This window comes from Nematostella vectensis, chromosome 15, assembly GCF_932526225.1.
Source record: "Nematostella vectensis chromosome 15, jaNemVect1.1, whole genome shotgun sequence".
NCBI lineage: Eukaryota > Metazoa > Cnidaria > Anthozoa > Actiniaria > Edwardsiidae > Nematostella > Nematostella vectensis.
The window spans coordinates 8,317,188-8,826,562 of record NC_064048.1 but is presented as its reverse complement, the minus strand read 5'-3'; the positions used below and the strand labels follow the sequence as shown (position 1 = coordinate 8,826,562).

Genomic DNA, 509,375 nt, shown 5'->3' with positions numbered 1-509,375 from the left:
TTACCATATTGAAAGCTTATCTAAATATAATACGTTGCTTCTTTGTACAAAAGAATGATTAACCCGAACCTCCTTTTATGTTCTAATATTTTTATGAGTTTTGTATTGTTAGTCAGAAATGTACAAGAATGTACGCATATTATAGTCGCCTGAGATTTTGACAAATGATTTGACTTTGGCTGCGTTTCCTATAATAATGAATGGCTTGTTGGTTGTTTTTGCCCATTTAAACTTTTCTCATTTCGAAAGACGAGGTATTTTAGAGTGCACAGATGGTGATTTTCAATTTTGACATTTGGGGATTCGAAATAAAAACGCAATAATTTTAGCCTTCAATTATACAAATTGGGTTTATTGCTACTGCGTTTTGGATAACCTCAAACGTAAAAGCCTATTTTTTGGACTTTCCTCGTTACAAAGAGTTTTTTTGTATCACCAGATGGCTATATCTTCAACTAGTTTGCGACAAAAATATTATTTCATCCATAAATGGCCCTATTATAGCTTGGATTAAAAACTAATAAAGCGCTAAACTCATACTTGTCATGATATTTAATGTTTTCCTAATAATACGTTACTTCTGACTACAAATGACAAGAACAGCAAAATAGCTGTTCCGCAGCCCGTTATTTTGCTGTCTGGGAAGATGTTAGACCCCTCGGTTGCTGGGAAAAAAATCGTCCCAAATGGTTCTGCTGGCAAATTTGTGGCGACGAACTAGTTGGGTGGGAATATTTTTGGGGGAGCTGGAGCGGTTGCTTGGAAAACAAACCGGTTATACGGGTAATTTGTCACGTGTTAAAATGCCTAACCACTGCTGGCTGGGATAAACATGACTAACCAGCGCTCGCTGGAAAAAAAAGGAATATTACCTCCTGGGAAGAAGGAACAGATAATTTTTTTTTTCAGCAACTTTTTAAATGGATATTTTCGGCATCAGAACATATTCAAACGACGAAATATGCCATTTCAATGTGTTTCGGGAAGGGGGGGGGGGGGGCTCGTTGTATGCCCTTGAAACGAATGATCAACCCAAATCTCTTTTTCTGAGTTCTATTTTTATGAGTTAACAAGACTTTTTTATTGTTTTAGTCAGAAATGTACAAGAATGTACGCATATTATAGTCGCCTAAGATTTTGACAAAAGTTTGACATTCATTGCGTTCGATAAATAATAAATGGTGTGTTTCATCCTATTTTTAAGCTTTTTCTCATTTAGAAAGACGGAGTCTTTTAGAGTGCATATATGGTGTTTTTCAATTACATTACTGTTTCACATTTGGAGATTCAAATTAAAACGCAATAATGTTTAGCCTCCAATTTTTTTTAGTAATTGGGTCTTTTATTAATAATAGACCCAATTTCTAAATAATTGGAGGCTAAACATTGTTGCGTTTTCAATTTTGAATCTCCAAATATCAAAGAATAATGTTATTGAAAAACACCAGAAATGCACTTTAAAACACCCCTTCTTTCTAAATAAGAAAAAGCTTAAAAAAAAAGAATCCAACACACCATTTATCAGATTTATTATTTAGCGAACTCAATGAATGTCAAACCATTTGATTTAGATAATAAATGGTATGATGGATCCTTTTTTAAGCTTTTTCTCATTTAGAAAGACGAGGTGTTTTAGTGTGCAGAAATGGTGTTTTTCATTTACATTACTCTTTTACACCACACGATGTTAATGCACGAGTTGGAACATTGAAGATAAAGGAGAGTCATCCCTACATAATTATTATGAAACGAGAAATATAAGTTGACTAGGAACTAATAACAATTGAGGGCATCAGAATCTGCACTATATGATAGCTATGAGTTCAGCGCTTTATTAGTATCTAATCAAAGCTATAAAAGGGCCGATGACATAATATTTTTGTTGCGAATAGTTTAAGATAGAAATGCATTTTGAAATAACCATCTGGTAATATCAAAGACCCTATGTAACGATGAAAGTCCAAGATTATAGGCATTTCGTTTTGGGATTTGATTAAAACTCGCCCTATTCCCAGATTGTATTTTCGTGTTACTTTATCCAACAGTAAAATTCATTATTAAAGACATTTTACGCTTTCGTTACGAATTGTCAGTGCTAGATGCACAAATACATTTCCATCTAATAATCAAGCAAGTATTTATGCGTACGTTGGCGGCGAGGATTGTCACAAAAGTAAAGCATTATGGGTAGGCTCGGTCCCTTTAAGCATAAAAGCAATACGGATTGATACTACTCTTAGCTAAGTATGACCAAACTGTTTATCGATAGTTTACTATGAACTCCGTGCTCTACGAAGTGTTGACACGGCGATCTCATTAAGGTTTCGTTTGGGAGATGAATATTTTATTAATACATAAATATGGCTGATTCAAGGCTTCAGCAACACAGGCAGATGACAATGGGTGGGCTGTATTAAATCCTAAACACATTTTCGTGTAAATGCCTTCTTACATTTATAAAAATTGTGAGATGGATGTAAGGAGAAATATGAGAAAATTGCATTTTTAATTTGACAATCAAGTAAACAACACAACTTTATTTTTACCAAAAGTATGGTATTTGGACCTTCACTGCTTGCGCGCTTGTAAATCTTCCTATATTCCCAGGTTGTTTTATTCCACCAAATTGTCAGTCAAATCTTGATTCTCCAATTGCTCGTCTATTTGGTTAGGCTCTCCCCGCTGTATATGGTGCATTTCTATTGGCTCTGCTAGTGCGCTATGACACCTTCCTGCATTCCATTTGCCTGGTGTACCTTGCACGATGGTCGCAACAACAGGTTTATGCCTAAACAGAACCTGTTTGAACTCAGGAATCCTCCAGGCGTACACCACGATGTTAATGCACGAGTTGGAATATTGAAGAAAAAGGAGAGCGATGTTTACAGTAAAATTAAAAAACGAGAAATCTAAGTTATGTATGACCCAGTAACAATTAAAGGGTATCCATGTGGCTAGTGACGCCAGCGTGACAATGAGAAGCGTGACGGCAAGCTTCTTGTCACGCAATCTTTCACGGGCTCCGTGTCCGTGGATATGACTCGCCCTGGATCTGATCATGATGACGGTGTAGGCAGCTGACATTATTAGAAGAGGCGAGAAGACGTAGATAACGTACAATGTACGAAAAATCTCAGGGATTAGTGGGGTAAATTCGTAAACTGAAAACGCCACTGTACAAATAACGGCGATAACCCATGGAGTCCCGATCAGGAGACCGTAAAATGTCTTACCCGTTCCTCGGTGATAGAACGGAAAGGCGACTGCAATTAGACGCTCCACAGATAAAGCGGCCAAAAAATTGATCGATGAAAGACTTGAGAAAAAATCCAAACTAGTAACGAATACCTGAAAGGCGGCGTTAGGAAAAATCCCTAAGAGTATGTTTCTCAGTAATTGGATAACTCTGACCAAGCAGTAGATACCGACAAGGAGATCGGCGATGCACAGATTGACAAGAAGGTAGTTTGATCTGCGCCGTCGAAGACTTTTCGTTTTGAGTAAGACGACTAGGCTGATGGTGTTCCCGATGATCGCCCAAAGTCCAAGTACCGTCAGGCACGCGATCGCTGCATTGTAAAAACTTTCGTGATCATGATATATGTTGTACTGTGCTGTAGTGTTGCTTGTTTGATTCATTTTTTTAAGGAATGTTTAGAGTTTTCTAGGTAAAGAATGAGAAACAAGTTTTCTATTTGTCGTTTTATGAGCTGTGGTTCGCTCGATGCTGGCGAAACTAATAAGTACATTTGACATGAGCTCGAAACTATATATATACAACTTAAAACAGTAATAGACCCAATTTTTATCTTATTTAATTTATCTTATTTTATCTAATTAAATTTTTATCTATTCAAATTGCGTTTGAATCTCCAAATTTAAAGTGTAATTTAATTGAAAAACACCATACCTGCACACTAAAACGCCCCGTCTTCCTAAATGAGAAAAAGCTTAAAAAAGACAGATTCTGATGCCCTGTTCCTAGTCAACTTAGATTTCTCGTTTCAAATAATTATGTAAGGATGACTCTCCTTTATCCTCAATATTTCAACTCGTGCTTTTACATCGTTATTTAGCGAATGCAGTGAATGTCAACACTTTTGGCGGCTTTATGCAGACATTCTTGTACATTTTCAGTCTAATGACAATATAAAGTTTTAAAAATTCACAAAAAATACAGTGTCAGTGATGTCACTCACAGTGATTGAACATTTTTATAATATAAACAGCAATGGAACAGTGCATTCTATAAGGCCTTGAATTATCTCTTTAAGTCACATCATTAAGCTGATAAAACATTGCAGAAGGTTCGGCTTGACATACCGGGGAGGTTATGCAGTCATATGGGGGATTTAACACCTGTCTAACATCTGTAATTCACCGGTGGGGGGAGGGGGGCAGGGGATTTAACAGAAGCCCTCAACAGGCTAAGAAAGAGGACAGGGAAGGTTTCCATGATACATGATACTGTTATGATTCCAGTATATTTATATTATACAGAGCTCCTTTCCTTGTGATATGGTTTGTAATACAACTAACGTACTTTTTCTTTTTTTCAGGACTTAAGAATGCCATTCATTCCGACAGAGCAAAAAAATGGCAAGTTTTCCCAAAATAAGTAAGCTTGAATTTTTGCATAGAGGTTCTTTATTTTATGTAAACCAACATATCAAAAAGTATTTTTTTTCTTATGGATTCGTCTTCGAGATATGAGGTTTGAAATGCAATTTTCAAATGTTCAAAGTATGAATTCTCCTCGTTTTTAGGGAGAAGTTGGGCTCTGATCAGAAATTCTCAACTAACTAAAGATGGTCACAGTAACTGCTTTTCTCTTCTGGTTACAAGTCATAAAGTTTACGAAGCCCCTGGGGTACCCTCACCTTAAAAATTTCAAGAATTATGCAGATTTACCAAATAAGGAATATTAGTTTCCTTATATGGAAGTGACCGCGTTTGGCAAAAACGACAATTTTTGGCTCAATTTTCTTGATGTGTATTGTCGGTAACATAACAAGTTGTGAAATAATACAAGATCCTTCGACCACACCCAATTTGCTATCTCTTAGGGGTAAGAATTGTTGTTGACTACGCCCTCGGTGCTATTCCTTAGGGTTAACATTGATTTTGCTGTCGAGCAAACCCGTCTGTTTTCCTTGAAGAACCCCACCCCCCCACCTCCCTCACCCCGGGTATTGTTATCTGGACCTTTCATGCATCCTAACCGCTAGTATTGATTACTTCTGTTTCAGTGCGTTTTGTGTAAAGGCTTTTCGACAGTAAAGCAATGATTTACTAGGGCGAATTATGTTTATGCGAATGGAAGATATTTTATGCTAACATGTACTGCAAACAACCATCATATTTCAAGCAATTAAAAAATAAAATAATCTCGTCCAAGAAAATATGATTGCGTTACGAATGCAACGACGGATGATAGATCACAATTATCAGGAGCTATACCTAACGATTTGTAAAACTCGCCAGAGTTACCATTTATACAGCATCTTATATCTAATACGCTAAGGAAAAAGTGTGTGGCATCTCTCGCGAAGAAAAGGAAAACTAGAAAACTCAAGAACCACAATGACAATCCCTAGCAAATGGGGGTATCGAAAAGGTTTCCACTTTCAAATGATCAGGCAAAGAGAAGCTGCAACTCTCAACGATTTTTCTTAGCGAGAGAAAGCACTCGCAAACGCGCCATTTTGAGGCTTTTCACAGAGACAAAAAGTATTTCTAACTCACAGCCAAAAGCACCATTGACGTCCAGAACGTCCAGATTGGTTTTCAAACAAATCACAGTTAATGTTCAGGCGAAAATATAATAAAGCCCAATGTTGACAGGATACCACTTTTGTTTGCGTCTTGCACGACACGAAGGAAGGCATAAAGCGCACACATTTTGTAAACACTCATTTCAAAGAGGTTTTAAAACTGCCACAATAATATCGATTAAATACTTAGATATTAGATTAACCCATTGACTCCTGGCTTTTTTGGAGCTGAATTTACAAAAAAACAGACTGAAAACAGATACCTCCCCCCCTATTCTGAGTTTTATACAGCCCGTCAAAGTCAAACACAGCTGCACCTAGTCAGCGGTATCCAAGCTTTCCAACAGTGCTTTGCGGTCCCCACTTTTAATCCCTCGTCGATGTGCTGAAGCCAGCACAAGTTGATGGTTGCTTGTATTTTTCATCAAAAATACAGCTATGAGCATATTAGGAGAGTGTCTCAGGACATCATGAAGTCTTTTGGGGCATAATTGAGTGCTTTGCTTATGGATATTTGCAAGCAAAGGTGGATTCATGATGATTTTTTCTTGTTTGGCTTTGCCTGGATGAGAAAATAATTTTCTAATGAATCACCACAGCTCTCCTAAATGCTGTCTTTTCTGAAACCAAATTGATTCCAAAATTGTTTACACTTCTATTTTGGGTCTGTATGGCCTGGAATTGATTCGTTTGGCTTCGGGGTGAAAAGACTTCTACAAAACCATCTGACTTTGGGGAGAGGAGTGTTGACTGGCCCTCCCCTCGTGAATTTTCCCCTGGATCTCCCAGAATGCTTTGCAATACGTAAATATATTTTCGTGGTTGTACAATCCTTCAAGGAATGAACATTGTGTTTTGAGGCCAAGGAAATGTACCTGGAGGATCAGAATAAAGGTATCTATTTGTGTCTTGAGCTGTGTTTGCTGATCTCTCTCCCTTGTGTGGTATTTTGAGCGTTTTATTGAGAGGGGTGATTCTGCTTTTCTCTCCTTGTTCGATTTGAGATTTGTCAAAGAACCTGTGCTATTATTTGGCTTAAGAGTAGATGCCAACACCTTGGTTGGATGCATATCTGCAAGACCATTTATCCCTTAGACTGATGCCTGAGTATCTTCATCTTGTTGTGTTTATTTTGAATTTATGAATTTTTTGGGTTGTGGGTACTTCCCAAAGCCGGTACAGGCCGGTTCAGGGGTCAATGTGTTAAACTATAGAATAAAAACTGATTCTGAAACTTCCATTCGCTGTTAGATTCAGTTCGCTCGCTGGAAAAAAGGAATGGTCTCTCCAGGGACAAAGGAACAGATATTTTTTTTCCCAGCAACTTTTTAAGGGTGTTCGGAATTTAGGTTGTTATGCGACCTTGGTTTCTACGCTGACGACTCGCGCTCTCGCAATTAAAGCGGGGAAAATCGCTTCCCGTTTGAAAATGGCGGGCTTTTAAAGGCGCGCGTGCGTTTGTTGACAAACTTTTCGCCGGTCAAAAATGTTTCATTTTTTCCCCTTTTGCAACAAGATGTCTCGTTTTTTAAAGGGGTTATTATTTTTAGAAAATGGAATACGATGGAAATTTACATCTAAACTGGACGATCTAGACTTTGCGGCGACATAGCATTGCTTTCCTCAACAAAACATCATATTCAGGAGAAGACAGCAAGGCTGGACGGCGAGGCTAGGCGAGCGGGATTGAAAATAAACTTAGAGAAGAAGAAGATGCTAAGGATAAATGCCAAACAGCATGGAAATATTGTGATCAATGGAAAAGAAATCGAAGACGTCAGCGAGTTTACGTACCTAGGAGCAAAAGTTTGCAGAGAGGGTGGTGGAATGAAAGATCTCAGAAATAGATTATCAAAAGCAAGGAGTGTGTACAAGGCTGAAACGTATATGGAATTCAAAGAAGATCATGAGACGGACAAAGATAAAGCTTTACAAGTCGTTGGTACTTTCGGTTTTATTGTACGGTTGCGAGACGTGGAAGATGAACAAGAAAGATGATAAATTGCTAGATGTATTCCAACAGAAGTATATTTGAGAAGGATATTGAAGATTAGTTGGGAAGACCATATAACGAATGAAGAGGTACAGAGAAGAGCTGGAGTACATCAATTGAGCAGTGAAGTGAAGAGACGGCGATGGAAAATGATCGGACACGTGTTGAGACAAGGAAGAGAAAATGACTGCAGCGTAGCATTAACTTGGACACCAGAAGGCAGAAGGAAACAGGGAAGACCCAAAACAACATGGCGAAGGACTGTGGAAAGGGAGAGAGGCGAGGCGGGGTGGAGGAACTGGGACGAGGTGCGGTCAAAAGCAGCAGACAGGGAAAAGTGGAAAAGCACTGTGAAGGCCCTATGTGCCACACATCACGAGGAGGACCGGTAACAGGTAACATTATTTTTTATACAATTTATCATGCTCATATGCTAAAATCCCAAAACAAAACATGGCAGCGTGGAGAGCGCCGTGCACTAGATTTGTGGCTATGCAGCTGCGCCTCAAAATAGTCTGGGCCACAGCGCATGCCTTAAAAACGACTTCCGGTCGCACAAAAAAAAAGGTAAAAATGGCACCTTAAATTTTTGAAATCGTGACAATTTTTTGTACGTATATATTGTTTACCCTTTTTTTGTTAAAGCTGAGCATGGATTAAGGCATACCGGTCAAAATGAAAATCATATGACCAAAATACCCCAATGGCTTGCACATTAATTGGTGTAAAAAATTGATTTTTCAATATATTTTCAAATCCATGCTCAGGTTTGTTTATAAAGAAACAATAAAACTCTGAAAAAAATTAAAGGAAAGGCAAATAAACGTTTTTTTCTGCTGTAATGACGTCATCCATTGAAGTCACCTAATGACGTCATCAATATGTAGCCGGATGAGTCACTAGTCCACTTGACCAATTTCAGCAGTAAAACTCTTTTTTCTAACAAATCTACGGTAGTTCAAAATTTCCCTAGCAACCTAACTTCCGAACACCCTTAAATGGATAATTTAGGCATCAGAACATATTCAAAAGACGAAATATGCCATTTCAACGTGTTTCGTGAAAGGGGTCTCGTTATATGCACTTGAAACGAATGATCAACCCAAACCTCCTTTTCTGAGTTCTATTTTTATGAGTTAACAATACTTTTTTTTGTTTTAGTCAGAAATGTACAAAAATGTATGCATATTAAAGTCGCCTAAGTTTTTGACAAATGGTTTGACATTCATTGCGTTCGATAAATAATAAATGGTGTGTTGCATCCTATTTTTTAAGCTTTTTCTGATTTAGAAAAAAACCGTATCTTTACTCTTTACTTTCATCGTCAATCTACTTAAATTCGACCATTTCAGAATCTGCACTTTGTATTTCCGGTTGCACCAACTTTTCAGTCAATTATTAACCCATTATTAATTTATTATCAATAAGTTATTAATTATAAATCAATCCAAAATAATGTTTAATCTTGTTTATACGAGATAATCTTAGTACAAAAGTACGAATACTAGACTAGCTTAGATTCACTGACTACCGACAAATTATGGAAATTTTATCTTGCTACTTACATGCAGAGCCCCCCATCCAGACCCTGATATATTATTTAGCGAACGTAATAAATGTCAAACCATTTGATTTAAATAATAAATGGTGTGATGAATCCTTTTTATAAGCTTTTTCTCATTTAGAAAGACGGGGTGTTTTAGTGTGCAGATATGGTGTTTTTTAATTACATTACTTACATTTGGAGATTCAAATTGGAAATGCAATAATGTGTAGCCTCCTTTTTTTAGAAATTGGATCTTTTTATTAATAATTGGCCCAATTTAAAATAAAATGGGAAGCTAAACATTATTGTGTTTTCAATTTGAATCTCCAAATGTAAAATAGTAATGTAATTGAAAAACACCATATATGCACTCTAAAACACCCCGTCTTTCTAAATGAGAAAAAGCTTTAAAAAGGATCCTTCACACCATTCATTATTTAGCGAACGCAGTGAATGTCAAACCACTTTGTCAAAGTATTAGGCGACTATATTATGGATGCATTCTTGTATATTTCTGACTAACAATACAAAGTCTTGTTGGCTCATAAAACTAAAACTTAGATCGTTTTTTTTTTTGTACAGACAAGCAAAGCTTTATAAGGAAAACATTCAACATGGGGTGGATCCAGGATGTTCAGTGACTGGGTTCAAGTGACACCGTGCACTTCTAGGGGGTTCACGAGCATGCCTTCCCTCCCCCATCCCCCGGGAATTTTGCCATTGTGTTGTTCCTAAAATGAACTCATTTTCTACATGGTTAATATTTATTTTTTTTTTAGAAATACCCTCAATATTTAAAAATATGCTAAATATATGTTGAACAGTGATATTATATTAGTGGAGCGTACTTATCAAATGTGTCTTAATCCTTCATTCCCAGGAAACTGAAGGCAGCAATCTGTGATGGTTGTGTGGAAGCTGGAAAAAATATGGATTGATTATTTGACAAACTTATTTTAAAAATTGAATTATTAATCTTATTGATTCAGTGACTTACCTTCTACAGGAACATCTAAATTAACCATGGGAAGCCATGTGGGAGAGACATCTACAAAAAAATATACAATGATATATATTAAACACCATATTATTTAAGGGTTCCAAACAAATAAACAAAACGCAAATGTATTTATCATATTATACCTTTTTGCCCCTAGTAGATTCTTGCAGGGTCATTTCAACTTATCATAGGGAGCCACTACAAAAGTTCAAATGATCACATTATTTAAAATTCCAAGCATATAAACAAAACACAAATTGATCCATCAAATCATACTTATTGCCCATAAAAGGTTCTGGCTGAAAACTTGATATAAATAAAACAAAATAAAAAAAAGATAACAATGAAATGAAATTCAATTTCAAAAGCAAAATCCTTGAACCTTATACTGTACCTGTAAGATAAGTTGTATAAGTCGGATGAGTTCCGAGCTGATAAAAACTTGATCTTAGTGAAATCCTTATGTCAGTGGAAAAAATTTTCTAGTAATAATACCTGAGGAATGAGGTTGTTGCTAAGTTCACACCATGAATAAAAAGGAATAAGACTGTACCACTGACACATTGGCTTGTCTCTGTACTCTTCTCCACCAGTCTAAAGATTACAAGAAAACCTGGGTGGAACATAACTCACAAGTACTCTAGAGACACCAATGGCCAAGTGGCACCAAAAATTACCCTTCTAAAATATTTGCCATTCTCATTCTCCTAGGCTGCATATTAGCAAAAAGATCTGTGTGCATGTATCAATGCCAAACCATCAAGTCTGTCCTGGGCCATTGTGCTCCTGAGGTAGTTTTCGAGATTTCTAAAAGTGGAAAAAGACCTTTCGCAGGATGCTGAAGAAATGGGGATGGTGTAGAGGATCTGCATTATGGTATATATATTTGCATAAGCATCCTTGTCTACTACTGAAAGAGCCCCAGCTATGTTGTCAGGGATGACTTCCCCTCCATCATTTAGTCCCTTTCAGAGTCTCTCCCAAAGCAACATTTCTGCGCCTAAACCAGCATAGTTAGGGAGATCATGTCTGTAAAACTGACAAAATTGCGAAGAACATTATCCTTCCAAGCATGGTTCTCTGCCAAAAAAAATGATGGGATTACATAAAGTCCCTTATAACAAATAAAAACCTCATCTTGAAATCTACTATCTAGCTGCTGTAGAACATGGTCAAGGAAAACTCTTGTAAGATTTCTCTTTTAGTAGATTTCTGGTGTATCTGCAGGGGTATTGTTTCTATGCACCTGTCTCTGGGCTATTCTTGCTCGGTTCGACTGAGACATGCCTAGCTAGAGCAACAGCTTCTTCAAAGAGGTCATGATGACTAACATCAATCTCATTTTACATTTCTTCTAGAACAGATTTGAGTAATGCAAGCTCATCCTTCGCTTTGAGCAAATCCATTGCTTTTTTCTGCATCTTAGAGAGGCCTAGTTAAGCCTAAGATATATTTCACAACAACTAAGGTGACAATGAAAAACAAGAGACAGCTTTTATCAATGTTTGAGCATCAGTTCGACTGGATGGATTCCAAACGCCATTATTGGGGGCATTTTGATTCAAAGAGATGTCTTCGAACGTGGCCACGACAGGGGAGAACAGCTCAACAATCCTGTCCATCCCATCAATGCGCTCTAACTACCTGGTCCTACACACGTCAATCAAAACAGTATGGTTTGCTTCAGACATCATCACTCTTATCTTAAAAATCAAGTGGTTCTGGCGCTGGGGTAAGTTATTGAAAAAATCTAATATTTTCCTTACAAAACCCATCATATTTCTGACCATTGGCAGCTCAAACGTGTTTGCAATACACAAATTCATTCTATAGTTCATACAATGAACATAGATTACCTTCTCATGCTCAACCATAATTAGGGAGGATGCCCCATTTAATCTACCTGCCATATTTCCAGCCCCATCATAGCATTGGCCACGACAATCATTCATGCTGAGCCCCAAATTTACAACTGCTTTAAGTATCAAATCTTTGATAGCTGCCCCTGATGTACCCTCCTCATAAAGAGAGTACCCAATAAACTCTTTTCTGATTATTTTTGTTGAATCAAGAAACCTTATCACAATGGAAAGATTCTGGTAGTGTCGCCATTTGCGTCAGTCTCAAATAAATGCAAAACATGTTGTTTACCTTTTATGTGCTACTACATTATTGCGTGTTAATACAAATACAATTTTTAAATGTGTGCATTCTCCATACATTGGGTCATCTTTGGTAAAAAATATAGAGCAATCGCATAACACTGACTGTTCTGTGCGAAGTTTTCTTGGGCGAAGTGATCATGAAGATTTCACTTTGTTTGGTTACACACTTATTAATATTTTATTAAACTCTCTTAAAACAAGCGTGCGAGTGCCCCTTTAAGTCCTATCTAGTATTATTTGTAGCCGGGATATACGTATAAATAAGTTATTATTTATTGTTGAGAATACAAGTGGAATAGCTTTAGTCAAGGTTTTCCCAAATTTACTGCAGTCCGATTTTTCAAAATCAGAAATAGTTCAGAGTCTCCGAGCACTGCGTAGACTGAGCAATGCGTAGACTGATACTGAATGCAAGAACCACACTCGCAAATACCTTATGGAAGGGGTTACACGGTAAAATCCACACCACTAGGGTAGAAAGGACACCGTGCAAGGGCCACTTCGCTAAAATGCCTTGTGAAAGGGGTTACGTCAGCGTATCTCGTCAACTGCCACCTTTTGAATGTGCCGTACGTGATACTTCCTTTCCGACTAGGGGAATGAAGCGGGGAAGGCCAGGTCGGAATTAAATTGGATGGCCGGAATTATATTGACACTCGTTAACAGTAATGCAAATATTTGGATTTAGAACTTTCTTGACATTTCACATTTCCCATTATCTTAAAGTTGATATAAAACGTTGCCTTTGCCTTTTCTGCAGTTTTTCTTTTAAACCTCCTACCCCAAGGCCTCAAACAACTTGCTTTCTCCCGTATTTTAAATCCCAATCAACTACCAAATGTTACAAGTCTTGCTAAGAAAAAAGTCCGTGATATTTTCCACTCTCACCTTAACTCGGTATCTCACTTAGAACAACCATTTTGCCATACATGCCGTTTTTATATAGACTGCCGCTGCTACTTTTCCTAAAACCGGTTATCCATTCTCATGTTAATTGTTATTGCATGTTAATTAATGTTTGTCTGTTTTTACTTGTTTCTATGTTGACGTCTGCCTGTTTTGTAGTTAGTTTTAGTTGCTTTATCAAGATGTAGTATAGTGTATAGTTTCCAAATATATATAATTTCCAAATTTTCCCTTTGTATTTTCCATAAATGTCTAACATAGTTTTTTTATTATTATCATAGGTACTTAGATATAGGGAGGGCCATATATTATAAAACTGTAAAAGGTTTATATGAAACCCTTGTTAAATAAAGTGTATTTGCAAACTGTTTCCTTTACAGATTTATTATTGAAAAAGCACAAGAGTGTTTGCTAGTGTTATATAATTTAAGTATCTTTTGAGGCCCCCAGCACCTTTGAGCTGTAAAAATTTTTGAATAAGTAGGGCTACAGCATTGAAATTTGATTACTTTTACAAAGATTTATCTGGGAGCAGTTTGGTGTAAACAAAATTTTGATATGTGTACCCTGATAACCATAGCAACCAAGTTTTGAGACATAGGTTTAATGAAAAGTAGATAGGCAAAACCCTTTAAAGTCGTTAATATCAACTATTACTGCGACGTGCTCAACGTAAATCCATGTCATATAAACGTTTTATACCAAGTTTTGAAAAAACACTGACCTCCTGGAAATAGTGCTTGTAGAAATAGCAAAAAACATTCATATCCACCTGAAATAATTAATACAACTTCAAACGAGGATTAAATATTGTCAAAAAGCTTCAGATTTTGCCATCCAGTTTTTATTGATTGAAATAAATGCTGATGTCACATAATTAGCTAAAATCGTTTTTTTTTTAACTAACATCTAAATTTGGCAAAATCCTTTTTATGTTCCTTTATTTTAAATAAAAAGTAGAAAAAAATATTTTTGGGAAAGATATTTAAATTATTACATTAATAGGCTATAAGCATGCGCGCGCACTCACCATGGTAACCTTGCTCAAATCGGCATGCAGCGCGCGCTTCGTTTGGTGCAAGCTTAAAAATGCGCTCGCTGCATTCTGGTAGTTGAGGTAAGTTTCTATGGCAATGCGCGAGCAAAATTATAGCTGGAATGGCCTATTAAGAGTTCGCAAACTTATGCTATATTAAAGGTACTTGACAATCAATGACGTCACAGGTGTCATTTATTGTTGTTATAGAAACGTCACTAACGTCAATGTCACTAATAATATATGTCTACTGCAGGATAATAAGATTAACGAAAAAAACATACAGAAATACATATCTAAAAAATATTGCCCGTTTCTGCTCACTTAAGTGACGTCATAATAGCTCCATTGGTTCAAAAGTTACGGAAGGGGGGCCGAAAGAGCCCCCCCGGTCAGAGGAAGCCCCAAAAAGCCCGGTCTGAATAGGGTTAAGTTAAATTATCATTTAAGGTCCCATAGAATGAATTGTTCCATCGCTGTTTACATTATCAAAATGTCCTAAGATATCACTGACACAGTACACTGTATTTTTTTCGTGAATTCTCAAAACTTTATATTGTCAGTAGACTGAAAATAAACAAGAATGTCTGCATAAAGTGAGATTTTGACAATGGTTTGACATTCATTGCATTCGCTAAATAATAAATGGTGTGTTGGACCCTTATATTACTTTTCATATTTTTAGAAAGACGGGTTTTTTAGTGTGCACATAGGTGTTTTATCAATTAAATTACTCTTTTAGATTACAAACGCAATTTTGAGCCTTCAATTAGATAAAAATTGGGTCTATTACTGTTTTAAGTTGTATAAGTCTCGAGCTCGTGTCAAATGTGCTTATTAGTTTCGCCTGCATTGAGCGATGAACAGCTCATAAAACGATAAGACATAGAAAACATTTATCATTCTTTACCTCGCAAACGCTAAACATTCCTGAAAAAAAAAACACTTATTCAAAAATGAATAAAAGCGGAAACACTACAGCACAGTGGAACACAGATAAAAACGAAGGTCTTTTGAAGGCAAAGATCGCGTGCCTGACGGTACTTGGACTTTGGGCGATCATCGGGAACACCATCAGCCTTGTCATCTTCCTTCAAACGAAAAATCTTCGACGGCGCAGATCAAACTACCTACTCGTCAATCTGTGCATCGCCGATTTTCTCGTCGGCCTCAACTGCTTGTTCAACGTAATGATTTATATGGGAGAACTTCTCTCATCGCGTATTTTTAACGTCTTTCTTAATTACATTTTTGCTTATTTCTCAAGTTTTTCATCGGTCAATTTTCTTGCCGCTGTATCGGTGGAGCGTCTTGTTGCAGTCGCCTTTCCGTTCTACTATCGCGCAACGGGTAAGACATTTTACGGTGTCCTGATCGGGACTCCATGGGTTATCGCCGTTATTTTTACAGTGACGATTTCAGTGAGCGTATTTACCCCACTCATCCCTTGGAAGATTTATCGTACCTTGTACGTTATCATTGTCCTTTTGCCTCTTTCAATAATATCAGCTGCCTACACCGTCATCATAATGAGGTCCAGGGCGAGTCATATCAACGGACACGGAGCTCGTGAAAGACTGCGTAACAAGCAACTTGCCGTCACGCTTCTCATTGTCACGCTGGCGTCACTAGTCACATGGATGCCTAATAGTTGTTACTGGGTCATACTAAGCTTCGATTTCTTGTTTTATAATTATTATGTTGAGATGACTCTCCTTTATCTTCAATTTTCCAACTCGTGCATTAACATCGTGGTGTACGCCTGGAGGATTCCTCAGTTCAAACAGCTTCTGTTTAGGCATAAACCTGTTGTTGCGAACGTGCAAGGTAGAGCAGGAGAATGGAATGCAGGAAGACGTCAAGGCGCGCTAGTAGAGCCAATAGAAATGCAACATATACTGCGGGGAGAACCAGGGCCGTAGCAGGGGTGGGAAACTTTGGGCATGTGTCCCCTAATTTAGTTCATCTCTATAAGAAAATGACCAGAAGAGGCGTGGCTGTGCCCCACCCGCCAAAATTTTCTTAATATTTCTGAAAGTACAAATGTATTGTATGCAGCGCCGAAAATTAGCCATTAGACGTGCAGTAGGAAGATATAAGGATAAATCATTGTGCACATTTCTTTTCGTTTTTTTGTAAAAATAAAGATGTGATGTTTTGCTTGATGGCCAAACTATTAAAGCAATTTTACTTTATATTTTCCGTTACATCCATCAGTGCGGAACATTACCATTTTTGGTTATATTTGATAAACAATATGATTAACCAATCAGAGATGAGTATTACTTTGCCCAGTCTCACACGGACACGCCTCAACTCAGAGTAGGAAAACAAAATGGCGGTTCCGTCGAATCGGGAAAATCATGTTGAACGCCGCTTTTTAGCTCTCTGCTAGTAGTGATTTCTTCTTATCTGTTTAAGCAGGGATTTCACTGACTCAGTGCGTCAGATATATCCTATTTGTGTTGTTTCTCATCGGCAAGTGACCTCATTTGCAAGGTTATTTTAAAGACTTCACCGAATTGTACTGTAGTGAACGCGGAAGGGTAAAGGCAGCAGGGTATAACATTGATCGCCAGTTATTTAGTTGTACGTTTCATTGAGTCATACAACTGCACAGAATTTCCCTGGATTTATCTTGCTTTCACACTCGAAATGAAGACACTCCAAGAATAAATTTTAGCTGGGATATTGAAACTAAAATGAATCTTATACAGAATGGCAGCGAGTCTCATTAAAAAAATAAAGCTAAATCGTATACAGAATGGCGCGTTTATTGTATGCAATTAAAAGACACTACATGAAAGTACTATGTTTTAATGTTTATATTTTATCCTGGAATCAATAGATTTGCTATGATCAGTAAATCTCAGGGATGGCAGTCATTATACATTGCTACATTAGTTTGCTAGTACTCGTTGTAAAAAAAAGTCATTACCACAAATGCTCACATTATGGCTTTTTTATAAATGGATTCTAGAGGGGGCACTTGTTTGAGGGGCTATGTAATGTGCTTATTCAATAAGGGGTGTATGTATACCTCGGTGTTAGAACTATCCCCAAAGGACTTCATTTTATTCAGATCTGTTTTCATCATGATTCTTTTTATCAAACAAAGTAAGATTTGTGACACAAATCGTGCACAATACATAGGTTCTAACACCAAGGTCGAGCCATGAGGGGTATTTCATTGTGTGTGCGGACAAATGTGAAAAAAGGTAGACTAGGGTGAGGAAAAGGCATGGTAAGGGCAAAGTGGTGGCGACTAAGGGTATGTCATATGGGGGCTGCAGGTTGTGAAGACAAAGTAGACTTGTACCAGGTTTGATTACTAGGCCGTGGAGATTATAGGAGAATGGGAGTGTAGTCATACCCTGGGTAACAGAGGCTCCAAGCTTCACTAGAGCAGATATATAATGGAAAGTATGTATTTTTCATATTTGGTGATACTTCAGGCACGTTTTTTTCTCATCAGTCTCTATATATGTGCAAAGAGTCTGTTTTTATAAAAAGGGAATTCAATTAATTTGATAGGCAAGTCTGAGTGTTGAAGCTCCCTTTTAAAACTATAGTGATAGTAAGAATTTATATGTTTGGAGTATAGAATAAGGTTTGGGTATTTGTTTCGGAGGTAAGTTTCTATGCTTGGTATATTTTATGTATAGAACTCAGATGTGGGTATTTGTTTTTTTTTTTTTTTGGGGGGGGGGGGGGGGCTAATTTGACCAAATGCTTATTTTAGCATATTATGCCCTTCTTTTTACCCAGGTTTCTTGTACCAGGTTTGATTACTAGGCCTTGGAGATTCTAGGAGTGGGGGTGCAGTCATAGATATCATACTGTATGGAAAATAAATATTTATATTTGGTGATACTTCAGGAGCATTTTTTTTCTCAGTGCCTATTGCACAGAGTGTGTTTGTTGTATTTTTTATAAAAATGGAATAAAATTGATTTGATTTAATATGCAAATCTGAGAGTTGAAGCTCCCTTATAGAAATATTTTGTATGCTTGGGCTATAGAATTAAGGTTTGGGTATTTGTTTGGGAGGTGAGTTTCTATGCTTGGTATATTTTATGTATAGAACTCAAGGTTTGGGTATTTTTGAGGATAAGCAGGGCGGGGCTAATTTATCAAAAAGTTCTTATCGCAAATGCTTATTTTAACATATTATGCACCTCTAGCATCAGAGTTTAGAGGGAGGCACTGGTTTGAGTGGCTATGTAATGCGCTTACTCAATGAGGGCTATTTTATGGTGTGTGCAGTCAATTGGGAAAAGGCATGGAGTGTAAAAATTTAAGGTTGAGAAATGAACGGTAAGGGGAGTTAGGTTGTGATAACTGAGGGCATGTCACATAGAGTGTGCTGACGCAGGGGAGGTGAGGAGGATAGAGTTTTTTGTATAGAGCAAATTTTTCTTCTAAAGCTTCATCTATAGTATTTTTACGGGGCTGGCAAGTTTCAAGCTATTGTTTGTTTTTGGAGTAGAACTCGGGTTTGGGTTACTTTTTGTGGGGGAAGGGGGGGGGGGGCTATCTATTCTTGGTGGAGTTTGTTGCTGTGGTTGTCGAAGGGCAAGACATTTTGGCAAAGAATTAGAAGAAGTGAACCCCAGAGATAAGGGAAGGGTAAAATGCTTTTCGGCTAAATGTTAACACGGATTTTCATACCTATTCTTCGGCGATTTTTCCCTGTTGAAGTATAGACGTTGGGCCTTGCTTCGCACCCTCGTTCTCACAATTCAACCTTCGCTCTCCTAAAATTTCACCATACCTTGTGGGCACTCATTTCGGCTTGTGGTGAAGAGTTTTTTAGTATGCCATGATCCTCATTTATCCTAGTTTAATCCTGTCAAGGTTCTAAGCCGTAGAATTGGCGGATCAGTTCACCGTCCTGGGCCATCGTGAACGATTCCAAAAATCCTTCACGATTTCGAAATCGTTCACGATTTTCAAAATCCTTCACGATTTTGGAAATCCTTAACGATTTTAAAAATCCTTCACGATTTTTAAAATCCTTCACGATTTTGAAAATCCTTCACGATTTTTGAAATCGTTCACTATTTTGAAAGTCCTCCACGATTTTGTAAATCCTTCACGATTGAAAAAGGGGAAAAAAAGAAGAAAATGTTGAATTTATGATCGCGTGAAACTTCAAATAATACGCTTTTCTATACGATGCCTATGACTACGCAACCCCTCTCTGCCAATCCTGGGAACGTGCCTGCTATTAATCCCGTTTAGACATCGGCGATCTCTTTTCGCCCTCCCACACACGAAATCAAAAAATAAATAGGAGTTTGAGTAAAAAGAGGGACCATAAATATGTGTAAGAACAGAACGCTATAAGTTCTTTAACAGATGCCTCAGTCTTAAATTTTGTAAAAACGTAATCAGTACAATAGATTATTAATAATGTTGTGCGCGGGTTTGTTTATCAATACTTCTACACAAAAGTACTTCACAATTTATTGAAAAAAGGAGAGATGTTGCTTTTCGTAGTATTTTACTAAGACTGTGAACATAAGGTCGGGATCCGAAACAATTACGTGCGAGCTCCATTTTTATTTCCATAACATCGCGAGAAGAAGAACTAATCTAAAAACACCGTAAATCACATTAGCGTACAGTATCCAATAAGCTACACGCACCCCATAAAATAGAAGGCCCAAAGAAAAAGGCTGTCACACTAACACTGTTTTATTATCAAATAAGTATACATAATAAAATAATCTTTAAAAATCAGATCCTTATTATGACGTATTGTCTCGTGATTGAGGTCTGCCTTCCGAGGCAATCGAGTGAGTCGACGAGGTCCTCTCTTCGGCTCTGAGATCTGAAAAAGACAAATTTCGAAAAGGCCGGTCACCATCCACAATTAATGGTGGATAGTGACCGGACTGAACAGTGCCAATATTTGCATTTAGAGTTTCAGTGAATATATTTCCATAAAGCATTAACACGTTTTCTCAAATATCATCTATAACCTTGAACACTGATCACACTAAGTCACAGGGGGCTGTACTAACGTGTCAAAAAAACACACTTGTTCAACTGGAATGACACCGCCTAAATCGATCAGTCCTAAAAGCAACACTGAATGATAGGTGCTTCTTAGTTGCTTAGCGGACATCTACACCCCTATGTTACGTGCCCGAACTGACCACAGGCCGTGGCCATTGGCTGCACAGCGGTATATGCAGCAGGCTCGACATGACGGAAAAACATGACGTGACGCTTCAAATAAGCCCATTTCACATCGAGTAAGGCGGAGAATTTCTCTGAGTACTTAGTACGAATACCCGATCCAAACCAAAAAAAAAAAAAAAAAAAACTCATATTCCTCTTTTTCTAAACGTAAACATTACGAAAAGAGTTCGATTTTACGGCAGTCTCAAATAAAAGCGCTCAACTTGAAAAGGCTTCCCAAATGATAGCGGAGCCAGCGCGGCCGCAGGCCGCGCGCGGAGCTCCATAGGTATAGAAATTGGTCATAAGCTAGGCGACTCAAAATTTGTGGTCAATGACGTCATGTCACGCTGTCAGCTGGCTGTACCACTCACTTGACCAGCTCATGCGACCAGGCCAGCTAATTGATTTATCACTCTAAAGCAATGACAGAATGGCTCCGACAGGAACTGGGGGTGGGGGCTTGGAAAAGCCGGGGGGGGGGGGGGGACTTAGCCTATTCTGACTTTCGACATCAAACGATCAACGGAACACAAGCTGGCAGGGAAGAATTGACGAAAAAATGTTTAATAGAGAAAATGCAACTAATTATCCAGTCAAATGGCCGTATGAAAATAAGAATTTGAAGGATACATCTGTCTACTGCTTTGTAGGAACTGCTTTGTAGGAACTGCTTTGTAGGAACTACTTTGTTCTTACAAGCTCGGAATATCGGCTCGACTTCTTCACCTGGTGCGGTGGTTGAAAACTTTATAGTTTAAGGAAAAGGCTACAAAACCAGCAGCATTTGTCAGGAAATTGTCGAGGCTCTGCATTACTATTCTTATTATGATGTTACAGAGCAAAAATCAGAAAAGAAAAGATTTATTTATGATAGCTAAAATACGCAATTGTTCTCCTAAACGAGCGAGCACCACAAGGCAAACAACATGGACAGTCAAGGTGAGTTCCGGACGAAAATTTCAATTCTAAATAGTGTGAATAGAATATATGAACCAAAACGTAACTCCTGTCATATTCCTTTTAAGTGTAATTCTTTTTGTTTGCAAATATTTCTGATAATAATCCTTAAACAAAGCGATTTTCGTCGTTTTACAGCTTCTGTGATTTTCCCGGTGTCACTATTTAATCATCTTGCTTCCACTGTGTTTTTAATTGGCTGAGAGATCAATTTCTTGAACGCTGATTGGATGCTATTTTGGCGCGCACTAAAACGGTTTCCCAGTTCTGTTATAATCGTAAAAGAAACCTTTCCCCCAATACAAATAAGAAAAATACATCTACAAATCAAGACTTATCTATCTAGCTCAGGTGAGAACGACCTTGATGACTCATGTTTACACAGTTGTGTTGGTAAAACTATGTATCTTTAAGCTTATTTAATTGAGAATTCATTTGCAAATTGAAATAATAACGAACGATTTTTTTCTGATTCAGGCGAACTGTTAATACCCAAAAGCCATGATGTGAGACTATTATGAAGACATGGATGATGAGCAGCATATTTAGCAAAATATTTAGCTTTCCTTTCTTCCCTTTAATATATGTTTTTCCTTTTCAATCAATCTGCATTCTTCCCCTGGGAAAAATATTTTTGATGTTTTGTTTAAATTGTCCTAAAATTTTAGCAATTAAAATAACCAAAACTGTGATTTGTTTTTTTCCTTTTTTAAGGGGGGGGGGGGGGGTGTCCCAAGTGCTATGTTCTTTTCATTCTTTTGTGGGATTCAAGCTACTTATGAGTAGCAATAATTTGATTCGCTATTCAGCATCCTTTGTGCATTTAAGATATTAAAAAATAGATACATTCAAGTTTATTCAGAACTTACATTTCTGCGTCTTTGCCATATCTGCTATTGGGTAAAATTGCTGTTTGCCATTCCCATTTACCCAAAGAGACTCCCATAAGAACACGAAAATGTGTTTAGGCACGGAGTCCATAGTAAACTATCAATAAACATTCTGGTCATATTTACCTAAGAGTAGCATCAAACTCTATTGCTTCCATTCTAAAGGGGAGCGGCTTTAACCTACCCGTGATGCTCCGCCAGCGTACGTATAAATACTTGTTAAATTATTAGGTGGACATATGTTTTTTGTGCATCTAGCACTAAAAATTCGTAAGAAAAACGTAAAATGTCTTTAATTGCGATTTTTACTGATGGATAAAGTAACACGAAAATGCAATCTGGGTATAGGGCGTGTTTTTATCAAATCGTAAAACATTACTCAATAACGTTATAGGTATTTTCTAGGACTTTCCTCGTTACAAAAGGTCTTTGATATGACCTGATGGTGCAGCATGAAAAGAATCGTCTCGCTCTATTTTGGGTGTGGTCGAAACAATTACGACGTCACAATGACGTCATAAATATGATGTCTAGCTATTCTTCTAAATTATCAGATTTCGGGTTGAAATCATTTTGCATCATTCAGATATGTCAAAATCAACCTTTTAACGGCTTTACAGTGCACAAAGGCCATAAAAACGTTTATAACCAATTTACTTTGTAAGAATTTCCGCCATTTTGGGTCCGCCATCTTGGATACCCCATCATGGATCCTTATGATTTTTTTGCAAAAGAAAAAAATCTGGAATTATTACAGAAAAAAAGGATTTACATGCATTTATTACTGCTCATAATAAAAATAAACGCATAATATTAGCTTTTAAAGTGTCATCAATAAATCTAGTGACATTTTTAACAACAGCTTTGAGAAAGCAAAATTTACCAGCCCCTCCCCCCCAAATGTCCGAGGTTAGAAAAATTTTAGCGCTATAGAGAAACTTGTCACCTAAACAAACTTAAAAAGTCAAAAGAGGCATTTAAATCTGAGAAACAGGACCAGAATATGAAAAATTCACTAATTTTTAGTTTTTGGGAAACCTATGTTTTATAAAAAAACGGTTTTCATGGTAACATGGTGTGGCACGACCAAACTTAGGCCAAGTTGTCTTGAGGTCAAGGGGGGTCCAGCAAAATGGACACGTGACATGACGTCATTCATTACGCCATCAAAACTAGGAAAATCATATCTTGAGCTACAAGAGTTGTGACCCGACCAAACTTTGGACAAGTTGTCTTGAGATCAAGGGGGGGAGGGTCAACAAATGGAACACGTGACATTACGTCATTAATGACGTCATCATAACTAGGAAAAATCATATCCTTAGCTACGAGAGTTGTGACACGACCAAACTTAGGCCAAGTTTTCTTGAGGTCAAGGGGATCCAGCAAAATGGACACGTGACATGAAGTCATTGATTACGACATCATAACAAGGAAAAATCATGTCTTATGCTACGAGATTTGTGACACGACCAAACTTAGGACAAGTTTTCTTGAGGTCAATATCTTAGGGCCCTTTAGAAAATCTGTTGACCGGCAAACTTCCTGTTAAACCCTTTTAAATTGAGAATAAATAACGTGATTGAGTTGTCTTAGAAGGCCTTTCCTTTTGATCATCTCTTAAAATATCGCTAAACAGACGGGGTATTACATTCTAAGAGCAATTTGGGTTTTTTTTTTTTCTGCGAGCCGAGCATTTTGAAGGAACATTTGACGATCCGGAAAGAACCAAGCACTCGAATTAAACTAGCCAAGCATGTCCGACCATTGCGAGAACTTGCGAGCAAGTCGATGAACGATTGCGATTCAAAAACTGCTACCCCTAAAATAATACGAAAGAGCATATAATAAGTAAAAAGTATTTTGTGTATTTTCAATACTGTGGCTTTTTTCGTATCTTGTAATTTGACTGGCACAAGGACTAAACTTTGAAACAGGTGGTTGAACCACCCCCTTTCCCCTACTCCTCCCCCAAGGCAAATCCTGACTATAATCAAGGATGCTAAAATAGAGATAAAACATCTCATTTCTTTGACGGTAATGTATCCTGGCAAAAGTTAAAATAAACATTACACTCCAGTAAGGATCCGTGATAGCGCTTCCTTTGTGTAGCTTCCGTCGGTTTTCGCTAGCTACCGGAGCTTGTTATCCTAGTGATAGGGCCTCCTCCTATACAGCGAACTTATTGCCAAAATGGGTAGACTAATTTGGCTACCGCTGCAATTGTTTGGCAAGTATGCGCTACTGATGCTGTACAAAAACGGTAACTGCGAGCCGTCGATGACGAAATCTATAAAACACTTGTCGATCTCTGTGAAGAAAACGGAGGTGCCCGTTGCAGAGCGTTCGAGAGCGCAGAAGTCTGCACGCGTTCGATTCTGGAGGAATCGGAATTTGTTCTCCGTAGCAGAAAAAGACGGCAAAAAGCAGCTTCTCTTTCAATGAGAGGCAGTTATGAAAATTTCGAGGCTCGACAATGTTGTGGAAGAGGAATTTGCTCTTTACGTTGTCCAATGATGAGTATTTTTGTTCATAAATTACTTCTTTGGTGACATCACATATCACATGACTATCCCCCTTTGACACCTACATGACATCCTCCAAGTTTGGTTGTCCGAGGATGTTTCTATCGTGAGATATGAGTATCTTCGTTTTAATGACGTCATCGATGACGTCACACCTCACATGACTGTTATGTACCCCCCTTGACACCTACATGACATTCTCCAAGTGTGATTGCCCGACGATATTTCTTTCCAGAGATGAGTACTTTCGTATTAATGACGTCATCGATGACGGTCACACCTCACATGACTGTTTATGCATCCTTGACATGACTGTTAATGCACCTAAATGACATTCTCCAAGTTTGGTTGTCCAACGATGTTTCAATGATGAGATATGAGTATTTTCGTCCTTAGTTGGTTATTACATTAAGCGTCGAGTGTTCTTACATTAAGCGTTAACTCCGTTATTACATTAAGCGCTGAAAATTTGTTTCATTCAGCGTTAACTGCTTTATTACATAAAGCGTTGATTTGTTGTAACACTAAGCGTGAGTGTTACATTAAGCGGCGATTTTTGTTACATTAAGCATTATTGTTACATTAAGCGGCAGTTGTTACATTAAGCGTAAGTGTTACATTAAGCGGTGATACAAGGGATCACACAAGGCCTCTTAGAATGCACTGTTCCATTGCTGTTTACATTATCAAAATGTCTTAAGACATCACTGACACCGTACACTGTATTTTTTTGTTAATTTTTAAAACTTTATATATATGTATGCATAAAGCCGTCAAAGAGATTGACAAGTGGACATTTACTGCATTCGCAGAATAATAAATGGTATGTTGGAGCCTTTTTACTTTTCATATTTAGAAAGACGGTTTTTTAGTTGTGCATGTCAGTGTTTTTCACATAAATTACTCCCGTAGAAAGTGGAGGTGTCCAAACAGGGGACTTCAATCTACAGAAGAGAACTGATTAAGTGAAAACGGAAGAAACAAGCCTAGAAGCCGGCTGTTAAGGTTACAGCGCAGAAAAAACTTGTGTTGGAGCAATACAGTTTTACCGGGTAAGGATACATGACTTTGATCTACAGGACAGAGATAATATCATCAAAACAGGTGCAAGAAGCCTACAAGTCAAGTTTAAAGAATGCATAAAACCGCCAAAGATTTTGACAAATGGTTTATTGATGTTCACTGCATTTGCTCAATAATAAATGGTGTGTTGGACCCTTTTTGCTTTTCATATTTGGAAAGTTTTTTTAGTGAGGCTCGTTAGTAATTCTTTATAGCATTTTTTTTTCAATTTACTCGTTATAAAATTGACGTCAAGTAGTCTCAAATCTCGTCCGATTTATTCATGTTTTCGGAGGACGATATTTAATCATCAGTATTTGATGTGCTACTGTTTTATTTTATTTAGCGGAAACCGATTTAAAGTTATTTAACATATGAACAGACCAGTATTTTATGAACTTTCCAATATATTTCCAGAAATAACCGCTGCTGTTTTTTTTAATTTGCGTAGAGACATAACTTATACTTAGGCATGATGGGGATCGTAGTGTCAAGTCTTAACTGACCATGTAAACATTTTTCTGTCCGCATACTATATTTTCTACCTTTTTCATCGTGCAACATTGCGTTATCTTCAATTTGTTTTTGAGAGAGCAGATACACCTTTGTTGTCTTCAGCTCATGAAAGCTTAGTTGTTGTCTTCATATGTAAGTAAAGGACAGGGGTATAGCTTATTCCGATTAGACATTAGATTTCGAATCCTCTTAAAAATTCAACGTCTTCGCTTTAAAATCGTCAAATAAGCAATCAAGAGAACAATGGGTGGGCTATTAAGGCCTAAAACATTTTCGTGTAAATGCCTTTTTATATTTATAAAAATGGTGAGATGGAATTAGTAGCCTAGCCTCGTCCCTTTGCTTCTCGGCGGGCCTATCACGCTCTACATGGCTATGACGTCACTGGCCCGTTCTGCTCTCGCCCCCGAGAAGCCTGGCAGATTCTTCCGAAAGCGCCACAAATGGCGTCTATCCCTTTGACTGAAGCGACGTCATTTTTGGCAGTCCTAATATATAGATTTCGGGGGGGCACAGTCATGCCCCTAATGCTCATTTCTTTATACATTTTTTTATTTGGGGAAACCCCCTACGGCCATGTAATTATGCATATTTTACATTTACAAAAAGGACGCATTCATAAATACAAGCAAATCTAAAGAAGGCCAATCATGCCGCCGTTTTGTGCTCCCAAGCAATGCCAAGTCACACAAAGCATCCATTTCCATCGGCTAATTCAAGCGAGTGACCAAGATATTTTCATTCAAATATTGTTAATAACACATCAGACTTAGATTGTTATTTTGAAGCTTCCTCATGAAAAAAACAGATATGTGAAAAGAATTCACCATTCTATGTTTTTACCTAATTGTTACACCTTCCCCATTGTCAACTAACAGCATCCTTTGCAATTAGATAAGTTATCTTTTCATATAGTTTATCAAGCATTAAACTTTAGAGGTCTTTTTTCAAGATTTGATTAAAGACAGCAAAAATTGTGAGACAGATATCTGTCTTTTGTTTGTGGTTTTTTTTTTACTAAGACTAAATAGATATGGAATCCAGATGAAACTCCCTATGACTGGAAGCTTGAAATTGTGTCTTTCTCTGAACGTTTCTTTTTCAGAGAAGGAAAGGCTGCTTTAATGCCATGTAGTTGATTTCTAAGAACCAGGATAATATCAAATGGCATATAGCAGTCCTGTTGTTGATCTCAAAACTGTTCTGTAGGATTCTAAAACCTATAGCCATCATGGTCTTTAGTTTTGTTTCTGCAAAAAAAAAAATAGCAAATGTAAGCAATATTACATTATATATGTAGTGTATGGAGTTGGCCATTCGCTGTTGAAATTTTAAATCTTTAAATATTACTTAAATCTTTTTCACACTAACCTTGAAAGCAGGAACTTTAGAGTTGTTAGCGTGGAAAGTCAGCGTCTCCTTTCAGCGTACTCATGTTATTAACACGTTGACCCCTCAACCGGCCTGTACCGGCTTTGGGAAATACCCACAACCCAAAAAAATCATAAATTCAAAATAAACACAACAAGATGAAGATACTCAGGCATCAGTCTAAGGGATAAATGGTCTTGCAGATATGCATCCAACCAAGGTGTTGGCAACTACTCTTAAGCCAAATAATAGCACAGGTTCTTTGACAAATCTCAAATCGAACAAGGAGAGAAAAGCAGAATCACCCCTCTCAATAAAACGCTCAAAATACCACACAAGGGAGAGAGATCAGCAAACACAGCTCAAGACACAAATAGATACTTTTATTCTGATCCTCCAGGTACATTTCCTTGGCCTCAAAACACAATGTCCATTCCTTGAAGGATTGTACAACCACGAAAATATCTTTACGTATTGCAAAGCATTCTGGGAGTGTAGTAAAAGGTATGCCTCTAAACTGAGGCTTTAATCAACATAAATCTACAGCTTGTAAAACTAAACCGAAAACTAAGCAAGATGGCTGCCCCTAGAGATTCTATGGGGTAAAACCGCTGTACAACAATAAACATAACACAGGCAGCCCAACACGTAATGTTCAAGGTTCTTAACATACATAAATACTACATTCACCCCTCTGTTAGAGGTTAAGTCTGAGCACGGGGGCATTCAATGTTCAAGGTTCTTAACATACATAAATACTACATTCACCCCTCGGTTAGAGGTTAAGTCTGTCCACTGGACGTCGGGTCCTCTCCGAACGTCGCAAGGGAGGCTGCCCATCAAGACCTGTACTGACCTGTGGCACTTCTTCGCCCACACCTATCTCCACTTCTATCTCCGAGGAAGGTGGGGAACTACCAGTAGCAGGGTGATGCTCACCTGGAACAGTAGGCTTAACTTGAGGGAGTGGGTACATTGTTGGTACTTCACCTTTGGGGGCAAGATGCTTGGTAGAGACTGTTGTTTCCCGGCCGTCTGGATAGCGCACATGGGCGTAGTGAGGATTCGCCTGAAGCAATTCCACCTCATCAACTAACGGATCTGTCTTGCTTGCACGGACGTGACGCTTGAGTAGGACCGGTCCAGGCTCACTCATCCATGTTGGGATGGAAGATCCGGAAGAGGATCGCCTGGGAAAACCGAAGAATCGCTCATGGGGTGTCTCATTGGTAGCCGTGCACAACAGAGAACGAATGGAGTGTAGAACATCAGGGAGGACTTCTTGCCAGCGCTTTACTGGCAGATTCTTAGACTTCAGGGATGCTGAAATTGCCTTCCATACCACTCCATTATACCTCTCCACTTGCCCATTGCCTTCGGGATTGTAAGCAGTTGTCCTGCTTGTGGCTACCCCTTTTTCATTCAGGAAGTCTCGCAGTTCCTGGCTGATCAAGGAGGAGCCCCTGTCCGAATGTACATAGGCTGGCATACCGAACATCGTAAACAAGGAGGTAAGACACTTGATCACTGTTGGTGTAGACACATCAGGACAAGGGAAGACAAAAGGGAATCTTGAATATTCATCAACCACATTGAGGAAGAACTTGTTGCCATTGTTACTTGGCAAGGGGCCCTTGAAATCAATGTTTATCCTCTCGAAAGGTTGAGTAGTCTTAATGAGAGGAACTTTGGGAGGTTGATGAAACTGTGGTTTGCATTCACAACAAACTGGACACTTACTTGTCATGCTCTTGATCTCCTCAAGGGAATAAGGGAGGTTCTTGGTGCGTACGAAGTGGTTGAGTCGGGTGACCCCTGGATGACAGAGTGACTCGTGGAGCTGGTAGAGGGGATCTTCACTCAACGTGGCGCAAGTAGCTCTGGACAGAGTGTCGGGTGGAATGTTCTCTTTACCAGGACGGTAAATGATATCGAAACTATAGCAGGAGAGTTCGATCTTCCACCGCATGATCTTATCATTCTTGATCTTCCCTTTGTGGCACTGGTCAAACATGTAAGATACTGATTTCTGGTCTGTTTTAAGAGTGAAGTGCCTCCCTGTTAGGAAGTGCCTCCAGTGTCGGACAGCTTCTACAATCGCTTGTGCCTCTTTCTCAACTGAGGCGTGCTTGAGCTCGCTGCCCTGTAAGGCTCTTGAGAAGAATGCAACTGGCCTCCCATTTTGGCTGAGAGTGGCAGCTAATGCCACCTCTGAAGCATCCGTCTCAACTTCAAATGGAATGCTTTCATCGATTGCACTAACAAAAGCTTCCTCCACCGTCTTCTTGATACTCTCAAAGGCCGCGACAGCGGGCTCGGGTAATGGAAAAACCTTGCAGGAGGTTATTGGCTTGATTCGATCCGAGTATGCGGGTATCCATTGTGAGTAGTAGGAAAACAATCCGAGGCATCTGTTCAGAGACTTTGAGTCACTTGGAACGGGTAGCTCTCGCAAAGGGCGTAGACGTTCTGGGTCTGGACTGATATTCCCTTCCTCAACCACATATCCAAGGATAGGAAGACGCCTGGTGGAGAAGATGCTCTTGTCGTTGTTATAGCAGATGTTCTTGCGCTTAGCAGCTTCAAGGAAACTCTGAAGGTTGGAATCATGCTCTTCTTGGTCTTTCCCACAGATTGTGATGTTGTCGAGATAAGGGAAGACCGCCTTGAGATTGTTCTCTTCCACAAACTTAGTCATCTCTCTCTGGAAGCAGGCCACCCCGTTGGTGACGCCGAATGGGAGTCGGCTAAACTGATACAGGTTACCTCTAGCTTCGAATGCTGTGTACGGTTTATCCTCATCTTTGAGAGGGATCTGATGATAAGCACTGCGTAGATCAATAGTGCTGAAGACTTTGTACTGGGCGATCTGGTTAACCAAGTCGGTTATTCGTGGTAATGGGAATGCGTCGAGGAGGGTAAACCTGTTGATGGTCTGTGAGTAATCAATTACTAGCCTCTTCTTGTGATTCTCATCCTTGGTTAATACAACTTGTGCTCGCCATGGAGAGCGACTGGGCTCAATGATTCCTTCATTAAGCAGCCTCTTAACTTCTTCATCAATGAACGTGGAATCTTCTTGGCTGTAGCGGCGTGACTTTGTGGCAATAGGATGACAGTCTGCTGTCAGGTTTGCAAATGGCTCAGGCGGGTCTACATTCAGAGTGCTGAAGCTACAGACGGAGAGGGGCGGTTCGGAGCCCTTGTACTGGAAGATGACACTTTCGTGCTTTGACTGAAAGTCTACTCCTAATATGAGGTCTGCACATAGCCCAGGGAGTACAGAAAACTTGAGGCCTTCATATCTCCGTCCTTGGTAGGTAAGATCAACTGTGCAAGTACCACTAACCTTGATGGCGCCTGTCGAGGAGGTTGCCATGGATACGGTACTAGATGAGGGCTGGACTGTCAGACTTGCTTGCTCTACTAGACTGGGATGGATATAGCTTTCACTACTCCCACTGTCAAACAGGGCCTTGACTTGCAATCCTTGGATATTGACGACACCACATGATTTAGAGAGGGATTTTGGTGGGTTAGCTGTCAATGTGGCGAGTGTCGGGGACCAAGTTGCTGCCGAAACTCTTTCTTTTGGAACCGCCTTTCCTTTACAAACTTTAGCAAAATGGCCTTTCTTTTGACACTTGTTGCAAATAGCCTCCAGGGCAGGACACTTCGGTCGAGGGTGTTTCTTGTTTCCACAGAAAAAGCAAGTAGCTTTATCGGGTTTCATTGTAGCTACAGTAGACTCGTCAGGCTGTTCTGCTGACAATGAGGTGCTGTTACAAGGTAGTGCTGCATTTATAGGTATCTGTGGTGCTCCATATGATTCTGAACTCCTCATAGCTGACTCCAGAGCTCGAGCCTGGTCAAACATGGTCTTTAGATCAAGTGTTTTGTTCTCCAACAATCGTTGCCTGATTGTGTTGGATTGCAGACCTGTAATAAACGCATCCCGTATGCTCTCTTCGCTGTACTGCGCTGCGGTTACACTCTTAAAATCACAGTCCTTACTCAGTGTTTTCAGAGCTTGCAAGTACTCATCTAAGCTTTCCGATGGTTGCTGGCGTCTCGTTGCAAGTAGATGGCGAGCGAAGATCTCATTCCGTGGTCTAACATAAAGGGCTTGTAGCGCCTCAATTGCTGCATCGTATTCCATACAATCTTCGATGTGTTGGAAGAGTGTTGGAGAAACAAAGTTAGTTAAAACGGTCAACTTGTCCAGGCCCGTCTGAGGTAGAACTTGTACGAAATTCTCGAAGGTCCTTTTCCAATGGAGCCATTCCTTCTGGGCCGTGCTGCTATTTGGATCGGTTTCTAGGCGTTCAGGACGCAGTACTTTATCCATGGGACTTCAGAAAATATGTTGATTAAATTGTAGTAAAAGGTATGCCTCTAAACTGAGGCTTTAATCAACATAAATCTACAGCTTGTAAAACTAAACCGAAAACTAAGCAAGATGGCTGCCCCTAGAGATTCTATGGGGTAAAACCGCTGTACAACAATAAACATAACACAGGCAGCCCAACACGTAATGTTCAAGGTTCTTAACATACATAAATACTACAGGGAGATCCAGGGGAAAATTCACGAGGGGAGAGCAAGTCAACACTCCTCTCCCCAAAGTCAGATGGTTTTTTAGAAGTCTTTTCACCCCGAAGCCAAACAAATCAATTCCAGCTCATACAGACCCAGAATAGCAGTGTAAACAATTTTGCAATCAATTTGGTTTCAGAAAAGACATCATTTAGGAGAGCTGTGGTGATTCATTAGAAAATTATTTTCTCATCCAGGCAAAGCCAAACAAGAAAAAATCATCATGAATCCACCTTTGCTTGCAAATATCCATAAGCAAAGCACTCAATTGTGCCCCAAAAGACTTCATGATGTCCTGAGACACTCTCCTAATATGCTCATAGCTGTATTTTTGATGAAAAATACAAGCAACCATCAACTTGTGCTGGCTTCAGCACAACGGCGAGGGATTAAAAGTGGGGACCGCAAAGCACTGTTGGAAAGCTTGGATACTGCTGACTAGGTGCAGCTGTGTTTGACTTTGACGGGCGGTATAAAACTCAGAATAGGGGGGGAGGTATCTGTTTTCAGTCTGTTTTTTGTAAATTCAGCTCCAAAAAAGCCAGGAGTCAATGGGTTATGCTCTTGCCAACTAGCTGTATACTTTCTACTAGCTCGTCTCTGCCAAAAGGTTTTGGGCCTCGGGGAAGAGTTTTTAAAGGCTTCCGAACCCTCCATCTACTCATCTAAACTGACAAACCGAATTTTTTTGATGTAAGCAGCGAAACCCACTAAAAAAAACTAATAAAGCACACTTTTATTTGATCACTGGTGAAATAAACAGTATTTTTGGAGAAACGGAGATATTAGTGAAGGATCTGCCAGGCTATGGCATGAAGCGTCCGCCATATTGGAAAGTGTGAGTGCGCGCAAAGCATCATGGAGCTGACAGCTCTACCTTGCACGTTCGCAACAACAATGTCTAAACAGAACCTGTCTGAACTCAGGAATCCTCCAGGCGTAGGCCACAATGTTTATGCACGAGTTGGAAAATTGAAGATAAAGGATAGTTATCTCAATATATTTATTATAAAACGATAAATCTAAGCTGAGTATGACCCAGTAAAAACTATAGGGCATCCATGTGACTATGACAATGAGAAGCGTGACGGCAAGCTTCTTATCACGCAATCTTTCACGAGCTCCGTGTCCGTTGATATGACTCGCCCTGGATCTGATCATGATGACGGTGTAGGCAGCTGACATTATTAGAAGAGGCGAGAAGACGTAGATGAGGAACAATGTAACAGAAATCTTCAAAGGGATGAGAGGGGTAAAAACGCCTACTAAAATCGTCACTGTACAAATAGCGGCGATAACCCATGGAGTCCCGATCAGGACACCGTAAAATGTCTTACCCGTTGCGCGATGGTAGAACGGAAAGGCGACTGCAACAAGACGCTCCACCGATACAGCGGCCAGAAAATTGACCGATGAAAAACTTGATAAATAATCCAAACTAGAAACGAATACCTCAAAGGCTCCGAAACGAAAACGCCCTGAGAGCAGGAATCTCAGAAAAGAGATAACACTGAACAAGCAGTGAAGGCCGACGAGAAAATCGGCGATGCACAGATTGACGAGTAGGTAGTTTGATCTGCGCCGTCGTACACTTTTCGTTTTGAGTAAGATGACAAGGCTGATGGTGTTCCCGATGATCGCCCAAAGTCCAAGTACCGTCAGGCACGCGATCGATGCCTTTCTAAAACCTTCGTGTCTATATATATATATGTTGCCCTGTGCTGTAGTGTTGCTGGTTTGATTCATTTTTGAAGAAGTGTTTTTTTTTTGGAGTGTTTAAAGTTTACGAGGTTAAGAATGAAAAAAAAGTTCTTTGTGTCGTTTTATGAGCTGTGCTTCGCTCAATGCTGGCGACACTAATAAGTACATCCGATATGAGTTTGAGACTATATAATCCAACTCGTAGCAGTAAAATACACAATTTTTATCTATATCGAGCTGCTGAAAATTGCGTTTCCAATTTAAATCTCCAATGCTAAAAGAGTAAAGTAATTGAAAAACATACACGCACACTACACATACACGCACATTATTTAGCGAATGCAGTGAAGGTCACAATTGACCACTTGTCAAAATCTTTGGCATCTTTATGCAGACAGTCTGATAACCAGTTCCTTATCAATTCATATTAAAATTGCTCTTTTTTTGCGGAGAGCCCAATGCTTATGATTTTTTCTAAGACGACTACGAATTAATTTATGCATATAATATGCACAGAAAAGACTACACATTTTCAAATTTTATTGATTTATGTGGTTTTTTTTTTGTTTGCACATAGTGGTAGTAGTTCCGTAGCAGCGGTTATAGTTCCGTATCACTCAAAAACTAGTCGTCTGGTACGAGTATTTTTATATTTGAGAATCAATAATATATAGAAATAGGCATTGCCTAAAAGCGGAGCTCCAAGAGACCAAATCTTTGCTTATATTATTATTATTTCTGTTTTGACGACGTCAACGATTTCACAGATCACGCGACCAACTTGTTATACCCCTTCCCCCCACATCTACATGACATAATAAGTCCAGTTGTAATACGATGTTTCGGCGTCAGGGTAGCTTTAATTTATTGATGTCATCGATAACGTTACGTGACCATCTCATTGCACCCCACTTGAAACATACATCACACTTACCGAGTTTTGTTGTCACACGATGTTTCTTTAATGAAAGATAAATATGTTTTATTTGATGACGTCAGCATATTTTTGCTTCTAGTGACGTCATTGATGACGTCACTAGATACAATCACGTGACTATATTGGTGCACCCCCTTGACACCTTCATGACACATACCAAGATTGGTTGTTATATGATGTTTTGTTCATGAGATATGGATATTTTTGTTCTTAATGAAATCGGAATAGTTTTGCTTTTAGTGACGTCCTCAATGACGTCACAAATCACGTGACCATTTTGGAGCACCCCCTTGACACCAACATGACATCTACCTGCATCTACCGAATTTGGTTGTGAACAATGTTTCTTTCAAGAGATATGAATATTTTTGCTTTCACGTTTTTTGCTTCAAGTTACGTCATCGATGACGTCACACAACTCGTATATTATATATATAAATATTGTTGCATTCCCCTTGACACCTACATCACACCTGACGAGTTTGGTTGCCATATGATGATGTTTCCTTTAGTGAAATATAAATACATTTTTTTTATTTTGATGACGTCAGCATATTTTTGCTTCAAGTGACTTCATCGATGACGTCACCAATCACGTGACCACAGTTTTGCACTTCCCTTGACACATACATGACACCTGCCAAGTGTGGTTGTTATACGATTCTTTTAAGGGACAGACGGACGGACATCGCGTCACAAAAACTCGAGTGGATGGGTTACCAATATATGTTAAAATATTCGCTCACGCGGCGCTTCATAACTGAATTACATATCTCATCCCTTCCTTTATGTTCAAAATTAATGTATAAAAATGGTTTTAACTTCGCAATGCAGCAGGTTAACAAACCAACATCGTCAATGGGCTTTTGCTCGCGTGTCGCTAACAAATCCATTATTACAAGAAACATAACGGTCTGATATAATTCTTCCAAAATAAATGCCACAACCCAGGCCCGTACCCAGGAGTTTTCTTTGGGGGTTACCTGTTACCTGTCCTCCTCGTGCCGTGTGGCACATAGGGCCTTCACAGTGCTTTTCCACTTTTCCCTGTCTGCTGCTTTTGAACGCACCTCGTCCCTCGTCCCTCGTGCCTTTTTGCAGTGTCTCCACCGGACGTTTTTTGTCGGATTTGGCTACAGAGTGATCTAGCTTATGCTTTATAGTTTGACGTTGTGGTGGTGGTGGGGAGAAGGGTGCGTTCGCACCCCCGGCACCCCCCTTCCCTGCGTATGGGCCTGCAAAATGCCGTTTTTATCTACAAGAACAAAATGTAAATGCTATTACTGCCAATGCGTTGTTGTAGTTCTTTTAAGTGTTCTGCAATAAAAATTCCATATCCCTTTGTAAGTTAGCCAGCTAACGATTTAACTATGGTTAATCTTGGCCGTGTTATTTAATCATCCTAGCATTTTGATATATCAATCACAGTTTCAGTAATTATTTTAATATAGAATAATATTTTATCAAGCGCTAACTAATATCAAGGAAGGTTGTCCTAAAAATGAGGTTCTTTATTCAGCCGAATGACTGTTCCAAAAGGCCCACATAATAAAAATTAACCGTTTAGAATTAATATTACTGGGAATAAAATTTTTAATAAAATGACCTAATAAACGCCCCCTAGCTAAAGAACACCTCTGACTTAATGACGCCCCAATCTCGCTTAATCAACACTGGTAAGCGAGTAGCGTTTTGTTCAATGTCAAGTCCAAAATGAGGGTACCGCTCTCTAACCTTCTTAATCTCATTGCTTAGGATGTCTGCAATTTTCTTTTGTTTTCTTCTCGCAGTGTAGCATCCAGGAACAAATCATTGCATCCGTCGCACGGTAAACGCTTGCTTCGCATGCTATAATCTAAAATGATCCCGGCTGAGACTAGAACCCTACTGCACTTGGGCAGGACCGTAGCCATCATGAGGCAAGTGAGGCACTCGCTTCGGTAAAATTTTGATGTTTAGTGTTTCACAATTAAAAAGTATGAGATAAACACCTGCTTTGGTTGGATTTATCATCCAGTGGCTAACTTTGCTTCGGTAAAATTTTGATTCTGATTCGCCTTCTATCTAATGAACGCCCCCCTTCGGACCATCGAAATTTAATAAACAGGTCATTTACGGTACTTTCTGAACAAACCATTGAATGAAATAAGCCGGATTTATATCTCAGGAAAGGTTAATAGTTTATCACTTTGGTAGTTTTGGATTGTTCAAATCTACAATATTCGAGGCAAAAAGATAAAAACAAATGCTGAGTGATACGGAACTATGACTGCTACAGAACTGGTTATCGTAATAGACATATGCATATGTCAGTCTAATGACAATATAAAATTTTGAAAATTAACAAAAATACAGTGTACGGTGTAAGTGATGTCTTAGGACATTTTGATAATGTAAACAGCAATGGAACAGAGCATTCTATGAGGCCTTGTGTTATCCCTTTAAGTCACATGATTAAACTTTTTTTTAAACTTTGAAAAAGGTTGAGTTTATCCAAAACGTAGTAGTAATAGACCCAATCGGAGACGAAAAATTATTGCGTTTTCATTTCAAATCTCCAAATGTAAAAGAGTAATGTTATTGAAAAACAGCATTTATGCACTCTTAAAACTCCGTCTTTCTAAAAGAGAAAAAGCTTAAAAAAGGATCCAACATAACATTTGTTATTTAGCGAACGCAGCGAATGTCCAACCATTTTGCCAAAATCTTAGGCGACTTAGTCCATCACCTAAGAGCCCAAAATTCGGTCCGAGTTACTCATTTTACGAAAACTAGCAGGCTTAGGCTCAATAAAAGCTTGTTTATTCAGGTTTCAAAAAAATATATTGGCTGCCATCTGTAATGTAGCTTTCAGGTAGAAAATCGAATTTGAAGTGACCTTTGTCAATGTCGCACCCGCCGCCATTTGCAGAATGCTTTCCATACAGCCCGTTTAAGAAAATTGAATGATACCACCTAATTTCCCTTGAAATGCCGATATTTTTCATCAATGGTAGAAATACAAATTCCACATTATACTCCTATTGACTTTTCGAAGTTTTACAAAGAGTTTTAGTTGAGTCGGTTTTTATGTTCGGTGGCGTGTTTGCATCAGTGTGCGCTAAAAATTTCAATTTCTGTATCTAGCGCTTTTCTATTATATTTCTATTATAAATTGTCAATTCGGGATCAATTGCCTCTGCACAGTGCGACGCAAAAAGTATCACACGGTATTGTCGTGACTTTCTGGGTGGCAAATTCAAGCCATTTACATCAGTAACACCATTGCTTGAAAGTAAATTTGTAAACACTAAAGATTCTTCAAGATTTGTCACGCAACTTCTTAAACATAGAATAATCCCAGCATTTTCCGTCCAGCGGTGTTGATATTCCAATTTTATCTTTCTCATTTTCATTCAGAAATGATATATAAGACGAAATCGTGAGTCTCCAATGAGCTATTTACACCCGCCATCCGGCTCGAAGGACCAATCTGATAAGATGCGGAACAACGATTTCTATAAGAATTCCGTTAAGATTGTAGGCTCAAATAGGTATGTATAGTATAACGACGCAAAAAGTGCAGACCTGATGAAGCCGGTTTATAACGTGGTATATTTTTGAGCCGCAGGGTTATCGAGTTTAAAATTATGAGAAGGGCTATTTTAGATGAGGCTGCGAGAATGGGCGTGTCCCAATCGCAATACAACTTCATGCGAGTGTAGTGTTTAACAAGTAAATTGTGTATTTGTCTACCTCGTGAACATTAAAAGCAACTTTCTGAACTCGAGTGAGACCCAACTCAGTTTGTTAAGCTGCTCCATAACGGTGGAAACTAGCACCATTTATTACCCGCGGTCCAGCCGCCTGAAAAGAAAGACCTTCAGTCAACAAGTACAAACCTCCAGCACTTGGCATCTTTGTGACGATTCTATTGTCAGGTCAGTGAATGTGGGGAGGGGCGTGTCGGAAAAAAACGAGACTCCAAATCTTTATAGAGCAAGATGTTATGTACGCCGTTTCTAACGGTGGGGAGGGGCGTGTCGGAAAAAAACGGGACTCCAAATCTTTATAGAGCAAGATGTTATGTACGCCGTTTCTAACGGTGCTATCAACCTTCCTAAAGACATGCTGCTTCGGCAGTTATCAAGGTTTTTTGTAACGACACAGACACTGAAAGCAGACAGATCATACAGGACGATGAACCCGACCCTGATACACTAGCTAAACGCACATGCAGGCGTGCCTGGTAACAAGACATATACCACAATACCACGGTGGAAGAAGGGTAGGGTCAGAAGTGCAAGACATATATCTCACATTCTTATACGCATAAAGGTAATCAAAAATAAAATAGGGTAAATATAAAACCATAATACAGGTGAGGACAGGTGTCTGTACGTTACCATAAAGATCCAGGTTGCTGGAAAATACCAGGTGTGTATCCAAGATTTGCAGAGGGGGGAGGGGGATGCGCAGTCTTAGGTATCAAATGGAAAAGGATAGTATTTGCGCGAAGATCACTTAAAAAGAAATAACTCATTTTGTTGACAGCCAAGATGGGCAGAGGGTGCGCGCGCACCCTGCACGACGAAGAGGCTTGTAGGGATATGAGGGAGAGGCTTGTATGGATATGAGGGATAGGCTTGTAGGGATATGAGGGAGAGGCTTGTAGGGATATGAGGGAGAGGCTTGTAGGGATACGAGGGACAGGCTTGTAGGAATATGAGGGAGAGGCTTGTAGGGATATGAGGGAGATGCTTGTAGGGAATCGAGGGAGAGGCTTGTAGGGATACGAGGGAGAGGCTTGTAGGGATATGAGGGAGAGGCTTGTAGAGATATGAGGGAGAGGCTTGTATGGGTATGAGGGAGAGGCTTGTAGGGATATGAGGGAGAGGCTTGTAGGAATATGAGGGAGAGGCTTGTAGGGATATGAGGGAGAGGCTTGTAGGGAATCGAGGCAGAGGCTTGTAGGAATATGAGGGAGAGGCTTGTATGGATATGAGGGAGATGCTTGTAGGGAATCGAGGGAGAGGCTTGTAGAAATATGAGGGAGAGGCTTGTAGGGATATGAGGGAGAGGCTTGTAGGGATATGAGGGAGAGGCTTGTAGGGATATGAGGGAAAGGCTTGTAGGAATACAAGGGAGAGGCTTGTAGGGAAACAAGGGAGAGGCTTGTAGGGATACGAGGGAGAGGCTTGTATGGATACGAGGGAGAGGCTTGTATGGATACGAGGGAGAGGCCTATAAGGATACAAGGGAGAGGCTTGTAGGGATACAAGGGAGAGGCTTGTAGGGATACGAGGGAGAGGCTTGTATGGATATGAGGGACAGGCTTGTAGGGATACGAGGGAGAGGCTTGTAGGTGCACGAGGGAGAGGCTTGTAGCGATACGAGGAACAGGCCTATAAGGATACGAGGGAGAGGCTTGTAGGGATACGAGGGAAAGGCTTGTAGGGATATGAGGGAGAGGCTTGTAGGGATATGAGGGAGAGGCTTGTAGGGATATGAGGGAGAGGCTTGTAGGGATACAAGGGAGAGGCTTGTAGGGATACGAGGGAGAAGCTTGTATGGATACGAGGGAGAGGCTTGTAGGGATACAAGGGAGAGGCTTGTAGGGATACAAGGGAGAGGCTTGTAGGGATACGAGGGAGAGGCTTGTAGGGATACAAGGGAGAGGCTTGTAGGGATACGAGGTAGAGGCTTGTAGGGATATGAGGGAGAGGCTTGTAGGGATATGAGAGAGAGGCTTGTAGGGATACAAGGGAGAGGCTTGTAGGGATACGAGGGAGAAGCTTGTATGGATACGAGGGAGAGGCCTATAAGGATACAAGGGAGAGGCTTGTAGGGATACAAGGGGGAGGCTTGTAGGGATACGAGGGAGAGGCTTGTATGGATACGAGGGAGAGGCTTGTAGGGATACGAGGGAGAGGCTTGTATGGATACGAGGGAGAGGCCTATAAGGATACAAGGGAGAGGCTTGTAGGGATACAAGGGAGAGGCTTGTAGGGAATCGAGGGAGAGGCTTGTAGGAATATGAGGGAGAGGCTTGTATGGATATGAGGGAGATGCTTGTAGGGAATCGAGGGAGAGGCTTGTAGAAATATGAGGGAGAGGCTTGTAGGGATATGAGGGAGAGGCTTGTAGGGATATGAGGGAGAGGCTTGTAGGGATATGAGGGAAAGGCTTGTAGGAATACGAGGGAGAGGCTTGTAGGGAAACAAGGGAGAGGCTTGTAGGGATACGAGGGAGAGGCTTGTATGGATACGAGGGAGAGGCTTGTATGGATACGAGGGAGAGGCTTGTAGGGATACAAGGGAGAGGCTTGTGTAGATACTAGGGAGAGGCCTATAAGGATAAAGGGAGAGGCTTGTATGGGTACGAGGAACAGGCCTATAGGGATACAAGGGAGAGGCTTGTAGGGATACGAGGGAGAGACTTGTAAAGATACAAGGGAGAGGCTTGTAGGGATACGAGGGACAGGCTTGTAAGGATACAAGGGAAAGGCTTGTAGGGATACGAGAAGAGGCTTGTAAAGATACAAGGGAGGGGTTTGTAGGGATACAAGGGAGGGACTTGTAAGGACACGAGGGAGAGGCTTGTAAGGATACAATAATTTCAATAGTAATAAGAGATAACAGATTTAATTAGAATAAGAGATAACAGATAACTTACCTCCGAAAACTGATAGTTCTGAATTTTAGACCGTATAAAAGTATGAAATCCGTATCGAATGCGCCGGTGACAGCCTCGCAGGCTTTTCACCTGGTGGGGAGGGTAATAATAGTTTACTTTGCTCCCAGTTCAGCCGAGCTACGAACAAGCTTCAAAACCAGTGCCTGGGCTACCTGTGCCTGAATTAAGTACAGAACGAGAATTTAAAGGGATAATCTTATGTCTTTTAAAATTTAATCTAGTTCGTTTGCTTAAACCGGTTTTGTGTGCTTCAAAACATGTTCACACTTCAACTGATAACGCTTGCAACTGTTCGATTTCCTTTTTATCATTATCTTTTAACTTAAATCCGAAAATAAACTACAGCTGGGTTGAGAAAAGTCACGATTTACAATTTCACTGTGATAAACCTTCCCCTCGCCGCCTTTTCAATGACAAATATGCTAAGCATATTCGTTAACCGGGGATCCATCAGTTTAAAACAAAGAATACAAATCAAGGATGTGAACCGACAGATCGCAGAAGCAACAAATCGAATAACTTACGTTTTTTGTGGTAAATAAAACGGCGTCTACGGTTGAAGTAATGTTCGTTTAATACCCTTTTTATTTCTCAAAATTAGAAAAAAAAAGGCTTTAATGGACAGCTTTGCCAGAACTTGTTATATTGGGAAACAAAGTCAAATTAAAATGGAACAAGGAAAATTGGTCTTTTTCACAAAATGTTAATAGTTCAGTTGAAAATGTTTTATTGAAAACAAAAACAAAATGTTAATCTGTTTAATAGAAAAACGACTATCGAACCAAGCAAGGTTTTTGTCAAAAAAGTATTCAACGCGGAATTTTTATGCAAATCCGCATAACTACATAGCCGTAAAAACTGCCTTATTTCGACGCTTGCTAAATTCGTTCCGTTTAAGTCACATCACCTACATCGAGTACATGAAATTATTCGAAATCAATGTCAGTCTTTAATATCCGTCCCGGGGCGAAAATGTAATAAGCACTTCTCAATACCGAACTCTGCAATTTGGTGTAATGCGTGCAAAATGAATTGTGTTTTAATAATATAACGCGCGAAAAATAATCAAAATAAAATATCATGACTTTTAATCAAGGTGGGACGTGCCTCAAATGTCTTTTTGGGGGCGATTTTGCTGAGATAATATTTTCTATTTGGAAATTAGCAGGGGCCTTAACTATATATATACTCGACACGGACGTGCTTTAACGCCTAAGGTTATAGGAATCACTAAAAGCTCAAACGTGTTGTTGTGTTGTACATGGCTCAAGGCAATTCCGCAAAAATATGTGATAAAACTTTTGACTTCTATCACCCATAAACATTATAATAATTTTCCTGAAAACGAGAAAATTCGCAAGAGTCTTCTAAAGGTAAGCGAGATATAATAACAAAATGTTAGTCTTCCCAAAAAAGGAAATGAAGTTTTCGTAAGTTTCTCGAGTGTATCGAGTGGGTCACGGAATGGTTCTTGACAAACACTTGAACAGCAAGAAAAAAATCAGGAAATTCGCCTTGAATTTGCGACCCAATCCGTAATCAAGTCGCTTGCGAGAATTCCACCTAATATCTAGCAAATTAGAAATTCGGGGATAATCCAGGGACCTTTCTTATCTCACTTGTTTGAAGTTGAGCGATGATTTATTTGCGTAACAAATGGCGAAGCCGGATCTGTGGTTTTATGTTGTCTTCAGGATTACGAAAGACAAGGCCCATCTGCAAAGTTTACACGCAGACAGCGCGGGTGACTTTGTCCCGGGCCTGATCTAAAAACTTTTCAGGATTCGTTGATTGAATGGGAGTGCTTCTTTGACTTAAAAGGCAAGTGCCATTTCAAACTCGTACTAGCACACTCTCGATTGCTTAGTCGCCGCCTTCATATAATCCCCTCTTATCGTAGGAACACTTTTCGAGGGAGAGTGCTTTGTTTCTGACGAGTGAGAGCAGTATGTAAATCAATCGCTGACAGATAGCGCTTATTGTTTTGTAGCGGGAAAATCTAAGACTTTTTTCTATTAGATCAGCTGGCTTTTTTGCTTTCATTTCGAGAAAAGAGCGGGGGTTTTCAGTGGAAATTGACAAAGCACTCAAGTATGCAATATACACCGATTTCAAAAAACGTTGTCGTTGTGCAAACGGCAAATTGCGAGTTGACAAATGAAGCCGACAGGACCATTGGATCCCAACATATTTGATCCATATTCAGAAAAATATAAATAAAAGATTATCCATTAAAAGTAAAATATATGGTTCTGTCATCGCTAAGGTTTTTCAACCATCATTTTTTACAAATAATTACTACCCATAAGCACCTTTCGGTCGTAGAGAACTGCCATTGTTTTGTTCATTTGGCAATTGTCATTCGCCATTTGCACTGACAACCATATTTGAAATAGGTGTATGTGCAATCCTAAACACACAAGGAGAGTTCGGGCTTTTACCGATATTTTATCTAATGTTATTCTTTCCGTGCATTCAGCAGATATTTTCTAAATATTCGACAGCTGTAAAGTAGAAAGCATACTGGGGAAAGCTCATTACACATAACTTGCTTTTTTTAACTTCTCATCAGGCAACAGCGGGAGCGATTTGCCAAGGACTTTCGAAAATTTGCGTTAACGACGCATCTCTGCAGTAAGAAGATAAGTATTCAGGGATGTATGAGATATGACAGTGTAGAAGTAGCTGACAGGACGGTGAACGCACTTTAAAGAAAAGTAAACGAATGTTTAAAAATTTGAATAGGCCGACAGAAAAAGACGTTTCATTCAGTGAACTTCGTTTTACACCCGCTCATCTAAAGAGCATCCAAGTTATCTCTTCATAGAAAATATACTGAAGAATCACCAATTCCTGCTATCTCCTTTAATGAGAGATTGAACTTTAGAGCCCGTTCCAGACCTCCACAAAATGTACATTACCATCACCAGCATATTCGTGTGTGTACTCTCTGTGGTTGCCATAGTAACAAATTCAATTGTGCTTCTTGTGGTATGGACACACCAGCGCATGCGCACATACACTAATGGCTATGTCGCTTCCTTGGCGACCAGTGACGTCATGATGGCAATGGCTCTGATCCTCCAGTATGTCCATATCCTGAATTCTCCACCTGTCATTAACGTAATATACTCCGTCGTCTTCTTAAGCTCTCTGACGAACCTTTGCGCGATAACACTGGATAGGTATTTCGCATTGACCAGTCCGCTGCACTACAGGCATTCGATATCCCAGAGTTTCCCGCTCTCGCTACTGTCCATCTGGGTTATTCCGGTTTTCTTCGCCACGTTGCCGTTCTGCTGGGATGCTAACATCAAGTTGACCATACACAAAGTGTACTTGGGCATCGTAGAAAGCTGCATTATAGTGATCTTCGTCATTATTTTCGCAGCATACATACGCGTCACCATAAGCGTTAGAAAGACGCGAATCAACAAAACCTCCAATTCAAAAAAGCGCAAATGCGACTTGCGTCGCGCGTCGACGATTGAGAAACTCGCGCGTTTATTCGTGTTTCATGCGTCGGTGTTCCTCTTTAGCTGGGGCCCAATAATATTTACCACGGGGGCAGGGATGGTAGGGAGACTTGACTTGATCCCCAATGCCTTGTACCACGCCTCCCCACTTAGTATCACTCTTGGTCTGATTGCTAACCCTGTGGTTTATGGACTGATGAAACCTGACTTCCAGGAGGTATTGCAAAGGCTAAGAAAGAAAAAAGGATCCACTTCTGGCAAAAGGCTACATTTGTTGACAAGTTCCATTGGAACCCGTGGTACAACAAATGGTCAGACATTTGTTTGAGAAAGTGGAATAACAGGAAGCGCCCAAGGCGAGCTAACGAACTTTCAAACTCAGAGTTTTTTTAGTGTGAAAATTTGCAAACGATTCAAGAACTGTTCGTTCGACAGGCCGTGTGATATCTCTGAACAGGAAGCACTTATATTGAGCGGACGCCAGCCAGCGGAAATCTACATTGAGATTCACGCACTGATGTTATGTAATTCCACCTTGGGTTCAAGAGAATTGCGTGACAAAGGCCAGAACAACAAGGGAAACACGTGACAAAGGTCAGAACGACAAGGGTAATGCGTGACAAATGTTCGAACGTCTAGGTCATTTTGTGAAAAAGGTCAGAACGACAAGGATGTTGCGTGACAAAGGTCAGAACGACAAGGGTAATGCGTTTCAAAGGTCAGTCGACAAGGATGTTGCATGACAAATGTCAGAATGACAGAGATGTTGCGTGACAAAGGTCAGAACGACAAGGATGTTGCATGACAAAGGTCAAAACGACAAGGGTAATGCGCGACAAAGGTCAGAACGACAAGGATGTTGCGTGACAAACGTCAGAATGACAGGGATGTTGCATGACAAAAGTCAGAACGACAAGGATGTTGCATGACAAAGGTCAGAAAGACAAGGGCATTGCGTGACAAATATCAGAACGATAAGGAAATTGCGTGACAAATGTCAGAACAACTAAAACAGCTTTTTTTCGCTAGCTCGAAATCTTTATTTTTCTTTTTATTTCGTTGCCTTCCCGTCAGATATATGAAATAAAGGTAAAAAGGCATTTCTAGAAATTTGTCATGTTTTATTGCATACTTGTACATACCTATATCAAATTAAGTTGCACCCGAGATACAAGTATCGTAGCCCGTAGTAGTTTATGGGTAACGTATAATTAGTTGAATCTAGCTTTTGAAAGTCGTGATAACGTTTAGAGGAACACAAATATAAAACTAGGTTTGTTTTTTTTTAGTTGCGCTATTTGCTTACCAATTTGATTACCATTAAGCATTTCGGGCTACGACACATGTATTCTCCGAGTACAAACTTATTTGAAATTTGTATAGTTGAATCACGGGCTATAGGATAACTTTACTCAAAAATTATGTCTAATGGCTTTGTTAGTTTTGAATAAAGCAAGCATTCCTACCTAAACTGGTTGTATTCCCTACGCGTTACCTCGTACCACTTTCAAATGCCATCCCTGTGGGGAAGAAAAAAATCGCGCCGCTGGGGGTCGAGTTACTCATTTACCAGGCGGCTGCGGTTACAAAACGTGTCGTTCGAAAGTGAGACAAGTTAAGACTTATACCTTCATTTATCACTATTTTCAGGAACTCTGTAATATTTTTCAAGCAATTTCCTGGGTTTATCGGAAACCCTCTTACGAAGCCATATAAACACTGAATTTCATCTCTTTTATCATACAGTAAAAAAAATTGCTTATAATGTACTTGGGTTGCCTATGGCTTGACTCTGATCTGACTTCGTGAAACACGTTTATTTTTGTTGCATTCCTTTGTATTATGTCCTTCGGTTGTGATTTTTCTTTGTAATTGGTCATGACTTGATATTAAGATATCCTAAGGTTGTTTCTGTTATACCTTTTTCTAACCTCCGAAACAGGCTCTCAAAAACGCCCTGGAAAATCTTCCGGAAAAGCCGTTCTATCAGACGTAGCGCTCGGCCAAAAATAGTGGGATTGGGCCGAGAAGGGAACAGGAGCTCAGCTCCGAAATCTGCCCGCTATCGCCTCCGTTTGTCCGTCCGGCGTTTTCATATTTTAACCACCTAGGGCTTGTTTAACAGGCTAATCTTTTCGCGTATCTCGAATGCAAAAAGCTTCTTCAAAGGAGACTGTGTTGTACAAGGGTAAACCACAAGGAAAAAGTCACGCACGCCCCCTTGAAAGACAGGATGGTTTAATGTGGGTTTAAACACTTGAGATAAACATATTATTAAAGTAAATATGGCATGTTATTAGCAACAAGTCAGATGGCAATCTTATCCCTAACCTCTACCCCACCGCATTGGCAATCTCAAGGCCAACCCGATCAGATGGTCAATTTGAAGTGCTTAAAGCCAGTCGATCCGATTTGAGTGACGCGTGGTTTTGTAGGCTATGAAAACCCCATGCATGTGAATTAAATCCGTTTGAATTATGCTGAAATTTAATCCATCCTACAATAAAATCGACTCGATTATATTCCTACGATATCAAACAACGCTGGGTATGTTATATTTTTCAAAATGATGCGAGTTCTAAACATTCAAAACAAAAACAAAATAACAGTGTCACGCAAGTCGGATTCATGGACTTTAAGTTTTATGGGCCACCCGTTGTTGTTATCAAGAATTGTACGCCTTTATATATGCCATTTTTATTTGCTTGCATTTTTATTGTATTGTTTTGTTTGTCGCAAAGACCAGGGGATCGTTCCTTAAAAAACCCGGTTATAAACGAGTATTTATACTGATGTTGAGAGCCAGATTATCGTTCTTAGGAAAACAAGTTCGGTAATATAATACGGCAAATGCTGGCGCACGACTTTAGACTTAAAGAACACAAACTGCCAGAACCTTGGCCTTAAGCCTTGGGGGTTGAATGAAAAGGAGAAAATTGGCTTGATCTTCACTGAATGAGAACTGCGGGTTCATTCGACAGTGACGGACATCTTGATTGAACAAATCGATCATGATCAGATCAAGGTAGTTTATTAACATTCCGCATATTTAAACTAAGAGTCGAGAGCCCACCATCGCGGGTGCGTCGAGTCGCGGCTGGTATCCCTCATTTGGAGTTTTTCGGAAATGTTTTCGCACCAGTGCACTCACCATCACCCGCGCCACAGGATTCCCATTATTAAAAAAAACAGAATTAGAATATTCACGTTCACTCTCCGAATGAGCAACGTGTTTTGTTAGCTAAGCGGAGCTGAGGACCCTTCTGAACAAAAAAAAGTGAGATGTCTATGGGTTAAATCGAGAATAACCAAATCGCCCCATAGGTAGCTTGCTAAGAGCAGTTTCATGGTTGAAAGTCTATGAAAGTTTGTGGTAAATATTGTTTTCTTGCTGTTGTAGAATCAAATCAAAAAAGTAAAGGTGGTTCATCAATCCTTTAGAGACCAATGACTTTCATATTTCTTGGGGACGAACGATTAGATATTTGGAAAAGATGCTTGGCAACTTTTTCACGAAAGAATGTTTTTTCGGCTTAAAGTTTTGCTTTTTTTTAGTGCAGGATTGACTTGATAAACTTGTCACGCGGTCTTTAGAGACCAATGACTTTCATATTTTTGGGGGACGAACGATTAGATATTTGGAAAAGATGCTTGGCATTTTTTTCACGAAAAAATGTTTTTTCGGCTTAATGTTTTGCTTTTTTTTTAGTGCAGGATTGTGGACTTGATAAACTTGTCACGCATAAAGTTCGAAACTGAAAATTATTTTTTCTTTCAGGTTTTATCAATAAATAAATCTCAAGTCACAAAATCACAGGACCGGAAAATAATCCCGACCGCTACTTTGCAAAATTAATCACACTGACGTGCTTTCTTCTTAGCAAGAAAAAACTTATTTTTCCCCTTTACTGATGATATCTGTTCTGTTTAGTGTCGGTTGTTTGTGTGACTCGATTTGCTGCATCATTTGAGCATTGGAATTTTTTTAACCCAAAATGATGTGAAATTACACTGTAATTGCTGGTAATTTTACTTTGTTAATATTAACAGTTATTTTGAAATGAAAAATTATGCTTTTTTCCCCGTTATTCAGTTGGGAATTTGCCCGAGAGCCTGAGCTACAATTGACTATGCAGTAGCTCCTATGTGATAGCCTAAACGCATATTTTTAATCCAACAGACGACAATCACGTGACTTTTTGAATAGCAAACTCATGCCAAAAGATACGCAGAAACGGCTGTAGTCGTCAAGCCAGAGAGCGATAAAAATATATTTTAATGTAAAAAAGCCCTTTCGACATGGCAGATTCGGCAAATTCGTAAAAGTTGAAAACATCAGTTGCTCTTTTGTTGCTATTATTTTGGCGGGAAAACCCTGGGAGCGCGCGCGAGTTTATCACTTAAGAGGTCACGTGATTTCTTAGCGCCAATAAACTCATACATTTTTATTATTATTTTTGTCTCTATTATATACATTTTTGGCTGAATGAAATATCACAACTATCGCATAAATACGTAAATACGAAATATATACGAAAAATATTCCATGCATTCGTTCGAGGAATATGTTTCCGGAATTTTTCCTGCTAGGTTTTATAACGGTTTTTCATACTTTCATATTGGACGTGTGATTATGAAAGTGACATCTTCTAGGATTTTCTATTCTTGAATTGTGTAAAACCCCCACACTAAGTTTATTTGATAAGCATTATAAAGCATTGTATTTACAAGCTCAGATTTAACATTTAACTGTATAAGTACACCAAGTGTTACATTAAATATTTGACATCTGATAAAATGTGTAACATGTGTAGTAGCAGTGGTGTGTTGGTAGGCAACCAGCACGAGTCACACTCATGGTGTTCTTTTGTTCTTGCGCCTTAAGCGCGGCTGGCGAAGGGAAGTAATGAAAGGAAGTGTTTCTAAGCGTCATATATCTTGGCGTCTTATAAATTGCTAAAGCACCCCGCGTAATTTGATGATGAGGATCTAGCTGGTTCTAATAACTAGAATTTCTCCTGAGTCATTACCGTCTGTAGAATATAAGGGCACATATGAAATATTCATTAGAAAATTTACGCTTCTAAATGCTCGTAATCATATCCTTTTCATCTACTACTAAATTATGCTCTTTACATTTACTGGTGCATCACCTCAACCACTACTTTATCAGCATCCACCTCCCCTTTCTCTATACTTACCTTTCAAGGTTTATTACAGGTATCAAACGTTTTATAGAATACAAAATTTCCCCCCGCCCCCTTACATGTTGCTGGATACACCCCCTGTACAATGAGACCATTTAAATCAATTTAATTCTTTATTCCAAACAGCTGAGTACGCTCAGAATTGATGGCAGGCTACGTATTGAAAAAGGGGTGATTTATATGAAGCAATAAGTTTCGATTGCAATTAAATTTGTTAAAATTTGATGATCCTTCGGCGAGGAAATAAAAAAATGGTGTGTGTGTGTATAAAAGAACACGGCAGACCACAAAGAAATATTTTGTCTTTATTACTTGTAAAACCTTATTAGTTCGATTCAAGGGTGGGGCAGGCAAAGAATTAAAAGCACGTCGATCCGACTTGTTTGACGGGTTGTTTTGTAGGCTATGAAACCCTATGAAAATGAGATATTCATATCAGTAGTGAATTAAATCTTGAATTAATCCATTCCACATCTCAAACGAATCAATTCTATAGTATCAAATGATGAAGGGAAACTGTATCTTTTGAAAATAATTAGAGTTTTGAATATTCAAAACACAACAACCTTGTAAGTCAGATCGACGGACTTTAAATGGTCTTGGTATAATCATATTGATTGTGGGCAATTTTTTTCCCGATATAAGTCGGGTATTGTGGAGTTCGAGTTATCAGGGTTCTTTCGAGCTCAAAGTTCGCAAGGCTAGAGAACACTTGGGTAGAATGCCCGGATTAATGAGGGATCAGGTTGTCCGAGTTCGAGTAATCAAGGGTTCTCTTGTTTAGCAGGCAGATGGCGATTAAGGACGATCTTATGCAACGCGGAAATAAAAAAAAAGACCATTACCTCGAGTTTGCTTTTAGTACTATTTACATTTAACGTGTTTATTAAGTGATGTCTCGTCGCCAAATCACTGTGAATGTTTTCTTTTCAAATACTGAAAAGTAAAAAAGTTTTTTTATTACATTGCTTATGTCATCTGGCAATATAACTTGAAGAAATAAAAAAATCAGAATTTCAAAGCGCTTTAATTTCTTTAGCTGACACATAATAACACTCTACTTTAGTATTTTGCCGGTAATTGACAAAAGCGGAATCAAATAGGTCAACCTTTCAAACCTATTTTGGCTCAACAAGACACATAATGCGATTTCAAAATCGGAGAAAATCTTATATTTGCATTAGGGCGTTTTAAATGTTAGGTTTCCTTTAATGTAACATAAACACTTAATTCATCACTACACCATTGCTTGACATTTCTCAACACCAAGTTCAAAAATTAAATGTGCATTTTAAAACACTAAAAAATAAAAGGGTCCTTTTTGTATTATATCAAAGGAACTAAATGCTCAAAGACACAAATCGTGCCCCTGAGAATATGTTCCGTGTAAATGTAATTAATGGATAGCTCTTGAGAGAGAGCGAAAAAAAATATTACAAAAAAGAATAAACAAAGCTTTGGGGCGCGACTGCCCGAGAAAAATACAATTATAGCTGCTAAAAACATGGTTCTCAGACCTTTTTTTATGATAAAAACTCGTCTGCTTTTTTTCACTCAAGCGCGGCGGCTATTTCATCATATGTTGAAAGTTTCCCCCGTAATGACTTTGTAACCTTAGGCAAGAATTTAACGCAGATTCGACCGTTTCGCCTCTGTTGCCTACCGTGCCCAGTATTTATTTCAACTGACGGAATCTTTTAATGTGCCGTGTCTTAAGAAGTACACAAAAAATATGTGGTTTGTTAAAATGATTACTTATTGGAACTTTGACTGCAATCCTCTGATTGTGGTCAACGGACCTAGATTGTTCATCGATATCATCTTAGAAAATTTCGCAAGACTAAGCGCTATTAAAAAAGGGTGTATCATCTAGGTAAGATGTTCCGATGCGTAGGGATCCAATTAAATGAAGCATCGATCAAAGTGATGTTGAAAATGGTTTAAGAATGCAATAAAGCAATGGGACACCCAATCAACAGCGTTCAAACATCTCGTTAGAAACCGACGAGATATCGCTATGATCTCGAAAACAAAAATCATGTAGTTGACATGAAGACGGAACTTAAAACTTCATCTAGCACATTGGAAAGGACATAGATGGATTAGTGGCTCAGAATACAAATCAAGGTAAGTCATTGGCATTTCGTAGAAAAAACAATATGATTTGTTACAGGTTTAGGGATGTTAAATATATCTTCCGAAGCCAGAAACAGCTATAATTATTGCCTTGAACACTGGTTCAACTTGAAACCTCTGTGATTTTGGAGAAGCCCAAGGCAATAAGGTGTCGAGGATGATATTCAAATCACAAGTGCTGTTCATAACTCATCATGTGCATTTTTATTTATTTTTATTTTTAAAACGTGTCCATGTGGGAGAAAAGCGCCGGGAAAACAACCCTATTATCCATTTCTTTTTAGATAAGTTCTGGTTGATAGGCTTTAGCAGCTTCCTATGTTGGTCTAAATATTTGGCTCTAGTATTTCAAGAAACCCCACCACTGATTCGTGATTCACCAATCCTAGCCATTTTCCCGCCTGAACTGCAAGTTGCGCTGGATTTATTGCAGAGGTCACGGCGGCCAACTCGATTAAAATTCAGTGGTTTAAAAACTGTACATGAATTGAAATTGTTTGTAAAAAAAACTCAATCACCATTGTCTTAGTCTGGGTATGGTAAATTGTCTTGCAGAGAGAAAAGAGCAATTTACAATACACGAACGATGGCTTGACGACCTGGTTCGAAGGTAAGCTGTTTGCACAGATTTAACCACATTACCAGCACTAAGAGACCATCCTACGACCTTTTTTTTTAGGAAAATTGGATTATAAATCAGACAATATATATCACCGCTCCAGGACATTTTCTAAAGATAAATACGTAAATAAGTCTATCTATTTTTTGAATATTTTGTCCTCTTTTTGCCCCCCCTCAGGTATACTAATACTTTTTACGTTTTTGTGTCGTTTTAGAATAGAGTAACATTTTGCTGTTTGATAATGTTAATTGTAGTTGAGCCAGTTACTTAAAGGAAAACATTTTGAGGGATTCTATTCTGTCGTTTTTTTATTATTGAGCTTATAGTGATTGAGTGTATTTACACTGCACACATTAACCTGTTCAATATAGCTAACGTTATTTAAAAACTTGGTGAATATTTACAGTTTTCGTTAGATTAACAGAGACGGGCTCATGTTTATCTAACAAAATAAACACATTATCGCCAATTATTAAGATTCCCTGCTAGTGTTGACGGTAAATCTCAGAAATTACACTGTCGCAAACGGACGTGATATAAATACGAAAAATAAGGTCACTGCGTGATCATTTAGCATGCCTGTGGGAACGTCGTTTTGGTGAAATCGTGTATTGTCTCTGCAAATAGTGTTGTGGTTTCTGAAAAAAACAAACTTTACTTTTCAAGAAAATCTAATCTTACTTTTGTAAACACCCTTTAAATGCCGTGTAATTGGTTTGCTTTTTGTATAGGAAAGGTTAACCGCAAACCGCACAAGAGGTAAAACAAGAGATTGAAACAAAATGCCCGACAAAAGATAATATCTTGTAACGATATCATTTATCAACAAGTGTGAGAATATGTAAGAAGTCTATGGTTTTGTAAAACAGAAACGTGACATTGTACAAGATCGCAAAAAAGGTAAGTAAATCAAAAATTTACTCGGTGTTTTTATTGATATGTATTATTGTTTGTAGTTGTGTCAAATGGAGATCATGGCCAATGCTTGGATATAAGTTGCTCATGAAAATGTTCTCTGTCTTTAGTGTATAAGATGGATCCATGGCAAAAATAATAATAATTAGCAAAGCAATTTGAAAATAAGCAAATCCACGTAAAACAAGATAAAAAATGTGTATTTTATGTAGAAAAATACGAAAGTAGCATCTTATTTATTGAAAACAGAAGAACCCGTTTAATTGAACTTATATAACTCGAATAACCCGTTGAAAGATTATCTGCCAGTCGCCATTTTTCTCGTCGTGAGTTTGGTAAGTTTAAGTATTAAAAGTTTTTATATGGTAATGTCGGCATTTTGTTAACTAATTCCTTTTCTAATATTGAATGGAAATAATAAAAAAGGTAAAATTGACAAGGGGCTCTTTTAACTACAGTTTAGAATTTGACCTTTAGATCTAATAGTTAGTTAGCTTGGGCAACTCGAAGCATTTTTATGTTTCCATTCGCCAAATGTTTCCTCTGAATTCGAACTTTTCTCCTTATTTGTGACACGTTGATTGACTTTCCCTTTGATTCCTTTTTCGGTTGTTTATGATTCTTGAATGATTTTCAGCGTACATACATAGATAACAATACAAAGTTCATGGTTTCTAGGAGAGTTTTGGCAGCTTTTATAATACTCTTTTTATCGTTAATCCAAACCTCCACAAAGTCAGACAGATTTTTGTCTCCCTTCAGTGGTCAGACTTAGGTCCCTTATCCCATGCAGAGCTTATATGCTAAAAACGTGTATTTTATTTTATTTTTTTATTTTAATATTTTTTTTGCAGAAATCGTATCAAGTTCGTTTTGATCATCAATTACCAAGGTTAAGAAAATAAAGACCAGAAAAAAGAAGATGAAAAAACAGATGAGAAACATCAAGAAAAGAGAACACCCACTGAGAAATGGCGATAGTGGCGATCTAACAAGCGATTGATTGTATCGTTCTAAACAAAACTGTACACAAACGAAGAAATAGATTATATCTTGAAAATCCGACTGGAGAATTAACATTACTCAAAGTCTACGCACACCAACGTGAGCCAATACACGTACAAACTCCTCAGAGACGAATACCGTATAGTAAACAGGTCAGATAAACGCCTTAGCGTTAGGCCTTGCGGTTCAACTGGAGGACGAAAAGGTGGTAAATTTAAGTTCAATTGAGCAAATGTGCAGCTAAATTTAGCATAGCATTTGCGGCGTCTATGAGATAGATCTAAAAGCACTCTATTTCCGTAACATTCAGGTAAAGCAATTTTGGTAAATTAAAGGTGCGGTCAGGACTGGAAGACATCCGTCTCGCACACTGTAATCCTGTAATCCCGTGTGTATGTGTGTTTAGTAGAGGACATCTTTGGATCACTTCGAGGTCGACATTATGCGAAGAAGCTCGAACTGGAGATAAAGTGACGAGATAGACAGAGGAAATATGCGGTGGAAATAAAGAAAATAAAGAAAAGTGGGTCATTTGAAAGAAAAGTAAAACAAAGAAACAAGCAAGGAGGGAAATAGAGGTTAAATAACCCGAGACACTAAAGGAAAAAAGAGGGAAAGAGAGAGAAGAAAAGAAGAAACATGTTGGAGGTTGCTCGGATCAGAAAAGGCTAAGAAAAAGGCGTAAGAAATATCGGTTCAATATTGCACCTTAAACGCCAGGGAGAGGCTAAGACATTAGTCTTGTTGTTATTAAGGTTCACTCCTGAAAGGTATCCTAGTCACCAAGCCGGTATCAACATTACAGTTGGTTGCACGTACGAAGAGCTCATTTGCTATAAATCCGCAGCAAATATCATAGACTAAATAGCTAATTCGCTATACGTCCGCAGCAAATACCATAGACTAAAAAGCAAAGTAGTCACAAGTTGCGATTTCATTTGCGGAATCAAATAAATTCATCAAAGAGAAATAAGGAAAAGGACAAAATACAAAAATTAAATAAATAGCAAGTGCTTAACGGTAGAGACAAGAATCTGTAGTGCATCATCGCGCTGTTTGGTGTTTACAAGCGATTTAAGATAAACCTTGAATATATTGTGCATAAAGGAAATTCGTCTGCTAAAGCCCTATATTTAAAAGCATTGTAAAAAAAGGAGGGATACTAGCGATAACCTAAAACGCAATGCATGCCGGCCGCTCACGTGCAGGAGAGCAAATGACATTAGAACGCTACAACTAAGAGAAGCAAAACGAGACCAGAAGGAACGTCTCTTAAGCCAAAAGCAATCTGCGTGTGCTGATATTTACCACAAGAGCTCGTGCCAACACAAGAATTTTAATCAAGACAGTTCGTAGAAAGCCAAACCAAGCCTTAGAATCTGAGGGAAGCTTCTCGTCCATTTAAACACATTTTGCGTGGATTTTGCGTATTCGCTTACGAAAGAGAAACCACGGGAACGTTAGGAAAACGCTTTACACGCAGCCGACTCCGTTCCTTTTTTTAATTCCACATTCTTATCATACAGACTCCTGTTCGTGGTAACTGCGAAACAAACCATTCCGCACGTGTATGAGTCGTGCCCGAGGCGAAGACTTTAAACACAAGAGGTGCTTTATAAGAAACATTAAAACGCTAAAATTGTAAGCACGGCAATGCAAATGTCACTACACGGATACGAAAACGAGCAATACCTGTTCACGCATCACGCTTAGTAAAGCATTCGCCTTAAAATTGGAATCTTAGGAGATATCAACAGACAAACCCTAGACCGTTCTTGTCGGAGGGCAGGAATTCAAAGTACCAGGAAAATCAAAATGTATTATTCAGAAAAGTGAATAACAAACAACCGGGAAACCATTACACAGCAAGTCCGAAGGATAGAAAAGAGTGAAATAACAAACAATAGCTGCAACAATAAGCAGGATTAGTCGAAGGACGTTCCAAATACGTGGCAAAGAATTTTAAGATAAAGGTATTGAAGTTTTGACAATAAGAGTAGGTCCGAACGGTTGAAGAGAAAAAGGAAAACAGTACTCAAGTTTCACATACGGGACTTTCATGCAGACTTCGCGGTGCATCATGGATATTCTTCTCATCACGCTATCAGTACTCGTTGTCTCATTGAACGTCAGTGTATGTTGCATGGTGCTGTTCCTCAAGAGGCTGCGAACATTTACGAATTATTTCGTGGCATCACTTGCAGTTTCCGACATTTTGATTGGCGGGGTGCTTTTGCCGCTGAACTTCTCCGGTATCCCCGGGTACCCTGTGTCCGGGTATATCATATCAATCGTCCTGGTCTCGGGTGTCGCAAATCTGTGCGCGGTCACGTGGGACAGGTACCTAGCTATTTTGAGCCCGCTGTGCTACACGGAGCGACTCAGAAACAGTTATAAACCGGTTTTGGTGATCACGTGGGTGTTTGCGATACTTTACTCACTATTACCGCTGGCCTGGGATGCGAACGTAGCTTCCATCTATCACAAATGCTACCTGGCGTTTTCGATGTCTGTGTGTGTCATCGCACCCTATGTCTTTATCGTCTTGGCTTATATTCGCATCTTCCAGCGTCTAAGAAAACACATGAGTCAACTGAAGATGTTTAACATTTCTAAGCAAACACGTGACGGGGCAAGGAGAGCTTCAATAGAGGGAAAGACGATCAACGTGTTTCTTCTTGTGGTGTCTATTTTCATCCTCAGTTGGGCACCTATCATATACATGACCATCACAGAGTACATCGCGAGTAGGCCCGATCTCATCCCTCATCAGCTACCATTTGCCTCGCTCATCATCGTTGCTTTCGCAAGCATGATCAACCCTTTCTTATACGCTTTCATGAAAAGAGACTTCAACAGGGAATTATTGAAAATGTTCACGGGAAAGACATCAATTCCTGATAGCCCATCTCGTACTAGTTCATCCCGGAGCTTGTTCAAGGGGTATTTCACGTCTCCAGGAAGACGCCCATCATATCGTAGCACAAGGACAAGGAGAGGGACAACCTCTGCGGACTGCGTCAAAAAGAGTTCAACAGTAACCCTACCAGTGCTCAAACGTATCTACTCCGAGCCTAGATTCGTAACAAGTTTCACCGACGAGTTGACGATCAATGAAAGCCCCAACGAGAGGCAATGTCTATGTCCGCACAATGGTAACCCTGTGTTGACTAGAGTGTGCGATACAAGAACAGAGTTGGAACCCAACGGCGATATACAAGTCAGCAATCATTTACATACAAGTGACTTGGACTTAGACAAGAACAAGAACACCGTCAACACACGACAGAGGTACAAGGTTGTTACAACCAAAGTCGAGATCTCGCCAACAAATGAGAGGTTTATAGAGAGAATATCTGCTTCAAATGACTAAATAACATTTTTTATTGTTTAAAAAAGTTTCAAAAGCAAAGGCAGAATGGAGGATGATAAAAAGGACAAAGAAAAGGAAGAAGGCTAGGACAAATATGGCGAAAAATGCAAAAAAGCTTTACCGAAAAGGTAAAGTATAATGTGCGAGGAACGCCCGACCTTGGGGAATACACAACAGAGCAGTAATGCCAAAAATTGAAGTTGTGCCGTAGGGTTTGCCACCTCACTCAATAAGGAAAGCTCCTAGCAACAAAAACACATAGCAACAAAAATAATCATTATTCGCAGGCATTGTATAACATTATTCACTTATGATCGAGAAAAAAAAACTAAAAATAAATACGCTATTGAGTCAGCAAATCACCAATAGAAAGCAAGTGCATTTTATAATTACAAAATGAATCCGACCGCATTTTGAGCTGATGACAACTGATGAGATAAGGTAGCAAGGCGGGCCTTGAGGGCAAAAGTATAATCGCATTTATCCATTGACAGAACAACGCAACATATCAATCAATAAAAATAAATCTGATTTAAAAAGTAAATGACTTTTTGAGGGGGCAATACGTATGCCAAAATGAAAACAGAAATGGCTACGGAAGGCACACCAGAGAGCGAGGGAAAAAATTAACAAATCTTTCGAAGAAAATATGACAGAAAATGTATATGGGTAATTTGTAAGTTGCTTTCGTTGTTGGTATTTTGCTGCCAAAAGCCGAAGAGTGCGCGAGTTTGACAGCCAAAGAGATTACACTTAAAGATTATTTCTTAATGTTAGTCACCCTTTTTATCAACCCCATTTAAGTGAAAACCGCCTTAACAGATGTAAAAAAAAAATCACTGTACCTTAGAAAATACCCTTTATTAATCCAGAAGCATTTTAGAAATTTATATTATCATTTTCCTTTTCTTCCTATGCTCAATTTGCGCCCTGGAACTTTGCTATTGGCAATATCTGTTTTTCATCTTAGTGATAATAGTTCCATTCCTTTAGATTTCAATATGAAGAACGCATATCTGATTTGGTAATACTTCCTTCTCGAACATAATTTTTTATTACCTCCTTGGTCAATATTCATAGGTAGCGGCGAACCGTTGTTTCAGATATTCGCCCCCAGTGACTGCTGGGTATTTATTAGAGCCGTCTAGGCACTCAACCATTACGTCATCATCCGGGTGCACGAAAAATGCAATTGACCGGCGTGCCCTGCGCCGCTTCAATTCCTCTTCGGGAACTAATACACGGTGTTTCTGCGTTAACGAAGAAAAAATAATATTTCTACTATTTTTCTGAGCAATTTTATTTCTTACAGGTCGCAAGCTAAGGCGCATCACTATAACAGTTCTCGATGAGGGTGCCATAATAGCGTGGTTCAGAAAAAGACAAACTTGCCCACTCCCGTAGAGAGGGTTTTTTCTTGGACCACCCCCCTACCCCCATCCCCCCCTACCCCCATCCCCCCACCCCCATCCCCTCCTCTTCTTAAATTGCCAATGGCCGTTTTCCAGATGATTGAATTTGAGCACGAAAACGGAATTTGGCGAGACGGATTTTGTTTATAGGCTTTTTTTTTCGTCAAATGACGGAATTGCAAGCCTTTTTTATAAAAACATTATCATAAAACGACCAAAAAAGAAATATAAAAAAGACGAGACAAACAGGCTCTACTGAAACCTTGCCTTGAATACCACAGGAACCCCATTTTTTAGATAACGGTCTAAAGCCATACCATGCCTCCCTCCCATGGGAAGCACTAACCACCTCATACCGTGGAAATGAGTTTATCCGCCGTCCATCGCATCATCAGGTCTCCAATATTGACCAGGACACACCCAGGGATGTACGGTGCTGGGATGTAATCACTGTTTAGTGGTAAAACCTAGAAGAAGGAGTGGAATTGTATTAAAGAAAAACTCATGCAAAACCTATAAAAAGCAATGAGTTATACCAAGGGGCACAAGTTACTGCCATAGTTGCTATCCTCTTCTCATCAACATAAATCTTTAAATTGACTGCTAAGGGAATGTGTCAGACCTCTAGTCTTGGAAAAGCAGTGTCACAGTGTCATAGTTGCTGTGTTCTCTCCCCCCCCCCCCCTCTCCTCAACATCAACACCCCTCAACACCCTATGACTTCATAGTAAACAATATCATACATCCAGTTCACCGAACTCGTCCTGGAAGAACAGCACACAGTTCCATAGTCTCTATGTTCCCCCAATCGACATTACCCTCAACATCAACATTACCTCCATCAATAATACCCTATGACTTTATAGGAAACATATCATACCTCCAGTTCCCGAATTCGTCCTGGAAGAACAGTGTCACACTGCCATAGTGGCTATGCTTCCACAAAACATAACTTTTTAAAATTACTACAAAGGAAGCATTATCATACCTCCAGTCCACCAAATTCATCCTGGAAGAGCAGTGTTATGGTTCCATAGTCACTATGCTCTCCACAACGGACCTGACCAGGCTTCACAAGGTTGTTATTGGTAATGGGAGGGTAGTACAGAATCCGCATTGTTGTGGCATTTCCATGTTTGCCAATGCCCTTGTGACAGTCAAGCAGCCAATTCTTATCCTTGCAAAGTGAAAAAGATGAAAGTGGACTAAGGGATAATGTGGAGGTCCCATATAGTTAAGATGATAATGATGCTGATGCTGATGCTGATGATGATGATGATGATGATGATGACAGTTATGATGACTGTTATGTTTTAACTGGTGAAGATGGCAACTATGATGAACATGATAATGATGGTGATGATGACAGTTCTCATGACAGTGATAATGATAGTGATGACAGTTATGACTGTGATTATGAGTGATGATTGTTATGATGACAGTTATGATGTCAGTCTCAAATGAGCGTCACATGTTAAGGGACTTTGTCATAAGCAGTAAACAGTATTTGCAGTATTTAATTACCTTTAAATCCATTCCAAGGCTTACAGCGTGTAAGACTCTAAAAGTGAGTTTGATGCATTGATTATACAGCTCCCCAACTTTTGACTCAAAACCTGGTGCTTCATCATTTGGCCATTTCTGAGAAATTAATAAAAAAATTACAAGCAAAATTGGGAGTATATAGCAATGAAACAGAAACTCCTTCTTCCGAGTTTTGCAGAAATATTTTTGAGACTTAAAAGGTAATTTCTTGTTAAGGAATCTTCAAATAACTATCCTTTTTCCATAAGATACCTGTGACTGTGAACACCACCCCCCCCCCCCTTCTAAGCCAATCCTAGAAATGCCTGAATAATGTCTCTTAAGTCCATATACCGGTAACCTTTCAGAGTTGATAGATTTGGTCAATTCTTTATATTTACAACTTCCAAATGGTATGTGGTTTGCATGGACCGTTTGCATGCGCGCTGCATGCACAAGAATGGTGACATTCCCATGAGGGCACACTGTTTTTGAAACAAACTGATATTTAGATTTAAATTTATTCTTCGCTTCATTGTGGGTAGCATTGCAATAGAAAACACTTTGCCAATATTTTGTGGTATTGCCGTTTCTGAATTTTAATGGATTTAAGGAAAATGTGTTGATCAGGATTTTCCCGCCAAAACTTAAAACTATTCACTAGATTCAATCTCTTTTTGCGCAGTCAAGAAAACTTTCAAAGCACTGTAGAAAATTTCAACCAAATTTAATTCCTATTTCAAAGTTTGAAGGCTTAGCTATACCTTCTTTTGGCTAGATTGCTATAGGTGAAATGCTCTAAGAATTTTAAAAAAGCATTATGCCAAATTTAGCACTGGGACATTAAATGCTTCCTTCAAGTAGGTCAACTATATACCCACCACATTAGTATTATTTAGCACTGGGACATTAAATGCTTCCTTCAAGTAGGTCCAGTGAAATACCCACCGCTTTGGTATTGTTTAGCACCTGGGACATTAAATGCTTCCTTTAAGTAGGTCCAGTGAAATACCCACCGCTTTGGTACTGTTTTACACGGGAGCATTAAATGCTTCCTTCACGTAGGTCCACAGAAATACCCACACTTTGGTATTGATTAACGCTGGGACATTAATTGCTTCTTCAAGTAGGTCCAGTTAAATACCCACCACTTTTGTATTGTTTAACACTGGGACATTAAATGCTTCCTTCAAGTAGGTCCAGTGAAATACCCACCACTTTTGTATTGTTTAACACTGGGACATTAAATGCTTCCTTCAAGTAGGTCCAGTAAAATACCCACCACTTTTGTATTGTTTAACACTGGGACATTAAAATGCTTCCTTCAAGTAGGTCCAGTGAAATACCCACCACTTTCGTATTGTTTAACACTGGGACATTAAATGCTTCCTTCAAGTAGGTCCAGTAAAATACCCACCACTTTTGTATTGTTTAACACTGGGACATTAAATGCTTCCTTCAAGTCAGCTGCTGCCCTAGCAGGGTTGAGTCTAAACCAGAAGAAAAACAATAATATGAAGGACTGTTTTTATGAAAAGAGTTTTTAAAGTATTATCAAAAAGGAACACTGTAAATGTGGAGGGCTCATTTCAGTGGATGAGTTTACCTCACCACCAAACAGGTACTTTAAAATCTTTTTAAGCATAGCTTACATTGGTACTCAGTTCTCCTTCATTCAACGCACACATTGTATCTTTGGCCTAGGGCACAAAGATTCAATTACTCTGCCTTTGAACAAATTGGAAATAAATTTTGTTTTTGTGAAAGTGTGTTTACTGAATGAATTCAGTTTTAGTGATATCCGGAATAATCAATCAGGGACTGTGGAGAGGACCATAAAGTGGTAGGGCTGATAGTAAGAATGTACCACAAAACTTAGGTGGTAACATAGGTGGCTATATGACAATTTCTTTGTTTTAGGGCTTTAGCTCTACCAGCTCCTCCCACTACACTGTGCCTGTCCAGGCGTAGCCAGGATTTTTAACATGAGGGGGCCCAAAGGGCCTTTCAAGGAATTTTCTCCTATATTTTAAATAATTTATCATACATTTACTATATTTTTGGTTGCTAAAAGGGGAGGGGGGGGCAGGGCCCCCTTGGCTACCCCCCTGGCTATTCCCATGCTGTCAATGATAAGACAAGAGAAATCAGGCAAGGCTGAGGGCTGATTAGCTGGCAACATCAATTGATACCAATCAATTTATCATTCATCTAGCCTCGCAGCTTGTCTGTTAATGACCTCACTTTTGATTTGCTGCTCACCGTCAGGGACAGCTTATCGCAGAAATGTTTGAAAACAGAGGGCTGTCAAAAGACGCCTAAGAACAAGGCGACCATTCATCAATTGGACTTTCGTCATCATAATTGGGGCATGAGGGAAACGTTGCGTGACCTCACTATAAGCTCCTGCGAGGTGAAAAATAGCCGTCACTCTGTTCACAAATTACCTTTCGCGCTCTAGTGCAATCCATCCATGGTTTGAGCCATCACTAAGCCTGGAATAGTTTTGTTTCTTCTCTTTTGGAAGCTCAAAAAAGGTTTCACTGACCTTCTGAACATCTTCGACCTGAAACCAAGTATACTTAAAATTATTGGCCGCTGTAATGCAAATCACATTACATTATCCCCATAGAATTCTCTATTTGTTATTACTTGTGAGATTTTGGGGAGATGAGTTTTTAGCACAAAACTAACCTTAGATTCGGGAATTCCGTGATTTCTGAGGTACACAAAGCCAACAGAACTGAAAGCTCGTAAGATTTCGGCGCCTAAATTGTGAGCTTCTTCGCTCGTGTCGTCAATATTATCTTTATGAACTCCAAACACACTAAAATCTACGATAGGAATCGCTGATTGTGGTTCAGCCGCCATTCTATTATGGCTTGGTGAGGAAATCGTAACCTCACACTTTAGTGATAAAGTCGAATCCTCCGCAGTAGTCTTGGGTAAAGTTGCGTGACCGAAACACAATTTGTGTAACCAGACGTGGGTGGATATCACATGACTGCTGCCTTCTATGACCTTTTGTTTTAATTGGGACTTTCATGCTAAAAAAGCCATGTCAGTCAATAGTCATTGGCATCATGTGAAATCCAATCTACAATTAGGTAATTCCACTTCTTTTAATTCCCATAGATCTCATGTTTATGTCCTACTTTGTGAATAAATAGGACTAATAACAAGAATGTCAGACCATTTTTTTAGACAAAAGGTTGGAATGTTATCCCAGAAAATGTTCAGAATCCTAAAAGGAATGCAGTTGACATGTTACTGAAAACACTTCTGCAAAAAAGGGTTGCCTGTCTCCCTCAATATACAGGAATATCCAATTACCCTAATTTTTTCCTTAATTTTTTTTTCATCTAGGGGCCTAACCCCATAGCCTGTAATTTCTAATAAAACAAAGTGATTGACTGGGTGAGAGTTAACAAAGGCCTCCAGCCTTTCCAATTCGCACAATCCCCTTGATTTGGGGGGAGGGGGGGGGGGGTTGTATTAGTAATTTAGGAGAATAAAGATGTTAAATTTCACTTGAACCTCACCTAGACATATTCTAGTTTTAATGTTTTCTGCACAAAATTAATTAATATATTCCTTATTTGGAAAACCTGCACGCTTCTTGTCATTTTTAAGACTGTTGTACCGCAGGTGCTTGGCAATCTTTATGAATTGTGTTCAGAAGAGAAAAACAGTGACCTTGACCAATTTTAGTGAATGGAGAAAGCCTCTGAAAAGAAACTAAAATTCCTCGGTATCAGATTCCTTAAACGACTTCGGTTTCTTCTCCCTTGTAGCGCTTCCGGTTTGTCACTTCCGTTTTTTGCAACAGGAAACCCTAACCTTTTCCCTTTTTTCCTTTCTTCTCTTTGGGATGCCTGCAAAGGAGGCTAATCGAAGGCACGTGTGGTGTACTCCGAATTGCGTGACTATTTTCCAGGGTGGGGGGTGGGGTGGGCGGTTGAAGGGTAGAGTCATCGCAAAAGGTTTCTGTGCATGATAACGAAATTGCATACTACTCTAGCAACCAGCTTATTCCCCAAGAGACGCAAGCGTAAAAAACACCCCGATATTTTTTTAGTCTAAATCTCAAGCGAGCTGTGGGTGGCCTAACCGACTTAGACATGGGATCCTGGTTATTGCCTCCCCATTAATGCGCGGGTACCTCAGGTTCCTTTGTGTTGTACAGTTTACTAGATAGCGGTTCTGGGGCCGAAATCTTCAGTCTAGCCGTAAAGCTTTAGCTGCAATACGGCGTTTCAGCGTATGTCTGGAAGTATGGTCTACTTTTTCTCTCGTTTTATTTGATCTGAGAAGGTTCGATCCTCGAGCAATTAGCTCTACCTTTTTTTTATAACTTATCAGTACTATTATGGCTTTATCATCTTTCCCTTACATTTCTGTTCTCGGTTATATCCCAAGTACTAGAGGAGATTATCAAGCAATCGATTTATACATTTCCCTGCTAGCAGAGGCCTCTTTTCTCTGAGGCCTCTGCTAGCAGGGAATTTATACATGTAACAGTTGTAACACTATTTAGCGCGCTCATGCTAAAAAGAAACACATCCTCTATGAAAAGGTGGTGGGAAGCTAAAAATTTAGGATAATAATATTGTTAAAAATGATAAAGCGAATCATCATCATAAATCAACTTCTAATTTCGATGCCTTTTCGCATTTCATTACTAAAAAATCGGCCTATTGTTTACTGCGGTCTTGTTTTCTGCTGATCAACTCTCGAATTCTCCCAAACAAAACCAAACAACAATTTCCTGCATTCAGTGTCTGAAGCATTGTCATTATTTTCCCTCCGGCTTAATGTTAAAGTAAAAACAATGCTTAGACTAATAACAAAAGTGAAGTGGTGCGCCCCTCATCAGGTGACATCCCGGTACATATGCCCTCAGTTTCCGCATCAAGGTCATTTTTCCGGCTTCACGAATCACGACGAAGCTGAGCCCCACAGCGTTCCTCAACCAGTGTGATCCGAGTGTTAGCTCCACTCTGCAAGAAAGATGAGGTCTTATCTTTACATTGGGACTTTGGTGCTTGCAGTAGCTATATTCCAAAACACTGTAAGTATCACACGGTATTGTCGTGAGAAGTGTTCGCATGCTAACTGCATACTTATTGCCGATGCTCGACTTTTGCATTTAAAGAAGGCCAATCACGGCGCCATTATTACGGTCCCGCACAATACCGAGTTACTCAAAGAATCCATTTCCAAGTCAAGCAAATAACTAAGAAACTCTCAATCAATTATCATCAATTAAGTATCAGACTCCAATCGTGGATAATCATTTTGGATTTTCCTTGCAAATAAACCGTTGTATTTTCAATTATAAACAATAATAAAGGAGGAGTTGGTCGAAGTTCTTTAAATTAGGAGTCTCCTATTTAACACCGTGGCACGCTAGAAAAGCATCTTTATAAATCAAAGTCTTATATACCTTGTTTTAATCAAATCTTAAAGCCTCATAAAAATAAACTTCTTAAGCAAAAGCGAAATTTTCCGGTTTGTTGTTTTGATTGAAAGGTATTTGTCCTTGCTTGTTTCGGGATTAAAAATGAAATGTCAATCTGTCAATTTAGAATGATGTCTCGCTATCAACGTGCATGTCACGTGTTTGTTTTACAAGCAGTATAATACGTAGAAGAATAAGCTTGACCTCCCTTTATTGAGGACTTGCGCTAGGAGATCTGTTTAAGTAGCAAACTAGCGCGCGCACAGGATTTTTGGCAAAATAACAGCAACAAAAACAACTTATTCAGCGCTTATAAAAAAAACAGATTTTTTTTCCATAAAGGGTTTAGTTTCATTTAAAGATTTTTTTTCGTCGTTCTCTAGTGTGACGGGCGCAGTCTTTACTGTATTCATTTTGGCTTGAATTTGCCACCCAGAAAGTCACGTGATCAGGTTGATCTAAATAATAGATTGTTGTCGTCATTATTACTGTTACCTGAGTCTGGGCACCTAACACCCCCAACCCCCTCCCCCACCCCCCACCCCCCAACTTGTTCCCCCAATCCTTCACTCTTAGGGTTGAGTTTTTACTAATCGATTGCTTTCGTCTTTACCCCGCAGGGCCCGGCATCATGTGCTGAATCAAGTAAGTAAGAGGAAAGCATTTTAATTCACGTTTATCTTATAAGACCATTTTTTCTTCTCATATCAAGAAAATGTAGCCAAAACTTGTCGTTTTTCCAAGACGCGGTCACTTCCATACAAGGAAACTAATATATTCCTTATTTGGAAAACCTGCATGATTCCTTTCATTTTTAATGCTGTTGTACCTCAGGTGCTTCGCAAACTTTATGAATTGTATTCAAAAGAGAAAAACAGTTACTGTGACCATCTTTAGTCAATGGAGTAAGCCTTTGAAAAGAAACTAAAATTCCTCGGTACCAGACCCCTAAAACGACAACGTTTTCTTCACATGAGCCTCCCCCCCCCCCCCCCTCCCTTTTTGAGTTACCCAATAAATCCCCCCTGCACCTCTAGGCTCTGTTTCAATCCGTCGCTAGCCGTCAACAGGTTGCGAGGTCGATTGCGTGCTCCTCAATATGCTCGAAGGTCCAGCGTACTTTGCGGGCGCTCCCCAATGGTAACCCCCTCGTGTGACCTTTAGAAACGCTCGCAAAGTACACTTGATCTTCGAGCCTGGCTCCTTAACGGAAATCGAGTCTACACCTGCTATTTATCCCCATTATTTATCTCTATTATATATCCCTATTATTTACCCCTATTATTTGTCCCTATTATTTATCCCTATTATCTATCCCTCTTATTTAGCCCTCTTAGTTATCCCTTTTAATTATCCATGTCATTTATCTGTATTATTCCTGCATACTTTATCCTTATAATCCCCCTTTCCACTCTTTTACAAACCTCTTCTGAATGCATGCAAGGCCGAGCATCCCTCATCCCTTTCATGCATGCATTCAACTTCAAACTTTACCTCAGCTATAACTTACGCCTCTCTCTTCTCCCATCTGTAACCAAAACCTTCTTGGAAGGGGTCTCGCGTATTTTTGGAAAAAGGCTTTGTTTCGATTTCGGACTGCATGTGGACTCCCCCTTTTCGGCTTCCGGTTCCGGTTCAACTCGCCACAGGAACCCCAATTCATAAAAAAAATACTGAAACATTTAAAAAAATACTCGAGATGCGCTTCACGATCATCGATCGACATTTAAGAGATAATAAAAATGTATCCCCCAAAAAAACTCAGTTTGTATTACGTGATCTATCACAAGGTTCTCACACCGATCGGCCAGTTACGAGTACCCAAAAGCACAATGAAATTGTCACTGGCCTGTTACGGCACCCGAAGGCATGACGAATTCGACACTCGGCCTGTTACGGGCACCCGAAGGCTAACGAATTCGACACTCGGCCTGTTACGGGCACCCGAAAGCATGACGAATTCGACACTCGGCCTGTTACGGCACCCGAAGGCATGACGAATTCGACACTCGGCCTGTTACGGGCACCCAAAGGCATGACGAATTCGACAACCGGCCTGTTACGGGCACCCGAAGGCTAACGAATTCGACACATGGCCTGTTACGGGCACCCGAAAGCATGACGAATTCTACACTCGGCCTGTTACGGCACCCGAAGGCATGACGAATTCGACACTCGGCCTGTTACGGGCACCCGAAGGCTAACGAATTCGACACTCGGCCTGTTACGGGCACCCGAAAGCATGACGAATTCTACACTCGGCCTGTTACGGGCACCCGAAGGCATGACGAATTCGACACTCGGCCTGTTACGGGCACCCGAAGGCATGACGAATTCGACACTCGGCCTGTTACGGGCACCCGAAGGCATGACGAATTCGACACACGGCCTGTTACGGGCACCCGAAGGCATGACGAATTCGACACTCGGCCCGTTACGGGCACCCGAAGGCATGACGAATTCGACACTCGGCCTGTTACGGGCACCCGAAGGCATGACGAATTCAACACTAGGCCTGTTACGGGCACCCGAAGGCATGACGAATTCGACACTCGGCCCGTTACGGGCACCCGAAGGCATGACGAATTCGACACTCGGCCTGTTACGGGCACCCGAAGGCATGACGAATTCAACACTAGGCCTGTTACGGGCACCCGAAGGCATGACGAATTCGACACTCGGCCTGTTACGGGCACCATGTTATCAAAAGCGGGGTGTAACAAGCCAATGATACTCCATAGTATCTGTGACCAATCACTTATTTACCTATCTGTTTTGTTCATTTGTATTCAAAGTTGTCCATTCACGCTCCAAGCGCAGCCTTGTTCAGTTTGGACTCATGATCAAGTGCACCACTGGCCGCAGCGCTTTCGACTACAACGGCTATGGGTGTTGGTGCGGCAAGGGCGGAAGTGGTAGAGCAGTAGATGCCACCGACAGGTGAGAATGCCCCGTAACAAGGGAAATGTAAAATATTTGCTAACCAAAGATTTCGTGACAACGTGATTCGATAGTTGCTATGTTCTTATACATTCATTAACGTATCCTCAGGTGCTGCCTTATACATGATCGCTGCTACGACGCTGTAATAAGAGACAGGGTTTGCCCTTGGGGTATCAATGTTTACACAACTGTTTACTTTCGTAAAGGTTGCAACGTGTGCAGTAAGTAAAGTTCTTGGGGCCCAGATGTTATTGTGCCATGGAGGAGAGCGGGTGGGGTTGGTGTTACGAGAAACTCTTTTAACTATTAAAAAAGGCTGGGACATTAGCTCACATTTTGGCATAAAATACCCATAGAGTAAAAAAAGGAAGTCAATGTGTTTTCGCATAGTGTTAATTAGACGCACATGGGAAGTATAAGCGATGGGACTAAACAGGCAATACTGGTGATAGGATTAACTGGGACAATACTGGTGATGGGATTAAAAGGGACAATACTGGCGATGGAATTAACTGGGACAATACTGGCGATGGGATTAAGTGGGACAATACTGGCGAAAGGACTTACTGGGACTAACTGGGACCATGTGTACATTTTAGACCCCCCAGGTAAGATCTTCGGCAAGACCAACAACCCCTGTCAGTACCGGATCTGTCAGTGTGACAGCGCTGCCGTGAGGTGCTTCAAACGCAGCTATTACAATAACAGATACAAGGACTACAACAAGAACAAGTACTGCCGAAAGAACCGTAATTTTCGATAATTTTAATTTTCAATTCATTTCCAATAGTTCCTTTCACAGCTACGGCCTTTTGAGAGGTAACCATGCCCTAGAATGAACAATTAATCTTTAGATGGCATCTAATTAATTGTTTTAGCCATCTCTGAAGGTTTGGTTCTCACTAAGACGCAAGCGCAACTTACTAGAACCCAATCGCAAGCAAGAGAACGTGTGTTTGACCAACTCTCACTTGTGTTGCGCTTTTTCTTGCATTTGCTTTAGCGCTTGAGTTCTAATGAGAACCATTCTTAACAGTACCTGGTAAATATTTTCCTCCTAAGCAAGAGCATCTGCCTCTCATGATTTGAACATGATATTTTGAAATGGAGCATTAATGTAGAAAATAAATAAATCAATATCAATCAATAGAAAAGTGTTATAATGGCTCATGATTTTGAAAAGTTCTTATTCTTAGCGCCCTTTCCTCACCCTCTCCTCCCCCCAACTGTTCACTTTGCGCTTACCTTGCTAATAGGAGTCAGTGCTGGTGTGCTCACGATGCTTACATGCAAAGGTGCATTATGGGGTCCTAATGGTCCATATAACTAGTCGTTGGGGGAAATACTAAGTATGAAAGCAGACTCACCATTTCGAAGATACCATGTGACTAATACAACGAGTGTGTTTGCCATTTTATGATAATATAAAATGACATCATGTATTTTGGCGATCGAAGGATGGGAGGGGTCATTTTCTAGTCGGCGCACTGCGAACAGCGCACTCTAATGTGTTTTATGTGTGTTAGGACCAAATACAAAAACTCTTGTTTGGAGCACATGCCCAAGATTGCAGATTCGTGATTGAATATTGCTGGTTACCCTTGTGTGGTAAATCTTATGTGTATTTATGGATGCCATGCACTCATCTATACATAGGTAAAAATCGATATCAGAATAAAAAACACAAATATTGCCATATTTGCCATGATTGATCAACCGTTACACTAGTTCAGGCTTCTTGCTAATACTTCACATTGTATTAATTTCTACTACGCCATACTATAATATGGGCATGTTGATTTGCAAGAAATCTAGTCCGTGGCACATATTAACTAATTTTGTTTTTACATCAAAAGTGTTCAATGCTTATTGAAATCGTTTTCGGATGTGTCATCATCGATTTGGCTTCGGAACTCTACTTTTTTCGTTATAACTGATTATCTAAGATTTGATCAATGGCTAGAATTTCTGTTCTATTGCTTAGGCTTAAAAACTCCTTCTACCACACCCGATAAGCTATCTCTAGGGGTAAGAATTTCTGTTGACCACACCCAAAGGATCATCTCCGTCTGTTTTTATCGGAGTCCCTCCTCCCCCCCACCCCCTCTCCACCCCCAAATTATCTTAGAGTTCCTCAATGCCTCAATGTGGCTAGGAACTCTACTCTCTTGCGGTGCCTGATTACCTTCGAGTTTCCAGTTGGCTTGGAACTCCCATCTCTCGTAATTCTTGACTATCTTAGAATTCCTCGATGGATTTAAACTCTACTCTCTCGTAATATGCAAAGGAACAACCAGACGCGAGACCCCCCGCGTGGTCAGCCGTCACATCGCTGAGCTGACATATCCCTGTCGTGACGTCATAGTAGAAATAGACGCAGCCAGGATAGGTATTGCACTGCATTGCGCATGACCACAAAGGCAGTCCGCTGTCTAGTGTGGTAGTAATGTTACGGGCAAGGGCGTGGCTTAGGAGATTTGAGTAGAGTTTTCCAATGTGGTCCGCTGAAAAAAAAACAAGATATACATGTCATCGCGTATTCTTCTTCGCCGCCGAAGTAATCCAGTCACTCAATGCGCTGTTAAAAAAGTTACCAATTTCCCATTAATTTTTAATCTTGATGTGTGTTGCCTTTGTTTCTTTCAACTTAATTGCACTTGATTTTCTGATTTTTTTTTATTCCTCCTTCCCTCAAGATTTTCAGAGGAAGAGCTAAAGATATTTTTGTCAGATGTACTTAAGTAATGCTCCGTGTAAGAACTAGGCAAACCAACGGCAAATGCACGCTGGCATGTCAAAAATGCCTTTGTTTATTCTATAAATTTGATTGGCCAAGACAAAACATTATAGCATAAGATACAGATAACACAACATGATTCATAATATTTTTTTTTAATATTTGGGTTACAGGGTTTATAATTACTATGTCTGATCCAGCTTTTCATGTAAATTTTATGTGGAGAACCTTGTAAATATAAGACAACTAACATCTATTATTCTGGCTTCTTCTGATTGGTTCACCACAGAAAACCCTTGTAAGAGATATAGCAAAGGTCTGTCGAGGCCACATATGTAATAACCTGCCACATTTGTTATAACGGCAACATTTGTAATAAGGTAGTCTTTTTTTACGGGATAAGATATGATCCCTGTTGTTTGCCTTATCGACTTGAGTTTGCATTATCGATGACGTCATTTTGATTATTTCTGTCGCTACCTCTTCCTTGTCTCTTAGAGAAATCAAATTCTTCTTGTTAAGTAGATAACTTAATGCACTGCCTAAAAGCAGAGCTCCAAACCAGAACTTTTATTATTTTTGTCCGATAATTTTAATTTAAAGCTTTATGACTGTTTGTAACGCTATCGATGAAGTCGCACATTACATGATCTACCTTAAACTTTATTTTCGCGTCATTTAATCTCGCGAATTTAAAGATTCGCGAAAATAAATTGACGCGAAAATTAGGATGCGCGAAAATTAAGTGAGTACACAAAGAAGCCTTTTAATAAGCTTTATGTAAACACTTTTCAAAGACTAAACACTATTTAGTCATCTAATGTACATATAGTACCGTAAGGGTATGAGTTGGACTTGTATATATAGTTTTTTATGAAACTAAATTTAGCCCACGCATCTTTTTGTTACAAATTGTTTCAGTTTTTGATGATAACAGCACATTTTAATTCCACTTGTTTTGCTTGATTTTATTATCCCAAAATCGCGAAATCGTAAAAATAAAGTGATCTGATTTTTACGAAAATAGGAAAATCGCGAATTTAAAGTGTCGCGAAATATCTCCATCTCAAAATCGCGAAATTTTGACGTCGCGAAAATAAAGTGTAATAAGGTATCTCTCTTCGATCTGCCTACCTAAGCTACATGATATCTTCCGAGTTTGGATGTCTGACGATGTCTGAACATAAGATAAATATTTGAATAAAGTCGTCGATGACGTCATACGTCACGTGACCATTCTGTCTCACCTTATTGACACTCGCATGGCATATTTCATGTTTGACAGCCTGACGATGTGTCTATCATGAAATTTTTATTTTATTTTAAATGACTCCATGGATGACGTCACATATCACGTGACCACCTGGTTGCAGCCCCCTTGACACCTACATGACACCTACCAAGTTTGGATGTCTGATGCCAAATTTTTTTTCAATGAGATATCGGATAGCTTATTACAAATGTGGCCTACCTTATTACAAATGTGGCCGTTATAACAAATGTGGTAGGCTATTACAAATGTGGCCTCAATAAGGTCATTTTTCAAGCAATGTCTCCAAAATCTAACTATCTTTTATATTTCCTGCCTGCATGTTTGGTATAAAAAAGATCCTATGTGGGAAAAGTTATGATAAAGCATTTTGCCGCAGGACAACGGGACTTTGCATAGTTCTTACGAGGAGCATTTCTTCCAAGTAGCCAGTTCGTGCAAAATCTCACCTTCTATGAACGGATACACTTCTACTTCACACAAGGTCAACCTCACCTTCTATGAACGGTCAATCTCACCTTCTATTAACGGATACACTTCTACTTCACACAAGGTCAACCTCACCTTCTATGAACGGTCAATCTCACCTTCTATGAACGGATACACTTCTACTTCACACAAGGTCAACCTCACCTTCTATGAACGGTCAATCTCACCTTCTATGAACGGATACACTTCTACTTCACACAAGGTCAACCTCACCTTCTATGAACGGTCAATCTCACCTTCTATGAACGGATACACTTCTACTTCACACAAGGTCAACCTCACCTTCTATGAACGGATACACTTCTACTTCACACAAGGTCAATCTCACCTTCTATGAACGGATACACTTCTACTTCACACAAGGTCAATCTCACCTTCTATGAACGGATACACTTCTACTTCACACAAGGTCAATCTCACCTTCTATGAACGGATACACTTCTACTTCACACAAGGTCAATCTCACCTTCTATGAACGGATACACTTCTACTTCACACAAGGTCAACACTTTATCGGGTCCTTGGATCCAGATGTTGACATAACGACCCTTTAGCAGGGTATGGCAGGCGATGGTATTGCCCCTCCCTTGTGGGATGATGTACGATGACCCACAACTAGGGTTGTCGTTACCGTCATTTACAAGGCTATCGCCGATGCGTATCTCAAAGTTGTCGAGTCGCTCGCCACAACAGTCGGCTCTGTTGTCAAGCAGTTACCATATATTATTCGAGAGCGTGTTAAACGAGAAAAAAAAGGTGGGGAAAAGCATAGGCAGATGGAAGGAGAGCAAACGGGAGGAAATACCGTAAATGATCTAGTAACGCCCCTTATCTAAAGAACGCCTCCTATTCAATGAACGCGCCCCCCCTAAGCTTACAAGTTTTGAATGAACGCCCTTCTCTAAACGCCCGCCCCCCCCCCCCCCATCCCTCAATTCAACGCTCGCCCTACCCTCCCTCCCAGCTTAAAAACAAACGACATAGGAATTTCGGTAAAAATCAAATTTAGTTAATCTGAGTTCGGCTTGTGAGAAATGCTTGCTACGCAGGCTACAATTTAACGTGATCCTGACTGAAACTATAACCCCCCTGTACAAAGAGCGCCCCTATCTTATAAACGCCTCCTATCTATTGAGCGCAACAACACGGACCATCGAAATTCAATAAATGCCCCGGGCGTTTATTAGATCATTTACAGTAAGTTTTATAGATCCAAGGACCAACCATTTTATATCTGAGAGAATCCTTGTTTTTATTCGGCTTGATATATTTTCAGAGTCAAGTTTGCCCAAAACTCCTTTCTCAGAATCGACTCGTTTTTTCTTATCTATTTTGTTTCCGACGCTATAAAGGAAATTCCCTAATAGTCGCTGTCCTTGATACGCTTAGAGGGACGTGGGTAACAGATGAAGATTTGCAACGATGGATTCTCTTTGCAGCGGCACAGACATCATACTCACTTACAAAAATATTAATCTGGCTTTCTAAATGAGAGGGGTTGGACTTTCTTTTGACGTCCGTTAATATTACCTATTCACAACAAAGAGACGTAGATTTTTCGTGGCTTTTTTGCAAGTCGACCCTCCACCACGGATTTGTTTGAGCTGTAGTCGATGAACACGATTTTTGATAATAATTTCCGCTTCTGTTCCCATCCACGGCATGGTTTGAGAGACCATCGCCTTTCGAGTCTGAACGATAGGTACTTGACTGAACGGTAGGTTTCCATATCGCCACATTTGTTGCCAGGATCGCTATAAGATATTAAATAATGTAAATGTTTCCTTGCCCATAACAGACTGGACTAGTTTCCCTCTTGATTGCAGAGCCCCTTGGGTGCTAACAAAAAAACTGTCTTTTGCGTCGATTATTGCAATTGCTTTTGCGCGTGCCGCCCGCTTTTGCTAATTATTTTTCGGCTAGGGCGCTCGGAGTTTACAGACTACTAATGGTTGGTATATACTACACTATAAATACACGCCTAAATCCGACTGAAGTCTCTTTTGCTCCACTCCAGCGTAACTGCGGTGTTTCCACAGAGGCGTAAAACGTACCATTTCAACCTTGTGTTGATTTATTTCCCAGCAAGACAGAAGGGTTTAATTGAAAAGCGGAAAAAAACTAGCCTTTTCTCAATCTTATACAGTGGATAACGTAATGGCAAAAACAGGTGTTATCCTAGTAGAAATCTGCACCTGTTTTTCTTCATCTTAAAAAATGTCGGTCAACCACTCTTTCGTTATTGTTTATCGATGATATACAGCGGTTTATTCGCAAGCAAACTTCAAAATAACAATCTACGAATGGATTCTGATACGTGATTGACGATATTTTATATTTTGGATTCTCGCTTGAATTAGCGGTATAGAAATGGACTCTTTGTGTGACTCGGAATTGAGCGGGAATATAAAATGGCGGCGTGGCCTTCTTTAAAGCATATCGAGGTTGTGCAAAGGGCGCATTGCCGGAAATCCCACACCTAATATCTTCCCCTTATTTTTTACAAGCGTTTTTTTTTTTCTCGTACTTGATATTTTCCAACTGTTGTCTCTAATAGGCGACTTGAACTAAGAAACCATTTGACTATTTGGGTGACAAACTTTTCCCGCACTTCGGCTTTTAGCGGCAAAATACATTGTCCATATGATTACGATATATAAAAAATCACACTTTAGTATACCCCTTCAATATACCCTTTAATGAAAGAAAAAGAAAAAAATAAACTTTCTGGTTTCCTCGTTAGCACTATATAAGTTGCTTTTTGCTTAATTGTCCTAGTTACCTTTACCTCCGATCTGATAAGTACCATTCATAACCAGTAGAAAGAGAGACATCCCCGAACATCCACTTCTTTCCAACCCCATGTTTAGTTAGAAAGCGTAAAACAGGTGAAAACTTTTGCCGACACATTAACTATTCAGCTAAAGCAATTAAGCACCCCGCAAGAAAACGGTGATTCAAATCAGACTAGAAAGAAGGTAAAAGGTTATCGCCTTTTAGACATTTCTTGTGCTCTGTTGATTTGAAGGACATGCAAAAAAACTATATATCATTTTCAAAGCTAGGTAACTCTATTTTACACGCAAAATAGTCATTTTGTTATTGTACTTTTGTTTATTTTCAAGAGTAATAAGTAAGTAGTAATACTTTTAGAATATGCAAATTGTGGAAGTTTGCTTGAAATTTGTCGCGAGGGAGAGCAATTTTGCTTGGATAACTGTGATAATTACCTATATTTATGGCTCTCGTCTACAGTTAAACAGTTCAAATAATCCTATACGGAAATTATTAACATCGTTCAAAGCTTGATACAAGTGAATGGTGGCCGATCGCTGCCGTTCGATTTATTTATTTTCTTGGAGGAAAAATCAATTTTTTTTTCATTCAAAAGCAAAATAAATTGAAAAATAAAAATAATTTAAAAGCGAAATCGATGTTAAATGCAAACTAAATTGTAAAACCAAAACAATTTCAAAGCGAAATCAAAGTTAAAACCAAAATGAATTGTTAAACAAAGTATTCTGAAAGCGAAATCAAATCTAAAAGCATACTTAATTGTAAACAAAAACAATTTGAAAGCGAAATCAAAATTAAAAGCAAACTAGATTGTAAAACAAAAACAATTTGAAAACGCAATCAATGTTAAAAGCAAAATGATTGCAAAATCTCGTCGGCCTATCGCTGCCATAGTATCCCATGGTGCACATCGGCCCTAAGCATAATAACAAGCGAGGAGTACAGACTTTATTCTTCTAAACACTTATTCGAGAGACCCCTTTCTTAGAGATCTGGCCTATTGGGCCTTGTTTTTGTCCCTAGAGAAACATTGCAAGGGAGCACGACAACGAAAACCCATGTGTGTTTGTTTTTTAAGGGAAGTTAGCTGACTTGCGCTGTTGGGGGCGCGGGGCTCGGATTATGAAGTGGATTGTGTCTGTCAACAGGCACAATCGGCAAGTGTCGGTTGAAGACCGCCGAACATATCGAATAGGCGAAGTACCGACGAAGGTGCACGAAGTGCACCACGAACCTCGGAGAGGCGCAACCCAAACTCCTCGGGAAGCATTCAGGCGTTATACAAACAAGGACCCTGTCGACAGACACAATCCACTTCATCATCGGAGCCCCGCGCCCCCAACAGCGCAAGTCAGCTAACTTCCCTTACAAAACAAACTCACGTGAGGGGTTTTCGTTGTCATTTTCATTGCCCCGCGCCCCCAACAGCGCAAGTCAGCTAACTTCCCTTACAAAATAAACACACGTTAGCGGTTTTCGTTGTCATTTTCATTGCCCCGCGCCCCCAACAGCGCAAGTCAGCTAACTTCCCTTACAAAACAAACTCACGTGAGGGGTTTTCGTTGTCATTTTCATTGCCCCGCGCCCCCAACAGCGCAAGTCAGCTAACTTCCCTTACAAAACAAACTCACGTGGGGGGTTTTCGTTGTCAATTTCATTGCCCCGTGCCCCCAACAGCGCAAGTCAGCTAACTTCCCTTACAAAACAAACACACGTGAGGGGTTTTCGTTGTCATTTTCATTGCCTCGCGAGCCCAACAGCTGAACAGCGCAAAGCGCCGATTTGATCCTAAGCACATCGTACTTACAATATGGCCGACTGGAAACAGTTCATAAAGAATGTCAAAGAGAAACGGATTGGAAAGAATTCAAATAATTTGATAAAGCAAGGTCGTTTGACAGTGCGCAGAAGTATTCACGGATGGGACCTCGTGAGTTCGTCCCGTACGAATTCGACGAACTCAACTTCGCCGGAATAAAAGAGGGATGCCGATCTCATTTTCGAGATCGGATAGGAAATAATGTCTGCGATATTCTGGCCGGCGAGCAAGGTCCATCATGTAAGACCCTCGACCCGACCTCAAACTGATACACGTCAGATTCATCGATTCTGAAGCCGAGGGAGACGATGATGAAACTGAAGCGGAGGGTGCTGAGACGAGAAAGAGGAAAGCCGCCGCCTCCGGAATTGCACCAAACTCAAGCCCCGTTAAATCTTCAAGGAACGCCAATGCAAGCGCGAAGAAATACCCCAAAGTTTGTCTATTATTGAAATGGTGCGTTTGGGGACAGCCATCAATGACAAACTAGAACAAATACAAATACATGAATTTGATATCAACGAAATGAAATGGTGCAGTCGTCCACGGGAGGTGGACTTCAGTATCGAAAAGGAGCCGTTTGCGAGTGGCGGGTTTCGGCTTGCCTTTAAAGCCAAGTCCCACGACAAAGGCTTCAGTGGAAAGACGTGGGTCGTCAAAAAGTTCCTCTCTAAAACCTTGGAGGACGTGCAAAAGTTGAATCTGACAGCTGAACAGCACACGCGGCAAGTGTGCAAATGCACATGCTTGCTAAAAACATCGCTGAAAAGTTGCGCGATGAGCTAGTCAAGGGAGACTGCCTTGAGGAGTATGGCAATACTTTGTCTTACAATACCGTATACATGACAAATGAGCTTGGACAGCACAAGTGGGTAACAATAGAGGAGTATGTGAAAGGAGACTTTGTCAAGTACATTACCAATGACGGAACAAGCTGCGATTCATAGGATGGAGACATGGAGATCGAGCAGAAGTGTGCAAGCCTGGCCCACTTTTCTATTGAACATTTTCTGGGATTGCTATTGGTAGAAGACCTGCAGGGGAGTGGTCACACGCTGTACGACCCAGAGATTGCCTCACGAGATCACACAAAAGACGGAAAATTTTTGTTTGCCGCTGGAAATCTATCTACGGAAGCCCATAGGGGCCATGTCAGATGCAAGACGTCAGATGCAAGCAAGATGTCAGAAGCAAGATGTTAGATGCAAGATGTCAGATGCACGATGTCAGATGCAAGATGTTAGATGTCCGATGCAAGATGTCAGATGCAAGATATTAGATGTCCGATGCAAGATGTCAGGTGCAAGATGACATCAGATAAAAGCACGTGTCGTGTTGGTCAGCGGTCTACTTTCTAGAAATTACAGAGTTCAGCAAGATGGAGAGCGGCGCGAACGAAAATAAGGTAATGTAAGCCAATATTCACCAACATAGAAACGGATTTCGAGCTCGTTGATTAAAATAACACAAATATGAGATTGTGTGTTCTATAATAGTTGATTTTTTGCCTGCAAAGACCTGTTATGTTTCTGAATGAAGCTCTTTCATACGCATTTATGCGATGTCATATGAAAGCGGTTTTACCACTTTGAGCCAAAGGCCTTAGGTCACAGAAAATTCATGTATGTAACAAGGTTCGTAAAACTTGTATTAATCATTCACTGACGTCCAAGAACAATACAGAATCCCTTTTGCATTTTATGAGTATATTTGACACAAGATAAGAACAATCTTTGCTTTAGTCCTTCGCTTTTTTGCATTCATGTCGCATACCTGTCAACTCTTCCGCATTAGGCGGGAGTCTCAAGATTTTGGACCCCTTCTCCCGCTCTCCCGCGTTGAGCACCAAATCTCCCGCTTTTTAGCGATTTTTATCGCTTCCGAAAAATTATTCCATAGAAAATCGCCATTTTGCCTATTTTCTATTAAAATATTTGAAACAACAATTCCCTTGCGTAGCGCAATTTATCTAACACCCTTGTGAGATCTATAAGTGGATTTGTTCGCGAGAGCTTTCTATACGGCAAACGCCTGCAAGGTTAAACCCACCCCTCCCCCAAAAAAATGAATACACCCACCCCTCCCCCAAAAAATTCTCAAGCCTTGAGATTTTCGGAGGTTGACAGGTATGATGTCGATGCCAGTATCTTGCCTATAGGAAATCTTGTACCCTTCGCATGATAACAATCACAACGACTACAAAGGAATTTTTGTTTAGTTTTCCTCGAAGTCAGTTTTTCAGACTCTGAGCCACTCATTCACATATAGAGGGAATGAAAATAGCAGGTTCGATTCAAATTTGAGCCTCAATGTTACCCTGAAAAATGCAAGAGAAACAAACAATGTATGTAGTTTTATTTGCCGTGAGTTAAATTTGCAAATCATAGCAATGAATTATATTTTTTCTGTGTGTTTGGCATATATTCTTCTCGACTTCTCGCTTCTTAGCTATTAACCTAGAGTTTTAAATACAAGTTATAGTACTTATCAGTGACAAAATAAAGAATAGTTTCAAGTTTGAGTGATCGTGTGGAAACCAATATCTTTCTCTATGACATCAATCTTTATTTGTCAATGATCCTTATCATGAAACACGCATTGCTTGGTTGTTTCTTCGTTACGTTATGTTCTTGTCTTCCTTAATACTGTGGAAACAGTGGGTGAAAAGCTTTCTTTACCGGCGAAAACAAGAAGAAACACACACCTTGGGTGTCGGTAGTGAATGATTGTGCATATTTTAATTTTAGTCCTCCAATCAAATCGTTCGCAAGACAATGGCGCTATTTTAAAAACAATCACTTTGGTTGCCAATGGGGCTTTAAGCATTGTGTGAACTAATTGCATTAACTAAATTTTCAGGGCCTTTTTTTTTTTTTGGGGGGGGGGGGGGGGTTGTTTTGTTGTTTACTTTCACAGGTGATTTTTCACATTTCAATTTCAACAACTTTCTCTAATTCTGCCGGAGGTTAAAATAATTGGGCTGCTGGCTGTTGGATAGGTTTTTTTACCTTTTCTGTCCTAAACTGTGTATACATTTAAAGATGTCTGTCCTTAACATTGTATACATTTTAAGCCCTTTGTACTTAAAGCCAATGGATCCGACTTCACTGTCACCATCACCATTGGTTTCTTGGGCTGAAATCGTATGCAAATGAGATGAGTTAACTTATAAATATGCTTGAATCACAATGAATTCCAATCCATCCTACAACTAAAACAACTCAATTCTATTTTTAAAGGATAAAATAACAAGGGAAAGTTGTATTTTAAAATTATGAGAGTTTTGAGCATTCAAAACACCATATCAAACATATTCCTCAAGGATAGTGTCCTTCGTTTGCATTGCCTTATATGGTCATTGATGCCCATATTTAGGAGAGCTAAAGTTTTCCCGCTCCCTGATCTCCAGAAAATATGGTGAAAAATGCTGATTCCTGTCAATTTGAGACTCGTGGCAAGAATTTGTCCAAAAAAACCTGACAGCTTGGTTAAATTTTCATCTCACTAATCTTGAAAAGCCCTTAGACCCAGGCCTCCCAGAGATTGACCGAGCGGGTTTGAAGGTCACCCAAATATTGATATGAAACAAAACAGCATTGTAATGCAAGTCGGATCTTGGACTTCAACAGTGGTTTATATCACGAGTATGAAAGTTGTGGTTGTTGTCCTAAACAGGACTTATTTTTGCAGACATTTTGTCCAAGACAAAGTCTGGGTAACAGATCCTAGGTGGTACCCCTATACCCAAACAGGGGCTGCGTAACCCCCCCCCCCCCCCCTCGAGGAGAATTTTCAAGTATGGTCTCAGCTCACATTATATTATAATACAGTGATTGTATATAATTTCAGGTTGTAACATTTCTTCGCGAAGAAATTCAAGCTGACGATTCTATAATCCAAAAATTTCTGTTGGAAAAGGTATGATTACATTTTGTATAATAATGTGTAAAATTTTTATACAAAATATAATATATTCATATATATATAGCCTATTTCAGAAATTCTGTCCCAACTATATAAGTATATTGAGTTTCAATAATATGGTGCACTACACCCTGCAGTTATATTATTTCTATCTTTGTGAACTTTCATTAACCATTTCTAGCCATCTTGACTTAGCCAAAGTTGTTACTTTGCACAGAAAAATCAATTCTAAGTTGGCCAGGAAACGCAGCCAGCCATACTTATTTTTAAAATTTGCTTCCAACAATTATAATATAAAATCTTGCCTTCAACAAAAGCTTTTAACCGCACTTGTTTGAATATCACTGTAAAAGATTATCATTGTGACTATTTCTAGCTATTTCCAGCTATAGTTTGTCTTGATTCTCTAGGTAATATTTATTAGAAACAACAACGTAGTTTACAAGGTCCGAGCTGTGTCAGCCATGCTTTCATGAGTGCCTCCTATTCTAAGTGACGTCACGTAAAACTACAAGAGACTGTCAATCAACTATCGTGACATAGTTTGTTGTTTTGTTGCAGCAGTAAAACCGTGTACTTTATCAGTCATAAAATGATGTTGACCATGTGGCTCAAAGCTTGTTCATTCATAAATTATTTGACAAATATCCATGGGTATTATTATTGGGTATCTTTTTTGTTAACAAGCAGCCGGCTGCCGGTGAAGTCGTCATCGATACTGTGGCTGTCATGGCGGAAGGACGCTCTAGAGATCGCTCCTCTGAAAACGTAATTTCATCTTCTCCAAGTCCATCCAGGACTCGCTCATGGTCAGTATCAGATCTCAGTAGCATGGATTTATCGAGACCAGTGGATTTGTTTGCTTTGTCTTCGCTGAATTTTACCAAAAAATGTGATCAAGTCGCCGAGCTCAAGGGCCTAAAGGATGAGTCAACTATCATCACGAAAGCGCTCGACGGGAAAACATTAGAATCACTCAATATATCAGATCTTAAAACCGAACTGGGAAAGAGAAAGCTTCCGAAATCTGGTTTAAAATCGGTGCTTGTAGAAAGACTTAGGACTCACATCTTAGATTACGAAATCTCCCGCCAAAATTCAAATTACCAACCGCCACAAATAGATCTTGATAGCACTGTTGAAAGTAAAGCCGACGCCGGCAATAAACAAGAAACTGAACCGGAAGAATTAACATCGACCAACTATGTTTCCCTAAAGAAGTTTAACGATCTTGAGCGTGATGTATTGGAACTTAAAGATCTATACAAATCATTTCAGTCCGCTCAAAGGCTTAAAGAGGAAAATGGTTATCTGAGAGAAGAGCTTCGGCTAATAAAGAGTGACATGGATAAGATCAGGGAAGAGAGAGATTCACTAAAATTGGTTGTGTCAATGTTAAGTAAAGATTTGTACAAAAATCATCCTGACAACAAACCCTCGTCACAAGATCAAGTACTTGATTTGAATTGTGATACATTGCCCAGCCAATCAAAAGATGGAGTTTTGGAAACCGAGACAAAAGAGAGCAACCCAGCCGCGGAAAACAAACGCTCCAATCAGAAAAATGCCAACGCAAAACGAAGTCATAAGAAATCTAACAAATCTACGGCCGTAAATGGAGCTAAGCAATCTGGATCAGTACAACAAGAGCACAGAAAGCCCTCTGAGGTAGTCATCGCTGGTGATTCGATGATTAAGTACATTAATGGGTGGAATTTATCCAATGCATCGCAGCGAGTGAATGTCAAGTCCTTTTCTGGAGCCCGGGTTAGTGACATGGCTGACTATATTAAGCCATTGATTCGCAAAAAACCTGAGAGTATTGTACTTCACATCGGAACAAACGATCTCCGAGACTCGGAGCCCCACAATGTCGCTGACGGAGTTGTAGATCTCGCACATCAAATCGAATCTGCTGATATTTCTGTAGCTGTGTCGGGGTTAATAACAAGATCGGATTCTGAGGAGCTTACCGGCCGGGTGAAGGAAACGAATCGTTTACTTCGTTCCTTTTGTAACCAGAACGGTTGGGAATTTGTCCCTAATACCAACATTACATCGGCTCATCTAAATACAAAAGGACTTCACTTGATCAAGTCAGGCACCCAGGTACTCCAGAAAAATTTTAATTCAATGTTAAATAAGTGATTGGGTGAAAGTGTGAGCGCTAATTCGCCGGCTTATTCACTTCTCGACCAGCCTAAATTATTTTCTAAAAATATTTCATCTAACAATGATTATATTCCATCTGGCCCAACAGCTAGAGGCTTCAAAATGGCTTTTTTAAATATTGTCAGTATTCCAAAATATATAGATGAAATTCGGACGTCTAAATTAATGAATTCATTCGATATTTTAGGTTTTAGTGAGACCAGGCTCGATGACACTTATACAGACGATGAATTAAAAATTCATGGATATGATATCTTCAGGAAAGACAGAAATCGCGATGGTGGCGGTGTGTGTGTATATATCCGCAGCTCCATCAATTGTGTTAATAGAAAAGAAATTGTTCCTGAAGATGTCGAAGCTGTCTGTTTAGAAATTCGTAAACCAAACAGTCGGCCTTTCATTGTTAGTGTTGTCTATCGTCCTGAGTCTCCGATCGAATATTTTAATCGCTTCGAAGAGTTAATAAAGGCAGTAGACGATGAAGACAAAGAGCACGTGATTCTTGGGGATTTAAATTGTTGTTTACTTAAGAAGAAAGTCTTTGATAATAAAACAAAAAAGTTAAAATCAATTTATGAAGCATATCAACTATCCCAGTTGATAAACGAGCCTACGCGTATAACAATTGATTCTAAAAGCCTAATTGATCACATTGTCACATCGTCTCCTGACAAAATAAACTCATCAGGCGTAATTCACATTGGTCCGAGTGATCATAGTTTGATCTATGGAATAAGAAAGATAAACCCTTATAGGTGTGCGCGAGATAAAGCAAAAACCATTGAAATACGTAATTTTAAACATTTCGATCAACAAAAGTTTGTAAAGGACCTCCTTACTCAGTCGTGGGAACAGATTGTTTTGTGTCATGACACTAATGAGATGTGGGCACATTGGAAAGACCTGTTTCTAAACGTGTTAGACAGGCATGCCCCTGTACAATCTAAAAGAAAAAAAGCATTTAATGTCCCATGGCTGACCAGAGAGATCAAAGATTTAATTAATAACAGAGATAAGTTAAAGCGTAAAGCAATGGTGAGTAAATTACGTAATGACTGGGATGATTTTAAGGCATCCCGAAATAAAGTAAACATTGCCTTGCGCCAAGCCAAATCCAACTATTATCGTAATAAGATTGCAAATCAAAAGAATAATCCCAAAGAGGCTTGGAAAACGATAAATAGTCTACTTGGTCGCACCAAAGAAAATACAACTGTAAATGAACTTAAATTTGACGACCAAAGCCTTTTTTCACAAGAACATATTGCCGAAGCATTTAATGATTATTTTTCTAATGTTGGTCCAAAATTGGCAAGTTCAATGGCAAACCCTAGTAAATCATTTGAGCATTTTATTAAGCCATGTAGTGCTCAAATGTCACGTTTTAAGTTAGTATCCAATACAAAAGTACTAAAGCTTTTGGGTTGCCTTTCTAATGCCAAAGCGACTGGTATTGACAAAATCTCTGGAAAAATACTCAAGTGTGCAGCCCATGCCATTTCTCCATCTCTCACTTACATTTTTAACAACTCTATAATTTCCAACTGTTTTCCAGATGAGTGGAAAATGGCTAGGGTTTTGCCCCTCTTTAAAAAAGGCTCTAAGACTATTCCCGACAACTATAGACCAATAAGTATATTACCAGTGATTAGCAAACTAATGGAAAAAATAATGTATGAACAGTTATACGATCATTTTACAGCAAACCAAATTTTATCCGAACAACAATTTGGCTTTCGAAGACTACACTCTACTGTTTCTGCTCTCCTTGATAGCACTAATAGCTGGTATATTAACATGGACAGACAAAAGTTTAATTTAGTTGTATTTTTGGATCTAAAAAAGGCATTTGATACCGTTAATCATGACATTTTGCTTCGAAAACTAGAATTGAATGGTATCACTGGAAATGCCCTTTTATTAATTCAATCTTATTTGTCCAACCGTAAACAGAAATGCCAGCTAAACAGTACAGTGTCCTCTGAAAGTAAGATCACATGTGGCATTCCTCAGGGTTCAATTCTTGGCCCACTTTTCTTCCTCTTATATATTAATGATCTACCAGAGTGTCTATTGCACACTACTCCTAGATTATTTGCTGACGATACAAACTTGACAGCGTCTGGTAGTACTGTAGGGGAAGTTGAGTTGGCCATGAATTCGGACCTTGAGCAAGTGAAAGAATGGCTCTTGGCTAATAAATTAAGTCTCAATGTAGCAAAAACAGAATTCTTATTAATAGGATCCCACCACAAGCTAAGAACCCTTCCTTGCAAACCTTCTATTTCTATTGATAACAAGGAACTAAAACAAGTTCAGCAAAGTAGGGTTCTTGGTGTGGAAATTGACGAACACCTAAATTGGGATCAGCACATTGATTCTCTTGCTAAAAAAGTCAGTTCTGGTATAGGAGCCATGAAACGAATTTCTGAATTTGCTAATCAAAATACATTAGTCTCTATTTATAATGCAATCATCCAACCACACCTTAACTACTGTAGCGAGGTGTGGGATACTCTTGGGCAATGTAACACAATCCGTCTTCAAAAATTGCAAAATAGGGCGGCAAGGGTGATCACAAACAGGTCAAATGACACCCCTGCCACAGAGGCTCTAGCTGAATTGGGCTGGCAAAATTTAGAGACCCAGCGAGCAAAGACAAAAGCCAAACAAATGTTTAAAGTTTTGCATGATATGGCTCCAAACTGTCTCACGGACCTTTTCAGCTTAAAGAAAAATATTACAAATTACAATCTCAGAGGCTCCTCCACCTCGCTACAGCTGCCACTCCCAAAAACTGAATTTATGAAAAAAAGTTTCAGCTATGATGGAGCTAAATTATGGAATTCCCTCCCAGAGGCTAGTCGAGATTGTACAAGTTTATCATCATTTGTCAGAGAATTAGAGGCTCACACTTTTATCTAAACAAATAATTAGTTTAGCGTATTTATAGTATTATATACCCACATAGATCAAGTTTTTTTTCTTTCGTTATTTATTTAAATACTTTTACTTATAGTTATATTTCTAATTATTATAGATATATATATATATTTTTTTTTTCCACACGCCCCTTGTGGAAATCAGCTGTTGTTGACGGGGCAAGCGTGTCTTAAATAAAGTCTATCTGTCTGTCTGTCTGTCTGTTTTCATGTCTTTGCCGGCTCTTTTTTTCTGTATTTTCCTTTCATAATTTGGGGATGAAGGCTTTTTTTCGCCACCAAAATCTGGAAAGCCGGCAAAATCTAGCGGATTTAAAAAAGTTATTTTGAACCCTGGAATGTATAAAACTCCGTGCATTTTCGTAGATCCACTGCATGGATCCACTCCTTAGTTAAAATATCTTACATTTACATCAAAGTTCACTACTACTACATATGGATCGATTTCGTGAGACGCAAAACCGTCACAGTCAATGTGCGCACTTCATTACTTTTTGAACCTCTACAAGCCTGACGAGTTGCCCACTTTAGAATTGCTAAATTTAAGAAGGAACTTACGTCTATGCCTACACATGAAGACATCTCGTTTTGAACTCATTGTCCCTGTCTCTACTTTTGCTTGGTGAACTACCTCTTTTACAAGGCATTCACCAAAGGACATTCTTCCCTTTTCCTCCAATTACATCTTCTATCATTCTCTCCCTGTACATTGGCACTTCTTTTCAAAATGGTTTTATTGTGCATGTAAATTATTTGTTTTACATTTGGCATACAGCTAAAGCTAAGTTGCTGACAGTAGGGACACATATCAACTAACTTAAGGAACTCTCCACCTATGTTAGTCCTGTCAAGTTGAGCACTGTTTTGGCCCCCGGTGAGAGCTTTTACCCAAATATATATTATTATTTATCTAATACAGCTGTTATCTGTGTAGATCAGCCCCTTTGTGGAAAATACAGCAATTGTTTCTATAGGCATTTAAGTTTATTTTAGCCCTTGGGGGAGGGGTGAAACATAATGTTTAAAAATGACATATGTCTAATAGTTTTCCTTAACTTTAACTCTCTTTAATAACCTTATTTTTGTTTCAGGTTGATGACAAAACTGTTACATTGCTAAGCCACGAGGATCTTAAGACTTTAGGTATTGACTGTCTTGGGGACAGATTATTAATCATTAACCATTTCAAAAACTCTGTTCGTGAAGAAAAATTGGAACGTGTGCGGTCCCTCTTAGATGCAAGCAAAAAAAGGAAGCAGAAAAGTACTAATAATGCCTCAACGAGTAAGAATGCTCCCACTCTGACGTACTACTTTGGGTGGAAGAACTGGAATGAGTCTAGAAAGGAGTATATCCAGAAAAAGACAAATAATGGTGGGGGATCCAGAGAGTGCAAATTACCAAGGAATGCTTCCAAAGAAGAATGTATGTCGAAAGCGAAAGCGTTTTTCTTTCCTGAGGGTGAGAGTCCGGAAGGTCGTCAAGAGCTTATGACTTTTAAGCTCACAGAAATTGAGAAGGAAATTGATGATGATTTCAAGTACGAAGACTACAAGAGAGACACGGGTCTTTCAAGGCCAAGGCTGTTCTTGTGCAGTCGTCGACGTATCAGGTGTGGCCTACAGTTTGAGAATAAATTAAAGCGGTGTTACAACCACAAATGCCATTTTTCATTCTTTTTAGATAATAATGATAATCTTTTGGGGTCGCGTGGTTCTATGGGTGCTCGGAATGCTTATTAGTTGTCAATCAAATGAAAAATGTTTATTACAGTGTCGTTTGACAAATGTCACAATTGTTCTATCATTCAAACCACCCCCGATTGACAGACTTTCCTAGCCAATTTAAATGAATGCGTTAGTGTCGACGTTGTAAGTGATTATTTATCACTGGCCATTGAAACGTTTACGGGACGTCGAAGCATTTGATTGGGTAACACCCTATGTTTAAGTACACTTTCAAGTAGAGTCAATTATGTTTTGTGTTTATATGACATGTTGGTTCCAAAGTACATCGTTTGTCGCGGGTTAGAAATATTCTTATGAAAAACATTTTCTCTGATCTTATAGCTGCGGCAAAGCAAACAACCTAGAAGACAGTGACAGTGACATTGATCTTCTTAAATCAGTATTTGATAGTGGCTATGCAGACTCTGAAGCAGGACCTTCTTTTGAATTTGACAAGGCAGCTCTCGCGGACATACTAGGGACAAGTAGAGAAGACAACCAAAGTGAATTGATCGGCACATCTGAGGAGAGAAAAGCCATTTTCAAGGAACAGCGAGAACAGTTAGAGGAATCAAGCAGAATAGACAAGGAAAAAGATCGTCTGCGTCTAGAAGAAGAGCAGGAACTAACCAAGCAAGAAGAAATACGCCAAAAAAGAAGACGGCGAGTGCTTGATGAACCCGCCCCTGGGGATCAGTCGGTAGAGGTACGTATACGACATCCTCGCATGGGAGTCTTAAAGAGAAGGTTTCACGTAAGATCAAGTGTACAAGCCGTCTATGATTGGGCAGGGTCGGTTAGTGCAACGCCTTTGTACTTTAAGCTATGCAAGTATCCAAACACTGTTATTTATCCTTCCGATGAAATATCACAAGCATGCAATGAAATCCTTAATGTGGTTTCAAGAGGACAGCCCGTGCCTCTTTCGGTCGAAGAGGATTCTGTGACCATCAATGACGGGCGAAAGCCCTACATCGATATCGATATGGATGACACAATACCAGATGCTCTTCATATCGGGCTATCTGATACACCACCACAAATGCATATTATATTGTAAAGCATTATATATATGTTGGGTTCGTAGCGTAGCGTGTAGTTGTATCCGCTATCTTCGAGTGCTTTCTGGTAAGGTGGCGCGGTCTGGTCAAAGGAGGCTTGGTCTGAAGATAGGGCAGATAGGCGTCTGTTGATCGACTTCTAAATAAACGCATCAAAATCAACTCTAAATAAACGCAATGAGCTCGTGTCCTCGTGCCGCCACAGAAACAAAGCCCTGCTACGAAACAATTAGAACTGTTAATCCCGTCACCGTAAATTTTCGCGCTATCAATTTTTCACACGTTCCGCACTGTTAGTTTTCGCCCCGCATATTTAATGTAACTCGCTATTGTTCCTCTTACCGCCTTAGCTAAAACTATCAGTCTATTATTATGTAAATTTCAATGTTAATAGTATATATACGATGGTAGGAATATTCTCATTAAATCCCCTGATGAGTGGGCAACCACGAAACAGACCTGTAGGGAAACCTATGTAGTTTGTATTTTTCTCAAACCAACACTATATATATATATACCATAGTAAAGCTGGCAGGCAACTCAGCAGGCAACTCGGTGAAGTTAGCAGGCAACTCAAATGTGATGATTTGTGTAATATCTCGGCAGGTATATGGCCGATTGTCACGAAATTTTGACACGATTGTACAAAAAGTACAACAAACATATTCATGCATGTATGATATCAAATATTATTAATCACGTGACTGTGTGACGTTGAACGTTCCAGCAGGCAAGTCGTTACATCACAATTGTCGCGATATCTACGTCCCCTTTTTACCGATAGTCATCAAACTTTAACCTAAGTGTACAAATGTAATAACGAAGACAACGCCGTATTAGTTATTCTCATGACGTCATCAATCACGTGACCGTGGGAAAAAACATTTTCTCGAGTTCCTATTGAGAAAACATTACGAAACTTTCGAAATATGACAAATAGCACATGGGATTTTACAATCATAAACTTTTAAAATATGACGTCATCAATCACGTGACCGTGGGAAAAAAGTCGATATCTAGAGTTCTGACTGAAATAACATTGCAAAACTTTCGAAATACGACAAATTATGTATGTCGTTATTAAAGCCTAACTTTTTTGGAATGTTTTCGTGATTTACTTTTATAAAAACTTTTAGCAGGCAACTTAACAGTACAGCAGGTAACTCGTGATGCAGTGGGAATATCGTATTCGTCGTTATTAAAGCTTCACTTTTTTGGCATTTGTAAGTGATTAACTCGAATAGAAACATATACTGGAAATATCGTATTCGTCGTTGTTAAATGTTCACTTTTTGGTATTTATACGTGATTTACTTTAATAAAAACATATAGCAGGCAACTCGACAGTACAGCAGGTAACTCGTTATGCGCTGGGAATATCGTATTCGTCGTTGTTAAATGTTCACTTTTTGGTATTTTTACATGATTTACTTTAATAAAAACATATAGCAGGCAACTCGACAGTACAGCAGGTAACTCGTTATGCACTGGGAATATCGTATTCGTCGTTGTTAAATGTTCACTTTTTAGTATTTATACGTAATGAACTTTAATAAAAACATATAGCAGGCAACTCGACAGTACAGCAGGTAACTCGTTATGCGCTGGGAATATCGTATTCGTCGTTGTTAAATGTTCACTTTTTAGTATTTATACGTGATTTACTTTAATAAAAACATATAGCAGGCAACTCTACAGTACAGCAGGTAACTCGTTATGCGCTGGGAATATCGTATTCGTCGTCATTCAAGCTTCACTTTTTTGGAATTTGTACGTGATTTACTTTAATAAAAACATATAGCAGGCAACTCGACAGTACAGCAGGTAACTCGTTATGCGCTGAGAATATCGTATTCGTCGTTATTGAAGCTTCACTTTTTCGTATTTGTACATGATTTACTTTAATAAAAACATATAGCAGGCAACTCGACAGTACAGCAGGTAACTCGTTATGCGCTGGGAATATCGTATTCGTCGTTGTTAAGCTTCACGTTTTTGGAATTTGTACGTGATTTACTTTAATAAAAACATATAGCAGGCAACTCGACAGTACAGCAGGTAACTCGTTATGCGCTGGGAATATCGTATTCGTCGTCATTCAAGCTTCACTTTTTTGGAATTTGTACGTGATTTACTTTAATAAAAACATATAGCAGGCAACTCGACAGTACAGCAGGTAACTCGTTATGCGCTGAGAATATCGTATTCGTCGTTATTGAAGCTTCACTTTTTCGTATTTGTACATGATTTACTTTAATAAAAACATATAGCAGGCAACTCGACAGTACAGCAGGTAACTCGTTATGCGCTGGGAATATCGTATTCGTCGTTGTTAAGCTTCACGTTTTTGGAATTTGTACGTGATTTACTTTAATAAAAACATATAGCAGGCAACTCGACAGTACAGCAGGTAACTCGTTATGCGCTTTCAATATCGTATCCGTCGTTATTGGAGCTTCATTTTTTCGTATTTGTACATGATTTACTTTAATAAAAACATATAGCAGGCAACTCGACAGTACAGCAGGTAACTCGTTATGCGCTGGGAATATCGTATTCGTCGTTGTTAAATGTTCACTTTTTGGTATTTATACGTGATTTACTTTAATAAAAACATATAGCAGGCAACTCGACAGTACAGCAGGTAACTCGTTATGCGCTGGGAATATCGTATTCGTCGTTGTTAAATGTTCACTTTTTGGTATTTGTATATGATTTACTTTAATAAAAACATATAGCAGGCAACTCGACAGTACAGCAGGTAACTCGTTATGCACTGGGAATATCGTATTCGTCGTTGTTAAATGTTCACTTTTTAGTATTTATACGTGATTTACTTTAATAAAAACATATAGCAGGCAACTCTACAGTACAGCAGGTAACTCGTTATGCGCTGGGAATATCGTATTCGTCGTCATTCAAGCTTCACTTTTTTGGAATTTGTACGTGATTTACTTTAATAAAAACATATAGCAGGCAACTCGACAGTACAGCAGGTAACTCGTTATGCACTGGGAATATAGTATTCGTCGTCATTCAAGCTTCACTTTTTTGGAATTTGTACGTGATTTACTTTAATAAAAACATATAGCAGGAAACTCGACAGTACAGCAGGTAACTCGTTATGCGCTTTGAATATCGTATCCGTCGTTATTGGAGCTTCATTTTTTCGTATTTGTACATGATTTACTTTAATAAAAACATATAGCAGGTAACTCGTTATGCGCTGGGAATATCGTATTCGTCGTCATTCAAGCTTCACTTTTTTGGAATTTGTACGTGATTTACTTTAATAAAAACATATAGCAGGCAACTCGACAGTACAGCAAGTTGCCTGCTATATGTTTTTATTAAAGTAAATCACGTACAAATTCCAAAAAAGTGAAGCTTGAATGACGACGAATACGATATTCCCAGCGCATAACGAGTTACCTGCTGTACTGTCGAGTTGCCTGCTATATGTTTTTATTAAAGTAAATCATGTACAAATACGAAAAAAATGAAGCTCCAATAACGACGGATACGATATTCCCAGTGCATAACGAGTTACCTGCTGTACTGTCGAGTTGTCTGCAATATGTTTTTATTAAAGTAAATCACGTACAAATTCCAAAAAAGTGAAGCTTGAATGACGACGAATACGATATTCCCAGCGCATAACGAGTTACCTGCTGTACTGTCGAGTTTCCTGCTATATGTTTTTATTAAAGTAAATCACGTACAAATTCCAAAAAAGTGAAGCTTGAATGACGACGAATACTATATTCCCAGTGCATAACGAGTTACCTGCTGTACTGTCGAGTTGCCTGCTATATGTTTTTATTAAAGTAAATCATGTACAAATACGAAAAAGTGAAGCTTCAATAACGACGAATACGATATTCCCAGTGCATAACGAGTTACCTGCTGTACTGTCGAGTTGTCTGCTATATGTTTTCATTAAAGTAAATCACGTACAAATTCCAAAAAAGTGAAGCTTGAATGACGACGAATACGATATTCCCAGCGCATAACGAGTTACCTGCTGTACTGTCGAGTTGCCTGCTATATGTTTTTATTAAAGTAAATCATGTACAAATACGAAAAAATGAAGCTCCAATAACGACGGATACGATATTCAAAGCGCATAACGAGTTACCTGCTGTACTGTCGAGTTTCCTGCTATATGTTTTTATTAAAGTAAATCACGTACAAACTTCAAAAAAGTGAAGCTTGAATGACGACGAATACTATATTCCCAGTGCATAACGAGTTACCTGCTGTACTGTAGTGTTGCCTGCTATATGTTTTTATTAAAGTAAATCACGTATAAATACTAAAATGTGAACATTTAACAACGACGAATACGATATTCCCAGTGCATAACGAGTTACCTGCTGTACTGTCGAGTTGCCTGCTATATGTTTTTATTAAAGTAAATCATGTACAAATACCAAAAAGTGAACATTTAACAACGACGAATACGATATTCCCAGCGCATAACGAGTTACCTGCTGTACTGTCGAGTTGCCTGCTATATGTTTTTATTAAAGTAAATCACGTATAAATACCAAAAAGTGAACATTTAACAACGACGAATACGATATTCCCAGCGCATAACGAGTTATCTGCTGTACTGTCGAGTTGCCTGCTATATGTTTTTATTAAAGTAAATCATGTACAAATACGAAAAAATGAAGCTCCAATAACGACGGATACGATATTCAAAGCGCATAACGAGTTACCTGCTGTACTGTCGAGTTGCCTGCTATATGTTTTTATTAAAGTAAATCACGTACAAATTCCAAAAAAGTGAAGCTTAACAACGACGAATACGATATTCCCAGCGCATAACGAGTTACCTGCTGTACTGTCGAGTTGCCTGCTATATGTTTTTATTAAAGTAAATCATGTACAAATACGAAAAAGTGAAGCTTCAATAACGACGAATACGATATTCTCAGCGCATAACGAGTTACCTGCTGTACTGTCGAGTTGCCTGCTATATGTTTTTATTAAAGTAAATCACGTACAAATTCCAAAAAAATGAAGCTCCAATAACGACGGATACGATATTCAAAGCGCATAACGAGTTACCTGCTGTACTGTCGAGTTTCCTGCTATATGTTTTTATTAAAGTAAATCACGTACAAATTCCAAAAAAGTGAAGCTTGAATGACGACGAATACTATATTCCCAGTGCATAACGAGTTACCTGCTGTACTGTAGTGTTGCCTGCTATATGTTTTTATTAAAGTAAATCACGTATAAATACTAAAATGTGAACATTTAACAACGACGAATACGATATTCCCAGTGCATAACGAGTTACCTGCTGTACTGTCGAGTTGCCTGCTATATGTTTTTATTAAAGTAAATCATGTACAAATACCAAAAAGTGAACATTTAACAACGACGAATACGATATTCCCAGCGCATAACGAGTTACCTGCTGTACTGTCGAGTTGCCTGCTATATGTTTTTATTAAAGTAAATCACGTATAAATACCAAAAAGTGAACATTTAACAACGACGAATACGATATTCCCAGCGCATAACGAGTTATCTGCTGTACTGTCGAGTTGCCTGCTATATGTTTTTATTAAAGTAAATCATGTACAAATACGAAAAAATGAAGCTCCAATAACGACGGATACGATATTCAAAGCGCATAACGAGTTACCTGCTGTACTGTCGAGTTGCCTGCTATATGTTTTTATTAAAGTAAATCACGTACAAATTCCAAAAAAGTGAAGCTTAACAACGACGAATACGATATTCCCAGCGCATAACGAGTTACCTGCTGTACTGTCGAGTTGCCTGCTATATGTTTTTATTAAAGTAAATCATGTACAAATACGAAAAAGTGAAGCTTCAATAACGACGAATACGATATTCTCAGCGCATAACGAGTTACCTGCTGTACTGTCGAGTTGCCTGCTATATGTTTTTATTAAAGTAAATCACGTACAAATTCCAAAAAAGTGAAGCTTGAATGACGACGAATACGATATTCCCAGCGCATAACGAGTTACCTGCTGTACTGTAGAGTTGCCTGCTATATGTTTTTATTAAAGTAAATCACGTATAAATACTAAAAAGTGAACATTTAACAACGACGAATACGATATTCCCAGTGCATAACGAGTTACCTGCTGTACTGTCGAGTTGTCTGCTATATGTTTTTATTATAGTAAATCATGTACAAATACCAAAAAGTGAACATTTAACAACGACGAATACGATATTCCCAGCGCATAACGAGTTACCTGCTGTACTGTCGAGTTGCCTGCTATATGTTTTTATTAAAGTACATTACGTATAAATACTAAAAAGTGAACATTTAACAACGACGAATACGATATTCCCAGTGCATAACGAGTTACCTGCTGTACTTTCGAGTTGCCTGCTATATGTTTTTATTAAAGTAAATCATGTACAAATACCAAAAAGTGAACATTTAACAGCGACGAATACGATATTCCAAGCGCATAACGAGTTACCTGCTGTACTGTCGAGTTGCCTGCTATATGTTTTTATTAAAGTAAATCACGTATAAATACCAAAAAGTGAACATTTAACAACGACGAATACGATATTCCCAGCGCATAACGAGTTACCTGCTGTACTGTCGAGTTGCCTGCTATATGTTTTTATTAAAGTAAATCACGTACAAATTCCAAAAAAGTGAAGCTTGAATGACGACGAATACGATATTCCCAGCGCATAACGAGTTACCTGCTTGTCGAGTTGCCTGCTATATGTTTTTATTAAAGTAAATCACGTATAAATACCAAAAAGTGAACATTTAACAACGACGAATACGATATTCCCAGCGCATAACGAGTTACCTGCTGTACTGTCGAGTTGCCTGCTATATGTTTTTATTAAAGTAAATCACGTACAAATTCCAAAAAAGTGAAGCTTGAATGACGACGAATACGATATTCCCAGCGCATAACGAGTTAGCTGCTGTACTATTGAGTTGCCTGCTATATGTTTTTATTAAAGTAAATCACGTATAAATGCCAAAAAGTGAAGCTGTAACAACAACGAATACAATATTCCCAGTGTATAACGAGTTACCTGCTGTACTGTCGAGTTGCCTGTTATATGTTTTTGTTCGAGTAAATTACGTACAAATGCCAAAAAGTGAACATTTAAATCTGGTATTCGTACCGAGGCGGCTGTGTGGGGTTATAAAATGTATGGTGATAGACGTTAGTGTGTGGGTTAAAGTGTGCAATTATGGCTATTATATATGGTGTATTGCATTGGGGATGTTAGTTAAGAGTTGTGGCTATAAATGAAATGTAGAAAACGGGCTTGGAGTTAGGGCAGAACAGTGTATTTGACCTTTGAACGAGGGTGATAATTACCTGTTGATAATTTCCTGTGAGTGTAATGTGAGCTTGTGAAAAATCAAGTCAATAACAAGACCGGTGAGGAATAATATCTGAAAGCGTGCAGGGGACAAATCAATGATGGCAAATAGAAGATAGATAGTGGTTATATAAGTATTGGACAGTTGGCTCCTTGAGTATGGGTTTTTATATTGTGTCGTGTAGAGAGAGAGTTTGTTAGGATTCGCGCTCTAGGTTAGTGACTGATAATCGATGAGCTTAAGCGATGGCCCATATCGAGCGAAAATAATACGCGTAGATACGGCAGAGAAACGGTAGGAATTACAGTGCAGGTTAAGATGTGTAAATCACGTGCAAGTGCCAAAAGTGAACATTTAACAACGACGAATACGATATTTCCAGTATATGTTTCTATTCGAGTTAATCACTTACAAATGCCAAAAAAGTGAAGCTTTAATAACGACGAATACGATATTCCCACTGCATCACGAGTTACCTGCTGTACTGTCAAGTTGCCTGCTAAAAGTTTTTATAAAAGTAAATCACGAAAACATTCCAAAAAAGTTAGGCTTTAATAACGACATACATAATTTGTCGTATTTCGAAAGTTTTGCAATGTTATTTCAGTCAGAACTCTAGATATCGACTTTTTTCCCACGGTCACGTGATTGATGACGTCATATTTTAAAAGTTCATGATTGTAAAATCCCATGTGCTATTTGTCATATTTCGAAAGTTTCGTAATGTTTTCTCAATAGGAACTCGAGAAAATGTTTTTTCCCACGGTCACGTGATTGATGACGTCATGAGAATAACTAATACGGCGTTGTCTTCGTTATTACATTTGTACACTTAGGTTAAAGTTTGATGACTATCGGTAAAAAGGGGACGTAGATATCGCGACAATTGTGATGTAACGACTTGCCTGCTGGAACGTTCAACGTCACACAGTCACGTGATTAATAATATTTGATATCATACATGCATGAATATGTTTGTTGTACTTTTTGTACAATCGTGTCAAAATTTCGTGACAATCGGCCATATACCTGCCGAGATATTACACAAATTATCACATTTTAGTTGCCTGCTAACTTCACCGAGTTGCCTGCTGAGTTGCCTGCCAGCTTTACTATGGTCTCAAAGCTTGTAGAAATACTATTGAATCTTCGTTTTGTCCTTGGCAAACGTAGCGATAGAACGTGACTCAATGACTAAGTGCTCATTTGTATTAACTGCATTAATTTGGAGAGCCAGTGCGCTTCAGCAGCCAAGCAAGTGTGTGGAACAGGCAAAACACGAAAACACAAAATTATTGTAAATGCAAGGACTCTTATATCGCTACCCCAATGTACAACCCCAAACATGTGTACAGTAAACCGAAAAAAAGCTCTAATAGAGATTAATCGAGAGTGGAAGGTAAAATATGTTAACATAACATTTAAAAGCCATGGTAGGTGATGCATTCAGGCATAAAAAAACCAAATCATTTTTCAAATTATTCTTTAGTGTTTTGGTTTAAAGACGGGCACGAGTTTTGCTGAAGAAAAATAGGTTTTATATTTGCTAAACACTTTCATCCACTAAATGACTGCTGAATGACCCAACAAAAAGAGTTTGATTCGATTAACGGGCTGGAAGAGTTCGTTTTCCGACTTGTTTTTCAGTTCCGTTTCAACTATTTCCATGCAACATTAAACTGCAAACAATTTTAAAAAAATACTAGCTAAACACAGCCAGCTTCTATAGCTCGTTGTTTGTACATAATGTTAAGAGGTGGTGTAGTTTGCCAAACTTTAGTTTGCTTTCCCTGCCAAGTTTAGCGCGCTTTTTTATTGCGGTTTATGCTTTGTATTATTGTAATACCAGTCAATTAAAATTCCAGCGACGCGTAGGAGGGTTAGATTAAACTTTGCATTATCATTTGGATGCTTATAGTTATTGAGAACATGAACGACCTTAATCGCTAAGAACTCAAGCCAGCCACACCTTTGATGTGTTTTATCTAATTCGGCAATTTATATGATGAAATCTTGAAATGACCATCGACAGTTCGCCACCGTCATTAAAATAAAATCTATAATAGCACTTTATTTAATGCCATGGTCACGTTTTGTAAAAGTCAAAGAAGTTTTAGAGACAACTTTTATGTCCACAGAAAGAAATCCCCTAAACTAATGTTGTGCTTCAAGCTGGTAAAACTGCTATAGACTCTTTGCTATGCCCTTGGCAAACGTGCCAACTATTCAAATCTGATGAGAAGATGCGCTTCAGCAGGCAAGCAATAAGTGGGTGGAACAAGCGACGCGTTATTTTATCCACAACAAATATTCTGTTCATCAATGTGCCTATCTAGAAGAGTACTGAATAATACTTTTACAAGTCTGATAGAAATCCCTTAATATGGAATATCTAGGAAGATTACAAACAAATGAAAATGAATAACTAGATGAGTTTCTTAGGCGTGGTTGCCTATCAACAAAAGAATACTGGAACATTCAATTTTGTGTCGGTTTGAAAGGCACGCATGATTTTGGTTTCTGAGAAAATACGGTGAACTCTGAATCAATGCCTTTTTTCCTTATATTTCTATTGCGACTATTAAGGGATATCGTCGCATCACAGCAATAACATTTGAGTGTCTTCGGTTCCATTTCAACTATTTTTATCCGTCTCATCTATATACCAACGATGCAGCGATCCGTTACAAGGCGAGTGTTAATATTACCACGCATCACACCACGTCAGCTAGAGACGCTGGAACCGCCGTGGAGTAAACATCTAGTTAAAGGTAAGAGCAGGTAAAATGACAGATGGTATCGTTAAAGTTAAAGAACATTTCCGAGAATGTCACTTTCAAGCGTTAACGTCTTTCTTTGTTTTGTTAATTTTTTTTTCTGAATTTATTGCTGTCATTTGAGTTCTAAAGAACGTTTGTTTATACAACAATAACACATCTAAAAATCATTCTATTAAAAAAAAACTGCTATTAATACAAAGTCAAATAATGTTTGAACAATATTGTCCAGCGAACCTAAAGCGCCTTACACCTGGCTTCTTAAATTTTGACTAAAAAATTGCTTCCATACAATCATGGACCGTTTTTCATCGCTTGGGGGCGTTTCCTTTGGCTGGCGAGTCTGAATGGAGTGGAGTTTAGATGTTGCAGCGCTAATGAATAATAGTGGTTGTTTTAAATGCGGGAAGAAATGTGATCTCTGTAGCAGTTATTTTGTTCAATCACGACATTTCATTAGCGCTGCAACTGGCAAGAAATACTTCATAAGGCAACGTGTTTCTTGTAATTCTAAGAATGCAATTTACCTAGCAACCTGTCGGAAATGTAATTTACAATACGTGGGTTCCTGCACTACGGAATTCAAGGTGCGCTTTCACAATCATAAGTCCAGTATGAGAACTAACAAGAAAACATGTGAAGTCGCCAAGCATTTCAACCGCAGCGAGCATAATTTGAGTGATTTTGACTTCATTGTAATTGAAACAATAGCTAGGCAGGATCTGATTGGTCTAGACAGTGTTCTTCTCAATAGAGAAGCGTACTGGATGATGCAATTATTTACTTTGGCTCCCCATGGTCTAAATAAACGCAGGGAGTATAAGTCGAAAAATCGAATTCATTTCAATAACACATAGCTTTATCAACAATTTGTAATCGCCGTTAAAATGGTGTAATTTAAGTACACTATATTTAAAGAATTCACAAGTTGTAAGTATATAAGGATGTAGTTTTAAGCCCATTGTATTTTTTATTTTTTTAACTTATTTTATACTGAAGAAGGCCGAAGGGCCGAAACGTTTAGTAAATTTATATATATATATATATATATATATATATATATATATATATATATATATATATATATATATATATATATATATGCTTGTCAAGAAAATTACGAATTAACTATGCTTTTTTAAATACGTACCTGATTTGCAACCGATGTTCCGTACTGAAAATTGCTAACTGCTGCTTCGTCGTTCAGACCAAAATGAAGGAATACTTGCATCACCTCAATGTTAACATTTTCTGTTCCATTATCAGCTCTAATGCGCCTCGGCACTCCTAACAAAGTGAAGTGATTTTAATAAGATAAGTTCTAATTTAGGAATATAAAGGAGCCTGATAAATAATGTCTAACTTTCCTTTAATCATTCTAATGCAACCAGCGAAGTAGTCGGCCACTATAGCGGGGTCGTTGTTAGATGATGCCACCCTCAGCCACATAATTCGTCTGGAGTACCTAATATGAAAATAATTTTTACGATTACTAGAGGCTGCTGTCATTCAGTACGAACAAATTTTCCTCAATCACCCCTGGTTTTTGTCTGTAAACTCAAAACTGGTAGGTCCCGACCGATCCACACTGGAATCACCGGACACTTTCGCTGTTTCTCCTAGCCTTGTTTCGCCCCATGACAGGTAAACCGGAATCCGGAATCCATGAAAAAATGAGACTTGGAATCCGGAATCAATGCTACTGTAATCCAGAATCCACACACTAGGATCCGGAATACAAGACTTAAGCTATGAAATCCGGAATACAAGAATCCTGGACAACAAAAATGGAATCCTGAATCCACGGGAAAAAACCCACATGAAATCCGTAATCCTAGGATTCGGTATTCAGAACCCTATTGGAGAACCTGTCATGGGGCGACTTGTTTCAACTTACCCGTCAATGCAACCATGGATGCAAAATCCAAACGGCTTCAGCTTATCGTACCCATCTATATGCCAACAGTAGTTCGGACCCTAAAATATTGAAAAAATATTTTGTAGTCTATTTACTTGTTCATATCATAGTGCTGGTTTATAAGAAAATTTTGAAAAGTCATTGCCGTTTGGGGCTCTGTCTATAGGCAGTTTTGACAGATTTCGCCGGCAACTCGATGCATTGCCGCATAGGACCCTTTCCGATGACTAGTCACTCTGTTTTATGTTGTTCTTCTGAAACCCGAAAAGTCAATATCCTGAAATGTTGTGGAGCTTAGCAGTTTCAGGATCCCTGTTTTACAAGGTTTAATTATAGTGTATGATCTCGAATGATCGGAGATCGACCCGTTGTTATGATCGCGTTTCTATTTCGTACTTACTTGCGAGCGGTAGGTCACAGTCTCACAGTCTGTGAGATTTCCTGCGTTCTGTACCTTCTGGGTCAAGCGTTCTCAACGCAATCCGTACAGTTTCTCTGAAAGTGCATGGATAACATCTTTCAAATTTTGTTACTAATTTTAGTGCTTATTTTTACGGTGCGCAATTGCTGTACATACCTATTAATTTGTAGATGGTAATCATTTCGCAGTCTCTGGTGCATTTGTCTGTAACCAATGCAGTTTCCACTTCCGAATAGCTCATTCTGTATAGATAAATATATAATGTTATTAAACGAAGGATTCCATATTGCATTGTTCTTTGTACATGATCTCAGGTAGGTTTTCGCAGACATATCTCAAAGGGTGCAAAATAGCTAATTTTAGATAAAAAAAAACATCAAGGCCAAGCTTAGAGGCTATATTTTTTTTAGTTTGTGCATCTCCTTACCTCTATCATGCCTATGACTGTTGCGAGGTCAGGTACCCCTTCCCTCCTCTTAAGGTTCATCTTATGTAGAAGTCGTTTCAAATGTCGGAGGCTTAGCATTGTTAAAAAAAGTTTGCCAATCGCATTAGCAACTGTAGCAAAAGGCGTTCTTATAAATCACAATATTCACTATAACATTAAGAAGCATGAACTCACCTCAGGGTCTCGCCATGATGGACATACAATAGAGCTAACATTTCCTTGTATTCAAAACCTAAATGAAAGTACTTCTTAACAAGATCATTTCCTACCAACTGCTGTCAAGGAAAGCAATTTTCAGCGCCTATACAATGCAAAATATTAAAGAAAAACAATTACAAGACAAAAAGATACGGGAAAGTCCCTGTTCATTAGCAAATGCTGGCAGATAATATGACATGGCAATGACTCTTCTAGGGAAGGCTCCAAATGATCCACATGTTCGTACACATATCATATCTGACATCTTGCATCTGACATCTTGCATCTGACATCTTGCATCTGACATCTTGCATCTGACATCCTGCATCTGACATCTTGCATCTGACATCTTGCATCTGACCTCTTGCATCTGACATCTTGCATCTGACATCTTGCATCTGACCTCTTGCATCTGACATCTTGCATCTGACATCTTGCATCTTACATGTGATAATATCGTGCATCTTGCATCTGACATGGCCCCTATGGGCTTCCATATCTATCTCAGACTGCCATGGATAACTTCCTGGCTCAGCATCGAGAGTGTAACATGTACTGCAAGTTACTCGGGCTAAAAAAAATTAATTTGAGAAAGGAAAAAGACTAAGACAATCAATAATACCGTGAGTAAAACATTCATAATTGATTTTTGCACAATTGTACAAAATGGTTGTAACCATTTTGTAACCCCGGATTTTTAGATTTACACAAATACTTTGCTTATAACACGAGTTAATGTTAATTCGGAGTGTCAATTCAAATTCGGAGTTAGCGAATTTTGCTTGAAACATGAGACTTTAAGTGCATTCTTGAGCAAAACGTGGTCAAGAGGTTTAAAAACCTCTTGACCCCGACCAGAAAATAAGCGCGTTTTGCTTAAAACCTAGACAAGGTAGAAAACTGTGCTTGTTTGCTAGTGTTTTAAGCAATTCGCGCTTTACATCGTATGTTCATTTTTCGGGTTTATGATAGCGGGAATCGAATACAAAACATACCCATGCCTGGCTGTGTAAGTTTCTAATGAGTTTCATCGGTGGAACCATACGATAATAGTTATTTGTATTTTAAATGAAGTCGCTCCTTTCAACTGCGCAGAAAAAGTATATATACTAAAGGCTGCCTTTAACAATTCATAGCTACCCAAAGTACATATAGTTATTTTAAAGTCGTGAAAATTGTCCTCATTCTTTATGGTTATACTTCTACCTAACGTACGGAAAGTAAGCGTATTGTGCTTAAAATCCCGATAAAGTCGAAAATACTGCAAAACGCTAAAAATTATAAGGATATGACCAGTAGGTTAGTGGCCGTCCCCCCCCCCCAATGTTTTCTTAATGTTTCTTCAACCCCCCCCCCCCCCCCCCCCTAACCTACCCAAAATATTTCGAGGCCTGCTACTGTAACCGTCGGAACTTGACATTTACCGTGCGGTTACGAAAAATGTAGAAACAAATGCAATACTGAAGGCAAAACTATCAGGTTCTGACACCAGCCAAAAAGTAGGCAAAAAATAAATGGAATGAAACGAAAACAATCGAGCGAAAGGCAACGTAAGAACGAATACATGATGCAAGGCATGGACTTATAAGGATTTATTAACAAATTAAATAATAAATTTTAAGTGATAACAAACATAGTCAAATCCGGAGAAAAGGTAACCTAAACCAAAGGCTAGTTTTAAAAACAAAGTACTTACAACTGGTAAATCAAACTGAACACAACTGGCATGACAGGCCCGTGCGGACAGCGCTCTAAGCTTGTAGCTTATCTCTGCTGACTGTCTTCCCTGAGCAACTGCATATCTCGCTCCCGCATCACGCCGCGCAAGCAATGCGTCTCCTTTGCTCAACGGTACTAAACTAAAAAAAAAAAAAAAACTAACAGATACTGTAAACACAGCCGCTTTTATACTCGCTTTTGGACGCGCATTTTTCAAGGGACGCTAACATTTACTACCGTTCAAATTACTCAGCGCCATTGTCCTGTCAAATTTAGAAACTAATCTTCCTGGGAAATGGTAAAAGGACGCTTACTTGATTCAATTATCACTATCAAGCTATTGATATTAATCTAAAGGAATTTGAAACATGTTGAAAGTAAATTCCTAAACGTGTACGGATCGAATTAGAATCACGTTTGAGAAACAATCCGTAAAATACGTAAAACAATTATAATCGCAATCCAAAAATCGCTTCCTTAAAATCTTAGCAAAATCTAAAATAACCCAAAATACCACCTGGTCACACTACGGCCCTGCATAAAAATTATAATGATCAAAAAATGCCACTGGATGGCCATTTCTAAATTATCTCAATGCTTCTAAACACGTAACGAATGACCTTCGGGAACGAAATATAATCGCACGCGATAGCCATACTGAAAGATTGCTCTTGAGCAATGCATGTTAGGACTGAAACGGAAGATGATAAAAGTGGAATAAATTTTCTTAATAACATTTATGTTTTGTTTACTAAAGAATTACTCATGTTTCACTTTAGGTTTTATTGACTGTTTCACATCAGCTAGTCTTAAAACCAGATAATAACAATGTCAGAATAAACCCACAAACCGTAACAGTTTATCGAGCCCTATAGCCGCTCAAGCGAAAGCGGATGACAAACTCGTGGAACAATTGCACTAACTTCCTGTTCTTAGATTGCGTACCTACGTCATCGACAAGGTATATAAATATGAGATCTTTTGTTCCAACTAGAGGCCTAGTTTGGACAACAAGAAATATTGCATCTCAAGTGCGTAGTTTCCACAGCATTTGGAATGAAGCTTAACCTTGTTATTGCTGGGATTCTAGTGATGGCCGTATGGGCGGTAGGTTGGCTGATTTACATTTACATTACATTTATTTCCTTTTTCCGTCAGCAAAATGGAAAACTAGGGAGTAAATTTGCCTCGAAACACGGGGAACACAATACGATACAAGAATAAATATCTCTTTTTGTTTATTTTCTAGATCGCCAAGGAAAATGTCGAAAAAGGTATGAGATACGTTCCCTCATATTGGCTAGAATGATTTTGTAAAATCAACACACTTTTCCATTTTATTTATCTACCTTGAGCGATTTGCGAAAACATAAAAAAATAGATATTCGATCCATTTTCTATTTGCACGGCGCTTATTCTATACAACTCGTAGCTAAAAAGACGAGAAAGAGTTGTTTCTGCGCTGACATTAGTTTATGCTTTTGCATTTGCCCACAACAAATGGTCATTTTTTTTCATATTTAACTAAGTTAGGGGGGTCAACCTTAACTTGTTCGCATAAGAAAGGGGGGTGGGCTTACTTAAATAGACATCAAAATGTTTGCTTTGTATTCAGATTTATCAAAATTTCGACGCGCAAATGGTTAAAATTGTCACTAAGGCTAAGTTCAAACGTCGTAAAATTGGCACTAAGGCTGTTCAAACGTCGTATTATCCATGAGCCGTATTCAATGCAAATGCATGCAAATGAATCGAGTCGATTGTTTTATCTTCATTTTCACGTATTAGCATTGAATACTGCTCATGGTTAAACCTCTTTGCAGTCTCACTAAGGACCGCTCTGTTCTATAAATCTCTATATATCTCTCAACCCTTATCAGCCAAATGAGCTTGTTGTTTAGTCTTGACGTTCCCCAGTCGACTGAGCTCAAACTCAGAAAGCGGACTCCCTTATTCTAGTAGCCGCATCAGGACGACAAAAGGATTATGTCATGAAGGGGAGGTATCTCTTAGATGAAAAAAAACCGAAACGTCGCGTTTAACAATCTCAGGTCTATAGGCCTGTTTTATATCTTTTTTAGGAAAATATTACTCAATCCGTTTTAATTATATGACAGAAAGAAGAAAATTCCAACTCTGCTCTGGACCATTTCCAGAAACAGAAAATTCTCGGGTTCTCCAATGAAACGCTTTGCGCTTGTAGGTCTGTATATATAGGCAAGATAATATATTTTTTTAAGCAAATGTTTCTCGAACATTTGGTGGTTTTATCGAACTAAGCTATGCGGTGCTGATGTATATCCTCGAGTAAAATGCACTACGGAGCAAGTGAGTACAGGTAGATAGAATTAAGGAGGGGTCTTCGAATTTGTTTTTTTTTTTAAACAGGAAGGGGTCAGAGTTAGCTATGCAATTTTTCATTATTCGAAGCTTATTTTACGCCCCCCCCCCCCCCCCCTCCCGCCCTTCTGATAATAGCCCGCTAGCCGGCTCTCCAGTTTGGAAATTCCTGTTTTCGGGGTGTCAGCGAAAAAGAAAGAAGAACTCCTTTCTTCTCTACTCTCCCCTTTTCCCCGAGGGGTGTAGAAGCCCGCTCATAAGGCCTTACAAGATTGGTTGGATTACCTCATTGTTCTATTGTATTCTCGTTATATCGTTTTTGTTTCTCTTTGTTTTGTCTGTGGTGCATAAATCCAATGAGGTAAAATCTTCTGATAGCTTCTACATGACCCTTTCTCCCTCTTCACTCTCTTGATTTTGTCTGCGCCACAGATCCTAAACGTAGCCGTAGCAGGCCTTGAAAGATTGGGGGTGGGGGGGGGGGGGGGGTTGTGGGGCACATTTCTCCTACTGTCATTTTTTTTAATTTTTGAAAATATCTTGGGGGGGGGTGTGCACGTGCCCCCAGTGCCCCACCCCCTGCTACGGCCCTACTCAACAACGAAAACACTCAGGAAAGGCGGCTTGCAGGTTATCCTGATATTTATTACACAGTCCCTAATGCTAATGAGTAATTATTTTTGCTGCATCTTTTACAGAGGTCCACTCGCGCTCCAAGCGTAATGTAGCTCAGTTTGGACTCATGATCAAGTGCACCACTGGCCGCAGCGCTTTCGACTACAACGGCTATGGGTGTTGGTGCGGCAAGGGCGGAAGTGGTAGAGCAGTAGATGCCATAGACAGGTGAGAATGCGTGACGATGAGTTGATTGCGTTACTTTTGAAGAAGAGTAGCTAAAAAGCTAAAACCTTTAAAAGAAAAAGTCGACAACAACGCAGGGTCTTTTTTAAACGATATTTCGGCAGGCCAATACCTGCCTTCTTCAGGTTATAAATGAGTTACCGTGGCATGTAACAGCTAGTATATGTAACGGTTAACTAACAAAAGATAAAAATAGTAATAGGGGATGATGGTAAATAGGGAAGTCCGACGCACACCAGCAGATAGAGGCTGTCCGGTGGTTTCTTCCTAGGTTTTTGTAAAAAGCTAAGATTTTTTGAACTCCTAGAATGTATATCTGCGGATATTTTAATGCCATCAAAATGACGGTTATTGGTAGGTCGATTTGACGCTTTTAACCTCAGATATTTGAGGTCGTCGAGGTCGTTTACGCCTTTCTTTGGTGTCAAACCACTGGCCTCCCAAGTATTGTATTTCAAACAACAAAACGGTCTATTCAAGTTTTATTAAGATGGATGGGGAATTGATTCAAGGTATCGGAATTAATCAAAGTATATATGTACAGGTGTTGCCTAGCTCATGACCGCTGTTACCAAAGCATAATAAGAAGAAAGGACTGTCAATTCAAATTCCAGCTTTACACTGTTTATTACTACCGTCAAGGCTGCAATGGATGCGGTAAGAGAATAGGCCATTCCAGCTAAAACTCACGCGTGCACGGCATGTCGGTTAATGTGGTAGATTTGTCAAACGAACTTTTCAAGCGCGCGCGCTGCATTCTCGGTAGTTGTGCTGGCCGGCCTCGGCATTTCTGAATGAAAACGTGCACGCGCACTTATAGCTGGAATCGCCTATCAGAAAAAAAAAATGAAAGAATAGTAATAAGATTTGAAATAGTCATGTCAGCAATTTGTCTTTTAAAGCATGAAGTTTTATAAAAAAAATTATACTAGAAACTATTAAAAAAAAATTGTTAAATGAAATTTTAGTATAAAACCACATATGAAGAAAACGTTGTCGTTTTGAGGGACTGGTACCGAGTTTTTTGTCAGATACTTTCTCCATTGAACAAGGATGGTCGCAGTCACTGTTTTTCTCTTCTGATTACAATTCACTAAGTTTACGAAGCATCTGCGGTACGGCAACCTTAAAAATGACAAGAATCATGCAGTTTTTTTAAATAAGTAATATATTAGTGACCGCGTTTGTCAAAATCGACAACTTTTGGCTAAATTTTCTTGATATGTTACTTTAGACACCTGTTATTGACGGAAAGAAAAATATACAATGGGTTATTGGATGTAGCTAAATAAAGGGGACTACTTGCCAGGCCGCAAGTGTCCCCCCAATATAAGGAAACACCCTTAGGGGCGTGGCTGTGTCCCCGATATTTTCTTAATGTATTATTTCTTAATGTTTTATTATTCTGTATCGACCCCTCTCCCAAAGTTTCGAGGCATGTTACAGCTCTGTTCTTGGGTGTGCATAATATATATTCTATGCATAATTGTCTTGGGTAATTGCTGTGCATATTTTTCTTCAGAAAAGTGATTTTTTATGCTTGTCTTTTCACTTTTTAATGCAGCACCTCTCACCCGTCGACGAAGGCATGGCTTCAACAACAAATGCCAGTATTCCCTCTGCCAGTGCGACAGACGCGCTGTGCTGTGTTTTCACGGGAAAAGATATAACAACCGATACAAGAATTACAACAAGAAGCGTTACTGCTAGATAGCAACATCTGGGAACTCGCTTAGAACATCGGACTTTAGTGCGCGACAATTTCAGGGGCGTAGCCAGAGGGGTGGCCCAGTGGGTCCGCCCCCCCCCCCCCCTCCCCCCCTTCTTACTGCCAAAAATACAATAAATGTATGAGAAATCAACTAAAATACAGGAGAAAATGATTTGAAAAGGCCTTTTGGAACCCCTTCTGTTAAAAACCCTGGCTACGCCGCTGAATATTTTTTTCGAGTATTCAAAACTCTATTATTTTTCAAGATACAACTTTCCCTGTATTGTTTAATACTTTAGATATAAGATTGAGCTGTCTTAGTTGTGGGATGGATTGAAATACACCGTAAGGCAAGTGGATTTAATTCAATACTGAGATGAGCATCTCATTTGCATGGGGTTTTATAGCTTTCGAAGAAGCACGTCAGCTATCGACAGACTCGTACCCAGTCGTTATTTGCTGTTGCGGGGACATCCACAGGAACCCTGAAGGGGAAACGGAAAAAAAAATTCCGACCTTATGGCATTAGATCCCCGCCAAAATTCAAGTGTCGTATTTTAACCTACACTTCGCAATTTCAACGTTAACTTTTCAATTTCAAACTCAACTTTTCGTATTTACAACTCAACTTTTGAATTTCGAAGTCGATATTTCGTATCTGCGTGCTTTGGTTTTCAAGTTTCACGTTGAAACTTGAAAACTAAAGCACGCAGATACGAAATATCGACTTCGAAATTCAAAAGTTGAGTTGTAAATACGAAAAGTTGAGTTTTAAATTGAAAAGTTAACGTTGAAATTGCGAAGTGTAGGTTAAAATACGACACTTGAATTTTGGCGGGGATCTAACGCCATATGAAACCGCATCCTGGCCGTCATGCACCGTGCGCTTATTCAACCTTCCCCAAATGCATCGCGCGGCTTCTGGGTACGAGAGACCTAGCTAGCGATGTTTTATTTTGTGTACGCATCACGTGCTTCGCCGACATAATCAAGCTAGGCTAACGCAAGCAATGCACGATACTTGGCGCTGTGTGTATAGAGAGGAGTTTACTAATTGAGCTGGACATTTATGAATTGTAGTCATGTTTTGATTTTATGTTTTCGCGTGTTATTGTTTATGTAATCGCATTATCCATTATCTAATTAAAGTACATTTCAATTCCACTTGTTTTGATTGATTTTATTGTCCGAGGGGACCAGACCCCAACCTTCTCATGTGACGAAATGAGTTCGACTCCGGTTTACACCTTCCTCGATAGTAAAGGAAATAGTTACTTTTATGTGTGCATTTGGATAGATAAATCTAGTGACTTATTGCAAGAGCTAAGGATGCCGATTTCAATCAATTGATCCGTGGTTAGTGACTACTAGTCTCGACCCTGCCCCTCTACAGACGCCCCTGTACATTTTGTTTCTTTAGCAGGCGCTAAGGTATAGGTATCATATAGAAAAAGGATAGTATTTGACGATCGTTCAATAAAAAATAACCCCTTTAAACATTGTTGTTATCCTAGTGACATGACGAAAAACATGACTTGACGTTTCCAATAAGTACTTAGTGAGTAATATCAAACAAAATATAAAGTGCGACTTTTTCTAACACTGAGGCGACTTTTTGTAAATTTTCATTGAAATTTGAGCTTTTCGTCCCTGAGCTCATACATAGCGCAAGGATGATCGACAGATATCTTAAACCTTAAAAAGCCAAAATCTAGGTATGTGCATTTCGGCCTCACGTCATTTGTGTTTTGCAAAGGGAAAATCAGTCCGGAATACAAGGAACTGATGGCCATTGTGAGAAATTTTATCTTCTTTCTCCATCCCTTCAAAGTGTGCATGTTCAGGGTTTTCCCGTCTATCCTAGTTAAGTTCTTTGATTGAGTCTTCTGGGATCTAACTTTTCAATGGGCTACCTGTGTTGTCGGCCCAGCCCCCCGCACTTGGCTGATTTGATCTGTTGGTTAAGGTTTCTTCATTTAATTCTACACTCTCACCATACTCCACACAGCGAGGGCTCCTGTGATAAGAACTCTAGCTCCTGTGAAATTAACTCTTTGTATTTAAGGTCAGTCGATCGTTTTTATTGGCTTTATAATTGGCCTAGTGTCTCATAATCACTTTCTGCAGTAGCACACGATTGTTTATTATGCGTAGGCGAGATCAAGTTGAATGTCATTTTACACAATCTATATTCAGATTTTACGTAGGCTAATCATTTTTGGCTATAAATTTTCTGTCCCTTGATTGCTTGGCATTTCGTCGTTGCGTTGTTTAATCTCATTGCAAAACACAATATTATATAATAAACAAAAATACCAACGAAACCACCTGAAATATTGAACTTCTAAAAACCAAGTCAAGGTGAATTTGAAGTATTATATAAGTTGAGTATTAAGTTTGAAGTCTCTTCCTTCCATTCAGTAAAAGTATGCATACCTATTTTTATTTCAAGCTTTTCTGTTTATCATATTGCTGTGTATCACGTATTTATATTCTGACAGTAAATTGAAAAGAATATAAATGAATTTATTATTTTATTGCCATTTCCTTTTATTTGTGATTTTATGTATTGTCAATTTCATATTATCTTCAGTAATAATTGATCTTTACTATTATATCTGTATGTTTTTAATCCTTGACTATTTTACAGTAGATAGTGGTTTCGATTTGCACATAAGGTTTTTTTTTTCCAGAACCCCTGATATTATGCTAATTTTTATGTGAATTATCATTAAAAAAGATAACACAGCCATATGCTGATAGTGGTAACAGGTTGTGAGTAATACTATACTTTCAACTTACAGCTAAATGTATCTTGATGTGGATTTGCTTAGTAGTGTTCAGTATCTACTTTATGCAAATCACAGTGCAATAAACCCTTTCCTAACCAAATTGTCTTACCATGTGGCATCACTTTTGGTAATGCTGTTTGCTTTGAAAAATGCACATTCAGACAACACCTCCCATTTTGTTTAGCTTAAAAATATATAGTCATAAATCCACTGAATAATCTGACTTGTTAACAAAGGAAAAAAAAATAGAAAATGCTGAACACCAGGGGCTCATCAGTAAGGGCAATCATCGGTTTATTTAGACACCAGTATATAATATGGAACAGCTTAGCAGATAATTTGATAAAAGTCAATATCTGATATTAATTTTCAGTGATCATGTGAGAAACAGGCCTCGGAATTGTGACCATTTTAACTACAAAACAAGCAGGTCATGAATTCATGTTTGGATTATAATTAACATAAGTGGTGCTTCTTATTTGACGACTGTGAAGAATGTGTAATCAGCGTTATTTTTGCTTAAAAATAATTTGTCTCAAATGTATTTACTCATCCAGACAACCAAGGTGTTTTGTTTTCTTCTTCATGGAAATAAACTGTTGAGTTAAATAAGGTTTTTTTTTCTACAGACAATGAGCTACCCCCCTCCGGGTGGCTATGGGATGTACGGCTATGGGGGTATGCCCCGGCCAGGTGCCCCGCCTCCAATGCCGCAACAGCCTCCCCCCCTAGGATTTGATGCCATGGGACCTGTAAGTTATGTCCTATTATCATGATAAGCAATTAATCAAAACAAGTTTTGTTACAATAAGAGACGCTGCCATGCCCACCTTTAATAGCCAACCAATGTTACAAAGAAATTATACTTTTTATCACTTGAAGTTTTGAGGCGTTGTTCAATATGAAATTGTTAGACTCACCTTAACTTTACTAGCTAAAAAAGAGCTACTAAGATTTGCAAAGATGTACCAATATGATGGCCAATATGAAATTGTTAGACTCACCTTAACTTTACTAGCTAAAAAAGTGCTACTAAGATTTCCAAAGATGTACCAATATGATGGCCAATATGAAATTGTTAGACTCACCTTAACTTTACTAGCTAAAAAAGTGCTACTAAGATTTCCAAAGATGTACCAATATGATGGCCAATATGAAATTGTTAGACTCACCTTAACTTACTAGCTAAAAAGGTGCTACTAAGATTTCCAAAGATGTACCAATATGATGGCCAATATGAAATTGTTAGACTCACCTTAACTTACTAGCTAAAAAAGTGCTACTAAGATTTCCAAAGATGTACTTAAGAAAGGCATTATGCCAATGGTGGGGAGTTCCATTACTGATGCTTGGCTTCTAGAAACACGGCTCAACAACTCTCAGTGCCTAAATTCTCATGTCTGATTCATCAGAAGACAACAAACATTCCACACAAATTTAAGGTGTTACTGGTTGCCCTTTAATTCTGTCTTTTGTACTGTTTAAACAATAAAATGTTGTATTTCCAGCCCCAGCCAGGAGGGATGCCGATGCCAATGCCAGGCCCTTACCCCTCATTTGGTTACCCCACGTCAGTACCAGGAGCTGCCCCGCCCTATGGAGGACCCCCACCTCCTGTTTCCTGTGGTAAATTTGGCCTGATTCTTATTTTCTTTTATACCCTTGATATAGCAAGTAATAAGCCTGGTAAGGGTTATTTTTCATGAATTGTGAACAAAAAATTAAATTGTTAATCATGGAATCTTGAAAAGAAAAATTTATCAATTTAAATAAACATTCTTCAAACATTATTATTATTATTGTTGTTGTTGTTGTTTATTTTGTTGTTTTTGTTATTATTTATTTTGTTGTTGTTGTTTTTATTATTATTGTTACATTAGGTCCTCCTATGGGGATGCCTAGCATGCCAATGCCAGGTTATGTGCCTCCACAACCAAGTCCTGCGTATGGAGGCCAGGGGAACTTATCATTTGGGGTAAGTGAAGAATAATGAACCAGGCATGCATATCTTATTTTACATGTGAACCCAACACTTTTCCCACACCTTTGGGAACCCTAAAAAAGAAGTCAAGTTTTACATTATTTTATATTATTACTATTATTATTATTATTATTATTATTATTATTATTATTATTATTATTATTATTATTATTATTATTATTATTATTATTGTTGTTGTTGTTGTTGTTGTTGTTGTTGTTGTTATTATTATTATTATTATTATTATTATTATTATTATTATTATTATATGCATGGAGCTCTGGGCTTTATTGTCCTAGAAGTGTCCGTATTTAGAAGGTGATGCAGCCTTTTAAAAAAATTAGGAGCAGGTAATTGTGAGTTTGGGTTGAAAAAAAAAACACCCACAAACAAAACAAAACAAATTATTTTCCATCTGGATGGAGACAGTCAAACATCCAGGGAGGCTTCTTGTTGAGCTGGCAGCCAGCCCATTGAGAAGGCTGCTGATGTTCTCAATGAAGAGTTTTCCTTTTTAAGCAGGTGCTCTGCTTGAAACATGTGCTTAATAAAGTCGGATTGAACAACCCTGTTTGTTTATTCTAATAAATTTAGGCTGCGGCTATGGCGACAACAGTGTTCCCGTCACATTACAAAGCAGGAATGAATAACCCTGGCCCAAGTATGCCACAGCCTTCTGCTTCAATGGTAAGGCATGGTTAAAACACAGTTAAGAATTTAGTCATCATCAAATGATAATTGAACTAGGGGTTTTATTTTATTTGCCTAGTTGCTTTGCATGAAGTCTCTCTTTATACACCTATTTCAAATAAGGTTGCACCCTAGAACCTATGTGTCATAACCCTCTGTGGTCCATGGGTAGCATATTTTAGTGGTTTTATCCTTGTATTTGAAAGCTATGTCAATGTTCATAACATTGTAAACAAGAATTCTACAGCTTTTGAAACCTGGATTTGTAGCTTATTTGCTTATTTACTTGATACCCATGAGGCACTGCGGGTTACGATACACAGATTCTCCAAATGCAACCTTATCTGAAATAGGTGTATATACCTACCATGTAGTACTAGGTTCAATGTTTTGTTTATGTCAATCTCTACTTCAGCCAATGTCAGAGCCCCCCATTGTACCCTACTCCGCCCCACAAGGGGTCTCATCTGCACCATCATCATCAATGTCATCAGCGCCACACCTATCCTCAAAGCCTACTCGACAGGGCCGCCCCTCAGTGAGAGAATACACCTCATTTGATGGCAGAAAAGATGCAGATACGCTAAGAAAGGCAATGAAAGGATTAGGTAATTCCTTTCTATAGTCCTTTATTTAGCTATATATGAGTACAGGGCAATTGCTTTTAATGTCGTTTTTTTTCTTTTAGAAAGAGAAATTGCTGTATCTGTTATGAAAATGTTGCAGTTCCATGCTCGAAAGGAAACATGTATCTTAAAAAAATTCTACCAAATGCAAAAAATTTGTTTAAATCATACCATGATCAATTAAAGATCTAGCAAGGTTTCACTCTGTCTTTTTTTCCAACACTAGGTTGCGATAACAAGGCTCTGATGTATCTGCTGTGCTCAAGAACAAATTCCCAGAGACAAAGAATATCTCTTGAATACAAAACCATGTTTGGAAGGGTAAGGATAATCCTAGCCTGCCCTTGGTGTGGTGTTTTTTATTGGTTGATAACATACAGGGAGTTCTCTTCATTCCTGATGGGACGTAAGGCCAGATACGGGAAGCTGCTGGTGACTCAAATCATGTCACTAGAAAAAGCTGGGTATGGCGCTAGACAAACAGCAAAACAAAAAAGTGATGTAAAATATTTCTTGTGAAAAGAGTATGAATTTAGTGACTTCGTAGTATATTACACCAAGCAGGTTAATGCTAACCCAGGGATGAATCCTCTTTTTATCCAGTTAAATTTCGAGATAGAGGTATTTATCTGTGTGTTAACTTTAACCTGCTTTCTATGAACCAGCCCCTGACTACTAGACTCCTCAATAATGGCATGCTTGTTAGATTTTGAAACGGCTGTATCATGTCTTGTCTTTGTTATTCTTAGAACATCACTTACTTATTGTTTATGATGTTATTATTTGTTTATGAATAACAAACAAATGATATCACCAAAAGATATATTGTTTGATACCGCCTTTTTTGTGTAACACAATCGCAGTTGTTTGATATTCAAGAGGGAAGTTTAAACTTATTAGCTTGCAGCTATTTCAATATGCAGGTGATGTCCTCAATAATGAGGTGTCCCTATTAAGCAGGTGATTTCCTAAATAATGAGGCGACCCTTTTAAGCAGGTGATGTTCTCTATAATGAGGTGTCCCTATTAAGACGGTGATGTCCTTAATAATGAGGTGTCCCTATTAAGCAGGTGATTTCCTAAATAATGAGGTGACCCTTTTAAGCAGGTGATGTTCTCAATAATGAGGTGACCTTTTTTAAGAAAGTGATGTCCTCTATAATGAGGTGTTCCTATTAAGCAGGTGATGTTCTCAATAATGATGTTCTCTATAATGAGGTGTCCCTATTAAGACGGTGATGTCCTTAATAATGAGGTGTTCCTATTAAGCAGGTGATGTCCTCAATAATGATGTTCTCTATAATGAGGTGTTCCTATTAAGCAGGTGATGTTCTCAATAATGATGTTCTCTATAATGAGGTGTCCCTATTAAGCAGGTGATGTTCTCAATAATGATGTCCCCTATAATGAGGTGTCCCTATTAAGCAGGTGATGTCCTCTATAATGAGGTGCCCTGCTTTAAAGGTCCAGGTGCTTTATAAAATGGGATTGAAATTGTTTTCATCACAGGATCTCATAAAGGACTTGAAGAGTGAGGTGGGCGGGTATTTTGAGGACACTGTTATCGCACTGATGACCCCTCCTGCGGAATATGATGCAACACTGCTCAGAAAAGCTATCAAGGTAAGATTTTATTAGTGTGCACCTTATAATCTGATAAGGATCATTGGCGGATCCAGGGGGGTGGGCAGGGGGTGTTTAAACACGAGGTTCCGCTATAAAAGGGAAAGCTCCCCCCACCCCCGGGAACATGACGGAAAAACATTTCACATCTAATAAGGAGGAAAATTTCTCTAAGTACTTAGTGAGTAATAGCAAACAAAATATCAAATGCGACTTTTTTTTTAATTGATGCGACTTTTTGTAAAGTGTCATTGAAATTTGAGCTATTCGTCTCTGAGCCCATACACAGCGCAAGGATGATCAAGGAAAAAATATCTTAAAAAGCCAAAATCTGGATATGTGCATCTCGGTCTCACGTTATTTGTGTTTTGAAAATCATTCTGGAATACAAGGAACCGATGGCCATTGTAAGAAATTGTGTCTTCTTTCTCTATCTAGAATTGCGTATTTTCCAGGTTTTTCCGTCATGTCGCCCCGGGGGCTCATACTTTGCAATTATAATCAGAACACTGCAACGCTAGCAGTCACAAATTATAAGCCTCCTGTAAAATTGCTTTTCTCTGATCCTCACAAGTCGGCTGGAATAAATTTTGCACAGTTGTGTTAAGAAATGTGTTTAGATGTGTTAAGAGTTGTGTTGAATTAGTTATTTGCTATCCACTCACGTTTTCGGTGCAAAATTTTAAATTTTGCGCTATCCAAAATCTAGTGCACCTGCATAAATTATTCTCGCGCTGTGATGAAAATGCTCGTATTTTAGAGCGCACACAGCTAGGTATACAGTAGCATTATTTTACGATAGATAGAAGCATTTTTAGATGGACAACTCTAGAAATGATATTTATTTTGGTTTTTGGTTCCTTATAATTTTTAAATATATATATATATATATATATATATATATATATATATATATATATATATATTTTTTTTTTGGGGGGGAGGGGCACATGCCCCCAGTGCCCCACCCCCTGCTACGGCATTGCTGTTATCAACATGACCTGTCTGTATGCCCATGCTCTTATTTCAAACAGCATAAAAATCGAGAAACAGAACTGTCCAAAAAGGCGCCACGAAAAAAATGTATTGCAAGGCATAAAATTGCCAGTCCCTTAAAGAAGGCTTATCACGCCGGCATTTTCTCAATGGCAGTCACACATAGAATCCATTTCCATCGGCTAATTCAAGCAAGTAACTAAGAAACGCTCAATCAAATAACAGACTGCAATCGTGGATGGTTATTTTTTTAAAAAATTTTTTTTCGAATAATACGCTCTATTTTTAATTGCAAACAATTACAAGGGAGTGGTTGACCGACATTCTTTAATCATTACCATTTCCCTGTGTTTGTAGGGCTTAGGGACTGATGAAGCTGTTCTGATTGAAGTCTTGACAACGAGGACAAATGACGAAATAATTGCCATACGCAATGCCTACAACACTTGTAAGTTATCTCGTATGAGAAGTGTTCCGCAAGAAACAATGGAGTCACCGTCCGTGCTATAACTCGCCCCCAAGTCGTTTTATATATTTGCTACAAAAAGTATCTGAGTGTTACAAGAATGGTAGTAGCAGTGTTGCTCAGGCTAAATTCTGGTAATAAACCACGAATTTTCCTCTTATTTTGCACAAGGCGAATTTCAGCTAAATAAGAGGGAATTTCTTGGTTTTTTATCAGAATTTTGTCTGACAAACACTGTTCCTACCGCCCTTGGTGCTGTCACTAAAATGACATCTTATATTGTTTTTGTTGCTGTATTCTCACGTGACTTTATTGTTCGTTTTCATTGGTTGCAGTATTCTCACGTGACTTTATTGTTCGTTGTCATTGGTTGCAGTATTCTCACGTGACTTGGAAAAAGACATCGCGGGTGACACTTCTGGGAAATTCAAAAAGTTCCTCATCTCCCTATGTAACGTAAGCTCTAGTTTGTAACGCATGTTTTCGAAGCCATGCAAATGAATTGTCATTTGAGTTTTGGGTTAAGTCCGTGTTGAGTTGTGAGCTAAAATTTTTATCCCAGGCGAATAGAATCGAGACAGCGCCAGTAGATTATTTGAAAGCACAACAAGATGCACAGGTAAGGCAATCAATATTTATCCCCTCCCTCATTGGTCAAAAGACAAATCGCATCAGCCAATCCTTTATCATTCTTTTCATTAAAAGATACATAATACCACAATCTAGTTCTTAACAAACTGTAAAAGTGAGCCGTTTTAAAGGGTTAAGGTCATGTCGGTTTCAGTCTTTTTATTAAAAGATACATAATACAACAATCTAGTTCTAAACAAACTGTAAAAGTGAGCCGTTTTAATGGGTTAAGGTCATGTCGGTTTCAGTCTTTTCATTAAAAGATACATAATACAACATAATCTAGTTCTAAACAAAATGTAAAAGTGAGCCGTTTTAAAGGGTTAAGGTCATGTCGGTTTCAGTCTTTTCATTAAAAGATACATAATACCACAATCTAGTTCTAAACAAAATGTAAAAGTGAGACGTTTTAAAGGGTTAAGGTCATGTCGGTTTCAGTCTTTTTATTAAAAGATACATAATACAACAATCTAGTTCTAAACAAAATGTAAAAGTGAGACGTTTTAAAGGGTTAAGGTCATGTCGGTTTCAGTCTTTTCATTAAAAGATACATAATACAACACAATCTAGTTCTAAAAAAACTGTAAAAGTGAGCCGTTTTAAAGGGTTAAGGTCATGTCGGTTTCAGTCTTTTCATTAAAAGATACATAATACAACACAATCTAGTTCTAAACAGACTTTAAAAGTGAGCCGTTTTAAAGGGTTAAGGTCATGTCGGTTTCAGTCTTTTCATTAAAAGATACATAATACAACAATCTAGCTCTAAACAAACTGTAAAAGAGAGACGTTTTAAAGGGTTAAGGTCATGTCGGTTTCAGTCCATGTTTATTGTTGTTTTCTAGGTCTGCCAATGATTTTAGCTAGTATCAAAAGGGCCGTAGCGGGGGGATTTGCACTGGAAGCATAACCCCCCCCCCCCCCCCCCAAATAAAAATATATATATATATATACATATGAAGAAAACGTTGTCGTTTTGATGGACTGGTACCGAGGAATCTTAGTTTCTTTTCAGATATTTCTTCATTGATCAAAAAAGATCACAGTCACTGTTTTTCCTTCTGATTAGAAATCATAAATTTTACGAAGCACCTGCGGTGCGGCAACCTTGAAAATGACAAGAATCATTCAGTTTTTCCAAATAAGGAATATATTAGTTTCCTTATATGGAAGTGACCGCGTTTGGCAAAAACGACAATTTTTGGCTAAATTTTCTTGATATGTAAGGAATGTCCAGAAGGGGCGTGTTTGTGCTCCAATATGTTCCTTAATGTTTCTGTATTGTGCCCTAAAGGATCTTCAGCCCTGCTGCAGTTCTTGTTAAAAGATATTTACAATAACCGCCCACGATTCTGATAAAAAAATCTTTTTTGTAGTATCTCAGCTATTTACTTGAATAAGCTAAAAAAATGGATGTTTCCTGTGACTCGATGTTGTTTGAAATAAAAGGTTCGTTTGACCTTCTTCAAGTATATATTCTCAACATAGGCACTTGTCCCTTTTTAGGCGTTATACAAAGCCGGCGAGGGTCGATGGGGCACCGACGAATCCAAGTGAGTAGTGGGGCCAGATTCATCATCTATATCTTACATGATTTTTTGTTAGATGCAAGAAGTTATTTTGAGCTATCGACCTGATGTGCGTGGGCTATGAAGCCCATGCAAATGATATGTTCATCCAGGGCCGTAACAGGGGGGGGGGGGGGGCACTGGGGCACGTGCCCCCTCCAAATATTTTTAAAAATTATAAGGAAATGACTAGTAGGGGCGTGGCTGTTCCCCCATTGTTTTCTTAATGTTTCTGTATCCCCCCCCCAATCTTTCGAGTTCAGCTACGGCTTTCATCTCAGTAGTGAATTCAATCCGTTTAAATCACAGTAAATTGCTATCCATTCCACAACTAAAACAACTCAGTTCTGTTTTTTAAGTATCACATAATACAGGGAACAAGGTTGTATTTTAAAAAAAATGATAAGAGTTTTAATTATTGAAATCAAAATCGCGAAAGTCGGATCTACAGTCTTAATATTTCATAACTAAAAGGAGGTCAATCAAATTAGTTGTTTGAATTTAGAATTTATGGTCCTGTTACACAAAATAATTGTATAGATGTCTATTCAAGGGCGTCCTCAGTCTATTCTTACATTCAGACCCATGTCGCTTACAGTGATATTATCCAAGGCATATTTTTTTTTTTTTGTTTTCTTCAGGTTTAACAGCATCCTTGCTTCACGGAGCTTTGATCAGCTGAGAGCGACTTTCAACGAGTATTCAAAAGTAAGTGCCACCCCTCCCCCCCTTCTCCCCTCCAACTCGTGACTGTTGTTCATGACACGCAGTGACGTCTTCTGTGCATCTATTAGAGGACAGACGCATAAAACGATGAGATCTATTTGATTTATACAGCAAATAAAATGGTTTCTTAAGGCCTTGTCACACGTACGTTTTTTCTCTTGCGACCTGCCTCGCAAAAAAATTGTTGCAGGTCGCACGCGCATGTTTTTGCGTGTGACACCCCCTTTGCAACTTGTTTTGCATTTCTCAAAGTCGCACGAAAAGTAGAACGCTCTTCTACTTTCTGCAACAAATTGTTTCAAGTCGCAGGAAAAACTTCACGTGTAACAGGGCGCGTGCGACCTGCGAGACAAGTTTTCAATTCTTGGGTTGCAAATGACGTCACATCCGCCTCATTAGATATGCCAAAGTTGAAGTGGTAGTCAAAACAGACACGCGAAGACGGTTGTTTACATTTCGTACAAGTGCCGTGCACCTGTTAAAATGTCTTATATATTCGCTGTTTTCGAGTGAACAAATCAATATATCCAAAAAGAGGAAGGTTTCTTCAGGGTTCTACGGAAATTTTTACGAAAAGGCGAAAGAATTTACAGAACAACGGCGTGAAAAGCTGCGAAATTCGTACTTTAGTCTGGCAACAGCAGGGGGTTTCGCACAAGTCGAGAGTTAGAGAAGGTTTGAAAGCAGATTTGAGTAGATATTAGTCTCCTGAACAACGCCTGGTAGTTAGTGGAATCGAATTATGGTATACGTTTTGAATTATTTACGTTTTTCTTTTTCGGGTGAAAAACCACAGAGTACCCGAGTATGAATTTTACAAAATAATTTATCTCTTGAGTAATAATGCTGGTCCTTGCAATTTATTTAAGTGTGAATCTGTCATTTTTCTCCTGCCGTTCTGCAGGGAAAGGTAGAGAAATTCAAATTTTCATCCGTTTGCAAAATTATCGTGTTTTTCGCCGAACAAAACGTAATAAATACACTTACCAGAAGGCAATCATTTTTCATCCGTTTAATACCGAGGTCTTTCAATCATCCACAAACGAAAAGTTGTAGGACTGCAAGTTTTTGTAAGCTTTCATCTCGTTTGAAAAATAAAAAGAGGATTGCAAGCTAAAGACGAGTGAAGGATATAAGTTGAAAATCAGTTGAAAAATCTACATTTTTAGGGGTCAACTCTGTTACAATAACACATCTCTTGAAAGTAATGCTATCGAATATCTAGACTTAAAGAGCGAAAATAATTGGAAAATACGGGAGAAACCTGGTTTTTGCCTACAGGTGCCATGTTCGCGCGTTGCTGTTTTTGACCACCACTTCATCACCCGAAGTAAATTGACACGCCAAAAGTCACGTGACTGAAACCCAAGAATCTAGTTTTGGGGAACGCGCGCGCATGCTGACGCCAAGTGTGCGTGTGTCCTCTACTTGCACTTTTGACCAATCAGAGCGCGCACTTTTGACCAATCAGAGCGCACAGTTTTGACCAATTACAGCGCGCACTTTTGACCAATCAGAGCGCGCGATCTACGAGTCTCGTTGTATAAAGTTTTATTCCATTGGTGTCCTATGACGGAGACTTCATTTAGCTGCTTTCGATGAATGGTTCTCTCATCATGTTTCAAATGTGTAACTGTGATCTTTTGTGTGCAGATATGCAAATATGACATCGAGGAATCCATCAAGAGAGAGATGTCAGGGGACTTGCGTGATGGCATGGTCACGATAGGTAATATCACACAGCACCGCAAATGTCAGGGGACTTGCGTGATGGCATAGTCACGATAGGTAATGTCACACAACACCGCACATGTCCGGGGACTTGCGTGATGGCATGGTCACGATAGGTAGTATCACACATCACCGCAAATGTCAGGGGACTTGCGTGATGGCATAGTCACGATAGGTAATGTCACACAACACCGCACATGTCAGGGGACTTGCGTGATGGCATGGTCACGATAGGTAATATCACACAACACCGCACATATCAGGGGACTTGCGTGATGGCATAGTCACGGTAGGTAATGTCACACAACACCGCAAATGTCAGGGGACTTGCGTGATGGCATGGTCACGATAGGTAATATCACACAACACCGCAAATGTCAGGGGACTTGCGTGATGGCATGGTCACGATAGGTAATGTCACACAACACCGCAAATGTCAGGGGACTTGCGTGATGGCATAGTCACGATAGGTAATGTCACACAACACCGCACATGTCAGGGGACTTGACAATATCCTTCATAAGATGGACAATTATTTTGAATTCAGATCGGACGCGAAACCACGAACTCGGCTGTAATTTTATTCTTTTCTGCTTTCCAGTTCGCGTCGTTAAGAACGCACCAGCCTTCTTCGCAGAAAAACTCTACAAGAGCATGAAGGTATATTCACAATTTGTGTATTGTTCATATGATGTAGTGGTACACTATTGGTCACTTTCTTATGTCACGTGTCACGTTGTCCTGTGTGACCTCAAAATTTCATTAAGGTCACCTTGCGCTGTGTACCCTTACGCCTATGCTCATGTCGCGCTGTGTTGCTTGACCTCACATCTATGTTCACGTCATTCTGCGTTGTGTGACGCCCACCTGTGTTCACGTCATTCTGCGTTGTGTGACGCCCACCTGTGTTCACGTCATTCTGCGTTGTGTTACGCCCACCCTCGCTCACGTGTGTATTTTGTGATAGGGACTGGGTACGGATGACAAGACGCTGATTCGTATCGTGGTCACTCGGTCAGAGGTGGACATGCTGGACATACGGGACGAGTTCCACAAGATGTACGGCACAACGCTCGCAAGATACATCTCGGTAAGCGTCCCTACCCCCCCCCCCCCCCCCCCCTCCCCGTATCTATAGGGGCAATTAACTCGAATTCTACCGATAGTGAACCCTTACAGGTGATTCCTTGCACACAGATTGTGTGATTCCAGAAAAGAGATCTATATTTCCGGCATCACCCGGGTAATCAACCTTCCGTTAGGGGAGGGGTGTGGGAGGCTAATATTCCTACATTGGGGTGGAGGGGATCAACTCCATTAAGAAAACACCGCTTTCCTGCTTTTAGGCGGACGAAGAGGGTAGGATTTCCGTTGCAAGCAACTACTTTCCCCTCTCCTAGCTGGGTGCTGTACTAAGAACTGAGCTTTACTTTACAAATGGGTTCTGTTCACTGTCTATTTCCACAAGCCCCCAGTAATAAATGTCAGATTTCCCATCTTTTTTTTCTGTTTTCACAGGACGATACAAAGGGTAACTACAAGAAAATCCTACTTCAGCTAATAGGCGAGCCCGTAAAGTGACCCACTGCCATGACGTCATAGATTACCCAGGTCCCATCGGCAGCTTAGTAACGAGGCTGACTGATTCCCAGTCTATCGCAGTTCACTGGGCGCACAGGAATCAGATGAGCTATTGAATCAATTTAAACATGTTTATTTTAAAGCTTTTAGTATATAAAAGGTCCTCAAAATATTGGTCAATCACTGAATTACATACCTCCATAAGCAGCGAATTATTATTTCGTTTGTATTTTTACAACTTTATCTTAATATCAGGCGGCCCATTTCTAGTCATTTTTAGAAATAACTGGGAGGCGTGCCTCCCTCTACCCCGCCTCAGACTGAAGGAAGGGGGCGTGGGCCTGGATCAGATCCTGACCGTTGTCATTGAATCGAACTCACGACCTTCAGATTTCTCAGTCAGATTATGAGACTGACGCGCTGCCTACTGCGCTAGAGAGGCCTACATGAGAAATGTGTCTTTTCTATGCGTGTTTCTGGTATTTTCGTGGTGGTCAGTGGACACGTCAGACCAACCATACCATGGTCGGGCTTGTTATGCCTCTGTATGCAAACTAAAAAAACAAATTGCGTAATTGTCGAAGCTGCACGCTTCAGTATAGATTGATCCTAGGCGTTCTTATTTTACCGCTGAAATCTCAACACAAAGAATCGTCTCCTTTGCAGCCGTCCTCGCTTGTCAGTCGCGGATTGGAGCGCTTTTGCGATTGGCAAAAGCGGACGGCTGTAAAGGAGACTATAAAAAGAACTGATCATTGAATGCAAAAATTATATATTGAAAGGTCTGCAATTGCAATGAAGAAGCAAACATTGCATCGGACAGGAAATTCTGTCCTTTGAAAGTGGCCAAAATGCAGTGTATGAAAAAGGGGGTCAATATTTCATTACTAGACTCATAGATACAATATAATTATATTTTCCATTTCTCCTCTTCTATCACCAAACGATCTTGTACAAGTACACATATAGCTGATCTTATTCTATAATACAGTATTTGCAGACTGGCCGAGCACGAATCGATTCCTGTGTCAAGTTATCAGGCATCCCGTTACAAATGCTTGGCCGAGAGTATTTCCCAGCGCATTATGGGATTATAGCATGGGCATTGTTTTTCTTGCATACATTCTGGGAGTCATTCACTCCAAGTGTGCACGAAGGAATTCGTTGTACGAGATTTTCCCTGTCATGTCTTTATCGTAGAAGGAATACACGTGGAAAAATTCTTCTTCGTTTAGATCGATCTTGAAGCGCTTTAACATTTGACGGAAGTCCAGGGGGTTACACAGCCCTGAACCATCTTTATCGATCGCCTGAAAAGAGTCATAAAGAGATTGTCAATAGGCGGCCTGCACTGAAATAACGTGACGTTTGGGGTGGAGAACCCGTGTGCGCCTTGGCTCTCAGAAGTAAAAAAAAAGAAAAGAAAAGAAAAAGCAACCCGAATGTGAATATGTTAACGGCCGCTAAGCTAAGACTTCCCCAAGTATCCGGCCGTTTTTAAAAACGTATTTTTTTACCTTTCACGCCCTCCCGTCCACACGTATCCGGTCTCCACAGTGGAGGTATTTGAAAAAGAATTTTCCCCGTTTACGCCTCCCGTCCACACGAATGCGGTCTCCAGAGTGGAGGTTTTCGATTACGGTGACGTCAATGGCGTTATAAAATAAAAAATAAATAAATCCGAAATAAGTCAACACAATTAACTGTACTCACCCTAAAGGCGCGTCGCATCTCTTTCCAGTCCTCCTGCACTTTGCCACGGATGGTTGCCATGACATCAATCAGCTCGTCACTGCGCACGCCCGGACTGGACTGGTGAACACAAGAGAATAATTCATAAATACATGAAAACGGGAGGTATCGCTTAAAGAAGGGCGAGTTTTCTTACCGGAACTTTCGTCGGTTGTAGCTTGGGTCGAATGAGCTTGCTATCGTCCTGTGGTTTCATCGCCAGTACAAAGTGTCTCAAGAAATCTTTGTACACGATTCTAGAAATAAACAGAGAATGTTCTAATTTCTACCCCGTGAGCAGAGCATTTTTGTCTATCTTTACTGGAGGTGGGGTTGCTCCTCTTGCATTTGCGTTTTTATTTGTGCAAGTGGGATAAGAGACAATAAAACGTGCAATCCTCGCTAACGCGACGCGTTCATAGAAGAAAGACACAAAACTAGCAGAGAACTTTTGGCGCCCATCAATTTTAATTGCTTTATATTCAGTTGGAATTTGTCTTAAATCCTTAATCAACCTCTTTACTGTATTCTCTACAATCATTTTTGAAAGTAATGAATGAAATTATTGTTATCTAGATCCAAAGTTTCACCCAAAGTGCAGATATTTAATAGTAGAATATTTTCTATCAACCACAACATGTAAGTGAATTCTTTTACTGATTACTGTTGACAAAATAGCGTCCGATTTCGACAAACCGGAAGTGACGTCATCTTACCTCCCTTTCCCGTTCACGTCATGCTTTCTCCATAGCGACAAGAGCTCATTGTTGTTGAGGATAACATGATGCTGAACTAATACGTCTGTTGAAAAATGCGCAAGTGGATTGAATGTGTGTGGGGGGTGGAGGATTGGAGAGGGGGCTCAGAAGGTATGGGGGCAAGTCGTTAAGGCTACGAATTTAAATTCGCGTTCAGGGTTAATTTTCTACACAAAAGAAAATATACAAAGATATACAAACACACAAAAAAAACTACTGCCTTTCTCTGTCGAACGTTAGCTGCTCATTGCCCCCCAAGCCGTAACCCCCCTTCCAACTCCCCCCCCCCCCCCCCTCGCCAAACTCCCTCTTGCTCTGCTGTTGTCTTTTTTTAAATGTCCGTGATAGACAGGTAGCACAGGTAGATCTAACTTACCTTTCAGCTGGTGAAAGGAGACATGCCCGGTATTATCAGGGTCGAGATTCCTAAAGGATTTCTGGAGTTGTTGCCAATTGCGACAAACCTATAAAATACGACCGATAAGAAAAAAAAAAAAAAAAAAAAAAAAAAAAAACAGAAAACACTCTATGCATCCATCCCCTGAGCCCAGCAAGACACCAAGACAATGTCCCTGAAACCCCAGTAACCCTCGCAGCTGTTTTGGACTCACGATAGGCGGCGCTTGACCAATGCATAATGGCTGCGAGGGAGACTACTGAACCCCCCCTTTCAATGTTAGATGTAACCGTGCTTAGTTTCTGAGAGGCCCGAGTTGAACAACATTGTACAGGGGGGAGAGGGGAGGGAGAGAAGTGCGCTGGGGGGGGGATGGGATACATTGAACCCCCTATGCAGTAAAAAAAAAAGGTGACAACAGTCTTGTGCGGCATTGTAGGCCAAGTGCTGTATTCATTGTGTGGCTTTTCGCAAAGACAGACTCACCGTATTCTTGATTTTCCGTTCAACGTCGGATGCGCTGGGGAGAGGGGTGGGGATATCTGGAGAATAAGGCTTGGTCGGGGACATCATCGGCGACAGCAAAGATTCACGGGAAGGCTGCGATAACCACAGAATCGTGCATAAATTATTATGCAATTATTACACTGCAGTTACCAGACAGAGCATACCTAGGCAAAGGCTCCTTTTCTGGTTAAGAAAGATTTCATCTTACAACAATAGACCTTTTCGCGGTTACTTGGGAGGCCTATGGTTTTACACCAAAGAGAGGCTCAAACGGGCATGTCAAGCCATAACAAACAAATCCTGAAGACAAAAGTATTTTGGGCAAATGTTTTGGCTGATTGTCTGGTTTGGCTGATTGTCTTTTTGTATTTTGAAACGCCCCGACGCACACGCCGCTGCATTTCCGCCAAAACATGCCCGTCTGAGCCTCTCTTTGGTGTAAAACCACAGGCCTCCCAAGTAACCGCGAAAAGATCTATTGTCCTGGGCGACGAAGCTCTGCTGAGAAGCCGCCCCTACCTTTCTTTCCTGGGTGCGAGGGGGCGTGGCCGACTGACTTCTGATGACGTCATCACGCGTCGAGTAAGTCTTGAGGAACTCACGGTACTCCACCCTCCCATCCGGGACCTTGGGGAGTGATTGCCATATTTGGTCAAACTGGTCATCGTTCATTCGGAACACGTGCTCGTCGAGAACTCGTCTCAGGCCGCGAGGGCTTACGGTACCTGACCGGCTGCTGTCCTGATCCGTAAAAGCCTGGTGACGAGAATAACATATCTAATTAATAACAGCGAATTATTTAATTCATCCTTCACACAAAAAAGTTGGGTTTGTGTCTTTTCACCACCATCGATTCAATATTAGCTGTGCCGCTCCTCTTGAAACAATCTAATTGCTTGAAGACTCTCAAATTACGGATTTCTGTTCAATCGAAATGAATACTGTTGCACCTTTACAGCACGTTAATAAAGGAATGGACATAATATAAATTAAAAAGTAGAAACAAGTGAGCCGTTTTAAAGATATCTGAAGCGGCTTCCCCATCCAAAAAAAAAATAATAATAATAAATAACAAATAAAAGGAAAAAACAATTTTCGGGGTGGGGATGGGGAGGGCAATGTTTCACTGAAAACTAAAAAAGGCCCACCCCAACCCACAATGCACTGCAGTGACCACGATGTGTTGCATACCTTAGCAAGCCTGTAGAATCTGGCCATGACGACTTCCTTTACCCGCTGCTTCACTTCATCCTCCGACATGGTCCTCCTGTGGTGGTATCCCTCGGGAGCCCTGTGTCTGCGCTGAGACTGGGGCAAAAGTCGCTCAAGCCACTTCTGACTTGCCTGCAAGAGTTATGAGATATTCGGACCCATTCCTCTCACGACTAAGAAAACAATGTCCATGTCACAATGTTTAAAGCCGCATTGTCACCAGATTACTTCCGGAGGTCCGACGGAAACCTCAACCGTTAAAAGACAAAAGAATCTATTAGAATCCGAGATATTTAACAGGTCATCCGCTCTAAATTATCGATCACATCCTCGAAGAAACTTGCAATAGACACACTGCTTTTAATATTTTGAAATATTTTTCGCGTTTTCCGTTAAAAATCATCGGAGATTGTTACGTAATCGAGTCTATGTGTCATAACCCGTGTTGCTAAATATTAGTGACATGTTTATGTTTACAAGCATATGTACAAGAATGCTACAGCTTTCCAAACAAAGACTTGTTTTTATTCAAGCTACTGTAATTTACTCATTTATTTGATATCCATGCGGTATTGCGGTGTACGACACGAGGGCCCTCGATTCAACCTTATATGAAGTAAGGGGTTTAATATTATCGTCTTTATTCTTTCCCTATTCTTTCCCTAGATACACAAAGCGTTACTTTTTGGATTTGTTTATGAAAACCTGATAGGAAATAGCTAACAAAATTTACTTGCAACAGCTTTGATGATATAATTACGATAACCGTCAACTTCATAAATAATTGAAATTCATAAAAAAATCTACTTGGGATTGGAGAAATTTCATGTGCGAAGACATTCGGTGTTTCTTGTCCATCGGTACCTCTCCCATTTTCGAGACAATTTGCCGAATTTACAAAGATGTGATGACAACGAGCGCTACCCTAGCATTGCACGTGTGATGGTAGAAAAGCCCATTTGGTTCACAGGCGTCAGGCGTTAACAGAACATGAGCAACGAACACAACAATTTTTTGTTTTTTGTTTTATGTAACATAAACCTGCCTCTGAATACAAGTCGATAATAAAAAGACACGATGAAAGAAATACAAGCAACATAAGCGAACGAGGTGGTCAGACTAATAAGGGCTAAAGGTCGATGGTCCAAATAAAAAAATATATATATAAGTTCTTACCTCGTTGTCTGACTTATTAAAGCTTTGTAGGAAGTCTTCGTACGATAACAATCCGTTTCTATCGACACAGAGCTGATTAAGAAGAACCTGACGAGACAGAAATGCGAAGGTAGATCGTGAGTACACACAGACAAAGTGTCAACAAGACAGATTTACTTTGGCTCAAGGGGGGCTTAACCCTTGACATTGCCCTAGGGGAGGGTGGGGTGGGTGGGTTTGTATTGATTACTGGGGCTATGGCCCTCCCTGTTGGTGGTAGGCTGTACAGAAAAATTCTCATACAAAAAAAATAATTTAAAAAAATACATATAGAGAGACGGCTATAGGCTACTCGAACTAAGAGGAGGGTTCATTCGTGATATATCAAATTATATCTATTGATTGGAGTATAAAAGATTGAGAATTTATGTACATATGCTAAATACATCGGAAGGATGTCTACGGGTGTAGCGACGACGCGACGTGACATTAGAATTAGTCGAACGATCGTTTTATACATAGCCATAAATCATGCAAGTGCAGTACGCAACATGTCATTAAAACAGGCAAGGTGTAGCTGTCACGCAAAAAAACGAGTCACGCAATAGTACCGAGTCACACAACAGTACCGAGCCACACAATATTATCGAGTCACGCAATAGTACCGCGTCACGCTTAGTGCTGTGTCACGAAATTTATTAGCCTGTCACGCAAAAGCACTGCGTCAGTTTTTTTACTGAGGATGGTCTTACCGCATGGGTTTATAGCGTTTTACACTTTGGGGATGGTTGTTTGGTTTGGTTCACAAAAATATTAATGATTTGATGCTAGTGCATAGTGGATGTCGTGAAAGTAAGGGGAGAGGAGAGAACATGGATAGGAGAGGGGAGGGTGAAAAGGAATAGGGGAGGGGTTGAAGGGTATATTCACCTGGAACTGCTTGTCCGTCATGATGAAACAGAACGCATTGATGATCTGATGCAGGTCTTCCTTGGAGACGAGACCCGAACCGCTACTGTCAAATGCACTGAACGCCTGACAGAGAAAAAAGATGAATTATTATGTTTGGTTTTGTCAAATGCAGCGAGAACCTGCCAAACTATGGAATCATGATCATCATTAGAATCATGATCATCATTAGAATCATCATCATCATAAAACCATCGCTATCAATATCATCAACGATACCAATATTATCATCGCCATGATAATAATCATACTTAATCACCACTATCATAATATTCATCGCCACCAGAACAGTCATCGCCACCATAACAATCATCGCCATTATAATATTCATCGCCATGATTATAATCATTCTTAAACACCACTATCATCATTGCCCTCATAATATTCATCGCCACCATAACAATCATCGCCATCATAATATTCATCGCCATCATAATATCCATCGCCATCATGATATTCATCTCCATCATTATATTCATCGCCATCATAATAATCATCGCCATCATAATAATCATCGCCATTATAACAATCATCGCCATCATAATATTCATCGCCATCATAATATTCATCGCCATCATAATAATCATCGCCATCATAACAATCATCGCCATCATAATATCCATTGCCATCATAATATTAATCGCCTTCATAATATTCATCACCATCATAATAATCATCGCCATTATAATAATCATCGCCATCATAATCACCTTTTTGACGCTGTCGTAGTTACTGCTCAACTTAGACCTCAGTTTAGCAATGGCGCGCTCGGGCGGAAGTGACGAATAACTCTCGAATTGCACAGGACTGTTTCTCTGTATTTCCGGCGAATCCAGGGTCACACGGCCATACCCAGATTGTCGATTATCCTGAAAGGCGCTAAGGAAGCGCTCGTACGAGAGTTTGCTTCTCCCAGACAGGCCACACCTGATGAAGAGTCAATAACCCGCAGAGTTAATAACTGAACCTCACATGACTGTAAACCGTGTTTAGTAGCCTGATTTAGCAGACTCTAAGAGATTGTTGGCTTCACCTTCCCCCCCCCCCCCCTACCCCTTCTCCTAGCGTCTGATAAATAAGGCTATGTAATTAAAAGGCATGATCGGTAAAAAAAGAAGTTTAACGTTTGCTGTCTTTGTAAATTTGTCCTCCAACTAAATGAAAGTAGTCGTATTTGCTAAGATCTAATTTCTATGAGCCCAATTTAATTTTGATGCAACTGGGCTGAGCCGATTGTTTCACTCCATTTGCGTGCATTTGGCTGAAGAGGAATCTGTAGTGTGCCTTTGCCATGTTTTTTTATGGTACCTCTCCAGTAAAATGTTGAACTGCTGCTCGTCCAAGAAGTAATGGAAGTCAAACAAGACTTTTTGAAGCTCGGCTCGGTTGATGAACCCGTCTCTATTAACGTCTACAGCCTCAAAAGCCTTGCGCAGGCTCTCGTACCCATCACGGAAACGGTCCCTGTGAAAACCAACACAGAAACGTGTAAGTGGACTACGCAACGAGTTTTACGCGGGTCATGAGGAAAAACAGAACCTAGAATGAATTTTAAGAGTGTTTAGAAACCCCTTACCTGACGCACAGGAAATTCAAAACTCCATGCGGAAATTAGCCTGCGAAAGCAGACGTCTCTAGCCGCTCTTGCCACTAGTTATTTAGCAAGCGGCTAGAGGCGTCTGCTTTCGCAGGCTATGCGGAAATTAAATTCGCAAGCACCAAAGCAGCAGATGAGAAAATGATATTGATATGATGATAGAGATGGCGTTTATAATGATTATTGTGATAATAATGGTTATCATGAAGATTATGATGACTGTGATGTTGATTACGTTGATGGTGATTATACCATGATTATTGTGATGTGTTGACGATAATGATGGCGATTTTGATGATGAAAAATGATAATGATGGCAGTGATAACTCTGACAATAATGATGATAATGTTGATGATAACGATGGTGATGATGATGTTGATGATGACGTTGTTTATGACGATGTTGGTGACATTGCTGATGATGACAATGCTTTTGTTGTTCTTGATGACGATGATGATGATGATGATGATGATGATGATGATGATGATGACAATGATGATGATAATGACGATGACGATGATAACGACGACGATGATGATGATAATGATGATGATGACAATGATGATGATGATGATGATGATGTATGCTTACTTAAGCTGCTGCTCCACCTCTAGCGCCGACAGGAATGACACAGCGTTTGCCTGGTTCATGGTCGCATTCTCGTGAATCGCCTTTTGCGACTCGTTGAAGTTTTTCATCTCCATGTTACTGCCGTGGGTTATCTGTGTGCTAAAGCCATGAGTGTCCCCGGGTACGAACTCGGCCCCGAGCCTGGTAACGAACTCTCGGTGGTCGACATAGCCGTTCCTGTCTGTGTCGTACCTACGAGAAAACGTCCGGCTAATCAGAGTTCAAATTCTTGCATTACATCGAGCAATAAGTAACAGCTCGATAAAAATGATTGAAAACATGATTACGAACAGCAAGGGAGGTAATAAGCAAGTTATCAAGCAAGTTACCACAACTTATAGCTTTATTATCGTCGCTATTATTATCGTCTTAAACGATAGCATCATTATCACTGTATTCAACAGCTTGATTGACATTATCACTAACATCGCCACAATCACCACAAGTGCCATCATCATCATATGAAACAACAACAACAACATTTTGGGCGGCAAATCCCCGCGCTCAGGCAAAAAAACAACAAAAAGTAACTTATTTAGGGCTTACAAATAGCCATCTTTTGGTCGCTTATGGCGTGTCGGTCACATTTCTATGTTATCTTAGCGTAAGTTAAGCACTCAATCAAGTGATTTCTTAGTGCACCATTAACACCACCACAACCGCCGCCGCCACCACTACCAAAACCAACAATAATCTAAAGCCCGCATACTCACATGTTCCAGAGCTTTGTAAACTCTTCCTTGTCGACGGGAATCTGGAATCGATGGAGAACCTTACGCAGCTCCTTCTTGGTGACGATCCCGTTACCATCGCGATCAAACGCGAGAAACGCGCGCGTCAGGTCGTCCATCTGCTCGCGAGCCTTCATCTTGATGATCTGGTCCGCGCGAGACGCGCTCACGTACTGTAGATCACGTGTCTCGTTGAACCTGGGAACGAGGACAAGAACAAACGTCATGGCACGATTCATTATCCCAATAAAGGGGTTTTTGAATGGAGGAAGTCGGAGAAAGACGCAGAGGCACGGAAATGCAGACAAAGAAAAGACGGAGACAAGCAGCCAACCCACACTCCCTCGCAGGTGTTACCACAGGCTACCCAAACACCTATTTCACTAGAGCCATTGGTGTCCCTCTTCGACGCACGTTTCCAAAGGCTTCCCAAAAGTTTTTTTTTACGCGCGTACTACATATAAATCCTTACGCGTTACCATAGGGTATCCAAAACATCTCGTGTCACCACAGCGTACCAGGCTAACCATAACACTTACGGGTGTGTTACCACAGGGTACCCATAAGCCCTCACGCGTGTGTCACCACAGAATTCCCATCAACCCTTGTAAAGGCTTCCCCATAATCTTTACGCAAGTGTTACCACAGGGTACCCATCAACTCTTACGTATGATTGGAGTAGAGCCAAGGGTGTCCCTCTTCTACGCGTTCCACGTGCTCAAAGCGCTTCAAGAACTCGCGGTAGTTGAGTTTGTCGCCGCGCTTCATGTCCAATAGATCCATCAGCTTGTCAAACTCTTCGTCTGACGGGTTAAGCATAAGCGAGTCAAGGATCCGACGGAACTCGTTGCGAGTGACGAGTCCATTTCTGTCGAAGTCGATCTTTTGAAATGCGCCGCGCAAATCCTGTAGAGGGAAAGGAGGGGGTGTTAATTATCAGTCAGCATTTGAGCTTACTTAAAGGCGTTAGGCAGAGTATCAAGAGAAAGAAATGGTTGCATTTCATTGAATTGTGCCCATTCCTTTGGCTCATTTCGAAAGGCGCTCGACCCTCGACCCATTCCGTTAAAAATGAGGATAGGACTATGTGAGGGGTATCCGTACTTACCAGAAAGCCATGGCTAAGCTTGTTCTTGAGCTGTTTAAGCACGAGCTCGGCTGTCATCGACTGGTCAAGCGGCACTGGCTGATTGTGCCTGGGAGAGTGATATCATTTATTAAATAGTTGTTGTGCTTAACACATTGACCCCTCAACCGGCCTGTACCGGCTTTCGGAAGTACCCACAACCCAAAAAATTCATAAATGCAAAATAAACACAACAAGATGAAGATACTCAGACATCAGTATAAGGGATAAATGGTCTTGAAGATATGCATCCAACCAAGGTGTTGGCATCTACTCTTAAGCCAAATAATAGCACAGGTTCTTTGACAAATCTCTAATCGAACAAGGAGAGAAAAGCAGAATCACCCCTCTCAATAAAACGCTCAAAATACCACAAAAGGGAGAGAGATCAGCAAACAGGACCGCAAAGCACTGTTGGAAAGCTTGGATACCGCTGACTAGGTGCAGCTGTGTTTGACTTTGACGGGCTGTATAAAACTCAGAATAGGGGGGGAGGTATCTGTTTTCAGTCTGTTTTTTGTAAATTCAGCTCCAAAAAAGCCAGGAGTCAATGGGTTAAAGTTTAAAATGTGTTCGAAGAAACGCAAGAGTCCCTCCTCGGCGGTGCAAGTTCTACGTTGACAGCTGACCAAGAAAACTTGTGTCTTACCTCTTGCTGGGGTAGTCTGGGGTAGGAGGGTTGATGATAGAGCGCCGGTCTTGAAAATTGTCTAGGAAGTCTCGGTACGTGAGTTTACCCTTGTGGAAACCAAGGCGCGCGCTCAGAATACGATACTGGTCGTCAGTCATGTAAAGTCCAAGGCTATCCAGCACCTACAAACAGGACACGCAGCGTGAGAGGTAAGTTTAAAGAATGTCGATCACCCACTCCTTTGTTATTTCTTATCATTGAAAATATAGCGGTTTATTCGCAAGGGAACTTCAAAATATCAATCTACGAATAAAGTCAATCATGTTATTCACGATATTTGATTGAAGATATCTTGTTGACTTGCTAGAATTAGCCGATGGAAATGGATGTTTGTTCGCCATGTTTACTCGCCATTGAGCGGGAGCATAAAATGGCGGCGTGATTGGTCTTTTTTTAACAAGCCCTTGTCAGTCACACCTTTGTTATAGTTTTCAAAACCGGAACAACCATCTAAAAACATTTTTTTTTCTCACCTCTCTGAACTCCTTCCTTGAGAGTTTCCCATCACCATTGACGTTATTAAACTTGATAAAAGTCTTGCGAATATCTGGGGATCGCTGAGATATGTGTTCCTAGATAAAAAAACGATTGAATTTGATATGAGCTCACAGAACTGATCATGGGTCAGTACGCAGCTCTTACAAGCTGCAATTTGATTGGGCAAATGAACAATATCCGCACCTCGACACAAAGAACGAGAAGAATAGAGACAGAAGAACTCCTTTGTAGAGCAAAGATAATAGGAGACAAAGCAGCTGCGTACTAACTGGTAATCATCAACAAAATCAATTGAAAATAGACATCCTTTCCCATCCCCCCCCCCCCCCCCCCACAAAATAGGAAAGGCCTAGGAACGAGTCAGACTAACGAACCTTTAGAATTTCCATGCATTCATCCGCTGACTTCTGCCCCGTAAGATCCTGGGCTCGGTCGAAGGCGGCGGTTTGCCTGTGGAACTGATCACTTCGCATGAAGTTCGCTTTTGCTTCGCTTTCGTCGTGTATTCGAGTGCTAAGGCCGTTAAAGTCGCCACTCACTATATCAACGCCCTGCGATAAAAACGGCGCAAGATTAAAACTAAATTACACATGCGATGCCACAGGCTGCCCACAAATGTCTATGAGCCTAAGTCCCCACTCACTATAAAAAAATGGCGTGCGTGAAAAATGGCGCAAGACTCCAATCATTCACAAATGCGCATTTACCAAGTTGTTTAGAAACTCTTGGAAGTCGACGTGACCATCCGAGTTAACATCACAATGACCCCACAACCTGAAGGGAGTAGAGAACACACGTTAGGCAACGTCGATAAAATTCGGGAAAATTCTTTCCCAAACGATAATCGTAATAGTAGTGAAGATCTTCTAAATACCACCGAATCATTCACGCCAATGATCAAAAAAGGCCTTTCCGTTTCACTCTCGGGTAGGAGATGATTCTCAGTCTCTGGAAATCAGGGTGGGCGTTATGCCACTTTTAACTAATTCGGCGCAGGCCGAATTAGTTAACTAATTCGGAGCAGGCCGACGACAAAAGAATCTATTCGAATCCGCTCTATTTTACAGGCCATCCACCGTAAATTATCAGACACATCCTCAAAGAAACTTCCAGTAGAAAAACTGTTTTTACAATTTGTAACGTTTTACGTAACAAATAGCATACGCATGTGTCCGGACAGACTCACATCTCGAAGTGTTCGTCGGACACAGGAAGACAGTACTTCTCCAGTAGTCGCCTGAGCTCGTCACGTGATATGGTTCCGTCTCGGTTGTCGTCAGCCTTCATGTAGGCTGCTGCTATCGCCTTCCAGTTGTCCGTGATCTTGGCGCGTAGAATATCCTCAACCTTAGGTAGGATTCAACCCGAGAAATTAGCATTATTGTTTTTGGGCGCAGGGGGTGTTGTTCATAAATATCATGTTATCCCCCTCTCGCAAAGTAGTAAAACACAACAAAAGAGTTTTCGGCTTTCGCCCCTTTTAGCTGTTGTTTGGTTGTCGTTTAATTAATAGGCGACTCCAGATTTAAGCTTGCACTCGCACTCGACATGGAAACTTACCTCAATTACCGTCATGCAGCGCGCGCTTCGTTTGGTGCAAGCTTAAAAAGGCGCGCGCTGCATTCTGGTCCTTGAGGTAGGTAGCTGGGATTGCCTATTGTTTGTTATTCTGTTTTTAGATATTAATCTCTTCCATGTGGGAACTTCACGCACATGTTTTGTTTTACGACGTTGCGACCACTACAAGAAAGCGAAAGACAACGATAACCATTATGACATGTAAGACGAGATTGACAACGTCCATCAAATGAGCGCAGAGGAAATTGCGCATTGATTAACAGAAAGCGTCCTCTTCTCCTTCTAAGCTTGCACGCGGACAAACAGTTGGCGATCGAAAATCAACACAGTTGTTCAGTTAGCCACGCGCAGTTAATGTTAATGGCCGGCGCCTCAGTCTCCTCTAACCTACTTACTACATAGACAGCAAATAATAAAGTCTTACTTACAGTTGACCAAGCCAGTACAGCTGGAGGTGAAATGCTCTTGTTTAAATTATCTCCAGCCAGCCAGGGGTGACCTTCCTAAAAAAGACACCGGAAGACATGCCATTAAGCCAGTTAACAGAAATCACACATTATAGCCGATTTATTTTTTAAATCATTGTGGGAAATCGTCGCTGATTACTTGTCCGCTTTGAGCACTTTACAAAATGGCGACCGACTGAGGTTCCTTAAACGTACACACAGCTATCGTTGTGCGCAGACATCCTCACACCATGTGTCTAAGCTCTTAAGTCTGTGCTTCATTCTACGTCTCTGCTTCCTTCGCTAGTGAGAAGCCGGGTTAAATCTCTCGCGTGTTTATCTTACCGGAGATTCCCTGTGCTCAAATCTGTCCAGGAATTCCAGATAGGAGATATAGCCCCTGTTCATGGGGTCGATCTTTGCCATCAGTTCATGGAACTGTTCCTCAGTCATTCGGAAACAGAAGCTTTCCAAGATTCGGCGGAAGTCGCGCCGAGTGATACGACCGTCTTTATTCTACCGAGAGATTTAGAGATTACTAGTTACGCAACTTTCAGGTTACAAAATCCAAGCAAAAAATCGAAGAACCACAAGAATCGAAGAATATCCAGGATTTTAAACATCCCTTTACGTAAAAACTACGTCTACGCAGCCACACACAACTTCCCCTACCCTAGCAACCCTCCATGATTCCACTTACGTCATCAAAAACGAGAAACGCCTGCTTGACTGATGTAAAGCTATCGGTGACTTTTGAGAAGAGAAATTTCCAGATATCCTCCGTGGTCGGCATGTCTTCGGCTTCGCGGACAGGGTTGAACCTGAGAAAAGTTATAAAAATGAGTAGGCCCGCTTGCCGAGCGTCCCTCAGTGGTGCGTGTGCAGGGTTCGATGTTTGATTACGATGGTTACGACGTGAGCTGGTTCTTGCTTTTGCCTCTTAGGTAACTATCTTAAGACAGTGCTTACGTATTTCAGTCGCATGTCAGTCGCATGTGAATGTATTTGATCGTGTCTCCCGTTCTTAAAATTTGCGCTATGCATGTCATACGTATGTCACAAAAATTCTCTCAACTTTTTTAGCCATTATTTCCAACTGACATCCGCCTCAAACTGATATTCTATCTTGTGCGAAATGCTGATACATGTTATGGCAGTAAATACTTACTTGTGGTTCGGTTTGATTGGGATGGTTTGTCCATTCCCAGAAACGCGCGGATCTTGGAATTTTTCGAGGAACTGTTCATATCCGATCTTGTGACTTGCCCGGATACCACACCTAGAAAAAGAAAAGCAATTAGTACCACACGCGTAGAGACACAGCGACCGCAAGACCATGTCAAAGACCGTGTCAGACCATGACAAAGACCGTGTCAGACCATGTGTCAAACACCGTGTCAGGTCATGTTAAAGACCGTGTCAGACCATGTCTGAGACCGTGTCAAAGACCATGTCAAAGACCGTTTCAGACCATGTCAAAGACCGTGTCAGACAATGTCAAAGACCGTGTCAGACTATGTCAAAGACCGTGTCAGACCATGTGTCAAAGACCGTGTCAGGCCATGTTAAAGACCGTGTCAGACCATGTCCAAGACCGTGTCAGACCATGTCAAAGACCGTGTCAGACCATGTCAAAGACCGTGTCAGACCATGTCTGAGACCGTGTCAAAGACCATGTCAAAGACCGTTTCAGACCATGTCAAAGATCGTGTCAGACCATGTCAAAGATCGTGTCAGACCATGTCAAAGACCGTGTCAGACCATGTCCAAGACCGTGTCAGACCATGTCAAAGATGTGTCAGACCATGTCAAAGAATGTGTCAGACCATGTCAAAGACCGTGTCAGACCATGTCAAAGACCGTGTCAGACCATGTCTGAGACCGTGTCAAAGACCATGTCAAAGACTGTGTCAGACCATGTCAAAGACCGTGTCAGACCATGTCAAAGACCGTGTCAGACCATGCCAAAGACCGTGTCAGACCATGACAAAGACCGTGTCAGACCATGCCAAAGACCGTGTCAGACCATGTCTGAGACCGTGTCAAAGACCATGTCACAGACTGTGTCAGACCATGTCAAAGACTGTGTCAGACCATGTCAAAGACTGTGTCAGACCATGTCAAAGACTGTGTCAGACCATGTCAAAGACCGTGTCAGACCATGTCAAAGACTGTGTCAGACCATGTCAAAGACCGTGTCAGACCATGTCAAAGACCGTGTCAGACCATGTCAAAGACCGTGTCAGACCATGTCAAAGACTGTGTCAGGCCATGTCAAAGACCGTGTCAGGCCATGTCAAAGACCGTGTCAGGCCGTGTCAAAGACCGTGTCAGACCATGTCCAAGACCGTGCCAGACATTGTCAGACCGTGGTTTATTTTTAATAATAAAAATGCTTATCATTTTTAAATATATACAAATCGATAGAATTATAAATGCGCCATAACTCGCTTACCTTCTCATGAGATCCTCAAACAAGCTGTCAGACATGGGGAAGACGAAATGAGTGAGAATTCGCTTGAGTTGATCCAGCGTCACGAAACCATCACATCGACGATCAAACGCTACGAACGCGCGCTGTATATTTTCGAAATTTTCCACCATCTGCAAGGCAAAAATATGTCACTTCTGCTATTCAAAAGAAAAATCGCACTAGAGCAACGTAAAAACGCGCTAAACGGAACACTTAAGTAATAATCATCAAAAGTAGTATAAAGGGAACTCAAAATTGGGGAAATTAGCGGAGGTCTGGTTTTCAGTGTTCGAGTTAGCGGAGAGGTCTGGTTTATTGTGTTCGAGTTAGCGGGGAGGTCTGGTTTACAGTGTTCGAGTAAGCGAGGAGGTCTAGTTTACTGTGTTCGAGTTAGCGGGGAGGTCTAGTTTTCAGTGTTTGAGTTAGCGGAGAGGTCTAGTTTTCAGTGTTCGAGTTAGCGGGGAGGTCTTGTTTTCAGAGTTTGAGTTAGCGGAGAGGTCTAGTTTTCAGTGTTCGAGTTAGCGGAGAGGTCTAGTTTTCAGTGTTTGAGTTAGCGGAGAGGTCTAGTTTTCAATGTTCGAGTTAGCGGAGAGGTCTAGTTTCCAGTGTTCGAGTTAGCGGAGAGGTCTGGTTTTCAGTGTTCGAGTTAGCGGAGAGGTCTGGTTTTCAGTGTTCAAGTAAGCGGAGAGGTCTAGTTTTCTGTGTTCGAGTTAGCAGAGAGGTCTAGTTTTCTGTGTTCGAGTTAGCGGGGAGGTCTGGTTTTCGAGTTATCAACAATCTGTAAGTGTAGTTAGCAGGTGTACGAGTTATCCGAGCAAAAAAGACTAGCTCCTAATTTACTCCGATTTTGTTTAAAATTTCTGGGGAGTTATCGGAGTTTAGCTTAGAATTGGTATCGCATTGTAGGTAATTCAAGTGATCGAGTGGCGATTACTTAAAGTTCGAGTTATCGGGTTACCAGTGTATATACCTATTTGAAACATTGCGAATGGCAAATGCACTTCTAAAACTAATGGTTGTTTCTATAGATATACTTATCTAACTAATCGCAAGAGATATTCACATTTTCCTGCAGTCAGTAGAAATTGCATTTTTTGTATAGCAGCACTACTATTTGGCAATACAGACAACGTATCCGAAATAGGTGAATGCAAAAGCAGCTAGTACTTTGGCTCGAAGCTTTCTTTCCAGGTCCTTCACGGTCATCACAGCGGGTGAGCCATCCCGACTACTGCTTCCGCTCAGCGGCCTTTTGTTGGTGGCGAGGAACTTGACTTTGTTTTCGGTGCCGTTACCTGAAACAAGGAATGAATGAGGGTTACACAAGATTTTGAAATACAACAGAGCCCAATGCCAGAGAAAATTTACGCAAAGAATAAATAATGCTCGGTACCCAGGTCAGGGTGGGAGCAATAAAAAAAAAAAAGTGCTAAAAGGGAAATTATTAAAAGGAAAATTTTTTTGTGGTTGTGTAGGGCCAGGAGGAGAATACAAGTCTGTTTTGATTCTCTCCGTAAAATTTAGTCACTTTATCGTACGCTTCGGAAAAAAAACGTTTTATAGTGCACAAAAAAAATTAATTACGAACGCGATAATAATTAATCAGATTTCAATTCTGATGTGCCTTATTGCTTACTTTCCAATCCAGGCGTTCATAGTTTTGCTCGCTTACGAAATGCAGTGCTCTTTCCATGGAATGGAGAAAAAAATGTGTAGCACTTAGAAAAAAAAATAGATAAACTCGGCAAAACTCTGGATACACAAAACTGTTATTAAACCTTTCGATATTAAAATACAAACAATAATTTTAAAAAAGTTGTTTAAAAGCTAATACCTTCACGTTGAGATGTTTCTGTTTGGTGCAAGCTTAAACTTTTTCCGCTTAATATGTGATCTTGCAAGAAAGATTGCCGAGCAGTCTCGTAAATAGAAAGCTCCCAGGCGCCTCGGATAGCTTTAAAAGCTCGCCTTGGACATGTAGTTTTAGAGTTTTGTAAAAGGCGAATGTTTTAGTATTATTTCCTAGTGCATATTTAGGAATTGGCCTTTTCGGAAAGGCCCCTAGCCGAACTGGAACATTGCTCGCTAGATGTACATCTGTACAACTCATTTTAGTTCTACTTTTTGAGTGGTGATTTCTACGTTTCTAGGCTGGCGAAAAAATTACTACTTTTAGTATTGAGCCAGTTATTTTTTGTTTGCTTACGGAATTCAGGTTTCATTCGATGGAAACAACCCCGATTGTGTCGTCTAATGGAAGACGTTTTGAATTATTGATTTCTTCTTTGTACGAAATGCATAAAAAGTAAAATTGTTTAGAACCGCACAATTAAATTGACCTACTCAGACGATGTTTATCTACAAAATAGACGTATTCCTGTCGGGGATGTGTACATGTACATCAAATTAGGCGAAATCTATTGTTAAGGCCTGGCTAAACCAGGAGTCCTAGTTCAGCCACCTCGAAAATCATTGAAGCGCGCGCCAAATCTTGTAGCAGCGGCAAAGAAATATTTCTCCGATAGCTGAGAAACATTTTCGTGTCGCGTTCTACATGTTTTTGGCTAAAATAGGAAACATTGTAATGTTTCTACATGTTTTTCTACATGTTTTTTGGCTAAAATAGGAAACATTTAGGAGACATGTCGCTTAGTTAAGCCAAGCCACGTTTACAATAACAGGGTCAACTTTGTGGTACGGAAAATTAGTGTAATGACAGTTCTTGAGAAATAGAAAATATGCATTCTTGCTTGTCTTCTAGGTATTCTGACTTGAGAACCCCCCCCCCCCCCCCAAAAAAAAAAAAAACAAAAAAAAAAAAACATTTTTTTCTTCACTCTGAAAACACTTGTTTAACCCAAACGAAACATTTACTTGAAGCAGACTTTACCCAGTCTGTGGCATCAAGACGTACAATACATCACGGGAAAGAGGAACATAGACAATGGACGAGATGCATCATGGGCAGGATGAACATAGACAATGGAGCACAATGCATCACGGGCATGACAACTAAGACAAAAAACACAATGCTTCACGGACAGGACGAAGTCAGAAAATAGAACACAATTCATCACGGACAGGACGAACTTAGACAAACTTAGACATTGTGAGTTACAAAAAACTTAAGATTGTTACATCCCATTTTTGCAACTTGCAATGTGAGTGTTTGTTGGCGTAGAATTTTGGTGGTTTCTACTTTTTGCAACATTGCAAGAAATAACTCATGTATCATGTCGCTGCAACCATCAGCATTTTTTTATTTGCCATCCCTTCCTTTTTAAGTTGCATGAAGAATTTCTTTGAGTAACATGACCTTGAGTGCGTTGCACATCTTTTTATATCAATATGTCACCTTGATTTCCTCTGTTGGCCGTGCTTGGGCGGTGCTTGGAGTGGGTGTTCACACCTAGTCGCTTGAGAAAGTCCATGTAGTCTAGGGTGTGTCCGTTACGTGTCAAATCATACTTGCACCAGAGCCTTAATTAAAAACAATTTTTGTCACAGTTACAGATTGAATGCCATCGCTTTTAAGATCTGCATACGGCATGGTATTTGAAATATATATAGCTGATCTTGAAAAGTTTCTCATCCTGAAGACATTCCCAATTTTCCAAATGTCACTTTTTCATTACTTTCTGCTCGTTAAGAATATTGTTACAGTGGTCATTTGCTGAGTGGTAAATTTTATTATATGCTGAAATTTCTTCCCAGAAAAAAGCGGCATAGCCAGGATTTTTAACAGGAAGGGGACAAAAGGCCTTTTCAAGGCATTTTCTTCTATATTTTAGATAATTTGCCATACATTTACTGTAATTTTGGCTGCTAGAAGGGGGGGCCTGGGCCCCCTTGGCCACTCCCCTGGCTATACCCCTGGAATAACCATCTAGTAAGTTAACATGACATTTGAAGTTATTACATAAAGCTAGAAGATAACAAAATAGAAATATAACCAATGACTTTATAAATAAATTGGCAGTGCATGTGAAACATGTTCAGAAAATCGAAAATTACATGAAGCAAGATAACAAAAAAAAGATGAAACAAAGAATTCTTATCTTATATCTGCAAACCAGAGTAAAGACAAAACAGTTCAAACGTGTCTTACCGGTCAAACTGCTCATCGGTGAGCCTAAAACAGAAGTTCTCCACAACTCTCCTTAACTCATGTCTCTGGATCTGTCCATCTCGATTGTAATCAAACAAACGAATTGCTTTCAATACAGCTTGGAGCTGGCCGGCAATCTATTAATTAAAACAAATATATATGTGTGAGGATACAATAATCCTTTTATTGAAAGCAAAATCCTAAGACCTCATACCTTTGTTCTCAGTTGTTGTTCAATATCAGCAAAGGATTGTTCTTTTGGAGATTTTGTCTGGTTGAATCTAATTAAGGATGGAAAAGAAAGTTTAGTTATTTGGGAAAAAATCAATAACTTCTACATTAAACCTTTTTTATAATACTTTATTATTTAGTTATCTTAGAAGAAATTTACACAGTCAACACTGGCCTCACAGACACCACGAGTTCTTTGATAGTGGTATCAAAGACAAGCTGTTGTTCAGACAAATGCTTGTGGCAAATATTCTAAGATGCATTCCAATTGCAGACAACAAAAACAAATTCAACAAATCACAGTTTTTGGATTCATGCTTGACTAAATACGAAGCACAAAATCTTTTGTCGTATAGAAAAAGGCACACTTCACTAATTATATAAATATCATTAAAAGAAATGATGGTTTTCAAAAAAAATCTGTTGGTTATAATGCCTGTGCCCTTTATGCTTCAAATGCATGCTGATTGCAGGTGATATAAAATCAAAGTGCTCAGAAAAATTAACACCACGCTTCCTGGGAGTGAGTAAATTCCCCCCACCCAAATAATACATGAATTTATGTAAAACCTACTTGTGTAGGCTTCCAAGCCATTTGAGGCCATCGGGTGTTCCTCCTCGCTGGTGTAGCTTTTCCAGAAATTCTAGATAGTTCACTGATCCATCTCTGTTTAGTTTAGCCTGGAATACAACAAGTTAAGATCAGAGCATGTTTGGCTCTCAGCTTAAAACACTATATCATATACAAATAATAGACATGAAGTAAAAACAAAAGAAACTAACCTAACTTCAGTAAAACCAGGATTTTTTAATAGGTTTAGTGAACCTAGCTAATATAAAAAAAAACAATAAACCCCAAGTATGTAGCCATAGACAGGGGAAAGTGGGGTGGTCCTGGACTGGTTGGTAAGATATTTCAAAGGCAATGTGAGAGAAGGAAATGTAAGGGAAATCCCTAAAATTAGCCTTGCAATATTCTTGATATATGTTCCCAGGATTGGCCGAGGGGGTGTGCACAGTCATAGGTATCATATGGAAAAAGCATAGTATTTGAAGATTCCATAATAATATATTTTTGGCCGCCAAGGGGGGGGGGGGGGGGGGGAGGTATAAACCCTGCACACCCCCCTGTGTGTGCATGTATACTCATGCCAACAATATGATTTGAAATACAAGGGGGTTGCATTACCTTTTTCATAATATGCACAAACTGTTCCTGCGTCATGGGAAAACAGAAGGATTCAAGAACTCTCCTGAACTCAGACATGGTGACAGACAGGTTTTTCTCTGCATCCAGGGTTTGGAATGCCTATTTCAGGGGAATAAAAATAACAGGGATTATTAACAAAGGGTTATTTTTTCATAATTTCCATAGTGGGAGGTGTTAACCAAAACATGATGGCTTTTGCTTAGAAATTACAGGTACAGGTTCTTTTGGATTCATGTTTTTACTCAGATTTTTGAATGGGGACATATTTCGATACCATTTGGGGGTGGGGAAGCTTTTGAAACAAATCCCATGTGAACAGTGGATAACTATAACATGTTTCTACAAAATGTGCAAACAATGTAATGTAAGCTGAAACAGTTAGGGAAGGAACAGATGCAATGACATTTAAATCATGTTACCAACAAATAAAATAAATTAAAACAAAATTCAACTTGGCGGAGGATTTCAGTTATCCGAGTTAAAGTTTTCGAAGGTTTCACTGAGTGCAAAGTGATAGGGGTTTCTTACCTGTCTCATCTCTGCAAAGTTAACTCTGATTTTCTCCCTGAGAAAAGATTCAACTTCTATAGCACTTAATTTAGGGTCGGCCGATCTAGAAGAACCTGCAAAAGGACAGATAACGCATTCAATATCTTTGTCGCAGTTAAATATGCGAATCTAGAGTCATGCCTTCTGCTAGAGGCCTTTGTCCTCTGCATTTCAATGGCCTGCCTTAGCTAGCAGAAAAAAGTTGGGCAAAATCGGCGATAAGCTAGAGATTACAAGCCTAGGGAAATACAACGCCTATATGTTTTAGAAGGTATAATCGTGCAATTATATGAACAGCTGGCGTGCCGTAAACAACTCCGAGACGAGAGATTCAAGAGATGTAAAGAGAGACAAATTCGGGTTACGAAAAGAATCCTTAACTCAACTTAACCCGAAGCACGAAATATTTTTTTCATATAGACTAAGGCAACTTTTATGTATTTTATAAACAATTCTATAAAAATCACGCTAACAGGAACAATTATTCTTGTTCCTAATAAACAACGAAGGAAATGAGCAATACACGCGAATCAAATCAAAGGCAATTAGAGCTAGTGACTTTACTCACCATTACTAGAAAAAGAAATCACAGAAAACGATCTTCTCCCGCTATGCGGTAGAGGGATTTCCACTGATGTCTGTGATCTTTCGGTACGTGGAGTCTCAAATACGTTTTTCTCAGGCCGCGAGTTCAGTCCCGACTTCGGTCGACCGGAGGAAAGTCGGGAATTAGGACGAGGTGTAAACGCTACACCTCTTGAAGATGGTCGTAGATCCGAGAAATTCTGCACAGTTGGAGATAACATAACCTTTGCCATCTTTTCTACCCTAAGGTAACTTATCAATAACTGAAATAATTTGTGGAGTCGATATTGTGTGCTCAATATTGCAGTTCAGCCATTTTCTTCAAGCCCGAAGGGTCACTATTTTGATGGTGTTGCTAGGGCCTCGCTTACAATCCGTCGTGAAGGGGTTGCTATGCAGTTGAATGGCTTCCCAGATGTAGCCAATCAAAAGCGAGGATCAACAAGTTCTATTTTAGTCGAGTGCACTTTTGCTTGTGAAGGGCTTTTCTGCATTGAAACGGAACATTTACAAACAAAAAGTAATTAATACCGATAAAAGGCGTATGTGTTTTAGTTAACGGTCGCAAAGACACAAATCTGTGAAAGTTTTCTCACTGATAAGTTTCTTTTGAACACACGGAGGTAACTCATTAAAAAAAGGGAAATAACGAAACTAGTAACAAATAGATAGACCTAGCAAACAATCGAAAAAAAGCCTGTAGAAAATACTGCGTGCATAAGTCACTCTTTACACTCTTTTTTTATAAGAACGTCCAGCCTGAGATTACACCAAATTTTAAGAGCATGCTAAGGATATAACGAGGTTCAGACAGCAGAATGTTTTTTTTTAGTCCTGATGCGTTTTAAAATGCAGAATCAAATTGTGCTCATAGTAACCTTATTATTGCTATTGATCATTAGTGTAATTCTCTTCCTAATAATTCATTGAGTATTATATTCTTATATACACTATAAACAAAAATAAGAACGGCCCAGCCTTACCTGAAAACTAGACGTTCTTATATATAAAAAAGAGAGGAAGGACTGATTGAGTAAGGATCCCATAGGCATGAAGAGACTTGAAAAACAACAACAACAGACTTCCTTTTTTTCTTACGAAGAGAGAAACTACATTAGACTGGCATTTGAACATTTTGAAGGCAATGCATTAAAAAGAAATTTATGTAAATAGACTAGTCTACACCTAACTAATCTTAACTATTATCAGTCCCTGCTATTATTCAATTAACTTATTTATCTACAATCACAAGATGCTGTAATTATTTTATGTCTTCATGCTTTGGCTTTAGCAAGAATGAGGTCCATATATGCACCAGTTAACAAGTCTTCATTCAGGACACCTAACTTTTCTTGAAGATCATTAGCTATTTGCTGTCCATATTCCACAGTCTGATTCTCTTCGAGTACAACCTAGAAGAACATATACTGTAATAAAGAGACAGCTAGCGGAATCCCTATTGGTGTAGGTGGCCCTCCTCCCCTCCCCTTTTGGCCTAGTTTAGTAGCTAAACTCGACTTCTTTCAACAAGACTACCAGGCAGACCAAGCAACATAAAAGTGTTAAGGTCTTGGACTACCTGTGCCTTTGAGCATCAATGCTTTGGGTTGGGTTTGGTTGAGTGAAACTCGACAGGTTTTCAATTATCCTATTTGTAATTTTTAAATCCTTGGTTCATTTAAGGACACTCAAACATTTTAAACTTGTATCCTTTACAGGTACTCTATCTTCTGCTGCAATTGTAAATTATAGAATGCTTGCAAGCATTTATTGGTTATTTGTAAATTCTATAAGTTAAAGCCATAACTTTTTTTGTACCAGAGGTGTTCTCCAGCCATGTTCTCTTTCATCCACATCAACCAAGATAGGGGTCAATATGCTAAAACCACTGAGTGCACCCAAACCACAGGTAGCCCAGGCAATGGTTGCTTGTCGTAGCTCGGAATTCGGCTGTTCTTAGATCGGTCGAGTAAAGTGTTTTTTTTTTTCGTGTGAAGTGTTGTCAATAAAATTGCCTTAGAACTTAGAACATGCCTTGTTGTTGTCAAATTCACATATTATAAACGATTTGGGGGGTTTTCTCAACGGAATTTATGACTTCTCTCTCCCTACTAAAGAAAGATATCACAAAAAAAAAAAAAAAAACGCTTTACTCACCGATCTCAGAACAGCCGAATTAAGAGCTACGACAAGCAACCATTGCCTGGGCTACCTGTGCCCAAACATGTAGCCTTTAGTGAATGGGTGCTCCTAATAATTAGGGTTTCCTTCAGTCATTTCTTTGTATTTCCCTTTCACAGGGGAATTGTTTGTCTGCAAATAGTGGGGTGTCCAAAATAGAAGTGGATCCATCAAGGATTTACTAATACAATAATTCTAAATTTGAGCTATCAAGATATATTGTTTTAATCAAGCAAAAAAAAAAAAATTATACAGATCATTTTTTCTCAATGGAATTTAAAATTTGTTTATAAGTAGTTAGTCACTTCTGGTAGATTTATTCAGAGAATAATTTACCTCTAATTCCATAAAATCTCCAAGTCCTTCAACACTGTCAATGTGAACCCTAGTCTGTCCCACCATGTAAAGATATCTTCTCTTTTTTACAATTCCTTAAAGAATAGAATAACACTGAAAGATATTTCAAGGTTGTTTACATTGTTAAAGCTTTGTTGAGTCATTTAACACACACATAACCCAACCCCCTGCCACATCTAACACACAATTTCCCAAACCCACATCTAACACTTCATATTTTTAGCTTAGATCACTAAAGAGGGAAACTATTTTATTGTGAAATGTTCATTTTCTTTTGATAATCAAAAGCAAGAATTTAGACACTTTCTATTTGATATGTGATTGGTGGAATCAAATGTTTTGAACATTCATTGTTCGTGGCGAGGGTCTGCACCTGATGAATCTCTCTTCTATTTACTTAGTGACCCTAGTCTGCTTAGCAACCGCAACCTTACTTTCATAACACTTTTAGGCAGACCTCACCTTTAATTCCTAAGGAATGTTCTAGCACTATCCTAAGATCATCCGGTGTCTCCGTGCAGGCAATGTGATAATCTGATAGCTTGGGTCCATCTTTATCAGGTCGCTCATAATATATCAACTGAGAGGGGCGATCTATCAACTTCCTCAACTGCAAGACAACAAAGATACTGTGACAATAATAATTTAGGCATTGTTAATTACATAACTCCAACTCAAAGACGGCATATGCAATTTGAGCTTTTGTAAAACTCAATTGTGCAAATTATTTCCAATTTGAACTCAAAACATTAGATTACCTAAACAAAAACCTTCCCACCACTACTGGTGGGAAAGGAAAATCACTCTTCCATTCCATGACTCTAAAGAACTTCCATTTTATCTAGAAATACCCCTGTGCTATTTTGTTATCCATTTAGTTATTTTTTTCATTCATTTATTTATTTGGGGTAAGGGTAGGGGGGGAGGAGGGCTCATGGGCAAAGCTGGGATTTTAGCATGGGCCTCGGTACTTTTATTATTTTTGAGGACAATTTTCTTTTTTTAGTAACTTGAGTACTGACTCACATTGGTTCACAATTTTCTCTCATGTTCAGTGGAACTTTCGAGTGGTGTACATAGTGTACGGCTTCGTCAAACCCTCGTGGTTTCTGCATGCCATACGCCTCTAGTAATAGCGTTTTAAGAACTACTTTACCTTTAAACGGCCTTTTGGAGACTTGAAGAATGTATCTTCTTGCTCAATCAGCGTTCCTGATCAAATCAAAGGTTCAATTTCACACAATCGAGCCCACAAAATTCTAGATCCAGATACTCAATAATGCTCTCCCTTACCATCTTCGCCGCTGAGTTCCTTAGCTTTCGCCCTGATACTGTCCAAGTCTCTGATTTTAGCCTTGATTTCAACGTTCTTGGGCATTTTAGCGGGAGATCGAGTACAACTAAAACATGTATTTCTTCAAAATGGGCGCCAAAGATCTCCATTGCATGATGGGATACGCTTGCTTCACTTTCCGTTTCCGGTTAGGAGAAGATCTCGAGTCTCTAACTGAATGACGACTTGGACCCGCGGCTTTTATACCCGGGCAAAAAAACCTTTTGCGCTATTTTAGCATTAATGTTTGTTTGTTCTTTTGCTTTTTGCCTTTTGAACTTGTTTTGTTTCTGCTTGCGCTTGTGAGTTTGGGCTACCTGTTGTGTTTATCACGTGGTTTTGAGATTATGTACCCTGATGTCGACCTTCAAGGGCACTAAAAAAGGGGAAAAACAGGATCGCCTGCATCCATAATTATAAGCATTGGTTGAATTAGTGTGAATTTACGAATATATTGGGTCCTTCGGGGCTACTCTGTAAGGCGCGCTCGGGCAGAATATCTGTAGTTCTGAAACGATTCCGGGACTCCCTGAAGAACACTACGGAATTGCGAATGGACAAAGGGAAAGCGGAAGAAATGACTTGCAAATAAAAAAAAATTAGGGATATCCAGAAACTCAATTGAACATCATGACGGTGGTCATGGCATTGATTACAGTTCGGCTAAATCTATAAATCTACAAGCCAGGGTTGAAAACAACGACACAAATGAAAATGATTTGTCCTTTTCATTTGTGACGGTATAAACGTAGCCTCAACACGGATAATGGAGATAAAATAGAGATTGATATGAATCAATGTTTCTGTTCCATTTACCGTAATAAATTGCGCAGGGGTGGCAGACGAGGAGGAGAGGGCGCTATTTTGCGGACGTTTGCATGGGAATTACGGCAATACAAGCGCATGTAAGCGAGAGCATAATACATTCATGACGCTACATGTATATTCTTTTACGCTAGTGAGCAAGACTTCAGGCTCCATTTTAGCATCTAGGTATTTGAAAACATGAAACCTGTATCGGTCAGCGTTGCGAATTTGAACAAACTTGCGGCTTTCTGTCGCCTCTTTCTATTCGCTGTTCCGAATGTAAATGCTACAAATTAAGATGAAAAAAATTGACCATGTTTTTTTTGCATGCATTTGCATTGGGAGCGATAAAATAAAAATATCGGCGTCTAAACTTGGCCTTACAGACACAACAACAACAGCGACATCATCCTCAACAAAAAACAAGAACTGCATCAACAATAAATACAGCACCCAAACATTTCTGTGCCCATCCTCGGGAACCCAGGGAGTCGAGGTTAGCGTAACGAGGCGCGAAACGAATCGGAGTAGACCCTTCACACATGGTTCACATAGTAATGGTCAGGGTGTGGGTTAGTATATATATATATATAGCTTTGTGAGTGTTGCAGCACAAGATATATATATATATATATATATATATATATATATATATATATATATATATATATATATATATATACTATATACTATATATACTATATATATATATAGTATATATGTAATATATACTAACCCCAATGTATGACGCACGCGAACAAGGGGCGGGACAAGGGGGGAGGTTTGGCTGGTGAAGCTGTTGCCTGCAATAGATGCCAATCTATTAACCAATTAGGATTACGCATTTAAGCTGAGAGACCAACCTATTAACCAATTAGGATTACGCATTTAAGCTGAGAGACCAACCTGTTAACCAATTAGGATCAGGTATTAAAATCTGAGAGGTGTCTCCCGCTGAGAGCAAGAGAGACAATACTCACGAGTTGTAGACAATACACAGGCTTCTTATATAATCATAGGGTATTAAATCATCATAGAGTTCATGAGAGAAAAATATTAATCTAAAAATATGTCCAACAAACAAAAATAGTTACTGTGGCTCTAAAACGTGTTGTTTACAGCTAAACATGAATTATATTTAAAAGTCTACTTTATGTACAAATCAATAAATCCTCGCTTCTTTCTCAAACAATGTCTCGACTAAATCCATCCATCTTTGTTCTTTGCCCTGTCTTCCTTTTGCTATGTGAAACTTAAAATCACTGAAGTGACTCTTGGTGGTGCAAACGATCCTAGCTTTGTGAGTGTTGCAGCACAAGATAAAACAGGAAGATACAGCAGTGGATATCTTCTTGTTATTCCTAGAAATACAGCAGCAAATATCTCCTTTTTCAAAATAACATGATCCTTGTGTAAGCAGCAACCCCATCGTTATTACAACCAGCAGGGAATGTAATATTGGAACTCTCTTCCACTTGATGAAACTTTACTTAATTGAATCCGATGAACTCTGGACAGAAGGTAAGCAGTCTTGTGACAGACCAAGCTACGAAGCTTGCCAAAGACTTCGCCAGATTTATGCATTATATCAATGTCAGATTCTTCCTCAATATCAGCTATAGCATCTCTGGCGACTTAATGCTGAATTGAACTTCATTTTATCGAAATAAAACACCAGCTTTAGTTCCCGTCTAATAATAGCATGCAACGACTACGATGTAATTCCACACCATCCCACAGTCCAATCCATTCCACGGCGTGGAGGACAGCGGTTGAGTGCGAAGTCATACTTCTCGTTACCAGGTCACCGGAAAAGACGCGAGAATACCTTGGCTGCTTTCCACACGCCTTGCTGATTGGATGCGCTGCAAGTAAAAAAAAAAATATATATATTCCTGTATTGAGCTGGGCCCGGTTCCTGAAAGGCAGAATAGCGCTAATCCATGGATAGCTTGGCTATTCTAGTCATTTGATTGGCCAAGGTCGGCATTTATCGATGGAATAGTGCAATTCTGCCTTTTAGAAACGGGAAGCGTTTATTTAATTTCGATGGTCCGAGGAGGCGTTTAATAGATTGGAGGCGTTAATTAGAAGGAAGCGTTCATTATAAACTATAACAATGTTACAAACCCAACTGCAGTGGGGTTACATTACCGCAATTCCTACGTCGTTTGTTTTTTAAGCTGGGCAGGAGGGGAGCAGGGTTAGGGGGGGGGGTGTTTAATAGAGGGGCCGTTTGTTAGAGAGGGGCGTTTAATACTAAGGGGAGGGGGGGGGGGCGTTCTTTAGATAGGGGACATTTATCAGATCATTAACGGTAACTGGTCATTGCAATGTGCTTGCAGGCTACATACCTTGAGAGTGAGTTGTGAAATTCACGGAGCTGCTCTGGGGTTGCTATCACGTGACCAGGCACGGACTGGGTCGGTAGTGAGGAGAGGGAGTGGCTTATCCACTGCAAGGTCTCCTGGGAAGGCAATGGTAAACAGGTCAGAACATTTTGGGATTTCTACATAGTGGGAACTCGGGCGTGGAAACATTATATAAGGCACCAATGGTAGACAGGTCAGAACATTGTGGGATTTCTACAAAATGGGACCTCGGGCGTGGAAACATCGTATAATGGTTAACAGGTCAGAGCATTGATGGATTTCTACATAGTTAGACCTCGGGCGTGGAAACATCATATAATGGTTAACGGGTCAGAGCATTGAGGGACTTCTAAATAGTGGGAACTCGGGCGTGGAAACATCATATAATGGTTAACGGGTCAGAGCACTGAGGGACTTCTAAATAGTGGGAACTCGGGCGTGGAAAAAAACTTGTTCACGACTTTAACAACTACTACAGCATCTAAAAGCTCCCTGTTTTGTCTTAACGGAAACCTAGACTTGTATTATACGGACTTATTCACTAACCTGTCTACAGAAAGCCAGCAGTTCATAAATAACATCTGCAACTTCGGGAATCATATAAGTCGGCAGTGAGCCCGCGCATGCGTGGATGAGACCTGGAGACAGTATTAGAATAAGGTGCTGCGATAGCAGACGCTCAAGCCTGGCTTGTTTGCTTTCCACAAAGGTCTGAAAACTTCTGTGTTATGCAGCCTAGGGTTAAGTCTGGCTTTTTTGATGGGGACCCTGTGGACATTTAGGCAAACCCAGGGCATAGAGTATGGGTACCCTGTGGCCATTTCCGGAAACCCAGGAAATAGAGTTTCTGGACTAGATCGCCCCAGAGACGAAAAGAAAAAAAAACACACACACACCCCTTGACTGCCCCGATTTATCTAATGCCCACGTTTCCGTGGTGTTCTCGCCCCCAAGCTCTAGATCCTGAGAGTACGAGGATGAAATAACTAACCATTGACGATATTCTGCCCTTGACCTGAAAGGATCTGACGCACGAGTGACGATCGCTCATGAATTTGATCGTTCTTATCCTGTTGAAAGGGCATAGATACAACTCAGTTACATTACATCACACACGATCGACACTGGAAATCCAACCCGAAAATAGGCGACATGCACTAAGAAATAACGTGACTTTTTTAGTGTTAAACTCGCGCCAAAATATACACAGGAATGGCATCGCTCTCGGGCCGTAACACGAGAGAGCGACGAAAACAAAATATTTCAATGAACATACTAATAAAATTTTTTGCATTTTGTGTGCATAATTTTGCCGCCAAAAGCTGAAGCGCGCGAGTTTGACACCCAAAAAATCACGTGAACTCTTAGTGAATGTCGGCCCGATAGGCCATTCCAGCTATGAGTTTGCGCACGCATTACCATAGAAACCTACCTCAACTATGAGAATGCAGCGCGCGCCTTTTCAAGCTTGCACCAAACGACGCGCGCGTTGCATGACGGTAGTTGAGGTAGGTTTTCATGAGTGCGCGCGTATGCTTATAGCTGGAATGGCCTATTCGCCATGTATTTTTTGAAAACTCGCTTTGTGTAGACCCTGAACCTTGATGGCCCCCGAGAGGATGAGCTCCTTGAGGAACTTCATGACGGAGCTGTTGGCTTCGCGATGCTGCAGGGTGGCGGCGGCGATGGCGCACTGAAGGGCGTGGTTTGCCATGTCACACTGCAGGAACTGCAGAGGGAACTTCTGGATGCACCTACGGGTAAATAAGCCACGGTAGCTTAGCGACGCACGCTGCAGGTCAACACAGGGTAACCACATTAGACTACATGAACAACAGAGAGAACTTCTCACGCGAGCAAGCAGACGTGTAAGGTAAAGTATCGTACCGTACGCTAAGCATCGTTTCATGAGTCGGTAGAGACTACAACTGCCCAAACGTGATATTGAATCTTCTAGTATAGTTTCGTGCTAAGTTTTAAAAAAAATCCTCAATGTTCGAAATCTTCCGTCCTATCGCATTGGAACTCGATATACGTCGATATACGTCGCTGGAGATCGTCGAGTGTGTTTGATTTCGGTGTTGTATTGTGTTGCACTCTGCCGTATGAATAAAATGACTTCTATATAAAGACTTTCTATTTTGTGGTAGCGTATGCATTGAGTCGTCAAGTCTTGTAACGATGTCATTACCTCGATACAAGTCGATATAAATCGTCAAGTGTGTTTGATTCCGGTGTCGTATTGCACTCTGCCGTATGCCTTAAATGACTTCCAAGAGACGAAGACTTTCTATTCTGTGTTTGCGTATGCCATCACATTTTGTGTCGTTCAGTGTTGTAACGATGTCATTACCTCGATATAAGTCGGTAGAGATCGTCAACAGTGTCTGGGTGCTCCACTAGTCCTTTTTCTCCGCTGAGGATCTCGAATGTTGGTAAAGCGAGGGCCTTGGTCATCTGTACAAGTCCGGGAACGCAGCCCTCTTCATCTCCATACTCGTCTACCAGTATACTCCCAAGATAGAGAAAGCAAGAGTGCTTGTGATTCGCGTAGATACGAACCATCTGTGGAGGATATAACCCAGTTGTCTTATCTCTGTTTACAATAGGGACTTTAATATAATTGGATTGATAACTGAATAGCAGCACGTGATAACGGGATCTGTCTGATGCATTTTAGGCGTTTTCAACCAAACAACGACATGAAAACTCCAAGTTCTACGGCCTATCGCGGATGAATGGCCTGTAATCTCCTCTAACGTTCGTTAAAGGAGATTTCTGAACATTAGGTCTCGGTTTTCCCAAAGCTATCAGTTTGGAAATAACCGCAATGCACGAACGCATTTTTTTCGACGTCCTAGACTGCTACAGACATGAATTTAGTCGCGTCGCTGCAAGATAAGAGTTCAATTTTGTAAAGTCACTTCACTCTAAAGTGAATCTCCTCGTCAAATATTTGTGTAATTCACAAGGAGCTTTACATGTTACTCCCCAAAGGCGAAGAAAGAAGGCACCCCCGACTTATGACAGTCACGAGTTGAGTAATGCGTCTGGAAATTCCTAAGCTAACCTCACCCTTGACTGAATCTGAGCCCTCTGGGTTTGATGAGCGAGTCCTGTACCAATAAGCGATTGTGCAATGAATAAGCTTGTTTAACACATTCGTTTACGACCATTGGATCTAAGGAGTACAGGCGAATTTACAAAGCCGAGGAGTGCGGACCCCAACCCGCTCATGTGACGAGACAAGCTCGAATCTGGTGTACACCATTCTCAATAGCTAATAAAAGGGGTAATTCTATATGTGTGTATTTGGATAGGAAAACGTTCTAGGTGAATCTAGTGACCTATTACCAGAACAAAGGAGGCCGATTTGAACTTAATTGATCCGAGGTCAATGAATTACTACTCTGGAACCCACCCTGCTTTTTTCTCTAGACACGCCCCTGGACAGAACAGTCCATGTATATTACCTGATCGACCATGGGGGATAGAAGATTCCCTGCAGACTTCCCAATACACCGCACAGCAAACCTCATACATCTACAACACATTAGAGGAAAACAGCATGTCAGTGTTCTATCTAGGAGAGGAAACAAGCCCGCAACAGATGAACATGTAGTGGGGTCAAACAACATATCAATGCTCACTCCAGGAAAGGAATTAGGCCCACAACAAATGAGCATGTAGTTTTGGGAAACAACACGTCAGAGTTCGCAAATGTTTTGATGAATTGCGGGTATTCTGACAATAAGTAAATATGAGTTAAAGTTTAGGGTTAGTATTTGTGAACGCAAAATTCCTTTGAAAAATTTTTTTTGAGATAAGATATTTTCAAAATCATCAAATATCATTGACTTATTCTCACGACCAGTGATACTCTTGACAGAAGATTTTGTTTTGACCAACAGGAAAGGGACACAATGGAAAGATGCATGTTTGATGTTGCAAAGCTTTTAAACAATAACAATCTACCTGCAGCACCGTTCGATGATCTTGACATCATGTTGATATTTCTCACAAAGATTCGCTAGGGTGGGCCACACCTAAATACACGTAGGCTCAGGTTAACACTGACTCTACTCACAAATCTTAAGGGTGCATGCATCAATACTTTAAAGTTTAATCGACGAGTTGCGTATCATGAATTCTTTTCAAGGTGTCCATGTAGACGTATTCAACAACCAGTTCCAGGATACTTTTTCGAAAGTTAAAAAAAAAAAAATAAAATTAGATGTCCCTGAGGACATGATTTTGTTAACAAAAAGTCAGCGCAAAACGTCTTTAGGAAACTTTAGTCAAATAAGTCATTATTGAGGACGCCCTATAGCTAATGATCCACATTTTGTATGTCAAGCAAATGGAAAAATGTCTGAACCGCACAATACAACTGAACTATAGTACTTACCCGCTTATAAGAACCTAGAATTCAAGAACCTATTTGCCTAAACATACCAATGAATAAGCCTGCATCAAAGAAGAACCTATTTAAGAACCTAGGTAGCCTAAAATTTAAAATAGTACCCGTTAAATAAGAACTCGTTTGGGCTAACCTGGAAAAGAAAACTAGGTTCTTACATGTATACGCGGATAAGCACTGTATTCTAAATTTTATATCCGAGTAATGCACATATTTCACGTAAACTTGGTACTTGACACATGCTTTACACATGCAATCTTCCAAAATGAAAAATATAAAAACGTGTAAATCAAAGTCCTTTTAACATTTTAAAATATATATATTACCTCTTCTACCACCACCTGGCACGGATGGGTTTTCCCTGACGATGGCCTGTATTCGATGCTCCTACAAGAGAACACACGTGAGCCGGACATTGTCTACCCAAGTGAACTATTCAGGTCTGCACGTGTGATACAAGGGTTTAATTAAACCTTCCCATGGTGTATTGCTTTCACGGCCACTTTTGAGCGCAGCAAATGTATAAGCAAATCGCAGGCAGCGTTTACAGGCTGATGTTAAAAGTCTTGAAAAGTCACAAATGTCTTTAAAAGTGAATTTGGATTTTTCTTTTAAAGAAACAATAACAAGACAAAGTATTACTTGGAAGGGTGAAGTGTGAAGATTGGCCCATTTAAGAAACATTCGATAATCGGATTTGTCTGCCCGATCCGCAAAATCTGATACCTCTACGTGCGCCTGCTGTATAGGATATATAGGAGTGCCTGTGCAACCTAGACATCTCGTCTAATTAGTAATTTTTTTAGTATTTAAAAACACTATGCTTATCATGGCTTCTATAGCGTAGCCTGTTTCTGTTGTAATACAGTAAAAAACCCTAGTGTTTTATGATATATAGGAGGATATATAGGAGTACCTGTGCAACCTATACATCTCGTCTAATTAGTAATTTTTTTTAGTATTTAAAAACACTATGCTTATCATGGCTTCTATAGCGTAGCATGTTTCTGTTGTAATACAGTAAAAAACCCTAGTGTTTTATGAACCTGTAGGCGGAAATTTAGGATTTCAATACCCCAAAGTATAAGAACATACTAAACTGACAAATTCAAAAGGTTCTTATATCTATGTGTTACTCCATGAAAAATAAAACAAATTATGTGGCTTTGAAATATAAATTTCCTAAACATATTGCTTTTTCATAATGATACGATTAAAGCAAAGTGGCTATGTATTCAGTCACACTTTTGTAATTATTAATCCTTCTTTTGATTAGGAAAAAAAAAATTGAGGCCCTAAGAAGAACCTTTTTTGCCTTAATTGTTAGTAAGTACCCCAACATATAAGAACCCGCTTTGCCAGACTTGAAAAAATATAGGTTCTTTCACGTGGGTTTTAACTGTATTTACGGGTGTCCCTGGACATTTTCTTTTTTATCCATTCAAAAGAAGCTAACTCTACTCACACCTATTCGCACACCCAACTATCTCCATTAACAAATCTGTATGCACCTGGTCTGTAGAAGATACACAGACTACTCACCTGAAGACAGCGGCGAGTCTATCGAGCCATAGGGTCGGGTCTGGAAAACTATTTGCGGGAGCATGAGATATCTGATTGGAAAAATGTTAGGTGTTAAGTCAATTTTTATCCAGATAACCGTCGCAAATGGTGCCAATATAACGCTTGTAACATACTTCTATTTCGAGATGTCTATAATAAAAAACTAATATCATATAGTATTTATATAAAGCTTATGTGTTATAAATCATGTTCTAAGCGCTTCAAATTCAAAATCCTGTGAAGTATGTATTAAGAATATCCCATTTTGGAACTGAGAAAATTCAAGTCCAAATTCAAATTCAAATTCAGTGCAGAGAAACAGGAAGATACTACCATTGTCTCGACCGGGAGGCCCCCATTCCCTGAAACGCTAACACACTGGGCCACCTGTGAAGTCCTAGATTTTTAACTATTAATTCTACTACGATTTCAGTGTACATCATCGATAATAGCCTTTGGATCCTACCTGGTTCAATGCGCTGACTTGCGCCGAACAAAGCCTCCTCATACCCTCGGTTATCTTGTCTGGAGACTCGACACCTTCAAGAATCTTACATACGCCTGAAAAAGCGCGAAAAAAGTTTTTCATTATTGTACAGATCATTGTAGTACAACTGACTGTCAGCTGCCATTATGTCATCGTAACGGCTATGGGCCAGTAAAAAAATTACACCTGAACAGCACTACCTACAAAACATAAAAAAGTACAGTAACTGAGTCTACACAATCAAAGGCAACAAATTGATACTTGATTGATACTTGATACTTGGACACAATCAGTAAAGATGTCATTATGTTGTCATTATGTTGGTATGCAATAGTGGCTCAATACAGAGGAAAATAGATTGCTAAAACAACAAGGAGGAGGACGACAAAAAAAACTTCAAATACACAATGTTAAATAGGCCATTCCAGCTACATGCGAGGGAACTCATCATCGCATGCGCGGGAACCTACCTAACATAACAACCGTCATGCAGCGCGCGCTTCCTCTGGTGTGCAAACGTATAGGTGGAATGGCCTATTGGGTATTAGTAATAAAGTTAAGGCGTTTTTTAAAGAAAAGAATCTTGTGCTGCCCACAGTGGATGAAGATGTTTGTACTGTGAGCATACCAAATTGTAATCGCCATAATAATGGTAGATAGAGGCTCCTCAGTGGGGAGTGTTTTTGGGTGTAAATGAAAAAAAAATGTTAAACAAATAGCCTATTTTAAAGCCGAACTCTATCTAGATTAATTAAGAGGCTTTTTTATTTAGACAATTAGGGCTGAAAGTTAGTGTAGCGAACGCAGCCCTAGTGCGCCCGCGATTAACTGTGACAAATTTGTCTAAGGGAAGGTCAGGGTTCACCATAATTGCTTTGAAGAACAAACACAGATCTTTGTAACTAAAACCAAATAAACCAACTTCTGATAATTTTTTTATAACAATGAGAGAAACCACTCACCTTTAATCAACCCAACAGTCGCTTCACTGGACATATGCAATGAGTCCGTAGCTATAACAACCTGAAATATATATATAAAACATATAAAAACTTTGAAGAGCAGTTCAGGGCAGTGGTAAGTGTAAGGGGGACCACGATAATTGCATTGGTCATGGTGATGTTTTGACGATGATGGTAGTGATACTGATGATTATGAAGATGATATTGCTGACAACAATGATTATGAAGATGATATTGCTGACAACAATGATGATGGAGATGATAATGATTATAGCAGTTGTGGTGTCGACGATGATAACAGGATATTGATTATAGTAATGGTGATGATGATGATAACAGGATATTGATTATAGTAATGGTGATGATGATGATAACAGGATATTGATTATAGTAATGGTGATGATGATGATTGGTGGTGATGGCGGCAGTGGTCGCGGCAGTCAAATATATAAGTTGAGATTCAAACAATAGATATTAAACTAACCTGTGCGAGCACATCAAAGTGTCTGCCCATCTGCTTGTGGCAGGCTACGCAGATCTGTTCAACTGCTACAGCAGACACAGACGACAGTGACTGCACTTGGACTGTTGACAACAGGAACTGCATGATGGGATCTGAGAACAATAAAATGAACTAGCTCTTGGATGCTGTTGATACCGAACAGAAAGAAATTTACACAGGAAAGCGATACCACTGTATAAACGGGTATAAACATAGGTCAAGGAAGCCGCATTTAAATGACATAAGACAGGTCAAGAAAGCCGCATTAAAATGACATAAGACAGGTCAAGGAAGCCGCATTAAAATGACATAAGACAGGTCAAGGAAGCCGCATTAAAATGACATAAGACAGGTCAAGAAAGCCGCAGTAAATGACATAAGACAGGTCAAGGAAGCCGCATTAAAATGAAATAAGACAGGTCAAGAAAGCCGCATTAAAATGACATAAGACAGGTCAAGGAAGCCGCATTAAAATGACATAGGACAGGTCAAGGAAGCCGCATTAAAATGACATAAGACAGGTCAAGAAAGCCGCAGTAAATGACATAAGACAGGTCAAAGAAGCCGCATTAAAATGACATAAGACAGGTCAAGGAAGCCGCAGTAAATGACATAAGACAGGTCAAAGAAGCCGCAGTAAATGACATAAGACAGGTCAAGGAAGCCGCAGTAAATGACATAAGACAGGTCAAGGAAGCCGCAGTAAATGACATAAGACAGGTCAAGGAAGCCGCAGTAAATGACATAAGACAGGTCAAAGAAGCCGCAGTAAATGACATAAGACAGGTCAAGGAAGCCGCAGTAAATGACATAAGACAGGTCAAGGAAGCCGCAGTAAATGACATAAGACAGGTCAAGGAAGCCGCAGTAAATGAGATAAGACAGGTCAAGAAAGCCGCAGTAAATGACATAAGACAGGTCAAGGAAGCCGCAGTAAAATGACATAAGACAGGTCAAGGAAGCCGCAGTAAATGACATAAGACAGGTCAAGGAAGCCGCATTAAAATGACATAAGACAGGTTAAGGAAGCCGCATTAAAATGAAATAAGACAGGTCAAGAAAGCCGCATTAAAATGACATAAGACAGGTCAAGGAAGCCGCATTAAAATGACATAGGACAGGTCAAGGAAGCCGCATTAAAATGACACAAGACAGGTCAAGAAAGCCGCATTAAAATGACATAAGACAGGTCAAGGAAGCCGCATTAAAATGACATAAGACAGGTCAAGGAAGCCGCAGTAAATGAGATAAGACAGGTCAAGGAAGCCGCAGTAAATGACATAGGACAGGTCAAGAAAGCCGCATTAAAATGACATAAGACAGGTCAAGAAAGCCGCATTAAAATGACATAAGACAGGTCAAGGAAGCCGCATTAAAATGACATAAGACAGGTCAAGGAAGCCGCAGTAAATGACACAAGACAGGTCAAGGAAGCCGCAGTAAATGACATAAGACAGGTCAAGGAAGCCGCAGTAAATGACATAAGACAGGTCAAGGAAGCCGCATTAAAATAAAATAAGACAGGTCAAGGAAGCCATATCATAATCAATTAAAGGACTTTGGATAACAGGAAAAGCATGTTTTTTTGGTCTCGAAAAATGCAATAAGTTGTTAAAAGGAAACACATTCTGTTTTAAATACTTTTTTCAAACAAATAGAGATTCCAGACACAGAATACATTTTTTCTAAGCATTCAAATAATTATTTGTCTTTTGGTGTGCAACCATGAAATAAGGGCCAGGTAAAAGTGAAAAATTATTTGAAAGATAATGCAAAATCTTTCTCAACATAGAAACGGGGACTCACCTAGGAAATCTGGGTGTTTTTCTATCCAGTCAGCAAGCTCGCCGATCAGTCGAATGCTCGTGTATTTAACGGCGATGTGGACTGCCTCAGGAAGATTTAACACAATGGGGAGAAACTGTGCGACCACGTCGCTCTCACTGAAAGCACAATAACATTTATACAATAGAGTTATTTTTGACCTCTAGTATTTTGCATGTGCCTGTCGTAGAGGATATACAGGAGTTAGCCCCTTTGCTGGCAACGTTCTTCTACTCTTGAAGTGGCGAATGAGTCCAATACGATCGTACATTTCTTCGTCTTGCGTTTTAGTTATTTGTGTCTCAAAACGTAAGTAAACTCTGCTTTTCTATCGCCTATATGATTATTTCTTTTGACTTACTACACCTCTAAGCTTATCTTTCTCTTAGAACCTTTTAACAAAGCTTTACACTTCATGTACAAAATCCAATCAATTTATCACAATAGCTTTCCCAAATCAGGAGATGGAAATGGACGCTTACTCACACTTGGTAATTTACCAGGGTGACAAAATGGTTGGTAAAAATAACTCAAATAATTGAGTTCTAAAAGTTACTTACAGTGCGACAGCCCTTGCTACGGTAGCCATGACAAAGAGGATAGATTCAGTAAATTCCCAAGACATGTTGGAACCATGGCTAACTAGGCTTTGGTACATCTAAACAAAACAAAGGAGGTATGTTTTAGGCAAGGTTTTAGACATGTGAACAATACAAGTGAAGAATGGTGAGGGTTGGACTTCTACTGTAACATCCTAACAATACAACGGAAATATGCTGAAGGTCAGACTTTAGGCATCTAAACAATACAAGGGATTATTAGTAAACATGGAGAGGTGGAACAAACAAACAAGAAATCATAAAAAAAAGAGTGTGCTAAGGGTAAAGAAGCGATTATATATCTCATACCTGTTGAAAGCACTTGGTGGAGCTGACGATAAACACACAGTCCTTGATGAGTTCTGATACACGCTCCCTGAACTCGCTAAACTCACTCTCCTCATCTGGGATCCCTTCCTGTTGAGAAAAGAAGGAAAATTTAGATTAGAAGATTTTGACATAGATTCGAAGATTGTGACAATGTTTATAAATTGATACTCGTTTAAATATGTTTTTCATCTAAATTATAACTCAGCATACACCATCAAAAAGAAAACCTTGTCAGTGTTTAAAACAACGAATGGCAAATGGGAGTTCCAAGACAGAAAGTTCACATTCAGATAAGAATTATTTTATGTGTACTACTACAGTACAAGCAAGATGCTGACTTGAAATTACTGTGGGAACCTGTAGACAACAGGAACCATCTAGTAACTCAAAAGCAGAAAACCAGCAGACTTTCTTCGACTGATGGCATGCACACTTACATGGTCGGCTTCCATGCGACAATGGGAACTTAAGGACTCAATAAGCTTTTCGATGTAGGGTTTAAATACGTTTGACTTGGAGTCATCCTCTGTCTTAAATATTGCCTCAGAGAGTCGGTACCAGAAGTTGAATGTTATTTCTGCAATCTGAATAATAGATTTGTTTCAACCTCGTTATGATGTTACAGTATGGCCAATGTGCTTAAATCAGTATCACATCAAATTCATTCTCATCATATTCTTGTCTAATGAGTAAAGGAACCTTCATTAGTTAATTCATTGAATTAATTTATATTGACACACTCAGAATTAATCAATTAATAAATTAATTATTTATACTTTTTCAAAGTCTATTGTTCAGCGTTTAAAAAAAAGGCTTTTGCTGTACACAGACTTTTGTCATCCAATACATCCAATTGGAGCGAGGAAAAATTGTCTCACTCAGAAATGGAATCTACAACACAAATTTAAATCAAACAAGTCCCCCTCCCCGTACACACATTTTGTTTTTTCCTTACAGAGGTAAAAGCCTATTACATCATCACACACTCTTATTATGGAAAATTAAAGAGGGCAACTTGGGGCAAGTCTTTCAATCATCCTAGGGGGCAGTTTTCCTTACCTCATATTGATTATGCTGCACACAGCTAAGAAGGATTGAAAGAGTCCTCAGGTCTCCTAGATCCTAAAAACAATAAATAAAAACAACCTTCATATACAAGGGAGACAGCAGATAACATGAAATTAATAAGAGAACATTTTCTTACCCTCCCTGGCATGTCTACAATTTGGTGAAGGAATGACTCTCCCATTTCGGTAAAAACTCTGCACAGATTGAGTGCCCTACAAAGCAAAACAGACAACTGTGTTCATGAAAACTGTGGGAAATAATGATACTGCCGAGAATACTATATGTGTGATGATGATGGAGAGGGTGATAATTATAATGATGGTGATGATAACATTGCGGTGGTGGTGTCCGTAATGTTTTGATGATGATGGTAGTGATGATGATTATGAAGATGATATTGCTGACAACAATGATGATGGAGATGATAATGAATATAGCAGTTGTAGTGTTGATGATGATGACTGGATAATGATGATTATGGTAATGATGATTATGGTAATGATGATAATGGTGATGGTAGATGATGGTAATGATAATGATGGTGATGGTTGGTGGCGGCGGAAGTGATGATGGGGATGTTGAAGATGATGGTACTGATGATGAAGATGATCTTCATGACAACAATGATGGTGGAGATTGCATATGTTATGCTGATGACAATGTTGATAATGACAAAAATAGATGACATTGCTAAAGCAGGTGATGTTACTGAGGTTGATGGCAGTTATTGCGGCTATTTAATATTAAAAGACAACCAACATGTTGAAATCAGAATGAGGCATTGAGTGCGTTTATGGAGGCTGTTTTGATTGTGCAAGGCCACAATACTAACCTGTCAAAGTCCTCCTCATTGACAGCCGCTTCATAAGCTGGTCCGAGAGCCATAACTTTCTGGAAGAGTCCATCAGCGAGAGGCAAATGAAGATCTAGATCCTGTCCCGACAACAGAAACAGAACACAGACAAGCAGAAATATGGTGAAACTTATGTCATAAACAACAGCAGAAATAGAACACGAACAAGCAGAAATATGGTGAAAGTTATGTCATAAACAACAGCAGAAATAGAACACGAACAAGCAGAAATATGGTGAAAGTTATGTCATAAACAACAGCAGAAATAGAACACGAACAAGCAGAAATATGGTGAAAGTTATGTCATAAACAACAGCAGAAATAGAACACAAGCAAGCAGATACATGATGACACAGACATACATAAACAACAACATCAACAGAACAAAACTTTTTCCAACAGATATGGATGGCACCAATAACAAAGTACAAGGTAAAACTCACACAGCAACAGATTAAATAAACAGATAAAATTGACAAAGACAAAGGGCACTTGCAAGCTTGTTCTAAGAAAGTTTAATAAAATTAAAAAAACTTACTGATTACTTTGCCCAAGTGTAATAAATAGAAATGTTGATTTTTGCATTAAAGGGATAGTTTGTTTATTTATGTATGGCAATTTCAAGGTAAAGGTACAGCCTCTTATGGAACCTAAAATATATTTTGTTCATCCATTTCCATTTGCTCAATGTGAGGCATTCAAACCAAAAAATGTATTCATCTGAAAAACTGAATAGGTATTTTAATTATTCTGAGTGATTTTGACTGTTTTTGAGATTGCCAAAATAACACTAAACTCACTATTAAATTGTGCAAACGCTGCTTTAAGATTAAGGGGGCAAAATGCAAAGCTCAATGGAAAACAAAACATATATAAAAGAGATCTCCTACTGTAATACATGGGACTCCCTATGGTAACAAAATACCTCTGCCGTGTAGAGAGCATTGCAGATAACTCCCTATGGTAACAAAATACCTCTGCCGTGTAGAGAGCATTGCAGATAACTCCCTATGGTAACAAAATACCTCTGCCGTGTAGAGAGCATTGCAGATAACTCCCTATGGTAACAAAATACCTCTGCCGTGTAGAGAGCATTGCAGATAACTCCCTATGGTAACAAAATACCTCTGCCGTGTAGAGAGCATTGCAGATAACTCCCTATGGTAACAAAATACCTCTGCCGTGTAGAGAGCATTGCAGATAACTCCCTATGGTAACAAAATACCTCTGCCGTGTAGAGAGCATTGCAGATAACTCCCTATGGTAACAAAATACCTCTGCCGTGTAGAGAGCATTGCAGATAACTCCCTATGGTAACAAAATACCTCTGCCGTGTAGAGAGCATTGCAGATAACTCCCTATGGTAACAAAATACCTCTGCCGTGTAGAGAGCATTGCAGATAACTCCCTATGGTAACAAAATACCTCTGCCGTGTAGAGAGCATTGCAGATAACTCCCTATGGTAACAAAATACCTCTGCCGTGTAGAGAGCATTGCAGATAACTCCCTATGGTAACAAAATACCTCTGCCGTGTAGAGAGCATTGCAGATAACTCCCTATGGTAACAAAATACCTCTGCCGTGTAGAGAGCATTGCAGATAACTCCCTATGGTAACAAAATACCTCTGCCGTGTAGAGAGCATTGCAGATAACTCCCTATGGTAACAAAATACCTCTGCCGTGTAGAGAGCATTGCAGATAACTCCCTATGGTAACAAAATACCTCTGCCGTGTAGAGAGCATTGCAGATAACTCCCTATGGTAACAAAATACCTCTGCCGTGTAGAGAGCATTGCAGATAACTCCCTATGGTAACAAAATACCTCTGCCGTGTAGAGAGCATTGCAGATAACTCCCTATGGTAACAAAATACCTCTGCCGTGTAGAGAGCATTGCAGATAACTCCCTATGGTAACAAAATACCTCTGCCGTGTAGAGAGCATTGCAGATAACTCCCTATGGTAACAAAATACCTCTGCCGTGTAGAGAGCATTGCAGATAACTCCCTATGGTAACAAAATACCTCTGCCGTGTAGAGAGCATTGCAGATAACTCCCTATGGTAACAAAATACCTCTGCCGTGTAGAGAGCATTGCAGATAACTCCCTATGGTAACAAAATACCTCTGCCGTGTAGAGAGCATTGCAGATAACTCCCTATGGTAACAAAATACCTCTGCCGTGTAGAGAGCATTGCAGATAACTCCCTATGGTAACAAAATACCTCTGCCGTGTAGAGAGCATTGCAGATAACTCCCTATGGTAACAAAATACCTCTGCCGTGTAGAGAGCATTGCAGATAACTCCCTATGGTAACAAAATACCTCTGCCGTGTAGAGAGCATTGCAGATAACTCCCTATGGTAACAAAATACCTCTGCCGTGTAGAGAGCATTGCAGATAACTCCCTATGGTAACAAAATACCTCTGCCGTGTAGAGAGCATTGCAGATAACTCCCTATGGTAACAAAATACCTCTGCCGTGTAGAGAGCATTGCAGATAACTCCCTATGGTAACAAAATACCTCTGCCGTGTAGAGAGCATTGCAGATAACTCCCTATGGTAACAAAATACCTCTGCCGTGTAGAGAGCATTGCAGATAACTCCCTATGGTAACAAAATACCTCTGCCGTGTAGAGAGCATTGCAGATAACTCCCTATGGTAACAAAATACCTCTGCCGTGTAGAGAGCATTGCAGATAAAATCAGCAGCAGCTTCATGTAGCATGTCACTTGTTTGTTGGGTGGGGTTCATCTATAAAGTGAATGCAAAAGACCAGTCAGAAAATGGTATTGTTTTTTTTTTCCAGTATAATATTTGTTTTGGGCAGAATTCATCTATAAGGCACATCGCAAAAGCCACTCGGATCATGGCATTGCTTCTGTCATTAGATGGGGTCATCTATAAGAGTTCACCAGATGTTGAAGTTCTGACATTTCAATATTGTTATTGTGTTATAAGCTGAATTTAAAAGTTGAGAGTCACGGTATTGTAGTTTCAAGCCTCTGGTCATGCTATTTCAGGAGGCTTTTTTTGTTACAAGTTTTAGAGTATGATGGCATTGCCAGCCACAGATTGTATTCAACCATTATTGGGACACGAAATAAAATAACTACTGTAAAATAGAATCTTATGGTTTATACACTGAACTCGATTCAATATTGCAGTACAGTATGAAGCTCCCCCCAAATCAGCTGATGAAAATTGACGATATGTACTATTGTTACTTTGCTAGGATGACAAAATGGTGGCTGATAAAAGCCCTTTAAGAAAAGAATGTCAGCATGTTTGTAAGAAAGAAATGTTTGAAACACCTCAGTATTTGAGGTATCATGCCGTCATATCTGATTTTTATACATGTCCAAATGCACAACATACTTTTGAAATCTCTTACCAGTGTCTCAATTGTTATTGCCATTAACTTGCTGTTGACAAATTCTTGCGGTGGAAAGGCTCCAAGCATCACCCAGCTACCTGCACAGCGAAACAGCTAAAAAACGTAACAAAACTGGTGGTTATAACCCTAAAGAACTGCCAAGTGGATAGCTGAAAATAGTACAAAACAATCAGTTTTGATCAAACTAACTGCAAAGCAAATCAAATAGAGTATGTAACAAGACTGCCAGTTATAACCCTAACCCGAATACAGGCAGTATAACAAAACTGAGAGTTATAACCCTAACCCGAATACAGGCAGTATAACAAAACTGAGAGTTATAACCCTAACCCGAATACAGGCAGTATAACAAAACTGAGAGTTATAACCCTAACCCGAATACAGGCAGTATAACAAAACTGAGAGTTATAACCCTAACCCGAATACAGGCAGTATAACAAAACTGAGAGTTATAACCCTAACCCGAATACAGGCAGTATAACAAAACTGAGAGTTATAACCCTAACCCGAATACAGGCAGTATAACAAAACTGAGAGTTATAACCCTAACCCGAATACAGGCAGTATAACAAAACTGAGAGTTATAACCCTAACCCGAATACAGGCAGTATAACAAAACTGAGAGTTATAACCCTAACCCGAATACAGGCAGTATAACAAAACTGAGAGTTATAACCCTACAATAACTGAACTCCCAGCACAGCAGTATAGCTGAAGACAGTTCAAAACAATCATTTTAAACCCTGATCAAAATACCTGCACAGCAAAACAAATATATGTAACAAGACTGCAATTTATAACCCTAACCAAAATACAGGCACAGTAGATTTTTATCTTACAGTGTGGAACAGAAGAAGAATTTATTCTTCTTGAAGGTGTTCTTTGTTTGTTCACTTACCTTGATTCTGATTTTCTCGTCTGCTGAACACTTTTCAACACATGTTGTCTAAAGCAATGGAGAACAATTTAGTATAGATGTGGAAAGAATAAAAACTATAATTAAAGTAGGTCTATCTGTTAGTCTATATCTGTTTATTTCTGTCTGTCTTTCCATCCTTTATATCCATGGATCATGGACAATTCGCTGATCTAACTTTCTCAATTTTCAGATTTATTGATTTATCCCATACTGTAAGTCAACCTCTGCCCACTGTTTTTTTTCCTGACCCGAACTGTCAATCATTCCATTGTATGTCTGTCTGTCTACTTGCCAATCCATTAAACTGTCCATCTGCTTGGCCATTAATTGTGGACCCACCCCTTTGTCTGAAGATCCATCTCTTATCTATCCATCTCTTATCTATCTTAGCTATCTGTCAGGATCACTGTGACTCGATTTATGTATGCACATTTGCGTGTCTGTTCATGTACAGTGTGTGTCTGTCTATCGATCTGTCAAGGTCAATCCTTCCTAGACACTCTGTCTTTTAGGGTGTGTGTTATAGCCTGTCTTTAATAGGGGACTTGCGCTAAGAAATCATGACTGTTTGGGTGGCAAACGAGCGCACGCTCAGGCATTTAGTGGCAAAATAACAGCAACAAAAAGCAACTTATTCAGCACTTACGAAAAAAGCCAGAATTCTTTTTCAGAAAGGGTTTAGTTTCATTAAAAGATTTAGTTTTTAATCGTTCTCTGGTGTGACAGGCGCAGTCATTTCTGATCTTTTTGTTTGATTATTTTGTTTTGAATTTGCCATCCAAAAAGGTCATGTTATCTCTTAGCGCAAGTCCCTATTACAGCTCTCTTTGCCCATTTTATTTTTGCCTTCTACTCTCCTTTTGCATGATAATCCTGTCTGTCTGATCTTACCATAAGGTGCAGTGCGGTGTGTGCCGAGTATGTCAGCTTGTTCTTACCATAAGGTGCAGTGCGGTCTGTGCCGAGTATGTCAGCTTGTTCTTACCATAAGGTGCAGTGCGGTCTGTGCCGAGTACCTCAGCTTGTTCTTACCATAAGGTGCAGTGCGGTGTGTGCCGAGTACCCCAGCTTGTTCTTACCATAAGGTGCAGTGCGGTGTGTGCCGAGTACCTCAGCTTGTTCTTACCATAAGGTGCAGTGCGGTGTGTGCCGAGTACCCCAGCTTGTTCTTACCATAAGGTGCAGTGCGGTGTGTGCCGAGTACCTCAGCTTGTTCTTACCATAAGGTGCAGTGCGGTGTGTGCCGAGTACCCCAGCTTGTTCTTACCATAAGGTGCAGTGCGGTGTGTGCCGAGTACCTCAGCTTGTTCTTACCATAAGGTGCAGTGCGGTGTGTGCCGAGTACCCCAGCTTGTTCTAACCATAAGGTGCAGTGCGGTGTGTGCCGAGTACCTCAGCTTGTTCTTACCATAAGGTGCAGTGCGGTGTGTGCCGAGTACCCCAGCTTGTTCTTACCATAAGGTGCAGTGCGGTCTGTGCCGAGTACCTCAGCTTGTTCTTACCATAAGGTGCAGTGCGGTGTGTGCTGAGTACCCCAGCTTGTTCTTACCATAAGGTGCAGTGCGGTGTGTGCTGAGTACCTCAGCTTGTTCTTACCATAAGGTGCAGTGCGGTGTGTTCCGAGTACCCCAGCTTGTTCTTACCATAAGGTGCAGTGTGGTCTGTGCCGAGTATGTCAGCTTGTTCTTACCATAAGGTGCAGTGCGGTGTGTGCCGAGTACCTCAGCTTGTTCTTACCATAAGGTGTAGTGCGGTGTGTTCCGAGTACCCCAGCTTGTTCTTACCATAAGGTGCAATGTGGTCTGCGCAGAGTACCTCAGCTCGTAAAGACTGTCTGAACTTACCATAAGGTGCAGTGCGGTGTGTGCCGAGTGCCTCAGCTCATTCAGTACTGCTTCTCTTCTGTTCGCTCCAACCCTCAGGTGATGGCTGTCAACCTGGTGACAAACACATAAAATCTAACATGAGCCACCACTTATTATTCATAACCAGAGAGAGCCAAGAAACCAAGCAGCTTAGAAACACCAGCATTGCTTCCCAAGCCAGATGTTTATCATCTGACCCTCTACATTCTGCGTTCCTGTAAGCTGTGTATGATATAAATTACTGTACCTCTTCCGGAAGCACTGTTAAAAGCTCCAACAGAAGTGGTAAACTTTCCACTGAAGATCCAAATCTGAAAATTCAAACATTCACCTTTTTTGTTTTTGTTTACATTAAGATATAAAGATAGCAGGAAACTCACTATCGATCTATGCTTGAGGTCTATTATCTGGTTAACTTGCACTGTACTAAATTGAGAAACTCATGATAATGGATTATTTGCACGACTTGTAATGGAAGCATAAAAAAATAGGCTGACTTTTAGTAGCTTGATAAAAATATAGATAAAAAAGTACATGCAAGGCTGGATTTTAACATGTTTTTTTTCTAACTGAGTTCAAATGGGAATAACAACTTGAGACCTTTAACTAAACTTTTTTTGAAAACTGGGTAGGTCAGGGGGGGGGTGTTTCCCCATTTGCTTGGTACTATGCTTATACAACAGCATTTGGAGTTACCCTGGGCGAAAAGTGAATCCTTGCAAGGAATAATATTTACCTGTGAGCCAATTCATCAACCACATGCTTCCATTGTGGCATCTGAACAGCAAGGTCAGCCAAGGCCAAACAGAGCTAATGGGACGGAGTAGAGATAATGTTACAATAAAAAAATACCCACATTTCACCCTACATACATAATTCACCCAAATGCGCCACAGAAAAGACAAAACAGACACTTTTATGCATATTCCCCCCACAATTTTTTTTTTGCAATGCAGGACTTGATAAACTTCAAACAAATTACTGATCAAATTCTATAATTTGTTAAGATTGTAAATGAAAAGCATATGATTGACAGTTTACAGAATTTGTAGTTTAAAACATCTCAAATGGCCACATGTAAGTGCAAACTGGGACATGTTAAACTTAATAAGTGCTGTGACACTTATTTAACAGGGCTTCTGGAATTACGTGCTTGTGCGGAAGCGCGTAATTTGGCTTTCTCCGCGTAATCCACAATTTCCGCGTAATTTGGCTAAATTTTGAAAGACAAAGTGCACAGCTGATGTGTTCTTTTAGGGTTCTTACCTCTATTTCTCGTAAAAAAAAGACAGATATTCTTCGTATGAGTGCAATATTTCGAACTGAATTTCAAAAACAAATAAAATGATTAGGTGTTCTTTGCTAAACCGCTAAGGCCTAGAACTAATAATAAAATACCATTTTTATTTGGCTGGTGGCTAGGAGACAATGAAAACTCGCCTAAGATATTTTCGAGCAGAAAATAACCTTTTTAAAGTTATTTCATGCTTTCCTTCGATACAAAATGTAGTTTGGGCGTAACAGTTGATATTCCGTGTAATTTAGCGTTAATTCAGTAAATAATCCCGCAAAATTTTGATTTTTAAAGAAAAATGTATTGCAAAATCCTACGTAATTTAGCGCGTAATGATTGATCTTCCGTCTAATTTAGCGCGTAATTTAGCAAAGAATCCCACGTAATTTTTAGTTCTTTTCCGCGTAATTCCAGAAACCCTGATTAAAAATGTACAGTATATGAACTGGTTCCTAATGCTGTTTAGACATCCCGTTACCTGTGTGATGATGGCCTGCGAAGCATTGTGTCTGTTTGCGAGGTGATGTAGGATAGACTGCCGCAGTGAGTCATACTGTGCAGGTTGCAACTCGTGGAAATAATACTGAACCTGGAACAGTGTAACATTAGCTTTTATAACATTTCCCTTGGCTGGGGCTCAAAAAGTATTCATAGCCTTACATGACTTTGAGAATTAAGTAAACTCTTAGCATCAATCTAAGAACCCTAAAGTTCAGCATTGTCAATATGATGTGTCTGCCTGGGAATCAAGCCAGCTACACCCAATAAAAAAAAACCTACAGTAAACTTAAAAGAACTTGTTCAGCTGAGACCAAAGGAGAGCCACTCTTAAAAGCTAAAATCCAAAATATGTTTTTACAAAAATCAGTAGAACATTTGAAGTTGTTGTTTTTGCAAATACTTAAGGGAAAAAAGGACAGATGAATAAAATAGAATATTGAAGAATATAAATGGTGTACAAACATATAAAATCACACACAAAAATGAAAGAACTAAAGAAAAATAGAAAAGAAAGGAGAAAATAAATTATATTGTTAAACTAAATATATACCAAAAACAAGTAACGCATATATGAAATATAGATGATTTTTTAGCAGTTTGTTTGAATCTACTGCAAGGAAAACGCTTGAAGATGAGTGGTAAATTTTATTAGTACAGCAGTATTTTACAGTTTATAGTTTGGTTACCTTTGTTCTCATGGTCTGTGCAGCAAAATAACTGGTCTCTACATCTGTATTTTGCATCAGCAGCTGGTCTGCTATTTCCCAGGCATATACCTGAAACATTAGGGCCCAAAAATTACAAAAGCTGCAACAAAGAGGGAGCCAATTGCCCAGGGAATACAAAGGAAAGAAAATACTGTACACAACATAAAAAAATGTCAGGCAGTTATTTCTATAAGAATGTCTAATTGTCAGTTGAGGCTGGGCCATTATTATTTTTGGAGAATTTTAAGGCTGAAAACTTTCAATGATGTGATTAAATCTTCTTGTATATATAAATATAATACCCAATGAATTATTAGTAAGAGAATTACACAAATGTTCAATAGCAATTATTTTAAACACATAATGACTCTGCATTTTAGAATGCATCACATTAATAAAACCAATATATTTGTACTATCATATACAGCCATAGTATGTTTTTAGCATTTTTTAAATTTGGTGACATCTCAGGATGCATATTCTTATTAAAAAGGTTTTTGTGTACTCAATAAATAGGCCATTACAGCTATAAGATTGCACACGCATTACAATAGATTACTGTACGTCTCACCTACAAGAATGCAGCATGCATGTTTTTGAGTTTTCACAAAACAAAGTGCTCACTGTATGATTATATTTAGGTTTCCATGTCGAGTGTGCATGCAATCTTATAGCTGGAATGGCCTATTCCAGGCAAAGTTACAGTACACAAGATACATTAGACCTTTATCACAAATCAATAATAATAACCTATTTATATAGGGATAATTCTCGCTGCATGACTTTGAATAGAGTTGGAAACTTGCCATACTATGTCAATAAAATTGCTTCACAAATGTTACAATCTTCTACAAAGAACGTATGCAGCATTGTAAAACATGGATTTCAAATACAATTTGACGCAGAAATAAAGTATATTTTCGTATAGCATAAAAATGAAAATTAATGTAACAGCAAATAGCATTTATCACAATTTTATGTTATCACTAAGTTTATATCATAGCAAGATTCAGCCACTATAAACAAACTAAGAACTTTGATGAAGAAAGAATTGCACTTTTGATTGGAAGACGAATTTTATAGAAAGGCAAGAGATTCTTAATTTTTCTTAATTTTCTTAGTTATAAGAATATGGGCGCATACTGTAATAAATGACTGAATTGACTAAGAAGAACAGAACCATAAGAATTTACAGGAAATACAGCTGGCAAGTAAAACCTCCCATGAATTTCCCAATACTGTCGACAACATCTTTACCGATCTCTGGAGATGACCAAGCCATTCCGACGCCTTCTCCTTCGCATGTGGGTCTGGGCTGTTGTAAAGTGTCGATATTACAGACCTCACTTGCTCCACTGTGGGCCTTTCCGTGGTTTCCTGTGACATTTTGAGCGCGCTAAAAACTAGAGGAAGGCGCCATCTTGGATTGTTGGTGGTTCAAGCATGGCGCTACTAGTGACGGACGCGAAGGACTGGCACGAACAAACCTTGTTAGGAGGGGAGGGGAGGGGGCAGATTATTATGCGAAATTTGCGATTATTGTTCCGAGTCGCAAAAACAAGGGGTTTTCTTGATTCTACTGAGTTCTTAGTGAAAATACGTTTATAAGTACGTCGTAGCTTGTTTTTTTAGGAGTCTGTTGATGCATCAAGATTTTCGTAGCCACTGGAATTACTCTTTACACATATGGCCTAAACCTTGAAGACTTAACCCTTTATAGCTTGCACTAATTCAAGGGGGGAAAGCGCACGTCTATTAAAGGCGGCGCATGTGGCCAGGTGTCTGCATTGATCGAACAGCAGGAAGGGCGGTGGCCATGAAAACTTGCAGGTATGTTGATGCTCCTTCTGGTAGGAGGTTCCATACCCTGATCTGTGCATGAAGGACATACCATAGGCATTTGCTTTTGTCGGCGGGAGGGCCTTGGGTTTTCTCTGATGGAAGGCGGGAATAAAATATTAACTAGGCCGCCTCTGATCTTGTGGAATAACAGTAGTTGCTGGTAAAGCCTTCTATCTTCAAGGGTATCCCAGCCCAGGGATTTAACCATTTCGGTGGTACTGGCTATATTATTGTAGTTTGAGGCCACAAAACGTGCCGCGTTCTGAGCAAAAGAACCATAAATATTCACATTGAATAATTTTCCGTCTCTCTATGGCAGATTTGTTTAGCAAACGAGTGCCCACGGGAAATATTCATGACGCAGTCTGCGTCGATGTCGTCAAATGCGTCTAAAGAAGACTCGAAGACGAACTCAAAACGCGCCAAGGGCTTTGGGAAGGTCCGACATTAGGCAAAGTTTTTTTGCTCAATTCTCTCCGGTAACGCTCTTGTTCGTTAAAGCGCCACGGTTGCGAGACAATGGTATAGCCCAAAACGGACTAAAGACAGGCTGTAGAAAAAAACAAAAAGGTAGTCTGCGTAGATGTTTTGGAATCAGGGGAAAATCATCACAAGTTTGAAAAAAGTGAATGTTTTACGCGTCTGTGAAAACAGAATTAGTAGTCCCGCTGACGTTTCTAACGTTAGCCTTGGTCGGAGCAAAAATGGCCTTTGAAGATTGGCTAAAATCATCACAAGGTTGAAAGAGTATGTTGAGCGTCTCTGTGAAACCAGGGAGTTGTGAGAGAAACAGAGTGATTGCGCTGACGTTTCGATAGTTATCCCTCCAGCCTTGTGCTGGTAGCTTGATTACCCCACGCCTACTCGTACCATCTAGTTTTTCTACAGTTATACCTTTCAATACTGACCTGACTGCCTTTAAAACGATACAATGGACGTGTGGAATTGTTTTATTATAAGTTTATTTAAATAACCAGAAACGTCTGGTTCTTAAGAGTATATGGTTGCTTTATATTTACAAATGTTCAGTCTATTGTAAAGTACAATATTACCACTATCTACTACAGACGCTGACAAACGCAAGAGGGGGGACTCGATTAATCTTAACCCTTAGGGATAGCGAAATGGGTGTGGTCAATGCAATTTTAGCCCTTAACACGAGGTTCCGCTATAAAAAGGAAAGCTCCTCCCAACCCCGGGCTCAAGAACAATCAGATAGCGTGGCAGTGTTCTGATTATAATTGCAAAATTGAGCCAGGGGTTGGAGGAGCTTCCCCTTTCATAGCGGAACTTCGTGTTTAAAGATAGCAAAAAGGCATGGTCTCTAGATTTAAGAACCTAGTGATAGCATTCAAAACAGAAAAAAAAATATTTTGATTGGCATATGACTATAACAGAAAATTCTTAAACATTTGTCTGGAAATTTTATTTGCACTAGAGCCAAAGACACTCCTAGATTGCTACTCAAAGGTCATGGTTTATGAGTTGTCCATGCTTGACCTACCAACCCATCCCTCCCATATGTCGACCAAAAGACGCTACTCAAAGGTCATGGTTTATGAGTTGTCCATGCTTGACCTACTCACCCACCCCTCCCATATGTAGAAAAAAGATACTACTCATAGGTCACGGTCTGTGAGGTATCCATACTCGAACTACCAACCCAGTTCTTCCATGTCGACCGAAAGATGCTACCCAAAGGTTTACTCTGCGTAACAAGCGTTTCTGTGGAGTTTCAACGGAAATAAAGGACAAAACTGAGCGAACAAAACTCTTTGCTCGCTTTCTATTCCTGCTAAAACTTCAAAGAAACGCTTGCTACGCAGGCTTAAAGGTCATGGTTCGTGTTTTATCATTGTCTGGCCCACCCACCCCTCTCATATGTTGACCAACAGATACTACTCAAAGGTCATGGTCTGCGAGTTGTCCATACTAAGGCTATCTACTCCTGCCGACAACTCCCCCATGTCTGTCACACTTGGCTTCTTCAACTCGTTGGATAGCTGGTTCTGACTAGCCAGCTGGTGAAAATGATGGGAGTTCTTGAATTCTGAGAATAGGGTGAACAGCACGTGTAGCGAGTGGATTCGATTGACAGACACTGGGATGTCTAAAATGCCTGGAAAAAGAAAAATTCTCTAACTATAAAACTCCAAGGCACTCACATTTTAATGTGAGAAATCGTTAGATATAAATGAAGGTTCAAGTTGCAAAGTCATTTCTGTAACCACAATAGTGTACTTCAAGGCACTGTGAGAAATAGTCATCATATATAAATGAAGGTTCAGAACCCTAGGTATGAGCTATAATCAACCAATCTCCTCAATGAACAGTGGTATACTCAATAATGTACTTATTATTCTAATAAATCAAATGTCGCTTAATAACCAGGATGGCTTCTACGTCATTCCAAATGCTTCCAAACAAATTAAAAATCACTCCAAGCCTCCCATTAAAATTTGATCAACAATTGTCTGATCTTAAACCAAACTCACCACACACAAGATCCACATACTGTGGCAAATCAACATCTAGATCAGCAGTGGGGAGACCAACCTGCACAATAAAACAGTAAATGAAGGTTTAATAATAACAACAGAAAGATAATAATGATATCAGAGTTAATACCATTTGTGTAAAGAACTAAATGAGACAGTTTGTTGAGTAATAACAAGAAAAAAAGGGTTTCAACATTGATACAGTAATGCCAGTGCAATAATATGGCCATAAGTGTGTAACCCTTTAATTGGCTCTGGTATAAATCAACACAATGTTGAAAAGGTATGTTGAATGCCAGTGTGAAACATACATAGTAGTTGCGCTGACGTTTGGAGCGTTAACCCTTTGTCAGAGGGCTCGAAATGTCAGAGCAACTACTCTGTTTCACACAGGCGTTCAACATTTTCCACCTTGTGTTGATTTATACCTTGTCTACCCCACACCTAAGCAGACCATTTAGTTTTTCTACAGCTTGTCTGTAGTCTTTCTAGTTATACATTTAATTGGCTAATCATGGATGGTTGTAGACTCCAAGTCTAGACTCCAAACACAGAAAATTCAACTTACAGTATTGAGTAGGTCCTCAAATTCAGACGGCCATTCCTGCATTAGTGTCTCGATATCTGGCATATTTCTTAGAGACAAGAAAAAAAATCAAAGTATGAAAAAATTGTTGCTGAAGTCCTAGAAAAGAGAGACTGGAAGTGTCATCCCTACCGTTGGTAATGCACTGTGGGTGCTGGCTTCTGCCTGTGAAGCTCCCTAGATAAAAAGACGCAGATAAAGCATTCACTTTCTGGATTTGGACTATTTAATACAGGGAATGTAAGTGAGACAGGGTTCAAGCAAAGTCATGAAGTACAGAAGCCTAGATCTCTAAATTACATAACATTAAACAATGAACAGAGCAGGTAATACTTAGGTGATATCAAGATGATTAAACTGATAGAATTAAACCGAAGAAGGCAATGTAATATCCTCTATAAAATAGCATAAACTGTTATTCAAGATACGTTTTAGTCACCCACTCTTGAGACACAGTGACAAGTGGTGAATAAGAAGAGAATAGAGGTACATCTATATCTTTATCTAAAATTAATTCTAGTGAAAGAAAATTAGGTACTTTGTACTGTGGCAACTGAAAGGGGTGAGATGCTTTATTCATGCATAAATCCACTACATACAAGCTGACTCTATAAAACATGTTTTGGGACTTTAATGGGACAGCATGGCAGTTATTATGTAAACTCTTTTATGTAAACTCTTTCTTTAGTGGCTTATCCCTGAGCCTGGTTGATATTTCTCAGTACAATACAGGTTACTTAGAGGCTAATTGATATCACAGCATACATACCTTATGCTGTCAATCCAGGTATCAATAGCTTTTGGGTTCTGGTCCAGATCTTCAATACTTCTCACAGTCTGGACAAATGAAAACAGAAATCAGCAAAAAACAATGGGTGCAAATACTGTATCTTGCCCCCCCACCTAGTATATACTATGGAATGCCCTTGGATTCTGTGTTATCTCTCTGTGGAAATAAATGTACCACATCCCTCCTTCTATTTTATCATCATTTTATCACCATCATTTTATTCCATCATTTTATTCCATCCCTTTCTTATTGAGAGCCGCATTCTCGAGGATCTCACCATAGCTTTGAGATTCGTCTGCTTTGAGATGGTCCTTAGTTGTAGGTCAAGCACTAAAAAAAATGACATAAGCCTTTTAAGCCAGAATGATATGATTATAAAACTAAACAGTTACAGTACTACAGATTACCATAGATCAAGTGGAATATGCGGAATAATTTGACGGTTGGTTTCTCCAGCACAATAAGACCCTAACCCATCATTATCCCAAGGGTGGAAAACAATAAGACCCTAACCCATCATTATCCCAAGGGTGGAAAACAATAAGACCCTAACCCATTATTATCCCAAGGGTGGAAAACAATTAGACCCTAACCCATTATTATCCCAAGGGTGGAAAAAAATTAGACCCTAACCCGTCATTATCCCAAGGGTCGAAAACAATTAGACCCTAACCCATCATTATCCCAAGGGTGGAAAACAATTAGACCCTAATCCATCATTATCCCAAGGGTGGAAAACAAGACCCTAACCCGTCATTATCCCAAGGGTGGAAAACAATGAGACCCTAACCATGCAACTAACCTCATCCGTCACTACCCCAAGGGCATCCCTAGAACATGTGGAATACTGTAGTATTGGTTGGGTCTGACTCTTTGGCTGTGGTTTGTTTGTTCTGTACAATATAAGCCTTACCCATCACTGCCCTAGACTAGGTGTCTCACCTGAAATACTGTATATGTACATGTTGGTCTGAGTGTTTGGCAGTGGGTTTATCCTGTACAAGAAGACCCTAGCCTATCACTAACTGTACTGTAAGTGCAACCCTAGACTTTGTATGTGAAATAAGCAGCTGTTGGGTCCGACTGTTTGGCTGTGGGTTTGTCCTGTACAATGAGAGCCTATCAAATTACTACTTTAGAGGTGTCTATGCATGTGAAATATGTAGCTGTTGGGTCCGACTGTTTGGCTGTGGTTTTGTCCTGTACAATGAGAGCCTATCAAATTACTACTTTAGAGGTGTCTATGTATGTGAAATATGTAGCTGTTGGGTCCGACTGTTTGGCTGTGGTTTTGTCCTGTACAATGAGAGCCTATCAAATTACTACTTTAGAGGTGTCTATGTATGTGAAATAAGTAGCTGTTGGGTCCGACTGTTTGGCTGTGGTTTTGTTCTGTACAATGAGAGCCTATCAAATTACTACTTTAGAGGTGTCTATGCATGTGAAATATGTAGCTGTTGGGTCCGACTGTTTGGCTGTGGTTTTGTTCTGTACAATGAGAGCCTATCAAATTACTACTTTAGAGGTGTCTATGCATGTGAAATATGTAGCTGTTGGGTCCGACTGTTTGGCTGTGGTTTTGTTCTGTACAATGAGAGCCTATCAAATTACTACTTTAGAGGTGTCTATGCATGTGAAATATGTAGCTGTTGGGTCCGACTGTTTGGCTGTGGGTTTGTCCTGTACAATGAGAGCCTATCAAATTATTACCCTAGAGGTGTCTATGTATGTGAAATATGTAGCTGTTGGGTCCGACTGTTTGGCTGTAAGTTTGTCCTGTATAATAAGAGCCTAACAAATTACTTCCTTAGAGGTGTCTTTGTATGTGAAATATCTACCTGTTGGGTCTGACTGTTTTGCCGTGGGTTCATCCAGTACAATGAGACCAAGGGTCTCAGGTTTTCCATCAGGACGAGTCACCTGTTAAAAAGAGGCAAATAGCAGAATGATTGACATAAAAGAAGGCATGTGGAGCTTAGGATGCATATGTAATCATTAGAGACTAGACTTGGTTATGCACAGGCTTCCAAGGATTTAACAACAAATTTTCTTTTCTTTTCTCTAATAACCTTTAATTTATAGATTATTTCCAGTGGGAAACACAAATAACAGATAAACTTTCGTACAGGAAAAAGAAGTAGCCTATCTTTGATATTTTTCAGGTTTTCCAGGATGAGAAACAGATTTATTTCCAGTAAGCAAATTTGAGAAATCAAATATTAATAAGTCAAATATCTTTTAGACAAGTCATCCTACTTTTTCCCTAATTCAAGGCCCTTTTTTCAAGTTCCCCGTCTAAAAATGTGACATATATTCCAAAGGAGCTCTAAAGAACACACCTTGATAAAGGCATCAATATCCCCGACAGCAGGGATGAAATCAGGTATGAAGGGCTTCAGTTTGTGCTCCAGGTCGATAGACTGAGGCGTGTATCTGGTGATGTACTGAAACAGCTCTTTGATCTCTTGACTGACAGGCAAGTGTTCATAGTCTGCAGGGTCATATGCTCTGAAACAACAAAATTAGGGTATAGATATCATCTGCTGATAACAGTAAGATTTCATTAGCAGATAAATGTATAAATTAGGAGAGCCATGATTTGATCAGTAACACAGCCTCATTTACCTGGAAAGAACATATAGTACATTGTGGTCAAAGAAAATGTCGACACCTAAGAGTAGCATTAAAAAGAAACAGATTTTCAGTATTCCTGAATTTTATTCTGTTCCTCTTAAAATTCATCAACATCAAGCACATCTTTTTTCTGGTGACTTTTAAGAGTTCTGTTATCTTGACTCATCTTCCATGTGAAGTGCAGGTCAGTATGTTCTAATAACATTGTTTGAGGCAATTGAAGAGATTGAAGTTGTATTTTGTAATTTTTTCTTAAAAGTGAAGGAATGCTGATCAGGGTTACTGGCAACCTTTGTACATACCCTTCAACAGCAGGTCCATGATTGTTATCGTCATCGTCGTCATCATCTGAGCTGTCACTCTGTTCATCATCCTCGTCATCATCATCATCATCTCCTCCCATGCTTTGTGGAGGAGGGCGGCGGGGCGGAGGTGCATTATTAGCAGGATTTGTCATCGCACCACCACCCTGATGATAATCTGGCTGGCTCTGCGACACAAGCATTATTATTAGATGCAATTAATTATAAAAAGCATTTAACAAAAGGCCAGCCTCCAGAGCCTGTTGTCGACCCTGCTTTATATTCCATATAATAAATATGGCACATGAACCAGATACAGTTCCTAGTCATTCATATGTAACTCTAAAAAGCAGCAATCTAGACTTTGAAGGAATGGGTGTCTGTGAGGCTGTAATCTGTTGACATCTACTACAATTCATTACATTTCCCCACTTCCCATACCTTACTGTTATCCCCATTTCAAGAGGTATTTTCACTGAATTAAACCAGGGGAGGGCTTTAACCTTTCTGTGCTAACTAAACTTTTAACAATTTTGAAAGGGTAACCAAGAATACAACTGGGAACTTTCTCACAAGTCTATTGTCTTATCTGGAAAATTGCAATTATGGGCCTAAAATATGTTGATACCCCAGTTGCTTGTTTGAATATTTTGGGGGTGGTTTGCTGGGATAGACATTACATATGTATATATTGCTCTCTATTGCTTTAATGTTTATGATTTCACTGCTTGTGTGGTAAAAAGTAGATAAAAAACCTTACCTTGCCCTGTTCTAGATTGTCATGGTTGAACTCATCGTCACTTTGGTCAGTCATAGACATTGAATCCCGACCTGTCGATATTTCATCACTTAATTGTTTGACAAGTTCTTGAAATCAGTACCCTTATCTATTGTTCACCTATTCTAAGTTGGCAATCTGAGATACGGTACCATATTTACCACGTATCAGACACACCAAAAATTTTGAGCCCAAAATAGTAAAAAAGTCAATATTCAAATGTTTAAAAGTTGCATTGCGTGCTACAGTCATTCAAGAAAGAAATGCCGCAAAAAGCAAATTTGCCATTGGTTAGTGAACGATTAAATAGAACTAAAACTAAAGAGTTACCGTGAAGAACAATGCCATGACTGTCCTCTATTTTTGGTATCGTCTTACGTTTGAAAGTCACCATTGGTTTCAACTTCGTTTATAAAAAATGGCATTCCGCATATAGATGCACCCTAATTTTGAGGTCATTTTGAAGTGAAAAAAGTGTGGCTTACATATATGCGGGTAAATGCGGTAGATCCATGTGTTATGACACACAATGGGTCATGGGAATCATAATATAAAGAGCTAGCTCCTGCTCTCTAAAAGCCGTGTGAACATCATAAGAGGCACACAAGCAAGAAAACTGCAGTTCTGGAATTGTTATGAATTATGTTTATCAGCCCATCTATTTGATAACCATTACTTACAGGATATGATATGATTCTTAACATTATTTGCTAAACAACTTTGGCCAATTTGGCACTCAGCTTTATTAAAGTGATACTTTTAAATGAATCTGCTGAGCCTATCAGAAACATGAGGTGTAACTTCTATAGAAAGTTTTTTTTTCAAGTTTCGATAGCTCAAATTATTTATGAAATTGTTAAATATCAGTCTGTCATCTATAACCCATACATTATTTCGAAACTAATCTTGTTGTTATGACTGACAAAATACAAGATAGTTTAGTAGGTTTCATGATACCAGTAGCAAAACCTTTTCTACAATTAAGGAGTCACATACAGTGCATAGAACACACCAGAATTATGGTGACTCAAATTATCTGGTGGCAATCAACCTATATCAATATAAGATTTGTTGGTGAGTTGTATATATTACCAATACCAATGTTATTATGAAAACAACTTAGCATTTTGTCCCTACACCCATTTTAAAACCCTGGCAAAGTAGCATGTGCCTTACCAGGAGCGTAACCTGGCCTTGATGCTCCGCCCGGGCGTGGACTAGGGGTAAAGGTACTGGCTACTTCCTCGTCGTCGTTGACTTCAACTGTCTCGTCATAGTGCTGGTTCACTACTAGTTTTGCCTGAATTAGAATTATATGTCAATAAAAACCTGGGTAAAAAACTTAGGATTGATGCATAAGGCATTTAATAAACAGTGTATAAAGCTTCAAAATAATGCATTACTCAATTAAAAACCTGGAATATAAAACCTGGTAAAATGAAGGTTTTCCACATACAACAGCAGAGATATTCTACGATGAAAATTATTTAGAAAAAAAAAAAACAGCTTTTATAAGTTGATTATGTGGAAACTTCCTCTATCGATAAAACAATAGAAAAAGTTTTTGATTCTGATGGAAAAAAAACGAGGGCCCGAGCCGTTATCGTACAGTATAAAGTATCGATTGTGCCAAGTAAAGGACGACTGATTTGGATTAAACTGAAAACTTCATTCCATTTTCAGATATTCTCAATTTGTTTTCCCGCGCTGGTTGATTAAACAGAACTCAGCATCGACTACAACAATTACAAACCTGGAAATCCACGAAGCGTCAGTTTTTTTGTACTTAATAGCAAATAATTCCTCAAGAAACTGGTTAAGTTCAAGCATAAAATATGAATAAAAATGTTATAGCAACCAACGGAGCGTTATGACGATCAATCGGTATCCAAGGAAAACTCTAAAATGTCAGAGTAAATTCTGACACAAAATCTATATTTTTCAAGCTTAAAATTTTAAATGTATATAGCCCATCTATCGCCTTTTATCGCAGGTCCTTTATAATTACAATATTGTAGAACTAAACGGCAAAAATAACGAAAAATACTACGCACCTTGGTTCGTTCTTCGTCAGAATCAGCCATGAAACCCTCCTACACACGCTACGCATCATGGGTAATGACCCCTGTGCACTGTGGGATACTAGGAGACAGCTGTAAATTCGTTGGGTTACCTGTGTTTCGAGGTCTCCTTTGTGGTACACCTGTGTCATAGTAGGTACCCGCTCCACGAAACAAATAAAAGAGAAATCTTATTGTTTCCTCGCGCGCGTGAAATCTTCTTCGAATGGAACACGATTGTGTGCGCTCTACAGTAGCTCCTCAAATGATAGAAACATAGGTAAGAAAGTTGAGACCTTCAGACACATAAATGCTGTCTAATACCGCATTTACAGCAGCACTTAACCAGTTTAAAGGAGTTTTAATTAAACTGGCCCAAATCTCAATCTCCCAAGAGTGGACAGAACCACGAACAAAACTGAATAGACGGTGCTGTACATGTTACTAAGTGATCATTTAGCTAGTAAGAATTGAACACAATGAGAAACTTGGCAAGTTATCAGGCAAAGAAAAACCTTGTTGATGCAGCATAAGGCTGCTTTGTTAATTATGTTTTATTTTCAGATATTAATTTACGGATATTCGCTATGTCACGATATACTACTAACTGATTTCTGGAAATGGGCTTGACTTACAGTTGCCTCAAGATAACTTGAATTCCCGGCTAAGTCTGAGTGATTTCTGCTTTGCTGTTTCAAATGATTTTCTATATAGTTTCTCCCTTAAACAATAAAGGAGCCTTCTTTGAAAAAAGAAAATTCAAAATTACGAAGAAAATGTGACACTTTTATTCACAGGTTGCGCGAGATATCAAGGGACAAGATTAGAAGTCAACCAGCCGATTGTGACGTAACGCGAACTGGTTTTGGCTTTTTCGCTTTTTGCAGGAAAATATTCGAAGACCCAAGATAAAATCATGAAGAACGCCGCTGTTTTTATTCTATTTTCTATATTTGTCTTGAGTGGCGTGCTCGCGAATGGGACAGAAATTCATCGACCACAATCGTCGATTAACAGTGCGGAAAAGGGTAATAAAAGTGTGTGTTATTTAAAGACTGTGGACATGAGCATTTTTGGCACTGCTGCTTTAAAAATAAAATTTATCATAAATTATTCTGTACTTTAGCAATAGAATTGTGCCGTTTCTATTTTCGTAGTGATTGAATTTCTCAGTGATTCGAAGTGTATTTCTAATGCTTTCATTTTTGCTTTTAAGAAAAAAACGTCACGTCTTTTAAAACCAACATTTTTTAATTCGAAATTTATAAAGCTAGATATTAATGGTTAAAGTAAAAGTTTTCAGTGAGTCTTAGGGCCACAGGATTTTTTTCTGCATAGACGAGCTAACACTTCAATTAAATTATCTCATTGCAGAGGAGATTAAATGCACTTATAATGGAAAGAAGTATTCTCCCGGTGAAATCTTCGACCACGGGCTTTGCACGTGCAAAGAAGGAGGAGCAGTGATGTGTGCTTGAAATATTGAAAATATCCTGGAAATATCTAGTATGCTTAGCAGCCTAGGAAATATCCTACAAATATAAATCTTATTCCTACGAGGCGCTTGTGGACAATCATGTTGGTGTCATGTTATCTATATTATTAATATATTATTATCAATTTATACAAAGGCTGCAAAACATTTACAGGAATTCCGGGGGGGAGGGGGCTTGATATACGAAACGTGCGTGAACCCCGCTTCCTCTTAACTCCCCCCTCCCCTCCCCCGCCCCGCCCCTCCCTTCCCCCTCCACAAACACACACACACACACCACAGCCCCTGGAACCAAATTTGTGAGTGTGAATTATCCCTGAACATTATGCATTGTCCTGTATACAAAGGGTATCAGAGTCACTTCTCACACTTCTAATTGTAAACTTAGATGGGTCATTGTCTGTTTACTCTCAGTTTGTTTCGTGATTTGCGTATTGGAAAGACGACGATGCAATCGTTTTTCATTCATTTTTTCATATCTTTTTCCCTCAAAGTCTTTAATGAACACTTCTTAAAGTTTTCGCCAAACCTTTACGGTTTAAATAAAGCTCGAATTCATTCTTAGCTTTGTGATTTTTTGTTTTTAGTGTGTAAATATGTATCTTTTGTTTGTTGTTTGTTTGTTCGTTTTTTCGACGCCCGGAGCTTTCTGTCGGGGTCTTATGGACGTCATGACTGCGAAATGGCTTCCATGTCAAGGTTTGGAATCACTTTTTCCTGTCGCTATAGGTTAAACTGCTGCAGTTTTTAACATCTGCGAGCTCTCGCCTATGATGTCCAACAGCTAAATTACATCCTGACTTCCGCCATAAAAGTAAACAAAGAAAATATACCGAAGCCCTTTTATTTGCCAGCACTGAAATGGTTTCCATTCTACTTCTCCGAAAGGCGCCTACCAAATAATGCGTTAGTTTGAGAGACCAGAAAGTGGTTTAGTAATTGGAATATTGAAAATGGCAGCAAAGTTGGTCGCCAAGATATGCCACTAGAACATCAACCCTATAAAAATGTAAATTGACGCCAAACGAAGACCATGCAGACAGAATGTTTGAGCCATTATAAGATTCCCTTAGCAACGGCAAGAAGAAAACATCTTAACATTTTCAAGTAATCATGAAAATTTCAGAATGAAAAATAAAAATTAAGTAATTGTTTTCTCATTTAGCAATTATCTAAGTAAAGCATTAATTATTTTCTTCATGACATTATTGGAAATTCAATATGGATTTCAGTGTTGTTATGTTATTACTGTTTGACCAGTTAAAACCCTACTTAGACTTTTAATTTCTCACTTGTCTCACATCTCACTTATCAAAAGAGAAACCGTGTCTGAAGAATAACTGAAAAGAATAGAGTGTTCAAAACGTTTGTGACATGAATATATGGTGTTATTATCCGTCTTATTTTTTTAAAGAATAATGGATACAAAAATAAAGTGTTTTGTTGTACAAAAGTGCTTGTTTTTAGGATAATTTAAAATATTCATTTTCTTAATGACAATATTGGAAATTCCATTGCAGTGTTATGTTACTGTTTTGACCAGTTGACACCCTACGTAGACTTCTCAGTTCTCTCACTTTATCACTTATCAAAAGAGAAGAATAACTGAAAAGAATAGAGAGTTCAATACTTAGTGTGACATGACATATATTATTGTGTTCTCATCCATCTCAATTTTTAAAGGAATCATGGATACAAAAATAACGTGCTTGTTGTTTTTAGGCTTATTTCAAATATTGCTAGCTTATGTCCAAGTGTCCATATCAGTAATCGTCATAGCAACAGTTTTCATATACAAAACTTCAATGAATACTAAATTGATTTAGCACGCTATAAAAGAGACCACGACAGCTTGACGTTATTCAATTGCAATTTTCGTTTATCTAAAAGAGTTACTCTAAAGAAATATCTGCTGTTATCTGTGCAAAGGCGAAAGATCTCGGTAAGTCCCTTGTCAGTCAACGGACTAGCCAGCAAATTGCAGTGCCCTTTTTACTCACGAACGCTCAATGTCCGAACTATATTGGTCGATTTCATCTATTTATGTGTTAAGATTGGTGGTCACATTTCATCTTATCTATGACGCTAAAAACGATGTTTTCTTTTAAGAGGACCTAGAATAAACCATGAGGAACACCGTTGTGCTTATCCTGCTTTGTGCGTTGGTTTGGAATTGTGTAAGTGCAGGTGCGGACCCTGAGATGCAAGATAAAGAGACGAGTAAGCATTTTTTCAGTTTAAATTCCATCAAGAGAGCTCAGACGTCCTTTGAAAATGTTATTAAATTTCAGTGTATATACCTATTTCAAAAGAGGTTGCACTTTCGTTATCGCGGATGTGTGTGTCGTAACCCGCGGTGTATCATGGGATCTAATTTCAGACAGGCGGGAGATTTAGACCCTGTCCCCACGTATCCGTTTTCGTTTGAAAACGCAACCTTTTTCTTCCGTTTTCAAAAAAGATCCGCGTCCACAGGAAGCGTTTTCATTTTGATACGACCCGTCCCCACGAATACGCAAAAACGATACGAAAACTATAACAACAATAGCTCTACAGCGCATGCGTACTCGCGCGCCAAGTGGACTGGACCTGAGTTATCACGCCATCGTTTTCGAAAGGTTCCGTTTTCGTCCGTTCCCACGGCTCCGAAAGGGTATCGTTTTCAAATTGTCCCACTCTGGAGATCGTTTTCAAATCGTTCCGTTTTCGGTAGTCGTTTTCGCGTTTCCGTGTGGACGATACCCGAATCCGTATCAAAAAGGTTACGCTTTCAAACGAAATCGGATACGTGGGGACGGAGTCTTAAAATATGTCAGCCGTAAGTATTTGCCTAAAAGTTCTTTGGGCTGACAAAAAGTCTGTCATTGACAGCTATAGAATTTAGGATGTGAAAAAGTTCACAAATTTTAGTGAGTGGAAACGATTTCTACTTTAGCAACACAGCGGAAAATTGGCGGAAGAAAACTTGCAGATTGGTTTTTACTGGGATCCCGGAACGACTAGAATAACAGGTGAAACTGTGGCCGTAATTTCTTGTGATTTGTTTGTTCGTAGAAGATAAAAATAATCAGAAATCACGTTTTTAAACGAAAGAACGACTAACTGTATATAAGTCTTTTTGAGCGATAACGGGAAACAGAAAAAAAAATTGTTGCGGGGCTCGAAGTGCGTGGTTGTCGTAAGTAAAAACTTTACAAACCAGACTCGTCCATAAAACACCAGCATATCTGGGTCAAACATAAGGATGTTTGCCCATTAATCAGCCCTGAGTTCTTCTCGTCTTTGTAGAGATATCTGTCTAACCTAAAATTTGATAGAATTACAACTAAAATATTTTGCAAGTAGACTTTAAATGACTAAAATTACACGTAAACTTTTTAAAAGTAGTAATGGATTGAGGATAGAGCAAATTCAGCGCCTTGCTTCTGTAGATAATGTCAGCTATCTTAGCTAAAGTCAAAGTCGGATTTTCTAAGATCGATCCAGCACAATTAGCTCTTCATGCTCCCGAAACTTCAAGTTCCCAGCTCATCCTCCCGTACGAATTGTCTATCTATGCTACCAAATTGTGCGAATATCGCCACAGTGTCAACTTTGACCCCCCAAATAAAACAATACTTCTTAATCGATAGAAAAGCCTAGAAAAAAATCTCATCTAAATAACCCTCTATCCAACATCTAAGGACTACGAAGCGGGCATTTTTAGCACTGTTTGGATAACACAATTAATTTCTCCCATGGTGCCCCTCGGGTTACGACACACACAGCGCGATAACCGAAGTGCAACAAACCTTTTCTGAAATAGGTGTATAAAAATATATTACCCAATGAAGAATTAGAAAGAGAGTTACACAAACGATCAATAGCAGTAGGGACTATTCTAGGGAAAGGGCATGGGGACTATTCTAGGGAAAGGGCATGGGGACTATTCTAGAGAAAGGGCATGGGGACTATTCTAGGGAAAGGGCATGGGGACTATTCTAGGGAAAGGGCATGGGGACTATTCTAGGGAAAGGGCATGGGGACTATTCTAGGGAAAGGGCATGGGGACTATTCTAGAGAAAGGGCATGGGGACTATTCTAGGGAAAGGGCATGGGGACTATTCTAGGGAAAGGGCATGGGGACTATTCTAGAGAAAGGGCATGGGGACTATTCTAGGGAAAGGGCATGGGGACTATTCTAGGGAAAAGGGCATGGGGACTATTCTGAGAAAAGGGAGAGGACATGGGGACTATACTGGTAAATCATACATCAACTTATCATTTCGGACTTTCAAGGCAGCTACGCGTACTGTAACTCATGCAAAAAAAAAAAAACTTCTTATCATTGCAGAGAATGGGAAGTGCACTTATAAAGGAAAGGAATATTCTTCCGGAGAGTACTTTGGAATTAACAAGTCGTGCTTTTGCGAGAATGGAATACGACTTTGTCCTAAAACTGCAATAATTGGTTAAATGCTTTAGGGCCTTTGGTGCAATAGCCCAATTTCTAGTTCCACTATGACCGCTGGTCTTACAGACTAAGGACGCATGAAAACAGTGTAAGCCTCGACTTGAGGCAAATTTTATGCGCATAGCAGCGAGAATCCTCTGGAACTTGGGGTAAAACAATGTAAAAACCCATGAATACACCATGATCTCGCTGGTGGTGCCTATGACTAGCAGGCACATTGGAACTCGAAACTGGACTATTAGGTATATCCAACACCAATAACTATGTTTAACGAATGTATTAATGCTGTTCTTAGAAACAAATAAAGCAAACACTAATCCGGTACTACCCGTGTTTTCTTCGAATTAGCGATCTTGCGGCTGATAATTTAAAGCATTTGTCTTAGAATAGCGCTATTCAACCAAACCGATGGCAATCACCTTTCTTCTAAACTTCATCGATTATTTTCTGCGAATTTACATTTATGGGATAAGCGTTTTTAGTAGACCCCCCAACACCATCAACACTGCTGTTTCCGTTGGTACTTTAGCGTACACAAGTAAAGCTTGCTTGCTGGGGGTTGAAGGCGTATGTATCATCACAGGCGCATACACATGAGGGTGCACAGGGTGCGTGCGCATTCCCCGACCCCCCCCCCCCCCCCTTGGCGGACAAAAAGTGGGTTATTCCTTATTAAGGAATCTTCAAATACTATGCCTTTTTCATATGATACCTGACTGCTCACCCCCCTTTAGCCAATCCTGGGTACGCGCCTGCATCAAGTAAATAAGACTATTTGCCCTAAGAACTCACGTGACTTTTTAAATGGCAAATAGGGTTTGGAAATAGAGGTTGATTTTTCAAGCCATGCGGAAATGTGCGAAATTTTGAAAGCAAAAGGACAAATTTAGCAGGGAACCCGATAGTTCTTGTAACTTGTCCTTTCCAGTTGAAAATCCGAGACCAGTTGGCCTATCTGAACTCAATCGGGATATGTACCGCGCGCCGATATTTCCAACCCGAAGAACACTGATATTCTAGTCAAGGGAAAAGCGAGGATCGTGCAATAATTCCTGATTGCCTTACATTTCCGAGTAGAGAAGGCTAACCCATTTTTCTTTCGTAAATTACAAAAGACCGAGCTGGCAAAACGGCAAACTAAATCTAAACGCTTAAGATTTCCCACAGTGATTTGCCTCCAAAAAAGATTGATCGGTGACAGCTTTTGACATGTTTAATCCCACTGGAACCAGGCGCCGTCGTCTGTCGCGATGGCTTTATTGCGAAGCTCGTTCTTACTGTTCCCCAGGCGTTATTTTTCTCGCGAGTGAAACGTTAGAGGGAAATACCCCTGGGTTTCCGAGGATGCTTCCAGCACAATTCAAATATACTACTAGCATCATCCAACATCTTACCTTTTAGAGTGCGTACACACTGTTCAGAAGTTAGATCCCAAACTTTTATACTTGAATAAGAAGCATTGAGTTACTCACAAACGCAAATTTACGCCAAACAAGACATATACAGACAGAATATTTGAGCTATTATTAAGATTCCCTTAGCAACGGCAAGAAGAAAACAACTTAACATTTTTAAGCCACCATGAACATTTCAGAACTAGACATAAAAAAAAAAAACTTAAAATGCCGGTCTTCAGGTCTTTCGCGATATATTATCACAGCAACCTTCCTTATTTATTTCGAAATAAGGCGAGTGGATTCCATGTAACTAATTTGCTTTTTCGTCTAGCAATTATCTAAGTGAAATGTTACGAGGTTTTGGGTGGTTCTTTAATGGTATTGGGGGTAGCCGGGGATCGTACACGCTGAGCAAGGGTTGACCGTCTTCTTTGTTCTTTATTGAAACGCTTGAGTGTTTACAAATGGTAGAGCTACCACTGGCTGGCGGGAGATTGGCTGTACGAAGGCAAGTACTTTCGGAAGGTAGTGAAGGAACATCTCTTTCCCGGAAAGTCGACGGAGCCAACTTTAGAGAGTCCTGACTAAACCAACCTAGAGCACTGCCGTGTAGTGTCCTCGCAACAGTTACAGTACAATCCTAGAGCAAGTTACTATGCTGCTCAATTTATACTAATCTCATTAATAAACTGGTCAAACTGGTTTTTAGGATGATGTAAGAAAAGAAGATCGGGTGTTGACTTTGGGAAGAAAATCAACGATGAAATAATAAATGACTTAGAATAAATTCCTTCGATAGAAATAGCAAGAGCAGTATAAAAGGAATAGTTTGACTATAGTAATATGCAAAATTAAGTAATGTAACAGCGGTAAGATTAAGGATAAAAGTAATCGTTAAACTATTATTTTAGCCTGGTAAATATAAAACCTGTTTTGCTAAACAGTAACTACGCATGCTTAGTCAAACAATGAAGAGATCCACGTAAAGCAAATAAGTGAAATGTCGAATGGAAAGTGAAAGTAAATATCTGACGTGTCGGAAACGACTTTTGCATAGATTAACAATTCCTTCATAACACTCGTCCTTCCTTTGAGAAAACTCGTCCTCGAGTTGAAATTAAATAAAAATATGAGTCATCCAATCTTTAGAAAATATAATCGTAATTCGACTTAACGTTTTGCCACAATGAGCATATATAAATTCGTAATTTTCTTCTTCCATCAATAACTTGATTGTCATCATAGATATTCGTATCTGCTTCTTGAAAAATATACATAAATGTAAACTTGGCTCTTTGGCTCTTTGAAAATTATCTTGAATGCATTTGAAATACTTCTGAAACAACTTGTAAAGATAGAATTATACTTCAAACTCCTTTTCTTGTTCAAATGGCGAACGACAAGCTAAATAAGCTATAATATTTGCTAAGCTGGAGAAATAAAGATATTTAATTCAAAACGATATGGAAAAGGAAAGGAAACTGATATAAGACAAAACTGTAATCCATAAAAAAAAAACGATCGACACTGTGGTCAGTAGTGATACTATACTTATCTATATTCCTACGAGTTAATCTGTGATCAATTTGCCATACACAAAGTTCTTCTTGCTACTTTATGGTAAAGCTTGAGGTTTTTTTTTCGCTGTTGTTCTTGCTCTTTTCGAGGTCTCTCTTCACTTATCTGTTTTTTGTTTTTCCATTCTTGCTATTCCTTTTGATAGCTTCCCAAAGTTCTTCTTGTTTCTTTTCTTTTTTTTTTCTCTTGTTAGTTGAACTGATGACGTGTACGGTTGATTTGTCTTTTGTCGATTCCTTAAAAGAAGACTTCCTGTGGCCAACAGCTTACCCAGTGGGTTCTCCGCCAGTGTTACGAAGTTTTGGGTGGTTCTTTAATGGTATTGGGGGTAGCCGGGGATCGTACACGCTGAGCAAGGGTTGACCGTCTTCTTTGTTCTTTATTGAAACGCTTGAGTGTTTACAAATGGTAGAGCTACCACTGGCTGGCGGGAGATTGGCTGTACGAAGGCAAGTACTTTCGGAAGGTAGTGAAGGAACATCTCTTTCCCGGAAAGTCGACGGAGCCAACTTTAGAGAGTCCTGACTAAACCAACCTAGAGCACTGCCGTGTAGTGTCCTCGCAACAGTTACAGTACAATCCTAGAGCAAGTTACTATGCTGCTCAATTTATACTAATCTCATTAATAAACTGGTCAAACTGGTTTTTAGGATGATGTAAGAAAAGAAGATCGGGTGTTGACTTTGGGAAGAAAATCAACGATGAAATAATAAATGACTTAGAATAAATTCCTTCGATAGAAATAGCAAGAGCAGTATAAAAGGAATAGTTTGACTATAGTAATATGCAAAATTAAGTAATGTAACAGCGGTAAGATTAAGGATAAAAGTAATCGTTAAACTATTATTTTAGCCTGGCAAATATAAAACCTGTTTTGCTAAACAGTAACTACGCATGCTTAGTCAAACAATGAAGAGATCCACGTAAAGCAAATAAGTGAAATGTCGAATGGAAAGTGAAAGTAAATATCTGACGTGTCGGAAACGACTTTTGCATAGATTAACAATTCCTTCATAACAGAAACATTAATCATTTTCGTAATGAAATTAGTTTGTTTGTTGTTTGTTCCTGACTTCCGCCATTAAAAAAGAAAAAGAAAAAACTTGATACTTTACCGAAGCGTTTTCATTTGCCAGCACTGAAATTGTTTCCAATCTACCTATCCGAAAGGCGCTGACCAACGTTAGTTTGAATGCGGACACCAGAAAGCGAGTTAGCAGTTGGAAATTGGTGACGAGAGCTTACAGAATATTGATAATCGCAGCAAAAGTGGTCGCTAAGATACTAAAGAACGTCAACGCTAAAATAAAAATGCAAATTTACGCCAAACAAGACATATGCAGACAGAATGTTTAAGCCATTATCAAGATTCCCTTAGCAACGGCAAGAAGAAAACATTTAACATTTTTAAGCCATCATGAAAATTTCAGAACTAGACAAAAAAAACTAAAAATGCCGGTCTTCAGGTCTTTCGCGATATATAACCCACAGCAACCTTCCTTATTTATTTCGAAATAAGGCGAATGGATTCCATGTAACTAATTTGCTTTTTCGTCTAGCAATTATCTAAGTAAAACATTAATCATTTTCGTAATGAAAATATTTGAAATTCTATATGGGTTGCAGTGTTACGTTACTGTTTTGACCAGTTGACACCCTACGTGGACTTATAATTTCTCACTTATCTGACTTTCTCACTTATCAAAAGAGAAACCGTGTCTAAAGAATAACTGAAAAGAATTGAGAGTTAAAAATTATTTGACAAGCAAACACCATTTAGTTATTATAAAGGAATCATGGGTAAAAATATCGTGTTTTGTAGTACATGCTTGCTGCTCTAGCAAATATCAAAGTTTGTTTTTCGGTAAATGTCCAGTGATGTCGTCTTGCATCATAGCAACAGTTTTCAGATCAAAAACTTCAATTTAAAAAAAAAATGTATTTCAGTAATTGTCTAGTCATGTCTTCGTGCATCATAGCAACAGTTTTCAGACCAAAAACTTCAATGAATACGCAAAGCTGTTAGGCATTGATTTATTATACGCTACAAAAGAACCTGTGTGAAACCAACTCAGCCTGCTGTTACCGAAAGCTGTGCAAGCGAAAGATTTTGGTAAGTTTCTTGAGTCAACGGGCTAGCCAAATTTCCTTCCCCCCATTTTTTTTTTTTTTTTTTTTGCTAACGGTCGCTCAATGCTTATCAAGTTTGTATCAAAAACTGTAGTGGTAGAATTTCACTTATCCATTTTTTAAAATAATGGCCAAATTTCATCTAATCTTTGATGCTAAAAGCGATGTTTTCTATTTAGAGGACCCAGAATAAACCATGAGGAACACAGTTGTGCTTATCCTGCTTTGTGCATTGGTTTGGAATTGTGTAAGTGCAGGTGCTGACCCTGAGATGCAACAGACGGCCAACGACGCCGAAAAGAGTAAGCATTTTTTAAAATTCCATTCAATTATATTTGTCACGCAGTCGTCCCTATTTCAGACACTAAGGACCCTTTTTATACACCCGAGAGGCTGGGTCTGAATTTTGAAGTATTTTAAGGCTGAAAATGTTCTTAAATTTGAAATTTCCATTTTCGTCATCGCGGAGCGAGGTGCCTATAATCACATGCAAAATCTCCAACCCAAATCTGGTGTTCATTTTCATTAACAAGCTCTCTAGCGGCGAGGTACCCGTCATGGCCTGAATCGGTTTTTGGTATATAGTGCCAACCAATAATTTACTGATTTATTGGCTGGTGAGGTTCATATGTGAATCAGCAACCTCGTTTCCAGTCCCTCTCTTTTTGTTCTTCATAATAGGGAAGGACATGGGGACTATTTTAGGGAAAGGGCATGGGGACTATTTTAGGGAAAGGGCATGGGGACTATTTTAGGGAAAGGGCATGGGGACTATTTTAGGGAAAGGGCATGGGGACTATTCTAGGGAAAGGGAGAGGCATGGAGACTATTCTAGGGAGAGGACATTGGGACTGTTCTAGGGAAAGGGAGAGGGCATGGGAACTATTCTAGGAAAAGGGAGAGGCATGGGGACTATTCTAGGGAAAGGGAGAGGACATGGGAACTATTCTAGGTAAAGGGTATGAGAACTATTCTAGAGAAAGGGCATGGGGACTATTCTAGGAAAAGGAAGAGGCATGGAGACTATTCTAGGGAAAGGGCATGGGGACTATTCTAAGGAAAGGGCATTGGGACTATTCTAGGGAAAGGGCATGGGGACTATTCTAGGGAAATGGAGAGGGCATGGGGACTATTATAATGAGAGGGCATAGGAACTATTCTAGGGAAAGGGAGAGGCATGAGGACTATTCTAGGGAAAGGGAGAGGCATGGGGAGTATTTTAGGGAAAGGGAGGGCATGGGGACTATTCTAGGGAAAGGAAGAGGCATGGGGACTATTTTAGGGAAAGGGCATGGTGACTATTCTAGGGAAAGGGAGAGGCATGGGGACCTTTCTGGGGAAAGGGAGAGGCATGGGGACTATTTTAGGGAAAAGGCATGGGGACTATTCTAGGGAAAGGAAGAGGCATGGGGACTATTCTAGGGAAAGGGCATGGGAACTATTCTAGGGAGAGGGAATGGGTACTATTCTAGGGAGAGAGAATGGGGACTATTCTAGGGAGAGGGCTTGGGAACTATTCTAGGGAAAGGGCATGGTAAATCACACATCTACTTACAAACTTTCACGAGCCACAAGTCGCACTGTAACTCTTTCAAACAAAACTTTTATCATTGCAGGGGATGTGACGTGCACTTTTAATGGAAAGCAGTATTCTCCCGGAGAACACTTCGATAACGGTTTGTGCTGGTGCGATGGGGGTGGATTTGTTCTTTGTGAATAAAACACTGAAATCAGAACTCTGCAATACTGGATTTTGAAGTGCTTTAGGCTCTTTGGTGTAATTAGGCATAACCAACACGAATGACTATGTATAACAAATGTATCCTTCTGTTCTTAGGAACAAATAAAGCAAAAACTCAGAGACTACCAGTGTTCATTTGATCACCTTTCGAATTAGGCCAAGTAGAAAAAAGACATGTTTATTGTCCCCCGCCCGCACCCTTTTTCGGGGGTGCTTTTTTGATTGTCTGTTCCTCAGAAGTTCAAATTTCGTGCGTTAGCGGTGCCTGGGCACTGTAATAACATCAGACGTTCCCGTTTCAAGGCACGCATGCTCCCTATTTTTATCTTATCAGGACAATAAACATGTTTTTATTTTTACTTGGCCTTAGTGCTCCTACGGCTGAAAATATAAAAACCCTGTCTTAGAATAGCGCTGTTCAATAACAAAGCCGATAATAATCACCTTTTTAAACTTTATTATTTTATGGGAATTTACATTTATGGGATACGCGTTTTTAGTAGGCCTCTTAACACAATCAATACCGTTATGTGTAGTTATGTGTATGTGGTACTTCAGCGTACATACAGCCTGCTTTGCAGGCGAACAGAGCCGCGAAAAATGAGAAATACATATCGCGCGCCTGGAGAGAAGGATGAAGCAAATGCATCCTTCCCTCTCCTTAGCGCGTGCCTGGTCTCCGTTTCTCTTTTTTCCAAACCCTTTGGGCATGCTCCGTAGGTTAGCGTACACAAGGCAAGCCTACTTGCTGGCGTTGGATGGCGTTTTATCAAGTAGATGGGACGATTTGCACTGAGAAGTCACGTCAGTTTTTGGATGGCAAATATAAACACAGAAGGCTGCGCCTTCGTAAGCACTGAATAAGTTGCTTTTTGTTGTTATTTTGCCGCCGAAAGCCGGAGCGCGCGCGAGTTTGCCACCAAAACAAACACACGTGATCTCTTATGCCTAGTGTACACTAGCAACATAACGACATGGGCACGCGCACTATGTTTTGCCCGACCTATCGCGACATGGACATAATGACATAAAAAAAAAAAACATATTTTTTTTATGTCCATGTTGATATGTTAAAGATAAGAGTGCGCGCGGCCATGTCGTTATGTCTATATGTTGCTAGTGTGTACTAGGCATTAGCGCAAGGCGCATATATCAATCAGCCAACCGGCCGCTATTTTGGAAATCAGAGGCTACGCGCGGTCCCGCAATCAAGCGGGATGATCCATCACCTCACATCTCATCCAAGGTTTACCAACATTTGCCTGGTTGTAAATTACGAATTCTTAAATATCCTTCTAGTCGTACCAACATGATAACTGCCAAACCTGAGGTCACTAGTAACTAGCACTGAATAACTACTTTAACACCTGAAGTCACCACGGGCGATGCCTACTCGGCCTTTTACCGGGTACCGAGCGATGCCCCCCTCGGCCTTTTATCGGGTACTAAGCGATGCCCACTCAACCTTTTACCGGATACCGAGCGATGCCCCCTCGGATTTTTTTCGGGTACCAAGTGATGCCCACCCGGAATTTTATCGGATACTGAGCGACCCGCACTCGGACTTTTATCGGGTACTAAGCGATGCCCACTCAGGGTAACTAAAAGACCTCGAGGCCTTGCAACCAAAATTTTGTTTTCCGGAACCCTGGGTGCAACATTCCTGTGTGGCGAGAGCAACTCTCGTATTCCCGTCGGTAACAAAATGCATGTTCGGTGCCCGATAGTAATGCCAAGGGTTTCATGCAATAGAAAAACATGCACTTACTTATCATCCATGCAATAAGACCTTTCTGCGATTCTGGCCTGGGCTACATGCGACATGAAGCGAAAAGTCGAGCGAGGAAAAAGCATTAGCAAATCTTCCAGACGTCAAAGAACTCCAATGGTATTTCCAGTAATTTCAAGTTCCTGGAAAAAGCCTTATGAGAAAATAGCAGAAGCAGCCTTCAGAACTGGGACATTATCAGGTGGTTCTATTTCTTTAAGAAGAGCTCTTGCATGGAAATCCTATACGAAAGCAACGTCTTATATTTCTTACTGAACAAATATAACATCGATGCGTATTCCACTTAAGGGACGTGTTAATCAAGAGTATGCTGTTTACTGATACAGTATATAACGATATGCAAATCAGCTTGGGGTGGTCGAGCCTTCGTTAATGAGTTTACTTTCGGTCAGCGGTTTCATCCCATTGACTTGTTCCACGTCCATGTTTTCTTGGTCAGCGTCCTCCCCCAATTCTCCGTTCATCTGTAAGCGGGGCTGGCCATCTGCGTCCAGCGAAATGATTGACGTGGCCTGGGACTTACTCGTCTCCACGGCGAGGTCTGATGACGTACGCGTACCACACATGTGGGTGATGACGGCACAGTCCCAGCCGCTGGTCAAGAGAGAGTCGTCCTGCGGGCTCCAAGATAGACCACGGACAAAGTCGGTGTGGGAGTCACTCCACAAGCTGGTGAAGAAAGTTTTAAAGAAGGCCAATCACGCCGCCATTTCACGCTCCCGCACAATACCGAGTCACAAGAAGAATCCATTTCCATCGGCTAATTCCAGCAAGTATTTGATGTACTTTCAATCAAATATCATTTATGAAGTATCAGACTTTTATCGTGCATGGTTATTTTAAAGTTTTCTTGCCGACATTTTTCAATGTAAATAAAAACAAAAGAGAGGTTGATCGACATTAAGGGCTAAGTTGCAAGTGGCTTTGGATTATTTACTTTTATATATCCACACATGAGAAGAAAAGAAAAAAAAAGTGGAAGATAGCAAGAAACCAATACAAATCTCCATTGCTTTCTTGTGTGGCGATGTTGTTGTGCTTTTGTTTGAAAACATTTTTGAAAATTTTATACTTTATATTAAAAAATAATTTGGTGGTGATAATTTGTTGTAGGATGAATTTGTACTTCACCATGAATGATGCAGATTTAATTCACTTCTTAGATGAACATTTCATAGCCTACGAAACCCTTTTCACTTTAAAAAAAAAGAGCTTCTAAATTCCAGTGTTTCCCTTCCAGAAACCTCACACAAACTTGAAAAGTTATGAAAAAATGTGTGATTCTTTCATCCAACATCATACTTACACTGTAGTATTGTTCAGCACATTCTGAACATGAACTAAGGTGTCATCAGATACCGATGCCAGCCACTCTGGGCTGAAATGATAACAATTCTAATAAAAAAACATCCTCCAATTTTTAGCTCTGTGCATACTGCCTAGTAATGTAGCTAGGGTTTTGTCAAGGGGATTGTAAAACTAAAGGGACAGAACAGCCTAATACTGTAAAGTGCAGTTAGATAACATTAGGAGCCCACAGTGACACATCTACCTGGGGTAGACAAAAAACATCTCCAGGAAGCTAGCAGTTGAAAAAAAAAGCAACACACATAACTAATGGATCAAAATATAATCCAAAAAATCATCATTGTTCACCATTTTTTTCCATTTCCCAATTTTTCCTTTTTTTCCTAGTTGACACTCAATCCCAAATCTGAGTTTTCAAGTTCCCTTACACTGTTTTATTTTTATGTTAAAAACATGTTTCTTCTTGATTTCTTATTTCTATCTGACCTTGGGTAAGTTAGCAACCATGCTAAAACGGAGCCCTGGTTGATCAGCTGACCTACCTGCGAGGGGAGAAAGCGACCCTATTGACCGCTCTACCATGAGGAGTATAACTGAAGATGATTTTTGTTGTGTCCTTGATTGAATAAACATGGATGCTACCATCCTCAAAACCTATAAAATCAATATAGGATGTTTGAGTTCATAATGGGGTTATTGGTGCTGTTTTATATAAACAGGGTTGGTGAGGGTTATTTTTGTGATTTGTGAACATGATTTCTGGTGAAGGATTGTTTCAGGTTTAAGCGTATGCTAGTTCATTGTGAAACATAATTACTCTAACTTTTTTTTTCAACGTGTGGGCCGTGCAGAGATCCTCCTTTGCCATCCCTGTACAAACAAGCCATCTCACTTTGGGCTCATTTTGCTGTGAGCAGAGAAGGAAACGCTTTACAAACCTGTGGCAAAGATGCTAGAATCTAGGGGGCTCCAGTCCAGACAACAAGGAATACTGTCATACTGTGTTGGGTCTGAGAATAACAAAACTCAATAGTCAACCAATTTCATTCAGCTTTTATTGCATGGGGAGGGGGTACTTCCCTTCATTCACTTTAATGGAAACTGGAACAATAGTGAGAACATTCTGTTCTTAAAAGGGCAAAAACTAATAAATATCTACCCTAAAAATTTAAGGTTCTAGTCCGGTCATTTTTCTTTCACATAAATTGTCAAGTAGAATGCCATTGAGTCTTACTATCATATCCAGTTTATTATGTTTTTGCTGTTTCTGATCCACGGAAAATGTATTAAACGTGTTACAAATTGGGGTTGTTGTCCTAAACGGGTATGACATTTGGATTTTTTTTCCTTTATCAGGGTCACAGCTACAGACCCTTGGTGACACACCCTATACACAAACATCAAATCGAAGGATAATCAAACATGGTTCAAGTTAATGGTGAAATGAGTTATCAGAGATATGAGAATTCCATTTCCCCCCCATAAAGCAGGGATAGAACTTGGAAAGTAGTACTGTACATGTGGTCTCAATGTCTACTGCATTTTTAGCTGTAAACTGTTGTAATGACCTGTCTAAATGAGACTCTTTAATACTGAATACCTGCAAGGCGTTTTGCAGGACGTGGTTTCCTGGTGTCCCATAACACAACACTTCCATCCTAGAAAGAGAATAGGGAAATAAGATAAGACAAGAGCAATAGAGTTAGGCTGCACGTCTTGTGATTCCACAACTTTTTGATCATAAAATGACAAATATCATTGAGTATAAGAGAACATACCATGGAAAACTAGGGAAATTTGTTTTCTACAATACAAACAAGAAACTTTGCTAGGATTTTGGGAATGACGAGGCTCATCTTATGTCCTCTGAATTACTATAACTAACAACCAATCAGAAAGCGAGATTACATGCAACTGTTGAAGAAAAGATACAACAACAAGAAACAGCAACAGAGTCACTTATAATGCTAGGGTTTACCCTTGAAGCAGACAGAAATAGATCCTTTTCCGTGCCACTGCAGTCAACACCAAGAACAAAATCACTGTGTCCTAAAAAATAAAAATAGAATAAGCAGCTTTAACAGTAGAGCTGACATTGACTAATCTACAACTCCAACATAGTAAGCAAAATTATACAGCACTGTGATATTTTTCTTTGCAACTTGGGGGATAAAAGACCAATTCAGGGGCAGAGGAAGGGGAGGGGAAGGGAGGCGCGTTCTTATAAATAGCACTAAAGAATTCAAAACCGCCACCCACCCCTCCCCCTGAAACCACAAATTACCCCTCCCCCTGAAACCACTCCGCCGCCCTTGCAATTTATGTTACCAGTTCAAGAGCTGAGCTCTCTGGTAAATAGATTGGTTGGCTCTGTCCTTTGTTTTTTTATACTTTCCTTTATTTTTCTACTAATACAGTAATTGCTTAAATAAGCACCTTACCCAAATAAGGGAGAGGGAAAAAATGAAGTGAAAGGAAAACATGTCTAAACATATTAAAATGTACTTAATAGACCCATGGACAATGGATGCTGTACGTTAGAAAGGAAGTTACAAAAACTGACAGTACTCCCCCAAAAACCCTTTATCCGTATTAAAAGCTTGTTGTGTTAGGGTTCAGAGAAGATATTTACTTTGACAACCAAACCGCCTCAAAACTCACAATTAACATGTTCCTAAAAATCTTTTTGAGAAGGCTGATTATACATAGGGGTTGGTAGACAAGGAGATACATAGATCCGCCCACGTCCCATTATTAGCCTAAATAGTTCTAGCAAATTCAAAGATTTTAAATTAGGGGGGGGGGGGGGGCTTTTCATTTGAGGAAAATATTTCTGAAAGCACTTCCTCAGAAACCCAGGAGTATTTCCCTCTAACATTTTACTTGTGAGAAAAATAACCCCTGGGAACAGTAAGGAACAAACTTGGTGAAAAAATTTAGGCTTATGGCGAGCTGGCACGCTTCCCGAACAATGCACCAAAAATTGCTCTGTATTTTCGGCATCATTTAAACTGTAAAAAAAAAACGTTTAGAGTGTCTTCATTGAAGCCAGAGCAGCTTTCGGTCCTAAAGGGGTTTTACAAACAACAGGATGTTTTTGCTCAACTACCTACAGGGTTTGGAAAGAGGTTGATTTTTAAAGCCATGCTGAAATGTGTGAAATTTTGAAAGCAAAAGGACAAATTTAGCAGGGAACCGGATAGTTCTTGTAACTTGTCCTCTCCAGTTGAAAATCCGAGACCAGTTGGCCTACCTGAACTCAATCGGGATACATACTACGTGCCGATATTTCCAATCTGAAGGACACCCATATTCTAGTCAAGGGAAAAGCAAGGATCGTGCAATAATTCCTGATTGCCTCACATTTCCGAATAGAGAAGGCGCCTTACCTTTTAGAGTGCGTATACACTGTTCAGACGTCAGATCCCAAACTTTTATACTGGAATCAGAAGCATTGGGTTTAAGTTACTCACAAACGCATATAGAGAACAGGACACCTTGAACTTGAATTTTATACAACCAAAAAACATGGCAAAAAAAAAACAATTATATAAAAATTCATCATTCCTAAATATTGATGTGTACTCATACGAAAATCTCAAGGCTTGAGAATTTTTTGGGGGAGGGGTGGGGTATATTCATTTTTTAGGAGGAAGGGTGATTTTAACCTTGAAGGCGTTTGCCGTATAGAAAGCTCTCATGAACAAATCCACTTACAGATCTCACGAGGGTGTAAGATAAATTGCGCTTCGCAAGGGAATTATTGTTTCAAATATTCTAATAGGAAATAGACAAAATGACGATTTTTTACAGAATTTTTTTTTCGGAAGTGATAATTGCTAAAAAGCAGGAGATTTGGTGCTCAACGCGGGAGAGCGAAGAAGGGGTCCAAAATCTTGAGACTCCAGCCTAATGTGGGAGATTTGGTGCTCAACGCGGGAGAGCGAAGAAGGGGTCCAAAATCTTGAGACTCCCGCCTAATGTGGGAGAGTTGACAGGTATGTGTACTGTATCTTAATATTTACACCTATTTCAAATAAGGTTGCATAAGGTTGCACGCAGTGCTTCAAGGTAAGTAAATAAGAAGATAAGTGTCAACAAAATACAAATGCAGGTTTTAAAAGCTGTAGAATTTTTGTTCTTATGAACATTCACATGGCTTTATATGCTACCCATGATCCACCATAGCTGTCAACCCTACTTGGACAAAAATCTTGTGAAATCGGGTGAAAACAGTAAATATGTGAAAACAAACCTAAGAGAGCCAATGCGGGTGAATACAGAGAATGTATGAACATTCTCACAAAAATTAGGCTTGTGACGAGGTCCAAAATCTTGCAACACCCACCTAATGTGGGTGAGTTGGCAGCTATGAACCACTGCGGCTTATAACACATGGATTCTCGAGTACAACTTTATTTGAAATATGTGTATAAAGGTGTATTATAAGAACGAGTTTACAATCATTAAGCTTATATTCTCTACTGGGAAGAATAATATGCTGAATTAATGCATAAAAGACACCAAATGCCACTGATATTTTTCCGGATGTGATTGTTCTAATTGCTCACCTTCTATCCCAGCTTGCACTAATTATCCTCGACTTCTCGCAATCCACACTAACAGATGAAACAACATTATCGTGCTCTTTCAAACTTGCCAAGTTCTCTAGCCCTAATAAACTACCACTTTGACTCCAAATATCCACTGCACCATTATCAGATCCTACAACGATCCTTTTCGAATCCAGCCACTTTAAGTCCGTCACTCCCGATTCCGTGGCCGCCCTTCCACAACTATACTCCACTTCGGGAGCTGTCGAAGGTTCTCTGAAAATCCAAACGGAACCATCCCACGTTCTACCGCTCAAACTAGAAGAAGCCAGACCAAGGGTACCATCTACAGACAGACAAAAAAAAATCTCTGTTAGCATTAAGCCAAAGGCTTCGGGTTTGACTAAGACTAGGATGGCGTTTGATTTGGGTATCACCTTGGGCAAGCGAGATCGCGTCTATGTGTTGATGAACAGCAGATGGAAGCACCTCCATCTTGGATTTATGAGACAGCACGTGTGAGATGACAGCTGCATTGCGGGCTCACGCAGAGAGCGTGGGACAAGGGACTGGGAATATGGAAGCGAACGGGTGGTAAAAGTTTTTTTTTTAATTCAAGCTATGAATTCAAAGAATCATTATGATTGCAGTGCTGTAGCAGGGGCTGGTGGTAAGTGCCACTCTACCCCCCCCCCCCCCCCAAATATTTTCAAAAAGGAAATGACAAGAAGGGGCGTGGCCATGCCCCCCATTACTGCTCAAGTTAAAAGCATAAGCTTCTAGCCTTGATTATTTCTGGTCTACAACAAGCTCAAGACAACCTTAAGTCTGGGGCAAATGTCAATAACCTTTTTGTGTGCATTTTTCAGGAAATCCTGGGGATGTTTTTAGGGTGGGAGCTAAATTGTTGCTTTTAGTAAAATGGACAGAATAATCTATATTTGTAGACATTGTAGTTTTCATCTGTATTTTAAAAATAATAATCTTACAGATAATTCAAATTTTTGTTTCCATAAAAATGGCACCCAAAACAAAGAGTTTTACCCATCAACAGAAGTAATATACTTTGTGTTTGTCTCACAGTACTTGACTAAAATATGATTGTGTAGGTGACTTTTTTGTATTCTTTGCTAACAGGAATTCTTCCTGAGCTTGATTGACATTCATAGAACTCTTAGATCCTAATCTGCACCAGATTCAATGGTGTAACCAGGGCCCCCCCCTTTAGCAGCCAAAAATACAGTAAATGTATGAGACATTATTAAAAATACAGGAGAAAATGCCTTGAAAGGGCCTTTTGGGCCCCCCTGTTAAAATCCTTGCTTCGCCACTGAGATTATTAGCCACGATCACATTATGCCAGAGATTGGGTTGCGTTTATAATCGAACAGCATGCTGGTATATTTATCGGAAATGCAACTAAACAAGGCATAAAAAAGGCATTGATGCCAATGTCTATGTTGTGAGTCTAATGAAAAAAATTCAGGAGTAAAATCTAGCTTTTACTCAGTATCAAATCAGCATGTTTACAATGCCATGTTTTATTGCATCCCTTAAAATCCTGCAAACATGCTATTCTTTTATCAACTCGTCCCCATCAGTGCAACACAACAATGGCGAATACTATGCCTATGAGCTCACATAAACAATTTGACATGAACAAGAAAACTTCTTCATGTATTTGTTTAGTATTCACTAGTACCGAGAATAATTCAAATCTTCTTATAGTAAAATTTTATTAAATACTCTACTACACTAAACATGACAATAAGAATTGGGTAAAAGTGTCTTTGAGGTGATTTTCAAGATCTAGCCCTGCTTTTTTCGTCCAACTCATGCAGTCCTGATGTTGTCCATTTGTGGTAAGAATGAGTTTCAATTTGACAATTCTGGTGCTATACATAGATTCCAACCCAAAGCAGAAGGAAGAGTACACCAAAGCCCATGAAGAGCGATGCAACAAGAGCAACCAACAACTCCTTGTATATATCCCGGGTGTACTTTGTAGAAGTTACTTCATAGCTGATAACAAGGTTAAGGAAGTTAAAACTAACAGTATAGGTTATACAGTATATAAAGTCTAAATTATTATCTAAATCATTTTTTATCTTAGTAAATAAGAAATCTCTTCACCAAATTTATAGTGTATGATGGTCAACACAGGGCTTTCTAAGATCCCCAAGATCAGTTCAAATCTGAAATCCGTTTCTCAAAAGTAAAAAAAAGAAAAAAATAGCCACAAAGACCCTGCAAAACATAGCTGGCTCACCAAGAAAATACCTGCTTAGTATTTAAGATAGAATAAAATTTAGGGTGTTGTCAGATCTATAGGACATTCCAAAGACAAAATGATTTTTATTTTATTTAATGGGACAATATTTGAGACAAGACAAAAGCATGCATCACTAACCGGACTGCACGCAGTCATATATGATCAAGAGATCCATTCTTCTTATTATTTATTTAATCAATTTTGGTTTCTTTTTTTTAACACAAAGCAAGTTCAAAGATAATAAACATGGACAAGTTTTTACTACTATTACAGCAAAGCACACAAAAAGTACTATGTTACGATGTAGCACGAATAAAGATAACTAAAAAATGATACAAAGGATACACAAAGAACCATGCCATAAAGAAAACACCAATGGCGAGAAGAACTACCGTGAGGTGTGGAAAAACTGCTGGATTGATTGGGCTTGCATAGCGGCTCATTGATTCCACCAAAACCTCCTCCTACGAGAGAGAACCAAAGAGAATCAAAGACACGTCATCAACACATAAAATATTTTCAGTTTTTCAATGAATTAAAGAAATAACCGCAGATAATGCTACGAGAATAGTTATATTCAATGGTTATAGCCCTACCATGTAAACACGGTAAAGGATTACTAAGGATTTTAGCTATGTTTCCGAATAAACTTACCATCTTGGAAAACAACAACAAAGAGCGAAGAGAGAACAATTTTAGGAAACCCCGCTGACCACACTCATTCGGCGCAGCCCGAAAAAGCCTCTCGGAAGCTAATCGTACAACCAAACAATCGCCGACTGCTTATTGATTAAACAACAAACAACCGATTCAACATCGATGGAATGAAGCTACGAGGTAGAAGCGACATGTTTTAAAGACAATCATGAGTTCGAAGAAAAAGAAAGGAAATGGCGAATCATGGGAGAAGGGGGAGGAAATCTTACAAGCGGTGATCCTTGCTGACAGCTTTAATTACAAATTTTTACCTGTAACTTTAGAGAAACCACGAGTAAGTATAAATAGAGATTTTGTAAGAGAAAGCTATCACCAATGAAAGTATAAGCTTATTCACGTGTTTGGGTGATCATTTATAAGTTAATTGCTAATGAAAATGTATGTTTGGATTACCTTTTTTTAATTTGAAAATGTATATCTAGAAAAGGTATATGGAAAGAGGTTTTACATGATTTATTTGTTGGGTAGGTGTATATGTGCAGGGGGGGGGGGGCATACATCTTGAGGGGGAGAGAGGGGAATTACCAGACATGTATCTTAGGCCATATTCTATTGACAGGCTCTGTTACCATTGATCAACTGCCCTTTGCTGGACTACACCATTGAATTCCTGGTAGAAGCTGGTGTTGAAGAATTATTTATTTTCTGCTGTGCTCATGCTGACCAAATCAAGGAACATCTCAGGTATTCTATACAAACATCTCAGGTATTCTATACAAACATCTCAGGTATTCTATACAAACATCTCAGGTATTCTATACAAACAGCTCAGGTGTTCTATACAAACATTTCAGGTATTCTATACAAACATCTCAGGTATTCTATACAAACATATCAGGTATTCTATACAAACAGCTCAGGTATTCTATACAAACATCTCAGGTATTCTATACAAACAGCTCAGGTATTCTATACAGACATCTCGGGTATTCTATACAAACATCTCAGGTATTCTATACAAACATCTCAGGTATTCTATACAAACAGTTCAGGAATTCTATACAAACATCTCAGGTATTCTGTACAAACATCTCAGGTATTCTATACAAACAGCTCAGGTATTCTATACAAACATCTCAGGTATTCTATACAAACATCTCAGGTATTCTATACAAACAGCTCAGGTATTCTATACGAACATCTCAGGTATTCTATACAAACATCTCAGGTATTCTATACAAACAGCTCAGGTATTCTATACAAACATCTCAGGTATTCTATACAAACATCTCAGGTATTCTATACAAACATCTCAGGTATTCTATACAAACAGCTCAGGTATTCTATACAAACAGCTCAGGTATTCTATATAAACAGCTCAGGTATTCTATACAAACAGCTGAGATATTCTATACAAACATCTCAGGTACTCTATAAACAGATAAGGTATTCTATAAACATTTCAAGTGTTCTAAGAACATCTCAGGTGTTCCATATACATCTCAGGTGTTCTAGGAACATCTCAGGTATTATATAAACAGCTCAAATGGTCTAGGAACATTTCAGGTGTTCTATAAACAGCTCAGGTGTTCTAGGAGAGTCTCAGGTACATGTTTTTATATACATCTCAGATGTTCTAGGAACATCTCAGGTATTCTATAAACATCTCAGGTGTTCTAGGAACATCTTGGGTCTTAATAATGTCAACGTACAACTTTTAGATAAGTGTTACTCTGAGTCATTGGCAACCAAAGCGATTGTTGTTGTTTTGAATTAGCGCCATTGTGTTGTGAGTGATTTGATTGGAGGACTAAAATATGCATAATTATTCACTCGAGGTGCGTGTTTCATCTTGTTTTCGCCAGTGAAGAAAGCTTTTCAGCGACTGTTTCCACAGTATTTAGGAAGACAAGAACATGACGTAATGAAGAAAGGACCAAGCAATGCGTGCTCCATGATAAGAATCATTGACAAATAAAGATTGATGTCATCGGGAAAGATGTTGTTTTATTCCATGCGATCACTTAAACTCAAAATTATTTTTTGTTTTATCACTGAAAAGTACTGTAACCTGTAATTAAAACTCTAGGTTAATAATCATGAAGCGTGAAGTCGAGGAGAATATATGCCAAACACATAGGAAGTATATATTTCGCTGCTATGATTTGCAAATTCGACTCACGGCAAAATTTCTACATATTGTTTGTTCCTCTTGAATCAAACCTGCTATTATCTTTCCCTTGGTATGTGAATGAGTGGCTAAGAGTCTGAAAAACTTTGACTTCCAAAACTAGACCCAAATTCCTCTGTAGTCTTTGTGATTGTTATCACACAATGCATGCAAGGTTCCCTATAGCCAAAATACTGGCATCGACATGAATGCAAAAATGCGAAGATTGTTCTTATCTCATATAATGGAAAAAGGAATTGTGTATTGTTCTTGGACGTCAGCGAAAGATTAATACACGTTTAACTAACCTTTCTACATACTCCAATTTCCCGTGACCTTCGGCCTTCGGCTCAATATGGTAAAAACGCTTTCATATGACATCGCATTAATGCCAGCATATAGATAAATCTTAGAATTATTTGTAAAACGATAAAGTAAGAACTATTGAAAACTTGAGCCTCATATTGACAATTTTAACAACGATAGAAGAGGTTTCTTAAAAGTTTGAAATAATTTGTAGACTTTCTATCTTAGCGCAGTGCTAAAATAGAGCCTCGATCTGATGTAGGCTTGGTTGCTTATGGGTCTATGTATTACATTAGTGATGACTTTTCTGTAGTAGGAAACCATGTAGAGATGTATAAATTCTTTTTGGTATAGAGAACATGCTATATTCTAGAACATGCACATTTTCTTTTTCTGGTTGAAACATTTTTGCATTGCGTGCAACTTATTTGATGTAAATAAGCTTGTTACAATTTACCTTCTTCACTCTGCCCTGGTGACATTACATAGGATCGGGGATAAATGGGCAATACATTTTGGAAAATCATAGCTATTTTTATAGGAACTAACACCAAATGTATACAATATCATGTTTAAATGTACTTCACATCTGATTGACTTTACCTTACCTTTACCTTTTTTACAGTTTCGCTTTTAGTGTCTCATTGATAAATAGTGACACACTCCCTTAAATGCTTTTTTACAGTTTTGCCTTTAGTGTCTCATTGATAAATGTTCTTATTTTAGAAAATCTAAATGGTTCAGTGTTCGTTCATCCTGTGTAATCCACACTATTGTAGTTGAGGATTGTCTATCAACTGGTGATGCTCTTAGGGAAATTGACAGAAAGGTATGTATTTCCACATTATATTTTATGTGTACCACAAAATGACATTTGCTGAGGGGAGACTGGTGGTGGTGGCTGGGGGAAATGCACAGTCATGTAACTTATGTATGAAGAATAGTATTTGATGACCATTCATAATAAGAAATGACCCACTTTTTGGTGGCCAACGGGGGGTTGACTCTCTTTTCTTAGGCACATTCTCAGGATTATCCGAGGGTGGTGTGCAGTCATAGGTATCACATGGGAAAAGCATAGTATACATGGCTTCTGGAATTACACGCTTGTGCGGAAGCGCATAATTTGGCTTTCTCCGCGTAATCCACAAATTTCTGTGTAATCCCGCGTAATTTGGCTAAATTTTGAAAGACAAAACATTTAAGTGCACAGCTGATGTGTTCTTTAAGGGTTCTTACCTCTATTTCTCATAAAAAAAGACAGATATTCTTTGTAAGAGTGCAATATTTCGAAATGAATTTCGAAAACAAATAAAATGACTAGGCGTTCTTTGCTAAACCACGAAGGCCTAGGACTAATAATAGAATACCTTTTTTAATTGGCTGGTGGCTAGGAGCCAATGGAAACTCGCCTAAGATATTTTTGCCAAAAAATAAACCTTTTCAAGTTTATTTCGTGCTTTCCTTTGGTACAAAATGTAGTATGGGCATGAAAGTTGATATTCCGTGCAATTAAGCGCGTAATTCAGTAAAGGGTCCTGCAAAATTTTGATTTTTAAAGAAAAATGTATTGCAAAATCCTGAGTGTACGCATCTGTTTCTGGACCTGCTTGGAAACCAAGATATTTTTCTGCCTTACCCTTTAACAGATGGATTTTCTGGCTACTAAAATGTTTCAATCAAGTGAATAATTATGACTTGTGAATACATAATTGAAGTATATAAGTTCTGTATTTAGTTGGCTTAATATACCATAGTGAAGCTGGCAGGCAACTCAGCAGGCAACTCGGTGAAGTTAGCAGGCAACTCAAATGTGTTGATTTGTGTAATATCTCGGCAGGTATTTGGCCGATTGTCACGAAATTTTGACACGATTGTACAAAAAGTACTACAAACATATTCATGCATGTATGATATCAAATATTATTAATCACGTGACTGTGTGACGTTGAATGTTCCAGCAGGCAAGTCGTTACATCACAATTGTCTCAATATCTACGTCCCATTTTCACCGATAGTCATCAAACTTTAACCTAAGTGTACAAATGTAATAACGAAGACAACACCGTATTAGTTATTCTCATGACGCCATCAATCACGTGACCGTGGGAAAAAAATCGATATCTAGAGTTCTGACTGAAATAACAGTGAAATCGAAGTACGACAAATTATGTATGTCGTTATTAAAGCCTCACTTTTTTGGAATGTTTTCGTGATTTACTTTTATACAAACATATAGCAGGCAACTTGACAGTACAGCAGGTAACTCGTGATACACTGGGAATATCGTATTCGTCGTTATTAAAGCTTCACTTTTTTGGCATTTGTAAGTGATTAACTCGAATAGAAACATATACTGGAAATATCGTATTCGTCATTGTTAAATGTTCACTTTTGGCACTTGCACGTGATTTACACATCTTAACCTGCACTGTAATTCCTACCGTTTCTCTGCCGTATCTACGCGTATTATTTTCGCTCGATATGGGCCATCGCTTAAGCTCATCGATTATCAGTCACTAACCTAGAGCGCGAATCCTAACAAACTCTCTCTCTACACGACACAATATAAAAACCCATACTCAAGGAGCCAACTGTCCAATACTTATATAACCACTATCTATCTTCTATTTGCCATCATTGATTTGTCCCCTGCACGCTTTCAGATATTATTCCTCACCGGTCTTGTTATTGACTTGATTTTTCACAAGCTCACATTACACTCACAGGAAATTATCAACAGGTAATTATCACCCTCGTTCAAAGGTCAAATACACTGTTCTGCCCTAACTCCAAGCCCGTTTTCTACATTTCATTTATAGCCACAACTCTTAACTAACATCCCCAATGCAATACACCATATATAATAGCCATAATTGCACACTTTAACCCACGCACTAACGTCTATCACCATACATTTTATAACCCCACACAGCCGCCTCGGTACGAATACCAGATTTAAATGTTCACTTTTTGGCATTTGTACGTAATTTACTCGAACAAAAACATATAACAGGAAACTCGACAGTACAGCAGGTAACTCGTTATACACTGGGAATATTGTATTCGTTGTTGTTACAGCTTCACTTTTTGGCATTTATACGTGATTTACTTTAATAAAAACATATAGCAGGCAACTCAATAGTACAGCAGCTAACTCGTTATGCGCTGGGAATATCGTATTCGTCGTCATTCAAGCTTCACTTTTTTGGAATTTGTACGTGATTTACTTTAATAAAAACATATAGCAGGCAACTCGACAGTACAGCAGGTAACTCGTTATGCGCTGGGAATATCGTATTCGTCGTTGTTAAATGTTCACTTTTTGGTATTTATACGTGATTTACTTTAATAAAAACATATAGCAGGCAACTCGACAGTACAGCAGGTAACTCGTTATGCGCTGGGAATATCGTATTCGTCGTCATTCAAGCTTCACTTTTTTGGAATTTGTACGTGATTTACTTTAATAAAAACATATAGCAGGCAACTTGACAGTACAGCAGGTAACTCGTTATGCACTGGTAATATTGTATTCTCCGTTGTTTAAGCTTCACTTTTTAGGCAGTTGTAAGTGATTTACTTTAATAAAAACATATAGCAGGCAACTCGACAGTACAGCAGGTAACTCGTTATGCGCTTTGAATATCGTATTCGTCGTTGTTAAATGTTCACTTTTTGGTATTTATACGTGATTTACTTTAATAAAAACATATAGCAGGCAACTCGACAGTACAGCAGGTAACTCGTTATGCGCTGGGAATATCGTATTCGTCGTTGTTAAATGTTCACTTTTTGGTATTTGTACATGATTTACTTTAATAAAAACATATAGCAGGCAACTCGACAGTACAGCAGGTAACTCGTTATGCACTGGGAATATCGTATTCGTCGTTGCTAAATGTTCACTTTTTAGTATTTATACGTGATTTACTTTAATAAAAACATATAGCAGGCAACTCTACAGTACAGCAGGTAACTCGTTATGCGCTGGGAATATAGTATTCGTCGTCATTCAAGCTTCACTTTTTTGGAATTTGTACGTGATTTACTTTAATAAAAACATATAGCAGGCAACTCGACAGTACAGCAGGTAACTCGTTATGCGCTGGGAATATCGTATTCGTCGTTGTTAAATGTTCACTTTTTGGTATTTATACGTGATTTACTCTAATAAAAACATATAGCAGGCAACTCTACAGTACAGCAGGTAACTCGTTATGCGCTGGGAATATAGTATTCGTCGTCATTCAAGCTTCACTTTTTTGGAATTTGTACGTGATTTACTTTAATAAAAACATATAGCAGGCAACTCGACAGTACAGCAGGTAACTCGTTATGCGCTGGGAATATCGTATTCGTCGTTGTTAAATGTTCACTTTTTGGTATTTATACGTGATTTACTCTAATAAAAACATATAGCAGGCAACTCGACAGTACAGCAGGTAACTCGTTATGCGCTGGGAATATCGTATTCGTCGTTGTTAAATGTTCACTTTTTAGTATTTATACGTGATTTACTTTAATAAAAACATATAGCAGGCAACTCTACAGTACAGCAGGTAACTCGTTATGCGCTGGGAATATCGTATTCGTCGTTGTTAAATGTTCACTTTTTGGTATTTATACGTGATTTACTTTTAATAAAAACATATAGCAGGCAACTCGACAAGCAGGTAACTCGTTATGCGCTGGGAATATCGTATTCGTCGTTGTTAAATGTTCACTTTTTAGTATTTGTACATGATTTACTTTAATAAAAACATATAGCAGGCAACTCGACAGTACCGCAGGTAACTCGTTATGCACTGGGAATATCGTATTCGTCGTCATTCAAGCTTCACTTTTTTGGAATTTGTACGTGATTTACTTTAATAAAAACATACAGCAGGCAACTCGACAGTACAGCAGGTAACTCGTTATGCACTGGTAATATTGTATTCTCCGTTGTTTAAGCTTAACTTTTTAGGCAGTTGTAAGTGATTTACTCTAATAAAAACATATAGCAGGCAACTCGACAGTACAGCAGGTAGCTCGTTATGCGCTTTGAATATCGTATTCGTCGTCATTCAAGCTTACCTTTTTAGGAATTTGTACGTGATTTACTTTAATAAAAACATATAGCAGGTAACTCGACAGTACAGCAGGTAACTCGTTATGCGCTGGGAATATCGTATTCGTCGTTATTGAAGCTTCACTTTTTCGTATTTGTACATGATTTACTTTAATAAAAACATATAGCAGGCAACTCGACAGTACAGCAGGTAACTCGTTATGCGCTGGGAATATCGTATTCGTCGTTGTTAAATGTTCACTTTTTGGTATTTGTACAGTGCATAACGAGTTACCTGCTGTACTGTCGAGTTGCCTGCTATATGTTTTTATTAAAGTAAATCATGTACAAATACTAAAAAGTGAACATTTAACAACGACGAATACGATATTCCCAGGGCATAACGAGTTACCTGCTTGTCGAGTTGCCTGCTATATGTTTTTATTAAAGTAAATCACGTATAAATACCAAAAAGTGAACATTTAACAACGACGAATACGATATTCCCAGCGCATAACGAGTTACCTGCTGTTCTGTCGAGTTGCCTGCTATATGTTTTTATTAAAGTAAATCACGTATAAATACCAAAAAGTGAACATTTAACAACGACGAATACGATATTCAAAGCGCATAACGAGTTACCTGCTGTACTGTCGAGTTGCCTGCTATATGTTTTTATTAGAGTAAATCACTTACAACTGCCTAAAAAGTGAAGCTTAAACAACGGAGAATACAATATTACCAGTGCATAACGAGTTACCTGCTGTACTGTCAAGTTGCCTGCTATATGTTTTTATAAAAGTAAATCCATACAAATTCCAAAAAAGTGAAGCTTGAATGACGACGAATACGATATTCCCAGTGCATAACGAGTTACCTGCTGTACTGTCGAGTTGCCTGCTATATGTTTTTATTAAAGTAAATCATGCACAAATACGAAAAAGTGAAGCTTCAATAACGACGAATACGATATTCCCAGTGCATAACGAGTTACCTGCTGTACTGTCGAGTTGTCTGCTATATGTTTTTATTAAAGTAAATCACGTACAAATTCCAAAAAAAGTGAAGCTTGAATGACGACGAATACGATATTCCCAGCGCATAACGAGTTACCTGCTGTACTGTCGAGTTGCATGCTATATGTTTTTATTAAAGTAAATCACGTACAAATTCCAAAAAAGTGAAGCTTGAATGACGACGAATACGATATTCCCAGTGCATAACGAGTTACCTGCTGTACTGTCGAGTTGCCTGCTATATGTTTTTATTAAAGTAAATCATGTACAAATACCAAAAAGTGAACATTTAACAACGACGAATACGATATTCCCAGCGCATAACGAGTTACCTGCTGTACTGTCGAGTTGCCTGCTATATGTTTTTATTAAAGTAAATCACGTATAAATACCAAAAAGTGAACATTTACAACAACGAATACGATATTCCAAGCGCATAACGAGTTACCTGCTGTACTGTCGAGTTGCCTGCTATATGTTTTTATTAAAGTGAATCACGTATAAATACCAAAAAGTGAACATTTAACAACGACGAATACGATATTCCCAGCGCATAACGAGTTACCTGCTGTTCTGTCGAGTTGCCTGCTATATGTTTTTATTAAAGTAAATCACGTATAAATACCAAAAAGTGAACATTTAACAACGACGAATACGATATTCAAAGCGCATAACGAGTTACCTGCTGTACTGTCGAGTTGCCTGCTATATGTTTTTATTAGAGTAAATCACTTACAACTGCCTAAAAAGTGAAGCTTAAACAACGGAGAATACAATATTACCAGTGCATAACGAGTTACCTGCTGTACTGTCAAGTTGCCTGCTATATGTTTTTATTAAAGTAAATCACGTACAAATTCCAAAAAAGTAAAGCTTGAATGACGACGAATACGATATTCCCAGCGCTTAACGAGTTACCTGCTGTACTGTCGAGTTGCATGCTATATGTTTTTATTAAAGTAAATCACGTACAAATTCCAAAAAAGTGAAGCTTGAATGACGACGAATACGATATTCCCAGTGCATAACGAGTTACCTGCTGTACTGTCGAGTTGCCTGCTATATGTTTTTATTAAAGTAAATCATGTACAAATACCAAAAAGTGAACATTTAACAACGACGAATACGATATTCCCAGCGCATAACGAGTTACCTGCTGTACTGTCGAGTTGCCTGCTATATGTTTTTATTAAAGTAAATCACGTATAAATACCAAAAAGTGAACATTTACAACAACGAATACGATATTCAAAGCGCATAACGAGTTACCTGCTGTACTGTCGAGTTGCCTGCTATATGTTTTTATTAAAGTAAATCACGTACAAATTCCAAAAAAGTGAAGCTTGAATGACGACGAATACGATATTCCCAGTGCATAACGAGTTACCTGCTGTACTGTCGAGTTGCCTGCTATATGTTTTTATTAAAGTAAATCATGTACAAATACGAAAAAGTGAAGCTTCAATAACGACGAATACGATATTCCCAGTGCATAACGAGTTACCTGCTGTACTGTCGAGTTGCCTGCTATATGTTTTCATTAAAGTAAATCACGTATAAATACTAAAAAGTGAACATTTAACAACGACGAATACGATATTCCCAGTGCATAACGAGTTACCTGCTGTACTGTCGAGTTGCCTGCTATATGTTTTTATTAAAGTAAATCATGCACAAATACGAAAAAGTGAAGCTTCAATAACGACGAATACGATATTCCCAGTGCATAACGAGTTACCTGCTGTACTGTCGAGTTGTCTGCTATATGTTTTTATTAAAGTAAATCACGTACAAATTCCAAAAAAGTGAAGCTTGAATGACGACGAATACGATATTCCCAGCGCTTAACGAGTTACCTGCTGTACTGTCGAGTTGCATGCTATATGTTTTTATTAAAGTAAATCACGTACAAATTCCAAAAAAGTGAAGCTTGAATGACGACGAATACGATATTCCCAGTGCATAACGAGTTACCTGCTGTACTGTCGAGTTGCCTGCTATATGTTTTTATTAAAGTAAATCATGTACAAATACCAAAAAGTGAACATTTAACAACGACGAATACGATATTCCCAGCGCATAACGAGTTACCTGCTGTACTGTCGAGTTGCCTGCTATATGTTTTTATTAAAGTAAATCACGTATAAATACCAAAAAGTGAACATTTACAACAACGAATACGATAATCCAAGCGCATAACGAGTTACCTGCTGTACTGTCGAGTTGCCTGCTATATGTTTTTATTAAAGTGAATCACGTATAAATACCAAAAAGTGAACATTTAACAACGACGAATACGATATTCCCAGCGCATAACGAGTTACCTGCTGTTCTGTCGAGTTGCCTGCTATATGTTTTTATTAAAGTAAATCACGTATAAATACCAAAAAGTGAACATTTAACAACGACGAATACGATATTCAAAGCGCATAACGAGTTACCTGCTGTACTGTCGAGTTGCCTGCTATATGTTTTTATTAGAGTAAATCACTTACAACTGCCTAAAAAGTGAAGCTTAAACAACGGAGAATACAATATTACCAGTGCATAACGAGTTACCTGCTGTACTGTCAAGTTGCCTGCTATATGTTTTTATTAAAGTAAATCAGGTACAAATTCCAAAAAAGTGAAGCTTGAATGACGACGAATACGATATTCCCAGCGCATAACGAGTTACCTGCTGTACTGTCGAGTTGCCTGCTATATGTTTTTATTAAAGTAAATCATGTACAAATACGAAAAAATGAAGCTCCAATAACGACGGATACGATATTCAAAGCGCATAACGAGTTACCTGCTGTACTGTCGAGTTGCCTGCTATATGTTTTTATTAAAGTAAATCACGTACAAATTCCAAGAAAGTGAAGCTTGAATGACGACGAATACGATATTCCCAGTGCATAACGAGTTACCTGCTGTACTGTCGAGTTGCCTGCTATATGTTTTTATTAAAGTAAATCATGTACAAATACGAAAAAGTGAAGCTTCAATAACGACGAATACGATATTCCCAGTGCATAACGAGTTACCTGCTGTACTGTCGAGTTGCCTGCTATATGTTTTTATTAAAGTAAATCACGTATAAATACTAAAAAGTGAACATTTAACAACGACGAATACGATATTCCCAGTGCATAACGAGTTACCTGCTGTACTGTCGAGTTGCCTGCTATATGTTTTTATTAAAGTAAATCATGTACAAATACCAAAAAGTGAACATTTAACAACGACGAATACGATATTCCCAGCGCATAACGAGTTACCTGCTGTACTGTCGAGTTGCCTGCTATATGTTTTTATTAAAGTAAATCACGTATAAATACCAAAAAGTGAACATTTACAACAACGAATATGATATTCCAAGCGCATAACGAGTTACCTGCTGTACTGTCGAGTTGCCTGCTATATGTTTTTATTAAAGTGAATCACGTATAAATACCAAAAAGTGAACATTTAACAACGACGAATACGATATTCTAAGCGCATAACGAGTTACCTGCTGTACTGTCGAGTTGCCTGCTATATGTTTTTATTAAAGTGAATCACGTACAAATTCCAAAAAAGTGAAGCTTGAATGACGACGAATACGATATTCCCAGCGCATAACGAGTTACCTGCTGTACTGTCGAGTTGCCTGCTATATGTTTTTATTAAAGTAAATCATGTACAAATACGAAAAAATGAAGCTCCAATAACGACGGATACGATATTCAAAGCGCATAACGAGTTACCTGCTGTACTGTCGAGTTGCCTGCTATATGTTTTTATTAAAGTAAATCACGTACAAATTCCAAAAAAGTGAAGCTTGAATGACGACGAATACGATATTCAAAGCGCATAACGAGTTACCTGCTGTACTGTCGAGTTGCCTGCTATATGTTTTTATTAAAGTTAATAACGTATAAATACCAAAAAGTGAACATTTAACAACGTTGAATACGATATTCAAAGCGCATAGCGAGTTACCCGCTGTACTGTCGAGTTGCCTGCTATATGTTTTTGTTAAAGTAAATCACGTACAAATTCCAAAAAAGTGAAGCTTGAATGACGACGAATACGATATTCCCAGTGCGTAACGAGTTGCCTTCTGTACTGTCGAGTTGCCTGCTATATGTTTTTATTAAAGTAAATCACGTACAAATTCCAAAAAAGTGAAGCTCGAATGACGACGAATACGATATTCCCAGCGCATAACGAGTTACCTGCTTGTCGAGTTGCCTGCTATATGTTTTTATTAAAGTAAATCACGTATAAATACCAAAAAGTGAACATTTAACAACGTCGAATACGATATTCCCAGCGCATAACGAGTTACCTGCTGTACTGTCGAGTTGCCTGCTATATTTTTTTATTAAAGTAAATCACGTATAAATACCAAAAAGTGAACATTTAACAACGACGAATACGATATTCAAAGCGCATAACGAGCTACCTGCTGTACTGTCGAGTTGCCTGCTATATGTTTTTATTAGAGTAAATCACTTACAACTGCCTAAAAAGTGAAGCTTAAACAACGGAGAATACAATATTACCACTGCATAACGAGTTACCTGCTGTACTGTCAAGTTGCCTGCTATATGTTTTTATTAAAGTAAATCACGTACAAATTTTAAAAAAGTGAAGCTTGAATGACGACGAATACGATATTCCTAGCGCATAACGAGTTACCTGCTGTACTGTCGAGTTGCCTGCAATAGGTTTTTATTAAAGTAAATCATGTACAAATACGAAAAAGTGAAGCTCCAATAACGACGGATACGATATTCAAAGCGCATAACGAGTTACCTGCTGTACTGTCGAGTTGCCTGCTATATGTTTTTATTAAAGTAAATCACGTACAAATTCCAAAAAAGTGAAGTTTGAATGACGACGAATACGATATTCCCAGTGCATAACGAGTTACCTGCTGTACTGTCGAGTTGCCTGCTATATGTTTTTATTAAAGTAAATCACGTACAAATTCCAAAAAAGTGAAGCTTGAATGACGACGAATACGATATTCCCAGCGCATAACGAGTTAGCTGCTGTACTATTGAGTTGCCTGCTATATGTTTTTATTAAAGTAAATCACGTATAAATGCCAAAAAGTGAAGCTGTAACAACAACGAATACAATATTCCCAGTGTATAACGAGTTACCTGCTGTACTGTCGAGTTGCCTGTTATATGTTTTTGTTCGAGTAAATTACGTACAAATGCCAAAAAGTGAACATTTAAATCTGGTATTCGTACCGAGGCGGCTGTGTGGGGTTATAAAATGTATGGTGATAGACGTTAGTGCGTGGGTTAAAGTGTGCAATTATGGCTATTATATATGGTGTATTGCATTGGGGATGTTAGTTAAGAGTTGTGGCTATAAATGAAATGTAGAAAACGGGCTTGGAGTTAGGGCAGAACAGTGTATTTGATCTTTGAACGAGGGTGATAATTACCTGTTGATAATTTCCTGTGAGTGTAATGTGAGCTTGTGAAAAATCAAGTCAATAACAAGACCGGTGAGGAATAATATCTGAAAGCGTGCAGGGGACAAATCAATGATGGCAAATAGAAGATAGATAGTGGTTATATAAGTATTGGACAGTTGGCTCCTTGAGTATGGGTTTTTATATTGTGTCGTGTAGAGAGAGAGTTTGTTAGGATTCGCGCTCTAGGTTAGTGACTGATAATCGATGAGCTTAAGCGATGGCCCATATCGAGCGAAAATAATACGCGTAGATACGGCAGAGAAACGGTAGGAATTACAGTGCAGGTTAAGATGTGTAAATCACGTGCAAGTGCCAAAAGTGAACATTTAACAACGACGAATACGATATTTCCAGTATATGTTTCTATTCGAGTTAATCACTTACAAATGCCAAAAAAGTGAAGCCTTAATAACGACGAATACGATATTCCCAGTGCATCACGAGTTACCTGCTGTACTGTCAAGTTGCCTGCTAAAAGTTTTTATAAAAGTAAATCACGAAAACATTCCAAAAAAGTTAGGCTTTAATAACGACATACATAATTTGTCGTATTTCGAAAGTTTTGCACTGTTATTTCAGTCAGAACTCTAGATATCGACTTTTTTTCCCACGGTCACGTGATTGATGACGTCATATTTTAAAAGTTCATGATTGTAAAATCCCATGTGCTATTTGTCATATTTCGAAAGTTTCGTAATGTTTTCTCAATAGGAACTCGAGAAAATGTTTTTTCCCACGGTCACGTGATTGATGACGTCATGAGAATAACTAATACGGCGTTGTCTTCGTTATTACATTTGTACACTTAGGTTAAAGTTTGATGACTATCGGTAAAAAGGGGACGTAGATATCGCGACAATTGTGATGTAACGACTTGCCTGCTGGAACGTTCAACGTCACACAGTCACGAGATTAATAATATTTGATATCATACATGCATGAATATGTTTGTTGTACTTTTTGTACAATCGTGTCAAAATTTCGTGACAATCGGCCATATACCTGCCGAGATATTAACACAAATTATCACATTTGAGTTGCCTGCTAACTTCACCGAGTTGCCTGCTGAGTTGCCTGCCAGCTTCACTATGGTGCTTAATATTGACAGATAAGCATCTTTAAAGAGGGTTAAGCACGCTGCCATTTTAACCTCCTGCTCAATACTGACTAACTCAAAGAATCCATTTCCATCGGCTTATTCAAACAAGTGACTGAGATGCTTTCAATAAAATATTGCCAAAAAGGTATTAAAATTCAATCCTGGGTGGTTATTTTTAATTTCTTACAAATAAACCAGGGTTTTTTCAGTTGTAAACAGTATTAAATGAGTGGTTGATTGACATTCTTTAACAGCATTTGTTTTCTGCATAGTCTTTGATAAGATCAGACTTTGTCCTTGTCAGTGGTGATGTGGTATCTAATATGAAACTGGACAAAGTTCTACAGGAACACAAGTAGGTACAAAAAACTTTGGAAACCTGTTAACTAAAATCCTCAAGTAGATATGTCTAAAAAAATATGGTCTATGGAACCCACTTGCTTGAAGATCCATCATACTTTGCGGGTGCTCACAAAGGTCACCCCAGCGAGAGAGCTGCTGGAAAAGTTTCCTAGTAAGACTAATTCTGGGGGCGTGACAAGTCAGAAACTTAAGCCAATTTAAAACTGACAGTCGATGAACCAAGTTAAATAGTAACTTTCTTCGAGATAGCAAAATGGAATGTCAGAAATATGTTCCTTTTCAGAATGACTTCTTTTAAAAGAAGTGGCGAGATTTGAATTACCAGGCTTTACCAAAGCCTGTCAGTAGCTGAGTGAAACATTGCTCTTTTGCACTAAATATAACTGGATCACAAGCAAGTGTTCTGGCTTCAGAGTTTCTCTCATCATACAAAACAAAGTATCTTGATCCATTAAACAGGCAAAGCATTTGTCAGCGATGCAAGCATTGTTAATTAGGAATTACAAGTAAACACTGCTGTGCTGTGATTGGCCCTTTTTGTTCACACCAAAAAAAGGCCCAATCACAGCACAGCAGCTCCCACTATTTTGGAACTCAAAACTTTTCCAGCGGCTCTTTTGTGGGGGTGACCTTAGGGAGCACCCGCAAACTATGCTGGATCTTCAAGCATGAGGAACCCAAGAATAGTTACAATAAGGAGGCGCTTAAATCTTAGGGTTCCACTGTGCTCTGTTGTCTTCCTTACTGTTTATATTCATTAAAATATACAGGGTGAATCTAGGGGTGGGCCGAGCGCACCCCTCCCCCTATTTTCAGATACTTGGCTTAAAAATAGCAAGAAATAATATAATGAAATCCATAGAAGGACATTGAATCCGGCCCCCCTTTCTTGAAGCCCTTGCTTTAGCCCCCCTTTTTTTGCTTCCTTATCCGCCCCTGGTACATTGATTCAACCTTGTTTTGATAGGGCCAGAAGACAAAAAATGAAGACTTCGGTAATGACCATGGTGTACAAGGTTGCAGGGCCTGGTAATCGTACAAGGTGCGGTTAAAGGCAGATACTACAACAATACAATGCAATAATTTTTTTTATCAAGGGTGGTATATTAACTGAATTTACAGTTTTCTATCATATGACCCTTGCCACTCTTTAAAAATATCCTTTCCAGATGGCTTCCACATTTTAGACCAATGGTTATGCTGATGTGTATTAACCTAGTTCCCAATACCACTTAGTACCTTGGTACAATTTTTTGTATACAAGATCATGGGAAACTATGTGTATATAATGCAGCTTGGCCTTGACTTTCTGGGCCCTAGCAGAAGAAACATTCCTGACCTGAAAAACAGTTTTTGTTGGGGAAGGGGGATAGGGGGGTGTTAGTGTGATGGTGAGAACAAATAGAATTATTGCCTGAAATTAGGGTGTGCAACTTCACTGTCCCAGTGCCAGTGTGTTTTACTCCAAACTTTTTAGACAAAAATTTACTGGATCAACCCCTGTATCTTATATATAAAAATATGGCATGTTATCATAATAACTGAAAGTGAAATAAGTTACGTTTTTCACATCAAAGAACTTTATAAGTCACATCTATTAAGAATAATGTTTTCCAAACCCTAGATGCAAAGAAGAAGATACTGTTATCGCCTTAAGCTCCGCCTCCAACAGAATCATGCATCTTGAACGGACAAAGAAAAATAAAAAGTTCTCTTTTCCAATTGTAAGTATTCCTTATCCATTCGTAGAGATTTCAAATTTTTCCCTATTCCTGAGTATATTCATTCTTGTCTTTTTTCCAGGGATTATTTGCAGACAACCCTGAACTTCAAATACGTTATGACCTTTTGGACTGCAATATTTGCATATGCTCCACCCAGGTCAGTCCATGTAAAATATACCCCTGCAGTGATGAATTGTATTACCTATCAGAGAATAGAATTATACCAATCAGACAAATCTTAAAATTTGATACAAGTACCTTCCTTTACCTTGACCAACATTTTGCCAATTTGTAAATATTCTTTGAACAATAGCAAAAAGAAATCATCTAGAGGCCCAATTTTAAGCATGTATGCTTTTCATAGGTTCCACAGCTCTTCACAGATAATTTTGATTATCAAACAAGACATGATTTTGTAAAGGGTATCCTGATCAATGAAGAGGTATGAGAAGTCATGCTAACACTGTACATATTTATTTGAGGGAGAGGATAGACTCGATACTTCGTATTGTTTCCCAATCTTTAGGACAGGAGGACAATCCTGTGGTTCTATACATCTGATGATGAGTACTGTCAGTTGCATGTGAAGATCATTTTAGTCATTGTTAATAATGTCACAGTTCCCTGGCCGCTTTTTTGTTAAGTACATAGCCCAATAAGGACATGTTATCAGCTTTTACATGACTGTCACTAGCCGACCAACAAGGCAAATAGGTCCTTGGCAAAGAATCCCAGTTATATCCTTATTGCTACATGAAATATAGGGATGTGTGACATAATTATAGAGACGTTCGATGGAATTACCTATACATACACTCATATCAAGCAGCTAGTGCCAAAAGTTCACATGGCCTATACAGACGCTCATATTAACTAACTGAGTGGCTGACGTATAGGGACGTTACCATTGCAAATTTGTGGGAGACAAGGGGGGGGGGGGGGGCAAAATTACCAATTTTTTTCTTCGTAGGTGGGGGCTGGGTGATAAAAGTGCATATGACCAGGGAAGTGTAAGGAGACTTCCCTGATATGACCTATACAGATGCTCATAACAAAGAATAAATTGGTAACTGTTCCCTCCTTTGTTTTTCAAAGACTCGTACTTATGACGTCCCTATATGTCAGGCGCTCAATTGCTTGATACGAGCATCCATATTAGGTACTTTTTACAAACATCCCTATAGTTGCATCCTATATGTCGCGTCCCTATATCTCAGGTAGCGCTATGGACCTGTCAAGAATCCTCCTAGTTATGAATTTGATGTCAAGCAAGACTTGTGATTCTTGCATGCTAACAGCTATCTTCTCTGAACTTTATTTTGGGGCATAGTAGCATGCCTCACTGTACTTTGCAGTATACAATAAAAACATTTTTAATGCTTTCCATTTATTTATTCATTTATTTACAAACTTTTTTCTGTATTTTTATCTTCAGATCATGGGGAACCAGGTTCATTGTCATATCATTAGTGACAAATATGCAGCAAGAGTCTCCAATTTGTACACCTATGACGCCATAAGGTGATAACCCATAAAAACATGGCCCTTATAATCTTACCTTATCAAGATTCACATGCTTCAGAAAGGTTTTGATGCAGCTGTGTAGATCATGGCCCAGATAATGAATCACATAAGTTTCAGGACTTTTATTTATAAGTATTTTACTTTGATTATTTAAAAGTATTACAAACTCTTAACTTGATAAAGGCAGCAGTCATATTACTGAGCACATTATGCTTTACAAGGTGTAACCTATAATCTGCTTATTAACAGGGGCCAACAGTCAAATCTGGGGGTAGTCTGCTTTTGTTATTGTCCAAATGTCAGAAGCATTGCAAATATGTATCTGGTAGTTAATGTTTGGTCAGCAAACTCTGGCCAATCCTTCTTTTGTTCTACGACTTTCTCCAGGCATTTCAAACAGACTTAAAATTATTTTAATTGAATGTCAAAAGTGATGTCTATTTGAATCAGTAATGATTATAGAATAATTACAGTACTAGGCACTTAGTACTTTTAGCTTAAAACTTCTCAATCTAAGAGGACCCTTGCTACCATTGTTATTCTTTTTTCAGTAAGGACATACTTCATAGATGGGCGTACCCCATTGTGCCAGACAATAGCTCTTTTTTCATGGATGATTGCTACAGCTACAGCAGACGCAACTTGTACTTGGACAAGAACCTATCTCTAGCAAGGTAGAGCTCATTATATCAGATAATGCCAAATGACTTCCAGGGATAGGCCAGATCAGGAATCACCTGCTAAGAATAACTCGAGTCTTAGTCAACAGACAAAATCAAAAAAAACAGAGATCAATTCTAAACTGGAAAAAAAACCTATTAAGTGGAAACATCTTAGGGTCCTGACCCAGTACGCAGTTCTGCTTAAGGTTAAACCAATCAGCTATCGAGCTATGATTTGGGGTTTGCACGGCGCAGATCTGCGCTCGTTTGAGCCAATCAAACGTTATAGATCTCGGTCACATCAAGGAGGTGTTGACATACAATAACCAGACTACTCTGTATGACATAAATAAAAATATCTAAAGTATTTAAAAAAGTCATATAAAGTCTTTAATTTGTTGGCTGTTTAGCAATAGGAACCATGTTTTAAATTTCGTCCAATCATGTATTATAGTATACCAGATGCACACCAAGGATTTGCTTCAGGGGGTGTGCAGTATTTGATGATCCTTCAATAATAAGAGATGACTTTGTTTTGGTGGCTAAGTAGTTGATGTGAGGGGCACATCCTGTACATACCCCTAGCTACATGTCTGTTAACTACACCGATTCTACCCTGGTCATTCCTTTATTTGCTTATTGCCTTTTTTATACAGATACTTTATTGCCCAAAAGAGATTGGACACATGAGCCAGTGCGGAATTTTTTTTTTTAACTTTGCATGAGCTGTTATTGTAGACAAAATATGATTCAAGCTGTATTATACAACTCTCTCACAAACTTCCAGGGTTTTGTTATAAAATGCCATCTGTTCTTCCCCCTCTTTCTGTTTCAGGGACTGTGTCTTAGAAGAGAACCTGATTATTGGTGGTGGTACATCTGTGGGCACAGGAACAGTCATATCTAACACTGTTATAGGAAAGAATTGCGCTATAGGTGTGTTGACATTACTCAGTCACCCTGCATTTAACTGCCTCCTTAATCAGACAACTATATAATGGGCCTTAATTGTTCGGACACACTTCATACAAAGGGTCCTCATTATGTTGACACCCTTCATATGATAGGCCTCCAGCCCCCTCAAAGTAACAGGCCTTCATTACTTGGACACCCTCAATATAACAGGCCTTCATTACTCTGACACCCTCAAAATAACGGGCCCTCATTGCTTGGACACCCGCCATATAGTGGGCCTCAAATTCTCTGGCACCTTCAAAATAAGAGGCCTTCATTATTTTGACACCCTCTATATAAAAGCCCTCCATTACTTGGACACCCTCCATATAACGGGCCCCCATTTCTCTGACATGCTTGATTTAGGGGCCTTCATTACTAGGACGGCCTTCATTATTCTCGAACCTAACATGTAACAGACAGCTTTTCAAAGTGCCCATTATATGGAGGTTTCACTAGCCAGTAAGAAAATGTTTTTTGTTCTAGGTGATAATGTTCGTATAGAAGGGGCTCACTTATGGGATAATGTCACTGTTGAAGACAACTGCTACATCTCATGTGCTATCCTCTGCTCTAATGTCCATATAAAGAAGTAAGTGTAACTATAGCATTATACTCCAGTTCGGCTAATTATTCTTGTTATCTGGTACCAACCCAACTTTTTATAGCTGTAACAGTAGATTTTGTATACAATACAAATAGTATTGCTGTTTTATTATACTGATGTTGATGATAGTGTCTAGTGGTTAGGCTAATATATCTATAGGAGTCCACCTATTCCACAGATGAAAATGGCCATGAACTGTTCCACAAATTAGAACGCGAGTTGTTAATGATTCGAAGTCTGATGACTTTTTTAGACGTCATGAATACTAAACTAATTTCGTACTGTACTGGCCAAAAACGGTCTATAACCAATAGAACTGTACAAATCATATTGAGTGTTAAGTACACTGGTACAGAAATAAGCTAAATGTTGCATATTTTAGTGTAAAGTCAAAAGTGTTTTTACTTAAACTAAATTGTAATTAATTGTGAATTGTGATCTTTTGTTTTTCCTGTCATGCCGTCCATCGCTGTGGTTGTTTTGTTGCAAGTGTAAAATCATGTATCCTTCCTGTCTTACAGGAATGTAACAGTGACCTCAGGATCTGTAGTCTCATTCAATGTAAGTATATCAAACAAATGTGTGATCCCAGAGAAGAAGATAGAAGCACCCCCCTCCCCAAAGGAAAATACAGTTGCCATTTTTCCCGCGAGCTGCGTAAAAAATGGAAAGGCCTAGCTTAGTTGGCCGAGCTAGATCAGCCGACCTTAGTCGTGCGAAAATACAAAGTCGATAGCGAGCAGATTTCGGAGTCAAGCTTTCAGTCGCCCAACCCAGCCTCCTTATTTTCCCGCGGGCCACAGGAATCCCGATAAACCGAAATCCATTATTCCGAAAAAAACAAAAAAAAAAACAAATTGTGTTGTTGTATGCCTGTGCAGGTGGTGTTGGGACCTGATATCGCTCTGAGACCGGGAGCACGGGTCACCCTCAAGCGGCGGGAAGAAGATGAGACTGACTTTGGAATGGATGACCTGTCCATTGGTGAGAAACCCAAACAAGCAGAGCCGATTGGTGAGTTTATGAAATAAACTTTGTGCAGTGATGAGAACTTGTTATTGTTAAAAAATAGCTTCATATAATTTACTGTAAATCGTAAGGGCGACTCGTTAATGTGGCCAGAGTTCTCATAATCAGGGTTCCACAAAACACATGATGAGACTGGTGTACACTTGAATACATTGTTTGTTTACAATACTACAGTACTGTAAATGATCTAATAAACGCAGGGGGGCGTTTGTTAAAGAGGGGCGTCGTTCAATGCAAACTTGCAAGCAAGGGGGGGCGTTCATTAGATAGTAATGTAATGTTATGTCTTTGTAGAATTCAATAAGACCGAGGTGGGCGCCGAGGGTTCGGGATATCTGTGGTTCGAGGAAGCGGAATCCGATGATGAGTCTGATAAAGTGGAAGATGTTTGGGGTAAGGAAAATTTATCAAAAAATAGCATTTTATACATGAATGCCGATGGGCAAAAATCATCATCATGCACGATCTCGCTCCAATGGCCCGCCATTGCGCTTGGCAGGTCCTGCAGTGGGATCCCTGTGTCCCTTGAGCTTATTCGCCGTTCTTACGTTGCTCGGTGGATTGGGACAAGTAGGTAAGCGAACAGCACGCTGGGAAGATTTAAGGGGAGGCAATTCACGTATGGAATTTAGACTGAGTTTTTATCCGCTTTTTGGAGGTTCGCATGGAGGTAAGACTGTGCGTTTGTATCCGCATTTTGAGGGTTCGTTTCATGAAGTTTAGACTATGCGTTTGTATATTCTGCACAAGGGCAAAGCTTGTCAGAGTATTGTTTTGATTAAAAAAATATTCATAATGGAACTTCTATGATGGGACATAAGAATTTGACATTAGACTCTTGACAACTTTGACAGCCATATTCACACCAGGAATTGTGTTTGTTAACTTTGATGTACTGCATAATTTAAATGTTTGAATAAGGCCGGGATCCATTTGGTTGGTACAATAAATAAATCTCAGTAAAGAGCAGGGTCCTAGATCCCCCCAATATACCTCAATCAGTCAACACAGAAGGTGTCCAATGCTGGCTCCGCTTTTAGGCAGTGCCTAAATCTATATTATTGTCTCAGGTGCTGAAAGGGAAAGCTCCAGTGAAGATGAAGTAAGCTCCATTGCCAGCGATATTAGTAGCCTGCCGGACACGCCTCCACCCGAGGATTCCAGATGTAAGAGAATACCGTACCGTAGCCACATCATTACCAAAACATAGCCACCTCCGCCGGCATCTAGGGTGTTTTTATGACTTTTTCAGTATTCTTAGGATTTGGGGTTCCTGTAGCGTGCTGACCGGGGGAATGGGTTTTTTTTTTTTTCTGGGATGACGATTTACCCATTTAGATTCTAGGGCTTTTCTCAAACGGTTGATAATCTAGCTTATTCAGAAGTGGCTCTTATAAATTTGAACTGATATTTTTGCATCTTTTGTTCAAAAATAAAAATCACCAAATTGTTATTAAAACAAGTTTATGTCTCTACCCTCTTAATGTTCAGTAGAGCAAAGGTCCTATATGAGAAAGCTTCAAGTCGCAGTGTTGTTTTTTTTTTTTTTTTTGCAAGGATGATAACTTTATTAACTAGGTGCTGTTTCTTGGACTAGTATTCTACAATGAAGTACTGGAGACAATCCGACTGGGCGTGGTCGATGGAGTGTCAGGGGATAACATGATCCTCGAAATCAACGCCTCCAAGTAAGCCTCTATGCCTCGAACAATCGGAGAACAAAGTTGAGGTCTAAGCCTCCTCTTCGGCTGCCAAGGGAAAGTAAAATTTTCAAAAGATGCAATACAGAATTTCCCTTTTGGGTGCATGTCCCTATTCACCTTGTTACGACATGACGGAAAAACCTGGAATGTTTGCAATTCCAGATAGAGAGAGAAGACACAATTTCTTTAGTGGCTATAGGTTCCTTGTATTACGGACTGATTTTTAAAACAAAAATAACGTGAGGCCGAAGTGCACATAACCAGATATTGGCTTTTTAAGATAATTTTTCCTTGATCATCATTGCCCTGTGTATCAGCTCAGGGACGAAAAGCTCAAATTTTAATGACACGTTACAAAAAGTCGCATCAATTAAAAAAGAGTCGCACTTGATATTTTGTTTGCTATAAGTTACTAAGTACTCAGAGAAATTCTCCGCCTTATAAAATGGGTTTATTTGAAGCGTCACGTCATGTTTTCCGTCATGTCCCTTGTTACCGTATAATAGACCGCCCAGAAAAAAAAAGGTGGAGCTTCGGTATTTTCTCTTTGGGACATTCCTTCTTGAACACCCTATTTGGTACAAATTTAATAAAAACAAATTACATGTATGTCTAAAATTAGTTAAACCCAGATGCCATAAAAGATGCGTGTAAGTCCAAAAGCCAAATTAATCAAACCCGGATACCTTAAAAGATCCATACCCCTGGAAGTGCATGTGAAATTATAGGTGTTTGAACGCCGATTTTCTGTGCTCGTCTTTTTCCATTCAAACACGGCATTTTGTGATCTACAAATCACAGGTACGCCTATAACGTGACGTTCCGTGACGTCAATCAGTCAATCGGGAAAGCGTTACTGGAGAGTGCGTTACATGACAGCAACATGGACAACCAGGCACAGTCAGTCAATCTCAAAAAGGTAATGTTTAACCGTGACGGATTGCGTGACGCAAGAGTGCGTTACCCAACAGCAACATGGACAACCAGGCACAGTCAGTCAATCTCAAAAAGGTAATGTTTAACCGCGACGGATTGCGTGACGCAAGAGTGCGTTACCCAACAGCAACATGGACAAGCAGGCACAGTCAATTAAACCAAAAAAGGTTAAGTCTAACCCTGACGGATTGCGTGACTCTGGAGCGCGTTACGCGACAGTAAATACGTTGTGTGTGATAGTGACGGCTTGCATTTCTCAAGCGTCATTACATGACAATGACATCACCTTGGTGCCAGAGGCTCGAGCTTCGCTCCGACAACACGAGACGCGAAGCGGCGACAACGAGTCGCTCCTCGTAGACAGTAGAGGGCGCATAGTAAAAGAACGAAGCTCGAGACTCTGGTACCCAGGGTACAGTGACATGGACAAGTAAACACAATGAGTAAACCTCTATATGTACGGTACGGGCAGTGTACAGGAAGCGTGTGACAGTGACGGTTTGTAGTACCCGATATTGCGTTACGAGACCAGGACTTGACAGGAAGACGCAATTCGAAACTCAAGAATGCGTTAACACGGAACTGAATACGTAATGTATGACCGTGACGGCTGACGGTACCCGATAGTGCGTTACAGGGCCAGAACTGGACGAGCAGACGCAAGCTGCGGTAGTTTAAGACTGTGACAACTTGCGTAACTCGAGAATGCGTTACACAATAGTGAGTAAGTAGCGTAAAACCGTAGCAGCTTGCTTGACTTTTATTTTTGTCATATTTTTGTTTTGTGCATATTTTCGTCAACAGACGATGATGCATCTGAAACCAGTTTTCGAGAATTACGTGAAGGATGCAGAGGGACAGAGAGATCTTATCAGCGCCATCGAGGTAAGGAACCTGGCTTGTCGCACGTGGTCAGAGGATGGGTTTCACGTGAACAGAGCGTGTTTTGTACGTGGTCAGAGCTGGTAGAGCACGTGATAGAGGGTTTTCTCACGTGGTCAGAGCGTGTGTCGCATGTGGTCAGAGTTTTTAGAGCATGTGGTAGAGCGCCTCTCGTGCGCGTGCTTGAAACGTGCGTTGCACGTGACTGTGTTATATTCGGTGTCCTTGATAGTGCCGTAGCACGCTGCAAGCCCGGATGTGTTTAGATTCACGAGTTCTTCCTTGATAGTGCCGTAGCACGCTGCAAGCCTAAACTAGGATGTGTTTTGATTCAGGAGTTCTTCCTTGATAGTGCCGAAGCACGCTGCAAACATAAACTAGGATGTGTTTTGATTCAGGAGTTTTTCCTTGATAGTGCCGTAGCACGCTAAAAGCCTAAACTAGGATGTGTTTTGATTCAGGAGTTTTTCCTTGATAGTGCCGTAGCACGCTGCAAGCCTAAACTAGGATGTGGTTTGATTCAGGATTTCTTCCTTGATAGTGCCGTAGCACGCTGCAAGCCTAAACTAGGATGTGTTCTGATTCAGGATTTCTTTCTTGATAGTGCAGTAGCACGCTGCAAGCCTAAACTAGGATGTGATTTGATTCAGGATTTCTTCCTTGATAGTGCCGTAGCACGCTGCAAGCCTAGCTAGGATGTGTTTTGATTCAAGAGTTCTTCCTTGATAGTGCCGTAGCACGCTGCAAGCCTAAACTAGGATGTGTTTTGATTCAAGAGTTCTTCCTTGATAGTGCCGTAGCACGCTGCAAGCCTAAACTAGGATGTGTTTTGATTCAAGAGTTCTTCCTTGATAGTGCCGTAGCACGCTGCAAGCCGAAACTAGGATGTGTTTTGATTCAAGAGTTCTTCCTTGATAGTGCCGTAGCACGCTGCAAGCCGAAACTAGGATGTGTTTTGATTCAAGAGTTCTTCCTTGATAGTGCCGTAGCACGCTGCAAGCCTAAACTAGGATGTGTTTTGATTCAAGAGTTCTTCCTTGATAGTGCCGTAGCACGCTGCAAGCCGAAACTAGGATGTGTTTTGATTCAATAGTTCTTCCTTGATAGTGCCGTAGCACGCTGCAAGCCTAGCTAGGATGTGTTTTGATTCAAGAGTTCTTCCTTGATAGTGCCGTAGCACGCTGCAAGCCGAAACTAGGATGTGTTTTGATTCAGGAGTTCTTCCTTGATAGTGCCGTAGCACGCTGCAAGCCTAAACTAGGATGTGTTTTGATTCAGGGTTTCTTCCTTGATAGTGCCGTAGCACGCTGCAAGCCTAGCTAGGATGTGTTTTAATTCAGAAGTTCTTCCTTGATAGTGCCGTAGCAAGCCGCAAGTCTCAACTAGGATGTGTTTTGATTCAGGACTTCTTCCTTGATAACGCGTGGTGTCGCGACACGCTGCAAGTCTGTCTTCACCTGCTCTACGAGATGGACGTGCTAGACGAGACCGTGATCCTTTACTGGCACGCCCATCCGGGACCTTCAAATGATGACCAGGCCATGGAGGAGCAGAAACGTGACCTCAGGCAGACTGTAAATATATTTTCAGTGATTTTAACATGATCATTAGCCACGATTATGATGATAATGAGTTACACTAGCCTTTGCGTAGCTGGCGGTTTTGCTGATTTGCAGAGCACTTTTTTAATGGGCGATTGCGCGAAATTTTTCGAAGTTTTTTTTCCTAGCTTAACGCGAAATGTAATAGCTTTCAACGCAACATGTAATCTTCACGCGACATGTAATATTCAACGCAAAATGTGATAAATGTTTAACGCGAAATGTAATAACTTTTCAACGCGAAATGTAATAACTTTTTAACGCAAAATGTAATAAAATATTTAACGCGAAATGTGATAACGCAAAATGTAATAACTTTATCTATTGACTAATAGTTAAAATTTTGTTGGTATGGTGTGACATTATTCCCGATTTAGTTTGAGAAGTGACAAAGTCCAGGGTGCATATAAATGATAGCGGCAATCAAAACTGCACAGTATCGCAGCTTTACAGACCATGATCTAGGGAGGATTCGCCATCTCAGGTTGCTGACAGAACCACTGCCAAGTGTTTGAAGAGACCGAGACCAACCGTCGATCCGAGATGGGCTACTACAACTGTTGGTCACTACATGCTAGCGTCTATTTTCTTAGTTAGAGCTTTTAGTTATAGTAAATTGTCATTTTTTGATGTTATTACATTTTGCGTTATCACATTTCGCGTTAGTTATTACATTTTGCGTTAGTTATTACATTTTGCGTTAGTTATTACATTCTGCGTTAATTATTTCATTTTGCGTTAGTTATTACATTTTGCGTTAGTTATTACATTTTGCGTTATCACATTTCGCGTTAGTTATTACATTTTGCGTTAGTTATTACATTTTGCGTTAGTTATTACATTCTGCGTTAATTATTTCATTTTGCGTTAGTTATTACATTTTGCGTTAGTTATTACATTTTGCGTTAGTTATTACATTTTGCGTTAATTATTTCATTTTGCGTTAGTTATTACATTTTGCGTTAGTTATTACATTTTGCGTTAGTTATTACATTTTGCGTTAATTATTACGTTTTGCGTTAGTTATTACATTTTGCGTTAGTTATTACATTTTGCGTTAATTATTACATTTTGCGTTAGTTATTACATTTTGCGTTAGTTATTACATTTTTCGATAGTTATTACATTTTGTGTTAGTTATTACATTTTGCGGCGTAACAGGGTAAGTGTAAAGGGCGCCCGGAAACCCTACACTTGCCCCAGCTCTCTCGCGGCCATACAATAAGCTTGCTACGAAATGCATATTCGCGGATAAAAACTGCTCTGAAACTGAACAAAACCGCCAGCTACGCAGGCTAAAAATGTTTGTTATTAATGATAATGATGGTAATTTAGGCGGAAATGTCACCAACTTCCAGTCTATAAGGTAACAATCACTAATGATTTTTAAAGGAAAACATGAAAAAAAATAGTCCAAAATTGTATAAGCCGTGTGTCTATTGGAAGTTTTTTTGAGGATGTGATTGATAATTTAGTGCGGATGGGCTGCACATTTTGATATATCATCTTGTATGTTGAGGTTTCCGGAGGCCCTCAGAAGAAAACTGGTCACAATGCCGCTTTAATGTTAGTTAATGATATATTTGATGGCGATTGGAATGATGTTAATGTTGGTGGTGATGATGCTGTCGGTGGTAACAGTGGCGATGATTGTAAAGTCATGTCGAGGGATAAGGATGATTGTGGTTGTGATGAAGCCTCCTGCAGGCGTCTCGAGTGATTTGGGGAAAAGGCTTTTTTTATAGTCCGGGCTTCCTGTGTCGTGATCAAGAAAGAGTGGGGGCCTGGGATAGAGGGACTCTTCTGGCTTCCGGTTCCAACTCACCACAGGAAGCCCAATTCATAAAAATCCTTTTTTTTTCAGGCCGCGCGTTTTGTCACGTGGCTTAAAGAAGCCGAAGAAGAAAGTGACGATGAAGACGATGACGATTAGAAAACTGGATTAAAGTCTGGATAGTTCTAATATGTTTTCATACTTTCGAGAGACAGCCCGAGTCAGTCAAACCTTTGTTATTATTCACATTCAATCATGGAAGAGACGCAATGCGCACAAATCTCAAAATAACTGTATCAAAACAAAGCTTTCTCCTTCATTTACCCAAATTAGATCACAATAGCTTTCCCAAATCAACCGATGGAGATTGTTGTCTTATTACACTCTGTAGCTTAAATAGGATGGGAAAAAGGCAGCTTGCAGAGATTCTTGAAGGGTATTCTGATTGGCTCTATGCCTCTCGGTAATATAAGAATGATTTACAACCATCCAGGACTTCGGTTTTTGTGCTGTAAATTATAAATAAAGGAAACTATAGTGTTCGTGCCTTTTCATCTCTTGTTCTTGACCGCTTACTTGATGGAAATACATATTTTTTCACGTGTTTCCAGAATTCCAGAAAAGATCCATATCCCCTTTCACCCCCCCCTCCCCCTCCGTAATGGATAAAATACAGAGGTTGTATGGGGCTTAGCTGTAACGTACGTTGACGTACAGCTGCATACATCCTTGCCATATATAGCAGGCTTCGAAATACTGGGGGGGGGGGAAGGAAGTGGATGTAAGATAGGTTAGATGTATAGATGGCGGAAAGTGGATGCTTAGTTAGAGAATGTCTATCAACCACTTGTTATTGTTTAAAATTTAAAATACAGGTTTACTTTCTTGATTTGAATCACTCGGTATTGTTCTGAAAAAAAAGTTTATTTATCCGTATATTTTGTAAACATGCCTTTTCTTAGTCTTATTAAAGAGACTAAATCAGCCTTAACATCACGTTTAATTTTCCTTCCATTTCTTATTGATGAACTTAAAAATTAACCCGTCAACTACACTTTAGCATATTGCACTTTCTGATCTGATTCTATTGTTCTCTTTTGTGTTTTACTGACTATTACCCTTTGACTATCACACTTTGTTTCACGGGTTAATGAAAACCGCTCTAAAAGCGTGAAAGATTAGTTAGTAAATAGTACTACTTTGTACAATTTTGTCAAAATAGTTTTTGTCAAAAACTGGAACGCCATTATTTAGTAGAATATTTGGACCGTGACTTTGGCTTTCTTTTGTCTCACTGTATCGGTTGAGCGGCCACACTATTTTGTGAGTGAAATTGACAATTCACTATTCAGTGATTGTACAAAATAGTGCAATCTAGTTTTATTAATCTTTTACTGTTTGCACTCTAAGAACCACGTGTTCACATGTGGTGCCATGTTTTTCGGGAATTCCGCTGCCCACTCCCACGGTCATGACTTGAAAATCCGCCAAATGGCTAGCATGAGAGTGGTACAGGAAACCATGCTTCCTAGAAAAGGAACAATAACCATGATTCTTAGAAAAGGAAAAATAACCATTGTTCTTAGAAAAGGAACAATAACCATGCTTCCTAGAAAAGGAACAAAAACCATGCTTCCTAAAAAAGGAACAAATAACCATGCTTCCTAGAAAAGGAACAGCCATGATTCTTAGAAAAGGAACAATAACCATGATTATTAGAAAAGAAACAATAACAATGCTTCCTAGAAAAGGAACAATAACCATGATTAGAAATGGGAAAATAATTATGATTCTTAGAAAAGTAACAATAACCATGATTCTTAGAAAAGGCACAATAATGATTCTTAGAAAAGGAAAAAATAATCACGATTCTTAGACAAGGAACAATAACCATGATTCATAGAAATGGGAAAATAATCATGGTTCTTAGACAATGAGCAATAACCATGATTTCTAGAAAAGGAACAGCAATGATATCTAGAAAAGGAACAATAAAGATCATATTTCGATTTCTGTGTCGCTTCCATGTCCCTGACTATCATGGTCAAAGGGGCATCACCTTCCGGGAAGGAGTGGAGAAACTTAATCGAAAGGGTCGCTTATTCTGTATTTTACTCTAATAGGCGTTATTAATGTCCTCATGACGACTTTAAGAGACTTTAAACTTTGTAATATATCGTTTAGATGGTAAAGTAATAACATAATTGTGCCATCAAAATTTGATAAATGTCCTTAGCAAAAAAGACTAAAAATGCGTTTTGTCAAACAAGATAAAAATGACCGCTGTAAGACAGGTCAACAAAAACTGGTCTGCTAAGGCCTAGCTTTTGCTACCCATTATGCCTATCGATCATTGCCCAACTCACCGACTAGGTATTTTATAAGGTCCAATTTCTGGGTTTCCATTTGAGTACCAAGTTTAGCGATCTGCGGATGTAACAAGTCATCTAACATAAGATTCTGGGAAGAATTCTAAAAATAAAAAGTCAACTACCATAAAATTCCGGGAGAAATTCCCCCTTTACAATGTGTAGTTCCAGAAAATATCCATACCCCCCCCCCCCCCCCCCCATGGATGGGATTGGAAATTCCGGGGGAGGGGGGAGGGGGGAGGTTCAAACCCACAGGAATTTCCAGAGGGGAGGGGGGTAAAATGCCCTTTTTCCTTAGCCTTACTGTTTATTTTTTTCAAGGGGGTTTTCTGGAACTACAAAATGAGATACACTAAAACTAATCTAAACGTAACGAGATTGGAGCTACAATTGATAGTCGGGTCGCTTAGCGCACAAAAAAAGCTCAATCTATACAGAGTGGACAAAAGCACCAAAATTGGTATAAATATAGCCTAGAGGATGGTAATCAATATTGAGACCGGTGCCGACCGGTACCATTTGCGGATCCATAAATAAAGAGCAATAATTTTTTTAGAAATCTGGTGTTGCGGGTAAGATTTCATACCTTTTCAAGACACCAAAAAAATCAAAATGCACATATTTGAAAACGATTTCCATCATTTCAACTGTATTCTATCGAATTTCGAGCCAAAAAAACTTATAAATAGCTATAAAATTGAAGAAGAAGGAAAACCTACTGGAACCCAGGCCCCACGCGGCTTTATTTACATCGCTTTTGCTAACATGCAAATATGACTCATTTTTATTCATTAAATAAGCACAAATGTGGTGCACATGAATTTTCCCAGAAATTTTATTTCAATAAGTTCTCTAAGTATTATATTAAGGGCTATAGAGCTTTAATTTAACCAGCGCGGCTGTAATTGATAGGCCCGCCAGCAGGGAAAAAAAGCTACCGATGAGGGAGATTTTTCATAGCCCATTCTGCGTTGATAAATTATATACCATGACAACTCGGATCATTTGTTTATCTTTTCGTTACGGCCCTGTGTTATTTTAAAATCAAAGTATCACAATTGTTTCCGAGGCGAGAGCCTCGCTCTACCCTTCGCTAGTTATGGGTCAAAGCGGGGGAGCCGGCAGACGCCCTTGACTTCCAACCACTCGGTCGTATGAAGCCGAAAACCCTAGCTAATAGCGTTCCATGATTTATATTTTCATTTTGTAAAAAAAAGGATATCGAACTAATATAGATCGGCAGTGGTGGCTGGCGTCTACAGATATGGCGCTTAAAACCTTCTGATCGTTAGAATAATAGAATAATTCTGGCTTACGTCAGGTTTTGGGCTAAGCGTGTCCTCACTTAAGGTTGACGCTAGTATCGTCAACATTAGAGTTTTTGAACACTTGTTTTTAGCACCGTGGTTTCTTCGGCACCTCGAAGAAAACGTCCCTAAGAAAGGAAAAATCCTCTGTTTGGAAAAGAATTACCCGCGGACACTGGGCACATGCTAGCGTACGCGCATCATTCTGAAAAGTCTCTTTCAGTTTGTTTCAGAATAACTTTCTCCCCTTTATTACAATAACGGTCCGTTGATCACTGATCCGCACCTTAGGAAAAGCCTCGAAAACTCTGTCCTTTAGTAGAAAACGGTTAAAGGATTTCTTATTCCCAAAATCTACCAAGCGTGTCTCATGTACATTGTGGAGCTCGGACATCAGAAAAAGGAACGTACCATTTTCAACAGCCTCCACTTATATATTCTGTTAATATATTCTATAAGCCTGACAAAAGCTCTACACTTTTTTGTCATCCTCTCTCGCTTCCTGGATACCTTTCCTTTTCTTATGCTCCACGGCCCTTTCCATCCCTGAGGTCATCATTAAGACATCTTTAGGATAATAAAATAGTCCTCTATTGGTGCGGCGATTCATCACTATGATGCACACGTAGGGAGCAATAAGCACTTTTTTTTTCGTAGTGCCTCTGCTGGTCAGCTTATTTTAAAAGTGCTTTCGAGCATTAATACCGCAAATTTGTGACAATTCCTGTGCCATTTTGCGCTATTTGCGCGACAAAGAGTTCCTACGAAGATGTTTCTTTTGCAGAACATCCAAATCCTCTAATATTCTCAAGAAAAGAATCACAACCTAATAACTTTGATTAAGGAGGCATATCTAAAGCATCTTATTGGTCTTTGGTGTCTAGTCGACAGACACTTACAAATCCTCCTTATTAAATCCATCTCTACCTCTTTTTATTTTAGCAAACGTCAAAATACCCGATAATTGCGATTAATCGCAGATTTAGAAGAAATAAATTTAAAATCAAGACAAAATTTCATATTTAGTAGGTTATAGACATTTGACGTCCTTGATACATAAAGAATGAGCTTTTTTTACCTAAAATACGTGATTTTATGAGGTACTTACAGCATATATACAGTGCCAATATAAGCCGCCATCTTGGATAACCGTGAGGGAGATTGGGTCTTAAATAAATCATTTTAATGCAGCCGACGACAGTTTTATCTTGAAATATTAACAAATACTATTATATTTCACCACAGGGAGCCCGTGATGGACGCATTTTTTTCTAATTTTTATTCCGTTATTACACAAAATCCTCAAGTTGTACCGGTGGGCACCGGTCTCAGTATTTATTAGCATCCTCTTTGCTATCTTTATGCCAAGTTTGGTGCTTTTGTCCGCTATTTATAGATTGAAACACTAAGCGACCGGACTGTGATGTCTGTTATCAAAAAAAGTGCTACACAGACTTTCATTCCAAGTATTGAAAAGCTGTTTTGAAAATTGTGTTTGTGGTTTAAACAATGTTCTACACAGGTTTCATAGCTCAAAGGTTCAAAAACTTCATTATTTGCTGAATACCTCTGTCTCAATCTTATTGCCATTGTCCTTGATGCGCTGGTCGCGAATTGCTAGCTGAAAAAAAGGACAAAACAGGTTAATTTAAATCACAATGAATCCATAAGCATTTGCATGTATAATTTTGATCAATGGCCATCACCATGGGTACGTGTCCATCAACTTGCATCACCATGGATACATATCTATCAATGTGTATCACCATTGGTACACGTCCATCAATTTACATCAGCACCAGATACCAATCAGTGTGCGTCGCTAAGGGATACATGTAGCCATCAGCATACGTCGCCATGGATAATGTATAGCCATCAGTCTGCATCACCATGGAAACATGTCCACTAGCATGCATCACCATGGATATGTCAAGGTGTCAGCTACATCATCATGGATATGTGAGGTGTAAAGCCTTGGGCTGGTGTATTTTTAGATACGCCCGTCCATAAAAAAGTAAAAATAAAAGTCATATGGCTAGTATCTAACCTCCTCGCTCCTCCTGCTTTTTTCGAGACTCATGTCAAGTCGAATACTTCCTTTCATTTTTTGCATCTCATCCTGTGAACGGATAGCAAAATTCAAAATATATAGATTAAGGCATTGCCTAAAAGCGGAGCTCCAAATTTTTGCTTAATAATTTAAGAAATATTAAATATTATTATATTTCTGTTTTAGACGTTGTCAACGATTTCACAGATCACGCGACCAACTTGTTATACCTCTTCCCCCCACATCTACATGACACATAACAAGTTTAGTTGTCATACGATGTTTCGGCGTCAGGGAAGTCTCTTGTTTTCTATATGCCGTTATAAAGTTTATTAGAGTGATTTTCATTAGCTCGTGAACTACACTTTAGCGTATTACACTTTATTGTGATCTGATTCTATTGTTCTCTTTTGTGTTTTACTGACTATTACACTCTTGATATCACACTTTGTTTCACAGGTTTATGAAAACCACTCTAAATTCAATTTGCAAGGCAGAGTACATTATAAAAATTTGTGGTTGTGGCGATTCCCAAATCTGCTTGTCAGAATAATTTTATTGGTTTGCAAGGATGAGCTCACCCCTTGTCATTTGAGAATGATAAATTAGCAGTTTCCATGATCTTTTGCTTTGCACAAACCTTCAAACTTCAAGATGACAAAACGCAGTAAAATTCTGTTGGTAGTGAGACTTTTAGTTGTGTTATCGTTAATAATTTGAACTAATTTTTACTGCACATTCCTGCTCTTTTGGTTGGTTATTTATTGTCAGTAGCCAAGAGAAAATAAACCGAGTAAGAAAAAGGCGCTAAAAGCGCTTCAAAAGTTGAGTTTGGGTTTCGCTCCTCGTGGGCAAACAAGACACGCTTGACTAAACTCCGGAGCTCCTCACCACGTGGCAGTTTACCGACAACTAAGTCTTTCACGGACCTGGTCCAGGCCCTTTTATAGTGCAGGTCCTTGTTTAAATGACATTGCCTTTTGCTTCCCTAGTGTATGGTAGCTGTCAAATAATTGTTTACCTGCATAAATTGCTCCAATGATTTTACTTTTTCTTTCAATTTCTGTGAGTAACAAAATAGAATACACCATAAAAATAAATAGCCTGATCATCCAGGGAATTAAGGTAAATCCTCATAAAAAAGTCTGCTATGCCATGATAAGTGTTTCAAGTTGGTTATGAATCAGGAATAACTCGATTTACTATTGCACTAGAAAAGGTTCCAATAGTGATAACCTTCAAACAATGCATCAACCATAGACAAAGGTTTGTTTGGGCAAATCAGATAAGAGTTGTATGATATAGAGTCCATGCAAGTGAACACAGATCAAAAAAATGCTCACGAAATATGATACCCTTTCTATATACAGTAACTAATTAATATATAACTATATATTAAAAAAATTGATGCAGGGCAAAAGGTTTGTGATTATGCCCTGTATTTTTTGCCATCTCTTAGGGGTTTAAACAGCTGTTGATCACACCCAAACTGCTTTATTTAGGATAAGTTATTTTCTCTAATAGCATATGTTAATTTTTACGTTTTGTCCTAGCTTACAAGAATTTATTTCATTTCATACAAGCTAGTTGAGATATCCTGGTTAAAAGCCAGCCCTCTTTTCCTGCCTAAATATCATCCTTTACATATTTGGATCTAGGATTTGTTCACACTCTCAGACCAATATTTGTTTTATATGGTGCTAAAATTTGAATCTTTGTAAAAAACAAAAAAAAATTACTTGAATAAGAACTGAATGATTTTTAGTACCTGCTAAAAAAACCTCTAATTAAAGACATAATTACCTCATTCTCCTCCTTGACTTGGGCAAACTTGCTTTTTTCAAGAAGAAACATCTCATTTCTGCAGATAAACAAATGCCAAATGGAAAATTAGTCTAAACAATGGTAGCCAATACAATACAATAATCTTTATTAATAGAGGGTCACATTAATCACTGTGAAAGTTTTCTAACAGCCCTCAGCTAGACATCTTTATTGATAGGAATCTCAAAGAGTGAAAGCTAAACAATGATTTGGAGAGGAAAGGAGGGGGTGAGGTGCTAAAAAAGTGTGTTTAGAAGCAAATAGAAACTGTTTCATTTTAGCTGTTCAATACATAATTGTAAAATAATTAATACATACAATCATTTAAAATGTATAAATATTATACCTAACTTCATCATATGTTGATTTCCACTTCATCTCCAGTCTTTCCTATAAAAGACAAAACAACAGAGTTTGCTTGAATAAGAGGGTGGGGGTTTGGGGACGCAGGCGACTGTAATAAGAGCCTTAAAGAATGTCGATCAACCACTCATTAGTTACTGTTAATGATTAAAAATACAAAGGTTTATTAGCAAGAGACCAACAAAAAATATCAATCTAAGAATAAAGTCTGATAAGTTATTAACAATATTTGAATGCACATTTCTTGGTTGCTTGCTTGAGTAAGCTGGTAAAAATGGATGCTTTGTAGGATTGAGTGGGAACATAAAATGGTGGTATGATTATCCTTCTTTTAGATTTACATGGGAGTGAGTCCATGACGGCACATACATTTGATTTTTCCTCATGCTAAAACAAAAATATGATAGCACATGAGGAAATCTAATGTGAAATCTGTTGTGAAATTCGCCAAGGGCTTAGTGGTACAGACTTTGATTTTCAAACAAAGACAGAGGCTGACTATAAAAGATACCGACTGCCATTGCCAGTGAGTATGCACACACATAAAGATACTTGTGTTACAGAAACACCATGGTAAAAACATTGCCAATGATAGTTCATAGCTGTAAATTGTTATATAAAATATATCTTTTGTGGCTGTAACAAAAATACATTCAAAAGACAACCATTTTTGCTTAGTTGACGCATGTACACTTCTTCAAAATCTGTTCAGGTATGACTTTTACACTCTACCATTTATCTTTTTTTTCTCTAGACACTAATTTTGAGATGTTTACCTTGTCAAGAGTAGACAAAGTATTAGAGGCCAATCCACTGATACTTGTATTGATGATTTCCACCAAACAGGACGTCACTGATTCAGCTTGTTGTGTAGAGAACCCTGTAATCACCAAAAATTACAGTAAAAGTGACCAGGCATGTTTTTGTTTTTATTTCTAAACTCTCATTTATGTATTCCGTAAATAATCATTTTTGTAAACAAAAATATTATATAATATTTATTTATTTTTCTAAACTTCAAAAACAAATCAAGTCATTTTTTATTGTTAGTGGCTTGTTACAGAAAAAAAATAGTTTTGAGCCCTCAAAATAATGCCACACAAAAGTAGGATTCACTGACATTGATTGCTTTATATAAAACAATTTTACAAATGGGTTGCATGTATCCGGGTGTGAAAGCAATATTTTCATATATTCCACATATTCCTGTTGGCATTCTCCTACGGGACTAACACCCAGGGGGATGGGGGGGGGGGGGGGGGGGGAAGGAAGCTTTAGATATAAAAAGGAGGATTTGACAAAGCCCAATTCTTCAATGCTAGAAACTTGCAAAAATCCAAAAGATATCCACAAAAATTTCTACACCCAATAAAATACAAGACAAAGTTTTCAATCCCAAGGCCAAAATATATAGCTCTCCCTGTTTAAATAAAAAAAAAAACTATTAGCAATATTTCTTTGTATTCTGAAATCTGCTATATGCTTACCATTCTCCTGAAGTTTTAGGATTAGCTTGTGTGTATCAAAGTGAAATGTGACACCAGCTGGGCTGACATATGAGCTAAAACTCCTTGGTTTACTGCTGACATCATCTAAATAGATTAGATTAGAACAATGATTACATAACAAATTTAATGTTTTATTCTCCTGCTATACAAGCAAATAATAAAAACATGTAATATATATAACAATAAAATAACAAAAATATACATTATGTATTGCACCATTAGGTCGAAATATTGCACCATAGGAACTGTAATTTGATATGCACAATAATGGGAAATATTGAATTTTTGTTGGTGATTGCATTTTCCACCCATTAATAGCATAGTGTCCATAAGGCGAATTGACAGTACCTTGTATTACAATTTCTAGCACTAAATAAACCTCAATAATTTGACAAAAATCATAAAAGCTTGGAGGTGGAGAATCTCCCAGTTTGAGTGAAAAAATATCCAGGATTTTTAGGATAAAATCTCCTGTTCAGGACAAAATAAATACTGAGCAAAAAAAATACAGGATTCTTTAGGTCTGAAGATACAAATAGGGGTTTAGTCACCTTCATTTTTTTCCATATTAAATTTATAACACTGTTGTTGAATAACAAGTCTCAGGGGTACATCCCCCCCTTCCCCTTGGTGGTTCGTTACTTATTGTAAGGTGCTGCCGGAGGGTTGGGCATGCCTGACCTTAGACGGGAGTCTCAAGATTTTGGACCCCTTTTCCCGCTCTCCCACGTTAAGCACCAAATCTCCCGCATTTTAGCTATTTTTATCGCTTCAGAAAAATTATTCTATAGAAAATCATCATTTTGCCTATTTTCTATTAAAATATTAAAAACAATAACTCCCTTGTGTAGCGCAGCTTATCTAACTCGTCCATCTATAAGTGGATTTGTTTGCGAGAGCTTTTTATACGGAAAACGCCTGCGAGGTTATACCCACCCCTCCCCAAAAAATGAATATACCCCACCCCTTCCCCAAAAAAAGTCTCAAGCATTGAGATTTTCAGGGGTTGACAGGTATCGGAGTGAGGGGCTGAATCAGCAAAATAAAAATCGAGGAAAATTACAACATCTGGTAGAAGTAGACTTCAACTAATTCCGCTGCCTACCAGGGGAGTTTTATCTCACCCAAGGGCACATATTAAACCCTTTTTAATTGGAGATAGAAGCACCATCTTGTCTTTTCACCGCCATTTCTCCGGCCATTTCCCAGGGTCTATTTTATCCCTGTCCAATTAGAGTAAAACTCCCTGGGGATATGGGCTCGAAAACAAAACAAAGCACGGACATTTAGCTCCCTGCCCGGTAAAATCCCAGCATGTCGGGGAATATACGGGGGTCAATGGAAACAAAAGGCTAGGGCTTAAAACCGTATTTAAGATGACCATACCTTGACATGAACTTATATATAGTCCTTTTTCAACTTCTTTATATGCTGTCCTGCAAGTAAGCTTTTTACTGATTAAGGCTAATCGCCTAAAGCTCGTTGGAACAAATAGGAAATTTCTCTGTGACATTTCGAATTATATTTTTCAACATGGTAAATTACTTGCGAGCCTGCGATCAAAACTCGGTCCCAGTCTCTACCCCGTCAAAAGGAAGGTAGGGAACAGATTTTGCCTATTATAAATTATGACATTCGCTATTGTCGTGAATGTAATGATGATGGGTTCCCGAGCCATATCCGGTTAATAAGTTAATAATCACGCTCGGGGATCTATCTTCAGTACATTCACGACCATCACCGTCACACCGTCACTGTTCGTTGCTGTTGCTGTTTTTGTTATTGTAAGGGAGCGGTCATTTTTCACAACATTTTAAAGTATTAGTTTTGTTCAACTGATTTGAACGGGCAGCTCTGTCTGTCAACCATGAGAGGGATTCTCAAATTTTATTTATAACCCCTACATATTTTTGAAACGTGCAGCCCCCCCCCCCCCCCCCCCCCTCCCCTAATCGGCGCCTATGTAAGATTGGGAGGCACAATACAAAACATTTAGAAAATATTTGGGGGGGGGGGGGGGGGGCACAGCTACGCCCCTTCTTGTCATTTCCTGGGGGCACGTGCCCCCTGTGCCCCACCCCCTGCTACGGCCCTGGTTTTTGTTATTGATATCACCACACCAAAGTCACTTTGTTTGAAGAAAATAAATGTCTGTTCGCCTGTTTGACTTTGCTGACGCGGCAAATCCAATTCAGCCTTGGATCAGTTATAAGCCGCCCATCTGGCAATTATCCAGCCCCCAATACTGGATCCGCCCCTGTATTTAAGTATATTTTCTACCACAAACGTTCCATAAAATGATCTATAACAATATTTCTATTTTTGGTTTATCTTTCTGCTAAAAATACATATTAATGAGATATATCATCTGATCTAAATTAACCAATAAGATTATAGCAATATTTCCTCAAGTGTCTTGTTGCGCTTGGTGCAAATACTCCTCTAAGCTTTCCTATTAGACCCCATCAGATATTTTGCCTTTAAGAAAAGTCTGCAAGGTAAGCTACAGTCGCTTATACTTTGTCTCTAATATCATGTTAGACACCATATGTCTATCTAAAGCACCAAAAGGACTGGAGTGATTTATTCTCACAAAATTACAAACAGGAAGTACTGCAGTTTGCATCTCTTGGCGCCTACTCCCTCTTTCGCGGTACACTGAAGTTTTCTCGTGATGGTTCCTTCTTGGTAACTACCCTCGAGTGTGTTGGATATCGTAATATAGCTGCACTTTCGCTTGTCCGTAACTCAGAACCTAAATTCTTATATGGGCGAACTTAAGTTTGTCGTAGTCAAGCTAGATATCCTAACCTTTACGATTCGATATAGTCCTCTCGTCTTACCTCTCCTTACCTTGTGTGCATCGAACCTCTAGTTAACGGAGCTTATGCTAGCTATCGATAGCTCATTTAGTAATCAATGTGTTGGGATCCTAGTAGTGTTCGTCTCTTATGCTGGCTCTCGATAGCTATGTTAGAGGCTATGGAACCAAGCTATTATTGCTGTTGTTGGGACCTAAGATTTTGTTGACCATATTTTATAGTATCAAGAAATCGAGACCGATCGTTAACGTTAACTACTGTTAGTAATCAATGTGTTGGGATCCTAGTGTTTGTCTCTTATGCTAGCTATCGAAAGCTATGTTAGAGGCTATTGAACCAAGCTATTATTGTTGTTGTTGGGACCTAAGATTTTGTTGACCATATTTTATAGTATCAAGAAATTGAGATCGATCGTTAACGTTAACTACTGTTAGTAATCAATGTGTTGGGATCCAAGTATTTGTCTCTTGTTTAAAAAATGTTGAAAAATATCACTTTACAGTGTCATATTTGTTGGTGTGGTGTGGCGATGTAATGTATAGTTATTTTGACGCGCTAATGATCACTGAAGCGTCGAACAGTTCCATCAAGGGTCACCACTGACACAGGGGAAATAAATCTACATAAGTTTACGCATCTGTGAGTTTCGCCTGACGATGGGTAATTTCCCTGATTCCACCTATCCTAAGGTGACCCACAGTAAATGATCTAATACACGCCCCCTATCTGAAGAACTTCGCCTATCTAATTAACAACCTCCCCCTAAGCTTAAAAGTTTGTAATGAACGCTTCCCTCCAACAAAGGCCCCCTTTGTAAAACGCCCCCCCCCCCCTTCCCCTCTCGGACCATAGAAATTTAAAAAAACGGCGTTTATTAGATCATTTACCGTTTTTTTTTTTAGAGCTTGTCATGTTCTTTAGCCTTTCAGGGACAGCAGAATGTTCCCAAATAAAGTACGGCGGGGAAATGTGTGTGTGTGTGTGGGGGGGGGGGGGGGGGGGGGGGATGTAGGTGTAAGCTGGAGGGATTGTTAGTACGAAGGGGCGTAGGGGTTTACAGATAAAAAAACAAATACAGTACAGAAAAAGATGATAGAAACAGTTTAGAAAAGGAAAATACCAAGCAACCGATTCATGCATGTCACACTTGTAACACTATGTCGGAACATGTAAATACTGCGCCTTCATGTAAAAACATCACAGCCTCTCAGAAAAGTGTGTGTGGGTGTGTGTAGGTGGGGGGGGGGGGGGGGGGTTGGGGGAAACACCCTTCCTCCTGTCCCCCCCCCCCCCCCCCCCGTCCACTGCCCTCTTTCTAGTCGTTCCACTTATTCCACAATGTACAGAGCAACTTAAAACAGCGCTCGGAAAATAGCTTTATTCCTACTTATTTTCGGCTGTTATATTCCTTGAAATCGGCATAGTCAGGGTTATTTCATTGACATGCAATTTGTTTGTGAGGTGCTCATTGCTTATTGGATGGTCAAAGACTTGCATAGAGCATAGAGAATATGATGATTAAAAGTAATACTTATAAATAATTATATAGATATTTATATAGCTATTGAATCATTACGAATCAACGAATGGACTAATTTGCGTTTCACTCAAAATGTTTTTTCTCCACTTTAATGTAATATGTAATATTTATGTGTAATGCCAATCTATGCACCTACGACCTATAACAAGATTTTCTTGTATTCTTTTACAGGCTCATCATGTCTTTTGCGCCAGATTTACTGGACGCCGAGCGCGAAAATTATCTGCGACTCGCGCAGCTTCTGGTGGAGGGCGGGACCTCTGCGCTAAGGAAACAGTTTGAAGATGGATTAGTTACATTATACCCTGGTGCGACGCTTGGCGGAGTACTTGCAGCAAAAAAGGGACAACTGCAACAACTTAAGACCAAAGGAAAATTGAATCAAACCCAATGGAGAATGCTTTACCCTGCAAGTGGAGATCCAAACATGAACAACTTTGACATCACGTCATTGTCTGTTTTGCTAAGAAATATTGGTAGCTCGCGGCGTCCCACTGATCCATTTTGGAATAATGACCCACCTGACACAGATACTTCCAAAGAGGCCAATTATGTGAGATTAAGATTGTTGAGGAATGAAATAGGACATTCTCCTAATATAACAATCAAAGAGGGTGAATTTGAAACATATTGGAGGAGAATTTCAAATGTGCTGATCTCACTTGGAGGGAACAAGGGTGAAATAGATCATCTAAAGACAAAGCCCCTGGCCACAAAAGATTATGTTGGAGTACTTCAGCAGTGGATGGCCTCGGATTTTGTGATTTTTGAGGAGTTACAAGAAATAAGAAAAGAGAATAAACAAAGAGACGAAGAAACGAAACAAAGGGACGATGAAATGAAAAAAATAATGATGAAAATTGGTAGGTTTAAATTTATTTCATGCGCAATAAACGATGGCGATGGCTAGGACAACGAAATCGAAATAGATGCGTTGAAAAATCTACTCAAATTTAATTGCAATAAACTTAGCAAAACAATATAGTCAGAGACAGATAAAAATAAACTTAGGCCATGACCACACGTATACGGAATCGAATGAATCTGCAACTTTTTTTTCCGTAATCGAAAAGTTTGCCGTCCACACGTAGCGTAATCGTATCGTAATCGCCTGTCCCGTATACGGCGATTCCGTAATCGCTCTAGCTTTACACGTTGAGACGCCATCTTGTTTTATTCTACGGCTAGAGACTGGGTACGATTATGACGTCATCGTAATCGAAAAGTTACGGATTCAACCGTCCACACGGATTTCGTAATCGAAAATTTTCGGATTCGACCAAACACACGTATCGTAGCGTATTCGCTCCGCTCCGCTTTCGTTAGCGGATTCAAAAAGTTGCGGATTCGTCAGCGTAATCGTCGTATACGTGTGGACGATAGCCGTATCCGAAACGAAAAAGTTGCAGATTCATTCGATTCCGTATATGTGTGGACATGGCCTAAGGACATAATTTCTACAGTAGCGAACGTAGTTTAGTGGAACCTAAACTACCTGAATTGGCCGTGAAATTGGGAATTTTCACGTCGTGGTTTGGCGGGAAACGGCTGAAATTTATCAGACAAAACGCATTCTCACGTGCTGCTATTAAATTCTGAATCAAATTCCATTGTTTTCTGCCGTCGTCGTCCACGTCGTCCAACGTTCCCGTGCTAAGGTCCCTATTGAAGCCGCGGCGGCACAGACTGGGAGGGGGAGGGTCGAGAGGCTGCCGCCAATAATAATATAAAGAAATAAAACCATGCCTTGAGATACGCAAATTGCCAAAATATTGAGACATTTTGCAGTAATTTTAACAGTTTAGAACTAACATTTTCACATTTCATAGCTGACCCCCACCCCCCCTCTTCCTTCCTCCTCCCCCATAACAAATATGCAAATATGCTGCCGCTGCCTCTTGTGATGTGACATGAGTTTGTGAACGAAATTGGAGGAAGGTGAGAGGGAGCGCAATGATGGTCCCTTGTAACAGATACATACAAAGAACAAACTCCATTTATTACCATAAATGCTCATTTAAGCTCCCCGGGCGCTTATTAAAGTATTTAAGTAGTCGCTGGGAAGAGGTTAAGGTTTTTGTTTCAAAATTCAATGTTGTTTTTTCCCTCGGGTCCGATAACCGCTATGATTGGCCCTCGATTTGTCATTTGATTTCAAGTTTGCTGTCGTCTCTTACATTCGAAGGAAAAAGGCATAAGGAAAAACATGCAAAATGTATCTACATTCAAGAGAAGTATATTTGGCGAATATATCTTACCTTCTGTGGAGAATCAAGCAGAAGAAAATATCTCTACGATCAATTCCAGTAGAAATTGACATATTAATTAAAAAATAATATTTTCTAAAAATGGTTGGTCAAAATTCAGAGAATGAATTTAAAATTCCGTATTTTCGGCTAATTAAATGTGGAAGGATTTTACTGGATGGTCAGTACGAGCAAAATCATTCCGAACATCAGCGAAACTGTCAATAGCGACCGTGCGACCATAACGTAAGGCCCCATTCATACGTCACGCTCCTTTTAACTCCGCAAAATGTTACTCCTTGTTACTACGCAAAATGTAATAACATTCAACGCAAAATGTACCTTAACGCGAAATGTAATAACGCAAGATAACATTAAAATTACATTTTGACTTAGTTATTACATTTTGCGGCGTAACACTCCTGCCTAGTTTAGACGCCGTTTTCTTTCACGTACCGTTGCAAAGGCAAATGCATACAAATAAACTAATTCGATTGTTGTATGTTTATCTTTATTAAGGGGGCGCTTTTATTTGAACGCTAAACGAGCGTTTACAATATATAGTACTAAGGGAGTGTTTATTAAATACACCAAGGGAGGGGGAGGGAAGATATTGAGGGGGGCTCCGAAAATTTTTAACCATCAAAAGGGGGGCACAGAAAAAAAGGTCCTCTAAGGGAAAAAGAAAGAAATTTTTGGGTTCTATAAGGGGGAGCACCGAAAAAAATGTTTAGAATGAATGGGGGGCTCGGAAATTTTAAGGTGTCTTGATAAAGTGTCCACTCTTCTTACATCTATTTTATTTCGTTTTATTTTTTTCAGCTTGTCAACTCAACATCCACATCGATTGCAAAACTCAACCGCCATCTCCACCGTCATCCCTATCATCGCAAGCTTCGAATGATGAAGTCATGCAAACTATCGTTGATTATTTTTTTCGGAAGCTCAATAGGGATTGCCAACGACTTGTATTGACTGAGCTTACAGCGCGATATAATGCTGAGTATGTCACTTCCGAAGAGACCAATAGTCTGAGCATTACAATCTCATGCCAGTCACTTGAGGGTCTGCAAAAGCTTTGGGATGATTCCCAGACTGGTCGCTTGAATGAAGAAATGGAGAAGCTGTTGGTGGTCGATGAGGTCTTACAACTGTACAATCTGAAAGAGATCAAACTCCAGACAAAGATAGTTCCTGAAGACTTTGTTAACTGCTGGAATCAAATGAGTAAGTTTTTTTGTGCGTGTATCACATGGTCTCCAAATAGTCTCATATTGCTTTGGGTTTGTTATCAGAGCAAGGAGAGGAGGAATGTTCCCAGTATTGTGGGGTTATAGCGGGGCCAAGAGGTTGATTCCCCTACGAGGCATGTGCTCGTTTTAGATGGTCGGCCCACCTTCCCCCCATCAAAAGCTAGACAGTCCCCCTCCAACATCAAAAGCTAGACGGTCCACCCCCCATCAAAAGCTAGATGGTCGGCCCACTCTCCCCCTCAAAAGCTAGACGGTCGGCCCACCTTCCCCCCATCAAAAGCTAGACGGTCGCCCCCCCCCCCCATCAAAAGCTAGACGGTCGGCTCACCCTCCCCCCATCAAAAGCTAGACGGTCGGCCCACCTCCCTCATCAAAAACTAGACGGTCGGCCCCCTACCACTCTTTAGCAGTTATTCAGTTCTTGAAATTTTTATTTACCGAAGTGATTCGAATCAACCCGGTGCTTATTATTTTTTTTTTGGGGGGGGGGGGGGGGGGAGGCAGGGGGCGGTTTTTCGAGGAGGGGAGGGGGCACTTTTTCATTTCAGCGAAAAAAAAAACAGATTCTAAACCACAATTTGAAACCAAAGTATAAAAAATAGGCCCGCAACGTACATGTAGCTACTGCAGGCAATTGTTTACAACTGTAATGTTATTATGTATTTCTGGGATATTTCTTTTTATACAGAGACTCCAATGGATTAAAAAAAAAGAGAAAAGAAAAAAAAAAGATAATGATCAGTGGGGAGGATTCGAACCTATGATCTTAAGCAACGTACTCGCACATGCGCAGTAGCTACGATTCCATTCAAGGTGTGATTTGTTTTAGGAGGGAGGGGAATGCGGCGCTTGGGAGGGGGCGCCTATTTTAAAATTCCATGTCGAGGGGGATGCTGGGAAGAAGAGCGCTCATTTGAAGGAGGGTGCTTATTCGAATCATAACGGTACATACATTATTTGCGGCAAAAAAAGATACATCACAATGCATCGGATCCAGAAGAAATGTGTAAACTTTGAAAACATCTAGGGCCTACTTGAACTCACAAAACATCATTTGTATATTTTAGAATCTGACCCTGACACTCCGTCGGCTGACGAACACGACCAAGAGGTGGAACAAGAGTTGATGAGGCGCATAAGAGAAGCCGAGGATGCAGCACAACGCGAGAAGGAGAAACGAAAAGTCATTGAAGCGGCCCTGGCGCAAATGATCCAAGAAAACACTTCAAAGTTTGTTGACAAGCTGAAAAAGAAAGAGTTAACGGAAAGTGAAAGAGAAGAATTGCTCCAGCTCTTGGTTGCTCATCACAAGGTGCTTCTCGAAAATGTTTCTTGTTTTGAAGATTCCTTAAGGGATAAAGAACTCGGATTCTTGAAAAACATTGTTCACGACTTGAACAATAGTGTAATGAATGTTAAAGAAGGGAAAGAAGAGCTTGCCAAACTAATTCCCAAGTACCATGAGATCATGATAAGGAACATCGAACAAGATCCCAAGAGTGAAAAAAGCTACCAAGCATTGAGGGACACGACACATGATTTGTTAGACGGTTTGCGAGACTCTTTTAAAGCACAGATAGAGCACACCAAACTAATTCCTAAGTACCATGAGATCATGATAAAGAACATCGAACAAGATCCCAAGAGTGAAAAAAGCTACCAAGCATTGAGGGAAACGACACATGATTTGTTAGACGGTTTGCGAGACTCTTTTAAAGCACAGATAGAGCACACCAAACTAATTCCTAAGTACCATGAGATCATGATAAAGAACATCGAACAAGATCCCAAGAGTGAAAAAAGCTACCAAGCATTGAGGGACACGACACATGATTTGTTAGACGCTTTGCGAGACATTTTTCAAGCACAGACAGAGCACACCAAACTAATTCCTAAGTACCATGAGATCATGATAAAGAACATCGAACAAGATCCCAAGAGTGAAAAAAGCTACCAAGCATTGAGGGACACGACACATGATTTGTTAGACGCTTTGCGAGACATTTATCAAGCACAGACAGAGCACGCCAAACTAATTCCTAAGTACCATGAGATCATGATAAAGAACATCGAACAAGATCCCAAGAGTGAAAAAAGCTACCAAGCATTGAGGGACACAACGCATGATTTGGCAAGATTTTGCAAGGGAAAAGAAGAGCTAGACGAAATTTTCCTTAAGTATCACACGTTCCTGTTAAAGAACATCGAGCAGGAACCAATGAGTGAAAGAAGTCACAATGCACTAATAGCCGCAACGCATGATTTGTCAGAATTTTCGTCGTGTGTTACAGACGAGGGAAAACAACAACTGTCCAAACTTCTCCCTCAGTACTACACGATTTTATTAAGAAAAATCGAACAAGATCCCATGAGTAAAAGCAGCCTCGACGCACTAATAACCGCTACTGATGATTTATCAAAAATGTGGCACTCATCAGAGATCGGTAAGCAGGAAATTACAAAGCTTATCCCTAAGCACAATGAGAACATACTCAAGATAACGGAAAGAGTAATGAACGAGTCGGGATCTGCAGATAGTGGACTTGACCGGTTAGAAAGGGTGATTTCTATTTTAACCAGTTTGGTGAAGCCCACATCACAGGACAATCGGAAAATCCTCGACCTGATCGTTAAGATGGCAGATGAGATATCACAGGACACAGAGTCTGTAAAGGGTCTTGATCGAATTCAGAAGACGGTAGAAGACCTAGGCCGTTTTCTTCAACCCTCTGACGCCGGGCAAAAGCAGTTGTTTAAATTGACAGACGAACTTTGTAACACACTGATCCACAGGGTAAAATTGTCTGATGATCTGGAACCTCTTATTCGCAGAGTTGAAGCCTTGAGTAAAAACCTCTCTGGGCCAAGTTCTGACAGAGTTGTGATTTCATTACTTTCTGTAATTGAAGCAGCATTACGACTGACGAAAGAAGATCCCCATCCCCACCTATTCGACTCTCTCGAGAGGTTGTGTTGCATTGTGATTGATGAAATGGAGGTGACTCATCTTGATGGAGAAGAACTCTCCCGCATTCTCACCAGCTTGTACAAGTGTTTCGCCGCCTTAGCTGAGAGTCCTCGATACTCTATAAAAGTGCAATGGATGATAAAAAAGCAAATGATGGCATTAGAGGAGATGATTAAAAGGCATCCAAAGTCTGGGAAAGAAGTAACCAAGACTATTCCCTTCAGCTCTTCTGACATCGGCGGGTTAGGATTGGGATCTGAAAAAGGAAAATGGCAAGTTGTACAGGAACAAAAGAAAAAGGATACTTCCGAATTTCCAGAGAGCCACCTGGAGACAAGAAAAGATACTGAATTAAAATGAAGAAATAAAATGTACAGGATGAGGGATGTCGTGGAAGAGTGATCTTAGAGTGTTATCTGACAGAACGCTCGATGTACTCCACGACGATGAAAATCAACATCCAGGTTTATAATATGACTTTCTTCAATAAAGAAAATATAGTGGCTTTAACGTCTCACATCGAGGCTCAGTTAAGTTAGAGAGAATCGTTCGAGGCTTTAAAATCTGGTAAATGATCGAATGGATTGAAAATAGTATTTGTAAGAAGCGTCCAAGTGTCCAAGTGCGAAGAACCTTGAAATTAAATAGACTAGATCCTCTGCATATAATTCAATCCACTAAAAATTGACGCCTTTCTAATTATCACACGTGGATAAAATAACCAGGAATGTTTTTCGTCGCTGTTACACACTTTTTAAATAGAAGAGTGCTGATAGTGCTCATAAAAAATGATTTCACCACAGATGTACACAAGGAACCCAACGTAGCCCTGTAGTGTCTGAATTATTCTTTTTCTTCTGACATTTTTATTGGAAAAGAAAACTAATTTCGAGAGAGTGATGATTATGGCCATAGGCTGACTGCATGTGTACGAAAGGGTATAATCCATTGTTCGCTATTTTTACTCAAATTTATGGTTTCTCCCCTTGAACCACAACGACAGCGAAAAAAAAAAACATCCGCCATTATAGTTTTATAGAGATATGAGACCATATGATTATTTGAAAGAGTGTTTGTAGGTTGAGCACGCCACTGCTTCACGGATATATTCAAACATGTTCTAAACAGGGCATTTGCTGAGAGTGGTTGCGCATTCATATACTGTATAACATATGCGAATAACTAAAAAGCAATTCTCTGATAGGAGAGTCGCCTTTAAGACGTTAAAACGCGTGTATAAACGAAGCTTAGTGTGTATCGTCCATTTGGATGCTAACTAGCGGATATGATCACGTGTATCTCATTGTCGCTAGTTCGACACAGAAAAGACGTTTGTCAGTCATTATATTTCATTATGTAATGCAGCCGCTTACTATATATGATGTAATCACTAGCTTTCAAGTTTTTTTTCAATATTATATAATGTAATCAATTTTATATGATATAGCCACTAGCTAGCAGTATTTTATAATGCAGCTCCGCTTACTATATATGATGTGATCACTACCTTTCAAGTTTGTTTTTCACTATTATATAATGTAATCAATTTTATATGATGTAGTCACTAGCTTTCAAGAGTGTATTTCACTATTTTATGATGTAGTCACTAGCTTTCAAGAGTGTATTTCACTATATATGATGTAGTCACTAGCTTTCAAGAGTGTATTTCACTATTTTATGATGTAGTCACTAGCTTTCAAGAGTGTATTTCACTATATATGATGTAGTCACTAGCTTTCAAGAGTGTATTTCACTATATATGATGTAGTCACTAGCTTTCAAGAGTGTATTTCACTATATATGATGTAGTCACTAGCTTTCAAGAGTGTATTTCACTATATATGATGTAGTCACTAGCTTTCAAGAGTGTATTTCACTATATATGATGTAGTCACTAGCTTTCAAGAGTGTATTTCACTATATATGATGTAGTCACTAGCTTTCAAGAGTGTATTTCACTATATATGATGTAGTCACTAGCTTTCAAGAGTGTATTTCACTATTTTATGATGTAGTCACTATATATAATGTAGTCACTAGCTTCCAAGGGTGTATTTCGCTTTTAATATTGTATTGATAACGAAGTCACTATATATGATATATAGTCACTAGATATCAAGTGTGTATTTTAGTATTATATAATGTAGTCACTATATATGATGTAGTCACGAGCTTTCAAGGGTGTATTTCCAGAGCCGTAGCAGGCCACGAAAGATTAGGGGAAGGGGGCACAATACAGAAACATCATGAAATATTGTGGGGCACAGCCACGCCCCTACCGGTCATTTCCTTATAATTTTTGAAAATATTGGGGTAGACACATACCCTCAGGACCCCACCCCCTGCTACGGCCCTGATTTCACTATCATATGATGTAGTCACTATATATGATGTAGTCACTAGCTATCAAGTGTGTATTTCACTATTTTATAATGTAGTCACTATATATGATGTAGTCACTAGCTATCAAGTGTGTATTTCACTATTTTATAATGTAGTCACTATATATGATGTAGCCACTAGCTATCAAGTGTGTATTTCACTATTTTATAATGTAGTCACTATATATGATGTAGTCACTAGCTATCAAGTGTGTATTTCACTATTTTATAATGTAGTCACTTGACTATATTTGATGTAGTCACTAACTATTAAGTGTATTTTTCATTTAAGAAATAAAGCATTGTGCCAGTTCCTTCATCGACTTTAAAAAAAAAAACAGGCATTTTTCTGGAAGGATTCACACACAGATCAGTGAAGCACGCAGCCGCATTTTCAAAGTATACTAGTTTTTTACATAGCCGTAGCAGGCCTCGAACTATTAGGGACTTTAAGGTACGAGTACGGCTACGAGAACGGCGACGGTAGAAAACAATGGAATTTATTTGAGAATTGAAAGACTGCACGTGAAAATGCGTTCTGTCTGATAGATTTCCAACCGTTCTGCGCCAAAACACGACGTGAAATTCCAAGTTTTACTGCCTGGCGACTACGTGGTCGGTTAAGTATAAATTCGCCTTTCTCTGTTTCCTATTCTAGAAATGAAGCTTACAGTTAATTTCTGTTTGTTCATGAATATAAAGTATAGGTTATTTCATCGAAACTATTGTGGAATTTGTCTACAAGCGTTAAAGTGTTATTTCGGTCACTCCGTCCTAGCCGTTGCCATTGTGGCCCCTTCTGCTAATTTCCTTATAAATTTTGAAAATATTGGACCAGCCTCCACTGCAGCCCGGCATTAACTTTTTGTTTTACCTTTTTTGTCGTGAAGTCAGGTCGTTGTTGGTTTATGGCCTCTTCACCAGGATAGTTCTTATTAAACAAGCTTTTGCGAAACGATAAAAAAGTTGCAAGACGTTTGCCGACCCACCAAAAGAAAAACGTTTACATTTTTGTTTTTATGTTACACAATCAAATTCGTTAAAAAAAAAGAAATTAACGTTTGTAATCCTTTCTCAATAAATATAGAATACTTTGAACTTACAAGGGTGGCAAAATTTCCGGGATATTTTGGAAAATTGATAACTGTCGACATTTAGCAGCATATTGTAGAAAATTCTTAATTGCCACTAAAATTACGATTCTATAGTGTACATAGTCAACAGAAAACATCAACTGAATCTCAATTCAGATTTGCTTGGCCTTTCTCAACAAATATAGAATACTTTTAACTCACTAAGTCGACAATCTACTAAGTTATTTGAATACATTGAGAACTGTCGGGCATTAAGTCCATTGAGAACCTTTCCCGACTGTCGGGCATATAGCCGCTGCGTTTTTGTAAAAGCTCAAGCAAAACTCACGTAAGCGATGAACTATAAGCACGAAATGGGCTTCCTGTGTAAAATATTTGAAACGTATCAGTTCCGCACGCGCTTTCTCGAAACAAATGTTGACGTCATTAAAAGATTTGAAAATCTAACGGAAAAAGGAATGTCGATGAGCAGTTTCTAGCTCAAAATGAACTCTTTGAAAGAAAAAATGGCGCAGCTTAAAACGCGATTAGATGAGGCGAGAGATCGAAAAGAAACCGCGGAAACCGAAACGGGAACCGCCAAACGCAAGCCGAAAAAGCGGAAGAACGCGCGTCTGCCCTTTACCGCCACATCCAAATGACAGAGATGCAATTTGAAAAAACAATAGCGAGACTGGAAGAGGCTCAACACAAGCTGAAAGCGGCGGCTACCGTAAAACAAGATAACAGGTATTCTATAGTCATTCAGCTACAATGTTGACAGGCGCGGATATAGGGAAAATTCGGACACCTTTTTACGAGAAAAAAAAAAACGCTGAACGTCACCTCATATTGTAGAATGAGGACATGCTGCTCATACTTTCTGTTGTCACAGAAAACCGACCATATTGAAAAACTGGTGAAAAATCAAAGTCCTCGATTTGGATCAAATTAATAGGTGGATTGACATACGAGCAACCATTTGGGTCCTAACAATTTTGTTGTCAAGATTTTGACTCCGGAAGTTTGAGCCTAAGAGGAAATGTGAATTTTTTTTTCACCATATGTCAAAAAACGGTCATCCTATATGCATGTGAAAGGTTTGTATCCGTGAATAGTTGTGCTTCATATTTGATTTAATTTTACTCGCCGCGCTTAAACCACGCAGTCGACTGTTAGTGAGCATTGTCACTGAAGATAGTGCCACAAAGCAAAGCTACCAAAATAGGGACATAAATCCCCGATGTTAGAAGCCAAATATTTCTTGGAAAAAAATCCCGAGCTTAACTGGTTATCTTGATTCGATAATTTTTACACACCAAAGAATAAGAAGCCCCTTAGAAACAACAAAGCCTTGTTGTGCTTGTTATGCACTAGTCATTTGAAACCCCCACGCCCATGGTCCCGGGGAAGTGTGGGGTTAACTTGAAGGTTTAGAGCACTTTAGAACAAGAATCTGTCCCGAGGGGGTGGGGGGATTGAATGTTTTCGACTCTAAGAATTGTCCCCACCCTGGGGGCTTGGGGACAAGTGAATAGCATCACAATAATGTACTTTGCAAAAATCATGTCAGTTGCTGGTTTGAGACTCTTTTTCTTCTGTAGCAAGCAATTCCGTGTATCCGCATGTGGTAAGTTGCATGGTGAAATATGCGAAAAGAAATATGAAAGAAAAAATATGAATATCAAATAAGATTATTTATTTTTCATTTTTGTCGCTGAGGTGTACTGGCTTTGAAATATAAAGGCTTATTTCAGATGACTTGTTGTCAGGTAGTTGCCTATAGTTTGCACCCCGAGGGGTAGGGGCATTTGACTGCATTTTTGTCCAGAGGGGGTGGGGTTTTTTCTCTGTTTTGTACAGGGTCAAAGTTTAATCTCCCACCCTTCCCCGGGAGGATGGGGGGGAGGGGGTTTCAATTGACTAGTGCATTACTAAAACTTGTCATCGCTGTGAAATGTATCGGTCGTGATGCCGGGGATTTGATTGGTCAAGTCAAAATTGCACTTATTGCAAACTCGCGTGCGACCCGGTTTCTGGAGGCAAAATAACAGCCAAAAACTTCAACTCATTCAGCGCTTACGAAATTTTATTTATCAGAAAGGGCTTATTTTTATTGAAATATTTCTTTTTTTTTTGTCCCTCTTTCGCGTGGCGGTTTATTCTGGTTTATTCTGGCGTAAGTGTACCACCCGAAACGTCTTCCGATTGTCATTAGTTGCTTAGCTCTTCCATCGATCTTCTCACAAGTTCTGATAAAAGGTTGTTTATTTACCCTGGGCTTTTACTTCCATTAGTAAGTCGGTAAGACAGAAGGCTCTGGGTTTCCGATTATAATATCCTGGTGAACGTAGTGATGGTTTATTACAGTACTATCAGAGACGATATTTAGCTAAATGCATTATTTTGTAAGCTCTGAGAATAATGGTTAAACGGATTTACAGGGAAAAAATAAGAGTGTTGGCGCAGAAAGACGAGTGTGAGAACGAGTGTGCTGATGAACTGGAAGATAAGGTATACCCTCGATAACACGACTATTCCCGCTAACACAAGTAATATTTGTCTTCCCTTTAATGGGACAAAGACAGGAGGTCCCCCCCCCCCCCCTCATTATAGCAGCCAAAATTACAGTAAATGTATGAGACCTTATCAAAATACAGGAGAAAATGCCTTGAAAGGGCCTTTTTCCTCCCCCCCCGCTGTTAAAAATCCTGGCTACGCCGCAGCAGGTCAAAATATTTCATATCAATCAATCTTGTTTTAAAAACTGTCGTTTTTCTAGCTCGCTTTATCATTTACTTACTAGGAATTGCATACCATATTTGGGAGATCGCTCCAATGATTTTCTCGTTTCTTTTTATTGCTGTAGAACTTTGTAAGTCGAGAATTGCCACGTAATGACCCATTTTGCCCGCTGTCCTCGGTTTCAAGCGCGTATCGCAATGGTCGTGGGAAGATTTGAGGTGAATTCCTGCAAGTTTACTAGGGTTTTGCTAGCAGCCTTCTTGAAAATGGAGCCTGGTGCCTAATGTTTTAGAATATCACAGGCTTCCTGCGCACTCGCTCCAGGCTCTTCTAAACCATTTAGAAAAACGACAGCCATTGATTGATAAGAACCCCCCCTCCCTCCTGGCTACTGGTGAAAAGTGAGCCCCCATATAGGCGTGGTCCTTTATGGGACTTTTTTCAGGTGCAAGATGCTCGAGCCGCGGAAGCCGACGCCCAGTTCCGCCATGAGTGAATGTATACATACACTCATATCAAGCAGCTAGTGCCAAAAGTTCACGTGGCCTATACAGACGCTCATATTAACTAACTGAGTGGCTGACGTATAGGGACGTTACCATTGCAAATCTGTGGGAGACAAGGGGGGGCAAAATTACCAACTTTTTTCTTCATAGGTGGGGGCTGGGTGATAAAAGTGCATATGACCAGGGAAGTGTGAGGAGACTTCCCTGATATGACCTATACAGATGCTCATAACAACCATAAACATAACAAAGAATAAATTGGTAACTGTGGCCCCCTTTGTTTCCCAAAGACTCGTACTTATGACGTCCCTATATGTCAGGCGCTCAATTGCTTGATACGAGCATCCATATTAGGTACTTTTACAAACATCCCTATAGTTGCATCCTATATGTCACGTCCCTATATCTCAGGTAGCGCTATGGACCCGTCAAGAATCCTCCTAGTTATGAATTTGATGTCAAGCAAGAGTTGTGATTCTTGCATGCTAACAGCTATCATCTCTGAACTTTATTTTGGGGCATAGTAGCATGCCTCACTGTACTTTGCAGTATACAATAAAAACATTTTTAATGCTTTCCATTTATTTATTCATTTATTTACAAACTTTTTTCTGTATTTTTATCTTCAGATCATGGGGAACCAGGTTCATTGTCATATCATTAGTGACAAATATGCAGCAAGAGTCTCCAATTTGTACACCTATGACGCCATAAGGTGATAACCCATAAAAACATGGCCCTTATAATCTTACCTTATCAAGATTCACATGCTTCAGAAAGGTTTTGATGCAGCTGTGTAGATCATGGCCCAGATAATGAATCACATAAGTTTCAGGACTTTTATTTATAAGTATTTTACTTTGATTATTTAAAAGTATTACAAACTCTTAACTTGATAAACTCAGCAGTCATATTACTGACTACATTATGCTTTACAAGGTGTAACCTATAATCTGCTTATTAACAGGGGCCAACAGTCAAATCTGGGGGTAGTCTGCTTTTGTGATTGCCCAAATGTCAGAAGCATTGCAAATATGTATCTGGTAGTTAATGTTTGGTCAGCAAACTCTGGCCAATCCTTCTTTTGTTCTACGACTTTCTCCAGGCATTTCAAACAGACTTAAAATTATTTTAATTGAATGTCAAAAGTGATATATATTTGAATCAGTAATGATTATAGAATAATCACAGTACTAGGCACTTAGTACTTTTAGCTCAAAACTTCTCAATCTAAGAGGACCCTTGCTACCATTGTTATTCTTTTTTCAGTAAGGACATACTTCATAGATGGGCGTACCCCATTGTGCCAGACAATAGCTCCTTTTTCATGGATGATTGCTACAGCTACAGCAGACACAACTTGTACTTGGACAAGAACCTATCTCTAGCAAGGTAGAGCTCATTATATCAGATAATGCCAAATGACTTCCAGGGATAGGCCAGATCAGGAATCACCTGCTAAGAATAACTCGAGTCTTAGTCATCAGACAAAATCCACAAAAGTTAAAACAAAATATCTACTTAAAAAGTATTTAAAAAAGTCTTAAAAAGTCTTTAATTTGTTGGCTGTTTAGCAATAGGAACCATGTTTTAAATTTCGTCCATATAGTATACCAGATGCACACCAAGGATTTGCTTCAGGTGTGCAGTATTTGATGATCCTTCAATAATAAGAGATGACTTGGTTTTGGTGGCTAAGTAGTTGATGTGAAGGGCACATCCTGCACATACCCCTAGCTACATGTCTGTTAACTACACCGATTCTACCCTGGTCATTCCTTTATTTGCTTATTGCCTTTTGTATACAGATACTTTATGGCCCAAAAGAGATTGGACACATGGGCCAGTGCGGAATATTTTTTTTTTAACTTTGCATGAGCTGTTATTGTAGACAAAATATGATTCAAGCTGTATTATACAACTCTCTCACAAACTTCCAGGGTTTTGTTATAAAATGCCATCTGTTCTTCCCCCTCTTTCTGTTTCAGGGACTGTGTCTTAGAAGAGAACCTGATTATTGGTGGTGGTACATCTGTGGGCACAGGAACAGTCATATCTAACACTGTTATAGGAAAGAATTGCGCTATAGGTGTGTTGACATTACTCAGTCACCCTGCATTTAACTGCCTCCTTAATCAGACAACTATATAATGGGCCTTAATTGTTCGGACACACTTCATACAAAGGGTCCTCATTATGTGGACACCCTTCATATGATAGGCCTCCAGCCCCCTCAAAGTAATGGGCCTTCATTACTTGGACACCCTCAATATAACAGGCCTTCATTACTCTGACACCCTCAAAATAACGGGCCCTCATTGCTTGGACACCCGCCATATAGTGGGCCTCAATTACTCTGGCACCTTCAAAATAACAGGCCTTCATTATTCTGACACCCTCCATATAAAAGCTCTCCATTACTTGGACACCCTCCATATAACGGGCCCCCATTTCTCTGACATGCTTGATTTAGGGGCCTTCATTACTAGGACGGCCTTCATTATTCTCGAACCTAACATTTAACAGACAGCTTTTCAAAGTGCCCATTATATGGAGGTTTCACTAGCCAGTAAGAAAATGTTTTTTGTTCTAGGTGATAATGTTCGTATAGAAGGGGCTCACTTATGGGATAATGTCACTGTTGAAGACAACTGCTACATCTCATGTGCTATCCTCTGCTCTAATGTCCATATAAAGAAGTAAGTGTAACTATAGCATTATACTCCAGTTCGGCTAATTATTCTTATTATCTGGTACCAACCCAACTTTTTACAACTTTTTATAGCTGTAACAGTAGATGTTATATACAATACAAATAGTATTGCTGTTGTATTATTTTGATGTTGATGATAGTGTCTAGTGGTTAGGTTAATATATCTATAGGAGTCCAACTATTCCACAGATCAAAATGGCCATGAACTGTTCCACCAATAAGAACGCAAGTTGTTAATGATTCGAAGTCTGATGACTTTTTTAGACGTCATGAATACTTAACTCATTTCGTACTGTACTGGCCAAAAACGGTCTTGTACTCTGTACCCATAACCAATAGAACTGTACAAATCATATTGAATGTTAAGTACACTGGTGCAGAAATAAGCTAAATGTTGCATATTTTAGTGTAAAGTCAAAGTGTTTTTACTCAAACTAAATCGTAATTAATTGTGATCTTTTGTTTTTCCTGTCATGCCGTCCATCGCTGTGGTTGTTTTGTTGCAAGTGTAAAATCATGTGTCCTTCCTGTCTTACAGGAATGTAACAGTCACCTCAGGATCTGTAGTCTCATTCAATGTAAGTCTATCAAACAAATGTGTGATCCCAGAGAAGAAGAAGATAGAAGCACCCCCCTCCCCAAAGGAAAATACAGTTGCCATTTTTCCCGCGAGCTGCGTAAAAAATGGAAAGGCCTAGCTTAGTTGGCCGAGCTAGATCAGCCGACCTTAGTCGTGCGAAAATACAAAGTCGATAGCGAGCAGATTTCGGAGTCAAGCTTTCAGTCGCCGAACCCAGCCTCCTTATTTTCCCGCGGGCCACAGGAATCCCGATAAACCGAAATCCATTATTCCGAAAAAAACAAAAAAACAAATTGTGTTGTTGTATGCCTGTGCAGGTGGTGTTGGGACCTGATATCGCTCTGAGACCGGGAGCACGGGTCACCCTCAAGCGGCGGGAAGAAGATGAGACTGACTTTGGAATGGATGACCTGTCCATTGGTGAGAAACCCAAACAAGCAGAGCCGATTGGTGAGTTTATGAAATAAACTTTGTGCAGTGACGAGAACTTGTTATTGTTAAAAAATAGCTTCATATAATTTACTGTAAATCGTAAGGGCGACTCGTTAATGTGGCCAGTGTTCTCATAATCAGGGTTCCCCAAAACACATGATGAGACTGGTGTACACTTGAATACATTGTTTGTTTACAATACTATGTACTGTAAATGATCTAATAAACGCCGGGGGCGTTTATTAAATTTCGATTGCCCGAGGGAGGGGGGGGGGGGGGGGGGGCGTTCAATAGATAAGAGGCGTTTTTTATTGGAGAGCGGCCCCGTTTATTCTAAACCAAAACAATAAAACAAACCCAAGTGCAGTGGGGTTCTAATTTTAGTCAGGATCACGTTAAATTATAGACTGCGTAGCAAGCGTTTCTTGACATTGAGCAAATGTCACCCAGTTGAAGCCATGCTCAAATTAAAAAAAAAAGGCAATTAAATTTATTAAATTTGATCTACATTACCGGAGCCTATTTCGTTTTTTAGCTGGGATGGAGGGTAGGGGGGCGTTTGTTAAAGAGGGGCGTCGTTCATTGCAAACTTGCAAGCAAGGGGGGGCGTTCATTAGATAGTAATGTAATATTATGTCTTTGTAGAATTCAATAAGACCGAGGTGGGCGCCGAGGGTTCGGGATATCTGTGGTTCGAGGAAGAGGAATCCGATGATGAGTCTGATAAAGTGGAAGATGTTTGGGGTAAGGAGAATTTATAGAAAAAATAGCATTTTATACATGAATGCCGATGGGCAAAAATCATCATCATGCACGATCTCGCTCCAATGGCCCGCCATTGCGCTTGGCAGGTCCTGCAGTGGGATCCCTGTGTCCCTTGAGCTTATTCGCCGTTCTTACGTTGCTCGGTGAATTGGGACGAGTAGGTAAGCGAACAGCACGCTGGGAAGATTTAAGGGGAGCCAATTCACGTATGGAATTTAGACTGTGAGTTTTTATCCGCTTTTTGGAGGTTCGTATGGAGGTAAGACTGTTCGTTTGTATCCGAATTTTGAGGGTTCGATTCATGAAGTTTAGACTATGCGTTTGTTTATTCTGCACAAGGGCAAAGCTTGTCAGAGTATTGTTTTGATTAAAAAAATATTCATAATGGAACTTCTATAATGGGACATAAGAATTTGACATTAGACTCTTGACAACTTTGACAGCCATATTCACACCAGGAATTGTGTTTGTTAACTTTGATGTATTGCATAATTTAAATTTTTGAATAAGGCCGGGATCCATTTGGTTGGTACAATAAATAAATCTCAGTAAAGAGCAGGATCCTAGATCCCCCCAATATACCTCAATCAGTCAACACAGAAGGTGTCCAATGCTGGCTCCGCTTTTAGGCAGTGCCTAAATCTATATTATTGTCTCAGGTGCTGAAAGGGAAAGCTCCAGTGAAGATGAAGTAAGCTCCATTGCCAGCGATATTAGTAGCCTGCCGGACACGCCTCCACCCGAGGATTCCAGATGTAAGAGAATACCGTACCGTAGCCACATCATTACCAAAATATAGCCACCTCCGCCGGCATCTAGGGTGTTTTTATGACTTTTTCAGTATTCTTAGGATTTGGGGTTCCTGTAGCGTGCTGACCGGGGGAATGGGTTTTTTTTCTGGGATGAAGATTTACCCATTTAGATTCTAGGGCTTTTCTCAAACGGTTGATAATCTAGCTTATTCAGAAGTGGCTCTTATAAATTTGAACTAATATTTTTGCATCTTTTGTTTAAAAATAAAAATCACCAAATTGTTATTAAAACAAGTTTATGTCTCTACCCTCTTAATGTTCGGTAGAGCAAAGGTCCTATATGAGAAAGCTTCAAGTCGCAGTGTTTTTTTTTTTTTTTTTGCAAGGATGATTACTTTATTAACTAGGTGCTGTTTCTTGGACTAGTATTCTACAATGAAGTACTGGAGACAATCCGACTGGGCGTGGTCGATGGAGTGTCAGGGGATAACATGATCCTCGAAATCAACGCCTCCAAGTAAGCCTCTATGCCTCGAACAAACGGAGAAGAAAGTTGAGGTCTAAGCCTCCTCTTGGGCTGCCAAGGGAAAGTAAAATTTTCAAAAGATGCAATACAGAATTTCCCTTTTGGGTGCATGCCCCTATTCACCTTGTTACGACATGACGGAAAAACCTGGAATGTTTGCAATTCCAGATAGAGAGAGAAGACACAATTTCTTTAGTGGCTAGAGGTTCCTTGTATTACGGACTGATTTTTAAATAACGAGGCCGAAGTGCACATAACCAGATATTGGCTTTTTAAGATAATTTTTCCTTGATCATCATTGCCCTGTGTATCAGCTCAGGGACGAAAAGCTCAAATTTCAATGACACTTTACAAAAAGTCGCATCAATTAAAAAAAAGTCGCACTTGATATTTTGTTTGCTATAAGTTACTAAGTACTCAGAGAAATTCTCCGCCTTATAAAATGGGCTTATTTGAAGCGTCACGTCATGTTTTTCCGTCGTGTCCCTTGCTACTGTATTACAGACCGCCCAAAAGGCGGAGCTTCGGTTTTTTCTCTTTGGGATATTCCTTCTTGAACACCCTATTTGGGACAAATTTAATAAAAAACAAATTACATGTATGTCTAAAATTAGTTAAACCCAGATGCCATAAAAGATGCGTGTAAGTCCAAAAGCCAAATTAATCAAACCCGGGTACCTTAAAAGATCCATACCCCTGGAAGTGCATGTGAAATTCTAGTTGTTTGGATGCCGATTTTCTGTGCTCGTCTTTTTCCATTCAAACGCGGCATTTTGTGATCTACAAATCACAGGTACGCCTATAACGTGACGTTCCGTGACGTCAATCAGTCAATCGGGAAAGCGTTACTGGAGAGTGCGTTACACGACAACAACATGGACAACCAGGCACAGTCAGTCAATCTCAAAAAGGTAATGTTTAACCGCGAAGGATTGCGTGACGCAAGAGTGCGTTACCCAACAGCAACATGGACAACCAGGCACAGTCAATTAAACCAAAAAAGGTTAAGTCTAACCCTGACGGATTGCGTGACTCTGGAGCGCGTTACGCGACAGTAAATACGTTGTGTGTGATCGTGACAGCTTGCATTTCTCAAGCGTCATTACATGACAATGACATTACCTTGGTGCCAGAGGCTCGAGCTTCCCTCCGACAACACGAGACGCGAAGCGGCGACAACGAGTCGCTCCTCGTAGACAGTAGAGGGCGCATAGTAAAAGAACGAAGCTCGAGACTCTGGTACCCAGGGTACAGTGACATTGACAAGTAAACACAATAAGTAAACCTCTATACGTACGGTACGGGCAGAACTGGACGAGCAGACGCAAGCTGCGGTAGTTTAAGACTGTGACAACTTGCGTAACTCGAGAATGCGTTACACAATAGTGAGTAAGTAGCGTAAAACCGTAGCAGCTTGCTTGACTTAGCTATATCTTACCCGACAGCGCCTGATTGCGTAACGCATGTTTTTGTCAACAGACGATGATGCATCTGAAACCAGTTTTCGAGAATTACGTGAAGGACGCAGAGGGACAGAGAGATCTTATCGGCGCCATCGAGGTAAGGAACCTGGCTTGTCGCACGTGGTCAGAGGATGTGTTGCACGTGAACAGAGCGTGTTTTGTACGTGGTCAGAGCTGGTAGAGCACGTGATAGAGGGTTTTCTCACGTGGTCAGAGCGTGTGTCGCACGTGGTCAGAGTTTTTAGAGCATGTGGTAGAGCGTCTCTCGTGCGCGTGCTTGAAACGTGCGTTGCACGTGACTGTGTTATATTCGGTGTCCTTGATAGTGCCGTAGCACGCTGCAAGTCTAAACTGTGTTTTGATTCAGGAGTTCTTCCTTGATAGTGCCGTAGCACGCTGCAAACCTAAAGTAGGATGTGTTTAGATTCACGAGTTCTTCCTTGATAGTGCCGTAGCACGCTGCAAGCCTAAACTAGGATGTTTTCTGATTCAGGATTTCTTCCTTGATAGTGCCGTAGCACGCTGCAAGCCTAAACTAGGATGTGTTTTGATTCAGGATTTCTTCCTTGATAGTGCCGTAGCACGCTGCAAACCTAAAGTAGGATGTGTTTAGATTCACGAGTTCTTCCTTGATAGTGCCGTAGCACGCTGCAAACCTAAACTAGGATGTGTTTTGATTCAGGAGTTTTTCCTTGATAGTGCCGTAGCACGCTGAAAGCCTAAACTAGGATGTGTTTAGATTCAGGATTTCTTCCTTGATAGTGCCGTAGCACGCTGCAAGCCTAAACTAGGATGTGTTTTGATTCAGGATTTCTTCCTTGATAGTGCCGTAGCACGCTGCAAGCCTAAACTAGGATGTGTTTAGATTCACGAGTTCTTCCTTGATAGTGCCGTAACACGCTGCAAGCCTAAACTAGGATGTGTTTTGATTCAGGATTTATTCTTTGATAGTGCCGCAGCACGCTGCAAGCCTAAACTAGGATGTGTTCTGATTCAGGAGTTCTTCCTTGATAGTGCCGTAGCACGCTGCAAGCCTAAACTAGGATGTGTTTTGATTCAGGACTTCTTCCTTGATAACGCGTGGTGTCGCGACACGCTGCAAGTCTGTCTTCACCTGCTCTACGAGATGGACGTGCTAGACGAGACCGTGATCCTTCACTGGCACGCCCATCCGGGACCTTCAAATGATGACCAGGCCATGGAGGAGCAGAAACGTGACCTCAGGCAGACTGTAAATATATTTTCAGTGATTTTAATATGATCATTAGCCACGATTATGATGATAATGAGTTACACTAGCTTTTGCGTAGCTGGCGGTTTTGCTGATTTTCAGAGCACTTTTTTAATTGGCGATTGCGCGAAATCGTTCGAAGTTTTTTTTCCTAGCTTAACGCGAAATGTAATAGCTTTCAACGCAACATGTAATCTTAATGCGAAATGTGATATTCAACGCAAAATGTGATAAATGTTTAACGCGAAATGTAATAACTTTTCAACGCAAAATGTAATCTATTGACTAATAGTTAAAATTTTTGTTGGTATGGTGTGACATTATTCCCGATTTAGTTTGAGAAGTGACAAAGTCCAGGGTGCATATAAATGATAGCGGCAATCAAAACTGCACAGTATCGCAGCTTTATAGACCATGATCTAGGAAGGATTCGTCATCTCAGGTTGCTGACAGAACCACTGCCAAGTGTTTGGAGAAACCGAGACCAACCGTCGATCCGAGATGGGCTACTACAACTGTTGGTCACTACATGCTAGCGTCTATTTTCTTAGTTAGAGCTTTTAGTTATAGTAAATTGTCATTTTTTGATGTTATTACATTTTGCGTTATCACATTTCGCGTTAGTTATTACATTTTGCGTTAGTTATTACATTTTGCGTTAGTTATTACATTCTGCGTTAATTATTTCATTTTGCGTTAGTTATTACATTTTGCGTTAGTTATTACATTTTGCGTTATCACATTTCGCGTTAGTTATTACATTTTGCGTTAGTTATTACATTTTGCGTTAGTTATTACATTCTGCGTTAATTATTTCATTTTGCGTTAGTTATTACATTTTGCGTTAGAAATTACATTTTGCGTTAGTTATTACATTTTGCGTTAATTATTTCATTTTGCGTTAGTTATTACATTTTGCGTTAGTTATTACATTTTGCGTTAGTTATTACATTTTGCGTTAATTATTACGTTTTGCGTTAGTTATTACATTTTGCGTTAGTTATTACATTTTGCGTTAATTATTACATTTTGCGTTAGTTATTACATTTTGCGTTAGTTATTACATTTTTCGATAGTTATTACATTTTGTGTTAGTTATTACATTTTGCGGCGTAACAGGGTAAGTGTAAAGGGCGCCCGGAAACCCTACACTTGCCCCAGCTCTCTCGCGGCCATACAATAAGCTTGCTACGAAATGCGTATTCGCGGATAAAAACTGCTCTGAAACTGAACAAAACCGCCAGCTACGCAGGCTAAAAATGTTTGTTATTAATGATAATGATGGTAATTTAGGCGGAAATGTCACCAACTTCCAGTCTATAACGTAACAATCACTAATGATTTTTAAAGGAAAACATGAAAAAAAATAGTCCAAAATTGTATAAGCTGTTGGAATTCAGATAGGTCAGATAGATGAGATGCTTCTGGATATGAACACAACTTTTATTTTCCACTTGTCGATATTCACGGGTAAAGTTCTACACGAGTTTCAACTTCAAAATTATCACGAATTACCACGAGATTCGCTGAAATAAACAAATACTGAAGATGAAAATTATGGCAATTTCCGCTAATTATACAAACGCATGATACTTACACGGGTGCGGAATCCATCCAAAAACAAATCCATACAATATTCATTAGATTCAGGTCAAAAACTCCAATAAAAAACTCCAGGAAATTCTCGACGAACTGAAAACGTTTTGCACGAGGCTATGCGACCGCGCAAAGCTCGGAACCAGGTCTCTAACACAGGGAGCCCGGATAATGGCGACAACATCCCGCCCCCCATGAACTCCTGCGGAGGAGGTTCATAACTATAAACGTATTGTCATAACGCTAATGTCCGTTCTATATTACACTATCTACGTCTGTCCCTTGAGTCTCCAATCCGATCCGTATCTAGACATCCTCATCCTCGGCTTCCAGCAGACACAACTTGGTTACCGGGCGCTTGTAGGTCGTCCCTTTACCGCGCACCTCTGCACTCCTTACCAATCCATCCACGCCAGGAAACACATTAATCACGCGCGCAAGAGGCCAGTTGTTTCGTCCAACGTTGTCGTCCGCAACGAGCACTATATCTCCGACGTGTAGGTTTCGCTGTTTCCTGTTCCACTTGCTTCGAACTTGCAAGGAAGGAATGTACTCTTTCAACCAGCGACGCCAGTAGTGGTTAGCAAGTAATTGCGCTTGTCTCCACCGCTTCCGACTGTACTTATCTGCCCGTTCATCCGTATCCGTAGGAAGATTCATCGTAGGTCGCACGTTCAGAAAGTGATTGGGCGTAAGAGGATCCTCATCATCAGGATTCTCTGGATTCCGGGTTAGCGGTCTTGAATTCGCGATACGTTCTGCCTCAGTAAACACGGTGGTCAGCACTTCATCGTTGAGGGGGTTCTTCCCCAGGATCGCCTTCAGACTTCGCTTGACGACTCTCACCATCCTCTCCCACACGCCTGACATGTGGGTGGCTCCAGGTGGATTAAAGATCCACTTGCATCCTTTCGCAGAACACTCACGTCCGATCTTGTCATGATCCATTCCTTCCAGATGTTCACGTATCTCCCGATCAGCTCCCACAAAATTGGACCCGTTATCCGACCACAGTTCCACAACATGGCCCCTGCGATTCAGGAACCTCATCAGAGCGAGTATGAAATCATCCGTCTCTAGCGACTTAGCTAACTCGAGATGAACTGCTCGGGAGTTCATGCAAACAAAGATAGCTCCCCAGCGCTTCTCAGTCACTCTTCCTCTTCCCCGCTTAACATATAGCGGTCCAAAATAGTCAATACCTGTATACGTAAAGGGTGGCTCGTAAGGGATCATCCGAATTCTAGGTAGATCTCCCATCTCTTGCTTCAAAGTAGTTCTTCTTTGCTTGCGACAATGAATGCATCTTCCAAGAACAGCCTTGATGGCCACTCTCGCTTTCACAATCCAAAACTGCTCTCTCAGCAGGGATAGTACTTGTTCCACGCCACAATGACCGTTGCTTTCGTGTAGGTGGCGGATCAAGATAGTAGTGATATGACTCTGTTTCGGCAATATCATGGGATTCTTGGCATCATCACTCATCGGTGCCATCGAGATCCTTCCTCCAACTCTCATAACTTCATCGCCTTTCATGACCGGCTTAAGCTTCAAGATAGCACTAGCAACATTCACCTCCTTTCCTGCCTTCAGAGCCTTCACTTCTTCAGGGAAACTTTCCCGCTGTACTAGTACAGCTATTCGTCGCTTGGCGCGTTCTATGTCGTCTGGACTTAGCTTGTTCTCTGACTCTCCAGGTGTCTTTTCAGTAGGCTTTGCATGCTTTCTTGTCTTCAACCACTCCACAAACTTCATTACCCACGCAACCTTTCGAATGGTCTTCATCCAATCAGAAGTGTCGGTTAGAAGCTTTTCCAGGCCATCTCCTGGCTCCAGGTCAGTGAAGAACACTTCTTTCTTTATCTCCAGACTTTCTTCAGACAGGGCATCAAATTTATTATCTGGCCATTGATCTTCTGACTCTCTCAAGAAACTCGGACCATTAAGCCATCGCTCATCCCGGAGAAACTCATCTATGGTTAGACCTCGACTTACTTCGTCGGAAGGATTTAGTTTTCCCGGACAGTGTCGCCATTGGTCAGGATTAGTCGCTTCGCGAATCTCTGTAACCCTGTTGGCTACATACGTCTGGAATCTGCGGGTTTCATTATTGATATAGTTAAGTGTTATCATCGAATCAGTCCAAAACACTACTCTGTCAGGCTTCAGGTCCAGTTCTCGGCGAACTGCTTGGTCCACCCGTGTTGCCAGTAGGGCTCTTTGTAGCTCCAGCCTTGGGATGGTTGAGCCTTTAATAGGTGCATTCCTTGACTTTCCGGCGACGAAAGCACACTCCACCATTCCGTCCGGGTACTCGATTCGTAAGTAGCTTACTGACCCGTATCCTGCCTCCGAGGCATCACTAAAGTGATGGAGTTGTAGTCCAACACCTTCATGGTCTGGCCTGCTGAAGTAGCATCGGGGGATGGACAAATCTTCAAGCCGTACAAGTTCCCTTTTCCATGTCTGCCACTGACGCAGAATGTCTCCACTGAGCGGCTCGTCCCATGGTGCCTTCCGCCTCCATAGGGCTTGCATGATCTGCTTGCCACGCATTATCACTGGTGCAGCAAAGTTCAAAGGGTCAAAGACAGAGCTGATTGTCGATAGTACTCCTCTCATAGTATCAGCCTTCTCAGTGTTGCTCACCTTGAACCCGAAGGTGTCTGTCTCCACGTTCCATCTAACTCCAAGTGCCCGCTCGACTGGGAGTTCATCAAGATCTAAATCAAGCGTTGGTGCTGCCCTCTTCTCGATAGGCACTTCAGCAAGGACCTCCCTACTGTTACTCATAAACTTTGTGAGGTTGAACCCTCCTCTACCACAAAGTTCGGTTAACTCGTTCGCAAGCGTGACTGCACTCGCACTCGTGCCTACGCTTTTTAGTACATCATCCACATAAAAATTATGCAGGACAGTTTCGATGGTGGTATCTCCAAAGTCACCAGCATTGTCAGTTGTAGTTTTCTTGAGTGTCCAGTTGGCTGCACAAGGCGAGTCGGTTGCCCCAAAGACATGCACGTTCATGGCATATTCTTCGGGAGGGTCATCAGAGCTTTTGTCCCACCAAAGAAATCGCAGAGAATCTTGGTCTTCTTCTCTAACTCCGACCTGAAGGAACATCCCTTCTATATCAGCTACCAATGCAACATTGTCCTCCCTGAACCGTAGGAGCACCCCAGTCAGGCTGTTTGTACAATCAGGTCCATGTAACAAGTTCTTATTCAACGAAGTACCTTGGTACTCTGATGCAGCATCAAAAATTATCCTCAGCTTACCAGGTTTGTTGATATTCGTCACTGCAAAATGAGGTAAGTACCAAGTTCTCGGTCCAGTCTCTTGTGCTTCTTCTGGGCTGAGTTTGCGTGCATGCCCTTTAGTGATATACTTCTCCATGGCTGCTCGATACTTCTCCTCCAATCCAGGCTCTCGTGAAAACTTACGCTTCAGACTATTCAGTCTTTTATCGGCTTCATTCCGGTTATTAGGTAGGGTCACATCATCATCCCGCCACAGGAGGCCTGTTTCATAGTGACCATCACGCTTAGTAATGGTCTTCTCCAACTTATCGATAGCCTTCCTGTCTTCCCTGGACAGATGGTGCGATATAAAACTTGGGGATCCCTTGTCCGTACCAACACTCTTTGTACCGAAACTCTCCAAATCCCAGAACCGCTCAATCTGATGCTGAAGTTCTTTCTTATAATCAGCAAAGTTCAGGTTTACTTCCTTGCATGAGGTCTCCCCTTGAAGGGTTCCTGTAATTACCCATCCAAGAGGACCTCTCAAAGCCTTCAAATCACTGGCTTTCGTCGCTGGTCTACGCACTTCAAACACCTCATGCGCATAGCCAACGTCCTTTCCTATCAGAACCGAAACCTTAGGCATGTCTACCGAGGGAATCTCAATATCCCTCAGATGCGGGTGTGCCTCTCTGTCAATATCTTTAGGAAGACACTTTTCGTTGACATTGAATTTCTTCGTTACCAAACCCTCAGTTACGGGAATTCTATCCCCTTCACCACTTGCGTGTTGCAGTTCAAACTCCACAACCTCTATCTGTTCCTTACTACTTCCCATCATGGTGGTGATGGATATTTCCTCAGTATGACCTTTAAGTTCGAGTTTCGCTGAAACCTCCGAGCTTATCATAGTTCCTCTTGAGCCATTATCCAGTAGCCCATACGTTGTCAGAGAGTTCCCATTTGGGGCAATCAATTTAACTGGTACAACATGTAGTAACACCGTTTTTGTGGCTCTTTCAGAAAATGTTGCGTATTGCTCGGTTTGCCTGTGTGGCTCCCCACCCCGGGTGCCCTGAGCATGGTCTCTTCTAGGGGGTCCCTCGGTCGTCCCCTCCCCTGCGCTCGAGTTAAGTTCTTTGGGAGGGTCATCTTTAGCTCTAGGGGGGTTATGTAACAAGGTGTGGTGTTTTCGCTCACTTTTGCAGTTACAAAAATGGTTGTATGGCATCTGTCCCTCATATGTCCTGGCCTAAGGCATATATGACACAATCTCTTCTCCTTTACCAGTCGCCAACGGCCGGGTAAGTCCCTTCCCTTGAAATTTGCACAGTCTGAAAGCCTATGTTCTCCTTGACAGCAAGGACAGGTCTTAATTGGGGCTTGTTTACCCATAGTAGTTTCAGGGGGTGAGCCTTCCATGTCTGTTTTAAAGACAGAAGTCTGTTTCTGGTAGTTCTTGCCTTTCCCACCCTGCTCGGGTCTTTTATCACCACCACCCTTGTTCTCACTCATGCTTAGGTTAACAAAACCTGGGTCATTCTTTATGGCTGCTTGCCTCTTCACATAATCTGCCAAATCTGAAATCTTAGGGATACCCCCCTTTTCTCTTATCTTGTAGGATACATCACCCCATTTATTTACTAAATACTGGGGAAGCCTTCTAACTATCTGTTTCATGTTTGAGATGGTACTGGCTTCAATAGCATATTCCCCAACAAGTTTCTTTGAGGCTGATTCAAGTTGCTCTGCAAAATCCCTCAGTCCCTTATAATCATGATTGTTCAATCTTGGGCCTCTGGTCAAATTGTCAATACAAGAAGCAGCGACGGTCGCTGGCTGCCCATATCGGTCTTCCAAAATATCAACTATCACTGAATAGCTGCAACCGGAAACCCTTTCCACAACTTCAAAAGCCTCCCCCGAGAGGAACTTCGGTAGGAATTCAACCTTTTGTGAATCACTTAAAATTTCATCTTCTAAATTATCTCTCAATCTCTTCCTAAAATTAGGAAAGTCACTTGGATTCCCAGAGAACTTAACAGGTTGCATGGCTTGGAGCATGGTCAGCTTTAACATGATATCAGTACTGTTCACGGGAAGAAAACCAAACGGGGTTTTCCTATAACTACTAGGGGGGGGCTTCTTGGTCATTAATCTGGGGTTTTCTCTCAGGAATGGGGTCTTTAGGATGGGAAGGGCCCTCCATTAGCTTAGGTGTGTCTGGTCTAGGATTATCAGGAATGGGGTCACATTGCTCGGTCCATTTCATTAGCTTTTCCTCTTGAGACATGGGTGGCATGACCCCTACATCCCCTTTATACTCTTCTGACACACAACTATCAGACTCACTCCCTCTCTCTTCTAATAACTCAGCTTCCTTTTCTGCGATTTGAACCTGGAACTTGAGCTTACATGCTCTCGCTTTCTGTTCATATTCCAATTCTATTTTCTTACGTTCCAGATCCATTCGATGCTGAGCTATCTCTTCTTCTTGTTGCAAAAGAAGCTTTTTCATTTCTATTTTCTCTCTTAATTTCCTAGACCTACTAGACAGCCTTGACTTAGTTGAGTTTGACTTTCCTTTCTTCAAACGTTCATTTGCCAATTTGGTAGTAGTTTCACACTCATTACGAGTTTCTTCAAATTTCTCTTTCACTCTGTTGAATTCATCGGTTGCCAATTCTTCCAAAATGTACGACTGATAGCAGTCCTCATAGTTATTCAAAGCCGACTGTAATTCATTCAAGGCTGTCTGTATTTCATTGGCTCTAGAGGGATCATCAAGACAAGTTTTGAGCTCTTTCATGTGAATACTCACGCGCCCTAGGTAGCCTCCTAGGGACCTTTTCTTGCTTTCTATTCGTTCGACTTCACTACTAGCTTCGTTTTCACTCATGTTTCCAAGATAATAATCCTCAGTGTTCATTTACTCTGCCGTCGAATGATGTTGGAATTCAGATAGGTCAGATAGATGAGATGCTTCTGGATATGAACACAACTTTTATTTTCCACTTGTCGATATTCACGGGTAAAGTTCTACACGAGTTTCAACTTCAAAATTATCACGAATTACCACGAGATTCGCTGAAATAAACAAATACTGAAGATGAAAATTATGGCAATTTCCGCTAATTATACAAACGCATGATACTTACACGGGTGCGGAATCCATCCAAAAACAAATCCATACAATATTCATTAGATTCAGGTCAAAAACTCCAATAAAAAAACTCCAGGAAATTCTCGACGAACTGAAAACGTTTTGCACGAGGCTATGCGACCGCGCAAAGCTCGGAACCAGGCCTCTAACACAGGGAGCCCGGATAATGGCGACAACATAAGCCGTGTGTCTATTGGAAGTTTTTTTGAGGATGTGATTGATAATTTAGTGCGGATGGCCTGCACATTTTGATATATCATCTTGTATGTTGAGGTTTCCGGAGGCCCTCAGAAGAAAACTGGTCACAATGCCGCTTTAATGTTAGTTAATGATATATTTGATGGCGATTGGAATGATGTTAATGTTGGTGGTGATGATGCTGTCGGTGGTAACAGTGGCGATGATTGTAAAGTCATGTCGAGGGATAAGGATGATTGTGGTTGTGATGAAGCCTCCTGCAGGCGTCTCGAGTGATTTGGGGAAAAGGCTTTTTTTATAGTCCGGGCTTCCTGTGTCGTGATCAAGAAAGAGTGGGGGCCTGGGATAGAGGGACTCTTCTGGCTTCCGGTTCCAACTCACCACAGGAAGCCCAATTCATAAAAATCCTTTTTTTTTCAGGCCGCGCGTTTTGTCACGTGGCTTAAAGAAGCCGAAGAAGAAAGTGACGATGAAGACGATGACGATTAGAAAACTGGATTAAAGTCTGGATAGTTCTAATATGTTTTCATACTTTCGAGAGACAGCCCGAGTCAGTCAAACCTTTGTTATTATTCACATTCAATCATGGAAGAGACGCAATGCGCACAAATCTCAAAATAACTGTATCAAAACAAAGCTTTCTCCTTCATTTACCCAAATTAGATCACAATAGCTTTCCCAAATCAACCGATGGAGATTGTTGTCTTATTACACTCTGTAGCTTAAATAGGATGGGAAAAAGGCAGCTTGCAGAGATTCTTGAAGGGTATTCTGATTGGCTCTATGCCTCTCGGTAATATAAGAATGATTTACAACCATCCAGGACTTCGGTTTTTGTGCTGTAAATTATAAATAAAGGAAACTATAGTGTTCGTGCCTTTTCATCTCTTGTTCTTGACCGCTTACTTGATGGAAATACATATTTTTTCACGTGTTTCCAGAATTCCAGAAAAGATCCATATCCCCTTTCACCCCCCCCCCTCCCCCTCCGTAATGGATAAAATACAGAGGTTGTATGGGGCTTAGCTGTAACGTACGTTGACGTACAGCTGCATACATCCTTGCCATATATAGCAGGCTTCGAAATACTGGGGGGGGGGGGGGAAGGAAGTGGATGTAAGATAGGTTAGATGTATAGATGGCGGAAAGTGGATGCTTAGTTAGAGAATGTCTATCAACCACTTGTTATTGTTTAAAATTTAAAATACAGGTTTACTTTCTTGATTTGAATCACTCGGTATTGTTCTGAAAAAAAAGTTTATTTATCCGTATATTTTGTAAACATGCCTTTTCTTAGTCTTATTAAAGAGACTAAATCAGCCTTAACATCACGTTTAATTTTCCTTCCATTTCTTATTGATGAACTTAAAAATTAACCCGTCAACTACACTTTAGCATATTGCACTTTCTGATCTGATTCTATTGTTCTCTTTTGTGTTTTACTGACTATTACCCTTTGACTATCACACTTTGTTTCACGGGTTAATGAAAACCGCTCTAAAAGCGTGAAAGATTAGTTAGTAAATAGTACTACTTTGTACAATTTTGTCAAAATAGTTTTTGTCAAAAACTGGAACGCCATTATTTAGTAGAATATTTGGACCGTGACTTTGGCTTTCTTTTGTCTCACTGTATCGGTTGAGCGGCCACACTATTTTGTGAGTGAAATTGACAATTCACTATTCAGTGATTGTACAAAATAGTGCAATCTAGTTTTATTAATCTTTTACTGTTTGCACTCTAAGAACCACGTGTTCACATGTGGTGCCATGTTTTTCGGGAATTCCGCTGCCCACTCCCACGGTCATGACTTGAAAATCCGCCAAATGGCTAGCATGAGAGTGGTACAGGAAACCATGCTTCCTAGAAAAGGAACAATAACCATGATTCTTAGAAAAGGAAAAATAACCATTGTTCTTAGAAAAGGAACAATAACCATGCTTCCTAGAAAAGGAACAAAAACCATGCTTCCTAAAAAAGGAACAAATAACCATGCTTCCTAGAAAAGGAACAGCCATGATTCTTAGAAAAGGAACAATAACCATGATTATTAGAAAAGAAACAATAACAATGCTTCCTAGAAAAGGAACAATAACCATGATTAGAAATGGGAAAATAATTATGATTCTTAGAAAAGTAACAATAACCATGATTCTTAGAAAAGGCACAATAATGATTCTTAGAAAAGGAAAAAATAATCACGATTCTTAGACAAGGAACAATAACCATGATTCATAGAAATGGGAAAATAATCATGGTTCTTAGACAATGAGCAATAACCATGATTTCTAGAAAAGGAACAGCAATGATATCTAGAAAAGGAACAATAAAGATCATATTTCGATTTCTGTGTCGCTTCCATGTCCCTGACTATCATGGTCAAAGGGGCATCACCTTCCGGGAAGGAGTGGAGAAACTTAATCGAAAGGGTCGCTTATTCTGTATTTTACTCTAATAGGCGTTATTAATGTCCTCATGACGACTTTAAGAGACTTTAAACTTTGTAATATATCGTTTAGATGGTAAAGTAATAACATAATTGTGCCATCAAAATTTGATAAATGTCCTTAGCAAAAAAGACTAAAAATGCGTTTTGTCAAACAAGATAAAAATGACCGCTGTAAGACAGGTCAACAAAAACTGGTCTGCTAAGGCCTAGCTTTTGCTACCCATTATGCCTATCGATCATTGCCCAACTCACCGACTAGGTATTTTATAAGGTCCAATTTCTGGGTTTCCATTTGAGTACCAAGTTTAGCGATCTGCGGATGTAACAAGTCATCTAACATAAGATTCTGGGAAGAATTCTAAAAATAAAAAGTCAACTACCATAAAATTCCGGGAGAAATTCCCCCTTTACAATGTGTAGTTCCAGAAAATATCCATACCCCCCCCCCCCCCCCCCCATGGATGGGATTGGAAATTCCGGGGGAGGGGGGAGGGGGGAGGTTCAAACCCACAGGAATTTCCAGAGGGGAGGGGGGTAAAATGCCCTTTTTCCTTAGCCTTACTGTTTATTTTTTTCAAGGGGGTTTTCTGGAACTACAAAATGAGATACACTAAAACTAATCTAAACGTAACGAGATTGGAGCTACAATTGATAGTCGGGTCGCTTAGCGCACAAAAAAAGCTCAATCTATACAGAGTGGACAAAAGCACCAAAATTGGTATAAATATAGCCTAGAGGATGGTAATCAATATTGAGACCGGTGCCGACCGGTACCATTTGCGGATCCATAAATAAAGAGCAATAATTTCGAGCCAAAAAAACTTATAAATAGCTATAAAATTGAAGAAGAAGGAAAACCTACTGGAACCCAGGCCCCACGCGGCTTTATTTACATCGCTTTTGCTAACATGCAAATATGACTCATTTTTATTCATTAAATAAGCACAAATGTGGTGCACATGAATTTTCCCAGAAATTTTCTTTCAATAAGTTCTCTAAGTATTATATTAAGGGCTATAGAGCTTTAATTTAACCAGCGCGGCTGTAATTGATAGGCCCGCCAGCAGGGAAAAAAAGCTACCGATGAGGGAGATTTTTCATAGCCCATTCTGCGTTGATAAATTATATACCATGACAACTCGGATCATTTGTTTATCTTTTCGTTACGGCCCTGTGTTATTTTAAAATCAAAGTATCACAATTGTTTCCGAGGCGAGAGCCTCGCTCTACCCTTCGCTAGTTATGGGTCAAAGCGGGGGAGCCGGCAGACGCCCTTGACTTCCAACCACTCGGTCGTATGAAGCCGAAAACCCTAGCTAATAGCGTTCCATGATTTATATTTTCATTTTGTAAAAAAAAGGATATCGAACTAATATAGATCGGCAGTGGTGGCTGGCGTCTACAGATATGGCGCTTAAAACCTTCTGATCGTTAGAATAATAGAATAATTCTGGCTTACGTCAGGTTTTGGGCTAAGCGTGTCCTCTCTTAAGGTTGACGCTAGTATCGTCAACATTAGAGTTTTTGAACACTTGTTTTTAGCACCGTGGTTTCTTCGGCACCTCGAAGAAAACGTCCCTAAGAAAGGAAAAATCCTCTGTTTGGAAAAGAATTACCCGCGGACACTGGGCACATGCTAGCGTACGCGCATCATTCTGAAAAGTCTCTTTCAGTTTGTTTCAGAATAACTTTCTCCCCTTTATTACAATAACGGTCCGTTGATCACTGATCCGCACCTTAGGAAAAGCCTCGAAAACTCTGTCCTTTAGTAGAAAACGGTTAAAGGATTTCTTATTCCCAAAATCTCCCAAGCGTGTCTCATGTACATTGTGGAGCTCGGACATCAGAAAAAGGAACGTACCATTTTCAACAGCCTCCACTTATATATTCTGTTAATATATTCTATAAGCCTGACAAAAGCTCTACACTTTTTTGTCATCCTCTCTCGCTTCCTGGATACCTTTCCTTTTCTTATGCTCCACGGCCCTTTCCATCCCTGAGGTCATCATTAAGACATCTTTAGGATAATAAAATAGTCCTCTATTGGTGCGGCGATTCATCACTATGATGCACACGTAGGGAGCAATAAGCACTTTTTTTTTCGTAGTGCCTCTGCTGGTCAGCTTATTTTAAAAGTGCTTTCGAGCATTAATACCGCAAATTTGTGACAATTCCTGTGCCATTTTGCGCTATTTGCGCGACAAAGAGTTCCTACGAAGATGTTTCTTTTGCAGAACATCCAAATCCTCTAATATTCTCAAGAAAAGAATCACAACCTAATAACTTTGATTAAGGAGGCATATCTAAAGCATCTTATTGGTCTTTGGTGTCTAGTCGACAGACACTTACAAATCCTCCTTATTAAATCCATCTCTACCTCTTTTTATTTTAGCAAACGTCAAAATACCCGATAATTGCGATTAATCGCAGATTTAGAAGAAATAAATTTAAAATCAAGACAAAATTTCATATTTAGTAGGTTATAGACATTTGACGTCCTTGATACATAAAGAATGAGCTTTTTTTACCTAAAATACGTGATTTTATGAGGTACTTACAGCATATATACAGTGCCAATATAAGCCGCCATCTTGGATAACCGTGAGGGAGATTGGGTCTTAAATAAATCATTTTAATGCAGCCGACGACAGTTTTGTCTTGAAATATTAACAAATACTATTATATTTCACCACAGGGAGCCCGTGATGGACGCATTTTTTTCTAATTTTTATTCCGTTATTACACAAAATCCTCAAGTTGTACCGGTGGGCACCGGTCTCAGTATTTATTAGCATCCTCTTTGCTATCTTTATGCCAAGTTTGGTGCTTTTGTCCGCTATTTATAGATTGAAACACTAAGCGACCGGACTGTGATGTCTGTTATCAAAAAAAGTGCTACACAGACTTTCATTCCAAGTATTGAAAAGCTGTTTTGAAAATTGTGTTTGTGGTTTAAACAATGTTCTACACAGGTTTCATAGCTCAAAGGTTCAAAAACTTCATTATTTGCTGAATACCTCTGTCTCAATCTTATTGCCATTGTCCTTGATGCGCTGGTCGCGAATTGCTAGCTGAAAAAAAGGACAAAACAGGTTAATTTAAATCACAATGAATCCATAAGCATTTGCATGTATAATTTTGATCAATGGCCATCACCATGGGTACGTGTCCATCAACTTGCATCACCATGGATACATATCTATCAATGTGTATCACCATTGATACACGTCCATCAATTTACATCAGCACCAGATACCAATCAGTGTGCGTCGCTAAGGGATACATGTAGCCATCAGCATACGTCGCCATGGATAATGTATAGCCATCAGTCTGCATCACCATGGAAACATGTCCACTAGCATGCATCACCATGGATATGTCAAGGTGTCAGCTACATCATCATGGATATGTGAGGTGTAAAGCCTTGGGCTGGTGTATTTTTAGATACGCCCGTCCATAAAAAAGTAAAAATAAAAGTCATATGGCTAGTATCTAACCTCCTCGCTCCTCCTGCTTTTTTCGAGACTCATGTCAAGTCGAATACTTCCTTTCATTTTTTGCATCTCATCCTGTGAACGGATAGCAAAATTCAAAATATATAGATTAAGGCATTGCCTAAAAGCGGAGCTCCAAATTTTTGCTTAATAATTTAAGAAATATTAAATATTATTATATTTCTGTTTTAGACGTTGTCAACGATTTCACAGATCACGCGACCAACTTGTTATACCTCTTCCCCCCACATCTACATGACACATAACAAGTTTAGTTGTCATACGATGTTTCGGCGTCAGGGAAGTCTCTTGTTTTCTATATGCCGTTATAAAGTTTATTAGAGTGATTTTCATTAGCTCGTGAACTACACTTTAGCGTATTACACTTTATTGTGATCTGATTCTATTGTTCTCTTTTGTGTTTTACTGACTATTACACTCTTGATATCACACTTTGTTTCACAGGTTTATGAAAACCACTCTAAATTCAATTTGCAAGGCAGAGTACATTATAAAAATTTGTGGTTGTGGCGATTCCCAAATCTGCTTGTCAGAATAATTTTATTGGTTTGCAAGGATGAGCTCACCCCTTGTCATTTGAGAATGATAAATTAGCAGTTTCCATGATCTTTTGCTTTGCACAAACCTTCAAACTTCAAGATGACAAAACGCAGTAAAATTCTGTTGGTAGTGAGACTTTTAGTTGTGTTATCGTTAATAATTTGAACTAATTTTTACTGCACATTCCTGCTCTTTTGGTTGGTTATTTATTGTCAGTAGCCAAGAGAAAATAAACCGAGTAAGAAAAAGGCGCTAAAAGCGCTTCAAAAGTTGAGTTTGGGTTTCGCTCCTCGTGGGCAAACAAGACACGCTTGACTAAACTCCGGAGCTCCTCACCACGTGGCAGTTTACCGACAACTAAGTCTTTCACGGACCTGGTCCAGGCCCTTTTATAGTGCAGGTCCTTGTTTAAATGACATTGCCTTTTGCTTCCCTAGTGTATGGTAGCTGTCAAATAATTGTTTACCTGCATAAATTGCTCCAATGATTTTACTTTTTCTTTCAATTTCTGTGAGTAACAAAATAGAATACACCATAAAAATAAATAGCCTGATCATCCAGGGAATTAAGGTAAATCCTCATAAAAAAGTCTGCTATGCCATGATAAGTGTTTCAAGTTGGTTATGAATCAGGAATAACTCGATTTACTATTGCACTAGAAAAGGTTCCAATAGTGATAACCTTCAAACAATGCATCAACCATAGACAAAGGTTTGTTTGGGCAAATCAGATAAGAGTTGTATGATATAGAGTCCATGCAAGTGAACACAGATCAAAAAAATGCTCACGAAATATGATACCCTTTCTATATACAGTAACTAATTAATATATAACTATATATTAAAAAAATTGATGCAGGGCAAAAGGTTTGTGATTATGCCCTGTATTTTTTGCCATCTCTTAGGGGTTTAAACAGCTGTTGATCACACCCAAACTGCTTTATTTAGGATAAGTTATTTTCTCTAATAGCATATGTTAATTTTTACGTTTTGTCCTAGCTTACAAGAATTTATTTCATTTCATACAAGCTAGTTGAGATATCCTGGTTAAAAGCCAGCCCTCTTTTCCTGCCTAAATATCTTCCTTTACATATTTGGATCTAGGATTTGTTCACACTCTCAGACCAATATTTGTTTTATATGGTGCTAAAATTTGAATCTTTGTAAAAAACAAAAAAAAATTACTTGAATAAGAACTGAATGATTTTTAGTACCTGCTAAAAAAACCTCTAATTAAAGACATAATTACCTCATTCTCCTCCTTGACTTGGGCAAACTTGCTTTTTTCAAGAAGAAACATCTCATTTCTGCAGATAAACAAATGCCAAATGGAAAATTAGTCTAAACAATGGTAGCCAATACAATACAATAATCTTTATTAATAGAGGGTCACATTAATCACTGTGAAAGTTTTCTAACAGCCCTCAGCTAGACATCTTTATTGATAGGAATCTCAAAGAGTGAAAGCTAAACAATGATTTGGAGAGGAAAGGAGGGGGTGAGGTGCTAAAAAAGTGTGTTTAGAAGCAAATAGAAACTGTTTCATTTTAGCTGTTCAATACATAATTGTAAAATAATTAATACATACAATCATTTAAAATGTATAAATATTATACCTAACTTCATCATATGTTGATTTCCACTTCATCTCCAGTCTTTCCTATAAAAGACAAAACAACAGAGTTTGCTTGAATAAGAGGGTGGGGGTTTGGGGACGCAGGCGACTGTAATAAGAGCCTTAAAGAATGTCGATCAACCACTCATTAGTTACTGTTAATGATTAAAAATACAAAGGTTTATTAGCAAGAGACCAACAAAAAATATCAATCTAAGAATAAAGTCTGATAAGTTATTAACAATATTTGAATGCACATTTCTTGGTTGCTTGCTTGAGTAAGCTGGTAAAAATGGATGCTTTGTAGGATTGAGTGGGAACATAAAATGGTGGTATGATTATCCTTCTTTTAGATTTACATGGGAGTGAGTCCATGACGGCACATACATTTGATTTTTCCTCATGCTAAAACAAAAATATGATAGCACATGAGGAAATCTAATGTGAAATCTGTTGTGAAATTCGCCAAGGGCTTAGTGGTACAGACTTTGATTTTCAAACAAAGACAGAGGCTGACTATAAAAGATACCGACTGCCATTGCCAGTGAGTATGCACACACATAAAGATACTTGTGTTACAGAAACACCATGGTAAAAATATTGCCAATGATAGTTCATAGCTGTAAATTGTTATATAAAATATATCTTTTGTGGCTGTAACAAAAATACATTCAAAAGACAACCATTTTTGCTTAGTTGACGCATGTACACTTCTTCAAAATCTGTTCAGGTATGACTTTTACACTCTACCATTTATCTTTTTTTTCTCTAGACACTAATTTTGAGATGTTTACCTTGTCAAGAGTAGACAAAGTATTAGAGGCCAATCCACTGATACTTGTATTGATGATTTCCACCAAACAGGACGTCACTGATTCAGCTTGTTGTGTAGAGAACCCTGTAATCACCAAAAATTACAGTAAAAGTGACCAGGCATGTTTTTGTTTTTATTTCTAAACTCTCATTTATGTATTCCGTAAATAATCATTTTTGTAAACAAAAATATTATATAATATTTATTTATTTTTCTAAACTTCAAAAACAAATCAAGTCATTTTTTATTGTTAGTGGCTTGTTACAGAAAAAAAATAGTTTTGAGCCCTCAAAATAATGCCACACAAAAGTAGGATTCACTGACATTGATTGCTTTATATAAAACAATTTTACAAATGGGTTGCATGTATCCGGGTGTGAAAGCAATATTTTCATATATTCCACATATTCCTGATGGCATTCTCCTACGGGACTAACACCCAGGGGGATGGGGGGAGCTTTAGATATAAAAAGGAGGATTTGACAAAGCCCAATTCTTCAATGCTAGTGCTAGAAACTTGCAAAAATCCAAAAGATATCCACAAAAATTTCTACACCCAATAAAATACAAGACAAAGTTTTCAATCCCAAGGCCAAAATATATAGCTCTCCCTGTTTAAATTAAAAAAAACTATTAGCAATATTTCTTTCTATTCTAAAATCTGCTATATGCTTACCATTCTCCTGAAGTTTTAGGATTAGCTTGTGTGTATCAAAGTGAAATGTGACGCCAGCTGGGCTGACATATGAGCTAAAACTCCTTGGTTTACTGCTGACATCATCTAAATAGATTAGATTAGAACAATGATTACATAACAAATTTAATGTTTTATTCTCCTGCTATACAAGCAAATAATAAAAACATGTAATATATATAACAATAAAATAACAACAATATACCTTATGTATTGCACCATTAGGTCTAAATATTGCACCATAGGAACTGTAATTTGATATGCACAATAATGGGAAATATTGTATTTTTGTTGATGACTGCATTTCCCACCCATTAATAGCATAGTGTCCATAAGGCGAATTGACAGTACCTTGTATTACAATTTCTAGCACTAAATAAACCTCAATAATTTGACAAAAATCATAAAAGCTTGGAGGTGGAGGATCTCCCAGTTTGAGTGAAAAAATATCCAGGATTTTTAGGTTAAAATCTCCTGTTCAGGACAAAATAAATACTGAGCAAAAAAAAATACAGGATTCTTTAGGTCTGAAGATACAAATAGGGGTTTAGTCACCTTCATTTTTTTCCAAATTAAATTTATAACACTGTTGTTGAATAACAAGTCTCAGGGGTACATCCTCCCCCTTCCCCTTGGTGGTTCGTTACTTATTGTAAGGTGCTGCCGGAGGGTTGGGAATACCTGACCTTAGACAGGAGTCTCAAGATTTTGGACCCCTTTTCCCGCTCTCCCACGTTAAGCACCAAATCTCCCGCATTTTAGCGATTTTTATCGCTTCAGAAAAATTATTCTATAGAAAAGCATCATTTTGCCTATTTTCTATTAAAATATTAAAAACAATAACTCCCTTGTGTAGCGCAACTTATCTAACTTGTCAATCTATAAGTGGATTTGTTTGCGAGAGCTTTCTATACGGAAAACGCCTGCAAGGTTATACCCACCCCTCCCCAAAAATGAATATACCCCACCCCTCCCCCCAAAAAAGTCTCAAGCATTGAGATTTTCAGGGGTTGACAGGTATCAGTGTGAGGGGCTGAATCAGCAAAATAAAAATCGAGGAAAATTACAACATCTGGTAGAAGTAGACCAACTAATTCCGCTGCCTACCAGGGGAGTTTTATCTCACCCAAGGGCACATATTAAACCCTTTTTAATTGGAGATAGAAGCACCATCTTGTCTTTTACCGCCATTTCTCCGGCCATTTTCCAGGGTCTATTTTATCCCTGTCCAATTAGAGTAAAACTCCCTGGGGATATGGGCTCGAAAACAAAACAAAGCACGGACATTTAGCTCCCTGCCCGGTAAAATCCCCGCATGTCGGGGAATATAAGGGGGTCAATGGAAACAAGAGGCTAGGGCTTAAAGCCGTATTTAAGATGACCATACCTTGACATGAACTTATATATAGTCCTTTTTCAACTTCTTTGAATGCTATCCTGCAAGTAAGCTTTTTACTGATTAAGGCTAATCGCCTAAAGCTCGTTGGAACAAATTGGAAATTTCTCTGTGACATTTCGAATTATATTTTTACAACATGGAAAATTACTTGCGAGCCTGCGATCAAAACTCGGTCCCAGTCTCTACCCCGTCAAAAGGAAGGTAGGGAACAGATTTTGCCTTATTATAAATTATGACATTCGCTATTGTCGTGAATGTAATGATGATGGGTTCCCGAGCCATATCCAGTTAATAAGTTAATAATCACGCTCGGGGATCTATCTTCAGTACATTCACGACCATCACCGTCACACCGTCACTGCTCGTTGCTGTTGCTGTTTTTGTTATTGTAAGGGAGCGGTCATTTTTCACAACATTTTGAAGTATTAGTTTTGTTCAACTGATTTGAACGGACAGCTTTGTCTGTCAACCATGAGAGGGATTCTCAAATTTTATTTATAAGCCCTACATATTTTTGAAACGTGCAGCCCCCCCCCCCCCTTCCCTAATCGGCGCCTATGTAAGATTGGGAGGCACAATACAAAACATTTAGAAAATATTTTTTTTTTTTTGGGGGGGGGGGGGGGGCACAGCCACGCCCCTTCTTGTCATTTCCTGGGGGCACGTGCCCCCTGTGCCACACCCCCTGCTACGGCCCTGGTTTTTGTTATTGATATCACCACACCAAAGTCACTTTGTTTGAAGAAAATAAATGTCTGTTCGCCTGTTTGACTTTGCTGACGCGGCAAATCCAATTCAGCCTTGGATCAGTTATAAGCCGCCCATCTGGCAATTATCCAGCCCCCAATACTGGATCCGCCCCTGTATTTAAGTATATTTTCTACCACAAACGTTCCATAAAATGATCTATAACAATATTTCTATTTTTGGTTTATCTTTCTGCTAAAAATACATATTAATGAGATATATCATCCGATCTAAATTAACCAATAAGATTATAGCAATATTTCCGCCCAGTTCCAGGGCTCAAGTGTCTTGTTGCGCTTGGTGCAAATACTCCTCTAAGCTTTCCTATTAGACCCCATCAGATATTTTGCCTTTAAGAAAAGTCTGCAAGGTAAGCTACAGTCGCTTATACTTTGTCTCTAATATCATGTTAGACACCATATGTCTATCCAAAGCACCAAAAGGACTGGAGTGATTTATTCTCACAAAATTACAAACAGGAAGTACTGCAGTTTGCATCTCTTGGCGCCTACTCCCTCTTTCGCGGTACACTGAAGTTTTCTCGTGATGGTTCCTTCTTGGTAACTACCCCCGAGTGTGTTGGATATCGTAATATAGCTGCACTTTCGCTTGTCCGTAACTCAGGCCCTTAATTCTTATATGGGCGAACTTAAGTTTGTCGTAGTCAAGCTAGATATCCTAACCTTTACGATTCGATATAGTCCTCTCGTCTTACCTCTCCTTACCTTGTGTGCATCGAACCTCTAGTTAACGGAGCTTATGCTAGCTATCGATAGCTCATTAGTAATCAATGTGTTGGGATCCTAGTGTTTGTCTCTTATGCTAGCTATCGATAGCTCATTAGTAATAAATGTGCTGGGATCCTAGTGTTTGTCTCGTATGCTAGCTATCGATACCTATGTTAGAGGCTATGGAACCAAGCTATTATTGCTGTTGTTGGGACCTAAGATTTTGTTGACCATATTTTATAGTATCAAGAAATCGAGATCGATCGTTAACGTTAACTACTGTTAGTAATCAATGTGTTGGGATCCTAGTGTTTGTCTCTTATGCTAGCTATCGATAGCTATGTTAGAGGCTATGGAACCAAGCTATTATTGCTGTTGTTGGGACCTAAGATTTTGTTGATCATATTTTATAGTATCAAGAAATCGAGACCGATCGTTAACGTTAACTACTGTTAGTAATCAATGTGTTGGGATCCTAGTGTTTGTTTCTTATGCTAGCTATCGAAAGCTATGTTAGAGGCTATTGAACCAAGCTATTATTGCTGTTGTTGGGACCTAAGATTTTGTTGACTATATTTTATAGTATCAAGAAATTGAGATCGATCGTTAACGTTAACTACTGTTAGTAATCAATGTGTTGGGATCCAAGTATTTGTCTCTTGTTTAAAAAATGTTGAAAAATATCACTTTACAGTGTCATATTTGTTGGTGTGGTGTGGCGATGTAATGTATAGTTATTTTGACGCGCTAATGATCACTGAAGCGTCGAACAGTTCCATCAAGGGTCACCATGACACAGGGGAAATAAATATACATAAGTTTACACCTCTGTGAGTTTCGCCTGACGATGGGTAATTTCCCTGATTCCACCACTCCTAAGGTGACCCACAGTAAATGATCTAATACACGCCCCCTATCTGAAGAACGCCGCCTATCTAATTAACAACCTCCCCCTAAGCTTAAAAGTTTGTAATGAACGCTTCCCTCCAACAAAGGCCCCCTTTGTAAAACGCCCCCCCACCTTCCCCTCTCGGACCATAGAAATTTAAAAAAACGGCGTTTATTAGATCATTTACCGTTTTTATTTTAGAGCTTGTCATGTTCTTTAGCCTTTCAGGGACAGCAGAATGTTCCCAAATAAAGTACGGCAGGGAAATGGGTGTGTGTGTGTGTGTGGGGGGATGTAGGTGTAAGCTGGAGGGATTGTTAGTACGAAGGGGCGTAGGGGTTTACAGATAAAAAAAACAAATACAGTACAGAAAAAGATGATAGAAACAGTTTAGAAAAGGAAAATACCAAGCAAGCGATTCATACATGTCACACTTGTAACACTATGTCGGAACATGTAAATACTGCGCCTTCATGTAAAAACATCACAGTCTCTGAGAAAAGTGTGTGTGGGTGTGTGTAGGTGGGGGGGGGGGGGGGGGTTGGGGGAAACACCCTTCCTCCTGTCCCTCCCCGTCCACTGCCCTCTTTCTAGTCGTTCCACTTATTCCACAATGTACAGAGCAAGTTAAAACAGCGCTCGGAAAATAGCTTTATTCCTACTTATTTTCGGCTGTTATATTCCTTGAAATCGGCATAGTCAGGGTTATTTCATTGACATGCAATTTGTTTGTGAGGTGCTCATTGCTTATTGGATGGTCAAAGACTTGCATAGAGCATAGAGAATATGATGATTAAAAGAAATAATTATAAATAATTATATAGATATTTATATAGCTATTGAATCATTACGAATCAACGAATGGACTAATTTGCGTTTCACTCAAAATGTTTTTTCTCCAATTTAATGTAATATGTAATATTTATGTGTAATTCCAATCTATGCACCTATGCACAAGATTTTCTTGTATTCTTTCACAGGCTCATCATGTCTTCTGCGCCAGATTTACTGGACGCCGAGCGCGAAAACTATGTGCGACTCTTGCAGCTTCTGGTGGAGGGCGGGACCTCTGCGCTAAGGAAACAGTTTAAAGATGGATTAGATAAATTATACCCTGATGAGACGCTTGGCGAAGTACTTAAAGCAAAAGAGGGACAACTGCAACAACTTAAGAAGAAAGGAAAATTGAATCAAACCCAATGGAGAATGCTTTACCCTGCAAGTGGAGATCCAAACATGAACAACTTTGACATCACGTTATTGTCTGTTTTGCTAAGAAATATTGGTAGCTCGAAGCGTCCCCCCACTGATCCATTTTGGAATAATTACCCACATGACACAGATACTTCCAAAGAGGCCAATTATGTGAGATTAAGATTTTTGAGGAATGAAATAGGACATTATCCTAAAATAACAATAAAAGAGGGTGAATTTGAAACATATTGGATGAGAATTTCAAATGTGCTGATCTCACTTGGGGGGAACAAGGATGAAATAGATAATCTAAAGACAAAGCGCCCGGCCACAAGAGATTATGTTGGAGTACTTCAGCAGTGGAGGGCCTCGGATGATGAGATTCTACAGGAGTTACATAAACAAAGAAAAGAGATGAAACAAAGCTTTGAAGAAGCGAAACAAAGCTTTGAAGAAGCGAAACAAAGCTTTGAAGAAGCGAAACAAAGCTTTGAAGAAGCGAAACAAAGAGACGAAGAAGCGAAACAAAGAGACGAAGAAGCGAAACAAAGAGACGAAGAAGCGAAACAAAGAGACGAAGAAGCGAAACAAAGAGACGAAGAAGCGAAACAAGTAATAATAATTAATAAGTTTGGTAAGTTTTGGTAAGTTTAGATTTATTTCATGCTCAATAAACGACGGCGACGGCTAGGACAACGAAATCGAAATAGATGCGTTGAAAAATCTACTCAAATTTAATTGCAATAAACTTAGCAAAACAATATAGTCAGAGACAGATAAAAATAAACTTAGGCCATGACCACACGTATACGGAATCGAATGAATCTGCAACTTTTTTTTCCGTAATCGAAAAGTTTGCAGTCCACACGTAGCGTAATCGTATCGTAATCGCCTGTCCACACGTATACGGCGATTCCGTAATCGCTCTAGCTTTACACATTGAGACGCCATCTTGTTTTATTCTACGGCTAGAGACTGGGTACGATTATGACGTCATCGTAATCGAAAAGTTACGGATTCAACCGTCCACACGGATTCCATAATCGAAAAGTTTCGGATTCGACCAACCACACGTATTTCTGTTTTCTGCCGTCGTCGTCCACGTCGTCCAACGTTCCCGTTGTCGCTGCTTAAGGTCCCTATTGAAGCCGCGGCGGCACAGACTGGGAGGGGGAGGGTCGAGAGGCTGCCGCCAATAATAATATAAAGAAATAAACCATGCCTTGAGATACGCAAATTGCCAAAAAATTGAGACATTTTGCAGTAATTTTAACAGTTTAGAACTAACATTTTCACATTTCATAGCTGACCCCCCCCCCCTCTTCCTTTCTCCTCCCCCATAACAAATATGCAAATATGCTGTCGCTGCCTCTTGTGATATGACATGAGTTTGTGAACGAAATTGGAGGAAGGTGAGAGGGAGCGCAATGATGGTCCCTTGTAACAGATACATACAAAGAACTAACTCCATTTACCATAAATGCTCATTTAAGCTCCCCGGGCGCTTATTAAAGTCTTTTTAAAAGTAGTCGCTGGGAAGAGGTTGAGGTTTTTTTTTTCAAAATTCAATGTTGTTTTTTTCCCTCGGGTCCGATAACCGCTATGATTGGCCCTCGATTTGTCATTTGATTTCAAGTTTGCTGTCGTCTCTTACATTCGAAGGAAAAAGGCATAAGGAAAAACATGCAAAATGTATCTACATTCAAGAGAAGTATATTTGGCGAATATATCTTACCTTCTGTGGAGAATCAAGCAGAAGAAAATATCTCTACGATCAATTCCAGTAGAAATTGACGTATTTATTAAAAAATAATATTTCCTAAAAATGGTTGGTCAAAATTCAGAGAATGAATTTAAAATTCCGTATTTTCGGCTAATTAAAAGCATGGTTTTGAAATGTGGAAGGATTTTACTGGATGGTCAGTACGAGCAAAATCATTCCGAACATCAGCGAAACTGTCAATAGCGACCGTGCGACCATAACGTAAGGCCCCATTCATACGTCACGCTCCTTTTAACTCCGCAAAATGTTACTCCTTGTTACTACGCAAAATGTAATAACATTCAACGCAAAATGTACCTTAACGCGAAATGTAATAACGCAAGATAACATTAAAATTACATTTTGACTTAGTTATTACATTTTGCGGCGTAACACTCCTGCCTAGTTTAGACGCCGTTTTTTTTTTCACGTACCGTTGCAAAGGCAAATGCATACATATAAACTGATTCGATTGTTGTATGTTTATCTTTATTAAGGGGGGCGCTTTTATTTGAACGCTAAACGAGCGTTTACAATATATAGTACTAAGGGAGTGTTCATTAAATACACCAAGGGGGGGGGGGGGGAAGGGAAGATATTGAGGGGGGCTCCAAAAATGTTTAACCATCAAAAGGAGGGGCACAGAAAAAAAGGTCCTCTAAGGGGAAAAGAAAGAAAATTTTGGGGTTCTATAAGGGGGAGGGGGAGGGGGGGTGGGCACCGAAAAAAAAAATGTTGTCTTGAGTTAAAATCTTCCCTCCCCCCCTCTCGGTGTTATTAATGAACAATCCCTAAGGTATTTTTATTAAGCTCTCAAGCTTGAACTTTAGTGCTTGTTCTCTAAAAATCGCCTCCACAATGTCAAGGCTTCTACAGTGTCCACTCTTCTTACATCTATTTTATTTCATTTTATTTTATTTCAGCTTGTCCACTCAACATCCACATCGATTTAAATACTGTATGGCCATCTCCACCGTCATCCCCTTCATTGCATCCTTTGTATAAAAAAATCATGCATACTATCGTTGAAACTTTTATCCAGGGGCTCAACCTATTACCAACTTATTACCGAAAAATTGCATATGATCTTTTTACAACGCGATATAATGCTGAGTATGTCACTTCCGAAGAGACCAATAGTCTGAGCATTACAATCTCATGCCAGTCACTTGAGGGTCTGCAAAAGCTTTGGGATGATTCCCAGACTGGTCGCTTGAATGAAGAAATGGAGAAGCTGTTGGTGGCCGATGAGGTCTTACAACTGTACAATCTGAAAGAGATCAAACTCCAGACAGAGATAGATCCTGAAGACTTTGTTAACTGCTGGAATCAAATGAGTAAGTTTTTTTTTTGCGTGTATTACATGGTCTCCAAATAGTCTCATATTGCTTTGGTTTGTTATCAGAGCAAGGAGAGGAGGAATGTTCCCAGTATTGTGGGGTTATAGCGGGGCCAAGTGGTTGATTCCCCTACGAAGCATGTGCTTGTTTTAGATGGTCGGCCCACCTCCCCCCCATCAAAAGCTAGACGGTCCACCCCCCATCAAAAGCTAGACGGTCGGCCAACCTTCCCCCCATCAAAAGCTAGACGGTCGGCCCACCTTCCCCCCATCAAAAGCTAGACGGTCGGCCCACCTTCCCCCCATCAAAAGCTAGACGGTCGGCCCACCTTTCCCCCATCAAAAGCTAGTCGGCCCACCTTCCCCCCATCAAAAGCTAGTCGGCTCACCTTCCCCCCATCAAACGCTAGTCGGCTCACCTTCCCCCCATCAAAAGCTAGACGGTCGGCCCACCTTCCCCCCATCAAAAGCTAGTCGGCCCACCTTCCCCCCATCAAAAGCTAGACGGTCGGCCCACCTTTCCCCCATCAAAAGCTAGACGGTCGGCCCCCCCTCCCCCTCAAAAGCTAGACGGCCACCCTCCCCCCCCCCCCCTCAAAAGTTAGACGATCGGCAACCCCCCCCCCCCCTCAAAAGCTAGATTCGAATCAACCCGGTGCTTATTATTTATTATTTTTTTTTTTTGGGGGGGGGGGGGGGGCAGGGGGCACTTTTTCATTTCGGCGAAAAAAAAAAACAGATTCTAAACCACAAATTGAAACCACAGTATAAAAAATAGGCCCGCAACGTACATGTAGCTACTGCAGGCAATTGTTTACAACTGTAATGTTATTATGTATTTCTGGGATATTTCTTTTTATACAGAGACTCCAATGGATTTAAAAAAAGGAGAAAAGAAAAAAAAGATAATGATCAGTGGGGAGGATTCGAACCTATGATCTTAAGCAACGTACTCGCACATGCGCAGTAGCTACGATTCCATTCAAGGTGTGATTTGTTTTAGGAGGGAGGGGAATGCGGCGCTTGGGAGGGGGCGCCTATTTTAAAATTCCATGTCGAGGGGGATGCTGGGAAGAAGAGCGCTCATTTGAAGGAGGGTGCTTATTCGAATCATAACGGTACATACATTATTTGCGGCAAAAAAAAGATACATCACAATGCATCGGATCCAGAAGAAATGTGTAAACTTTGAAAACATCTAGGGCCTACTTGAACTCACAAAACATCATTTGTATATTTTAGAATCTGACCCTGACACTCCGTCGGCTGACGAACACGACCATGAGGTGGAACAAGAGTTGATGAGGCGCATAAGAGAAGCCGAGGATGCAGCACAACGCGAGAAGGAGAAACGAAAAGTCATTGAAGCGGCCCTGGCGCAAATGATCCAAGAAAACACTTCAAAGTTTGTTGACAAGCTGAAGGAGAAAGAGTTAACGGAAAGTGAAAGAGAAGAATTGCTCCAGCTCTTGGTTGCTCATCACAAGGTGCTTCTCGAAAATGTTTCTTGTTTTGAAGATTCCTTAAGGGATAAAGAACTCGGATTCTTGAAAAACATTGTTCACGACTTGAACAATAGTGTAATGAATGTTAAAGAAGGGAAAGAAGAGCTTGCCAAACTAATTCCCAAGTACCATGAGATCATGATAAAGAACATCGAACAAGATCCCAAGAGTGAAAAAAGCTACCAAGCATTGAGGGACACGACACATGATTTGTTATACGCTTTGCGAGACATTTATCAAGCGAACGAGGAGCACGCCAAACTAATTCCCAAGTACCATGAGATTATGATAAAGAACATCGAACAAGATCCCAAGAGTGAAAAAAGCTACCAAGCATTGAGGGACACGACACATGATTTGGTAGACGGTTTGCGAGACAATTTTCAAGCACAGACAAAGCACGCCAAACTAATTCCTAAGTACCATGAGATCATGATAAAGAACATCGAACAAGATCCCAAGAGTGAAAAAAGCTACCAAGCACTGAGAGACACGACGCATGATTTGGTAGACGGTTTGCGAGACTTTGATCAAGCAAAGGAGGAGCACGCCAAACTGATTCCCAAGTACCATGAGATCATTATAAAGACCATCGAACAAGATCCCACGAGTGACAAGAGCTACGGCGAGCTGAAAGCGATGATGTGTGAATTAAAAAAACTTACGAGCTCCTCAGAAATAGGAAAGGAAGAGTACGCCAAACTGATTCCCAAGTACCACGAGATCATGATAAAGACCATCGAACAAGATCCCACGAGTGACAAGAGCTACGGCGAGCTGAAAGCGATGATGTGTGAATTAAAAAAACTTACGAGCTCCTCAGAAATAGGAAAGGAAGAGTACGCCAAACTGATTCCCAAGTACCATGAGATCGTGATAAAGATAATAGAACAAGATCCCAAGATTGAAAAAAGTTACCAAGCACTGAGAGACACAACACGTGATTTGGCAAGTATTGCCTGGGATCTCCCTTACAAGGGTAAAGAAGAGGTAGCCGAAATTCTCTTTAAGTACAACACGTTCCTCTTAAAGAACATCGAGCAGGAGCCAATGAGTGAAGGATGTCACAATGCACTAATAGCCGCAACGCATGATTTGTCAAAATTTTCGTGGTGTGTTACAGACGAGGGAAAACAACAACTGTCCAAACTTCTCCCTCAGTACTACACTATTTTATTAAGACAAATCGAACAAGATCCCATGAGTAAAAGCAGCTTCGACGCACTAATAACCGCTACTGATGATTTATCAAAAATGTGGCACTCATCAGAGATCGTTAAGCAGGAAATTACAAAGCTTATCCCTAAGCACAATGAGAACATACTCAAGATAACGGAAAGAGTAATGAACGAGTCGGGATCTGCAGATAGTGGACTTGACCGGTTAGAAAGGGTGATTTCTATTTTAACCAGTTTGGTGAAGCCCACATCACAGGACAATCGGAAAATCCTCGACCTGATCGTTAAGATGGCAGATGAGATATCACAGGACACAGAGTCTGTAAAGGGTCTTGATCGAATTCAGAAGACGGTAGAAGACCTAGGCCGTTTTCTTCAACCCTCTGACGCCGGGCAAAAGCAGTTGTTTGAATTGACAGACAAACTTTGTAACACACTGATCCACAGGGTAAAATTGTCTGATGATCTGAAACCTCTTATTCGCACAGTTGAAGCCTTGAGTAAAAACCTCTCTGGGCCAAGTTCTGACAGAGTTGTGATTTCATTACTTTCTGTAATTGAAGCAGCATTACCACTGACGAAAGAAGATCCCCATCGCCACCTATTCGACTCTCTCGAGAGGTTGTGTTGCATTGTGATTGATAAAATGAAGGTGACTCATCTTGATGGAGAAGAACTCTCCCGCATTCTCACCAGCTTGTACAAGTGTTTCGCCGCCTTAGCTGAGAGTCCTCGATACTCTACAGAAGTGCAATGGATGATGAGAAAGCAAATGAAGGCATTTAAGGAGATGATTAAATGGCATCCAAAGTCTGGGAATAAGTAACCAAGACTATTCCCTTCAGCTCTTCTGACATCGGCGGGTTAGGATTGGGATCTGAAAAAGGAAAATGGCAAGTTGTACAGGAACAAAAGAAAAAGGATACTTCCGAATTTCCAGAGAGCCACCTGGAGACAAGAAAAGATACTGAATTAAAATGAAGAAATAAAATGTACAGGATGAGGGATGTCGTGGAAGAGTGATCTTAGAGTGTTATCTGACAGAACGCTCGATGTACTCCACGACGATGAAAATCAACATCCAGGTTTATAATATGACTTTCTTCAATAAAGAAAATATAGTGGCTTTAACGTCTCACATCGAGGCTCAGTTAAGTTAGAGAGAATCGTTCGAGGCTTTAAAATCTGGTAAATGATCGAATGGATTGAAAATAGTATTTGTAAGAAGCGTCCAAGTGTCCAAGTGCGAAGAACCTTGAAATTAAATAGACTAGATCCTCTGCATATAATTCAATCCACTAAAAATTGACGCCTTTCTAATTATCACACGTGGATAAAATAACCAGGAATGTTTTTCGTCGCTGTTACACACTTTTTAAATAGAAGAGTGCTGATAGTGCTCATAAAAAATGATTTCACCACAGATGTACACAAGGAACCCAACGTAGCCCTGTAGTGTCTGAATTATTCTTTTTCTTCTGACATTTTTATTGGAAAAGAAAACTAATTTCGAGAGAGTGATGATTATGGCCATAGGCTGACTGCATGTGTACGAAAGGGTATAATCCATTGTTCGCTATTTTTACTCAAATTTATGGTTTCTCCCCTTGAACCACAACGACAGCGAAAAAAAAAAACATCCGCCATTATAGTTTTATAGAGATATGAGACCATATGATTATTTGAAAGAGTGTTTGTAGGTTGAGCACGCCACTGCTTCACGGATATATTCAAACATGTTCTAAACAGGGCATTTGCTGAGAGTGGTTGCGCATTCATATACTGTATAACATATGCGAATAACTAAAAAGCAATTCTCTGATAGGAGAGTCGCCTTTAAGACGTTAAAACGCGTGTATAAACGAAGCTTAGTGTGTATCGTCCATTTGGATGCTAACTAGCGGATATGATCACGTGTATCTCATTGTCGCTAGTTCGACACAGAAAAGACGTTTGTCAGTCATTATATTTCATTATGTAATGCAGCCGCTTACTATATATGATGTAATCACTAGCTTTCAAGTTTTTTTTCAATATTATATAATGTAATCAATTTTATATGATATAGCCACTAGCTAGCAGTATTTTATAATGCAGCTCCGCTTACTATATATGATGTGATCACTACCTTTCAAGTTTGTTTTTCACTATTATATAATGTAATCAATTTTATATGATGTAGTCACTAGCTTTCAAGAGTGTATTTCACTATTTTATGATGTAGTCACTAGCTTTCAAGAGTGTATTTCACTATATATGATGTAGTCACTAGCTTTCAAGAGTGTATTTCACTATTTTATGATGTAGTCACTAGCTTTCAAGAGTGTATTTCACTATATATGATGTAGTCACTAGCTTTCAAGAGTGTATTTCACTATATATGATGTAGTCACTAGCTTTCAAGAGTGTATTTCACTATATATGATGTAGTCACTAGCTTTCAAGAGTGTATTTCACTATATATGATGTAGTCACTAGCTTTCAAGAGTGTATTTCACTATATATGATGTAGTCACTAGCTTTCAAGAGTGTATTTCACTATATATGATGTAGTCACTAGCTTTCAAGAGTGTATTTCACTATATATGATGTAGTCACTAGCTTTCAAGAGTGTATTTCACTATTTTATGATGTAGTCACTATATATAATGTAGTCACTAGCTTCCAAGGGTGTATTTCGCTATTAATATTGTATTGATAACGAAGTCACTATATATGATATATAGTCACTAGATATCAAGTGTGTATTTTAGTATTATATAATGTAGTCACTATATATGATGTAGTCACGAGCTTTCAAGGGTGTATTTCCAGAGCCGTAGCAGGCCACGAAAGATTAGGGGAAGGGGGCACAATACAGAAACATCATGAAATATTGTGGGGCACAGCCACGCCCCTACCGGTCATTTCCTTATCATTTTTGAAAATATTGGGGTAGACACATACCCTCAGGACCCCACCCCCTGCTACGGCCCTGATTTCACTATCATATGATGTAGTCACTATATATGATGTAGTCACTAGCTATCAAGTGTGTATTTCACTATTTTATAATGTAGTCACTATATATGATGTAGTCACTAGCTATCAAGTGTGTATTTCACTATTTTATAATGTAGTCACTATATATGATGTAGCCACTAGCTATCAAGTGTGTATTTCACTATTTTATAATGTAGTCACTATATATGATGTAGTCACTAGCTATCAAGTGTGTATTTCACTATTTTATAATGTAGTCACTTGACTATATTTGATGTAGTCACTAACTATTAAGTGTATTTTTCATTTAAGAAATAAAGCATTGTGCCAGTTCCTTCATCGACTTTAAAAAAAAAAACAGGCATTTTTCTGGAAGGATTCACACACAGATCAGTGAAGCACGCAGCCGCATTTTCAAAGTATACTAGTTTTTTACATAGCCGTAGCAGGCCTCGAACTATTAGGGACTTTAAGGTACGAGTACGGCTACGAGAACGGCGACGGTAGAAAACAATGGAATTTATTTGAGAATTGAAAGACTGCACGTGAAAATGCGTTCTGTCTGATAGATTTCCAACCGTTCTGCGCCAAAACACGACGTGAAATTCCAAGTTTTACTGCCTGGCGACTACGTGGTCGGTTAAGTATAAATTCGCCTTTCTCTGTTTCCTATTCTAGAAATGAAGCTTACAGTTAATTTCTGTTTGTTCATGAATATAAAGTATAGGTTATTTCATCGAAACTATTGTGGAATTTGTCTACAAGCGTTAAAGTGTTATTTCGGTCACTCCGTCCTAGCCGTTGCCATTGTGGCCCCTTCTGCTAATTTCCTTATAAATTTTGAAAATATTGGACCAGCCTCCACTGCAGCCCGGCATTAACTTTTTGTTTTACCTTTTTTGTCGTGAAGTCAGGTCGTTGTTGGTTTATGGCCTCTTCACCAGGATAGTTCTTATTAAACAAGCTTTTGCGAAACGATAAAAAAGTTGCAAGACGTTTGCCGACCCACCAAAAGAAAAACGTTTACATTTTTGTTTTTATGTTACACAATCAAATTCGTTAAAAAAAAAGAAATTAACGTTTGTAATCCTTTCTCAATAAATATAGAATACTTTGAACTTACAAGGGTGGCAAAATTTCCGGGATATTTTGGAAAATTGATAACTGTCGACATTTAGCAGCATATTGTAGAAAATTCTTAATTGCCACTAAAATTACGATTCTATAGTGTACATAGTCAACAGAAAACATCAACTGAATCTCAATTCAGATTTGCTTGGCCTTTCTCAACAAATATAGAATACTTTTAACTCACTAAGTCGACAATCTACTAAGTTTTTGGAATACATTGAGAACTGTCGGGCATTAAGTCCATTGAGAACCTTTCCCGACTGTCGGGCATATAGCCGCTGCGTTTTTGTAAAAGCTCAAGAAAAACTCACGTAAGCGATGAACTATAAGCACGAAATGGGCTTCCTGTGTAAAATATTTGAAACGTATCAGTTCCGCACGCGCTTTCTCGAAACAAATGTTGACGTCATTAAAAGATTTGAAAATCTAACGGAAAAAGGAATATCGATGAGCAGTTTCCTTAGCTCAAAATGAACTCTTTGAAAGAAAAAATGGCGCAGCTTAAAACGCGATTAGATGAGGCGAGAGATCGAAAAGAAACCGCGGAAACCGAAACGGGAACCGCAAAACGCCGAGCCGAAAAAGCGGAAGAACGCGCGTCTGCCCTATACCGCCACATCCAAATGACAGAGATGCAATTTGAAAAAACAATAGCGAGACTGGAAGAGGCTCAACACAAGCTGAAAGCGGCGGCTACCGTAAAACAAGATAACAGGTATTCTATAGTCATTCAGCTACAATGTTGACAGGCGCGGATATAGGGAAAATTCGGACACCTTTTTACGAGAAAAAAAAAACGCTGAACGTCACCTCATATTGTAGAATGAGGACATGCTGCTCATACTTTAGAGCGGTTGTCACAGAAAACCAACCATATTGAAAGACTGGTGAAAAATCAAAGTCCTCGATTTGGATCAAATTAATAGGTGGATTGACATACGAGCAACCATTTGGGTCCTAACAATTTTGTTGTCAAGATTTTGACTCCGGAAGTTTGAGCCTAAGAGGAAATGTGAATTTTTTTTTCACCATATGTCAAAAAACGGTCATCCTATATGCATGTGAAAGGTTTGTATCCGTGAATAGTTGTGCTTCATATTTGATTTAATTTTACTCGCCGCGCTTAAACCACGCAGTCGACTGTTAGTGAGCATTGTCACTGAAGATAGTGCCACAAAGCAAAGCTACCAAAATAGGGACATAAATCCCCGATGTTAGAAGCCAAATATTTCTTGGAAAAAAATCCCGAGCTTAACTGGTTATCTTGATTCGATAATTTTTACACACCAAAGAATAAGAAGCCCCTTAGAAACAACAAAGCCTTGTTGTGCTTGTTATGCACTAGTCATTTGAAACCCCCACGCCCATGGTCCCGGGGAAGTGTGGGGTTAACTTGAAGGTTTAGAGCACTTTAGAACAAGAATCTGTCCCGAGGGGGTGGGGGGATTGAATGTTTTCGACTCTAAGAATTGTCCCCACCCTGGGGGCTTGGGGACAAGTGAATAGCATCACAATAATGTACTTTGCAAAAATCATGTCAGTTGCTGGTTTGAGACTCTTTTTCTTCTGTAGCAAGCAATTCCGTGTATCCGCATGTGGTAAGTTGCATGGTGAAATATGCGAAAACAAATATGAAAGAAAAAATATGAATATCAAATAAGATTATTTATTTTTCATTTTTGTCGCTGAGGTGTACTGGCTTTGAAATATAAAGGCTTATTTCAGATGACTTGTTGTCAGGTAGTTGCCTATAGTTTGCACCCCGAGGGGTAGGGGCATTTGACTGCATTTTTGTCCAGAGGGGGTGGGGTTTTTTCTCTGTTTTGTACAGGGTCAAAGTTTAATCTCTTACCCTTCCCCGGGAGGAGGGGGGGGGGGGGAGGGGGTTTCAATTGACTAGTGCATTACTAAAACTTGTCATCGCTGTGAAATGTATCGGTCGTGATGCCGGGGATTTGATTGGTCAAATAAAGAATTGCACTTATTGCAAACTCGCGTGCGACCCGGTTTCTGGCGGCAAAATAACAGCCAAAAACTTTAACTCATTCAGCGCTTACGAAATTTTATTTATCAGAAAGGGCTTATTTTTATTGAAAGATTTCATTTTTTTGTCCCTCTTTCGCGTGGCGGTTTATTCTGGTTTATTCTGGCGTAAGTGTACCACCCGAAACGTCTTCCGATTGTCATTAGTTGCTTAGCTCTTCCATCGATCTTCTCACAAGTTCTGATAAAAGGTTGTTTATTTACCCTGGGCTTTTACTTCCATTAGTAAGTCGGTAAGACAGAAAGCTCTGGGTTTCCGATTATAATATCAGGGCCCGCGGAGCGGGCGTGATCTTGGTATTGCCAACTCTTTGGCCATAACTGACCGCGGAGCCGCGGCGGCCGGAGGCCGTCGCCGCGAAGGGCCTACGGCCCGAGCCCCAGTAGGGGGGTTCGGGGGGGTTCTCCCCCCGAGAAAATTTCGAAAAATGGCACTGATTTCCGCTTAACTCGAGCACTTTCTGAGGGTTCTAGCGACATCTGAAATGATGCTTATTTGCTTATTTACGGCGGAGTGATTTCTCATTCATGTATGTCTTTCCTCTCGCCGATTTCTGGTATTGCTCGGGCAATACCGGCAATACCGGTTCCGCGGTCCCTGAATATCCTGGTGAACGTAGTGATGGTTTATTACAGTACTATCAGAGACGATATTTAGCTAAATGCATTATTTTGTAAGCTCTGAGAATAATGGTTCAACGAATTTACAGGGAAAAAATAACAGTGTTGGCGCAGAAAGACGAGTGTGAGAACGAGTGTGCTGATGAACTGGAAGATAAGGTATACCCTCGATAACACGACTATTCCCGCTAACACAAGTAATATTTGTCTTCCCTTTAATGGGACAAAGACAGGAGGTCCCCCCCCTCATTATAGCAGCCAAAATTACAGTAAATGTATGAGACCTTATCAAAATACAGGAGAAAATGCCTTGAAAGGGCCTTTTGCCTCCCCCCCCCCCCCCGCTGTTAAAAATCCTGGCTACGCCGCAGCATCAAAATATTTCATATCAATCAATCTTGTTTTAAAAACTGTCGTTTTTCTAGCTCGCTTGGTCATTTACTTATTAGGAATTGCATGCCATATTTGGGAGTCCGCTCCAATGATTTTTTCGTTTCTTTTTATTGCTGTAGAACTTTGTAAGTCGAGAATTGCCAAGTAATGGCCCATTTTGCCCGCTGTCCTCGGTTTCAAGCGCGTATCGCAATGCGTCGTGGGAAGATGTGAGGTGAATTCCTGCACGTTTACTAGGGTTTTGCTTAGCAGCCTTCTTGAAAATGGAGCCTGGTGCCTAACGTTTTAGAATATCACAGGCTTCCTGCGCACTCGCTCCAGGCTCTTCTAAACCATTTAGAAAAACGACAGCCATTGATTGATAAGAACCCCCCCCCCCCCCCTGGCTACGGGTGAAAAGTGAGCCCCCATATGGGCGTGGTCCTTTATGGGACTTTTTTCAGGTGCGAGATGCTCGAGCCGCGGAAGCCGACGCCCAGTTCCGCCATGAGGCGGCTCGCCGAAAATACCAAGTACTACAACACAAAAAGGCACGTATAGACAAAAGGATCGCGCATGCGCAAAATGCAGAGACCGCATTAAGCAAGAGAGTCAGTGAAATAAACTCAAAGATGGATAACCTCAGTAAACGATGCGAAGCTGACAAGGACGAAGAATTGAGCAAGCGAATTTGCTGGCTTAAACAGCGGTGTAATGAAGTAGACATGCGCTGGGAGGCTGCGAAGCGGAAAGCTCAGCGCTTGATCCAGGACCGCGCGGTCATGCAGAGCGAGATTCAAACGATCAAAGAAAAGCATGCGGAGGCAGAGGAGGGATTGCACAAAATAATGTCTGAGCTGGGCGAAATTTAGCAGGCTTTGCTGCACCATAAAATAAAGCTCTTAATGTTTTGTGCCTGATGCTGACACTATCAAATACAACTTTATTCCCGAATATGTCGACTTCTTGAATTAGCTTATTTTGGAATCTGGCATGTACAGTGTACAATAAAAGCGCATAACTCGAAATCCCATGAAATGGAACTGTGTTGGACTTACCTTGGATTCGACTTTAATTTCCAGTCATTTTTGCGAAAACGAAACCACCACCCCCTTCTTCTTCCATATCTTTGAAACCATTTGTGCTATGGCAATGTTACTTACAGACAATGAGCATCAGGCTGTAAAGAATCGTCACGCTCTATTTAGGGCGTCTCAGAATAATTATGGCGTGATTTTTAGCTATTAGTTTTTACGGCGTCCGGTATTCACCAACTTAACGAAAAGTCGCCTTCAAGCATTCTGTGTTGTGAGAATTTCCCGCCATAATGATTTTGCAACGCGCGCGAAAATTTCGAGTTTTGCTGGAATTTTATTTGAGATATACAAGAGAAACGTGCTAATTTTATTCATGAGTGAGAGTGTAAACCGCTGCATGTCGCGGGCGCGTTCACGCAGATCGAACAGAGCCGATGAAATAGTCTACTGATGCCCATATATGGGCACCGTAGACAAAAAGCAAAGCAAAATAAAAAATACCGCAATAGCTTCAACAATCAGCCGATGCTGATTGTTTGGTATTCTGCTAAGTTGACAAAATATCGGCTGAATTCACCTGCGCCAGAGTCGGACAGACACAGAAATGGGTTCTTAGCCTCTGACATAACGACGTCGGTATTTTATGACCAAACGAGCCAAATATTTCTAGTGGTTTCTCTTCTTGTCATTGGCTGTGGAGAATGCGCATCCGCATGCGCGGATCATTTTCTTGATCGCAAGGACGGAGTCTGCAATGACGTCATCTTTTGATCGATAATGGTGGATCCGACACACCAGGTATGTTTCTAAGGTTAAATTTTATTGTTTCAAATCCCCTTAATGTCCTTTAGCATATATAAAGACGTTAGACAAGAGCTAAAACGGACAATTTTCTTTATTTCTTTGCCTGTTTTTTTGTCTACGGGTATTCCTGCTGTATCAAACACTACCTTTAACGGTTGGATTATTTTTAAGTTTATCTACATTTAAGAGTCTTTCCTTATCACCATTGTTTTTAAAAATGTCGTTTATATTCGGTTTGAGTGAAAAAATTTGAAGTAGACCATTCAAAGTGATTTTAGATAAGTTAGTAAAAGAGTTGTAGTTTTGATAAGGATGAACATGTTTTTTTTCTTCCTGTGACAGGTGGCACGCGAATGGACTCACAAACTTGTCAAAATTTTACGGTTGACTAATAAGACGAACATAGCAAAAGACCAGATTTTATTCTTTAACTTTTCTGTGATCTTCTAAGTGTGAGAATCAATAATGATAATAAGAATAATTGCAAATGTAACAAGAGTCTAACAAACTAATGTTTAGAGGGGGAACAGTCCAGAGATAAATTTAAATTCTTGCTTTGATTGATTTTGTGTCCACATTATTCTCGGGGAACTAGGGATTCGCGAATTCGCGATCCAGAAACGAGCGGGCAGGGAAAGGTACAGAAATAATGAAAAGACGTATTTCCTTTCAATATCTAATCCCTCCCATTGCTTCCCCGAGGGCCGCGACCCCTGGGAATCCGAGGAGTTCTCAGCAGAATGTTGCATATCGATCGTGGTTGTTTTTCGAAATAGTCTAAGGAAGCCCGGGCTCGTGCGCGAGAAATCTGTATTTAATATAAACCGCTCGCTAGTGTCCAGACATTTTTTTTTTCAAGATGGCGGCCAGCAAAAAGGAGTAGACATGAATTTGAAAAATTCGATTTTTTTTTCAAGAAATGGCGCTTGCTTTTGAAACGTTTTACTAGAAATTTTCCTTGCGCGAATTTTCCTCAGAGGGAATTTTGTCGACGATCCGTTAGATATCAAATTGTTAGTCACCAAATAATATGATATGCTGCATCAATTTGTCATATACACGTCTTATATATTAAGTTCTTTCGTTCAAATTTGCCACGATCATTGATAAGAGCGCTTTATATAGCTGGTAGCAAGTGCAAACCCATTTTAGTAGGGCGGTGACTTCGCACTCTTTTTATACACTTTTAGTAGAAACTCCAAACCTGGAACATATGTCCCTTTGGTCAGAAGTAAATAAATTTTCTAGGGGATGCAAAAAATCTGAGGGGGAGGGAGGGGCCTGTCACCCCCCTCCCCCCCCCCAAGAAAAAAATACAGTGTCAAGTCTTGTTTCTCTACTAAAAGCTGAACAAAACAGCCCCTTTTTTGGGGGGTGGGGGGGGGGTAAGCCACCCCAATATTTCGCCTTCCTTGGACTGCTTACTAACTTGCGAACAATAGGCACTGCCCGGCTTACTGCCTGTTCTCACACTATACTACAAATACCACTCCCTCATCCGATATACTACCATCCGATATACCATTCCCCAATCCACCTAACGCTCGAAAACGTCAGTGCAACTACTCTAGCAGGCGTTTAACATACCCTTTCTAGTTTTGCTACCGCTTGTCTGTAGTCTTTCTAGTTCTAGCATCGGTCCCACTTGGTGTCTCTCTATATGAGAAGCGGACCACCAAATAAACAATTACCCGCAACAGGCCTTATTGTCGAATCTGTTGTATCGCGACCCGAGTTTTCAAAACCACGATTTGTTTTGTTTTTCTGTTTCGTCAGTAAAACCATTCTAAGCCAATCAGTCTCGCTTTGTGCACTTCCTTGGCTATCCTCTGGACAAAAACCAGACAGTGTAGCGACAGAAAGCCAGGCAACTGCAATAGGTGAGAGATGGCAAGAATCTGATTGGCTTAGAGTAATTTGACTGGCGGAACAGAAAATCCCAAAAGAAAACAAAAAAAATCGATGTTTCGAAAATACGGAGTCGCGACTCGGATTCGACAGTAATCTTGTTGTTAATCACACTGAGGGAATTTCTTTGTGTATAATTCCTTTGTTACTCATCACACTGAGTTTAACTTTTATATTCTTCAGACTGAGGCAGCGAAAGTGTGACGTATAATGAAGGTCAAGGTGATCATCGCTTTGCTGTTTGCCCTCTGCGCGGGAATTACTCACGCGGAAGGTAAATAACACCCAAATAACTCAAAACTGATCTTCAGGTAAGACACTGATCCGAATTTTTCATATTTTGTTTCTAATGCCTTAAAACGATCAGTTCAAATGCATAACACAGCGGCCACCTTTAACTGGCCTGTTGAGGCAACATTTGTAATAGTTTGCCCATCAGTAATAATATCGTGCCATTTTGTAATACGGTTCTGCCATCGCAGTGGGAGCTAGGCAGCTAAATAGAGGCACCACTGCAAAACGTTCTACGCAAGTCGGGTACCGAGTCTTTTATGCCTAAAAGCTTTCTGTCCCGTTTCTACTCTTTACAGTGACCTGGCCGTCCGGTACCTATGGCCTTCCGATGCCTGTGTCCGGTTGCCCTGACGACGAGACGGTGAGCTGGAAAAAAGGTTGGACATACCACGATACAGAAGATGACAACAATCAGAACCAACGTTCAGAGGTGTACCACATGCCCGGGAACTTCTCCAAGCATGGAATCCAGCAGAAGTTTTGCATCAAAGACACACCTAAAGGTGGCAGCGAGTTCTGGCCTGAGGGGAAGTACTGTATATATAAGAAAGGTGAGGCGAAGACGTGTAGAGTTAGGGGAAGTACTGTATATATAAGAAAGGTGAGGTGAAGACATATGTAGATCTAGGGGAAGTACTGTATATATAAGAAAGGTGAGGCGAAGACATATGTAGAGCTAGGGGAAGTACTGTATATATAATAAAGGTGAGGCGAAGACATGTGTAGAGCTAGGGGAAGTACTGTATATATAAGAAAGGTGAGGTGAAGACATGTGTAGAGCTAGGGGAAGTACTGTATATATAAGAAAGGTGAGGCGAAGACATATGTAGAGCTAGGGGAAGTACTGTATATATAAGAAAGGTGAGGCGAAGACATGTGTAGAGCTAGGGGAAGTACTGTATATATAAGAAAGGTGAGGCGAAGACATGTGTAGAGCTAGGGGAAGTACTGTATATATAAGAAAGGTGAGGCAAAGACATGTGTAGAGCTAGGGGAAGTACTGTATATATAAGAAAGGTGAGGCGAAGACATGTGTAGAGCTAGGGGAAGTACTGTATATATAAGAAAGGTGAGGCGAAGACATGTGTAGAGCTAGGGGAAGTACTGTTTATATAAGAAAGGTGAGGTGAAGACATATGTAGAGCTAGGGGAAGTACTGTATATATATGAAAGGTGAGGCAGAGACATGTGTAGAGCTAGGGGAAGTACTGTATATATAAGAAAGGTGAGGCGAAGACATGTGTAGAGCTAGGGGAAGTACTGTATATATAAGAAAGGTGAGGTGAAGACATATGTAGAGCTAGGGGAAGTGCTGTATATATAAGAAAGGTGAGGCGAAGACATGTGTAGAGCTAGGGGAAGTGCTGTATATATAAGAAAGGTGAGGCGAAGACATGTGTAGAGCTAGGGGAAGTACTGTTTATATAAGAAAGGTGAGGTGAAGACATATGTAGAGCTAGGGGAAGTGCTGTATATATAAGAAAGGTGAGGTGAAGACATATGTAGAGCTAGGGGAAGTGCTGTATATATAAGAAAGGTGAGGTGAAGACATATGTAGAGCTAGGGGAAGTACTGTATATATAAGAAAGGTGAGGTGAAGACATATGTAGAGCTAGGGGAAGTGCTGTATATATAAGAAAGGTGAGGCAAAGACATGTGTAGAGCTAGGGGAAGTACTGTATATATAAGAAAGGTGAGGCGAAGACATGTGTAGAGCTAGGGGAAGTACTGTATATATAAGAAAGGTGAGGCGAAGACATGTGTAGAGCTAGGGGAAGTACTGTATATATAAGAAAGGTGAGGCGAAGACATGTGTAGAGCTAGGGGAAGTGCTGTATATATAAGAAAGGTGAGGCGAAGACATATGTAGAGCTAGGGGAAGTACTGTATATACAAGAAAGGTAAGGCGAAGACATGTGTAGAGCTAGGGGAAGTACTGTATATATAAGAAAGGTGAGGCAAAGACATGTGTAGAGCTAGGGGAAGTACTGTATATATAAGAAAGGTGAGGCGAAGACATGTGTAGAGCTAGGGGAAGTACTGTATATATAATAAAGGTGAGGCGAAGACATGTGTAGAGCTAGGGGAAGTACTGTATATATAATAAAGGTGAGGCGAAGACATGTGTAGAGCTAGGGGAAGTACTGTATATATAAGAAAGGTGAGGCGAAGACATGTGTAGAGCTAGGGGAAGTACTGTATATATAAGAAAGGTGAGGCGAAGACATGTGTAGAGCTAGGGGAAGTACTGTATATATATAAGAAAGGTGAGGCGAAGACATGTGTAGAGCTAGGGGAAGTACTGTATATATAAGAAAGGTGAGGCAAAGACATGTGTAGAGCTAGGGGAAGTACTGTATATATAAGAAAGGTGAGGCAAAGACATGTGTAGAGCTAGGGGAAGTACTGTATATATAAGAAAGGTGAGGCGAAGACATGTGTAGAGCTAGGGGAAGTACTGTATATATAAGAAAGGTGAGGCGAAGACATGTGTAGAGCTAGGGGAAGTACTGTATATATAAGAAAGGTGAGGCGAAGACATGTGTAGAGCTAGGGGAAGTACTGTATATATAAGAAAGGTGAGGCGAAGACATGTGTAGAGCTAGGGGAAGTACTGTATATATAAGAAAGGTGAGGTGAAGACATATGTAGAGCTAGGTGAAGTACTGTATATATAAGAAAGGTGAGGCGAAGACATATGTAGAGCTAGGTGAAGTACTGTATATATAAGAAAGGTGAGGCGAAGACATATGTAGAGCTAGGGGAAGTACTGTATATATAAGAAAGGTGAGGTGAAGACATGTGTAGAGCTAGGGGAAGTACTGTATGTATAAGAAAGGTGAGGCGAAGACATGTGTAGAGCTAGGGGAAGTACTGTATATATAAGAAAGGTGAGGCGAAGACATGTGTAGAGCTAGGGGAAGTGCTGTATATATAAGAAAGGTGAGGCGAAGACATGTGTAGAGCTAGGGGAAGTGCTGTATGTATAAGAAAAGTGAGGTGAAGACATATGTAGAGCTAGGGGAAGTGCTGTATATATATTTTATTTAAAGAGACGATGACTTTTGTAGAGCAAGGGGAATTACTGCATGATATCTGGCCACACAAGGTTCGGCCGTTATGTCTTGAGGTCTGTCCGTCCGTTTAAAAATGTGTTACTTTGCTTTTTAAGTTAATAGTAACCATAGTTTCTATGCAGGGCCGTATCAGGGGGTGGGGCATTGGGGGCACGTGCCCCCTCGCCCAAATATTAAAAAAACTGAGATGAATGATAATATATGTTTGATTGAAGTCACGCGCCATAGGAATTTAAGCCCTGTGCAAACGGACCCAGCATTTTTTTTTTACGAAACAAGCAATGCTGGCGTTGTTCGTACATTATGCTTGAATCTGTTTGAGTTTGTCAATATTTCTTTTGTCGATAACATTGCTGTTTGCTAGGACCTTAAAGAATGTCGATCATCTTCTCCTTTATTATTGTTTATAGTTGAAAATACACTTATGAAATTCATCCACGATTGAAAAATGATACTCTTAATGATATTTGATTAAAAGTTTCTCAGTTACTTGCTTGAATTAGTCGATGGAAATGGATGCTTTTGGGACTTGGCATTGAGCTAGATCATAAAATGGCGGCGTGATTGGTCTTCTTTTTGTCTAAACTATTTTGCAGGTGTTTGCCCAGCTAATATGAAGGACGGTTACGTTCGCTGGGACGACGAGCAATCTGAGATTGACTTGAATGATAAGCACCAGGGAGACCTTCCAGACGGAGTTTACGACAAGAGTCACACCACTATTAACTACTGCTGCAGTACAAAAGGCAATGTGAATAATCCCATTCAGCTACCGGCGCTAAAACCCTTTTATCTGCTTACCTACGGCTCTGCACAATGCCAAAAGGTAAGGAAGAAATATCACTGTTATTGTGGGAAATAATTAAACAGAAATTATTTGGAATACGCATGGCACAATCTTTGAGCGAAGCCATAGATCTCTCTGCCTAGAAGAAGAGCCGAGGTCTTTGCCCGTCTTAGTTAAAACACTTGATACGTCTACAAAGCCACCCCTTTTTCTAGCCGCAAAAATACAATTCAACTTAACCTTGTGTGGATTTATTTCCCTTATTCCACCACGCAAACACAGACAACCTAGTAATTCAGTTCTCTTGTCATACCACCTAGTAATGTCGTCTGTAGATTTCTAGTCATACCACCTAGTCATTCTACAGGTCGTCTGCAGTTTTCTAGTCATACCACCAAGTTATTCTACAGGTTGTCTGTAGTTATTCTAGACATACCACCTAGTCATTCTACAGGTCGTCTGTAGTTTTTCTAGTCATACCACCAAGTTATTCTACAAGTCGTCTGTAGTTTTTTTTTCTAGTCATACCACATAGTAATTCTACAGCTTTTCTGTAGTTTTTCTAGTCATACCACTTAGTGATTTTACATGTCGTCTGTAGTTTCTCTGGTCATACCACCTAGTAATTCTACAGGTCGTCTGTAGTTTTTATAGCCATACCACCTACTAATTCCACAGGTCGTCTGTAGTTTTTCTAGTGATACCACCTAGTAATTCTACAGCTTTTCTGTAGTTTTTCTATTCATACCACTTAGCATAAGCTAGATCACTCTGGTACGTAGCCAATTCCGACAATAAACGTCCCGTGGAGATACTGCAAAGGCAAAAAAATCATTTTTTACTCTTTCGGGGATGGTCAGATTTCTATCAGAAAACTCATTAAATCCTCCCCCCCCCCTCCGGAAAAAAATTAGGTCCACTTTTTCGGATTTCGCAAATCCTGGGTACGGGCCTGCGTCTGCGGTCGCCTATTGTTTTTCTAGCCATACCACCTAGTAATTCCACAGGTCGTCTGTAGTTTTTATAGCCATACCACCTAGTAATTCTACAGGTCGTCTGTAGTTTTTATAGTCATACCACCTAGTAATTCCACAGGTCGTCTGTAGTTTTTCTAGTCATACCACCTAGTAATTCCACAGGTCGTCTGTAGTTTTTCTAGCCATACCACCTAGTAATTCCACAGGTCGTCTGTAGTTTTTCTAGCCATACCACCAAGTAATTCCACAGGTCGTCTGTAGTTTTTATAGTCATACCACCTAGTAATTCCACAGGCCGTCTATTGTTTTTCTAGTCATACCACCTAGTAATTCTACAGGCCGTCTGTAGTTTTTCTAGCCATACCACCTAGTAGTTCTACAGGCCGTCTATTGTTTTTTCTAGCCATACCACCTAGTAATTCTACAGGCCGTCTATTGTTTTTCTAGCCATACCACCTAGTAATTCTACAGGCCGTCTATTGTTTTTCTAGTCATACCACCTAGTAATTCTATAGGCCGTCTATTGTTTTTCTAGCCATACCACCTAGTAATTCCACAGGCCGTCTATTGTTTTTTCTAGCCATACCACCTAGTAATTCCACAGGCCGTCTATTTTTTTTCTAGTCATACCACCTAGTAATTCTACAGGCCGTCTATTGTTTTTCTAGTCATACCACCTAGTAATTCTACAGGCCGTCTATTGTTTTTCTAGCCATACCACCTAGTAATTCCACAGGTCGTCTGTAGTTTTTCTAATCATACCACCTAGTAATTCCACAGGTCGTCTGAAGTTTTTATAGCCATACCACCTAGTAATTCTACAGGCCGTCTATTGTTTTTCTAGCCATACCACCAAGTAATTCCACAGGTCGTCTGTAGTTTTTATAGTCATACCACCTAGTAATTCCACAGGCCGTCTATTGTTTTTCTAGTCATACCACCTACTAATTCCACAGGCCGTCTATTTTTTTTCTAGTCATACCACCTAGTAATTCTACAGGCCGTCTATTGTTTTTCTAGTCATACCACCTAGTAATTCTACAGGCCGTCTATTGTTTTTCTAGCCATACCACCAAGTAATTCCACAGGTCGTCTGTAGTTTTTATAGTCATACCACCTAGTAATTCCACAGGCCGTCTATTGTTTTTTCTAGCCATACCACCTAGTAATTCTACAGGCCGTCTATTGTTTTTCTAGTCATACCACCTAGTAATTCTACAGGCCGTCTATTGTTTTTCTAGCCATACCACCAAGTAATTCCACAGGTCGTCTGTAGTTTTTATAGTCATACCACCTAGTAATTCCACAGGCCGTCTATTGTTTTTTCTAGCCATACCACCTAGTAATTCCACAGGCCGTCTATTTTTTTTTCTAGTCATACCACCTAGTAATTCTACAGGCCGTCTATTGTTTTTCTAGTCATACCACCTAGTAATTCCACAGGTCGTCTGTAGTTTCTCTGGTCATACCACCTAGTAATTCTACAGGCCGTCTATTGTTTTTCTAGTCATACCACCTAGTAATTCCACAGGTCGTCTGTAGTTTTTCTAATCATACCATTGTTAATGTGGAAGCACGGGCTGTCTGTGTCTTAGCACTGTATATCATATCATGTTATAAATTGTTATATCGCATTGTTATAAATTTCCTCTGTGAACTTTACTAGCTCTTGTAAAAAGGTCTTGGCTTGATTCAAAATTTCTAAATATTTCTTGCGGGATCCTATATACCCCCCAGACAGCGACCATGCCCTCTGAAACGAAGTCAATCAGCGAATTCAACACTTCTCATGCATTTTCTTTGTCTTGTTTTGGTCAACCGATAGTTCAGCACATATCTACTTGGTCTGATTGTATATAAACACGGCAAAATATTGGTCTTATTTGGCATAGTTCTCTTAACCAACAAAAAGAACGCTTTAAAATTATGCTGAAATATGAAAAGGAAATTACCTTGTATATTAAAGGAACGTTGCTATATTTTTCGTCGAAGTACGGATGTGATACTAAAAATGAAGTAGAACGGAATCCCGTGTGTCTTATACCCTGTCATCCACGAGTGTCTGATTGCAAAACAACATGGCATGTGTTGGGGCTGTTTGTTCTAGTTGCCAGCCAAAATATTCCACGCAGAATCTCACCTAAAAATACACACAGAGGATGAAGAACCAGATTAAATATGCCAAAACTTTGTACTCAGGTGTCTGGTACTAAAGTGACGAGCGAGTTTATCAAGTTCGATGATGACGATGAAGGGAATACAGATTATGCAGACGGGGCCCATCCGTATGGACCAAGCGAGGACCCCTTCAACCTGAAAATCTACTACTGCTATTATGAACCAGGTACCGTGCATACCCGTAGCCAGGGGGGATGGGGATATCAATCAATGGCTCGATTTTATAAATGGTCTAAAAGAGCCTGGGGCGAGCGTGCGGGAGACCTGTGATATTTTTAAACGTTAGGGACTACGCTCCATTTCCAAGATAGCTGCCAGCAAAATCGTAGAAAACACAAATTCCTGTTTCACATGGAAATTCTCGACTTACCAAGCTCTAGAGCGATAAAAAAAGCAAAAAAAAAAAAAAAAATGATTGAAGCGGACACCCAAATACGAAATGAAATGCCGTGGGGGCAATCAGCTTCCCCACATTCTGGTACTATATAGGTGTCACGGCGTATCCTAGGATCAGGCTATTTTTAGACGCGCGGATGATCCAATCAGATTCGACCTTTGTGTTGACATTTTGGCTGAGCTCAACTGCACGCGCAGTCTCAGAGAAAAAGCTATGTTTCTATCTTCGGTACTTTGACTTTTGTTGCTCTCTTCTTTGACATGAATCCAACCGTACCTACGACTTTGAAATCTAGCTTCAATTCTTTTGGTAGACAAACAAAACCGACGGATGATGGATAAAAAAATATTCTTCCTAACTGCAATTTGCGCGTGCAGCCTTAAGTCACTCGCGTGCGCGGCCAACGTCAAAGTAGCTGATTGGCCCGTTTGTGTGCGCGCGTCTAAAAATAGCCTGGAACGCCGTGACACATATAATACAGATGATTGCCCCTATTTATGAGCCCCTGGTAATGCCTGATAAGGAAATGACCTAGGAATGATCATTGGTCTAGGAAAGGAATGAGCTAGAAAAACAAACAGTTTTTTAAAACAAGATTAATGACTGATAAGGCGACGTCGAAGAAGAAGAAGATGATGATGATGACGGAAGTTGATTATAATTGATGATGCTGGTGATAGAAGCTTACTACATGACGATGGTAGTAGTGTTGATGTTCATGATGGTTATGACGATGACGGTTTCTTCTACGACAATGAGGAAGGTTATGAGGTATATTATGATGATAAAAAAATATCACTAATAAAAGCAAGGGCGGCGGAATGGCCTCAAAAGTGTGTGTGTGTGGGGGGGGGGGGGGGGAAGTGAACCCCACGGGAGGGGGGAATTGTGACTTTCGAAGGGGAGTGGGTACCTTGGTATGACTTAGAGTACAGATAAAATATATAGCCATTTATCAAGAAATCGAATTATACATGTAACGAGCAAGGAGACAAGCGCTCTCCCTGCCTCCTCCCTCTTCCCCTCCCCTGATAACGATAAGATGATATCCGTACCACTTGTCGTTCGCTCTCTATAATCCCTACGCGCGATCTTCACAGGTCAAGAGAGCGAGGATGACATCGGAACCGGAAAAGACGTCAAAAGCAAGGTGTGAAAGCCACCCATTTACGACTATATACGACGATATACGGCGACAGCGTATTACACAATTTTTCAACTCTTATTGCAGTCTAAAATGTCTAAAAATGCTGCAACCGACGTTTCGATGGCACAAGTAATTTTATAATCAATAATGGTAAAACCACCCCTGATAAGAGGGATAATTCCTTTAAGTACTTAGCAAGTGACGAAAAAAATTAAATGCGAGTTTTAAGATTTCAAGCGACTTGGAGAATGCTTATTTTTGTTAGTTTCCGGGACACGAATTAACCTAGGGCGCTTGTTCAATCCTAGATCATTCCTCTCTTCCCCAGGTCCCCACGGGCAAGTCTTCCTCTGGGTTTGCTGTTGCGATCGGGTGCGGTGTGGCGGGTGCCATCGTGGGCACCGCGTCAATTGCGTTCGCCACGAAAAGGATCCTCGCACACAAGGCCCGAGCTGTGTACGATGCTGTGGACCCCCAGCCCGATGGACCTTGATGGACCTAAGGGGACCTCAAGTTACCAAATACGACCTCGAGGTACCAAACGGTCCCAATTATAGGTTGACAATAAAATCAAAATATCATAACATGGTCCGTTCTAGGTAGGGTGTTGGTCGCTGATCGGAGCCAGGAAGTGATTATGTTTTAAGGACCGGATTGATTCGACACCTAAGGGGACACATTCTTTGAAAAGACAATGGACATATTGCCGATCATATGATCGTAGACAAGCTGCAGTTACACAAACTGCTTCTTCTGTATAATATACCCACGGTTTTGGTATTGTAATATAACGTTTAGATTGTGAAGATGCAACTAGAATAGGCCATAAGATATACGACGAAGCACCCGTTCTTTATAGCGCGCGGAGAAAAATATTAATTCTCACTAAACGTAAGAGCAAGCTAAAGAGAGCGCAACAGTGCGTCCTAATAAAAGCAGCTTTAAAAATGAGTGCGCCATTATTGTCGTCACACCGCCACCGTTCGTAATATTAAATGACTAAATGTATATGAATAAGCCTTAGTTCAAATGCCGCTCGTTTCATGTGCCGTTCCGAACGGAAAAATGCATACATATGTTTTATTTTGATTGCATTTGGATGGGCTTATCCAAGATGACTTTGGACTCAAGTAAATTAGCTAGAAGTTATCCATACGCATCTATGTCATATCCATGAATCAAAAATTAACTATACTATTCATTATTGTGAAATGATATCCTGTTTGATATTTCAGTTGAAATAAATTTGTAAATATCTGGTATAAAAAGGTGGTTTTTATGTTTCACTGCGTTTTTGTTATTGCAGCGTCATAAAGCGGTGAATTAGGGGTGCTCCCTTCAACCCCTAATGCCTCCCCCCCCTCCTCCTTCATCTCAGCTCAGAAACATCCCCTTGAAATTATTTTGCCGGGTTTTAGAAGAAATGATTTATGGACTAAAACACAGTGGCACCTAGCGGCCACGTTTTCAGCAACCACCCATTATCTAGCGGTCACTATACAAAAGCTCTGAAATATTTGCCGTTCACGGTGCAGTATTACTGACTGATGCTTTAGCCCGCGTGACGCTATGACGATTAAATAGATTAAAGGACCTACACATACGCGTCAGATTTTATGGGCTATACTTATGCCACGGGTAACCCAGGCGCCCGTTTCTCGAAACTCCCGAGAATTCTCGGGCCCGAAAACTTTATTTTGCATTTTTGCTCAAAATTTCGCATGTTTTCCTTTTGGAGAACCGCTTTCATGTTTTAGAACAGTTTAAACTTCCTTTTGGTTCGTATTCCAAATGATTACGCTCAGTAGGGCTATTTTCTAAGTTTTGCTGAAGCCAAAAAAGTTACTCGAAAAGTCTCGGGGGTGACTGCGAGGTCCCGAGAACTTTCTTATTTAAGCCATGTGAATTCCGGGCCCGAGAAGTTAGGGAAAGATCAAAATCTATAAAAAGAACCATCCTTCACATGAATCTTTGTGGTAAAATACGATTTTCGACGATATTTCAACACATTTAGATGCCATAAATTTTTAGGATTACCAGCTTTTCAACTTTAAGAAATAAAATAAAACGTTTTCGGACCCGGGAATTCTCGGGTGTTTCGAGAAACGAGCCCCAGGTACTGGTTTAGAAGCTTGTTTAGAGGTAAATCTTGTTAATTAATCTTATTTTTCTTATTAATTTTCGATTCAAGGATTGGGGGTGTTTTTCTAACATAATAATGAGAACCATTCCCCTACCACTATTCTCTAGTAGGGGAAATGTTCTCATTTCTTTGTTAGAAAAACATTCCTTATCCGTGAATCGGAAATTAATAAGACTGAACCGAGATGTTTTCTAAGTTTAAGGCAATTTTTTGGCAACATTTTACAAAAAACGCTACACTACATCCACAAGTTTCACCTCTGAACAAGCTTCTAAACTATTGCCTGGGCTGGCTTAATGCATTGTAGCCTTCCTGTAGGCTTTGATAGTTTTTCCGGCACGAAAATCCCGAAAACATGGGGAGGATTTCTTCCCCCTCCCCCTGCGGAGCGCATTATCCAAGCTGGCGGCCATGTTATGCGAACTCCGTGTTTTCGGGGTTTCGGTACAGTACTGTACCGGAAAAACTATCAAAGCCTACAGGTACGCTACCTACCTGTAGACTTTGATAGATTTTCCTGCACGAAGACCCGAAGCTCGCAGATACCGCCGCCATATAATCCAAAACGGCGGCATCGTGCCTTACCCTCCTCCAGCGCTTTGCGACCGCGATGCCCTAGGCACTAACGTGGTCACGTGATACACAGGGTATTGAATGGAAGTGTACGATTCCCTTTTCTTCGCCCATTCCGTTCTGTTCCCCAATCCAATTTTTACGGCTGCTGTTTACAACAATCCCCATTTCCGCAGCAGCTCAGTTCCCCCCTGGTTACCCAAATCCTATTTTCCGGCATAAAATAACAGCGCTTCTCGTTTTTTTTTTACGTTACTCTGGATAGAACACGACGTAACCCTGCGCCTAGGGGAGGGGTAAGGATTGTTGATCTTGCGGCTTGCTACGCCCAATATACATATTTTAGCAAGCAACAAGGGCTATGAGGAAAATAATGATAAAAACAGAGTAAGCAATTTTAAATAAGGTGAGCATGTTCTCTCTTAAAATTTCCTATAACTCTTTTAGTTAAAAGTATTCCTTAAAAAAATTCCAGTTAACACGACTTTTAAACACAAACACTCTTATGCACAGGTATTGAAATAATATATTCATAATTACCTCTATTTTTTGCTGACCAATAGTTTTTTTAGGCCATTTTTCTATTTCCCATAAACTCAGTTTAAAAATAAGGCACCTCTTCAACCAATTCGGGCGTGCACCGTAAATAAGTCGTAATTATCTTGCTTCCAATTAATTAGTCAAGCATTTTGAAAAAAAAAAAAAACATCCATATCTACAGCGAAAACCGTTTTGTAAAATCTGTTAGCTGGTTAGATAAATAATCTAATATTCAAGGCTTTTTATAAACACTTTCGAAAAAACAAAATAGAGTTGGTTGTTTCCACTTGAAGCGGACCATGAATTATTGATTACATTCTACTGGTTGCGCGCGCGGGTCATATAAACGATCAACAGAAATATATTGGGAAGATTCTAGCGTGTTTGACTTCTTTCATAGACATAGAAATGTGAAAAGAAAGCACGAGTTATCAGGATGGTAAAGAAACGAGCGCTGTGTGGAGTTGTAGTGGTTTGGATTTTATGGATATCGCTGACAAAAGGCAAGTAAAGAGCAGGCGCTATCATTTCCCATGCCACTAAGAACATTCTAGAATCATTGTGAAAAACTTTGGTGATAGAGCTACTGAATGCTTTAATCGCTAATGCTACTTTCTTAAAAGTTTATTGAAGATTTTATTATTAAAAGCAAAAGTCATCGAAACCTTAAATTCGTTTTATTTGAAATGTCTTACCTTATAGGGTCATTCCACGTTAACCCCCCCTGAAAACGAGAAAAGTGACTCCCCCTTCTTAGGCGATAAGTGCTTATTACGCCTTGCAAATTAATTTCTGGTATAGCCTCTGTTGGAATTTGCATTTTGCAATTCCAGATCCTAGCAAATTCCAAAACAATTCAAATTCAAACTAACTCCATTATCGCCTTTTTCCCTAAGCGGATGACTGGACGCCAGAATTCATCTCCCAAACGCATCAGCTAAATTGCATGCCGGGTAGAAAAAGGCATGATGTCACCTTTATCCACGGAACTCAATCCGGGGACTTTAAAAAGTTGGGGAAGGTCGCTGACATGGATGTTTGCATGCTTCTATGTTGTGAGCGGGATGATTGCGAGGCTGCGTTCCTTGCTGATCGGAATTGTTACGCGGTCAAGTGCAGGACACAGGAGCACTGCGTCGTTGCGCCTGCGCGAAACAACAAGTGGCATCCCCTGGTCGCGTTTGTCAGAAGAATAGCACATGATATGACAGGTAATAGACATAATCTTGTACAATGTCAACCGTCACCGTAACCATCACATGTAATAGACATAATTTTGTACAATGTCAACCGTCACCGTAACCATCACATGTAATAGACATAATCCATGTTATAGACATAATCTTGTAAAATGTCAGGTAATTGACATAATCTTGTACAATGTCGTCCACATGACACGGCAGGTAATAGACATAATCTTATACAATGTCAACCGTCATCATCATTATCAACATCACCTTCACCATCACAACCCCGTCACTAACACCATCATTATCACCATCACCGTCATAATCACCATTACCACAACCACCAGCATCACCATCATTATCACCATCATTATTACCATCCTTATCACCATCATTATCACCATTACCATTACCACCACCACCAGCATCACCATCATTATCATCATCACCATTACCACCACCACCAGCATCACCATCATTATCATCATCACCATTACCACCACCACCAGCATCACCATCATTATCACCATCATTATTACCATCCTTATCACCATCATTATCACCATCACCATTACCACCACCACCAGCATCACCATCATTATCATCATCACCATTACCACCACCACCAGCATCACCATCATTATCATCATCACCATTACCACCACCACCAGCATCACCATCATTATCACCATCACCATTACCACAACCACCGCCAGTCACCGTCACGATGTTTATGATATATCAACATCATGATACTCATAATCATAATACAGGAATCATCATTCCCCTCGTGATTACCATGGTCATCTCCACCGCTATTATCATGCCTTCAGGAAAGGGTGGAGTGTGTAAGTCAAGGTTGAACAATCACCCCGATATTACGATACCGACGTGCCTTCGTCCTTGGAGAATACAGTAAATATGTATTAATGAAGCTAACCCTGAAGTTGGTCACCAATTTTTGAACAATATTTCAGGGAAAAATTATTAACATATTATTAAAAATGTATTTTAGGAACAAAAACCGCCACAAACTTTACAATTGAACACAGTAGAGCGTCATTCAAGCAAAACACAGTAAGCGCAAGGAAATTCGGAAATAATAAAGTTTCTACTAAGAAGAAATTTATGGACAAAAATACAGCCACTTCTAAGAAAACAATTATTGACAAGAATAAAGCGAATTCTAAGAAGACGATTATTGACAAGAATATAGCGACTTCTAGGAAAACAGTTATTTTGGGACCAGTGCTCGGGGGCGGGGAGCGAATAGCTTCTGTGCCGAAGGCAAACACAGTTGTCAAGCTGGAAGAAGTGAACAAGAAACCCAAAGCAATGATCACAGACAATATTAAGGTATGTTCGGTCTAGTAACTATATTGCATTTAACGTAGTTGTTTCCCACATTTTCACAAATCCGTAAGAGAGCAACAAAAGAGTGAACATTATCCCTATACTTAACTTTAATAGGGGATTTGCGATGAGAGATCACATAACTTTTGTGGTGGCAAATTCAAGCCAAATTAAACTCAGAATTGACTGCGCCCGTCACGCAAAAAAAGAGGTAAAAATAAAATGAAAATAATGACAACAATAAACCCTATTTGAAAGAAAAAAATATTGTTTTATCCATAAGCGCTAATTAAGTCGCTGTCAATTTTCAGCTAAAAGCCTGTGCGCTTGTTTGTCATCCTAAAAGACACGTAGTCTCTAAGCCTAAGTCACCTATTACGTTACTCTCTTTTAACGGGTTACACAGACCCGTAGCCAGGATTTTGAGCGAGGTGGTTCGTTTTTACATTTCAGTGGACCAAATTTCCAGTATACCCCTTTCCTCGCCTTATAACATTAGGTAATCAATCTTGTATTTAAAATGACATCGATAATAATAAAGATAATTATTATAAAACAATATTTTTATAGTCAATTTAAAGATATATTGATGTGCACGCTATATCTCCAGCCAACTGTTATATATTTTTATTTGTTCTGAGCGGACCTTCAAGCTGGGTGGGTGGGTTCGTCCGAACCCCGGGCCTGTTACAGAAAGTTGATATGATCCTGGCAGTAGCAGTCTAATCATTCCATTAGAGTTTACTAAAGCCAGAAGCCATTTTCTCCTATATGATTATAACGGAACTGTGGTGTAGCTGCGACCTTACATTATAGTTGCACTTTTCCAGGAGGCGCGTAGGCAGCGCGAATTGAGAAAAGCTCGCTTCAGCATCATTTCCGCTGCCATAGCAACATGTCTGATGGCGTGCGTGCTTAGCGGCATGGCCGTCATTGCGGCGAAGCTACGAAAAAGGCGGGAAAAGACCGAGGGACATCCGGAGGAGTACTCACCCCTCGCTTTACACGATTAGTCCTAATGGGCTTCCTGTGGCGAAGGACCAAAAAGGCGGGTAAACGACACGAAGTTCACTCCTTCTCGATTTGTACTGAAAGGAGCAAGCTACACAACACATTCGAAGTAATTCATCAACCTACAGCTTTTGAAAAGGACGGGCAACAGAAGGATATTCCCATTTACGCAATAAGCCTACGATGGGCTTCCTGTGGTGAGGCTGCAAAAAAGCGGTAAGACAGAAAAAAAGACAATCACAGATCGCCCTTTGTACATCAATAGTATGTAGTTTTGATTGCCTCATTGTTGGAACCTTGAGCTGCGCATGCGTGGCTTATACATTGAAAGGTCAACGCCGTAGCTTATAGGCAAAATTATAGCATTTATTTCAAGTCATTTATACAAAAAGATAAAAAAATATCTATGTACATAAAAATACCAAAAATTTACATTTAAATACATGAATAGCACTCTTGGAAAATGGAATTTCGAAAATGGTTCCAGAACAATATTTATCTACACATTCCTGGAATATAAAAATTTATCATTAAATGTAAAACTATAATTATGAATTATAAATGAAGCCTTTGCTTATGAAACGACAAAGGTCTCTCGACCTTGGTTTCAGAAAAACAGGGATAACTGATAAAAATCTAGTTTCTCCAAACATTGAATGTTGGGCTATCACGGCTGGCTCCCCTAGGGGAGTCTCCCTCAGTCAAAACGTCCCCTGTGCTCAGGGCAAACTGCTCCTATGGTTTAAAATGTCAAAGCATTTTATTTTAAGGGATTGGCAAGCTGATAAGCACAGACCTGTAGCCAGGGGGGGGGGGGGGGGATAAGAAGAGCTATATCATTTGAATGGAATGTCAGATCAAATTTCAAAAACACTATGAGCTAGAAGGAGATATCCAGCAAAGTTGAGAATATGTGAAGCAATAAAATAAATTTTTCATGGATATAAAATTCAGGGTGTAGCTGATTGGATATATTTGAAACAGTTTGTAGTATTTTTTGCAAGAAGATTTCATTGCATATGCATCTGATAAAGCATGTTATTGCAGAGAGATGAACTTATTTCAAATATGGTTGTAACCAGAGAACATGTGTTTACAGTGTTTCATGGGTTTGGTACCAATAAATGGGCAAATAAGTTCGAAATAAAAACCAATCCAGGTTTAGAAAACTGGATCATGTTCCCATAAACATTTTAAAAATGGCTTTCTGTGACTAGAATTCATTGATTCCTACTTTTCCATGAAGCACTGCGAGGTACACCATATGATTCCCAAGTGCAACATTTTTTGAGGTGTACATAAATGAAACATGAGGTAGACATGCTTTCTACTGTACAAACCTTCTGCTCTTGGATAGATGGTCTAGATACTCCTGTTCGACCAGATCCATAAAGAGATTGGGTCTGGATAACATAGGCAGATCCTGGTCTTGAGAAGTATGCCTTGTCTGATACAGGGATCTGCTCCTCTCTGGCTGACACCTATTAATACATAGATCATCATATGATAGGTGTCCACTTACGGGCCCCCTGTACCCTGGATTTTTCTTCGGGGGGGGGGGGGGGGGGGGGGAGGAGGAGGGAGTTCTCTGATTAAAATCTGACCACCCCTGAAAGAACAAAAAGGGACATTTTTATGCCTTTGTAGTATCTCCAAGGGACGTTTATTGTTGGATTTGGCTACAAGAAAGTCTTGGTGACATACCAGAGTCATCTAGCTCATGCTTTATAATTTTGTCTACAAATAGCACGTCTATTGGGAACCGAACGTGGACCTTCGATCGTTGTGGGGGGTGCGTTCGCACTCCCTGCACCCACCCCCTGGGTATGGGCCCGACTTAGGGGGTGTTCACATAAGGGGGATACCACTAGTTCTTTTACTTCGGCTTTGATCTACACAGCTTAGTTCACATGTGAAGGAGGATACCCCGGGGGTTAGGGAAACTTGGAGCAATAATCTCGATTTGACAATAACTTAATTTCTCCTGCACAAATATCTTGAATATACAGTAAATAAAGTTGAGGTTCTAAAGGCAAAACAAAAAAAGGTCCACAGCTGACACAGATATAAAATTTATAAACAATAAAAGGATAATCCATACCTTTTTGACAATGTCCAGTCTGACAAGCTCAGTTTTTGATGTTCTTTGACAACCAGCAGCTATAACCAAAAAAGGGACAAAAAACACTTAATAGATATCAGCACCAGATAGTTTTGCAATTCCTACTGAAATCGATATTTTTGGTTTTGCAAAATACCTGCAAAGAAAGGCCAGATGTTGTCCAAAGCAGATGCAAAGTCAATTGGTGTTCTGTTTGAAAGAGATGAGTTTCAGTATGTTACCCCAGGGAGAAGGGGTGGGGGATTGGAATTATTATGACAGGTAAGCCTGGTCAGTAGGAATTTGAGCATAGAATGTTTTATGGAGAGTTGGTTATTTTTTTCCTATCTATTTTAAATAGCTGTATCGCAAAATATTCACTCTTTTATGCTACAGACATATCCAAAGATATTCAGTAAGGGTAACAATGGGTAGTCTTGGAATCTCATTTTTTCCCCCTAAATTTTAGGGTTCTTGAAGCCTATTTTTTTTTACTACAGCGGTATCGGTGCCTCTGATTTTGTTAAACGTGATCTTTTTTATATTTTTACCATGCTATGGGTTTTCCCTTCTTTTTTGAGTCTGGAGTCTTGAGCCTTTCCGCTCTAAACAGGAACTTTAACATGTACTTATTCTTTCATTAACTGATGTTTATATGTCATACCACGAGCAATTTATCAGATTTTCAAGATACCTAAAAAGCTCGGCCTCAACTTTTAAAGACCGGAAAAGCTTGGGCTCAGATTCCGTGTGATCAATTCTAAACTGGAAAAAAAAAACCTATTAAGTGGAAACATCTTAGGGTCCTGACCCCGTACGCAGTTCTGCTCAAGGTTAAACCAATCAGCTATCGAGCTATGATTTGGGGTTTGCACAGCGCAGATCTGCGCGGTTTGAGCCAATCAGAGGTTATAGATCTCGGTGACATCAAGGAGGTGTTGACATACAATAACCAGACTACTCTGTATGGCATAAATATCTGGTTATTACATGTCAACAGGGGTAAAGCCTTTGTTAATTCTCAAACAAAAGGTAAAACAAAACCTCTGAAAGTCTGAACGAAAACACCTTCCTTTGACTAAATACAATAAGCTAAAAAGGAGCGACATAATTTTCACAGGTCCTCTTTTATTATTATAGTTTCTCAAATTGATACTTTTTGTGTTTGATATGTGTATTATTTTTAGCTTACTTGAAGGGTGCTAATTTGGCGGGATTGTTTTGGCGCGTTAAGAACAGTGTTCTCAAATACTGGAACTTCCTTCGTGTATCTCCTCCTTAGAGTTAATCGATTAACTCCAATATAATGCCTTCCTTATTTTCGGAGTTTATGATATTTCTTTGAATACCTTGTATCCCAGAAGAGTCCTTGCGTTATTTTCCAATTTCAACTGGAAGCTTGGCAAGCCTTAATCGGCCACGGCAGACTTGTTACTTTGCTTTCGTTGTAAATGCGTATGCAACCATACAAATATCCATCTTTGGTCGCTTAATAGTAAACTCGGAATGATCAAGCCGGCTATAACGCGAGGCAACGCGAGTTGGAGTGCTTATCATTGCAAGTGGTCACAAGACACAAAGCGCAGTCCTGCGCTTGCATTAGCCAATAATGATACAATTATTCACTTCCTTTAGCGCAGGACTGCTCATGTATCAGCGAATCCCGTATTTAGCGTGATATCGGAACCCACGTGAACTGCTACATAGCGCCTGGTTAATTAACCTGGTTAATCTACTCGGCTTAGTTTCGTATTTTAACTCAAACATATTGATTAAAAATAAACTTCTCACTACATCCAGAGTACTTTTCAATTATCTGTTAAGGACTCGCTTATTTTGAGAAATTTCGGGCTCGTTATGAAAGTAACGCGAAACGGCAAAACTTGAGCGCAGCCCTGCGCTCGCATTAGCCAATAATGATACAATTATTCACTTCCTGTTGCGCAGGACTGCTCATGTATCAGCGAATCCCGTATTTAGCGTGATATCGGAACCCATGTGAACTTCTACCTAGCGCAGAGCAGCTTATGCCCTTGTACCTGCCACTTGGTTAATCTACTCTGCTTAGTTTCGTATTTTCAATCAAACATGTTGTTTAAAAGTAAACATGTCTATAGTTATGAAAGTGATGCGAAACGGGAAAACTTGTGAGTTAATTACGAGTTTCGCGCACGACTGCACCGTTTTGTGCTTATCTTTCAATATATTTTGTACTCCACTGTTAGCAAAGCGGCTGTTATCTTATCAAATCAAAAATAACATTAGTATGATCAAGCTGGCTATAACGTATAGCAACGCGAGTTGGAGTGCTTATCATTGCAAGTGGTCACAAGACACAAAGCGCAGTCCTGCTCTTGCATTAGCCAATAATGATACAATTATTCACTTCCTTTAGCGCAGGACTGCTCATGTATCAGCGAATCCCGTATTTAGCATAACATCGGAACATATTGATTAAAAATAAACGTGTCACTAACACTTTCCCATTTAAAAATGTACTTTCCCATTTAAATGTGTACTTTTGCGAGAGCGTTGTTTTCACGTCCTCAAAACGCGGGTCAACCAATCAGAGACCGTCACTTCAATAGCCTTAATTCAACGCGTCTGGAGAACGCCAGTCAGCCAATTAAATGATCTTGAAATTTGAGCCTTCGTGATTCCGCGTTCTTCGACGCGACTTGACCAATCACACGGAATCATTCTTATCCCGCAAAAAGGTCAATACAAATAGCCTTCTGTCAACAGATGCAGATTGCCGGTGATAACGATAATTAACGCGGACTAGGGGTCAGAAGAGATCAAATGGAGAAGATGACTTTAGAAAATAAAAGGAGTAGCCTTACATCTTCAAAACTACGTATAGTACTCGAACTTTAACAAGTCATTAAACAAGCTATTTCTAAAACCAACACCAAGGACACTCGAATTGGCTTACCCTAGTAATGACCTTTTTCTTCTTTGCACAGCTCTCCCAGAATCTCTTTTCGCTATACCAAATATGTCATGTCTTTCTGTGAACAATTCACCAAGTGGATATTTTTAGTGTTCCCAGGTCGGACTAATCATACTTGATCTCAATGAACCAAAGACTTGTGATGGCGCGAAACGAAATTGGCGCCCTTTTAGTCCCGTGGCTTGGCTCGATCACGGCTGTATCCAGCCCAAATTTGTCTGCATCCAAATCAAATATTGTTCTTTTTGCCGTCGGTTTCATCCAAGAATGACCCATTCGTATTGTTCTCATTATAAAAAGATGCAGGAGAGAAATCTTCTAGCTCACGCTGCACATGATGCCGTGTAACACGAGATCTCAGGGTATGGAATGAATTGATAAACAATTTACTGTTTCAACAGATTCGGATTATACAGCAAATCAAAGTGCGTTTTCGAACGCAGAACGTGCAATCTGTAATATAGGTGAACTCGAAAAATACCATCGTGTTTCGAAGCAATCACATACGGAAAACCCCTTTAATAAAGCAAACCTCTAACTACTGAAACATCTCACCGAAACGTGAAAGAGGAAGATAGTATACAACATCATCATTTATTGCAAGGAGAACGAATAAAAGCCAATCACATTCCCAATCAGTGCGTTTGCAGACGCAACGAGTGTCTAGGATCGATTTACAAAGCTACATAGGCATGGAAAGCCGGTAAAAATTTTAGTGTACTATGTATCTAAAGTGACTAGCCTTTAAACAATATATCGGCGTTTTCTTACTTTGTAAGTCAAGCACGCAAAATGTTTTGTTCATTTCACAGAGATCGGACATAGCCATGCGTTATACTTCTCGATAGACACTCAAGAGTAGGCTTTGAAAACAAACCGGAAACTGTGCGTTTTAAAGACGCAGGCTAGTCAATAGTGTGAAAGAATCTAATTTTCGGTACGAGAAACACATTATGACGTTTGTAATTGGTTGTTAGAAGACGAGGTTGATACAACTTTCTTATTCAAACATCAAAAGCAAGCTGTTATAAGTTGATTTACGTCTAGTTATGTGCTTTAGGAAAGCACCCGACTCCGGGACAGATGGAGCACCAAAGGTTGAGCTCTCTGTTGGTGGTCATATGATATGATTAAAAAACTGCCATCTTGTAAGCTAGGAGATAAGGCCCGAACAAACCGGAAAGTGTGCGTTTTAAAGACGCAGGCTAGTCAATAGTGTAGAAGAATCTAATTTTCGGTACAAGAAACACATGGCGCTTGTAATTGCTTGTAAGAACATGATATAATTTTTCTTGTTCAAACATCAAAGCAAGCTGTTATTAGTTGATTTATAGTTGATTTACGTCTTTAAAGCTAGTTATGTGCTTTTGGTTTGCTTAATTTTGGGTATAAGTTCATAATATTTCCTACATTCACGTCACCTTCCTGGGTTTACATTCAAAGTAGTGGACTACAATTTATTTCATTGAGCATTTTTGTCTATAGTTTGGTGAGCTTGAGTATAAGCAGGGTATAAATAACAATGTCAAGTAATTTATCCCTTAGGATAAAACCAATCGCATGTCTATTAGTGCGTTCGAAAATGCAACGGTCTAGATATTCATGCAAGCACGAGATCAAGAGACAGATATAGGCATGGAAAGCCAGTGAAAATATTATATCCTCGCAAACTTTAAACACCGCCAGATTACTATTTTCCAAAAGTAGTTGTTTATCCGAGAACTAGACATTTTGTTGCCAATAAACAGTGAACAATACGCTCTGAGAATAAAGCCGATGTTCTGGGATGTTGGCGCGTTCTAGAGACCCCTTTTAGGGGTAGCGATGAGTAAGTTCGAGATTTGCCGAGGCGCCGAGACCGCGTTTTAGAATCCGAGCCCGAGACTTTAAGTCAAATTTCGGAATCCGTGTCCGAGCTTTTACTAGCTTGTGTTCGGACATCAGATAACTTGCTCGAGGTATGTCATAAACATTAGTTGAAAAAGAATAGCTAGAGCGGAAAGGCTTAAGACTCGAGACTCGAAAAAGAGGGAAACCCTTAGCAGTAACAACATAAAACAGATCGCGTTTAACAGAGACTCCGAGAACGTGGTACAAAAAGAGGCTCCAAGATCCTAAAATGTCGTGGGGAAAAACGAGACTTCGAGACTTCCGTAAAAACGCCGAGATTCCGAGACTTTGCGAAATTTTTGCGAGATTTTCGAAATTTTAAGGTACCCATCGTTACCCCTTACGTATATTACAGATTGCACGTTCTTTTTGCAATTGGTTCCCTCCAAGAATGACCCATCCGTATTGTTCTCATTATAAAAAGATCTTCTAGCTCACGCTGCACATGATGCCGTGTAACACAAGATCTCAGGGTATGGAATGAATTGATAAACAATTTGCTGTTGTTGCAATTAAATATTGACAGATTCTGATTATACAGCAAATCAAAACGTAGCAAGTGCTTTTTCGAACGCAGAAACGTACAATCTGTAATATAGGTGAACTCGAAAAATACCATCATGTTTCGAAGCAACCACAACTTGAGTAAATAGCCGCGGGTATATGTGCTGGGGCTCCCACGTGCTAACTTTGTCAAGTTGAAAAAATGTAACACCAAGCTGTAATATCCGACTGTCCCTATGCATGAATCTACGATACTGTAGGATGATAGTAGGCTAAATTCTTTTAAACAGATTATCTGTTCAAATCTTTTGATTTTTCTCTAGAATTATATTGATGCGCTCTTTTGCTCGACTGGTGCTTGGAATGCTTGTGTGCAAAGAGCAAAGCTCCCTAGCTCGGGCCTTATCTCCTAGCATACAAGATAGCAGTTTGTTAATCATATCATATGACCACCAACAGAGAGCTCAACCTTTGGTGCTCCATCTGTCCCGGAGTCGGGTGCTTTCCCAAAGCACATAACTAGACGTAAATCAACTTATAACAGCTTGCTTTTGATGTTTGAATAAGAAAGTTTTATCAACCTCGTCTTCTAACAACCAATTACAAACGCCATAATGTGTTTCTCGTACCGAAAATTAGATTCTTTCACACTATTGACTAGCCTGCGTCTTTAAAACGCACAGTTTCCGGTTTGTTTTCAAAGCCTACTCTTGAGTGTCTATTGAGAAGATGTAGTGAGAAGTTTATTTTTAATCAATATGTTTGAGTTAAAATACGAAACTAAGCCGAGTAGATTAACCAGGTTAATTAACCAGGCGCTAGGTAGCAGTTCACATGGGTTCCGATATCACGCTAAATACGGGATTCGCTGATACATGAGCAGTCCTGCGCAACAGGAAGTGAATAATTGTATCCTTATTGGCTAATGCGAGCGCAGGGCTGCGCTCAAGTTTTGCCGTTTCGCGTTACTTTCATAACGAGCCCGAAATTTTTCAAAATAAGCGAGTACTTAACAGATAATTGAGAAGTACTCTGGATATAGTGACACGTTTATTTTTAATCAATATGTTCCGATGTTACGCTAAATACGGGATTCGCTGATACATGAGCAGTCCTGCGCTAAAGGAAGTGAATAATTGTATCATTATTGGCTAATGCAAGAGCAGGACTGCGCTTTGTGTCTTGTGACCACTTGCAATGATAAGCACTCCAACTCGCATTGCTATACGTTATAGCCAGCTTGATCATACTAATGTTATTTTTGATTTGATAAGATAACAGCCGCTTTGCTAACAGTGGAGTACAAAATATATTGAAAGATAAGCACAAAACGGTGCAGTCGTGCGCGAAACTCGTAATTAACTCACAAGTTTTCCCGTTTCGCATCACTTTCATAACTATAGACATGTTTACTTTTAAACAACATGTTTGATTGAAAATACGAAACTAAGCAGAGTAGATTAACCAAGTGGCAGGTACAAGGGCATAAGCTGCTCTGCGCTAGGTAGAAGTTCACATGAGTTCCAATATCACGCTAAATACGGGATTCGCTGATACATGAGCAGTCCTGCGCAACAGGAAGTGAATAATTGTATCATTATTGGCTAAAGCGAGCGCAGGGCTGCGCTCAAGTTTTGCCGTTTCGCGTTACTTTCATAACGAGCCCGAAATTTCTCAAAATAAGCGAGTCCTTAACAGATAATTGAAAAGTACTCTGGATGTAGTGAGAAGTTTATTTTTAATCAATATGTTTGAGTTAAAATACGAAACTAAGCCGAGTAGATTAACCAGGTTAATTAACCAGGCGCTATGTAGCAGTTCACGTGGGTTCCGATATCACGCTAAATACGGGATTCGCTGATACATGAGCAGTCCTGCGCTAAAGGAAGTGAATAATTGTATCATTATTGGCTAATGCAAGCGCAGGACTGCGCTTTTTGTCTTGTGACCACTTGCAATGATAAGCACTCCAACTCGCGTTGCCTCGCGTTATAGCCGGCTTGATCATTCCGAGTTTACTATTAAGCGACCAAAGATGGATATTTGTATGGTTGCATACGCATTTACAACGAAAGCAAAGTAACAAGTCCGCCGTGGCCGATTAAGGCTTGCCAAGCTTCCAGTTGAAATTGGAAAATAACGCAAGGACTCTTCTGGGATACAAGGTATTCAAAGAAATATCATAAACTCCGAAAATAAGGAAGGCATTATATTGGAGTTAATCGATTAACTCTAAGGAGGAGATACACGAAGGAAGTTCCAGTATTTGAGAACACTGTTCTTAACGCGCCAAAACAATCCCGCCAAATTAGCACCCTTCAAGTAAGCTAAAAATAATACACATATCAAACACAAAAAGTATCAATTTTAGAAACTATAATAATAAAAGAGGACCTGTGAAAATAATGTCGCTCCATTTTAGCTTATTGTATTTAGTCAAAGGAAGGTGTTTTCGTTCAGACTTTCAGAGGTTTTGTTTTACCTTTTGTTTGAGAATTAACAAAGGCTTTACCCCTGTTGACATGTAATAACCAGATATTTATGCCATACAGAGTAGTCTGGTTATTGTATGTCAACACCTCCTTGATGTCACCGAGATCTATAACGTCTGATTGGCTCAAACCGCGCAGATCTGCGCCGTGCAAACCCCAAATCATAGCTCGATAGCTGATTGGTTTAACCTTGAGCAGAACTGCGTACGGGGTCAGGACCCTAAGATGTTTCCACTTAATAGGTTTTTTTTCCAGTTTAGAATTGAATATGACAAAAGTCTCAAATTTAACCATCACTATCCCTTCAGTACTTTATGCAACAGCAATCCCAAAGACATGTAGCACTGTATGCCACAGAAATCTCAAATACATGTAGCACTGTATGCCACAGGAATCCCAAAGACATGTAGCACTGTATGCCACAGGAATCCCAAGATGTTTACTACTGTATGCAGCAAAACGTACCTTCCAAGGCTGTCTTGTAAGTGGAGATCTGGACTATACTCCATTATCACCATGACAACCTTGCCATGACCTTGGAACGACGCACAGTGTAGTGCTGTCCACTTGGTGCCTTTGTTGCATCCATTGACGTCAGCCCTAGAGCAATCCGATCATTGTATACTTCTAGTTACATTTACTGTAACCACTAACATGAGTATACAGAGAGAAAATATTTCTACATGTACATTTCAATCCAAGAGCAGTAACAGAATTGTTGGAACTTTTTAACATAACTGCGACCATTAACATGAAAATGCAGTGGAGACATTTAGATTATGGCCACATATTTCACTAGTTCCAGCTTTGATTGAATGTCATACACTACACACATGAATGCTGAAGGGCTGAAAACATACCTGTCAACTCTCCCGCATAAGGTGGGAGTCTCAAGATTTTGGACCCCTCCCGTGCTGAGCACCAGATCTCACACTTTTTAGCGATCATCCCTTCCGAAAAATTATTCTATAGAAAATCGTCATTTTGCCTATTTTCTATTAAAATATTTGAAACAATAATTCCCTTGCGTAGCGCAATTCATCTAACATCCTCGTGAGATCTGTTAGTGAGAGCTTTCTATACGGTAAACGCCTGAAAGGTTAAACCTACCCCTCCCCCCAAAAAAATGAATATACCCCACCCCTCCCCCCAAAAATTCTCAAGCGTTGAGATTTTCGGAGGTTGAAAGGTATGTGAAAAACTGGGGGGGGGGGACACAGGCTTTCCTGGCCCCTATAAGTGTTAGGGCACTGCAGTGTACATGATGCAACAGGTACACAACCACTAAAACTGGAGCTCAACAAATCAGTGATGACGAGTTTTTGTGTCAGTCCTTATTTCTTACATAAACTGTCAAAGACGTCCCATAAAACAGCCCCACTCGTCTTTCCTTCGAAAAAGTATATATTAATGACTCAAACGAAGGAAGGCCTGGTTACTTGCTGTTGGAATCTCCCAACCACAATTATGATGCAGCCAATAAATGAAAACAAACAGATAGAGAATTTCCCATAAAATACATAAAAAGCCCTAGATAAATATTTTTCTCTACTGTTTGACAATGCTTAGCCTAACTACTGTACAGTAGTACGTACATCAATAAGCAGCCCGACAAATGATCTCCTCAGAATCCAACAAGGTTTAAAACAATCTTACCCATTCTTTAGTAATAGCCTCACAATATTACTATAACCCCAAAATGCAGCGATAGAGAGGGGAAGAAACCCCTGTGATGAATAGCTGTTTGGGTTTGCCCCATGTTCTAGCAGGTAGCTAACTTCCTGTGGAAACAAAAAAGAGATGATGAAAGTTGTCACAGTTTGATTGAATGAATAGGAGTTCATGAAAGCATATTTCAGATTGCTAATAAATTCTGAAGTCACACTGTATAACTGAAAGGAAAGGAAAGCTGGGCCGACTTTATCCAGAATTGCAGCCATAGGCTGAATTACACTGGATTTACATTACACAGGGTCTTATTCGCGCAGCTATATAAGGCGCAATGTGCTGCCACGCAGTTAACATGGATGAGAGAGTGTTAGTTTTTTAATGCCCCTTTTGGTTATGTGGCCAAGTGCAGACACTGGAGATGGACTCTGCCTTCTTCAGTGGTTTTTTAACATCTGTCTTTAATGACTGCACTGATTCTTGAAAAAGCATTTTTTTGCTTGCAATGAAATACAATGAATATTCCTACTGGGTTGGCTTTAGTAAACATCTACATCGAGATAAATGAATACTCAAACAGAACCAAAACACTGTCATTTCAGTGGATTCTACGATTCCTTGTTTAGAAAAAATGTGGTCCAAGGGCACAGTTTTCCTAGCAACAAATAACAACAACCGAAAACAGAGTAAGTTACTTACTGTATTTGGAATGATACAGCATCATCCAATATTTATCAATCCTCGAGTCCATCATAAATACAAGTCATGAACTTAAGACTGTTTTGAAATTTGACATGAAATAAATAAAACCGTTTTTTCTACTCGTTTCTAAGTTTTAAGCTTATTATTTTTTTTTTCTGTAGTGAGTGAACAACAAAAAAAAGAACCTTTTGACGATATCTATTGAAGTAGATGTTGTTTTGGAAACAGTGCTAGGCGCTGGTAAGTAATTGCTTTTCAACGGGAAATTCTGAAAACTTGCCATAGTTATAACCTGCAAAACGAAAACTACCTTTTCGTCGCCATTAGCAGACGCTGTTGTCAACTGTTCCCCATCCGCCATCTTGAAAATATCCGCTGAAATTTTCTTGTGGGCTCAAAGACAAATCACACACAGGAAGCTCACCCTCTTCGCTTTATTATTTGATCTTGATCCAACATTTGAGTAAAGTAATCTCAAAGTCGAAAGAGCAAATTGCGCTAAGAATTCACCCAAAGATTTTACGTGGATTTTTCGGTTGCAAACTCGCGCGCAATCCCTAAAGCTTTTGGCGGCAAAATAACGGCGTTGTTAAACCCGGATCGGATCGGAATATGAAGATGAGAGAAAGTTTCGCAATGTTTCTGTGGAGATTATTCGTCTCAATGACTATGTAAGGGGTCGATCGAGGTCAAAACAGGGGCAGCAAAGTAAAGCACAAGAAGGAGTGGATCACTTTCGAACTGGTCAGCGGAAAACCTTCTTCCAACTTAACCTCGACAAAACTAAAGAGCTCACCATTAGATTTTGTCGCTCCCCGAAACAGTATAACCCAGTCACAGAAGACGGGAAACAAATCCAGGAAACGACTTCTACTAAGCTTCTTGGCCTTACCATCAAAAACACACTAACATGAAACGATCATGTTATAGTAGATAGTGTAGGTTTTCATCACGGATGCGTCAAATATTCCGCGAGAGATCAGCAGTTTAAAACCCGATTTTTATGAAAATCGAAAAAAATGATGGGTCTCGCCCCCCCCCCCCAAAAAAAAAAAAAAAAGTACCGTTGTTTTGACCTCGATCGACCCCTTACCGTGTGTCAATGAGACGAATAATCTCAACAGAAACATTGTAAAACTTTTTGTCACCTCCATATTCTGATCCGGGTTTTGTCAACGCCGGCAACACAATCACAGAAAGCAATTTAGTCATGGCTTATTTTAGAAAGATTTTATTTAAACCATCGCTCTCTAACGGCCCTCTAACGTAATGGTTACAGCCATCACTATGTTAATTTTGACGTTTTACTTTGTGTCACTCAAAAGTCAAAGTGATTTCGCTTATTGGAGGACCATGACAAGGCCGCCCTTGTCGAAAAGATTCCAGGCGACTTTCGGCCAGTCCTGGATATTATATTTTAGAAAATGAAAACCATTTGATTTGAACATTCTAGACTACCTGTAGGGGCTTTAGATGCTGTTTCCGGCGATAAAAACCCACGAAATCCCGAAACCGTAGTTCGTGTCCGCCAACTTGGATTTGAGTGACAAAACATTAGGCGCCTTTCATTTTTTGTCACTCGAGCCCAAGACGGCGGCCACAAACTACGATTTCGAGGGTTTTTATCGCCGAAAACAGCATCTAAAGCCTACAAGTAGGTGTAGGCTATGAAACGTTCCGGCAGCATTTTCGTACACCACCCCTAGCTAGGCACAATTGCCCGCGCATCAACCCCAGCCATATGAAGAAAACGTTGTCGTTTTGGGGGTCTGGTACCGAGGAAACTTAGTTTCTTTTCAGGGACCTTCTCAACTAACTAAAGATGGTCACAGTAACTGTTTTTCTTTCTGGTTACAAGTCATAAAGTTTACGAAGCCCCTGGGGTACGAACGCCTTAAAAAATACAAGAATCATGCAGATTTTCCAAATAAGGAATTTATTAGTTTCCTTATATGGAAGTGACTGCGGTTGCCAAAAACGAAAATTTTGGACTCAATTTTCTTGATATGCCCCCTCCCCCAGAGTAAGCAGGTCCTGCACATGACTCCCAAAGGGTAGGGGGTAGGGAAGGCGGAATGATCTAACGTTCCAAGGTGGTGACGCCTTTTCGTCAGTAACAAACAATTTCGATAAAGTAAATATAAAGCATGTATTCAGTTTCACTAATTTTATTCATCTCATTAATAAACTAGAAAATAGAAAGGCTTACGCTAGTTAGCACATCCTTTTCTCATGTGCTAATTGCATGCGAATAAAAGATGTTGCGGTTGAAATACAGACATTTTCAATCAATCGATTATGATAATGAAGACGCGTGAATAGTACGTAGACACAAAAACGTACAAAAACACTGCAACAGCAACAATTATTGTTGGCGAACAGAAGAAAAGAGCGATTCGAAGTCACGGTATACCCCCACCCTCTACTCATCCCGAGCTACCGTAACACACTACAAATTAAGGATAATAGGCGATATGTCATCTTCAATATTTTACTCCCGGTGCTCAAAGTCTAAGGCTTGTACGCAGGATGGAGGGGGGGGGGGGGGGGGGACAGGATGTGCGAGCACCCCCTCCCACCCCCCCTCGGCGCCAAACGACGCAGGTTTAGTTTGAAGGCCAATAGGCGGTGGCTAGTCTTCCCACATACAGTAGAACCTTGATTTGATGATATGCCTTTTGGAAAGAAAATGTATGTAAAATCGAGGTATTTTACGATATAAAGAAAAATCCATTGAAAATATTGTTGTAGCGAGGCCGAGTTAATTATCAACTTCTACAAAATATTAATGTTTTAACTGTACTCTGTGAAAGACTATACAGTTACTCTCTATAAGACTGTAATTTGTAATTTACAAGATCTAAAATCCAGGTTCCACTGTATTTAATTCCTGTATTTGAATACCGAGTCTAAAGCGCTTAGACAGGGGGCGCACAAGAGGCGCGCGCATCCTCCCCCTCTCCCCTTGGCGCCAAACCACTACCCTTTTCCAAGTGCACCCCACTCGGCCAATCCTAGTTACGCTTTCTGCATTCTGTTGTAGGTCCATCAAATTTACAAATTAGCATTACAGTTGGTGCTGTTCGCCTTTTTCAAACTTGAACCTCTAGTAGAACGCCTGAAGCTCCTGAGCTCGAACGAGGCCTTTCTCGCCAACTCCCTTTTTCTTCCCATGCAAACTAAGCACGCGAAGGCTCTTCTGTACGACCTCAACCGCCAGGAGTACAAAAACGGGTTTAAACCAGAACTTAACAGGATAAACAGGAATTGAAGGTCACGTGACCAGTGGATGACGTGGCAGCTGCAAGCTTCGCAAAGGTTGATAAGGTAGATGAAGCCACTAGCAGTAAAATAACACCAAACGAATATGGCTAGCATAATAAGGAAGGTTTTCGTGAGCTTTTGCTCGTATCGGATAGCTTGCTTCTTCCTCCGGTTTTCCGAAGTTCCAGAATGGAGTACGTCCCACTCCCGAACTTGTTTGCGGAATATTTTGTAAATTCTTATATAGGCAAATAACAGAACAATGAATGTAATCAGTACTGCAGTGTTGACAAATACAAAAGCATACTGGATGTAGCCGATATGGAAGTATAGGAATGGAAACACAATGGATATTGTCCAAACGATCGCGCACAATATTGCGGCATGTCCCGGATTCAATTTGGTCTTGTACTTGAATGGTGACGTGATAGCTATGTACCGATCTAACGTCAACACTGATAGGCTGAGAACAGACGCTGTGCATGATATGAAGAATGACATGTGAATCACTGACGATCCAATTTCCAGCACTCCAAGTCCTATCTGAAAATGATGTATAATAGCGACAGGCTCTGTTACCAAGCCAACGACGAGATCAGCAAAGGCCAAATTAGCGATAAAGTAATTGAACGGTGAGCGAAGGTCTTTGTTTGGATCCAAAAGGACAGCAAGAACGACAAGTAGATTGCCAGGAATTGTAATGAGAGCGAGTAGTATCAGGATGCCTGTGGCAGTGAACGCAGCGGAGTCTGGTATCGTCGAGTTGACACAGTGATCTATAAAGAAGAAAGCCATCTGAACTCTTCGCTATCCCGAGTTGTTTACTCGAAAATTTCGTTATTTTGAAGGTTAAAGAGTTGTCAATGTGCCGCAGCCTTTATCCTGGTCTATTTATGGATCTGACAGACAAACGACTTTGTACTTCGGCTTGATCTTTATGATACTCAATGGGACTACAGCATGTGATAACGTCCAACAGAGTTAACAAAACCCACAGATAAAGACTTTGTTTCTCACTCTGAAGTCTTGCTGAAATTCCGTCACTTTGCTTGATATCTTCAGATATTATGTCACACGAAATTCCGAGTGTTGCCAGTTGTTTCAAATTAGCGCAAACTAACGCAACACTGTTTAGCAGTGAGTAATTTGTAGCACACTGCTCAATGAGTTTCGCTCTTGACCTTGAAACGTGAACGTGCTCTCCTTGGTTTGCTACAACAAAACGACACAACGACAGCTTCTCGCTTTATGTTGATAAGTAACAGCTGACAGTTTAGCTCCTTTGATTAACCAAGGTCTGCCAATCAACGCCTATCTCTGTTTGCTATGTGTCAAAATGTATTTTCATAAGGGATTAATTATTTTGTAAAACCATTAAAAGTTGTCAAGGATAATTTTTTCATCAATATTTCGATGTATTCATTCACGACGCGTTCATTCAGAAAACCTTTCTTCAAAAAAAAAACACACACACAAAACAAAAACACACCAGCTAACGAACATTGGTTAAAGATCAACCTGGCTTCTGTCACGCATGCATATGAAAACCAAATGCACTGAAAACTGTTTTTTCTATTTCATAATAAACGAGTCAATTCTAAGGTATACGTGAGTGTGTGCGTGACATCGTGGCGACAACTGTGGAAAAATGCCAGCAGTTGTTTATGGGCAAGATAATGCAATGATGATGATGTCTTTGGGGGGGTCTTATTTCAGTTGGAGTTTCTCTAACTTGAAAATAGCAACTTCCGGTATATCGCATGACAGCAGTCTTTGCGAGCGTTCCCAAAGGTCAGTTAGTCTCCTTCGCAGCCCCCAGCGATCGGAGTCTCACAACGCTCCACGGAGTGTTGTGTGACTCCGACCGCTGGGGACTATAAATAAATGAATATTTTAATATTGAAGAATGGGCAGGGAGAGCCTGGGGTCTGGCACCAATACAGGCCGGGAGACTCCGATAAAAACAGACGGGGTGATAGTGAGAAATTTTTAATTCTAAGAGATGGCAGAATCGAAAAAAATTGCGACTAATTGCTATTCCCTTAGGAATAACAATTAGTCGAATTTTATACCCTAAGATATAACAGAATCGAAAAAAAGTTAAACATTCACTTAGAAATAGCAGTTGGTCACATTTTATACCCTAAGAGATGGCAGTTGGACAATTTATACCCTATGTGACAATCCCTCCCCCTCCGTCTACTTTTCTGGAGAGTCCACCCCACCCCCCTGTAAATACAGTGGATCGATATAACGTTAACTTCATTTTTTCGGGGTCCGATATCCATAAAAGCGCGCTCTGATTGGCCCTTGTAAGGTCCAGTACCGTACGATTTGATTACTCCCGGGTTTCTAGTAGCCTGCGAGCGCGCGTCAGTAGTCCGTTAAAATACAGTATACGCAGTGGGTGCTCCTAGGGTCAGGTTTCCCTCTAGGTCGTGTGAAAACGCTGAAATACAATGGCGGATTCTAACGCCATAGGCTGGTGCACTCGGCACTCAGGCTATTGTAGCACCTAATTGGGGACTTTCGGGGGTTTCCGCCAAAGGAGAGACGGCTAGCAGTTTAAGTTTATAGAGCTTCACAATAAAACGGCGTTTTATTTGTCATTTTATTTAGTATCGTTGACTTTATGGTAAATGATCGGCTTCCAACTCCCTGTGTTTCGACAATTTTCCGCCATGATCTTGCAACGCGCGCGACAATTTCAAGTAGCGCGCGTTGCAAAACCCCTCTTGAAGAAAATAGCCCAAACTTCTGAAGCAAAGTAGAAAAGAGTCTAAAATGTGGTGACTTTGTGTGAGCATTATTTAGACATTACATAAGCGTGGGAGGACCCAAACCAAGGAATGAATTAAGTAACTATAACAATTTGCTTCTAATTTTTGTTGTTGGAAAACGTGGGTCACACAAATCAGTTCAACAGACTAGTATAATAAAATAGCAAAACAAAAAATAAAAAAAAATAAAAATAAAGATAAAAAAACATTGTCCTACTTGTGGTTTATTGCCTAGATTTATTAGCTGAGATGAAGTCATGCCTTCCTGGTTGCCTAAAATTTATCCTTTTTTTTATATAGTGAGCATAAAAAAAAAGACATAGCTAAAAGAGACAATAAATTAAATGCACTCTGTGCTCGCCCCTTCAATCCCAGGTCTAGCCCTCGCATCATCAAATGTATAATCAGCACCATTGGACGCCAGGACTTTAGGCAGAATTTTAACATGCTTCTAATGGGAGCTTGTTTTTTGTTGAAGTTCTGATAACTTCCTGGACAATTCATTACCAAACATTTGTGAGTAGCCTGGACTTATAGTATCCAGTAAGGCATATATGGTCTCGTAGAATGGCGTGTTCTGAGTAATGCTGTCCTTTTCATCAAATGAGCAGAAATCAAATGTGTTGCTAACAACCTGTAGAAAAAAAAAAAGCAATTACCAAAAAAGAAATTGCAGGAATGCTATTACTGTGGTAACCTACTTAAAGCCGCATTGTCATTAGTTTACTTCCAGAGGGCTGAAGTAAAGGGGCTTAAGAATCTATTAGAATCCCTGTTATTTAACAGGCTATCTGCTCTAAATCATCAATGACATCCTCAAAGAAACTTCCAATAGACCATAGTTAGTAGAATGAATAGACATGAATAGATACACTGATTTTTTGGAATATTTTTCACATTTTCTGAAAACAATCATCAAAAATAGGTACATAATCGACCAGAAGTAAACTGATGACAAAGTTTATGACCAAACTTTAGTCTGAAGCAAGTTGTTGCTTTATGGAGGTAAATGCTCTCAAATATAGGTTATGTTGAGGTTTTTCTTATACTTATAATAAAAATTTAAAAATATAAAGCTAAAAAAATATATGGTTGTTATATGAAGGTCAGACTGTAATTCATGTTTGAACACTAGTCATATTACCAGTGATACATATCACTTCTTGCAGGGCAACCTCTATTTCATGCGAGGTGTAGGGTCCATAGAAGAGTGCTCGATACACAGGTATAGAGTTGGATATTATATTTATATATATTTATTCACTTATTTTGTCAGTCTTTGTTCTTTAAAAAAACAAATAAATAAATAAATAACATGCCAAGCCCTTATGCAATATCATTTTCTTAGAGGGCTTTCAAAACGAACGCTTTCAAAACCAGACGTAACTTAGAGATCATTATCTTATACCCACAAGAAAGATTTGCACCTGTCTTCTAGCACTTGATATTCATTGAAATTTAAGGCGCAGACTTCCTATTATTATGTTAGCCTTTGTTATCTATCTTAAAAGCTCTTTTAAAAGGATTTAAAGATCACCTAGAATCCTATAAGATTAAAGAGGTTCCGATATCTCAATAAATCTAACATAAGTACATATTATAGAAAAAAGGGTGAAATCTAAGAACATTAATTCTACAAAATATAGGCAAGTAAATCACTAAATGCAAAGTTCAAAGACAAGGGGAATGTACTTTTCTCCATTGTGTGCAACAAGAAACATCCTTAAAAGGCAAAACTATATCCAATGAACACTCTCTCAAGCTAACTCATCTTGTTTGAGGGGAAAAGAAATGCAATTGAAAGTGAGAAGGAACTATGTAAATAAAATATATGAATAAAAAATGTTTTACTCGGAAATGTAGATATACATATTCTTAAAATCACCACTTAAACAGAACGTAGGTAAGAAACATAGATAATTACATAATTAATATAAAAAAATATCAATAAACAAATCTTGCATGTTTGGATCCCGATTAGGCTATGTATCCAGAATTGTCAAGGATTTTGTTTGACAACAACGACAAGTTGTCTAAATTCACATCTTCTTTTATGGGCAATATTGACGGTACCACGAGATGATTTATAAATGAGAGCAAGAGGAAATAATTATGGTAACAGTACTGTCAAAATAAACAGTTAAAACATTCACTTAGTACCAACTAACGTAAAAAACAACTCATCTACATTTGACATCCAAATTTAGTTCGCTAAATATTTTATCACACAAAGTACCACATTCACATCAAATATGAATCTGCAGACTCTTGTACCTTACCCTAAAACCCTGAATACACAGCTGAACACAGAAGCATATATTTTCCTTGGTCTCGATGTTCAAAAACACGCTCTCTCGACTTGAAGGCAGCTTTTCTGATACTGAAATCTGCGAAACACTAAACGCGATGTCTTTGATAACCCCTTGAGCTTCGTCTCTGAAGTCTATCTCTTGTTCTTCCATCTCGTTGCTAGAGGGATAATCGAGAAACGCTCTTTAAGCCCCGGTTTATAGATTTCACTTTCTCTAAATGAGTTTTTATCATGCAATTTTGAATTTTATCATTTTGAGCCCACCAACTTGTCTTATAGAAGTCAGCGGATATACAAAACCAAAAGTGTGCGCATGTTTTCTCTTGAGATTCTGCTGTACACATAAATCGCGCAATCACTAAACAAAAAATATTCCATTATTTTTTTTATAAGATCCAGAAACTATGGATCCATCTGTCAAAAGGGGCGCTTATCTATGTAAGTGAACCCAATATTGTTTATGCTATTTCATTTGTATTTTATGTTTATGAGTGTTTTTTATTTGTTTTTTTTTTTATTCCGTATTCATTCATTTGCAGCTAAGCTTTCTTTATGATTTATTTACTTACTTGTCAGTACTATCAAACATATATAACCTGATGTTATCCTATCCGTGACAAATTTCATTTCAACATTAGTCGCAAAAGATTTTAAGTTTGAAAACGTCCTTGCCAATCTGCAGGTAAGCCCATCGTTATTAATTGCTTTACATAGACGATTGAATTATCTGGTTACGATGTGCAGTGTTTTACTTAATTATGTGTTATGGGTAATGTGACCTGCACTAACTCATGTTTCCTCCAGTGGCAAAATAATAACAATGAAACGCAACTTATTCACTGCTTATGAATCAACCAGAGAGTTGCCAGAGAGTGTTTGTTTTCATTGAAATTATATATTTCATCCATCTCAGTGTGACAGCCACAGCCATTTCCTATGTTTATTCTGGTGTGAGTTTGACACTTTATACTACACAGCAAATGCAAAGGCTTGGGTCTGTGCATTGAACCATCCCGGAGATGGCCTCTCATGTCTTGATCTGTACATACATAAGAAAATAAATAGCCTTGGTATGTCATCATAATTAGTCTTGTAAGGTCTGTTTTACATCATCCATTTCTGTTCTTTTTTCGCTAGGGTTACAGGATTGCTACAGGCCAGGTAGAGAAGGGGGAATTTGAGGCACTTTCCAAGAAATATGGTTAGTTGCCTTACAGTGGCAAAGAAACTTGAGGCGTAATAATCTAAATTCACTTAGATACTAAAAAGTCAACCAAGTGAAATATTATCACCTCGATTATACCTTTGTATTGTGCTACCCCAGTATTCCAAGGCCTATTATGTCCCTAAATAAGGTAATTTTAGATTAGACAGTGGCAGCAACAGAGTTTTCTTTAGTGGGAGAGACCGCATGACAAGTTAAAATGATGTTTTTTTAGTGCCATGAGCAGCTGCAAGCTATGAGTGCTTAATACCAGCTGACCCTGACAGCTACTAAAAACTTAAGGGGCCAAGGGATGTGATCATTCATTTTTTTTTTTTTTGGGGGGGGGTCCACTGCAGTGTTGGACTCTGGGGAGTGCCCCCCATCCCTTCGAACTGGAATTTTATAAGAATTGGAAGTTAAAGCCGCATTGTCACCAGTTTACTTCCGGTCGATTACGTAACAATCTCCGACGATTTTTAACGGAAAACGCGAAAAATATTTCAAAATATTGAAAGCAGTGTGTTTATTGGAAGTTTCTTTGAGGATGTGATGGATAATTTAGAGCGGATGGCCTGTTTAATATCTCGGATTTTAATAGATTCTTTTGTCTTTTAACGGTTGAGGTTTCTGTCGGACCTCCGGAAGTAAACTGGCGACAATGCGACTTTAAGATTCACAATTTTGCCTTTGTATAAGTTCAATGAATAAGACCTTTTTTTTCTCCCTTTCAGGGTCAGATGAAGGGGCATTATTTGGTTCTCTCATCACAAGCGCCTCTGGGAAAAGCAATGAAGCAGGTTTGTTTGCAAGAGAATGCCATTATAAGAAGAACTGAATAAATGGAATATGTCTGCTATTCTTAAGATGCCAGCTCACCTCCATTGAAAAGAAGGAGGAGAAGACGAAGAAGGAAAACAAGAAATAAGGCAGATTCAGAGGATTGTAACTCAACTACAGACACAATCAGCAAGTGCAATTTGGATCAGCCACTGACAATACCATCCTCAATCTTAGGTAATCAACAGGGCTCTTTTGGTGTTTTTTGCAGGTCTATCAAGCTTAGATTTAAGATTTCAGAAAAAAAGTTAATCTATCATTAATATTATCTTTATGATTTTAGAATTCCTTACCCATGCAGGTGTTACAACACAATAAATGCGAAATTTTCTGAAAATTGCACAAACAATGATATTGGAAATTTAGCATTAATTGTGCGATCTAAATGTGCACCTGATAGATATCTATCTGTAAGAAAAAAATATCATAACTCACCATCATTTGTCATCATAATCATTATCTGGAAACAGCCAAGACAATCTTAATTTTTTATTTAGAATTTATCATTTTATCATCATTTTCTTTAAATTTTTTCATTATCATTATTCATCATTTATCACCATGATCATCACTATTTTTCATCAATGATGGTATCATAACCATCATTATCATCTGCATCTTTCAGACTATGGTTCCAGTGACTCCAGCACATCAGATAATGGGGACAGGTCCAGCCCGAAATCGCCATCAGATGAGAGGAGCTCATCAGAAAGTGAACCAGGTGCCAAGGGAGGTTTCTTTGGTCTGACAGGAGACAGTAGTGATGAAGATACAAACACGTCCCTTTTGACGTCCCGATTGACAGACCGGCAGGGGACATCAGCCTTACACACCAATGTCTCAGAAAGAGAGCACCAGCAGTCGGAGTATGCTATCACATTTAAATTATTATTGTTATCATGATTTTTATTTTTATTCTCATTTTATTCCCATTTTCCCATCATTCTCAATCTTATTCTTATTCTCATTATAATTCTTAATGTTGTTATTTCTATTTTTATTGTTGTTGTTATTGTTTTTTATATATTGTGTGTCTTTAAGTGCTAATAGCATTGTACCATTTCAAAGGTTACAGCATATTCTAATAAGATTTTATTACAGACCTGTACTCAGGGGGGTGCAGGGGGTGCGAATGGACCCCCCACCCCCACAACAGCATAAGGTCCACTTTAGGTTCTCAATAGATGTGCTATTTGTAGACAAAACTAAAAAGCATAAGCTAGATCACTCTGACTGGTATGTAGTCAAATCAGACAATAAACCTCCCGTGGAGATACTGCATAAATAAATCATTCTTTTTTTTTCACGGGTGGTCAGATTTTTATCAGAAAACTCCCTCCCCCCCCCCCCAAAAAAAAAAGTAAGGTCCACTTTTTGGGATTTCTTACCCCCTAAGAAAATTCTTGGTACAGACCTGTATTGATTAATGATTTTTTTAGAAAATGTGGTTCAAAATTTATAACGTAACTATCGGAAAATTACTGTGTGAAAACACCTTACAGGCATATACACATTACATTATTTAACAAAAATTTGACAACCTCAGATTTTTCTCATCTGCCGCATGGCACCAGAGACCAGAAGTTCTCAAGCCAGAATGGAACCCAGAAAAAGTCCAATTTAGCGAGAGGGTCAGTGAGCTGTCCTCATATAAATGGTGAGAATTCCTATGTTCCACTTGTCAGTACTTTCTGAGCTCGTTTTTTGAAACCCTTACTTCCACTTAAACTAGAGGCTGTGAGGGGCTGGGGTGCGGGGAGGGGGGGATGGAGGAGGGAGATTTTGGATTTTGACTTGGGACACATTAAAATTTCAGAGCCCCTCGTTCAGTGTAACCTTTTCCCCCTTTCCCCACAACTTTAACAACCCTTCTGTTTACCTTAGAGTGCTCTTTTTGGTGGGTGGTGATGCTTGGGGGGGGGGGGGGGTAATTTTTTTTCTAGCCTTCCACATCTTTCCTTTTCCCTTTAGGGTATTTAATGAACACTTCCTTACCATGTGACAGCAGTGTGGTTGGATGTATATTTGGATGTGGTTAAAATTTTGACTCCTTGTTAGCTGGAAGTGTCGTCGAATTGGACATCTCGCAGAAGACTGTACGGTCAGGGTTGGTGCTGCAACAGGTAACTCTTTCTTCATTTATAAGATTCAAAATTGTTCCTTGATGGTTGCATCATGATTTGATTAATATCATGAAAACCCAAAATTTATGGTGCAAAATGCTGATCAAATACTGTTCACTAAGACTATCTTTTTGTGAGAATCATAGTTTTGAATACCACAATTCTCGACTATCATGTTTGGTAGAGTGGGGCTTAAGTGTTTAGTATAGCAATGAACCATTTCTTTTCCCTGCTGGTTGTCTAGTAGAGTGCATGTCAATCAAATAGCATGTTTCCCATATCCTTTTGGGGCTACTTCACAATGGTATTCCTGTTGCACTGTAAAAGTCAAGGGGTGCAGAACAAGTTTTCCTTCAAAGGGAAAGAGAGAAGGCATATTCCCTATTTGCTTGATATAACAAAAGGATCATCACACTTCATTCCCTGGCATGGTCCAGTGACTTAGTTAACTCCATATGCAAATAAAAAGCAAAAGTGATGTTGTTCCTGCTTAAACCTTGAACTCACAATTCTAGGAATAAGAATGGGGAAGTGAATTCTCGGCATTGTTATTGGGGATTTTTAAAAGAGAATCCCGAACTGTGATGGGATTTGACAATTTGAAAAAGGATTAATGAATAAAAATGGATTCCTTTTTTTTACAAATAAAAATGAATTCAATTATAAAATATACCATCGTTATATCTCATATTTCCATAGGGCGGCGGCCTCATGAGACCAGAGCCTTGTCAAGTTTGAGTGAAGTAAGTTACCTGCAGTTTGTCATAGAAAGGCTTTATCACCATCCTGCTACCCCAGCACTCATATGTTTTCAGGAGCGTGTCTAGAGAAAAATAGGTGAAAAACAGGTTGGGGTCTAGAGTACAGTAGTAAAGCACTGACAAGAGATTAAATTCAAATCGGCATCATTAGCTCTGGTAATAGGTCGCTAGATCCATATAGAAACGTTTTCTAGCATCCAAATACACATATAAAATTAAACATATTCTTGACTACCAACAAAGGGGTCAACCGGAGTCGAACTCATTACATCACATGAGCAGGCAGTGGTGGATACAGGGAGGAGGGGAGATAGGTGGATATCCACCCCCCTTTTTGAGTAAAAAAAAAAATGAAAAGCCTCTTTGTTTGAAGAAAATAAATGTTTGAGGGACGGGAGGTACTTTCTTTGTGCCTTCGCCTCCTTGACTTTGCTGATGCAACAAATCCAATTCAGCGTGAAGAATTGTAAGTTGTATGTAGTGACCTGCCAAGAACCACTGTATCTGTTAAAAGCCGTCTATCAGGCCATAATCCACCCCCCATTTGGAAATCCTGGATCCGCCCCTTGCAGGGTGGGGTTCGAATCCCTTGGATGCCTCGTCTGGACATGCTTCTGGCTTTATTTCATCAAAAACCCTACCCTACTTAAGAATGGGAATGCTTTCTCAGATATATGATAAACAATCCCGAAATAACCACAAAGCAACCTTTTGAGCTTAATTTGCCAAATTCAATTATAAACTTCCTATGATTCCAAAAATCAGCCCATGGTTATGTCTTGTCTTTCTCTCACATGGTTTTGTCTCTCACGCTTGGTATTTTGACAGGATGACAAAATGACGGCTGACAAAGCTTCTTTAAATGATTTCTATAGAAGGTACAGTACAGTTACATCCAAATTAATCAAACTCATTAATACCCTCTATCTTACAGACACTTTCCAGTCTCTATTTTGAGTTCTTCAGTCAATCTCTATGCATAAGCCTCCATAGTCTTTTTCGCAGCCACCGTAGCTCCTGTCACTCAAGCGCTCATAGTCCACGCTTACGTGACAGATACCGTGATGGTTGTGAAGGAGAATAAAGACCTCCACTAACCCGACACCATTCAATTCGTTCCGAATGGCGTCTGTTATATAGGGGTTTTATTGGCCATATGTGGTTAGCTCACCTCAATTTATTATTTTTTAGCGCATTATTGTATTGCCTGGTCCGCTGGGACGTGGTCATTTTTGGTACAATATTATTGTAATCCTGGACCTCTTTCTACTAGTATGGGACACAGTTCTCGCAATCCATTGATTTACTTACAAAAGTCACTAAAGTAGGAGCTTTTTTATCAATATTTTAGGTGTCGAGAGCTTCGTCAGTCTAAAAATGCGATGTGCACCGAGTGTGGAGGAAGGTCAAACCTGGCAAACTGTCTTGAGTGCGGGTATGAATGATCATTATTATATACGTCATCATTATTATATCATCATCATTATTTTTAACACCATCTCTGAGTTATCACACACATTCTAAGCATAGTAATTACATTAAAATAAAGAAAATATTTATCATCATTATTATCCTCATCATAAACATCATAGTCTTCATCATCATTTTTGCATCATTATCATCGTCCTCATCTTCATCAACATCAACATCATCGTGTTGTGCATCATCAGCATTACCAGCATTATTATTTTAATAATCATCATCTAAGCATTATCATCGTCATCAAAAACATCATCATCACCATCATCAATGTCATCATCATCATAATTATTCAACATTATTATTGTCATAATCATCTTAGCATTATCATCGTCATCAAAAACATCACCATCAACAATATCACCATCATCATAATTATTCAACATTATTATTGTCATCATCATCTTCGCATTATCATCGTCATCAAAAACATCACCATCACCATCAACAATATCACCATCATCATGATTATTCAACATTATTATTGTCATCATCATCATCATCTTAGCATTATCATCATCATCCGATTCAACAGCAGCTGTATATAAAACATCCTAACTTCTGCGATAAACATTGAGATCCTCAGTGCCATCCACGTCACTACCTTCTCATATCACCATGTTATCTTATTTACTGCTTTACTAAAGAAAAGACTACTGTAAAATCACCATAACAATGAATGCCTTCATCATCACATTCTCCGCCACTCTAGATATCACAATATTCACCTCACTGAGAGTAACACTATTACTACCGTGACTCCATATCTGTAGCTAATTTGAGTTTCTCTTCTCTCTCCCCTCCCCTTCCGCCGCGCTCGCTTCCTCTGCGACGCCCTGGGTCCCCGAGAATGTAGTTGTAGCTTCTCGTGCTCATTGCTGCTATCGTGCCGCTTAGCTTGCCTTTTCAGTACGGCCCTGAGACCAGGATAAACAACGTTCTCACCATTGTTTTTTTTCATAGTTTGTTTCGTTTTTTTAATGCTTAACCCGCCTATATACCATGCTGATTTTCCGCCTTTCTCATTATTTGGTGTTCATGATTTTTGGTTTCTTTTGCTCACCTCTTCACATTCAAGGCTGACTCTGTGATTACCTTTTTCGCCATCATTTCATTCATCTTTGCTCACTCCCTATATTCCAGGCTTGTATTCTCCCTTTAGCCATTAGCTTATCTCTATGTTGTCCACCCCATATTTTCCAGACTGACTCTCTGTGACGGCAAGGGTCATCTCACGAGACATTTGATGGAGTTTCCTTCACATACAAAGCTATATTCTTTCAAGCTAAAGAAGATGGTGAGTTGTATCGTAACACTAAACTTCTACGCGTCTTACCTTGACAATTATGTATTGTAAGCCATAGAGACATGCGAAACGTACTATCTGATTTTAATGAATTTCAATCAATTAGCGCAACATACGAAAGCTTCATTACATAAGAACACGATGTAGCCAGACTTTTATTCTTCTTTATTTTCCCGTATCTTTAAATTTAGGAAAAGTTTTCACGGCACATTTCGCGAGTCGCGAAAAGAGTTGTGTTTGCAATGTTGATTTCGCGAATTTGAAGCTCAAGTGACTTTTCCTTTTTTTCATAAAAAGATGTTAAACGACAACTGAAATAGGACCAAATATAATTGATCAAAAACCAACACGCTGTCCCTTAGCGGCGGCTGAATTTGAATTGCCGTAAAAGCCTGTCTTACAGTAATGTGAAGAAGTGTTCTTGTTTTCTCGAGCCGTTATCGAGTATCGATACGTTACCTTAATGTCCCATTAAGGGATCTAAATAGAACCTTCAACTTTTTTTCTATATACATTAAATTTCGCAAGATAAAAAAATTGCCACGAAACACGCAAATTTGAGTACGCGCGAAAAGAATAAGGTAGTTTTCGCTTCTCTTTCTCCTCCACTATCTCTCACCCTCCGTGCCCTAATACCCCAGATAAAGTGCCACAAGCCAACCTGTGCAGTGGTAGATATCACCAAGCTGATGATGTGCGCATCGTGTCTCGGAAAACAATTTGATGGCCACTACAGCATGATTAACGCAACCTGGTGAGTGGGGTAGGGGCCTGGGGCGGTGACTATGGCAACAGAGGAAAACACAAAGAGCAGAGTGAAATGCACTCTGAAATGGACTCAGATGTCTTTCGCCAAACAAAGACGTGGAAACTCCAAATTTCATGGTCTAGAGTGATTACGAAAACGTTTGTGTAAACCAGGCTTTCATTTTCCCACATGGAAATAAGGTTCTAGGCTTATATTTTTTAGGACATACTTGTTAATTTTATCCCCACACTAATAAAAGGATGTCAATCAACCACTCCTTTGTTATTGTTTATGATTAGAAATACAACAGTTTATTCGAAAGAAAACTTCAAACTAACAATCTAGAAAGTATCTTGGTTACTCGTTTGACTTAGCCGATGGAAATGGATGCTTTGAGTCACTCGGCATTAAGCGGGAGCATAAAATGGCGGCGCGATTGGCCTTCAATAACAAATGAGTATAATATCATGATGAATGCGAATAAGTATACTTACCGTCGTTTTTGCGTAATACTCCTAAGGCCAATGACTCATTATTGTTTTAATTTTTTTTTTGCAGGTCGCGCTCTGGTCTGAAAGGGTTACCAAGCACTATCGCCTGCGATCAGCATTTTCACTGGTAAGCGGTTATTTATTTCCCAAAAAACCCGAAGTCGAAGTTATACAAGGCTAACGGTTGCACTAACATTGTCGATGCTCGCTCTCTGGTCCTTTCTCGGCTCCACCACAGGCAGCCCATGCCCATTATAAGTAAATTTTTACTGTATTTGAGGACTAGGTATCAAAGCAGATTTATTTACAATTGTGGCGGGTGTGGCTGTTGGCAATATTACACAACTGCTATAGTGATGGAATGATAACGCTTTGTACTATCTCGTGACATTTATCACTACGTTGCATTGTTTAACATTGAATCCATTGGTTGATTAGTTTATTAGCGTGACATGAGATAACATTGCGTGACATGAGCTGGCGTTACGTGACATGAGATGGCATTACGTGACATGAGATGGCGTAGCGTGACATAAGATGACATTGCGTGACAACGCCTGACTTCGTATACATCGCTCTTTCCAGGCACCGCATGAATTGCGCCAATTCCTCAGACGAACTTCTAGTCACGCCAGAGAAGCTAGAACTCTCCGAACAGCAAGGAGACGGCCTTCTCAGCGAGTTTTACTTTTGATGCTTCTGCTAGGATGTCACGGGGGACAGGATGTCACGCACCTGTATGTCATGCGCTTGGATGTCACGCTTTGGAACCGACCTGTGCATGTCGTAGAATACGACAGGCCTTATTTGGCAGAGCCAGGACTCCGGTTCCCTTTCTTCAGATGCGACTTTATTTTCACATGCACAGCCTTATATACAGTGTGTAATTATGAAATTCCAATTTAGTTACCCATGTTATCCTCAAGGGGTTGCCCCGCATCGCACTCCGTGACCTGTTGCACGTTTGCTTTTAAGCTTTGTATTTTATGTATTAGTTTTGTATTGTATGTATTAGTTTTGTATTGTATGTATTAGGTTTGTATTGTATGTATTAGGTTTGTATTGTAGTAGGCAATGTTATTGACTTAATAAAGTTAAAAAAATAAACCTAGCTCTGCTTTCTGTACTAGCTCTACCAGCTGTACTAGCCTTATAATTATACTAGCCCTATTATCTGTATTAGCCCCATCTCTACTAACCCTATCATCTATACTAGCCCTATTATTTATTCTAGCCCTACTATCTAGATACTAGCCCTATCATCTATACTAGCCCTATTATCTGTATTAGCCCCATTATCTCTACTAACCCTATCATCTATACTAGCCCTATTATTTATTCTAGCCCTACTATCTAGATACTAACACTATCATCTATACTAGCCCTATTATCTGTAGTAGCCCCATTATCTCTACTAACACTATCATCTATACTAGCCCTATTATCTGTATTAGCCCCATTATCTCTACTAACACTATCATCTATACTAGCCCTATTATCTGTAGTAGCCCCATTATCTCTACTAACACTATCATCTATACTAGCCCTATTATCTGTATTAGCCCCATTATCTCTACTAACCCTATCATCTATTCTAGCCCTATTATTTATTCTAGACCTACTATCTAGATACTAGCCCTATTAATTCAGCAATTCACGCATTTTGCTTTATAGGGAACAGAAAATGGTTAAAATAGTTAGGGTAATGGTTAAAGGTGACTCATGACAAAACTTAAAAAAAATATCGATCAATTGAAGAACCTTTTAAGGGAATTTTTGTTGCCTACGGCTAGCGACGCCCCTCAAATGGTACGGGCAGGTTGTCAGTTTCATACGAAACTAGTCTATGATCATCCAAAAAGCACGTTAAGTTTATGTCATCATCCAAACCTAAATAGAATGAAGAAATCAGTTTTTTATTCACTTTAAACGTGGAGCATCAGGACGACCCTAAGATGTCCTGCCGAGTAGTTTGGCTCGTGTTCGCTAGTAAGTAGAGACTTATGCCTAGTGACGCACGACTTCTGGTGATTACACTTGACATTTTCGTTAAATGTTGAGAGCAGACGTATTCACTCCGTTTTCGGTCTCACGTACACCTTGTGGTTTTCGTTTTTGATTTGGGACTGGTTTTTGGTGACGGAAGCCATTTCGCAGTTACGGCGGCCTTAAGACCGCTAACCAATGAGAATGCGTCGGAAAGCACCGGGCGTCAAAAATTCAGACAATAGATGCGTTCACATTTAAATCAACAGCAACGCAAAGCTAACAACTATTTGAACTTACTATGCTGCGTGCTTATCGATATTTTCTCGGCGACAGCTAAGACTAATGTTGTTCTGGTTGTGATCGATCTAAACCTGTGACGGATGCAGATTTGGTAGGATTCAAAAGTTATGATCGATGTCCACTACCCTGGTTACCAGAGCCTCCAGACTTCTCTCGTCCAGTGACGCTCAGCTGAAATACTTTGATTCTGCGTCACTGGGCGAGAGAAGTTTGGAGACTCTGGTACCCAGGGTAGATGTCCACCAAAAAAACGGTTCTGCCTGGTAAACTAAAGACACAGGGTGCCCGTATAACTGAAAACGGAGACGTGACCAATGTGCTCCTGTTTGACATCACTCTATTCTATGAAAAGTTTATATCTACTTGATGAAATCATCATTGGTCAAAAAGTTAATGGTTAACTACAATATTTTTGACATTCTAAGATTTTTTCAAGATTTATTTGCAAAAATTATGATAATCTCGAGGTATTTTTATTCATTTTACATAATAATAGTCTGTATTTAAATTATTTTAGATTGTTTGATTTCATCTTCACCAATTACTTGTCCAAATTGTAGTCCCACCCTCCCTAGTTTTCTGTTGTTACAACTTATAACTTACAACTTGAGCCGAGACGCTAACCGCTGACCTTTTATTCGGCGTTGACGAAAACAAAACTCTAATGATCAACAGAGTTCATAGTACTTAAAGAGTTCTTGACAGCCACACCTTTGTTATTGCTTCTATTCTATTGGAAGACAAATTATGTGTTAAAATTTCGAAATGGCCATCTAAAACAAAGTTTAATGCGTTATTTACCAAATTCAATCGAAAAGGCTTCCCCAAATCGGCCGATGGAAATGGATGTTTTTTCACACTTGGTACTTTGCTAGGATGACAAAATGGTGGCTGCCAGAGGCTTAGTGTCACCCCTCGGGTTTATCGCACGCTATCAAGAGCTTAGATAATGTCCCTCCGCAATAAATTCGTTTCGCACTAAACCGGCGTCCTGCGTTGCTTTGCTAAAGCTTTGTAAAAATCCTCCCCTCGCTCTCTCTCTCAGGGTGGATAATCTTAGACGAGTAGGTTAGCCGACGTCTGCCCACAAGACCTACAAATCCCGTTTCTTTTGTACTTTAATTATCTTTTTTAGGTTATTTTCTTCTTTCTGCAGAGGCATCTCAGAATAACCACAAGCGTCAATTTGTAAGTCAGGTAGCAGCCGCCCGAGGTCGTTTTTGCGTGACTCCGACCTCGGGAGGCTGCAAAAGAGACTATAAGTCACGGTACAGGGAGCTCACCTCTACGGTTTGAATGCTGTGACACGGAAGCTATTTCGCAGTCAAGACGGCCGTTTGACCGCTAACCAATGAGAGAGCGCCAGAAAGCACCGGGCGCCGAAAAAGTAGACAAGAGATACAAACGCACAAACGCACACACGCACTAAATCAAAAACAACGCAAAGCTAAAAAACAACTCTAACTTTATTCAAACCGTAGAGGTGAGCTCCCTGTGGTAGGGGTGTGTTGGCTCCCGCGAATAGCAAATTGGTCGTGAGTTAGTTTTCGTGTTAGAAGTGTTGGATTCGCTAGTGTGACAATAAGTGAATGTTATAGTTAATTGCCGTGATAGCTACAACAGGGAGCACAGTTTCTTAGGATAAATTCTGACAATACCACAAAACTCCCTCTGATTTGGCTGAAATGTGCCTTGTTTGCAACGCGCACCTTTAATTAGAAAACCCGGGCAGGCTGCGTTGAGTAATCTGAACTATGACACAAGAACAGTCTCCGTCGCGCTAGCCGAAACCTACCCGCTTAATAAAAAAAAACACAGTCTAAAGAATAGAAGGATGTGCCACCTGTAGGGCGAGGGGCGGGGCCAGCACCACGTTATGTGTGACATGAACAGTCAACAGAAAAAAAATCTATTCTACCACCGCACTGAGAAATTCGACCGTGCTGAAACCAACAAACCGAGACATTTAAAGAATTGATTTCCATCGGCAAGTTTTCAGGACATGGGCCATCCTATTATCAAATATAAACATGAATAATAAAGGACTGCTTGCTGCGTATTTATCGGTCAAATTTTGTGTTCTTTATTTTTTCTTATTGTAGGGATCTAATCATGAGCATTACAACGTGCTCCGCCGAACAGCTTTTCAAGCTGACTCTGGGACTAAAAGAAGCGAGGGAACAATTGCTGGTACCTTCAAAATCAACGACGGCAGTGTAGTAGGTAAGAACGTAAATGCCATGCCACAATTCCAGAGATTGGGTTTCTTATCTAATAAGATCATTTACACACGAAAACACTTGTTTGTCTAATGACATATCGCTGTAGGTGTCAAGGAAGTGTTTGCTTGTCATCCCGTTGTAGGTGTTACCCAAGTGTAATACAGGCCCGTAGCCAGTATTTTGAGCGGAGGTCTCGTTTACCCATTAAGCGGACCATTTTTTGGGGGGTAGCTCAGTAGCATAGCTAGGTGGACGACCCAGCCCCCCCCCCCCCCTTCTTCTAAAAAAGTATAGCCTACAATTCAGGCGTTTACCCGATGTTTTTATAGCGAAAAAACAGCCTCAAGCGATTCGCAGCCGCCATCTTGGATTTTGAGCAAACAATGAAAATCCAAAATGGCGGCTATAAAACACCAGGTAAACGCGTGCATTGCATGCTAAAATAAAGTAAATGTATGAGACATTATCTAAAATACAGCATAAACTGCATTGAAAGGAAAGGGCCTTCCCAACCCTCCCCCCCCCCCTCGCTACTGGCTTGGTCCGTCTAATGACATATCTTTGTAGGCGTTGGAGTTTACGAAATTGGAAAAGATGGCAAGGTGGACATCGACCTTAAAATAAAGATAATACCTTCAAGGTCAGGTGGTGCGGGAGGAGGAGGCAATACCCCTAATATGGCACCGGCAGGGGGTGGTAGTACCCCTCCCGAGGCACCAGGAGGGGGTGGTAGTACCCCTAATGAGGGACCAGGAGGGGGCGGAAGTAACTCTGCAGAGGCACCCGTAGGCGGCGGTAGCACCCCTAATGAGGGAGAAGGAAGTACCAGCCCTTCTCAAGCTGCGGGAGGTACGTGGTTATGAAAATATTTGGGAAGTCTCTTTGACTTGAGTGCAACGCCCCTAGCTTTGATTGACAGGCACTTATATAACCAGGAGGATTCTGCCGTGTCCGACAGAGCAAAAAATGGCATGAAATTTTCCAGTTCTCAATATATCAGCTCAAGATTCCGCATACACGGAGTTCCTCTGACCAAAAGCTTAATTCCAAATTAGAAAGAAATTTTGAAATTTAGATATAAGCGAGCAAAGTTGGCTAAATTTCTGATCAGAGCCCGACTTCTCCCTAAAAACGAGGAGAATTCATACTTTGAACATTTGAAAATTGCACTCATATCTCGAAGACGAATTCATTAGAACATAACACTTTTTGAACCTCTATGCAAAAAATTTAACCTTACCGAAGTTAACCAGACCTTATTTTGGGAAGACTTGCCATTTTTTTGCTCTGTCGCCGTGTCCTGAACTACACTAGAAAATATCATGCAACGCTTCTTGTCACGGTAGCTTTTTCTAACCAAATAAAGAGCTGCTTTAATTCTATTGCCGGAAAAGTAAGCAATGAATATTCAGGATTTCTTATTACTCAGGTGATGACGACCAAATCGCGTTATCTGTCCACAATAAGTTTCGCGAAGTGCACAACGCTCCGCCCATGACCCTCAATACTGAAATGTCTAAAGCTGCAAAAAATTACGCCGAGAAACTTGCAAGAACGCGTACATTCCGACACGCCTCCGAGGGGGAGAGAGATGGCGCTGGCGAAAACTTGTCTTTTGGATGCTCTTCAAAAAAGAGACAAACTCCAGAGGAAGCCGTTACGTTATGGTATGACTTTTGAATCATTCCAAGTTTTTTTTTTTTTTGTCGTCCCTTTTTTTTATTCGAAGAGGCCGGACGAACAGCAAATAGCGACATTTGGCAAAATAAGCGCGTGGCTTTGTTCTTTATTTCCGTTGAAACTCCACAAAAACGCTTGCTACGCAGGCTATTGTCCTCAGTCCTCAACAGACCGTCAATCAGAATTTCCACGTGCTGTTTTGGAATTTTCTCTTGTTTTCCGGCGTCGCCATCGTCTTTACTTAAACTCCCTGTTAGGCTTCTGAAAAGCGACAAAACATTATGAAATATATACAGACTGTCTTCGCTAAAGTATGTGCATTAAAATTGTCGTCATCCACAATGCGTAGCTAGGTTCGAAAAAGCGCTACTTTTGTCTGTTGCAGCGAGCAACCTTAGTTTAGTGTGAAAGCACAAGTATATTTTTTTGTAAGAAATGTTGCGCAGTTGGGATTGGTTGATGCGACATTGTTACCAGTTTACTTCCGCAGGGCCGACGGGAGCCTCGACCGATAAAAGACAAAAGAATCTATTAGAATCCGCACTATCTTGCAGGCCATCGGCTCGAAATTATCAGCCGCATGCTCGACAATGCTTTTACAATTTGAAATACTTTTCGCGTTGTCCTTTTATCGGAAATTGTTACGTTATAAAGTAAACTGGGGATATTGCCGCTTTAAGTGCTAACCTCAGCAAATAAAATCTGACATGCTCGAAGTCTTTTAAAATACTTTTTTCAATTTGAAATACTTTTCGCGTTGTCCGTTTATCATCGGAAATTGTTATGTAATTGACCTGAAGTAAACTGGGATATTGCCGCTTTAGCGCTGACCACGGCAAATAAAAGCTGCCAATCGCAATAACTCACACTCTATTCGACACTCACTGATTTGTCCTCCGGCAGGTATAACGAGGTTTGTAATCCCGGCTACACCTTTGGCGGGAAAAAGGAAAGGGGCACTGGTCACTTTACGCAGGTTGTGTGGAAGACAAGTACGGAGCTTGGGTTTGGCTCAGCGTCCGCTGAGCAGGGTGGCATGAAATGCACATACTACGTCGGGAGATACAAAGAGGCTGGTAACCAGCCTGTAGATTACGATAAATACGTCGAGAAGGGTAGCTTTGATAAGCAATCTTACTGCCCAAAAGTGAGCAAAAAAGCTATGTTTTTTAAACTCTAATTTGCTACACTAGCCAGCAAACAAATATGTATACTTTTAAATCTTATTAATCGAATTAATGATAAATAAATGAATAAATATTATTTTTGGACCGAATTATTTCGTTACCGACCATGGAAACCTCCTTTACCAAGAACCTCCCATACTACCCCTCCCTAGCGACAAAAGTTGTGAACATGGTGGATTTGGATTGTCTTGTCAGCGAGAGCTCAGAAAAACTGTCTAATCCCCCCCCCCTTTTTAAAGAGAAGCAAGAAGCTAAAACACTTTATAGAGTGTTTAACAAAAAAACGTTTCTGAGCGGATGTGCGCTATTTTTCTTCCCTTTTTTACACGAAAGCGCGATGTATAGGAACTACATGTATAAATAGGTTGACGATATTTATATTAAGCGTTACTCTATGAGAAACCCAGATACCCCCCTCGAAACCAAATGGCATGTCGTACCCAGACCAGTACCCAGTCGCCAAAATGAGAATTAACTAAGAAGGAATAAAGGAAACATAATTAATACGCGGGTTGCCTGTGGCGATTAATAAGGCGCGCTCTACTGTGTGGGTAAAATACCACAGGCAACCCGCGATACCTGAGCTATTAGACAACATGTCGGCATAATTTTTATTGTTTCAATACGCTAGCTGTACAGTCACTGATTTGCTTATTTCTTTCTCTTATAATTTTCTGTTTTTCGATATTGAAAGTGGCGATATATGAAGTTATTTAAAGACTAGACATACTGGTAACATCATAAGTCTGGGAGATCACCTCTATGGTTTTAATAACGGTTCGAATTGTTAATTAGATTTGCGCTGTTGGTTTATACGGTTACCGGGTATACCCGGGTATCCCGGGGTTTAGCCTGCCAAGAACGAGTGCAAATTAAAGTCCAAAAATCACTTTGCTTATCGCAACTATCTTAATGTAAGAGAATGTTCATTAATTACCCCGAGGGGAGATTTTGGCTAAGGACACCTTAAAATTCCAGAGCTCCCCCCCCCCCCCCCCTCTGTCACTGTATATCTTTTTTCCCATCTTATCTAAGATTTCAGTAGAACTCATACAAAAATTGAGAGCCCCCCCACCCTCAGGGGGCCAATTTTTTCGTAGCCCCCTTCCCCCTCCCCCAGGGTATCTAATAAACACTACCTAACATATAGGGAAGGTAATTGTCTGTATGTCGGTCTAGTTGCTAATCGTTACAATTCTAGTAGCACTGTACCCAAAGTCTTTTTTTGTTCCGATTCGTTCACCCTCCCCTCCCCTCCCTACATTTGACTCCACCAATAACTTTGGATGATAAATTTTATATACATACTGTCTACAATTCTTCGTGTCTAATCTTGACAATATATTTATATTCTTTAAACTCTCACAATGGATGACACGTATAAATAAATTGCCATATAACAGTATCTTAATGCACACACATGACACGCAATACACGTTTTGTACACGGGTTAAAGACAGTTTTACTTTACCCCTTTGGCGAAAACTGTAAAACTCTTGTCAAGGTTGTCAGGCAGAAATATTTCTTTACATAATTAATCAATACAAAAGGCCTAATTAGTCATGATCGTTAACCAGACGAATAAATACAAAACAATATTCGACCCAAATTTTCGTCTTCAATAATACTTCTTCAGACGAAAATTTGGCAGATACTAATACCAATTCTTAACATAATTAAACATATTGTATGTCTTGAATAGTCACCCAAATTGTCTTAAATGTGAATCTTATTTCTTTGAAATCTAATACCAATTCTTAACATAGTTAAACATACTGTATGTCTTGAATAGTCACCCAAATTGTCTTAAATGTGAATCTTATTTCTTTGAAATCATGAAAAATGCAATGCACTCTGGGAAGACTAGGCGTGCTTTTTTATACCCTGACGCAAAAAAAATGCCTTTTTATATTGTATACACTGGTTCTCAGCATTTGTCGCACTTAGTAGTTGCGCACAGAGTCTGATACCAAAATGATCGTGCAAACACAAAACTTTCGCAGTTTTTCAGTATCTAATTGCATGACTTCACCGCAGATGACATTTCTGTCGAATTGAAGTCACGTGAGACATGACATTCCTGATATAACGTCACCACTAACACCGGTTAATTGATTAACCGCTCTCGGCGTTACAGTCTTTATGACGTCATCAATCACATGCTATTTCTGGAGATGACGTCATACAACCGTCATGTCCTTATTTATTTATTAGCTGATTCGAGGCCATTGGTCATCCATAGGGACGCTCTTCAGGAGAAGGGATTTGTCTTATATACTTTGACTGGTAAAGTTCATATAAATATTACTCCAATCTCCCGGAGAATGTTTTTTTTAACCCAGTTGTCGATGATGTCTGAAGAAAATCTGATTTTGCGTCGTCCTTACGTCAATGCGTGACGTACGCACGTCATTGCTTGATGTACACACGTCATTGCGTGACGTTTTTCAATAATTTTCTAGGATTTTGTAATCCACGTTGCATCGCTCCCACAAGTGATCTTTCAAATTTACTAATGGGACTCGGAACATTTGAACTCCATAAAAAGCAAGTAAGCTCTACATCGTGGCGTAGCTAGGTCTTTGTAGGAAAATCATCGCTGTTGATATGGCAACAGTTGCTATGAACAGCAACAAAAATAGCCTGTCAATGACCCTAGCAACAGATTCCCATTCCTCCTTGATACCTTCCACCTTCTCTTGTTCCCGAGCTCTGTCGGTGAGAATCGTTATTCCCTCGAGTAATCGATCGTGCACCGGATTGCCTCCTCGGAAACGCATGTGGTTGTCGTTAACTGTCGTGATGAAGTCGCGCGAGTTCAGCATCTTGTCGCCGACTTTCGGTGTCATTACGATCACGTCTTTGGGGGTGCTGTTGTTCGTGTGGTCATCGGGTGGGTTTCCGTTACTGTCGGGGAATATCGGGACGTAGCCGTGCGTGTAGTGTGGGTTCGAACTGTAAAACAAAACAATCGTATTCACTCGTGAAAACATCGACTTTATTCGCGTTACTGTCGGGGAACATCGGGACGTAGCCGTGTATGTAGTATAAGCTCGCACAGATGAACAAAACAATCGAATTCACACGGTTTTTCGATACTGTCGGGGAACAACGGGATGTAGCCGTGTGTGTAGTGTGCTCGCACAGCGAAAACAGAACATTTATTCCCTTGAGAAAATATCGGGATGACCGTCGGTGGGGTTTTCGGAACTGTCGGCGCTACGAAACAAAATGTTGGTATTCACTCATGAAACCACAGGTTTCAGTGACCTTATGGGGACTCCATCCATCCCTCCCCCACCACACCCCACCCTCTCCTTGGGGGCTCCTTGGGACTTGTTTGCACTGTGTGATGAATAGTGATCAATAAGCACACCTGATTTTGTGGGTTGGCTTCTCTTTGGGTTTGGTGACTCGAAGCAAAGGTGCGAGGTACTCGAGCAGCAGGGTTCGGATCCAGTTCGGGACATCTTCGGAAGGACCAGTCGACTCGTAGATGTTAAGCACGAAACACGTGGCTATAAGAGCGAGGCCGATCTCAACCTGTTAAACGAGAGAAAAAATGTCACAGAGAAAGTCGAGATGGGTTTCTACCAGCCACGACATTGTAATCATAGCAATATTGTATTAATGCTTGTTCAGTTAAAAAAGGGAGTTTTGTTAAACCTCCGACCCTTATAGCGTAGCGATGGCCCCTAAAGGGTACTACTATTTAGTATAAGCCTGGTAGTTTCTTTTGGACTCTTCGACACTATTTCTTTCAATCTGCTAATTGTCAACTGTGTTAATAGTTTCTTAATTTTTCCTTGCTCTATTACGGTAAATGGCATATGTCTAAATAAAAAAAAAATTAAATAAAAAAAATTAAACAAAATAAAGCAAAATGAAATAAAACAAAACAATTTTTAAATACTAAAAAATAAAAAATAAATATAAATAAATAAAATAAATGAAATGAAATAAAATATTAGGGTGAGTTTTGGTACCATGGAAGCAACGAAGAATTTCCCGATAAGTGGGGTGACGTCTGAGGTGGTTGGGGTATTCTCCGCGATCATCAACATAAACACTGTCATGGCGAGTAGGGTGGTAATGACGAGGGTGACACGCTCCCCTGTGTTCGGTGGCAGCACAAAGGTCAGCAGGGCGAAGGCGGTGATCAGGAAGCAGGGGACGATCAGGTTATTGAAGTAGAAGAGGACCTTGCGCCGGATGTGCAGGGTGAACACCAGGTTTGGGTAGGGCTCGGGGCAACAGCTGAAGGAAAACGTGTACAGTCAGTTCATTATAAGAGTTGAAAGGTAACCACTGGAAATCAGGAAGATGTGCAAGGTTAATAAATAAGGTTCATTATAAGAGTTGAAGGTAACCACTGGAAATCAGGAAGACGTAATAAATAAGGTTCATTATAAGAGTTGAAGGTAACCACTGGAAATCAAGAAGATATGCACGGTTAATAAATGAGGTTCATTAGAAGAGTTGAAAGGAAACCACTGGAAATCAGGAAGATGTACACGGTTAATAAAGAAGGTTTATTAGAAGAGTTGAAAGGTAACCACTGGAAATCTTATAAGAGTTGAAAGGTAACCACTGGAAATCAAGAACATATGCACGGTTAATAAATAAGGTTTATCAATCATAAACGTAGAATGGAATCCACTGGATATCTTCTATCCTACTGTTATGCGTCCAACCTTGTGGTCTGCCTCGACATAAAGGTGAAATAAGAGAAATGCAAAGTCTCAATATTTCGGCAAGCCAATACCTGCCTTCAGGTTAAAATGGTCCTCATCAACTATGGCTTCACAAGATATTGTAAAATGAGATGTGGTTGGGAGAATTCATGTGTAGATCATTGCAAAAAAACAGGCGAGTGGGAGGGGGTGGAAGGATATGTCCATAATTTTACTTTTTGTTTACCATACCTGTACCCACTCTCAGTACCCCCTGGCCCGCCTTTGTTCTATGTCTAAGCCTGTAACGCACGATAATCTGAAAACAAGGCATGTAGGACGACAAATCCATGCCCGCGCTCATGATGTCAGATCCAGTCATCACCCTCACACCCACCTCTCCCCTTCCCTTTATGGAAATCTTTCAACTATACCTGTAACGTACGATGATCCTGTCCACGGGGGCGTTAATCATCTCAAACTCCCCGCTAGGCATGTAGGACGACAAGTCCACGCTTGCGCTCATGTTCGTTAGATCCACTCTCAGACCATCATAGGTCCACGAGCCGAAATGCAGCGTGCACCGCTGGTCATCGAAGGGGAAGAACGTGATGTCGATAGAGCAGCGACTGCGGAGGATCGAGGGCGCATACCACGTGTTCGTGCCGTCAGATGACAGGATTACTTTAGTTTTGAACTGGTCCATGGAACCGCTGGTCAGCCCTTTCTCGGCACTGTGGGCGCAAAGCAAAACGGCCATTGTTGTTTTTCATCATAGAAACAGATTAATGTAGAGACAGAGTCTGGCTATACCAAATCAACAAATAAATATCTCATGTTAAAAGCTTCTCTGAGATCAGAGTGGTCAGACTATTGTAAAGGTTCTCGGACCCCTGTAGGGAGAGCACATTTTCTAACATATCAATCAATGGCTGTCGTTTTTCTAATTGGTCTAAAAGAGCCTGGGGCGAGCGCGCGGGAGACCTGTGATATTCTAAAACGTTAGGGACTAGGCTCCATTTCCAAGATGGCTGCCAGCTAAAAATCTTAGTAAACACGAAATCCTGCAAGCCTACGTGGAAATTCTTGACTTACAAAGCTCTAGGGGGGGGGGGGGGGGGATAAAAAAGCAAAAAAAAAAAAAAAGATTGAAGCGGACTCCCAAATATGGTATGTAATGCCTAATAAGGAAATGACGAGCGAGCTAGAAAAACGACAGTTTTTAAAACAAGATTGACTGATATGAAAGACTCTAAGGGATACGGGATAAGAAGAGCACAAGAGACTTTTGTAGGCGGAGTACCCAAGTGTGGAAACGCATTCAACTCCATCAGTTGATTTGGGGAAAGCAATGCGTTATTTTCCATCGAATTGTAAAAAAAGAGTTTTAATACTTTAAAAGCTTTATTTCTTTATGGTTATTTTAATGTAAACAACACCAAGAGAATGGCTTACAAGAGCTTAAAGGGATGGCACTTGGGACGAATGTTCCACCCTAGGGGATAGGACAAGCATTTTTGACTGTCTTACGGGGGTTTCCCCGGGGGCAAAAAAGCAAGCCGCTGTAACGGGCGGACCAACCGGATAAAAGCCAACCCGTTGTAGCAGGTTGAGCCTCAACTCGTTACAACGGGTTGAGAACCTTCAAGCTCCTATAGTATACTATGGTCCCCAAGCCGCTGTAGCGGGTTGACCAACCGGTTAGAAGCCAACCCGTTATAACCGGTTGTTGAACCCGCTACAGCGGCTTGAGGACCATAGTATACTATAGGAGCTTGAAGTTTTTCAACCCGCTGTAACGGGTTGAGGCTCAACCTGCTTCAACCGGTTGGCTTCTATCCGGCTGGTCAACCCGCTACAGCGGCTTCTATTTTTTTGCCATTTTTTTGTGGTGGATGGACTGTACACGGCCAATTGCTTACTTGTTGTATAGCACGATATCGGGTAGCCACACAAGCTTAGGGTCAATGTTTATGGACTTGATTCCGCCATAGTGAGACTCATTCCACCTCAGCAAATGGTTATTCCATCTCTGTAGTCAAGATATATATGGTTAGATACAGAAGTACATATAGTTACGGATGTAGTAGAAGGCTTTATACCAACATCTGCCTCCCATCCGCACCCTCACTTTCCCGTACCCTGCACTTAGCACTATCACATAATTACCCTCCCGTTCTCACCCCTAAAAGTCTAAAAGTCTTAGAGTCACAACCCTTTATAGCTTGCTTTAATTCAAGGGGGGTGGTAATAGCGCACGCCTATTAAAGGCGGCGCATATGGCCAGGTGCCTGCATTGATCGAACAGCAGGAAGGGCGGTGGCCATGAAGACTTGCAGGGATGTTGCTGCTGCTGCTGCTGCTGCTGCTGCTGCTGCTTCGGGTAGGAGGTTCCATGCCCTGATCGTTCTGGGCATGAAGGACATCCCATAGGCATTCACTTTTGTCGGCAATTAGACATACGCCATACTGAAGGGCGGGAGAACCAACAGGCCAGAGACAGAACGACGAGACGAACAGACAAACATATGGGTAAAATAATAAACTGTGCGAAATGACCTTTAGAAGGAAGGATGGGTAAATGGGGTGCGGGCAGATAATCGGACAGACATTTCAAGCCAATACAATTACTTGCCTGTCTGATCCATACGTTGCTTACGAGCACTTGATTCTTGGCGTCCTGTATGGGGACAAAAACGCGTAACCTCAGTCAAGGTGAAGTTTCACTTATTTCTACACCCTTGGTTGGAACACTAAGTTCCAGAAGGTATCGCCCGCCGAAATCCGAAATAGCAAGGAACGCATATGAAGCCTGAAGCACGGGTACCCCTCGGACTATTATTTGAATCCTGGGAAAGACAAGCTTCTGGAAGCCAGGGTAATCCCTATGTTAAAAATACCCGTCATTGAACAAGTGCGTGTAGTAGCAAGTACGTGACATTTAACGAGTGCGTGACATTTAACGAGTGCGTGACATTGTAACGATTGTTTGACATTTTTACGAGTGCGTGAAACTGTAACGGGTAAGTCGGCGACATTGTAATAAGTGCGCGACATAGTAGCAAGTACGTGACATTTTAAAGAGTGCGTGACATTGTAACGATTGTGTGACATTTTTACGAGGGCGTGAAACTAACGGGTGACAGCGATTTGTAACAAGTGCGCGACATAGACTGCCCCCGTGAACAAACTGGCCATCGAGGCTCACGATCAAAGATAAACAGCTTCTCTCAATGGACTCTTACCAGTTCTACAAGCTGCGTGTAAGCGATACCGAAGAAAACCTTAATGGCGGACTCCTTGTTCTTGACCGGTCGGACCTCCTGGCTGCTATTCGCGAACAGATCATGGACCAACCGCAACTCATCATCGTCATTCTTAATAATCGCGTCTGAAAAAAGACAAATGAGAATATTGGTGAACAGCTTCATAGTACCTTCTTTAGGAGCTCGGTATCAGCTCAATAAAAGCTTTAAGAAGGTCAATCACGCCGCGATTGTATGCTCCCGCTCAGGGATATATCGTTAATAACATATCAGACTTCATTTGTAGGTTGTTATTTTGAAGTTTTCTTGCCAATAAACCTCTGTATTTCAATGATAAACAATAACAAAGGAGAGGTTGATCGACATTCTTCAAGGAATAGCCGGGCCAGAATAAAACGAGTTTATATATAATTATGTATCTTTTGATGTATAGAGAAAAACACACAAGCTATCGTTTCATCCCTACAAGACTGTTTCGTTTCATCCCTACAAGACTGTTTCGTTTCATCCCTACAAGACTGTTTCGTTTCATCCCTACAAGACTGTTTCGTTTCATCCCTACAAGACTGTTTCGTTTCATCCCTACAAGACTGTTTCGCTTCATCCCTACAAGACTGTTTCTGACTCGTATTTTATTGGGATTGAAGTCGGCACTACAATGATTCGGGATTGCCTTAGGGCTGGTCAAGACGGATTTCTTCGATAGTGGTCAAGAATGATTCGGGATTGCCTCGGGACTGGCCAAGAACAATTCGGGATTTCTTCGATACTGGTCAAGAATGATTCGGGATTTCTTCGATACTGATCAAGAATAATTCGGGATTAATTCGGGTACAGGTTAAGAATATTTGGGATGCCAAATTCGCCGACTAGTCAAATTCGCGATTTTCCAAGCAAGTAGTAAAAGAGTCAAATACAATAAGAAATGTGATGATCGGCCTTTGCTAATAAAAGTGCTAACAGCTAAAAAAAGCAAATGATGCATTGCATAGCACATTAAAGTTTGATGGCAGGAAAAAATATATACTGCAACGACGTGGCGAGAGATAAAATATAATTGATGTAATAAAGCTACGACCGAGATAATATTGCCAAGCATTGGTCATTCCCTACATAGACTACTCTATTACCAAAGTTCTCTTAGGCTGGCAAAGTATTTCGTCCCAGTATTTGGCCGAAATTTTTGGCTGAGGCCTACGTTTTCTGGCTAAGGCCCAGTAACAAAAAAAATCAAATTTGGCAGATATTTCGAGCCAAAAAATGATAATAATAATAAACAGGTATCGATGAATAGTGTGTCAATAAAAGAAAACAAAAAAACCGCTACAAATTGCATGTAAAAAGGTAAAGTTGACTAGGTATAGTGACAGGAACTACCTTACTGTCTTCTCTTTTTTAATAAGTACTTTTATATAAGAACTTTTAGCTTGGGATTAAAATGCAAAAACATGTTAAGGACATGCATATTCTTACCTGTGTTAAATATAATGTATTTTTCAAAGTTTACAAACATGTATGTGGTAGTCTTTTCAATTGTTGTTTAATGATAAAACCAACATTCAAAACTTAATTTCATTTAAATACAGTACATGGACATTGTGATTCTGGAGCTTAGAAAAAAATGTCAAGAATATTAAGACAGAAAGAAAGACTCAAAGAAAGAGTCAAATAACATTTCAATCTTGACCTGCTGAAACATATTAAGACCGGTCGAGGATAAGTCGAGAAATAAAGCGTTCTAATAAAAAAGGGTGAACGTCTTAAATTCGAAGAGATTCCAGATATTTCAAGACGTGAATTTAATAAAGTATAAGGGTTATATTAAAATTTCACGGTGAGATACTGAAGCTACAAGGAAGATAGTTGACACTCTATTACTTCAAAATATGAAGTTCCTAAAGGTTGAGAAATATATATATGAATCTGCTTGGCTAAAAAAGGGTGAACGGAGTGATTTGAGGATGCGAACTCTTCAAGTGTAAGTGTTCCCTTATTATTCCACGATAAGATATTGAAGCTACAAAAAAGATAGTTAAGACACTTTATTAATTCAAAACATGAAGTCAGTTAAAGGTTGTGAAATATAGATACGACTCTGCTTCGCTAGAAAAGGAGGTATTGGTGTACAGGTGTACTCAACGCGGGACAGGTTTCAATCCGTCAAAACATGCAAATGCGATTATTTCTGGTTGTACTTGACTGTGAAATCAACCACCAGCTAGGTAGCCATAAATAAGTACTATTTGTTTGCGACCGACCAGCAACCGTTACATTAAAGCGATAACTTTAACTTGACCTGTTATGTAAAAACAACAACTAAACTTATTCGTAAGAGAATTTAAATCAAGACATCGTGGATTTGGGGTGATAAAAACAATAAAGCAGGGGTCTTCTGTGGTGAAGCTTTGTGTAATGTTCAGATGCGTAACGTGAAGTTTTGTTTTCCGTAGTGTACAGAATACGCAATTTGATAGATAAGCTCTGATTTGAAGTAAATAAAAGTGGATTCACAAGTTCAGAAAAGATGCCAGTCGAGCGCTAATCCGCGTTCCAGGGTATTTCTCGATGGTATCTAACTCGGTTAATTTTACGGTGGTTTTATAGAGCTATGATAAAAATCTACTAAGCATGACTGAAGTGTAATCCGCATACTAAAGCTAGCATAGGCCTACATTTGCGTTAATTTGTCTAGGGGAATAATTTTGAAAGAAATCTACTTGAGAAGTAAATAGGCTACTTTGCAAGTACGCCGGTTTGTAGTGCATCTTTGTGACTAAATTGGATCCCAGACGAGCTTAATATTTAGTATTTACTCAGACGTGTTAACGTCTTTGGCAAGTTAAAAATTCCGAATGGAAGTGAGCATACCCCGAGAACGTCTCGTTATAAATAAATGCTTATAGTACACGGCCGCTACATGAATACCGGATCGATTAGGCCAGACAGATATTATTGTAAACATATCCGGTATCTACGAGATTAAAAAAAATCGATACACAAGGCATCTGTAGGTTCTAAGAACTCGATACAGAATCAAAAAAGATTATCGTACCAGCGCGTGTTTTCGTGGAGTTCGACGCTCGTGGTATATCGGAGCCGGCGCTTACAGAGTTATTCGAGACTGCGTTAAGGCATCGTTGGAAAAGCAACACCAAGCAAAGAAGCCATAACGTAGTTTTGCTCCGAGTCTCCATGGTGAATTAATGTTTAGTTCATAGCTTTGATAATGCACTGGGTTTTAGTTCACAAGCGGTTTCACCAAGAGCAAATTCTTCGGAAATTTTTAAGAACGGAGCTTCTTCCGCACCTGCCAATCTCGAGATGTCACTCTTGCTGCGTCCTGACACGCTGATTGGTTGATTGCTAAAGAAGCCATTAAGCGGGTAAAACCAATACTAGAACCCGAGGCACCGCAGGAGTTAATGAAGGCTGTGTTCTGATTGGTTCGAAAAATTATGCTCGAAATTAAACGACATTGAGAGGGCTTGTAAACTTTATCGCTGCCAGATACCTTTTCTAAAAAAAAAATAAGCAAATATGGGTTGGTTTGACAGAATTTCAATAGAAAGCACTGTTATTGAAATTATACATTTCAACAGCCTTAACACGTCTTTCTCCCATTGCATTTTAATAAGAACCTTTTAAGTAATACGCCCCAACGATTCCAACAAAACTCTACTTCTCAGCAAACGTTTCATGTATTAAAAATTGCCGGAGACATAAAGTGTCAAGTTTAGACACAACTTAAAAACAATAACAACTTTGCCCGGGATTACTGTAGCTTGGTGTGTTTTGGGTTATGAGCCAATGACTGTTAAGTTTAACAGCCGTGAGGTTTGAAGCCATTGTCCGGGTGAAGACTTTAAGTCAGGGGACACACTGATAAATTCATAACTAGCTATTCAAAACCAATTTCCTCACACTTAGGCAGATCTAAAACAAACAACTGATTTATCTTAGCTTAGTGATTTTTCGCAGAAAAAAAATGTCTTATATAGTCGAATGTAACACAAAATGTTATAGATAACATAAACAAGGGAAACGCAAGTAATATTTGTAAGTAATATTTCGTATATAATTTTTTTTCATTTTGCGTCAAGTAATATTCTTCAAATTTTAAAATCGGTGAGAATTGTTAGCAATTTTGTCGAACATACATAAAAAATTCACCCCACATTCACACCAATTGAACTCGCCATAAAGCAATTAAAACACTAAACACAATCTAAATTTAATCACTCCATAAACGCATCTCCTGGGCTTCCGATAGGATAAGGATATCTTGTTAGGAGTATTGATGTTTTTAGCGCTAACTTAACTCCATAGGATACTGTGATTTGGTTAGGGTCTCACGCAGCTCGTCTGAAGTTATCTGCACGCAAATCCAAGCGAGGAATTAAATCTATTTTTAGGTTCCCACAGTTCTCACCATGTGTAAAATCGGGTTATTATAAATAGTGTGGTATGTACAAACAAATCTTAACCTTCAAACGATACATGCAATCCATAAAGCTGACACGAAACCAGTATGCAAACACCCAAGAACAATGGGAAATAAGTTGTTTTCTGAAGTAAAGATAAAAATTGACATTACTGTATTGCGAGCATCAAATTATGACTCAAGTAAAAAAAAGGTGTGTGCTTTGGTCAGTTCTCAACAACCACAGATAGTGAAAAAGCTTTGAAAAGAAGGCGACATAACTAGTCTATAGCGAAAATGCTATTCACATAGACAAAATTCCCGCTTTTGGTAAGAAATTCAAGAGTAGCTTGAAAACAAGGGTGCAATGTGGCACATTCTTAATTTGGTCGGGCAGTTCATGAGACGGGTGTTGAAACAATGGATGGTGCAACATGAGGTGACGAGATCTATTGACATCGACACTTACTTTACTAGGTGAAAAATCAACGATAGAACACTCTCTTAGTCATTCACAAAAGACGAAGGTAATTGGAATAATTTATTTACGGAGAAAGAAATGAAATTGGGGAACAATAAGAATAGCACAAATTGGACTTCCTTGGTCGTATTGTTATAGGCCAGTGTGTTAACTCGAAAAGGCGGGGTTGTTTGGCTGCAAATCTGGAAAGACTATATGCATAACTGAGCTCTACAAACAGGAATGATTAATAACCAACAGCATCCCTTGGATGATTAAGTACCAGCGCCTGCCATTTCTCTTGGGTAACTTTTGAAGTTGCGTCTGTCGTGAAGTAAGTATAAGTGCCCTTTTTAGCAAGGGTGCCTTGCAGAACCTTTAACGCAACATAAAAGTGTTGCGTTCTCAACATGAAACACTTGTAAAAGGTGTTTCTTGTAGTTGTACAAGTGTACCTTCCCTGTGAATACCACTCCGAAAATTATGTTTTAGCTTTAACAACAACAAGGCAATCATAGATAACATCAGTCAAACGAGCCCTCTCTAGCGAGTGTCGTTGTCACTTAAAGAAGGCCCATCACGCCGCCATTTTATGCTCCCGATCAATGCCGAGTGACTAAAAGCAACATTTCCATCGGCTAAGTCAAACGAGTAACCAAGATACTTACATAGAGAATCCCGCGTCAATAACGTATCAGACTTCATTCGCAGATTGTTATTTCGAAGTTTTCTTGTTAATAAACCGTTGCATTTTCATTTATAAACAATAACAAAGGATCGACGGTTTTTACTCGTTTGGGGAAAAACTTTTTGTGATTTTTATTTCTGTTTACAGGAGTTCATACTTTTAACAAAGGTAAACAAATGCATAACAAGAAAAAAAAATGATGCCAATATTTTGTAATTGTCCTCTTTAGTAAGGGTCCTTTGTTAACTTGTCAACAATTACAAAATTTTTTTATCCTAATTACGTTCGGTTTACAGGGGGTCTTACCTGCTAGTAGCAAATACGAAAGGACCGCTGCAACCCTGAGCAAGCCCCTCATTCTGCTCCACCACGGAGATTAAACACCTGGAAAAAAAAAAGAGAAAAAAGGTCAGATACATGTTACAATCGTTCTCAGTCATACGGGTACCCTGTGCCTTTCTTTTACGAGTCACAACAGTGTTTTGGTGGACGTCAATTAAGACTTTTTCCAATTCTGCTTCTGTCACAGCTTTAGATCGATCACAACTAAAACTTCTTAGCTACTGTCACCGAGATAATACCGATAACCACAAAGCCAGCAACTAGATAAAGTTCGAGTTGTTTCTTAGCGTTGTAGTTGATTTGGTACGGTAATTGCGTATGTATCTATTATGTCTGCTTTCTTTACGCTAGTGCCGACCAAAATCCGTTATATAACCTAATAACTTTGAAGAAGATCACCTATATTACACCCTTGCGAATTAAGATCTGATCGCTCATTTAATGTAATACTAATAGAATGTCAAATTTTGTAACTGTTAAACATGTTATAAAGAAGTAAAAATATGAATAAAGGAAACAAGAACACTCCAAGAACACTCGAATGGGAAGAGATTGATTAATTGTCATTTTGTCAGAATATAATATTATTTTCTTTTTGGATGTTTTTTTTTTTCGTATATCGCATTGATCCTTGCTTAGTCTTATCGTCAAAATAAAACAATAACAACAATTAGCATAGACCTTTGACCCTGTGAAAAACAAACTGACATTTCTTTTTTAAATAGTGTGAAATACTGTCCAACACTAATGTCTCATGCTAAGCCTCTAAATTCTCAGCAAAACCAGGATTGGATAAAACAAATAAAGATGACTTAAAAGCCGGATTTATCATGTACAATTCAATTGTCACTATACCATATTAAATAACAGCGATAAATGTTAGTTTCTGTAAGAGGTTTATCAATGCGGGGTATTTATCTAAGATGAGACATCCGCTTTTACATTCTCTGGTAATATTTTCGAAAATTTCGCAAAAGTAGAGGCGAACACTAAAATGGCAAGATGGATATTAAAGGGGGGTTAGAAACGCATGAATGAAGGCAATACTCCCAGTCACACAATTATCTGTAAAAACTGTGTTTGTTTTTGGATTTTCCCTAAGCTGCTATGGCATAAAGCAGTTTGATTCTTCAAAAGATAAGATATTGTGATGGCCAGTTTGGGAGTAGAATGCTGTTACTTTGCTGTCAATCATTTACAGTTACATGTTCGTGCAGAGATTTTCGGGCTTCAGTTATGCTACAAGCATAACGCACAAAGAAAGCACATTTGATTACAAGCAGTGTGTTAGAAAGGAAGTAACGCACAAGACATTTAGCATTGGAGAAGCTGTTGTTTTTTTGGACGTTTAAAGGCACATAATATTAATGATTAATGATGTTAATGATGATGGTGGTAGTGATGAAGTTGAAGATGACGGTGGTGATGATGATGATGATGTTAATTATGATGGTGATTACGATTATGATGGTGATAGTGATGATGTTGAAGATAACGGTGGTGATGATGATTTTAATTATGATGGTGATTACGATTATGATGGTGGTAGCGATGAAGTTGAAGATGACGGTGGTGATGATGATGATGTTAATTATGATGGTGATTACGATTATGATAGTGATAGTGATGATGTTGAAGATGACGGTGGTGATGATGATGATTTTAATTATGATGGTGATTACGATTATGATGGTGGTAGCGATGAAGTTGAAGATGACGGTGATGATGATGATGATGTTAATTATGATGGTGATTACGATTATGATAGTGATAGTGATGATGTTGAAGATGACGGTGGTGATGATGATGATTTTAATTATGATGGTGATTACGATTATGATAGTGATAGTGATGAAGTTGAAGATGACGGTGGTGATGATGATGATGATTTTAATTATGATGGTGATTACGATTATGATGGTGGTAGTAATGATGTTGAAGATTACGGTGGTGATGATGATAATGATAATGATGATGGTGATGATGATGATGATGATGATGATGACGGTGGTGATGACGGTGGTGATAATGATGATGGTGGTGATGATAATAATGATGATGATGGTGATGATGATGATGATAATGATGATGGTGGTGATGATGATGATGATAATGATGACGGTGGTGATGATGATGTGTTGCGGCCATTTTTGTCGACTTGCGCTTGCTGTAGCCTGAGTTTCAGGCATTTTTTTTTTAAAGTCGGAGAGGAAAAGTAAAACTACACGGTATATACTTCATAGGGAACGATAAAAGGGCCTGCCACTCGGGCAACACTTGCTGTTGCGGTATTCAGAGGCAGCTTTGTAATTATGTTGATGATGCTAATGTATTTTTACGTGATGTTTATTGTCGATGCTGATGTCACGTCGCTGTTGTATTTTTCTAGGACCCTTTTCAGCCACACCTTTGTTATTATTTTCACCGCCATAAATTTGAAGACAAATTATGAGAAAAAAATTCATTCGAGAATATTGAAATGACTCAGCCGATCAGCCAAATCAGCCGATAAGTGCAAATGCTTTCCCACACTTGGTACGCTAGATTGACCAAATGGTGGCAGATAATGCTGATGTTGTTTGCAAAAGCTCAGTGTTGCAAATCATGACTTGCATAGGATTGTTCACTGTGAGAAAAAATATATTAATTAAAGCTTTATTGAAAAATGAAATTGGTCAATGAATCGTGCACCAAACAGCAATAGTACATCATATAAAAATGAAAAAAATTGAGGTGATACCAGGGGGAAAGTGAATTCATCTAAAACATCAAACGTGCTTATAAAAAAACATCCCTAGACACTCTGTTTATATCCGTTTTTTTATTTTTATATTACTAGGGTAAAAACAAAATAATTGATTGATTGAAGTTCTGCATGGCGAGATGAAGTTAAAACTAAGGAGAAGCCTAAATTCGATTTTGCATCGAGTAAATACTAGACTACTCACTGAGTAAAAGTTCTTTCTGTCAACTGTCACACTAGACCGAGTTGCGTTTTCCAACGTTCATGAGATGATAGTCAACAAAACGGTCGTTTTACTGCCACGATGCAGTAACATGTGAAGCGGTTAATGATAGTCAGGAAACTCTCTTCCCTTAATTGTGGATTAAAAACTGTGATTAATGGCCAGGAATCTGTCGACTTTGCAGCGGTTGGTAGCCTACCCTGTGAGCAGAATTTTCTCCTCTGTGACTCTTTGATCGTAGTCATTCGCGTCTGTGTGTGTCGCGTAGCTGAGTTGTTAAACACCGCGCAAACACCGGATCGCGAGTAAACAGGCCAATGTAAAGAGAGATAGAAGGGAAAAGCCTCTTCTAGCAGAGTATTGATAGCCAGGAGGACTAATTCATCTCTAAAATTTAAGGATTATATACTGTGATTCATGGAATGGACGCGGTCAAGTTTATAGCGGTCGATTATCGTAGTTTGGCTTATTGTTTAGAGCGTATTGTGCAAAATAGCAGGTGAACAGGGTAGCGCATCATGTGAACCGCTATCTTTTCTAGTCCTGTCACGTTCAGGGCAAACTAAATTAGGGCTTATTGCTGAAGCTGTGGGTTAACAATGGGGTATAATACAGCAATAATCCATAATTAGCTAGGGGTTAGAATATAATTGAAATTCCTCCTCAAAAATTAACCTAAGATGGATTTTTAACCAGTAGAGAGTACTAGAAACTTTCCCAAACAGACAAATACGATACTGGAAAGAAGAATTCGAAACTGGATCTGAAATTCTCAGATAAAAAGTACTAAACACTTTCTGACTCTGTAAATGAAAAAAAAATATTTTAACTTTTTTTTAAAATGAAGTTTACTTATACCCGCTTATCATACACGTGCAACAAACTGAAGTTTTTGGATAAATGATACAGAATGAGTTTCTGAATGAATTGGTAGTTTCAAATGGGTAGTATAAAAGGTATAAAAGGGTTTAAAAGTTCCCTAAAGTTACGTGGGCGTTCAGTAATAACGCGTAATCAGAGCCAGCTAAAATAAATGTTACAGTTTTGACTTGTTAGTACGTGTAAGTGGTATGCTTAGTATAATGTAAACTTTCGATTTTTTGTAAAGCGTGAATAAAAACATCACGAGACATAGTGAATTTACTCGGACGTGCTAATCTATAAATAGCTGCGGCTATCTTTTTATCGGCTTCCGGTCAATTACGTAACAATATCCGATGATTTTTAAAGTAAAACGCGAAAAATATTTCAAAATATTTAAAGCAGTGTGTCTATTGGAAGTTTCTTTGAGGTTGTGATTGATAAATTAGGACGAATGGCCTGTTATATATCTCGGATTAAAATAGATTATTTTGTACTTTTAACAGTTGAGGTTTCCGTCGGACCTCCGGAAGTGATCTAGTGACAATGCGGCTTTAAGGCTATTGTACAAAGAGAAACATTGACATGCACAATGTTCAACAGATAATTGTTGACTAAAATATAGCAACAAAAGGAAATATTAAAGAAATTTAGACAAGAGAATCTATTTAAATCCGCGCTTAGGTTATCAGCTCTAAATTATCAGTCAAATCTTCAAAGAAACTTCCAATAGACACACTTCTTTTACAACTTTGAAATATTTTCGGCGTTTCCGAAATTCGTAGGAGATTGTTACGTAAGTGGCCGTTTATCGATAGAGATCAATTTAAAGTGAAGAAAAAAAAAATATCCCTACAACTTATTAAACAAAAAAAAAAAAATAGATTTTTTTTTTTAAAAGTCCGCCACCAAACATTTCTTATTAATGCCCTGAAATTTATTATTTGGGAAAGGAGTCGATTTATAGAGCAAACGATGTCAGAGATTAATCAGATAACAGTAAATAGCAATAACCATAGCTTAGACCAAACAGTTTTGCGCCTTATATAGAAGGTATGGCGCTTCACCTTTGACAAGTTAGGGTAAGATATATAGATCGCCTAGCATCAACAAGCCAATTAAAATAAGCTGCTAATACAATCAGGCTGTTGACCACAAAATAAACTTAGAGATTATATCAGCAAAAAGTAATCAACTTTTAACGCGGCGCAATTTTTTGGCAAATCAATGGTAGGGAGTAAATAAACTAGTGTTTGGCTTATGCGTTTATCTAATGCAAAAGATAAACATAGCCTATGAGGAAAAGCAAAATTCTTTGCGCAGGAAAAGAAAATTGTTCTTAGGAATCCTACTGATTCGAGACAGACAATTTAAAGCAGAAATTCATGAAAAATGCGAAAGAAAAACAATAAAGCGAATTTGTGACAAAATCTTGACTGAAAAACCGTGAGATTCAATGGATTCAGCTGTAAATTGTACTATCATCACCAAAATAAAAATACTCTGTCTAAATACTGGACTATGCCAAATTCACAGAAAATATTTGAAAATTAACAAAATGAAAACAAAATAACACATGACTTCAGTTTTACTTTGTGAAAATATCATGAAAAGATGATGTCTCATATGGGAAAACATTACGAAGAACAGAAGTGGTGGTAATCAATAATTAAAAACAAAGTATTTGAATGTGGGTCCCTAGCACAACAGAGTCGCTTAGTTCTTTTGTTAAAACTCCCACTCCGTTGACAACTGGCTTAGTAACGCTAAAGAAGACGTGAGAACTATAAACCCACACTTTGACAAAAATAAAACGACTGCAAACTTCGAATATCGTTTTTAAAACTACTTATTCAAATTTCCAGAAACGAAACGAAAAGAAAAAGAACATATCGAGTTGATAGCCATAGTTGTTCATACCTTTGTAATGTTCAGTCACAATTAACAGCTGTTCCAGTCCTGACAAGAGTTATGAAACACGAAAATCACTCATGCTTTAGCCATCTCACGCGCCAAAACTCTTAACACAGTACGAAACTGCCAAAGGATTCGGCTAATGTATCGGTAACGCAGCGTTAACAATTGGGTTGGCGTATAACGGAGTTAGCATCCGCTTCCCGACGCACCTTCCGAATCGGCTTTTTCTTAGACACTCGCTTATCTGTGATCCTTTTTGTTTTTTCTCACCATCATTTTTCAACACACGCAGCGGGTTGTCTTTTCTCCTTGGGACCCCAATGACGTTATAAAACCTCAGTCCCTGATTGGTTAATTTGGATGTGAGGGCATGCTGTTTTCGGGCCCTAAATGGCGTGTTTTTCTTTTTTTTTTTTGTTGCTTTTAAGTAATCGTGAATGTGGAGATAAATCGATGGGAAAAGGGGCTTTTAGGTGCTTTAAATTTACCATGTGGCCTTTAAGATGGGAAATCTAAAGAATTGATTTTGATTTGTTGTTTTGTTTCAAGAAAGCGCCGCACATATGAAGGTATGTGCCTTCAAATTCACAATATGTGCCTTCAAATTCCCAATTTGTATGAGAAGAAAGATCATTTACATTTATATCGATATCAGAAAATGTTTGGATAAGCTTTATCTTTGCGCTATAGAATCAATGTTATAAACAAGTCAGATTGTATCCCATAATCTTTAGAAAACTTGTGAATATGAAAAAGAAAACAATAAGCGAGATAGTCGCTTTGAAGTAACAGGAAGATTGTTTAAGCCAAAAGGTTTAGTACCCAGATACATGGTTATCTCAGCATATTGAGTTTTCGTTGTATAATTCATATAAAAAATTTACTTTGTTTAAACAAAAGGGATAAATCACACCGCCCGATTCGATAAAAAAAACACAGCGAGAAGTTTGAAAAGACTTTGAACAAAACATAAACAACCAGAGAGGGAGGTTGCACGAAAAAGTAATTGCTTTAATCTCGAATCCCTATGGTTTAATTTCAGCAACAGACCATAAGAGGAAAGCTTGCAATCTTCGCTGTATCAAGTAACTTGGTTTCAACATATCGGTAAGTAGGAAAGTCTTATTAGAAAAATACTCGATGCCAGTGTATTATTACTATTTTAAAGCTCAATAGCAGCTAAATCCGCACGAAATGATTATAGCAAATGTCCGTTTTTTCATGTCCTAATTCAACGTGTTTTTAAGCTCACATTATGTAATCCGATGATAGAAAGATCTAGGTATGATCAGAGATAGGATATCAACTTCTTCGTTCTGGTTTGGCTTCATTATTTACACCTTACATATTTTAAGGCTGCACTCGAGAATCCGTGTCGAAACCCGCAATGACTCAGGGGTAGCGTATAAATGGCTGAATCTTATTCTTTGAAAGCAGTGTGACATGATGTGAGTGTTTGCAGGCACATAGATAAGAAAACTTCAACTTTCATTACCTGGATTTGATTTATTTACACTTATATTCTCATTTATTTGATACCCATGAAGCACTGCGGGCTATGACATGGTTTCTCCGAGTGTAGAATCATTCAAAATAGGTGTTTAAATATTAGTAATACAACATTACGGCGTCTTAGCATTTTTGGGTTAAGCAATTCGAATTAATGAGTTACGTAACATTTTCTAATAACGACCCAATAATAACCATCTCTCCCTCGACGGTTGATTATTTTTCATAGCCTGACGCTAGGAAGTAACTAATGTACTTATCAAGTATCTTGTAATGTGGTGTTTTCAGAACAAGTTTTTCTAAGTCATAACGCTTGGCTAAAAGGGAGACTGCATTTTTAATGAGAATGGTGGAATGACAACCAGTTAAAGTGGGCGTGTGTGTCTGTCGGTTGCTCGTGTATTCGTCCGTTGTAAGATTACAATTCTAGATATTATGAACATTTACTTTCGGGAAGTTGATATTAGGTCTTTAGCACTTATACTAGAATTTGATCGAGTGATCGAGTGTGTTGTTGATGTATTAAGGAATTGTGGTCTCTCTTCTGAGCCGTGCCGTGAAATCATAAAGACGTCATAGATATAAAGTTTAAACATGTGCTCGAGCTTCTCGACATACACTTCATCTTTTTCCTGACGATCACGTAGGTGGAGCTGCCCCCGTTTTCATAGCCATATATAATACCCTCCGTTATATTTCGACATTGTTTAATGTAAAGTGACAAGTAACCATGGCGGCATAGGTCTTTCTATAAATCTAAAAATCGCGAGAGGTTCGATCAGATTTCTGCTCAAATTGTATAAAAAGGTTATCTTTCAAAAAATGTGCTAATAGCGTCAGTTGGTTGCTGAATAATAGCCATCAATAGGATTATAATCAAGTTCACAAATACAGTAAATTGTAAACTACGGACCGATACTCTGATATTTTGTCTTATACCAAAGTTTAAGAAAGAATCAACTTCCGTCGGCTGATTTTTGCGAAACTATTGCGATATTTTTTATTAAATTTCGGTATCTTCAAATGGTGATTTTAAGATTTTTTGTCATAATTTGCTCTCAAATATTTGTTATAAACGATACCAAAGGCTGGTAAGGGCTCTTTCATGGAGAAGAAGCGGTACTTAGGATATAAAGTACAAGATTGTAGCAGGGAAGTGATTGTAGTGACCAATATTTCAGGAAAAGGGAAATTGGACTTTCAATAGAGGAAGGTACTTGATAAGTGACTGCCTACCGCAATTTTATCATCCTAGCAAAATACCATGTGTAAGAAGCATTCGTTTCTATCGAGATTTAACTCTACAACACCAGTTAAAAAGGTAACGAAAAGGAAATAAGAAGTGGTTGATGTGTATCTGATTTTCTGTAAATAACGGAGGACGCGCCACAGAATTCAACAACAGCGGCATCGCAGGAAACTGTGTGTTTGAAAAAATATCTATTTAACTCAACAGAGTCAATTCTTTGCAAACTGGGATTTAAAGTAAAAAATTGACCGCAAGACGGAACTAAATGAAGTATGTGAAAGTAATAATGGGTATAAGCACGTGAAAGATAGAGAATAAACAGAAACCATTATAAAATACATTGCATCGAATAAATCTCATTTAGCGCGACATAGAGCTTAATTATAGCTTATAAAGCCAAATGACTTAAGCTTACTAAATGAAGATGGATTGAGAACTTAACTTTTACAGTTAATGTTAAGGACTTTCAAATTGGCTAAGTTTGTTTAGTTTTGATGTCAAAGAAACTTACGTATGCTCGATTAACTAATATGAGTGAACCAGCTAAGAATAAAAAAAAAGATATGTTGTTACCTTTCAAGACTTTTGCAGAGTGGAGGCGATAATAAGCCAAGTCCAAACTGCAGATGTAGAAATGGTTTATAATAATTTCTGGATTATTCTATCGGATTGCCTTCGGTCTATTTTAATTTGTGGTTTTGTTAGCTTCTTTAAAGGAGCGTGCCGAAGAATGCCTGTATATTTGTAACATTCCGCCGCATTGTCTGTCGTCCAATCAGTTTGATTGTGGATGTGATATAATGACCAATCACATAGCAGGGTTTCTCATGCGCAATAAAATATTTATCAAATCCTAAATATACCTGTAGAAGTGCTGAGACCGATCTAGCAAGGAAATCGATGAGAAACATATACAGCTTGGGGAAAATTCTTTTTTTAATTGATCAGCTAACATAACTCCAGAAAATATACAGCCATTACAAAGCCCCGACCAAGCTTAATCAACTGTTATCGTATTCTTAAAAAAAAAATGAAACAAGCAAGTTATTTCAAAACTTAGTCTAGGGATATTCTAGTTCTCAGTTTTTAAAGCATTTCTACATCCATCTCCTTCTTTCAGACTTCTGTTCATCCAAGTAAGTCGTATCGACTTCAGTTGTAACATCAATTGGAAAACATTATGCGGTTTTTCTAACATTCGTTTTTTTGGTTAGTATGGTTAGGAGAGCCGTTAAATGACAATATTCTATGACCGCTGATCGAATCTAGAACAAGAAAAGGGTAATTCTATCTTAGAGGTGGCTAGGAAGCGATTTCTTAGAGGTTTTCGGAGTTCAGCTACTGTGGGACAGTTTTTTACTCATAATTTGAACTTTATTATGACTATGATTCAATACTGTGTTATGATGTTACCAAAATAAACAGTTAAACTTATTTTGTCATATTAACAAGTTTAAATGTTTAAAGATTACATGTGTAAAGAAACTTACAGTTTACACGTGTTTACGAGTTCACATGTTTACAAATTAACATTTTTACAAGCTTTACTTTTAAACATGTTAACCTACTTGTCTACAAGTTTATATGTAAATGATGATACTATTTGCTTTTCCACTTTTGGTAATTTGAAGCCCTGTGGAAGAACAGACGTCCTGGCGATGGTTCCTGAAAGGCTGGATAAAGTATCTGTTGTATGGGATTTGTTTAGGATTTTTCCGTTGGATAAGCATTTATCTACAGATAACTCCTTATCTGGCCTTCTAGGAACCGGCCCATGGTGGTTAACATTCAAACAGTCGCGGGCATATTAATATTAGTAAATTCTGACATGACGTAGAAACCTCGCGCATGTGCACAGCGAAGACGTAAAATGGAAACCATGATTTCGTACAAGTGGTTGTATGTTCCTTGCATTTCGGACTTATTTTCCACATTCGAACACTAAAATCTTTCGTAGCTTTACCAACAGCTCTACTAATTTCTTAAAAAGCTGTCGTAAGCGGATAGCTCTAAGGCAGTCAGAAATAAGAGCAGAGAGCTATATTACAGCCTTTCTTTTTCACGCTAATAGACACTTGTAGTACTGCACTTTTCAAGGTCTGAAGCGTTCAAACTAGCATAGCACCGAAATTCTCACAAATTGCAATAAAAAAAACCTTCAATGAAATGGCATTGGAAACAATAAAAATGTGTTATATTAAGATTATATTTTATTATAATTATCATTTTTTTTTTAAGGAATAAGCATTGACGCGTCATAAGTGATTTATAAGCTATGGTAGTCCTGGAACGGTTAAGCACTTTGAGCTTTCCACGGAAACTATTCAATGCTAATGAAGATACATAAAAATGTAAACGTTGTGCAGACTGCACTTAAACGGTCTTCTTGATTAATTATGCAGAATCGTTTAACCAATTTCTGATTGTAGAACAAAATTAAACTTCGTAAAAACAGTAATCAATGTGCCATAAACCGGTTTACAAAAAAACATATTCATATTTATAAAAAAAATAATAACTTAACCAATTATCCATGGATTTCTGGTCATTAGATTCTACATGTGTGCAGTATCGTAGCGAGAACCGTGGATATCACTCTTTGATTGTGCACAACCTTAGAAAGGCCAAGGCAAAACATGCATGCAATTAAAAACTTCTTAACTCAAGACTAATTTGCTTATAGTTAAACGCGTTGCCCTGAAGTACCTGTAAAGCGGCGTTCGCTTCTCTTGATGAGTAGTAGCTAACGAGGTGCCAGTTTCTATTCGCACGCTTTTATTGAATATTATAACTAAAGGCTTGGTCACCTCTATCTTTATTTTTTACACGCCGGCGTTTGCCTGGCACCTATGGGAATAGAGTTAACCGTTGAATCAGTAAAACTTCCGGAGGCTTTGGTATTATAAGCTTTTACAACAGAAAATTACTTCAATAAACATTTGAAAGTCGCAAATAATTTGGCAAAATTGACCAAAAACAGCTCAATCGAATTTTAAATTTTTTTCTGGACCCAAAACTGTCGCTTTCAACTACTTATTGGACTGATAATATGAAACAAAATTTTCAAAAACTTAATTTAATTCGGATTTCTTTTATACAATAAATAAGGGAAAAAATAACAATTCAACAGTCATTTATCCTAAAAAAGGGGAATATTCGGCATAAAGTACTTTCCAGGTATTTGGAAAACGGGAACATTTTGTCGCGGATAAGCATTACATAGCAGTGTTTTCACAAGTAAAATATTTAAGGATGAAATATTATTTATTTTTTCTAATATTCTGATTAGTTCTGCATTTGAAGTTAATGATAAACTTATTCAAGGATTAGATTGTAACAGTAAAAACAAAGAAATTAAAATTTAAAATAAAAAAATTAAAGTATAGAAGTATAGAAATATGCGTAATGGAAGTTATAGGTATATTATCGAAATATACCTAAGGATATTTTTACTGAATGATAGAAACTGTGAAAAACACATGCGATAAGTTTTCTTATCAACTTCAAATCATGATTATGATCTTTTCATCGTCTTCATTATACCCATAAGCAGTAACTGGTCATAGAACTTCTATATTCGCCCTTTGTCATTGACCCGACGTTTATTGAAAAAGGTATAGCTACAAACTGATCCCCGCAGCAGCGGTCTCGTACATTTACTGTATTTTTGGCTGCTGGGGGCCTGGACCCCCTGGGCCACCCCCCTGCGCAGATATGTCCTATCAGGTCCCCCTAGACAGATTAAAGAATTGCTGCGAAGGTTGGGATGCAAGACGAGAGGCTTCACAGTCCCAAAATTAGAGAGACAGGTTTTTTTTAATATCTGAAAAATCTTGAGCTGAGCTGGACCATGATCAAATAAGGGTTCTAGTGTGGCTTGTGATGCAAAGCTTGTGCCACTAAGCTTTCTCGTGGCTTGCAGTAAGTACTTACAAGTCCTAAGTCAGATTAGCAATACCTAAGTCAGATTAGCAATTTAGATCCTAAAACAGGCCTGCTTTATCGTGCATAACACCAGCCTACGGGTAGTGTCAGCGGTATGCTTATGTACATTGAGTGGGAACCCCTAAAAGATAGAATAGGAACACATGGACCTAGACCTGTTCTATAAAATCTACCACAACTTGGTGGACATTGCATTTCCGATGGAAATTGTACCTGGACTATCCAGAATTAGGAAGCGCAATCTTACATACAGGCAGCTAGCGAGCCTAACGAACACTTACAAACACTCTTTTTTGTTTCCACCTTTCGCGTATGAAATAACCTCCCAAGGCAGTGTCTGGCTATGCCATTGCATCATTAGCACTGCTAAAAGCAGCTATTATTTTCAAAGAGGGTAGTCCAAGTGTAACAGGTCCCATGCTTGGCGGCGTCTTTGAGTATTTTCAGGGGAATTGTAATGAAAAAGTTGGATTACCGCCCATACACAATTTTCGATTGAATTTGTTAAATAAAGTATGAAACTTTGTTTTCAGATTATTTCGAGACTTTAGCACATGTGCCTTCCAATATTAAATGAAAACAATAACAAAGGTGTAGATGAGATGGAACAAAGCGGGGACGAAAAAGGAAGCGGAATCACAGCTAACGTGTGTGTATAACAGGAGATGCAAGCAAAGAGGAGGGATAAAAAAATCACACAGTATGGTTCCTTATTTATTGCTCCTTCTTTACTCTGATTTACACACACGCGCTAGTTGTAAGTCACTCTTTGTTTCCTAATGACACGGCATAGTTTTACCGTAACCTACAACTAAGGTATTACTGCACCATACCATACCACATACGTTACGATGTGTATCGTATGCGTTAAGGGATGTATCCGTTAAATGAGCTATAATGAAGCGCATTTGCACAATAGATACCAGCGAACCACATATTTACTAGGCCACATGTAGCCGGACCACATGCGAAGTTCCTAACAATGTGGTAGCTTTTAGCGAGTAACGGTTATTGTGGCTTTGACTTACACAAGCAATTATCATAACTGATATTACCTTATCACCTCAAGGTTCAAACATTATGTCTCTTGAAACCTATGACGCATCTTTAAGTTCACGATGGGAGGTTCAATCATCATACCTCTCCCCACAGTTTTTAGTCATCTTTTTTTTCACCCCAAAGCTTAACAAATTAGTTCCAGGTCAAACAAACCTATAATAGCAGTGCAAAAAAAAAAAAAAAAAAAAAAACTACAACGTTTTAAAACGTTGACGGCAGCTAGAGCTAGTCGCTCACGGCTTTAATAAAAAGTTTTATCGATAATTTGAAGATGGTTGAAGAATATCTAATCTCAATTTACCATACGAGATAAATCCGAAAGAAGTACTTCAGGCCCGTAGCTAGAATTTGCGCAAGGGGGAGTGTTTACCTATAAAGCGGATAAAGCGGACCATTTTCTCTTAGGTAGTATTACCTTGCAGTAATACTTAATTTTCCGTTATCAGAGCGGACATACCAGTCAAGTGGGGGGAGCGGGCTCTTCCGAATCCCCCCCCCCCCCCCCCACCCTGGCTACGGGCCTGTTGCCTTTTCAGAGCCACTTTATAGAGTACAGCTGCTTTAATGAGAACCAAAAATACTATAGGAAAATTATTTTCTGCTGCGACGCAGGTTGCTGGTGTGTAAGGGCTTTATAAGCTGAATAAATACTAAGGTTACATAGCAGCTTTTTTCGTTAAAAGCATCCTTTTTTGTTCTTTTGTTTGAGATCATACAATTTTCTCTAATTAACTAAGATGCGCCATGAATGGTTGATTGACACTATCAGTGTATTAAATTTTTTTTATGTTGACATATTAATAACCCGCTTCGAGCAAAGGCCGTTTTGCTATTTACCTTAACATTTTGCAGGGGCGGACACAGGAGATGAGGGGGTGGATTGGGTGGATATCCACCCCTCTTTTTTTGAGAAAAAAAACTGAAAAAAGTCAGTTTGTATGAAGAAAAATAAATGTCTGAGGGACGGGAGGTACTGTTCAATTTCATTCGCCAGCTTGACTTTGCTGACGCGACAAATCCAATTTAGCGTGAAGTATTGTAAGATCTATGTAGCCTACCACGAACCACTTGATCAGTTACCGTCTATCCGGCCATAATCAACCCCCCCCCCCCCCACCCATTTTGAAATCCTGTATCCGCCCCTGTTTTGGCATTGTTGATTTTGGGAAAAATAAGGATTGGCTCTAAGTAGACAACGAAATAAGAATTTCTTCATTTAATAGTATAAAGTCGTTTGCGATACAAAGTATTTCGGATATATCATTTGAAAAAATATAGTGGTAAATCCATCAAAATCAGGGCCGGACCCTTGAACTAAAGGTAATTGTATTTGCAATGCTATTAGAATCAGGATCCAGATAGTAAAACTGATGCCATTAGAATCAGAGCCGGATCCAGATAGCAAAGTTGATTCCATTAAATGATCAAGGCCGGATCCAGATAGCAAAGTTGATTCCATTTAATGATCGGGGCCAGATCAGATATAGTTTAGAATATTTGAAAAACATTGTCGATCGGAATCGACATGGCAACAATAATTTTCCCGTGCGAGTCACATTATCGAAGATTTGATGTTTTATATATAATATAGGAATACGGTATAGATACAATTGTTGACGAAACTGAGGGAAAAAATAATCGTCTGAAAGATTTCAGAATAAAAAATGGGAACCCTTGAGCCAATTGAGCTTAAAATAAAATTTTGTTCTTCAATTAAAATAGAAAAACTCTAGATAAAAAAGATAAAAAATAACGTTTTTATTTTCATGGCTGCCAATCCCGCATTTTCAAGAGAATTATAGCAACGTTTCTAAAGGAGTAGAAAAAAAACTAAAAACAAATCTAGAAAACTGTATATAATTATATTGTCAGTGTTGGATATATAAACTTCATGCTGAGAATCGCTTTGATGACTAGGCATAGCTTTTACAAATGAATTAAATCCAAATAGTTGGTTATTTTTTAAATGTTGTGAGCTTTGATAAGAATCAAACAGCGCTTATCTTTATTGCTCAATGCATATTTTCCTCTTGAAAATACTCCAGATAATTTTCATTGAGAACAGATAGCAAGACAGTCACTAGAAAAGAAAGCATTGCACGATTGCAAGTGTCCGTAAGCAGAGCAAAAAGAAATACAGGGGCAGATTACATCTTCTCAAAGACACATGTTTGGGGCCGTGATGTTGTGAATCACCAAATTATGAACTGGCACAGACAACGGGTTAATATTCGATAGATATAAACATTGTATCAGAACAGAAAAACAACATAAATAAATTCTCTCAAATTCTTGAAATATAATGACTGCCGGCGAAAAAAAAAACTCTTAATTTTAAAATAATAATACTCTTATATTTTACCTTCAAAGATTCCGTACAATTAAAGTTAGATATATGCTGGCGATGTGTTTTAAGTACAATATGGTATGGGCGATTGTTGGCATGACGCTGTTACCTTCAACAGTGAGCTCCCCACAGAAAGGGAATTCCCAGTTCTTGGAATATCCCCCAGTTCCAAGAACCTCCTGAACTTGTAAGATCCTCGCTTCTTTCTTTTCGCGTAGATTGGATATTCAGGATGTTGATAATGCCAATGTGATCTTGAATAATCACCAATGATTTAATATGCGTGCTTCAAATTTAATCAGCTTGGGCATTTCGAGTTATGTTTGAGTGATTACTCCTGACGATAACATGACCCCTGCCCAATGAAATCGAACCCCCTTTCGCGAGGTGCTAACGACACAGAGGCAATAGAGAGAGTGCGAGTAATCCACCTCATAACTCTACTGGGTTTTTATAAGAGACAAGACAAACTTAATCAACTGTTTAATTTGTTTACTTGGCTTGGTGCGCGGGGTGCATAAAGTCTCTAGAATATGAGAAGAAAATGAGCGATTTCAGTTTGAATATTCTCCAAGGGGCATCGATGCAGTGAAAAATATGTAAGTTAATGGAAGATTGCTATTTCTTTGTGTTTCATATCTTCTAATTCTGCTGTGTTATTAGAATCAGGCGATAGTTTTCAAATAACCCAATCTTTTTTATGAAGTTTGAGGAATTTCCTGCGTTGCGTTTTCTATATTGAATATTTCTGTACTTTTATGAACTGATGAAAGTAGAGAAAATTGATTTTTTTTATCTGAATCGCTGAAAGCGCATTACAAAAGCCGAGGAGTCAAGCAAAGACGGGTCACAACAGAAACAGCAGAATCAAAAGTCGAACAAATGTCTAAAACTTATGGTCAATACCTCTCTTCGTTAAATAAATATTCTGAAATACCCAAACTATGTTAGGTGGAATACGTTTTGTTTGCTAAGATATAGTTAAAAAGTAGGAAAAAAGTTTTTAAGAAGTTTAAAAATATTAAGATATCAAAGCAATTCGCTGTAATTTGTAAGGGTTAAAACTCACTCCAGATCCCAGTGGGAAAACCCACATACATAAACAGAGAAAAATAGAAACAAAAAACTTTTCAACCTGAAAGTGATTAATTATTGACGGAAATCCTATTATGTTTGCAGATTATAACCAACGAGAGCGCAACCATCACTTCGTAGATCCACCTGCCTTGGATATAGCCCCAGAACTCGACTGAAAACTCGTAAAAATGGGCAGAATTTTCGGTATCTTTCTCATTGTAGTGTGCATCGTACCAGGTAAGACCCTATTAAAACTATTCTTTGCTTCAATCAATGCTTCTCTCGTAAGATACAGTCATTATACAGTCGCTTGTCTGCCGAATATTTACCCAGTGCTATTTGTTTTGATACATCTCAACTGAGCTACTCTCAAGGAAGCCAAATATCCATTCTACATAGATACACATGGATTGGGAAAGGATTTAGGAATTTTACCATTTATTTGTTGCCTTTCCGTTCGCATGATAATGGTATGGTGTTTAATCATAACTCAAACCATCACGCGCTCAACAAACTTTCCACCTTACTTGTTGAATTTTGATTCATTCAAATTTGTGTGGAAATTTTAGTTGCTTTTCTCACCTTATTTCAAAACTAAATATAAGGAATATAGTGAATTTAGTGATAAAATGCTTTCACGGAATTCACCAAGCATCGATTTACGATAATCGATTGCGGATTTTCGGATAAATAGATGACAATTCGATAACCCCCAGAACCAAAGGTTTCAGATCTGTTTATTTAAAGTACTCGGTGCGGATGCATATTAAACACGGAATGGTTAAAATTGATCAAGATATTTTAGCGGTAGCGGTAGAGTCTTGAAATTAGTCATAACATGCATACTTCGTGGTTTAGGTAGCATGCCTGGAAATAAAATTAAATTGTTTTCTTATATTCAAACCTCAGACTTTATCAATTTTCTTTCATTCTTGTCAATTAAGGGAAAAGTTTAGACAAGGTTTCTTGATGCGGTATAATTACTGCGTTCAAGTTCGGGAAGCTTCTAATTAAAAGTGCCCTCTCGAGTTTACACACATACACTTTAGAAAGATAAGAAATATAAGGCGAAATATTAAAATAACTTTCATGTTCTACCATAAAGTGTACTAATTTACTCTATTTTTAGAAAAAAACATATTATTGAAAATGTGTTGAGCTCTTGGTTAATGGTTTTCCATTAAAATCCAAAACTGTCAAAATTTTTCCTTCGTTAACAAATCTCATGATTGATAAATTATGATATAGCAACTTCCCACGCAAACTTGTTTCTTTCCATCTTTCATTTTATAGATTCCGGCTGTTCATAAATAAAAAAGCAGAGAAAAACAAAAATAAAATAAAATAAAATAGTTTATTTGGTGCCTCGGCAATTTTGTGCGTGTCGCATCTTGAAAACCATTCAATTGCAAAACTTGTTTGTCGGCCGATGCCTTAAATTCTTTATGTTTACCTTTTTTTACAAGAGAAACTTGAAACACGCCAGCATCTGATTCAAATAGCTAAACCCCCGTGAAAACTTTGGTACAGCAAAGATCCACAAATTTTGGTCATTAGCCACCAACACCAACGTAGTTTAGACAACGTTAGATCAGGTTAATGGCAACTGGTTTTTGGTTCACTTGAGCCGGCTAAGGGCACCTGTTTAAATCGTTGTGTACTACTCTGAAACTGTGATACCCTATTTTCAGGTCAATATTTTTTTTATATGACGTAGCCTTATTCCAGGTTCTAAAAAGGCAAATCATTCAGAAGCAAGCTCAAACTGTATCATCTACTCTGGTCAAAGCTAAAAGATTTCAAAAAATCATGAAATTTAATGCTTAAACCTAATTTTACTCGAATTTTATCATTCAGATGATAATGCAAAATGCACTTTTGGGTAAACAAGCAAATCTTGAAGGGGAGCCCATTATTGTATATTTGTAAGAATTGAAGGATTAGACTTTTGATTTAACGTCAAAGAATCTGGTTTCATTCAAAATAAGAGGACGAATAATAAGATGACATTTCGAAATTACCGCTAAAAACAAAGTCTAAAAGTTCGCTTACCGAATTAAATCAAATATCGCAATATCTTCCTCAAATCAGCCAATGTGACTGGGTGCTTTCTTCTCATACTTGGGATTTTGCTAGAATATTAAAAAATGGCGATTGACAGAGAGTCTTTGAAGCCGCATTGTCACCAGTTTACTTCCGGTCGATTACCTAACAATATCCGATGATTTTTAACGAAAAACGCGAAAAATATTTCAAAATATTGAAAGCAGTGTGTCGATTTGAAGTTTCTTCGAGGATGTGATTGATAATTTAGAGCGGATGGCCTGTTAAATATCTCGGATTCTAATAGATTCTTTTGTCTTTTAACGGTTGAGGTTTCAGTCGGATCTCCGAAAGTAAACTGGTGACAATGCGGCTTTAAGTGAAGTGTGTGCCAAGAGCTTCTACCACTTAACGACTAATCACTTGAATCATTTCCTCTTAATTGCACTAGCACAAGTCAAACAATACATCTCTTTCCTGTCTTAAATTGACCCTTGGAGCATTCTACTTAGCTAGATTTATTCTATTAAACCATTCGGTATTAAAAAGGTGAAGCAGCCAGTAATGAATCGCAGAAAACAAACGTAATGTTTTGCTTTAAAACAATCAGATGAATTCGAAACTTTAATAGACAGAATTTTGTAACCATTGCTTGCTAATAAAGCTATCTACACAAATTGTCATTTTCAGACCAAAATATTCGCCTACTCAGCGAAACACTACATTATTATTATCATTGACCAATGAGCATGTATTCTCTAAGTGTTTCATACTTACACAATCACGTACATAGTACTTACATAACTCGATCAGATGTCGCCTCTTATTTCCATTTGCAATATTATGCGAATTCGCGTTAACAAATTCCAATTGCTAAACCGCATTTTGGCTTTCAACATTCAAACTAACGAAATTACCTTTTGTTACTCTTTTATCGGTCAGCGCCTCAAGGCCTGGCTAAAATGGGCGCGCGACACGTGACATGTCGCTTGCATGTCTCCTAGTTTAGCCACCCAGAGAGACATTGTAGCGCGCGCCAAATCTCGTAGCAGCCAAAAATAAATGTTTCTCGGATAGTTCAGAACAATTTGCCGCACTTCATGTTTTTGGTAGTGGCTAAACTAGAAACATTTAGGAGACATGCCCCACGCTACATAACGTCGCGCTTGACATGTCGCATAGTAAAGCCAGACCTTTACGGAGAAGTTGTGTGACTGGAAGCCATTCCAGTGCTGGCCAATGAAAACACTTCAACTATTTTGAATGAAGGATGCCAATAGAGGATTTAGCAGTTGGAAATCGTCGGCCATTGTTCGCAGAATATTTTTAAAAAGCAGTACAAAGACGCTGTAAATACGCCATTATACAAAGACATCGTACGTGATGATTTTTAAGCTAATTTGGAAACAATAAAGCTGCACCGTTCAAAGTGACTTTTTTGTGCCTGAGTGCTCGCTATGAGGGCAGAGGTTCGCGTTGACAAAGCATCTGATGTCTAATTAAACGACGTCTCAAATAGCCGCCGCAGTAAGATTGCAAGAAATTAAAAACTCTTGTCAGGCTCACATTTTAATTGTCATCAGAAATTGAAAGACAAATTATTTGGAAACAATTAGAAATGTTCATCTAAAAAGTTATTACGTTATTTACCAATTTCGATCGAAAATATCCCAAAGATTTATCAAATTAGCCGATGGATATGGACCCCCCCACCCCCCCACAACGGCCGAAGGTCCACTTTCGGTTCTCAATAGGCGTGCTCTTTTGTAGATTAAACTGTAAAGCATAAGATAGATCACTCTGGTTTGTAGCCAAATCCGACAATAAACGTTCCTTAAAGATACTCCAAAGGCATAAAACATCCCTCTTTGTTCTTTCGGTGTAAATACGGTACCCTACAGCTCCTTGGAGCTGAGACGGACAACATCACACATGCAATGTTACTTACGTGGCCTTTATTCTTTTCTTCAACACTGCAATCATCGTACTTGCTTCTCCGGACCCCAAATCCCTATTGAAAACGGAAAAGTCATGGGTAGCATTTGCTCTTTATGTGCTTTTTAGTTGACCTGATGTGCACATTTGTACAGAAACAAGTACCGTAGCAACCTCAGAGAGGGGTAGGGGCGCTGGTGATTTACGTCCTTTTAAGGCTATCAAAATCATCTATGACCTTAGCTATGGTCTTTGTGGTTCTTTTTCCATAAGTGCCAAATTTGAACGTAACTATATATGTGTGCGAATATACACCCATTTCAAATAAGGTTGCACTTGAAGAATCCATGTGCCGTAACCCGTAAAAAATAAGCGTAGATAAAAAAAAAAACAGGTTTAGAAAGCTTTGGTATTGTTGTTTATGTAACTCTCAACGTCTACACATTTCAGAGAACAGGATTCAGACATTCATACGTTACCCAAGCACCACTGTGGGTTACGATACATTGATTCGCGGGTGCAATCTTAATTGAAATTGGTGTTTAGCGCATGCGATGATTTGTGCGAAAATATCAGCGCACCAGAGTGTCCACTTTTAAAGTATTGATATGGTACAAATGGAATTAGATCAATAAAAAGCACAGAAAAGGTACATTGCATTTCCATCATTACAATGATGGAGAGAATGTGTGGAATTCTCTTCTTGTATGTGCACATTTGATGGAACATGTTTGTCTTTCTAACTTTGACAGCTTTCTCTAGTACTTCCAACTATACCGACAGTTTATCATTTCCAATGGAAGACATCAAGAAAGACCAGACATACAATCCCATTAGTGAGTCCAGCCGATGCATGCTTTTTATTTTGCATCACTTTTATTTTGCACGTACACCTAAGTTTGCGAAACAAATTTTACCTTATATATTTTTATATATGAGGATAATATTATGCTATTTGTAAACTATTGGCATGAGACAATATATTATATACACTGAGATTTATTTTTCTCTTAAAAACTAATGCTTTGACATCTAACCCTTTGACAGGTAACAACTACTGAAAATATTAAAATCTTCAGAAATAAGATTTTCTGCATGACTTATGGGAAATCTTCTTTAATGTTAATAAGTATCTATATATTTATGATAACTATTTCCTAACAAATCATTTCCTTCCAGCAGTTTTGGTATTACGCACTCTCACAATAATCACTCAAAAGAAATGTCCAATTTCATGCATAAGACCATAAGTGAAGGAAAGGATGAGAATTCCAATTGATATTTGATAATGCAAAATCTTGTGAACCTGGTTATTTTGCTTAAAAGGCTCATTCATGTCTCTTCTTCTTTTGCATCACATATTTGTTATTGCCCTCAGTAAAACAAATAAGTGACAGCAAATCAGCTGACAGGAAAAGTCTGCAGTCTTAAAGGGCATTTTTAAATCATTTTGCTGATGGTGTGAATAGTGGGCATTTCTGTAAATAACTGCACTTAAACCTGCACAAGTGTTTAGTAATAAGCCAATGATCAAGGAGGCTTTTATTGGAATAACAACTTTACTGTATTATTGCTCTGCCTTGCAGTGAAATATCTCCATGCCAATTCAAGGCTGAGTGTGTTATAGTAATCTTCAAGGGCCTCAATGTGGTTTTGCTCTTGAGAGAAAATATCTCAAACAAGCAAAAAAATCAAAACTAGCTACCGTATGGACAGTTTAATTTTCTTAGTACAGTTAGAAAGTGTTTAAAATGTGAATAAAACATTCTGCTAAAACTTACAATAAAAAGACTACTTAATATAAAAGAAAATATGTTATTTTTCATAATGGATCCCTTGAAACTGAGGCTATAACTAGACTCTGAGCTAAATTTTTACAGCATGACCTGTAAAACCATGGACTCAGAAAATACGTAGGGAAAACTTGTTAAGAAATCAATTCCAAGTTGTCTCTTTGAAAATCTTGTGATCGGTTGTAATAAAAATTTGACACATTTTTTCACTACTCGTGGGATTTACTGGTTTTGTTGTAATAATAAAGCACTAAATAATAATTGATTAGAAACCTTATTTAATTTTTATTTTCTTAACGAGAATAAACTAAATGCTAATAACAATTGCATGTTTATTTATTGTTTGCAAAATTCCACTATCAAAATGTGCAGTTAATGCCTAATTTAATGTTTTTTTTTTGCCCAAAAATTGTAGATTCACAGCAAGATGATAATGAACTGCGTCTCATCAAAGACCTGTTCTTCCGTGGCTACAACAAAAATGTAAGACCAGTGGAGGACAAATCCATGCCAGTGGAAGTGAAATTTGGCATTGCCTATACACAAGTTGTTGACTTGGTAAGAACATTTCTAAAGAAAAACTCATTTTTTTTTCTACAGCTAGGTTTATACTAGGCTTCCCCGACAGTGCTGAATAACGTATGTGCATGCGTGTGTTCTGGCAAAAACAAACAAAATCTAAGTCTTGAATCGTTCGAGTAAAGGTATGAAAGACTGACTTCGGCCGTCATATAGAGGGAGTCATATAGAAAATTTTAGCCTTAGGTTTGATCTAGTTTTCTTAGAAGTCGCCAAAATGTGACAGTTTGCCGGTAAAACGCCGCCATTTCAAAACAAAAAGGCTGGTTTAACCAGTACTGGAACTAGTCGTTTTTCAGCACTATGGTTTTCTTATAACAATTTTATAGTTTCATGACTGTGACATTTTGTGTGACATGTCACATGGTTGACCTCATCAAGATATGACTAAAAGTTGTGTGAGATTTCACATGATTGACCTTATCAAGACATGACTGTAACAAGCTGTGTGACATGTCACATGCTTGAACTCATCAAGATTTTACTAAGTTGTGTGACATGTCACATGCTTGACCTTATCAAGACATGACTGTAACAAGTTGTGTGACATGTCATATGCTTGAACTCATCAAGACATGATTTAAAGTTGTGTGACATGTCACATGCTTGACCTAATCAAAATATGACTGGAAGTTGTGTGACATGTCACAGGCTTGACCTCATCAAGACATGACTGAAAGTTGTGTGACATGTCACATGCTTGACCTCATCAAGATATGACTGAAAGTTGTGTGACATGTCACATGCTTGACCTAATCAAGATATGACTGAAAGTTGTGTGACATGTCACATGCTTGACCTCAACAAGATATGACTGAAAGTTGTGTGACATGTCACATGCTTGACCTAATCAAGATATGACTGAAAGTTGTGTGACATGTCACATGCTTGACCTCAACAAGATATGACTGAAAGTTGTGTGACATGTCACATGCTTGACCTCAACAAGATATGACTGGAAGTTGTGTGACATGTCACATGCTTGACCTCAACAAGATATGACTGAAAGTTGTGTGACATGTCACATGCTTGACCTCAACAAGATATGACTTATACGAGGCATTCTCAAGTTGAAGATCACATGCTCTCTAGTTGCTTCTTTTGTCTTGTAATAGTCAGCCAATACTTGAATTATCTGTATGCTTCTGATGTGGCGTAGCTATAAATATTGCTATAATATAAATACTCTATCTCTTGTGTAGCTTCCTGAGTCCATTGGAATCCGATTGGGAGTTTTGGACAAGTGCGAAGGGTTCATGTGTGCCGTTTCTCTTTCTACTATCAATATGCAGTTGGCAAAAGATAGATAACGGCGAATTGGTATAGGTCTAACAGATCTAACACGGACCGTTGACCCTAATATTGGGTTTAAAAGATGTAGCAGTACATTGAAGACAGTAAACGAGAATGTTATTTGTCTTTCTAATCAAACATGATTAGAAAATTGTAGGTTAGTCTTGTTTCTAACTAATAGAGACCGAGTCCTGTATTTCTACCGCGATGCGAAGAATTTTGTTAATAGGGATGAAACTTAACAGAAACTGTCAACTTACCCGCCAAAATCAGCATTAACATAGAAATTGCAACCAACGTTAACAAGAACATCCGCTCCCTCTCTTCGTGAGAAAAACAAAATAAATTCTGCCGCCATTTTTAAAAAGGTAACCGCGCCTTTTAAACAGGCTACCCACGGTTTCGAATAAAGCCCGGATGGTTGGGCACGCTGTGTAATTTTGTTATATTTGCTTCCAGATCGAAAAAGATCAAGTTCTTATCAGTAATATATGGGTCCGGATGGTGAGTATTATTAGTGTTATCAGCTTTTCTCGTGTTTATTCTTCTCTGTACAGCTTTAGTTGTGTTCTGACATTTTCTACACTGCTTCAATCAAAGATATAGAATATCTTGGGCTTTTCAAGAAGCCCCATTATGTATTTGATTCTAGTTATAAATATATATTTTTAAATTTCGGGTGTTTTTTCCTGCCATGAAATCATTCCAAATAACTCCATAATTCCAACAGTGGCCCCTGATTTCCATTATAAAATCTATTCATTGGTAAACGGAAAACGATGTCGATACCTCATAATACGTGGGAGCCCCTATTGCAAATACTTTTTCTACAAAATCGACGCTATTAGTGAAGCTGTCTATAACGTATCGCAAATTGATTCTTGCATACTTTGAATGTTTTGTCCAGAACTGGAATAACCATTTACTGCGGTGGAACGCGTCAGAATATGGTGGTATTGATAAGTTGAACATCTCACCTACACTCATGTGGCTGCCGGACATAGTTCTTCACAACAAGTGAGTCTAGCAGGGGGTGGGCTGTGGTCTCTTTTTAAAAAGTGAGTACACTTTTTTTTATAAGAACGTGTAGTTTTCAGTTCAGGCTGAGCCGTTCTTATTTTTGGAGAAATTTAAGGCTTAAAACGTTCTTATCGATTTTCTTAAATTTCAGTGACTTGAAATCATACACACCAGCTGAGTAAAAACAGAACTAAACAAATTATATAATATTAATAATAACAATAATAAAAACAAGATTAATAACGATAGTTTTTTTTAAGTCGCTTGTAGGAGCACAATTTGATTATTCAATTTAGAGCATTATCACGCCAATGAAAAATATATTTTGCTGCTATCTGAGCCTCTGCATGTTTTTAGCATGTTCTTAACTTTTGGCGAAATCCCAACCTGGACGTTCTCATAAAAACGTTCTTGAAAAAGAATGTATATCAGGAGGGGTGGGGTTGGGGTGCCGTTTTAGCAAGTGAGTATAGAATGGGGAAAGGCTGGGTGGTCCTTTTAACAAGTGGGTATGGCAGGGGGTATGGGGTTGGGGATGTCCTTTTAACAGGTGATTGTGTCTTCGCGGGGGGGATAGGATGTTTTTTTATCAAGTGATGAAAGCAGGGGGTTGGGGCTGTCGTTTCGTATTAACAAATACATCAATGCAATGCAAGGGAAAGGCAGGGGGAGGCCCGTTTTTTTTAAAAGAATTATCTGCATTAACTTAACGCCCATGCAGACGGGAGTTTGTAGGGGAAGGCGGGGGCGAGGGGGGGGGGGGGGGAGGGGCTATGAGTCGATTTATGTATTGCATACAAAAGTTTCGTTTACATTTATTTTACTTTGTGCGAGCTCGTTTTAATCGCGTTAATAATTGTGCCCGCAGTGCGGAGGAAAATGTGCCAGCGGGTACCTTGTACCAGTTTAAGACTAAAGTCCAGTTATTCAACGATGGCCTCTGTGTGTGGTATGCGCCCACGATCATACAAAGCGGTTGCAACATCGACATCACCTATTTCCCTTTTGATGACCAGCTTTGCGAGCTGAAGTTCGGATCATGGACGTACAATGGCTTAGAGGTAAGTAAGGGCACAAAACGGATCTGCTCCGCAAAATATCTGTTCCGCAGGCCTATTTTTTCTGGTTGGGAAAATGTTAGACCCATCGGTTGCTTGGGAAAAAAATCGTCCCGAATGGTTCTGCTTCTGGTTCTGGTTGTGAAGTCGAACCAGTTGTGCTGGGCCAATATGTTTTGGAGGCGCTAGAGGGGATGCTTTGGGAAAAATCATCCCGATCGGTTAGACGGGCAATTATTCATGTGCTAAAATGCCTAACCACTGAAGGCTGGGGTAAAAAAAGAAATGGTCCCTCTTTGTAAAAAGGAAAAGATAAGTTTTTCCTAGCAACTTTTCAAATGGATATTCTTGGCATCAGAACATATTCAAACGACGAAATATGCCATTTTAACGTGCTTCGGGAAAGCGGGAAGGGGGGCTCGTTAAATGCACTTGGTAAATACTTTGACGTTACGGCGTCGATGGTGTGATGACGTTGGAATGATATGATGATGACGATGTGCGACAATATTGATTATTAAAATGATTTTGATAATGATGACGATGCTGGTAATGGTGATGATGTCTTGATAATAATTGGACAATGAGGATAACTAATGCAAAAAAATGTGGTGATGATAATATGATATTTCTTCTGATGATGACGATGACTGCGACGATGTTAATGATGACCTGGAAATAATGATAACCGCATAATCTCATGATGGACTTTTTTCCAGGTGAACATTGTCCAAATGCTAGACCAGGCAGATCTGAAATTCTACATGAAAAGCTCTGAGTTCCAGCTCATATCTGCAAAAGCCAAACGCAATGTCAACACATTCAGGTATGAGAACCCCTCCCCCACACCTCCCCCTATAGATAGAAAAGGACCCGCGTTTTGCGTAAGGTGGACAGGGAGGGGATAAATTCCTATACAGTTCGTTCTGGAAAGAGACGCAGCGACATTGGTAACGGTACCAATAAAGAGAGTTTTCAGGGAAATTAACTGTTTAAAATACTATCAACACGTATAAAATTACCGTTCAATATTTTCCCTGATAAAATATTTGTCTATAAAGAACACACGATATGCAAAATGTAAATATGATGATGATGTTTTATTTGTTGAAATTGCACCAGTTGTATTCTTACTCTCGTACTTAAACTTGCACTGTGACTGCAACATTTCTGCTTGCCTCGTTTCTGCATGCCTACTTGCATGTATAACGCAAACTAACGAGTAACCACACTAACAGTATCCCAGGCCCTGCTCGGCTTTCACTGGCTGAGGGGGCGAGGATGCAAACTCATAGCCTGTGTAATACTATTAAACAAAAAACATACTGATGAACTAAAAAAACGAAATTGTACCAGGGAAGTGTAAGAGATGGAATGGCAACTGCATAAATTAAACGATTTTTCTATGTTCGTTTCTCTTCGTTAATTTGAGTTTTTGAAATTGATTACACTTCCCTGATTGTACTCAACAGAAAAATAAACAAAAAATGGACAATTTCATGAACGCTCGAAAACAGTTAAAACGGCTATTGTGTGAACAGTCAACAAAACGAAAACAAAACTGTACAAACTAAGATAATTGAAACTGAAGCAACCTAAAACTTTTTTAAAGTTTTTTAAAGTTTTTTTAAAGTTTTATTTCAAAGACTTTGCGACCGAAAAATAAACCGAAAACTGAAGACGCGCGAGAAATGTTAAAAGAAATATATACCGTGCAGAATTTTTTGAAGGAATCATTTTTCATGACCAAAACGCTAACTAGCCCTCTCCACAGGCGGATAAAACGCTCTTTTTCGCAGTTAAACAGCTTTTCGCTAGCGGGGTTCCTGTGGCGAGACAAATTCGGGGAATTCCATATCAAACATATTCCCTACATATAGTGTACTTCGTATGTATTGCCTTATATGGGCATTGATGCCCATATTTAGAAGAGCTAAAGTTTTCCCGCTCCCGGATCTCCAGAAAACATGGTAAAAAAAAAAATGCTGATTCCTGTCAATTTAAGACTTGCGGCCAAAATTTGTTAGAAAAACTTGATCGCTTGGTCAAATCTTTTTCTCACTGATCTTGAAAAGCCCTTAGACCCAGGTCTCCAAGAGGTCGGCCGAGTGGGTATGAAGGTCACCCAAATATTGATATCGGGGAGGGGGTACGCGCTCTTTCGGGTTCGGTCCGAGTGCTCGCTGTTTTCTTGTGTTGTCTTGCAAATAGACATGCCTGCGGAGGAGGCTAAACGCTAACACAGATAACAGGTTTTGATCATAAGTGCCGACCTTCGAATGATTTTGCCGACCAAGAAAACTGGATAAACCTGACAGGTAAATGCGCTCATGATTAAAATACTTCTAATAATTACTAGGAAAGCTAGATGAATATAACAAGATAATAAAGTAGCAATTTTGCTGAATAACCTCTGATAAGTAATTCCTTATAACTTGAAATGAGAGAGTAAAAAGTAACAATGCATTTTGTAAAAAAAATATAGTTTTAAGCTCTAATCTCTACTGCTAATTTACTAATTCTATAATCTTAAGTTCTTCTTTAAAAGACCTCTACACGATATTTTACAATTTTTCAACCTTACGATAATTACCCTTTATGAACAATTTGCTTATATTGAGCATAAAGGCGACTTGTAACGAAGAAGTCACGTGACTTTGTGGGTGGCGAATTCAAGTAAAAAATAAACACACGCTAAATTACGACAAATAAACTTTCTGGTTTATTCGTTAGTGCTGAATAAGCTGTTTGTTGTTTTATTTTGACACTGAACACGCGGGAGTTTGCCAACCAAACTGTCAAGTGATTTCTTAATGCAAGCCGCCGAGAAAAAAGAGGTGACTGTCCTCAGAGTCTCTTTTAAGGCTTAAAAGCCTTTCTGTTTCACTGGTTTTGATTTTTGAATAAACGGCGAGGCGTCTAAAAGACTAAAACTTATGCGGTTTAAAGAATATTTTTGTATTAATAAGCTGCTTATATACCGGAAAGTTTGTTACCTATCAGTGGCTACCGATGTAAGAGTTGAACAATTGCAGAATGGGGTGACGTTGAAAGCACGCTTCTGTTTTTAAAGTCACGTCAGTGCAGAGCAATAACTTGTGTCCCACGGAACTTCATATGAAACTCACAGTTCTTTATAAAAATCCCCGATAAGCCATTGATAAGCCACAATGAAGCTTGCTTTCAATACCTGTAATTTGTTGCACTTATAATATTATTTTATTTGTTACCGCAATCACACGTCTAGCATGAAATGCGAACACGGACACCTTAAACACCGTTAAGTCCACAACTATCCATCATTCCCTGATCATGGTAATTCACAACATTGATTTTCTATCACGTACCCACGCCGTCTGCTATCTGTCTATCCGTCCGTTCTTTTGTCCGTCCGCTCGCTTGTCCGACCGTCTTCTTGGCTGTTTGTCTGTCTCTATGTCCGTCTATCTGTTGTCATCCTGCGCAGAGCTTCACGTGTCCATCGTTTACATTGCTTTGATGTAGAGCAAAGTAAACGAGCGACACAGAAAGCTCTGCGCAGAGGGTATCCATCTGCGTGTCTGTCTTTCAAGTTAACATGCATCAAATTTTATCCAACCATTATAATTTTATCCACCCATTATAAGCAGTCTCGTATGATCAAAGCAAATCCTCCATTTAAAACACCCCATATTCTCACGTCCCTCCTTCATTGTGTATTACACTCCAGTTGTTGCCCAGAGCCGTACCCGGATGTGACGTTTTACCTGCACCTTCGCCGCAAGCCTGGCTTCTTCCTGTACAACATCATCATCCCTTGCCTTGTCATCACCTCCCTCGCTGTCCTCACCTTCGTACTTCCGCCGGAAATAGGCGAAAGAGTCACCCTCGTCATCGAATCATTCCTCGCCCTGTCCTTCGTCGTCCTCATGGTGTCCGATAGTGTCCCGGTCACGTCCGATAACACGCCCCTCATCGTCAAGTTCTTGTTAATTTCCATGTGTGAAATAGGCGGTGCGTTAGTCGCGAACTGTATCAGTCTGAACTTGTATAAGCTATATCCTATGCCTCAGTGGGTTCGCGTAGTGTTCTTGCATTACCTTGCAAGGATGCTATGCATCGACACAGGCCACCCGAAATCAGACGTGGATAAAGATTTCATGAAGCTAGACACCCTAGAGAAAAAGCTCTACAACGTTGCCAAGAAGCATAGCGAGTCAAGAACCGGAAGTTCGCCGACTTCGCCGTTACTTTCGCATCAGTCCAGTCCCTCTCTGACGGACCATCACTTGGGGAAGATCGCTGATGGGATGGCTGCGGTTGCACGCTGCTCTCAGCTTGAAGTCGAGGCTAAAATTAACAAGGATTTTTGGATCTTCACCTCGCGTATTGTGGACCGAATGTTTTTACTCGTCTTCATCGTCGCATTCATAGTGTCATCCGGGATGATATTTTCCCAGGTCCCAGAGCATTACGGGATCTTTTAGCTAGAAAACAAAAGAGCATTTGAAGAGAGAAAACCTTGGACCAGACGAGGAAACAGGGTACAGCTCGGCGTGAAAGATAATAACATCAGTACTCTGGAAATATCTTACACTCTTATCAATTCTCCAAACGCCTTTGAATTATGTCTTCTTGACGGCTTAGGGCGCGTTTTTTTTTCTATCATACTGAAATTGGAATGGTTGGTATAGAATGTTCAGAATGGCGTTCGAGTCGTTCAGCTACAGGTTGCAGAATGGATGGAGTGGACTTTATTATTCCGGAATGGGAACGCGGGATAAAGAACGCGCTTTTTTCTATTCGAATCATTCTCATTCCTAAATGACGAGTAAAAAGAACGTGCCCTTAAAGCTCAGAAGAAGAAGCGAATCACTTAGATATCAGTTAAAGTATTATAGAAGCAAATTTCCATGCAGATCCAAATGAATTTCTGTTCGGCCTCAGGAGACTTCAATTTATAAATAGGGTTACAATTTATGACGGTCGCTCGTCAGTTTGATCTTGGTTTCAACCAGCAAACAACACAGAAGCTCTCTTAATAGAGTATGTACTAGTGTGTACTATTTGTCTAGATACAAAGACAAGACAAGACAAGACAATGCCCCGAACCCGTTACATCCTTTGGTGTGTTACTATAAATGTAAATAGCTTTCTATAGAGAGACGGACTTTGATTTCCATGCTTCGATAGATATTTGAAACATAAAGTTTGTCTGTTTTACAATTAATGTACAGCTTTTTTGATAGCGTATTTGTATCAATAGAGTAATAATTAGTCACGTTTGTTCGAGACAGGTGGAAGTACACAAAATACTTTTAGTTGTATATCTTAGCTCTGAAAGTAACGGTAAGTTGTAATAGGTAGTTATAAGTAAAAGACGTCCGCTTGCATTGACACTTAATTTAGGGCGGCCTAGTGGGTTCCAGAATCTTCTCTGTTAATATGTCTAGCGAAGGGAAATAGCAAAGTGGAAAGCCCCACCCTAGGTTAGGGGCGTTTCTTCTCATCAGTATTTTTTTCGATTGCGGTTACTGTTTATGGAAAATAAACTGAATACAGTGATGTGTTGCATGCAGGGAAAATAAATAAAATGGGTGCAGTAAATTAACGCGTGATATAAATGTTTGTTAACTATTCTTTAAATGATAAGTGTTGTCCTAACTAACGTTGAACTTTTGCAGTTTTTGAAGAAAAAAACAAACAAAATCTGATATCAATTTCGGGACATTTTCATCTATGGGTAATAAAACGGACAAATAAAATTTTTTGCATTTGAAGGTGGTGGAGTATAGATAAACTCAGCGACGAACTTACGACTGCAGACAAAACTGGTTAGCGGCGTATCTAGAGATTTCTTTGTTAAACATTCTAGCTTCCAAAGCTATATTGGTTCTAGGTGTATTCGGGTCAACTTCGTTTTCGAATTTGAAAATAAATAGTAGTTCTGGCATCAGTCGCTTTTACTGAGAAGGTATATAGATGAGATTTCGTGACAAATTAACAGAAAAGACGACGAACGATATAAACATGACACGTGACAAGGATGGATACCATGACGTGATATCACCATATATGGCAAGGTAAGTAGTAAAGCCGTATGCAAAGGTGCTACGTTGCGTGACATACCATCACATTTGACCGTAACGCAGGCCAAAGACAGGCGTGACAAAAAATCTTGACAAGAGAAGACGTGACATAAATCCCAAACAGGCAAGAAGAGAGATTGACATGACATTGATTACAAAATAAGGTATGCTTTAAACGAGTTTTTTTTAGTGTCTCGTGTAGATTTTGACAATAAAATAGAAACTTAAAAAGCTCTTGTCAGCCACACCATTGTTATTGTTTTCATCAAGAGAGCATAAGATAAGAGAAAGACACTTTGGTATTACCCGCGCGCCATGTCGATTCCGAATCTGGCTATTTTTAGTAACCACCACCCCACCACTGCGCGTGAGGATTTGCTCCTTTTATTTTGTCCTACTTCCCCGTGGGTTGCGTGTTGTTATTTCGCCAACCCGATAGGAATGAAAAGAGATCATGTAAAATAACTCGGAAGAAGAAAACAAGTCTTTTTTAGGTAAGCAAGATTGGCAAATATGATCACAGAAAGCTAAATCCCTGAATAGCTTGCTGGCTTTGATCATCACAAAAATGCATTCCCTCGCTACAAGGATAGTTTTATGAAATGTATTTTTCCTGGATTCCTTCTCATTTCACCGGAATATTCACAAAAATCAATATCATATCTAATGTCTAACTTACAGATTTCGTTTGACCATTAGGAAGATAATGAATGTTGAGAAACCACGAAAAGCAGCAAGTTAGAGCGAAAACGGTGTTTGAAGTACGAGGTTTTCCGCTCTTGATTTTGAATGAAGTCTCGTTTTCGAAATCTTGCAATCCTCGAAGTACTACATCCCCTTAATAAACCGCAACTGCCCGTATCCTTGATGCTAGAATGAAATTTTCGATGGTATTTGTGCAAATAGGGTGGTTTTTTATCGGTCTCGAGTCACAAAACAGCGGCAAATAACAAGATGTAAATGCCAAAGCGCAGGGGGTAGGGTGAGTAAAAATGCTCACGCGCAGTGGTGGGGTGGTGGTTACTAAAAATAGCCGGATTCGGAATCGACATGGCGCGCGGGTAATACCAAAGTGTCCCTCTCTTATCTTATGATCTCTTGTTTTCATTTAATATTGGAAGGCACATAACATGCTGAACTCCCGAAAAATTCCCTCTATAGCACCGATACGATAGTAATTATTTTTTTTCACTTGGTATTTTGCAGTTGGATGACAAAATGGCCACTTGAACAAACGAACAGAGAACCAAACAACCTTAAGAACAAAAATAACTAAGAGACAAAACAATATGCTCGGACGAAAACGAATGCAAACGAACAAGTGATGCAAAATCTCTTCAAACAATATAAATCCTCAAGTATATATCCTCATACTTGCACGAGGAATGGGGAATTAACGTCTTTGCTGCAGAAAACATTTTGATTTTTATGTGGTTTTTATCCATCCAAACACTCACAACGTACCCCCATATCAACCTTTTTTATTTCTCTATTCCAGCAACAGGAGCCCATTCCAGGCGTCTCCTCTTTTTTTGCAGCAGAAAAACTCCCATGACAATCCTTTGATATCCGTGTTAGGTGCCCTGCACGCTATCGTGTTCACCTTGACAGTTATAGGAATAACTAATAAGGACGCGCCTATTTATGAACTTCACTACGCCAACTATACTGGTGAACCAGAAATCCCTTTCAAAGAGAAAACAAATCGCTAGAACACGGGTATGCTAGCCGTACAAAGTGGCAAATAAATTTAGTGCGCATCAAAACACGACAGAATCTTACTATTAACTTTATGAACTTAATAAAATTCATCGTCAATCAAAACCATTGGCGTGCGTCATAATATCAGACTTGTCTTGGTGGTCACACTAGCGCGCGTCACACTATAATACATGTTTACCACATTAGCGCTCGTGATGTTTAACATGAGCTGTATGTGATTTGCTTTTTTTTTGTTTGTTTTTTTTTAGCTGCTGTCCCGAGCCCTACCCAACATTATCCTTCTACATCCACCTTCGCCGCGACCCTGGCTTCTATCTGTTCAACATCATCATCCCGTGCCTGGTCCTGACCGGGCTGAGTGTCATGACATTCATGCTTCCCCCTGAATTCGGCGAGCGGATCACTCTGGTCATCGAGTCCTTCTTCGCAATGTCCGTCATCATCTTGAATATTTCCGATCAGATTCCGGTCACTTCCGACGCCACTCCGATCCTAATGTCGATGCTTCTTATTGGTATGTTTCAAATCGGAGGATGCCTGATCGCGAATACCGTCTCATTGAACTTATACAAGGACTGCGAAATGCCTCAGTGGGTCCGAGTATTCATTCTACACTATCTTGCGCGCTGTCTTTGCATCAAGATCGAAGAATCTGGCTCCGAGGTCGAGATACCCAAAGCTATCAACTTCAAGCTTGATGACATCGAGAAACGGCAGAGCAAGTTACTCGGCGCACGCATGTACCGTGTGAATAACTGCTACAGCGAGCTGTCAAGCACTCCTAACGTCAACGTCCTTGACCAAAAAAAGCCGTATGACACATTTGACTCGCCTCAGTTTTCCAAGATCGCGGATGGCTTCAGAGAGCTTGGTCGCCACAGTCTACGCAACACGTGTTCCGCCCGGGATCGTGAGTTCTGGAGTTTCTATTGCATCGTAATGGATCGTGTCTTCTTCATTATATTCCTTCTCATGTTTATATTTTCCTTCTGGAAAATCTTCGGTGAGGTCCCGTCCCATTACAGGTTCCCGTTCTAGCGGTAATTAAGTTATTGGGAACAACAGACAAAAGTTTCGCCTCGTGACCACGCATGCGCGCATAGATGATGTGTGCTTGACTGATGTGAGGCCTCACGTGGTAAGACTTGCTGTAAAGTGTACAAGTAATGACAAGAGTTTTGCTTCGTAAGATTGCATGCGCGGGGGGCAAAGTGCGCTAAATGGTTTGTGGGTTTGCAAGTCAAGAATGGCTACCATTTGTGTATACTGGGACAAGGGATTTTCAAAGAAAACATTTACCGTTATCAGCTATATTTGATTAGCTATAACAGAGTTGATATCATATTATTCACTTAAGAATCTTGTATATTATTATATAGAAAAGTTGAAGCGAAACGCGGGAGGCGTTAAATAGAGGGAAACGTTTATTAGAGAGGGGCGTTCAATACAAACTTGAAAGCTTAGGGGGAGGGCGTTAATTATATATGGGAGGGGTTCTTTAGATAGGGGAGACTGTTGAATGAATGTTGAGCAAAATCTTACAGAGTATATAGTAATATCATCATCGCTTTTCGTATCGAATTCACTGAAGAGAGTAGCGTGTATTTACCTATATTTATTTCAATAAGATAGCAAACCTCCTGAGTAAATACAATATTATAAAGCGATTACAGAGAAAGCTTACAGATAGAGTGCAAATCGCGAAATAAATTGGAAAATGCAAATCTGTGGGTGTTTAAATGATGGAGCCGTGGTTATGGTAGGAGGAATGCCCTTTAGTGTCTAGCCAGATATAATTTATTTTTATATTAGGTATTTTAAGAGTCTCTAATGTGACGTCCGATTTCTTATATATATTGATTGGCACTTTGTTCTTCTGAAACACACACCTAGCCAGGTGTATTTTGTCAAAGCACAGAGCATCAAATTTTAAGAAATGGAAGTGGTGTAAAAACCGATAACGGTACCACAAATACTGCTTTAAAGAGAAAATAAAAGGACTCCCGTTTTCATGTTTTAGCCTTAGGTTCGGAATCACTAATGTAACCTAGCATAACCCTATTCATGTGGTGGAATTTTTTCAGTTCATTCAATAAAGCCGCACTAATTAAATGAATCGTGAAGAATAGAAATAAAGTCTTCGTAAATTCAGACGTCCGTAAAGCACAATAAAGCTTGAAAACAAATGTGAGAATAATATAATAATATTATAATTTTATATATTATATAGAAAAGTCGACTTAGAGCCTAAATCTTCTCGCCACATCAAATACCTAAACCTCTGTGTTTGTCTTAGCTCTGTCCGTTGTGGACAGTGGCGTAGCCAGGGTTGTTAACAGAAGGGGCCCAAAAGGCCTTTTAAAGGCATTTTCTCCTGAAAAATCCTGCTGTATTTTTGGCTGATAGAAGGGGCCCCCCTGGCTACGCCACTGAAAAATATCTACTCAGTGAATCGGTGTTGTCTCTGTAGATGCAACTTTCGTATAAGGTTAGATTTGTTAATCAGCTGACTTTGGCCAGTACGAGACAACTGAGATGTAAGGATAAAGTCAAGTTATAATTTGATCTCGGTGGATATCCAAGAATGAGCTAGCTAGGCAAGGAAAAAGTGAAAATATTGGCGGTGTCAGTGGCGGTGGCGGTCGGGGGGGGGGGGGGGGGGGGGGGTGGCGGTTGCTTAGGGATTGTGCTAAGAAAAAAAAATAAGATTAATAAACATAATAAAAATAATAGTGCAAGATAAAACTGTACTGGGGCTTGTTATATCTCCCTCCTTGTTCCTCTTTTACGCTGTAGCTATACCGGGCTCTCTAGCTATACCGGCCAAGATGTGGATAGGGATATACTGGGTCATATTGACTCGATTATATATTGTCTCAATAAAGAAATTATAACAATTTTCACTCGATCATACTGTGATAGAATTGCCATTGGTTTTTGAGCATGTTTTAATCTTTGTAGATATCCACAGTAAAGTTAATGGTTAGCAATGACTTGGCCAAGTGTGATTGCCAAAGTCTTTAATTCGAAGTTCGGCTCAGAGAAAGTGTCTCATATCACGATAAATGACAGCTATAGATAGGTTGTTGGCTCAGCGCCTCAGCTGTGAAATATGGATAAAAAATCCTCAAATTCATGTCGTTTGAGATATTGATGCAGAAATTTCATCTCAAGGTGGTTAAATATTGAAAACACAGCCCTTGCTTTGTCGGCTCAGCCATCAGCTGTGGAAAGCTCTAGTCGTGTTCTATATAAGCACCGTGAAATCATTTGTTTGAAGCATTGGGACAAATTTCATCTCACGATGTTGAAGCTCGCTCTGATCACGCTTTGCGCAGTGTTTAGCCTTACTGGTGAGTATACAATCTGTGTAGACAGGGGTCATTTTATTTTTCTAGATGATTTTTAAATGAATTCCTGAATGTGAAGATATAGATTAGTATTTTTATGCACGGATAATTTTAACAGACAAAATTTCGTACACAGACTACTCACCAAATATTGAAGATTTTGCCCCCATATTGGGCTCACTGTATCGTAGGCTATTCTATCAATAAAGGTTTTTACCTTTTTATAATGTAAAATCCCGCTCGTAATATCTAACATGATTGGCTTGAATTTCCTCATTTTTCTAATGTATTCCTGTTCTATTGTTTTTCTTTTAATGGTTTTTTTTCTGCGGTGCATCAATCCAATATCGTGAAATCTTTTGATAGCTTCTAAATGACCCAAGAGTACAAATAATTCCCCCAAAGGACCCACGTTGCACCTATATCTAGACAATCGGGGCCAAGCCGTACATTTGGCGGTTCCATCGTGCATAGGGTAAGGATGTACTATTAACCAGATCGCACTGGTTGCCCCAAAGAGAAACCCCCAAAGAGGACCACCCCATACTGGGTAGGGATTATCAACCATAGATCAGTTATGCACTTTGATCCTTCAGAGGGCCGTGTTGTGGGTGATGCAAGCGCAAGAGGGCAAGGGGATATGATTAGTTTTTCAGAATACGCTTTACCTTGATTTTTCTTAAGGATGTGGCAATCGGTGTAATAGCCTATTGCGGGCGGGCGGTAGCCAGGATTTTTAACCATATGAAGAAACCGTTTTAGGGTTCTGATACCGAGTAATTTTAGTTTCTTTTCAGAAGCTTTCTCTATTGACTAAAGATGGTCACAGTCACTGTTTTTCTCTTCTGAATACAATTCACAAAGTTTGCGAAACACCTGCGGTACGGCAGCCCTAAAAATGACAAGAATCGTGCAGGTTTTCTAAATAAGGAATATATTAGTTTCCTTATACGGAAGTTACCGCGTCTGGGAAAAACGACAATTTTTGGCTAAATTTTTTTGATATGAGGAGGGGTCCCAATAGGCCCTTTCAAGGCATTTTCTCCTGTATTTTAGATAATGTCTCATAGATTAACTGTATTTTTGGCTGCTAAAAGGTTACCTCTGCTGGTACCACCGCATAGATGGTAAAGATAATCATATTATTAACCAGATCAATTGAACTTTTATCCATCAGAGGGATGTGGTAATCGCTACAATAGCCGTATTGTGGGCGGTACCACCGCGCAGCGGGGAGCATGGCCGTGGCAGGCGATGTTACGGTATTACAACGGTAACCATTTCTGTGGCGGGACCCTCGTCCACCCTCGCTGGGTCGTCACGGCTTCCCACTGCGTGCACAAGCTTACAACTGGGGATTTATACGTCAGGTAAGTATATCACGCTTAGTGGGCGATCTCAATTTAAAGGCCGATACAACGCGGCTGATTTCATGTTCCTTTATTTTGTGTCGTCCCAACATGTAAACACCTTTCGAAGAGGCTAAGCAAAAGCTTTCTTGTGTCGGGCCCCCAACAGGTTTTATGTTTCGTTTGAAGCCGATGCAAAGCCCCGAAAAGCCGCCTGTGAATTTGATAACTCAGTGTTTTCAAGCCCCGCAGTAATCTGTGAAACCTTCGTCTTCTCGGATAAGGACGTATTGATGGGGTCTCGTGTCTCTAGTTCCTGCACTGGCTCACACCCATGATTGTAAATGGCTTGGAGCAGTCTGTAAATACAAACAGCGAATAATACCGTCACATGTCTTGACATGTAAAACGCATTAAAAAAGATGTCTCACGAACGTTAATTAGCCCTATAAAAATGGATAAAATTGTTTACTGATTCACATTTTTAATGGAAATAAATTCATTTTCTTTAGAATGGGCGCTCACTGGAAGGACCGCAAAACCGGAAGCGAACAAGACTTCCGGATACAACGCATATTCATGCACCCGAACTACCACAGTCCCGTGGAATACGCCAACGATATCGCCCTCCTACTTCTTGACAGACCCGCCCGACTGGACCGCTACACAAACCTGGCGTGTCTCGCTCCCCGATCCAGTCCCCTCCCCGATGGGACACGATGCTGGATCAGTGGGTGGGGCAGATTGAGCAGCGGGGGTGCTAGCCCTAATGTGCTTATGCAGGTTGGTATGAGGCCTTTTATCGTCCCCTTTGAAGAAAATACAGGATTTATCCTCTCCAAATTTTGACATATCAAGAAAATTTAGTCAGAAATTGTTGTTTTTCTTTTGTTTATTTGTAAAAACTGCCTGGTTCTTGTAATTTTTTAGGTTGCCGCACCGCAGGTGCTTCGTAAATTTTATGACTTGTAATCAGAAGAGAAAAACAGTGACTGTGACCATCTTTAGTCAATGGAGAAAGTCTCTGAAAAGAGACTAAGATTCCTCGCTACCAGACCCCTAAAACGACAAGGTTTTCTTCATATGAAAAAAAAAAACATATCAGTCAATCTTAGAAAAACTGTTGTTTTTCTAGCTCGTTATTTGGCATTACATACCATATTTGGGAGTCCGCTTTAATCATTTTTTCGCCTTTTTATTGCTATAGTACGTTGTAAGTCGAGAATTTCCACGTAAACTTGCAGGAATTCGCGTTTACTACGATTTGCTGGCAGCCATTTTGTAAATGGTGCCTAGTCCCTAACGTTGTGGAATATCACAGGTCATCCGCGCGCTCGCCTCAGGCTCTTTTAGATCATTAAAAAAAAAAAAAAAAAAAAGACAGCTATTGATTGATATGAAAACCTTATACTCGACTCATGTTTTGTCTTCTAACGCTCAGGCCCAGGTCCCGTTGGTCTCCGGACAAACGTGCTCTCAGGCGTACCCAGGAAGGACGCATTACTCTATGCTCTGCGCGGGACTTAGACATGGTGGAGTAGACGCTTGCCAAGGTGAGTGACAGATGGAGGGATGTATGGGTGGTCCCACGGACAGAAAGTAAGATCCAGCCTAATCCCTGGTCTTTAACGGGTTTCCTTTGCCTGCATAAACAGTTAGGCAGCGTAGGAGCTGAGGCGAGATAGATAGACAGTTTTTTGTTGGGTTTTTCATCTAGATTAAAACACATACGATACCATAAATCAGAACAACTTCCATTTTCAAAACACTTCTTATGATAGATGTCGAGTGAGCTCTATCAAGGACAAGGTCCCTAATAAAAACAAACGCTGTTTGTTGTTATATAACAGAAAAAAACATCGATTCAATGTACAAAGGAAAATCTTATAGCGCCTAAGTTAGCTAATAGATTTACAACCATTTTCCCTTTTTGCATTCTTGAATAATTAAAATTAGTTTGTATAAAAGTCATGAGACGATCCGTAAGAACCATTAATTGCCCAACTGTGTCTATTACCTCAATCTCAAGTTGTTCTTAATGTCTCGAATTTTATTATATCGGTTTAAGAGACCCCGGTCCGGCTCCTTCACAGTCTAGCATTTCTTCATACAGTATTCAATGGCTGTCATGTAATAACTATCGAGACAAGCGGTGTACTTTGAGTAGCCCCAGTTTATAAATCGTGCACATTTATAGTGGCTTGCCTCGGCCGCCCGACTCTTGCATCGTCTGAAGCAGTTGTAACATGTGGAAGGCTTTGCGGTCTGGGCTAGGTAATCATCAATTCTATCGGACATCGCCAGGCTCGAGTCGAGCTGTGGTACAGATATGCCGTGTAGAATTGGGCGAGAAGTAGGGTGAGAAGCACGGATGACGTATTCATTATCAAATATCTGAAAAAAGGATCAATATTTAGCTGGTTTCACTTGAGATCAGAATCACCACAAACAAGTATACATACAAATCTGATCTTTATTGAACCTGAAAATAAGCGCTAAATTTAGTTCTGGCCAATTACGTAACATTCTGCGATGATTTTTAACGGCAAACGCGAAAAATATTTCAAAATTTTCAAAAGCAGTGTATATATTGAAAGTTTCTTTGAGGATATGACTGATAATTGAGAGCGAATCGCCTGTTAAATAGCGCGGATTTTAATTGCTACTTTTGTCTCTTGGACTTTCCGTCGGCCCTCCGGAAGTAAACTGGTGACATATGCCGCTTTAAACAAAAGGTCTTTTATCAAAAGAAAAGCGAAAACGTTTTTACCAATAGACAGCATATTCAAGTTTTGTAAATAAACTTGGTTTACCATCGTTTTACAGCAAAATAAGTTAAAAGGTTGCATCACTAAGTTTTTAACAGGACAAAGTAAAAAAAGGCAATAAAAGAGGGAGGAAAGCTTGAACATCTAAAAAAAGAGATTTGATCCAAAGCGTGGTGAAAGCGTAAAAAAAAATATTGTGCAAAGAAGATGCCCAACCGATGACGCATACTCTTGTCCTATCATGTTGTATCACTCCGGCTTATTACTACACATATGGAAAATATCAAAACAGAGGTCACATTACGAGTAGGATTTTAGAGAACCACGCCACTACAAGCACCGGAAACAACAGATAAGAAATTGCATTGCACTAGTTGCTAGGCAATGGGGAGTGGTGGACGATTCAAATGTCTAACGGACAAGCTAATCCAGGGCATGTGGGTCGTTTCATAATAGAACGGATAACTAGAATTGCGGCTGTATTTTAATTGTTAAACAGGAAGTACAAAATCACTCTTTTTTTTGCTTCTCGATAAAAGGAATGGAGCATGGTAGAACTTTGTTGCATGGTAGAACAATAGATCTGAAAAGTCTGAAACACTCAAGGGAAAACACTTTCACTATTGAAGCGCATCTAGTGAACGGAAAACTAGTTCGAGTTAACTGGGGTAACGGGTTATTTGAGCTCGAGTTATAAGGGCTCCCCCAAAAATTAAACAAACAAACCAACATTTGTATTACCCCGAAATACGTTGAAAACCGTTGGGGCCAAACTAGAATTACAACTAATTTTCGTGAATCAAATAGCTCTGCTATAAAGAACCACATTTTTCAGTTCACATCTGCGTGCTGAAGATATACTGAGTTTGATTGTATTTTTTGAAAGAATACCATTGATTTTTTTAACGAAATAGATCCACAAAAACAGGGTTAAAAGGCTATGTAATTAAACGTTTATGTAACCCCACATAAATAAAAACATTTCAAAACAAAACTTGCTCCACTCACCTTTGCGAAAAGATCACACACTACTTCTGGTCTGTTGAGGGGTAAATAGCAAATCCTCAAAGCGTCGCTTGCTCTTTCTAAGGCTGAATGACTGTTTACAGACGCGAGTAATTTAATTTGTTTAAACCCAGTGAGAGACGGTTGAAATGAAGCCCGCGTGTAACAATCCACTTATTGATGGAGCTAATCAGTTGCCGGATTACTTAACCCTTTGCTTGCACCGTTTGTCAAATGAAAGTAGATGTCACGTGTAAGTGTAACGGTTGGACAAATAGATTGGTTCGATTTGTCCAATCACAACCACTAAAATGAGTAGGGGTGTCAATTAAATCAATCAAATTTTGAAAGCATGACGTCTGCTATTGTTACAGAATGCAGATGAGAGGTGGTCTGGGTTTAATAAAACGTGCTGGGCAAGTGTTGTTGGATGTTATTTTTATTCAAGATGAATAATATTTTTTTCATCGAGGAGGTAGACTTCTGTTCCGGAAGCTGTTGGGTGTGGTGGTAGGCGGGTTAGTGGAGGATGTGAAATTTGTCTGCCGAAAAGATAAGGGTTAAGAAAACGAACCTGGCCAAGATTCTAGAGAAAACAATGTAACGGGGCGTGTTTTTCTTTTTCTATGAATTATAAAAAAAACAAAAAAACATTCATAAAAGCCGAGTGTCGTGATCTAAGGAGTAGACTTCTTCGCATGCAGCCCCCAGCAGCGGTCGGCGTTCCAGACTGTGGCAAAGTGAAGAGTCACACAACGGTTGTGTGACTCTTTCACTTTGCCACAGTCTGTTTACTTTGTGTAGACGTAGGGGGTAGGGGTGGGGGAAGCGCGTGGCTGAAGTTTTTGTTGTACGGTATGTTCAGGCCCGTAACAAGGGTTTTGAGGGGGAGAGGGGATTTAGCGGACTTTTTTGTCTAAGCTAGCTCGTCCTTAACTTGCAATGGTTCTCGATTTCCTTTCATTAGGGTGGACCTTACAGTCGTTTTTTTTTTTTTTTGGTTAGAACCGAAAAATATCGCATTCTCCTCTGTCCCTTTTCCTAACACCCATAAAAGAAGATAACAAACCAAAAGCCTTTCTCATTCGTCTATTGCCATGTTTCTTATAAATTGCGCAGAAAGTAAGGAGCGACTGTATTGGGTTGCGTCTACGCAGTCGGTAGGCTAGTTCATACAGACAGGAGCGACAGAAGCAACCATATGGAAACCAGGCTTTAATCAACGATCTTGACCTCAAAGGACGTTTGCCAAGCGTGGGTAACGACCCACGCTAATTAGATGGATCTCTTATCATCGCGTCATGGTTAGCGCGTTTTAGACAATAAAGACTTTAAAAGATGCATCGCGGGTCCTTAGCTAATCTAAAATAGTGTACGAAGTGGAGTTTACAGATGAAGCTATAGAAAATACTGCAAGAGTGCGGAGTTTCTGAGTCACATTCCCATTTTTCCGCATTTTGTATCAGCTTGGCCCGCCAATCTATCTGTGGTGGGAACAGGAGTGAGAAGTCTACAGTCCAACGAATTGATTTAGATTTTTGTCATTGTAATTTAAGAATAATTTTTTTTTGAGGTTGAAGCTTTATAAGCTTAACATCATACCGATAAGCAAAGACAAACACGTGAATCGACAACGGCCGCAACAACATCAGCACCAACAAGAAAGCATATTTTAAACAGCGATACATATAGAAACCCCCTTTCCCTTAGTGTGATATTTATGTATTTTAGGGTATTCAGGGGGGAGGGGTCACATCGTGTGTTTTTTACCCCCCCCCCTTTCATCTTACTGCGATCTTTATGTATTGCAAGTTATTCAGGGGGGTCCCATCGTGTGCTAATTTACCTCCCCACTCCCCTTACTGCGATCTTTACGTATTGCAAGAAATTCAGGGGGTCCCATCGTCTGCTAATATACGACCCTCCTCTTCCCCTTACTGCGATCTTTGTGTATTTCAAGTGATTCCGGGGTCTTCATATCAATCTTGTTTTAAAAACTGTCGTTTTTCTAGCTCGCTCGGTCATTTCCTTTTTAGTTATTACATACCATATTTGGGAGTCCGCTTTAATCATTTTTTCGCTTTTTTATCTCTCTAGAACTTTAGCCGAGAATTTTCACGTAAACTTGCAGTAATTCGTGTCTGCTGCGATTTTGCTGGCAGCCATCTTGGAAATGGAGCCTAGTCCCTAACGTTTTAGAATATTTTAATTAATTTAAGGGCTCCCGCGCGCTCGCCCAGGCTCTTTTAGACAATTTAGAAAAATGACCGCCATTGATTGATATGCGTGTGCTTAACCTCCCCTTCTCCCTCCCACTTCCTCTTTCTTTGATTTTTATGTATTTCAGGTGATTCCGGGGGTCCTATCGTGTGCCAGAGGGAAGGGCGGTGGCACCTGGAGGGCGCCACTAGCTGGGGTGACGGATGCGCGTGGGCCAACAAGTACGGAGTTTACGCCAAGATCACCTATTTAAGGGACTGGCTCGATAATATCATGAACAGCTATTAAACGACGGTGTTCTAGTCAAGAAAGCAATCGAAAAAAAAAAATGTTCTTTCAAAACTGATCCTTCAAAACACAATAAAACAAAGCATTACATAATACAGTGTGTTTGTGTGTGCACCGTAAAGGTACAGGCCCGTACCCAGGATTTTTCTTGTAGGGGAGGGGGGGGGGGGGAATCCGAAAAAATAGACCTAATTTTTCCGGGAAAGTTTCTGATAAAAAGCTGAACAACCACTTAAAACACACACAAAAAAAGGATTTTTTATGCCTTTGCAGTATCTCCATAGGATGTATATTGTCGGATTTGGCTGCGTACCAGAGTGATCTAGATCTACTCATGCTTTATAATTTTGTCTACAAATAGCAAGGGGGTAGCCTGAGCTAAAGGCTCTTGATATAATTGTTAATCCACTTTTTTCATCGGCTAATAGGCGACTTACGCCTGATCACGTGACTTTTGGCAAATGCAAGCCGCAAAATAAACACATAAAATGACTGCGCCCGTCACGCCACAAAGAACCACGAAAAACAAAATCTTTAACTTTAAATAAGCCTTTTCTGACAAAGAAACCTTCTGGGTTATATACAAGGGCTAAATAATAATCTTTTTGTTGCTGTTATTTTGCCGCTAAAGGCCTGAACGCGGGCTAGTTTACCACCTAAATAGTCCCGTGATACCTTAGCGAAAGTCCCCTATTCCCAGCAGTCAACCTATCGGCAATTCCATCTTCCCATGAATCTTTTCAGGCGATCGATAAAGATGGCTCTAGGGCCATAAAAACCCGTAGCCTCCCGCCAGATGGTATTTCGATTTTCAATATTTTGCTCTCGTCGACTCGTGTCAAAAATTCCCAACTGCAGTTACGCACTTTAAAGCCGCATTGTCACCAGATTACTTCCCTTCGATTACGTGGCAATCTCCAATTTTTTTTAATGGGAAATGAGAAATTTGTTTTTCAAAATTGTAATAAAAGCAGTGTGTCTTGGAAGTTTCTTTAAGGATGTCACTGATAATTTAGAGTGAATGATGAGTGAATGGTGTTGAATAGCGCGGTTTGTAATATATTCTTTTTTATTCTTGTCGGTTGAGGTTTCCGTCGGCCCTCCGTCGGAAGCAAACTGGGGACAATGTCGCTTAAAGACCCTAACTAAAGGAAGAATATTTTTTTTTTCACGTCTATAACCTGTTTTGAGACATGCTAAGAGTAATGCCTCGTTGCTAACTGTGTACGCAAAAACACAAGAGAATGCATGTATAGGCATCGTATTTCAATCTGAATTACAAAGTGAACGTTGTTATTTTGTTAGACAACACTTTTTTGGGTGAGTACCCAGCCCCCACCCCACCCTCCCCTCCCTCACCATATTGTGCGTTCCTCCCGCTGTTACTCATTTCCGCCGTCTTAACTTCTGCCATCTCATTTTATATTGAACGCTCGCTGGCGAACTTGTTATGTACTTTATCATTAGGTTGCTCAGTGCAATAAGCTAACATCAAACCCTGAAAAGACATCTATTTGCTTTTGGTTGACACAAGATGTCGTAAAATATCAAATTAAAAGCTCCATACGTCATCGGCTTTAAGCAAGGAGACTCTTGATGTACACTCTAGCAATCAACTTAAAAAGAGACGCCAAGTCAAAGCACACATCAAACTTATCATGTCCATAATAAATCCTTATGGACTACACAATCAATGCGCTCGATCACGAAGCCCCGCCTTATCAGTAATCGAGTCCATATTCAGTGATCATGGACCGCCAATCATTAAGTCTACACTCAGTCATTATTGCCCGGCCAATCACTGCAATTTACTCATTGCACACAACTTAAGATTTAAAGGCAAAGAGAGACTGCCTTTCCTGATGAGGAGGAGGTCGACGATAGAGCTCCTGCAAATATAAAAGGTAAGGCTACCACTTAAAATCACAATTAGTTATTCCTGTGTTTGGAGGAAACGAGGAATTTGCCTAAAAGCCTCGGGGGTAAAATCTGAAAATTTTGTGTGCCATCTATCTGTCGGAGTGGCTTTAATTACGATGCTTAGATTTAATCTACAAACGACTGGACGGTTTTTAGACTTCTGCATTGAAGTGATAGAAAGATCTCGACTCATTAAGAGTTTTTAGGAAGTTTGCCTAAGACTGTTATCGAGAAACACGCAACAATTATCAAAAAATCTTTTGATTTGAATCTAGTCTGGCTCAAAGTGGAAATTACGAACGGAAAAATGAGCGAAAACACAAGCACTTTTACGTTCATTATTCTAAGCTAGAATCTACTCATGATGTCTTGGCGTATCTTTCGGCTGGGGAAATCGAAACAATGGAATACGTCGCAATTTGTTTTTAGCTCAAAAAAAGTAAAATCACCAAGAAATTTATTTATACATGAATTTTAATTCAACAATTTCTCGTTTGTCTGTTGGTTCAATTGAAATATTAAAATGGTATTTTAAATAATTTCATTCGAATTAACACATAAGGAGTGTTACCTTAATTTTGAGCACAAAAAGCACGACAAAAACGGATACAAAACACAGAAAAAACTCAACTTGGAAGGTCTAGCAGGATGTAGGTAAGTCCGCGTTTTTGGAATGATTTTATGAACCAAAATGCTTTTTTTTTATATAGTTCTCTCTAGGCTGATTTAGAAGTCGTATGCGACCTGACTAAAACATGTCTTAACCCTGATGAATTACACACAACCACTTTCGTAGTCGACCGTCGTAGTGGAATCCGTAGGTTGATTTGCACTCGAGTTGCAAAGGTGTTGCGGGCAGGTTGCATACAACTAAATTGAGCTGTCTATATCAGCCTGAGAGGTCTGGCAGACAGATAATTATATATTGCTTGCCAACATAGTTTCGACAGATTTTCTTCCAACAGTTCAGTATACACTCTTTTTTTAATAAGAAAATTTGATTTAATTTGCATTTAAGAACTAAAAAAGAAAAACAATCTGTAACCTGAGCCTCGACATGTTCTTAGCATGTCTTTAACCCTATTCAGACTAGGCTTTTTTGAGCTGTCTGTGACTTGGGGGGGGGGGGGGGGGGCTAAAAAACCGCTAAGGCTATGACCATCAAACTTATAGACAATGAGCACCAGCATGCAAAGAATCGTCATGCCCTATTTTGGGTGTGGTAGAATCAATTATGACGTTACAATGACGTCATAAATACGATGTCTAGCTATTCTTTCAAATATTGCCTAAATTATCAGATATCGGGTTGAAATCATTTTGCATCATTCAGATATGTCAAAATCAACCTTTTAACGGCTTAACAATGCAAAAAGCCATAAAAACGTTTATTATCTTTTTTTTGTAAAAATTTCCGGGTCCGACCATCTTGGATACGCCATCGTGGATTTGCAAAAGAAAAAAAATCTTGAATTATTTCAGAAAAAAAGTATTTGCATGCATTTATTGCTGCTCATAGTAATAATAAATGCATATTATTAGCTTTTTTAAGTAAATCTAGTGACATTTTTAGCAACAGCTTTGAGAAAGCAAAATTTACCCACCCCTCCCCCCCAAATATCCGAGGTAAATAATTCTAGCGCTGTTGTGAAACTTGTCACCTAAACAAAATTATAAAGTCAAAGAGGCATTTAAATCTTAAGGGAAGCCGCTACGCAGGCTAAGGAAACAAGACCAAAATTTAAAAAAAATTCACTGTTTTTGGAAAATCTATGTATGAAAAAACGGTTGCCAAGGTAACATAGAGCGTTTTTTCGACAGGTCAATGGTATCAAAACGTCCGCAGATAGATTTTAGGAAAAGTCACCAAGTTTTAGCCCCGTAGCTGCTGCTGCAGAAGTTATAGCAATTTTCTTCCCCCCCCCCCCCCCCCCCCCCCTCTAAATAGGGTTAAAATTTGGTGAAATCTCAAGCTGGACGTTCTTATAAAAAAGGTTCTCAAAAAAAGAGTGTACGATCAGGCGTACACAGGTGCGCATCACCTTCACACCCCCCCCCCCCCCCCCCCCTCGTTCAATCCTGGAAACGCGTCTGATGATTCTCCTTACTATAGTAATATATCTCCTTATACATGTGATACGACCAATGCTCACAATATTCAACGAGGAATCCTCGCTGCTGTCATTTAAAGATTTAATGATTTAATAAACAACAGAGCATTATATCTCATCCAGAAAATTAAATCGAAAACAAGTTTTGAGAGGATGACAAGATGGCGAATGTCTGACACGATTCTCTTTTGCCCATTTTAACATTATTGAAAAGCTAGTATTGTAGAGCAACATCCTAAATTGAATTCCTTCTACTTTAATAAGCAAAAAATTATTAGTTATATTTTATGCAGAAGAGACGTTTAAATAAGTCTAATTGCTTGAGGGCGTATGTCGATAATTATTTCTACTAACTCCTAAAACAGTTTGATTGACTTTAGGTTGTAAAAAGATGACGTATAAATAAAGGGAAAGACTTTTTGGACTGTTATCGTGACAACCAGCACTAGGTGGTTTAATTAAACTAGTTTAAATCTCAATCTCCCAAGAGTGGACAGAACCAAGCACAAAACTGAATAGACTGTGCTGTACATAAGAATTAAACACAATGAGAAACTTGGCAAGTTATCAGGCAAAGAAAAACCTTGTTTAACTAAACATGGTTTTGGTTTGAATGCAGCATAGCTCTGAACCATCTGACCATGAGGAAACTAACAAATTGTAAACTTTTATATACATTAAAAAAATAAAAACCTCATGTGATCAACCTGAAAGTTATCCTTTGTACAACACACATATTTAAGGGTGCACCCCGCCCCCTCCCCGTTAATGGACTTGGTGTGCCAACCCCCCCCCCCCCCCCCCCCTTAATGGACTTCGTTGAAGTCAACAAAGATTTAATGTCGGTTTCAGTTGTTCACTTTTTTAGCTCCTATAATGATCGTATCAGACTCTAAACTGTCCAATCTAAAAGGACTTACACTTCACTTTAAGAAGAAGCTTCTATTAGGCACTCGGAAGGGAACGAATAAATGAGATAACGTTCATAGATAGCACTTAGAACTAGGAGGTGCTTAATTGCTATTCTAAAAGCAATGAGCTGATGGGAACTTATTCTAATTGTTTTTTTCCGGGATCTGATACAATGCTAAAACGAGAGGGAAATAAAAAAAGAATCAGGCGTAAACAGCAAGTATCGCATAGAAAAGTAATTAAAAAGATTTACCCTAAAGGCATTGTACTTAAAGACGTAAATAAGGCACTAATTGGTGATATTGAGGTATAGTGTATGACTTATGATTAAGTAAAAAAGGATTTAGAACCTGTGTTATAGGGATTTTTCATAAGAGAAAAATGATTAAGAGGGAAACGGAACAATTCGTTTTCTGTCTTTTGTTTTATTTGTTTCCAACTCTAGACGCTTTGTTGTTAGGCTGCCATTTTTTCCATTATTTATTAGAAGGGTAGATCAAAAAGCAGCTTGCGAACAGGCTCTCTTTGTGCTGAATCAGACTTTTAGCCTTTCGAGTGTTCAGGAGCCCTGTGGCGAGCGGTTTTAGTCGGAGCGACATATATAAGGAGTCCAGCGTCGGAGACAGCCAGCAGGACTATGTCTAAAAACTAACCGGCGACAACTGGAAATTTGGACTAAAACCATAGCCCTGTCCAGATATAGGCTAATCCTATATAACGAGTCCAGCGTCTGAGACAGCCAGCAGGACTATGGCTTAAAAGGCTTCGCGCGCCCGGACGTGCTTCGCACGTCGTAAAGCGTCCACAACAAACTGCCCACACGAACAAACTTTTCGCTGGGCCCACACACTAGCGCCTGTGTGCAGGCTAATTAAAAAGTATAACGGACAACATTTGTTACTCATAATGCCTTGCACACATATCATTAGTGAATTTTTTTATCTAAACAGACAACGAAGACGACTTTTATCCACTACACACACACAGTCGTTACACAAAAACATATAGTCTTTACACAAAAATATGATGTCCCATTTGAAGGCTATGAGAATGGATGATAAAAAAATAAAGAGATAAAAAAAGAGATATTTTTACAGAGAATGAAAATACACCGAAACCATTTTTTGTTCGTCTCATTTGGGGATTAGATCAATCTTTAGGGGTGGTTTTGATTGTTAAGTTTGATTAATTCTGATTTATAGCTGTTGGATATAAATCAGGAGAGTAGGTCACGTTTTCTGAAGGAGATTTGCTAGCGAAATTACCCTCGAAAACATTAGTTGCTTCTAATCCTTTCCTCTGTATCAATCATGAAGATAGATTAGAAGTACCAGTAACAGAATCCTTAGCCTGCGTAGCAAGCGTTTCCGTGTGTTTTGAGCGAAAGGAAAACTATAGAAACAGAGGAAACCGGCGAGAAGTTCGATATGCATTTTGGCCGCTCGAAAAATGTGGCGAGCGCAAAATGGTACGGGCGATCTCGCTGACCGATTTGCGCTCAAAATACACGGGAACGCTTGCTACGCAGGCTACAGAATCCTTTATCTTTCTACTCCCGCTAGACAGGGTAACTAAGAAAAACATATTTTGTATTCTAATCCCCTTATCATTGGTGCAAAGGGGCGTGTCTAGAGAAAAACGCTGGGTGGGGTCCAGAGTAGTAAATTATTGACCACGGATCAATTAAATTCAAATCGGCATCTTTAATAGACCACTAGATAAATAATAAAAAAAAATCTATATAAATGAAGACAAAAAATTAACCATTTTCATTAAAGTAGTAAAGTATGTTTTCGCTCGAGCTAGAAAAAAAAGTTATTTACCGGGAATGTCGGTCCGAATCGTGAAATACCGTGACCTCGGCCTGACCTCCCACCCGGCAAATAACCCCTATGTATTGTAGGATTGGTCGGGTACCTTTTTTTTCCCTTCAGGTATAATAATTGCCTCCGACAGAATGATAAATAGAATTCTGTTATTTTTTCTGCTCTTTGCTTATATTAGTTCCCATTGGTAGATTATGACATTGATTGACATATTGACAGCCCGTTTTCTTAAGTTTCTTCCGCGTTTCACCTTGAAATAAAGGCTGTCACGCACTGATTGGTCAAATTTAATTGACAGATTGACAGGCTGCTACGAAAGGGTTTATCCCGCGGTTTTTATTGAAGAACTAATTACACCTTTTTCTGATTGGTTGAATGTAACTCTGATTGAGAGTTTGACAGGCTGCTTCTCGGAGGTTTCTCCTGCGGTTTACCTCGATGTATTAATGACAGAATGATTACACGGGGGAAGGACAGCGTTAGAGAGTAAGCAGCGGCGAAACAAAACATCGAAATCGGATTTAAAAAGCCCGGGAGACAAACGGTAAAATTTGCTGTGTTAATACCCCACGGAGAGGACATCGGGAATTTTTGGTGAATGTTGCAAAGATTCTTTTTAATGGAATAGGGAAATCTTAAGTGTTTGTCTGTACTTAGGTAGTGCGGGTTTGAAGGCAAAATCATACAGACAGGGCAAGAGTGCACGGAGTCGTCAAAAAACCCTGGTAAGAAACTACTATGACTATTTTTCTGATGAAGATTGTGAATGTGAGAATTTTGCGTAGACTGTAGAAAATCATAGGAATGAACAGTGCTGTTCTGTCAGCGTTGGGTTATAAATGTAAAAAAAAAAAAAGGAAATACGGTCAAATAGAACCTAACTCAAAAAGTTAATCGTGACTATCCTAGTTGACACAAAAAAATTGTTCAGAGAATGGTACAGAGTGCAGACTTTATAAAATGAAACAGGAATAACCAGTAATTAGTCTATACTTATAAAGCGTCGGTTTGCGAGGAAAAGCAAAAAGATACGGTAAAAGTTAACCTGAACAACTGAAATACAACAGTGAGTATAATAACATTGAGCTATATTTTTTCTGCTAAAACCTTTTGTCGTGAACAAGTGAAAAAAGGGAATGAGAAAGAATAATGGAAATAAGAAAAAATGTGAATACCGCACTGAGAGGCATAAGTGAGAAAAGTAAAGAAATTCATTAATGTTTTAGTGTTGAGTACCACATTTTAAGCAACTCTTAACCTTCGACTGCATAAAATTTGTTACAGGGTGAATACCCATTTTTTTTTTATTTCAGAACAGACGAGGTTTCAAAAAAAAAAAAAAAAAGAAATTGGTTATCAGTCTGAAAGCTTGAAAATCTCAAGCTGTTAGATGTTTGTAAACATCGCAGATGAAATGATTGCTTTTTGAAATAGCTTGACGTCAGGCGTTCGTGTTGTTACAAGAATAACATTGTGAACAATCAGAAATATGGAATATCAAAAATAGAAACGGGTTAAGCAACACACTCACTTTAATCATAAATCTGTCACTTTGGTTTATCGAAATGTATTTTTTTTTTTTACTTTTCTTTAGTTGAATAACAAACACAAGGAATTGGGATACGGCATAGTATTTATAATGTAAATATTATCTATGCGTTCTCATTTATCTCGATTGTCCTATGTTTCATCTCGATATTGCCTCAGTGGACTGGTTTTTTTGTAATGCGTTCTAATGCGCACCCCTTATTTCGATTGTAATTTACGTTAAAAATGATAAACCAATTCTAGAGAAAGCCTCCTAAGCATGTTTTTTCTAATTTCTGTCCATAATCCCATTTTAATTTGCTCTGGATTACACATATTTTAAACACTGCTGGACCTAATATGTGCAAGTTCCCATCTCGACAATCGCAATTTAAAGTGCAGATAGCCAACATGATAAAATAAATACTAAATGGTTATTAAAAAAGTCTGCAAATCCAGTCTGCATTAATCCTTTTTAAATCCCCTTTTCATAACCTTTTTGCTTAAGGTAGGTAAGAACTATAGTGCTGTTTGGGTATTGTCCAGAAGCACTCACCACCGCACGCTACGCTTTCCGTCTGAAATTATCAACCTTTTACAATCGATATTTTCATTCTTTTTTTCATACAATTTTTGTCAGATTGTCAAAACCTGTCTCGCGAAAAGCTGGATTAGATCATATCAGTCCGTCCACGTATTTATAAAAAGCGACAAAATGCATTGAATCATTAAACAGTGCCAAATGGGCTGCTGCTCTTTCAAGGAGTCTTAAGAGAAAAATAAAACACATCTTACATTTCTCTTCTAGCTATAAAACCATCTCACTTGAATAAAAAAAAAAATTGCAAACACGATAAAGTTATATAGATTATGGCTTTTTGATGCATATTCATGACGCTTAATAACTATCTGCTTAAATGTATTACGTTACAAGATGATATACATTTTAGAAACAATGCCATTTTTGACTTGTGCTTGTCTCAGTATCGATAGTTTCTGACGTTCCAAGATTATTAGTCAAACAAGGATGACAGAAAACGGCTGTTCCTGAATGGTCTGTTCTTTTATACAACGTCTTGGTGCAACTGTGCCATCTTCCGTTACCCATTTCATGCAGTAGTAATTTTGAAAGGGGACACATTTTAAGTGGAATGTGATAGAAAGTGGGTGTGTCATTAGGGCTTGGCGTTACCCATTTTTATGCAGTAGCGGCAAAGCTAATTTTAAAAAGACACAAATTTTAAGGGAATGTGGTATGAAGATGGTGTGTACTTAGGGCTTGGCGTTACACATTTTAATGAAGTAGCGGCTGAGCTCATTAAAAAAAAGGCAAATTTAAAGGGCAATGTGGTAGGAAAATGTTTTTTTACTTATAGGTCTTGGCTTTAACCATTCCATGCAGTAGCGGCTGAGCTATATTTTAAAAGAGACAAATTCAAAGGGGAATGTGGTAGGAAAATGGTGTGTACTTAGGGCTTGGCGTTACCCATTCCATGCAGTGGCGGCTAAGCTAATTTTTTAAAAAAAGAGACAAATTTAAAGGGGAATGTGGTAGAAAGTGGATTGTACTTAGGGCTTGACGGGGTGGGGGGGGGGGGGGGGGGGGAAGCGCGTATTTCAGGAATCTGTAAAAAAAATTGTAATTGTTTAGTTAGTTTCTAAGTTTAGTTTAATAAGTTTATTATATTGTTGTTTATATAAACCATATACGCTGTATTTCTTAAAACAATGCTTTTTATAGGAATTACTTCATGCAAGTTCAAGGCGACAGAAACTCGGGAATTATTCAGTAATCAAAAACATATAAAGTTCAACTCTAAAAGCTATTCAGTGTCTGTCTTTGTTGTCGCTACAAAAACCTTAAAAATGGATACACACGAGCTGATTTCATGAAGCAATCTGATTGGCATATGATTTCACATGTGAATAATATCGTATCTTTACGTGTGCTGTGATGGAGAATTTCTCAGTGGCGGAAAAACACTATAGTCTATATAATAAATATACACATAATATTTGACCATAATTCAATAGGAAGTAACCCATCTTACTAAGGGGGTGGTAGTGTGTTTCCCTCGCACATCCCTGCGCCTGAAACAACTCTAAGACTGAACGCATTGAGTGACATGGGCTGTAGGAATGGGAAAGAGTTTACGATGATTGTTGAAATATATGAAGTAAAGAAACCATATATCATATCGCCTTGTCACACTGCCAGGGTCTTGTTTCTCACAATCAATTATTTTTGAATTACTATTTGATTGATGATTGATGAAATATATGAAGTAAAGAAACTATATATCATACCGCTTTGTCACTTTGTCAGCGTCTTGTTTCTCACAATCAATTATTGTTTAATTACTATTTGACATTAATCGACATAATACACCAGTAATACACCATTAATACGTGTAATTGTAAACCATTTCATACTTGGATATGAAATGCGAGCTGCTCCATTTTTTTTCCAAATACAATTTCAGCAGCTTGAAATGGCGCGCAATGTGAAATCATTATGACGGGAAATTGTCCCGAAACACAGAGGGAGTACTACATAGACAAAAAAAATGTGCATCAATGTAAAACTCGACAAAATTAGTTCTAAAAAGCATAATTTCACAGTAATTTCACAAATAAACTCATTATTCCTAGTTTTGAAGATGAACGGTCCGGTATCGCGGAGTCCGGGTCGTAGGATACTGTACCCTGCGAGAGCCAATCGGTGCGGGTAATTTAATGGTTACCATAACCCGAAAAAGGTATATATAATGATAAATGTGTGCTCTGTCATACTGTATGTGCCTTAAGTGATGTTAAATATCGCATAGCGGTCAAGGGCATGCTTGTTTAGGGAAAGTACTTGTGGGTGTTGGAGTGTCAGTGAGCTTCCTCGCACGTGGACTTTAGAACACACCTGTGCATATCACATGTAACATAATTTATCAGCAGTGTAGGATTTTTAACAGGAGGGGACGCAAAAAGCTTTCAAGGCATTTCTTCTGTATTTTTTCGTCCTAAGGGCAATGTCCCATATGGGACTCGATGTCCCGTTGCATCTCCCCTTTGAGTTAAGTTATATGTTTTGTTACTTCTCCGTTTTGCATGTCTTTGATTTGTCCCCCCCCCCTTTTTTGTAGTAAGCAATGTTGTTGACTAAAAGAATGACAGTGCACCTTCATGAAAAAAAAAAAAAACAGTTGCGTTTTGACAACTGATACTGAACAGATATTTCCTATTTTACATTTCTATAATCAAATAATCTAACATATATGTGCCTTGCCATGTACAGCATTACTCATTTTTGTTGTTGAGTACAGCTTTGAAGATCAAAAGACTTCAGCAGATGTTTGCGGCAAGAGAGCCCAACATTTTGCACCCAAAAATACCTATGTAAAATATTCAGCCATTTTTAAAACACAGTACAGGTACAGGTACCAAATTGCTGGAAGATGCAACTACAAATCTTTGTGAATACAAATATTTCAATTCACTATCCTTTTTCTACTTCAGTCTAACAGCACAGTTATATCATTCTTAAATGTTAACCTCCCAGTTAAAACCCCAGACAAAGTAGCATATATAAGAAAAGAGAAAATCCCATTTGACAGCATCCATTAAGGAGGGGGAGGGCTTCTCCTAAAATAGTCAGATGGGGTTGTTTGTCCTATCTTAAGGGTATGAAATTATGCTAACTGCTTTTCCTTAGGTAGTGTTCAAAATGCTTAGAGAAAGAAATTGCTTGACCGCACCTAATGTGCTACCTTAAGGGGGTAGGAATTAGGAACACCCAAAGTGTTATCCCTTAGAGTTGTGATCAATCATCCCCTTCTGTTTTTATGGGAGTCTCTTTGGGTAAATGGGTAAATGGTAAACAGCAATTTTACCCAATAGCAGATATGGCGAAGACGCAGAAATGTAAGTTCTGAATAAACTTGAATGTATCTATTTTATAATATCTTAATTGCACAAAGGATGCTGAATAGCGAATCAAATTATTGCTACTCATAAGTAGCTTGAATCCCACAAAAGAATGAAAAGAACATAGCATTTGGGACACCCCCCCTTTAAAAAGGAGAAATAATTCACAGTTTTGGTTATTTTAATTGCTTAAATTTAAGGCAATATAAACAAAATATTAACAAAATATATAAACAAAATATTTTTCCCAGGGGAAGAACGCAGATTGATTGAAAAGTAAAAACATATTTTAAAGGGAAGAAAGGAGAGCTAAATATTTTGCTAAATATGCTGCTCATCATCCATGTCTTCATAATAGTCTCACATCATGGCTTTTGGGTATTAACCGTTTACCTGAATCAGAAAAAACCGTTCGTTGTTATTTCAATTTTATAATTTTCTCAAAACATGAGAACAAACATAGAGGAAAACAAATGATTAGATTAGTATCCTTACCAAACAGATCAATATTGGCTTTATATAAGAAAGAGAGACATTTTGACGTTTTTGTGTATTTAACATGAAATTTTGGACAAAACAGCATAGACAGGAGATAAAGAAAAGAGAAAGGCTTTGCAAGGATGATTGCGACATGCTTTTTGTTTTTTCCTCACACATTTGCCAATAAATAGCAAATGAATGCTCAATTAAATAAGCTTAATGATACATAGTTTTATCAACACAACTGTGTAAACATGAGTCATCAAGGTCGTTCTCACCTGAGCTAGATAGATAAGTCTTGATTTGTAGATGTATTTTTCTTATTTGTATTGGGGAAAGGTTTCTTTTACGATTATAACAGAACTGGGAAACCGTTTTAGTGCGCGCCAAAATAGCATCCAATCAGCGTTCAAGAAATTTATCTCTCAGCTAATTAAAAACACAGTGGAAGCAAGATGAATAGTGATACCGGGAAAATCACAGAAGCTGTAAAACGACGAAAATCGCTTTGTTTGAGGATTATTATCAGAAATATTTGCAAACAAAAAGAATTACACTTAAAAGGAATATGACAGGAGTTACGTTTTGGTTCATATATTCTATTCACACTATTTTGAATTGAAATTTTTGTCCGGAACTCACCTTGACTGTCCATGTTGTTTGCCTTGTGGTGTTCGCTCGTTTAGGAGAACAATTCCGTATTTCAGCTGTCATAAATAAAACTTTTTATTTTTATTTTTGCTCTGTAACATCATAATAAGAATAGTAGTGCAGAGCTTCCACAATTCCCTGATAAATGCTGCTGGTTTTGTAGCCTTTTCCTTAAACCACCGCACCAGGTGAAGAAGTCGAGCCGATATTCCGAGCTTGTAAGAACAAAGCAGTTCCTACAAAGCAGTAGACAGATGTATTCTTCAAATTCTTATTTTCATACGGCCATTTGACTGGATAATTAGTTAACTCTTCCCTGCCAGCTTTTGTTCCGTTGATCGTTTGATGTCGAAGTCAGAATAGGCTTAGTCCCCCCCCCGGCTTTTCCAAGCCCCCCCCCCCCCCCCACCCCCCAGTTCCTGTCGGAGCCAGTCTGTCATTGGTTTAGAGTGATCAATCAATTAGCTGGCCTGATCGCATGAGCTGGTCACGTGAGTGGTACAGCCAGCTGACAGCGTGTGACATGACGTCATTGACCACAAATTTTGAGTCGCCTAGTTTATGACCGATTTCTATACCTATGGAGCTCCGCGCGCGGCTCCGCTATAAAGCATTAGCTAGATCACTCTGGTATGTAGCCGCACCCCCCCCCCCCCCCCCCCATGAAAAATCCTGGGTACGGGCCTGCCTATCAACCAGCTTTGAGAACAATAGGTGACTTGCACTGACGTGACTTTTTGTATTTCAAACTCGCGTACACTCCAGCTTTTAGCGGCAAAAAAAATAACAACAAACGAAGGGCGAAGTCTTTTATGTGATTTTCTTTAGCTTGAATTTGCTACTTATAACGTGACGCGGCTGAGTGGCGGCTTGCACTAATACTTGTTAAAGCAAGCCGCCTGATAATTGAAAATGTCCCTGTATTCTAAAAGTTCTGAAAGGCGTCATTATAAGATACATCGACGATTATATGAGAAAAACAAATCAGCGATCTTGACTTCCTACTTGAATGCCAAAGAAAACCCATTCAAATGTGGAATTGAAGGATGCTTTCTTTGGTTGAAAGATAATGTAGCTTGCATAAATATAATGGCGCATAAGCTATTAGCGGTAGCACAAGAGAGTATCAGTCCCAAAACCCTCCACCTATCCCTCCCACGAAGTCAAACACGGGGTCACGTTTTCTTTGTCACGTTCTTGGCAAATTATGTTTCAATCTAGGCTTCTTTCTTACATTCCTAGTCGATAAAACACTAAAAAAAAAGACATTAATAATTTTGCAAAAACTTTTGGGCTAAAGTAGGGATCTGATCTGGTCAAAAGAAACAGTAGAAATAGTAAAAATAGAATAGATGATGCGAATGCAATCCCCACAACGGCCGAAGGTCCACTTACGGTTCTCAATAGACGTGCTATTTGTAAACAAAATTACAAAGCATCTAGCTAGATCAGTCTGGTATGTAGCCAAATCCGACAATAAACATCCCGTGGCAATACTGCAAAGGCATAAAAAATCCTTTTTTTCGGGGTGTTCAGAGAACTCCCCCCCCTCCCCCCTCCGGAAAAATTAGGTCCACTTTTTCGGATTTCGACCCCCCCCCCCCCCCCCCCCCCCTCCAAGAAAAATCTTGGGTACGGGCCTGAGATCCCTGATAAGTGATGTAATCCTCTACTTAAAAATAAAAAATAAAGACGAAAATAAAATTTTTCGTCTTTAATAAGACTTCTTCAGGGCAGACTGAAGAAGGTGAATCGTTACAAGCTTATTTACATCAGAATAGTGGCGCGAGACGAAAAAAACATTACAACTGACAAAAACGCGCATTTTCTAGAATAGCGCGCGCTATGGATAAAAAGAATTTACACATCTCTACGTCGGTTCCTACTACAAAAAAAAGTCATCACTATTAAGACCGCGCGGGTAGATAGACTTAAGCCGATAAGCCCACTGGCCTTCCCTTTCCCTAAGCTGAGCCTCAGAGTTACACTTATCTATAAGTTGTACCATAACATTTTTAAGACCTAAATGATTGTCGCAATGAAAATGTTGATAGATAAGGTCATCCTTAACTCTTTCATTAACCGGTAAACTAGGGTGCTTATTTAACCTACTTTTATGATTATTAAAACGCTTCCTAAAACTATTGATAGTAGACCCTACATATTGCTTGCTACACAGGGCAAGTAATCAGATAAACAACAAAATCTGAGTTACAGTCCAAGTCAAAATTAATGACATATTTCTTATTAGTAACTGTACTGCGAAACTCCCGCCCTGTCTTAAGAAAGTTACACACCCTACACCTTTTACCGCCACACTTACCACAACCTCTAACCTGAGTACTATTTTCTTTAGGAGAGGAGTGCACCAACAACTTATCGGCTTATCGGCTTAAGTCTATCTACCCGCGGGGTCTTAATAGTGATGACTTTTTTTGTAGTAGGAACCCACGTAGAGATGTGTAAATTCTTTTTATCCATAGCGCGCGCTATTCTAGAAAATGCGTGTTTTTGTCAGTTGTAATGATTTTGCGTCTCGCGCCACTATTCTGATGTAAAAAAGCTTGTAACGATTCACCTTCTTCAGTCTGCCCTGAAGAAGTCTTATTAAAGACGAAAATTTGGCAGAGTCGATTTCCAGTTTTTGGTTTATTGTAAAGATATATAGAGATATCCAGGAATTGACTGAGCGAGCCAAAAAAAAAAAACAAAAAAAACGAGAGTTTTCAAAAACAAAAGATTGATGGATATGATCACATTTTTTATGAAGACATTTTTTTTTTAAATAATAGATATTAAAACGTGTTATATCATCAAAACATTAAATACTGGACATTCATAAAACAAGACGAGGTGATGGCGAAAAAAACTACATTTTTACGTGCAACACATCTTCTTTTTTCTAGACAGTAAAGTAAAGAAAAATGACTCAATGTTAATACACGTTTATTACAGGCCTGATTAAAGAGAGCAACATTTTAGCCCCCTTTATCATATCAAACAGTGACTCCCTCAAAGTGAAAGTTTCACTGGATGAGCAGATACAGAGAGGGATTTACATGACTCATTTGGCTTTTAGAAGTCACTCACGCCGGCAAAGCATTTTCGGTTGCGGAATAAATTGTAGTTAAGGATAAACACTGTCGGAGCCCAGAAGATGGGCTTTATTCTGCAAACCTCGTGCTTAAAAACAACATTGCCGTCGTACAAAAGTTACTAACCGCTGACCTGGTAAAGGCGCTCGCACAGGTAACCTAATGTTACAACATAACAATAAACGGTGTGTAAAAACACTGTAAGAAACTGTCAGTACAGAGTTGGTCCTGCAATGCCAAGGTTAGTGCTGTTTAAGTGCCTTGAGCACTTACGTAACACGGTGGTGCAAAAGGCTACCAGAACGCCTTAAGGGAAACACATTACCTGTTGTTAAAGTTTATGGTCGATTTAACGAGTGCGCCATTGTGTCGAATTTCGCGCTAGGATAGGATCATGCAAGCCTCGATTATTGATTTATTCTTGTTTAAAAAAAAAGCCTTAAGTATCGTAAACAATAGCGCTGCATCTTTTTTCGTTTGCTTTTTTCTAGTAATTTCACTGTAGGCTACGCTGAAAATACCTTTAAGCCATTTGAGATGCTGCAAGTTATCGGGACTAAAAAAAGGGTACTCGAAATTATGTTTAGATATCAAGTTACTTTTTTGAGTTATCAAAAGTATGAGTAAGTTTCCACCTAAAGTGTTTTACGGCAAAAAAGCTTTTATTGATAGGGTTTATTTTATCCGTATGATAGCATCAATAAAGGTGCAGTGTCATGGTAAAGCTTTGCAATAGCTCCCCGGCCCGGACGCAACGAATTTCAGTCAAATTCTAATATTGACTTATGAGTCTTTGGTACATGGGGGAGACTAAATTCAAAGAAAATGACCAAAAACTGTTAATAAACATAGTTTTTAACAAAATATTGTATAAGGCATGCAGCTTAAAGTTCAACTGTTTGTAGACAATTAAAAACCTACAATGAACACTTGACTCCACCCATGCGAAGTACCACCTTTGCCCATCCCATCCCTAGTGCGTCAAAGGATGTAAACCGCTAATTAACTTTTACCTTGGGTGCTTACGGAGCTCCCTCGTTTTGACCAAAACACTACACGACAAAGCCTTTTTTTTCGCAATACCCCTCGCTTGCGGGCTATGCCTTCGATAATCTTCCTAAACAGCCTAAAAGATTTTAACAACCTGCATTTTAACCCATTTAACGGCCAGAGAAAATGAACTAAACGGAAAAAAATTATATTGTCTTTTAGCTCATTTCGATTATGAATTCGTAGTTGCCCGAGTTTCCGAAAATTCAAATCCATTTCTTGTCTGGGAATAGCGCCTAGTCAATCATAACACTGTGACCAATCAATTTCCTTGCTGTGCGCAGTCAAATGGTTTTTGAAAACATGAAAGCCATTGATTGGTTTAGACGGTTGATTGACTACGCGCAATTTCAAGTCAGTATCATCTCTACCCCATATTTCTCAACCTACGTCATATTTGTTTACCCTCGAGGGAAGGAAAACGCAAAAAAAAATGCGATGGCACAGGGATATTGTAGGATGCTTACTTTAACTGGGATTTTCTTAGTATTAAAGAGCGGTAATTGTGAACGCGAACAGGTGACTACGACATAACACAAATAAATCATCTCTCTGCGAATAACGAATAAAAAATATATGTTTTATTTTATTATATTGTTTAACATGTAAGGCAGTCACTTCCTGGCACGGTATTATTTAGTTAATCCATCTAAAACAAGGGCACAAAACGGATCTGTTCCGCAAAATGTCTGGGAAGATGTTAGATCCCTCGGTCGCTGGAAAAAATCGACCCGAATAGTTCTGCTGGCAAATTTGTGGAGTCGAACTAGTTGTGCTGGGAATGTTTTTAAGGGCGCTGGTGAGGTTGCCGATCGTCCTAACCGGTTATACGGGCAATTACTCATATGCCAATATGCCTAACCAATGGTGGCTGCGAAAAAAATGCCTAACCAATGGTGGCTGCGAAAAAAAGGAATGGTCCCTCCTGAGAAAAAGGAACATATTTTTTTTCTCAGCAACTTTTAAAATGGACATTTTTGGCATCAGAACATATTCAAACGACGAAATATGTCGTTTTAACGTGTTTCGGGAAGGGGGTCTCTTTGTGTGTTCTTGGCTAAAGATACTCAGAAAGAATGATCAATTCCTCTTTTCATTGCCACCACAATACCTCTTAATATTCCAAAATCTAGCTTCTTAAAAATATTTCAGCATATCAAATTAAATCTTAAAATGTACCAGCAGCTATTAATAGACAAATATAAGAGGGTTATTTGTTTGAATCTTTATCATTTAACAATTACTAAATAGAGGCTGAATTCAAATTGAAAACGTGACAAAACATTTACTGTTGAGCGATGGTGCCATTTCGTGTGGAGATTTTACGAAAACTGCTTCGTTCTTACGAATCCGCAGGCTAAGGAAATAAAAAAGCGATATCTGGGCACATATCATCTCTATAAGAGGCAAGTTCACCATTATCACTCCATCCACCCTGCCCTCAAACCACCAGAGAATAATTAAAGCTGAAGAACGATAAGGGAAATAATTACATAGAATTATTTGGTTTATAAGATTCGACTGAGACAAAATGGAAGGAAAGGGAAGATAAATATTTCTTATGTGATTAAGCTAATAAATTCAAATAAAATAAAAAATAAAAAAATTAAAGTTGTTTTTAACCCGCTAAACATTGTGCTTTGTATTTGAAGTTTCCAGTAGTTTTGCAAGGTGCATTTTCATTTGAGTTTGAATTACTTTATCAGGAAGAAAATAGAAGATGATAAAAAGCAATTGCTTTTCACAAGTAAAAAAAATCATGAATTTAATAAAAGGTGAGACTGTAAATGCATACAGGTCAACCTTTAAGGTGTCGTGTAAATATTACGTCTGTTTGTTAAAAAAAACGAAGAATTTAGCAAGCCACCTTCTCATAAGGCTTAATCAATACTGGTTAACCATCAAAAAGGCGATACGAGTTATTGCTTCATTTAGTTCATTTATCCATTTCGTCTAACTTTAATTGAATATTATAGCATAAAGTAACAGCATATGAAGCGAAAAAGAAATCTAATCTACGACATCAGGTCTGCTAGGCTTTCAACACAAGTGGAGAAATATTGTTTTATTTTAATCGCCATTTCAAACCCAGAAAGGCGATTGAAATTTGGATATAAAAATGTAAGCTTGAAGTATAAAACATTATAGGATCTACGTAATGAAAAATAATAATAAAAGTTCAAATACGAAGGGACAATTGCCTACGGCAACAATATAACTCAGAGAGCCTCTTTTAAGTAAAAATAGCGATTGCAATGATAGCGAATATTATTTCTCGAAAAAAAAAAAAGAGAAATCTGATATCCGATTCCTGTTTGCTATTGAATGGGTCAGAAAGTGGCCGCAAATTCATGTAAATCGAAGAACAAAGTGACACTTTCCTAGTTACGTAGGTGACTTCCCGGCGAACGGGGGCATGCTTTTAAGTTTAAACTACGAACCTAAGGGCAGCATAAGGAAAGGAGTAATTTAGGAGTTGGTAGGGGTCAAGACAGAGCTGTTTTTAAGGTAAGAATCCGACATGAAGCGTGATGAATAAAACAAGAGAGACCAAGGTCTTCTTCATTGGGTCTTGTGTTAGCTTTTTGGTGACATTATTTTATATAAAGTATAATAATTTTTTATAATAGAAAGGCATGAAGACAGGAATATAGGAATAAGAAGATATATTAAAACATGAGAAAAATATTTCTCAAGAAAAATATTAAGTCAATACTTTAAAAATCTCAGACTAGAAATTCATACTATTTAGTCGTTTGATTATGTATAGGAATAATCCATTAACAAAAAGGTTGAACGTTAAGTGCTATATTGCATGGCATATATTACACCAAAGCCCTCACTATAACCTTAACGAAATAACAGGAAGCTATCATTATCAGGGGAAATGAAAAAAAAAATTATGGATTTTGTTTAAGTTTAAGTTTCCCAATGACCGCCGTCTTTATCTTTTTCCTCTAAAACATCTAAAACAACCCCAGTATGTTTAGCTAATGAGGCGAGTTGTTTACGCGTAAAGTTGGGCCTTGGACAGATGGTCTTACAACTTTAGATATACAAAATCAAATTACATTTTAAATATAAACTATAAAATATAAACCCCGTAGAAACACTTCTCTGATACTTTTTTTGCGTGGCGAGTCTTATTTTGTTTTAGAAAGTAACCGTCTTTGTTCTGATATTTTCTATTCCCTTTGAAAATAAACAATATAAAATGAGCAAAATTGATTGAGATACATTTTCAAAGTTTAGTTTCAGATTCACTTACAAATGTACAGAAGGTATTCGTAATAATAATTTATTTTGAGAAAAAAAAAAGATTTAATGTCAATCCTGGTCAATCTAAATAAAGCGAAAACAATGTTTCGCTTTTCAGTATCTTCAGAATAAAAGAAAATGACAACAAACGGAACAATTGAAATGAGGAATTGGATCGAATGTCATCAGAATAATGACAAGACAAGTCAATTTGCATAGCCAATTACGTGTACCGCGGATGCGAAATACGAGAGGTAAAAATACATGATACTTGAACTTGCCTAGCGTACGAACAAAAGCCAGGATCGAAGAAACAAGTTTATAATACTACTCCGTTTAAGGTTAGTGAAAAAGAAACTTCATACTATTGGAACGCAGTCGAGTTTTAAAGAAGGGTGTTCTGAGGTTAATGTGCAGCCTCTAGGAACGCATGTCACTAATTGCAGATATCGCATTGGAAATACTCTTTAAACCTTTCACGCGTTTTCTGAACCCACACGAGATTCCTCGCTATTCAACCCGTACAATATTCGAAGCGATTACGTCTAGCATAGTGCTTTAAAGATAAGAAAAAAAAGTGCGTTTTTCTTTGAGTTCTATATTTTACAAGCCCTCAGATCAGATATAAGATATGGAATTATCCAATATAAGCTCGTGAATACGAAGTTTAAATGTAATTAATTTTCACAAGCGCCTAAGAAATGTATCGGTTTTTTTGTGTATCATAGTTTTGTAAAATATGATAATATGGTGCTGGTAGTCGTACGAGCAATTTTTTTATTTTATATTTAAGAGCGCTCAATGAAATAATGTAAAATATATATATATATATATATATGTAACAAATCAATTTTTGACCGAAAAGAAGAAAAAATGATAATATTTCACAAAAGAAACTTCAGAAAAGAAACAGGTGACACGAATTGGCTGCAAACATCCGCAAAAAAAAAATGAGAATAACAAAAAGACAAAAGGCTGGAAACGCACTTTACCCACACTTACTGTATGACCTGTACAAAAAAAGAAAAAAAAAAACACAACTGGTGCCGTTTCTACGGAAAAAGGGAGATTAAAAGCGGCCTCCTTCCGTGAAGCTAAGGGATTGGCTAAACCTCGAATCGTTTTCAGTCAAAAGGAATTGAGGCCTGTTAGGCATTAGAGTGATCACCCTTAAAAGGCGCCGCACCACACTTTGCTATGGTTGCGCTATTAACGAAATAACTACCACAGAACATCTAGAACAACCCGTTATATATACTAATAGCATTTATGTTTTGTACATTTTGTGTATAATTTTCCGAATTATTATTCAATTTTTTGATGTCTTATGGTGCTCGGAGGCCCGGGGTGCTTTTCGGTCGCTCTCAGATAGCGCTGGACTCTATTTTCGCAGAATGGGAGCCAACGCATTTCTAAGAATTTTGCTCTTTGACAACTTTTCTACAAACTTAGAATAATACGCCCAAAAATACACTATTATATAGAAGATATTTTATGGGATTAATGTATTTTTCTGCCCCCCCCCCCCCCCCCCGCATAGACACGTTTTGCTAAAAACGCCAAAGAGCCACATCCGACCTTTCAAATGCTTTCGCGCGCGTAGAATACACTTGATTTTTTTCATAAGAACGTCAGGCTGAGATTTCAGCAAATTTTAAAAACATGCTAAGAACTGGCGAGGATCAGATAGCAGCAAAACTGTCTCTTATATTTTTTTAAATATCCTTGAATTGAACCCGTAATAAAGTTTTCAGCCTTAAGATGCTCCAAAAATTTGAACGGCCATGCTTCAATTGAAAATAATCTTCCTGTTTATTAGACTTTTTTATTCGATTTTTTTGGCAGAAAGATCTTAAAACGCAATAATAATTTCAAGCTTCATTAACATCATCATAAGAAGAGCAATGTTGTGCGACAGCACATTAACAACGTCAAGACTTACCACGTGAAACCAGCCGTCTCACGCAACAAACTCGAAAAATATCCCGACATTGATAAATTGGATCCCCATTAAGCCTAATAGAATGACAACAAAGATTACTCACAAGGGCCGAATGCATGTGAAATTTATAATTTTACAACAAGCCCACTCATGTACTTTTGAGTGCTTACAAGGATATGATCTCAATGTTGTTTTCGCGTTTTTCTTTACTTTTTACACGGAAACAATAGCCCTAGTCACGAAATATAATCCCGTAAGCACGGAGCAAGCTCCGCGGGGGTGATCCATTATTCTTAAAAAAAATACAAAAACTTACACCAGAAATATCTTTATAATAAAGACTATGTGCTTTGCTGCATAGTATTCGTTTAAATTGTTAACAATACTAAGAAATGAATTGAAAACTTTTACTGGGAAAAATGAAAAGTGGGCATGGTTAAAAAGTCATCCCCTCTGCCTCCCCCTCCCCTCCCAAAAAAACTTCAACTAGTGCACGCGTTATAAAAAAAAAAAAAAAAAACTGTAGCTCATTTATTAAGAGACGCCGCAGAAAAGAGACTCTCACTTTTATAGTGGTAGCCAAATGAAGATTAAAGGTGGATTTCGGTCAAAATCGCGTAGGTATTTCTTAATAGTATGAGAGTTTCAAAAGAAGCTTTTGAACGTGCCCTTGTAAGCCATACCTTTGTTATTGCTTTCATTTAATATTGGAAGGCAAATAATGCGTTTAAATGGAAAAATATCGCTTTGGAGCCCTTAAATCAGCAGATGGAAATGGATACTTTGCTAGGATGACAAAACGGCGGCTGACAGAGGCTGTTTAAAAGTTGCCTTATAATCGCACACCAAGGAATGAGCGTTTCAAAAGTTCGAAAAAAGTCGAAATAATGCAGAATAGTGTAACTTTAACAACCATTCAGGCTTGTTGAAGTAACCATTAGGTTTGTTCGTCTCAGGTTTGTTCATCTCAGACAAAGAATTACAAATTGTACCGTTGTTACCAAAAAAAAAAAAAAAAAAAAAAAATGACTCATTAGACCATCTTATGCTACATCAGTATTTTCTGTTATTGTAACTCTTAAAGAGCCCTTGTAAGCCATGCCTTTTTAGTGTTTTTATTTAATATCGGAAAAAAAATCGAAATAACCATTTAAAATCAAATGCTAATATAATTTATTTACCAATCGAGAAAAACACACTTGCTTTCCCAAATCAGCTGATTAAAATGGACGCTTTTTTGCACTTGACTTTGCTAGGGTGACAAAAAGGTAGCTGAAAGATTCTCTTTAATATGTTATCACAGTTTTAGTGCAATGTGCAGGTTCCCCTTAGATAACCACATTTTATTTTAAAAAAGGAAAGTGAAACACATCCCGTTACTATATCATGGGATAACCTAGCGGGCTAAAACAGAAAACGAAAGAAAGTTATTCGTTTCATGTGTCTAAAAAAGAGGAATCATTTTTGTTCGAATTACTGAGACGATAGTTTACAATCTGTCCTTCAATGAACACGTAATACTGGAATACAGTTACAACTTATTATTATCCACCTATGGTGCATCGGCTTTATCGCAAATTACAATTTTTTTAGTCTACCAAAATCAATAGCAAGTTGCGTTTTTTAGATTATTTCTTAATTTTTGCAGTTATTATTATTTGTTTTTCATTTAACCAGAAGTCTATGGATTGTAGCTAGGGTATCATAAATGGTTAATTCCCATTCTCAAATTGTAATTTTTAACATTTGCTTTCCTCTAAAAGTACAGGAACAAAATTTGCATTTATCTATTACTTCAATGCCACTTATGCACTAAAAGCACATTTTTTTTCGAAGTGACGCAAGGCTATCCGTTCTCTTGAGATCTAACTATTTAAGCTCGTTGCAAACATGCATTTAAGCTGGCTCAGTTAACGAGTGGCGAAAAGAAATTTACGAGCGTTCGGCACCTGTGCGGCGGAAAGAGAAAGTGGCGGGAAAAAATAATCAAAGGTTCGATGAATAAAATTGCACGACTCCCTACCTACGCCACTGCTTTTCCGCAATTTCGAAACGTTTTATGATAGACACTGATTAACAGTCGGCGGATATCATAAACGTGTAATTTTATAATACATTCTATCAGACCAGATAAAAGACAATTGCGACATCACCACAGGCAACGCGCGAATGGGGTGGTGAAAATTGCATCGATACAAACATAAAGGTGACATTGCATAGTTACACGGCTTGGTTTGATCCGTAGGAAATAAAGAGTGGTGGCGGAAGATGAAGTCTCAAGGGACGGGGGGGGGGGAAGTAGAAAATGCTGATGGGTGGTTTAGACATCCTTTTCGTCTGCCGCCGCCACACTGCTAAACAAGTAACCTAGAAACGATATAAGGGCAATAGCGCGTTAGTGAAACATCGATTACAATTAGATAATGGCTTTTAGAATGTCGGAGAAAAGAGGGAGCGACGTTAGTAAACGTTAATAAGCAGGTGATTTAAGACAAGATTTTAGTCTGGTTTTTTGTTTTTAGATTTTAGTTTTGTAAATACAGTCGGAGTGAGCAGGACTTCGCCAAAAGTACGATGACAAAATGCTGGAGATGAAGTTGGTATGTGGTAAGATTCAACAATAATGTTTAGTGTATGTAAAGCTTTACTTTAATAGGCCCTTTAGAGTAAAAAAGGTATAGTTTGACGGTCCTTATTCTACTAGTCTCTTAGTAGCTATTAGATATATAATTTATCTGCGTATGATAAAATAACTTTTTTTGTTTAGTAATCTTATTTAGCTCAACTTTAAAAGACGTTTGTCATAAAGTATTTCGATGGCTGCGGTGATTTCATATAATATGACAGAGAAAGTCAAGTCAACGAGCCTAGCATAAGTTAAACAAAACTTTCAACAAAAAGCAACAACAAATGATGCACTCAATATGAGTATAATCCCTGTATAATCCCACTGGCTTCGTAGATCTTCACGAATATCTTTGTTTTAATCAAGTGGGCGAGGAAATAATAAGAAAAATTAAGCACTGCAATGATTTACTTGTTGTCACAAGGATTCGTTAAATTTCCGATTCTATCTACGCCAAAAAGCAGAAAAGGTAAAGATAGCGTCTACTTCTAAGGAGGCGGGCTTGTGGTGAGGTCGCGCTTAATAATTTCATTACGGACCAAGTTTATGGTCAAGCCAGACGAACAAAAGCATTTGGGAATAACCCTGTCTGAACGGAAAAAAGAGGAAAAAGTCGGCGCGCGTTCGACACATGAAAAGCGAGAAAAATGTTCAAAGGAAAGGGAAAAATGTCTGCGTGCGCTCGACATCTGAGTGGCGGGAAAAGTGTTCAAAGGAAGCGGGAAAGTCTGCGCGCGCTCGACGTCTGTGCGGCAGGAAAATAATAAAAAAGTTCGATTAATGAAATGCACAAACCCTTACCGTACTGTTTTGCCATCCTATATACAGTGGAAACTTGATTTTACGATACTGGACTTTGCGATAACCTCGATTTTACGATGGCGTTTCTTTCTCCCGGCGAAAATACAGTGAAGTGTAGGAGAAATTAGCTCGATTTTACGATATTGGATACAACGATATTCTCGATTTTACTATACAAATTTGTTCTCCCAAGCGCAATTTGGACCTCTATACAACGATATTACTGATCTGTCTATCAAAAAAGAGAGAAAAACTCAAGACACGGTACAGTTGAGTACAGTACAGTTAATCGATTTTTTTTACTTTTTGACAGATTTTGTTAAATACAGGCTTACAGAGACTCACCGTACACTGTACAGCTACAATATTATTATTTTGTAAAAGTTGGTAATTAACTCGATTTTCCTTCATATCGTTAAATCTAGTACCTCTTTGCAACGATACCTCGATTTTACGATACATTTTCTTTATCCCGAGGCATATCGCAAAATCCAGGTTCCACTATAACTGTCACCCCAGTAGAAAAACAATTGTATCGACATGTATTAGCTTTAAATTAAACCATAAAATTCTTTTGGCCTTTGTAACGATAATGGAAAATGATTTCCTTGTTGTACAAATAAACAGTGCCAAAGCATATGTTCAAAAATTATAGGGCAATGAACAGTAGCGTTGTTGCTGTATCTTTTTTCGTTTGTACTCGCCAAATGAAGAATCTATAGCAGCATATGGATGCTCTATTGATTTGGAGAAAAACGGCGTATATGACTGGATTTTTAGAAAATGCCTAGTAAATATGCCCAGGAGAAAGTCATACTAGCTTAGCAAAATCAAAGTTCCTGTAAGCACGGCTTGTAAAGCGCTTGCTTTCCTCGGTAATTTCCAAACACAGAAATGACAGGTCCGTCACAAGACAAAGAACAACGAAAAAGTAAAATCTTTAAATGAAGCATAATCCCTTTAAAAAAAAAAAACAATAAAAAAAACTTTCTGGCTTTATTCGTAAGCGCTAAATAATGTGCTTTTGTTTGCCGTTATTTTGTTATTTTGATAGCATTTGCACGCGCTCGTTTGATACCCAAACAGTCACGTGATCTCTCGTCAATAACAACTGCTGTGGTCTCCCTGTGGACTAATTAGCATAAATACATGGTATAAAAAATCCGCCAACTTGCTCTCCTTAGGCAACTTTCTACAGCAGCTTCTAATACAAAATCAAAACTATTACAATGACCAAAATCAAAACTATTACAATGACCAAAATCCCACCTTAGAAAATACGCCCTTTTTTCCATGCAATTAAGCCTTTTAGCTTTTCAAAATAACACTCGAATGATTTTTTCACCAAGAGAAGAACGTGCCAAAAAGCATAAATTCTCTTTAAGAGAACTGTTAAATTCACACGCCTGCCCTCCTAGCCTCTTCTAGAGCCAAGTGTAACGTGTAGGCGAGCAAACATTCACGCGTCTAAACCATAAAGTAAGTGCCACTTGACATAGACTTAAATTATGGTCGCAAAATCAAGTGCTTCGTGCCAAAAATTTTCAAAAATATTTACAACACAGAACTAGAGATCCCCCGAAAGCTGAGAGGTCATCAGTAAAGCACTCGTTATCCAAAGAGCCCTTATCATCCAACCTCTATATTCATTGTTTTTTTTTTTATTTTATTTAAAATTGAATGGCAAATTAGGTAAAGAAATGTTGATACCATTATAAATAAGTATTTTACTGAAATCAAGTCGCACAAAAAACCTCTCTACTTTAAATTCGGATTATTCTAGATTTTTTTCGAAAAAAGAACAACAATGCACTGAGGTTTGAAGTTAACAGCAGTTATATATAACTATAATCTAAATAAAGAAATAGACCTTAGGGCGTAAGTTGGTGAACAGTGTCGACCCTCACTTTGTTTTTCTCTTAAAAAGTCTTAAAATAGCGCAGACACAAAAAGTAAAGACGTAAGCAGAATTATATAACTCGTTGTTTAGGTAGGGCCATAGCCCGGGGTTACAAGAAAGTCGTAAAATTCTGAGCTATTAGCTAATTGCCTCTTGAAGAACATCAAAAGTCGTAAAGGTATGTTATATAACTAGAGAAATTGAGTATCTTTGATACGAACCTAGCAGAATATTAATAACAGCGTGTTATACATGAGCTACAGAAATTAAGTAACTTACTCTTGCAGATTATAATTATAAATCGTAAAACAGTATGTTATGTAATCACAGACATTAAGTAACTGAGATACTCAGACAGTTGAAAGCTATTATCAAAATCCGTAAATATAGCTTGTTATATAACTACAGAAATTTAGAAAAACAAAAAACGTATTAAGGAATATCATTTATTCCCGTAAACATCATGTTATATACACCTGTTTTAATTAAGGTTGACTATAAGAAAATGGAAATTGATGAATGCCAGGAAAACAAGTCTTGTATTTGTTAATAGCGAGGCCCTTGTAGGAATGAACGCACTTTTGATACAAGAAAACATTGTTATTGTCCAAATTTTGTTCTATTTTCCATTCTCTTATACTCAAACTTTATTGAACAACAACAACATTAATAATGTGGGTTAAATTGTACAGTGTGTGTATTGTACTATGTGGTTCAGTTACCTCAATATTATCTCGCAACAGCTAAACCATTATGGCTTCCGTCATTCAAAATCCTTAGAGCATTTTCATTGGCCAGCACTTAAATGGTTTCCAATCACGTCACCTCTCCGCAAGGCACTGACCAATAAAAATCACCGCCAGAATGCGGTTTGAAAAATGGAATTTCTTGACGAGAGTTCGCAGAATATTTAAAAACGCAGTAACCGAGGGTGTGGTATTTCTACACGACCCTGCATTGACAATCAAACAAAATCATTTATCAATCATCAAAATGCCAAAGCAACAAAGAACACTATTTAGGTAGACTCTCAAAGTGCTTTGTCATCATTCAATATCACTCACGACGACGACTGACTTCTGTGATTATGGCATACACTGACATGGTGGTAAGGGCTAAACATTTTTTCATGGAAAATTGTAGCTGTGTTTTAAACGACTTAGCCAGCATCTTATATCATTAACAAATATATTTAGAACCTTTAGTGAACAATTGTTATTATGTTTTTAAACAACTGACTTTATTTTTGTTGTATTCTCATTACCCACAGGGGAAAATATAAATATCCATAACCTTTAGCATACCAAATTCAATTGCTTAAAATGCTGGAGGGATTGTAAATAAGTCGATGCAAATAGTTTTGCCTACTGGGTTTACAACGGTGGACGTTTTTTTTTAACTTAAATTTGAGAGGCTTGTAATGCTATTATATTACAAGTCACCAATTTGATTATCAATTTATCAACACTTTAGCCTATTGAGCATTTAAAAAAAGGGGTTTTTGCGAGAGGTATACACTGCAGCTTGAAGTAATCATGCACTTGAACAAGTATTTCTAAGAATTTTTTTTCTAAGAATTGTTTTTAGAGGTCAATATATAAACTCTTGTGAATTAAACTTTTATATGTATTTTTTGTACAAGAATAGCCAAAACAGATATTGTCCACATTATAACGCTTGAGATAAGAGTAATTAGAAAAAGAAGACTCCAGGTTTTTAACGGAAGGAATTTTGTTTGCGGTTTAAAAATCATTGCAAGGATTGTGTGAGAGAAAAGGATATCCACCTATTCGAGCATATAGTCGAATCTTAGTACTTGAAAATTAGGCTTGTATAAGTGCAGACATCCTGTGGTCGTAGACCGTTCTTCAGAGAGCCTATAGGTGGTACAAAAAATGACGTGCTTGTGGGCGTAAACGATTACATAAAACTTGTGTGTTAAACATTGGATTAAAATAAAAGCCGTAATAATTAAAAAGGGAAAGCATGAAATAAAAAGCTTATGCAATAGCTTAGCAGTGATTGGTTGAGAAAAATATTCGCTTGTTGAATTTATATCTTATTCGCTTGTTGAATTGATATCTTTTTTCCGGCAGGCTGCCAAGGAAATGAATTAGCGGAAGCTCACAGAAGAGCAGAAACAAACAAAGTGTAAAACGCAAATCATACGATCCTTAGCACAAAGGAGACGCTGGAATACGTGATCTAGCGTTATTATGCGCACGTCTTAAAAGCAATCTATCTCGCGTGGATCTGCTGTGAGATAACAAGGGCGGCAGGTAATATCGGCGAATCAAGAAGAAAGTTAATTTTTCGCTCCAACAAAGCAAAAGCCTCGCACAACATAAAAGTGGGATTTCAATCTTGAGATTCATCCGTTAAAGTGAAGAGCTAAAACGTGCATCGCTGCGTGCAAAAACAGGGACTTTCAATTTGTGTGTGAAGCGCTCCTCCGACTTTTCCTCCTAGGTAACAAGACCCCGAGACCCGCAGCTTATTCACGTGAAAAATAAATTTCAGTAAAGGAGAAAAAAGATATTGAAGCCATCTTTGAGAGTGGATCCATGTGCTGACGTCTCTTAAGAGCCTCGCTCTCGTATAGACGTCGGTGGCTTTCTCGAACGATTCTCAGAAATCCTTGTTGGAAGAATCCACACATCCGCAGCTTCACTATGGGGCTTGGTTGATTCGGTGAACTTCGGCGAAATGAGTGATTTACCCTGACCTGTCTACAAACCGGTTTGACTCATAGTGGTTTGAAGATAATTTTGAATTCTATTGAAGAGACTTTTAATGTAGACCATACCAGCCACTCGTAAGTCATATCGATATTTATAGCCAAAATAGCGGTTCTTAAAGTCCTCTTTGGCTTAGGGCGTGGCTGTATGCAAGTATACGACGATACCCTCATAGCAGTCACTGGTAAAGGGAAGGAGGTGTGACCGCTCAAGTCCTACGAAATCATCTTAGAACGAGTACTCGTTTGGGCATTTAAACAACCCGTCTTTCTGTAGAAGATACTTAACCAAAGGCAACGATTACAATTGAACTAAATTTACTGAACTGAAGTTACGTTACTGAAGGTAAGCTGGTTTATCAAAACCTTTTCCCTGAATCGATAGAGTCCACGTAAAGGGATTTGGCTTAACGCGGTTGGGACATACGTACAAGGATCTTCAAAGACATTACTCGTTAACAGAAGGCAAGGCGCGCGATTTGGCAAGCCTATTTGACTTAAACTACTTTAACTTCGCGGGTGGTAGTACCCATTTCGGACTCTCTTTGGGGACGTGAAAGGTGAGTAGTTGTAAAATGTATAAGCGCGTGTAGAAAAAAAAAAACTTGCCTCTGGGATTTTAAGTCTAATCGGACAGGCATCGCCTCTCAAACCAGAGAATAGTTCCTAGTCAGGTTACCTTGTTTTTTTGTTAGAGGTATAAAACCTGACACTCTTCAGGTAGAGAGTTTTCAAAACGATATCTTTAGGGAGAGAGTATTATGGAAAGCGATATTGAAACAGAGTTCCCGTCTCATCGCACTTGATAAACAGTAGAGGATTTAGGGGGAGGGTCTAGGGGATTTAACCCCCCCCCCCCCCCCCCCTGGGCTGCCAGAAAGCCATATGTAACAAAAAAATTGCTCCCTCCCTCGTTTGTCAATGAGCAGCGAAAGGCTAGATCCGCCCCTGATAAACATGTATAAGGGGACGTAAAAGAAACACCGGGTATGCAAGCCAGCGGTGACATTATCCTTAAGTTACACAGCTTGCATACTATCTCAATATTATAAGCTACGTGTGCTATTCTGTACCTCTAGTGACGGTTACCTAGTTACATGTGTAGTTCGATGATAAGTGTAGCCACATAGAAAGCTGGCCCGGGGGATCATCTATTTGCAGTACTTACATACAAACGAACGCAAATTATCTTTTACGGGTAGTTTAAAGATATTTGAGACCAAGGGAGATAGATAATCGCGTTATACAATTCCACTTTCTTTTCCATTCTAGTACACTGACGTCAAGGCGATATCCCCGTGCAATATGGATGTTTACCCACTCTGGTCGATGACTTCCTTGGGAGTCCTGTCACTTCTCGTAATCACCTCCAACATTGCCGTCTGTATCTTAGTTCTGTGCACACGGTCTCTGCGGACTTACACGAACGGCTTCGTCGTGTCTCTGGCCTTTGCGGATATTCTTATAGGCCTGGCCCTGTTTATCCAGTACCCGCTACAAGTTGAAAGCCCTGTTGCACTCAACGTAATGTACAGCGTATCTCTACTCTCTAGCGTGGCGAACTTATGCGCAGTGACCTACGATCGCTACTTAGCGGTACTGCAGCCTTTAAGGTATACCCCGACGATCGCAAAGTACTTTTTCCGGATTCTTGTTGGGGTCTGGGTGACCGGACTTGTGTCCGCTGTTATTCCTCTCACGTGGTTTCCAAGCACTTCAGGGGTCATCCACCAGGTTTACCAGTTCGTTATGCTTGTCGCGGGCATCATAATCCCTTATACTTTTATCTTTATCTGCTATTGGCGAATATATAAGCAGGTCCGAATTTGCGTCGCGAAGGAACGAAAGCTATCGAGACTCGTCTGCGACAGAGTCGAGCTCACGAAATGCCGCCGCATATCCTCCGAGGCAAAGCTAGCGAAGGTGTTCATCGTGATATCGGTTATGTTCGTGCTGAGCTGGCTACCTGTGATCTACGTCACGGCTGTCATAGCAATAGGGAAACCTGAGCTAATGATAAAAGCGTTGAATTCAAGCTCACCCTTCACGCTCGCTCTTGGATCTCTAGTGAATCCTATTTTGTACAGTTTTCTTAAACCTGACTTTAAGTTTGCGATTCGTAAGCTGGTCCAGTCCTTGTTTCGAGGAGATAGGTACTACAAGGATGTGACAAGGAAAAAGAGTTCAGGGGACATATCCCGGCTTGAAGTGACAATGCTTTCACAGAGACATTCATCTATAGTCACTGTCAGTGAAATGTAGGAGGTGTTTAAGAACAGTCAGTGAAATGTAGAGGTGTTTTATGGCAACATACAGTCAAAGGGACATTCATCTATAGTCACTGTCAATGAAATGTAGAGATGTTTGAGGGCGACATACAGTCAAAGGGACATACATCTATTGTCACTGTCAGTGAAATGTAGAGGTGTTTATGGCAACATACAGTCACAGAGACGTCTATCTATAGTCACTGTCAGTGAAATGTAGAGATGTTTGGGGGCGACATACCGTCACAGAGACGTCTATCTATAGTCACTGTCAGTGAAATGTAGAGGTTTGGGGGCGACATACCGTCACAGAGACGTCTATCTATAGTCACTGTCAGTGAAATGTAGAGGTGTTTAAGGCAACATACAGTCCCAGAGACGTCTATCTATAGTCACTGTCAATGAGATGTAGAGATGTTTGAAAACAGTCAGTGAAATGTAGATGTGTTTGAGGGCAACATACAGTCCCAGAGCCATTCATCATAGTCACTGTCAGTGAAATGTAGAGGTGTTTGAGGGCGACATGCACAAACAGAGAAATTTATCTATTGTTACTTTCCGTGAGAAGTAAAGAAACTCGAGGAAACCATACCGTCACAAACGAGTTATCATCATTGTGCGGATTCCCGCGAAGGACGAAATCTATTGTTCAAGTTGGTGAGATGTAAAAATCTCTCGAGGCCTCCATGCTAAGAAAGATGCATTTTAGTATTGTCGCTCTCAGTAAAATGCAAAAAGTTGACGAGGACAGCATGCTCCTTGACGGAGGCAAACTTCGAAGCAACTTTTAGCTATGGAGGTTTTAAAGTCAAGTCAAGTCACAGAGGAATAAGAGCATAACATTGGGGGGCTTTGACACGGGCACGGGGGCAAAAGGTGAATCCTAGGGTATAGAAAGAAAGAGGGAGGGGGGAGGAGTGGGAGGTAATGTTTACCATATATGGGGCCATACATGAAAAGTAAAACAAACATGGCCTTAAGGCCCTGTCACACGTACCTTTTTTCTCTTGCTACCTGTCTCGCAAAAAAATTGTTGCAGGTCGCACGCGCATTCTATTTCTTGCCCAGCCTTCGTAAATAAATAATAATAACTACTTTTTAAGCTCAATGAGAATTGGCAACGGCTGCAGCACTCTGTGATGTTGGGCTACCTGTGGAAGGCGCAATCCACAGGTATCCCAACGTGACTAATGAGGATAAAGCAACGTATAAATTGAATGCCAACATTGAAGATAAAACTGTGTGGTTATTAATTTATCACACTCTTAGAGTAAACGAATTTTTCTATAAAATTAAAGTGGATTTATATAAGTGAAACACTAAAAAAATATACACTGCACAAGAAAATACATAGATAATCCTTCAAACTCAGAAGTACAATCTCTAATTGGTGATAATATTGTAGATAACCAAAATACCAATAAAAATAAAATAATGATTAAATTAGTTATAAAATGTTATTTGTATGATTCAAGGCCAGGCTGGAAAATGCCTACAAGGCGACTATGGGTATTTCCATCTGATCTACGCCAAAAGGGTTGGGTTGCACTGTACTTGCACCGTATAATACCACAGGTAGCCCAGGTAAACGGCGAGTGTAGCTTTATTACAGAATTTGCATGAGCGAACAAATCTCGTTGAAGTAAAATACTCTATTCTATATACAGTAGGCGACGGGAAAAAATCGCAGCGGCTAGAACAGCTTAGAATGGCAAAAAATGGCGGGATTCAGCAACAACAACGTCAAACTACTGTTTTATTTTCAAATAAAAATATTTATTTAAACGAGATTGGTTCGCTCGTGCAAACTCTGTAATAAGTCTACACTAGCAATGAGCCTGGGTTACCTGTGATAATACGTCACTTAAGTCTAGGTTTTGGTCAAACTTACTATTAGATCTACGCTAAAAATGTTTGTTTGCACCTCGTGCTACTAACACCCTATTTACTCCATTCGAGCCTAAGTTTTCGTCACACTTTGTATCTATTCTAAGTTAAAAGTTGTAGGTTGCGCATGGCGCTACTAAAACCCTAATTATTTTTATACCTTTTATCTGCGATCATTCCCCCTCCTCCCTTTTCACACAAACCCCTAAAGTCTCCGGTAAAAAATCCGCAAATACAATGCACTTTCGGGCCAGCCCAAAGCTACTCTCCCCTTTCAATTATAATTATCTTTCATTCTCATTTTCTATTCTTAGAAGAATACGAAGGAGCTATATTTGAATACTCGCCCCAGGTTGACTCCCCTTGCCTCGTGACTTTTTGATCCTATATATTACTAGTGGAATCTGTACTTTCCTCCCGATGTTTGGTCAACCCTCCGCTCCCCGTGTTATGCTATATAATACAAGTGGAACAATATGTACTCTTCTGAAGGTGTTTGGTCAACCCTTTACTCCATATTTATGCTATATAATACTAGTGGAACAATATGTACTCTTCTGAAGGTGTTTGGTCAACCCTCCACTCCATATTTATGCTATATAATACTAGTGGAATCTGTACTTGCGCGCAGGTTTAAGGCTGACGTAGGTGCGTTTTTCCTCCTCTGTCTCAGAACTTTTTACCAAAGAGTAGCGCTCGCCGCGTGTACTCACCACCTGGTTGTCACGGTAACGTGTCATCTTCTTGTCTTCCTGTCAAACAGTTGATAGACACCTGTCAGTAACTTGGTAGACACCTGTCAGTCATGTGATGTGGCAGAACAATCAATTCGAAATTGACGTCGTAAGCGGATACGCCAGCTACGTTGCGCGGGGGATTGGGTCGAGTTGATAAGCGAACAGCATGCTGGGACGATTTTAGGGGACGCGATTCAACATGGCGTGGTGAACATGTTGATTTGATACTGAATGAAAGCAAGAAAACGTTACGTTTTGGCAATTCGTCTCCAAGAATATCTTCGTTAGTAAGATTCTAAGCATCAATATTAGCAACGTTGGATGTAAAAAAGTGTCCCCAAAAATCTTCCGAGTATGCTGCTCGCTTATCTACTCGACCCAATCCCCCGCCCAACGGAACAATGGCGGCGAAATCTGACGTGCGCAAATGAATTTGAAAGAGAAGAGTAGGAGGGGTTATATGTTGCAGGTCGGGCTTTACAAACCCCTGGAAGCCTTGTCAGATGTGTTTGCATTTGGGTTTGCAGCACTTTCAAGGCTTTCTATTTAACAATTACACTACGAGTTTTCTATGAGTTAATAGATAGTCAACGAGTTGCGTATTTGACTAATAGAAAACGAGAACGAGTAGCTTAATTGTTTTTATCAATCTACGCACATACTACCTTCAAATAAATGACGATTTTAATATTTCTTAGTAATAAATAATCGCTTTTATCGCGAAAAGCAACGGCTTTTTCGCTACTTACTACCTATGGCTCAATACATAGTGAGTGCGGGAGCCAATCAAATTGCGAGATTCGTGATAGTATGTGAGTGGATTTATACTAATGTCATATATATCATATATATTTTTCAAAATATGCTATTGCCATCAATGTAAACGCTATTTTTACACTGCCATTCTTACCTTTAGATGTAAGGTTGGTTTATGCGTTCGTTGATCCTTATCTACATCAACGAATCCATACCTGTGGAGTGAAAATCTTGTTTAATTTTCTGTGAATCTCCTGGAAGGGAGGGGCTAGTTTTTGTTTTCTGGGGGTGGTGAAGGGGAGATGAAAAGCCTAAATGTGTGAAAATAGAATAGGTTGCACTGTACTTCTATTCCCTTGAAGGATCCTGGGATCATAATACATTCGGAACTGGGTTTTTTTGCTAAAGTAAAACGTTCGCGCCTTGCATGCGTGAAAATATGAGAGCGAAACATACTGTGAACGTACAAGAACCTACTAAATGAGATTATAAAATAAATAAATAAATAAATAAACAAACAAACAAACAAACAACGAATAAATAAATAAATAAATAAATAAATGAATAAATAAATAAATAGATAAATAAATAAATATATTATTTTTATCTTTATATCGCTTTTTAAATTAATAAAATATTAATAATCCTTAAACGCATTAAGAAGGTCCCACCCTGGACCTGAGGAGCACAAGCTTCTAGTAAGCTCACATACGTTCAACAAGCCAAATCCATGGCCGAGAAACAGAAAGATGCTACTGTCAATGTGTCTACCGGGAATCAACCTCGGGGGCCCGGGGCGACGCGGAAACCGGAAGCGAGAGTACGCGCAAAGACGAAAGAAAAAGACTTATGTTTCCCCTCTTTCTTTCGTCTTCGCGCGTACTCCCGCTTCCGGTTTCCGTGTCGCCCTGGGTCACCGAGGATGACAGGTAATCAAAACCTTTTTAGCAGAGATGTGTAAGTATATTTACTAGAATCGCACTCACCAGACGCTACTAGATACCAGCAAGTTATCGTTGCATTCTACACACGTAGAATGGAATAGTTAACAAAGGATGATGGACTAGGAGTTTTTTTTTTTTTTTTTTTTTTTTTGGGGGGGGGGGGGGGGGGGCAAGAACTGCCCACCAATGTGACTGAGTGACCACACCACACAGGGAAACCTTGAAAATGTTTGGTCGCAAATACTATTTTTGAATTCTTACTTTGAAACAAGCGAATTTTTTATATCTTTGTTGTCCTTCAGGTTGATATCTCGTCGTTTTGCACTTGGTTGATGCGGCTGTGGAATAGAAGGTACTCGTCATTGGTTTTGCAATAAGGACAAAGGAAATACACCCTTTCCTTGATTTTACACCAAAATACACCAAATTTCTTGATTATCAAAAAAATCTCGCCTCTCAAGTTTCTTCTTAGAATGTTTTTCTGTTTTAGCTCTGGTAAGCTAACTCAAATATACATAAATTCATATATTTTATCGTTATCAATTAGTTAATGTGGTCTTTTTTGCATTGGAACTTTAATCATAAAGGATGTGATAAAAATACTAACCATAAATTAATTAAAAGTAGCAAATACCGCATCGTTACCAATTAGTTATGCAGTGTAATTCACATTTGAAAAGTGTATGAATTTTTCACCTTCGTTCGCGAGTTCACCCACACAGTCGCTGGCTCGACCTCTTGTGGCAAACCAGCCTCTTTTTGCTCTTCCTCATGCAAAATCATGAGCTGTGCCGCTTCCTCCACGTCACCCTTAGCAACAAGCAGGCATCTGTTGATTTCTTCCTGGCAAGCCTTTGGGAATATCTCGCACAGTGTCTGGATCTTGTCACAAAATCTGAAAAATAATTATTATTTTGTTATTGTATTATGGATACTATAAATACTATAAATACTATAGCAAAGATTTGTTGGGGCCGAAGCAGGAGTTGGGTCCGAGTGACAAGACGGTAAAACATGACTTGACGTTTCCAATAAGCTCATTTCACATCGAATAAGGCGGAAAATTCCCCTAAGTACTTAGTGAGTAATATCAAACAAAATATCAAATGCGGTTTTTTTTTAAATCGATGCAACTTTTTGTAGTGACATTGAAATTCGAGCTTTTTGTTCCTGAGCTCATACGTAGCGCAAGGATGATCAAGGAAAAAAAAATATCTTAAATAGCCAAAATCTGTGTATGTGAATTTTAGCCTCACGTTATTTGTGTTTTGAAAAGGGAAAATCAGTCCGGAATACAAGGAGCTGATGGGCATTGTGAGAAATTGTATCTTCCTTCTCCATTTCTTCAAAGTGCGCATGTTCAGGGTTTTTCCCTCATGCCGTCCGGGTACATTTATATTAATTGAAAATGCCAAGTAGAGGGACGTCTGTGCCCTCAATTTTTTCTTTATGTTATTGTATCATGCCCCGCCCTTCCAATATTTGGAGGCCTGCTTCAGCTCTGATTATAACCGAGACAAAAAATGATAGGGTTAACGATGATGAAAATGATGGTAGCTGTGTTGATGATGATAAGGGTATTGGGCATTGTGTATTTGTTCATATTGATAATAAAATGATGGTAGATCATGGTAGTTATGATGGTAATGATCATGATAATGATGATGACAATGATTATGGTGTTTTTCTCAAAGTGATAAGATAATAATGATAGAGTTCATGGTAGTTATGGTGGTAGTGATGATGATGATGATAATTATTGTGGCTGTGTTGATGGTGATAAGATAGGATAACAACTAATATATTGTGGTGGTGGTTGCGATGATGATGAACATCATCCTTGTATTTTTCCAAACATACAAAGCAAACTACTTACTCCTTATCCATGACAATCTCTTGTGGGCACTGCTGGCTCGCATCTCTTTTATCCTCTGTGCTTACCATACTGCTGTGCACACTCTTTGTAGAGACGTCACAGGGTTTTGTGGCTTCACTATGTTTGCCACTGCCTCTGGTTGAGCTCCTAGGATCACATGTGACATGATGGGATGAAGAATCTTCTTGGCCTTGTGGAGTTAATTTATCATTGGCGGGTAGGTGGGATTGTGATGTTGATAAATGCTGTTCTTGTACTTGAGCTGGTGATATTGTTTTATCATTGGTAAGATTACCAGCTAAGTCAACCATCCAGCAATAGACAGCTTCCCTATTTAACAGAATAAGATCAATTTACACTCTGAGTCTAAAATTTACTAGATGATTTGGTGTTTATTGGAAATCCTATATAGCTGCAGCTTTTTTTTTTAGAACAGTGTTGTACATTCAAGGAGTGTCCTTACAACTGACAAACCACTGCATTCAACAATACTTTACAGCAGAAAATAAGCTGTACTGTTTCTGTACTGATATAGAACAGAGAACAGCTGGGTTTTGTTCTATTTATCAGCAGGTACTATTTATAGCACCCTTCTCTGCTGCATATATACGGTGAGTATATGGTGAGTAAGTGACTCTGCAAGACACAGAGTGTCAAGAAAAACTGAAAAAGGCCTTGTTCTTAAATGTTACGGAGTCACTATTATATTAATTACATAGCGGAACTGTCTAGAACATTGTTTACGAGCAGGCAGGATTTGTTTGATCGTTGTTCTGTTTGCTATAATATTCTAGAACCATGACTCAGCATTTTATGATAACGAAAAGGATGATGTAATGTTTCTATTATTAGTAACAACATTTATGATGTAATTAGGTATATTCGGAAACACCCAAGGGTATATAAGGAGTTCGCTCGTGAATTAGGAAGTTAAGTTGTGAAACAGAACGACAGCTATGCTCATCTAGAGGGAATCCAAGACTGGATAACAGAATTGTGTAACGTCTTCGTGCAAGTCTGTTGTGTAGTAGATTGCTTTGGAATGTAATCAATCTAGTCCATGACATTAGATTCGTCCCTCCAGCAGTAAACTGGTAACAATGCCGTTTTGATTCGAAAAACCCATGTTTGCACAGCACCACATTAGAAATCTGGATACATATATAGGAAATGTGTTAGAAACAAGGTACTCTTTAAAATGTGACATGTTCTTCCCTGTATCTCTGTGTGCCATGTCGTCACATGTAACATTAAAAAGCCTCTGCCAGCCACCATTTTGTCATCCCAGCAAAGTACTAAGTGTGAAAAAGCATCCATTTCCATCAGCGGATTTTGGGAAACCAATTCAATTTTTTTTTATAGAATTTGGTAGATAAAGTATAAAACTATAGATTATTTGGCACATTTTGTGCCTTCCGTTAACCAAAATAATAACAAACAAGTGGCTGACAAAGGCACTTATAAGTGCATTACCTTGGTATTTCCTGGAAACCAGGAACATATGCATTCATCATTTCTATGAACTCATCCACATCGAAACTCTCATCTTCCACAAGTTGTCCAAGAACTCCAGTGACATACATAAGCAAAATGTCATCTAATACACTGGGAAGGAAAGGGACAGTAATGAACTATCCTTCCAAAGTTGACAAAAAAAAGCATTTCAGACCCACTCTGCATTTTCAAATACAGAAAAGATCTATACAGTACCCTGTTTCATAAGAAAAATATCAATGCAGAGAATGCATCCACCCCTGAATTTTTTTTTAAGAAATTTGATATGTATAGCTTGCATTTAGTAAGATTTCTTAATTTATTTTTCTTATTAAATAATAGTAAATGGTGTTATACACGCTTTCATTAGGTTGATTTATGTCCAAGATGCTTGCAAGAGGATTCAGCCATGCACCATTCGATTGCGCACACGCATTTGTTGCTAGCATCACATCCTCTTTAGGATGCAATGCCAGCAAAAATGAGTGTGCACACTCAAAAGAATGTGTGCATGGGGCTGGCTTTCTCTTGCAGTCACTGTGGATATAAAACACCCAAGTAAGTCGCATATTAACTGTACGGCCCACTCATAAACAACATACACTTGGTTAATCAAAGATAACTCTAAATGGCAGGAGTCTCATATACATCAAGTGTGGTATTGTCCAAATACTGTAGGAAACGCATTTTACTCACTCTTCAAGAGACAGTTCTGGTAATTTGTCAGTAAGAAATCCTTCAAGTTTCTTCTTAACGACATGATCCATGGCAACCCGGCTGCAATAAAAACGTAGCCACGTAAGTCTTATCTTTACTATATACTTACACTTTACACAGAATCAATCAAAATACCCAAATAATCGACACTGACACTGAAGAGATAAAAATAGGACAGACATATACAACAAGCATGAAGAGGAGTGATGAAGAGTACAAAAATATTGAGACAAAGAGAGGAAGGATGAAAACACTTATTGACGCTAATCTCACCTTGTGCACTCTTTTTCTTGATCGATAAGAAACTGTAATCAGTTGTGTTTAATGATGTTTTTTTCCACGATAATTCCAGAGTTTGTTTATTTCTGACTTTTTTTCCAAAACCCCGCGCGCAAAGCATTGACATAATCACGTGACTAAAGAAAGAGCGAGACTAGGAACTTCAGCTCCGAGAGCCTGGGACGAAAACAAAAAAAGAAAGAGAGGACATTTCTGCAATTTTCTTCGTGGATTCCTTCATTTTTACCCGTCAAAATGGCAAGCATTCTCAAGTTTGGTGTTAAATGTGGGATAGCTGGTGGACTGGTGTATGGCATAAGTTCTCTGGGTTTATTCAGCTCTCAAGATCGTACAATAAGCTCGTTCAAAAGACTGACCTCCAAGACGAAGGAATATGTGCCCGAAGAATACGTCAGTTATATCCCAAAGGTATACCGTTAAGTTTGTGCCTTGTATTAACATCTTTGGAAACCAAAGATCCCTTGTGTTAGTATTGGATAAAGAGGCATTAGATGCACAGGGACCAATAGACAAGGCACCTATTATTATAGAGTAAAGCAGAGACGGTTAAGCATGGTGGAAGGGCACAGGTAGCCCAAGCTCACCGCAAGGGTAGAACTAACAGTAAAGTAAATCTGGTTAAAATAAATATGATTTTCATAATAATACAGTAAATTTGTGATTTAACAAAAGACAGTCCCCACCCTGGATGGGTGGGTCACTTTGCATGTGTATGCTCTGGCGAAATCATACACAATCGTAGTGTTGAATCGTTTGAGTAAAGATGTGGAAGGCTGACTTCAGCTCTGTTTTGACCAACTGCACAGCATTTCAATTGACCAAGTGTACAAAAGATGACAGATTTGTTTGATAATGAGGAAGTCATAAAGAAAATTGGCCTTAGCTTTGTGCTAGTTTTCTTAGCTTTTGCCAAAATGTGGCAGTTAGCTGGTAAAATGCCGCCATTTCAAAACAAAAAGGCTGGTTTAACCGTGTGGTACTGGAACTAGTCTTGCATTTTTCAGCAATGTCATTTCAACCTGATTTACTGCAAACTGAATTTCACTCATAAAAACTCTGCTCGATGTTACACATTGGCTGAGAGCCTTGCCTACAGAAAAAGCCAGCAATCACATGGATTAAGCATTTTGCAATATTTTCCTAGGTCCCATCGTCATTAGATGTACAGCAAACATGGAATTCTGGAGTAAAAAAAGTATTCATCTCTCTGGATAGTGCACCTGATAAAGCTGTGGATTTGGCTAAGAGTGCTGCTGTCAAGTCTAAAGACTTTGTACAAAAACAGCTCAAGTCCTGATAGTCACGCTAGATACAGTATCAAAGTGGCAAAGCTAGTCATCTGTGTTAAATCTATTATAAGGCCTAATAGAGGAGAAGCTGTGATTTGTAAACAGCGTTGATACCTTTGAATTGCAAACCATGTAACATATTAAAACTGCTTATTCTTAATTTTTTTAAACCACAAGTAAGCCTAGCAGAGGACAAATTCTGCTCTTTGCAAGGAAAAGATATCTTTCTTTTATTTTACTGCACAGCGGCCCAAAAAGATGCAGAAACATTTCCATTAACCTGTGGATTACTGTATGTATAAAAGAAAAAATAAATAAGTAAATAAAAATCGAGACTCTGGATCAAGGCTAAGTGACACCATTTTTTTCTTAATATTATCTTAATTTAACTTATCATTTTGGCAATATTCTTATTTATCCATTATTCTATACTTCTGCAATCGAAACTATAGCTGATTTTATTATCCAGATTGAATTTCAGAATAATGTGGATTCAAGTCTTTACTAAAATGTAGATCTCATTTCCATATTATAATTTTAAGTGGATCCAGAAACAACAATAGTTTGTTTAACCAGTTTATATACCAGTTTATATAAGGAACAATCTAAAGCCCCAGTCCAATACCTCAATACAGGTTTTGTACATGAAGTGAAACGGGTCACACATAAGCACTGTTGGGTTCAATTTCCCATCACACAAATTTACAGGAATGTGTTTTATGCAGTGGGGGTATAAAGGAAAGCTTGGTCGAGTATGCTAGTTTTTTTATTGTTCATGCTGTATCTTTCTAAAGTTTAATAATTTATGCTTACAAGCAATATTTAAATCTTTTGTCAAAGAGGCAAAAAAAAAAAAATCAATGAATATCACATCTTGTAACACTTGATGTTTTAATTACCCCTGCATTTTTATTTCAATTCACATCTATTCTGAATCTGATCATACCAAAGCACACGAATATGTAATCTTACAAGGTATTTCTATTTTTTCTCCAACTTTATTGAATCAACAGCATTACTACATACAACAATACTACAAAAAATTCAGAGTTTTCAGACTTAGCTATCTTGATTCTGATTATTCATTATATCATGCTCTGATTGGTTGTTAGTCCTGGGTCCCTTGCTGATTATTGACAGCTGCTCATCATGCATGGCACGCCTCGACTGGATGGCTTTTAAACCCTGCGTCGTACTGATTTAAATTATCCCTGAAGCATCTTGCGGCCTGTGCGTCACACTCGCATAAGGCTTGCTCGCACGGGGAGTTGTTGCCTGCATCTGTATTGTAACAAACCGTATTCATGTAAGACATAAACAGGCGCGTTAACAGGAGGTGCGCTGTCTGGGGGCGTTTATTACATGTCGATGGTCCGAGGGCGGGTGCGTTCAGTAGATATGAGGCGTTCATTTGAGACAGGCGTTCATTATAGCGGAGACAGCGCGAAGCCCCATAGGTATAGAAATAGTCTATTACTAGGCGACTCAGTTTTTGTGGTCAATGACGTCATTGTCACAAGCTGCCATCCAGCCAGCCGCGATCTGCCTCGGCACAGGCCTCCAGAGCGCACAAAACAATATGGCGGATGAGTATTTCTGCCCCTCTCAAAAACACACGAAAACTGACTGCAGAAAAGCCAAGAATTGTCGAAAAAGAAGTGCTTGAAAACAATAATTCGTAAGAATGCTAACCACGGATATGAACTTGTCTAATTATGTGCAAAAGACTGTGTAAAAGCATTGTTAAAAGTTTTGAGGAGTGTGCTCCTATGTATTTGTTCTTGCACTGGCAGACTTAGGTAAGTTAGTGTATTGTATTAAAGTACTTAGCGGAACGATCTTTCGGAGTTGTTTTGTTTTCAAACTTCGAACACCTTTTTCATTGTTGAATTTAATTTACTTTCAGTACTTACCTCAGGGAATAAATATTCTAGGCTGTATTTATCAAATGCGATCTCTAAATCTGCCATTCACCATCTATCATAAGAAAATTATAACTACTATTCATGAATGAATTGAATTGAAGTTACCAGAGTAGTCAACTCTGCCACAAGATTTTGGAGATCATCATAAACCTAATTTTTGTGAGAATGTTCATACATTCTCTGTATTCATCCGCATTGGCTCTCTTGTTTTTTCCCCCACATATTTGCTGTATTTCATCCGATTTCACAAGATTTCTGTCTCAAGTTGGGTTGACAGCTACGGTATACTAGAAATATACCAAAAGTGATTAAAAATTCATTTCAATGAATGATTGGTCAAATTCTCACAAAGATGAGCAAGGCTTAAATGAATTACTTGGATAAACTCCAGCTTTCTTTGAAGAAATAGAGAACTGGTTTCCTAAAACCTTAAAGAAATTGAGAGCTGGTCTCCTAAAACCCTAAGCATTAGTAATTTGTAAAAAAACAACATATATCTGATAAACACTTGAAATTTAAATCCACTTTTCTGGAATTCTGCTTTGATTTAAAAAAAAAGTACACATACATATTAGGGCCTTGAGGATCTGTTATTACCTAAAAAAATATGCCTTGTTTTCATACCACTTACAATATTTTCAATAACCCTTGGTACCTCAATGTTTTTACAAACCTTAAAAAAACTTTTTTTCCTCATGTCACAATATAATGTGGTCCAAAAGTAAAAATTAGGTTTCATAGAAAGCCAAGACAGCTTTTTTCTAGAGGAGCAATTTGCTCAAAAGCAATGTTTTTTTTTTTCCTTCTGCAGCTTCTACTATGAAAGCTCTTTCAAACTCTTGCTCATCAGATCATAGAGCTTTATGAGACAGCAAAGTTCATATGTTCATTTTCTGTTATGGGTATCATTTTAGAAAATTTTAGTTGGGACTATTTTTAGTTTTAGGTTTTATGAATTAGTTTTTTGGGGTATAACATTTGTATCCTATTTTTAGTTTTAGGTTTTATGAATAGGTTTTTGTGGTATAATATTTGTATTGTAAGGAAATTACCAGTTTTTTTTCTTAAATGCTTTTCTCCAAACTTCTTTAGGTTAATCTCAGCCAGAGATTCTGAAATCAAGCTGAGACACAAGCTGCTGGCTGAAAGGCATGACCCAGGGCAGGATGTACATATAACACATTGGTATTGAATGTAGGTCACCAAAAATAAACACATATAAAGTAACAAAAAGTAAGATATTATTTTAATGGAAAAATTGTTCTAAAAAATGAACCAGAGTTTTTTTTCCAAGTTAGGCTGACAGGTTCTTGTATAATGTGTGGTTAGTGACATTTAGGCTATTTAGGTTCATACATAGTCTCTTGCTATTACAATGACTCACTGAGGTAGTAAGCTAATCATAAAAAACAAAAACAGGTCTCCTATATGATCCCTTAAGATTTAAAACTATTTAGAAATCAATTTTCCCATTTCAACCTATTTCAAATTATAGGCTAAATAGATGCTTATAAAAAGGATTCTAATTTGATAATTTTAGGTTAAAAGATTAACAGATTCTTATATGTGGTTTTTAACTGTATAATAAAATAATGTACTAAGAAGTTTTTCAAATATGTTGGAGTGCTTTTAATCCACCCTTAGTAAAGTAACATTCTAAAGCACAAGAGAGAAGGTTAATAAAGTTATTCTTCCAATATTTGAATTGCTTACTTTAAAACTTACACAAGAGAAAGAAAATGATAAAGCCCTATCTTTGCAAGTTAATTAAAGTAATTTAAAGAAGTAGAAGGAATTGGGACAGTACAGGCAGGGAATGAGTACTTTTACCTCAAATCCACTATGATAGTGTGATTTGCTGATATACGTATAAATGTATAGAAATTTGATATGTATTTGTTTATTGTTTTTAATTTTGAAGAGAATAAAATAGCACCCAGTTTTTTGTAAGGAACTTTAATTGATCCTCATTTGAAAATAAATATGACCTCCCTTCACACCTGAACGCCTTCCCTGTTAATCAAAGCATAAATTTATTTTGCTAATTTTGCTGTATCACTTGTCTATCAAGTATAGTTTAGTTAATGATATCCTTAGTAATGTCAATAAATACTTTTTTTTTACCTAGAACAAAAAACATATTTGTTCTAGGTATTCCCCAGGAGGAGTTGGAGGACACCTTTTAATAATAATTGCAGTATTTATAGAACATGCAATCTTTATATGTTTTACATATGGTGCAGTTTTTGTGGGTGGTGGAACATTATGCATAATAAAAGTGCAGGGAAGGGGGGTTCTACACAAGTTTATGCTGAAAAACGTCATGCTGGCTCCGCTTTTAGGCAGTGCCACTATAACTATGAAACTATAACAAAACCAAGTACAAAGAGGTTCTAATTTCAGTCATGATCAAGTTAAATTATTAAGTCTCACCCATTGGAAGCCAAGCTCAGATTGAACAAAAAGGCAATTAAATTTGATTTATTTTACCAAAATTCCTATGTAGTTTGTTTTTAAACACGAAGGCGCGGTATAAAAGGGTGCTTCCATTGGAAGCATCGGCTCATTTGTCAATCAACCGCCGTGGAGTGAGAATCAAATTCAAGATGGCGGCCCGAGTCAAGTACAAAATGCAGAGGGGAGAGGTTTCAATGCGCTTCTTGATGTATAAAAATGCCAACTCCACCTTCTAGTCCGATAGAATGTGTAAAAAAGATTCTCAGTAGAAATAAAGCTACGAAACCAACGTGATTTATGCAAAAAAGGAGCAAACGCATGATCGGACTCTCATAACAACCTTAACCCGTAGTCTCATAACCCATAATCTTAACCACCCGAACATAACCTTACACAATAACTTCTCCGTTTATTACAATCATTTAAGTTTTTATTTACATTCTTTCCTGTAGAATGATTTTGTTCCGATACACATTTTTAAGCTGGTTTCCGCTTTGTTAATTGCTTCACTTACAATTTGTTCATCGTATCAGGCACGAGGCCACTCGAGTTTTAGCAAACAGTTGTCTCCGTTCCTATAACAAGTGCGACCTCATTATGGGTGGGGGAGATCTGTTGGGTCTGTTTTACATTCTTTTCTGGGGAATGATTTTGTTCTTGTGCACAACTCCAGGCTGGTTTCTGCTTTGTGAATTGCTTTACTAACAGTTCACTCGTCGGGTCAGGCACGAGGTCACTCGAGTTTAAACAAGCAATTATCTCCGTTCCTATAATACGTGCGGCATCATTCTACACTCTAACCTTTTGCCATCGCTGTTAGAACCCTTTGTCTTTCATGTAACTCCATCAATACACATATTTTCCGTACAAATTCGCATCATTCACGTGAACTTATCTACCTCATGGTGACGCATCGGCTTGTGTCAAAGCGTTAGTTCGTTCTAAATTTGTTCGCATAATTAACTTACCGTATATGCATTAGTGCTACGTCACTTCCGTTCTATTCTTAACCCATAAAAGTTAGTTTTCTTTGTTTTCTTTAGTCTCATTATATTATTTCTTATAATATTTCTGCGCTACAATTTATTTTACAATTACTTTCGCTGTAACAGAAACTATTCTATTATTTTTGGTGGATTTTTTGACACCTTTTGGAAATATTTCCTGTTCATTTTTTACATCATTTAGGCATTATATTCATACTCCATATTGTCACAGTAACAATCATGATATACTATTTCATACCTAATAGTTCCCACAACTACACCTACTCCACATCTCCCTCACCACCACTCTGACCTATACACCATACCAATTTTTTCCCCCACCAACACAGCCATTAGCCATCTCCATACCACACCATATTATTACTAATTTTTTTCTTTTTCACCTACCCACCACACACTACCACAACCTATTCTATAGTCCCACTTTATCTTTCCACCACCCTCCACCACCTACTAGTCTTACCTATCCACCTCCCCACCGTAATTACATTACCACCATCTCCACTCCACATCACCTTACTAGCCATCCCTCACCATCACCCTCCAACATCACCATACCATACGATTACACCCACCCCACTACCACACCACTTTAGGCCCCTACGTCTCGGTACGAATACCCGATCCAAACCAAAAGTCAGTTTTCTTTGTTTTCTTTAGTCTCATTATATTGTTTCTTATAATATTTCTGCGCTACAATTTGTTTTACAATTACTTCCGCTGTAACGTAAACTATTCTATCATTTTTGGTGGATTTTTCGACACCTTTTGGACATATTTCCTGTTCATTTTTTACATCATTTAGGCATTATATTCATGCTCCGTGTTGTCATAGTAACGATCATGATATACTATTTCATACCTAATAGTTCCCACAACTACACCTACTCCACATCTCCCTCACCACCACTCTTACCTATACACCATACCAATTTTTTCCCCCACCAACACAGCCATTAGCCTCTCCACACCACACCATATTATTACTATTTTTTTCTTTTTCACCTACCCACCACACACTACCACAACCTATTCTATAGTCCCACTTTATCTTTCCACCACCCTCCACCACCTACTAGTCTAACCTATCCACCCCCCCACCGTTATTACATTACTACCATCTCCACTCCACATTACCTTACTAGCCATCCCTCACCATCACCCTCCTACATCACCACACCATACGATTACACCCACCTCACTACCACACCACTTTAGGCCCCTACGTCTTGGTACGAATACCCGATCCAAACCAAAAACCTACTACCCACACCCCCCATACCCACCTCACACCACTAGCTCACTCCCCCCCTGTACCCCACACCCCTTACCCCACCTACACAATTCAACTTAACCCCAACATGCCACCACCACCACCCCTAGGCATACAGACCCCCACACTACCCCACTCCCCCAACACCACACACCCCAAAAAAACACACAACCAAACCCACAACCACCCTCCCTCCTACACATAGTACAAAACATACATACCCACATCCCTCTCACAAATTATATCTTACTCTATCCTCACCACACAACACACCCACCCACTACTACCACCCAGCTCTATACATGTCACAACCCCCTTTCTCTCCCCCCTCATAACTGGCTAACCACCCTAGCATCCCCCTACCCGCATCACCCGCACCCAACCACCCACCTACCCCACAACAAGCACCCCCTCATCCCTCACCCCACAAACAGCCCCATACCCACTTCACCCATACCACGCCATCATACAACCCACCACGATTATCCCATACCCCAGCACAACACCAACACCCACCTAAGCCCCACACACCTACACATACACTTCCTCCCCCCCTCACACTTCCCTACACTCTCACCTATACATACACACCTAACACACCCTACACAAGCCAGACCCCTGCCAACACAAAAACCACAACCCCCCCCCCCCTTCCCATGGCAACAACACTACTCACCCTACAACACAGCAAACCAACCACACCCTACAGCAGCCACTACTCCTACAACCAGCGCCCCCTCCAACACCACACCATACAAACATTTACCCCACAGCACAAAACCCAACTACAAACGACCACACCCTATCACCCACCTTACCTACCCACAAACCAACACCTTACGATCACCTCACAACAATACATTACCACCCACATTTATACCACAACCTCACAAATTTTAATCGTCCCCCGCACCACCACCATTTTAAAACACATAGACCCATCACGCTTAACTATAAGCCTTATCTACTCCACATCTCTACACCACACCATACTATTATTATTTCTTCTTTTTCACCTACCCACCACACACTACCACAACCTATTCTATAGTCCCACTTTATCGTTTCACCACCCCCCACCACCTACTAGTCTTACCTATCCACCTCTTCACCGTAATTACATTACCACCATCTCCACTCTGCATTGCCTCACTAGCCATCCGTCACCATCACCCTCCAACATTACCATACCACATGATCACACCCACCTCACTACCACACCACTTTAGACCCCTACGTCTTGGTACGAATACCCTATCCAAACCAAAAGTCCAACACCTTACAATCACCTAACATCATAACGATACATCATCACCTACATCTACACCATAACCTCACAAATTTTCAACCGTCCTCAACACCACCACCATTTTAAACACATAGACCCATCACGCTTAATTATAAGCCTTATCTACTCCACATCCCCCTCACAACCACTCTCACCTATACACCATACTAATTTTTTTCCCCCACCAACACAGCCATTAGCCATCTCCACATCACACCACATTATTATTATCTTTTCTTTTTCACCTACCCACCACACACTATCACAACCTATTCTTTAGTCCCACTTTACCTTTTCACCACCCTCCACCACCTACTAGTCTAACCTATCCACCTCTTTACCGTAATTACATTACTACCGCCTCCACTCTGCATTGCCATACTAGCCATCCTTCACCATCACCCTCCAACATTACCATACCACATGATCACACCAACCTCACTACCACACCACTTTAGGCCCCTACGTCTTGGTACGAATACCCGACCCAAACCAAAAAAAAAAAAAAAAAAAAAAAAAAAAAAAAAAAGTGGTGCAAGATGATTAGGGTGTTGTAAGTGATGCAAGGTGATTAGGGTGATGTAAGTGATGCAAGGTGATTAGGGTGATGTAAGTGATACAAGGTGATTAGGGTGATGCAAGGTGATTGAGGTGATGTAAGTGGTGAAAGGTGATTAGGGTGATGTAAGTGGTGCAAGGTGATTAGATGATGTAAGTGATGCAAGGTGATTAGGGTGATGTAAGTGGTACAAGGTGATTAGGGTGATGTAAGTGGTGCAAGGTGATTAGATGATGTAAGTGATGCAAGGTGATTAAGGTGATGTAAGTGGTGCAAGGTGATTAGGGTGATTTAAGTGATGCAAGGTGATTAGGGTGATGTAAGTGATGCAACCAACATCCAACATCACCATACCATACGATTACACCCACCTCACTACCACACCACTTTAGGCCCCTGCGTCTTGGTACGAATACCCGATCCAAACCAAAAAAACAAGATTGTTTTGTGGTGTGTGAAGTTTTAATTCTATTTACAAGCTACTATAAGTTGAATTTAAGTATAAATAAGTAATAAATGGTAGTGTTTTTTTAATTGTTGTGATCTTTTTAATACACTACTGAGTATACTTAAATCATCAGAGAAAGAAGTCCAGCATTTGTATTCTAGTGGTGTTTACTAAACAGTTTACAGTGCCGTACATTACTATTTTTGGTTATATCGATGTACCTACTTATTATGCAAATATTCAAAATGGCCGCGCGGAGTTTGAAACTTCAATTTGTTTTGTTAGCGAGACGTCGCATCGCAAAAATCGACCAAAACAGCAAAATATCCTGCTCTATACCAAGTTTGATAGTTGATTGATGAGTTCCTGTGCTCGAAAGTAAAAAATCGTTTGGGAAACCTTTTCAAATTGAGCGCTTTTATTGGAGACTGCCGTAAAATCGAACTCTTTCCGTAAGTTTTACGTTTAGAAAAAGAGAAATATGAGTGTGATGTGAACATTTATGCTGCTGTAGACACATAAATGGGGGGAGGGTGTCCGGAAGTAGAAAACCCGCAAGATTGCGTTACTTTGTAATACTGTATTACGTTACATATTTAGTTTTGTTATGTGATCATGTTGTAATTCGAGATAAATAAAAAAGGGGGTTGTGCCCCTAGAGTTGAGATGCGAGTGTACTATTACTACGGAGAGTTTGTGATCAAGAAATAAAGTAAAGAGAATATAAGTGAGTTTATTTGGTTGTCCCCGACACCAAAAGTGGCGACCACGCCAGGACACATATCTGAGGAGTTTTAACGCCCGGTGCGGCTACATTTCTGCGAGTTTTGCGAGAGGAATTCAACCAACGAGGGAGTTTGAAAACATGACAACCGAAGAGAAGTTCACCAAGCACATTGGACTTGCCGATATCAAACTAAAGGATATAATGTCTACAACCAAGGATACTGGAGAGCTAGAAATCGCATTGGAGAGTGCAGAGAGCATCATCAAGAGTTTGGAGAAAGTCAAGGATGCTACGGCGGATTATTTACTCGATAACGAGAAGGAACTTAGCTACATTCAGGAGTGGAGTGCTAAAGCGAAAGCGGAAATCCAGCCTTTTAGGGAGATGCGACTCGAAATAAAGAAGAGACTGGAGAACGCAAGAGATCAGGAGAAGGAGGAAGAAATGGAAAAGGAGCTTGCAATGAAAAAGAAGTTCAGAGATTTGGCTGCTAAGGCTGGAAATAGTGGAATGGTTGAAAGCAGTCCAGGGAAACCCGGAATGGTTCAAGCGGTCAAACTACAAAAGTACACCATCACGCCATTTGAAGGAGATTATAAGGACTGGACAAGGTTCTGGAATCAGTACACGGTGGAGGTGGATGGATCAACCATAGCACAGATAAGCAAATTTAATTACTTATTAGAATTAGTGAAAGGGAAACCAAGGGATGATATTTTAGGCTTACCCCACACCCCTGAGGGCTACGAAGAGGCAAAAAGGATTCTACAAAATACCTATGAAAAGGACATTAGAGTCCACCGCGCCCTTATTAAAGATCTGGAGGATTTACCGACCATCAGTGACATTACTAAATTAAGTAGTATTCACGATTTTTATAACAAATTAGCCAGAATTGTGCGCACACTCTCCACCATGCAAAAATTGGAAAGTGCGCAGAGCGCTGTTTACACGCTGTTAGACAAATTAGGGCCAGTCCGGGAGGTGATAGTGCAAAGGGATGATGACTGGGAAGGGTGGGGACTTATCCAGCTAGTTGAAAATCTTGGGAAGTACGTTGATAGAAACCCAATCTTGCAAGGGGAAGATACCCCCACCCCGTCACTTACGAGGAAGCCCCAGGGAGGTCAGGGTGCGCAACATAATGGGAGGGAAAGAATGTTAATGCACCAGCAGAATCAGGGACCCCACCCCCCACAGTGTGTCTACTGCAGTGATAAATCCCATAAATCAAAGGACTGTACAAAAGTGTTAGACACGGCCAGCAGGAGAGAAATCCTAATGCAAAAGAAATTGTGCTACAACTGCACCAAGGGGGGGGCATATGGCTACCAAATGCAAAGCGGGAAACTGTGCAAAGTGCAATTCAAGGCATCACACCTCTATCTGCGACAGAGTACAAAGCAGCCTCCCACCCTCAACCCCAGCCAACCCGGGTAATTCTAGAGATAGATTCTATGGGGCAGTGGACCAGGTACATACTACTTTACACGCTACGGCCATAGCGAATGTCAATGGCATCCCAGCGCGCATCATGCTGGATAGTGGAGCTGGGAGCTCATACATCAGCTCCAACCTACTAACAAAATTAAACCTTAAACCAAGCAGGGTCGAAAGGAAGGTCATTGAGCAGATGTACGGGACGGTAGATAAGCAGGTAGAGCTCTACAAAATACACCTGGGCTCAACTGTCCTTGACAGCTTTAGAATGGAGCTCCACTGCATTAATGCAGAGAAACCTATCATCACTCACCTTCCCAACCCGAGGATCCCAGAGCTAAAGAAGAAATACAACAAACTCAGAAGACTGACCTTCAGTGACGAAACCTCGACAGAAGACAACCTACCAGTACATGTCATACTTGGCGCAGCTGACATCCAGCGCATCAAGTCCACTGAGCCAGCGGTGCTTGGCAGCGACCCAGACAAAGACCCCGGAGCTGAGTTCACCATGCTTGGATGGGTGATTGGAGGCAAAGCAGCGATTTCCGCCACAGACACAGAAAAGGGTTTCTTCCTCAGCAACTCACAGGAAGAATTCAACCAGATGTGCTCCCAGGAAGTACTTGGACTGAAGGACAGTGATGAAGAGGGAGAAGAATTCCACAAGAATTTCCAGGAAGGGTTGCAAAGATTGGACGATGGAACCTACTCCACCCGGTTACCATGGAAACCAGATCACACATCCCTACCGTCTAACAAAAGACTAGCCCTAGCACGTTTGGCGAGCACTACCCGTAGACTGGAGAAGACTGGGAGGATAGAGGAGTACCATGACATTATGATGGAGCAACTGAAGGAAGGGATCTTAGAGCCAGCTCCAGATACTCCAACAGGGGAGAACGTACACTATATCGCACATACCATGGTGACGAGGGACGATGCTCAGACCAGCAAGCTTCGCATCGTTTATGACTGTTCAGCAAGAGAGGATGACAACACCCCATCTCTAAACGACTGCTTAGAAGTAGGCCCTCCATTACAACCTATGCTATTTGACATATTATTGCGCAACCGCATGAATCGTCTCTGTCTCACGGGAGACATTCAAAAAGCATTTCTGCAGATTAAAGTTGACACCAAGGATAGAGACTGCATGAGACTGTTTTGGTACGACAACCTTAAAGACCGAAACATTGTAGAGTATAGGTTCGCAAGGGTAATCTTTGGCTCGGGCCCAAGCCCCTATGTTCTGGGCGCTACTCTGCAGAAACATGTGGCTAGTTACAGTGACAAGTACCCAGAGACTGTGTACCAGTTACTAACTAACACATATGTAGATGATGTACAGACAGGTGGAGACGACCCTGAGCAGCTGCTTCGATTTAGGCAGGAAGCAAGCGAGATCATGGAGAGTGGAGGATTCCAGCTTCACAAATGGCACAGCAATGTCCTTGAGGCGGAGGAGAGTACCTCAGCAGAGAGAGCAGACCGGGCCGTGGACAGGCCACCGGTAAAGATCCTAGGAATACCTTGGGACAAGAACAAGGACGAGCTTACGATCGCATTCAGCGATTCCACCGAAGAAGAGGTGAGTGGTGCACTCACAAAGAGGAAGATGCTAGCAGTGATCAATCGCATCTACGATCTGCTAGGACTCGCTTCGCCAGTCACTGTGATTGGCAAAGTACTGTATAGCAAGGTGTGTCTTAGTGAGAAGAGGTGGGACGAGGCGATTACAGACGTAGAGATTGTTAGAGAGTGGAACAAGTGGCTTAAGAGCATGAAGGCATGTCCATCAGTTAGTATCCCGCGCAGTGTAGTGGATCAGCACGTGACAAGGATAGAGCTACATGGGTTCTCAGATGCGAGCAAGACAGCCGTACCGGCTGCGATTTATGTAGTAGCCCATCACGCAGACAGTTCTGTTAGGCAGACATTGCTTGTCGCGAAGTCAAGAGTAGCCCCTAAAAATCAGAGCATTCCTCGTTTGGAATTAGTTGGCGCACACACCCTCACAAAACTAATGACTCATGTTAAGGAAGTTTTGCAGGGTCAACCTATCCAGATCTACCAGTGTTGGGTCGACAGCACCACCATCCTCTACTGGATCAAGGGCAAAAGTACCTGGTCACAGTTCGTGCGCAACCGGACAAAGGTCATCCAAGAGAGGGACTACCTCAAGTGGAATTACGTCCCAACGGGTGAGAACCCAGCAGACATAGGAAGCAGAGGAGCGGAACCGGGGGAGCTAAGCGACATGTGGCTGCATGGGCCTAACTGGCTGTCAGACAAGGCGAAATGGCCTCCACAACCAGAGGTAACAGACAACGATGAGGTAGCGAGTGAGACGGTGAAGAGCCGCAAGGAGAAATTACTGGTGGCGACAGAAGAACCAGAGGAAAAGGGACAGGTAGACGCTTTGCTCGAGCAGTGTTCGTCCTACTGGAAGCTTAGGAGAGTCGTTGCTTACATACAACGGTTTGGTCATAACTGCAGATCCAAGAGCAAGCGCACAGGACCGCTCACCACAGAGGAGATCAACAAAGCCGAGTCCACAATGATTCGCCGTGCGCAAGTGGCAAAGAGGGAGAAAGTGGAGGCTTCCATGGAGGTGCAGATAGGCGAAGATGGGATAGCTAGATGTGTCGGACGCATCGCCGGATACCAACCCATCATCCTACCCAGAGACCACAAGCTGACGACTTTGATCATCAAACAAGTCCACGAGAAAGCCATACACGGGGGAGTGTCAATGACTATGAGCCAGTGTTGACTCCGGGATCAACAGCCTCAGCACAGCTGCCGTCATTCCGTACGGAGTTCTCTGAGCCTTTCGACGTAACAGGGGTCGACTTTGCAGGCCCAATCTATTATCGCACCAAGTCCGAGCAAGGCAAGGCATACATCGCGCTGTTTACGTGTGCAGCCACTAGGGCAGTCCATCTAAAGCTCTGCCCGGATCTATCAGCACCAAACTTCCAGAGAGCGCTCAAAGAGTTTGTCGCAAGGAGAGGATGTCCTCAGATGATCGTGAGTGACAATGGAAAGACCTTTGTGGCAACAGAGAAATGGCTTTCAGTGCTAAAGAAGGACGAAAGTCTATCAAACTATTTGGCCTCTCAAGCGATCATCTGGAGATTCAACATGTCACGAGCACCTTGGTGGGGAGGCTTCTTCGAGCGCCTAGTCGGAGTCATGAAGAATGCGCTCTCTAGAGCAGTTGGGAGGAGCCTTCTCAACTACTGCGAGCTTGAGGATGCGCTCCTAGACGTAGAAACAGTAATGAACAACCGACCATTAGTGTACCAGGGGGAAGAGTTTGATGAACCCGTCATCACACCCAACCTGTTGCTCAGGGGGAGACCAGTCCCCATCCTCGAAGAAGACTTAGAGAAGTTGTCAGATGCCGGAAACGTGACACGACGGATGAGGTTTATACAGCGTAGCAAGGAAGACCTGAAGAAGAGATTCACAAGAGAGTACGTACGATCTCTAGAGGAGAGACAGCAGAAGCACGAAGAACGCAGTGGCGAGCAGCTGAAGGTGCCGGAGAAAGGGCGAGTAGTCCTGCTCAAGGAGGATGTCAAGAATAAGGCTCAATGGAAGATTGGACGAGTAGTGGAGAAGATTACAGGAAGAGACGGCGTAGTCCGGGGAGTCAAACTAAAGATGGGGAACGGATATGTGATAGAACGCCCTCTTCAGTTGATTTGCGACCTAGAGATTGGTGGGGATGATCCGGGGATCAAGTTAAACCCTAAGGCGCAAGTATTCATCCCAAGAGTTGGGTCAAGACGTCAGGCAAAAGACAGCGCCAAGGACAACATCAAGGGCATCTTTTTACTGGAAGAAGACTAGAACATTTATGCTGCTGTAGACACATAAATGGGGGGAGGGTGTCCGGAAGTAGAAAACCCGCAAGATTGCGTTACTTTATAATACTGTATTACGTTACATATTTAGTTTTGTTATGTGATCATGTTGTAACTCGAGATAGGTAAAAAAGGGGGTTGTGCCCCTAGAGTTGAGATGCCAGTGTACTATTACTACGGAGAGTTTGTGATCAAGAAATAAAGTAAAGAGAATATAAGTGAGTTTATTTGGTTGTCCCCGACACAAAAGAATGGAACCGCGCCACCCCTAAGAATATACCTGCATCTGAACTCTATACCCAAAACTCCACCAAGAATAGATAGCCCCCCCTCCCCCCAAAAAAGTAACCCAAATCTGAGTTCTATTCGTAAATCATACAAAAGCTTGAAACTTGCCAGTCCCGTAAAAAATTTTTAGAAGAAAAATTTGCTTATCAAGTTTAATTTATTTTTATTCTCTTTTATAAAAAAAAACTCTATCCTCCTCACCTCCAAGGCCCTAGTCATCAAACCCGGTACAATTTTACTTCCTTGTCTTCGCACCTTGTGTGAGCACACCACATGTGACATGCCCTCAGTCATCACAACCTCACTCCCCTTACCATGCATTTCTCAACCTTTAATTTTACACTCTATGCCTTTTCCTATTTGTCCGCACACACCATAAAATGGCCCTCATTGAGTAAGCGCATTTCATAGCCACTCAAACCAGTGCCCCCTCTAAAATCTAATGCTAGAGGGACATAATATGTTAAAATAAGCATTTGCGATAAGAACTTTTTGATGAATTAGCCCCCCTACTCATCCTCATAAATACCCAAACCTGAGTTCCACACATAAAATATACCAAGCATAGAAACTTACCTCCCAAATAAATAACCAAACCTAAATTCTATAGCCCAAGCATTCAAAATCTTGCTATAAGGGAGCTTTAACTCTCAGATTTGCTTATTAAATAAAATCAATTTTATTCCATTTTTATAAAAAAAGACAACAAACAAACTCTGTGCAATAGGCACTGAGATAAAAAATGCTCCTGAAGTATCACCAAATATAAATATTTATTTTCCATACAGTATGATATCTATGACTGCACAATCATACTCCTAGAATCTCCAAGGCCTAGTAATCAAACCTGGTACAAGAGGGGTAAAAAGAAGGGCATAATATGCTAAAATAAGCATTTGCAATAAGGACTTTTTGTCAAATTAGCCCCCCCCCCAAAAAAAAATAAAAAAATACCCAAACCTGAGTTCTATACATAAAATATACCAAGTATAGAAACTTACCTCCCAAACAATTACTCAAACCTTTATACCCCAAACATATAAATTCTTAATATCACTATAGTTTTAAAGGGGAGCTTCAACACTCAGACTTGCCTATCAAATCAAATTAATTTAATTCCCTTTTTATATAAAAAAAGACTCTTTGCGCATATAATAGAGACTGGCGAGAAAAAAATAAGCCTGAAGTATCACCAAATATGAATAGATATTTTCCATATGATATCTGCTCTAGTGAAGCTTGGAGCCTCTGGTACCCAGGGTATGACTATGCTCCCATTCTCCTATTATCTCCAAGCCTAGTAATCAAACATGGTACAAGTTTACTTCATCTTCACAACCTGTGTCAGCACCCCCAATTAGACATACCCTTAGTCACCACCCCTTTGCCCTTACCATGCCTTTTCCTCACCCTAGTTTACACTTTATGCCTTTTTCCATTTGTCTGCACACACAATGAAATACACCCTCAATGGCTCTAACTTGGTGTTAGAACCCGTGTATTAAGCACTATTTGTGTCACAAAACTTCCTTTTTTTTAATAAAATGAATCATGATGAAAACAGAGCTGGATACAATGAAGTCCTTTGGGGATGGTTCTGACACAGAGGTATACATACACCCCTCATTGAATAAGCACATTACATAGCCCCTCAAACAAGTGCCCCCTCTAGAAACCATTTATAAAAAAAACCCATAATGTGAGCATTTGTGTTAAGGACTTTTTTTACAACGAGTAATAGCAAACTAATGCAGCAATGAATAATGACTGCCATCCCTGAGATTTACTGATCATATTATCTCTATCATCTATTTATTCCAGGATCAAATATAAACATTTAAACAGTACTTTCATGTAGTGTCTTTAAATTGCATAAAATAAACAGTGACTCGCGGCCAATCTGTATACGATTTAGCTTCATTATTTTTAATGAGACTTGCTGCCATTCTGTATAAGATTCATTTTAGTTTCAATATCCCAGTTAAAATTTTTCTTGGAGTGTCTTCATTCCGAGTGCGAAAGCAAGATAAATCCAGGGAAATTTTGTGCATTTGTATGACTTGATGAAACGTACAACTAGATAATTGGTGATCAATGTTATAGCCTGCTAGCAGTGGCTTACCCTTCCGCGTTCATTACAGTACGATTCGGTGAAGTCGTAAAAATAACCCTGCAAATGAGGTCTGTTGCCGATGAGAAACAACACAAATAGGGTATATATGACGCACTGAGTCGGTGAAATCCCTGCTTAAACAGATAAGAAGAAATCACTGCTAGCAGAGAGTTAAAAAGCGGCGTTCAACATGATTTTCCCGATTCAACGGAACCGCCATTTTGTTTTCCCACTCTGAGTTGAGGCGTGTCCGCGTGAGACTGGGCATAGTAATACTCATCTCTGATTGGTTAATCAGATTGTTTATCAAATATAACCAAAAATGGTAATGTTCCGCACTGGTTTAATAAATCTCTGTCTGAATGAATTTGGGGCCAAACTTGCACGTTGAATCTATTATATAATTTCTAATTAATTATATGATTTCATCCTAGGTATACCCAGAAGCAAGTCATGGTGACATCTGAATAATCAACAAGATATATTCCTCAAGAAAAGCAGATACATAGACATATACAGTATTACATTTTTCATGAGATTTTTAATCATAAATATTCCTTTATAAAGAAAACATGTTTTGTTGCTATCAAATTGATTTATGTGTTAGTGAAGTGTATTAAGCAACCAGTCATGTTTTATAAACTGCATTATAGATTATACTTTTGAATAAATAAAAATGCTTTCTCTTTCATCCATTCAGTGCAAGACTTCTCATTCTTACAGTAAAAGCATGTGTAGATACAGGGGGGATATCCATTGAATGAAAACAGTAGAAGTCATGTCTCTATTTTGTATAATTAACTTACAAAGTATAAAACATATGTTTGGATAAACCCTTTATAAAACTTAGGATCCAGGCCGTTTTTGGACAAATAGAAACGAAAAGTTGAGATTTAAGCTGGGAGGGAAGTTGGGTGGGAGGGGGGGGGGGGGTAATAGAGGCTGGCGTTTGTTAGAGAGGGGCGTTCAATACAACTTGTAAGCTTAGGGGGGGGGGGGGGAGGAAGAGGAGGGGGAGGCGTTTATTAGATAGGAGGCGTTCTTCAGATAGGGATGTTTATTAGATCATTTACGGTACTATCCCTTTTCCGCAAGACCCATGGCAGGGTATTATACTGAAGTGGCGTCACATAAGACATACCGCACTCGCTGCATCCTATGCGCCTGTATAAGTCCCAGTAGATCTGCCCGGGCCATGTGCAATGGTACTCAGCCTGCGTGTAACAATGATCATGCTCCATACAACAGCTGTCAATCAAAGAACAATGCTGTCAATCAAAAAACAAGTCTGTCAATCAAAGAACAATGCTGTCAATCAAAGAACAAGTCTGGCAATCAAAAAACAAGTCTGTCAATCAAAGAACAAGTCTGTCAATCAAAGAACAAGGCTTAGGAAAGAACGGGAGAGGTGAGCGCGCATGATGTTCCTTTCTTTATTGGGGGAAAATACTATTATTACTATCATTACAATAAAGCTGAGTTCAAACGTCGTATTATCTATAAGCCATATTCAATGCAAATGTTTGCACATGAATCAAGTCGATTGTTTCATCTTCATTTGCATACATTTGCATTGAATATGGCTCATGGATAATACGACGTTTGAACTTAGCTTAAAATACACTTATAGCAATACAAAAACATAAAACGGTGAAATAACTCCCAGCGACTGAAGGGAAAAAAGAAACATAATACAGACCTCTACGGGGCGTCACCTTTAGTATATAAGTAAAATAAATACATGCCAAAAAATATAGAATCATTCTGTTACAAGCACATACGGTAACGAGAGTCTGCGTACTAGCCGCCATTTTGGCATCCTAGCAAAATACCAATTTTGAAAAAGGATCAATTTCCATCGGCTGATTTGGGAAAGACAATGCGATATTTTTTATTGAATTTGGTAAATAAAGTATAAAACTTTGTTTTTAGATGGTTATTTCGTTGTCTCATTACATTTTGTGCCTCCAAATTCTCAATGAAAACAATAACAAAGGTGTGGCTGACAATTGGTCCTACGAAAAGACACTTGGACGAGCTAAAATGTGTTCTTTATATTTCCAGATTCTACCAATACTTACACATCGATATCGTCCACAGGGTTCCCACCGCCTCCCATGCCACACCAACAGCCATACCGATTGAAGTCGAAAGCATTGCGCCCGGTCTCACATTCAATCATCAGTCTGAATTCGTACAGTGAGCGCTTCCCTGCTGGCATAAGGCCTTGGGAAAGAAAGGTAGAGTAACCATGGCAACAAGAGCATATATCTGCGTGTGTCCTTTTTTTTATCTCACTCTCAAGTCTCATTAACCCATTGACTCCTGGCTATTTTTGGAGCTGAATTTACAAAAAACAGACTGAAAACAGATACCTCTCCCCCTATTCTGAGTTTTATACAGCCCGTCAAAGTCAAACACAGCTGCACCTTGTCAGCGGTATCCAAGCTTTCCAACAGTGCTTTGCAGTCCCCACTTTTAATCCCTCGTCGTTGTGCTGAAGCCAGCACAAGTTGATGGTTGCTTGTATTTTTCATCAAAAATACAGCTATGAGCATATTAGGAGAGTGTCTCAGGACATCATGAAGTCTTTTTGGGGCATAATTGAGTGCTTTGCTTATAGATATTTGCAAGCAAAGGTGTATTCATGATGATTTGTTCTTGTTTGGCTTTGCCTGGATGAGAAAATAATTTTCTAATGAATCGCCACAGCTCTCTTAAATGCTGTCTTTTCTGAAACCAAATTGATTCCAAAATTGTTTACACTGCTATTCTGGGTCTGTATGACCTGGAATTGATTTGTTTGGCTTCGGGGTGAAAAGACTTATAAAAAACCATCTGACTTTGGGGAGAGGAGTGTTGACTGGCCCTCCCCTCGTGAATTTTCCCCTGGATCTCCCAGAATGCTTTGCAATACGTAAAGACATCTTCGTGGTTGTACAATCTTTCAAGGGTGGACATTGTGTTTTGAGGCCATGGAAATGTACCTGGAGGATCAGAATAAAGGTATCTATTTGTGTCTTGAGCTGTGTTTGCTGATCTCTCTCCCTTGTGTGGTATTTTGAGCGTTTTATTGAGAGGGGTGATTCTGCTTTTCTCTCCTTGTTCGATTTGAGATTTGTCAAAGAACCTGTGCTATTATTTGGCTTAAGAGTAGATTCCAACACCTTGGTTGGATGCATATCTGCAAGACCATTTATCCCTTAGACTGATGCCTGAGTATCTTCATCTTGTTGTGTTTATTTTGCATTTATGAATTTTTTGGGTTGTGGGTACTTCCCAAAGCCGGTACAGGCCGGTTGAGGGGTCAATGTGTTTAAATTGTTCGATGTTTGACACGTTGCCAGTTTATTCGCGCTTTTAGGCCTCTCGCGGGCAATTGTTTAAAAAAAAACATCCGAAATATCAAGTGTCAATTACTAACTTACTCTTCGATATTTTCAAGGAATCGATTAGGTTGTCCGCTTGTCAAATAAGACATCAAGAGGCACTGACCTCATATGCGCAAAATTGAGCGGTTTGCAACTACAGTTTTTTAGATTTTGTACCAGACCCCAAAAACTGCGATTTCATTTGCACGTGCATCGCGCCTCGCGATTATCAATATCTAATTTTTATTTAAGAATATGCAAATCAGAATCATTGGTGATTATTTTCGCCAAAGATTAGATCGATCGCACGCTTTGAAGGGGTTACTAAATGGGTTTCAATTTGAATGAATTTTTGAAAAGAATTACCCGCGAGAGGCCTTTTTCTCTGTCGCGCAAATCCATTTCCAACGGCTAACTAACTGCATTTTCATCAAATTAGATATCGTAGAAGAGGTAGCCAACAAACTGACCGTTGTGTTTTAAAATGTGCATAATATATAACAGAAGCGGTTGAAATCATTATCAAGGTCCATACTAAAGTTTAATATGAATCTGAACAAACCTTGCTTCCGGCTACTCTTAGCTCCCTGAAAAAAGACGCGACATTGTGTTAACCCTACTCAGACCGGGCTTTTTGGGGCTTTCTCTGGGGGGGGGGGGGGGGGGGGGCACTTGTAATTTCGAGTAAACAATTGTAAACAATGCAAATTACAATGCAAATTAGCTCTAGCGTGGACTGATCTTATCAACAATACTCCAGCACTGTACTCCGTTGATTTTGGTAAATTAGCTATTAAAATATTGTATAAACTTGTACTTGTTGTTTGTCAATATTGAGAAACATACATTTACTTACTTATTCTAGCATTATATCAAAAAGGCAGTAATCCTACGCCTAAAACGAACAGTACTCCACTCACAATATAATATAATATTTGGCGAACTCTTATTCTTCAGTTTTAGTGGAGCACTGTTTGAATACATATAAACACAACAACTATCACTTGATAAACAATATGAGATTGAAGCATGCTTTATACACTTCCTACCCATGAGCCCTCAATTAAATTCCGTGTTATTCTTGCAAATAATTTTAAATTTAGCGGAGTACTGAAGAGGGAGAACTGTTCATCCATGGTCATGGCGCTCAAATCTTCTTTTGGGGGCGCAGAAACGAGCATATTTTCGAAATAATATTTTTTAGACAATCATGGTAAAAAGCATTGGGACATTGTCGGAATTTGTCCAACTTTTCAAAACAATAATCCATGCAAGAACACAAAACTCGTAAAATAACATTTTCAACCCCCCCTAAAACCCCCCTTCGCCTTCAATGTTGCGTCAACTGTTTTGGCGTTGGCATCATCCAACAATCCAACGTTGAAGAGGGGGGAGACGGAAAAAGGTTGGAGACGAGGGGGGATTGGGGTAAATGGCGCGTTCCATAAAGTATGTGAAAGCAGCACTCAAGGCCTCATAACTTGGATGCTAAAACTCTTCGTGAAGTCCATAAACGCTAAGCTAATAGTCAATAGAATTAACTTTATTATAAAACAGTCCTGATTTGCGTTATTTTGACATTATAGGTTCTATAGGGGCATTCAACTCAAAACAAAAATAGATTAATCGCACCGGAACCCTGTGTCCCAAGGCAATGTGACCACGATTGTAGGAGGACTAGAAGTTCCGGGTTGGCTCTAAAAAAAATGCAAGTCAGCGCAGATAGGCGTATATCCCAATCCTAACAGAATTTTTGGAAGAAACCCTAGCCCTTAGGCTAGCCCTAACCCCAACCCTAGCTCTAACCCCAACCCTAGTCCTCACCCCAACCCTAGTCCTTTAGGGCTCTTTCGGCCACCCATCCGTAACTTTTGAACCATTGGAGCTATTATGACCAAATTTTCAAATAATCATTATCTGACAAAGAGAAACAAATGGTATATTTTATTGCCATAGCAACACAATATGACGTCATTATGACGTCTTTTAAAACATATGGTTATAAATAGCCATTCTTTCGAAACCTTTGCAACCTTTCATAATCAGTTCGTATTCTAAAAGCTACCGATATTCTTTAAAAAATTTTGTCTTTGGGGACGTTACGATGACGTCACAGTGAGCAGAAAAGGGCAATATTTTTCATATGAAGAAAACGTCGTTTGGGGGTCTGGTACCGAGGAAATTTAGTTTCTTTTCAGGGACCTTCTCAGTTAACTAAAGATGGCCAGTAAATGTTTTTCCCTTCTGGTTACAAGTCATAAAGTTTACGAAGCCCCTAGGGTACGCTCACCTTTAAAAATACAAGAATCATGCAGATTTTCCAAATAAGGAATATATTATATGGAAGTGACCGCGTTTGGCAAAAACGACAATTTTGGGCTCAATTTTCTTGATATGTTTGAGATATGTATTTCTGTATGTCTTTTTTCGATAATCTTATTATCTTGCAGTTGACATATTATGAGTGACATTGTTACACTGTTTCTATGACAACGATAACTGACATCTGTGACGTCATTGATTGACATGGTGCCTTCAATATGGCATAAGTTTGCGAATGAACTCTAAATTAAATTAATAATTTGAATATCTTTTCCATAAATTGTTAAAAAAATTTATTCAAAAATTATTACAGCTCAAAGGTGCTGGGGGCCTCAAAAGCCTTCCCCCCCCGGTCTGAATAGGGTTTTAAGTGATTCCAGATAAATTTTCATTAAACCTATGTCTCAAGACTTGCTGCTATGGTTACCAGGTTACACATATCAAAATTTTCTTTACACCAAACTGAATCAAGATAAATTTTAGGAAAAGTCATCAAATTTCAATGCTCTAGCCGTACTAATTCAAAAATTATTACAGCTCAAAGGTGCTGGGGGGCTCAAAAGCCCTCCCCCCAGTCTGAATAGGGTTAAGTGTTGAAACACCTTGCTTATGAATTCTAGCTGGAGAGAAGTGTGCAACAAGGATTTTCTTTGGCCTCTTAAAATTTTTCACGTTTGTTCTTTGCTCATGAATTTTAGACGGGGATAATTTTCCATCACAGGCGTGTTCACAGCGGTGCGCGCGCAGCTCCCTTGGCCGCCCAAAAGTGGGTCATTTCATATTGCAGGGTCATCATGTTGTTAAATACTATCCTACCCATACATACTACTAATACTACCCATAACTGCCCCTTCTACCCTCCCCTCCCCCATTAGTTTATCATTGGTTCGAGCCTGTATCACGTTGTATGTCCCATAAACTAGCTCTTTGGAAGGTAACATCATCATTATCATTAGATTATATATTCTTCTATATATATTATATAGAAGAAGAAATAAAAACAGAGAGAGAAAAGGAAAGGGAGAAACCATAGATCTATCTACCTTATCGTTAGTGGGTGCAGTCGAGACACACGCCAACAGAAGAAGAGCAAGCAGAACAGTTGCAGTGCACATCTTCGTGACGTCTTCTCGGTGAGCAGTTGAAATTAAGGATGCTCTGGTGAGAGAAAAAGGCCATATATAAGGTGTGTCCGAAGCACAGAGCTCATGTTCCCACGCAAACTACATATGTGGCGCGTTAGTAATAGTAAACACAGTTCAATTAGTAATCACTCAATATTTCGTTTTCTTTAAGGAATCTGTTAGTGTGAAAAATGCTTTTTTTAATATTGAAGTGGAAAATATATACCTTCAACTGTAGACTAATTTAAGCCTTGACAGTAAAAGACAGTATGCTGTTGATCGTAGAATTATTTGAATTTTTCAGAGATTCGTTTTAATCTAAATTTTTTCCACCACTGAATTATTTGTCACAGATTGTCACAGATGTTTTTTTCCAGATGTTCTTCCAGGGGTTTTGTTCAGTCTAACTCTGGAGCAGAGTTTTTTGGCTGAAAAAAAGGGGGGGAAAAAGACAAAACAGATGTCGCTGTTTCGCTCAATAAGTGTCAAAATCTTAAATAAAATGGTAAAAAAAATCGAACCCTATTAGGATACATTTAACTCATTTGTTCACACTCATACGTATTCATATACCTCAAGAGCTTACTTTTTTATTTATTTATTTATAATTCTTTGCCATTCTATAATTACAAGGAATGGAAATTAAAATACATGTGTTTGGAAATTGAAAGGAGGCCTTGAAAAACAGTAAGCTTATTAATATTATGGAAAGAAAGATGTAAACGCAATATGAAAGCAATATCAACTGGTCAACGAACTTGTCTATTTCCATTATTTTTCACAAGCTTGGGAACAACAGATACCCACCCACCCCCCCCCCCCCCCCTTCCCCCCCCACCATCTCACCCAACTTTAAAAGAGAAAAAGGATTATGATAAGCATTTGGGACACTCGGGTACCATATCAATCAATGGCTGTCGTTTTTCTAAACGGTCTCAAAGAGCCTGGTGCGAGCGCGCGGGAGACCTGTGATATTCCAAAACGTTAAGGACTAGGCTCCATTTCAAAGATGGTTGCCAGCAAAATCGTAGTAAACACGAAATCCTGCAAGTTTACGTGGAAATTATCGACTCACAAAGCTCTAGAGCGATAAAAAAAAGTGAAAAAAAAATTATTAAAGCGGACTTCCGATAACATGATGTTATATAATGCCTTATAAGGAAATGACCAAGCGAGCTAGAAAAACGACAGTTTTTAAAATATTTATGGATATGCTCCCCTGTGTCCACAAGCAAATGCACCACTTGGTGATATTTAAAATTGCAGTAGACTCCCTCAGAAGCTCGCGGCAATATGACATGGCGTGCCTCTTCCGCATCTCGAATGTTTGTGTAATTTTTAGTATTTTTATGAATTGGGGTTCCTGTAGCGAGTTGAACCCTTTTTCCACTTACCCAGGCCCCCACTCCTTTTTGAACACGCTACAGAATGCCCGAAATCGAAAAAAAAAACCTTTTTCCCCAAATCGCTGTAGACGCCTGCGGAGGAGGCTAACATGGCGTAACACCTGCTAAAACAAGGCTTGGAACCTGGTATTGCGTCTTTAAATGCGTGGTTGCCTTCCTTGCTTTAGCTTCAAAAAGCGCGGTTTTATGAATCGTCTGAATAAGCTGAAATTCTGCTTCGATTTGACTATTTCAATTTTCCCCTATATTTTTCTTTCCCCTTTTTCCTACTTAGGCTTATTTTTATTGTTTAGGCTAAGCGATAGGCGACTTGGACTGTTAAGGGATAACGGTGACTTTTGGGGTGGCGCTCCGGCTTAAAAAGGAGGGGAAATCCGTAGCCGAATTAACTGCGAGCAATATTCTTGACTAGTGCACACTAGTGACATAACGACATAGCAACATAGGCGCAGGCACTCTTTAAGCCCGACATAACAACATAGACATAATGACATAAAGAAAAAACATGTTTTTTTTTTCTCTTATGTCGTTATGTCCATGTCGTTATGTTGGGCTTATGTCAAAATGTCGAATCATTCACACTTGAACATATGAACGTAAGGGGCGCACGCGCCTATGTTGTTATTTCACTAGTGTGCACCAGGCATAAGGGAGCAGTCATTTATCGGAGTGGTGGGGGATGACTGCTATGTTTGGGGAAGGGCTGCAATCTTTTTACTGGGAGGGTCTGATTTTCCAGAATATACAACCAAATCGTCATTTATTTCATTTTTATTTTTTTACGTGCCATCTTATTTTCTGTTAGGGTGACACCTTGAATGCGTTACACCTAGAATGCGTGGCATGACCGGGTCACTAGCATTTACTCTGGGGGTAGTCCTCGTACTTCTTGTCGATCTTGTTTGCAGCGAAGCACTTTGCTGCCGCAGCGTCGCATTCACACAACATCTGTCCGCATTTACTGTTCTTAGCTTTGTCTGCAAAAAGAAATAAGGAATGGATGACTTCCACTAGAGAGATCTCAAGACAAACTCGCGCGAGCTCAGGCCTTTAGCGCCAAAACAACAGCGACAACAACAGCTTATTTAGCGCTTACGTAAAATCCAGAACGTTTCTTTATCAGGGCTAATTTCCATTCAAAGATTTTACTTTTCGTTATTTTCTGGCATGACAGGCACAGGCATCTTCATGTTTATTTTGGCTTGAATTTGCCACTCAAAACGTCACGTGATGACGAAGGAGGAGAAGAAGGCATAGGGTTAATTTGCTCACCCTGCCAGTGATAATCATGTGGGAAAGGAAAGAACGAAAAACACTCCGTATTTCTTTCTTCTCCATCTCAGTTTACTGTACTTTTTACAAAAACATTAGCTCTTGGTTCTCCCCTTTCTTAACTCCCTTGGATTTATTCCCTAGTGAAAAGCCGACTTATGCGACTAGTAGGATAAGGGATACAATGATCTTGATCCCTGATCGTCTTTCACTTAGTGGTATTCGAAAAGGCTTAATTTTAGAATTTGGCGCGGGCGAGCTACACTTGGTCGCTTATTTGGGCTTCGCGCGTTTGAAACGAAACCAAGGATAGAGAGCTAAAGTATACAATGCAACATACCACATCCAGTGCATCCTGTCCTGTAATACAGGTGGATATACGCCTGTCCTGCCCAGCAAATTCCGGATGTACGTGAGGCCTTATAGCACATGTCGTGAACATAGCAGCACCTGAATGAAACCAAAGGCAGTGAGCTATTGAGCTATGTAAAACACTCCCCCTTTACCAGACCTAGCGAGTAAAATTTCCCCGGCAGATTTTCCATATAGCTCACCAGGTCAGTGGAATGTCAAGGGCGTGGCCAGGGGGTGGGGATTTTTTTAATGTCTATTTTCGTTCTCGGGGCAATTTTTCCACAAGGTCAGAGTGGCATTGTACCATGGAAGGCAAAACTCTGCCGGGTAGAGTTCTGAAATATTTACTTGCTACCGGGGAGGCAAACAAGCCACCAGGTCCCTACCTAAAAGGTCAGGTTTCACCAGGCGAGAGGTAGAAGGGTGTTGTAGAGAAGAAAGTCACAACCTAGTGATTGGTGCAATAGGCGCGTGTATCCCTTCTTGCTTCTTATAATTCGCCAGCTTTTAGTCCCCGTCCTTCCCTCCCTTCCCCCCCCCCCCCCCCCCCCCCCCCCTCATGACAGGACACATCCCTAGGCCTGTCCAGGCCTTATAAATAGTTCACGAAAGACCATTTACAAGAGGGGAAAGCTCTAAAACCTCACCCATATTACTTCTTCTTTTTCTGGTGTTTATGTGGCAAGTACGATAGAACTATGCATGTCCTCCCCTAGCCCACTCCCCCTTAAAAACAAAGAAGAAAAACAACAAACAATTTTTTTGACAATTGGCTGACAATTTTTTGTGTGGCTTGCTTGCGCTCACGCATGACCGTACCATGGAGACTATATGCGTATCTTCCCCCCCCCCCCCCCCACCCCCTCCAAAACATAAGAGCAAGAGATAAAGAAGAGCAGGCATAAACGATTGAATCTACGTAAGTCAACGATTGCAGGCAAATATTGTGAAAAGAGGTAGGAGGGAGAGAGAAGGAAGTACGATAGAGTCTTTACCCCCCCCCCCAAAAAAAATAAAAAAAATAAAAAAAATGAAGCAAAAATAAAAAGAGCAAGAAAAAAAAAAGAAGGAAAAGCATAACTTGTGGTGTGCAGTTGAAACTATTGAAAGTCAACAATTGAGAACAAATATATCGTGGAAAAAGGTAAGGGAGGGAAAGGAATCTGGTCTCACTTGTCCAGGCCGTCAACAGGACTCCCCCTGCCGCCAAACCCACAATAGCAGCCGTAGTAGTTGTAATCCAACGGGTTTCTCTTCGTCTCACATTTTATCATGGCATGAAAGTCGAAAAGGCTTCGTCTTTCGCGAGCGTAGTCTGAAAATGCAGATGAATTTTATTATTATTATTTTTTTTAGCTCAGGCAAGTTATGTTGGTTATCTTCACGTTTTCATAAAAAAATGTGATATTATATTCCTACGATAAATATTGAAAATAAACCAAAGACATTTTAGAACATTTGGGTACTTTCGATGGGCAATGGACGGATTCAAGGGCCGGTGACAGCGTTCCTTTACTGGGAAAATGCAAGAAAATATGAAAACGTATAAGAGAATAAGCTAAAATGAATAAAGTTCCACTGGGGTGTTACTATTCAATAATACAATTTCGTCTAGATGAATATTCTAATTAAATAATAAAAATCACAACTATTTAAAGCCCCTTTGTACCTAATGGAAACCGCTTAGAGAGAGTGCCAATTACTACAAAACAAACATTCAAAGCAAACAAGCAAAACAAGCACAAATTATCGTGTGAAACACTGTTACCTTTTTCAGCTGTTTTTTTTTTTTTAATGTGCGTGGTGGGGGGGAGGGGGTGGGTGCAGACCTGTTATTGGCAAGGCCTCCCCCCCACCCACCCTCCCCTTAGGCTGGACATACCTCTAAGACTTTTCTCTGACAGGATGCGAGCATCTACCTAAAAAAAATGAAAGAAACCTTTCAACGGTCTCGTATGTGAATCAATGGATCTGGCGGAAAGGTCAATTTAGCATTGCTCAATTCAATTCAATTAATTTATTTGGCACCTTTTCATTTTTGATTCACTGGCGTTGCTCCAAAAACATTTATATTTTAGAAAAAATTAACAATTGGTTTTCAGTTTTATCTCTATTTACAATAAATTCTCTATCATCGTACTTTGTACCGATGTCATTATATTATTCTCATTACAAAGCACTTTCCCTCATTTTTGTTGCTCCCCAAACAAATTGAGCTATTTCTTTTTTGTTGCGCTCTCCTGTTTCATACTAAGCACCTTCAAAAATGCTATGTCAGGAACATTGAGCAGTTATGGGTATAATATGCAGAGCAGTCATGGGTATCATATGCAGAGCAGTCATGGGTATCATATGCAGAGCAGTCATGGGTATCATATGCAGAGCAGTCATGGGTATCATATGCAGAGCAGTCATGGGTATAATATGCAGAGCAGTCATGGGTATCATATGCAGAGCAGTCATGGGTATCATATACAGAGCAGTCATGGGTATCATATACAGAGCAGTCATGGGTATCATATGCAGAGCAGTCATGGGTATCATATGCAGAGCAGTCATGGGTATCATATGCAGAGCAGTCATGGGTATCATATGCAAAGCAGTCATGGGTATCATATGCAGAGCAGTCATGGGTATCATATACAGAGCAGTCATGGGTATCATATACAGAGCAGTCATGGGTATCATATGCAGAGCAGTCATGGGTATCATATGCAGAGCAGTCATGGGTATCATATGCAGAGCAGTCATGGGTATCATATGCAAAGCAGTCATGGGTATCATATGGGAAAAGCCATAACCCACGTTTTGGCAGCCAAGGGGGGTGATGCGCGCGCACCCTGTAATCCCACAGTTGCTTGCTTGGGAGGCTGCTAGCACATGTGTATTGCGTTTATGCTCATCGGAAAATGTTGCTGGTTTCCCTCTTGTTATTGAAATATCTGGTAAAAGGATAAACCTTTCTCCTTTTTTCTTCATTTTGATATTTTGATCGTTTATCAATATCGATATCATTAAGCTTTAAATGAGAAAAATGAAACATCAGCAGTGAATATTTTGGTGATCTTATTGAAATGTTGACTATTATCAATTATGGATGTTAGTTATTTGGGTTAATTCTCTTATCGCCTAATTACAAAAACCCATGTGTAATTAGCTTCAGGTATTGCAAAAAAAAAAAAAAACTACAGAAATTATATTAAGAAATTGCAAACAAAAGCTCGTTGTGACGACAACTTTTACTTGTTCCCAAAGCCCACTAAAATATTTTAAAAACGCTTTTGCAGATTACTTTTGTGTTTGTTATGTTAATCGCTCTTAAACCTCATCTGATGAAAGCAAGGAACTATACTTCATCAACGCTTTTCAAAATTTCAGAGCAAGATTAGCTAAAAATACAAGATTAGCTAAAAATAACATTTCAAATCTAGCCTTTTAAGGGAGATAAAAAAAGAGCCGTTAAGAAAATGATTCTACATTTACAACCTCTCCTCATAATATTGCTGAAATACGTTTAGAATTACCATCACTATAATGAGCCAATAATAACAATAACTTTAAAGCAAGAATATGCTTAAACAGGAGACAAAAAAAAGTATTATACAGCTTCGGAATGTTGCTGACATTAAATGACTTCAAATCGTTTTATCTTACCTTTACGACAAAGAAACTGGCCATGCACACATAAACCAACGCCAGAACTAATTTGCCGAGGCAACCCATTTTAGCAAGTGTTCCTAATGTGTGTGTTTCGTCTGAATAGCATCTTTTATATGTTGTAAACGGTCTTCTGGTGGAACAGGTGTATTGAAGTAGTTTGAGTATAAGGCGAGAAGTTTTTGTTAACGGAAACAACCGCTGAATCCACAAAATCTTTGGTTAACGCTTCTCTGATAACAATCAACTGAAACATACTCATCGCAACATGCACCTAAAGCAGTTATTCTATTCAATTTAAAAGTGATAAGCCCAAAGAAAAACAATAAATAATAATATTATTAATCAAGAAACGCTACACGAGACACCCCTCTTCAAAAAACTTACCATAGAATAAAATAAAATATTTAAAAAATAATTAAAACATACTAAGAACATGACGAGAGACTCAAATAGCAGCAAAATTTGGCTTTGATAGTCTGATGCGTTATAAATAAAATACAGAATCGTATTTTGTTCATAAAAACAACCTTAAATATTGTATCAATCATTTGTGTAATTTACTGGGTATTCTATTTTATTCTATTTTTATATTCTTAAAAGAACAGCCTTAAAATACTCCAAAAAATAAGACGTATATAAAAAAGAGTGTAGAGTGAAATCATCCTTTATCGCCACTTTGCCTATTATATCAAGAGCAAACGACTATAAAATATATAAACTATTAAAATGTACATTCCGTGTTACGACCCGGGTCCCTCCCAGTGCAACTAATGTTTGAAATAGGTCCGAGGAAGCCGGGGATGGGGATGTAGTCTTTCCTTTACAATATCAGCTGGTATAAAGATAGATTTTTTTTAAGTAGGTGTCGGCTTTTAGAATTTCCTTATTTATGGACAATGGTTCTTTTCTTATTTGGAAATTGGCATATATTTTGAAGTCTAGAAACGCCAAAATAGATGAAAAAATATTAAGGTGATTTTTGATGAGATTTGAACTAAAGAGCATTGCTTTTTTTTCGGTTGGTCGTGTCTCTTTCACACTCATTCGGAGTTACATCTCAAATCGAACATTTGCATACATTTTTGTTAAATAATTCAAATCGAAAAAGCTGTATAAACCTCAGCTCTTTCTGCGCGTAAGTGTGCTAAAAGGCAGGATCGAGCAAATATGTCAAGTCGCCGTGAGAGTTAAAGGCCTTGATAACAAATAATGTCGCAGGACAGGATCGCAGGCACACCAAGACCCCCCGGCTGGAAACCAAGTACTTCCAAAAATATCGTTGTTGCTTTGTTGTCGTTCACTCAACTCGATCATTCATTCACTAGACTGGAATATCCGAGGGGTTACATGGTGCATCGCAATTTGTGAAGTGACAGGTTTGACAAAAACAAAGTTTTTTCCTTCAAAAAAAGGACAAAACAACAACAATTACAACAACAACACAAACAAAAGCCAGCACTTTTAAACATATCAATCAATGGCTGTCGTTTTTTCTAAATGGTCTAAAAGAGCCTGGGGCGAGCGCTCGGGAGACCTGTGATATTCTAAAACGTTAGGAACTAGGCTCCATTTACAAGATGGCTGTCAGCAAAATCATAGGAAACCCGAATTACTGCAAGTTACGTGGAAATGCTCGACTTACAATGTTTTAGAGCGATAAAAGGAAATGACCGCGAGCGAACTAGAAAAAAACGACAGTTTTTTTTTATTGACTGATATATAAAATTGTATTTAAAAATTCTAGTTTTGTTGTAATGCCATATTAGAACAAAGATTGGGGCAGGAAGGCAAAAAACACCAGCTCTCAAGACGGACGGGGGACTCTCCATGAAAGAAGACAGGGGTGACTGTCCTATCTCTTAGTTTTTTTGTGTAAACTTCTAATAAATGCTATTCCTTTTAGGGGGTGTAGATAGCATGCTCAGTAATATGACACAGTAATAGAAATCAGGGAATATTAAAATGTGTTTGCTTGTAATGCTTTCTGTTAAAAATTCCCATATCTTTTTGACCGCCCCTTTAACCGCTGTCTATACTGAGGGTAAATTTGTTGTGAGCCAAAGAAGCGAAAAGGCTTTGTGGCTAGTACGTTCTTGTTCTCGGCTTCCGAACGTCTCTGAAAACGATTGTAATTGCATCTTTCCGCCTTTACCTTTTTGAACACAGGGATTTGATATCTTATATCTTAAATATAATAAAAAGTCACCAATGTATACTAATGACTTAGACCGATATTTAAAACGCTCGGCAAATACTGACAAGACTAGAGATTGATGCACTTATTATAATCACGCTAGCTTGTATTTGTTTATATTAAGCACATCCTACTATCACCTCGCGCTAATGAGATTAGAGAGGTAAAAATTAAAATTGCAATAGAAAAAAGGGATAATATATAAAAAATTCGTCTATAATAGGATAAGACATGTACCAAGGTACAGGCATAGTAAAGTTCAAAAACCCTTTTCATAAGCTCTCAGATTCCGACAAATGATTCCAATTTGATTAACATCCGATTATTTTAATTCATCTTATCATTTCCTTTTTTTTTTTTTCGGTTCGAGGCCGCACAGTAAACCAAAACAGGGGGGGGGGGTTGAACGAAAAGCCGATTACGGATAACGACTACGTAAAACATGCAATACCGCCTCACAAAATAAGACATTCTTTTGCATAGAAGAAGCTAAACCGATGTCTTATTTTTCATGCAATATTTCAATACATTTCTCTATTCCTATCCAAATGTCATCTTAGACGATTTCAAGGAAATATGTCCAAACTCTACTTCGGGAAGATGAGAAAATAAAAAAGTAAGCAAGCGAGCAAAATAATTTCTAGGGACAATAAGGCTGCCCCTAAAGAATGTAGAATCATTTTTCTCGTCGCATCGCATCATACCAATGCAAACACGGCTTCCTTCAGAATAAACACTAAAAACACTGAAAACGATTGTAATTTCATCTTTCCGCCTTTAGCTTATTAAACAAAGGGATTTAATATCTTGTTTTATGTCAGCAAAGCAAATAATCTTCCAAAGACAAGAGAACACGTTGGCAAACTGACCGAAAATCGGTTCTGATATCAGGCGAAGGTGCATAGAAAAATGGGATTAGATAAACGTCCAAATATAAATCTCATCCCTTTTTCATGTGAATACACCCAAAAGCAAAAACGACTTCTTAATTCTTAAAAGGGATCTTTGGTAAATTTCAGAATTATTTCTTCTTTTTAATTTGCAAGGCTGACACATTTCTGGGGGTTATTTTCAAAAATTTAAAACTCTCGCCGGGCGCTAGCCCATTCGGGACGTCCTGACTGTTCGAGTCTAGCCACTGCGTTTTTTCTTTATTTTTTAAATTGTGTCTTTTCTAGTTTATTGTAGAGAAAGAATACCATGTATGTTCTTAAAATTTGGTAAAATCCTCAGGCTAAAGAGTGTTTCTTTTAAATTTAATCTTCCCTGTTTTTAGGGGAGCTTTTAAAATGGAACATCTTCGCAAGAGCTAATATTGTCCTAGATAAAACAAAGGTTCTTGTCAAATTGATCCGCCCTTGGGATTGACAAACATTCAAAACTTAATTCAAGCTATTTAAAGTGTTAGGCAGGGCATGACACCGCAGTAATCACCAATATATCAAACATTCGTCTTAGGATAAGACGTGCACCAAGGTACAGGAATAGTAAATTCAAAAACCTTTTCATAAGCTCTCAGATTCCGACAAGTGATTCCAATTTGATTAACATCCGATTATTTTAATTCATTTAACCATTTTCTTTTTCCTTTTTTTTTCGAGGCCGCACAGTAAAACAAAAAAAAGGGGGGGGGATGGTAAGTCGATTGGAATTTTTTTTACCCCTGATAACGACTACGTAAAACACCTCACAAATTAGACATTATTTTGCGTAGAAGAAGCCAAAACGATTTCCCTCGATTTACCTCATGTAACCTTAATCTACCAGAGGGTGCCCAAATTCATGGCAATGTTTTATTTTTCATGCAAATTTTCAATGTATTTCTCTATTCCTATCCAAATGTCATCTTTCTCTAGACGATTTCACAGTTATATGTCCCAAGTCCAAACTCTACTTCGGGGGAAGATGAGAAAATGAAAAGGTAAGCAAGCGAGAAAAAGAATTTCTAGGGACAATAAGGCTGCCCCTAAAGAATGTAGAATCATTTTTCTCGTCGCATCGCATCATACCAATGCAAACACTGCTTCCTTCAGAATAAACACTAATAATCAAGGGCGAATTTAGATTGATTAAGGGGGAATAATCAATAATAGTCTAAGTTCTTTTTAAGCTATTCCATAGCCTTAACAACCTGTTTGTTTCTGGTATAAATAGGACCAGATTCTTACTTGTTACCTCAGTTACGACAACTACCAATTACGACAATCGACATGAAGGCAGTTCTGATCCTTGCCCTTCTCGCCGTGGCGTACGCTTACGAAACAGGTAAAACATATTAGTACTCACTAAGGATTAAGAGTCTGAGCAATTCCTTTAGACAATCCATATGAATCAGACTAAGAGCCAATGATTAGACTTTCTAAGAGTTCAGATTTTATGCATGTTACTATTTTAAGCTGGCATTACCTCTTTTCCATTTGCATTTTTTTATTTCTTTTCCTTTCCTGTAAAAAAAAAATTAAAGTACTCTCTCAGTCTCACATTATATTATTTAACTTCTAGATGGATCTAGTGACCTATTACTAGGGCAAAGGACGGCGATTTGAACTTAATTAATCCGTGATCAGTGACTCACTACTTTTTCTACTCACTTTCCCCCTTACTACTCGACCCTGCGTTTTTCTCTAGACACGCCCCTGCTATATAAAAAAATTCAGATCTTAAAAACACAGGTTATCAACACAGCTATCAGCCACGTATACCAACCACGACTGTTCCCTAATGCGTATTTCCGCATATTTGTTGGACATATTGTAAATGTTTTATGAGTTTGAGTTAAAAAAGGTAGGTCTTGACGAATTTGCTAAACACCATGAACTCTCACAGGCAGGTAAAAATTGTATAGGAAGCCAATAAACTTCTGAATCCTAGAAATGTTTTTTGAGTCGCACAAGGTCAAAAGCTAAAGTTATCGTACCTTTACAGACTGGGAGCAGCTAAACCAAGACCGTCCAGTGTGTTTTGATGCCAGGCATCGCGTGTACGGCAGTGTGAGAGTCCCACACGAGGGATTTCTGCATTCCGTTAAACTCGTCCATCGTACTGGTAAGGTCGCGTGTTCTCGCGGCCATGGCGACTTCTGGTTGATCAAGGAAAAGAGACATTGGAGCAACTGGGGATGCAGTGGCTTTGGATTATTACTAGGCTACAACATGAATGTCCTTGTTACCAACTCACATAACCACGTGTTGGTTCCTGAGAAGGGCCAGGCGAGGTAAGTTTAGTTTCTTTCATCAGAGAAAATCCAAAGTAGTGGTTTTGGTGTCTTTGAAGGGTGAAAATGTATCGTTAATCTTATCAGTGCTTATGTGGTGCTGCCTTGACAATCACTTATCGGTATCTTTTTTAAGAATGATTTGAAATTAGCAAAGTCGTTAGCCTGCCAGCCGGCTCTCCAGTGGGTTCATTCGGAAATTAACGTTTTAGGAGTTTCGGGATTCCTGTGGCGCGCGAGAGAAGGGGGAGGGGATTTCCTTCCCCCTCCACCTCCCCTTCCTTGTAGAAGAAAATGTTCATTTCCGTATTTGAAATGCGTGTAAAGCTACCAGGAAACAAGTCATGTATTACTCTTAGGCTCAGCGAGAATAAAGTTACTCAAAAGTTTATATTATGACAGTTGTAAAACATATGTATGTCAGCCTATATACAGAGAGGGGCGCAAGCGTAAACCAAACTGTATCCCCCTTTCGAAATTCTAGGTAAAACATAAAATTGAGAAATCAATAAAAATAGTTCAATCTCTATAGAGTCCAGTAAGACTGTCTAACTGGTTAGCACTTTCAGCGTCCTTGCAATATTTAACGAGCTTGAAAGCACTGCTTTCTGCATCCTCTTTATGACATCATGGCCACGCGCGCCGAATATCTCATCTCTCGTCGAGGTGTTCACATCTTAGGACCCAGCTCCCAGGGCGTCCTTCACTATGTTGTGTTGCTTGATGGTATAGTATTATTATTATAATTATATTTATTTTATTTTATTTTTATCTGTTTAGATTCAAGCCTGCGGACCTGGCGAAGTGGTACTCTCTTCACGGCTCCAACGAGCACTCCCATTCCATCGTGCTCAGCCGCAACCTAAAACACCCTTACCACTTGAGGGCGGGAGCCGAGCTCAGGGTCTGGTATGGCGAGGCGCTATTCAAGCTTCTTGAGATTGATAACGTCGGCCGTGTATGTGTTGACGTGTATGCTAAATTCAGCTATTAAACAACCAGTCAACAGACATGTTAAGTAATGGTGTGCATTAAGGCAAACGAATAAAAAGAACATTGAAAATCGAGTCTATGTTTTTTATACACGATACACGGATTTTTCAGTGTTTTTTTTTTTTTAACTTCGCGGCCCCCGTAGCGAGAAAGCCTTTCGGATTCACCCACGATTGATTAGGTGGCCGGACTTGTACCAATCCACATAAAGTTATATAGATTTAGGCACTGCCTAAAAGCGAATTACAAGCGAATGTTTTGGTATAAATATATGAATATGTTTTATATGTTTTATAAAAATGTTTTACCCGATAACCTGATAACGCTTTACCGGGTATTTATATTTTCGGATACCCGTTAACGTTTTTTTCGGGATTTATATTTTCCTATAACCGATTACCTGATAACGCTTTACCGAGTATTTATGTTTTAAATAACTTTTACCCGATGAAATGTTACCGGGTATTATGCTTTTAATCTACTCCAGATTCATCGGGTATTAATGACCTTTACCAGATACCTTTTATTTATACCTGGTGGCCCTAAAGCTCAATTGATCCGAAAATGCTTTGGCAGGATAGTCAGGATAGGGAGTATGAGTTTTGCAATTTCTTCTAAAACCGATAAAAAGCTTGATATATACGCTCCATATTTAAATATGATTAAAATATAAAGTTGATACATACAAATACTTTGCTTTTCCAGGCCCTAGAGTGCTAAAAAATAGTTACATATTTTTATTAGTTCTGCACGTTTCGGCTAGCGTGTCGGGGACGTTTGCGTGCCACGGCGGTTGTTAGCTCACGCAACGTAAACTTGACCGGGTTTTCTAATCAAACACGGAGAGCGCGTCGCAAACAATGCACATTTTACCCAAACTAGAGGAAATTCCGTGGTTTGAAGAATTAACAAACTCTGTTCTTACTGTACTTGGTTTATACCAAATGAAGTTTTGTTTT

At 39.3% G+C, this 509,375-nt stretch overlaps 38 protein-coding genes, 8 long non-coding RNA genes and 1 other non-coding gene across 95 annotated transcripts; 26 read left to right on the top strand and 21 right to left on the bottom strand.

Moving 5' to 3' along the window:
• Positions 1-2,613: 2,613 nt before the first annotated feature.
• Positions 2,614-3,639, bottom strand: LOC116618319 (substance-K receptor-like). The gene has a single exon (XM_032381842.2). The coding sequence runs from the start codon at positions 3,637-3,639 to the stop codon at positions 2,614-2,616; it is 1,026 nt and encodes a 341-aa protein (XP_032237733.1).
• An 11,737-nt stretch (positions 3,640-15,376) lies between these two features.
• Positions 15,377-16,342, top strand: LOC116618332 (substance-K receptor-like). Its single transcript, XM_032381859.2, has one exon. The coding sequence runs from the start codon at positions 15,377-15,379 to the stop codon at positions 16,340-16,342; it is 966 nt and encodes a 321-aa protein (XP_032237750.2).
• Positions 16,343-36,208: 19,866 nt separating this feature from the next.
• LOC5512455 (2-oxoglutarate-Fe(II) type oxidoreductase ppzD) lies at positions 36,209-64,494 on the bottom strand. 9 transcript variants are annotated; one of them, XM_048722907.1, is made up of 8 exons: positions 64,207-64,490; positions 63,960-64,078; positions 62,930-63,002; positions 61,513-61,629; positions 60,977-61,165; positions 60,345-60,455; positions 59,636-59,826; positions 36,209-36,422 (listed from the first exon to the last, which is right to left on the bottom strand). In XM_048722907.1, exons 1-7 carry the CDS (start codon positions 64,381-64,383, stop codon positions 59,644-59,646), a joined length of 969 nt encoding a protein of 322 aa, XP_048578864.1. In that variant the 5' UTR covers positions 64,384-64,490; the 3' UTR covers positions 36,209-36,422; positions 59,636-59,643. The 9 variants fall into 9 exon arrangements, with proteins under 9 accessions (XP_048578864.1, XP_048578866.1, XP_048578863.1 ...); XM_048722906.1 differs by lacking the exon at positions 36,209-36,422 and adding an exon at positions 49,027-50,351; XM_048722904.1 differs by lacking the exon at positions 36,209-36,422 and adding an exon at positions 50,815-50,938.
• LOC5512454 (histamine H2 receptor) lies at positions 43,008-46,789 on the top strand. The gene is made up of 2 exons (XM_032381826.2): positions 43,008-43,215; positions 44,415-46,789. Exon 2 carries the CDS (start codon positions 44,753-44,755, stop codon positions 45,644-45,646), a length of 894 nt encoding a protein of 297 aa, XP_032237717.1. The 5' UTR covers positions 43,008-43,215; positions 44,415-44,752; the 3' UTR covers positions 45,647-46,789.
• Positions 51,932-54,048, top strand: LOC5512480. The gene is made up of 3 exons (XR_007306787.1): positions 51,932-52,652; positions 53,217-53,271; positions 54,015-54,048. It is a non-coding gene; the product is annotated as an uncharacterized LOC5512480 (transcript).
• A 1,932-nt stretch (positions 64,495-66,426) lies between the features above and the next one.
• LOC5512456 (phospholipase A2 A2-actitoxin-Cgg2a) lies at positions 66,427-71,065 on the top strand. Its single transcript, XM_032381829.2, has 5 exons — positions 66,427-66,583; positions 67,594-67,618; positions 69,769-69,913; positions 70,025-70,137; positions 70,516-71,065. The coding sequence occupies exons 1-5, from the start codon at positions 66,524-66,526 to the stop codon at positions 70,677-70,679; spliced, it is 507 nt and encodes a 168-aa protein (XP_032237720.2). The 5' UTR covers positions 66,427-66,523; the 3' UTR covers positions 70,680-71,065.
• A 455-nt stretch (positions 71,066-71,520) lies between these two features.
• Positions 71,521-106,311, bottom strand: LOC116601842. Of its 5 annotated transcripts, XM_048722896.1 has the most exons (12): positions 105,675-106,310; positions 104,132-104,549; positions 103,955-104,045; positions 103,760-103,850; positions 103,489-103,574; positions 103,312-103,406; positions 102,891-102,970; positions 102,361-102,458; positions 102,144-102,280; positions 75,943-76,166; positions 74,879-75,111; positions 71,521-72,420 (listed from the first exon to the last, which is right to left on the bottom strand). In XM_048722896.1, the coding sequence occupies exons 8-12, from the start codon at positions 102,440-102,442 to the stop codon at positions 72,155-72,157; spliced, it is 942 nt and encodes a 313-aa protein (XP_048578853.1). In that variant the 5' UTR covers positions 102,443-102,458; positions 102,891-102,970; positions 103,312-103,406; positions 103,489-103,574; positions 103,760-103,850; positions 103,955-104,045; positions 104,132-104,549; positions 105,675-106,310; the 3' UTR covers positions 71,521-72,154. The 5 variants fall into 5 exon arrangements, with proteins under 5 accessions (XP_048578853.1, XP_048578857.1, XP_048578854.1 ...); XM_048722900.1 differs by lacking the exon at positions 103,760-103,850 and having other exon boundaries at positions 105,675-106,311; XM_048722897.1 differs by having other exon boundaries at positions 103,760-104,549; positions 105,675-106,311.
• LOC5512458 (SAFB-like transcription modulator) lies at positions 78,927-91,131 on the top strand. 2 transcript variants are annotated; one of them, XM_048722895.1, is made up of 4 exons: positions 78,927-80,432; positions 82,877-82,945; positions 89,157-89,677; positions 90,135-91,131. In XM_048722895.1, exons 1-4 carry the CDS (start codon positions 80,406-80,408, stop codon positions 90,850-90,852), a joined length of 1,335 nt encoding a protein of 444 aa, XP_048578852.1. In that variant the 5' UTR covers positions 78,927-80,405; the 3' UTR covers positions 90,853-91,131. The 2 variants fall into 2 exon arrangements, with proteins under 2 accessions (XP_048578852.1, XP_048578851.1); XM_048722894.1 differs by lacking the exons at positions 78,927-80,432; positions 82,877-82,945 and adding an exon at positions 82,978-85,060.
• LOC116618305 (acidic phospholipase A2 E-like) lies at positions 99,458-111,773 on the top strand. Of its 2 annotated transcripts, XM_048722902.1 has the most exons (6): positions 100,882-100,987; positions 106,692-106,804; positions 106,947-106,971; positions 108,736-108,880; positions 109,443-109,555; positions 110,463-111,773. In XM_048722902.1, exons 2-6 carry the CDS (start codon positions 106,754-106,756, stop codon positions 110,606-110,608), a joined length of 480 nt encoding a protein of 159 aa, XP_048578859.1. In that variant the 5' UTR covers positions 100,882-100,987; positions 106,692-106,753; the 3' UTR covers positions 110,609-111,773. The 2 variants fall into 2 exon arrangements, with proteins under 2 accessions (XP_048578858.1, XP_048578859.1); XM_048722901.1 differs by lacking the exons at positions 106,692-106,804; positions 106,947-106,971 and adding an exon at positions 99,458-99,615 and having other exon boundaries at positions 100,894-100,987.
• A 765-nt stretch (positions 111,774-112,538) lies between these two features.
• On the top strand, positions 112,539-126,186 carry LOC5503010 (annexin-B12). The gene is made up of 17 exons (XM_048722572.1): positions 112,539-112,674; positions 114,031-114,153; positions 114,910-115,027; positions 115,282-115,376; positions 115,977-116,069; positions 116,488-116,680; positions 116,925-117,019; positions 118,208-118,321; positions 119,675-119,765; positions 120,160-120,239; positions 120,346-120,402; positions 121,917-121,963; positions 122,620-122,686; positions 124,358-124,433; positions 125,037-125,095; positions 125,403-125,525; positions 125,954-126,186. Exons 2-17 carry the CDS (start codon positions 114,034-114,036, stop codon positions 126,014-126,016), a joined length of 1,491 nt encoding a protein of 496 aa, XP_048578529.1. The 5' UTR covers positions 112,539-112,674; positions 114,031-114,033; the 3' UTR covers positions 126,017-126,186.
• Positions 126,187-126,909: 723 nt separating this feature from the next.
• On the bottom strand, positions 126,910-150,111 carry LOC5503024 (EF-hand calcium-binding domain-containing protein 6-like). Its single transcript, XM_048722571.1, has 34 exons — positions 149,183-150,111; positions 148,594-148,688; positions 148,045-148,164; positions 147,430-147,536; positions 146,839-146,905; positions 146,625-146,761; positions 145,872-145,996; positions 143,684-143,811; positions 142,499-142,647; positions 141,212-141,322; positions 140,744-140,864; positions 140,389-140,559; positions 140,026-140,100; positions 139,206-139,366; positions 138,727-138,793; positions 138,394-138,570; positions 137,995-138,093; positions 137,480-137,643; positions 136,813-136,900; positions 136,372-136,610; positions 135,687-135,902; positions 134,935-135,165; positions 134,054-134,209; positions 133,456-133,672; positions 132,707-132,811; positions 131,798-131,884; positions 130,601-130,753; positions 129,929-130,165; positions 129,389-129,502; positions 128,882-128,969; positions 128,464-128,548; positions 127,905-128,004; positions 127,730-127,828; positions 126,910-127,326 (listed from the first exon to the last, which is right to left on the bottom strand). The coding sequence occupies exons 1-34, from the start codon at positions 149,430-149,432 to the stop codon at positions 127,153-127,155; spliced, it is 4,713 nt and encodes a 1,570-aa protein (XP_048578528.1). The 5' UTR covers positions 149,433-150,111; the 3' UTR covers positions 126,910-127,152.
• Positions 150,112-150,264: 153 nt separating this feature from the next.
• Positions 150,265-153,245, bottom strand: LOC116610603. The gene is made up of 5 exons (XM_048722573.1): positions 153,031-153,245; positions 152,894-152,949; positions 152,200-152,347; positions 151,717-151,811; positions 150,265-150,611 (listed from the first exon to the last, which is right to left on the bottom strand). Exons 1-5 carry the CDS (start codon positions 153,113-153,115, stop codon positions 150,474-150,476), a joined length of 522 nt encoding a protein of 173 aa, XP_048578530.1. The 5' UTR covers positions 153,116-153,245; the 3' UTR covers positions 150,265-150,473.
• A 1,625-nt stretch (positions 153,246-154,870) lies between these two features.
• On the bottom strand, positions 154,871-179,011 carry LOC5503019 (transportin-3). 3 transcript variants are annotated; one of them, XM_048723164.1, is made up of 29 exons: positions 178,800-179,011; positions 177,522-177,611; positions 176,813-176,923; positions 175,777-175,850; positions 175,288-175,351; positions 175,020-175,112; positions 173,155-173,202; positions 172,254-172,349; positions 171,533-171,613; positions 168,837-168,946; positions 168,141-168,216; positions 167,996-168,058; positions 167,374-167,520; positions 166,916-167,023; positions 166,568-166,665; positions 165,990-166,126; positions 164,166-164,296; positions 163,682-163,742; positions 162,699-162,793; positions 162,212-162,282; positions 160,996-161,056; positions 160,225-160,295; positions 159,723-159,792; positions 158,603-158,814; positions 157,832-158,003; positions 157,241-157,319; positions 156,796-156,887; positions 156,232-156,344; positions 154,871-155,742 (listed from the first exon to the last, which is right to left on the bottom strand). In XM_048723164.1, the coding sequence occupies exons 1-29, from the start codon at positions 178,926-178,928 to the stop codon at positions 155,682-155,684; spliced, it is 2,814 nt and encodes a 937-aa protein (XP_048579121.1). In that variant the 5' UTR covers positions 178,929-179,011; the 3' UTR covers positions 154,871-155,681. The 3 variants fall into 3 exon arrangements, with proteins under 3 accessions (XP_048579121.1, XP_048579122.1, XP_048579123.1); XM_048723165.1 differs by having other exon boundaries at positions 168,837-168,937; XM_048723166.1 differs by having other exon boundaries at positions 157,850-158,003; positions 178,800-179,010.
• Positions 179,012-180,329: 1,318 nt separating this feature from the next.
• On the bottom strand, positions 180,330-189,158 carry LOC5503013 (intraflagellar transport protein 46 homolog). Its single transcript, XM_048723163.1, has 12 exons — positions 189,027-189,158; positions 188,149-188,272; positions 186,955-187,025; positions 186,195-186,382; positions 185,598-185,766; positions 185,097-185,178; positions 183,536-183,588; positions 183,238-183,305; positions 182,601-182,645; positions 182,451-182,517; positions 181,880-181,940; positions 180,330-181,503 (listed from the first exon to the last, which is right to left on the bottom strand). Exons 1-12 carry the CDS (start codon positions 189,054-189,056, stop codon positions 181,283-181,285), a joined length of 1,179 nt encoding a protein of 392 aa, XP_048579120.1. The 5' UTR covers positions 189,057-189,158; the 3' UTR covers positions 180,330-181,282.
• A 14-nt stretch (positions 189,159-189,172) lies between these two features.
• On the top strand, positions 189,173-190,591 carry LOC116610608. The gene is made up of 3 exons (XR_004293364.2): positions 189,173-189,312; positions 189,830-190,060; positions 190,407-190,591. It is a non-coding gene; the product is annotated as an uncharacterized LOC116610608 (long non-coding RNA).
• Positions 190,592-192,323: 1,732 nt separating this feature from the next.
• LOC116610606 lies at positions 192,324-195,304 on the top strand. The gene is made up of 3 exons (XR_004293362.2): positions 192,324-192,469; positions 192,637-192,747; positions 194,861-195,304. It is a non-coding gene; the product is annotated as an uncharacterized LOC116610606 (long non-coding RNA).
• A 4,604-nt stretch (positions 195,305-199,908) lies between these two features.
• LOC116610607 lies at positions 199,909-201,949 on the top strand. The gene is made up of 3 exons (XR_004293363.2): positions 199,909-200,068; positions 200,265-200,387; positions 201,702-201,949. It is a non-coding gene; the product is annotated as an uncharacterized LOC116610607 (long non-coding RNA).
• A 314-nt stretch (positions 201,950-202,263) lies between these two features.
• Positions 202,264-210,054, bottom strand: LOC5503011 (methylosome protein 50). The gene is made up of 9 exons (XM_032371308.2): positions 209,914-210,054; positions 209,495-209,822; positions 208,313-208,362; positions 206,902-206,972; positions 206,524-206,581; positions 205,862-205,933; positions 205,466-205,577; positions 204,922-204,993; positions 202,264-204,284 (listed from the first exon to the last, which is right to left on the bottom strand). The coding sequence occupies exons 1-9, from the start codon at positions 209,969-209,971 to the stop codon at positions 203,960-203,962; spliced, it is 1,146 nt and encodes a 381-aa protein (XP_032227199.1). The 5' UTR covers positions 209,972-210,054; the 3' UTR covers positions 202,264-203,959.
• A 2,500-nt stretch (positions 210,055-212,554) lies between these two features.
• On the top strand, positions 212,555-241,814 carry LOC5503017 (translation initiation factor eIF-2B subunit epsilon). 3 transcript variants are annotated; one of them, XM_048722820.1, is made up of 21 exons: positions 212,555-212,739; positions 213,025-213,149; positions 215,608-215,710; positions 227,786-227,868; positions 228,844-228,918; positions 229,501-229,600; positions 229,680-229,757; positions 229,965-230,042; positions 231,036-231,121; positions 231,676-231,798; positions 232,622-232,722; positions 233,227-233,332; positions 233,869-233,908; positions 234,229-234,361; positions 234,671-234,769; positions 235,447-235,542; positions 235,974-236,064; positions 236,881-236,998; positions 237,820-237,900; positions 239,301-239,471; positions 241,363-241,814. In XM_048722820.1, the coding sequence occupies exons 1-21, from the start codon at positions 212,614-212,616 to the stop codon at positions 241,429-241,431; spliced, it is 2,082 nt and encodes a 693-aa protein (XP_048578777.1). In that variant the 5' UTR covers positions 212,555-212,613; the 3' UTR covers positions 241,432-241,814. The 3 variants fall into 3 exon arrangements, with proteins under 3 accessions (XP_048578777.1, XP_048578775.1, XP_048578776.1); XM_048722818.1 differs by lacking the exons at positions 237,820-237,900; positions 239,301-239,471; positions 241,363-241,814 and adding an exon at positions 237,643-237,708 and having other exon boundaries at positions 212,556-212,739; XM_048722819.1 differs by lacking the exons at positions 237,820-237,900; positions 239,301-239,471; positions 241,363-241,814 and adding an exon at positions 237,653-237,703 and having other exon boundaries at positions 212,556-212,739.
• A 363-nt stretch (positions 241,815-242,177) lies between these two features.
• Positions 242,178-252,222, bottom strand: LOC116612551 (mitochondrial calcium uniporter regulator 1). Of its 4 annotated transcripts, none has more exons than XM_048722824.1 (10): positions 252,083-252,222; positions 250,676-250,780; positions 249,965-250,068; positions 249,172-249,215; positions 248,805-248,862; positions 248,023-248,064; positions 246,999-247,070; positions 246,519-246,572; positions 243,639-243,699; positions 242,178-242,800 (listed from the first exon to the last, which is right to left on the bottom strand). In XM_048722824.1, exons 1-10 carry the CDS (start codon positions 252,207-252,209, stop codon positions 242,742-242,744), a joined length of 726 nt encoding a protein of 241 aa, XP_048578781.1. In that variant the 5' UTR covers positions 252,210-252,222; the 3' UTR covers positions 242,178-242,741. The 4 variants fall into 4 exon arrangements, with proteins under 4 accessions (XP_048578781.1, XP_048578782.1, XP_048578784.1 ...); XM_048722825.1 differs by having other exon boundaries at positions 246,519-246,568; XM_048722826.1 differs by lacking the exon at positions 242,178-242,800 and adding an exon at positions 242,926-242,936 and having other exon boundaries at positions 246,519-246,568.
• Positions 252,158-264,220, top strand: LOC116610601. The gene is made up of 4 exons (XM_048723093.1): positions 252,158-252,294; positions 255,230-255,921; positions 258,067-258,531; positions 259,625-264,220. Exons 1-4 carry the CDS (start codon positions 252,230-252,232, stop codon positions 261,883-261,885), a joined length of 3,483 nt encoding a protein of 1,160 aa, XP_048579050.1. The 5' UTR covers positions 252,158-252,229; the 3' UTR covers positions 261,886-264,220.
• Positions 264,221-265,350: 1,130 nt separating this feature from the next.
• On the top strand, positions 265,351-285,763 carry LOC5504986 (translation initiation factor eIF-2B subunit epsilon). Of its 2 annotated transcripts, XM_048722821.1 has the most exons (15): positions 265,351-265,729; positions 267,424-267,493; positions 268,860-268,945; positions 269,500-269,622; positions 270,219-270,319; positions 270,824-270,929; positions 271,482-271,521; positions 271,841-271,973; positions 272,601-272,699; positions 273,380-273,475; positions 273,899-273,989; positions 274,792-274,909; positions 275,478-275,558; positions 276,522-276,692; positions 285,312-285,763. In XM_048722821.1, the coding sequence occupies exons 1-15, from the start codon at positions 265,638-265,640 to the stop codon at positions 285,378-285,380; spliced, it is 1,476 nt and encodes a 491-aa protein (XP_048578778.1). In that variant the 5' UTR covers positions 265,351-265,637; the 3' UTR covers positions 285,381-285,763. The 2 variants fall into 2 exon arrangements, with proteins under 2 accessions (XP_048578778.1, XP_048578779.1); XM_048722822.1 differs by lacking the exon at positions 267,424-267,493 and having other exon boundaries at positions 265,359-265,729.
• On the bottom strand, positions 278,118-282,925 carry LOC116614895. Its single transcript, XM_048722814.1, has 2 exons — positions 278,290-282,925; positions 278,118-278,218 (listed from the first exon to the last, which is right to left on the bottom strand). The coding sequence occupies exon 1, from the start codon at positions 282,759-282,761 to the stop codon at positions 278,595-278,597; it is 4,167 nt and encodes a 1,388-aa protein (XP_048578771.1). The 5' UTR covers positions 282,762-282,925; the 3' UTR covers positions 278,118-278,218; positions 278,290-278,594.
• Positions 285,764-286,131: 368 nt separating the features above from the next.
• On the bottom strand, positions 286,132-296,046 carry LOC5503021 (mitochondrial calcium uniporter regulator 1). Of its 4 annotated transcripts, none has more exons than XM_048722828.1 (10): positions 295,905-296,046; positions 294,500-294,604; positions 293,804-293,907; positions 293,011-293,054; positions 292,644-292,701; positions 291,862-291,903; positions 290,838-290,909; positions 290,358-290,411; positions 287,593-287,653; positions 286,132-286,754 (listed from the first exon to the last, which is right to left on the bottom strand). In XM_048722828.1, exons 1-10 carry the CDS (start codon positions 296,029-296,031, stop codon positions 286,696-286,698), a joined length of 726 nt encoding a protein of 241 aa, XP_048578785.1. In that variant the 5' UTR covers positions 296,032-296,046; the 3' UTR covers positions 286,132-286,695. The 4 variants fall into 4 exon arrangements, with proteins under 4 accessions (XP_048578785.1, XP_048578786.1, XP_048578788.1 ...); XM_048722829.1 differs by having other exon boundaries at positions 290,358-290,407; XM_048722830.1 differs by lacking the exon at positions 286,132-286,754 and adding an exon at positions 286,880-286,890 and having other exon boundaries at positions 290,358-290,407.
• On the top strand, positions 295,979-308,574 carry LOC116610604. Of its 2 annotated transcripts, none has more exons than XM_048722815.1 (4): positions 295,979-296,117; positions 299,261-300,108; positions 302,160-302,573; positions 303,818-308,574. In XM_048722815.1, exons 1-4 carry the CDS (start codon positions 296,053-296,055, stop codon positions 306,082-306,084), a joined length of 3,594 nt encoding a protein of 1,197 aa, XP_048578772.1. In that variant the 5' UTR covers positions 295,979-296,052; the 3' UTR covers positions 306,085-308,574. The 2 variants fall into 2 exon arrangements, with proteins under 2 accessions (XP_048578772.1, XP_048578773.1); XM_048722816.1 differs by lacking the exon at positions 295,979-296,117 and adding an exon at positions 296,891-297,033.
• A 128-nt stretch (positions 308,575-308,702) lies between these two features.
• On the top strand, positions 308,703-313,440 carry LOC5503016 (tropomyosin). Its single transcript, XM_001624091.3, has 3 exons — positions 308,703-310,086; positions 312,125-312,194; positions 312,872-313,440. The coding sequence occupies exons 1-3, from the start codon at positions 309,842-309,844 to the stop codon at positions 313,277-313,279; spliced, it is 723 nt and encodes a 240-aa protein (XP_001624141.2). The 5' UTR covers positions 308,703-309,841; the 3' UTR covers positions 313,280-313,440.
• A 655-nt stretch (positions 313,441-314,095) lies between these two features.
• LOC5504984 lies at positions 314,096-326,275 on the top strand. 2 transcript variants are annotated; one of them, XM_048722823.1, is made up of 8 exons: positions 314,096-314,242; positions 316,340-316,430; positions 316,747-317,001; positions 320,124-320,353; positions 323,491-323,635; positions 324,967-325,016; positions 325,342-325,547; positions 325,613-326,275. In XM_048722823.1, exons 2-7 carry the CDS (start codon positions 316,367-316,369, stop codon positions 325,504-325,506), a joined length of 909 nt encoding a protein of 302 aa, XP_048578780.1. In that variant the 5' UTR covers positions 314,096-314,242; positions 316,340-316,366; the 3' UTR covers positions 325,507-325,547; positions 325,613-326,275. The 2 variants fall into 2 exon arrangements, with proteins under 2 accessions (XP_048578780.1, XP_032229245.1); XM_032373354.2 differs by having other exon boundaries at positions 314,097-314,242; positions 325,342-326,275.
• A 2,321-nt stretch (positions 326,276-328,596) lies between these two features.
• On the top strand, positions 328,597-332,868 carry LOC116612559. The gene is made up of 4 exons (XM_048722834.1): positions 328,597-328,772; positions 329,166-329,480; positions 330,472-330,812; positions 331,640-332,868. The coding sequence occupies exons 1-4, from the start codon at positions 328,706-328,708 to the stop codon at positions 331,820-331,822; spliced, it is 906 nt and encodes a 301-aa protein (XP_048578791.1). The 5' UTR covers positions 328,597-328,705; the 3' UTR covers positions 331,823-332,868.
• On the bottom strand, positions 332,166-344,592 carry LOC116612560 (ankyrin repeat and SOCS box protein 3). Its single transcript, XM_032373368.2, has 7 exons — positions 344,441-344,592; positions 343,417-343,541; positions 342,226-342,360; positions 334,079-334,131; positions 333,922-333,980; positions 333,161-333,301; positions 332,166-332,555 (listed from the first exon to the last, which is right to left on the bottom strand). The coding sequence occupies exons 1-7, from the start codon at positions 344,489-344,491 to the stop codon at positions 332,457-332,459; spliced, it is 663 nt and encodes a 220-aa protein (XP_032229259.1). The 5' UTR covers positions 344,492-344,592; the 3' UTR covers positions 332,166-332,456.
• A 1,690-nt stretch (positions 344,593-346,282) lies between these two features.
• On the bottom strand, positions 346,283-348,783 carry LOC5504983 (histamine H2 receptor). Its single transcript, XM_048722841.1, has one exon. It carries the CDS (start codon positions 348,187-348,189, stop codon positions 347,185-347,187), a length of 1,005 nt encoding a protein of 334 aa, XP_048578798.1. The 5' UTR covers positions 348,190-348,783; the 3' UTR covers positions 346,283-347,184.
• A 1,204-nt stretch (positions 348,784-349,987) lies between these two features.
• LOC5504977 (GSK3-beta interaction protein) lies at positions 349,988-352,746 on the bottom strand. Its single transcript, XM_001625798.3, has 2 exons — positions 352,454-352,746; positions 349,988-350,808 (listed from the first exon to the last, which is right to left on the bottom strand). The coding sequence occupies exons 1-2, from the start codon at positions 352,634-352,636 to the stop codon at positions 350,626-350,628; spliced, it is 366 nt and encodes a 121-aa protein (XP_001625848.1). The 5' UTR covers positions 352,637-352,746; the 3' UTR covers positions 349,988-350,625.
• Positions 352,747-352,808: 62 nt separating this feature from the next.
• LOC116612557 lies at positions 352,809-362,548 on the top strand. Its single transcript, XM_048722838.1, has 15 exons — positions 352,809-352,923; positions 353,124-353,167; positions 353,623-353,686; positions 354,424-354,489; positions 354,557-354,706; positions 355,155-355,395; positions 356,076-356,186; positions 356,588-356,652; positions 357,352-357,395; positions 358,242-358,291; positions 358,765-358,848; positions 360,096-360,189; positions 360,840-360,952; positions 361,505-361,564; positions 362,023-362,548. Exons 1-15 carry the CDS (start codon positions 352,890-352,892, stop codon positions 362,129-362,131), a joined length of 1,329 nt encoding a protein of 442 aa, XP_048578795.1. The 5' UTR covers positions 352,809-352,889; the 3' UTR covers positions 362,132-362,548.
• Positions 362,549-362,605: 57 nt separating this feature from the next.
• Positions 362,606-368,904, top strand: LOC5504979 (protein PRY1-like). Of its 2 annotated transcripts, none has more exons than XM_048722840.1 (6): positions 362,606-363,426; positions 364,883-364,914; positions 365,829-365,949; positions 366,516-366,797; positions 367,378-367,615; positions 368,532-368,904. In XM_048722840.1, exons 1-6 carry the CDS (start codon positions 363,393-363,395, stop codon positions 368,806-368,808), a joined length of 984 nt encoding a protein of 327 aa, XP_048578797.1. In that variant the 5' UTR covers positions 362,606-363,392; the 3' UTR covers positions 368,809-368,904. The 2 variants fall into 2 exon arrangements, with proteins under 2 accessions (XP_048578797.1, XP_048578796.1); XM_048722839.1 differs by having other exon boundaries at positions 362,780-363,426; positions 364,862-364,914.
• Positions 368,905-370,096: 1,192 nt separating this feature from the next.
• Positions 370,097-407,631, bottom strand: LOC5504980 (neuronal acetylcholine receptor subunit alpha-10). Of its 5 annotated transcripts, XM_048722480.1 has the most exons (10): positions 407,498-407,631; positions 403,586-403,648; positions 382,629-382,706; positions 376,734-376,879; positions 376,124-376,168; positions 375,411-375,520; positions 373,923-374,222; positions 372,802-373,072; positions 372,192-372,358; positions 370,097-371,770 (listed from the first exon to the last, which is right to left on the bottom strand). In XM_048722480.1, exons 3-10 carry the CDS (start codon positions 382,678-382,680, stop codon positions 371,374-371,376), a joined length of 1,488 nt encoding a protein of 495 aa, XP_048578437.1. In that variant the 5' UTR covers positions 382,681-382,706; positions 403,586-403,648; positions 407,498-407,631; the 3' UTR covers positions 370,097-371,373. The 5 variants fall into 5 exon arrangements, with proteins under 5 accessions (XP_048578437.1, XP_048578440.1, XP_048578438.1 ...); XM_048722483.1 differs by lacking the exons at positions 403,586-403,648; positions 407,498-407,631 and adding an exon at positions 398,627-398,764; XM_048722481.1 differs by lacking the exons at positions 403,586-403,648; positions 407,498-407,631 and adding an exon at positions 391,740-391,995.
• Positions 381,550-419,720, top strand: LOC5506085 (neuronal acetylcholine receptor subunit alpha-10). 5 transcript variants are annotated; one of them, XM_048722485.1, is made up of 11 exons: positions 381,550-381,701; positions 382,619-382,730; positions 389,451-389,515; positions 399,697-399,831; positions 404,325-404,408; positions 405,781-405,923; positions 407,697-407,741; positions 408,145-408,254; positions 409,126-409,318; positions 410,035-410,141; positions 417,354-419,720. In XM_048722485.1, exons 4-11 carry the CDS (start codon positions 399,783-399,785, stop codon positions 418,141-418,143), a joined length of 1,521 nt encoding a protein of 506 aa, XP_048578442.1. In that variant the 5' UTR covers positions 381,550-381,701; positions 382,619-382,730; positions 389,451-389,515; positions 399,697-399,782; the 3' UTR covers positions 418,144-419,720. The 5 variants fall into 5 exon arrangements, with proteins under 5 accessions (XP_048578442.1, XP_048578441.1, XP_032230352.2 ...); XM_048722484.1 differs by lacking the exon at positions 381,550-381,701 and adding an exon at positions 381,708-381,968; XM_032374461.2 differs by lacking the exons at positions 381,550-381,701; positions 382,619-382,730; positions 389,451-389,515 and adding an exon at positions 398,891-399,116.
• Positions 419,721-420,301: 581 nt separating this feature from the next.
• On the top strand, positions 420,302-428,178 carry LOC5506082 (CUB and peptidase domain-containing protein 1). The gene is made up of 5 exons (XM_001626774.3): positions 420,302-420,458; positions 421,633-421,825; positions 422,317-422,587; positions 423,246-423,357; positions 427,925-428,178. The coding sequence occupies exons 1-5, from the start codon at positions 420,410-420,412 to the stop codon at positions 428,083-428,085; spliced, it is 786 nt and encodes a 261-aa protein (XP_001626824.3). The 5' UTR covers positions 420,302-420,409; the 3' UTR covers positions 428,086-428,178.
• On the bottom strand, positions 421,881-429,510 carry LOC125560627. Its single transcript, XR_007306700.1, has 2 exons — positions 429,445-429,510; positions 421,881-422,163 (listed from the first exon to the last, which is right to left on the bottom strand). It is a non-coding gene; the product is annotated as an uncharacterized LOC125560627 (long non-coding RNA).
• LOC116613953 lies at positions 423,543-426,163 on the bottom strand. The gene is made up of 2 exons (XR_004294291.2): positions 425,581-426,163; positions 423,543-424,198 (listed from the first exon to the last, which is right to left on the bottom strand). It is a non-coding gene; the product is annotated as an uncharacterized LOC116613953 (long non-coding RNA).
• A 339-nt stretch (positions 429,511-429,849) lies between the features above and the next one.
• LOC125560677 lies at positions 429,850-432,822 on the top strand. The gene is made up of 2 exons (XR_007306769.1): positions 429,850-429,989; positions 432,497-432,822. It is a non-coding gene; the product is annotated as an uncharacterized LOC125560677 (long non-coding RNA).
• Positions 432,823-435,271: 2,449 nt separating this feature from the next.
• On the top strand, positions 435,272-462,549 carry LOC5506078 (octopamine receptor beta-1R). Of its 12 annotated transcripts, none has more exons than XR_007306689.1 (6): positions 435,273-435,398; positions 435,512-435,579; positions 453,298-453,375; positions 458,199-459,399; positions 460,112-461,330; positions 461,394-462,549. XR_007306689.1 is itself a non-coding variant. In XM_032374456.2 (5 exons), the coding sequence occupies exon 5, from the start codon at positions 460,145-460,147 to the stop codon at positions 461,099-461,101; it is 957 nt and encodes a 318-aa protein (XP_032230347.1). In that variant the 5' UTR covers positions 435,272-435,398; positions 435,512-435,579; positions 453,298-453,375; positions 458,199-459,185; positions 460,112-460,144; the 3' UTR covers positions 461,102-462,549. The 12 variants fall into 12 exon arrangements, 10 of the variants coding, with proteins under 10 accessions (XP_032230347.1, XP_032230336.1, XP_032230337.1 ...); XR_007306688.1 differs by having other exon boundaries at positions 460,112-461,393; positions 461,457-462,549; XM_032374456.2 differs by having other exon boundaries at positions 435,272-435,398; positions 458,199-459,185; positions 460,112-462,549.
• On the bottom strand, positions 439,582-441,799 carry LOC116613946. Its single transcript, XR_004294285.2, has 2 exons — positions 441,422-441,799; positions 439,582-440,692 (listed from the first exon to the last, which is right to left on the bottom strand). It is a non-coding gene; the product is annotated as an uncharacterized LOC116613946 (long non-coding RNA).
• Positions 462,550-463,298: 749 nt separating the features above from the next.
• Positions 463,299-469,926, bottom strand: LOC116613942 (CUE domain-containing protein 2-A-like). 2 transcript variants are annotated; one of them, XM_048722391.1, is made up of 9 exons: positions 469,791-469,926; positions 469,497-469,577; positions 468,780-468,911; positions 467,307-467,636; positions 466,127-466,325; positions 465,692-465,768; positions 464,641-464,701; positions 463,584-463,745; positions 463,299-463,512 (listed from the first exon to the last, which is right to left on the bottom strand). In XM_048722391.1, the coding sequence occupies exons 2-8, from the start codon at positions 469,565-469,567 to the stop codon at positions 463,599-463,601; spliced, it is 1,017 nt and encodes a 338-aa protein (XP_048578348.1). In that variant the 5' UTR covers positions 469,568-469,577; positions 469,791-469,926; the 3' UTR covers positions 463,299-463,512; positions 463,584-463,598. The 2 variants fall into 2 exon arrangements, with proteins under 2 accessions (XP_048578348.1, XP_048578347.1); XM_048722390.1 differs by having other exon boundaries at positions 463,299-463,745.
• Positions 469,927-469,961: 35 nt separating this feature from the next.
• On the top strand, positions 469,962-471,448 carry LOC116613944. The gene is made up of 2 exons (XM_032374444.2): positions 469,962-470,225; positions 470,962-471,448. The coding sequence occupies exons 1-2, from the start codon at positions 470,052-470,054 to the stop codon at positions 471,112-471,114; spliced, it is 327 nt and encodes a 108-aa protein (XP_032230335.1). The 5' UTR covers positions 469,962-470,051; the 3' UTR covers positions 471,115-471,448.
• Positions 471,449-471,980: 532 nt separating this feature from the next.
• On the bottom strand, positions 471,981-495,346 carry LOC116613941 (acidic phospholipase A2). Its single transcript, XM_048722396.1, has 5 exons — positions 495,243-495,346; positions 492,440-492,464; positions 490,588-490,732; positions 489,648-489,754; positions 471,981-472,387 (listed from the first exon to the last, which is right to left on the bottom strand). The coding sequence occupies exons 1-5, from the start codon at positions 495,312-495,314 to the stop codon at positions 472,254-472,256; spliced, it is 483 nt and encodes a 160-aa protein (XP_048578353.1). The 5' UTR covers positions 495,315-495,346; the 3' UTR covers positions 471,981-472,253.
• LOC125560605 lies at positions 472,386-475,738 on the top strand. Its single transcript, XR_007306690.1, has 2 exons — positions 472,386-472,905; positions 474,124-475,738. It is a non-coding gene; the product is annotated as an uncharacterized LOC125560605 (long non-coding RNA).
• A 2,138-nt stretch (positions 495,347-497,484) lies between the features above and the next one.
• Positions 497,485-502,180, bottom strand: LOC5506084 (phospholipase A2 A2-actitoxin-Cgg2a). The gene is made up of 5 exons (XM_048722599.1): positions 502,010-502,180; positions 500,238-500,274; positions 499,529-499,670; positions 498,342-498,451; positions 497,485-497,706 (listed from the first exon to the last, which is right to left on the bottom strand). Exons 1-5 carry the CDS (start codon positions 502,076-502,078, stop codon positions 497,585-497,587), a joined length of 480 nt encoding a protein of 159 aa, XP_048578556.1. The 5' UTR covers positions 502,079-502,180; the 3' UTR covers positions 497,485-497,584.
• A 4,183-nt stretch (positions 502,181-506,363) lies between these two features.
• LOC116613957 lies at positions 506,364-508,486 on the top strand. Its single transcript, XM_032374467.2, has 3 exons — positions 506,364-506,474; positions 507,135-507,423; positions 508,204-508,486. The coding sequence occupies exons 1-3, from the start codon at positions 506,420-506,422 to the stop codon at positions 508,415-508,417; spliced, it is 558 nt and encodes a 185-aa protein (XP_032230358.2). The 5' UTR covers positions 506,364-506,419; the 3' UTR covers positions 508,418-508,486.
• Positions 508,487-509,375: the final 889 nt, after the last annotated feature.

Bases quoted from the DNA above. Each gene is read 5' to 3' on its own strand.
- LOC116613942 (XM_048722390.1), bottom strand. From the start codon at position 469,567: ATGGATCATGTCGTTAAGAAGAAACTTGAAGGATTTCTTACTGACAAA. The intron at 466,326-467,306 runs GTAAGTAGTTTG...ATTATTTTTCAG, and splicing joins GAGATTGTCATGGATAAGGA to ATTTTGTGACAAGATCCAGA. The intron at 464,702-465,691 runs GTAAGAATTCAA...TTCACTCCACAG, and splicing joins AAAAATTCGCTTGTTTCAAA to GTATGGATTCGTTGATGTAG.
- LOC116618305 (XM_048722901.1), top strand. From the start codon at position 99,562: ATGTGTACAGTAAACCGAAAAAAAGCTCTAATAGAGATTAATCGAGAG. The intron at 100,988-108,735 runs GTAAGAGCAGGT...CATCTTTTACAG, and splicing joins GAGTAAACATCTAGTTAAAG to AGGTCCACTCGCGCTCCAAG. The intron at 108,881-109,442 runs GTGAGAATGCGT...ATATATGTACAG, and splicing joins GCAGTAGATGCCATAGACAG to GTGTTGCCTAGCTCATGACC.
- LOC5503010 (XM_048722572.1), top strand. From the start codon at position 114,034: ATGAGCTACCCCCCTCCGGGTGGCTATGGGATGTACGGCTATGGGGGT. The intron at 120,240-120,345 runs GTAAGCTCTAGT...TTTTTATCCCAG, and splicing joins TCCTCATCTCCCTATGTAAC to GCGAATAGAATCGAGACAGC. The intron at 124,434-125,036 runs GTAATATCACAC...TCTGCTTTCCAG, and splicing joins TGATGGCATGGTCACGATAG to TTCGCGTCGTTAAGAACGCA.
- LOC116610604 (XM_048722815.1), top strand. From the start codon at position 296,053: ATGGAAAATTACTTGCGAGCCTGCGATCAAAACTCGGTCCCAGTCTCT. The intron at 296,118-299,260 runs GTAGGGAACAGA...ATTCTTTCACAG, and splicing joins TCTACCCCGTCAAAAGGAAG to GCTCATCATGTCTTCTGCGC. The intron at 302,574-303,817 runs GTAAGTTTTTTT...TGTATATTTTAG, and splicing joins TAACTGCTGGAATCAAATGA to AATCTGACCCTGACACTCCG.
- LOC5504980 (XM_048722479.1), bottom strand. From the start codon at position 379,948: ATGGAGACTCGGAGCAAAACTACGTTATGGCTTCTTTGCTTGGTGTTG. The intron at 374,223-375,410 runs GTAAGCAATTGG...TTGCGCCCACAG, and splicing joins GATATCGTGCTATACAACAA to TGCCGAGAAAGGGCTGACCA. The intron at 372,359-372,801 runs GTACCAAAACTC...CTCGTTTAACAG, and splicing joins AATTCTTCGTTGCTTCCATG to GTTGAGATCGGCCTCGCTCT.
- LOC5503024 (XM_048722571.1), bottom strand. From the start codon at position 149,432: ATGGCAAAGGTTATGTTATCTCCAACTGTGCAGAATTTCTCGGATCTA. The intron at 138,794-139,205 runs GTGAGTCTGTCC...TACTCCCTTCAG, and splicing joins TCCGACGAACACTTCGAGAT to GTTGTGGGGTCATTGTGATG. The intron at 132,812-133,455 runs GTGATTATGATG...TTTCTCTGTCAG, and splicing joins ACTACGACAGCGTCAAAAAG to GCGTTCAGTGCATTTGACAG.
- LOC5512458 (XM_048722894.1), top strand. From the start codon at position 83,681: ATGGCGGAAGGACGCTCTAGAGATCGCTCCTCTGAAAACGTAATTTCA. The intron at 85,061-89,156 runs GTACTCCAGAAA...TTTTTGTTTCAG, and splicing joins TGATCAAGTCAGGCACCCAG to GTTGATGACAAAACTGTTAC. The intron at 89,678-90,134 runs GTGTGGCCTACA...CTGATCTTATAG, and splicing joins TGCAGTCGTCGACGTATCAG to CTGCGGCAAAGCAAACAACC.
- LOC116614895 (XM_048722814.1), bottom strand. From the start codon at position 282,761: ATGCCATACAACCATTTTTGTAACTGCAAAAGTGAGCGAAAACACCAC.
- LOC116610601 (XM_048723093.1), top strand. From the start codon at position 252,230: ATGGTAAATTACTTGCGAGCCTGCGATCAAAACTCGGTCCCAGTCTCT. The intron at 255,922-258,066 runs GTAGGTTTAAAT...GGAAATTTTAAG, and splicing joins AAAAATAATGATGAAAATTG to GTGTCTTGATAAAGTGTCCA. The intron at 258,532-259,624 runs GTAAGTTTTTTT...TGTATATTTTAG, and splicing joins TAACTGCTGGAATCAAATGA to AATCTGACCCTGACACTCCG.
- LOC116618319 (XM_032381842.2), bottom strand. From the start codon at position 3,639: ATGAATCAAACAAGCAACACTACAGCACAGTACAACATATATCATGAT.
- LOC116610603 (XM_048722573.1), bottom strand. From the start codon at position 153,115: ATGCCCAAGAACGTTGAAATCAAGGCTAAAATCAGAGACTTGGACAGT. The intron at 152,348-152,893 runs GTAAAGTAGTTC...GTTGTCTTGCAG, and splicing joins CTCCAAAAGGCCGTTTAAAG to TTGAGGAAGTTGATAGATCG. The intron at 150,612-151,716 runs GTAAATTATTCT...ATGTTCTTCTAG, and splicing joins GAGATTTTATGGAATTAGAG to GTTGTACTCGAAGAGAATCA.
- LOC116613957 (XM_032374467.2), top strand. From the start codon at position 506,420: ATGAAGGCAGTTCTGATCCTTGCCCTTCTCGCCGTGGCGTACGCTTAC. The intron at 506,475-507,134 runs GTAAAACATATT...GTACCTTTACAG, and splicing joins GGCGTACGCTTACGAAACAG to ACTGGGAGCAGCTAAACCAA. The intron at 507,424-508,203 runs GTAAGTTTAGTT...TTATCTGTTTAG, and splicing joins CCTGAGAAGGGCCAGGCGAG to ATTCAAGCCTGCGGACCTGG.
- LOC5512454 (XM_032381826.2), top strand. From the start codon at position 44,753: ATGTACATTACCATCACCAGCATATTCGTGTGTGTACTCTCTGTGGTT.
- LOC116613941 (XM_048722396.1), bottom strand. From the start codon at position 495,314: ATGTGCACTGCAACTGTTCTGCTTGCTCTTCTTCTGTTGGCGTGTGTC. The intron at 492,465-495,242 runs GTAGATAGATCT...GTCTTTTTTCAG, and splicing joins CTGCACCCACTAACGATAAG to GGAGCTAAGAGTAGCCGGAA. The intron at 489,755-490,587 runs GTAAGTATTGGT...TTTGATTGACAG, and splicing joins CCTGTGGACGATATCGATGT to CTGTTGTATGGAGCATGATC.
- LOC5503011 (XM_032371308.2), bottom strand. From the start codon at position 209,971: ATGGAGGTGCTTCCATCTGCTGTTCATCAACACATAGACGCGATCTCG. The intron at 209,823-209,913 runs GTGATACCCAAA...GTCTGTCTGTAG, and splicing joins CGCGATCTCGCTTGCCCAAG to ATGGTACCCTTGGTCTGGCT. The intron at 205,934-206,523 runs GTATTCAGTATT...TGTTATTCTCAG, and splicing joins TCCTGCAAAACGCCTTGCAG to ACCCAACACAGTATGACAGT.
- LOC5506082 (XM_001626774.3), top strand. From the start codon at position 420,410: ATGTTGAAGCTCGCTCTGATCACGCTTTGCGCAGTGTTTAGCCTTACT. The intron at 420,459-421,632 runs GTGAGTATACAA...TTTATCCATCAG, and splicing joins CGCAGTGTTTAGCCTTACTG to AGGGATGTGGTAATCGCTAC. The intron at 421,826-422,316 runs GTAAGTATATCA...CATTTTCTTTAG, and splicing joins ACTGGGGATTTATACGTCAG to AATGGGCGCTCACTGGAAGG.
- LOC5503019 (XM_048723164.1), bottom strand. From the start codon at position 178,928: ATGTCACAGGAAACCACGGAAAGGCCCACAGTGGAGCAAGTGAGGTCT. The intron at 164,297-165,989 runs GTGAGTCCCCGT...TATTGTTCTCAG, and splicing joins AAAACACCCAGATTTCCTAG to ATCCCATCATGCAGTTCCTG. The intron at 156,888-157,240 runs GTTAGTTATTTC...TACTGTCTCCAG, and splicing joins AGGGCAGAATATCGTCAATG to GTCTCATCCACGCATGCGCG.
- LOC5503013 (XM_048723163.1), bottom strand. From the start codon at position 189,056: ATGGCTGATTCTGACGAAGAACGAACCAAG. The intron at 187,026-188,148 runs GTAAGGCACATG...AAATATCGACAG, and splicing joins AAGGCCAGGTTACGCTCCTG to GTCGGGATTCAATGTCTATG. The intron at 181,941-182,450 runs GTAAGTTGAATT...TTTATTGTGCAG, and splicing joins TTGAGGACCTACTCAATACT to GTTGGTCTCCCCACTGCTGA.
- LOC5504984 (XM_048722823.1), top strand. From the start codon at position 316,367: ATGAAGGTCAAGGTGATCATCGCTTTGCTGTTTGCCCTCTGCGCGGGA. The intron at 323,636-324,966 runs GTACCGTGCATA...CGATCTTCACAG, and splicing joins CTACTGCTATTATGAACCAG to GTCAAGAGAGCGAGGATGAC. The intron at 325,017-325,341 runs GTGTGAAAGCCA...TCTCTTCCCCAG, and splicing joins GAAAAGACGTCAAAAGCAAG to GTCCCCACGGGCAAGTCTTC.
- LOC5504977 (XM_001625798.3), bottom strand. From the start codon at position 352,636: ATGGAAGAACAAGAGATAGACTTCAGAGACGAAGCTCAAGGGGTTATC. The intron at 350,809-352,453 runs GTAAGGTACAAG...TTTTTTCTACAG, and splicing joins TGTGTATTCAGGGTTTTAGG to GTTGTTAGCAACACATTTGA.
- LOC116618332 (XM_032381859.2), top strand. From the start codon at position 15,377: ATGAATAAAAGCGGAAACACTACAGCACAGTGGAACACAGATAAAAAC.
- LOC5504986 (XM_048722821.1), top strand. From the start codon at position 265,638: ATGACAGAGATGCAATTTGAAAAAACAATAGCGAGACTGGAAGAGGCT. The intron at 271,522-271,840 runs GTAAGTCTATCA...ATGCCTGTGCAG, and splicing joins GATCTGTAGTCTCATTCAAT to GTGGTGTTGGGACCTGATAT. The intron at 273,990-274,791 runs GTAAGCCTCTAT...TACAAATCACAG, and splicing joins CTCGAAATCAACGCCTCCAA to GTACGCCTATAACGTGACGT.
- LOC5506078 (XM_032374456.2), top strand. From the start codon at position 460,145: ATGGATGTTTACCCACTCTGGTCGATGACTTCCTTGGGAGTCCTGTCA.
- LOC116612551 (XM_048722824.1), bottom strand. From the start codon at position 252,209: ATGTCACAGAGAAATTTCCTATTTGTTCCAACGAGCTTTAGGCGATTA. The intron at 250,781-252,082 runs GTATGGTCATCT...TAATCTATTTAG, and splicing joins ATATATAAGTTCATGTCAAG to ATGATGTCAGCAGTAAACCA. The intron at 248,065-248,804 runs GTAATTATGTCT...TGTTACTCACAG, and splicing joins AAGTCAAGGAGGAGAATGAG to AAATTGAAAGAAAAAGTAAA.
- LOC5512456 (XM_032381829.2), top strand. From the start codon at position 66,524: ATGAGGTCTTATCTTTACATTGGGACTTTGGTGCTTGCAGTAGCTATA. The intron at 67,619-69,768 runs GTAAGTAAGAGG...TTGTATTCAAAG, and splicing joins GGCATCATGTGCTGAATCAA to TTGTCCATTCACGCTCCAAG. The intron at 70,138-70,515 runs GTAAGTAAAGTT...TGTACATTTTAG, and splicing joins TAAAGGTTGCAACGTGTGCA to ACCCCCCAGGTAAGATCTTC.
- LOC5504979 (XM_048722839.1), top strand. From the start codon at position 363,393: ATGTCCTGCCGAGTAGTTTGGCTCGTGTTCGCTA. The intron at 366,798-367,377 runs GTACGTGGTTAT...CTTATTACTCAG, and splicing joins CCCTTCTCAAGCTGCGGGAG to GTGATGACGACCAAATCGCG. The intron at 367,616-368,531 runs GTATGACTTTTG...GTCCTCCGGCAG, and splicing joins GAGGAAGCCGTTACGTTATG to GTATAACGAGGTTTGTAATC.
- LOC116612557 (XM_048722838.1), top strand. From the start codon at position 352,890: ATGGATCCATCTGTCAAAAGGGGCGCTTATCTAT. The intron at 353,687-354,423 runs GTTAGTTGCCTT...TCTCCCTTTCAG, and splicing joins GGCACTTTCCAAGAAATATG to GGTCAGATGAAGGGGCATTA. The intron at 357,396-358,241 runs GTAAGTTACCTG...GTATTTTGACAG, and splicing joins CCTTGTCAAGTTTGAGTGAA to GATGACAAAATGACGGCTGA.
- LOC5503017 (XM_048722820.1), top strand. From the start codon at position 212,614: ATGAGTTCGAAGAAAAAGAAAGGAAATGGCGAATCATGGGAGAAGGGG. The intron at 212,740-213,024 runs GTAAGTATAAAT...TTCTATTGACAG, and splicing joins TAACTTTAGAGAAACCACGA to GCTCTGTTACCATTGATCAA. The intron at 236,999-237,819 runs GTAATGTTTAAC...TTTCGTCAACAG, and splicing joins AGTCAGTCAATCTCAAAAAG to ACGATGATGCATCTGAAACC.
- LOC5503021 (XM_048722828.1), bottom strand. From the start codon at position 296,031: ATGTCACAGAGAAATTTCCAATTTGTTCCAACGAGCTTTAGGCGATTA. The intron at 293,055-293,803 runs GTAAACATCTCA...TGTCTTTTATAG, and splicing joins CTTTGTCTACTCTTGACAAG to GAAAGACTGGAGATGAAGTG. The intron at 291,904-292,643 runs GTAATTATGTCT...TGTTACTCACAG, and splicing joins AAGTCAAGGAGGAGAATGAG to AAATTGAAAGAAAAAGTAAA.
- LOC116613944 (XM_032374444.2), top strand. From the start codon at position 470,052: ATGGCAAGCATTCTCAAGTTTGGTGTTAAATGTGGGATAGCTGGTGGA. The intron at 470,226-470,961 runs GTATACCGTTAA...ATATTTTCCTAG, and splicing joins ACGTCAGTTATATCCCAAAG to GTCCCATCGTCATTAGATGT.
- LOC5512455 (XM_048722907.1), bottom strand. From the start codon at position 64,383: ATGGCGGCTGAACCACAATCAGCGATTCCTATCGTAGATTTTAGTGTG. The intron at 63,003-63,959 runs GTAATTTGTGAA...CTTCTGGTTTAG, and splicing joins ATTGCACTAGAGCGCGAAAG to ACTCAACCCTGCTAGGGCAG. The intron at 61,166-61,512 runs GTAATTAAATAC...TCACTTTGCAAG, and splicing joins GCCTTGGAATGGATTTAAAG to GATAAGAATTGGCTGCTTGA.
- LOC5504983 (XM_048722841.1), bottom strand. From the start codon at position 348,189: ATGGCTTTCTTCTTTATAGATCACTGTGTCAACTCGACGATACCAGAC.
- LOC116612560 (XM_032373368.2), bottom strand. From the start codon at position 344,491: ATGGCGGATGGGGAACAGTTGACAACAGCGTCTGCTAATGGCGACGAA. The intron at 333,981-334,078 runs GTATTTTGCAAA...TTTTGGTTATAG, and splicing joins CATCTGGCCTTTCTTTGCAG to CTGCTGGTTGTCAAAGAACA. The intron at 332,556-333,160 runs GTTTGTACAGTA...TTTAAACCATAG, and splicing joins CATCTATCCAAGAGCAGAAG to GAGCAGTTTGCCCTGAGCAC.
- LOC5506084 (XM_048722599.1), bottom strand. From the start codon at position 502,078: ATGGGTTGCCTCGGCAAATTAGTTCTGGCGTTGGTTTATGTGTGCATG. The intron at 500,275-502,009 runs GTAAGATAAAAC...CATTTTTTTTAG, and splicing joins CCAGTTTCTTTGTCGTAAAG to GTAGATGCTCGCATCCTGTC. The intron at 497,707-498,341 runs GTATGTTGCATT...TTCTTTTTGCAG, and splicing joins GACAGGATGCACTGGATGTG to ACAAAGCTAAGAACAGTAAA.
- LOC116601842 (XM_048722897.1), bottom strand. From the start codon at position 102,442: ATGTGGCTGAGGGTGGCATCATCTAACAACGACCCCGCTATAGTGGCC. The intron at 76,167-102,143 runs GTACGTATTTAA...AATATCTTATAG, and splicing joins GAACATCGGTTGCAAATCAG to CGATCCTGGCAACAAATGTG. The intron at 75,112-75,942 runs GTAATATTAACG...GCTTGACAACAG, and splicing joins CGTCTCTTTGTTGTGAATAG to AGCCGACTGTTGTGGCGAGC.
- LOC116612559 (XM_048722834.1), top strand. From the start codon at position 328,706: ATGGTAAAGAAACGAGCGCTGTGTGGAGTTGTAGTGGTTTGGATTTTA. The intron at 328,773-329,165 runs GCAAGTAAAGAG...TTTTTCCCTAAG, and splicing joins ATGGATATCGCTGACAAAAG to CGGATGACTGGACGCCAGAA. The intron at 329,481-330,471 runs GTAATAGACATA...AATGTATTTTAG, and splicing joins AATAGCACATGATATGACAG to GAACAAAAACCGCCACAAAC.
- LOC5506085 (XM_048722485.1), top strand. From the start codon at position 399,783: ATGGGCAGAATTTTCGGTATCTTTCTCATTGTAGTGTGCATCGTACCA. The intron at 405,924-407,696 runs GTAAGAACATTT...ATTTGCTTCCAG, and splicing joins ATACACAAGTTGTTGACTTG to ATCGAAAAAGATCAAGTTCT. The intron at 408,255-409,125 runs GTGAGTCTAGCA...TTGTGCCCGCAG, and splicing joins GACATAGTTCTTCACAACAA to TGCGGAGGAAAATGTGCCAG.
- LOC5503016 (XM_001624091.3), top strand. From the start codon at position 309,842: ATGAACTCTTTGAAAGAAAAAATGGCGCAGCTTAAAACGCGATTAGAT. The intron at 310,087-312,124 runs GTATTCTATAGT...ACGAATTTACAG, and splicing joins ACCGTAAAACAAGATAACAG to GGAAAAAATAACAGTGTTGG. The intron at 312,195-312,871 runs GTATACCCTCGA...GACTTTTTTCAG, and splicing joins CTGATGAACTGGAAGATAAG to GTGCGAGATGCTCGAGCCGC.